The sequence below is a fragment of the Calypte anna genome, chromosome 7 (genome assembly GCF_003957555.1).
Source record: "Calypte anna isolate BGI_N300 chromosome 7, bCalAnn1_v1.p, whole genome shotgun sequence".
NCBI lineage: Eukaryota > Metazoa > Chordata > Aves > Apodiformes > Trochilidae > Calypte > Calypte anna.
In genome coordinates, this window is record NC_044253.1 from 20,240,788 (window position 1) to 20,813,908 (window position 573,121).

Sequence of the window (573,121 nt, forward strand, 5' to 3'; positions counted from 1 at the left end):
CTCAGTCCAGGGGAAAGTAAATGTCCTTATATACAGCAGTAACACAGAAGGTTCACTTAGGTGTGAAAGAGCTCCTACAGATATAGACTGCTATGATGATGTCAAAAACACGGTGTCCAGTACCAAAAGCTGCCTTGCCAAAGCATGACAGATGTGCAGAAGCATGGGGGCAAAAGGTGTGTGGTAGTGATGGGAGAAGAGGATGAACACAACTGAGCTAATGTGGCGAGATGTGTGTTGGGGTGAGAGAACTCCTTGCAAACACGTTCAGGATTTTTGTCTGGAAATGGCTGTGGGGAGCTAAACACCGAATGCATGTGCATAGCCTGGGGGGGATGGCAGTGGGTGGGTGCTGAGAAGGGGGAGCCAGGACTGCTGTTCTTCACTTTTCTCCTTGCCTGTCTGCTGGCGCCTCCTGACACACGACACCGATTTTCACAGGAGCCTGGAGCCCACCTGCTCCCTCTTTTCCTCACAGAACATCCAGCACAGGGAGGGGACAACACAGCTGCCTGAGAGACCAGGGAAGCATCCTGCATCTCTGTGGAGCCTTTTGCTTTGAAATATCGAGGTAAGGACCCCCTGTCCTCCCTGTGCCTGTGGGCATCAGAATTCCTGTCTTATGCTTGCAGGAGCTGAGAAACCTTGCAGAAATGGCTGCAGTAGGAACTTCTGTGAGATGCTCACTCCTGGAACATTCAGTCTTGCCACTGAGCTGCCCTTCTGCTACGGGTTGTGCCTGTCCGGGGAGAGCTTGCAGGGAGATGGCAATGAAACCAAAGTGGGGCAGGACTGACCTGTCAGTCCCCGAGCAGCCCTTGAGGTCTGGCTCTGTCTGTGATCCCAGGACAAATAACCCGGCCACTGGAGAAGGAAAAATTCCTGTCGGTGTGCGGCTGCCGAGCCTGAGCTCAGAGAAGGAAAAATTCCTGTGGGTGTGTAGCTGCCGAGCCTGAGCTCAGCGCTGTCCCCGCAGCTGCGGAGCAGATACATTCACGACTCTTTGCAGGACTGCTGAGGACAGAGAGGCCGAGGTAGCAAGAAGTGACCCTCAGTTCTTAAGTAAAGAGAACGGGGAAGAACAAGGGTCTGGCTCTGTGCCTCCTCACCCACCGTGCCAGCTCTGGAGAAAGCAGGTTTTAAAAAAAAGACCCTCGTGAATTACACTTGGGATTCACACTGCAGAGACGTGGGCACAGCCAAGGTGAAGGGTTCTGAGAAGGGCTGGTTGTACAATTTGTTTGTAAAATGTCTGTCTCCAGTTTGTCATGTGCTAGAACTATATGCACTGTGCTTGAAAAATCACTCGAGTAGCTCTTTTATTATTTATTAAATATTTTTGAGAAGATATTACAAAAAGAAAATAAAACCAGATCATTATTTTTAGGGTCTGTATTTTAAAATACAGCCTGCTAAGCAACTTGTTGAAGCAAAATTGTATAATGTTTTAATGTCCTTGTACTGCTGTACTTCTGTACTATTATTTGTGTTGTTTAGGAAACAAAAGGAAAAAAAATGATGTTCTTCAGATTCTGGTGGCTTTTGTGGATACTTGAACAGCATGAGTTTTTAGCTGAAAATCTCAGGGAAGATAAAAGATACGGATTGAGAAGACCAAAGGCTAAACACATTCTGTCAAATACTGTAGAAAAATATCCCAGCCCAAGTGATCAAGGTGAATTTTATAATTTTAAAACAGGTGTGGGTTTTTTCCCTGACTGATTTACTTGATTTCCAGACTACATGGTTAACTAAGGTACTGCTTATAATCAGCTAGGCTTGCTTCAACCTGCATTTTTACAAGCCTTATTTTTGCACTTTTATTTATTTACTCCCATCTTTTCCCTCCCTTTTCATATATTTCAGAAAAGACTCATGAAAAAATTCAGAAAAAATCAGAAAAAAATTATTTTTCTAGATTACTTCTGGGCTTTTTTATGATATGGCTGATAGCCTGTTACTGTCAATAGCCCATATAACTGTATTTCTATGGAAGTGATGTCATCAGTAGTTGAGAAAATTAATAGCAGATTCTGCTTATGGAAATTTCTGTGTCACTGGATTTGAGTATCAGTACCAGGAACAAAATCTAGCTCTGTCAAATCCCATTCCAGTCATATTCAGTAAGCCTCAATTTCCTGTAGATGACTTCCACTTTCTCAGTCCTCATCCTAGTAGGATATCCAGTGAAATACCAGGCAAGAGGACAGAATGAATGTAGAAAACCACTGCAACATTCTTCATTTTTTAGTACATGACATCACCTCACCTTCCATGTCTTAATCCCTGGGGCATCTCTTCTGGAGAAAATTCCTCAGCCTCCATATTCTGTATCTTCATTGGGGTCTCACAGTTGTGATTACAGAGGTTTTAAAAATTTTCCATAATTGCAATCCCACTTTTGAAGCCTCAAATACATGCAAGGGTAAAAAGAGATTTAATATGAAATCACTCCACTCACCCACCTATCTATTTATTCTAGATGAAGACTGCATTCTGGAAATTGCTTTTTTACTGGACAGCTCTGAAAGTGCTAAAGACTATAATCATGAACAGCAGAAAAAATTCGTCCTGGAAACAGCAGATAGAATGAAAAGTCTGCAGCTTACTTCGGGACATACCCTTAGCTGGAGGATGGCTTTACTTCAGTACAGTAGCACCGTGCTCATAGAGCAAACTTTCCATGACTGGAAAGGCCCTGAAGCATTCAAATCCCACATTGCTCCCATCACCTACATAGGTCATGGCACCTACACAACTTACGCTATAACTAACCTCACACACCTCTACATGACTGAAGGGACTCCAGGTAGTGTGAAAGTAGCTGTGCTCTTCACCGATGGAGTGGACCATCCAAGAAACCCTGATATTTTTGCTGCTACAGCTGATGCTAAACACCAAGGAATCACATTTTTCACAATGGGAATGACCAGAGTGGCTGAGGAGGTGAGCAATGCTGCCAAGCTACGGCTCCTGGCCAGTGTCCCAGCATCCAGGTTCGTTTTCAACCTCCAGGAGAAAGACGCTGTGGAGAAGGTTCTCAAAGAAATGGTATGTATGAGAAAGGACTTGAAATAGTTTTAGGAACATATGTACAAAATGGTGTTCTTTCAGTAATTTTGGAATGCTTACACTACCAAAGAAACCTGTACTTTTTACATGTTATAGCCATCCGCTTATTAGTAAGACCACATTGCCCAAGTACAGCTTTCTTTTCTTTCCTCACCATTCAGATCTTGCCAGATAAAATATTTGAAGGTGGAAATGGAATTAAACCTAAAGAAACCTGTTGTGAAGTTGATTTTATCTCTGTTTTTCCTCCTAAGAAAGGTATTTTAAACCTCCTTTCTTAAAAGAACAACAGATTTTTTACATCCTAGTGCTTTCTTCTGCAGCAAGAAGGAATGTGGCATTGCCTTTTCTACCAAAAAATATGCAGCTCTTATTCTGCCTAAGTGGAAAGAAAATTGTAGACCTTAATGGCAATATGTGAATTTAGAGAAAATCTGAACTTGGCCACAGACCTTTTTAAACTTCCATGGGAAACATAAAACATAATCTAGAGGAAATGTGTAAATTGAGCTTCTTCAGTATAGAGTAGTTATCATTAATTCCTACTAGACAGCTGCTGCTATTCAGCACTTTGAAAACAGTGTAATTTCTGGGTACATTGCTCCCATAGACAATGGGAACATAGTCTAACTATACTAACATAGGCTAACTATGTTGTATGATGTCTGCTTACCATTGTAATTTCAGCAAATTATGGCTGAACAAGAAGATGGTTGGTCAGTGGTTTGTACAACAATATATAAAAGAAATTGAAATTATTTAAATTAATTTTTAGAATGCAGAGATTGCTATAATATTTCTCAGAAATTAAAGCTTGATTAATTTTAGTTAATATGTTAATTGCAATATTTAATGAACTAGCTGCTAAGCAATTTGTGTCAACATCTTCCAGTGTCTTTCCTGTAGATCTGGATGATGACTTTAAGTTTCTAATGTTGTTTTGCAAATCTGTCTTTACAGAAAGATCTGTCTGAGGAAGAGGTAAGTTGTTTGTTTGTTTGTTTGTTTCCTGTACAGAACTACTACTTAATATAGACACAATTAGATGGAAACATAATTGAGGAAAGCTGATAGCTCAGGAAGCTGGTTAAGGAAAACATGCTTTTGCATTTGCAGGACAGAGGTTTAATTTGTTATCCAAATACTATTTACTTTCCCTACTTATTTTCAGTGTTGAAAAAGAACAAAGTGTGAGTATTCAGGTTAGCAAGAATTTGGTAATCTGCCTGGGCACACCATCCAACTCAGTGGATAAGAAAACATGACACAGAGCTGAATGTGGTGAAGGTCTAGCCCCTAGTTCTCTTCCTCTGTAATAGTTTTAAAAGGGAAGGAACTCGAAGTGGTACCATTGCACTTTACCAGTTTGTCCACGCTGTGTCACCCTGACTGCAGGCACTGGTAGATCTGGCTGCCATTTTGGTGGAATAAAGTTACCTGTCCTTTTAAAGACGTAAGTCCTATTTGAGGAACAGTCATCTCAGGCAAACATTGCTCTAATGAGCTTCTCAAAGAAACTGCTAAATATTGTAAGGGTTGGCAAAACTCTAAGCATTTTGTTTTTCATTCATTTCTACTGGCATGTTGATTTTTCTCTGTCAAAATAAATCCTTTAAGTAGTAAGACCTTCAATTTTATCCTTGGAAAACATATTGTTACCAATTTGGGACACTCAGATTAGAATGGTATTTAAACACATCGCTTCTAGACACCTCCACACTGAGTGGAGGTTTAATAATAATGACAAGAATAAAACCAAAATTCCTTATTCCTTCTCCAAAATTACCCCAGTACATGTAATAATTCTGTAGTATGTAATGGTCTTAAAGTTTAAAAAAGACCTAAAAATCCCATAACTACATACCATCATGAAGCCTGACTGGGACACATGGCAGTAGAAGTGGCAGAAGAAAGAGAAAGATTAGAATCTATTATAATTAATTGCATTAACTAGATAAAAGGATACATTCATAACATGTTTATAGATATGGCTAGAGCCAAACTATGATCTATCCTACATATAGCGGAGTAAAGTGGAAAAAGAATGTTTTCTTATCCTATTGTCTTGGCTATCTCTACAATGCCTAGTCATCAAAACAAGTTTACAATCAGAGACCAAACATACCAATAAACCAAACCTGTGAAGAGTTTGGAGGTAAAGTCATTACAGAGATGACTGGAATTTTAGGAGTAGGAATGATATGGATTTTTGAATGGAATGTAGGAAGCCACAGTCCTGATGCAACAGTTTAAAAAGATTTCTGTAAAACATGTAACTATAACTGCCTTCTTTTTCTTACTGGTGTACTCACACTAGCCATACAGGAACTTAATAGCAATGTTAATGTGTTTTCTGTCTCTTCCATTAAAATGCGCTGATTTGGACTGTATTTGTCTGAAGTGTAACCAGGCTGGCACTTGTAACTGTGAGAAGGGGGAAAGAGGCCTTCCCGGTCCTGCTGTAAGTAACTGTCATTTCTCAAATAACCCATAGACAGTATAAATCAAGATTTATTTCTTTGCTGGAATTTTCTTTGAAAATTATTTGAACTGAAATCTCGAGGTGACAAAAATTCAAGCTTCAATATATAGTTTTCCATAGTTAAATTGCTTGGAAATATCACACCAGCAGGAAATGTGGAGAGACCTGAGAACATCATGAGACACTCTGTGAAAAAAGCAACAACATGATGTGTTCAGGCTCTCCTTTTAGCCACAGCAGTTTAGGAGGCTGGAAGAAGGAACTTTCCCATTTGGAACAATAATTCGCCTGACAGTAATAATTCATCGGACAGTGAGACCAGGTGGATACAACTAGCCCCAGATCAAACATTAATATCTGAAAAGCTCTCTGAAAGCAAGAGAAAGAGCAAGAGGCTGATGGTTTAGGAACAATTGAGACAAGAGACTTATAAATAAGGTAAAATACGTGTGACTTCTTTTAGAATAGTCTTACAACTAGAACCTCTAAGCATATCTAGGGGACTGCTTAATACAGTGTTTGGTGATCTAAACTGCAGGCTTTATATTTCAGAAAGAACTCTTGTGATTTAATGGTCCAATATTAATTTCAAGGTTATGGTAAATGCAGAGCTTTTAAAAAATAAATCTAAAGGAAGTAAATATCGTGTATACATATATATATCATATGTATATACATATAAGGGTATGTATTTTAAATAAAATTATTTGACTACTATATGTACATATATATATACTACTATACTATACTACTATAGACTACTATATACATATAATTTGTTGTTCTCAGGGTAAAAAGGGTCGCACTGGGGAGGATGGAGCTCCAGGACTGAAAGGGGCAAAGGTGATGCCATTTTTCAGATTAAGGTGAACGATTTTTTACTTCATTAATATGGGAAGAATATCCTAATAGTACCCACATAGTTTTCACCTCTGAATTTCTTAAACTTCCTCTACCTTCTTTTGTTGTAATAAAGACTAAGATTCTTTACAAATTAAAGTCTTACATTTATCCTATAAAATCATCACGGTGTAAAAGAAGAAAGCAGGTGTGCATCCTGTATTCCACTGAGATATGTACTCAGATAATCAGGACAGTACTATCTTATCCTCACGACACTGATCGTGGTGTTCCATTATCCACAGGGGGAGCCAGGTCTTAACGGAATCCCAGGACAAGACGGAGTAGAGGTAAAAAAAGATTTTTTTTTCCCTTCTCCAATGAGCAGTGTTCCTAATAGCACATTTCAGTTCTGGTTTACCAGCTAATGATTCATTAATGCTAGATGAACTGAAAACATTATCTCTGAAAAAAAAGGGAATAATTTCTTTCTTGTAATAGCGATCTCGAAAATATTCTCTAATAATAGAGAGTATCTCCTAAAAAGTGTGAAAAGCTCTGATATGGTAAACTAAGAACATAACAGAAAATGACACTCTGCCTGCACCTTTTTGGGTCAGTTTAAATTTCTTATTTCACAAACAAAGGATTTGGTGTGTGACAGCAATGAAAAAGCTGAATGAAACACACGTAGGAAGTAACTGTAGAAGCAGCCTCTTAGTACTTTACTTGGAATTCACTCACTTAGGAATCATCCTACTTTATATTTTCTTTTTTTTTTTTAATAGTGACTTTTTCCATGCTTTCTTATATTATCCTGTTTCTCACTAAGAACTTTAGTTGATCTGCCTTTACATCAAAAAAATCCCAGTCTAAAGTGACACTTTCATAAGACTTTTTCACACATAAAACAGCATCTTTCATGACCAGCGGATGCAGTATTTAAAGTCAGATTGCCATGCTTATCAGAAATCACCTTTCCTACCTGATTATTCATTATAATCGAAAATGCTGTTTTGCTAGAGAGAGTAGAATGTCAGAGACAAATGTCAGAGACAAATACTCACATCCTTAACTTCAATTGTAAATCCTCACAACTTGCTTTGCTTTTTATTTTCCCAGGGGAAATCTGGATATAAAGGAGAGAAGGTAGTACTTTCAGTCAGACCTTGTACTTACATATAGATATTTGATGTTATTGCTACTAATTATGTATAGTGCCGTATTTCTTATAAACACTTGTAATAAAAATATCATCTTATCAGATGCTGCATAGGCTCTCATAGAAGGTGCATTCCTTACCCAATAAACTTACAGCACAATTACTATAATGTCATTAACAGGTTTTCAACTAAAGCATAAGGATGATATGCTTAATGTGTCTTATAAGTATTTATTCCTGTTCCTTTCCAGGGTGAAAGAGGTGAGTGTGGATTCCCAGGAATGAAAGGAGAAAGAGTAAGTAACCATGAAATTGTTATGCTTTCAGGAAAAACAGTTAAAATACAGAAAAACTACAATTCCCTGAATAACAGCCGTTGTGATAGATTTAAGGAAAATCTTAACTCTAAGGCTGAGGAAAATGAATAACTGACAGTTTTTAAAAAGTAAGTGAGCAAGGATACAATTTTCAGTAACTTTCTCAGCTCCTGTATTTTAAATATAACAGAGTTCAATCCTGGATTACTTGTCCTTGATAACTCTGTTCATTCTTATTCTGTACACTGATTACCACAGTAAAAATATTTATTCAATACCTGCTGGCTGCTGAGCTTCTCTTAATATTAGTTTTTATTTTCATGTACAAATATCTAAATAAGATAACTTAGCACAAAGTTATATAGAAGTGTTTTGACCAAATCTAAATTTACACATAAATGTACTCTTTTTTTTTCCCTTGCCTTTCAGGGTCCTGAAGGTCCAGCAGGCCCCCAAGGAAGAAGAGGGCTACAGGTAAAAAAAAAACGAACTGATTCACTGAGATTCAAAGCTCTGAAATAATATCGTATCAAAACTATCATTAAGTCTTTGAGTCACTGAGCTCAAGGAATCCAAAATCTATCTTCTTAAACAGGAAGAGTAGCAAGAATTTGGAGGAGCAGACTAGACAAATAAATCCTTATAATTCATTCAATCTCAAAGACCACAGCAAATACAGTTCCATAGAAACCAAAGTCACTCATTTCTCCTTCAGTGTCTTAACTATTTAATTATCTCACAGAAGTACGTGGAAATAGTTTCATCTCTTTTCACCCCAGTAGTCTTGGACTGAAGGTCAAGAAGCCACCAGACCTCTTAGTAGATCTTGACTATAGATTACCTGCATTCCAATGAAGGGAAATCCACAGTTTCTCCCGATTACCAGACCCAGCTCCAACTGAGCTGAATAGCTGAATTTATACATCCATAAGAAAGTAAAACTTTATAATTCTGAAACATTTATAACATATTTTCATGCAGACTACAACAAACTAGTGCTTGTTTTTCAAGCTGCTATTGTTCTGAAAGCTAAAAAAATCTCCCTAAACCCACTCCTATTTTAATAGGGTCCACAAGGACAACCTGGAGATCAAGGGCCTGAAGGCCTGCAAGGATCAAAGGCAAGAGCTGCATTATTTCTTCTTTCATAACCTTAAAATGTACTAACGTAACCTCACAACAATTATACTTTTATCCTTATACCTCATAACCTTCCTGTAGGGGATACAGTTTAATACGACACTGCTAGCAAGTAATTTGCACTTTGTATTCTACAAGTTTCCTAAGAAAGGTTCTTCATTTGCCCTCTGCTCAGATCCAAATTACACTCCAATAATTTCTGAAAAACAGTTAAAATACAGCAGGTTCACAGAATATTACCCAGCAGCAATATAGCATTGCATTTCTTCAGTTTTCAATTTAAAACTAATTTTTTTCCCTAAGTGTGAAGTATGAATTCTGTTTGGGATCTCAGTCAAAGTCTTGAAATTGTACATTCTTCACAATTCTATAGCTCAAAATCATTAGTTCTATTCTTTACTGTTGCTCTCATCTGTAAGTCAGGAGGAGAAGTGCAATTCAGGCCATAGACTTGCAATGGGCTCTCTGAGCGTGGGCTACAGAAATCACCCAGTGCTTCACTGCCAGATCCAGTCCCCTCTGAAAATATAAAATATATTTGTTTGTTTGAAAAATTACACAGTTTAAATTTATTAAATCCCTAAGTTTTACTTCTCACCCCACTGCGAATTCGAGGTACAGCAAAATGGAGATTGCTTCATGCAGTGGTTCTTTGATTATCTGTATCAAAGCAGTTTAATGGAAGATGCAAATATCACGGAGTATTACAGAAAATTATGGGAACTGCTTTATCTTGATTAAGAGAGATCACAGTTACAGTTTGCTTCTCTGAAAAAACATATCTGAGTAATGCAGTCAAGGCTGAATGGGTTCTTCAGCTACTGAAAGGAATATTGCCATGGAGAAAAACTTGAAAATAAGTTTATTAAGGACATTAACTCTTATGATATCTCTCCTGATATCCCTTTCTCACCATGCTTAAAACACCTGCTGGCCAACAGTGAAGCATAGAGCAAATGGCTGTCAAAACTCTTATTCCCCAGGAAACAAAACATTCTTCCTTTTGCTTAATCTGTCATCACTTTGTAAAGGAAATATCTATGTTCTTAATAAAGGGAATTTTGAAGCATTGAAAGGGTGAACAGATGGAGTTCTTTGTAAGACAGTTCCAGTGGGTTGAAATACAGAATATACCAAATACGAAGCTACAAACTGAGTTAAACTGGTTTGTCTAGACATCAATTTATAAGCAGAATTGTACTTTTTTCATTCTTTGAAAAGGGTGAAAGAGGCCTCCCTGGGCCACCTGGCTTGTCTGGAGAGACTGGAATAGGACTTCCAGGCCCAAAGGTACAAACATCTCTCATTTTCTATATTATATATATTATAGGATAAGAAAGAAAACTGAGAGAGTTGAGAGTTGAGATAATATCCTTGCTTATATATGAGAAACCTCAAGCCCCTAAATGCTGTTTTTATGGTATTGGAAAGCTATTTTGTATACTGAGCAAAGCCATTTTGGGGGAAAAAAAGAAAAGAAAAGAAAAAGTAAAAAAAAAAAAAGTACTCTCAAGAACTTTTTTTACAGGAGTTCTTATGCTTGACATAACTCCACCCAGGCAGTGTATGGCTAAGTAAAAATGTATGCATAGTTTTAAACAAAAATTATCCTGTGAAAAACAGGCTTGTTGATTTGGATGACTGGCATAAAGAAACTGGAAACACTATAATAGAAATACTGACCTCTTGGAAAAGGACAGTAAGTGATACATAATGTACTAGGAATATGGTGGGAATCATTAAGCATTTAGATTTAACATTGTCTTCTTTCAAATGCAGAACTGTCTGCTGGGCTCTGCATACTGTATGACTTTGAGAACACTCATTTTCTCTGCCATTCCTGTATTCTTCTGCATCAAGTATTTCAAGCACAGGATGTCTGATAAGTCTTTACATACAAATACCTAAGTCAAGCATTTTCAAAATACATCTTTGTTTGAAGGGTGACACCGGTTTGAAAGGAAGTCCAGGCCCTGTTGGCCCACCTGGAGTTGGTGAGCCAGGACTTATGGTACGTCTGTTTTGTATTTGGTGAGAGGGGAAGAGCACAGAAAGGAAAAATTCTCCTGTTGAGGGAAAAATCCCTGTTAAAAAGGGTATATGTGTGTTAAATGATACCATCTCTTTTTTTTCTTCCGTAACTTCTCACTTTCACTGATACTAAATTATCTGGTTTTAATTTCCCTCAATAAACTGGAAATATTTCCAATTTCTTAAATTTTCTGATTATCTCAGTCTCCAAAACAGCTATGAAAAAATAATACCTTATGCAAAATGACATAAATATTTTAAAAATTTGTCCTATGATATATTCAAGTCCACATGTGGTAACTTCAAAGTTGGCGGCTTTTCAGTGTCAATAACATCAGCATGGCTTTGAGGAAGAGACCCCATTTCAACAACTTTAATATTAGAAACAGTCCTACCTAAGCAACTTCCCTAAAGACATTCAGAGTGTGGAAGTAGTCCCTGATAACCATTTGAACAATATTACCTTTATTGAAGAAAACAGAAGGAGAAAAAAAACGACCCAACACATTTGAGTTTCCTCCTCCAGGTAGTTGTAAACTCAACCACTTAGTAGCAATTCAGAAAATGTCAATTTAACTGGAACTTGTTTTTCAAGGTGTTGGAGAGCACCTTTTACTGAGCTATTTACAACAAAGCAGACTGGAATTAATTTCTCATCACCTGGTTGAAAGACCCCTAGTGCATCCACAGGGGAAATTTTGTTCAGTTTTTTCACAAGTAACTGTTCCCTTTTGACAAGGAAAGATTTGTAATAATCATTCCAAAAGAGGTGTTTCCATGTAAAACAGATGACTTGGTAACTGAAGTAATTGACCTCAAACCTGATCAGAAATACACTACTGGAAAGGAGAGAGAAGAGCCCAAAGAAAAAAGCATTACTGATAAAGCCAGTGGTGACATTCAGTCAAAGTGGGGTAGTAATGTTTCCTGAGTCTCTCTCATGCTTATACTGATACATTAATAAGTGTTAGTAACAAAAGTAAATGAAACTAAAGTTTAGGGAGAGAAGATGTCAAAAGTATAAGGAATACAAATTTCAACTACATAACTTGTGATTCAATAGTAACCAGAATAGTAAAACTGTCTGCATTGTTATTGCTGCAGGCCAGAATGCTCATAATTTATTCACTCTAAATATCATATTACTGTGTTATTTTTAACAGGTTATAACTACACCAACATTCAAAGACATGCTGAAAACTGGCAATGACATAGAATGTACTGCTGTGGATTTGAGTGATTAATACATATTCTAGAACATTTTAAACTTACATTAACAGGGACCTCAAGGACCACAAGGTGTTCAAGGAGAAAGAGGCTCTCCAGGAGAAGGACTCCCAGGAGCAAAGGTACAGCAGCTGAAGGGTTTTAAGATCAGAGTAGCACCATTACATACGTGCATGCCAAGACAATTCCATTGCAGACATGGGAATCTGAGAAAGTAGCTTGTAAATTAAAATTAAAACTTGGCATCCATTAATTGAATATATTTTCATAGAATTCAGTTGCTCGAAACATGGCTTTTAGGTACAGATAGCCTTTGGGACCTGTAAAGCTGGTATTTAATTCATCTGACACTTTATTTGTGGGATCTAAGCCTAGAGAATTCCAGCTATAATTTTAAAAGAGCCTGGAGCACCTGACTTCAAACAAAATACTATAAAAGATATTCCTAGATGAAAAAGTGGGCTTTTCACTGTTGCCTTTTTCTAAATCCTTCTATAGAGAGACCTTTCCTCTCGCTGAAGACAGGCTTCAATCTTCCTAAATACATCAGCCACTGGCTTATGAGTTTTAGCAGAAGTCTGAATGGAGTTTGTGGGAAAAGAACGCTGCTGGCACTCATTTTCAGATCCAGTGGAAATAATTACAATAGTAGTTGCACGTACATGGATAGACTTAATAGACCCACTCTTTGCTGCCACCTTAAAACCAACTCCCAGGCTGAGTTGTCACCGTTACCTTTGATCTGAACAATAACAAAGTGACACAGCATGTACATGAACTAAATAACTAACTAAGTGGTTCGTTGAATTTTGTACATGGACTAAAGTAATTTTTGTTGGCAAAACAAAAAATGGTTTTGCAGATGCAGACCCTAACTGCCCCTTTGCTAAAAGTCTTGGGATTTTTGTTTAGCATTATGCTGTGATCAGCTAGGTTTAAATCTGACTGCCATGAGCAACATACTATCTTCAAACATCCAGTATATATTTTCTGATTAATTATATATATTATCTAACCTGATGATGATGTCCTGTATTTGCTTAGTAGACCTCATGCATGAAAACAAACAAAAAATCTATTTGAAGGATATGCACTCAGATGTCATGGCATTGACACTGGAATGCCAATTCATGTGGGAAGAAACACAGAGCAAACACTGCTTCTCCTTACTTCAGAGAGAACAGCTGTTTGTTTCTACAATTAACAAGTAAAACACAGCAATAATGCACCATGGGAACAAGTACAGCAGAATGCATAATCTAACTAAAACTACTGAGCAATTGAGAGAGGAAAAATAAATTCTGGAATTCTGCTATCATTACTGGAACTCTTGATTCTATAAAAAATTTACTACTTTTTTGCAGCCAAATCTGCCCTGAAGCCAAGCATGTATTAACAGAGTTTATAGGTATCTCTAATTGTGTTTATAGATGCCAAGTACCACAGCTCTGGTTTTAAACACATTTTAAACAGGTGATTTGTTAGTCTAAAGCAAACTTTACTGTTGCTTTATTTAGAAATACTTTTACTTCAAGCTGACATTTCAGTAAAGAGAAAACCAAAGGCATGTGTTCCTCAGGAGTAAAGTATTCTATTTAAACAGAAATCCACATAATGCATTTCAGTCAATGTTAAAATTATGAGATTAGTTACTAGAGTGAGAAAAGAACTGTATGGGCCATAGATTTTTTTCCTTTGGTGATTCTGTGGCAATTTACATGAGCTAAGATCTTTCCCTACACATCTTATTAATAGAAGTACAAGAAAACACAATATTTGTCTCCTTATTAGTAAGCTACATTTTCTCTAAGACCACTACTCTTTAAATAAACATTTAGAAAGAGGGTATTTACAAACAGACTTCTACAACAATACAGTTTCACTTGGTTTGTATTCTGGCAAAGTTCTTAGAGAGAGCCAGATCCTCATTTCCATGCTTTAATGAGATTAACCCACGAGACAAATAAGCAGAATTCAACTTTCAGACAGTCTCATTACTCAGCCCTGCTGACATTTACATCAGTCATGGTTTTGCCATTGATTTGAGGAGATGCAGGATAGGGCCTTGAGCAATCAAGGTGGCAAAAAGACAAAAAGAAGCTTGTTCAGCTCTTTGATCAGAAATTTCAAATTGCAGAGCAAGGTCACTTGAAAAAATGACCTACTTGGTACTCTGGAAAACAGATACAGGAGCTACTTCCTGGTTCTTGCTTTGGTTTTCATTCTGGCAGAGCAAACAGTGCTTCTCCTTACTTCAGAGAGAACAGCTGTTTGTTTCTACAATTAACAATATGTTATTTTTTCATGTAGGGAGACCGTGGCTTTGATGGCCCAAAAGGCCCTCGTGGACCTCCAGGCATTGGCATGAAAGGTGAAAAGGTGAGCAGTAAATGCACCAGAGGATTAACTAAGTGCCAATAAATCTACATAATACAGGGAATATAGGGCTGATATTCACTACAAAAGGTGTAATGAGGCAAGAAAACTACAATAAGCTCTGGATAATAAGGTATTTTGTAAAGAGATTTATGCCCAATAAACTCTCACAACCTATTTTACCATCTCTTCATATTAAAATAGGAAACGTTACAAAAAGCATCCACAGAATCCTGTGGGAAAGTTAAGGTTTGGAAAGGGAAAAAGTGACTGGCAGTTGTTTGCAACAGAGCCAGCAGGGAATAGACGCAGATATGAAAGATAAAAGGTCAGATCCCCAGCTTCTCTGGCTTCAAGAGGGGTTAAGTCAGCAAATACGAGCATGGGAGCATTCCCAGATTGTTGCTGTATTTTACACAACTTAGCAAATTTACTTTGTTTGCCAGGGTGAATTCGGTCCTCCTGGTTTACCTGGGCCAACTGGATTACCTGGAATTGGAATTCAAGGAGAGAAGGTGCAGTTTTCAGTTTCCCCTCACCACCCACTTAAATTTGTAGTAACAAAGAATATTTTAATAATTACTTAACTAATATTTTCAGGGAGTGGAGGGCCCAAAAGGACCACCTGGATCTAGAGGGCTACCAGGACAGGGACTACCTGGACCAAAGGTTAGAGAATTTTCTGAAGTAAAAGCAACTGTGCTGGTTTTATTGTTAAATTTACTGGTTTAGAAATGGTCTGTCTGCATTCCTATGCTTGCTAAAGTGCTGAACACCAACACCAACAATATTGACATAGCTGCAAGAAATTATTTTCTGTATTAATATTATTGAATATTATACAACAGATCCTACTCCATTGAAAAGCCCCACAATACCATTGCCACATCTATCTGTTTAGGTTTTGGTTTGGTGCATCACAGAGAGTTTGAGGTACTACAGATCAGACAGTGAACTGCACTTTGTCCAATACGTTTCCATAGAAAGGGTTGTCTGCCTTGAACTTACAGTTTCATCATATCAGGTGCAGGTTCAGTGAATCAATTACAAAAAGGAGTTGCACTTAACACAGAACAACACCAAAATTTCAATATTACTCTTGCTGAAGGAAAACAGTCAGAATAATTCATCCTTGACTGACTTGGAAAATACAGAACTGTTAATGAAAGACATTCCTTGAAGTGTTTGCAATGGAGTTTTGAAATTATTTTTCTGAAAGGGGAACATATAAAGTTTTCAGTGACTGGAAGCTATTAAAGCATAGTATAAAGGAACTAGAGGTGTACATAGGGAAAGGGCCTGGGATAGGTGAAGTATTTTGCAGCATCAGAGATAACATCTTACATTTTCAGTGACTGTGCAGGGATATGCTTTAGTACTGGTAAAAAGATAGAGAAGGGTGAATTGCCTGTGGCTATCAGGCAACCCTGAGATATCAGCTACTTCAGTGGGAAACATTTACAGGCCATATAATTATAGATTTATAGCATTAATCATTTCCAACAACAACTTTGAGTTGACAGAACATGCTGCAGATTCCCAATCTTTGTGACCAAGGGTTTAACACATACTAACAACAATATCACACTATTTTTTCTGTAAATATAAGCAACCAACAACATGCCTTTATATTTTCATGTGATAAGACTGTTAAAAAACAATTTCTACTTAAGGGTGAACAAGGCTTGCCAGGAGAGACTGGAGTGCCAGGAGAAAGAGGTATTGGAGAACCTGGTTCTAAGGTACATTGTTAATGAATAATTCTTTTATTTAGTTATATATCCAGATCTGAAATTGGTGTTTCCTGCGTATCCTTTCTTTATGCACTTTAAGATAGGTTTAGAAATAAAATTTAGGTTCTTAGTCTTTAACTCCTTTAACACAGAAATTCAATGACCTCCACAAATTGGAACATTTTACTTACACTAATACTGTACAAAAGTATTCAGATTTTTGTGACTGAAAATTTCCACGTGCTTAGCTGATGCTCCAGTCAGCTCACCTACAGCTCTGCCCAGAAAACCATGCAGAAGATTAGTTTCCAGAACTTGCAGTCCCCAGTGTATGTTAAGAGCTGGTGAACAAAAGTAGCACAGTGGTTACTGTGCTGCTCCTTTCCCTTTCACACAGGTTAGGATGTAAACAAAGCAGCAGTTATATCCTCACAGCTTCATACCAGAAACCATCTGTGCTACTAGACAGAAAGCCCAGTCACTCAGAGGAGAGGAAGCTGTAACCAGATCATATTACCATATTAAGACCAAGATATTAACTAGTCCCTATTTCATTAACACCCAGATTAATATAAAGTATGTGAACAGATTAAAAAGAATTTTTGTGATTGTGGAAAGGCACAGGATTGTCCTGGTTTTTCTCATTTATTAGATATTTGGGAGAGGGTTGGAAAAGGAAATAAATTGTTCAGTTTTTCAATAATTCAGTTTCACAGAATATGATTATGCTGAGTTATCTCATTTGACTCCAAATAATCTCATTTCATCTAAAGTAAGGCCAGGCTCTTCAACTTTAGATAAATAGACCAATAACAATTACACTGCTGTTAATAGATTTGCACTGATATTCACCAGCAAGATTTCAATCATCATGTCACAGTCATCTCTGTCTGATGTTTACTTCAAATGCTGACACTTCATGAAATGATGGCATTATTTTTTAAGAATGAGTTGGAGCATTAACAGTTAATAATATTAGTTGCATAGATAAAATGCACAGTTCAAACAATCAGATGGTAGGATATTTTCAGATGCATCAAAGTCATCTTTACAAAAAAACCCAGCAAAATTTCAGTTCATATGCATAAATGTGTGCTGTAACTATATACATGGTCTAAGAAACTATTTAAAGTAGATTTCCTTTATTCAGAGAAAGAATAGTACCAAGTTTGCATTTAATAGTAGTACTTACTTTTTATTGCTGTCAGGGTGAGCCAGGCCCTTCAGGACTGGCAGGTTTGCCTGGTCTTCCAGGAGAGGATGGAGCCCCTGGACAAAAGGTTGGTTCATCTCTGTCTGCAATCTACCTGCTTCCCTCTAAGCATTCCTACTGTTGTTCCTGTGCTCAAACCTAGAAGAAAGTGTGTTCAAGGACAAGGGGGAAAGTAGCACATTTTTAGTGAAAAAAAATTCTCTTTCAAACATACTTTTTAGAAAAAACTTTTTTATGTTTTGATGTGGTTTTTTGGCAGGGGAGTGGGTATGGGGCGTTGTCTTGTCTTATAGATGTGGGCCTTTCTTCATCCAGCACCTCCTACAGCTCAGAAGGGGAACCTCTCAGAGCCTTCTGATTATGGTATATTCCTAGAATCAGAAACCCCATATGTTTAAAGATTATATAGTTAGAGTGTTCAATCATCACTATGGACACAAACTACTTCATGCATTCCACACAGAGTTTTACAAAGGTTGCTTCTGTAAATGGCAGGAAAATCCTGGACCTACTGAAATCAGTGGGTGTTTTGGCATAGGCTCTAAAAGGTCTAGGATTTTAATGAATTTATTCAAGTGAATAGAGTTGATCTTGCACCATGTCTATGCAGTACTGTGTAATGCTGCTTTGATTTTTCTATTATAGGGTGAACCAGGGTTACCTGGTATTAGAGGTCCTGAAGGTTCTCCAGGGTTTGGAATACAAGGGGAAAAGGTAAGAATTTCTTACTAAAGGTGATATTCAAAGTTTTAATGTTTAAGGAGCAGGTCTGTCCAAGCTTTCTCTTTTTTGCTCTATTATAAGCAATGAAAAAATATACCTCAAGGAATAGGTTAATTAGTGCTTCTATAAGTGGTAAACTGCAGAGTTTATTTCAGCCTCAGCCTAAAACAACAGCTTTTTAAACAACAAAATTGATAAAAGACAAGCCAGCACATCTTTTTCACAATCTTTATTTTTTTAAATGACAGCACAACAGTCCAGTGACTTACAGTTTCTGGTACCTCTGGTAGTATCTGGTCCAAGAAGTGCACAAAGATCTAATTTGGAATGCTGCTTCTCTTAGCAGGAATAAATGGGTCCATCTTTTATGTTCTGGCTCTTGCACTGGTCTTCTATCCTGATTCACAGATGGAGAAGTAATTCCAGTTTCTCAGAACAGCATCTGTATCCTGTGAAATGAAGACACTGGAAATTGATAGATGTCCAAGACATTGGACAGGACCTACAGAGATTAAATGTCACAACAGAAGAGAAATAAAGATATTAGTATCACAATTGCAAGATGCTGGAAGAGATAAAAACAAGTGTAGGAAGGAAAATCAAGGCATCCACCTGTAGTCAGATTAGTTTGGTAGGGCTTACATGCCCATGACATGATACGGCAATAAAATTCATTACTGTATTGGAAATTTTTCATAATGATTCTGGACTCATAGCTGTTTCATTTTTGTTGTAATTATTACAGCCTAGTATCACGCTTAAATAGCATTTACCCCTTTAGAATTTTTATGCCATCTATTCTTAGAGCTGTTTCTGCACAGAAGTATAAGATGATCAATCAGAGAGGTCAATTGATTGACCCTATTTCTCTTTGAATAAAGAAGAAGCACTTTTGAGTGCATTATCTTTTCCTGTTTTGATTATTTCTATTATATAGTATCTTTTTCATGTAGTAACTCAAAAATTTACATCTGCAAGGACACAATCCCTAAGACTCCATTTGGTCTTTCACTGGTATATACAATTAATTTCAGTTAATACATTCTTAATATTATTTGGTGTGTGACATGTCTTGTCCATTGTTTAGGGCGATCAAGGTCAGAGAGGAATACGTGGATTAACAGGACCAACAGGAGTGCCTGGGCCTGCTGGAGCTAAAGTAGGTTTATTAACATGTTACATGTGTTAAATAGCTCCCTCAACACTATGCTTTGTTCTAGATGTCAGAAACAAGTGTCCCAGAAAGAACTTGCTTCTTTAAAAATTAAAGAAAAAAGTTCAGCTAAGGCTTCTCTTAGCAAGACATTTAATGATCCCTTTAAACATCTAGAAGCATTTTTTAAAAAATAACCTAATTTCCCACATTGCGTCCTGTCAGTTTGGAAAAGGGGACCCTAATGTTGATATTTTTATGCATTTCAGCATTTGGGAAGATAATATGTTGTATGTCATACACATATTTGACAGGTCTTTATTTTTCTTTACAGTGACTCATGGCTGGTATTCTTTTATGGATTTTCAGTTTTAATTCAAATACTCAGTACTTACTGAAAGTGGAAGAAGTGCTACTCCAAGTTTCTCCTGCACTTTCTTATTAAGTCCTTTGCTATTTTTTACATGTGTGTTTCCACATAGGAGGAAACATAAAAAAGGGTGAAAAAGCAGACTGAAAGGACTATTTAAACAAATCTGCTGTAACAAAAAAAAAAATCTTTTCAGTATACCTACACAGATGAGCAGAAAGCATTGAGTGCTGGATGTGCTGGACCAAGTTTCAGATACACTAAGAAAGAGATTTCTAATATTTATTCATTCAGAGACTGAGAAGAATCTCACTTCTTTTGAGGAATGATAACTATGATTGTTACCAGTTTTTCATACAGTTAAATGTCACTCTACATGGAATAGAATGTTAGAAGTTCTAACAGAATTTTAACAGTATATTATAAATTGTTGAATAAATGTTTTCTCTATGAGATGCTCATGCCCATGTAAAACCATTGGGTTTGCTCTCCTTCCTTCACTGCAGGGAGAGCCTGGTGTGCCAGGACGTGCTGGAATGCCAGGCCCTCCTGGAAGAGCTGTGCCTGGACCAAAGGTAACTTCCACACTCTAGCTTGCAGAGCTTGTAAACACAGGGTGAAAACAGTGATGTAGGCCATGTTATTATTCGTGTAAATAATTTCAGGCTTATGAGGTCAACTAAAACTTCTTTGGAAAATATGAAAAGTTATGGACTGTGTCCAGTCTAGTTATCACCATGCCCCAGTATTAACTGTATGCCAGCCTGAGGCATGGCTTACCTATGTCCATTTCTTTGTTTTGAATACCTTTGAATATCAAAATACTTTTCTCTCTTTTGTTTTTGGTGTTTAATGCTTGCAATAGCAACAGATAAATTTAGCTATTACATTTAATATATACGCATTTATATAACAGAAATCCAAAACCACAGTCTGTGATTGGTACTTAATAAAATATATGACTAGAGTATATGTTTTCTTCATTGCAGGGTGACATTGGATTACCTGGCATTGCTGGACCAATTGGAGAACCAGGTTTTGGGCTTCCTGGGGCAAAGGTAGCTCATAAATTGGTAAACTTATTTCTGATACAACTGTAAAATAAGGCAGGATTTCAGAGAAACAACAGAATTGCCTAGAATAGCCAAGCGTTCTCCAGCTCTTAACATGCATGTCCTACAACACTGGAAGAATATAAGGATTTGCAGAGCCAGTCCTGGATGGTCAATCTTCTGTGCTCTGTGAACCATAAGGCCTCACATGGCAAAGAACCAGGAGAAACCAGTAAACCAGGGTTTACTTGATGATGAGTGAATACAGACAGAAAACCTGATTTACATGCTTACAACTGTCAAGATCAGGTAGTTTTTCATAGCTGGGGTCCATTGCTTCATTCCTAATTTTGACATAGGGTAATCCACAGTCTCCAAAAAGATCTCAGGACATGGGCCAGTGTGAGAAGAGATGCCTTAAGTAGTGGAATACGTGAACAAGTAGCTAGTCACTAAGAACTTCTCTCTAGCATTTCTCTAGTATTGCCTCAGTGTTACCTACATTCAACTATCTTAAGCCACTCTTCATTCCAGGTCTGATTTTGTCTTAACACCAAAAATCTTGAGACATACAAACCTCTAATTAAACCAGATCCCACCCTTTTCCTTTTCTTTTTTTTTCCTCTTAGTGAATTTGACAGTACTATAGAGTATAGCCCTTATACTTTGTTCTGTGGGTGACTTGGAACACAGTAACGTAAGCATGAGACACGTCTAACTATATCAGTTTTCAATCAGTAAGTGGTTTTCAACATCTTTACATTTTCATCAGGAGGGGATGATGATGGTAGAATCACATACATTTCTGGGACAGTGCCATTAATTGAGAGAAGCACATGTTGTCCTATGTCTGGGAATCCAATAGGAATCAAGTAACTGGAAGCATGTCCTTTGCTCAGAGTTTCAATCTGTCTTCCTCATCCTTGAGCTCCCAAAGGTCTTTCAACTGAGTGACACTGCATGTTTCTGTGACTACATTCCTCACTTCTTGCTCTTGCTTCAGTCTCAGACACACATCTCCACTAAGTTGTACCTTGTGATAGAACACATTTTAAACTGGCTACAGTTTTAAACATTTTAAAACATTTAGAACATTTTAAAACTGGCTACAGAAAGCGCTGTTATCCCCTGCCCTTTGGCCACACAAAGACACAGCATGCGCAGCAGATTCACAATTTTCCCAATGATCTGCACCAGTTTGACATCTTCAGTTATGAGCATTGTATAAAGTAGCTACTGAGTAATTCAGTTCCCATTCTAAGCTTTTGCCTGTCAATGATGGAACTGTTCCCCTGAAGCTGGAATAGTAATAACCATGACAAAAGTATGGGGAATATGACTGAAGTAATTCTTATATGTAGGCCACAAATTACAAGAGACAGAGCTGTTTACATTAGTGACTAAGAAGTGAAAGGTCAGATAAATCCTCAGCACTATTAAATATCCCAGTTTTAGTCCAGGATTAATAACAGACAGCAATCATTCAGAGTAAAATACATTAGCAGATAGAGAGACAGATAAAATCAACTTAAAATATATAAGAAAAGTCATTTTCATGGAAAATTTCTGGCTCCATTTGTATTGGCATTCACCTCAGCTATTTTTCCTGCCTTCATCAGGGTGACCGAGGTCTTCCAGGACCCCCAGGGCCCTTTGGGCCCAAAGGAGATGGTTATCCTGGCCCACCTGTAAGTTTCTGTACAATTTTTTAAGGGGAATTAGGAGCAAATAGATGCTACACCAAAGTCATTAACCCCCATGGCTGACATGCTAGGAAAGATTTTATGGTCTAAAAGCCTAGAAAGGCTCCTCAGTGGTGGAAATGCTTTTCAGTACAGAAGGAAATACAAATCTCCCTTGAGAATAGTCTATGACATTTCAATGTCCTCTACTCCTCCTGATTACAAAATGCAGCATATACCAAATGGGTCTTTTATTTCTTATCACTGATGTTTGAATCAGTTCACTCATGATATGGGACACTGTCTTCTGCCCAACAATATAAAATTTATTCCCAAGCAATAGAACACAGCCCAGCTAAGACATGGAGATAATATATCCAAGATACTACCATATTGTATGTAGTCAATACAGCCATAAATTAAATTAATATTCTGTCTGTACATATAATTTCAGGGCTTGCCAGGCCTTCCTGGGATTCCTGGTGAACAAGGCCCAGATGGAGTTGGACTACCAGGACCTAAGGTACAGACCTTAACTTCTACATAAGTAAATGCACGTGTCACCCTATTTCATGTATATAAAATACCCGATTTCATGTAGGGTATATACCCTATTTCATGTAGATGAAATTCCTCCACTTACGTCACAGTCTGAATACCTTTTCAATCCAGCTTTTACTTACTTATCAGTAAATAAAAGGTAGATCACATAGAAGATATTTGAGCTTCCCTTCAGAATTCATCCTGATGCTAACTGCAGGTTTACTGGAATTAAACAAGCAACTGAAGGATTAACTACAGCTATTTAAATATGCTTGTTGTCTCTTAAAAGGAGATAACTCTTTTTTCCATTCACCTCAAACCCCTAGCTGCCCAAGGGCAGAACAGTGCCAGAACAGTGCTAATGTGATTAAGTCTAATTCAACCAACACACAGCAAGCAAAAACACTTTTTTGTTTGCTTGTTTGTTTGTAAAACCAGGACTTCATTTTATAATAAAGGAATTGTAAATCCTGTGTAACTATTGTGTAATTGGCTGTCCATGTCTTTGCATGTGTTTAGACCACTAGCCACTGTTTATCCTCAATAATTTTTCTTGCTCCATCTGAAACATTGATCAGTTAGGACTGTTTGGACTTGCACTGTGCTGTTCAGTAATTTTACTTTGTCCCATTTGAGTACAAAAGTTGTAATTCTAGTAATTCTAGAAGTAAAACAAACTCTGGTATTCCCTACTTATTTTTTAAAGTATCGACTTTCAGGGTGATCCCGGTAGTAGAGGACCAATTGGCCTCCCAGGTCCCCCAGGAGAAGGCCTGCCAGGACCAAAAGTAAGCCATTTAAACTATTATATCTCCCATTGTCTATTTTATTATATATAAAAAAAAAAAAAAAAAAAAAAAAAGAGTGGGGGGAAGTATAGTATAAAAATGTGTGATCATTCATACACATCTCCATATTTCACACTTCACTAGAAACAACTAATCTAATAACTAAGGTAACTAAGGAATACAATCTCTATTTTGTAGAAAATAAAAAAGATTTCTGGTTCCTAGCTAACTAGCTATATACCATTGCCTTCTGCCAATTGCATAATGTGGCTTACTGGTCCCAGAGATTCAGTTCATGTTGTCATGAACTGGTATTGTCTTATATTCACTGCTTCTAAAAAGACATCAGTTTGGTAGAAAATGGACAGGAAATTACATAGTAATTTAGCAATTTACTGTGTTATTTTATTATGAACATTGTATTTAACGCATGCAGGGTTTTTCTCTAGGGAGCTGTAGGACGCCCAGGGCCACCCGGCTCTCTGGGACCTCCTGGTGAAGGTATTCAAGGAATTAAGGTAAAAAGACTCAGTGTCTTCAAGATTTAACTTGTATTGAGTTGTGAATCTGCCCATCGCAGTGTTACAGAGATTTCTCATTGTTTCTATACAAGGAGAAGCTCAGGCTAGAAAATAACAAGGATAACCTGAGCACCTATGAAGTATATTCTGTCTCCACTGCTATAAACAATCCCAAGGGTGTGTGTGTTGAGGGAGCGGGAAGCAGGAGTATCTTTTACTAATTAAAGATACAAAATTAAAAATACCATTCCCTCTTCCTCATTTCTCATGCCCATGGAGATGCTCTGAAATAGTTATAAGAATTACCACCTTTAGTATAGAGTCTCTACCCTGAATCTATATGTGTTACTAATTTTACCATGTAGATGAGATCAGATCAGGCTCAACAACAGAAATAAGAAACAGGGAATGACAAGGAATAAAATGGGATAGAAAAAGGGAAAAGAGAATTAGAACCAACAATGGTTGTGCAATTTTTTCAGTATTTTATATCTGTAGAGTGGAAGTCCTGGTTATTTGAGAAATATAAGCTAGCAACTACATTACCTCAAGTACCTCACTTGAAACTCTCTTTGAACATTTAAAATTCATGCATATTGAATTACTTCAAAGGGATAATATCACTACTTGGATTATCATTAGGGGGAACGAGGAATTCAAGGAATGCCAGGACCACGAGGCCCCCCTGGAGAAGGGTTTTTGGGACAAAAGGTATGATATCTAAATCAGAGATAATGACTGAAGCCAACATACTGAAAATGTTCATTACAGTCACTTCTCACCAAAGGCATGTGAATTCTGTGAAAAAGGAATGGGGATCTGGGAAAACCCCAGTCATTCACATGACTGTTTTAATATTTCATAGCAGCATCTCTTTCAGTGTTGCTTTTTTTACTATCATATGAGGGTTATCTTCTACTGCAAACAGAAGACATAGATATATACTACATTTAATATCACGGCCTTTCTCTTACCCACCAGCTATGCAAAATTTGGGGATTACATTAATGTTAAAGAGAAATGTGGGTTGGAATCAGTTTCTAGATGTGAAAAGCTCAGAAGCTGTACAAAGTCCCATAGCCTACTAAAAATCAAACCAGGAGGCACTAATTCATGCTTGCTATTCCAAACACCTTTTCTGGGCCAAAAGGTTTCTCAGGGTGATACTCTCATTATTCATTCCATCTATGCCCTTGCCTTTCTTCTCAATTTCCCTGTTTCTATCTTATGTTTCTCAAGCATAATTTCAATCATGCAATATCTCATGAAACCCCTGTGTCTGCATGCACATTTTTGAGATGGTTTATTGTTCAAATTGCTTTAGCTATTTTTTCCCATAAAAATGCTTAGTCAATACTGCAAGTTAATAATTAAACTCACAAATATGAATTTATTTAAATGACCTCTAGCAAGAATTTCTAACCCAAGTCAGAAGCTGAAGGTTAAATCAACGAAAGCAGCTAGAGAGAAATAAGAAAAGTATTAACAACTGACTTAAACTTGTTGTCTGCTTACCAACATGGTTTTAAAGGGAGATCGAGGATCTACAGGTGAAAAGGGGAAAAAAGGAGAAAAAGGCAGTGTGGGTGATCCTGGTTTATCTGGAGAACCTGTAAGTAATTCAAGATTATCATGTCTGTTTTCTTAAACTACTTAAAAATAAAGCTGGGTTGTGTTTTCTTCTTGCTATTTAACTACATATAATCTGAAATACTTAAGAAACTGTAACTATGAAAACTTTTAAAAGCATAAAGAAGACTTTTCCCTGCTGAACACCTCACTTCTCACAGGTGTGATTTCTTCTTAAGGCAGTGAAAGACAACTCCAATATTTTAAGACAAAACTATGCATTTCTAGTCTATGGCTACCAAGTAACTGTATCTCAGGCTTTCCCTCAGAGCTGATGAACAGACGAAGAGAGGCAAAACAGCGAATCCTGCTGATGGGCAGGTCCTCAAAAGCTGGAAAGCAAAATATGGCACTTCTCTATTCTGACACTTTCAAATGATTAAGTAGAGATACGTAAACACTATTGCTGTTCTTGCCCTGACACTGGCCCCATTAGGCTCCAATATAATGAAGCAGAATTCCCATCATTTCAGGGTGTCAGCCAGGTATACAGCCTCGTGAGAAAGGAAACACACAATATGGTAGACAGGAAAGCTTTGCACAGATTCTCCCTTTCTAATGCAACTTGACAAGCAGTGATCATCACTGGTCTATTGAGGTCATCCAGTGCCCACTCCTCACCACCTTAGGAGGCTGTAGACACTGCATGCACAAGGGAATATCACAAGAACACTCTCTAGCAAAAGCTCTTATTGAGCAAATATTATTCTAATAATGGTATCAATAAAGTCATACTCTGAATTACAATGTTACTAACTAATTGCATAAGTTTAATTAACAATCACTGTTACAGGGCAAAACTGGACCAAAGGGAGAACAAGGCCTAACAGTAAGCAAATTCCATTGTTTAAATCCCACTATGGGGAGATAGATATACACAATACAAGATAAAATGAGACTAAATGTATCCAATGTTAATTATTTGGAACAAGCTTTACGACTAGAAGTGGTGTCATTAATAATACAGAAAGAAATCATGCAAAAGCTTCTGACTACTTTATGCTGAAAAGGAATTTAGAGTTCCTGGTTGTTTTAGGTATTTTTCTGTTGTGTTCCTTTACAGTTACTGTTAGATAAACCAGTTTTGTAAAAATTTTTATTTAAGAGTCTAAAGAGCAAAGACGTTCAAACCTGTCATAGTCTACCATGTTATAAACCTAATTATATTTCTGCTAAGCCTGCACTGTACTGCACCCAAATTTGGTAAAACATGTCAGTGAGTATATAAATAGTACTGAGGTTTATGATGGAAGCTGAGCAGCAGCAGCAAAAGGTTGTATTTGAAAGACTGACTCATTGCCAAAGAAGTCCTCTAATGAACTTTAAAAAAATTTAGCAAATGATTCTTCTAACAATAAGAAACATTTTGTTTGCATGTTAGGGAAGCTATCACTTCTCAAAAAAACAGCTCTGAAGGCAGAAGGTTATTTTTTTCTGTTGAAAGTTGTTTAATAGACTAGGCCAACTACATTAGGTTTCATGAATCCTCATCCCATTCTGTGTTGGCACTGTCATACACCAGCTCACTACAAGCAATATGCTTCCTGAAGTTGGGTCTATTTCTCCACTCCATATATTAAAAAGGAATATTCATATTATTCAGATGCTAAAATATGAATGGGTTTTGACTTTAAGTTTTAAAGAGAGCCAAATCATCACCAAATATGTTTTACAACAGTAGTTAATTTTTTTAGATATAGCTGTTGCTGTGCTGTCAAGTTAATGATTGTTATTGTGCCACATGAAATAGCTCATCGTAAAATTTGAGACTCGTTTCAAGCTTGAAATGTCAGGTTTAAAAGTTAAACAGTAAAATTTTTTTGTAGTTCTTGTAGGACACAGATTCATTATAAACAAAATCTTTGGTAGTGTCAATATTATATTTGAAAGAGGCAAATTGTAAAATATATTTAATTTTTGCATATCCAGAGAGAAGATATAATTAGATTAATTAAAGAGATATGTGGTGAGTACTCAGGAAATCTTTAATTTCATATTCTATTTTTTCTTCATTACATTCTTCTTTCCAATTGTATACCAAGTCAAGTCGTCATGATCTCTTCTTTTATTTTTCCTTTGCAGGCTGCGGTATTAAATGTAAGGAAATTCCTATGGAGCTTGTGTTTGTGATTGACAGCTCTGAAAGTGTAGGACCAGAAAATTTTGAGATTATAAAGGACTTTGTAACTGCTTTAGTAGACAGAGTAACTGTAGGCAGAAATGCCACCAGAATTGGCCTTGTGTTATACAGTTTAGAAGTTCAGCTAGAATTTGGTCTCAGCAAGTACACAACCCAACAGGATGTTAAGCAAGCAATTAGAAAAATGCAATACATGGGAGAAGGCACTTACACAGGAACTGCTATCCGTAAAGCCACCCAGGAAGGATTTTTTGGTGCTCGAACAGGAGTGCGTAAAGTGGCCATAGTGCTGACAGATGGGCAAGCAGACAAGAGAGAAGCTGTAAAACTCAGTATTGCTGTCCGAGAGGCCCAGGCAGCAAACATCGAAATGTATGCAATAGGAATTGTAAATACTTCAGATCCAACACAGTTTGAGTTTGTGCGTGAACTAAATCTGATTGCTTCAGATCCAGACAGAGAACACATGTATCTCATTGATGACTTTAATACCCTTCCAGGTGCGTTCACTGAAGCTTTATTCTGCATTGTACCAGATGCTTCTCAGAATGGGGATGGATGGGGAAAGAAGCATTATCTTTGTGCATATGTTAAGGTTTGATGCTGATCAGGACTAATAACAAGGTGCAAAGTAACAGGAATCTAGGGATACAGAGTCCCTTCTCTTAAGGAGTTAAGTCCCTTCTCTTAAGTTATAGAGCAATGCAAAAACAACAGGGGATGTCATCTACAGGATAGGAAGACAGGTGTTTAAAACTAGATTTCTAAGCTGGGTAAGTGCTCATGCAAAGTAAATGTGCTGGACTGGAAACCAGAGTCAAAATCACTGGGGTTTCTACTTAGTAACTTCATTACTTATTCACATGAGCAAGATAAGCAGTTAATTTCCCACTGCCAACTAGCAGTTGTTACTAAGCTCAGATGCATACCTTTAGATGAGTTAATTGTATTTTGAACCATGTAGAGAACTTCGGTCTGTGAAAAATAAATGCCATAGTCCAGAGAGCCTGGAATAATCTTCTTAGATGCATATAAATAACCCACAGGAGCACTGGATTACATGTGTAGTATTTACGTATATAATAATCCCTATTTATGTATATAAATAATTTAAATAAAGAATAAAAAAGTGGTTTTATAAATAATCAAAAGCACTCTGAATTTCTCAGTATATTGAGTTTCTTACTTCTTTTTTTTTTTTTTTTTTTTAAACAGCCCTGGAGTCCAAATTAGTCAACCAATTTTGTGAAGATGAACATGGTACCTTAATATACAACCGTAATGGAAATGGTGCGAGCATAAGTGGACCATCTTACCATCCAGTATCTGCAAGTTCTTTACATTACATTCTCCAGGACAACAATATTAACAGCCAATCACTTTCAGCACAGACACCTGGAGTATCTACAGTAGAGAGTCCTCTGAGTCTTGGAGATCTTCCTCAACCATTAGCTCCAGTAAGAAAATTCAGCAGGCTTTAATGAGCAGAAGTTTTATATGTGTATAGTTATCCTTCTCTTTTGTCTGATGTAGTATGTAATTTTCCCCCCTACTCGTCTACATGGCAGCCACCGTGACAGCTCCTTTAACTGAGTATGTTCAGAGCTGGTTGTTCCAAGTAAGAGTTCTGATGTTGCATCCAATGCAATGGGATGGCTATATTATCCAATGGCTATAATTTATTTCTGACAGCATTACAAGGATTACTGATGCTATGTTTAATACAGAAATATTTGTGCCACAGTGTGAAACATGTTACTAAAATGCAAGTACACTGTAATAATTAAGTCTAAGGATATTAATTAAACTCAGTTGTACTCTGTATTTTTAAGTTTATTTATAAAGTCCTGTAAAGATCAACGGAAAAAAATATATACTAGGTTTACGACTGACAACCCTTCTGGTAAACCAACTAGGTGAAGTTAAAATCTTGATTCTTAGCACTGAAATCAGGGTAAACGGGAAGGGAAAACATTAGAAAACCTCTAAGTGATGAAGGGCTTGTTCATTCTGAGACACTTCACAATATCTGAAGAGAAAAAAAGTTAAATGTTTCTTTCAGACCAAAGTACCTCCTATGACAGTGTATCAAGCCTCTGAAGAGGAACAAGAGGAGGAGGAAGAGTTATCCTTGATAACAGTGGATACTGGAGGTATTTTTACCATCATTCATTTCTTCATCTTCATTTTTGGCTGATCAAAAAATCAGTGCCTCAGTCTTTCTTTTCATCTGCAGCTGTGGTACCATTACTGCCATCTAAATCACCATCACCAGATAAAATGATGACTTCCTCCCTTTCAGCTGCAGAGTTCACACCAATATCAGGTTACAGATCATAATTATATTTTCATTTTTGCTTCTTTTTATCCTGACACTAACATTTCATAAGATTTAAGTCAGAGTAATTTTGTTTCATTCTCTGAAGATTTTGTCAGCCTATGCTGTGCAAAAAAATCTGTTTCAGGATATTGTAACCTCTGTTACAATATCACAGTTCTTGTCCAGCCTGTTCACCATTTTTTCTCTTCCTAAATTCAAAATCCCACCACTCCAATTAGAGCAAAAGCAAAGTCAGCTCTAACCTGAGACAGAGCTCATAAATGGCATCAAAAAGTGAAAGCTGAGGCGGGCCAGTGAGCAGGTAATTCATTAGCCAAGAAAGGACATTCTATGAAGATGTGAGGCTTCATTAAAGACAGAGAAAATAATGATGTTGATTTTGGACAGTAAAAATAGATTACTCCTTTGGAGGAAAAATAGGGAAAATGGTACTTAGTCATTTGAAAGAAAGTGCAGTAGTTAGTTTACTGTTCAAAGTATTGATTCTTTTAACATGAAATGTCCAAAAGAATTCTATTCATCATTTGGGGGACTCACAATTTTCAGTTCCAATAACAGCATATTATGATGGGAGGAACAGAAACATGTTCCCCAGCTTCCAGGGAACATTGGCATGACTATTATTCTGCCTCTGGCAATACCTTTTTTTAAAAGTGTCAAGATCCTAGCTGCAAAAGACTGATTCCACCTCTGAACATGAAGTCAAAGTATTTTCTACCTCCTGGCATTATTAAAGTGACTGCAACTAGATTAGTATGTCACAGTCCTCAACTGCATTATCTATAGGAACAATTAGACCAACAAGCTTTACATTCAAACTATTTCTACCATGTTATTAGATACGTAGCACAAACATCTTACAAAAGAAAGACTCAAGTTTTATATTCTCACTATTGTAATATCTTTTAGAAAGAAAAGTGAATCTTAAACTGGAGTATAGCATTAGCAGAAAAAATTAGTTAAAAAGTTGAAGTCTGTGCAATACTATTGACTTTTACAAGCTGAATTATTTCCATTCCTCTTTTTTTTCATTTTAGAAAGTATCCTGGACCTTCGGTGCAAGTTAAGGCTGGATCAAGGGCCATGTCGTGTTTATATGATTAAATGGTATTATGATAAGCAAGCCAATGCTTGTGCTCAGTTTTGGTATGGTGGCTGCGACGGGAACGCAAACCGCTTTGAGAGTGAAGAGGAATGTAGAGAGGCTTGTGTATTTTTTTCTGGAGGTAGGAGTTTCCCTGTGTATTAATGACAAGCAAGTTGAAGCTATTGATTGTTTGGTTTTGTTATCAAGTACCCAGCATGGATGTAAAAACAAAGCCACTAATTCACAGAATGTTAACATTATGAAGTCATATGCTCACAAGTTAAAAACGTCTACCTATTCAAGGACACTTTAATTCTTTTTGCATACACGGTATGATGTCCTTATGTAACAAAATAACAATTTTTCAGCAGTTATCAAGAAAACAAAATTTCCTTTTTACTAAGACCAGTATAACATTTGCCATAGTAATTGCTTCTCCTTCCCTGAGATCTTTAAATGTTTTCGTTGTACAAACGTTAACTATACCTTATTTTTAACAATATATGGCTTTGAAAAGCAATCCTTAGTTAATAAAATTTAAGAATTTCTTTTCTGTTACAGAAATCTGATATCTGGCATGGATTCTGCAATGAAGATTTCATTTTTTTAAGTTGAAGTATCCCACAAACCCTATCTTGGTATTTCCAAGAAGTTACATACAGAATACCACTCAATACAGATAAATAGAGCGCATGGATCAACTTGTGGCCTACATTCTCTCCAGCTCACAAGACAGGGAGATGGCTCAGTTACCCACCTTTCCCAACCACATCACAGTTATATTTGGTCCCTTTTTTGTGTAAGCTTTCCTCCGTTGCCATAGCTAGCAAAACACATTTTAAATGCAGTTAAAACACAAACACATAATTATATGAGTATACCAATCAGTATACCATATATATGAGGATGAGTATACCAACAGCTGGAATCACTAAATTAAATTAGTTCATGTCTTAAGTGTTCCTTGACACCTGTTGCTCTCTGAAAGATGTCTGATTTTTAAAAGCATTTAGTATTTTCATGTCTTTCTTTTTAAGAGTTACAATCAAAACATGAAATGCGATAGTTTATTCTTTATTGCCAAACACTGTCATATTGCCTTTTGCATTTATGCATTATATATGATGTATTTCCAGATATATGCTTAAAAGCTTGTATCTAATAAAACATTTGTGATTTTACTGCCAGGATAGATAACAGATAATGGTACCTTTACAGGACTGAAAACTTACATCAAGGCTAACTCACACTTCTGCCGTAATGCGGTCCTGACAATGCAACTTAATTTCTGCCACAGCTCTTAATAAGGCTGAACACCTCAGACTAGGCACTCCTGCGAGTGAAACCCCGTGACCCTTTTTGTTTGGGGTTGTGGCGTTTATTTGCAGAACAAACGGTAAATTTCAGCAGAACTCAACAGAAAAGGGAACAACCCCCCCTCACGCCCCTCTCCGACCAGGCCGCGCTCAGACCGGGCCTCAGGAAGGGAAGGGCGGGGCTGGAGCAGAGGGGAGGGCGGGCGCCCCGCCCACGCGCAGGGCCGCAGCCAATCACCATCGCTGCTGCCCGCGGCGCGAGACACCACCCCGGTTGCCACAGCAGCGCGCGGGGCGGCGGCGGGAGCCATGAGCGGGGTGCTGGACGTGCTGTGGGAGGACAGGGATGTCCGGTTCGACATCTCCCCGCAGTGAGTCTCCCGACCACTCCCGCCTCCCAAATGCGGGATGCCCGGGCCCCGCTGGAGCCTGCCAGGCCAGCAGTAACGCGGTGCATGCTGGGAGCCTTCCCAGTGCGGTGGCGGAAAAAGGCCGGCGGCAGGGAGGGGCTGGGAGGTGGGGTCGGGTCCCTGTGCGGGGGAGGAGAGGAAAAGGAAAAGCGAAAGGTGAAAGGCAAAGAGAAAAGGAATGGGAAAGGGAATGAGAAAAGGAAAAGGAAGGGGAAAGGAAAAAGTAAAGAGAAAAGATAAGGGAAGGCACGGCCTCGGTGTCCGTGCCGTGGTGTTGCCAGCTCGAGTTCACGGAGATGGGCGGGGGCTGCGCAGCCCCCGCGGGGCCAGAGCTGAAGGGTGCTCGGGTTACGCCTGGAGGAGGCAGCGTTTCCTCACGGAATCACAGCACAGTAAAGGTTGGAAAAGACCTCTGAGATCATGAAGTCCGACCGTCAGTCTTACCCGAGACAGAAAACTTCTGCTCTGGTTTCAGTGGCAGGACCCTGCGTAGCTGTTGCAGTGTGCAGCTACGATTCGGCAGCTGATGGGTGATGATTTTGGGGGTGGAAGCTGAAAGTTGCATTCTCACGCTTCACCTCCCTCTTCCTCAGTGTCCCCTCCTGAGAGCACCCCTTGTCCCTCAGGCACTCTGCCCGCAGTAATTTTAGAAACATGAAATTGTACATTGGATGTTTAAGCAAAGATTTTCTTCGTTGTAGGAAATTGCAGTGTAGAATTGCAATGTCAGAGCCTGCTTCCATGTTTTCTTCAGTGCTGATGTTACTATTCCTGTTACCTCCTGTTTAACACCTTATCTACTTTTCTGATGATATCTTGTTGAGTCCATACGTAGTTTCTCAGTCCTAATCTCCAGTAGTATCTCGTGGAATCCTCCTCTGGTTAATGTACTTTGTTTCTGTCATGCAAATACAAAGAAAGGTTGTGGCTGCTTTACACCATACAATTAAAATACTGCAGAATTTCATACTACATATGTTGTTAGGTAATTAAGTGGTTAGAACCAGTTAAATCAACCAAAAAACAAACAAAAAAATCCAAAACAAAACAAAAAACAAACAAAAAAGCAAAACAAGAATTTTTATTTTTAGGAAAATTGATATTTCCATTTTCCATTGATATTTCCACTCCCTGTGACCTAAAAGTACAGCAAGAGGCAACAAGCTATCCATTAGAAATTACATGAATGCAGCTTTTTTACTTTTCCCTCCCATTTTCACACACTTTCTTCCTGTCTGGCTATATGGTTTGCTTGGTGACACTTGCTAGATAGATAACATATTTACTTCAATAGTAAAGATATTCATATTTTTCACATGCTAGATGTAGTGTTAACTATTTCATAGAGGTAACAATTTCAGGTATATAACGTTGATTTGTGTTTGTGTGCGTATGTGTTTTTTCAGTATATGATGCACTAAGCAAGAAAGGAGACAGGAAAACAAAGTGATGCAATACAAATGGCCTTCTTTTGGAGGTATAAACTTTTTTTTTTTTTTTTTTTTTTTTAGACAAATGAAAATGAGACCTGGAGAGGTCCTTATAGACTGCCTAGAGTCTGTCGAAGATACCAAAGGAAACAATGGAGACAGAGGTAACAGCACACTGATGGAAACTTCTCATATTTAACATCTGTAGGTTCATGGAAGCCATGTCTGGTTTCCATTGAACTAGGTATCCATGTTCTGTTGCAGAAAATAGATCTTACTTATTTCACAAATCCGTCTCCCTGTGGAGTATTTTCAAATAGGAATTCTTCTTAAAGATTGTGTCAAGGTTATAATCTTGTCTTAGAATTTGTTTATAATTGAAAGCTTTGTAGGAATAATCCATTTATAAATATTGGTGATCTTTTGCTCTAATCCTGTTTAATGCTTAGTTTTTCTTAACCTGGTTTAAACTGAATTAGTAAGGAATATATATATAGTATACAAAGGCAGGAAGCTGCCAGCTGCTGAGATGACCCTGTCTGGGGTTGGATGTTCCACTGTACAGGACACAGAATCATAAATTTGCATGTGACATAAAGGGGTGAGGTTATTAATGTGCTGCCTTCCTCTTTGCCTCCCCAGAGCAGTTCTGCACTGAGTGTGGCCACATTATTACCATAGGCAGGTGCATGTGAAATTAATAACTGTTCTTGGTTTGATTTTGAGGAATGCTGGTTAAGAGATTGTTTCATTTGTTCCTTGCTGGATTTTCTCTCCTAGCATTCAAAACTATAAAAAATGTGTTTAGTGATTTTTCTGTTGAGGTGTCCTGTGCCTATCAAAGGGAAGGACTATTCTGGTGTTTCAAAACTAGAAGTAAATATGTACCACAGAATGGAACATTTAATTTAATGGAAGTTTTTCAGATTAAAAGTATCTTCACTCTTTATTTCCAGGTAGACTGCTTGTGACAAATTTGCGGATTATTTGGCGCTCATTGTCTTTGCCCAGAGTGAATCTCTGTAAGTATCAGCTTCTGTTAAACAACTGTAAATTTTATGTTTTCTTTGTGGTGGCATGCTATTCTTCCACAATAGTATTGATTACAGCACAGAATAGTATAGTTCTGTGGTTCTGTAAAGTCTGAAAGAAACTGTTACTAGTGAATATCTTTGTAATATGTGAACAGTTATTTACAGCAAAGTATTAGTATTCAATGTTAATTTCTCAGAAGCTGAAGAGTACTTCAGACATATTGGTCATTTTGCCTGCATGGGATTCATTCATTTCCTAGAGAAAACAAAAGTCTGAGTTTCTTCCCATCTTGTGTTACTTGTACTTCTGGTTATCACCTGTTTATTTTGTATTGTCCTGCAGTTTTTATTCACTGCAAGTATCTGTCTTCCCAAATGTACTATTTTAAGCTCTGAATAAGCTATTAATTTTAACTGTATGAGTAACTAGCAGGCCTTTTCATATTTAATTTAATGAAACAGGGACATTTACTTTGTACCAAAATTATTTCCAGTGTTCAGCTCCCAATTGCCAGTCAATGTTGAAAATCTGTGTTCTATTCATAATGTATGACTTCTTCCTGCTTGCTCTTGTGCATTTGTTATCTCTTAGATGGATGCACATACAAGTGAGTGCACATGCATACTGCTACTTTCATATGTATTTATAAAATTAAAAAAAAAATTGTGTCCATATTTAAGTTTTAGAAATAACCCTTTTAGAGGAGATCATAGGTTAGACTTCCTTGAGTTTCTATAGGGCTTTTAGAGTTTAAAATACTCTCTGGCTTTTAAGATAATGTATTATTTCTCCATTAAGGGAGTATATAAACAGAAGAAAATTTTACTGGGTGCTATTTTTGACCACTGCAGTTCCTTTTGGGTTTAGAAAATTTATCATAAGCAACCTAGGAAATAGTTTTGGTTTTTTTCTGGTATCTTGAAAAGTATAATTCCATAAAGGCTGAATATTCTTATCTACATAACTGCTACCACATCTGAGTTTTTGGAAAAGCAGAATCTTCCCAAAGCAAATTCTAGTTCTCCTTTGATTTTTTTTTATTTGTTTGGAACTTGGTTGTGCTACTGTTGGTATCTGTAGCAGGACTGTCACTGCATCCAGTTGTTCTAGAATGAACAGCTGGGATTTTTTTCTGATCTTATTTTGTATCAGAACAAAGGAAAATTCTGATTAGGAGCAGTCAAACAGTGCATCTGCTCCCAGAGTGGCTGTGGAATATCCTTCTTTGTAAATATACAAAACTGAATTGGACAGTCTCCTGAGCAGCCAGATGGATTTGGTGCTACTTTGAGAAAAGCACTGGAGCAGACAATCCCCCAAGGTCCTTCTGACCTTAAATTAGCCTTTGATTTTGTGATGAGGGCCCAGACCATTAACCCAATGTTTAATACACAAATAGCATCCAAAGTCGTGCCACAGGATTCAATATTGTACTTTGTAATTTTGACTATTATTTTTTCTTGTTCTCAAAACTTCTTTTTTTTCTCCCTTTTTTTTAGCTGTTGGTTACAACTGCATTATAAACATAACTACAAGAACTGCCAACTCAGTAAGTTCCAAAACCACTTTTTAAGAGAGAAGGAAGCTGTAGTTCACTGTTTATATTTATTGCACTATATCAACAGTAGTCTGAAAGTTTACTTGCAAGAACAGTAATGGAACAGTAATGGAAGTTCAGGTTTAAAGGCTGTGAGGGAATTTTACATTTCCTTAGAATTGTGTTTTCAGTCAGTTTCCTAAGGCAGTAAAACTAATTCAATCACTGCTTAGTGATTCTTCTGCCCTCTAGCTAAGTCAAGTACATATTATCTTGTGTCTAAATTTAACAAAGGTCTGTAGAAGCACTAACTTTGTGCAAGAAAGCTCTCAAATAAATATCCTGAATTACTTGCAACATTGAAACCATGTGATTGTCTTGCAGCAAAGAAGTAGCAGGGAGATGAAGAAGGTTCCCTAGGCAGCCACATGGTAACAAAGCCAAAAATCTCTATCATGATATTGTAAATGTATAGCAGCAGGTGTCATTAGTTCTACTGTTGGATGAAACTGCTTGTTTCCAAAAAAAACTTGAGTTTGGTTGAAGACAGTAGTAGATCAGGGATAGAATCAGGATTATGCCTTCAGATATACTATACTATTTAGAACAGTCAAACTATTACATTGTCAAAATGTTAAATTTCATTTTTTCCTTACAGAAATTACGAGGGCAGACAGAAGCTCTGTATATATTGACTAAATGTAACAATACACGATTTGAATTCATATTTACCAATGTTGTCCCTGGGAGTCCCAGACTCTTCACTTCAGTTATTGCTGTACACAGGTAGCATACTTAAAATAGTGTTTGTTCATTTACAAAATTCAATGAATCAAATATGTGGGATCACTACTGCTGATGCACTGAGTGCATAACTGCCTCTATTTAAACACTGAAAACTTCCAGAAGAGGAGAAAACAATCTCTGGAAGGAAGGGAAAGAAGTGTCACAAATTCTAGTAGGTAACTGTGCATAATGAAAATTAATGTATATTAATACCAGACACTGATCACAGTTTATACACAAAAAAAAAATACAAAAGGACTAATTTCTGTGTTCATTTTCTCTTTATAGTTTCTGTTTATAATTACCATAATTTTGGACCATGTAATGGAAATTAGTTAAAACCAGTCAAAATTACAATTGATTACAAAACAATGGATATTTCCCACCTAAATGTGGGAATGAATATGTGCATAATATATCACCACAGGTTCGGAATACTGACATACATATATATATAGGATGTCTGTGCCTTAACCACCACTGAAAAATAAAGAAATTTTGATGTCTGTACTATGTGTAACATGGGACCCTGGAAAATTATCCTTTGCAATAGAGGCTGGGAGTTGATTGTCTATCTGAAGGAAAATAAAAAATATACATATGAAAAATAATGCAAAAAAAATAGATGGCAAAACCCAGCCTTTTAAGTTTGAAGATAACTTCATCAAGGAAAGCTGAAATATAATGGTTTACATTTATGAGTTTTAATAGTGCTCTCATTTTTTTTCTTTTGCAATGTGGTTGTAAGCTTGAAATATATGGTCTTTCATGTTGGGGCGAAAAAAAAACTAGTAAAGATAATAGAAAACAGTGAAATAGCAACATGTATTTTTTATTTTTTGTAGAGCTTATGAAACTTCTAAAATGTATCGTGATCTGAAGTTGAGAAGTGCTTTGATTCAAAACAAGCAACTGAGACTATTGCCACAAGAAAAGATATATAGTAAAATCAATGGAATTTGGAATTTATCAAGTGACCAGGTATAGTGACAAATGAGACTACATTGATTACAGCAAATTTAAAATGTTTTGGCTTTCATCTAACAATTATACTACTATACTTGTGTAACCTCAGTGGAATTACTGTTGATTCATTTTGTCAGCTGATGCTGCAGAGAAGCTGATCCTGTATATTTGCTACTCAGTACAACAAATTCTCTTTTTGGCAACCTGAAGCCTATGTGACTCAGTTAATATGCAAGGAATGAGGTACACAGTTCCTGTTAAAAAGATACATTTATGAGTAAAGCTGTTTCCCATGTGCTCTGCTGAATATTTGTATGTTTAGGTGCAGCTTTCACTATAGTTTAAGACTGTGTTGTCTTTGATTACTGGAAATTAATACTGTAATTGGAATCTGTGTCTTAAAGCACAGAAAAAACAGACTTAAGGGAATAAATAAAAAACATTTCTGTAATTTTACAGGGCATTGAAAATATTTCTCAATGCCATGGAACAAAATGGGAGCTGTTAATTCTGTCAATGCAATTTTAGTCTAGAATGGAAATAGGATCTATCCTGACAAGCAAAAAAGTTCTTTCCTCTACATTCCCTTGGCACACATCTCCACTATTGCCTAAGTTTAACTCACATGCCATTATAATTACACTGTGTGCCAGTTCCAGAGCTGTACAGTTAAGAACAGTCTCAGAGGTTTCATATACTCCCATGAGTGCTGTGCTGTGATATGATCCTGCTTTGCTGCAGTAATAGGTACTCCCAGCAATTTTTCACCTGTCGTTGTATCCTTTAAATATGGGATCTTCCTTCCTTGCATTCAGTAGAAGCATTTTGAATGGTTTTGGTGGGGATTTTTTACTTGAATTCAATTTTATGGAATTAAATATGAAGTTGTATCCTGCTTGTGTTTAAATTGCTAGTAGTAATCATCACATTTGGAAAAAAGGCTCAGTACTTTGTAGCAGTTCTAACATAACTTTTCTTTAACAGGGAAATTTGGGAACATTTTTTATTACAAATGTAAGAATAGTTTGGTATGCGAATATGAATGACAGCTTTAATGTCAGCATACCGTATCTACAAATTGTAAGTAACTTAAAACAACCATTTTAGAAATTAAATGGCAGGGTCAAGTTTTCCCACAGTCAGGAAGGAAGTTAGTCTTACCAGCATCAACCACGGGGTGGTTTGGGTATTTTTCTGTACAGATTAATTGGGGACTGGGGGCTTTCATGGTAGAGATGTTGAAAGTTAGTTGTATTTCCAATTTTCAAACTATTTACAAGAATGCTTCATGCTACCTACATACACTGGGATTGATGATCTGTGAACCGAATGTTCAGAAATGAACTGTTACCACTGTTCTGATAAAAACACTTTTCCCTGAGGCTCAGGGGTTTAGATTTGTAATGCTAAATGGGAGGGAATGCTGGTAGCTCAGCTTCCAGAACCAATAACTGTAATTAGTACAGTGTTGAAAAAAAAAATTAACAGTTTTTACCTTTTTACCATTAGCGTTCAATAAAAATAAGAGACTCAAAGTTTGGCTTGGCACTTGTGATAGAGAGTTCTCAACAGGTAAGAAGTTTTAATAGCCTTTTTTTTTTTAATTGGTTACATCTCTGTGTATAACACTTCCCTAATTTTTAAATGCTACAGGGGTACTTTTAAGGTACTTTGATTTTTCCTTCTGTGTGTCCTTTTGAAAACAACTTATAAGACCTCTTTGAACTGCTTAAAATGTATGTTAAGGTCATTATGAGTATATTAATTATGATTTCTCTAAGTGAAACAGCAATAGGCCAGCATGACAAGTTCAAGTAAAGTAAAATATCTGTTACAAAAGAGTGTCTTAGTGTCTTCTGACAGTTCATCTTTGGAATCTAATTACTTCTATACTTAAGACCACTTTTTACTTGTGTATCTGGGTTGCTTTAGGAGACAAAGTTATTTTTCTTCAATTTGATCATAGGCAGAAATGCTGTTATGATTTTTATTTTTTTTAAAGTTCAGCTACCTTTATTTACTGGATCTGAAAGCTTTTTTAATAATAATATCAAGATTTAACAAGACTAAAAATTTGCTTAGTAGCTAGGAATAAATTATTAGTATTACTTCTGAATTTCTCCCACCCTTGTCTGCCTTTGTTTTTCTGTGGAAGAAGTTTGTTCCCCATTTATACAATAGACATATAATAGTTATAATAATATAATATAATATATATTATATATTATGTAATATATATTATATATAATGTAATATATAGTATATATAATATATATACTATATAATATACTATATTATATAGTATATAATATATATAATATAATATAATATAATAATTGACAATACAATATAATAGTTAGAATAACTTTGCCATTATTTTTATTTCACTCATGGTTTAAGTAATAGAATGAAAGTAAGATAATACCAAAATTCAGGTAGTGTTTTACCAGCAAACTGAAATTTGCTATTGTTAAACTGCAAATACCTATCAAGATCTTTTAAATAATAAGTTTTCTAAATAATAAGTAACGCCAATAAATATATCGTCTCTTTTCTCTGTATGTAGAGTGGAGGATATGTACTTGGTTTTAAAATAGAGCCTGTGGAGAAACTACAGGAGGCAGTGAAAGAAATTAATTCACTTCACAGAGTTTATTCATCTAACCCTATATTTGGAGTGGATTATGAAATGGAAGAAAAGGTACACCACTCATTTGTTTTAAATTAGATACAGTATTACATTATATCAGATATGTGGGTTTACTCACTTCAGTGTTCTAATTTGCAGCCTCAAGCTCTTGAGGACCTTACAGTGGAGCAGGTTCAAGATGATGTGGAAATAGAATCTGAACAAACAGATGCTTTTGTGGTAAGCTGCTCCACAGAAAACTGAAAAATAAATAATTCTTTATTCAAATGTAAGCTGTGTACAGCTGTAATCCCCTATTAAAGATAAGCCACAACTGAATTTCTATGTTTAAAATACACCTACACACCTTTCATTCCAAATCCTGATTACTCCAGGAATTTATTATAAATATTGATTTTTAACTTAAGAACAAAACAGTATTCAAAATAAATAGCAGTGGATATTTAAAGTAATAGTTGTGTGTAGTTTCTGAACACTGATCTTAAGATCAGAAATAGCTTGAAAACCAGCAGTGTAATATAATCAAATAAGTTCTATTAAAACAAGTCTTTCTTCTCTTGGAGCACATTAATAGGTGGTGATACTGTATGCTTAACATCCATCTAAGATTCAAACTTGAAAGAAAACTTTTAGAAACCCAGCAATGATTTTGAGTCACTCCTGACAAGCTTTCACTCCAGGCAATAGCAGTTTAGAAAACGGTGCTAGTATCTGCCTCCTGGTATTTCAGGAAAATTTGTTTTTAAATGCATTTAGTTGCTTGGCCTTCCCTCTAAGAACTTCCAAATTTCCTGTGCAGTCCAGTAATGCTTTGCTGAATGATTGACTGGACAGGGAGATTGCACATGTTTTCAAGTGCTACTAGAAACATCAACAGTTGACATGTTTTCTTAATTTCTCCAGAGAATTTTAAAAATTCTCTGGAATTCGGTAAATTAGCAGTGCTAGCATCAATCTTCTTTCCAACTTCTTTTGTTATCATTTACTGATGCAGATGAGCTCTTACCTTCTTCCCTCCTTTTTCCTCACTTTTTTTTTTTTTAAATGTTTTGTTTCAGTCTCACCTCTGCTGAAGACTTGCATTAAGGGTAGATTCTGTTTGCTATGTTGGTGCCTTTGTCACCTGAATTAAATAACTATGCTTTGCATGTTTTGAAACAAAACTGGAAGCTGTAAATTATTACAAGGTGGCTGCTACAGGAGACCTATAAAGTCCAGGACCTAAGGTGTGGCTCCACACCAATATTCCCTGACGTTTCACAACTCCTGTGCTGCTCTGTAGAATCATGTAGAGCCTGAGATACAGCTGGGCAGGTAAACACTTTTTTTGCTGCCCCTCAGCAGTCCAGAAGGGCAGTGGAAGGAGGATCAGCCTCTTCTGGGAAAATATGGAGATATAGAGCCTGATTGTGCAAAGACTTCTAGAGCTGTGGATGTTTTCAGAGATCTGATTTCCTGAACAGCTTGAGCCTTCATTTATACACACATACAGAATGGGAAATACCATATCTCTTTCCCCTATCTCTGCCTGAGAGTAGAAAAGTTTTGTTAATTGCTCAGTTACTCTGTGTTCATTTCTTAGATTATTATTTTAAGTGAACTTTGATATTACTTATGCATTTTAAGTTAGTTTTTGAAATTCATTAATAAATGCTGCTGCACATCAGGTAAGATATGCATCAGGTAAGATGCTGTCATTTTTCCTTTTATTCCCTATAAAGTATTTGTCAGTGTAACAAATGTAACAAGAAAATTTTACCATTTAAAAATCTTTGTTTATTATGATGGAAAATTCAAATACTGGTATTTAATGAAAAAGAACATAATCACTAACTCCTGTTAGAATCCTTTTGTAAATTATTTCAGCATAGGAAGAAACTGATCTTTTTTACAAAACAAAAATTAAAACCACATAGAGTGGTTTGTTGAAGAAATCTTGCTAAACACAGTTTTGAACCCAAGGAATTACTAGCAGATTTTGGTTTTAGACTGCTTTTTTTTTTTCATGGTTACAAGTTCTTATTTTATTTTATTTTATTACAGGCTTACTTTGCTGATGAAAACAAGGTAAGAACATCTTTTTTCACACTAACCAATTTGTGTTGTTAAAATGAGATAACAAAATTAAAAAGTATTTTCTGCTTTGTTTTCTTTCATATCTCCTACACTCAAAAAAGCAACATGATGGGGAGCCTGTTTTTTCAGAAGAACTGGGACTTGCAATAGAGAAGCTAAAGGATGGATTCACACTCCAGGGACTCTGGGAAGTAATGACATGACTTTAAACAGCACAAGTTTGTTTCCTTAGCTAGGAAAGGTTTCCAGTTTTTACTGGGCTTGTGAGATCTATAGAAGTTGTGATCTATTTAGAAATACCAGAGTAGCAGAGAAAGAACTAAGAAGCAGGAAAATATTAGATAATATGCCCTCAGGATAGGCCATGAAGGAAAAATTATTCAAAACCCTACTATGTGTAAAAGTGTTGTAATTCTTACATTGTTCCTATAGGTAGTGGGAGAACAGCCACTGTGGAATATTGGCAGCCATGGGTTCCACACACCTGAGAGGTCCTGCCCTGTCTCTGGTCACAGGGTGTGAGGACCCCAGAAGTCCTTCCCCACTACATGCATGTCAGCTGCCATTTTTTTTCAGCTGCCATTATGTAAAATTTCAACCCCCTGCTTTCATAGTGGTTGGTGATTTGCTGATAGTGGGTTTTGACACACAGACCCCAGGTGTTTTCAAGCATGCAGTTGGCAGGACCAGCCACCCCATCCTGCTTCCCCCAGAAGGTTGGCCGAGCAGGAAAATTCTTTCCCTAACAACACAGAGTCTGCCATGGTGTTTCAGCCACCATTTTATGGCCAGTAGCTACCATTTTTTTACAACTTCATGGCTCATGTGTTTATATACTGCCCTGTGATTGGCTGCCAGGACCAGCCACCCAATGCCATTTTACCTGGAAATATGTCTGAAAAGGAAGCTTCCTCTTCCTGCCTACATGGAGGCTGCCATTTGTGATAAGGCAGTGTGTGGTCCCTTCCAACCCTACCCATTCTGTGATTCTATTCCTGTATTTATACAGGAATATAAATATAGTTTATATTTACTTTCCCATTATGATTATGTGTAAAGCAAATTTCTATAACTTATTTGGTGCTGTGCAACACAGAAAAACTAACATATGCAGATTATTTTGCATCCAGGCATATTGGCTGTGTTAATTCCAGTGATGTTACTGCTAATTTTGATAAAAAGCATTCCTGTTCCAAATACTGGTTTTAATGTCTCATAATGTTGTTAAATGTTCAGCACGTACCATTCCAGGTTCTTAATTGTAATTCAGATATCCTCACACAGTTTTTCTTTCTTTTTAAAATTTTTGTTGGCTAGAGCACTTTTTTAAAGAAATGTTCTACCAAAAAATGCCCATATAAATAGCTTCTCTGTCTGAGTCATGAGACCTTTATGATGTTATGTGTTAGAGAGAAATGAGTCATTTGTTCTTTAAAGGAAGATGCAGCTGTTACGTTTTCTAGTGAGATAAGACCTCTGTGCTATTTTCTGTAAGTGGAAAAAGTCAAATGAGCTCTCCTCTCAGCTGTTGTTTTAGCAGCTGACTGTTGTAGTAAAGTAACTGTATTATGAATTGTGATGTTTGTAGAAAACCTTTCAAAGTACATATTTTAATGAAATACTACCTATATTTCAATAAAGTTCAACAATGTTATACCTCACTATAGATCTGGCATTCAGACAGCTGTGTTTTGCTTCTGTTTCCTTACATTCAAAAAACATTTTACTGTATGAATAAAAAGAGTTCCTTATATAGGCAATATGCAGTTGTTCATCAACATACATGAAACAATTTAAAATTTCGTATTTGTTTTGGATCTATTTTACCACCTTGAATAAAAAATCTAAATGTTCCCTGTCTGAATTGTAAAACCTTCAACATACGCATATTTTTTTTAATTCACATTAACTTTTCAAACTACTTGTCTAATTTGGGGGTTTTGTAGTTCAAATTCAGGGTTTTTTTTAGTTTCTTGGGGTTTTTTGTTTGGGTTTTGTTTTGTTTGGATGGTTTTTTTAATGAGGCATCCATTAAGTAACATTAACATTATGTTTTCTCTCCATACCTCCTCTATGTATTGTTTTTTTGTTCAATTTAACAGTATTTATCACCGTTTTTATCATAGTTGAATTTAAAAGGATCAGTAATGTCTACAGATTGTCTGAAATTAAAAATTGTGCTTATTAAGGGGAGGTGGAGACTTTATTTTTGAAAGCAGAACATTACCCAAACTATGGATATTTTATTTCTAAATATTAGGGGTTTATTTACAAATAAATATAACCAAATTGATACCAAGAAGAAGCTCAAACTGAATATCAAAGTCTTATTATCAATATCTGAAGGAACAGCAGATGTGATAATGGAATGGGTATGTAAAAATATAATCTTAGAACACAGATAATTGATGCAGTGTTCTGCATCAGTTTTAGTATCTTTAAGGCTGCAGCAATGAGATGAGTGACTGAAAGAGCAAACACTAATTGCAGCTGATGATTAATAATATTGCTATTTCAAAGTATTGGTAATGTATATTTATTATCTTGGTCATAGCTGTCTCAGTGAGGGTCAGATTTTGCTGTCCTTACTCATGTCAAATAATGTCTTACGTTGGATGTAATCTCATAAATTCAATGGGGAGAATGATGGCAAAACATGACCATAGTGACCAAAAGCAACAGTTGCTTCTTTTAGTCTCTGACAGCTGCGAGAGCAGGTTTTTTTTTCCCAGACCATCCATTCTAAATTCCGACCTGTTTGAGTATGGACCTATATTTAGTTAGCAAGATTAAGTTGCAGAGGCTTCAGGCAGGGCAAAGCACATTGGTCTGCCTTTTTTACGGACAGACCTTTGGGCAGACAACAGCTAAAGCTTTCTGCTCCCTCCCCTTTCCCAACTGTTTGTGAAATGGATTCCCAAAGGGAACTCACTGAAGAGCTCAGACTTTATCAATCCACCCTTCTTCAGGATGGCCTCAAGGAACTCCTTGAAGACAAAAAGTTTATAGATTGCTCTCTAAAAGCTGGTGACAGAAGCCTGCCTTGCCACAGATTGATCCTGTCAGCATGTAGCCCTTACTTTCGTGAGTATTTCTTGTCTGAGCAAAACGAAGAGGAGAAGAAGAAGGAGGTGGTTCTAGACAATGTTGACCCCAACATCCTGGATCTGATTGTCAAATATCTTTATTCAGCAAGTATTGATCTTAATGATTCTAACGTACAAGATATTTTTGCCTTGGCCAGTCGTTTTCAGATCCCTTCTGTATTCACTGTGTGTGTCTCCTATCTTCAGAAGAGGCTTGCTGTTGGTAACTGTCTGGCCATCCTTCGGTTGGGTGTTCTGCTTGATTGCCCAAGACTTGCATTTTCTGCCCGTGATTTTGTCTCAGATCATTTTGTGCAGATCAGCAAAGAAGAGGACTTCATGCAGCTTGCCCCGCATGAACTTATTTCAATTATTTCACCTGACAGCTTAAACGTAGAGAAGGAAGAACTGGTATTTGAAGCAGTAATGAAATGGGTCCGAACAGACAAGGAGAACAGAGTAAAGGGCCTGGGGGAAATTTTTGACTGCATACGTTTTCGCCTTATGCCAGAAAAATATTTCAAAGAACATGTTGAGAAGGATGATATAATTAAAAGCAACTCAGACCTTCAGAAAAAAGTAAATATTATTAAGGATGCTTTTGCTGGAAAACTGCCTGACTCTAGCAAAAGTACAGAGAAGTCTAACAAAGGGGAGGTGAACGGTGATGTCGGAGATGAAGATTTACTGCCTGGCTACCTAAATGACCTTCCCAGGCATGGTATGTTTGTCAAAGACCTAATTCTTCTGGTTAATGACACTGCTGCAGTAGCTTACGATCCTCTTGAAAATGAATGCTATCTAGCAGCCCTGGCAGAACAGATTCCCAGAAATCATTCCAGTATAGTCACCAAACAAAATCAGGTCTACATTGTCGGAGGACTGTATGTGGAAGAGGAGAACAAGGATCAGCCTTTCCAGTCATACTTCTTTCAGGTATCAGCTTTACAGTTGTTGAAGCAGTAATAGCTACTTGTAAGAGTTACTGAAAAGTATTTTGAGTCTTTGCAATGGAGTTGTCTAGTCTCAGTCGAGAGAAATATTTATAGAGGGCTATTCCTGTCTCAGATAGATAAATGAAGCCAAGGGACCTGCATCTTCTCTTTCAAGATCAAGCCCTTGGTGAGATCTCAGAAAATATTAGAAGGATTAGTATAGTACATCTAGATACTGGCTTTTTTTGTTTAAAACACAGATATTTCATGGTACAGATGCCTAAATTTAAGCCTAATATTTTTGTAAAATATTTTCTGTGAATTTCTGTGAACATCCATGAAACTTGAGTGCTTAGCTGCTTTAGACCTAGAGATGTCTTTTTTTTGCATCTGAAATATCTTTATGATAGCAGTAGTGTGCATATTTTAAATGCTACTTTTGCCACTAAAATTCCAGAAGTCATATCTACATTTGAAAGTCTAATGGCATTTTACAATTTAGAGGTGGAAAGTTGTTTTCTTGGCAAACTGTCAACGTCAGCAGACCAAATACTGTGTCTCAGCTGAGAAAATAATTTTATATCTCTGTAAATATGTAAAAATATAGGACAAATTAATACAAACTAACTTCCACAACGTATTTCGGAAAAAGAGCAAGATGGCAATTTGGCATGCTTATGCCAGAAGGCAGTTCTGTTATGTTCTTAGCTAACTGGTTACATGCTTTGGGGGATATCTAAGCTATTCCATCATGAATTACACTGCTGGCCATGTCCTGTCCTCAGGCACATTTATCTAAGGGAGTGAAAGTAGGTCCTGTTCCAATATGAAGTAAATCGGAGTGATAAGCAGTGAATTTTAAAGCCTTCAAATATTAAAAAAATGCAAATATTGTGTTATTGCAGTATGGCTCACTGTGATTTCACACACAATAAGAGTTGGTTTCAGGCATTTGGTATACCTATGAGAGCTGTCTTAATTTGCTAGAGAGGTATTAGCAGTGTTTCATTTCCCTGTATAGATGTAAAACTCTAATCACAGAAGTGTAAAGCTTGTTACAGATGTATTCTTCCAATAGAAATACTGTGTTGATGTAAAAAAAAAAATATAATCCAGAATTGAATATTTAAGTCTCAGGCTACTAGAAGGGGGCCTCTGAAAAACTGAAACTTAAGACTGATATTAAAAAACTGATGTTTTCAGAATCCTGCTTTATATATTTGCATACATTTCCTGAAATCCTGCTCTCATCTGTCATCTTTCAGCTTGCTTGCTGCTGCCAAGAGTTAAAATATTTTCTGCATTTCCCGTGTGGCTGTTGTTCCCTCTAGAATGTTAATGTAGTGCCAAACTGATTTTCACTTACCCATCTCCCTTTCTCCACCAGTGAAGCACCTGCTGCCATTTTACTGGGTAGCTAGCAATCCAGAAGAAAACAAAGCTGCCACAGGCTCAAAACCAGATGACAAGTTTATTCCCTGTCAACAGCAGATATATCAACTTTGAGACTGATTCACTAAGCATGCTGTGATCTGTGATAGGTACATTTTCTCATCATTACCCCACCAAGATCAGCTACTGGGGCAATCTATGTCCATGAACTGAATTTCACTGTTGCAGTAAAACTTCCTGTCCAGTAGGAGTGGTCTGTCAAATCCGGGAGATGGGTTTTTACAGGGAGACCTTCACTGTGGAACACACTTCTGGAGAAAGGTTGTCACTGCAATAAACCCAACTGTGATTACTTAGAACTTTCTCTTGCTTTCTACCAAATGCCTTTACACTTGTACAAATTCATGTTTTACCTTCTCTTCCTATACATAGTAAAGCAAATCCAGATGAAGCACCACCCCTTTTGCTCTAGGGATTGCAGAAGAAATATCTGTGCCATTTGCCACATTGTGTTTTCCTGATTTTTAGGAACAGTGTGAGGATGTCTGGCACCTCTCATTGTAGCAATGAGCACTGCTGGCTAAATGTGTAGGGGTGGAATGGCAGGAGTGTCTGCTTCCTGCATGCAGGGAGAACTGCAGCTTGTTTTTTCCAGCATGATGGAGAGGGACCTTTAAACAAGGATGAAGAGCATAATGAAGGGACAAAGAAACTGAGAAGTGAGGGTGAGCATGTGCAAAGAGAGCTGTGTAGTATTGGCTCTGCTAGGTCACAGCACCATCAAGTGTGGCTGGGTAGAAATCATCAACCTTTAGCTGCTCAAAGAAGGGCAGGTTGCTCAGGCAAGCAAATAAGCTGTACATAGACACTGAGTGCCATTAGATTGTTTTTGTAGGACAATGTTCATTGTGTGGATGTTTGCCATTTGCTTTTCCTAACACTCCCTGTTCTGATGCTGTTTCAGCTGGATAGCATTGCTGGTGAGTGGGTTGCCCTTCCTCCACTGCCGTCAGCCAGGTGTCTCTTCGGGCTGGGAGAGTCAGACAACAAGATCTATGTAATTGCAGGCAAGGACCTTCGCACTGAGGAGTCTCTAGATTCAGTATTGTGCTATGATCCTGTGTATGTTTAAAATTTAATTATCCCCACTGAGGACATGTAAATAGCCCATTGTTAGCTGAAAGAGCCTAACAGTGACATTCTTGTTCCAGAGCAATGAAATGGGGTGAGATCAAAAAACTACCCATCAAAGTATATGGCCATGCTACTGTCTCAAACAATGGACTGATATATTGTCTTGGCGGAAAAACTGATGATAAGTGAGTCTCATAAGTCTTTTCATGACAATTTATAACATTATTTGGTTGGTCTCGTATATGTCCTCACATTCAGAAATCAGGGTTTCCGGTTTTTTGCATCTCTGGATTAAAGTTGCTAACAAATTGGCAGAAGGCAACATGTTATCGTGTATCTTTCTCATGATATGGTAAAATGGCATATAAAATCCCAAGTAGTTATTTTAGTGACTTATTTCCAAAATAAATGCTTACTTACATTGCAGACACATTAGTAATAGATAGCTATGAGGACTCTCACTGCAAGTAGTATTTCCTTGCAGATGAAAATACTTAGGTGACATAGAATTACTGTCCCAGTTTCTCAAATTTTCTGACCTTTGATGCCTGTTACACCTGAATAGGTATAAAATTGGGGAAATCAGTTTTTACTCACTGAGGATGTGGTTGTAATTTATCAGGGTTTGTACAGGGGACATTTAAGATACAAGCTTGTCAAATCAGCCAAAACAGCAGCAAAATCTTTCTTTTAAAACCTTTGTCATGCATCCTTTCTCAAACCCATCTGAGTACAATATGCTGGGAAAGGATGTTGCCTTTCTCCTGTAAGGTACAGTGACATTGCTGTCCTGTGTAAGCAGTGTTTGACATTTTACTTAGTTCTATGTATGTGATCAATGCTTTGTAGACATGCAAAGGTTCCCAGAATAGAAATAAGAAAAGATCTTATTAAGAGGAAAGAGATGTTATACATAAACCCACAGAATCCACTTCAGTGAGGCATCACTTGGAACAAGCCAAAAGTTCATCAGAAGTGATCCCAGGTTTTCTTTTTCCTCCTCAGGAAATGCACTAACAGACTGTTTGTATACAATCCCAAGAAAGGAGACTGGAGAGACCTGGCTCCAATGAAAGTGGCTCGCTCGATGTTTGGAACAGCCATCCATAAGGGCAAGGTTGTCATTGCAGGTGGTGTCACTGAAGAAGGCCTTACTGCATCTGTTGAAGCTTTTGATTTGACGACTAATAAGTGAGTGTAGTATCCAAGCTGGTTTTAAGTGTTTTATCACTTAGGCTTTTAGGAGCTCTGAGCTAAGAGTCACAAAGTTGTTCAGGTGTCTGCACTCCCACTGCAACCCTTGGTCTACATTCACATCTTCAGCAGCAGCAGCTAAAACAGCCCCTGTCTCTGGACATTTTTCCTGCCCCACACACATTTCCTGTGCTAGCTTAGCTGCATTGCAAACACAGTCAAAGAGCTCATAACCCATCCTCTGATTTTTATGTATTTCTTTTTTAAGTCTGATTACTTTCCCAACGCAGTTGACCACACAGCCGCATAAACAGATGTACTGGGATAATAGGGGAGAAGTGGGAGAAATGGGCAGGGGCCACATAGTCTGGTTGAAATAGTACAGGCACTAGACATGAAACTTCATCAAGAGAAGTTTACAACCTACTTTAAAACTCAAATTATGTCAATGTTACTTGAAATTGGGTAGGTGGGGAACAATACATCTGTAGAAAGGAGATTACTGATGATGGGACCAGGAGAACTCTAAGAGGCCATCTCTGGAAAGAGATGTCACCAGGGTGTGATGCTGTGACTTAAGACTTGTAGGAAGTCCCTGTGGGTATGGAGACACTGAAACTCACTGCTGATATATCTCAGAATGTTTTATTTTTACTAAAACATTCACTCAAGCAGTCTTTGGTACCTCAATTTATGTAACCCAGAAGCGTATTTTTAGTGTGTTCGCTTCAGAATATTGTGTGGTTTTCTTTTGATCTTTAGGTGGGAGGTTCTGCCTGAATTTCCTCAAGAGAGAAGTTCCATCAGTTTAGTCACCCTAAGTGGAGCTTTGTACGCTATTGGAGGCTTTGCCATGATTCAGCTTGAGACTAAAGAATTTGCCCCCAGTGAAGTCACTGACATATGGAAGTAAGTTTAACTTGATTCACATTTTCCTGGTGAAAAGCTCTATCTAAAAATTGAGGGTTGTAGAAACCAGAGGGTAAAAGTAGTTTTCTGTTTAATGCTGGAAATGCACCACAGCACAGGCTGTAAAGTACCTTTCAACAGCTTGCCAAAAAGAAAAATAAACATGATATTTGGATCTAATGACTGCTTCCACCTACTAATAATTGATCTCTCTGGATCATGATCTTCAGATTTTTTTTACTGTTTAAAAGAGCAAGTTGCCATATCTCTTGGCAGGTTTAGCCTTTTCAGTATTTTGTGACTTTCTTATATAGCAAAGCCTGTGTACACAGAGGTCTGTACATATTCATTCATGTTTTAATAATCCAACGGGTAATTGTTCCAAGAGAATCAGAAATGCCTATCACCTAGATAATATTTTAACTTTAATCATGGTTGCAGTGATGAAACAGCACATCTCTGCTGTGACTCTTCAGCTGCTCAGGTAAACTCAGAAGGATAGGAAGGATTCCAAAAAAACCACTTTTGTAAGAATCTGAAGGAATTCAGAAAACGTACTTAAGACAAGGAAGAAGCTTATACAGGTGTAATTAAAGTATGACACAGGTCAGCAGTAAGCTTTAGGAACTAGGAAAACTAGGAGAACTGACATCTTGAATTCTGTTCTGGAGGACAAAAGCACCCTTCTGTGGCATCCTTCAGCACATGCTTGCTACAAGCCTTTGCAATGTGTGGACTATCCTCCTTGTCATGTATGCATGATGAAACATCAAACTCAAATTTATAGAAGTAATGTTCTGACCTGATTTTGTTATATGCAGGTATGATGATGAGAAGAAAGAATGGATTGGCATACTGAAAGAGATCCGATATGCTGCTGGAGCCTCCTGCCTAGCTACACGCTTAAACCTCTTCAAGTTATCAAAACTGTAAACAAAATGCTGGAAAATGTGGTATGGTGAGGGAGTTTTGATAGGCTCTTCTGGGGTTTTCTTGCATGACAATGTCCCCACACTGTACAGAGTTTTATAGCAGCATACTAGTTGTACGTTAACTGTTAAATAGTTCATATATCTATCCTAGTCTTAAGATATTTACTAACTAATCAGCAACTCAATTCTTGCCACTGTTTAAAATCCTGAGGATTCTGATCAATGTTGATTAGAATAAATGAAGATTTCAGAGAGAACTCCATTTTTCACTCCATGAAATTGCCAATAAAACTAAGCAAGACTTCCTTACATTTAGACAATCCTCCAATCAATGCCTATGAATTAATTGTTAAATAACTACAACTAGTAGGTAGCTAATTTTATTCTAACTGTTTGTATAGCCTGGTCTCCCCATTCAGCAATGTATGTAAATCCTGCATTCTTCAGATATATCTAAAAATTTTTTTCATTAGAGCCTTCTTCCAATTTAGGTTGGAACTGAAGTGCTTATCAAAAACAAAAGTGGGCTTATACTACATGGCCTAAGAAATGTCAACCTCAGCCAAAGCTGTTCTAGTAGCCACACATGAGGAAAGACAAGAGAAGTTCATAAGGTTAATAACTCTATTGTTTCATCTACAATGTTTAGGCTTCTGGTAAGAAGGATTTTCCACTTTTTTATGCTTTTATATTTATTTCCAAAACTATTTTATGGAAATTGTTCTCAGATATCTGAGGCCATTATCAAGCATCAAGCAATCATAAAATGTCCTAGAAGAACTGATAATCATCAAATACCTACAGCAGAGAGGACATTTCAATCTAATAAAGAGTTGGTGCATTTTGATGTTAAAACTTATTAACAATTAAACTTTTGTTTCTTTTGTGTCTTCTTTTAGCCATCAGCTCATTGCCAGTATTATGCAGACAGGACACAGATTTTTGAGTGCAACCTTTGCCCAAAACAAAGCACTCGGTTTCTGTAAAGTGGAGCATGCCCACCATTTTTATAGGGCATCTCTTCAAAGGATTTCTCCACTGAATAGTGTCATAAATCTAAAGAATGCAATAAAGCTGAATGTCATTACAACTGATATAGCAGGAAAACTGGAAAAGACATCTACCACACCTGACTAAATAGCAACTCCAGCTACCAAAGAACCCCTTGCATTGCCTTCCTAGGAGAAAGAGGTAAACATGGCGAAGACAGAGCCATCATAGCTCATTTATGTTCCATACACTGGTACTTGATCTGTGGGATATCTTTTCTGTTTTCCTCTTTAGTACCCAAGTGTTCAGCTATTCCTAGCACCTTTTCATTGGTTCCAGTTAAATCACTTGTTTACACCAGCTCATCTGCTCTTAACGCTTGGTGTTTTAATATAGAAGGAATGACTGAGGAGGATCAGAAGCAGCACAATTTACTGAAATACTCTTATATTTTGCTTTTCTTAGATGCCCTTTCTGAATCCACTCATAGCAGATTTTAATCCTTTTGCCATGGTGAATGTACATAACTTTAGTTACAGTCACTGCCACCTTTCTTACACTCCAAGGTTGCTACTTGAAAGCCATCTGTACAGAAGCAGGGTCATGCAAGAGACCTCTGACTTGTAGCCCACCTTCTCAGATGCTAACCTCTATTTATGATTTCTTCTCCCTTGTATACAAAACATAATGTGCATATAGTCTTTGTGCTGTGCCTTCAATGACATTTCTGAAAGCACATATATTCATCCATTTGATACCACAAACAGACTAAAAGCTACTAGTTTTTTCAGTCAACCCATAAACATGGGGCTGCCTCAGGAGGAACTTTAGGTCACCTCAACTCACAGTTTATAATAGTTGTCAGGTTTTACTGGCTTTTCATTTAGTGTCCTTATTTGTACACAGTCAATAAAAATATTTTCTTCTGCTACTGAGTAGCAACAAAACCAGTGACAGCCAGGTGCATAATGGTCAGTTCAGGAATGCAGTTGCTTACCTCTGCTAGGTTTCCAAGGAAGTGATAAGAAGAATGTCTATCGCTTTTACTAAAAAGGCTAGAAAACATATCCACAAGCAGTTGTTATGAGGCAATGGCAGCTGTAGTAACAAAATGTCTGCCTCTGAAAATGGGCTGATTTGCAGAAGCATAACCACTCTACAGTTACTGCTCTACAGTAAACATTCTCCTGGCTGTTGCACATCTTCCTTCTGTGTCCCAGTATCTTGTGCCTCCTGACACAAACCCTGGCTGAGCATGATCCTGGCAACCTGGAAGCCTGGTAACTGGCAAATAGTTTTAAAACATGATAAATAGACCAGCAATGTTTTTTACCACCAGTAGCCAAGATAGATGTCACTCTCTGAGGACTTTCCTTGGTCTTAGTTTCAAATTTCAGCCTAATTTTGCTCTTTTGTACACTGTCTTATTTATAGAACAGCTAGGATAGTTTGTCTAATTTTGTTTCTGTTAACAAAGGCCAGTCCAATTCATAATGCCACAGTAATCAATTTCGTTAATTATTTAGTTGTTAGCAAGTGCCTATGTCTGACAAAAGCATTGTTTTCTCCTTATCTTCTATAAATCTTTTGGATATCCCTTCCTAGTTGCACTGAACTGGAGTACAGGTGTTTTAAGGGTCTGGGTGGCTGCCAGACCTTTAGAACAAGTCTGTCTTTTAGGTATGTGAAGGCGTTCCAGAAGGCTCAAGCCATACTTCTGCACACACCACATCACAGGGTAGGAGAAGCAGCTGGCAGTTCCTCACCACACAACACCCTCACCCAACACAGTCACCCACAGTACCTCTGTTCTGGAAGATGGAAAGAGAACGGCTGCAGTAGCAGTCCTATTCTTAGCAAATCTGCATTTCAGTTTCTTGGTTTCACTGTACAGATACTGTTTGATCTCTGTTGCTCATTCTGTCACATGCTGGAAGACAGACATAGTTTTCAGTACATCTGCTGCCCCCTCTCTAACAGTCAAGGCTATTTCCAACTTTTTCTTTGGACAGCTTTGTATCTGGCTAAGCCTCTGTGCTTTATATAGGAGATAATAATGTAATTTTATGGCAAAACTGTCTTAGACTCATGTACCTGAAGAATAGCTTCCAGATAATTTCACCATCCTTAAAATTCTAAGAATCCTCATGAGATCATGGCCCCTTGGGACCTGCCTTTTGTAACCCCAGACAAATTGAGTATTATATCTCTTGACACCTGATGCCCTATGGCAAGCTTTGGTCCAGCAGACTCACAGATAAAGAGATTTTTGGACATAGTTCAGGATTATAAGGAGTTTAATGGCACATGATGTGTCTGTATAAAAACATACTTCTGACTACATGTCTGACATCACTGTATTCCATACAGATGCTTTTTCAGATATTCTAGCCGTTCACCTTTTGTTGACAGAACCATAGAATTCCATTCAAAGTGAGGAATCTGTAGAACAGAATCATACAAACTAAGTGTTAACATCATCTGGTATAAGCCATATAGCACCTTACAGCAAAGAAAAAGGCTCTTTAATATCTGCTCTCCACTTTAAAATACTTTATCATCTATGTTTTCTAAAAGCAAGACTTATTCTAGTACTGAAAAGGATAATTTCTCAATCTAAGATTTTTCCTTCTTTAAGTATAGTCAGTTTGCTCACAAAAAGCAGCACTGTTGCAGAGCTATGAAGCAGATACCCATGCAGTACAGGCTATGGCACCATCTCCCACCTTTTGACATCCAAAGCAAGAGAAAATCTCAGGTCACTACAGCTAGTAATGTTAATGTATCAAACTGGAATGGGGTGTCTGTAGCATGACATTTACTGTCAGGGCAACACAAGTTAAGGATGTTTATCCTGTTAGAAAGAAACCAAACCAAACACAAACCCTTAAGCTTACAGAGGGATTCTAGCTAAAATTAGAGTAAGAGAGTAATTACATATGGAGAAGGATCTGCATTCATGAGCTTCCATTATCCAAATTTTTCTGTGCTGGTGGCTGTGGATTAAGTCTGGGCATTAGTCTTCCCTGTCACAGCACCATGATTGCTGCAGACAAACAACATCCATATCCCACGCTGCAGCTCCCGTAACTGTTTCTCTACCACTCAAGGAGGGAAATCTTTAGTGAATTGAAATGAAAGTCTTGTTTCTCTTTTCCTCCTTTACTCAGGCTACACTGAGATTGCTAGTCTGCCTGCAGTCAGAGACCACTGAGACCTTCTGACTTCAGTTTTTCTGCAGCACTTTCAGATCAGGTGCAAGTTCTATGAAGTCTTGAGAACAGCTTGGAATTTCCCCCCTAATAAGAAGTTGCTCTCATCCAGTGTATGCTTTTAACAGTATTTAAATCTGTTGCAAGGGAAATGTATCTATCTGCACAATCGATACAACTCAGAAAGGACATAAAATATTGCTGACTGCTCACCTGAACCACCCGGTACCCCAGCATTTCCAAGTGTCGTTTTTTCGCTGCAGGTTCTCCTTTCAGGTGATGTGAATTTTTGCTAAAAGCCTTTGAATCAAGAAATTCCAAAGCAATTCTGCAACAAAAATTAACATTTACTTTCATGTTCTACCTTAATGACAAGAAGTGGTATTTCTAGTTCAGTATTGATAGCTGTAGGAAGACTGTTACTAGATAATCCTAACAATTCATAGGCAAAGAAAATTAAACAACTTCCTGAAACTAGAAAGCATATTCCTCGTACATATCCAGAGATACCTAAACTTCATGTGACTTAGAAAAAGCATTCCTCTCTGTAACTACTTTTGTTCAGATGGTGAAAACATCTAACCAGCATTTTCAAGGCTTACATTTGAAGAACTGAGAGGCAAACCATATTCCAGTCTCATGAAAAGCATTTCAAGAATGTCCTGTCTGTCCTTGTGAACTGGGTCTGGCTGGGATGGCTACTTTTCTGTATGGTGCTGTGTTTTGTATCTGTGACCAATAAAGTCTTGGTAACACCAGTATTTTGGCTATTGCTGATGAGTGCTTACACAGCATCAAGCCCTCCTTTATCTCTCGTGCTGCACCCACAGTGTACAGGCAGGTGCCCGCAAGAGGCTGGGAGGGGACACAGCTGGAAGTTCAACTGGCAAAGCAATATTCCACACCAGACAGCATCATGCTCAGCAATAAAATGGAGTTTTTCCAAAGCAGTCATTGCTCCAGCATTGGTCTGCTGGCAGTGAGTGGCTGCATTTGCATTGTTTTCCTTTTTTTCCCATCTTTTGTATGCTTTTCACTTATTCACAACTGTATTGATTGCAATTCAAGAGGTTTTTTCCTCACTTTTGCCCTGCAGATTCTCTACCCCATCAAGCTGCAGGGCAGTGTTTGAGTGAGTGAGTGGGATCTGGAGTAAACCCACCACACCTAGGGAGGCTAAACCTCTTAAGGCTTTGGAAAAAGGAAAAGAAAAAATAAATACCCTGGGGGTTGCAACAACTGTTTTGGACATAAATATCAGAAACCTTGTCAAAACTTGATCTAAACTGGGAAGCTTTGAAGAGCTAATGTGCAAGAATTTGATGTACTAACCTCTGAGCTCCAGGTGGCAAAGCTCTTCTCCCTTCATCCTTCATGTCATGTCTCAAATGTATTCCCTGCACAATATCTAAAGGTAAATTCTGAACCATATAGGAAAGAGGCTTTTTATTTTCATCCAGAATGCACTCAAAATCTGTGAGAAAACACAACAAAACTGTTTAACTGGCATTAAAAAAAAGGGAAAAAATTTCATCTGTACTGTGTTTACTTCTGGGAAAACTAAGTTATAATCAAAATTTGAGATACCCAACATTATTCACATTACACAGGGAATTTCAGAACCTGTATTTTATAAAACAATTTCTTCTTTGCAGTATCTTGTGGCCACCCTAGAGGCTTCTTCATCTTGGTGATGATACTGATAACAAAAGTCTCCATTACAGTCCTTAAGAGGATTAACTTCTCACCTATTTCATAGTAGTATGGTGTGAGAACAGATATTCTTGCATAATTGCTTCCTCCTAAGATCTCTGTCAGCATTCTGTGCACATGCTGTCGCAATGGATTTATTCGGCTACTGCCTACAAAGACAAAATAAAGAATTCAGACATCAAAACTTCCACAGACAATGTTTTGAAAACAGCACTTTGTGACACTGCATTTTTGACAGCCAGCCTACCAAATTAAAGCCTTTCCACAGATCCCTGGTGTTACATTATAAGTCAGAAAGCATGTGATCATATTATGTGTGGAAAGTGGCAGATGCCTATGAAGCATGAACTCAAAACCAGACTTTCCATCCTACAATTTTTCCCACTGACATACTACAAACACTTTAGTTTCAGGTTTTACCTGTTGGATTTTGTATCTTTTTGATTGTGCTCAGACAGTTAAATTTTGCATCTATCACAGGAGATCCCACTATCTATCACTTCTCTGTTGCAGATTGTTAATGACCTTGCTCCATTAAATATCTACATTCCCAGATAAAGCACCTGAGTTCAGTGGGTAGCACAACAGATCTCCCCCGTCAGAACTAGCGGAGCAGAAACTGAGTTTGCATCAGCTGGATTGTCTGAACTGATCACTATTCTGAAAGATTTCAGCTGCTACACTTGACCACTAGCCTACTTCTCCACCTCTCTTCCTCAGTATATCTTGATTCTCTCAAGGAAGATGACAGCACTGAGTTTGAAAGGACACAGCAAAAATGCTCATCCTAAAAAATTTAATTCAAACATACAGTCTTGGAAGTGATGCAGGGATCAAAGTGACCCATCTCTTCCAGTAGATAATCCTAGTGATCCCTCTTCCTGCCTTTCCATCCTCCATGCAGTATACAACTGTTTCTATGTATTTTATTTTTATTTCTCACGTAGAAATATCCCTTCTCTAGTACGTTAATTCTCCTGGGGAAAACTGCTTTCTATCTGCTGCATTACTAAGCAGTCGCACTTTTCAAGAACACATCCTCAGCAGAGAGTGGGATGGACCCTTCTGAGCTCCTATTGTGTGATAGTGTCAGCATGACAGTTTTCAAAGAACCATCTAGCAGACTGTTGAGAACAGACTGCTAATAGTAAAAATGTCAGCTTCTCCTCTCCTAAATTACTTACTGGTATGACAGACACGTTGGCAGTAGCGCTCGTGAAACCAAGGGATATGAAACTCCGGGCACTCCAGACAGACTGCTCTGTTCAGTTTCATCAGGTAGGAGCTGACTTCCTGCTTTACAGTATCAGGCAGGACTGAGTTAAACAAAATAAAAAGATGTGAACTGAAATGTAAAAAATTCAACACACTGAACTCAATGACTACCTCTGAATTATGTACTAGAGGTGCAAATATCTGTGTAGTACAGCAATTATAAAACTCATGCTGCAGGATCATGAAAAGGTTCTCAAAATCCCTGAGGAAAATATGAAAAATAAAATTTTGTTTAATATTAAGAACAACAGTAAGACAGAAGAAAGCAGCAATTTAAATGCCCTTTTATCATTTACCTTTCAATGAAATGGCTGAAGGCAAAATGGCAGCCATTCATTGATAGCAAACACGGTACAGGCAGAAAGGAAGGAAACACTCAAGCACTCATTGGAGAGAAGGGACTGGTGGGACTTTCTTCTTTCAGACAAGAATCTTGTATTACTATTTGTAGTAATAAATATACTTAGGTAATTCTATTTCTAATAAATTTAAGAAATATTAAATAAGGAGTGCAATAATTTGGGCACATTGTTGGCTCATGGCTTACATCCACCAGCACCCCCAGGTCCCTTTCCCCTATGCTGTTCTCCAGCAGCTCAGTTCCCAACCTTTACTGGTACCTGGGGTTGTTCTTTCACAGATGCAAAATTAAGCACAGATTTTTGTTCATTCCTTCCCTTTTAACACATGAATAATGACTACATTATATACAGGGGTCTTTCCTGAAAAATGAATTGTTAAAAGAGTAATTTTACTTCTCAAATTATATACAGGTCCACAATTTCATTTTATGACAAATGCTACATAATCAAATTCAACAGAGACCTAGGTATTTACCTGCAAGCTGAGCATCCAATTTGCTTAGGAAAGAAACATCAAATATCCTTCTTATCAGAACTGGAGGAAAATACCCAGCCACTGCCAAAACATGACCAAGCACCACCAAATGGTGAGTTTCAAAACAACCTTTAAAAACCAAACAAATTTGTATTAACACGTGACATAAAGCTGAAAAGATCTGCAATGCCCTTCAAAGACATTCAAGTTTCTGTCTTAATAAACACACAGGCAGATTAAGTACTACGCTAACTGCACCAAAGTGGAAGGTAACTCTTGCCAGGTCTTTGCAGGAGGAAACTAGAGTCTTAAAAAGGGTAACTCCACAATATTTCAGTACCCAGCAAATTATCACAGTTATCATAGTACTATCTTCTGGTGATACTCATTCATGTGGTGTCATATTATCTTTTGTCTGATGTACTTACTTAAGTTAGAAGTAAGATGTTGGATACAACTTTCAAAGAAGTCTTCATTGGCAGGCGGGTCATAATTCAGAGCAGAGAAAAGGAAGAGAATGAAATAGATTTCAAATGGGTGGATCTAGAAAAAAATGTGTATTTTGTATTAAGTCACTGCAAAATATCATTTTTTCATGGAGAAAAATACTAAGAAAACAAAATTCAGAAATCATTAAAATTGCAGTTACGGTTTAAGCTTAAAACCTGTTTCATGTAGATGATCCAATTGCTTCTATATACTTAGACCTTAAGAAACTTCTAAAAATTTTTCCCATTAAATGCTCTTAAAGAAACCAAAATGTCATAGAATAAAAACAAAGACCTATATAAACACCAGACTGAGAAGGCAAAAAAACAAAAGATAGCAAGAGAACATGGTAATTTTGACCAAAAAGACAGGCTATTTTGGAAATCCCCACAAGAACTGGCAATGTAAAAATGTATGTGTGACTACCTGTAAAGAGATGTAAATAAAATTATTTAAGATGGTCAAATGTAAAGCGGAATGCAAAGGATTATGGTTGACCTAATACTGTCTGAACAATAAAATAAGAAAGGAAAATTTAAGAGACGTTCAAAATTATATACATGGAAGCAGAATAACTTTGAGTGAACAGTGAAAATATAAATTCCAAATTAGGACAAAACTGAACACCTGCTGTGTATTGTGCTCTGAAACACTAACTACTACCCAGTTTCTTCTTACTGAGTAACTAACACCACAGATAGAAAGAAAAACTGCAATACCTTTTCTATATTTTCAACAGTCACAGAAGCTATTCTGTCAAGTAATGAAGGACAAAGGTAGTTTGTTTTTATGAGAAAAAAAGACAACTCTAATACATTTGACCGTGTTATTTGGTCTATCAAGCGTTGACATGTGGCCACAGTTTCCTCACAGAGGACTTCTTCAAACCACTTTCCATTCTGATGTGTAAGTTCTTCCAACAGAAGATTTAAGTTGTTGGCTTTCTGAAGCCTCTGAAATCCACAGTCATTTAGTTTTTGCAGGAGCTTTACACATAGCTCAGAACTGTTTTGCCAGTGCAATTGGTCATAATGATTCCATTTGACAAGAGCTGTAGCAATGCAATTCAAATGATGGAGTCTACATTGAGGCAGAACTGCTGCTGCTTTGTTTATAATGATTTCCTCCACTTGACAAGAGGGAAGCATGGCCAGAACACGAATTATTGCGGCAGTATCAGCAGGTATGACACTAGATCTTAAAAAACTGGGAGAGACAAATAAAACCAGGCCATCAGTACTGACAAAGTGCAAATGTTCAACAAACAAAGCCAGAAACAAATAAATTGCATGCATCAAATTTCTATTCTAAAAGTCAAAGGCTGCACAGGAAATACAAAAAAAGCTGAAATTTAATGACAAGATAGAAATTCAAACAGTTAACAACTACAGTCTTTCTCCATTGAGATTACCATTTTCTTTCTAATTTATTCAAAGCTGAATAAGGAAGGCAGGAAACATGAGGAAGACAGGGAGCATCTCAATCAGCTCGTGAGGCTTCAAGTGTCAATGAGAAACACAGAAGTCTTTAGTAAGGGCAGAAAGTCCACCTTTATTAACAGAGTTTGTGGATTTCAGCGCCTGGATAATTTCTGTTATTTCTTTCCTGGGAAGCACCAGGATTTAAGGTGCCTGAGGAATGTGAATGCATCATCCACAAAAGACATGTACAGCCAGGGCACTTCATTCCTATATAGACTGAGCAATGGAACCAACAGATCTTTTTTCTTGCCATTACAGAAAAGGTTTCCCTTTCTATGTTGCAACTAGTCCCTGAGAACCAACTAGACTGTTCTACAATCAAAAGAGGAGTATTCTGCCTCACACTCTCGCTTCTCACAATAATTTAATTCTTACTGTGTATTTTTCCTTTCTTCTTCCTCCAAATATCAAAGAAGATATTAATATTTACACTTCCTATAAAGTACCAAACAAAACTTCCTGTTTAATGTCTCTATACTGGCCCAGGAAAAAAAAATGTCTATTTTTAAAAGATACCATATTTATTAGCAGGTGGCATTTGGTCTACAGTCAAGACAATATCCACTTCCTACCCTCTGGTTTATGGGTTTACAAAATCAAATACTTCTAATGGTTTGTTTCTTTGTATTTTATGGAAACAAAACAATTTAACATCTTAGATTTTTATTTAAAATGCTGAGTAGACAAGAGTTTAATACTTAAACAGCTACACTTCCAAGAATACACACTTACCCAATTAGTAACATTTTTAGTTTGGCAAACAGCTCCAGGTCCTGGCAATGCAACACCACCAAGTACTGCGTTAACTTTATCAAATGTAGTAAGTGATAGTTATACAAGTGTTTGTGCAAAGTAGAAGCCATTCTGAAATCAAAGAGAAACAGATAACCATGGTATTATGCTAATACAGAAGATACTGCAAAACCCAACATGCCATATGAAGAAGGGGTGCACTGTACCTAGGTGGAGGATTGCACACACCTGCACTCCTCTCTACCCCAGTTTTAATGGTGTTCCACTAAGACATAGCAGCCTCTCTCTATTCAGAAAACTGCAAAATTAAAGCCCTCATCACAGCAAAACAGCTACTTCACTTAATAATTTTTCTTGCAGATTTTACAACTGCTTAAATTTCGAGTGAACTAAGAATGAGATAAGCTAGAACAGCATCATCAGCTTCATCCCCACAATACTCACTTGTAAGAGTAACTGCTATGGCTATGTTGGTCAAAAGCTGAGAGGGTCATCATTTGTAGGAAAAGATATTACTGTTAGACATTCTTTAGACAGTAAGATCCAAGGACAAAAATCATTAATTCACCTGGTCTCACTAATACCACTCCACAGCACTACCTTTTTTTTCCAAGAATCTATTTGGTTCATACAACTAATTCAATGCACAATTATGGTTCACAGTCTGCATTTAGCTCTGCTGCATCTGTGACACATCTGATACTACACATCTTCTGTGCCCAAAATCTCTATTACTTTTCTCCTTGTTGTATGAAAGATATTACCTCTCCCTATAAAGAACACTCAGTTTACAACTGCAGAAACTTTGGCCCACATTCTTAAAGACACAGGACTTAATAGTTCAAAGCAGGACACAGTAACTTTTGAAGAAACAATTCAGATCAGTAACAGGATCTCCTAGATAAGACACATTCTCTGCAACTTAGTACATTCTCATTTGTCTCATCAGTTTACAGTAGTTGTTAGAGGCTAAGTTTATTCAAATAGGATCACATATTTGTAAATAAGCCCAATATTATATTACATTAGCTTGGTAAGGTTGAAATGGCCTTATGTGAAATTCTTAAACTGCCTCAAATACTTCTGGATCAAGATGTGCTTTTCTAAAACCAGTAATACCTAATTAGATATGCATATATGTATTTGTGTAAAAGTTACACACTTTCCACTCCCAATTTACTGGATATTCTAAAGCTTTCCATACTAAATGGAAGTATTTTACCTAAACAATACAACTTCTTTGTAGTATCAAAAAAATTACTTTTTGAGTAGATGAGAATTTCTGCATTTCATTTTCTGCATTGTCTTGAGTATTATCAGTACTTGATAACTGCTAAACTCTTCTGCCATGCGTGCTGCGGTTACCAGCAACCTAAAGTGGAAAAGAAAAGATGTAAGATGGATTTCCCAAAAAAAAAAAAAAAAAAACAAAACAAAACAAAAAAACCCAAAAAAACAGTTCAAAATCTCTAGCAAAGGTTGCAGCCATTTTCTTTGCCTAGGAAGGAAAGAACCAATAGACTGTTTCAGGAAATATAGGAAAGCAAATTCCCCCAAACTAGAGACCTTTGTCTGGCTGACCCTTCTTCTGAACGCTTATGTGTACGGCACAGAGAAATGTGTAAGATCAGTATATTTTCCTCTGATACTAGAAACCAGCAATTCTCAATGAGGAGAATAAGTAGGTAAGGTACTCCAAGAAAATAAACATTCAACATCAATCAGCATGATACAGATAACAGAATCAAACATGAATTGAACAGATTCTAGAGCAAGTAAAGATAATGACTTTTTCTGCCTCACACAGATTTTTACTAAAAATAAAATATTTTTGTTAATCAAGGAAAACCTTTTGGAACTAAATCCACTATGGCAAAACCAACACAGTATATCAGACTTCTGAATAGAGGCAAGTGTTCATAAATGTTCATGAAGAAAAGCCTGAAAATACAACTAATTGTAATTAATACAGCAAATTCTGCCTAAAACTGAAGACTTTGAAATACCTATGACTAATACCACCCCCAAACAGGATTTTGTAGCACAAAAAACCAACCAAAATAAAACAAAAAAACCCCACAAACCAAGCAGACAAAAATCTGCCACACAGTACTATGCTGTAATTGCTAAATAAACACTGAAGTGTTCCCTACTGATGACAGTTCATATAGAACAGGATGTACAGCAAACTGGGATAGGAAAATGCTCAGGCTGTTTCAGCTACTGCCAGTCAAGAGGAAAAAACAGCACATACCACTGCATATATTTCTCAGAAAAAAGTTTTTTACTACCATTCACTGAGAAAAGAAGGTTGCAGTCTCTTAGAGCTTTGAGACAGCCTTGCGTAACAGCATTCACATTCCCCTTGATTGCTGAATCCAGCTTTCTATGCAACCATTTTAAGACAATCTATTCTGACAGTGTGTCCATAATGAAATAACACATTGCTACAAAGTTATAACTAGAAAACCTAATGCTCAGCTCAAGGGATAGGCTCAGAAATTCCTTCAAACACCAGAACACTTAATTTCCATGTATGACTATTATTTATCATAAATAAGATTAAATTATTAATAAACTTACCTTCCTCTTACCTTGGATCCTGCCACAGGTCCAAGAGCAAAAAATAATTTTGCAAAGGTTTCAGGATCATCATAATCACCTATAGTTTCAGACAGCAGCTGTTTAGCAACCAAGCGGAATTCAGCATTGTCAAAACCCAGCCCAAAAATCAGACTAATAGTGTGTATATCCAGATGGGAGGCACTGTTAAGGAAAATCTTGTTGCATTTTTCTACCAATGGATGATATCTCAGTTTAAAATTTTGAAGAAACTGTAGTATTCTTTTGGCATAATTGTAGTGGACTTCACCATTTTCTTCCAAGAGCTGTTCAGCTTTGTGTAGTAATCTATCTCGGAAACTCTGTGAGATAACATCTGATATGCTGATCATCAAAACTGACAAGATCCTGAAAAATTCAGAAGATTTTACACTTAAACGTAGAATGTGACAAGTAATAAAGTTCAAATTTCTTAAATAAGCCACACAAAGAAAAGAACATTAGTGTGTTGATGACTTCTGCATAAAAAATGAATGTAAAATCCAATGGAAAAAAAACAAAACAAACAGCTGAGCAAAAAAACATTTTTCCTACTAAAGTCAAAATTCTGCTCCCGGTGAATTTCTGAAAACACTGGAATTTTTCAACCATCTCTTGCAAAGTTGTATGCTATGAATGCCTTTACCTAGGGCAAGAATCTGATTTGCCTAAATCCCATTTTAGAAACATATTTAATGTTCAATGCAAACTAAAGAAACCCAAACAATTCTCAAGTGACAGAATGGGGAAAAGAGTCATTGTCACTGCTAAAGAAGCAATCCTTTTGTAAAGAAATAAAACCTATGACCACAGGGAGAGTCAGCTGAGTGAAAAAATGCAGTCCCATTCAGGGAGTTTCATAAGCAGGCTCCTCACATCTGCAAAAATAAAAGTGTTGGGACTGCTGGTGCTGTATAAAGCAGCGGAGGGGAAGAGCAGCCTTTGGTACAGTGCTGTAGTAGCCCAGAGGGAACAGAGGCATGAAAAAGCAATGAAAAGCAGACTTCTTTGACTAGGGGCAGATTTTAAGTAACTTTAATATTAGGGTTATGCACTAGACATGCCAGCAAGAGAACCACTTAATCCAAATTGACCTCAAAAAGGAATGAATAAAAAAAGTTAATTAAAAACCATCGCATTAAGACTCCTTATTGCTATTCACAATAGTAAGCTAAATTCATGTTATAGCAGAAAAAACATAAATCTCAAGGAAGAAAAACTTCTGGTGAGTAAATAGCCAAAAAAATTTGCAAAAAAAAAGTCCACGTAAAAACAGAATCAGGATAAAGCAGTATCTGCTGGTTTTCCACTAGAACATTAGTTTTAATTAAGTGTTTAAATTGGTCATAAAGAAATTCTTTACAAAATCACTGGGAAAATGCATTCCCCTAAGCAAACCTTTCCATGAAAATCAATGCACTAATACAAATCCCCTCTTTTCCATAAACCCCAAACTTCGGAAAAGCAACTTTCAGCTGAGAAAAATGAAAAGTGTTTTGTTTAGCAAAGGCAGCCCAGTAACTGTAATGTATTTCTTCCCCTACTACTCAATTTCATTCTGACACTTACCTTATATCCTGTATAGAATCCAGTTTCTCATCCACAATATGAGCTACCTTGCCCATTAAGGGACTGAAATGTCTGTGCTGCTTGTATAAACACATTGAAAATTTAGACAGAGCTGGCAGACTAAGCCTGTCAAGATATCAAAGACAGACAGGATATTTACCTTTCACTTCTAGTGAGTAACTTCAACAATTAGATGTTAGTAAAATTACAAAGCAAGGTAACAAAGTATCAAAGCAATTCCTCACTGGTTCCCTATAGTGATACCTTGAAATTAACCAAAACACAGAGGTATTTTAGACTAAAGCATATTGTGCATACAGACCTCTACAAATATCAGAATTTCTTCATTCAACCAAGTCAGCATAAGAAATCCGTAATGCTTCCATTCTCAAGCAATCATGTAAAAAAGCTTAAATGAATGGGAACTATTTATTACTTGAATGTCATCAAGCTACACTGAATTTATTTAATTGTCAAGATGCCCCAGATGCTCAGCTGGGAAAGACAATTCTGTGATGCAGTTCTGACACTAGCTTTCACCCTTGAGATTAAAAAATTAGAACTAAAATATCCAAAACACTTAAAAAACCCAATTCAACTAAAAAACCAAAACAAAAACAAAAAAAAGCCCACAAATGTTTGTCTTTGAATACAAAAGGTTTTTACTAAAAATGAGATGAGGAGTGTTCTAACAACCATTTAAGAGGTAGACATCAAAACTGTCTTAGTTAAAACTGTAAATATTAAACTCTGCAATTTGCTTCAAATGCATAAATCTACACAGACAATAGGTTTCAAAATCGTAACTGTTGGTCCCTGTTGCTGCCATATCTGAATCTCTCAAATATTTGTATACCAAAGTCCAAAAATACTCAAAGGCTCCATATATATAAAAATAATTTCCAAAACTTCAAAAAACACAATTGTCATTTTTCACTCTCACGTAATGCTTTAAACATCTCATAAATACTCTTTGAGAACGCTGTGTTGCCTCACATGAAGCAAACCATGCTTGGATTTATACCTTACACAAAGCATTGTAGTATAGTACTTGCCTTTCTAATCTTTTCCATGCTTCTGTAACAAGAGCTTCTGCTAGAGAATTATGGCCTTCAACACTGAGCCTTCAGAAGAAAGACATATTTTTAAGTTTGCTTCGAGAGTTTTAAAGAAGTAAGACAAATGTCCTTTTGTTATTCATCATGTTTTACTTTTCTATTGCTCCCTCCATTCAAATGGATTATAAACATTTATGCATCAATAATCGTAACTCCATTTACTGGGAGTGCAAAACATTTGAATTCTGTTTGCATCTGAAAAACACTGAGGCACTGGACATTAAGTTCTCTGTGTCACACAGTGAGAGTATGGAAGATGGGACAAGGCAGTCTCCCAGTCTCCTCACATGACGGCTTTGTAGTCAAAATTCCTTACCTTTTTATTACCAAAAATAATATGTATAGATGTGGCATTCAATACAATGCTACTTACCTCAGTATACTATACAGAGTGTCCACTACAGCCTCATCTTCCATGTTTTCCACTTTGTTCTCCGCTAAAACGCAAAGAGTGAGAAACTGGGAGTGATTTCTTACATAGTCACTGGTCCTTAAGAGAAGTGGCCTCTTCTTTTGCAGCTGCCACAGCATATTCAATGCAATCCCCACATGTTTTTCAGAAAAACTGGCCTTGTTCCTTCCAACAAGACTGAACACTTCATCTTCATGGGTGCAGCTATTTATCTGGCTCAAAAGCAGATCACTGCTCAGAGTCCGACCTTGGAAATGTCTCAGCCTCAACAAGCAAACATTCCTCAAAGAAAGCATTTTGCTATGCCTACCAGCTACATTTAAAGTGTCCAGAAATATTCTTTCACTTTTCAAGGTAAACCATCTTGTTAGAGAGAACAAACTCTAAAATTTGAAAAACAGGTAATTCTTTCATTCTGTATGGTCGTCGTATTAAGAAGTATTCAACTTCGAGGTACCTGTAATGAGACAGAACTAAAGCAGTTAAATACAGTCATAACTACTAGCTAAAAATCAATTTATCTGCCTTTTAATGTTCTGAGTAAGGTAAGCATGAGAACCTACAGCCTTGATTCTTCTCAGAGCTCCCAACAATGAACACCGACATACCTCTACATATCAAGAAAAGTTAGTCCACTTGCTAAGCTTTCAAATTTAGAAAACTGTCTTTAAAAACCACGTGTGCTATCATGCTACTACTGAGAAGGCAAAGTTGAGCTTTTTAACATGCAGGTGCTCCATGAGTAAGTCAGGCGAGGTTTGATCTCACTAAGCCACTCCATAATCCCACACTGGGGTCCAGGAACTGCTAAGAAATACAGCGAAGGGTGGTAAAATGAAGTGAGTGAGATGGCAAGAGCTTCTAAGCTGGCATCATTGGATTTATCTGGCTTGGTATGTGCATCCATCTCACAGTATATATATCTACAGTACTGCATTTATAAGCCTCTCCCAGAGATTCCTTTCCACTCTGCTCTCTTTAGTATGTGGTCTATGCCTTGTAAATAGAGGAAGACTTTAGTATGTGGCTTCTACTCAGGAAGGCTGACCTTTGTAATATAAGATATTAATCACAACTAATCAGCTGAAATCACCTACTGCACTAAAGAAAAGCAACATTACTCCCCAAATTACAATAGAAGCTACAGACTTTGAACTCTGGCAAGTATTAATTTTTATTCATTACTATATCCCCTACTTTGTACACAATGATTACAACTATGTACTCTACAATCTACAACATAGGCTCCAAGCTGTATAACACAAACCGCGAGTAGTAAATGTTACAGTACGCAAAAAGACCCATCAAATTCTCTTAACTTGGAGATCACTGAAGAGTCCTGAAATCTTGCTTTAGAAGATACAATCAGTAACAACAAAAATTATCAACATACTACAAAATCAGCAGACTTGAATGCTCTTCAACTGTAAGCATGGTTCCAGGATTCTAATGTAACATTCAGGCACTGACAGAAGCACACAGCAGGCCTCCTGAAAGAAAAACAAAAAAACAAGAAACAAAAAACACCTTTTTGAGCAGCCTATGTAAAGTACTGAAATCACGCAAGAAAATTGGATATAGCTGGACACCCCCAGACCCCAAGTATAAAAAGCATTAAGGATTTAACTGATTTTTAGGAGAGCTGCACGTGTAGCACAGGGTGGTTTTTCCCCGTCTGACAGAGTCACCTGGGTTGCCGTGAGCAGCACCGGGAACCAGCAGCGAGCGGCCTATCGCCCCTCCTGCCGCTGCTCCCTCCGTGCCGCGCTGCTGCCCGGTCACCCACAGGAAGCCCCCCTGCTCCCACCTGCGTGTCGCCTCTTCCTTTCCTGCGGGGAGAGTTTGACCCAGAAGTGCTTCAGACGGAACGGGGGAAGGGCCAGAGCCACGCTGCCGCCTGCCCGCCACCCGCACGCAGGGGACAAGCCGCAGCGTTAGGCCCCTTTCCCTTCGCTCTCTCCGCCACCTTCAGCCAAACGGTGGCTGCGCTCTGCGCGTACGCTCCGTAATGAAGTCGGCGCTGCCATGCTCGGCGGGAGAAACCTCGGAGCCCGGCCCCCCGGAACCACCTCGCCCGCCGCTGCTCCAGCCCGCCAGCACGTACCGGCACCCTCCTCCGCAGTACAGTGAGAGGGAGGGTGGTGCTGCCCGGGCCGTTCCCCCGGCTCCTAAGAAGAGGTGGCGGCCGCCTCCAAGGGGCGGCCCGCGGGGCTCCCTGCGCGCCTGCGGTGCGACTGGGGACAGGGACCGACCACCGGCAGGGCAAAGCCGTGGCCCCGGCCGTCGGCATCGCCCGTGCGCCGGCGGGGCGCGGTGTTCGGTAACGCTGCCTTCAGAGAGGGCGATGGAAATGGCCAAGTCCAGCGCTCCGAGAACAGAAGAATCGGTGCCGTCTGCGAAACTTCTGAGGCATCCCCGCGCCCGCAGAACACAGCCTACGAAGTCCTGAGCCCACTTTTTCACAAGTGCTCTCCTGCATTCGAGCACAGATGGATACTACTCGCTCAAAACAAGCGTGTGGTGTAGCCTCAGCACTCCATGTGCTGCAGCACAGAGAATTTCCCATGTGCTGAGATGTCAGGAAATGCAGGGACAAAGGGCAAAGTCCAGCCAGTTAGGCCTTCCAAAGCAAATGTAATACAAAAGTTCCATGGCCATCTTAATCGTTGAGGTTGTGTAATTCTTAATTAATTTAGGAGCTGCTCACAGTTTTATGGATGCTCATCAACTTTCACATCTCCATTTTAAAGATAAATTAAATCAACTTTGAATGGCAGTACAGACATATGGGATAGGCTTACCAGGAAACTCTTTTTGCCTGATTGATCTCAAGTCCCATTTTAATTCTTCACAAGCTCTAGTATGTGCCAGGTGCCGCTGGAGTGACCCTAAACCCTTCCAGTACTGTATCGGACGTTTCATTTACACATCCCTTAGCCGTTTTCCGGGATCTTCGCTGAGCCACCCCTCAGCGTCCCGCCGGCAGGGAAAGCCAGCAGTACCTCTGGATATGTGAGGCTCTCTGAGAACACGCACGTACTTGCAAGCGAAGGGCAGAGACCTCCAGCAACACCGATGGCTTCCCGCGCTGCGCCCAGCCCGGCCTGAAGCGGCGGGGCCTGCGCGGGGGCGCGGGAGTGGGCGGAGCGCTTCTGACGAGACCGAAGAGGCGGGCGCCCCCCTCCCCCAACCGCTTCGGCTCCTTGCGATCTGCCCCCGCCGCCTGCCCGCACCCGGGCTGGGATCTATCGCGGCCGGCGACCCCCCCCCTCACCCTTCCCGGGCCGGGGTACCGCTTCCCCTGTCTCCGCGCCCACCCCCTGCCGCGCCGCCCCCGGGGTCGCCCCCTCCCGCCCTTTCCTTCCACTGACGCAGTCTGTGCCGCACCAGCTCTAACATGGCGGCGAGGCGCTGAGGAGCGCGGGGCGACGCGGGCCGCGAGCGGGGTGAGTGCCGGAGCAGCAGCCGGGAGTCTCCGGGATCCGGCGCGGTCACCATGCGGCCCAGCGAGGGCCACGACCTAGGCCGCGGCGTGGGCACCGGGGCTCGGAGGGTTGGTGGTCGCGGCGTTGGGGGGCCTGGACCTCGGTCACGATCGGGGGTGGGAGCCGCCGGCCCGCCGAGGGGATTAGTCCGGCCTGGCGTAGCCCCCGCCGTAGGGCCGGTGTGTGGCAGTCGCGGTTGTCCGCGCTGAGTCCCCGCGCACACACGCCCCCTCGCAAGGCCCGGCGGGGCCGTGTGTGAGGGACGGGTGGGCGGACCGCGGTCGGGGCGTCCAGCGCTTCCCTGGGGGGGGCGCCTGGGGCACCCCAGTTGCGAGCGGCCCCTGAGACGAAAGGGAGTGCGTGAGAAGCTGCGAACGGGGCCCGGAGGCAGGTGGGAGCAGGAGGCGCCGGTGAAGTGGCGGACGGGGCCTGGCGAAAATTGCGCCAGGTGGTCGGGTCCGCCAGGCCGAGTTTTGCCTCCGCAGGCCGGGCACGCCGCGGGTCTGCCCGCCAGCTGCCAGAGCCCTGCTCGGCCTCTCGGGTTCTGCTTGGGAGTTTGAATGAGTCCTTTCTCCTCCCCTAGAAGGCGAAGTAACCGGGCTGTCTGCGTGCCACATGTTCTCCTCCCCTCTGCAGGCCTCTCCTAGGGAAGCGGCACCTATAGGACCTACCGTGGTTGGCAGGAGACTCCTCTGCCTCTCTTTTAAGGGTTTCCCAAGGCACTTTTTGAAAGTAATGACTTTCGGGCTTTTTTGGTTTGCAGCCCCAACCGACCTAAAAGTACTGTATCTGTGATTGTAGTTTGATTTGTTGAGGAGGCTTAGGAGGGAAACGAAATAGTTAATCGTAACTGTGGACTAAGTAGCCATTGCAGTGCTAAAAATTGCCTTACTATTAGAAAAGTACATTCCATAGTGACAATGAAGAGGTCACTTTTGTTAGTAGCTGCCTAATACTTGACCAGTTAAGTGTATTTTAGTAATCATGCAAGACCTGTTTTCAGAAGAACATGAGACCACTCCTGATGCATCAAGTCTGTTTTCAAAAATGCATTTTTTCTTTTGGGAGGTGGTTTTTTTTTCATATTTTTGTTTTATATTGCCTGTAGAAGAAACTTATTTAGACAGGAATAAATTTTTAGTCTTGCTTGAATTGTTTTTTCTTTATCTTTTTTCACCTTGCCTTGTTTCACTATTCCCATCCCTTAATGCATTGGGGTCCAATGTGACTCAAATTTTTAGGTGCTGTTATGATAAAATATGGCGATTACACATGATTTATGAAGCATTGGTTTATCTAAATTCACATAGCTTGATTTATCAGTGTTTTAACATTTTATAAAGACTTAAGTATAGTTTCCTGTATATGAAGTAGATCTGGTGAACATAGAAAGAAAGAAGAAAGAAACATCAGTAATCAGCAGAAAGCACCCTGTGGGACTGTATTTTTTCATTAAGAATTCCCATTTGTCCAGCCCTCTTTTGTAGAAACAAACATTTTTTTTTTAAGTTAGCTAAGCAGTTATCAAGCTCTTATCAGAAGAAGATTAATAATTTTTTCCCTTTAGGATCTCAGAAAATCTGATGATTACGAGGGAATTTGCAGTGAAGAATGTTTTCAGTTTAACTGTTGCAGCATGATGTCTCCACTATCAGTGCACTTTTCATGCATGTGCATTTAGGAGCCGTCTTCCATTTGGAAGCAATCAGTGAGTGCCAGGGAACAAGCCTTGCCATATTTTATAAGGTTTAGGTGGAAGTCTGGGATGAGCCAGGGAAGAGATCTAGAGCTGAAGTAGTAGAGAAAGGTAGAGAACATGAGAATATGTGATAGATTAAGGTCTTATTTTTGTTATGGTTGGCAAATATGGGTCAGCATTAAGACCTGCCTCCTGGTCTTAATGGTCTGCATGGTTTTGCCTTACTCTTCGGAGACAGGGGTAGGATTACACTTGAAATTGAGTTTGGGACTCCTAATTGGTAAATGGATTGGAGATTACAGTAGACCCTTTAAAAACTTTTTTGCTTTCATACAATAGAAAAACTTAACTTTTCCTAGAATTTTATAAGTTCTAAAATACAGAATAATTATTTCAGGGCTGTGCTAATCTGCTTTCAGGTTACAAATAGTAAAATTGAAATGGACATGTTTCTTTGCTGCTTTTGGGGGAGCAGTGAACACCAACAGAGGTGCTTATTTGTGTACTGATGAAACACCCATATTTTTCACTAATCTTAACAGGAAAAAAAAATACTTCCAGTGTAAATTAGATAGTAGAAAATCATTACTAGCTCTCAGCAGCAAAACTTATTTGCTATTGGCAAGCATTTTGTTAGATTTTTAAGCATTTTTTTCACCCTAGGTGTCTCTTTCCTAGGAAAATAAATCAAAGGGCATGATCTAGTAGGAAACTAACTGTATTTCTGCTTATTTAGTTTAAGATAATGTTTCTGCCTTCTCAGCTGACATTTATGTCCATCCAGCTGAGATGTTTTAACTGTGTGTGTATTCCTTACATACTTGAGTGCATGAAAAATAAGTTCATGTTAAGAGTTGCAAAAAATCATACCATGCAGTAGTGTTAGGAGTATATACTAAATATTTACTCAGGACCTAGCTGAGGATGGTATTTTCTTAAATCTCCCTAGAAGCAGAGCTTGTAAAGCAAGCTCTTCCCTCATGTCCATGGAAGACAAAGGTTAATATTGCCAGGTATACCAATTTGGTGAGGTTTTAGGGGGAAAAAAAGTTCAATATCATTGTCTGAAAAAGACTGTCCAAAAAAGCATTATTCTGTAGAAGGAGGCTTGATGAAAAGTAGTGTCAATCACTTTTTGCCTGCAAAAATGTTGAGTCTTTTTTGTGGTAGACTTTTTCTTCCCTTCTCAATACCATTAGAAGGGGCATTGAGGTTGAAAACCTATAATGCATGATTTCTGATGATGAGTAGAAAGTCTCCCTGCATAAATTTCATAGACTTGTGTAGAACAAAATGTTTTATTCTTTTAGAGACGTGTTAAGTCCACACATTTGCAAAGACAGCATGATAAACATGAAATGTTTAGGTGTAGTACTTCCTAAATCTACTGACAAAAAAAAATCTTGTGCTATGAAAAAAAAATTCTTTGTTGTCATTGCTGCTAATTCAGTTTTTTGATGGTGTAACAGAGGAAAAGGTGGTAGCATTTGGGGAAAACTGAGGAAAATTGAGGGTTTCGGCTAGTTGGACTCTTGTTGCTCATACCTGCAGTATCATCCTAACACAGGGAAACTCTGACACAGGAATAGAACTAGGAACAAAATTTCATGTCTCCCATATCACACTCGTAAGTTCATTTCCAGTTTATTCCATACAGGAATGAACATACAGCATTTTCAGTCTGTGGATCCACCATCACTTTAAACTGATATGTGTAACTGCCAAGTATTTTCTTGGAGGAGGGAGGAAGGAATAGTTTTTATGCAGCTTGGTGGCCACTTGTATGAAAGCTAAATATGTGGGTATATGAGCCTTTGCTTCTAGTTATCACCCAACATTATTACTGGCTTCATTAGACTAAAACCACAGCCTCAGTGAATGTGATGTATGTTAGGCATCTGGGTTGTGCATTTGCAATTTCTGGACTCAAAGTTTTGCCTAAAAATGTCATTTCTGAAGATTGCAGATGGCTACTATTTTTGCAATATAAATAGATGTAGTTTTGTCTTCTTGTATTTCTAGATGGCCTGAAACAAAACGCTCGGAATGTGAATGTTTGTGCTTCATTGTTCACTTCATTTGGATGTTGAATTAAGACCAATGCAGAAGTTAATTGTAAACTGATGCAAGGAAACAAAAACAAGGTCAAGACAAAATTAAAAATAGGGACAGATAATGATGACAGAGAAAGAAGCGAAGGAATAGGACACAGTGTATTTCTTTTCTTTCTTTGCTCCATATCTGTTCTGTCCTGTACAGGGACTGAAACACATTGGTAGTCCAATGACTTGTTCAGCATAGTTCCAAGTAAGGGTTTTTTCCCTTGCAGAGTTAAGGAATACCACTGTATTAATGCTTGCTGTCAGCTCTTGTGAGGTACCTGACATGTTGATACTTCAGGTGGTGTGTATCTGTGATTGCTTTCTAGGTCTTTTCAGTCAAAAGGAGCTAGGTTATGTTACCAGGTCTTTACTAGCATAGGTGATTTTGAAAAGAATTCCTCAAGGTGTGTTTTTAAACATATCAACACATGTGACTGATAGTGTCTGGCAGAGAGATGCTCATGAAACTGTTTGAGATGGTTATCTTTTTCCATTGGCACAGATAATATTGAAGAGCAGCTGTCCAGCCTTACCCTAACAAAATAATAATACTGATAGAGGTCTGAAAGGGATGTGAACCCTGACAGGCACAGCTGGTAATGCATTGGTCATGGGTGACAAGAATAAATTTTTTTGGGGTATTTGTTTTATTTCTGAAAGTGGACTTATGGTTCAACCTAAGAGCATATTTCTGTTTGTTGACAGCAAACCTCTCCATAGACACACTGAAGTATTGGGGTGGTGTTCAGTTTTTTGCATTTTTTTGGTTTTTTACATTTTCTACTCTAGACTTAGTAAGAGGCTTCTGAAATGGGAGGTGGTTGAGAATTGTAGGATTGTTGGATATAACTTGGATTGTTATATTGCCTTTTATTACTGAGTTTTGTAAGGAAGAAGTGAGCTGACTTCTTGAATGTCCTTCTGCATAGTACATTTTTGTTGTGTATGTGTAGTGAGCATCTTTTGGGTAGACTATACAGTCACATTCCCTTCACTAGTAAAATTCCATCAAGTTTGCAATTAAAAATTGCAACATACTGTGGGTTAAGAGTACCCACATTGTAATAGAAGAAAAATTTGTAGAGAAATACACGTGTCATGTAAGCCTTATTGTTACCAGGCATATAGTACTATCGAGTGTTACTTGTAATTTTCTGACTTATTTGTGCTAGTTCCGAATTGTTTTTCTTTGTTGGTTCTCTACTTGCTTTTAATGCAGACAAGTTTAAAATTAGCAGTATGTTGTAGATGTGTTTGGTATTGAATACTACATGAACAGAAATTCATAGTTTTTGGATCATTTGTAACTCAGTAGTTTTCCCTGTAGCCTTCCAGTAGAAGAGCTGCCTGAAAAACTGTGCAAATACATCGGTATATTGGAAAATGAACATTCACTTGACTTGTAGGTGGTATAAATGTCACAGATACTTTAGCCTGGTTTATTAGGCAGCACCATCTCAAGAATTAGGTGAATTTACTTGTGCTGATGTTTGTTAAATCAAGGTGTTCATATGGTTGACCAGTTGTCATAATTGTCATTTAGAACCAAGTGCAGCCAGTATTTTATTGGGTGATTTAAAGAAAGTGCAAAAGATGTTGGTGGTAACAGAACACACACCAAACTTCATTTTTTCCAGTGTTCATGACAAAATGTAGAAGTAGAAAAACATCAAATTGAACAAAAATTGATGAAAATATGGATTCAGGTAAAAGTATTTATGTCTGTCTTCTCTGTTCATCACAAAACTGGATTGAAAATTGTCTGACTAGGTACATTGAAGTTTATTTTACAGTTTCACTTTAATCATGATCAGTGTTTGGAATAAAAATTACATAACATTAAGATAGTTTACATTTATTTTATATAGTGATCATGGATACTTCTGTGTTGATCAAGCAATTTGTTTATAAAGGAGTGAAATCCCTCCTCACTGAAGCACTACAACTAAATATTTGAAGTGTGGGCACAGTCTATGGATCAGTTGTGGTACTCGTAAATCACAGTTCAGTTAAAACTGTTGGTTCTATCCCCAAACATTTATTGAAGCATTTATTCTAAGATACATTCTTCCGAGAAAAAAACATTCCTCTGCATCTTTATGCATTTGTATAGTTTATTCTGTTGCTGACAGGATGGGCTGATGGCTGCTGTCCTTGGGGCTGTTCTTGAGGCAGTCTGTACCAGCCCACCTGTCTCATCGCTCCCTGCCCACACTGCCACTTGCCTGGTGCTGCCCCAGAGTTTGTGGAGCAGCGTGGTGAGCTGGTCAGCCTTCTGCTCACCTGACAACATCAAAGATTTGAGTTACAGGTATTTTCTCTGCTTCTCTACCTGGCTACAAATTCTGTTGTACTAATAGAAGAGGTAATTTAGGGAGAGGACCACGGAGACTCAGACAAGCTTGCTGCTTTTGACAGGTCTCTGGGGTTGTGTGAATTAATGTGTTAATAACACAGCTAAGAGAATGTGTAGTGAGTTTCCATGCTAAAAATCACATGAGTTATAAACTACTGCGTGATGTTTAATTTAAATGAGCCCTGCATTGTTCTTATGATTTTCACTGTGTAATCTTGGCAAAATGTGACACTGACTGAGCACAAGCAGAGAGAATATAGACTAACGCAATTACACTCCTGTCTTTTGATCTCCATAGCCTCTTGTTCATAATCTAAGAGTGACAGATGGCAACAATTGAATTTTTCAAGGCTCTTCTGTGGCACAGCAATGAGTGAAGGTCTATGAGAGAATTATGCAGATTATCGGCCAGATTTGATTAGTGCTTCCTGCTGATAAAAAATAATTAGAACTAAAAATTTATGTATTATGTTCCAAAATCTAGAAAAGGTACTCCCGTCTTACACATCTTTTTGCCATAATAGTTTTTATTCCTCTGTGAAGTAATCCAGAGCTTCAGAAAAGGAAAGAATATAATGATTGTACATAGTGTTGGAAGGCTGGAGGTGCAAATGATTTAAGACATTGCTTTTTACACAAAAAGAAAGTGATTTATATAGTCAAAGACAAGGAAAATATTGCATTAAAATTCTTAATAAAGAATCGTAGGTTGGAAAACCTAGGTTGGAAAAACACCTTAAGATCATTGAGCCTATTTGTAAACCTAATGTCTACCTAAGTCTGCCACTAAACTATGGCCCTAAGCACCAGGTCTGCATGTCTTTTAAATACCTCCAGGGATGGTGACTCAAAGGGAAAAGTAATGACTTGAAAGAAAAAGAAATAATGAAAAGCCGAAATCATTTCACTTAGTAGTAATTGTGGAAGAGCTACATCTTTGTGGTTTTTTCATGTAGAAAGCTCTGGAACCTAGTCAGAGCAGCTCCTGAAAACTGCAGTGACAGCAACCCAGGAAGTATATTCCTAAGAAATTGAATACTTTAGTCTTGAAATGACAATATGTTAGTGGTTTGTCAAGTTGTAACCATCCTAAGTTCATTTCCACCATTGTCTTTATTTGTGGCAGAAGTTCTGTTATTTCTGAGCATAGGCCTATGTGACTTGTGGGGTTATTGCTCAGCTACAGCACTTGAAGTTCAGCATCTCTGGCAGTTCATCTTTCTCTGCTTCTAGGCAAGCAGTGTGTTCTCGCTTGAGCAGCTGTAGTTCATGGCCCAAGTAATTAATAGTAACAGAGCTGAGCTGAATTGCTGAATTGGGTTGTGGACTACAGCAGCTGATGTATTCCTGAGGAGAAACAGCCTGATTTGAAGCTGGTGAACTGAGCAGAGGAGTGGGTTGGCATGTGGAGATTGCAGCCTCCTCAGATCCTAACAGGTTGCAAATTAGGCTTTTTAAACACCTGAAAGGCAGTTGCAAAAAGTTTGAGAGCACTAAAGTTGTTTGGTCTCAGAGTTGATTTTTTTTTTTTTTAATTTCCTCTTTGATGCTTATTTTACCTAGGATATAGAATTCTAGGAGCAGGCAACGTAGGTGTTTACCTATACTATCTGGATGGCAAGAAGACTTCAAGCTTTATTATCTTCATACCTTCCAGTAAATTTTCTTTTTGTATTTCTTCACCTGAAGTATGGCACTCAAATTTAATACTGTTGCAGCAAACATGAATAAAGTCTCTCGTTTGGGTCTAGAAAACATGAAAATAACCTAAAATACTTTAAATTTTCAGTATCTTTAAAAATCCTTTTATTTGCCTTTCTTTTTTGAAGGTTTGCTTTTCTGTGTTTTTTGTTGTCTTTGTAAAATGATCTGCATTGACTTACATATAGTTTCACTTCAGAAAAGGAAATGCTAAATGTTATTTTTATTACTTACAGTATTTGAACTTTTGAAGCCATGGGCGTAAAGGTCCAGAGACCTCGTTGCTTTTTTGACATAGCCATCAACAATGTACCTGGTAAGAAACTAAAATATCCACTCAGTAACCTGACATTCAGATATATAAGAAGAATACAAATACAGATTAACTTAATAAAAAATACAATTTTTTTTTTTCCAGCTGGAAGAGTGGTCTTTGAACTGTTCTCAGATGTATGTCCAAAGACATGTGAGAATTTTCGCTGCCTTTGCACAGGTTTGTAGATTTTAATTTAATTTGTAATTTTTAATGTAATACCATGTTATCTAGTTTGATGTGTATGTATATTCCTGAGGTATGTACAAAAATAAGTATGTAAAAACATGGGTTCTTGGCATCTCTAGTGATGTAGCTGATTGCTCATATGTATCTGATGTAGAATCAGAGCTGCTATAGCTTTGGCTTAGCGTGTTACAGGGAGTATATGCTTATCAACTTTAAATACAGACACAGTAAGCTGATTTTCCATTACTAGCATAAGATATTACTGTTCACATTATATAACATCATCCAGTCTTGAAAGGTAGCCAATAAGAGGTTAACCATGCAGAGAGACTTACTTTTTAGTCTTGTGATAGTTTGAGGTGTTGGAAAGGTACTGGCAGTATTCATTAGTTTTTTTCATTTTAATTTTTCTTAGTTGATAGAAACTGGTGACTTCCACTCACTGAAATTCAGATTCTCTTGAACAAAGTACTGAGAAGATTCTCTCCTGGAAGCATGTCCAAACAGAACTGTTGCCCTGTGGACTGCCTGCATTTTTTGAAAATGCTGTCAGTTTTGCAAAACTTAAATCTATTATCACAATAATAGTATTGTGAATACATAAATAATATATGTGCTTTCTGCCTTCAGAATTTTCTGCTTCCTTTCCCTCCAGCTCTGTTCTTTTTCAGGTCATGGTTCTGTAGGTGTTGGTACCGATTCACTCAACAGTACTCACATGATCTGAATCAGGTGTGGGTGCATAGTTGCATTTATGACAAGTTAACTACAACACTTAGTGCACCATTCATATCTGCAGGAATGTAGGTATTACCTGACCTGGTGTTTTGTTTACAGGCTCAAAGTCAGATTATCAAAGTTTGATAACTAATATGAACCATCTTTTTATAGCTGTGAATGTTACCATGTGACCATGGCATTTTTGATCTGCTATCAGTTGCCCATAAGTCAGATTTGCTGGATAAAGGAGTTATTCCCTGCTTTAAATTTTTGACTTGAAGTCTTTCAGCAGCATTTCAGGTTGGGAGCCAAGTACTGCTCGATCCAGCTACTTAGTTGCTGACATTCAAAATAATGTACTGAATTACTTTGCTGCTTTGATGTATTTAAGAAGAGTGAGGAAAATATATGGGCAGAGTGTTTATGATACTGATCATCAGCAAATTAATTTGAATCTTGACTTTGTTTTCCTTAATTTTTTTCAGGCAGTTTTGAAAAGTATATGTTGGCTCTGCTGTTCCATTTTGCTAACTCAGCAGAGACCTTATCTATTTGAGGGTAACAGGGAAAGTAGATAGTATTGTAGCTGCAGCAGAGACTCTGCATGTGGGTTTTGAGCACTGGAGCTGACACGAGGGAGGAAGATGGCAGTTGTACTCATGAGTGGGGGAGGGAACGAGATTCCTTCCCCCGGCCTCCTTGTTTATTTTTGTGATCATCTTCTATGGTACCATAACCTTGCCCTGTTTTAAGAGAAGATCTGAGTGTTTCTTGCATACTTCTGAGCAATAACAGTTATCTTAAACCTAAACTGGTGTTTAATTTCAGTCAACTTGGATGGAAGGGGACCAGAGTTTTATACTAATGTCAGTAAGGTGTTTTTCTGGTATAATTGTAGAGACAGAAGGTAGCTTCTGCTCTGCTTACTTAGATGGTGGTTTCTTATGGTATTACAGATATGTGTCTGCCTCACAGGCTAATTATTCAGAACTTAGTAGACTACTTTGATAAAGTGCCTAGGTAGCATTTTTTGTACTGGAGGTTTTATAGGAAAAGAGAGTAATTTTGTTTTTTCCTTTCCTCCTTTAGGTGAAAAGGGTACAGGAAAGTCCACCCAAAAGCCATTGCATTACAAAAGTTGTCTGTTTCACAGGGTCGTGAAAGATTTTATGATCCAAGGTGGTGACTTCAGTGAAGGTATTATATGAGTCTTTGGAGAAAACTTTAATGCTTATCTAATGGGATATTGCAGAAGTTCCATGTATTATCATTTATTTATTTGTGTGATTCAACTGCTTTTTTTACTTTTTTCTGCTAAAGAGCCTTTCCACAAAAACTTACATAACAAACTTACATAAATGTGTACATGTGCATGCCCACACACACTTTTGCTCCATTATCTCTGTACTCAGAGCACTAAGTACTTTCTTTTGAAAGATTTCAATATGAGGGTAAAATATTACATCTGCTGCTGGGAAGCACAGAAAAAAGGGAGACTATACATGGGAGAATACCTTCTTGTTTCCAAGTTTGTTTTGGGACTATGAAGATGCATCTTGATCTTCCTTGCGTATCTTGAATAATAATGCCAGTGACTGGGATGCAACTGATTAGAATTCTGTATTATGACACACTTTCTACATACTGTGACTGTTTTATCACTGCTTTAAGTTCTAACTGTCACTTTCCCTCTTTCAAGGAAATGGCAGGGGAGGAGAATCTATTTATGGTGGTTTTTTTGAAGGTAAGAGTTTTGTCAGTCTGCTCTATTTTGGTCTTGCTGTAAGCAATCAGTTTTCCATCCTGTAGCTTCTGTTTTGTAATCCTTTACTCTGTTGCTTTTAAGATTTTGTGTGGTCTTAGAGGCCTTTGACATTCGAGTTGGTTCTTCTGCTTGAAGATATGAACCTTTTTAATTAATGAAAAATCAAAAATTAACTCCTTTGCATTTGTCCATTTACGAGATCCATATTTTGTGACTGTTTTTAAACATATACTTCCGGCGTTAGCAGCTAGCTAAAATTTGGGGATTGTCTTTTCTTTCAGTGAAAAGGAAGGGGTGATGGAGTTGGGTTTCCTTGCAAATGTTTATTTAAAAGAAAGCATAAAGCCATGCTTTTCTTGAATGCAAGAAGAGTTAGTGATAAAGAGGTCATGTTTTCCCACAGTCCTGGCTCTTTTTCAGGCATTGTTGCAGAAGTACCTCTTTTGCACTCAAGCATGTTTCTCAGCCTGAGTTTGTCCAAAATATAATGGAGCATCTCTTGTGATTCTTGGAGCAGTTTTTGTATTGAACCTAAAACCATGTGATGGCCAGCTGCCACCAGCAGGAGTGGTTATGCTCATCAGTCCTCCCTGCCACTTTGCTTTTAACATTGGTTCTTGTCTGAGCTTGCAGCAAATGATCAGAAGAATTATGATTTGCTGGGTCAAAGCTAGAATTTTATATCAGACCTTGAGTTGAATCAACAGTTTGCAACTGCCAAAAGAGGGAGGAGATCTTACCTTTCACTGACTCTGATTCAGATCAAACCTTGAGCTGTTTCAACTTACTAAAATGCCCAAAGACTGTTATAGAAAAAAAAAAATCATTTATTTCTGTACTAGTGAGCCAACCCAATTCAAATATTTGGAATGCATCAGAACCAACACAAGTGAGTAGCTGGGTTTGAGGAAATGTATGTCTCGGGGACGTGTAAGAAGGAGCAAAACCTCTACTTGCTTCGACTGTTGTAAGAAGGCTGTTCAGCTTGACTACAGTATGAATATTAGTTTGTGGGAGTTTATGCTTTTGTGGATCCCTTAACCAGGTAGCCATAGGATTACACTTGATGCTATGCTACATAGCAATTGTACAGGTGACTGGAGAGTCAGTGGGAATGTCCCCTTCACAGTCACATCACATTTCATAGCCTTATGGATAGCATACTGTTCTTCCTTCCTAATGCTTGCTTCTGCCTTTGATATCTAAATGCTATTGAGCAAACTTCCTTTGTCTGGAGAGTTTGAACCTCCTGACAGCCTTTATGCTTCTTTGGGAAAGGAAGGAGGTAGGATATCTTACAGATGTCTTAAATGAAGACTAGTGATTACATTTCACAGTTTCTTTGGGACTTAGGTTGAACTGTTAAAATTATTTGCTTATCAGAAGAAGGATTCATTCTAGTTAAACTTACTTTCTTAATAACTAGTCTGGTACATTCATCTGTGTGTCTGACAGAAAAACAGAAGTTGTCTGAAATTTCTATCAAACTAGATATCCATGTGTGTTAAATAATAATAAAACAACAAAACTACTTGAAAATTAGGGGTTTCTTAGTAGTTAATGCACATCTACAAAAGTACTGCTCCAAAGAGGTAGTGATTAGTGATGTGCTGAATAGAAAGAGCAACAACTTGAAATTATGAGGTCTCTGCCAGTGTTGGTAGGAAACAAATGTCTTGAACAAGAATACTGATTTTTTTAATTATTATTATTATTTTTAGTGTTTTGTTTTATTAGTGCATATTCTTCCTTATTAAATTGCATTATTTAGAATGGGAGGAATATTATATTTTTAAATTAGCTATAATTTTGAATCTTTTTAAATACAACTTTTTACTGAAGTGACTATCAGATGTGTTTAATTAGGATGAGTTTACTTAGATTATAACATTTATATAAACATACGTGATGTATTTAAAGTAATTGAAAAAATTTCTTTAGATGAAAGCTTTGCTGTAAAGCACAACAAAGAATTTCTCCTTTCAATGGCCAACAGAGGGAAAGACACAAATGGTTCGCAGTTCTTTATGTAAGTATTGCACTGTAAAGGTAATCCTTTTAAACACCTCAGACTAGCTCTTGTGTAAACCCAGAGTTAATGTTTTCTCACAAAGTTGCACAGAAGTAGGCATTTTCCTAATGTGCTGTTTAGGGAACCTGGCTGTTTTTATCTCTTTTCAGTTAGTGCTTATTGTCTGTGCAGAAGAGCTTCTGGTAGTTTTCAGTAGCTGTGTTCTAACTTGGGGCAGTCAAGCAAACAAACATGTTGGTTCCTTGTAGAAATCTTGTCCTCTTTTTGTAATAAGTGTTGTGTGGAAGGAAGCAAAACAGCTAGGGGGCATCTCAAAAAGTAATGTAGGTTTGGGTTTTTTTGTCACAAAATAGCTTTCCAATGCAATCTCATTTACAGTTAAAACTTAAATTGTTAAAATACATTGCAGTAGAGTCTTCTTAAATCTAAAACATTCTTGAATTACATCTGTCTTACCAGTGTTTCATGACCTTAAGTAAAATGGTGAGTTGTCCATGTTGCCATTAGGCTCCTTTTTTTTTTTTTCTGACTGTATTTATCCCAGTTTTTTTATACTTCTGCCATGGCTGACATATGTATGCCTTAGTAATGCTACTGTAGGGGAAAAGAGAGAAATTCAGTTTTACTTATATGTCATATAATCTATACATCCAAATATTTTTTCCTCCTCTGATTTCTGATTTTTTTTTTCTAATGAATACACTGTTAATGTAATTTAATAAATAAAATACTATATCCTATATGAGGATGCGGTTTCAAAATTTATGGGCACTTTGGTTTGTTCATTAAAATGTGATAAAGTAATTAATAGAATAGGTAGTTTAATATAAAACATGAAGTATTTGAACTGCATACAAACCTAAAAAAATAGAGAGTTTGTTAATTTTAGTTGTTCACTCATAATAACCTCCACCTTCATATGTGTATATGACATGATTAAATGCTGGCTGCTTTTCACTAATACTGACTTTGTTTTTCTCTTTAACTTAAAATCTGGAAACAACAGAACAACTAAACCTACACCTCACTTAGATGGGTAAATATCTCTTACCTTCTTATGTTTGTTTGGGGAACTGGCTTGAGAAAATGAAGTACTAAGAATTTTTACTTTTGTTTAAATTCTTCAGACATCATGTTGTTTTTGGACAAGTCATCTCAGGTCAGGAAGTTGTGAGAGAAATAGAAAACCAGAAAACAGATGCATCTAGTAAACCATACGCTGAAGTACGCATACTGAGTTGTGGAGAGTTAATTCCAAAATCAAAAGGTAAAGTTGAATGGTACATTTATGTAGATGCAGACTATGAGGTAATTTTGCTCATTTTCTTCCCTGTTGTCAGCTTATAAAAATACTTCGAAACTAATTTGTGATGGATGGAGTAGAGTGTTATGGTAAGAAGATTGGTGAAGTCTGACTTGATTTGTTAACTGCTGCTTTTTTTGCAGGTTTTGAACTTGCTTCGAGTTTCTTCTGGGTAAATCTTCAGACCAGGCATTTAGAGTAGAACCTGGAATTGCCCTTAAGAAGAACCCTCTTAAAGATACTGTAAATTATATTCTTTATCAGGAGTGTGATAGAACCTGCCTTTCTTTCTGGAAAGAATACTCTGCCATTCCAGAGCTGAGCGTGGTACTGGAGATTGGATTCTGCTTACAAAGGCTCAGTCTAAGGTGTTGCTGTCACTCTGGAGAATTTCTTTTGAGGAAACCCAGGGTGCATGTTTGGTAGGAGCTATGATATGAATCATCACACTTTTTTGTTCATAGCACCTTCTGCTGATTCACAGTTTGAAAGGTTTCACCAAGGATATTGGCACCTTCTGCTGATGCACACCGTGAAAGGTGTAACCAAGGATATTGAACAAGACAGTTACAGTTGTTTCTTTGGCCTAAGAAAAAAACAGGCATTCAAACTTGAAGTTCTTAGTTTTTCCTCTGTTTTTTGATGTAATTCTGTGTTTACCTATTGTGATGCCTGGCAAAATGGCTTTGGAGTCTGAAGTGATCTCTTCAATACTTCAATTCAAACAAAGTTGTCTTATGGCTTCTTACGACTTCTCAAAGGTTCTAGAACTCACAGACTAACTCATAAATCACCCTTTGTTGTAGGACATAATTTTATTTTTCTGGACAGTACCTGGGACCAGTTAGAAAATGTGCGAATGGTATAAATTAGAAAATAAAACAATACATATATAGAATTAGTCACACTAGTGGTTGAGATATCCATTCTGTATATATCTCTTCCTTGGCTTGCCACACTCTGATTTTATTCTAGAACATTTGGAATGCAATGACTAAAGGGAAGGTTTTGCACTGAGCAGTCTGACTTAAAGCCACTAGGCAGGGCTTTGAAGTACTTGTCATCAAAAGACTTAATAAAATAGTTACAAAAGTGGTTTTTTCCTATTAACTTACCCTAGAAGAAAACAAGCTTCTGGAAAGAACTGACTGGTCTTACCAATTTGTCTGTGTTCTCGTTCCTCTTTGCTTCAGTACTTCTGGGATCCTGAAGACTCTGCTTACTGTAGCTGGTCTGGTGTGCCATCAAGGGAAACTGATGCCAGGGTGCTGGTGTAGCCCACTGAATTGACTATATAAGGCACAATACTAGATAATGGTGGGCAGCAGGAGTGTGTGGAGAGCTGGAGGTCTTGGGAACCAGGATCATGCAAGTGGAGGACAGGGCTGAATGTGGTGAGATGTGCATTAATGCAGTGACAGCCTGATGAAGGTGCTGCCTGACAGACCAGGATGGGAGATCCTGGATGATCCAGGTGATCTTGCTAGTGAAAGGGAAGGGCTGTCTGTAGGACCTGCAAAGGGAAATGCATCACTGCTGGGAGTGATTGGTTGTATGGCTGGGAAGTTTTGTGAAATGTACAACATAAAACCACTGGTGAACTGTGCTGACTTGAGGCAGTAGAGGTAGGAGGAACAGTTTGTCATCACATCAGCAGAAGGAAACTTGTGAAGCTGTAGTCCAAATCTGACAAGTGGAGCAGAGGAGGTCCTCTCAGTATGTGGAAGATGCCAGGGAATCCAGATAGGAGGAGCATCTTCTGGGAAGGTGAAGTGGTGTCCCAGGAGATCACCAACAGTGTCATCTAAACAGTGGACCTATTTATGGCACATTACAATGGGAGACCAGAGGGAACTGATCCTGTGCAATGCGAGGCAGTCACAAGAGTTGACTGCTTCTAAGAATTTGCTGTTAAGACAGGGGAATAAGGAGGCTGCAAGTGAGGAAAGTATCGTGGCAAATCTCTGTGAGAGGATAGAGTATGATAGCAAAGGGGGCTTAAGCTAAAATACATGTTGTATGAGCATGTCTGGTAGGCTGAAAGAAGTTAGACAAGTCTTTATGGAACAAAAATAGAACTGATATTTCTTGTGTTTATCAAGGAAGCCAAGATGGTGCTTGGAGAAGAATCACTCTTAATAGATAGAGTCACACATAGTAAAAGTTAGGTGCTTGGTAGGAATGCTTTTGCTCTTAGGTAAAGTTGAGGAAAGGTTATAGGATCTCTGGGTATCATGCTAAATATCCAGATGAAGTGCTATGTGAAAGAAGCACAACTATTCGTATAGAATGAGAACAAGTACAATATTGCACAGGGCTATATCAGCAACTCTCACCAGGAATTGGAGAGGACGAACACTTAAGTGGAATGTATGTTGTCTTTTTTTTTTCCTTCTGTTTATTATTATTCCTCAGAGTAGGAGGAGTTAGTGAAATAGATCAAACGAAGCTAAATTATAAAAGAAGAATCACTTTTGCCAAGTGGTATTATTTTTTAGAAAATCCTAAAGTTGCAGGCAAAATCCTGAAAGCTAGGGGGCTAGAAAAAGAAAGCCACGTTGTAAGCCAATATGGACTAACTAAACTAATACAATTCTCAAGGAAAAACTGTGGAACAAGTGGCACAATACTGATTTTCTTAAAAACAGGAGCTTGACACCAATTGACAAAGTTTTGTAGAAGGGCGTCTATTCAAACAGTGGTTGCTGAATTGTTTGAGATCATACTTTGGTTAATCAAAGGTATATCTGGGATATTTTCAAGAACGTGACACTGGCACTGATTCAAAACCAAATAAAATTAAACAGCTTTGTGCATTTGGCACAAAAAAAGGCATTTAACAAAAGCCTCCAATGAAGACTTCTTGTGAAAAGTGTATTTCTAGGGTATTATGCACAGAGCAGTGTGAGGATTGATTAATGATCTTCCTAGATGTTATAGAGGTCCCTATAGAATGACTGCTTATAAAAGTGTGCTTTTTGCAATTAAGGCAGATTATCATTGCCTTCATAATTCATCAAAGAACAACATTGGAATTAGGTCATTCGACCACTAATTTCTTCAAAAAAAAAAAGTATCAGTACAAAATACCAAACACTGATACAGAGTACAAGGTTACACAATTAAGAATCATGAAATATCTACAGAATAAGAGCAGTCAAAGTGGTGATTCTGGTAAATCAGGTCTTACATGGACTTAAGATCTTTGTGTCTTCTTTCCTCTTTTCTTACCCATTCAACCCCTGAAGTACTCGTTTCTTCTGCAAGCTTGTCACACACGGTTGGCCCCCTTTCTGCAAGCTGCTTGGTATGAACAGTTGTTTCAGACATTTCTGTTCAGATTTTTTTTTCTTCTAGTGAAACTGGCCACAAGGTAGAAACTCTTGGCTTTAGCTGAAATTGTTCAAAATGAAAGTATAGGTGGCCTTTTTTTTTTTTCTTCTCTATTTTTTTCTTTCCTTTTTCCTCTGTCTTCCTCTGCTATTGCAGTTGTGTCATAGGTTGCTTGCTTACGAAATGGGGGGGGAAAAAAAAGACCCTATACTCTGAGCAGTAGGGTGGTTAAGCACTGGAGGAAATTATTGGGGAGAACATGTCCAGATATCTTGAAGTAAAGAAGCCTCTTTTTGGAGGCTGCTGTAGTCCAACACAGGTCCTTGGACTTGATATCAGGTAACTATATGAACGTCACTGATGTGAATTACAGAATGAGATCATCTGACTTCAGTGCGTAAGCCTGGCTGCTTCTGGCCAGGTCATTTTTTCCTTTCAAGTCAGGAGTCTGATACCATGGAGCTAATGTTAAGACTTGCTACAGTCTGTAACAAGCTGATGTGGAGAGTGCTTGGCTGTGACATGCAGAGTGATCACATAATGCATGAAGTCTGGCATATACTATAGGTCACAGTGAATGAAGTAGGAAGTGATATATCTGTTTAAGATGTGGTCACAAGTTGAAACCTGATCCTGAAGTTAATGACTGTAAATAGAAATCTTTTTTTTTTTTTTTTTTCTTGCTGACCTTCATGCTGCAGGATTGGTTTCATTTGTTGTTGTGATCTGTAATTGGCCAGTAGCAGGTTGGTTCAGTATGCAATATAGCATTTGCTGCTGGACAGATATCATTAGATGTGACCAGAAAGCATATCCCAGACCTCATGCCAGATATTCTGTTTTTGTTGTGTAAACAGTCCTGGCCTTTTTGCTCTTGGGTTGTTAGGGGTTTTGTTTTGTTTTGTTTTTTCTTCTTGTCATTTCTCTCCCTACCTACTGTATGATTTCACGGTTCATCTGCCATTTATGTTATTTACTGCATGTTAAATATCACATTATGGTTGTTGAGGTGTAGTTACTCACAAACCCACCTCCATTTTTACCTGTTATTTACTCATTTTAAAGTAGTAATTAAGACATACCTAAGCTTTTTACAAAAATGCAGATGAAACTTGCAAATAGTTTTTTACATACAGATACAGGAGGGGGAAAATACAGGAAATAACTGTGTTTATTGGTGCCTTAATCAGACATTTATGAAATTTTCTTGGAGGCATCTTCTTTTGCCTGAAGACATGTAGGAAACAGTATGGTGCAATGTAATGGGTTTGTTTGGTTTTTTTTTGAAGGTGAAAACCTAAAGTGGTGAGTAGATAAGCATTTGAAAGTGTCTTGGCACATAGAAATTAGTTAAATTCTTCAGTACTCTTTGTGTTCATAGTATTCAGAGCTCAGACCAGATTCCTCTTTGTGTTTGGATGTCACCAGGCTTCTTCGATTAAAATTAGTTTAGAAATCGTTCAGTTTCCTTTTTATAAATATGTTCTTGTTACACTGTGTATGTATATGTATTTAGACAATCTAAAACTGATAAAAATATTACAGATGCTTTTTATTAAATACAGTGTGCTTTATAAATATTAAGTGCTTTAATAAGGATGTTGAGTAAAAGTTTGAGAAAAGAGATCAGGTTTGTTGGTTTGGATCAACAAGGGAAGTAAATGAGACATCTGTCTTTTGGAAGTTCTAACATCATTGGATGAGAACCAGTGGATTTAAATCAAGGCTGTCCTAAATGGGTAAGACAAATTGCTAGCATATACTGCACCCATAAATTACAAGAAGACTTTATACCTAATCTATGAAGTACAGAGGTTATCAGAGTTTCAGTTGGTTGTCAGGCTTTTTGGTAATCTGTATCCAATGAGGCTTGTGAATAAACACATAGAAAACACCATTAAAAAAGTCACTGTAGAAGGCATGCCAATAGGACTTATGTCTGTAATGCTAATCTGAAAAATTAATGCAATTTAGTTCAATGGGAATAAATTTCATCCACCATACCAGTGGGGGGGTTCAGTAATGCTATAAGGAAAAAAAACATATTCATGAAGAGGGTGACCACAATAGGAGAGGCCAAAATGCTCTACTTAACTGCCTCTGCTGAGAGTTTTCTGCACCACTGTTACCTGAATTAAGCCTCAGATAGCTTGCCAACATCCAGACCTTTTATCCCAGCCAGTTCTTTCAGAAGCAAGTGTGAAGGGGAAATCTTAAACCACTGTATGTATCACTGCGTTCTGAGTGGGAGATCTGAGGGAGTTGATTACTGACTGGATTGCTAGAAAAGATACTGGCTATGCTGCTAGCATTTGATACATTAGAGCTTAGTAAATAAAAAATGCTGGAAATTTCTATGTATTTCTAGATGTATTCTTTATTGTCCATGAGAGAAACAGTGTTCTCTCAGAAATTTCAATTTGTTCTTAAGTATTTTGATGAAGTAGTCTTGTGACACAATTAAAAGGTCAGGCAGGTAGTAGATGAGTTGATTTTCTGAGATTTATTTAGAAGTCTTTGATATTAAAATGTGCTTTTGTTATTCTGACCTAAAGCCAAGAAAGAAGAAAAGAAAAGACACAAGTCGTCTTCCTCATCCAGTGACTCGGAAAGTTCAAGTGATTCAGAATCATCTTCTGATTCATCAACGGATTCTGAGAGTGCTTCAGAGGAGAAAGCTAAAAAACGAAAAAAGAAACACAAGAAAAATTCCAAGAAACATAAGAAAGAAAAGAAAAAGAGAAAGAAAAGCAAGAAAAGGTAAATTTTTATGTTCGTTTTGTTACACGTACAACATACAGTACAATTTTCTGGATGTATAGCTATAAAGTAGAATTCCATAACTACTGCAGTAGGTATTTCAAAGTTAGGGAGGCAATTGGTTTCTGTATACAAGCCTAAATTTTTCAGATATGATGGCAAAGGATAAGTGTCCATGTGCATACGTGCTGCAGCTTGTAGAGAAATGAAGGACTGGACTAAGACTTAGCTGTATTTGGCTTGTAAAGTTTCAGGAGTGCTTGGTTGATAGCATATTTCCATAAATTCACTTCTGTAAGAATGCAGTTTAAATTGCATACGGTGAGACTTTGAATGTAATGTGCAGGAATAAAAGCAAAACTAAACAAAAAATTAACATACTTAATATTATTTCTGTCTGATAGGCCAGAAGTCCAGCAGTTTCACTGGAAGATAATAAAAGTCAAAAAGCACTCTTGCTTCTGAAAATGTTATGTCTTATCTAACAGTTTTTTCTTATAGCTCAGTATGAGATACAAGTTTTGTCAGTGCAAGCCACATTTTCCTAAGCTAGCAGTAAGATGTAGGAAATGTTCACTCAGAGCACTTGTGCCTAAACATTGTTCTGTGGGAGTAGGCCCATTTCACACAAGTTTGTTTATACCAACTGCTGAGAATTACAGTAGTTTGTAGCCAGTTACATATGCTAGTATAAAATCTGAATTTGACTCCATTTATATTTTTTTAAAGAAAATAAATTGAAATTAAAAGGCTCTGTCTAAATAGAGAGTAAATGTATGCTCAGTATTGCACCATTGGAGTTCATAGTTAAACAGTGTTGGTCAGAAATCTACACTACAGTTTTATATTTTGGAGCAAATATATAGAGAAAAAAGGTTGCTACTGAAAAGGTTCCATTTCCTGAGTTTCTTCTGGTGGTATCATTGTGTATTGAATTAAGAGAATTTCCTAACTATTTAAATACAACTCACTTTAAGTATTAATATTTTATATATAAAAATAAAGCTCATCCAGTGAAAGTGAAGAGGAAAACCCTGAAGCACAGCCACTGTCTACTGTCCGTCCTGAAGAAATTCCTCCTGTACCTGAAAACCGGTTCCTCATGAGGAAAAGCCCTCCTAAAGTAGATGAGAAAGAAAAAGACAGGAAAAGCAGGGAGAAGGAAAGAGAAAGGTAATAAATACATCTGGTTTGAGTCTGGCAGTACACTGACAGTGGTATGGTCACATTACTGTTTTAGGACTCCTGTGTTAAGAGAGTCCTTTCCCCATTAAACAGTTCTGTGTTGTGAGCAATGCTGAAGGAAAAAAATCAGATTTTCAAGTTCATTCGTAGCTGTTGTCATTGTCCTAGCTCAAAGGTTTAGTGTGAGAAAATTGTTTCAGTGAATGAAAAATTCAAAATTACTGATTGAAGAAAAAATAAAGTATACTGCAGTTTCATTTAGAATTTATCAGAACTGTCTGAACTGAGTGTATAATTTGTTCTTTCAGAAATAGAAAAATATGGAAATCTTGTAAAATTTTTTATGGTCACAAAATCTGAGGTTTTTACTGTGTGGCTGTTACCATCTGCCCTGAAGATAAAAATTAAAATTAAATTTGTATTTTCATTTAGTTTCATTTCTGAGGAGGCCTTACAATTGCATTTATTTTTTCTTTGCTTCTTCCTTTGATTTTATAAACAATATAACTTTTATTAAATTATTTTTAGTAATCTATCGAATTCACAGTCAACGTACCAGAGGAGGCTGTTAGTTACCAGATCTGGAAGGAAAATAAAAGGAAGAGGACCAAGGGTAAGTTTTTACAATCTTTTCCCCAAAATAAACAAAGTGGTACTGCTGGTGTTACTAACATTTTGCATTAGGATGGTTGATTTAAAAAAATAAAAAGGCAAGATTTAAGGTGCATTATAATTGAAGAGGGGGAAGGAAAGCATTTTTCTTTGTGTTACTGTAATATTCTGTGAATTAGTGAGTGGAATTGGCTCAAAAAGGGTTCTAGTCAACACCAGACTCAATATGACATCAGTGCCATGAGTGTGGGGAAGATTTTTCCCCTTCTTGGCAGGAGGGAGCAGTCAGATTCGTTCTTCTGATTTTGTGAAATGGTATGCTATACACTGCTTGTAGCAAATATTTTTAGTAACTGAAGTCTCTATCCCTCCACCTTTCAGTAAAAACCTTAAAGACAAGTGAAGTATTAGTGTTCCTTGTCAAACAGTTCTGAGAATTTTTGCTGTTAGAAAAGTGAGTTAAATTTGTGTTAATTAAAAGTAACAGGAGAAGACCTCTCAGCAGAAAACTCTGAAATAGAAGTTACCTTAAAAATAGTTACTTGATCAGACATTGTATAGCTTGTTACTTGGTCAGATATTGTGTTCCTGGTTTAGCTGAATATAAAACACATTTTTCGGTAAGGTAGTAACTTATCAATGTAAACTTGGTGTGTACATGTGAAGTGTCATGTTAGGTGCTGTGTAAAATTGGCTGTCAGAGGTAGAATTCTTGCTTAGCTGTCACTACAAGTGAATATCAAACCAAATTGTCTCATTTTTCTCTCAAGCGTTACCGGACACCTTCCAGATCCAGGTCAAGAGATCGATTCCGACGCAGTGAAACTCCTCCACATTGGAGGCAAGAAATGCAAAGAGCTCAAAGAATGAGGGTGTCTAGTGGAGAAAGATGGATAAAAGGGGACAAGTAAGACTTTTTTTTTTCTTCTTTCTGGATTATTTACAATGAAATATATTAAAATTAATAAATACCATCTTAGATTTTTCAATTGCAGTTACTTCCAAAAGAACAGAGTGCTGACTTGGTTATACTATTACTCAAACTGCATCTGATTTTCATTGTAATACTGTAAATACATAGTTATTAATACAGCTGACGCAGTGTGATTTAAATTCCTGTTGTGAGGCTGTCTCACTACTGACTTAATGTTCAGAGTGGTGGGGATTCAGAATATTAAAAATACTGTGTCTTTCTCTCTCCAAGGAGTGAAATAAATGAGAACAAGAAAGATAATCAGAAAAGCCCGGGAAGAGGAAAAGAGAGAAAAATGTCAGACCACAGGCAAGTTTCTGAAAGTCCAAACAGAAGAGGGGAAAAAGAGAAGAAAAAGGATCACAAATCCAGCAGTAAAGACAGGGAGGCAAGAAGGAATTCAGAAAAAGACGACAAGCATAACAAAAGCAAGGCCAGGAAAAGAGTAAAGTCTAGAAGCCATAGTAAAAGCCGAGAGAAATCAAAAAGTAAAGAAAGAGACTCTAAGCACAGCAGGCATGATGAGAAGAGAGTAAGATCAAGAAGCAAAGAGAGAGACCATGACAAAGGCAGAGAAAAAGAAAAGCGCTATGATTCTAGAGGGAGAGATAAAGAAAGAAGTAGGAGCAAGGAGAGAAGCAGAAGGGCAGGCTCAAGAAATAATGAACAAGACCATAGGAAGAGTAAAGACAGGGAGAAACGTAAGTCAAGGAGCAAAGAGCGTGAGCATGCTAGGGGAAAACACAGTTCCAGCAGCAGAACAAGGGATCGGAGCAAAAGCCGAGACAGGGGTAGGAGGGGAAGATCAAGAAGCAGAGACAGAGATCGCAGTAGAAGTAAAGACTATTCCAGGAATAGGGATAGAGAAACGAGACGAAGAGGAAGATCAAGAAGCAGAGAAAGGAGAGGTACACCAGATAAATACAGGGGAAGAGAAAATAGGAGGAGGAGAGAATCAAGGAGCTCAGAGAGGGAGGAAAGTCAAAGTAGGAACAGGGAGAGGTATTCAAATAGAGAAAGTAGAAGCTCATATAAGAGGAATGATACTGAAAACCAAAGGAAGAGGCGTTCAAAAAGCCGTGAAAGTAGCAGTCCTGAATCCAGTAAAGAAAAGAAGTCTAGTAAAGATCAGGATAGAAGTCCAGACTCAAAAAAAAGACCAAGTAGCAAGGAGGGAGAATCAAAAAAGACATATTCACGCAGCAGTAAGGAAAAGGAAAAGACCAGATCCTCAGCAGAAAAAGAAATAAACCAAAAATCCAGGAGTCAGGAAAGAGATCATGCCCCTAGTAAGGATAAAAAGTCTGATCACGAAACAAGTCCTGGGACAGATGACGACAGGCATGGATGAGTTTGTGGACTTACTGTTTCCGTTGTCTCGAAGTTTTAGAGACATTTTGGGGAACGCCTTTTTTTAAGATGTGGACTTCAGTTTGGTCTTTTGATAATCTTAAAACCTGGATCATTTGTACTGCTAAAGTTTTAATAAACTTGAAATGAAAAACAAATCATATGTGTAATACAGTGTGCTGTGTTCTAAATATTTCATTGGTTTATGTATCTTTTTTGTGTGTTGGCAGCTAGAAAGGTAACTTATGCTGCATTTATTTTTACCTGATGAACTAAGTTTAGTGTGAACAGTGGCTGCCTGTGAAGAAGCTTGTTTCAGGTGTGATGAAGACAACTGCAAGTATGCTACATGTCATCTTAAAACTAAGAGAGTGTTGCAAGATGTCCATCACTCCAGTGTTGCTCTATCTGTGTTTCAGTATGCATAAATCCTATGAAACAATTTGTAGAGGAAAATTATGTTGGGTTTTTTTGTAATCCCAAGGTGAATTAAGTACATCTTCACTGTACTACCATCACTCCCAACAGCAGAATTCATTTATGCTCTAAGGCAGTCATCTGTTTCAGAGCTGTTTCTTTGTTCTAAAAAAAAAAAAATCAGTGCTCATCTATGTAATTTTTTTCCTGTAACTTCTATTTTCTGTTCCATGCTTTTGTGGTTGTCTAGAGCAGAAAATTTGGCTTGGATTCTTCAGAATCTTCTGTCTCAGTTAATGATTAATGAAACAGATATGAAACAGATAACAAGAATTCACTGTGGGTGTCAGATGAAGGAACCAGGAAATCCTTTCTACTCTTGCTGCTGCTTAGCAGTCTGGTAGAAAACTATTGCAGTTCTCCAGTACTGTTTTTTTGGAGTAGTTAAGAGTAGAATTTCAAGTAATGTTTTAAAATGGACTCATTTTTTTTTAAGACAAAAATTTGTTTCCCTCCCTGCATCCCCTCAGTCTAAAAAAAACCGTACTGTGAATTTCTCCTTTTTCCTTACTTTGTGTATCTTCCTCAAACGAATTCCCTTGCACTTCTGCTTTCCTACCTGTAGGACCCACCTGTTTCTTTCTCACCACCACGCCTGCATGTGAGAGAGGAGATGAGCTTGTGTTGCTGCAGCAGTGCCCATGTATGTGTGATGACCAAATAGCATCCAGTCTGGTAACTTAATGTAGCAGGCTGCAAGGAGGGTAGAGTAATACCAACCTCAGCACTTCTTTCAGTCCTGTGAACTATTCACACCACAGGAATCTCAGAGTTCCTGATGAGAGGTGTTAATGCAGAGACTATGTCAAAGCAAAAGAATGTTTTAATAGTTAATTTTTTTGTAGATCAGTGTATGACTTCTTCCTACTGTTAAAAAGTTTTTCATTGTTTTTGCTACATAACCAGCTTTGTGGCCAGTGTGTGTCTACAGCAGATTAGCAAAATTGCTAAGACTTGGCTTCACATTGTGATCCAGACAGCTGTTACTCCAAAGGAAAGCAGTTTTGTCTTGGAAGCAAAAAGTTCCATGTATAAAAGTTTCCCAAGCCCACATGTGGGCTAATGACACAGCTGTTAGGAGTGAACTGACAACCTGTGTAGTGGGCCTGTTCTGTGTGAAGCCACTCGGAACTCAGTAGGACTTTGGAGAATGTTGTAGTCCTGTTTTGGGGCTGGGAATGGTTGAGAATTTAGGCTCAAAAGATTTGTATGGCAGCTTGGGCAATGGCTTCCTTGGTGCATTTATGTGTGCCATGTGCTTCAGAGTCTCATTTAAAGACTTTGGCAGTGGATTTTCATTATTTTTGTGAAGCTGACAGAAGTAAACTTGCGCTACTAAAAATATTCTTGCCGATACCACTGAAGCTCATATAAGCATGAGAAAAAAAAAGAACCCTTAACTGTATTGATTCTGCTGTGTGAGGGGGGAAAATGCAGGCAGCAATGAAGCAGTTCATAGGGATTGTAAAAAAATGTATAAAGTCTTTAAATTACAATCTTAAAGTTGAGATAATGCCTAATTGTAGCATTTACAGTTCAGAAAATTATGTGTACAAATCAAATGAGCCTAATTCTTGGCACATTAAAATTAATCTGAGCCTAATTCTTGGCACATTAAAATTAATCTGAGTTGGTGGCACAAAGCTCGTTTTCTTGTTTTCAACATACTTTGTAAGAAGTTGGTTACCTTCAGTTGCACAGGGTGGGATATACACTTTAGTCTCTTGATGAGTGCGTGCCTGGCCTTGTATTTGATGGTAAATGATTTTGTTAACTTTGTTTCAACTGAAAACAATTGCAATCTTGTAAGATGGAGGATTTGTCACATTTGTGCTTTTATTTATAGAGCTGGAAATTGAGAATCCTGATAAATCAGGAACTGAAGCAGAGTCCCCTGGACATCAAGGTGTGCTCAGTCACCAGTGAGCTGTTGTTGCCTGGTGAGGCACTGATGCTGCTCTTGCTGTCCTGGGACCATTTCTCTCCTTGCTGGCAGTGCTGTTCTGCTCCCTGCCCCACAGTCACAGCCTTGTGCTGTGGAAACAGTCAGGTGATGCCATCCTTGGCAGCTGTGTCTCAGGTCATTGGCTTTTGGCTTAGAGAACTGAGCTGGATGCATATTTAAAAGCAATAGTTGTGTACCAGAGGTCATTAAAACAATGCTCATGGTCTTTCCTAACAAATGAAGTTAAAAAAGGTACATTTGGAGGCCAATGTTTTCTGTTAGTACCCTAGAACTCACCTAACTCCAGAGAACTGGTGAAGACTTGAGGCAAAATAAGGGCAGGGTGTATTGCACTAACTGTAAGAATATGTTTAAGTGATGCACAGGCTTGAAATAATTTCCAAAAGTTAGAGCATTTTGTTGTATGCAGAATAGATACTGACAGTTTACTCATACCATACATCCTATGTATATATGGAATGCTTAAGTCAGTGTTGGCAGTAGCTTTCCAAACCTTACCAGGAGACACTTACTTGATGATGGATTTCTTTGAGCACTGCCATCAACTCAGAATCACAAATTCTTACTAGGGGTGGGTGGATGCAGTGTGAGTTTGTATGGACACCACTGCCTGTAATAGATGTATTGCTGTCTGCTGATCTTTTCACAGAGCCATAGTGTTTCAGTTGTTGCTTTGTTTCTGATTTTAAGGAAGGAAAAAAACCAACTTGCTACTTGAAATCCCACACTCTATGGAGTTTTCTTACAGTGGTGCTTGTCAGATGCCCTGAACAAGTTGCAGTGATCCCCTAACAATGTCTTAATACTGTCAGTTTGGCAAGTGGATCTGAGATTAATGTAAACATGAAAGCAGCAATTCTTCAGTGACTTTTCCTGGAACTGTTAATTTAATGTCGATTTATTGAAGCAAATAAAGTATTTCTGGACACACTTTCTAGGGCATAGTAGACTGCTTGTCTGATTGACAAATATGCCTTGAGGACTTTATTTATATACATCCTGTGCTTTATCAAAAACCTCTCTTTTAAATCATCTATATATGTTCTCTCCAAAATACTTGAACCGCTTTGTGAGAAAAGGCAGTAGTATTTTAGCAGAGCCATGAGTTAATTTTTCTTTTTGGTGAACTTTACCTGGAGGATACCAGTGACAAAATTAATCTTCACACTTCTGGAGTCAATGTGATAGAAATGTAAAGACCTGTTACTTGTACTTTACTTCTTTTGCTGAAAATAGTAATTTTCCTATGCAGTAATAATGCATTATTTAAATTAGTCAAGAATATGCTTTAAAGTCTCAACTCTGCGTTTTGCAGAATATGAATATGTTACAATTCTGTAGTTGCCTATATTAAAACTTCACCTTTTCATTTTGTTGCATATGCAGTGTTATGGAACACCATACTAACAAAACATGTCTTGCATGAAAGCCAAAGCTAATGTTCACCTTTTTTTTTCTTTCTTTTTAAAGAAATCATACCAAAATGTTTTCTGATTTTAGTATGAAATTTCACAAAAAGAAATGCGGTAATAAAACATAATAGAAGTTCTATGTTTAGCCAATAAAACTGCATAAAAATGTATATTTTGTTGAAGAAAGCAGCTTTCCTTAATCATAAAGTCTTTTTTCTAATGAAATTAATAAGGCAGTTAACATGAATAGGTTGAGCTGACAGATCTCAAGCTATGTATGCATATGATTGGTTTCAAATTTGTATTTGTAATTATAAAGGTTCTAACACATTAAAAGGACTAAATAAACTGAAATAATGCAGCACCCTGGTTGTGAAGTGCAATTTTGCAACATGCAAAGGACTTCAGGAAACTTGCTATTTTTGGCAGGAACTTGGGGCAGTTCTGCATCTCCTGTACATGTCTCTATTACTGTATATAAAAAGCAGTCAGTGTGTTGCTTTAGCCATAACTGCTCATTAAATGGCTGGAAAGTTGGAAAGAAGCCTATCAGTTTATGGTCCGTGGTAAGAGGAAATAGCTGATAACTGGTTTCCTTCACTAGCTGAGAGAATTGTGGTGATTTATACAGGCCATGTTGTGCATGTGGTGTTTATCAAAGTATTCACAAGCCTCAGTCTCACACATTTTGTAATTTATCATTCCCAGCAGGGAAGATGATCCAGTTGTCAGACAGGAGAATCAGTTCTTGATATAAAATGTACAACTTGTGTATTAAAGTGCTTCTCAGAAATAAATGCTTTTTTGCATATTTGTTAATGCATTCCGTATGTCTGCTATGTGTACTTCTTGCAGTATTACTTAGCATCTTCTGTATTTAGAGTAATACTTTTAAGTCATATGGTGCAATCTGTGTGTAAATATGCCTGTGTCAGAGCTCCAGCTTTAAAGTGGAAGTACTGTTTGTACAGATTTACAGGTGTGATGCAAAGAGAACTGACTGCACCATTCAAGCAAATTATTTATTTTAACTTCACTTACAGGTTTAACTGCAAGGCTCAAGCAAACAGTTTACTTGAACTGCACTTGCAGATTTACTACACCACTCTTGTGAGTTTTCACAGGTCCAATGGAAGAATGCACAATTCCAACCTGTAATGCTTCATTGACCATGCTATAGCCATCTATAAAGCACACTTAACTATTCTACATCTGTTAATCACTCATGGTTACAAACTTACAGCATGCAAGGTATTTGTTTACACCTCCAGGTAAGCTGAGGGCTCTCAGTCTTACCTGGCATCCTGATGAGGGGGGAAAGTGTCTCCACACACACCAGCAATATTGCTGGAGAAAAAACTCCCAATTGCTTCTTGAGCTGAAGTTGAGTGTAGGCAGGTTCTGACCAACTAGGAACTTGATCCACAGTTAGCTTCAGGTCTTGGGCACTGACAGGCTTTGCAGGAACACAGAACTTGTAAAGAGACAGTGACTGGCTTCTTACTGCTTTGCAGGTACTTCTGTGTTTGTCAGATGTATTTTTAAGAAAAAGCAAACAGCGGTTAAGTCTTTCTGTGTAATTAGAAACTGCTGAACAAGTATGTGCATGGATAGGTTTTAATTGAAACTTATACAGAAATACTTGCCCAACAGCAGTAATATAATACTAAGCTTTATCAACGATGGTCCAATTTCTCCCTTGTCCACTATGCTACAGTATTTGTTTCTGGATTTGTACTTCCCATATCTTAGTAAATCAAACTGTTGATCCTTTCTAGTCTGCCCAGTGACTATCACTTCCAGTACATTACTGCTTTCTAACCTTTCCCTGTTTTTCATTTACACAGGAGTCTAGCAGGTGCTACTCATTTAAGGGGGGCAATTACTATTATGTAAGCAGAAACGTAATTTTGGACTTTACTGGACCTGCAATTCTGCTGTTCAAGCCCTTCAACACAACAGAATCGTGCATTTCTCTGCTTAATGGGTTGGAGATGAGGAAACCTGCAAAATAGAACCAACCAGCTATGAACAGCTATGCTTTCAGACAGCTTTCTAGAGAGTGGTTTAACAGATCGCAGAGGTCAGGTTTGAATAATTCATATATGCACTTACGTATCTAGTGCTTAGTGCCAAACGCCCTGATACACCAGAAGAAAAAGAAGTTTAGCTTTTGGGGGTGGCAGTGCAGGAACAGAAAGAAAACGACTACACACATTAGACATTTAAAAACATATAGAACCACTTTATTTATTTTAAATAGAAAGGAATTAATCTAAGGTAATCCCAAAGAAAATATCTCGTATGGTGTTTTGCCACACCTCTGGTCTTCAACTCTGATGCCTTAGCCTTCAGCAAACAGGGATTCTTTTGTGTTGGGGTTGTTTTGGGTTTTTTCAGAGCCATTGGTAAGTACCTGAACCTTCCTTCTCTCAAGGAGAAAAAGGAGAAAGATTACAGGCTAGTTACAGCATTCTGCCAGTTAAGAGATACTAGAAGAGCTTTACTTAATAATAAGCATCTGAAAGAATGTAGCTATTGAAAAAGAACAACTTATTTAACAGAACCAGTAAGCTTTGAAAAAAAATTATTTTTTTCTGTTTCAGAAGCGTTTATTCAGTCTGCATTGAGATATGGAAAAGTCCACCCTTAACACTCCCATGGTGCCGACTCCTCTGTTCATGGGTAGTTTGTTTCCAGGTAGGTGTCCTCTTCAATCTTTCTCAGAGCTGAGCACCAGCAAGACTGTGATGTTAAAGGAACTAAACTTAAGAATTAGTAACTCCCACCCGGAACACTACCTAACAGTGAGGAGCTGCACAGTGAGTTAACTGCAATTCCCTTAGCATTTTAAAAAGCTTTTCTCCTCCACTTCCTAGGTTGGAGTTGTCTTAGATCCATGATGCCAGTACTGTCTTGCATGGGTAGCACAGCTGTGCAGGTACCAGTGGTGTTACTGCTGGGAGAATGCCATTTTAAACCCAGGTGGCCCACAGGTTCACACTTTAAATTGCTGCTCTACTTCCAGAGTTGGGTGACACATCTTGAAAAAATGTGTGATGAAAAAATAAGGTCTCTGATTCAGTCCCTCTGAGGATTACCTTCTAATAAGGCCAATATCATTATGTTTCTCATCTCCCAGCTCCTGATACAGCATGCTATCTGAGAAGGTGCTCTGTTGAGCAAAAAAAGTAATTAAAGTTATCTCGTCAAACAATTTCTTAAAGCATATGCAGGTTAGCAAGCTATTAAGTAAAACTTCTGCTAATAACTAGCTGAAGCCTTATGGAAACAGGCTGCAGACTTCAAATGCAGACATTCATCTGCAGAACAGAGTGTTGAAGCTGACAAGGAAATGAGGCCCCAGTCCACCTTCTGGCTCCTGTAGAGGTAAACAGAAACCATTTAACTCACCAATTGCAGTGTTGTGAGTATGGACATACGTGCATGTAGAGGTGCATTTGGAGCATTATCAAGTTCTGCAGATTTTAGCACCACTTCTGCCAGAGTCAGTGCTTTTTCTCCAGCTTCTGTGATCAAAATACTTTAGTAAGTTTCCATTCTTTCTGCTTGCTGAAAAAAGCTTGTAGTATTCTCCATCCCTGGAGATACTTAAAAAGAGACTGGATGTGGCACTCAGTGCCATGGTCTGGTAACTGCAGCAGTAGTGGATCAAGGGTTGGATGTGATGATCTCTGAGGTCCCTTCCAACCCAGCCAATTCTATGATTCTATGATTCTATTAAAAGGAGCACTGGCTCAAAGAGAAGGGAAATAAATTTTTCATTAGTCAACTAAGAAAAAAACTAAGAGACAGTTTTACAAGTTAATTGCAATGTCTTTTTTTTTTTTTTTTAATATATAATTTCCAAAATCAAACACTCCAGGATAACTGGATAGAACTGTGTATCTTTTAGCTGATGGTGCAGTATGTTAGTATTTTGGGTTAGGTCTGAAGTGAGTTTTAAAACAAATTACTTGATTGTTCCTACTTACTTTTGTTCATATTCCAGAGCACCCACAAACTGGAAACTTGTGGAAGAAACAGGAAGATGTGCCCCAGCTCAGGATGAGCATTCAGCCCTGACACTAGGCTAGAGCTATTCTGGGCAAAACCTCTGAACATGTTATCACGGGCATAAAGTTCTCAGCAGCAGCCTCCTCACTCCACAAATGAGCCTCTTGTGGGCCACACCAACTGATTTGGATACAGAAAGTCAGCTCCAGTCAGCCATGTCCTGCTGCCTGAAAACAGGGGAACCCCCTTATCACAGCAATCAAGGTAATACCTGGGTCTGTGCTGGCTCTGAGTAGAATGTCTGACTCTGTCCTCAGGCAAGGCTTTGAGGAACAAACAAGATGTAACACTCCTACACAATGCCAAGTGCTTGCTAAGTCCCTGAGCAAGCTGGAAGCTTGTGTACATTTGGCAAGAGGAACATGTATGTTCCTACATCAACTATCTTTCCCTTCCTCCAATTATTATTTTTTTTAATACTGCACACATGCACCCTCTGCCACTTTGGTGGCTGTCCCTAGTTAGGGAGTCCACATCTTGTTTCCTCCCTGGATGTTAGGAGAGAAGAATAAAAGTTATATCCAATAATAGCATTCAGTCACTCACCATCATCATTGCCAAAACGTTTGAACCCTACAAAAAGCAGCTTCTCTCTGAGCATTGTAGTTTAAATCTGCTTGCTTTTCCTGCTGTTTTTTGCCTGCTTTTCAGCCTGATGAAGGGATGTTAGTTGATACTTGTCAAATACCATCCCTCACCACTTCTCTCCTCTGCTATATCCTCAACAAAAGGCTGGGCTGAATATCTGATTGATGTGGCAGCTGTTGTGTTTTCGTGACCTGCCCAGAAGACTCAAGACAGCGGCAGAGGCTCAACTGAACGGAGCGGCGTTAATGCCACAGGGTAGGATGGGATCTGTCCCGGCAAATCGCTCCTTATCAGCCCACCCAGGTAATGTCCCCCCAGCCAGGACTTGTGACCCAGTCACAATTTTCTGTACTTCCATGTCTGCATCACGTTATCTCGATAGCTGCTTCTCATCCTTTGGTTTTTCCTCTCTCTCCTCCGGGAGAGCAGGGTTGCCTGGCGGGACCACCAGCAGCACAGACACGGGACTGCGGCAGCCACTGCGCCGCGACTGATGGCCCGGCCCGACACGGGGCTCCGCCGGCACCGCCCGCTCGTGCAGTCTGGGAGACTCGGTACAGCCCAAATCGGGCCGGGCCGGGGAAGGCGGGGGGTGCTCCAGGCGGGCCGGACTGCAGCGCAGGGCCGAGCAGCGGCGGTCACTGTGGAGCCCCGGGATTGCGGGAACCCCGTCCTCCCCGTCCGGTTCTTGAAACGCCTGTTCCCGCGTAGCGATCCCGTTCCCGGTGAGAGGCCGTGACGCTCTCCTCTGCCTCTCTCTGCTCCGAGCTCGGTGTTTTTTCTTGCCGCTGGTTTGTCCCCGCTCGGCGCGGCCTGTGGGGCGGTCTCAGGGCTCGGCCCGGCTCTGAGGGTCTCACATGGACCCCGCATGCCGCTTGGCCTTTGGCTGCCGGAGTTGGCAATGCGCCTTTATCCATCACCCGGCATGAAAAAGTGACCCCCTGGGCGCTGTTTTCCTGGAGGAGGGTCCTGAGAGCTGGGTAAGGGAGGAGGTCGGCTCTCCCTCTCTTTCCAAAAGTTCATCCCTTGCTCGGCCTAGAAGAGACTCCCTGAGGATGTGGTTGCTGTGTTCGGGAAGGCATCCCTCCTGCATCCCTCCTGCACCTAGCTCTTCTACACTGCAGGGAAGATAGAACCCTCAGGCTGCAGGAGGGACCTCGCCTCCGGGGAAGACGCACATCTTGCTCAAAGCCCAGCACTCTCTTCAAAGGCTGTTGCTATGGGAGGCCAGGCTCAGAAACTTGAAAACTCTCCTTTTCTTTCTTTTCCCTAGAACTAGTGTCATTTTCTGGTTTGGCCAAGAGAGATGGGCAGCTCTGGGGCCACAACAGATGGTTGTGTGCAACAAAACAAACCTTCAATTCTGTTGGACCAGTAGACCTTAGAAGAGGCAGGTACCCTGGTTAGACCTGGTTAGACAGGTGGAGGAAGTCATAGGAAACCCTGAGCCTGTCTAAGACAGAAACATGATGGCAAAATTTCAGCAAAGAAACCAGGCTTAAGGAGTGAGACACATGTGACATGGGCGTAGGGAGTCACCTGAAGAATCCCAAGAAACAGTTTCAGATCCAGATCTGTTTACTACAGATTGAGTCATTGTCATTTTTGAAAGAACAGTCCAACTATATTCTTCCAGTTGACACACTCTTTTTTTTAGTAGCTATTTAGAGCTATACTGGGACCTATTTGCCTTCTAGGTGGCCTTATAAGGGCTGTCATCAAATCACACTCATATTTTTGTATATTATAATTAATTTATAGCACAACATTTGTTTTACAGAGGTAGTTGCAAAATGCTGTAAGAACTGCAGTAGCATAACTTCTAATTTTCACATTTATTATTTTTTTTTCTTCCTCTGTAGATTCTATAAAGTTGTTTTATTTCTGTTATTGGAAATACTTAACTGGAAGTGGGCTAGTGAAAAATGTGACCCTTTTGCTCTGGGAATTCATATTCTAGCTCTGAAAATTCTGGGACTGTGGATTTTTACAATAATGAATAAAAAAATGTAGCAGTAATAGTTTTTGGATGGAATGGTCAATTATGTATCAGTGGTCAATTATGTATCATGCATTCCTGTCTCAAGTTGAATAACTTTCATGAAATACAAGCTGGGTATTTTTCAGAATATAAGCAGTTCTCTGGAAATATTTTTTTTTCAAACAGACTTCCAGATTCATGGCATATATTTCATACAGATAATTTACAGTTTAATTCTGCCCATAAGGTTCAAAGAAATTTTTTTTGTACTACGTGAAAACTATTCCTGCCTTCTCTTTCATGATAGTCTCAGTACTATTTCATGTGTCTAACTTCTTGAGCAGTAGTGCAGCTACAGCAGGGTAACTGATTCCCAGCACCATTTTGTGCTTGAAAACTAGTGTTTAATCTTTGTCTTCCTCTGGAAAATGGCTGTGTCCTAGTCCTCTTCCATTTTGGATGCTTTGAGAAGAGGATAAAGATGATGTGTAGCCTTGGACTCTGATTCAATAACTTCCTTTGCATAGCTTTGAAATTCACGCTCCTTACAGAGTGCAATAGCCTCTCTCTGAGTTTCGTAGTCCAAGTCTGCTTGTTTTTCCTGCTGTTTTTTGGCCTGCTTTTCAGCCTGATGAAGAAAGGGAATAACAAAGCTTAGTATTTCTTTCACAAAATAGCTGTCCCCTAAAGCTTAGAGAGGGTACAAGTTTACAGGAGATCTGCAGTGATGCTAGGGATACTTGGCAAATACCATCCTCCCCCCTTCTCTCCCCTGCTGTACCTTCCACAAAACAGAACATTAAATATCTGAGTGAAGATCAGCATCGGATGCTGCTATTGGGTAACCTCCCCAGAGGGCAGCAGTGTTACGTAATGACACAGAACAGGATCTGATTTGTCATTGCAAACCGCCCTTGATTTCCAGCACTGCCCTAAGAGAAGACCAGTCTCTAACACCAGCATATGCAGAGCATATATAATTAAAAAAAACAAAACAAAAAAAAGAACAAAACCCAAAATCAAACTAAAAACCTCAAACAAAACACAGCAAACCCCTTCCCTCCTGTCAGGCAGGAGTTAGGGCTGTTGGTTTAGATGCATATTTCTGAAGGGGTTGACAGGTTCTATTTACCATTTGCTGGATCAGAATTTCCTGCACTTCCATGCTTGCGTTGTGTTGTTTTTGTTTCTTGGCTTTTTCCTTTTCCAGGTAGATGCGGTACTTTTCCGTTATCTCATCACGTTCTTTTTTACCCTCTGCTTTTTCCTCTCTCTCCTTTTCCTCTTTCCTCTTCATCTGTATTTCACAAAACACACAAAAAGTTGGCAAAGGAGATAACCTGCTAGCTTGGAAGTCCTGTCTCCCATCAGAAGCATCCCTGTATCAGTGCTCTGATAAGCACGGTCATTGTGGGTGGCCAGTGTCCAGGCCCAGGGTATTCAGCAGCCCTGGCAGATGTGTCCCCAACACGGAAGTGGGAGTGGGAGAAAAGACCCCAGGAAAGGTGTCAGTAGGCCTGATGAAGCATGCCCACCTAAGGCACCAGAGCCATCACCTGTGGATCTGGGCCAGGCTTTTCATCTGGAGTAAGCAGGAATAAGAACAGGCTAGGTTTCTTACCACAGTGGCTCTGTATTCAGCAATAGATTCAATGGCTGCTTTTTCTTTTGCTTCTTTCTCTTCGCGTTTTTTTATTTCTTCAGCTTCTTTTTTTGCAACATCTTTAGCAAAACTGTCATCTTCCTTCTTTAATACCTCATTCATTTGTGCAGCTAACTGGTTAACCATTTTGTCCTGACGTTCCTGCCGTACTCTGCAGAGGAACATGAGCTACCATAACAAACCAGGGTACACGCCTGGCTCTACATGAAGCATTACTGGTACCAAACTCAGCAATCCTGCTTCTAGTATTCTCTTGCCACACGGAGTAGCCCACTCACCCAACTCTTTGATCTCCTGGTGTTCCTCCTGTTTTATTTATTTCTTTAATTACCTGATTTAGCAAATACATGCTTTCTGTATTGTTGTAACACTAGCTTTCTGTTGCAATAATGAGCTGGATCCTCTGGGGAGGGGGGAGTCTACGTAGCATTTTGCCATCAGGGTAGAAGAGTGTTGGGAGTATTGGCCAGAAGCAGGAAGGAAACTCTTAGACTGGACCCATGGTATCATCATGCAATACCCTCAATGTTAAACTGATAACACCTTCCCCTAATAATAACCTGATATAACGCAGGTGTTCGGTTTAGAAGTCAAATTATTTTTCTTGATCAGACTCAGGGAAATACAGCAAATGCCAAAAAAATACTTTTGTGAAGCATTTTAATTGTCTAATTTTTGAGGAGATGGAGGCTTGGCAGGACGTGGAAAATCACTGTTTTCAACACAGTAATGTGGAGCTTTGCTCCTCTGTCAGTATTTGCACCTTGAAAGGCAAAGAGATCTCTTCCTCCCACCCCACACCTATTACTAAGGAACCTGTGAAAGTTTTTCCTTTTTCTCCTGAATTCCCTACTCCCTGTAAGTACAATTTCATTTTTAGAATAACTATGGCTTGTGTTACATCATCAGTCTAAATGATCTGAAAATGACTACAGAATATTTTTTAGTTTATTTAGAGTTTATATTCTAGCTGTGTACCTACCTACGCATTTCGGCTTCTTTCTCTTTTACCATCTTGGCAATGCTTTCCTTTGCTTTAAAATAAGCGTTGATCCGATCATCTTCTTCCATTTGCTTTTGTTCCTCTATGGCTTTGAGTATTTTCTGGTTAGCTAAGTGCTCCTGTGTGGACAAAATGGTCCTGATACAGCAAATGAAGTTTAGGAAATCTGGGCCTGGGGTAGCAACTTAAAAGAATCACTTTGTGTTTCCATCAGAGAGAAGAGAGCAAAGGGATTCTCAGTACTTTGACTTACTTCTGTCTCCCTGTTCAAACATGCATGAAGAGGAGATAGTAAATATAAGGAAGGAGACAGGGAACTGAGCATCAACCAGATGCTTCTCTAGCAAGACAAATTGCTTTGCAAGGCAGTGAGCATTATCCCTGGCTCTAACTCACACGGGTGGGAGAGGAGGACATTGAGAAGAATGGGACTAGTCAGTCCCCGCCAATGCTTTCGCAGGCTGTGCTGCTTCTGGACCACATCATCCAAAACTACCCCAGTCTGAGAGCTTAATCCAAGTCATAGTGGAAGAGCAACTTTCTGTAATTTTATGTAAACTGCCAACTGTCTTTTGCATGCTGGCCAGAACTGTTATGAGGCATTTCTAGTTTGCATTTAGCAAGATGCCTTTAAAGATGAAGAGAAAAGGCAGCAGGTCTTGACTACATTTCTAAACCTCTCCAATCATAAGGGGAAAGCCAAGTTAAAAAGATACTGTTATGTCTCAGGCTAGCAAATTAAAATGGGCTTAAACCAACAGGTATGTGGAACTTAATTCCAGTTCTTAGGAGAGAATATTCCCTGATCTCTACAGCAGACTTTTTAATCATAGACCAGTCAAAGCATCAAGTGCCTGTGTCCCTTCAGACAAGAGAAGGCATCTGCCTCCAAGAGGCAAAAGCACAGAGGAAGGACATGGTCTGCAACTGGAAGGTAGGCATATAATCCAATGTTACTGAAGCTGTCAGTAACCTCCTGTTGCCAGTAGGCCCATTTGGATATACAAATGCTATATCCAGCTTTTCATTCCAGGCAGCTAAGGTGAAAAAGCATTTTGAACTCTCTGCTTTCCTGTTACTTACATGATGCAGCCTCTGGTGTTCAACTTTTGCCTCCTTTTTCTTTTCCATTTTTCTCTGAATTTCCTTTTGGTACAACTGGTACAATCTCTGTATTTGTTCCCCTTCTCTTTTGTCTTCTTGCTTGGCCAGATCTGCCTGATGCTCATGCTCCTTTATTCTGAATCAAGAAAAGGAGTTAAACAAATGGGCTAGGGATTGCATGAAGTAACAAAGAGATCTGTGGTAACAAGTTTAATCTGGACGACCTGTAAGCACCATTGCATTCAACATTTTGGTCCATCTCTACAGCATTCTCAGTGAACAGAATTTCCCCACCATATCTGTGCTTCTCCTTTCTGTGCATGCAGGCAACAGTGTAAACTGGTAGACTCTGTCCTGAGTTCAATAAGGGCATATGTGTGACCCCTGAAATATGTCAGACCAGACTTTGAACCCTTCCTCTGCTCCAGAAGATTTGATTTCTTCTATCAGACCACCAGAGCCAATCCTATCAATACCACTGGAAACCCCTCATAAGGTTTCTGTGAGAGCTGAGAGAAGGAATGGAGGTGGCAGTGATGCATTCTCGTGATGCATTCTCTGGAATCAAATAATGAGCAATTGGAAAACCTGTTTTAACCTTTTCTGTTTCTGGGAACAAAACTGAGTTAAAATATATTTTCAGTAACAACTTTTGAATAGTGATTTGACTAAAAATTGATGCCTACCAGAGGCAATTTTACATGCAGACTGTTGGCAAATAAAAGTCATTGCAAATCATGGCTTTTCCCTTTTGTGCAAGGTCTTCTGTGGTACTGTGAATTTTTCTTTTTAAGCACCATACTTGTGAATCAAATTGTTAGTAAAATTCTGTAAAAACATTATAGAATGTATTTGTAAGAAGAAAGTTTAAATGCATAATAAAGTAGGATTACTTTTGGTTAATTATTGCTTACTGTTCTAGTTGATATCTGCGCAGTGCCTGTTGATTCAGATAATGTTGATGTGCCTTTTCTTTTTCCCTGGAAATAGCTTCTGTATCTTTATGTTCTATTTCTTTATTCTTCTTTTTGTTAACATCTGACTTTAACTTTTTCAATTCAACTTGAGCATCTCTTTCTCTTAGGACCTCAGAAAGTAGAAATGCATTCTGCAAGATAACATTTAAATTAATTTGCATGCTCAGAAGTATTTAAAGAAATTCAGTACAATTTGAATTTTAAAAATTTAAGTTGTCAACAAACATGGAATGCTTTCACTCTGTCATTCTGATGGAATAGGTAGGTTTTCGCACGATCAAGAACCTCCTTCCGTTTTCCTGCTTGGAACTGTGCTTCTTCCAAATCAAGTAACTTCCTTTTTTCCTCTTCCTTTTCTTCACGTAACTGTTTGGCTTTAAGCTTCTGTTGTACCAGGTTCTACAATGCAGACAAAATTGGAAAACTCATCTAAGGCACAAAGATTAAAGACATAGATCTGAAGGTGATGTGCTCAATGTTTGCTGTTTTTTTTAAATTTTGTGTTTTAGCTTTAATTAAAAAAAAAAAAAGTTTATATTAGATGTTAAATTACTTAAATGGAGTTTAGCTAAAAATACATATTTGAAAACAAGTGTTAAAGAAAGGGAGTACAGCTAGAAATGCAGTGGTTTTGCATATGTATAGGAATGAATTGCTCAGTTCACACACCTATCCTGTACTCACAGTGATGGTATTGGGCCAGTCTTTCACAGCAGCTTTGGAGCGTAAGCGCATCTCTTCCCGTTCTTTCTGCTCAGCGAGGACGCGTGCTGCTTCTCTACTTCTGCTGTCAAGACTGTCCTGAATCCTTTCCCATTCTGCTTTTGGCAATACAATTACCTGATTAAGATCAACTTCAATTGGAAGAAAATACCCATCTAGAACGTTGCTTTCTTCCAAATGATGTGGTGCTATGCAGAGGGAAGAAGAGATACTGAAGTTATTTGATATCAGAAAATCCTGTATTCAAACCTATATTAGGATTTTAATTTTTACATAGTAACATAACCACTATTCTTAATATTAGCTACTCAGAGCTAAGATCTATAACTGTGGCTGGTGCACGCACTTGGGCTGTATCTGACTTAGTGGCTTGTATGTCTTGTATGGCTTGTATGTTCTTGCCTGCTTGTGTGTGCCCAGATTTGGCTTGTGGGGACACTTTCCAGGCAGTGCTTGGGCATGATTCTGAGATCAGCAGGGACCAGGGAGCATTCCCAAAAGGGGAGAAGGAATATTGGGAAAGCCATTCCACTGGCTGGTTGAGGCAGCTGTTTGGGCACAGACTGAAGCTGCTAAGAACATGTGACGAGGAACAGCTCCTACAGCCTCCCGGAGCCCTGTGCATGGAGGCGGTGCGGATACAGCCAGGCGCTGCCACCCCGTGTCCCGGTGCCCTCCTCGGGGCCGCCCTACTCACGTCCGAGCTGCTGCCCTCTCCGGCGGGGCCCCCCGGGCCTGCCCGCAGCCATGGCCCCGGCACACCGGGGTTGTGTACGCGCGCCGCTGCCGGGCAACCCGGCGGGGGGGGAGTCACGTGACGGCGCGTCCTGGAGTCACGTGGCGAGCGGCGGGAGCCGGAAGGGCGCGGAGGGGCTTGAGGAGGGGTGGGCATCGGTCCGGCCGTGTTTGGGTCTGCTCGGTTCCGCTCCGACCCCTTCCCTCACGGACTTTCGGCCCGCTGCCGAGATCCCCGTGCCCTCGCGTTGCGGTCTCCCGGTTTCCCCCGGCTCCACCGGCTCCGCCTGAGTCTCCGGTGCCGCCGCCGGGCCGGCAGCTCTGCTCTCCCCGCGGCGCGGTGGCTGAGCCCCCGGCGGGAGGCGGCGGAGGTTGTCAGGGGGGCTGCGCCGTGGCTGCGCGGCCTGCGGACCTCCCGGGACTGAGGGAACGGCGGTGCTCGTGTGTGAGGACGTCTCCGTGAAGAGACGGCGTCAGCTCCCAGATGAGGTGATTCGGAATTCCAGGGATTTCCGTAGGCCAGAGGTGCGCTGCAGGTACCGAACCTGCAGGAGTACAGCAAGAAGACCGAGTTTTTATTTATGTTTGGTTTTTTTCAGATCCGCAAATGGCAATATTTCTTTTTGTTGGCTTGGTGTGTCCGTGTTAAAAAGACTGGCTCCAGCTCTTCAGTAGCAGTTTCCTTTTGAAATACCTCTTACGGTGGTTTGTCAGGACAACCCCAGTTTGGTTGCACTGGCAGGTGATAAAGGAGACTTTTAGAACCTTTGGTCATACTGATGATGCATGGGTACTGGAAGACTGATTCTGGTATCAAGTATCAGTAAGTGTGCAGCATCAGTTTAGGTAGTTTCACATTGTCTATTTTAAACAAAGGTGTGATACTGAACTAGAACTTTGACCTTTGCAGAATGATGTGGGGTTTTTTTTAGCTTCAGCACAACTTCCCATAGTAGTAATGGCCATAAACAGTTTACTTGGTTTAGATATTTGTCCTAATGCTTCCTTTTCCTGCAGAAGTTTTCTCTCCTGAACACAAGATCAGGGTAGGAATTCATTAGTCTTGTATACATAAAGGATTCTGGTTTTGTTTGCTTGTGTTGAAAACTAGTTTCTGACAGCTATGAAATTGCTGTTGGTTTTTGATTTTGACCATACAATCATAGATGGAAATAGTGATACCTGGATTGTGAAATGTGCTCCTGAGAAAAAACTTCCTAATGGATTAAGGAACTCCTACCAACCAGGGCACTGGACAGACTACATGGGCAGAGTCTTTGTCTACTTGGGAGACAATGGTGTCAAAGAAGATGAGATGAAAAAAACTATGACAACAATTCCTTTCACTGTGGGAATGGTAGATCTGCTGGGTTTTATTGGTGAGAACAAAGAGTTGTTTGACTGCATAATTGTTTCAGATTCTAATACAGTATTTATTGACTGGATTTTGAAAGCTGCTGACTTCCACAAGGTGTTTGATGAAGTGTTTACAAACCCTGCAGCATTCAGCAGTACTGGCTATCTTACTGTACAGAACTTCCATGCTCACCACTGTGCAGAGTGCCCTAAAAACCTTTGCAAAAGGAAAGTTTTAAAAGAATTTCTAGAAAAACAGTTAGAGCAGGGAGTAAGTTACGCACAAATTGTATATATAGGTGATGGTGGGAATGACTTATGTCCAGTAATGTTTTTGAAGAAGGGTGATATCGCTATGCCCAGGAAGGGATACACCTTGGAGAAGAAAATTTCTCAGCTGGCCCAAGAGCTCTGTCCTGTGGAGTGTTCTGTTCTGGTCTGGTCATCTGCTATTGACATTATGTCTTATCTAAAAGTGCTTATAAAGAAATAATACAAATGATAAAAGGAAACTAATATATTTTATCTTCCTGGGAGAGAATAACTCAGTGCGTATAAAAGTGCAAAATTGTAAAATTGGGCTGTTTTATGAACTTATGTTTTTTAAACACAATCTTGAACTATTTGTGTTCGAAAGTGAAGTTACCAGCATAGTACACATTCCAACATAAGTGGGACTGTAAGAGACAGTGCCTTTATTCTTAAGTCTCCCTCCTCCCTTCCCAGCCTTTACTGACTTCTGTTCCACATGCTTAGAGGAAGGAGCAGGATTAGAATACAAAAGAATGAAATTCTACATTAGGTACTAGGAGCATGCTTCTGGAACTGTTGGCATTTTTACCTCTTAGGTCAGGATAAATAAAAATTTTAAAAATTATTTGGTATGCTAGTGATCTTGTTTGATGTCAAGATGCATTTATATTTTCAGTATGAATGAATATATGAAATATTTTACCAAATAACTTTTTAATAGTTTGTATTATCTTGTATTGTAAAGACAATAAAAGTTACTGCCAGTGACAGAAGCAACACACCTGATTTGTGTAATGTATTCTGCTGTGTAATGTATTCAGGCACTTTCTTGTAAGGGCATGGGGTGAGTGAACACAAGTTTAAGTATCAACCTTTTGAGAACACCTTGATTTATTTTGTCAATCAGATCTCTTATTTTCTGGAGAGCAGTAAGGATCTTGCTGTTCTGTTTAAAGAAAAGTCACTTGCCCATTTTCTTGACTACTGCCCTGACAGAGTGCTGCTGCCATGGTGTCTAGAGATAACATGGTTTGATCATGGTTTGATCTTCCATGCTGACAGCTCTCAGTCAGCCTGGTGCTTTTCCTTGCTGGGCTTCTGCTGCAATGCACAGGCCCATAGAATGGTCTGTATGTATAAAATCATGTTGACAGTGATGCTTCTTACTCCGTCTCATCCATACATTTCTTGAGGCTGGAAGGGAACTGCTACTTTTTAGCAGAAGTGTTCTGTCTTTCAGTAGTTCAAGGAATTTTTAGTGAACATGCAGTCTTTACCACTCAAAGTGAGATGAGCCCTGAGAGTTGTGCTGTGCATATAGACATATTAAAAACAGATCTCATTAAATAATGTATTTTCATGCCAAATCTTTTCCTTCTTGGAGTGCCACTAAAGGCTATTGAGCTGATGTCTGTTTTAGCTTTCAAGTGCCTCAATAACTTGAAAAGTTAGTCCAACTGGTTACAAAAGTCTGAGGTATAGTTCAGCAGCCCACAAGTGCTGTAGCCGTCTTCCTGTTTTCTGTGCAGCATTGTTCTCATTTTCTTGCCAACATTTGATGATGCCACTACCTTCTTTTTCTCAGCTGTAAGAGTTTTACAAGTAGTCCTGCCTTTTTTCAGGCTGATAATGTATATAAATTAAGATTTCCTTTGTTTACTTCCTTGTAAATGGTCCTGGCGTTAGCTATTTACCTATCTGAATAAATTGTAGAAGTCTTTGAGCAGTCTGTTACCTAAAGATGTCCGGAAAAATATACTCAGGTTCTTAGGAGCACTGCTTTAAAGATGGATATTTGATAAATGCTTGAAATGTCTGTATGGGAGATCTTACCCTATTGTCTCATGCAAGGGTATGAAGACAGCATTTGAAGAACTGCTTGGTCTCAGGTTGTGACAGTTTTAAGTTGTCTGATTTACAGCTCATACGAAGGAATGGTAATGGCTGTTGCATAGTGTAATTTTGTAAGGTTGTTTTTTTTTTCTTTAAGATTTTTGTCTTCTTCATTCTATATGTGCTGCTGAATGTTCCAGATTCTGTGCTGGTCTCTTAGCTTATCAGAACTTAATTGTGAAGGCAGCTTCCTTGCAGTTTTTCCACAGATCTCAGTTACTGCTTACCTATAAACAAAGGAAAAAATAGTATATAAATAATTATTTGTTCTGGGGAGTTTTTTGTTTGTTTGGTTTGCTTTTTTTTTATTATATTAACTATGTTATTTTATCCTTAAGGAACCTACCTTTTAGCTTGCTGTGAGAGTGAGAAATCTATCTTCATGCTCAAAAGGGTGTGGTTTTTTTGTGGTTTTGATGAAAGCACTGAAGTGAGAGTTGAGAGTAGATTAAGCAAAGTAGACTATTTGAAATATTAGCAATTACGATCTAATCACTTCAAGAAGATGATAGAGCTGATGCTATTTGCTAGACAAGGTGCACATTGGAGACAGAAGAAATCCTTCCATTCTAATATGAGGTCTTGGGTTTGTTTTTTTCTTTTTGATAAAAGAGAACTTTTCTGAAGCAGCATGTTTTCCAATTTTTTCCACATTGGGGTATAAGGGAAGGAAGATAAGTATCTCTAAAGGGTGAAGCTGTTTGGGTTTTTGGTTTTTGTTTGTTTGTTTGTTTGTTTACCCAGCCAAAAGAGAAAGGGAGAAGGTCCTTGAAGGGGACACACATTTAGTACTTGGTGCTGCTGGCCTCCAGAGCTGCTGGTAGTTGAAGTCAACATGCTCTCTGGGAAGGAGATGACTTAGATAAAGATGTTATGAAAATAAATGCATGAAGGTGTATGTATGGGGGAAATTTTCTGTATGGTACTGCTATTGTACACGAGCTACCATGAAGAGTACTTGGCCTTAGTGTTGTGTGCTAGTAGGATGGCCAAGACTTGGGAGAAGTTTCTGCTTGTCCATAGGAGGCTGATGAAATGGAAAAGTGCAAAACCACAGCAAAACAAAGCTGTTGGCATGGGGATATATAAACAGACTCAGGCCCATACAAGGGAATGTTCCAGAGAAAGAGAGGGAGTGAGTTATGTAGCTGGGGGACTGGCCCAGGTCAGAGGTACAGGGCTACTGCTGATTCCTGGGTTATACCACAAAACTCCACATTCATAGGTTAACAACTTATCAAAGAGTGGCTGAAAAACCGAAGGCAAAGATGTGTAAACGGTTTGCTGTTTTTTGCTTGGACCAGCTTATTTCTGTCTCATGTTACTATGTAAAGGCCAAGGGCAAGCTTGAGTCCTGTTGCATAGTTAGCATGTGAGGAAGGATGGATACACATGTCTGTGTACACTTTCCAGTTCAGATTCCACCTTTAGTTCATGCTTCTGATGGGCACCATGGAAAAAAAGAAAAATTATTTTTAATCTGTGTAGAGCAAGAGTTTTCCTAATTTCTCCTTTGGCACTTAGCTGACAATAACTAATGCCCACCTCCTTTTGGCAGGGTAGGTGGCTGCCAGTACTTTCAGTCCAGGAGAGCTCTGGCAGGGCAGGGCAGCGCTGCTGGATGCAGGGGATCCAAACCCTGCTGCAGGTGAAGGAGGAAGCAAAGCTGCTTAAACCCGGAGGATGCTGTGTTTCAAACACTTTTAAAGGTCTCCATTGCAGAAAATGTTTTGCTAGCAGAGAAGAAAAATATTTCAATGGTGATCTACGTTTTCAGAAGTGGTAAAAGCCAATTTGACCTTCTTTCTGTGTTATCTGCTTATAGTTTGCCAGCCTAGTGTGACTGTCCTTTGAACCCTGCCAGGTTCAGGTGTTCGAGGAGAGGTCCGGACGCCCCTTCTCGAGTGCTGGATCGGGGAGGCCCCCGGAGCCCGCCCCAGCACGGCTGCTCCGATCCACGGCTGATCCGTGGATCACCCTCAGCGGCAGCCCGAGCGCCCTGGCTTTGTTGTAAGGCTGAGTGTCACCAAGCTGGTGGCTTTCCCCTGCATCTGCGGCCAGGCCTTCTGTCATCATCGCTGTCAGCCCCTGACCCCCTGCCCCGGGGGCGGGGAGCTCCAGGGCAGCGACACGGGCGGGAGTTGCCGCGGGGCGGGGGCCGGGTCCCGCTGGGGCGCGGAGGGCTCCGCGGGGGCGGGCAGGGCTGGGCAAGCGGCCGGGGCACCAAAATAGGAGCTGCCGCTCCGGCCCCGCTGCCCGCCGCCCCCCGCCGCTCCGCCGAAGATGGTCATGGGGCCGCCGCGGGGCCGGGAGCGCCCCTCGCCGCCGCCTTCCGTACGGGCGTAAGTACCGCGGCGCGGAGGCGGAACGGACCGTGGCCGGGGGGCGGAGGGGTTGGCGGGGCTTGGCGGAGCCGCGCTGCGGTCGGCGGGCGGGCGCGGACAAAGCGGCGGGGGGCCCGGTGCCCGGTGCTCGGTGCCCGGTGCTCGCCGGCGTGCGGGGGCGATGGCCGCGGGCGAGCAGGAGGAGTGCGCGTACCTCTACCAGGACCCCGCTCACCCCGCCGATTTCCTGGAGGCGTTCCGGGCTTTTTACCTGGATGGGCTGTTCACCGACATCACCCTGCAGTGCGCTTCTTCGGGGGTCATCTTCCACTGCCACAGAGCCGCCTTGGCGGCTTGCAGCAGTTATTTCAAAGCCATGTTCACTGCCGATATGAAAGAGAAATCTAAAAACCAAATCAGACTTCCCGGGCTCAGCCACGCCGTGCTGGAAGCCCTCGTGAATTATGCATACACATCACAGATCCAGATAACAAAGAGAAATGTCCAAAGCCTGCTCCAGGCTGCAGACCTCCTCCAGTTCGTGTCAGTAAAGAAAGCCTGTGAGCAGTTTCTGGTGAGGCACTTAGACGCTGACAACTGCATAGGGATGCACTCCTTTGCCGAATACCACAATTGCTCGGAGCTAGAGAAGGAGTCCAGGAGGATATTGCTATGGCAGTTTGAAGAAGTGTGGAAGCAGGAAGAGTTTCTGGACATTGGCAAAGAGAAGCTCTCTTATATTCTCTCCAGAGAGAATCTCAATGTTTGGAAAGAAGAGGTGGCCATCGAAGCTGTTGTTAAGTGGGTTGCACACAATGTGGAAGAAAGAATTGAAGATATCTGTGAACTGCTGAGCTGCATCAATGTGGACTTGGATAACATGTATTTGAGGTCAGCTTTAAGCCTGCACAAAAAATGCCGACTCAATGACAGTAAGATTAGGTCACTCATATACAAGGCATTGAACCCCAGTCCCAAAGGCCTTTCCAGAAGACCCACAGCAGCCATGTATGTGATTGGAGGTTATTATTGGCATCCCTTATCAGAAGTGCATGTTTGGGATCCTTTAACCAACACGTGGCTCCAGGGAACAGAGATGCCAGATCACACCAGAGAGAGTTATGGGGTCAGTAGCTTGGGACCAGACATATATGTGACAGGAGGCTACAGAACAGAGAGCATTGAAGCCCTTGACTCCGTCTGGGTATATAACAGTGAGAGAGATGAGTGGACAGAAGGCTGCCCCATGCTTGGTGCAAGGTATTACCACTGCACAGTTCCCTTGGGTGGCTGCATCTACGCATTGGGTGGTTACCGAAAGGGAGCTCCAGTGCAAGAAGCTGAGTTCTATGATCCTCTAAAAAAGAAATGGCTTCCTATTGCAAACATGATCAAAGGTGGGTAAGCTTTTGTATGTCATCTGCCTCAAATGTCTGTCCTTTTGCATTTGCCACTTTTAAGTGCCATGGAGTTTCTTTATATTTTAGTATATTATCTATTCAGGTTCCTTATAGTGTGAGAATAATGAAAAACACTAATACCTGTTTCTAGCAGCCAAAATAGCGATCCATTAAAATGTATGAATTTGCATCACAGCCTAAGTGGCATTACTTTATTAAACATTTTTATAAACTAATGCAATTATTTACAATTAATTATAAATTTTTGCTGGCAGTTGATGCACCATAGTATTTTTGTACATGCATGATTTTTTTGAGGTATCTCTATGAGGGAAAAAACATCATGCTCCTACAGCTTTCTTAGTTGTTCATCTATTTTCCACAAATATTGCTCCTATTCTCTTTTTATGTCCTTGAAAAATAGAAATGCTGTGCTAATACTGCGAGCAGTTACACATTCTGTGCTGTTGTTTTGTCCTGCTTTTTGTGTGAAACTTCCCAGGTGTGTCAAAAAACGCACTAATTTTGTGATTTTGTTCCATTTAATCTTGCCAGATCCCTTGTTTTATTTTGTTTTGTTCTCATAGAGACAGTGTGAACATGATTCCTTTCTGTTTGTGCCCTTGTTTATAAGACAGAATAATTAATAGTACAATGGAAAAAACTGAAATACCAGAGAAGATACCCCAATGATCTCAACTCCCATTGTCTTTGTCCTTGCCATATGAGTGACATTTAAAAATCTCTATAACTTGGTGAAATATTGAAAGTACTTCCATATTCCAAAACCAGTGTGACACTGTGTCTTTAATTACTACATAAAAAAATTGTGAAATACCATGTGGCTCTGTTATGTGCAATACGTATTGGTTACTGCAGTTTTTATTTCTTTGCTCTTGACTTACACTGGTAAAGTAAGGTGTCCTGGCAAGTTTATTTAATTTCACATTCAGTTAAATACTTGCAAGCATAATTGCACCCTAAAATATTAAGTAACACTTGAAATGGGAGTGACCATGGTAACTGTGTGCATCCTGAATGTGTGTTATGACTTTCACACTGTGTGTGTACAGGTGTTGGAAATGCCACTGCCTGTGTCCTGCATGAAATCATCTACGTAACCGGAGGCCACTATGGGTACAGGGGAAGCTGCACCTATGATAAAATCCAGAGGTACCATTCAGGTAGCAATGAGTGGAGTATAGTCACCACAAGTCCACATCCAGGTAAATAATAACTTCTTTAACAAGCTTAGACTTTGGTTTGGTTAGCTGTTTCTGGGAGCCTTTAAGCCCACTTAAGAGTTTCTGGTGTGTACTTAATGAAAGAATCAATGCCTATAGAGCAGCAGGGGCCAGAGTGGGGCCATTTCCCATTTCCATGCTCTGAGAGGAGAAGGGAAAACCCTCTTCAAGCATCTGGTCTGCAGGAATCACTATATAAATGTTGAATGTGCATTCTTTTAAATTATAAACTGTCTATAAAATCTATTCATAAGCATTTGGCAAAAATAATTTAGATTAAATTATAAAGGATTTTCTCTGTGTTCTACATTTGGCAACAGTAAATTTTTCAAGCAGTTGTCACTAGGTACTGGTGCTTATGCTTGTATCTTCTGTAATGCCTTGATCTTGTTCTTACCAAGTGTAGCAGAAAATCCTCCTGTATCTCCTAAGCTCAGTGGCACCTGATGTTTGTCATGTAGATGCAGTTTAAGTTATCATAATGTTGAGTTGCACTGTATTCTTTTTTTCCTGAAGAATATGGATTGTGTTCGATTACATTACAAAACAAGATTTATTTTGTGGGTGGACAGACTACGATCACAGACTGCTATGACCCAGAGCAAAACGAGTGGAAGCAAATGGCTCACATGATGGAGAGAAGGATGGAGTGTGGAGCAGTGGTGATGAATGGATGCATCTATGTCACAGGAGGATATTCCTATTCAAAAGGAACGTATCTGCAGAGTATTGAGAAATACAACCCAGAACTGAATCAATGGGAAGCAGTAGGTAATCTTCCCAGTGCTATGCGGTCACATGGCTGTGTCTGTGTTTATAATGTGTAAACGTTTAATTTTCATATTGCTGTTACTGAAAACAGAAGATGCAGTATTCATAATAGTACTGATTACCTCAAGAATGAGATGTCTAATACAATCTTTAAGCACACATCATTAAAAACTAGGAATAATTTGTCTTTATTTTAAACAATTCAGACAGCTAAATGCGGTAACAAGATTTCCATATATTTTTTTATTCTTTGTCATGAAAGTTTTTAAATTACTCTCTTGCAATACTTGATATACCTATGTGAGAGAACTACTTTTTTTTTTACATTAATCCCTGTTTGGAACTATGATCTGGTGCTAAAATGAGTAAAGCTAAACAAAATATTCTGCATTTCTGTGAACTACTGGGTTAAGATTAAATCTTTGGTGCTCCAAAGGTAGCTATAAAAATAATGCATTAGCACAAGCTAAGTGTGTGGTACATATAGAGCCATATCATGGGCACCCCCTTGTCGTGGGGGAGGAGCTTGCATGTCCTGGTGAGGTTGGAAGCTATGCTGGAGGGGGCAGATGCCTCCAGTAGGGTCTCCCATGCCAGATGGGTCACAACTGGAGGGTCAGACAAAGTGTGTCCATGGGCAGGATGGGCTCAGCAGCCTTCAGGCAACCACCCTAGGAGAAGGACAACTCTAACTCCAAGCCCAGGCAGATGGAGCTCGTTTAGCCCTGTAAGGCCATCCATCTAAGAGAAGGATACTAACTAAACCTACATCCTGAGGACTTCACTGTCACCGTCCAAGCTTGCTGGGCCCTGGCAATGAACCTCAGGAGAAAAGGGTGGGGCCTCACCTGAAAAAGCCACAGCACGGGCTGGAAGGGTGAACCCACACCTGTACAGCCCTGCAGTGACAGGAGAGGGGTGAAACAACAAGGGAAAGGTGCACTGGAAGCCTAAGACCCAACCCTGCATGCAGGCAGCTCAGGACATTGGTCGCTCGAGACTGACCCAGGAGATGACCGTCTTGTTCCACAGCATCCTGAGTGACCAAGCAGCAGCAAGCGTGGGTAGAGCCCTTCTTAAATCTTCATTCTCAAAGCCAAGCCAAGACTTAGATAACCAGGTTATCACATCCAGAAATCATGGGCAGTTATAGGATGCCTCTAATTCTACCTTAAAATGCCAGAGCAGAGGGGAGCACAGGCTGGCAATGGGGGAATAAATGCCATGCAGAGCACAATCTGAAAGTATGCAGTAGTTTTCCATAAGGACAGTGCTCTGCAGTACAAGGCAATTTAGGACAAGTGCTCACTTTGCCATGCTTGCACTGGCAGGGCGTGTGAGAAATAAAAAAAAGACTCTGCATGGCTTTGGAATGGACTCTGGCTGTTGCATAGTATTTATGATTTTTTTTTTTTTCCCATTGTAACTATTTTCTCAAATGTGTGTCAATCAATATGTGTTCTTGTGGAATGGAAGGGGAAATGAGAGAGAATGGAAAGTTATTAACATCTCCCTGAGATACAGACTTCTCTAATTTGTTTAATAACATTTTATCTTTTCTAAAAGTACTAAAAAGGGATTTGAGCAAGGGTGACAATTGAAGAAACTTGTCAAAATATGTTATGCGTGGAAAAATTGAATGCTAAGTGGCTTGCTGGATTTATTTACTATTTATCTCAAAACATAATAGGAGATCTTCAAATTCTGTTTGCAAAGCAAATTGACATGGGCAGGAAGGTCGTAATTTTATCACCTCTTCACTTGGAGACTCCCAAAGGAAGCTCCCAGCACAGTGCCAGCATGTAGTATTTAAACAGATGATGTTTTGACTCTGCCATCTCCAGCCTTCTCCCCAGTCCTTGTTCTTGCCATGCAGGTAGTAATGCACATGTATTTAATTGAACCTTTATTGCAATGATCTCTTAGGATTTGTTTTCTCCTCATAGCTTCTATAGGTAGTGTAATGTGGGGCTTTGTTACGAGCCTGGTTCCTTGAGGGAGCAAGGTGTAACGTGTTGTTTTTCTGTGCATTTGTAAGCTCCCCACTGAAGCTGGAGGCACTTGCCTGGGCTCAGCTACATTCTACAGGAAGATGTAGGCCTTAAAAATACACATTTTCTTTTCTCTGTGTTTCATGAAAATCATTAACAGGATAGAAAGGGGAGAGAGACTGAAAAGAAGCCTGTGAGTTGTGTGGCAAGTACAAGATGTCAAAGCCTTCCCCGTGTGGAGGAGGTGGCTGTGAGGAGCGTTCCTGCTCCCGCCTTTGCTGCCCCTCACCCGGTGCCCTGGCAGCTGCTGTGGGGCTGTGAGGTCCGATAGCAGTGATCCAAATAAAGAAACACCCTGGGGAGCAGAGAGACTCTTTTAGCCTGGGTCGGTTTCCCAGTCCAGCTTATAAAATGGCTGCAGAAACAGCTGTTAGGCCATGGCATGAAAAGCAGGGAAAATGCAGGACTGTTGTGGGTCATGGTGGGAACTTCCTACACCAGCACTGTCAGATAAAATGAAATTTTGGATTTATCAGATAATGTGAGCTTTCCAAACAGGTAAGCTCTGAATTTATAATATTTCTTTTTCTTGATCATAAGCATTTCAACGCTTTTTTGTTCTTTTGCATTTTTATGGTATTTCTTGCTTGCATTCACTGCTGCTAGCAGGTGGCACTCAACTCTAAGCTTTGATATGAAGTGCTGTGGTGTGTATGTAGTTCTTGTTTTGATGTCTTTGTGTGTCACCTCTCTATGTCAGGAGCCCATGTGTGTGTAGGTTTAGTGTTTTGCTTCATTACCTGTCCCACTGAGGGCTATGTAGGGATCCAGTAAAAGTTGTTCTGAGATGAACTGCAAAGGAATGAACTCTTAGATCATTTGAAATGCATGGGCTAGGCAGGTGGACAAAATAAATAAAAGTGAATTTGTTTCTCCTGGAAATCTCCACAGTTAAAAATTGTCTAAAGACAAGTGGAGATTTAATGATGATTTAATGATTAACATCACTAAAGCATGAATCTGATCTTTGTATTTGGAAAATGTATGTATGTATGTGAACTCAACACATGGAATTTTTCAGTGCAAAATATGTGACCTGTGAAGTTTCATGTTTGTCAAAAAACATGAACACAGCTGCTTGTGGCTGGCCCTAAGGTTCATTGTGGCCTGTATCCTGTCACTGACAGTCACATGTTGGTGAAAGGATGTAAGGACTAACAAAATCAGCATCCAGCTGCCCACTGCTTCTAAACTAGGTGCTTACTTTTGGTGGACTGTGCTATTCCAGGATTGGAGCACAGACTGTGGACACCCTGCAGGCAAGCGACACGCTGCCTCTCAGCCTCAGTGTAACTGCAGAGTGAGGAAAATCCTTCAGTTCCCAGGTGCTGAGCTAGCGGGTGTTGATCTCAAGTAAACAAAAGTCAATGAGAGAATTCCCTGGGGTTTCAAAAAAATCCTGATTTTTAGAGATTTTTGAATGTATGAGAATTAATGGATTGTAGAAGTTCAGACTCATGGTTAATTTTTAGCTGGTGCTATGTTATACAGTAATTCACAGTGCCCTTTTGAATTAGTTCATGTCTGTAGCAAATCCCAAAAACGTGTAGCAGTCAGATTTGGAGTACAGGCAGGAACTCTAATTCTGTGACAGGAAGGGGGTATTTTGAATCCTGGCCAGTGTCTTATGCATCCTATGGGAGGTGGAAAGCTCAGGACAGGGGCTCTTCTGTCCATCCTTGTGATATCTTAATAGTACTGGTTTAATGTCAACACTAAATTATTGTGCCATCAGTCCTGCACTATGTTGGACACTGTTTTATGTTTCCTTTGTAAAACAGAAACTGAGGTAATGCAACGTTCAATCGTTAAGGCAATACTATTTATTAACATTTCTACTCGTGTCATCCCCATGTTTGTACAACATCTACAGTACTTAGGTGAATGTTTTTAATATTTAATAAATGTAAAAATAGCATCAGTGTACAAATACAAGCTTTTAAGTTGCCTTTCCTGTTAACTCTGCAAAAGCACATGAACAAACCCCGGCCCCCCTGGGCGTGTGCCCGCGGCAGAGCCAGGGCCTGCCGGTGTGGAGATGGCCGTGCTGCCACGGCCCTTCCCGCTGCGGCCTCCGCGTTTCCAGGGAATTAACACGAACGCATCTCCACACCTCCCCTGCTCTCGTTCCCAAACCGTTCCGGGCCTCGGGGCCCCTGACTGCAGCGCGGGGGTTGCGGGGACGGGACCGAGAAGGCGCGGGGGGGGCGGAGCCTCCGGGGGGCGGGGGGCAGCGGCCTCCCAGAAGGGCCCCGCCCCGCCCCGGAAGCGGCACCCACGTGAAGGGCGGGCGGCGGCCGCGTGGGCTGCTGGGTCGCGCGGCTCCGACTGAGGCCTTTGAAGCGGCGGAGCGGGGCCGCGTGTGCGCCGTGCGGGTCTGCGTCAGGTGTGTGCCGGGACCAGGACCCCGGACCCCGGGCGGATCGGGCGTGCTGCGCTCTGTGAGGTCCCCCCCGGCAGAGCCACTTGGAGGAGCGCTGGGGCCGGGCGGGCGCTAGGGCGGGTGTTGGGGCCTTGCGAACACGGGTGCTGCAGCGCTTCCCGCCGGCGGGCCGGGAGGGAGCGGAGCTGGGTGCGGGAGAGCACGTGCTGCGGTGCGGGGCCCGGCGTGCCCGGCCCAGGCTGCGGCTCCTGCCCAGGCTGCGAGTGTCCCGGGCCCCCGGGGGCAGCGCTCGGGCTCCATAGTAATTCAGTTCGTATGTCTGCTCGCAGTAGTTTGTTTTCCTTCTGAGCGGTACCGGCACCGGCTGCTGGCACGCTGAAGGAATAACTCAGCGTGGCCTAGGGAGAAGGAATCATTTACAGTCCGGTCTTACGTAGGATTTCGCGTGCTGCCCAGTCCGTGGGTGCTGGTCAGTGGAGGTGGCTTTTTATCAGGCTTCGTTGCTGCACAGCAATTGAAAGCTGTGGATCTGGAAGTTGGATCCAGGAGGCGAAGTTGTGCCAAATGACTGAGCTAAAGGGTCTGAAGTGAGCATGTGCAGCAAGACTAGAATTTCTCTTAAATTAGAAGACTGCTTCTGCTTTTATTCTAAGTAGGTTAGAACTCGATTAGTGCCTGCACTGAATTCTGTGTATGGCAATTTTCAGGCTTTCTTAACCTTCCCTTCTGTCATTACTTGCAGCTAAATGGGGTCTTTTTTAGAAAAACTTCCAGGTGTAAGACTTGATCTGAAGGACTTGTCCCAGGTCTCATGTTGTTTTACACTTTCTGTATTGCTTTATACCTTAAAAATATTGCAAAGGAAATAAACCTGTTTTTCATTTCTTATTAGCAGAGGAGCTGAGCCTTCTTAATTGGAAAGCAAGTTGCTGGTTCCAGGTGTTTTGGTACCCAGAGAGAGGCAGAGAGTGGTGCTCTGTGAGAACTGGGGAAGTACAGAGCAGACAGGGTATTCAAGGGTGTAAGAAGGCTGAAGGAGTTTAGGTGGCAGCCTCTAGGTGAGAAAAACTGCATGCTCTTCTGTTATGCTTCACAGTGTTACTGTCCTGGCATTTCTTAGTGGTTTCTTGGGTATCTAGCAGTAAAACTTAACACTGTCCTGCACAGACTGGTGTGGGGTTTGGTGAGGTGGCTACTCTGGACAAATTGAGAGGGATTTCTCTCTAAATGACAAAACCAAAGCAAAAGTCTTGAGTTTTACAAATGAATTCTCTTGAAACTACGCTGCCTCAGGCATGCTGCCTCTGTGTAATCCTCATCTCATTAACAGGGGGAGAACTGCTGGTGATGGAGCAGCATGCAGCCAAAAGGCCTCAAGTAACTTCCTCCGAGAAATGCATGCACCATTCAGTGTGGCAGGCCAGACAACAAGGGCCACTGAAGTGAACTGGGGTAGCTGAGGGCCATGAAACTGCTTCATCTTTTGTAAATGCATTTATCAAGTGTGATAGTGCCCCAAGGGAAAATAAGGAAATCTGTGCTTCGTAGTTCAAAACTGAATTAAAACTGATTACTGACAGCTTTATAAAGCTGCGTTTTTCCTCAACGATTACTCTTCACAATCTATCTTTATCTTAAGAGCAATTAGACAGACATTTTCTTATCCAAATTAGCTTTCTGGCCAGTAGCTGCTGGTGTTACCAACCTTCTTGTGTATGTAGTGACTGTATCAATTGTACGCTTAATGCCAGTTAAGGGAAGAAATTATTCAAGTTAAAACATCTCTTATCTCCCATCAGAGATACTCAATTCAGTATTCAGGTGTATCTGCAGTGAAGACAAGTTGTAAAAGATAGAAACAGAAATCTTTAGAAAGTCCTAGTAAATGCAGACACTCATTCCTTCATCCAGTAAGCTCCTTGAACTTTCAAAGTTAATTAGGTACCAGAAACTTCAGAAAAGTTTCTAATTATACATTGTTAGGAGTATGGAACAATTTTTGTCATTTAGGTTTTGCCTAGTGATAAGAGGTTGGATTTGACTTAAACAAAAATGTTGGTTCTCAGGTTGGTTGCTGTTAGGTACCAACTGAGGATCTGTGCCTAGAAAAAGATAAGTAACAAATGCTGTAAAGTGCCAGCATTTTTTTTCACTTATCTTTAATGTAGAATCACAAATTCTGCCTTAACAATCTAAGTATTTTACTTGTTTTTTTCCCCCTCTTATTTGTAGCCTTCCCTCGGAGTTCTGCAGTGATTTTTAAAGTTGGCTCATGAGCATAAATACATGGCTGAAGAATTGGTCTGTTATCTCATTTAAATGAGGCTGCAGTGAAACACAACACTATAAAAAAAAGAAGTCTGTAGAAAGTACACTCAATACTTTGTGCCTTTGCTCTAAAATTCTCTTCAATACAGCTGGGGAAAATGGCTGAAAATGGAGATGGTGAAAACATGTCTATTTTGGAAAACAAAATCTGTCAGCAAATTGAGGTAAGTTCCATTTATAGTTTGGGATCTCTACTGAGCAGCAGTTTTGGAGACATTCATTGGTAGGGCCTTAGATAATGGGAAGTTAACTTCATGGGGAGTTAGGCTTGAATCTTCAGCTCTTTAAAAAATGTCTGTCACAGATCTATGACATATTTAATACTTGAAGATAATTCATAATTGTATTTTGAGTTGGCAGTTGTACTTGTTTAGAGTTACCTACAAGACCACCATTTAAAAACACAAAAGGTTGAACTTGCTAGCATTTTAGGTGCTATTGCAAGTGAATGTGTCATTGAGCAACTTGTTACTGTGTGTGCTGGGGTTATTCTGTGTATGCAAATTCTGTATGACTTATGTAGGGGGAAAAAATTCTCCCATTCAGTAATCTGTGCTGGTCAAAACATTATCACATTGCATAACTTGCTATTATAATTTACTGCATTGTAAGTTCTTGCTACAAGTTACAAATAAACTTATGTGCCTACTTTAAAATAACTATTTCTCCCCCTGAGGCTTGGAGGGCTACCATGAAAAACTAAGCACATGACTTAATATGACATTTAGAACAAACTTGTTTTCCTGAAGGACAAAAATACAGCTGCATGTGAATCCCTATTAGCATATGGAGCTGGAATAACTATTTATAAAAAAACAAACCAAACCAAAAAAAAACCAAACCAGAACAACCTCAGAGATGGAGGAGAAATAGTTGACAGAGCTAGACTTAGGGTAATGTGAGTTTCACATATACCAGAGGGACAGGTATTGTTGCAAAACCTGCACTGATTTTTTTAAAGAACAATAATATCAGTGGAAAGGCTTCAACTTACCCCTAAGGCTTCAAGTATTTAACCCTAGTTAGATGACAGCTAGTAAGCAAAAGAGTCTGATTAACTTGTGTATCTTGTACTGAATGGAACAATTTGTTAACTACATGACACTCTGCTTTTCCCATGCTGGACATGGCCAAAATGCCAACACAGTAAATTTATAAACAGTTTTTAAATCTTTCAGTATTTTATTGAATGAGACCTAAAAACTCTGGTCAACGTGCATGATTTCTTACTGTGGCAAATACAATGTTCTTGGTTATGCATCTTTTAAGAAAGGACTAAAACCTGAGTCCGTTGGTCACAAATATGATTTTAGACTCTGCAGAGCTGGATCAGGTTTATCAATAATTGTTAACAGACTAAATTTCATGCCTTCCCTAAACAAAACTGTAGTCATTCTTTGCCTCATTAGTCCCATTGGATGAAGCACAATGTTTTGTACAGTTTGTGTTGCAGATAACTTCTGGAGAAGCACCATGTTCAAGTATATAAGTAAGAGAGTAACAGTTTCAGATTTTCTTACTGTTTGGATTTATGAGTTTGGTATTTCAATCCACCACAGTAATCTGTCAGATGAAAATGAGCTTTTTAAGACTGAAATCTCAAGCCCTCCTCTCCCTTCTTTTTTATAGTACTATTTTGGCAATCACAATCTACCAAGAGACAAGTTCCTGAAGGAACAGATCAAACAAGATGATGGCTGGGTGCCTTTAGAAGTAATGATCAAATTCAACAGGTAAAACAAAGTACAGCTAATCTGGAGGGAAGGTTAACTTTCAGCTACTTATCTCTATTTGGGGCCAAATGTCCCTCTTCTGCATGTAAAACTTGTACTGCTGTTTTAACATTTGGTTTCAGCTTTGCCTGTGTATCTGAAATAACCTGTATGTGCTTCCTTACTAGGTTAAGTCGCCTTTCAAAAGATTTTAATGTTATTGTAGAAGCACTAAGGAAATCCAAGACTGGTCTAATGGAAATAAATGAAGACAAAACTAAAATCAGAAGATCTCCAAACAAACCTCTTCCTGAATTAAATGACCAGTATAAGGCTGCAATTAAAAACAGATCTGTATATGTTGTAAGTGAACTTCTGCTTTGCTCTGTGCTGTTTCTGCATGACACTGACCAAGAAGCATTTATGTAAAGCTTGAATTATCTCATACTGGCAAGGTTATGATTTCTGACTCAGTGGGAATTTGTTGCATATAACTGAAGCTTGTTACTGTATTGCAGAAAGGCTTTCCACTAGATGCAACTCTTGATGATATCAAAGAATGGCTTGAGGATAAAGGTCCAGTTGAAAACATTCAAATGAGAAGAACATTGCAGAGAACATTCAAGGTAAGTTGCAATGAACAGCAACAGACCTGGGGCAGGGATCCTCCCCTGGACAAAATTCTTGGCTATTACTCTTAACACTGAATATTTCTTGCCATTTAACAGGGCTCAATATTTGCAGTTTTTGACAGTGTTGAATCTGCTAAGAAGTTTACAGAGATTCCAAACCAAAAGTACAAAGACACAGAGCTGATAGTACTTTTCAAGTAAGTCTATTTAGCTGATGTCTATATCCACTCTTGGCCATTATCAGTTCATAGAAGAACCTGGCTTGATTTGAGAAGCCTAAGTTTCTGTGCTGCTGTACAGGTATTAATATAGGTTTACCTTTTGGAAGCCAGCATCTTAACTCTGAAATAGTCTCAGCTGTTTCTTGGCTGCTGCTGTCCTACAAAGCCTTTATAATGGAATACATTTAAGTGGTATTAATTAAATTTATATTCTGTTGAAGGGAAGAATATTGTACAAAGAAAAATGAAGAAAGGAGACAAAATAAAGTAGAAGCTAAAGCAAGAGCTAAACAGTAAGTGATCAATTGAAGTCCCTGGTTTTTCTTATCTGACCATACTTGAACCAGCTTTTAACTAATTTAACTTTTCTACAGGGAAAAAGAAGAAAAACAGAAACAAGCAGCAGATGCTGAAATGGTATGGGTTTCTTAAATCTTTACATCTGAAAACTATGCAATGTTTGGCTTTTCAGTCCACATATAGCAAACATGCTTCTGCAGCTACATTTTATAAAGTTAATGTGGGATATTCAGAGTTTGATATTCTTTGATATAGAGCACTTCCTAGAAAGTCACTACAGCTTTTCCAACTGGCCGATACAGTAAGACTTTTTTCATGGCATTCAATCCTATTTTCAGGAGACCAGTTTTGTTCAAAGGCTCATATCCTCAATTTATAGGCATGTTTACCTGTTCAGAAGTGATCCTAAGTGCACCACTGAGATAATTCTTCTATGATATTTAAAGGATCCAGTAAGGATTTAATCAGTATTACATAGATTTTCAGAGGTGTCAGCCTTCAGAAAACTGTTTTGTAGAATTTGAAGAGTAGGTACTCTAAGGGAAAGGAGTTTGAAGTGCCACAGAAATGTATAACACTAAGCAAAGAAAACAGGGAAAAAAAAAAAAGAGGTGTTTTGGTACTGGTAGTGCTAAGGAAGGTGACTTCAATTGCATGTTTTAGGACTCTTAGGATTGGGAGAAAAATATTCAAGCTTGTCTTTTCAACAAAGCTGTGATTTTTAATTTTTTTTTTCTTTTCTCATTTAGAAGTCTCTGGAAGAAAAGACAGGATGTCTTTTGAAGTTTTTTGGTGATCTAGATGACCAAACATGCAGAGAAGATCTCCATGAAGTATTTTCTAATCATGGAGAAATCAAGTGGATACACTTTGTCAGAGGGGCAAAGGAGGTAAGTAGAACCTTAGATGAGGAATGAAGATTTGTGTCTTAAAATCTGAAACAGAATGATTAAATGCTTGTCCAAATAAAATAAGAAATGATTTGACTTGGAGAACTGCAGAATATTTAGAGAACTTAATTATTCCCTTAAATTATTTCAATGAAAGAAATAGGTTGCAGGTAAAGGTTTCACTTGATAGTTTAAAACTGAGACTGAGAATGTTTGAAAGTAGTCTGAAGGTTTTGTTTCAATCTGGGTATATTTTACATCATACAAGAGTAGTGAAGCTACTGAGATACCAAGTAAGGTATGTTGCTTATCATTTGTGCTGAGTGTTTTTGCAGTAAGATTCAAATGCAAATGCCATTCTTCTTTTTTAAAGGGAATTATCCTGTTTAAGGATATTGCAAAAGAAGCTCTGGAAAAAGCCAAAGCAGCACATAATGGAAACTTACAGCTTCGGAGCAAGGATGTTACATGGGAAGTGCTAGAAGGAGAGGCAGAGAAAGAAGCTCTGAAAAAAATACTGGAAGACCAGCAAGAATTGCTAAAGCAGAAAACAAAAGGTTTGAACATTTGTATCCTAGAAGTGGCGTTGTGTAAAAGTAAATGTAAATAGTGAATATATACTAAACACTAAATGTAAAGCATTATTTTGAGCTTGCCAGTTAAAAGACAAATGATACAAAGTTCCTGATGTTTTATATCCTCACAGGACGCAAAATTAAAGGAAAAGGAAGAGGGGGAAAGGTACCTCAAGGTGCGAACAAAGGGAAAATACAGTTCCAGGGCAAGAAAATTAAGTTTGAGAATGAAGAAGAAGGCGGTGAAGATGATACTAAACCAGGTATGTCATTCTGTGACCTAGGTGCAGCTTCTTTAGTACATGGTGCTCAGGTTTCTTAAAAGTGTTTCAGATTTGGCCATACACTGTAGTATTTCTCTTTAAGTATCAATAAAATAATGGCTTGGTGCCTTCCATAACTGTCAAAAAACCATGTAAAAATTACTACTAGATATCTGAGGCTGTACTGCAGGGCTGTTAAAAGCATTCTGCATTGAAAAATGGGGGTTGTCAGCAGTATTACACAACTGTACAGACCCAGTCTCTTGAGTGGTGAATTTGTTTTCCTTGAGTTTTACATTACTGCATACTGGTATTTAGCTTGGAGAAGCTGAAGAACTAAGCTTTTGTTCATTAGATATGGCACCTGCTTAAACAAAACTCAGTGAAACCCATTTCATCTTAGCTTCCCACAGTAATAAGTAAACCTGCTAGCATAGTAATTGTCGTGGATAAACTATGAGTTATCCTTGAACTAAAATCATAGGTAGGGTGTCTTTTCATAAGATTTCAGGTAATACTGAAATGTTTTTCTTTAGCATAAATGACTACATATTAAATCTTGCAGAACCAGCAAGTCCCAAGAAGAGACCACTAGAGGAGACAGAAGAAGAAGAACCTCCACCAAAACAGCTGAAAACAGAAAATGGAGATCAGTAATACTAGAACAATGATAATTAAAAAAACCATTGTTTTTATTGTTCCATTTTCAGTAAGTTTTAAAGACATGCCTCAGGTCAGGAGTTTCTTGGCAGAAAATCTAATGAAATCCACTTCAATGTCAACCTACAATGAGAGGAAAGCTTCATTTTGTTGGGTTACAGCTTTTTTTTTGTTTAAAAAGCATACTTCCTGTTAATATACCAGCCCGGAAAACTCTTATATTTATAGTTTTGTTTATACTGTCAGATCATCTTAACTTCTCTGGCATCTCATTCAAGTGTAAAAGATTCTGAACTTTGTAATCTTGTGGCTACATTAAATAGCAGCTGCCAATAAATTCAGAAATGAAAACTGCTTACTACTGAAGCCTGGATGTTAATGTAGTAAAAAGCAGTAGCTGTGAAGTAACAAAACTGAAGGACAGACATTCATCTTTTAACTTCAAGTCACCGAGTCAATAGATAACAGCTAAGCAGAACTTCTAGTGTTTGCTACTGAACTTCCATAACAATCTTCATATCTTGCTTAGTCTACTCCAAGATTCTTCACAGTTCTCAAGTGCTGTGAACATTCTTAAATATACATGGCTTTAAAACTTAAATCTTGTTCAGTAGAATCTATTTACCTGCTTAGTTCAAAACAGCATTTTCTCAATTTTGTCAGGTTTTATACTTACTGATTTCTTCTTATGGAACTTGTATGATGCTGGTAGGTCATATCTAAGTTCTGTGAACAGCACAAAGAATGCTTGTTACACTAGAATGACTTAGTCAATTGACTTGGACCCTATGCCCATGTTCTTCAGGTGGCCACCTCTGGTGGCCCTTGACTGGACAACTGTTCTGACCTCTGGACTAGATGATAGAGTGGCATATAAGCCAGCCACATCAGGCAGGGGGTGAACAGATTAAATGCAGAAATGCAGTTGTGTTTCAAGCATTTGTGCAACTTCCATGTCTCAAGCTGTATGACTGCTTAAAGCATCTAGCTGGTGATATGCAAGAACTGGGAAGATACTTGAACTGTCAGAAAAAGTCCAGGATTCTTTAAGAGAACTGCCCTGCACTTTGTTGTTCAGCATCAGTCTCCTTTTGAAGCAAGAAGGTAGGTAACTTCATGCTTGAGGGAAAATATAGTCCAGGAAGAATTCTAATTCTGCACAGAGTATGTGTTCCCCAGAGCTTTATGAAGTACCTGCTTGTATTCTTGTTGGGTACCAAGGTATATTAGTAAAAAAGAAAGGGACTGCTCAAAGTCCTACATCACCTTCAGCGTTAAATCTCACTTAAATTTACTTCAGGCTGTAAAGACTGGCTAGTAGTGCTACAGATATTAGCCCCCAGCAACTTTTTTTCTTTAACAAATTAATCTTACCTGCTATGACTTCCATGTTCACTTCCCATTCATCTGCTTTCTTTTTAATGTGCTACAACATTGAATAGATAAAGTAATTTTAAAAGCTCTGTTCTGCACTGCCTTATAAACATCTATTCCCCTGTACTTAAGATCTCCTGTACTTTTGTTTTTCAAGCTGAAACTATATCACATACTTACCTTGATGTGAGATCAGTTATTTGATGTGATTATTTACCCAAAACAAGTTTCATATCCTCTATTTCAAATTCATACTTCATATTCACATATTTGTGAACAAATCAGAGAAGCAATAGGCAAGATCATTAAATGCCAGTAAGTTCATTGCCCTGTTAATGCTCACCTTACTAAAATGACTTACCTGCCGAGTTGAAGTTTTGTGAAGGGAATATACAGCTGTTTCTGCCATCTGTAAAGCAGTTTTCAGAAAAATCATATCCATTCCTAAAAGAAGGATGAAATCATTATAATTGTTAAATCCAAGCTTAAACGAGAGGATGTAAGTATCTGCTTTGTTCTTCAATTTTTCTGGAGTAATAGCTGATTCAGAAATGGCACTGAATCCATTAAGGTATACAAAGTATTTCTAAAACTTACCCAATTGCTTTTAGTAAAACAAAAATGATTGAGATATGAAATGTGCTGCTTATTTCAAACCCAACAATTGCTGGTTGCAATGTTTAAAGTTGTTAATCTGTACTTAGGATACTGATTCCAGATCAGCAAAACACTAGGTAATTACAATAGGTAATAGTAATAAAGATAGGAAATGGTTCATTCGAAGTGTTTTTCTTGCTCTTTCATTCCCAGTAACTCCTACTTGGCTTCCAGAATTACCAACCTTTATTATGCTTGGTACCAAACGGAGGGTTCATAATAACTGTGTCAAAAGTCTTTGACATGCTGTCAGATAAAGAACAGACATCACACTGAACCATGTTTATGTTCGGGAGCTCAAAGTCTTCAATGTTGCTATTAAATATCTCCAGTGCATCTGCATCTATGTCAAACCCCACACACAATCTATTAAGAAAAAAAACATGAGTTCCACATCAGTCTCCTGCAAACTAAAATGGTGTTTAAATTCTAGCGTAAGGTGTTGAAAGGGATCTGTGCACATGACTTGTTTTATCTAGGAAATGCAATGAGCATACTCTAAAAATTCAGTGCTCAAATACCATTTTACAGTTTGTGAAAGAAGTTTCATGTATGTATTCATATAGTGCTTCAGAGGAAAGTCATCATCATGACTTCCACATTCCTGGCTCCTGTAGACCTCTTTCACTATTTGAATGGTTATTGACTGTCTAAACGTATTACATAGTCTCATTATGTACCAGATAAGATACCTAAAATTAAGTTCTAATCTTATTTTCTACTTTTTTATTCCAGAAAAAAAAACACAACTAGAACTTAGTATTAAATACTTACCCTGCTCCTAACATTGCACTTCCAATGCTGAGCATGCCACAACCACATCCTAAATCTGCAATTGTTTTGTTTTCGATATCATCAAAAGTTGTGTGAATTGTATAAAGCATACATGCTGTGAGGAAAAAAACCAACACAACACTCAGACCAGTAATATAAAATAAAAATCTGAATTATCAAGAAAAGCTACTTCTGCCTTCAGAAAGCTCACAACTAGAGGTTTCTTGTCATGCAAAATTAACCTGCTGTTCTCACTGTCTCTAGTTCTCTTCTTCATTTGTATATGATAAAAATTCAAAAACGTTTTCATGAATTCTCATGCTGGAGGGACAGAACTACTCACACAGAACTGTGAGTATTGTTTGTAGAAAAAACATGCCTATTGTAGAAAAGCAATAGATATAAAACATCAGAAAAAATAATTAACAGTGTGGCTGAGTATGTGTATATACACTTAATGTTTTGTGTTACAAAGTAAATTCACTTCAGCTTTTTCATTTACATATGAATGTTTCTATGACATCTTTTAAACCAATTTACTTGATTATTGGATTGTACGTTAGCACTATACTAATGAAAACAACATCATTTAAAAATGATTTACATTCTTGCTAGGTACTGTTTCACAACTACTTATAGTGTAAAGGCTTCAAAGAAGCTAATACAGTAGATGTACATTTGCTTTAATGTGCTGTAAAAGAGACGCGGGTGCTGTAGGTAACCTCTACCTGCGATATGAGGTCTCGTTGGATACTGTTCAAGAAGCAGTTTTGGACTTTCAAAAGTATCAACTTGTTGAAGGCAGCTTTCCAACTCTTTAAGCTTTAATTTCTTCATGTTTACAGGTTAGCTAAGGGAAATAATATGCAAAGTTACAGCAACATGAGTAAATTACATATTTTAAATCATTTTACACGCAACGCCCTTCTGTACTCCTCAGCATCTCCCAGATGTTCTCATGCAAAGGTTTTCAGGGATGCAGCTGCCGGCGCGTTCGATGACAGGGGAGAAGCGCGGAGCCGGCGAATGCGAGGCCGTTCCCGGACGGCGGCAGTCCCGTTCCTCGCATTCCGCCGGTAACCGGCTCCCGCACCAAGCCAGGTGCCGACGAGGCGCTGCGCCCTTCTCGGCCCGGGGCTCCGCTCCTACGGACAGGCCCGGCCGGCTGTCGAGAGAGGCTTCCTGCACTATCGAGACCAGGAACCAGCTTCTATCAGCCACGCCGGCCGCTCGCCCGACGTGGATAGCCGCTGACCCGGACTCCCCTCCTGCACCCACTGCCCCTTGACACCGTCCCCACTCACCGCGGTCCCGGCGGGGCGGCCCCGGCAGATCCGCGCACCGCCGCGCACTTCCGCCGCGCCGCCCGCCCCTCGCCGCCAGCCAGGCCCCGGGCCCAACTACCGGGCTGCCGCGCCCCACCTCCTGCCCGGCCCTTGGCGCCACGCTTATCGTAGCCGGCGAGTCACTGTCCTTGCAGTGCCAGCGGGCAGCTGCCCGAATGAAACGCAACGAATTGTCCCCTTTTTTAATTAGTTGCTAGCTGTGACTATGCATTATGAACAGGATACGCTGCATTACAACCTGAGACGCTGCTACTGTGAGGTGCTCGTGGAAGTCCAGGTCTGTCCCCCAGCACTTTCTCCAGTGATCAACCAGTGAGCGTCATCGGGGACAGAAAGCGGGGTCATGGATTTCTGCCCGTCTTGTGGAAAGGGCAGTCACGGAGAGAGAAGTAACGGATTCACTTACTTTTCTTATGTGTCCCTTCCTATCATCTCGGAGGGACACATACAGCGGGCGACCGGCATCCCCTGCCTTTATGGAACCACAGTACAACACAGGTCACCAGAGAGGGACAGCCTCAAAACGACAGTGGCAAAGCAGAGGGGTGTCGGCCTCGGGCATCTGTGTTTTGTTGCAGTCAAATCAAGAGATATTTTCATTCACGGCCAGATTTTTATTTTCTTCTAAGTTTTTCCATTATGCAGTCGAGAATCTATTTACCGAGCTTTAAAGGTGTTGACCAGTATGTGAGCTATGGTAACACATCCAAATACGTTCTCTCCTGGTGGGAGCGTGCTGCAGACGCATCCCAGTACCTCAGGACGAGGGGCTGCCGATGTCCCGAACACCCTGCTCGGCCCGGCGCGTCTGCCGCCTCCCAGACACAGGAGTTACAAGCTGGGTTCCTGCCGAGCAGAGCCCGTCAGTGCTCTGCCACCTCTTAGCGGGGCGGCTGATGGCAGCGAGGGCGCAACCACGGCGTGAAGCCTCAGAGGTGCCCGCTGTGCCCCTGCCTTCAGAGGCGCCACCGTCTCCACCCCAGTGGGACCCCTGCGGGCCGGACACGCCGGCGGCAGCCGCTTCGCTAGAGGAGCGGCCCCGTAACAAAGAGGACTCCGCTATGCTCGGGGGCGCTGGGCTGCACAGGTAGGGCGCCCCAGGCGAGCAGCGGCCCGTTCCCCCATGGCCTGCTCCCCGTTCTGACAAGGAACTTCAGGCCGACGGGGGAGGGTGGCGACATTTCGTGGGGCGGGGGCGAGGGACACGCACCTGCGCGCTGACAAGGCGGCGGGGAGGGCAGAGGAAGAGGAGGGGTAATGTCAGGGGAGGGGAGAGGCAGTGTCAGGAGGAGGGAGCGGGCGGTGGGGAGGGCGCCGGTTCCGCGGCTATCGCGAGAGGGAGGCGCCGCCGCGCCGCTGGGAGGGGAGAGAGGGCGGCGGGGAGAGCCCCAGAGCCGGGAGCCCAGCGCAACCGTAACGGCCCCTCAGTTTCTCATCATGGCGGGGGCCGGCGCCAGCGGCCGGGATAAGTGGGAGACGGCGAAGGAGTTGAAGAAGGCGCTGGGCGGCGAGGACGGCTCAGCGGCGGCGGACGACCTGCGGACTCTGCTGGAGCGGGTGCTGGCCCCGGAGGCCGGCCCGGGCGGCGGCGAGGCGGCGGCCGAGGCGCTGGAGTGGTGCCGCTGCCTGCTGTCTGGCGGGGAGCCGTGGGACAGCTTCGTGCAAGCCGTGCGGGCCTACGACCCGGCCACGCTGTGCGGTCTGGTATGGACGGCCAACTTCGTGGCCTACCGGTGCCGGACATGCGGGATCTCGCCCTGCATGAGCCTGTGTGCCGAGTGCTTCCACCAAGGCGAGCACGCAGGGCACGACTACAACATGTTCCGGAGCCAGGCGGGGGGCGCCTGCGACTGCGGCGACAGCAACGTCATGCGGGAGGCCGGGTGAGCGCCGGCGGCCTCGGCGGGGCGGGCGGGCACCTGCCGGCGGGAGCGGACTCCCCGCTGGTGGCAGAGGGGTGTCCGGAGCTCGGCGGCCGCCCGCTGTCTCCCTGCGCGCCGGGCGAGGGGGGCACCTGCTTCCGCCTGGGTCGTCTCCCTCCCTCCCTGGCTGCGAGCCGGATGAGGCTCTGTGGAAACTGCGCCCGGGCCGAGGCCGGAGGTCAGCCCCACCTTCCCGGCCGACAGCTCCGGTCCGCCAAGGTGGTTTCCTTCTTTGTTGATGGAGGTGTGGCCTTTTTTATGACCCCTTTGCAAATTTCGTTGCCCTTACCTTCAGGGAAATTGATAAGGCAGAGTGCAAGGGAGGCTGTACCTGTCAGCTCCTAGCTAGCAGCCTTGGCCTACCACAGCTGACCACGAAGTGTGTCCAAATACTTTTGGATTGCATGTGAAGCAATATGCCGAAATGAACAGATTGGGAGAGAGAGATCCATTTCTGTGTGTTTTTCCAGTTTGCAGTTCATCTTGCCTTCTCTATTTGCTATTCTCATCTTTAGATCAAGGAATTTGGTAACTCTTGGATCAGTATGACAGTGCAGGGCTTAGGGGAAGTCAAATGGCCTTTGTATTCTGTAAGCGTGCAGACCTACTGGAGACAAGACTTGAGTACCTCGCCAGAAGAAGAGGAATGTTGCACCTCATTATACTGTCCTTTGTTCTTCTTTTGTAGTCAATGGTAAAAGGAATGATGAATCAGCCATTTATGGAATGGAGGTGATACCTAGCCAGTAAACTTAAAATTTCACGACTGAATATGTTCTTGGAGCTCCCTGTGTTCATTCATCGAAGATCTAAAGACTTCACCAGAAGACAGTTTGAAGTGCTTGACTGAGGCATCTCTTCAGACTAGCTTTCTAGAATAGTCTCTGTCTTGTCTTGCCCTTGATGAGATGGTGTGCTCAAGAGCCATCTCACCTCTTCCTAATCTTGAATTGTGGCATACTTAGTAGGAAAAGCTTAGGAACATGTAGAAATACTAAAACATTTTCCATGGTTCTTTTCGTGTTTTTAACATATACAGTCTGTAATTCTGCGTTGGTTTGCATCTTAAGATGCTTTCTCTTTGCATTTATATTTAGGGATTTCACTAATTCTGGTTTTTTCTGTTGCTTGAAGATTGTCATCTTGGCTCTGATTTTTGGTGTGTCCAGTGTCCTGCTTTGGGCCTTGTGGTGGCTTCATTGTTTGTTTCTTGTTATGTTTTTCCCTTCCCCTTCCTATTTGTTTCTCTTACTATTTGACTTCATAATTTCTTCATTTTTGGTGGAATCTTTTCTTGTTCCCAGACTTCCTCCAGTGGAAGACTTTTTTCTTCCTTTTGCTTACAGTGAACTTAAGTGGCTTCAAGGGGCTACTCCTGAAGTGATTCTTTCTTTGTTAGATCTTGTTCAACTTCCAGTGATTCTGCTATCCTAATATCACAGAAGCAGCAGTTTTCCTTGACCTGGAGAAGTAAGAAAAAAAAAATTCACGTGACTTCTTCCAGTGCTCAGTGTGGGATAGATTTAGGGCTCCTCTCACTGGCAGGATTTTAATAGAGCACAGGCAAATTGATCTGCTATAGGTAGTTATTAAAACTACTTCAGTTACGCTTCTTTCCTCAGACATTATGACTTTCCCGAATTTCCTATTTTAAAGTTTTCTTTTTGAAGAAACCTGGTTTGATAAAGAAGAAATGAAAAAAAAAAGCTGTCAAATATGCAGTGTAAATAGATGCAAACCTTGAGGGAGTAAGAATGTTCTAATTTCTCTATTTACCCTACTTACTACTTTTAATAGTAGAATTGGAGAGTAAATTGTTTAGCATGTGAAGTTGGTCTCTCCAGGAGGTTTGATTGCTCTAGATAAAGAATTCCATAGTGTAAGTTCAGAAACAATACTGCTGAGCTGAGCAGTAGATTTTCCAGTTGTCTGAAACATAGAGAAGGACAGTACAGCCAGCACTCCACATAAAGTTGCTCCTACTTATGTAAAGACATTAAACCAGTGCAGTTAAGTGAGCTAGAAACTTTGTTTGCTATACAAGACAAAGTTAAGCTTAAACCAGTATTAAAACATTAATGTGTGGAAACACACACATAGTTTTGTCTGTTGGTTTGAATTGCTTCAATGCAGTGTGTTTAGACAAACTGATTTCACTTTGTGTATACAAATTGCACAATTACAAAGGTAGCGCTTTACTTCTTAAAGTTGTGAGGCTTTCATGGTAGATTCAGGAAACTGGAGTGTGTCTGGCCCAATATAACCTTGGCCACCACAGCCTAAGCTACTATTAATAGCAAGGGAATCAAACGTGGAGCCTACTTAATGAACTTTATCTACCATCTGCCCTCTCAGATAAGATTTTGTGTTGATCCTGTGTATGAATATTACACTGACAGTAGTTTTTCTCTTGGGTTTTGTTCTCTGGTCTTCATGTTCAGAGTTTTTTTATTTCATGTATTTCAGCAAATACTTCTCAAGAAGTCTTCGTTAACTGTTATGCTGTAAAGGAAATATCTTCATCTTACCATCTGGAATATCTTTTAATTTCCTTTGGGCTGGTTAATGTAAATCTAGAAATTATTTGGTCTGGGGTATAAGGATGTGTGTGTTAATCTTTTATTAATAATTAAATCTATAATCAACTGTTTAGAGATAAGCAAGTTGGTTTTTTTTTGTGTGTGATGCTTTTACATACAAAATCTGGACTATATATATATTCTATACGGACTATTATATATTTGCTTTAGGTATGTTGTGTAATTCTCATTTGTTTTAGAAAAATCATATTGCCATACTCTTAAACCTTTTGATTCCCGTGCAAATTTTCCCGTGCAGTTGGTCAGATCTACTAGATTGTAACTTAGTCTGTAGAAAATATCCAAGCTTGCAAATGTAGCTGCTTGTCAAAGTATTAAAAATTCTAGCTGTGGCAAGGTTTAATACATTTTAAGATCTAGTCTCATTTCAGTAGGTGAAAATAGTTTGTAGTCCTCTTCCATAAGGTATCTAGCCATGGGCAAATGAAATTCTGCAGTTCCTTCAGAGATAATTAGTCATGTTTTGAAGAAGGCAAAATCTTCAGTTCTGTCTGTATAGTAGACATGCACTTATAGTTCAGCAGGTGGGTGAGTTCATCTGTTGGATGAAAAAAAACAAATGCAGATGAACAGGAGGAAATTAAGACTGGAGTATTTTTTGTTGGTAGATGATCTTGTTTTATAATGAAACTCAGTAGTTTATAAAGCTTGAAGAAAGTGCTATGGCATCTGGTTGTAAGAGGTATAAGAGTATAACTAGTCAGTTGTCTGTTGCTGGTGAGTACTGTCTTGTTTCTGTTGCTGCCTTATTCTGGTTCCCCTTTAAGTCTGTAGACAGTAACCTGATATACCAGAGAGCCTCTACACTTTGGCTGTTTCACTCCCTTGTGTCCTGTTTCTGAGTATGTCTCACAGAGTGTTGACTTATTTGTTAAATTAATCATGTGGGAAGCAGATGTTTTAGTGCTTCATTACAGTACAGAGAGAGTAAGATCTCCATCAAAAGTTGCATATTCTGGAAGGCAAAAAGCCAGCTTAAGAATTTGCAGTGGTGTTTGCTGTGTATTTTATGGTAGTTAGGACAACCAGGGGCTACATTGACTTAGAGCATTGCTTTCTCTTATGGCCTATATCAAAGGATCTAAGAAATTATCAATTTTCTCTTGTGACAGTGATCCATTTCTTTATCAGTAGGCCTAATGTGAACTAAGAAAAAAAAAAGCTGTAGTTTTAAGAAAGGTAACTTACGGATTGGTATTATGCCACATGTTCAAATGCACTTGGAGGTAACTACCTCTAAGCTTTATGCAGTCTTGTGTCTAATGATCCATACTTATCTTTCCATTTAGCTCTGTTTTGGAGTATACATCAATGTAGGTTTTATGGAGATCCTGTCTGAGCTATACACAAGATCAGACGTTTCTTTTTTTTTCGCATTATGTCTGTCTTGATCTGGTGTATCTGCTGTGTTTACTGTGATCACATATGGAAAGGCTGTAAAATTCTCTCTGCCTCCTCTCAGAGCTAGCAATTATGAGAATTATGTTTCTAATTTCTAGGCTAATTCTCTCCTGCTTTAATTTATTTAGATTTGGCTCTGTTTTTTCAGTTCATCAAAATGTTTGCAGCCAGTGGGTATTATTGAATACTTAGTTTTAGTTACAGTTTTGGACTGTAGGTAACTAGTGGTGGTGCCTTTTGCTACCCTGTCCTCTTATCCTTCTTTCCTTCTGTCTGTCTCAATTCCTTATATTACAGCTTTTCAGAAACACAGGAACTCAGTCCAATAGAAATGCTTTTGCTGTGCTTTTTGGGAGCTATAGGATGAGAGGAAATGGCCTCAACTTACACCAAAGGAGGTTTAGGTTGGATTTTAGGAAAAATTTGTTCACCTAAGGGTTGTCAAGTGTTGGAACAGACTGCCCAGGGAAGTGGTTGAGTCACTGTCCTTGGAGGTATTTAGAAGCCATGTGTATGTAGCACTTAGGGTCATGGTTTAGTTGTGGACTTGGCAATGCTGAGTTATGGTTGTACTCAACGATTTCCAACCTTGGTTCTTTCCTACCTAAATGGTTCTGTGATTCTAATGTATTCTATTTATTTTCTGTTGCTAAATAAGAGTGAAGGACGTTGTTCTATTCTTGATTTGAGAAGAGTTCAACAAATAGCGTGACAGTAAAAGAGTGAGGTTGCTGTTGAGAAACCTGTTGTTAATACCTTTGAATGTATTCTATACCTGTTCATCAGGCAGTCTCTTGTTTCATCTTGGATTGTAGCTACTGTGATCCATTTAAGCTCAGAAATGCCAGATCTGCCTGCAGCTGGGTAATGGGACATACAGGTAATAACTATTTTACTGGCATTAAGTAGATTATGTGGTTGTTTTATGGAGTGTCCTTCAACAGCAAATCACCTGTTTAGCATATATATAGCATGTTGCTGCTTCAAGGTTGTCTCTTCCATGGTGCCTCAATTATTTTCTTCAGGAGTAGCCAAGAATGTTTCACTTCCCCATGACTTAGACTAGGTTTGGTTCTTCAAAAAGTTGCTGAAATGGATGCTTTATCAACAGGCTGAGACACTGTACATTGTTAGGGAGTTTAGCCTCTGACCAACCATATCCTGGACTGCATAACAAGAAGGGTGACCTGCAGGTTGGGGAAAGTAATTCTCCCTCCCCCTGTACCCTGCTCTGGTGAGACTCCACCTGGAATACTATGACCAGCTATGGAGTGCTCAGTACAGGGAAGGACAGGGCCACAAAAATATTCAGAGGCATGGCACACCTCTCCAGTGAGAGAATTGGGGTTGTTCAGGATGGAAAAGGTTCCAGGAAGACCTCATCATGGCCTTCTGGTACTTAAAGGGGCCCTGTAAGAAAGATGCAGACAGAATTTCTGCTAGGACCTGTTGTGGTAGGACAAGGGGTAAGGTTTTAAATTAAAAGAGGGTATATTTAGATTAGATATAAGGAAGAAATCTTTATCATGAGGGTTTCCCAGTGGTGATAGGTGCCCCATTCCTGGAAACATTAAAGGTCAGGTTGGAATGATGTAGTTGAGGATGTCATTTCTCATTGCAAGGGGGTTGGACTAGGTGACCTTTAAAGGTCCATTCCAACCCAAACTATTTTGTTAGTCTCTGCTTTTGAAGTCCTTTGGGCTACCAAGGATGTCTCTCTGAAGGAAACTGAGAAGTCTCAGCTGTTAGCTTGGTATCATCATCGTCATGGCTTGGCTTTGCCAACAAAAGTTTAAGAAGAGCTCTACCCACGCTACAGGTGTGGGTTCACCCTTCCAGCCCGCGCTGTGGCTTTTTCAGGTGAGGCACAGCGTGCATGGAACAGGCCCCACCCTTTACTCCTGAGGTTCATTGTCAGGGCCCAGCAAGCTTGGACGGTGACAGTGAAGTCCTCAGGATGTAGGTTTAGTTAGTATCCTTCTCTTAGATGGATGGCCTTACAGGGCTAAACGAGCTCCATCTGCCTGGGCTTGGAATTAGAGTTGTCCTTCTCCTAGGGTGTTTGCCTGAAGGCTACTGAGCCCCTCCTGCCCATGGACACACTTTGTCTGACCCTCCAGTTGTGACCCATCTGGCATGGGAGACCCTACTGGAGGCATCTGCCCCCTCCAGCATAGCTCCCAACCTTACCAGGGCACGCAAGCTCCTTCCCCATGACAAGAGGGTGCCCTTGAAGGAGTGTTAGCTTGGTATGAGACTCTGAATAAACCCGTGGTCTGATGGATGTGACTCTTCAGAACAAGAGCTCCACTATCTGATCCTCCACATAGAGTGTAGAAATTCAGTCAGAGATTCACACCAACCACAGTGTTTCAAAGAACCACCATTACCATGTAGGAAATAACATATTCCCTCTGCCATCCTCCCCACCTCCCCCAGATGTAAAGCTCAGTCCTTTGTTCACTGCTTAGGATTCCACAGTAACATTCAGTAGTTTTTGCAGAGCTTCAGGTGAGGGCTTATCCTTGGAAAGCATAAATTATTTCAGACCAGTGTGATGGTGAAGTCCATCATGACAGTTGGCTAACAAACCTGCCTGTCTTGATTTTCTTTAAGAATTTAGGACTACATCAACATCTAAATTAGTTGCTGCAGTGTTTCCCAGGTGGTTAACAGCCAAGTGATAATTTTGTTTTGCTTTTAGACCTGTGGTCTGATGCCATGTACTTTATATACGTCTCAGGAATAACATGCAGTTTCTTCTGAGGTGTCAATCAGATAATCAAATGTATCAATATACAGAACTTTAAATATTTAGATTCCTGAAGTCTTGCTGTGTTAGTCACTGAACAAACAGTAGTTCTTCCCCAAAGCTGTTGCTGATAGGGCTGATCTGGTTTGAAGAACAAAACAGTACTCTCAAGATTGAGTTCATGATACAAGACTGCTGTGTATCTTGCCTTTTATGAAATGGGCTTATTTATTGAATGACTTTCTGTTGCTTTATAATATACCTTGTTCTATAGACAATTTTAAAAGAACTGGCATTTTGAAGGTCTGTGGAAACAATTTCGTTTAGATTTGGGCTAACAAGTGTTGATTTTCAGTTCCTTTGCTTTGATCCCACCAACTTCTAAAGCTCCTTTTATCCCTTTTGTGAAGCTATCAGCTGTCCAGTTTGCTATGTCAGGGTGGAATGTTATTTGTCTGGTAGGTATCTGATCTACGTGGAGCTGTTGACGAGTCTGTTGGCAACAGAATAAACATTTTCAGTGTATGTTTGGGGAGCACATTCCTAAGGAACTTTTGTCTTCTAGGTCTTTCTTAATGACAATTAATATAGGTTAAACTCAAGGTTCAGGCTATTCTTCCTTATCACTTGCAGGATATTAGATATTTTATATTAAAAAAAAAAAATTGGAATGGTAGTTGATAACTGCAGGTGATTTTAAATAATCTCCTAGGTGTCCTCCTCTATGCAGGGTTCTGGTAGTAAGCTTTGAAAATAATATGCTGAGTTTTCTTTACATGGAAGTAATAGCAACAGCCCTTTTGGTTATTAAAATAACAAGGACTATATAATGACCTCTGCCTTCATCAGGATGCATCTTTTCATTTCCTCACAGTGCCTGCAGCCATAATAGCTCTGGCATGGAACATACAGGCACTTACCTTTCCCAGGTCATATGTATGCACCTTGTCTGTTGGAAGCCTGACCAAAGTGGTATCCTCAGCTTAAGCCGATAGTTCATGTTACAATCCACACATCATGCTTATATCCTGAAGAAGTGAAGGTTGTTTTTAGACTTATGTAGCAACGTGAAGTTGCTTTGAGCTTCGTCGGGTGTAGCATTTGGGTCAGAATATTGCATGCTGTGTGCTTGGCCTGTTGAAAATTTCTTGGGAAAATTTTCTTAGCCAGAAAAATGTTTTTAACAGCAATGTTTTGGAAGCTTGTTTTTTGTTCTTTGAGTAGAAGATGTACTGTCCTTGAGCTTTAAGGTAGATAATTGAGGAGACTCTGAAAGTGAGTGGGCACAGAGACTGTACGTGAGCTAATAGTTTGGGAAGAGTGAGGGCCAGGGAAAGACGACCCTGATGAGGGCTTGGCACTACATGTTGTTTGTCGATCTACTTATCTCTCAGACCTACTGTTAAAATCAGGTGGGAATTCTGCTTGTGAATGCTGTGTCAGGCTAAGAGCTCTGAAAAATCAGATCCCTAAAAATTATGAAATTAAGCATCCAGAACTGGAATATACATTATATCTTAATTTCTTTATAGTCTATACTTGAAATAAATAAAACAGATTATACCTCTCTGCTTTTGGATGTAAATGTATTTCTTTTGGACTTTTTAAAGGTTAACTTTCATTAAGATTGCTTTTTACAGTTGAGTTTGAAGAGTATTCTCATCATGCTTTCTTCAGTACAGTGAAATACTAATTTAAAAAGTACAGTTCCTTTTTGCAACTGAAAAAGCTGCAGTTCCTGTTGGAAAATATGGTTGGACACTGTATTTATACATGCAAATAGATGAATTAAGATATTAATCTTCATATTGCCATTAACAGTGTAACTGAGATCATTTTAATTTGCAAGGGCTTCACTTTGCAATCACTGTGATGTTTGAAAAAGCTGCACTAAAGAGAATGGATATTACATTTGTAAGTTAGCTAGCTGTGTTTCTGTTATTGTACAAATATATTTTAAATTATGTGTACAATGAAGCTTTTCCATCAAACTAGGTGAATGTAAGCTGTACTGGGATGCAGCTACAGTGCAGCAATTATATCTCAGACCATCACCCTTTTTATAAAGACAATCTTTTTCAGCAGAAGGTTTTTAGTCATTTGAATTGCTCTATTGTCCATCAAAATACTCAAATTCAACAGCTCCGAGGATCTTTTCAAACACAGGCTCAGCTTCAGCTCTACTCAGAAGTCCGTTCCTTCTCCTTCTCATTTTATTTCTAAGGTCTCACAATTGACACTGTCATATCTACTGTTTGTAAATAATAATGGGTACTTGTAAACTTGTGAATCTTGCTGTAGAAGATAGTTACATCTGAGGACTAACAGAATAATAGAAATGCTCTTCTGCAGGGCTTCATCTTCTTTTTCTTTTAGCTGAGGACCTTGCTTCATTGAAGGGTACTCAATACAGTACTGAGCACCAAGGGAGATTCTGGTGACTCACTGCCTTCCTTCCTGCTGTTCTGCATGTTGGAGTAATTTCTGAGGGTCTTGGTATGAAGAACAAAATACATGTAATGTCTTAAATAAAAGCTTAGTTTAGCTATGATACTGTCACTGAACAGAAAAATCAAGTAGAGGTTCACTTTCTTCATTTAGAAATTTATGTTTAGTAGTTTTCACTTGGCTCGTGTCACTTGTGTCTTGGTTTCTTGTCCCTAAAAGCTTTTGGCAGAGTCAGGTACTCATAGTTCAGTAGTAGTATCAGGTTTGTGAAAACAGGGAGCTTTCTTTTGACAACTTTATGATACATTTTAAAACAAATTATTTTTAAGCATGGGGAGGCACAGGAGGACAAAATAGTGAGGGTAAAAATAGTCACACTGCGTATGCATGAACGTATGTCAGGTTTCTGGAATGCGACTGAAACTTGAGACACTGTGGTGGAAGGAGCATGGAGCAAATGGTCAAAAGCTGTAAAGGTGTGGTCTGACTGGTGCTGAAGGCATTTATCAGCTACTCTAATAACTGGTGAGGTTAAAAAATTGTTCTTTGAAGTGGAGGAGTTTGCTTCACGGTGAGCCTTGTATCTCCCTAATCTGCTGGTTGGCCAGAACAGTATCCTCCTGAACTGTTGGGTTTTTGGTTTGTGTTTTGTTTTGCTGCCTGGTAGGTGAACAAGGAAAGGGATGATGACAGGATGATTTGGGGATTTTAGTGTGATTTCCAAGGAGGTGAGTCTGGATTTAAGCTGGCCCAATCTATTTATTTATTTATTTACTTATTTATTTTTAATAAGTAAATAACTTCTGCTAGAGTAGCTTCTGAACTGTTTTAACACAGGATCAATCAAATGCCAGTGTTGGAACAAATAGTGGGGCTGAAGACAGAATTGTGGCAGGACTGACCTAGTTCATCTTAAGCAGTTGTGAACCTGTAGCCTAAAGAAAAGGAATTCTTTTACCTGAAGCCACTTCTAAAATACAGTTTGTAAAGTCCTGGTGGTATCTTTAAAGACAAAAACAGTATGAGAGAGCAGAATGAAACTGGAAAGCTTGAAGTGAATGTTGTTCAGATTATGTTGTTGTTGCTTATATTAATGTTACATGATATTCCTTCCTCATGTAAATTGTCAGCATTCAACATCTTGCAAATAAGGTATCAATGCAGTATGAGAAATTTCAGGCTCCTTGGAGTCATGTGGACAACATTGCTTGTTAAAGCAGTTCTGTGTAATTGCAGGTTACTGTGTTATTGTCCCTTTTTGCTGAAATTAGTCTTGTCTTTTTGTAAAAAAGCAATGTCAAAGGTAGGAAATACTATGGAAAACAAAGCAGAGAAATCAGAGAAAAGAATAGGGTAAAAAGATGATGATTTTCTTTCCCTGTAGACCTGTATTTTAGTACTTCCATCTTAGACCTTCAGTGAGATAGATTATCTCTGGATAATGAATTGGCATTCTCACTGAAATAATTCTATTTTTAAAGCTCATAGTAGTATAATAGTAAAAATATTTACTAAGGAGTCTGTATAGCACAAAAAAAAGTACCAAAGATAAAATAGGAACTGTGGGCTTGTTGGAGAAAGTATTTTGCAATACTGAAATTGTGTAATAAAGCTTAGCTCAAGGTGATCTGTCAGTTATCTAGCCAGTCTTCCTTTCCATAGTTATTTTTAATTCTGAGCTTCTTTAGAAGAAAAGTATTTCATGTTAGAGACTTCTGCCTGTTCCAAATGGTGGATTTCCAAGGCTTGATGTTACCAGCAGAGATTTGGAATTTTTTTTTTTTTTTTAATGTTGTTGTTGTTGTTGCCTATTAAATCCCTGTTTGGATAGTTTTGGGAGCATTTTGAAATGTACATTTATGTAGACAGATAATTCTTTAACTAATGCTGTGGTAAGGAAGCTCTTTTAGAGCTTATAAGGAAGTGATTATAGAATAGCTTTGTCTACTGTCTGTGCAGTGATGGTGTTACTCTTTGGAGACATTTGGCACAGCTGTCTGTGCCTGCCTGTGCAGGGTGTTTCAACTTGTTTCTTCCCTTGCACAGCTTGGGGTTCTGACTCTTCTTTAGTTAAAATGGCTGTTGCTTTAATTTTGAAGATCTTCTGAGTCTTTTTCTGGTATTTTGGTAGAAGAACGGTGTAGCACTCTGTAAACGCAATGGATCTCTGAGTAGAACAGAGTATTGGTATTTCAGGGTTTTGGAAATACTCCACACTGGCAGGACTGTTTTTCTGTAATTAAGCATAAAACAGACTCTCATGGGTAAATGTTGTAAGCTTGGTGTCAGTAAAATCTCTTCAGCCTGATGGGTAAATAATAAAATCTGAGCGTTGGGTTTCTTCATCACTGTAGCTTTCATTAATTATTGCCCTTGAAATTCAGTATGGCAAACAGTTTGTCCAGTGGTAAGTCATGTCTGTAAAGACATAGTCTTGAGATCCTTACCATGTACATGTTTTTAGTTTTTAGTTAAGAACAGCTACAGTAGTGTATTAACCTCAAACAATGCTTAAATTCCGCAGCCTTTGAACCACAAATTTAGAATATGGCTCCTTTTGTAAAATAATATTGGCATTTCTACTTCAAGGTTTAGGACCTGGTATCTAGAAATCATACCCTGTTTGGAGCTGCTTTAATTTCTGCATATGAATGTGAAAGGACATGTCCTTACAGTGAATTGAAGCTGGGTTCCTCCTTGATTTTCCAGAACCTGTATATATATAGTAATAATAGCACACTTTAAGTCAATCGTGCTTTCTTGGGAGTCTCAAGAGAAGACATGATTCATAACCTTCATGTACAAGATATGTTAAATTTGGGATAATCAATAGACTGAATCACAAATCTTATGCTGGCGTAGGCTTCTTGAGGAGCAGAGCTTATTGTTTCCTGTGGAAGAAAACCTTGTGCTTAGTAGAAGCTGGGATTAAAAACAAATTTACTTGTGTGTTTTGTTACTGAGGCTCCCTTAGCATGTCATCATAACCAGTGAAAATGCCTTTTTCTTGAATACAAAATAGACAGGGGAGATCAATAAAAGATTTTAAATCATGCTGCATAGGAATTCTTTCCTTGTTGTGTCTATTAAGTCTTTATTTACTTTTGATCCCATCTTATAAGGCTGTTGGTGAAAGGGAAACCAAATAATAATAAGCAAAGTACCATATTGCAGCACAGATCAGGTCAGGCTTGTGGTTTAAGTCTGTTTGGGTTTCTGCGTGTGGATGAGACAAAAGTGAGTAACTTCTCATAGTTTTTGTGTATGGTATTTGCAAAAGTGAATTTCAGAAGTGAAAACCATCAGTTTATGCATTAATTAACAGAAAGTTGTCAGTCATCACTGACCTCTTTGTATCAGACATGTTGTTGCCCCCGAGGGATGGATAGGCTGTGTACACAGACTTCGAATCACCTGGCTATTACTGTCCTTATCTACCTTTCCTTAATAAAAACTATGATCTGTAGTGTGTAAGAGCAAAGGAGCTCTTAGTCTTTAGTCTTGTGAAGATGCTAGCTAGTCTTGTGAAGATGCCTTCTTAATTGCAAGACTTATATCCTCTTTTTAGATTGTATTTAATTATTATTATTTTTAATTGGTATTTTTTCTAAATTTGGATACTTACTTTGTGGCTTTTTTCTGTTTCCTTCTCCTGAAAGTGATGTTTTAATGGTCCTCGAAGTAAGGCTTATGTTGTAGAAAGTAACAATTGTCTTCTGGAGAATATTGCAGAGTAAATATCATGAAGAGAGGAAGAAAATTAGAAAATAACTTTCATATTCAAAGGAAGCAGAATCCACTTCCAAATCTTTATCTTGAAAAATTACTGGTAAAGTCTAGTGAATCTTTACTGGAAAGTTTACTCTTATGGTGGTTTTTAAAATATTATTTATTCCTTGTTAGGTTCTTTTTTGACATGGGTAAAAAGCTCTTTGATGTTGGTAAATGTCCTTTCTAAAAATAGCTTGAGAGCAGAAAAGTATTCAGTGGTTCTTGAGTCAGGTTTGTGTTAAGTCAGTGGGAAATCATTCTGTCTGCTCTGATGGGGTTTGGCTCAACTTGGTGTCATTGTGCATTAGCCAAGCCTCAACTGCTACTGGACAGGAATTCTCCAGAGAAATGTTTTCATTTTAAATGAAACAATTCACATGATTTTTGCAGTGTTTGTATCCTTTAATAAGAAAATCTTAATTAGGTATACATTTAAAATAAATACTGATACTGCAAACTTTTGAAAATTATTTTTATTAATGTCAAAAGACTCTGAAAAAAACAATTTCTGAATGAGGACTTGAAAAGTCAGGCCAGCTTCTGACTGTGTTATAGGAGAACTCTTTCAGTTCAGCATTTTTCAGTAGGCTGTTTAAAAATTATGGAGGTATATCTTGCTAAAGAGAAATTCAGTGTTCAATGGAAGGTGCTCTTGGCACGAATGGGAATAAACTGTGATGTTAGATATGTGAACTTGTAGAAGGGAAAAAAATTTGACACCTTTGTAATTTGCTGGACTCAAAACCAAAATAGGTTTGAACCTAGCAGTTAGAACTTCAGAATAGCATTTCTGCACCACCTTTAATGTAAAAGTATGTGCTCTCTGAAAAACTGAAAAAGTTATGGTTTTCTTAGTATACTTTAAATCTGCTGAGCTGTGCTTGGCTAACATTTTTCTCATCTGTTTTATAGGTTTTGTAAAAGACACCGGATTAAATCAAATTCAAATGTTCCATGTGTCCCGAAGGATTTGTTGATGATGTCAGAATTAGTTCTTCCACAGTTCATCTTTAGTCTTATTCAGCACTTAAGAGAGGGGTATAATGAACCTGGTATGTTTTATATTTGCATATATTTAGCATATCTTACCATGCTGCTATCTCTTGCTACGCAGGATGTGAAGACAGTGTATAAATACATGCATGTTCTCTATCATTTATATCATTGAATTTTGTATATATTTTCCTATCTGAGTTACTGTCTGCATAGACAATTCCATTTTCTTCTCTACAGAAGAGCTTCTTAAATATGTTTTCAGGGTTACCTAGCATGGTGTTGAGCTCTTCCTGAAAATGAAATCAGGATTAATTTGAAACTTTTTAATGTTAATTTTTAGAGTATATGAATATATAAATTAATTTCCTTTCTGGTAGTTACAGCTGTGAAGATCTTGGCCAAATTAAATAACATTTACACCAAAAGTTATTGTTATATGGTTTTCAGCTCTTGATCTGCCATCAGAGAAAGACCTTCATAAAATCCTCCAGGTTTTGGAGCCTCATGTTTCCTTTCTGGAAGACTTGACCAAAATGGGAGGAGCAATGCGATCAGTTCTTACCCAGGTTTTGACTAGCCAACAGTTCTACAAAAATCTTACCTCTGGTATGTTTGTGTTATTTCTAATAATTAATTTTTCAAATTATGAAGAATTTAAGGTTGCAAGTTTCGTTTGTCACTTCAGTTTCTCTGTGGTTTTGACATCTCAAAACCAGAAAAAAAGCATGGTTTTAAGATATTTTTTTTTTTAATAGAAGTGGGTGGGACTTCAGAAGCAACTAGAAACATGCAAACCTCTTCTGTGTCTTTTGTGTCATAGATAACTGTAAAGATACATGGGTTCAAAAGAGTTTTTATAAAATTCTTTTTAAAGTGAAGTGAACATGGTAGCTTAATGTTTCCAAATGAGGCATGCCAAGCTTATTCAAAGTGTAATGTGTCTAACTTATTTTGGGATCTGTTCTCACAGAACTTACTGGAGGAGATCTGAATGGCAAAAGGCCGTTGTCTGTCCTGAACTTCTGTGCAAAGCCTTTTTGTATTTTTTTGTATTCTTTTTCCTTTCTTTTTTCTTAGAAACACCCTTCTCACCCCAATTATTTATTACGTCCTGTACCAGATTTAATGAACGTAGAAAAGTTGAGCAGTCGTTATTAACCCAAATTCAGCTAATATAAGTTAATTCTATCTTACTTTCTTGTGGTTAAGGGTGTCTCATTTTGAGTCCTTTGCATACTTCCTTTGCATAGGTAGGGAACAAACAATAATTACTGTTGATTTTTGTTGCTGTAACTGGCTTGGGCATCAGCTAGTTGAAGAACAGGCAATCTCCAAATCCTTACTTGAAAGCAGAGGCAGTTAGGAAAGGTGCATCAGGGACAGTTGTCTTTATTTTGTTTCATTCCTCTTTCTCTCCTGTTTAATAATATTTGAAAAGTTAAATTACTTCTCTTTCCTACATGTGATGGATTTCCTAAGATAGAAAAGTGGAAAGGGAATGGGAAGTAAGTCTGGACTCTTGGAATGGAGAACATATGTGTCTTAGTAGATACAGTTTCTTGGTAGGGAAAATAAAGAAGGATTTTGGAGCAAAATCTGTTCTTCTGACTTTGCATGCAGGAGGTGTTCAGCTAAAAAAATGCTGTAATATTTTTTGTGTTTTCTTAAACACTTGACACATTTTGCTGCTCTGAAGTTTATTTTTGCTTATGTAACAAATGTGTTGGGGTTGGTTTTTTTAGTCTGTTTCTATGTGAAAATTTTATATCCCAAGCATGCTGGATGACTTTGCTTCATCATTTGATGATATTTTATGAATAGTCACCATTAATTGCAGCTGTCAAAATTTGAACCTGGGAAGAAAAATTCTAAATGTTAGTTATATGCCATATGTAAATTCTATTACTGGGTTTTTAAATTGGTTTATTTTTTACTTGTTGGAAATAGTAGATCCCTGTCCTTTCTGAACCAACTGTTCTGAATTTTTTTTTTTCATTTTATTTTTTATTTTATTTTAGCTGTAGTGTTAGTGGTGGCAGTGCTGCTGGAAATTAAGTAAATAATTTAGAAGACTGTGTTAGAGGGGAAGAACTGAGAAGGTTTCACATCTTTGGGATTTCATTTCACAAGCTGGAAAAACTGCTTAGCCTCTGCATCTTGTAATTGTACAGTTTATTAAAACATTGTGGATTGTTTTTTAGATTACTTGGATAGGCTGTGCAGTATATGAACCAGGTGGCCGCTGTCTTACTTAAATGCTGTTTTATATGTGTATTCAAGGTGTTGGAGAGAATGCATACGCAAAGAAAAGTCATGAAAAATACCTTATTGCTTTGAAAGGCTCTGGACTGGCATTTCCTGAGGATAAACTTGCATGTGGTGTGCAGGAACAAGGAGCTGGAACTAGCACATTAGCAGTTCAAGGTTTGTGTAGAAAAATATTTTAAGAGAAGACTTGATTATTGCTGGCTTCTGTATAAATTGTTGTTTTATTTGTAAAAAACCCCCACAATGTTATGAAGCTTAAGGCATTACCTGTTACTTAGTTCACCACCACGTTACAGATTAATTTTAATTCAGTCATAAAAGCTAAACATACTAATTTTTTGTTGCTAATATACTAAGCATCATTTTCCAATCAGAGCTTTAATGGAATTTGAGTAGGCAAGATGAAATTGCTCGTAGTGGAATTTTGTCACTGTAACTAAGTTAAGCCACCTATTCTTACAAAAGTGCTGTGGAATTTTTTTTCGTCACTGAAGGCCATCAGAGTTTTTTGCAATCTCTGAATGAACACATCTGCTTTAACTCAGTACGTTGAAGTTCTGCAATGGAACGTACTTGCAAATCCCTGATTTTGTGTTGCTTGGGAATCTTACTCTAACTTCTCAGTCCACTGCTGTGTATCTTTTGAAGAAAGCTAATGTAGTGTTTTATTTCATACTGGCTCATTAAATATCATAAAATACTCTATTTGCAGTATAAGACTTATGAAAGGAATCTCTGAATTTTTTTATTTCAAAAGGTTTAGCAGGTGCTACGGCAACATCAGGACAAGGGGATTCTTCAGATGAGGTGAGACTGTTTTTAAAGACTATAATGAACTGCAGTAGAATATTAAAGGGAGAAAATGGTTACCGCCAGGTGCTGGAAACCTTGACTATCTCCCACACATTCTCTCCATTTTAGTAATTATAAATAATGGAGATTCGAAGGAATAGATCTCAGACCTTTGATTTACTAAGGACCTCTTTAAAATTCTGGTTTTTTTGCTCATACCATTTCAGTTTAATTTATGTATGTAATGTAGATGAAACCTGTGTAGGTAGTTCATCACTAGTAAGTGAATTAGGAGTGATGAAAGCAAATTTAAAGCATGTGATGCTGTGAATGGTGATAGTAGTTTTTTGCACTTGAGAATCCAGCTGAACTGGTGGTAGCAGCAGTGAGAATTTCTCCGTAGATAAATTCCCATGTGTAGACTTGACCTTATTTACTGTACACATTCAGTGGGAGTCAAGAAGATGGAATCTCCTTGAGACGTAATAAATAAGTGGAATTTAGTGAGGCAAGTTAAATTCTGGTAGCATCACTTTTATCTTTTTTGCCCTACTGTTTAAAAACTGATTGCAACTAGTAGCCTTAGAAGCTATTCTGTTAGGGTAGTCCAGAAGATTTTAAAGAATGTAAATTACAGTTTTTCATAGGAATTTTGCTTGTGTTGAATTCTGTGTGAACAAGTATTGAAGTAAAAACAATCATTTGTGTGTATCTAAAAGCAGTTGTATGACATGTTTGCCTCTGTCACGAGCACAACAGCATCTGTTAGGCTTTCGGCAGTGCTATTTATAATTTGGCATTTTTCTAAGTATTGCTTGTTGTTTTTTCACCATTGCTCGACAAACAGACAGACAAAAACCCAAACAAGTAAAAGACTGTTCACAGTATCACTTTTAAATATCCCCATGAAAGAAGACAGCAATTCAAGTTAATGCTTATAACATTTTAAAATAAACTTGAAAAAGCTCCACATGCTTCTTTCTGGTTTGCCCATATAGTTGTTGAGGAGAGTGGAGTGAGCTGAAGTTGTTAGGAGTCTGAAGAGAATTTGGGTATTGCTGATGTTTGTTTTTGGAAAAGGAGGTGGAGACAAAGATATATTTTGGGGAGTAGGAAAAGCATTTTTTCAAGGAAAATACATTTTAGGAATAAATAAGAAAGGAATTACAGAAACTTCATTATAGCCTGCTATTTAAAGATACCTGTTTTCTAGAGAGATTTTTCTTTCTAATCTCCAGGATATAAATAGCTATGTGGGTTTTTTTACAGTGTTACCACAGATGTGATTTTTTTTCTAAATTGAAATGCTGCATACAATCATATACCTGGAATCAATTTTGGAAATTATTTACATTATTAAGGCACATTGTAAAAAACAAAAAGCACAAGAATGTTTTGAAATCTGTATGTAGAAAATTTTTTAAAAGGGTGAGAAAGTTACATGCAGGTAAACCAGTAAACACTCGAAACTTGCATGTTCTTTACTATATATTTTCACTTCTGAATTTTTCTTCTATATATTTAATAAAATCACACCAATGCTGTATAGATGCAATTAAAAAGAACATAAATTTTCAGCTTTTTTTTTTTTTAAAAACCAAAAAACCCTAAGAAAGTTAATTTTTGATCATATAATGTTTTTCTTAGTCATGGTTTGCTTGACAAATAGGAATTTGCCAAAAGGGAAGTCCAAACCTTTCATTGAGAAGCCAAAACTGTGTTCTGAGTAGGAAATATGAAAGGGTACACTTTTAACTAGGTTTTCTTCCTGTGGTATTTGATTTATCTGGAAAGGTTAATGTTCTTAAAGGTAGCATAGTTTCACAGATTGAAGGCTAGGTAAAAAGAATTTACCTAGGCTGGATATTAGAGTAGTGCTTCTACAAGGAAGTGAATATCTTGAAAAATTTTGTGTAGTTCAGTGTTTAACTCCTACAATAGCAGATGTTCCTAACCTAAACAGGAACCTGAAGGCTGGATGTATCCTGAATGTGGTGATTTTTTCATGTCATCAACCAGTATAGGCTCACTTGTGCTTTACTTCTCAAATGGTTAGTGTTCCAACATGTGGTATTTTGGAGGCAACTCACCATGAAGTTCCTCTGTTAGCTTTTCTTCCTCATGTTTTCCTTTGTGCAAAAAGAGGAAAAAAAAGCCCTCTCTGAACCTGTATTTCTATTGAATAAATTTTTATGTTCCAAGGAAACAAATAAAACCCAGCCCATGAATGCTTTTACCACACTGGTGTATAAACCTTTTTGTATTGGTTATCTGTGTTTGGCTGTCCTTGGAGATTACCGAAGACTACTAAATAGCTTATTACTCTGTTACACAGATTTTTAATCTGATTGCCTTCAATGTAGTCATACAAAAAATCTATGTATACTATCTAATATGACATCAAGTTTATAATCTGGCTTCTCAACAGGTGTGCAGGTGTGGCACACCTAGGTATACTGCTAAATATGGTTTTTTTTTTTCTTCTTTTAAAGTAAATCTATATAGAACTTTGTTTTTACTTGTCTGTAATTACACAGCATTATCCAATGGGTAAAAATAAGGTGTTCTACGTTTATTTACTCATTCTCTTACTCTTATCCATGGGCTTGACCAAGCGTTCACTATCTCAAGGCTATTGAAACTCCTGCACTTGACATTAAGATGTATCCTACCTGACTGAAGCAATGGAAACCAACTGTCTGTTACTGAGGAAAAAAGTTCTCAAGAAGGCATTTCTCATAAGTCACTTGATTTTTCTTCTTTTTAATGAAAATACTTCAAAAGTTGCAAATGAAGACTGTTACATGTTTACTTTTTTGTCTTACCATAGAAGGGGAAATGCATTTTGTTTTCCAGAGCAATGGTTGTTGGAGGCTAGAATCTAAGACATTATTACAATTTGTATACCCAAATGCATTTTTCTAGTTAGGGTTCCTCTAGCAACCATCTGGATTAACTGAGACCAATGAAGAGATCCTGAGACCTCCAGCTATCAGCTTTGTATCTGCAGGAATTTAGATTCCTTTTTCTTTAGTGCAGGTGATTTACATTGCAGAGTCCTGCAGTTTGTAGCAATATCTCAGCAGGCCTGATTTTTACTTTTGAGTGCTTGGCCCCTCTGATGGGGAAGTAAACAGTGGCAGCACACTGGGAACTGGCTGCCTCCTGATGGAAGTACAAAAGTGTTCAAATGTTCAGAAAGTGCACAGGACACCTAGGAGTTCAAATGTGTGTACATCTTAAAATTAATTTTCATATGAAGGCACTGAAAGGATGGGCAGAGTGAGGTCTCTCATTAACGTGATACTTTTGGTCAGTTCTTTGATAGAAAATATGAATAATCTTTCTCTCCAAAGAAGGACAGTCACTTCTTTAGGACAAGGTTCTTTATCATTCCAGTGAAATTTGGAAGTAAAATATGGCATTTACGTAGAGGAGAAGGATATTGATTACTTATTTTTAGCAATAGGGCTTATATTAATTATGTCTCATTTTATTAGACACAGTAGGGAATCTTCCTTTATTTCCACCATTTCATTAAGACTGCCATTATTAGTAAAGATCCACTCAGCCTTTAATACAGTATCACATTCTTTTTTAAAATCCAGTATTAGATTTTGTAAAGTGGTGGTGATGATGTGTTTAACTTGCATTGGATTTTGGGACCTTTGCTGTTTTGTCTGCAGCACGTCTTGAAAGCTTCAGATGAGAAGTGTGTGCATAAAGTATTTCCATTATCCTGTGGGGAACACACAATTTGAATTCAGCAGTAGAATTGGCCTCGGAAAGGCAGCAAGAATATACTTGATCTTGGACCAAAACTTTATGTTGATTGGAAAATGTCTAGCTAAACATCTGATTTGCCAAATTTAATAGCCAGTGGTTTTTAGGAGACAAAAAAATCCAAACCTTACATATGAATATGGTGAAATCTTGGTTGTGCAACAGTTAGAAGTTTTGTCATGTTAAGCATTTTTGTAGCAGTCACTTTCAGAAATTAAACCAGGTAACCTTGGTAACCTTACAAAAACAATTAAATAGGTAAAAATGTCTGTATTTCCAAATGTTGCCTGCAGCAGAAAACAGGCAGTTTAAAAGAATTGTGGTTTTTTGTAGTGAGTTGCATGGAGTCCATCATTCCTGTAAACATCAAGAGTATATTTCTGGTAAGAGAGTATATTCAGGGCTTTTGTTTTATTTTGCTAGTTAAGCCAGAATTTTGAGAGCAAGCCATCTCATGGCAATAAAATTCTAAATATACGATTATAAATCTTTTAAAATCTTCCCCTACCCCAGGAGGACCAGGATGGTAGCCAAGGTGTGGGCAAGCGCAAGAGGGTGAAACTAAGCAGCACCACCAAAGGTATTTATAAAGTACTAAATCAGTTTTATCATATTTGCTGTGTGTCTATCTTAAAAACTACCCAGGGTTATTCATTGACTTCCAAGCACTGTAGTGCTGCATGCAATAGGTATTAACCATGGGAAAGCCTAAAAAAAGTAACTACAGGTGACATTGTGGTAATTGGCAACTTTGCTTTCCCTCGAGTGAGTACCACTGTCTGGGACAGTGTCACCTTCATGTTGTAAGTTGACCTCTAAAAATCCGTTCCATTTTCACTGTGTGGCTGGTGAGGTTGCAATACAGCTTGGCAAACAAGGTATTGACATATTTGTTCTAAATAATTTTTTTCATTGTGCCACTCTTCAGCATGATTGTGCTCTCAGCCAGGCAGGAATGGTTCTCTGGTTCTGATTGGTCCTTCTGTAGTGCTCTGGTAATGTTTAAGAGACAGTACTTGAATGAAGGCTGCTTTGAAACCACTCCAGTATTTTCCTAGGTTGAAATTAGTCCTCTGTGCATTTTCTAGTCCAACATGAGCAGTATTCACATTGCTGTCAGTGCAAGCTTTAATTCAAGAATGATCAGAGGCTAAAGACAAGGTAGCCCTTTCCTGTACTTGCCCTTGACATGTTTTTGTGCTAAAAAGTGTTTAAATAATAATATATAAACTCTTACTTTTAAACAAAGAACACTTTGCTTGGCTTTCTTGAGTGTGAGGAGACTGACATAGGGAGGACAAAGAAATTGAGAAAACATTGGGGTGAAAAACTGGTGAAAGTTGGAATAAAATTTCTGGAAGGCTTTGGGATGAAGGTTTGGAACTTGAATTTGAAATGCAAGGGTTCATGATCTGTAAAAAGGTATGAAGGTGTTGCAAAGGGTATGGGAAAGTAAGATTTCTTTTTTCTAGTGGTTACAGATTTAAGGAAAAATACTAGGGAGCTGGAAGAGCAGAGAACGAGGTGTTTCGGCAACTGTGTTGTTAAGAAGGGATCTTAGAAATAGTGTGTGAAAGGTTGTGGCAGAGAGTAAAAAATGTGGAAGAGGTGGTAGTTTTGGAGAAATGCAGGAAACTTACAGACTTCCAAGGAAAGCTCTCTTATTTGACTGTTGGCTGTGAGGGTGTCTAAAAGATGAGTCAAGTAATTTAAAAACCCTGTGGTATTCTGATGCATAGTAACTGATTATGGAGAAGTAGGCAGGGAGGAGGCTTAGGCTGAGAAGCTGCCTGATCTGAAAACCAGTATCAGCAGTGGCATTTCAGGAAAAGTGGTACTTCAGTTCAACATTTCATTTCCCCCCAGGGCTATAGTCTTCCCCCTCTGAGGCACTCCAACATGGACTATGCTCATGATGTTGATAGCTCCTAGTATCAGCCCCAGAGGAGGGAGTCTGACAATGGGGGAAGGGTAAGTATCTGTTTTTATTAAATATTGAATAGTTTTCTGAAGTTTTCAGTATTCATATTTTATGTCCAATAGGGTATAAAATAAGAGTATGAAAAGAAAATTTTAGAAAACTGAGTATTGAATAAAAACAGATTTACCTTTTCCTTATAAGCAGACTCCCTGTCCCATCCTAGGTCTTTAGTGGTACTGTCTGCATAGAGAGTTATTGATACACTGGGAATGTCTTGGAATGCAAAGACTCATATTCTAGTGAGATGTTTACAACAATCTACAGGGTCTTTTGTGGCACTAGAAAAGAGTGAAAGATTTCTTTAAAGAAAATAGAGGTTATATGCTGAGGTTCACTGATACAGGTATGGGACTGAGGATTGAGAGAATTTTTATTTTTATACTGTTTTAAAACCCACATCCTGTATCCATTTGAAATACCTGTTGTTTAAAACAATACCCACAGGCACTGTTTTTTAATTTATTTTTTTTAAAGTGATTGAAAGAAATTTTAAATTGTGTGGTGCTTTGTACAAGAGTAGGAACATTAGTCTCAGTGTTCCTGACAAATTTTCCAAGTTGGGTAAGAGCATTCTGCCTACTTAAATTCTGTAGCAGGTCCAAGTGGATAGATACACTCCTGTCCCTTCCTGAAACTGCTGTGTAAAGAATTTGATATGCACTGTTGAATGTGATACATATCTGAGAGCACTGCACATCAGTGACAGATAAGGTGTTGTGTCACTTGACTTCCTGCCCAGTGTTCTCACTCGGGGGCATTTGACATGTGCCTAAACCTGTGCTGTCTGTTCTGTGGACAGAGGACTTCAATCTGCACGGCTGTCAAGCTTTCAAGGGCAATAAAATCACATAGTCAGTTTCTTCACAAGAGATGATGAAGATCACATAAATGATCATCTATATTTACTGCAGTAGGTGATGTGTATTGCTTTACAAAATAATCTTGACACTAAAATACCTTTCATTACTCTGTGAACGTAATTTTTATTTCCATGCTTGTAGAATACATTGAATAAAACAGTCTTGTGTTTGTGTGGCTTCATAAAGTCTTGAGGAGATCCCTAAAATTTAATTTATTTGTTATTTCTCATGATCTTTTGCAATTTTTGAGATGTTTTGGGCTGATTGGTCACTTGGCTTGGGAACTCTGACCTTTGGTATTGGTGGAAAATTGATGTACTTTCTGCTTAGGAAAAGCACAAATGGCTATCCAGGTTAGGAGAGGCACAAAGCTATCCAATACTGTCCCTAAAGCTCTTGTACTTCAGTGAAGAGGCCAGTCTTCAAGGCCTGAAGATGTTGAACTTAAGTGATTTTTATCTATGCTGGTGGGAGCCCTTCATCCTTTTCCATTGGAATATGGGATTTTGTGTGTGTGGGGATACCCTCAGATCTAGTTGGATTCTAAGTATAAGGAGCATGATTATTTTCTGTAGTCCTTGCATGTTAAAGGAATGAACAGTGCCTGTCATAGTTTTAAATCGTAGATAATCAACCTCTTGAAGAGTGACTATAGAGTTTGTGTGTTTTTAGTATTTTTTTTTAAATGGGATTAATATGATTTATGTGTTATCAAGCCATAGCTTCAGTTTATTCTGGCAGAGGTCAGTTTGTGCAGCTTTGCAATCATGAAACTGCTCTGCTTGAAAACACAGCTGACAGAATGGAAAGATGACTTCATTCCTATATAGGTACCCCACAGGGCTGTGCTGTCTGCATGAGTAGAAGGGGGTAGAGTGAATGTCCAGGAGCTGAAAGGGGAGAGATGATTCTGAGTCTCTTAGTACCATTGGGAGCTTGTGCCTGATGATCTGATTATAGTAATTTTTATTAAAAAAACAAAAAACAAAAAAATCAAACGAGTGAACCAAACAAAAATTTTGTGGTTGCTCAGCTAATATGTATTGTTTTAAAAATAAGAACTGATACATTATTTTTTCTGTTCAGCTTCTATAGAGCTTTGTAAACAGAATGAAAGTGTTCTTAGGTGACAGAAAGCATCACTTAAATTATATTTTGTTGTTTTCTTGTTTTAACTTCAGCTAAGTAGTAATCTACATTAACAGTTCCCTGCAATTGAGTGGCAGTGTAAATGTGCAAATTGGTGGGATTTACTAGAATCAGCAAAGCTGCTACAGTAAGGTGATGTGGTTCGGTGCAGTCAGTGAAGGCTGGACTATGTTTGGTAGAATTGTATTGAAAAATTTTGTTGGTTTCTCTGGGAAATAATTCTTACTTTCACAAGCCCTGACACTGGAGTGTTGGCCATGTTAATTTTCCCAGTGTTTTTGAAAAAATTATTCACAGAGCACCCTAAAATACTACTCATTTTTTTAACTGAATGTTACTGAATTTTATATGACAGTGCAACTGCACTATCATTGCTTTTAATTTTAATAATTACTATATTACACATTCCCCTCCTCCAAACTTTTATGCAGATCAATCTATCATGGATGTTTTGAAGCATAAATGTTTTCTAGAAGAATTATTATTTTGGACAATAAAGTATGAGTTTCCACAGAAGATGGTGACTTTCTTACTCAACATGCTTCCAGATCAAGATTATAAGGTACTTGCCATACTTCATTCAAACTTAAAATGTCTTTTCTTAGTCATATACATAATGTGTATTATGCCTTGCATGAGACCATGTATGTTTGTATTTGAATAATAACCAGTAAAATAATGCAGGTCTTTAACTTTGTTTTGAGGTTTTTGTTAAAAGGTCTATAGTGTATAGTATTTGAAGAGAGATGTGAACAAACCAAAATGCATAATTATGCAGCAGCAGTAATAATTGTGTTCTTATGGTTTGTGGTATTTTTTTGTTTTCCTTTTGGTTGCTAGTGCATATTTGCATGCGTTGGATTTTGTTTTGTTTTATTTTGTAAATTGGGTTTTTAACAGTTAAAAGATGTAGATTGGCACTAAATGGTTGTGTAGTGTGGTATGACTGCAACTAGTTGCAGTGACTTGATTCTTCTTGCAACTGTTGTAGGCAGTATTTTCTTGGAATAAGCCATTACAGTGTGGGTGTTATTGCTGCAGCTATGCCCTAGGTGATTTTGGCAGCCTTCCAGTTGCTTCCTTATAGAGCTTTGCAGTTGTCCATACCAAGTGTCTCCTAGCCTGGAGTCACGGAGACTGGATATCTTCCTGTTTTAAATCTTGATGTGCAGCCAGGTTTGGTTGTTTGCTCTACATGTTCTAAGACCTCGTATACATAGCAATCAAGTTTAACATTTTGCTCTGACCATGTCATACCTTCGCGCCATGCAAATATTTTGGACATTCTCGATCCCTGCTGAGAGGCAAAGATCAAGAAATCCTGAAATCCAGGCATGCAGATTTCTTAAAATATGACTGTTTATAGTGGGACAGCCTTGTATTCGTGGTCCCTCAAAACCTTGCTGGATCAAAGCAAAGGATATAAAGATTGCTTGCAAGGAAGTAAAATGACACATGGGCCTTCAGCAAAGCTTTATCCCTGTCAAGACCACATTTTGATTTGGGGCACCAGTGTAGGATTGATCTTGGTCTCGGATTCAGCTAATACACGTGGACTTTGACTGATGATCCCTTACTATGAAGCTTGAATTCTTGATATTTGGAGACCCACATCAACAGCTGGTTCTCCTGATCCATTGCTGGATAAACTTCTGCTTGTAAAAACAACTAATAGCAACCTGCAGAGGAATATGGTAAGTGTTCCTATGTTTACCTTTTTACTGTGCCATGTCATAAAAACAACTTTTAATGGTTTCTTTTTGCCTTTCACAACAGGCCACACTCTTCAGTGGCTTTCTCCATTGTGTTCATAATCTTTCTTCACTATCTGCTCAGAATGGAGACCATGGTATATTTAGTTTCTGTATTGGCTGCCACCTTTACCTCGAAATAGTCTATCTTCCAGCCACCAAAACTGTATGTTCAGATGAAAGGATTATTTAAACATTCCTCTGTTTTCTTAGTAATTTCATTTTGTATTTAATTAAACAGTTAAATTGCTATGCATGTCCTCCATTAGTAGAAAAATTACTAAGTATTTGAAGTCCTCTAGAATCTGATTATAGTAATCACTGTGATTGTCTAAAAGGCATTTTTCACTAATAAGGAGGCTCAGAGTAGGAAGTGTATTGCACAGCAATACTAGGGAGGCAGCAACACTGTTCTTACTCGAGATACCTGTGTTTGGTTGCAAAACTGTAGCAATGATGGTGGAATTTTAAGCAAGTGGGTAGTGTACAGGGAGTGGCTTTGCGGTAGTGTACAGAGAGTACATACCATTTTGGGATGAATTAGAAGAATGTTTTCGAGCTTCCATTAAGCTTTTATGAAGGAAAAGCTTGTTTGCTGTTCAGTCACGTTGGATTCTGAAACAGCATGAACACCAGTAGGGTTATAAACTGTTCCAGTTGATCTCTCAGCTTTCTGCTGCTTTCTCCATCCCATCTACACCACGTGTTCTGTCTTAATTTTTCTGGTCTCTACTGTTAAGCAATTTATCTGATTCTTCGTGAGCTGACTTACTTCATGAAATTAGCAGAACTCTGAAAGGTTGGTTGTCCGATAAACTAATCAAGCCAGACACAGAGCACAGACCTGTCTACCTTTGTTTGCTCTGAAATGGTTCAGATCACTGACCTCCAGCATTAACATAAAGCTAATTGAGTCTACCATACCCTATGCAGCAATCAGTGAGCCACCAGCAGATATTTCTATAGGAAATATCTAGGAAACAAAATTCTCTTTTAGAATTTCCAGTATCAAAAATAGGTGTTGAAAGGGGTGGGCTTAAACTCTGGGTTAACTAGCTCTTCTCTGACAGACTATTTTGTGTAATGAGAGTTAGCACAACAGTGTGGTCTTTGCCTTACAGGATTTGTGCCTGAGGCATCCCTTCCAACATTTGATGACATTTGAAGCTTGGAAGACTTAAAAGTGAAGAAAAAGAAAGCAAGAGAAATTTACCCAAGCTTTCAAGAAATTAGAGGTGTTGAAGTGTTGACAAGATTTCTGCAAGAGGGAAAACAAGGTCCCAGACAAATAGGACTGACCTTCATGTGACTAAAGAGAAGACAAAGAAGGGGTTGGCAATAAACAGGAAGATGGTAGAAGAGAGTAAATCATCCAAGAGCCTTGCTGAAATCTGGAATACTGGCAGTAGAAAAATGCAAAAGCATCTGGTAGAGATAATGAATCAACAAACATAATTATCAAAGATGCTTTGCCTCGTTAGGCACCTGCTGTAGGGAACCTTGAGGCAATTATGACAACAATAGGACTTCCCCTGGATATGCTACTCTACAAATTCAGTTGAACAGTTTTCCTATTGGAAGCTTCATTTAGGACAACTTTCAACTGGCTGAACTACCTTTTTGTTTGTAATGAAAATGTAAACATGGGAGATGCAAATTTAAACTGAAACATGGGATTGATTTTAGGCTCCTAAAAGTTCTGGGATTATTGAGTGGCCACCAAGAGGAAAGGCTGGGTGAAAAACATTTTTGCGAATGGTAGAAATTTAGAAGCTGGATAAGGTCATATAGAGTAAGTCAGTGAAGGTAATAAAATAAACAGAAAACATGTCTGTCTTGGGATACCACTTCTTGTAAATGTCTGGAAGCTGAGTAAGTATTGGGAAAGGTGTTTTGTGTCAATACCTGCATACTTTCTCCATTCTGTATTTTTCCATAGTTGTGTATACAGCTTTGGCCACTCAAAGGCAGAGTACTGACCTGGGTGGACTGACTCCACCTGCTAAGGCTGTTTTTATATACACACTGCAGTTTATCTCAGTATTTCAGCATTTTAACTTCCTCTCGAAATTGGAAAGGGTTATATTTTTTTATCTTCCAAGTCAACATAAGAGTAAAGCTGATTTCTTTTCTTTATTAAAGTGTATTACAGAATCTCTATCATTAGAGTATAGTGATAGCAAATCTATAGTCCTTTCAGAATATTGTTACTATATATGTGAGGCACAGAAAGTTTGGATGTGTGCTGATTTAAAATAATTAAATAAAGCCAAAATCTGTCCTTAGAAGGGACAAATTGCCATCAAATTGAATTGAATTACTTGTAAAACAAGTAATATGTAGTTCCTACATCACAGAACCTGAGAATTGTATTTAAACATAATATAATGTGCAGACGTACTATATAAATACACTTTTTTTTTTACTAGCACCAATAGTATAGTAACTTAAAGTATCAGGTGTGTATTTGTGTTTGTGGCTTCACATTAGTAGTGTAAATGTCTTGATGTTTGCTAGAAGTTTAATTGCCAGTGACTAAAGTTTTATCAAGCTTTAAATTAAAGAAAATTATATGGTAGGCTGTTCAGCCTGGCATGACGTTGTATTATGTCTGCGTAAGTGTTGTGAATATGTTCCAAAAAGGCTTCAGCTGGAAACAGTTCCCGTTGTACTGAGTGTAGAAGACTCTTCCAGTTATTATGCAGGTCTGCATTGTGAACCACCTAAAGGAAGGCAGGTTAAGCAGCGTCATAGTGTTTCCTGCAGTGACATACCCATCCCCACCCTGGTCCATTTTTATTTTATTTTTTTTCCATGAGCAACTTTATTTTTGAACATATTTACTAGAAGAAGTAGCCTTTGTACCCAGCGGAAGCATTATGGCATAATTATATTTTTGGAAGTATATTCTAAATAAGAACATCATGGTAGTGCTATAATAAAAATACAGGAGCACTGACTCTGAGACCGGTAAAGTGGTGATTTGTATTAAATGGTTAAAACACAGCTACCTGAAGGTGGTTTTAAAATCTCTAATTTTAGGCTTATGAAAGATTAATAGTACCAGAAGGAACAGACAGGGGATTCTAGACTTGGAGCTGAAAATTTTCCTCGATTGTCATAAGCACACAGCTTGTATTACCTCTTATTAAGCCAAGGAAGTCCAGATGGTGTTAATTCAGAACTCCAAGTACTAAGTGAAAAGAGATTTAAAAGCTGGCAGATATGGACATGTATATGCAGTGCAGAAGGTTGGGTTACAATGCAGTCTGAGGCTAATGGAGTGGGACAATAAATTGTACTAAGATTTATATGTATATCTATAGATATATTTAAATAATTATCTGGTTTAAAAAAATAAGCATTTGGAGAATACCGAAGTTTGCTAATGACTTCAGTTATTTAGGAAAAAGCAATAAAGATTTATTTTAAAAAATACAGGATGTGTAGTGACAGTAGATAAAATTCAGTGTTGAAATGTCAGCTGTGATAGATAAATGAAAACCTTATTCCATGGATAGATGAGTGCAAGTGACATGTTAAGGCAGCTTTAATAGGCACCACATCTCATCATTCATAGTGTATCATTGTGGGATATAAGTCTGTGCAGTAGGATTTTAAAACTTCAGGATAGATTTATTATCAGAACTTTACAGGTTTCACAGGTACGCAGAGTCCTTATATTACTTGTTTCAGCACTTCTGTGTTTGTTTTTTTTTTTAACGTGGAAAAGCATAGAATGAGAAGATCAGATTTTGGTATAAAATCATAAAACAGGAGGTGTAAGTTACCCCTCTCTAGAGATGTCTTTTCAAGTAGACTGTTTCTAGAAACTAAACATGGGATAGCATAATCAGACCATCAGTTTTAGTTTGCTGTTGCAAGTGGTTTTTGCTCGGATATAATGAGTGTACTTTTGTAAAAGAATATTTTATAATGAAAGAAAGATAGTCTTTATGGTGCTTGTTAACATCAAAATTTCTTTGTAATTTGCAGATTGCTTTTACCAAAACTTTTGTCCAGCATTATGCGTTTATTATGAAAACACTGAAGAAAAGCCATGAATCAGACACAATGTCTAATAGGATTGTGCATATCAGTGTTCAGCTGTTCAGCAATGAAGAACTAGCACGCCAAGTAACAGAAGAATGTCAGCTGCTGGAAATTATGGTCACTGTTCTGCTATATATGATGGAAAGTTGCCTTATTAAAAGCGAATTGCAAGGTAGGTTGATTCATTTGTTAGTGTCTTGTTAGTAAACTGATGATAGAGGACATATCATTTGTTTTGGGATTTTTTGTAAGCAAACCACCCCCCAGCTCAGGATCTGAGGAAGCTGAGTCTCAAAATTTCCAAGAAATGCAGTTATCAAAAGTAATACCAATGCTCTATCCTTTGATTTGCAAGGTTTTCTTTTGTAGGAATGTTACACAGTTTGAATACAGAGCAATATCTTCCAGGTGCTTTATTAGTTGAGTAATGTGCATAAACAGTATTTGTGAAGCTCATATGAATAGGAAATTTTATATGCAAATTGAGACATTAATGTAAAAAATATTTTCAAAGCATTTCACAAGCCATTTGAAGTATTTAAAATTGTTTTTATTTTTCCCACCTGTGATTGCATTAATAAAACATGATGTAATTAGAGGTGAATGATTTAATATTTGTAAATACAATCATTTGATCAACCTTTTGGTTGGCAGAGTGGCAACTTTAATTTGAATGAGTGCACACTGTTTAACTTTTCCATTGAAAACAGCTCCTTGTTTTACCTGTTGTTTTCTGAAAATAGCACAATAAATCTTGCTGACTTCAGTTTTCATGCTTTCATGTACCCTAGTTTGAATTTGAAAATACTCTCTAAACAGGTTGACTGCTGCTGCCAAATAAGTGCCATCAGCTTTTGCATGAAACATTAATTTTTCCTTTCTGAAATATCCTTTTTTTCTGAGTCCATTCTATGTATAGGCTAATAAAGAAAACTACTGGAAGTGAAATCCTCAGTCAGCTGGCTGTAAAGACTGCCCTCATTCAGCTGCACTTCAGCATGAGAAATGTTTCTCTTGTCTTACATAGATTGCTTCACAGTATTCAAAGAAAAATCTTGAATCTTTTAACAGTTTGTTTATCAAGTGATTTCTGCTAAACTAATTCCATATTGATAAAAAGTATTTTAAAACTACTTTTAAGTAGTTGTTTTCACTTGTTGGGCATTATGGGATATATATAGCATGGTGGTATGATTCTGTAATGCATCAGAATTTTCAGCCAAACAGGAAGAGGCTGTGGCTGTGATTAGACATTCTCTGAAGAAACTCTCTGATAATTAATTATGTAACTGAATTATGTTAGCTGGAGCTGGTAAGTTAGATGACATCAGACGTATTTGTGAGAAAAGGCTGTGGCTTGGAGCAGCTATCGCAAGACTGGAAGTTACCTGTTTCCTTTCCTCAGAACCAGTGATTTGTCTCAGCTAAGACATCCTGGAATCTGTCCAGTGCTTTGTGGTGTTTTCACAACATTTCTTTCTCACTGCTTTATATATGAGGGGTTGGGCATACTGTAAATTGAGAGAAAAAAACTTAATAAAATACTTCATTGGGGTTTTTTCCTCCCCTCGTATTCTAACTGGTCTTCTTTTGCAGTTCTGGGGACTTGTATCTTGTGTTTAGTTCAAGGTATTGCTTACAATGCTGGAAATAATGAGAAGTCTGTTAAAAGTCTGTGTTGAGATAACTTGAGAATTCTGTTGGTATAGCAGGTGCAAATAAGTCTTTTAGTATCTGAAAGGGTCAAAGTTTACACATCCAGCCAATGGAAAGATGGAGAAAACTTGTTGGAGAGGAAGAAGGAGAACATAGGGCAGGAATTTATTTGCTAAGGCACATTCAGTTTGCATTGCTCACAGTCCCTAGTTGTTTCTTAGACAGCTGGCCCCTGTTAAAAGTATACAGTTCATTAAAGGTATTTGTGGATACCAAGTGACAAACCATGTTCCTGAAACAGAATTGACTTAGGGGGCTGCCTTGGCACCAAGTTTAAAAGTGTTACTAGTTCACACTTGGTGTGAAAGGATGAGGAGGTGCAATATGGGTGCAGATAATAAAACTTGCTTCCAAGGAAGATGTATGTACCTGTGTGCTTACAGACTTTTTTTCTCTTTATCAACACTTTCCTCCTACTTTTCCTATCTCAACAAAAAAGTTTTTGTAATGGTTCACCCCATAAATTCCAACAACTCTTTTCCTTTGACTGATGTTACATTAACCCTGACTTGAGAGTACTCTGAATAAGAGGCAGCACCATTGCCAATTTGAAACAACTCTGATTTGTTTGATCTATACTGGGGCAGAGAATCAGCAAAATGTAACTGTTGCCTCTTTGTGAAGTCCTCCAGCAAATTCAGGCAGAGCCAACCGAGGTGTTATCCTGTTCTTGGATAGGCTTTGTGAGCATATGGGAGCAGCAAGACCCAGTTTACTTTCTTTGCAGATATACCAAATAATAAGAGGGAGATTAAAGTGTTGCAGAGAAGTTCAAGAAGCTGTGCAAAGTGTTTCTGGTTTTCTGTTCTTTCCAGTGCTTTAGTGTAATAGGTAGGAGTCAGTCTTAAGAAATGGAGATTATGCCTTGTAATAACAAAGTATCTGTTTATAATTATGTGCAATGTAAGCAGCATATTTTTCAGGATGAAATCTGGTTAATTCTTCTGACTCTGCTGTGTTATTGGGAAGTAAAACTTGTAAGGAGCAAAATACTGTATGACATTTAAGTTAAAAAACCTTTTGGCATAACAGGCAAGAGAGTTTGGGGTTTTTTTCCTCAGAAAGGAAGCTTTTTGCTCAACCTCAGAGTAAAAAGAAAAGATCATTTTCTTTAGTACTTATAACTAAGGGGAGAAAAAAAAGCTTACCAATATACCAAAGGGAACCACTCTTGATACAGATGTGCCTCATCATCTGGAGAGGAAAGATCTTCTTTTTTATGTTTTATTGAATTAGAATAGCAGCTGGTGTTATTACCCTTGCATCCTGAACCCAGGACCAACCCCATTTCATGCACACTCCCCTCGCTTTGGGAACCTTCTCCTGCCCTGGTCTCAGGAAGGCTGCTTTTCTCTACTGTCTTTCAGATTCACATTCCTGCTTGCCTCTGTAAGGTAGATTGCTCACTGGAAGTATGTCAAATTCAAAATTGATTTCATATGTTCATAATAAGAATTGTATTGCTTGAGTAAGATCTATGTGTATGAGTCTCTGATGAGAAAACAACTAAAGGTACCACGAAATAACTCTTCTTTTCTGCAGTTTTCCTTCTGTGATTGCAACATTACCGTAAATCCTAATTGGTATTTTTGCTTTATCTTGTAATTTTAAAATAATTTTACTTTAAAGTTACAACAAGAAGAAAAATAAGTATTATTTTTTCTTCTTTCTCTCTTTTTAAAATCCAGATGAAGAAAATAGTCTACATGTTGTGGTGAATTGTGGGGAAGCACTACTGAAGAACAATACTTATTGGCCCCTGGTTAGTGATTTTATAAACATACTTTCACACCAAAGTGTGGCAAAGAAATTTTTGGATGATCACAGTCTTTTGGTAACATGGATGAATTTTGTATCATTCTTTCAAGGTATGTGACTTTTAAATCAATACTAATACAAGGATGTTAGGACAGTTTAATGTTTGCAGTAGCAAAATCCTCACGCTTTATGAACATAAATAATTCATTAGTAACCTTATAAGACTGTATTCCTGGAAGGGAACTGTATATTCTAGCAAACAGGTAGATTTGAAAATGATCTAATGGATCTTTGTCTTGTGGGAACTAGTCTTAAGACTGATTTAATCAGACTTGACTGAGATTTGTGGTGCCAAAGTTCTCAGTAAGGCTGAACTTAAAATACAAATCCAAACTTGTGGGAGGAGTGTTCTACTGGTGAAGCTGTAAATTAAAACACTGGGTAAATTTAAAAATTTTGAACTTTTTCAATACTGGTAAATGTTGTGTCTGGAAAGTGGACCATTTTCCATCCAAATGTACCCATTCATGAAGTGAGGTTCAAAGTAGCAGTGCTGCTGTCCATGTTACTGTCACCTGAACAGTGAGGGCTGCAGTTACCACCCAGTCTTGAGCTATTGTTCTCTTTTGGTCTGCTTCTGTTCAAAGTTTGGTGCTTGTTCTTCTATTTTACCTATTACACTGCTGTCAGATAAGATGGATTGTTATACTTCATGTTTTTTTTTGTCTTATTCAATGTATGAATGCAAAACACTAAAAATAACTGCATTCTGCTTAGCCCTAGTTAAGTATTTGGTTGTATAACTCTGATTAAATCTTTAAAGGTATGAATTTAAATAAACGAGAATTAAATGAGCATGTGGAGTTTGAATCACAGACGTACTATGCTGCCTTTGCTGCTGAGCTGGAAGCCTGTGCCCAGCCAATGTGGGGTCTCCTGTCACACTGTAAAGTTAGGGTAAGGCTAACAATTCTCTGTCATTATTATTGACTTTATTCATTATTTGTTCTTGAGTTCTCAAATCTGTAAAGTCTGTCTCGTTTGTGGTTGAAAAGACGGGTTTTGCTCTCTTAGTCCACCAAGTGCATAAAAAAGCAGTCAATTCAGGTTCTGTGTATAGTGAGTATAGAATTTGTGTAATAGCTAATTTATTGTCTCCAGAAGTGGGACTAAAATTTTGAGATATGTACAGTCATTCTATATGTAGTTATTCTATATAACTTTACATACGGAATAAATTGTAATCCGATTAAAAACCTGATAAATGTCTCTGAATTACTCTGCCTTTGTTCACTGGGAAATAAGATACAGAGGTCATCCCTAATGTGATTTGATGTTTATTTGTGTGTAGAAGTATACACTTCATTATAATGGGGCATGGAGTAATTTACAATTGTTTTTTCTAAAAACCTGAGGTAAAAGGCTCTTAGGTTCTGTCAGCTTATGGTCTCCTCGCTTAGAGTTGTTACTATACTGTAAAATATGTTATAGTAAAAATAAGAACCATCAGCTTATAGGAATACATAAAGTGAAAAATCTTTTTATTGTGAGTTTATGGTTATTTTTAATGAAAAAAATACTTATCCTTGAAATTAGGTTAATAAGATGCATAATAGTGTTCATGAGGCTAATACTGGAATTGAGCTAGGCATTGAAAAACATGCATGAGTAAATGGTGCAATTTTATGAGTTTAAATCAGGCAGTTGCAAAAGCCTGTCTGTGATATAAGTTATAGTGATACATTATGAACATATTGGGTTTTTGAGCTTAAATTACATTTTGAAAACTGACAACTGCTGGCTTTTTAAAATATTCCTTTTTAGTTTAAGGAGGGAAAATTCTGCCTATTGTTTAAGGCCTGTGTGATGACTTGCTCTGCCTTTCAGTATGTCAGCCATGTTGTCACTGCTGTGTTTGACCCCTTTAGTTATTCTCAAATCTGAAAGAATTTTAGAAATCTTACACCTTATTTGTTGTACTTGTTCAGTTAAACTTGATGGGTGGCAAGAGGTTCCAGCTTGTGTCCCACAAGGGAGGGAGTGCTGGCAGAGCATGGCTATCATAGAGGGTGGAGCAGCCTGATGGGTGTGTGGCTGTTGTATTTCCCGATGACAAAAGGTGTCTGGCTGAGCCAGCTGGCACTTGCAAGGCTTCTGGCTGGCCACAGCAATGCTGGCTTTTACATGAGAAGTGTGTCATACAGATCCTAAGAGTGTCAGGTTGGTCTGAAGTCTGTGTTTAGGAGAAAGAGATTAAAGGAAATGTCTGTATGAAGTGAGGCTTTAAGTTCACTGATCACAGTGGTTTAGCTCACCTCCCACCTTCCTTTCTTGCACATCACTGCTGGGCGTCTGGAGGGCAGTGTACAGCTCTAGTCTTGAAATGTATGAAATAATCTGCAGTGTATTATAGTTTTAGAGCATTGTTATAGAGTCATAGAAATATATCATTCACAACAAATTTTGCTTATTGTTAAAGGCAGTGCAATATTGTGTTATCATTGCACTTTAGGTGCATTGTATTAGCAAACTGTAAGGACCTTTCCATAAATAACACTTAAAGGATATCAGCCATTCTTTTTTGTTATGTGGAAAAACTTTTTTTTTAATGCTTACATCTCTGAATTTTTTGTTAAAAAAATAAATTAAACACCAGGATCAGCTGAACATTCTGAAGGTGCCTTAATTCTCACCATTGAAATTATCATATTATAGAGTAACAATAAAACTGACCTAACATTTACTGATTTTCATATGATGAGTGAATAACTAATGTACTGTAAAAATATTCCTTTAGGAATATTAGGTTTATTAGGAAAATGGTGACACTTAAAACTCTTTTGGCATGTGCAGTACACTGGTTTCTCTAACTGCAGGAAACACAGGAATACACACGGAATGTTGTCAGATACTGCCTTGAAGCACTTCAGGATTGGTTTGATGCAATCAACTTTGTGGATGAGGTAAATATCCTTAGTGAATGTAAGCCAAGTACTGTGAAAATCTGATTAAACTTCAAAGGTAGTGCATACTCCCCCACCCCCAGCTAAATAATCATTCTAGCTACTGATTGAAAAAGGATTGTCTTGCTGAAATTAGTTTGCTGTTGGTAGTTGAAATGTTGTCCCAGGATCCTTTATTTATAGAGTTTTAATTCAGATTTGCTGGTGCAAGCTTTAGCTTTTTGAGTCTTAAAAGCAGTGCCATTGATGTACTACTGCTCTGCTGGATGAGGCAGTGGCAAAACAGAAGTCTTTGATACGGTAGAGAGGAGCTGTTTGCCATTTAGAAAGCAATACTCTGTCAGTTCAGAATGTCATTAACTACTGAGGGTTTAGCAAGAGATTAACTACAGGAATCTGAATATGGGAAATTTCTGGATCATCAGAAAGTGTAGGGTAATGAAATAATACTAGAGTTGTAGAAGCCCATTGACCTAAGATATGCAGGGTTCTCTTCTGGGTACTTGTGACATAGACATTTTTATGATTGTTTTTTTGAAAAATACATGGTATTAAAATATCTTTATCTTACTTCCAGCCAGCTCCTAACCAAGTCACTTTTCATTTGCCACTGCACCGTTACTTTGCCATGTTTTTAAGTAAGGTAAGCACGTGTTTTAGTTACACAGAAGCTGGAAATTACATGTGAATGTGATTGTTTCAGTACAGGGTGTGCTTGTTTTTATTTCTAGGCTGTCAAATGCCAAGAACTAGATCTGGATACTATCTTGCCAGATCAAGAGATGCTGATGAAACTAATGATTCACCCACTTCAGATTCAGGTATGGTCAGACTCCTGACTTTGATGAAGATGTAGAGATACACAATAAAAAAAAAAGTTGACTGAGTTTTCTAACCACAGTCATTGAAATATATTTAGAAGTGTCTGATAAGAGGAAGTATTACTCAAGTGTGGAACATCAAAATAAGCAATATAGGACAATAGTAGCTAGAATAAATTGAGTAGCTAAGATAAACTTTTTTTTTTCTTTGTATTTCCAAAATGAAACATGGCATTAGTTCTCATACTTGGAGAAGTATGATGATAATACTCAGTGTAGCACTTTCAAAAGTGTAGGAGAAACCAGCCCTTTGAAAACATGGAATTGCATGTTTATGGAACAGTTACCAAGGGAGCACAAGTTGAATTGAAAACTGAATCCTAAAATTTCGTATTCTAAGTTGCAAATGCATTCAAGAATGGCTGCACTCTGCAACATTTTTAAAAATTTTTAATTTTATATTTTTTTGTATGGAAGTTGCCAGCAGTATGCTGTCATAGAATCATAGAGAGTTAGGGGTTGGAAGGGACTTCTAAAGATCGTGTCATATGTATGGTATCTGTTTCATAACCTTGTTCCTATGCATCTGTGTGATAGTGTAATGGTGATCTGATAATGTTGGACTGAATACCTGAATATCCCTGAAATATTTGTAAATTTGTATTCTATTTTACCTTAATAGGCAAGTCTTTCTGAAATTCACAGCAACATGTGGGTTAGAAATGGCCTGCAAATTAAAGGACAGGCTATGACTTATGTGCAGTCTCATTTCTGCAATTCAATGATTGATCCTGACATTTATCTGCTGCAAGTAAGTTACGTTTTCTGAGAAGCCAAACCAATGCTTGTTTACAAACTAGTGAGTAAAATTAATTTATTCTCTTTCTGCAGGTCTGTGCCTCTAGGCTGGACCCAGATTATTTTATTTCATCTGTTTTTGAAAGGTAGGATTAAGAGATGAATGCCCTTGTTTAATGTTATGTTGATTCATTTATGCCATGTGAGAGAAATTGCATGTATTTCTCTCATATTTTCAGTGATGAAACTATGCCTAGCCAAAACTAACTCTTACTGCAGGTGCTCTACTGAAAGAGGTATCTGAAGGCTTATCTTTAATTTTATACAGGATTTTTGTTTACAGCACACTAGTGAACAGACTTCACACATTTGTTTTCTGCACATTTTCAGGTGTTTTAAGTTTTACATGTGGTTGTACTCAAGCTTTCAGGATTTGCTAGCCTGAAGAAGTAGATAAATAGAGCTGCAGTAGTAAGAGAGACAGATAGGGTGTCTGGTTTTCTGTGCAGAATAGTCAATGTTTGAAAACAAATTAATTTGCCTTAATTTTTATATATCTATAAATGTAAGGTATTTCCATGTGGAGTAAATATCACTGTAGTACATTCCATAGGGAGTTAAATAAAAACCCAAATTTAAAACCAAGAGGGTTTTCATGTATGTTTTCATGTCATTGAATACATAATAAAATACATGTAATGCATTTTGGACTGTTGTAAATAGTATCCTAAGTTTATCAGAACATTTCATGTTGGTGTTTTAATGTTGGAGAATGATGTTTCTGACTTTACTCTTTGCTGTGCAGATTTAAGGTGGTAGATCTGTTAACCATGGCATCGCAGCATCAAAATACAGTTCTTGATTCAGAGCATGAAAGGTCCATGTTGGAAGGAGCCTTAACGTTTTTGGTCCTTCTGTTAAGTCTTCGTTTACATTTAGGTAAGAATCAGTGCTTTATCAATACTTACACGTAAATAACATTCCTGTTCATTTGTATTCAGCATTTAGTAGCTGCCATAAAGCTGATTAGCAATTTAGTAACTGAAAGCATTCAACACTTGGCTTCATTTTTGCCAGTTACTGAATTTTATTCCCTCATGAATTACAAATAGAAAAAATACATAGAAATGGAGAAAAATGGCTTTAGTGGAAGTGGCTGATTTGTGTATGTGGTCACATGATCTTCAGAAAGGCAGTGGTTTTGGTTTGTAATTGTCTTTTCTGGCTGAAGTTGTCTTTCATAACATTTGTGCCCCTTCCCTCCCTTTTTCTTTTGCTAAAATTTTATAGCACTGTATCATTACTTAAGATTAATGTTTGCATGAAGTTTAACTTTTGTTTAATGGCAAATGTAACCTGAATATGTGTCTTAAAACAATGCTTTTTAAATGTCGTTTTAAATTTTACTGTTCTAGGAATGACAGATGATGAGATTCTCAGAGCAGAGATGGTAGCCCAGCTCTGTATGAATGACAGGACACACAGTTCATTATTGGACCTCATATCCTTGGAATGTATTAACTAATGTGCATGAGTGGGAATGACAGGTACCTGAATAGTAGTGGGATTTTGGAGCTTGAACAACAGCTTACATAATTAAACAAGCTGTGTAAAGGTGTGTTTGCATATACTTAGCATTAGCAATTGGATTTGCTTCAGCTTTCATTTGTCTTACAAAATATGCAGTACTGTGCAATCGTTTTAAATTGGTTTTGTTAAAAATGCTTAAAGGTGCTTTTTATTATTTTTTCAACATTACACAGGTCTTTAAAGTGTAAGGTGAAAAGTCTAGTTTCCAGTGACATTCTAGGAAGTTTAGTGTGACCTTTGTCTGGATTTGAGCCTTTAATTATTGCTAAATCCTATGCCAGTATAAAAAGAAGCCACCCTTGCTATGTTGGATTTTGCTATCAATTGTTGAAAATGCAGATAATTGCAGTTGTGAATGCTGCTTTGAAATTAGGTTGAGATGCATTTGTTACGGGAGAAACTGTCTTACCTAAAGAACAACAAACTTTAGGAAGCCTTTCTGTGTAGTGATATGGTTTATGTCCTCAAACAGCTGAATAAAAATACTCAAATTTTTACTGTTGTCACTGTATTAAGCTGTGCAGACAAATTAAATAGCCTGCATATTAAATAGGTGGTTGAACAACAGTGCTTGTGATCCAAAGATAAAAATTGAGCATAAAAATTAGGAATTCATTGAGATAGGAAGAGATAAAGAGTTAAAATATGTAATAAGAATTATTATTGCTATATGAGCTAATAACTCAAGCACTTAAGTATGTAAAAATAAGCTAATCATGTAATTGAATCACTTAACTATATAAAATGAGTGAACCTTTTATACATGCAGTCACTTTCCATTAAGCAGGAGTTTCCTTACTTGTAATTGTTATGTATGATTTAAGGTAATGTCAGTAGGTCAACTAAGTATTGCTGCCAAAAGTGAGAAATAGACAATACAAGATGGAGAGTTATTTATTACTTTTATGGATACTAAGCTGTTTACTTGCTTTTTCTGCACCTGGCTGTAAATACAAAATATTGTTGAAGACAGACAAAATGTTAGGAAATAAGGCAAGTACAGAAACTTTATATACCCTACAGATGGCATTTTTAATTTCTCATTTAATATTTATCTCTTAAGCAATTGATTTGATTTTAAGAATATTAACATCCTAGCTAGAAGGCTTTAATTCACTTCATTAATAATAATTGCACTATAGCATCTGGAGCATACAGACCTCTTGTGGTAAACACAGGGCACTGCTGAAATGTAGCTTCTGAAATGCGTGACTGAAAATGTCAAGAGGGAAGTAAAGTGCTGTGTCCTGCAAGTAAGTTAACTTTGCTTTCCTTAACATAAACATTACATTCCAGAAAACCCCAATCCTAAAAGTGGAATTATTCCAGGGAGCTTAAGCTTTGAATCTGTCTTGTCATCAGTTGCTGATTTTAAAGCTCCTGTTTTTGAACCTGGCGGTTCCATGCAACAAGGAATGTATACACCTAAAGGTATGGTAGTTGGCATCCTTTTTTAGCATACTCAGTGGTAAGATGCTTAACCAGAGGGTTTTTTCTTCAAAAAAAACCCAAAACCAAACCACAGAAAAAAATACAGTCCACCAAACAACAATAAACACCACCACCACTCAAAAAAACCCAAACAACCCCAACAAAAAAAAACCCAAACCAAAACAAACAGCCCCTAAACCATATAAAACCCACAAAACTTGCTTCTTTCGTTATTGTTTATTGCTTATATTTAAGAGCATAGCTAAAGACTGTTACTGGTTTTTAATAATTCATTTTGCTGTAGAGTGAAAATGAGCTTCTCATATTAATCAAGTATCCTTAGTAAGCCAGGGAAGAATGGAGAACTGAAAAATTGTAATGTGTGTTTCACTGGTCACTGGTCTCATTCATGAGATTTTTAAAAAATTGGGTGTTCAGTATGCCTTAGAACACTTTGCACTAGTGAAGTGTCACTGGCAAAGATTTTTTTTCTCTGAACTTATCCACATTTCAGTTATTAAAGATACCTTGATGCATAATCCTTTCTTTTGTATTGCTTTTTATTACATTTTTCTCAGTCAGTAGTGAGAGTCTAGAACAAATTTCAGACTAGACTGGTTATAGAATGTTGCTCTATAATTCTACAATATTCATACAGTGCAATAATGACAGGTTTTTCCCCTGACCAGCTTGTTATCTAAATTGGACTCAACATAGTGTTGATACATCAAAGCAGAGGAAGAATTTAAGAACTCAGTGTTCCATTACTGATTCCATTTTCTGAGCAGCTATGCTCAGAATATGAATATGGGAATATGAAATGCTACGTGTGCTCTGGTTGTGCTTCAGCCTCACAGCTCACTGCACTTAATAGTAAAATGTCACCTACCTGTTAAGTAGGTCTTTTACTTCTACTGCAGTCTTTTACTTCTACTTTCAAGAGGGTCTGTGCTTAACAAACACCAACTGAAAAAGAACTGAGACCTTTTTACACATGTACTCAGAAATTAAGAAGGGCAAAACAAAATGTATACAAAAAGATGGTTTGGGGGCTACCTTTTCATGTTTCAATTGGATAAATACATTTACTTAGACTTTAAAATTAAGTTGTATTTAAAAACCAAAATTTCCTCCACATGGATTTCAACTGCTATTTTATCAGAAATTCTATTTTTATTTTTGTCTTGTAGCCCACATTGTATATTATGTTGTGGCGGAAAAGAAAGCTAGAAGATACTAAAATTAAGCTTATTAGAAGGAAAGATCTACTGCCCTAAGAGATTGCTAGTTTTTTGTTTTGTAGCTAAGAAAAATACTTCTGGTGAAATTTTGATGCCTTTATAAGTAGCAGTAGTTTTTAGTATAGTAAGAATTAGTAAAAATTGCTGCACTTTAAAGCAAAAAAAAAAAAAAAGAGAGAAAATTAAATAATTACAGCTAGTTAAGAAGATAATCTAGAGCAAGTTGTAAGGTTTGTAAAGAGAATTTTAACATATGATTTCATTTAAACAACAGCTGAAGTCTGGGATAAGGAATTTGACCCTGTCATGGTAATACTGCGAACAGTTTACCGTAGAGATGTGCAGTCAGCAATGGACAGATACACAGCATTGTAAGTTGGGATAATTTTTAGAATATAACATATTGTTGCATATTGCACACAAAAAATTTCTATTTATGCTGTCTGATAGTGTTAATCATGTTGTTGATGTTTTCAGGCCCCAGATTTGTCCTTGAGTAGATAATTCACAAATTTACAGGCATTATCAGGGGTTTGGTTAGCTTAGTCTGTTACTTTGTCATAAATGTCTGTGGCACAGCAGATGCTGCCTGTGGGTCACTTCTACAGATGGGAGATTTCTATGTTGGATATCTCACTAACATGGATTTGGGTCAAGTGAAAAGTTTTCCATCTCTTAGAATGAAAATGGTGTTCTTAAATTTGTATCAGTAATGAAAAATGGATTTAACTTTATTTATAATGGTCATTTAAATCAGTGGTAATGCACAGAAAAATAAGACTGAATTAATTTTGCGTATTTAGTGCAGTTTTTGTAATGCTACTTGAATAAATTAAATGGCTTAGACAATTCTAAAGTTGGTCTAAACAAAAAGAAGGCAGAATAATTGTCTTTAACAGTGGCAGTGTCTGTATTATTGCACTGGTAACATAAGTCTCATTTGTTTCAACAGCTTAAAGCAAAGTGGTAAATTCCCTGGGAACCCATGGCCTCCTTACAAGAAAAGAACACCACTACATCCTAGTTACAAAGGTCTCATAAAGCTTTTACACTGTAAAACCCTGCACATTGTGCTCTTTACGCTTCTTTATAAGGTACAGTCTTAATTCTCATGAAGCCCAGTATTTTACTTCCACTTTTTCAGAACAGTTCTTAGAATTACGATTATTTAAAATACATTAATTTGAGACTGACATCTGTAAATCTTTTTTTTTTCTGTAGGTCTACTGTAACTACTTTTCTACCATTTTAAAAATTTCATTGAATGTTATTCTGTATATACATACACTAAGTCAGGTCCCCAAGTGTATGACCCATCCTGCTCTGAGTAACCTTATCTCAACCATTAGAGTTGCCATTTGAATTATTTGAAAACCACAGGATGGTTTCAGAGAGCATGTTTGTGTAAGTGATGTTCTTTTGGCTCCCACTGCAGGGTTTTAGGGCATCAGCAACCTTTTCTAATATATGTGGCCTGGATGGCTTTAGATCCTAAATGGCAAATACATTTCATAGCTGCAGTTGGTTCCATCACTTCCTAGATACATTCAGTCTTTTGATAATGTTACAGCACTTGACTTTCAGGACTGATTGATGCCTTTAAATTGAGTTTGGTTTTGTCTTAAAGGCTGCCATTTTTAAGAGAAGTGCATCTTTTTTGAAGAGTACATTAATCACAAAATGGGACTTCAAATCTGTCTTTGTATGTGGAAGCTGCTTTGAAAGCAGTGTACTGCTGAAGCAGATGAGGGACTGTAAAAAGTGATTTGAGTGAGGCACAGTAGTGCTTTTCCCAGGCAATTTCCTTTTGTGATCTTTCAAGTGCTCCCCACCCCCCCTAAAGCTCTTTCTTGTTTTATTGTTAATTTTCTGTTGAATAGAAAATACGTGTTCTTAAATATATATATGTATAACTGCGTGGTGTTCACTAAGAGCCATGCTTATTCCCAGAGTTGTTTCAGCTGATTTCTTTCTCTAATGAAATATCACATAAGTTGTCAGTATATAATTAAGACGAATGAAGACTTTTTACCTGAATTCATTCAATACATTTCACCTCTATGACAGAAAAGGACTTTTCCAAAAGCTTTATATTGCTTACAAATCCATGGCCTCAGTAAAATATAGGTTTCAAAGATCTACTTTATAAATATGAAATATAAAATTTTTCCTGTTTTGCTACTAATTCTTCCTCCCTCATAATGGTGTGAGACATGTTATGGTGAAGACATTTTCCTGTGCAGGGACTATTCCTTTTGGAAACTCAGTAGTAAAATGATTGGTGAATGTTTTCTTTTGTCAGACATCTCGTTCCTTATCTTGCTGAAGTTTAACCAATGACATTTTTCATGCTCAATGCCAGTTCAGGCATGAGTTTTCAAGAACAAAGCAAGGACAAAATATATCTCCTTTTCCCATGTTTTAAATATTGTGTTATCAATGTTATTCAGATTATGGATCTGAATTTAGCCAAACTGTAAGCATTGTGAAGTTACTTTGTGTGCATGATCAGTGGCTGTTTATTTTGTTCTATTAACTGCTGAAGTGCCATGAAAGTCAGCCCCAAATCCTGTCTGTGGCCTACACCAGAGTTACCTAGAGCTTTGCCAGGAGTGTCAGTACCTTGTTCCTCAGTGATTTCCACAATTGTGGCCAAAGAAGCTGCTGTGTGCAGCGTTCAACTCTGCTTAGCTCTGCCCTGCTGCAGTGCCCAGGCTGCCTACTAAGAGTGAGGCTGAGTAGTGGGGAGCAGAGACTGGGGAAGAAGCATACCTGGAGAAAGTACTAGATAAGACAGGAGACTTAGAGGAAGACTGCCAAAGTTAAGGAGATCTTGGGATTATGTAGAAGATAAATTAATGTTTTGATGTGAAACGAAAATGGAGAATGTAGAAAAGGAATGCATCATTTTTACTGTCTTACTTGGGAGGGGGTTGTTTGTTTTTGTTTGCTTGTGTTGTTTTGTTGTGGTTTGTTTTTTGTTTTTTTTTCCCGCCAGTAATTTTTCTTATTTTATTAAGAAGCTTCAAGATCTTAAGTCTTGAGAATCTTAAAGTTTCTGAGTTGTTCTTTTAGCCAGGATGCCAAATACATTTCAGGCTGATTTATGTATGGTAGAAATTACATAGTGGTTCCATGGATTGCCTAAATTATGTTTTATCTGTGAAATTTTACTGATTTATGACAGTCTGTATATCTCTTGACTTCTGGGACTGGCTACAGGAGAACATTAAACTACTACATTTTATGATTTGACTTTTCAGAAGTGTTAGTCAACATGACTTTTGATTCTGACTGTCAGAACTGTACAAATACTAATTTTTTTAGTAGCCTGTCTACAGTGAAACTGGAAACATCTTTTCTCATCCACTTATTTATTAACTTGTAGGTTCTTTCCGTTTTGTTCCCTTTAAATCAGAATATTCTCAACCAATTGTCCTGGTTTTTAATTTGAGGAGCACAGATGCACTGTGCTCCCTCTCAATGCACTGAGAGTTGTGCTAGAAGAAAGATATGAGCATTTATTAATTGAAAGATAAGGCTATTTATTATTTGTAATTAAAAAAGATTATGTGAACCAAATTCCTATTAACCTTTCTGGTGTTCCCAGTTATCCTGGCATCACTTCTAGGACTAGGTCCTCATGAGGCCTTCTTATGACTGATATGAAAAAGGGAAGGCAGGCTGAGTGTAAATCTTTGCTTGTAACAGTACTGGTATCTCTGCAGCTTTGCCTGGCACTTTGGTGCTAAAGTGTATCAGAACTTGAACTAATACAATTTTAAGGTACAAGTTTGTTTGACTGGAAGGAGATGTGAAATCAAATTTTGTGGTGTTTCTCAAAGGTTAGGTTTTTCTAAACCTCAACATAACTTCTAATAATCTTAAAAAATTAAATTAAAATGGAAGTCTCTGAAGTTTATTAACCAAAATACTTTTTTTGTATGTTTGGATATGCTGAAGTCTTAATAGTCTGAGTGGAATGAAAATAATATGCCTTTTAAATACAACACTCCTGTTTATCCATCACATTCAAAATTATGTGTCTTATTTTGCAATAGTGTTCCATTATGATTATTGAGGAGCTATATTAATGTTATAACTCGTACTAATCTTGGCCTACTTGAAAATCTTTAAAATCCTGTAGCATAATCACTGATCAGAGCATTATTGGAGTATTCAGTCATGACAGGAGTGAAGTTTAAAGTATGTTACTGATGTTTCAGAGTAGGTATTCCAGGAACTTGAATAGACACTTCTCTGCTCTTGAAAATAATATTTTTCCTAACTGCATTTTTATGCATATGATAGGACTTTGAAAGTGTTATTGTGCAAGAAAAAGGAAACTATTTTAAATGCTAAAATTTGTGCTCAGTGTATACCAAAAATATACTAGGGTTACAAGTATTATTAAGGCATTCTTTCTGTCTAGTCTTTTCTTTTTAACTGATACCTGTATCTCATAGTACAGCTCTTTTGAGCACAGTGGTAAATTAAGAAAAGAAAATTAAATAACAAAAACCCAGACAAAAACCACGTATATGGCTCAAGACTTTCTACCTTTTCTGCTGTGGCTAACTTGGAACGTCTTACTCAAAAATAAAATTTCTAGCTAGTATATTGAGCTTTTTCATATGAAATTGTCTACTTTCATTACCTGACAGTTTATGTTAGAGATGTCCCTCAGATTTTTGGAAGTTTATTTTTTATTTTATTTTTGTTGATTTTTGTTTTGTTTGTTTGTTTTTTGTTTTGCTTTACTGGAGATTGTAAATGTATAAAAGATAAAGCCTGTGAGACGTGAATGTCTGTTTTTCTGTTTAGATGTTAATGGATCATCAGAATTTGTCAGAACATGTACTTTGCATGGTTTTGTATTTGATTGAGCTGGGGTTGGAAAATTCTCCAGAACAAGAGTCAGATGAAGAGGTAAGAATAAACCCTATGTTTTCCATTACAATACAAATGTTGTCTAATGATTCAATATTATTTAATAATAGATGTTTACTGAAATTAAATTTTTACCATAGTAATAAGAGTAAAACATTTATTTTTACCCAAGCAGAATACAACTAAGCAAAGAAAAATGAGAAAATTGCATACTGTTGTGGAGTGTAATATATTTCATTTTTCCACAGTGCCTGTATATATATATCTGACAACACAGATTAATTACATCTTTACTGTTCTGTAAATCAGGAGTTGAAATTGGGTGCAAAAAATTTTAAAATTATTAAATCTAAAGCTTGCTTAGATTTCTAGATTTTCAACTGAAATGTATCACCAAACATTTTGTTATTAAGGCTTTGTATCTTCTATAATATGTGAATTAGCCAAAATTCTAACTGCTTTTGATGAAAAGTTGAATATAAAAAGCAATTTTCTTTGTGAATACGGATTCCCATTTGACTTTTGTAATTTTTCCTGCTTTTTAACATTGCTTATACGATTAAGGACCTGACACTTTTTTTTCTGTTCTGTATTGTTCTGATTTTTTTGCATTAATCTTAGGTTGTACGTCTTTGGATTGCTCTGAGTAGTTCCTTTAACATCTGCTAAATAGCACTGATTGTATGTACTTGGTTATATTAAAACAAAATGTACTTATCAGGCAGCCAGTCCTCACAGTTGGCATCCATCATCATAATTTTTGAGTTTATCATCTTAGTGAAGTACATACTGTTCAACATATTGTTCCTATCTCATGGAGAGGTTATGGCTTCTCTAGTACATTTACAAAAACAACAGGAATTATTATAACACAACAGAGAAAGTGTGCTAAACTTTTTGTTGTATTTTAGGAATCTGCAGGTGGACAGGAGCGCTGCCATGATAGTTGGTTTCCAGGCAGTAACTTGGTTTCTAACATGCGTCACTTCATTAACTATGTCCGAGTCAGAGTACCAGAAACTGCTCCAGAGGTGAAGAAGGAACCACCTGCAAGTACGAGTTCTGATGGTTTAGCTTCATCACAAGTAAGCACATACAAATACCACCCATTTTCCTAGATTAGTTTAAGTTATTGCATCCTCTGGCCTTTTTTGTTAGGGTTTTTTTCTCCTCCTAAGTGTACTTATAACAGAAGTAGAATTTATTTCAAATAAAAACTCCTTCCAAATCATGTATTTAATGACTTTTTTTGTCCTCAATCTACCAGAGTTCAAGGCGGAAGAGCCTCCAGAGAGAGGTAGATCTGTGTGCAGTTTGTTCTCCTAAGCAATTAACTAGAAACATGGCTTTAATTGTGCTCACCTTAACATTCAGTGAAATATTCTAATTTCTTGTTTTCTTTTAATTCATGTTGCAAGGACTTATGCTTTTTTTTCATATTCTTGATAGGTAGTAGACTTTCAAGCAAAGAAATGCTTTGATAGAAGCCTTCTATCAAATATAAAATGTCATTTTAGCTTATTGCTTGAGCTTGGTGTTTAGGACTGTTTGTATTGCTAAGATATTACTAACATTTAATGCAGAGTAGTCTTAGCTTTCTCAAATCTGGGTAAGATTAACCCTACATTGCAAGTGCATTTGAAATTATTAATGGCAATTCTCTTTTTTACAAAGCAAATGCATAAATGGTGAGATTTTGAAGGATTTCTAGCTGGTAGATAGTATAATCTCTATGTCAGGATTGGTTTTGTATCTTTTGTGTACAGCACTTCAGATTATTATGCGCCAGATGTAGTGAAACACAATGGGCATTCATTTCCATATTAATATTAGAAAAAAGATCAAAATTTAGGTAGATGAGGTGAAACATTAAAACATAACAAAGGTAGGTGAGATGATTTGTCAGAATCCCATTTTTATATTTCATCTCTGAAGAATTTGGTATCTCTTGACTGCCCAGCTTTCTGAGTAAGGAGAGGGTAAGATACTGAAATACTCCAAATTTCCTGTTCAAAATGTTCAAGAAACATCTTTCTGCTATGGATTCAGTGTATGTGAGTTGCTTCCATGTACTCTTAATTTGGGACTGAAAGCAAGGGTGACACAGGACAGAAACATCTGAATGGGCACTGTCATTAATGTAACTGCACTCATAATCTCACGTGCCCTGAATAACAGTCTCTGCTTGCAGATATGGAGTACGTGGCTTCTGGTCTTGGCTAATAAATCCACACAAAATGGACAACACCCGTGGGGGTGTGTGGTCTCACTTTTGGGGGATTGAGTTACATTGTACAGCAGTGCTCATTAAACTTTAATAAAAATATTTAAATGACATAAAGATACCAAAATGCTGAATATTTCAGAAATAGTAAGGAAATACTGCTTGGTGAACAGAATTCTAAATTTGTCTAGAACAAAGCCAGTGGTTAGTTGTTTTGGTATAGATAATGTTTTAATTTTCTCTTAGACTTTTTATACAGCTGTGTACATCAGATCTGTATGAAAATGACATGCAGGGGTAGTATTTTGCTGTTCCAATATATTTGGAAGGGAAGAGGAAATCTAAAATGTTTTGTGGGTTTTCTCCTGGTTTAAAATATTTTCTATGGTTTTATAAATGTATGTTGCTTATACTTGTATTTTTGAAAATTAAATGTTGTCATTTTTTTCCCAAGAACTCCGGGACAGCTCAAGTGTTCAGTTTGGTTGCGGAACGTAGAAAGAAATTTCAAGAGATCATCAATCGGAACACCAGTGAGGCAAACCAGGTGGTTCGGCCCAAAACATCAATGAAATGGTCAGCACCTGGTGCAACTCCACAGCTAGCCACAGCCATTCTAGAAGTGAAGGAAAGCATACTGTCCTTGCTGATTAAATTGCATCACAAACTCTCAGGAAAACAAAACTCTTACTATCCTCCGTGGCTGGACGATGTGGATGTTTTAATCCACCCAGAAATTCCAAGATACTCTCATGGTGATGGCATGACGGCAGTAGAAAGAATTTTATTGAAAGCTGCTGTTCAGAGCAGATTGAATAAACGTATAATTGAAGAGATATGCAGAAAGGTGACACCTCCAGTACCACCAAAAAAGATTAGTTCTGCAGAGAAGAAAACTCTGGATAAAGAAGAAAGGTAACATTAAGAACATCGTAAAGGAGTGTTAGTAGTGCATGCAACATACATACAACGCTGCAGGGGCAAAGAGGACTGGGACTGGCAAGAGAAACCTGGGCAGTGTAATAGTGAGCAAAGAGAAGGTGACAGATCAAGCTCAGTTGATGTGGGAAGATTCAAACTTGCAAGTTGGGGGAAGTTAGGGAAGAAACAACTGGGTTGTCAGGACAGAAATGGTCAGTGGAGAGCAGCAAATAACCAGTTTTTAGTGAAAATCTCAGTGAGGGAAGATGGGGTCTTGAGAGTTCATAGAATGTAGAATAGGAGTGCAAATGTCTGGAGGGCACAGGTAAGACTGAGGCTGGTATTTGGGGGGTCTTATGGAGCCAGACAGAAAGGTGAGTTGGCTGGGTTGGAGCACTGGGAAGAAATTGATAATGGTTAGTGCAAGAGACTGAAACACCTCATTTGAAGTGAGGGGATGGTTAGAAGGTTGGGGCATTGAGAGTGGTGTGGTCAGATAGAACTTGCCACATTCACTTAAGTAAAGACAGAATGCAGGCTGGAATCAACAAGAATACACTTGAATGCTTATCCATACAGTATTTCGATGTATTAATGGTTTACATAACCAGCCTATATGGTTAAGGTTATGGATGTTTGGGTAGAAACATGCAGCTGTATCCAACTCAGTTTGTTTCTGGATTGCCTTTATTTATTCTTCTATTTTTATTTGTTTGAAAACAAATATCTCACTAAATTCTCCCTGATGTATCCAAGACCTATACTGTACTTCAAAATTAAACATAAAAAAGGAAGATTGATTTAATTTTTTCGTGTAAGTCACATACTTTAAAAAGTAGAATGTTACATACTGTAGAAAATAGAATTATTTTTTACTTACAAGTGTCAGTCAGTGGTTTAGTTTTCAACATCCCCTGTAAATAGTTCACTAAATGAGAGAAACAATGAAGGAATAGCGTGCAAAATTTTCTTTTAGAAAATGCCAGACCGAACAGATGCTTCAGTTAAAACAGCTATGTTTTGGTACATGTGGTACTCAATAGTGCTAGATTTATGTACAGGACAAATGTGGAAATCAATAAATTAAGTAACTTTTCATATAGGAAAGGGTAAGGCCATTCTTTTTTCCCTATAAAGGATGTGATATTTTCAAAGATCTATGATAAGCACTTCAAGTTTTCAGTTAGATTCTGGGGCTAACATAATGATGAAAATAAATGTTTGCAGTTCTGAGTTGACTGTTTCTTCTCCTTAAATCCTTAATGGTATTGGGGACCCATGAAGTGTATGAATGGACAGTGTGGTAACTTAAATGACTAATCTCATAGACTGACAGTCTATGTCATAAAGCTGCAGTTTTTACTTCATTTTGGTTGTTTTGTTTTACTTTCTCCTGCAAGTCCAGTTTTGTATTGGTGAAGATCAAGCAGATTGTGAGGGTTCAGTGTTCACCCTTTTTGGGTACTTCAACATATGCCGACAAACTTGGTATCGCCCAGGCAATACATTGTTGCCATAGAAACCAAAATACAGAGCTTGAAGAGAGCTTGAGCTGCTTGCAGTGTTTTTTCAATTGCAGTATCATACTCCCATGAGCCATCATGGAAAATTACTGAGCTGTACTGAATCTGTCAGAGTTTGTTTATGTCTTCTTATTAAAGGCCTCTATTTACAGTCACTCTGCTTTTAGTTAAGCCATATAGTGAGAAATTCCCAGGGAGAAATAAATAAAAACAGGTTTAATGAATGCCTTGGTATGATACTCAGAATATGAATCTCCAGGATTGTTGTAAATAGAAGTTATTTTGAGAAATGGTAGCTATACAATGTGACAGATAAATGAGGAGAGATACGTGGGTTTTTAAGGTGCCTTTAAGAAAACAAGTTAGGAGCTTTGACTTAGAAAGAGATCAGCTCAGGATAACATGTTACAGTGTACTAGCTGCCCTGGGCATGTAGATGCCTGTTCCTGTGCCAGGGCAGGGATAATCAGACAGTGCTGGAGACTAAAGAGCAACCCATCAGCATACCAGATGCCAAGTGATGTTTCAAAATCCATTGTTAGTTATCTGAATCATCTCTGAGTGGGGAAAAAGATTAATTGTGAATGCTGATGCACAGAGTTTGTAACTGGTAGAGCTTCCCCGAGTGCACTGGGCAAGTGCTATGTAAAGCCCTCATCTGTGGGGCACACAGCTCTTTGCCTGTGCCATGGGTTGAGCAGCTGTGGGAGGTTTGGTCATTTCCTCTGTAAACTCTTGTCAAAGCAAAAGATCCTTTCTTGGTATCTCAGGAAGAAGATGTCTGTTTCTTTCTTTTTACATCCATTAATATTCCTCTACCCACTGCAGTATGTATATATAGGCATTAGAGAACCCATACAGCCAATACAGATTGCTAATACAGTATAAATAGAAGGGTAGGCAAGAATGAGCCTCTAATGTAAATTCAGAGCCATGTTAAATGATGAGGAAAAAATTAGTGGCATTTGCTTGTCTCCAGGGAGATAAGGGCCTTCAGTTTGGAAGCAGTCTTGAGTCAAGGTAAAAAAGTTGTTGGTGACAAGTATCTGAGGTGGAGATAGGGGAATAAGAACCAGTACCAGAAGCCTGAGCTGGAAAATATATTATTAATAATTGTTTCCTTTGACATAAAACTTATTATCAAAAGTGAGGTAGGCTTGATTATTATTGTTTTAATATCATTAATATTACCATAGTTACAATAATAAATATTATTAATTATAGTCAATACAATAATAAATATGATTTTTGCATATAAATATGACTACTGTTATAACAAGAATATAATAATAGTAACTCGTAAACACTGATTTTTATTTAAACTTATTATTTGTACAACAGTTGGCATTTCACTCTGTTACTCTTCCTAATGTAACAGAAAAATAACTTCCAAGAATAAGGTATTGCTTTCTTTTTCCTATGACTCTATACCCCAGTCTGTTAAAAGATCCTTTGGTTTTTCAGAAGGGTTTTTTGGTACAGAATTTTTTTTTCTTTCAGGCTCAAAAGAAAATAACATGTCTTAAAAAACCCTCCACTTTTAAAGCAAGATATTCCTTTGCTAGGCTTGAAAATTAAGCGTTTATTTAGAGGAAAGTTTTAATTTTGAATGATATTGTTGTAAGTGGTGACTGTAATCAGCCTGACACTATAAACTATTTTTCCTTCATTATAAGTACTTCTTTTTTTCTCTCTCCCTCCTTTCACTCAGACGACAGAAGGCCAGGGAAAGGCAACAGAAACTGTTGGCTGAATTTGCCTCAAGACAGAAAAGCTTCATGGAAACTGCTATGGATGTTGGTAAGTTTTTGTGTGGTTGACTTTCTTTTTTTTTTTCTTTTTTTCTCTTGTTAGTACTAAGGGTTGTACTCAAACAGTTAAAAAAACCCAAAAACTTAAACCCCAAACAAATTACCCTCTCAGATTCCAGTGCTGTATCTACTTCACTAAATACTTCCTAAGAGGCTTAAAGTTGCATTTTCTAGGACAGATAATACTGAATACGTAATTGCAAAAGAATAGATTAAAATATCTTGAAAGTACTTAAAAGGGAACACATTATCTGTAGGACATAATTTTATTCCTATTTTTTCTTATTATGCAATGGATGAAATTATTAAATCTGTGTAGTGTATTTTAAATTATTTACCATTTAAAATAAAATATCCCAAACTTTGTCTTTCAAAGATGGCATTTTCTTTAATCTGTAATAATAAGACTTAAGACTTTCTTTGTAAAGCCTTTAATTCTGATAAGCTTAAATTTTTGCATTTTAAATTTATGTATAGAACTAAGGAAAGCATAATTTTTAGATCATCTGATGCTTTAAGTGGTAACATTGTATTATTCTATTTAAAGTGCAGGCTTTACAGCAGAATCAGTTCTTGTTTTTCTTGAGGATACATTTTTTCAGGTTCAGTTGAGTAGAGTGTTAAACTAGGGAGTGGAAAGTATTTTCATCATCTGGATTACTTCTTTGAAAATTAGCACTTTTGAAAGCCAAATTTTTTTCCCCACTCTTTCAATCAAATAACTGCTATGTGGTTTTGATTTGAGTTTTTAAGCATTGACTAAAAATATTTTGACAACTGTTATTGTAAAATAGTCTGTTTTAAAAAAATACTTAAATTCTTTTCAGTTTGTGTTGGAAAGATTTATTCCTTCATACTCATGAAGGTCTTGAATATACCAATCGCTGAAATCTCTTTAGCAACTTGATGACCAAATTTATGGTGTTTGGAGAGTGTGCAATACATATACATATCTATATATACCTGTCATGGCTTATTTGCATATATGCATATGTATGTCTTAATACTCTTGTGCTTGAATTATATAAACTATGTTTAAGGTAACTGCTTTGACTTGTGGATGGAGTATAGCAGTTAAATTGGTAAACTACACAGCATTTATTTGTGTGGCATACTTAGCTGGGAACATGAAGTTTTTACTTAACTATGTGTGTCAAATATTAAAAGAATCTTCATTTCTGTAGCAGGGAGACCACGGACCCTTGTGCTTTCGATTGTGCACTAAAAAGTTATTGGGCCTGCAAAACTTGAAAGTGTTTATTTCTTAGTATTTAAACTTCAGATAACTTCAGATATCTCAAGATAAAATGGAGTGGCTGTTGTCAGTTATACCAGGTCATGCACAGCAGTAGGTAGAATCAACTTAACAAGAGGCATTATCATAAAGTAATTTTTAATAAAGGCATTTATTGGCAACAGCTTAATAGAATCCCAGGCATTGTGCTAGCTGAATAATAGCTTAACCTTTTCATTCACTTTTTTTCAGTATCCTGTAGGTTGCCATGCTGTTTTCTGAGCTTATGATGAAAATTCACTGAATTTGTACTGTAGTCCAGTATTAACTAGCTTTTATGTTCTGACTGGCATTAAAATAGCTTGCAGAAAGGAAGTATGTGTTCCATTGTATTGTGTAGGATTTATTTAAAAAACTAGGTTAATTCTTTGCCAGGAATTTTTTTTTTTTACTTAAGTAATTTGGCTGCAAATGTGGCTTCTACATATTGCAGCAAATTACTGAAAGAGTTGCGAAAACTATTATTACTCTAATTTAAAAAAAAGATGTGGTAAAAATTCTGCAACTATTCTTTTAGGAATGAAACAATTTAAAACGAATATTAGTGCTTAATAGTCTTACCCTGAGTTATATCATAGCTGTTCTGAAAAAAATCATTTCATACTACAATCAGTCACTTAAAATGTCTTCCCTTCTCACACATTCAAACACACATTCAATACCTGTTATTTTTATTATGGGTTGGGATTCAGCAGTAGGTTTCCTTCTTAATTTTGATTGTTTGTTGTAACAAGAATGCAGGGATGGTGAGGCCTCAGTTGTCACTGATCCAGTTGATGTCACTTGAGCAAATTATTATTGTTGTAATCTTCATCAGCTTTTAGAATTTATGTATCTATTAAATGTGGGTTTAATTCAGTGGTAAAATATAAGAACTGGTGTTATTGATTTTGGGTATAGCACTTCAAAAACTTCGTGTTAGTTTTATCTTGACACTGTAAAATACAGAAAATACCTTGAAAATAAGTGTTGAGAAGAGAGTTGAAGTAATGGAGAATAGTTAAAGTTGAAAGATCATGTTATTAAAACCTCATAAACTTAATTGTTTCCAAAGTGTTTATTAAAGTGCATAGAGTCATTGAGGCATTTATCTTGTTCGATTGTTGGGATGCTCCAGTGAAACATGGGTTAAAGCAAAGATACTCAATGACATGTTCATTTTTCAATGTTAAGCATGTCTCATTTTACCAGCAAAAATATTTGTTTGAATTGGAATTCACAAATTAATCTGAGATTATGAAAGTCAAGGTTAAGGTTTTCTTGCATATAATCACTGTAGAAAGAACTATTATTTAGCCCCTTCCCTTTGTGCCCCGTTAGTTTCTGTTTATATTTTGTGCATCTGAAGAACTGCAATGCCATTCAAGCTTGCCTGGAATTAATTAAGTGAAATTCAGAAACAGTTATGTTAATCAACTAGGATGGAACAGAATCCACTGTCTGAAGCTGTTTTGACTGCAGGACAAATGTGAAAAGCAGAAAAATAAACCAAGAAACGATTGTAAGAGCAGCAGATAGAACTCTTTGTATATATGAAGAGAATGTCCGAGGACTAAATAATGTTGTCATACAGTCATATTCAGTGTCAGCTCTGTAGGTCTTCTAGTCTCCTAATAAACGCTACTTTTACATCTTTGTTTTTAGAACACTAATGCACTGTTTAGACTATGGTTTACCTGTTGTGATGTGGAACTCCGTGAAAGAGATTTTTGAAACTTCACTGCCTTTCAGGCAGAACTTGCTAAGAATAAAAAGAAAGCTTTTTGCTCCAAGTTAATGGAAGCCTGAGAAATTACAGTGATGTTTGTAAAGATCTATCTAAGTTTTATCAACATGAAATACTAGGATTCATAGTATAGGAATCATACTTAATCATATGTGAAAATTTGTAAATTGGTTAATTTTTAAGTACAAATATTAAATATCTCATCACCTTTAATAGTTATATGTCTCTGAAGTTCCCAATATGTTGGGGTTTTTTTGTGGGGTTTTTTTTCCTTAAAGCTTTGTGATAAGCATGCATTACAGTCTTTGTTTCTTTCTGATGATGTGAATCTCAGCAGCACTTTGTTTTGTCCTTCAAGAAAACATTTTTTTGAGTTAACAAGAAGAGCAGAATTTTAATGCAATGTGACATACATTTCCTAACACTCAATCTTCAGAACCCAGAGAGAAAAATAAATTAGGTACTGATCTCATGGGAATATATATGCTGGGTCAGGGCAAAGAATATTGTTATACTGATGGTTGGTTCAATGCCACAGGGCCAGTTTGACACACAGTGTATAGAGCTGGAAAAATGTTGACTACTTTCAGAGAGATTATGAACTATATTTACTGTGTTTACAGAGCCCTTTTGGTTCTGGATTTTGCTGGGTTGGGTAGAGAAGGGGAGGAAATCTTACTCTGGAGAGCACAGATTAAATTCAGGCAGCAATGCATTCTGTGATAAAACACTGGTAGATTTTAGCAGTCTAATCTGTATTTGCCAGCAAGAAGGAAGTGCTAGCAATTTGTGAATTCAGGTCTCTCACTCCTATTGATATAAAACTAAAGAAAGAGCTGAATAATAAACTTCTCTAAAAACCCATGGGATTGATAGTGGTCAGCATCAGGATAGGGATCTCTGGCTTTTCCCAACAACTGATGGATGTGGAATCTGAAGGGCTGATGGTAAAGGAGCACATGAAAGCATCAGGGAAGAAAGGAGCAGGAAAAAAGGTTTAGAGCCTCCAGTCCTGACTTTATAGAGTATGGGCAGGAAATGGAAGGGAATACTGACCCCTCGGTCTTCTGCCCCTCTCGGTTCTCTTGGGTGTCTTAAATACCCTCTCTTTAGGTCCCCATATTGGTACAAAAAATGAGCCTATCCTACTCAAACCATGGCACTTAAAAAGTGATGCTTCAGCCTAGCAGCTAATGCCACCATGCTCCTAGTGTCAGCAAAAAATGCTGGGTTTTGCATCAGTGGAAGCAATTAAGGAGACAGATTATTCTTCATTGTTAATTGCAACTGATAGAGCTTTGGTTACATGATGGTGTCGGTGATTTGGGGGGGAATAGCCAGAATAGGAGAAATTTTATGTAATAGTACTATCAGTCTTTAACTATAAAGACTTTTCATATATATAGCATATATATAATAAAAAGCATATATAGTATATGCTATATATGCGATATGCTCTAATCTCTTTTTTTATAATAGAATCCTGGGAGATAGGAATGTTATCTCGCAGTTTAAAGATTGTTAAGAAACTATATTTTAAAAATCAAATTAATAAAATAGCTTTGCTACTCCAGTAATTTTAAATAAATGCTTCAAGTTGCCATGGCAAACAGAAAGCAATTCTTCATGTGTGTAGCTTGCTTTCTGTTTTCCAGACTGCCACTAATATGTTTCCAGGAATTATGCTGCCAAAATGTACCCTTTCAAATGAACTGTAGCCCCAGTCTTATCTTACAAAGAAGCTAACAACTATTTTAAGCCACTAGTCAGGGATTATCATATTGTATTCTAAACAAATTGGGGCTTTCTGTTCTGCTGGTAGTTTCTTTTTACTCTGCTTAATTACTTGAGATTTTAAATTCTTGCCAGTTTCTCTTACCATGAATTTTGTGTAAGTTGACTTTGTTTTCTTTCACTGGCTCTAGGGGAAGTTATTTATTATGAAGTCTTTCTTGATGCTGTAAGTTTAGTTCCCCTAAAATTTTTAGTTTGACAAAGTAACCTAGCACTACATCTAAGTAAGTTGTGAAGGAGATGTGCAGTTGATCATCGAGTTCTAAAATTAAATTAGTCTGATTTTTATGTGCCTGTTGCACATAGGCAATGGGTATATAGATTGCATATACTGAATTGGTTTGAAACACGTTTTAAATACTAAGATCTATATTTTCTCCTTCAGGTTTCTCTGCAGTTTGTGGTAAATGAATTGTATTTTGTAAATTAAATACTGACTGATTTTGAGGATTTCCATTGCGTTGTCCAAAATCAGGTTGATGCACTACGTTTACTTTCTACTTACTTTTAAAAGGACTGAATAGATGCATAGTGTATATTATATTAACAATATTTTAGAAAAAGGTAAATAAGGCTGGAGTGCTTTAGTCAGCCTTGTATCATGCACTTCCAGTGCACAGGCATATGTGAGTGTGTGTTGCACAGTTATGAAGTGATGTTAAATATAAAAAATGGCTTTTGTGTTTACTTCCTTCTGTGCTGCAATTGCTTCTAGGTTTTCCAGATATTTGGACTTAGAGCATTCTGCTTTTTTAGTGTACCATCTGTCTGCCACTAGATGGTGATAGACGTGTGTACAATATTAGCAACTGTATGTCAGTGAAGATTGGAGTTTGTTTTATTGTGACCCTCAGTAACTGACTGGGAAATCAATAGTTACTAAACGGAGTAATTTTGGTTCTCCCCTGTGAATGAAGAGCATTGAATGGAGCATTTCATTACAAAGAAAGATGCTGCCTGGCATCCAGCACACTACTTGTTACAGCTGCAGGCCCCTGTGATGAGCTTGAGAACTTTCAGAAGGCAGCATCCTAAAAGCAGTTCTGCATAAGGACTGTTGCTGCACTCAAGGTTTTGGAGTTCTGTGTGCAGCACCTTGGCCTACTTAAGGATATAAAAGGCATGGTTGAAGGTAGAGCTTCAGGTGTTTTCCTGTGGAAAAATTACATTCTAGGAAAGAAACAAAGCACTCTTATATCCTGGGTAAAGAGACTGACAGTATGTATTCCTGAGCAGTCAGGAGAGGATTGTTGAAGTCCTAAGGTGCTTTCAAGACAATAAAAAATTCTTGCCTTTAATTGTAAAGTGAAATTGCATCTACTGTGGTTATTCTCTTATCCCCAAACCACCACTACTGTCATGTGGGCAATTGTTGCATCAAGTGCAATTGCTTCAATTCTTATAAGCTAGTCCCAAGCCTTGCACATTTCTGTCTGTGCACTTAGGCATTGTTGCTTGTATGATTAGAAAACTCTATTTCTGATAGGTCTTGAACACAATAAATGCTGCCTAGTGGCAGATTTTCTTACTGCATCCCAAATTTTTGAATGTTGTTCAGATTTCATATTAAAACGAATCTTTCGTTTTTACTTGCACGTTTTGTTTGCCTTCTTAGAATTTTAAGATGATCAGAGATCTCAAGATCAACTCTTTCCTTCTAGTTGTTGTCAGTTTTCAGCAAATACAGTTTTAGTAGCGATTCATATTCATTGCCTTTCATCTCTGTGCTCAGACTTTTCAATATAGTATGGAATGAAACTAAAGTTAGATTTCTGTTTTATAGAAGTTTAAGGAGATAAAGCTGAATACAAAACCTGAACTAAATATTGAAGTACACAGGGAATAATTTTGATTGTGAGAAAGCTTCTAATTCATTGTGTATGTTTCTCTTTGAAGCAGTGAGGTTAGTTTCAAGTAACTGTCAGTGGTTTAGTTGTAGATAAACTAGAGTAATTATTTTGGAGTTCCTTCTTCACTACCTCAATGCAGATGCAATTTGATTTCTTCTCCTCTGTTTAATATCAACTTTCTTCTAATTTTTTAGAATCTCCAGATGCTGATACTGCCATGGAGGTAGCTACATCAGAACAGCATGTTTCTGAGGCAATATATGATTGCGTTATTTGTGGACAAAGTGGTCCTTCTACTGAAGACAGACCTACAGGGCTAGTTGTACTACTACAAGCATCCTCAGGTATGAATATGTTGCACAAGCAGTGTATCTGTGGATTTGAGTGTATATGCATAAATACTGCTGCATCTCACGAGTCGTGGAAAGACAGTTTCTTCTTTTTGTGGGTGATCCTCCATGAGCCATCTGTGTATATCTAAGGGTACAGAGAAAATTTTTTAAATGTTTGAGAAAAAAGCAAACAGTTTCATTCTCTCCTAGTTCCTGTTAGTTTTTGCAAACCCACCGTTATATAAGAGACCTACAGGAAAATAGGTCTTAAAAGAAAAACAAAATTAAAAAGCCATCAGTGTGTATGTATATATATATATATATATATGTATATATATGTTTGTGTATGTATATATACCTTATGTACAAGTGCAAAAGCCCAACTTCTGGTATTTAGTGTCTTTAGTAATTTTTTTACAGTTTAATGTCAACAAAGCACAGTCTAATTATAAACCAGAATTTCCTGATTTTCTTAATTGCATATTTTTATGCAATTTATATATTCTTAATTGCAATATGGTTTTTTCTTAATTACATATTTTTATCCATTGCATTCCTTATTGCTGCTTCTCTTCGTACAGTGTTGGGACAATGTCGCAATAGTACTGAGCCAAAGAAACTGCCAACTACTGAAGAGGAGCAAATATACCCTTGGGATACCTGTGCAGCACTACATGATGTGAGGCTTACAACATTACAGCGGTACTTTAAAGATGTAAGTATTTCATATGAGCAATACTACCATTTCCAAAAATTTTGTGTAAAAAGGTAAAGGAAATTACGACTTTGAGTCCTCCCAGTTTCACATCTACATTTAGTGAACTCTTTGTAATGTTTCAGCAGTTATGAAGTGTTTACATTTGATAGGGTCCTTATTTTGAATAGCATCTGATTTTCCCCGATTCGTATTTTTGGCATAAGGGTCTAGTGTATCTGCAGGCTATTTAGTCATTAAGTATCCATACTGATGTTCTCTAGAAGATATTTCACAATCAATTGAGACCACAAAATTGAGATGTGGTTTTGCTTCCTTGGGTACTACTTTCAAAGCACCTGTTTTCTTGTGGCCATTCAGACAACCTGATTAAGGAGTTACTCTTAATCAGGAAAAAGTATTTTTGGCAGCACAAAGTGGAAGGAACTGTTTTAACCTGTCACAGGTTTCTGAGCCACTACAGAGAGGAGGAGGATGAGTGGACAGAAAGGAGGAACCAGCAGAGCACTTGACTCTTCTGCTGAATCCTAAACTCTGCATAACATTACTGAAGTTCAGTTTTATACGAATTGGTATGTTACTGTTGGCTTTGCAGTTCTGTAAGCTGTTCCAAGCAGACTTCTGCAAAACTTCACAAAGCCTTGTTAAAGCTTTTGGTATTTAATTTTGAGAGCCAATTCTTGTTGCTTAACAAGGCTTGTTTAGTTGTAGACCTTTGTGGAAGGTGCTGCCTGTGACTTTTCCTGGCTGGTATATAAAACAGCCCTGTAAGAGAATACAGAACTGTTCTGAGAAATCATTCTAGGGCAGAAAAATATATTAGCCTATGACTCTAAATAAGCTCCTATAGACAAGTCCCAGGTGACATAATAACTCTTAGGCAAATCTGTCTGAATAACCAGCCTCTAGAAGCTTAAATATTGGCTTTTAAGAGGAAAAAAATGTGACAATTTTTACAAGATTGCTAGCTTTCTTGTGTTCTGTCATCCACAGATAACTGAAATTTGCAAAGTGCAACCAAGCTTGCTTATGAAGAGTAGATTAATTTAGAGTAAAATCCATAAATGTTTTGATAAGTTTTCAAAAAAATGGGCAATGTTTTCAGGAAAGCACCATCTTCTGAGACAAATATTAACACGTTTCCTTGCTGAAGAGTAAAACATTTAAAGCAGGAAATTATTTCTGCACAAAAGATACTTCAGTTCGGAAAGAATACATGGCTTTTCATCCTTTGACACTGATGATGTTTGTTTATTGTTTCAAATAGTTAATGAATATTTTTCCTGCTGAAGTGATTAAAAGCATTAAAGCAATACTGTAGTTTTATTTTTGTATGTTTGCATAATGCAGATGAGAAGGGCTCCACGTAAATTGTTGCTCAAATTCAGTGGAATGCAGTGAGAAAATAATTTCCAAAATTCCATCCCTGATTCAAATAGTAGCTGAATTAGCTGGTTTGCTTTCAAGCTTCCAAGTCACTCCTGTGGTAAAAAATATCACTGTGTGAAAGAACTAATCCTTAAATTTCTTTTGGCATAGAAATGGAAACATTTGTTAGTGTCCTAAGTGTCCTGTTCAGCTGAACTAAGTTTTTGTTTATCAACTGTGTCCTTCCCAGTAAGTGTCCTTCCTCTAACAATGTATTTCATAAAATCCTAGGATGGTTTGGGTTGGAAAGGACCTTAAAGATCATCTAGTCCCAGCCCCCTGCCATGAGCAGGGAGACTTTCCATTAGACCAGGTTGCACAAAGCCCCATCCAACTTAACCTTGAACACTTCCAGGGAGGTAATCATAGCTACAGCTACTCAGGGCAAACTGTTCCAGTGTCTCAACAGCCTCACAAGAGAGAATTTCTTCCTAATGTCTAAATCTACCTTCTTTCAGCCTATGCCATTACCCCTTGTCCTATCAATCCATGCCCTTATAAAAAGTCCCTCCTCAGCTTTCCTGTAGGCCCTCTTCAGGTAATGGAAGGCAGCTACAAGGTCTCCCTAAAGTCTCTTCTCCATGATAAACAACCCCAACTCTCTCAGTCTGTGTTCATAGAAGTGCTCCAGCCCTCTGATCACCTTTGTGGCCCTCCTCACTGCAGCAGCTCCATGTCTTTGTGTTGGGGCCTTCAGAACTGGACACAGTGCTCCAGGTGTGGTCTCAAGAGTGCACCAGTGAGGAAGAATTTCCTCTCTCGACCTGCTGGTCACACTTCTTTTGATGCAGCCAAGGACTCAGTTTTCTGGGCTGCAAGTGCACATTGCCATGTTGAATTTTTAATCAGCTGATATCCCCAAGTGCTTCTCCCTAGGGATATTCTCAATCCATTCTCTGCCCAGCCTGTTCAGGACCTCACACTTACGTGGTTTGTGTGGGCCCACTTATCAAGCCTGTCAGGGTCCCTCTGGATGACATCCCTTTCCTCTACCATGTCAACCACATCACACAGCTTGGTGTTGTCAGCAAACTTGCTGAGGGTAAACTCAGTCTCACTGTCCATGTTGCTGACAAAGATGTTAAACAGCACCAATCCCAGTACCACACTCTGGGCAACATCACTTCTGGTGACACACTCTGGTGTCACTGATCTCCACTTGTACATCAAGCCATTAACTACAATTTTTTGAGTGTGACCATTCAGCCAATTCCTTAACCAGAGTGGTCCGCTCATCAAGTCCATGTCTCTCCAGCTTAGACAAGGGTGTCATGTGGAACAGTGTCAGATGTGTTGTACAAGTCCAAGTAGATTTATATCTGTTGCTCTTCCCTTATCCACCAACTCTAAACCCATCATGCAAGGCACTGAATTTACCCTTAGTGAAGCCATCTTGGCTGTCACCAGTCACCTTGTTATTACACATGTGCCCTATAGTTTCCAGAAGGATCTGCTCCATGAACTTGTTGTGCACAGAGGTAAGACTCATTGGCTTGTAGTTCCCTGGGTTCTCCTTTTCTCCATTTTTAAAAGTGTGGGTTGTTTCCCCTTTGCCTGTCAGTGGGAATGTCACAAAACCGCCACAATATTCAGATGGGATGGATAGTGGCTTAGGAACTTCATCCTTCAGTTCCCTCAGGACCCACAGATGCATCTCATCGGGTCCTGTGGACTTGTGCACCTTCAGGTTCCTTACGTGGTCTCAAACCTAATCTTCTCTTACAGTGGTGGCTCTTCATTCTCTCAGTCCCTGCCTTTGCCTTCTGTGACTTGGGTGGTGTGGCCTGAGAACTTGCCACTGAAGATGGAGCAAAAAAAGTCATTGAGTTCCTCAGCCTTCCCTATATCCCATATAACCAGGTCTTCTGTTTCCTTCAGGAGAAGTCCCACATTTTCCCTGGTCTTTCTTTTATCACCACCATACCTATAGAAGCTTTTCTTCTTGTCCTTGACATCCCTGGACAGATTTTATTCTATCAGGGCTTGAGTTTTCCTAATCTGATCCCTGATTGCTCACACAATTTTTCTGTATTCCTACCTGTCCATGCTGTCAGGGAGTTCTATCCCATGAAAGGAAAAATCTCTGAAAACAATTATTTTTAGTATTTGATACGACTTAACGATTATGAGAAAAAACTTGATACACTAGGTTAACAGGGATGTGTTCTGAATCCTATGGTACTCAGTAACCAGTAATGATGCAGGTGTGCTCCATCCAAAACTTGGGACTTTGTTTGGAGTCTATTTCTTAGCTCCAAAGGAGTAAAGCCTTTCTGATGAGACTTCACCATTTGTTTGCTTTGGGTTTTTTTTATGTTTTTGTTTGTTTTCTTTTGCAAATGATACTATGTAGCTTTATTAAATGTCTGCAATAAAACCCACTTTTCCTGAATGAAACCTTTGTCCTGGGAAGCTTACTCAAGTGTATCATAGGACAGTGCCTTAGAGCAGTCTACTAAATCATGCAGTAACCACCATAAGAAAAAGGTTTTCTCATTCTGTCACCTGGAAGGATCATAGTACATGAATTTCATGTTGAGGCAAGGTCAACAGGGCTGTGTCTTACAACACATATGTAATTTTGTTTTCATTTCCTGCTCCTCTGCAGGAAAAAACCCAAGATTCTAGGACATCCTTAACATGTAAAAAAGGAGTCAGTTATTCATAGTATCCTGGTTTTGCATCATACCTGAAAACCATTCTAGAGTGAGTGTACACTAAAAATTATTATATAACCAGAATGTAAATTTCAATCTCTGTATTAGATTATCTTTTTTGAGAAGTAGTGATTTCATAATTTGACTACAGCTGGGTATACTCCAAGAAAATTTTCTAGAATTCCTTATTGTACGTTTGCCAGTGGTGACTGTTTTTCCAGCTTTTTTTCTTTCAGGATTACCTATGAGGTAACTTTATTTTTAACATGTGGGCTATAAGTGCAGGTTTTTAATAAGGCCAGTGTTTTCAAAACAATCTTAGTTTTAAAGTATTTATTCTCTTTTATTTTTATGTTATGTTGTATACAATGTTGTTCAGAAATTCATTAAAACCCCTAAGTGCTCACCATGGATTTTAGTAACGGAGTGAGATTTAATTATATAACCCCAATCTTAGCATTTTGGTTATATATATAACTGAGTGAAGCCTACTGGAGCAGTAGGTTGCTGTGATACACAGGATAACTTGTACTATTGGAAGTAAAAGTAGAGTTAGATCCATTTGCATGCTCTAATAAAAAAAGGTTTTTCAAAGACATCAATATCTTAAGTGACAAGAACTGCAGAAATTCAACTTCAGGGTTTAGCTCTTTGTTGGAAAGAATAGCATAGTGGCAGCCATGTAAGTTACCATAAGTAACAACTTAATAAAACCAAATTTTCTTTATTTCCATAATGTATGTCTTAATTAGATAGCATACAGGTAAAAATCTATACATTTTTAAAATCCTGAGATATATTCTGGTAAATACCTTCATAACTTCATATGCAATTTTTATTTATTCTTCCTGGTTTTGTTTTGTGTAGAGTTCCTGTCTCCAAGCAGTGTCAATAGGCTGGGAAGGAGGTGTTTATGTACAAACTTGTGGTCATACATTACACATAGATTGTCACAAATCTTACATGGAATCATTACGGGTAAGTAAAACTAAAGGCCATCTTTTTTATTTGGATTTGCTGTTCGAAGCAGAGAAAGAAAGACTGAGTTTACATGAATGGACAAGATATTTTTACTGTGTTTCAAAAACTGTAGATAGTAAATTTCTTATTACATCTTGACATTAATAACAAAAGTACTTTGCTTTCAATTTTGATATATCAGAAAAAATACATTACTAAATCCTGCTAAAAATTCAGTCAATGTCTTATTGAGTTTTCTTTCTGATGTGTATCTTCGGGCAAACCATTTCTTCTCATTCCTGTTTCTTAGATTCCTATTTTGATCTTCAGTGCCTGTTAGTAATTACTGAGAAACAGAAGTTAAAAATGAGAGGGGGATTTTATAAATATAAACTTGTGCCTTTGGTTAATTTTTATTATGAAAATTTAGTTTAAAAAGTTAGATTTTTATCTCCAGGTATGGCATAAGTTGCAGGTATACATGTAGTTTAGAGAAGTGAGTTAATACACTTGGACTTCTGTAAATCATGCTTTTTTTTTTCTTCTCCTTGAAAAAATACTTTAGCAAATTTCATCTACATTTTCTTTGTTGTCTTTTAGAATGACCAGGTCCTCCAGGGCTTTTCAGTGGACAAAGGAGAATTTACCTGTCCCCTTTGTAGGCAGTTTGCTAACAGTGTTCTTCCTTGTTACCCTGGAAACAATGCGGAAAGAGGCCTTTGGCAAAGTCACAGTAACAAGTGTATGCAAGATCTCGTACAAGAGGTGGAAGATCTTCAAGAACAGCTGGGAACTTTCCCAGTAAGCATCAGTGTAAGGCAGAAAGATCCTTGTTAATTTGCCTCTACCTTTCAGTTTTTACATATGTTGCATTTGTGACCTTTTAGAAACTCGTCACCCTGGGAAACTTCATTTTCTTCTGATATGGAAGATAGTAAACCTTTTATTTTTTTTTTTTTCTATCAAGGAATTTTAAATATTTGCTGCATTACTTACTAAAACAAAAAGCTATGACATAATTAGTATAATTTTTATGGAGTACATTTTCACTTCTCTCCTTAGTACATAATACATAGAATTGAGTCATGTAATATAAACATTATTTATCATTTCTTTACAGTGTAAAAATGTGAATATCCTTGTAATGGGAACATAGTTAAAGACTATTTATTAAGAACATTTTAAGGTGTGGATTATTTGTTTTACAGAAAGAGCAGTTTGCAGATGCTCATGTGTTACAAAGCTGAATGAGGTCTTCTGGCATGATAGACCCAATTCAAATAAATTTTTCTAACCCCCTAGTCTTGATGGAGATAATTTGTGTTCTTTTCCTGTTCTTGTGCAATGCAGATATGCTTTAAAATAATGCAAGCAGTGAGGTTCCTGAGCTTAGGAGATGGACAAAACAGTGATGTTTTCGTACTCAGAACAAATGAGAATAACTTCCAGAGTATTATAACAGCTCAGTGAGATAGAATACTGGCTTTTTAATATATATTTTTTCATAACCTGCAAATATGTTTTTATAGATATGAAAGTGCTATGCCTTGTTGCACTTTGTTGCGCTATCAGGTGTTGCAATTCTTCAGGTAAAATAAACTACTCTTCTTTTGTGTCTTTGTTCTTAGTCTGAAACCAATCTCAGTAAAGAAATGGAGTCTGTAATGAAAGATATAAAAAGTACCACACAGAAGAAGTATACAGATTATAGTAAGAGTCCTGGATCACCTGACAATGATTTTCTGTTTATGTATTCGGTAGCCAGGTGGGTATGATTTTTCTTTGTGTTTTTTTCCTTTTTTGTTTCTCACTAATGGTTTTACTCACCAGATAATTTTCTTCTTTAAAAATTAAAAAATGTCCAACCACTCCAAAAGGTACTTTCTGAGTACCTAGTACTTCGAGGTTACATTTTCTGATTTCCATATACAAGATGGAAAGATGTAACTTTCAGTTCATTTTCAGGCACAAAACCTGAGCAACAGTTTTTTCAAATCCAGGTGAATTTTGAATGTCTTTGGAGCAGGATGCTCCACAACCTCACTGGGCAGCCTGTTCCAGCATTCTGTCACACTTAGAGTAAAAAAGGTTTTCCTTATGATTACAAAGAACCTCCTATGCTCCAGCTTGCACCCATGGCCCTTTGTCCTATCCTTGAACGTCACTGAGAAGAGCCTGGATCCATCCTCCTGACTCGTGCCCTTTATAAATACATAAACATTAAGGATGTCGCCCCTCAGTCTCCTCCAAGCTGAAGAGACCCAGCTCCCTCAGCCTTTCCTCACAAGGGAGATGTTTGTGTGGCTCTGCACTGGGTTTTTTCAAGCAGTTTCCTGTCCTTCTTGAACTGAGGGGCCCCAGGGGAACTAGGGCTTCTAGTTTTGTGTATTCATTTATTCTGAAACATTTAATTGGTTTTGGTCTGACCATCTACAGCTGCTACTCATTTCTTCTTGGTATTTAATCTAACATAAAGTGCTCAAGATGGTAAGTAGTCCATGTTAAGCATTTGAATACAGTGATATTTTTATTGACTCCATATATTTGCAAGTGAATTGAACACTCTAATATTCTTGTAAGTCGTGTTCAATTTTTCAATCTAAAAGTATATCATTTGCAGTCTTCTTAAAAGATTCTGATTTACCACTGTAGGACACCTTTGAAGTGTCCCTTTCTGCATACAGGACTGGGAATGCTACTGGTTAAACAAGATGTAGCTGTTTGCCCCAGCTTATCCTTTCTGCTTCAGGAAAATGGGAATTTAGTTTTCTTATTTCACTTTTGCTTACCCAGACAGATATTACTGGTAGCAGAGAAAAGAAATTACAAGTGAATTCCCCACCACCTAGAGGGAGAGCTAACACTGATCTGTTTTCTTAGCAAAGAGGCACTTGGAGTCTTGGCATCCTGATTTGCAGGCACAGCTGGAGAGCAGCTCCTTCCCTACCTCCCCCTCTCCCTGCAGCCTTACCTGGTTAAATTTGTGACCTTTTTGTATGCATCCCTCATGGACTTTACTAACATTTATGAGGTTAGTGTAGCGTGTCATTCAAAACCAAGCTTCAGTTTTAATAGCTGGACATTCAGAGCATTGGTCACTGTCATTTGTGGCAGCATCTTGGACTGTTTCTGTATTGCATAGCAATAAATCTCATGCTTTTGTTGGCTGGGTAAACAAAGCTTTTAGGTTTGCTTTCAGCTATGTATAGACTCATATAAGAACCTTGTGTTCTTTCCTTCCAGTCTGTGTCTCTGTGTCAGTAACTGATATTTTTCTTACGTATGTGGTCTTTGTACAGTGAAGTAGGAAAAATGGTAATGATTAACTTGATTCTTTTCTCTCAATGGAGAGAGGAGGTCAATCCAAATGTGTTCTTTCTCTGGAAAGAGTAATGCGTTTTTATGCCCCCCTCTGTCCTGACATGAATACTGAGAAATACGCAGTCACCCTCCCCATCCCCAGTATGTTTCTTTAATGAAACCGCTCAAGAAGGGATAGAGCAGGGCTGTTTTTTAATCAGGAGTCTGTACTGCTGAGGAAAATCCATCTCATCAGTTGTTTGTTTGTTTTTTCTGTGAGTTAGGAAGATAAGCCAGCATTCTACAGTATTTGTTGCTCCAGTTAATGATGCGAAGATTTCTAGATACAGGAAACAGTCACTTATATAGATTTTCTTTCTCTGTCTCTTCCTTTCATTTTGAAAGGTTTGAGATAGCAAAGGATGCTTTCAGAGACCCCACTCTGTGTTCAGCTCTTCTGTCAATGCCCGAAGTTTTTCTTCCTTGATGAGAGAAGAGGCACTGAGACCGCTGCTTTTCTTCAGTAGAGGGCAGGTGGTATTCAGATCCTCAAGACAGAAGGGACCTTGAATGAGGGAGGTGATTGATACAGTAGCCTCTTTCAAATGTGATTTGGGGTGGCTCCACCTCACTGTTGCAGAGTATTTTATAGAGACGAGGGATTCAGTTTCATGGGTGTTTAATGTGCACTTTTATGCCAAAGTTTAGGAATATTTTGAAAGAAATGTCACAGAGGAACAGGCTAGTATTTATATTTCCAGGATAGCTGAACTATAAGCTGCTGTCTTTGAGGGGCTGGGGGTAATGAAGAAGTGTGAGAGGTGACAGTTGGTATGAAACAGGTGATGGAGCATGTGTTTCCAGAAATCTTTCTCTGTACATTCCTTATAGCAAAAACTACTATTTAATACTTCTTACAAATCAAGAAGAGTTGTCGCAGAATTGTACGTGAGGTTGGTTTTGTAAAATTGTGCATACTTCTTGATGAAAGAGAAATTGAAAATTCTAGATCTGGAAAGTTGTTCTTTGACATTCAGGTACTGTTTTTGATTTAAATCTTACATTGGTTTTAATGGAAGGCTCTCATTAATTTTCTTCTACAAATTAGTTATCAGAAGGTTCGTAGAAATAAAACATCCTGGTTTCCTTTATATCCCCATGATGAACCAGCATACACTGATCTACAGTTGCTATTTTGTCGACTAATATGAAATCCCTGCTTCCTTGCTGGTAGATTTTCAGAAGTTCAGTGAGCACTGCAAATTGCCTGAAGAGTGGAAATTCCCCTGTCACACAGATGCCCTTATCAGCAGCAACCAGATGGAGCTCTGAGCCGACACATTATCAATGTTAAATTGCCTTTTCTGAGTAGAGAGGATTAAAGCATTCCTTCAGAAATGGGTGGCATAAGCTGCAAACTTAGGAATCGTAATATTCTGAAATTTTACTATTTTAATAAATGTATGAAAGTATCTTAGCAAACACTGCATAACAAAATGTATTATTCTTTCAAGCTCACGGAGCCAAAGTTCTTGAAAAAATTGTTTTGAACAAAATAGTAATTGTGTAGTTTCTTCTTCAATATGTGTGTGAGGGTGTGGATTCTTAGATTTGTTATGTGCCTAAAATTCCAAGATTTCTTTTAATAAGTATGCAGTTGCATTGTATTGAACTTAAAAATGTTTGACTTCTAGTCGAAGGACAAGATATGTTTAAACTGAGCTTTGCAGTTTGGATTAAATTAGCAGAATAGCATTTCAGAATAATAGAATTCTGTTCCTTAATTTTAATTAAAGTAATGCATGTTGACTTATTAAAACAAACTCTCAAAGAATACAATGTAAATTGTTTGCTCCATGTCTTGAAGGTAAAAGATAATGCAGTACTGAAACATCCAATTCCAAAATTAAACAAAGCTATCAAATTTGGCCTAAACAATTCGTGTCTGAGTATCAGATTACAATAATACTAAGAAAAAAGGCATCAATGTGACATGCAGAGATTTAGGGACACAACTCCTGTTCCATACTAATGAGCTATAGTGAATACCAATGTTTCATTAAGAATTACCCTCCAAGGCTTTTATTAACTAACTTATCTATAAAGGTCAGTGCTTCCATTATAATATAGACTGTTTTCAAACTTAGTTAAGTGAGGGCTTATTCATTGTACTGTCTGCTTGTTTAAAGCAAAACAAAAGCCCTTCCAATAAAGGAGACAGTTTTTTGACAAATCTGATTGATTGAAATTTAGCCAATATGTATATTATCTTACAAGGTTTGCAGTATTATCAAGTTGTGTGTGCATACAGAAAAACACCTCAGAATTAAATATTCTTCAATCACAACTGCAGCAGTTCCCTTAACAGTACTTGCTGATCAAAGCACTTAACATCATGTATGACAATATCTTGATAAATTTTGATTTATTCTGAGTCATATTTAGGCAGTATCTCAAACTAAAGATTAGTTAACAGCATTGTTTTTAGCGTATGCTAGGATTTTCCGGAGAGTTGTTCATGTCCATACAAGCTGGAATAATGCTGTTCCACTCAACACTGCTGTTTTGCTTGCAGAACAAACTTGGAACTTGAACTGGTCCATCGAGGAGGCAATTTGTGTTCAGGAGGTGCAAGCACAGCTGGGAAAAGATCATGTTTAAGTAAGTTTCATGTTAAACAGTAAAATATAAATTATGAGAATAGTGAAAAAGACGTCTATTTCTCTCTGAAGTTTTCTAAATTGTCAGCTTTCTTCTTGTAAGAACCTTTTTCCTGCCATAGTCTGTTTTTTGTTTAAATTTGAGAAAACTGAGTGTCTGTCTTGTACTTCTTTTTGCATGAATTATTAATTTGAGCTGTTTATCTGTTTAGAAATTGTCTGAGCATCCATACTTTTAAAATAATAGCTTCTTAAATAATTTCACTTTTTTGGAGTACAACTAGAAGTATTTTAAGGGTAAAGGGGAAAAGCTTTGTTTCAACCTGGCTGTTGCTACTAATAATAAAGAAATTTGTTTCTCTGAGTGCTAGTGTAGCTCATGACAAGGTCTCATACTTAAAAATCTGCACATGCCATGTCCCATGTCTTCAGTCTCCATAGTGCTTTCTCTGACAAGACAGTTTTGCAAATTTTCTTTGGTAGAAACTGTCAAAACTTCATTGTACTGAAACCTCTAATGTTTGGCAAATAAATCACTTTAGGTTGACATAAGTAGGGTTTTTTTCTTGGCATAAAATCTTTTTATTTTTTACTACTAACTGTTAGTAATGGACTATTCTTTCATCAGGAAAAACTGGAAAGCTTGCCAGGATACTGTTACTACTAATGCTTATTTAAATCAAGCTCACACAGCAGTAGCAGCAGATGCAGGAGTTAAAATGTCAAAGTTTGAGCTCACTTCTGCCTTTTGGTGCATGATTTGTAGATGCTGCTTTACTTATCATTTGAAGTGATGAGCTGCCAAAGAAATCAATGATGTGCTATGCTGTCCACATCCTCTCCAGAAAGAGCCTTCGTTAAAGGCAGGAAATGTAGTTCAGTTGATTCCATTCAGATGTTCTGATTTGGGAAAAGTAGGTTTAAATCCCCTTGCACAGTGTCTCCCTCAACCATCATTGAATCTCTGTCCCAGCAGAGCAAAGTACCTGAAAACTATGTGTTAAAACACCACCACTAAATATCTTGAAAATTTGAAGCATTTAGTAAGATCAAGGCTTTAAAAATAATTTCTATTTGTATTACAATATATTTTTATGTGTATGATCACCTAGTACCGGGAAATAGTGCTTTTTCCTTTAGTTGCAGTTGCATTACTTTCAGAATTCCAGTGCATATGTCCAATGAAAGAATAGGGACAGCATTTAAACATATTGTACCTGCTTTTTTCCCCACACTTTTGGGTAGAATGGTAAATTTTCTAATCTAGATGTAAATCAGTCATGTTGGTGTTTTTAGTGTCTGTCTTGTACTTCAGAAAAATTGAAGGTGGCCTTTAAAAGGTGAAAGGCACTATGTATATAAATATGGTCTTGCTTTAGATGGTATGTAGACATAAATGTCATCCATTACTTGTTAAAACATTTACATGCTGTTTATATCCTATATTGGTACTTATTTTGTTAAATAGTTATGTAGCAAACCAGTCATATTTAACCTGGCATTAATATAGACTCATTTTTAAGGTAAGGTTATGGGGTTTTCCTAGAACAGAGCACTACAGTACTTCCATTTAGTATTACTATATTTAGTTTTGGACATGAGGCTAAATGTGTCCAGTGGGAACAGATTTACTTTTTAATATATAGCAAAGTTTGTTTTAACTGAACTGCTATATAATTATGAGTTGCCTTCATTGTCCCTTCCATATTGGTGCATTTGGAGATAAAATGGCAATTATTTAGGTACATGTTCAGTAATAGATTTTATTATCTTTCCATACTAGTTTCTTTTTCCAAGAGGTAATCCCATTTTTAATTTCACTTTAAATGTTTCTTCAATTTCTTCATTGTCTTGTGCAGTGAGGAAAGATTGATTTTAAAATTCCATGTGCTCTCTAAAAGTTTAGGACTCCTGTTAAAATCTATCTTGCACAGTACTGAAATTGGTTTGGTTTTTTCACACCATGCAGCAGAAATAATGTAAAATATAACCCATTTTCGGGTTTTTTTATGCGTGAGATAATGAAGTGTCTCGTGATTAAGCATACCACTCTGTATTAGTCTTGTAACAACTGTAAAGTTTAGTGATTAGATACTGCAGAAAAGAGAATATGTTGTCCCTGGTGAGCTGTCAGAGCAGAAAGCATCAGGGAAGATGGTGAGAACAAATAGGTCAAGAGCTGTTTTAGTAGATTGCACCATGAGGGCAGCTGCTCCTGGGAAGTAAAATTAACAGTGATTAATGTAGCTTTTAGTGTCACCAATGGAGTTTGTGTGAGAGGAATGATGAAGAAAATTTGGCTGCAGAACTGCCATTTTAAGGTTTGAAGTTTTGTATGTCTTTTTGTGTGTGTGACTAAACAATATTTGCAACCAAAAAATGCAAATAAAGTCCTATTTACTTAATATTTAAAAATCATGTCACATTATAGGGACCAATTGGCAGTTTTAGAATATCTGGCCTTGAAAATTCTCATGGGTGTAGGGGATAATTATTCTACGTAAAAAATATTTGTCTGTTTTATAAAGTTTAAAGGATCTGATGTTTTGCTTTTTGGTTTAATTGTTTTGTATTTGTAGACCAGTTTTAGAACACGGTATTAAGGCTGAACATGCCTTCTCTATATGACTTTTGTATCTCTCTAACTTGTGTATACATGTTTCTCTGTCATTGTTACTCTGTTAATCTTGCAATAATGAATGAACAACTCTACATGTAAATATAAACATTATCTATAAAATAATGTATAATCTAGTTTATAGCCTTTTGACTTTTAAATAATTTGTCTTGCTTTGTTTCTGGCTGCTTTATTTTCTTTTTTCCTTTTTCCCTTTAGCAATCAGGGTAAGATCAGGGTTTTTTTAGATAGGATTAAATATATCACCTTTTCCTCTGGCTTCAGTTTCCCTGTATAGGAAGGAGGTTCTTATGCTTCCCACAGATAGCAGAGTCTGGCATTTCAGCATCAACTGTGTTAGTTGGAAAAGACATTAATTTACAAGTGGATGTGAAAAAAGTAATTAAGACTTGTGTAAGCTTGCCTTAAATGAAGTGCTCAACACCTTCATAACTTCTATGATGGTTCTAACCATTGAGAAACAATATTTTTCCACTGTTTAGTTTTGGGGGTTTTTTTTCTGTTCATTTGTTAGCTTCTCCTCTTTCATTTGAAGCATTTGTACATGGCTCAGCAGTGTCATTCATCTTGATTATGGTGTTAGTATCAATTTAATCAATGCTTTCAGTGGTTTTGTGGGCATAGAAAGTCATTTTGACATGAAGCATTTTCTAAGCTTTTCATGCTCCTTCTGTATGAAACTTTTAAACCAGGTTGACAGTTGTGACTGTCTCCATTTTATCAGTGTGGCCAGTGATACTTGGAACTTGGAAGTACAATTCATTCCTCTAGGAAGAAAAACCTAACTCTTTTCTTAATTGCTTAGTTGCAGCCATCTCCTTCCTGTAGTCTGTTAATGTGAATCTGGTTGCAAAGCTTCCTCTACAGCTCTCTGCAGCTACTGAAACTAAAAATGAATTAAAGTCCTATTTAGGATTCTTTTTGCCTTGCTACTGTGGTTTTCTGTGCTTGATTTTGTTTGGTTTTTTGGATTTTTGATTTGGTTTTGGGTTAGGAGCTGTCAGTATGTGGGTCTTCACCCATCTATTCATGCTAACTTTGAAAAAGCAGTTTTTCACACCAACATGATCATAACTATTTCCTAAAAAGCACAATATGCCATTCATACCTAGTGTGGGAGATGCAGAGACACATACCATTAGAATTTTTTTTGCTAAAGTTTATTTTCTACACTGTAAAGTTTGGTGCCAAGGATAATTTGGCTGCTTCACCAGCAATTAAGGCTCAAGATTTTATAAAGACTATGCATGTCTTAGTAGGCTTTTCCTGACCTTCACATTCTTTTCTTCTTCGCTGATTCCAATCTACTGGATCAGTGATGAATGGGAAGATGTTGTCTGCAGGTCTTTGCAGCTGCTGTTGCTAAGTGGATTATATGAATACAAGGAGAAAAAAATTCCTTCATCTCCAACAATAAAGTTCTGTCTGGTTGTGCCAAGTGGTTTTTGTTACCATTTGTGTTCTTCTTGATAGTCTCAGAAAACTTGAGGGGAAGAGCAAAACATCTCTAATCTTGTACAGTCTTCACACAGTAGTTGAAAAGAAGGATGTTTTCAGTTCTAGTAGTGCTGAGCTGCTGTGTCACTGTCTTTCGTGATCTTTTGACATTGTAAATATGGATACCAATTTATAGAATGAAAAAGGATACTGGATTAAAATAGCAAAGTAGAGATTTTGATAGCAGTATGTGTTATTTGCATTCCTCTAAAATGTGAAAATGAGAGAGACCAGGGAATACATCATCTAGGTTTTGCAAGCAAAACAAAGTCAGCTAATTTTAAAATTTGTCGTCGTTATTATAGCACATTGCTATACATTCTGTAAGTGGAATTAATAACAAAAACAAATCCTGATTTCAACTTGAGGAGAAGAACAGATACTTCCATGGGTTTCATTCCAAACAAAGCCATAGTAAAGAGTTGTTGGATTTTTTTTGTTAATATTTTGATGAAATATCAGTATAGTTGCAGGGTTTTCAAGTCTGTCAGCAAAGCAGTGCTTTGCTAGAATCTCTTGCCAGGAAAAAGGATGACTTACTTTGTCCTCACTGACTGTTTTATTCAGAAAGCAGGTGACAGTAATCAATTCCAATGCCATCTACATCTCCAATTATTTTACAAACCCCAGGAGCTAATTACAGCCCTCAGGCTCTGGCAGTCAGCTGACTTCATCATGCGGCTTTTTTGGTCATTGCATACCTCTGAGTAATTGTCTATTTATGGAAAATAAATTAATAGCTGCTATTTCTACTTAAAAAAAGAGGGCTGGTGAGTGTGTTGGTTGAGCAAGTGTGTTGTAGAGAGAAGGGAGAGATTAAGAGAGTAGGAGGGAAAGGGATCAACTGAAAGAATAAAGGGAGGGCTAGGAGGTGGCAGCAGGGAAGAAGATAGAAAGAAGCTAAGGGAAAAATTTAAAATGAAATGGAGGAATGAAGCAGGGTCACAGAAAATGGAGCAGGAGAAGCCAGCTTGGCAGCAAATAGCAAGATACAGTATGACAGGGAAAAAGTGAGCAAAATTGTGAGAAATAGTGTTTTAAAATATGACTAATATAAACCAATGAAGATAAAAAGATGTATTTTTTCCCAAACTGTAACTGTATTACAAACACAGAAAACTAGATTCTCATTGTACATACCTTTCTGAAAATGCTGTGAGCATAGCTGGAGTCTTACTTCTTAGCCCACTTAAGGGGGGGGGAGGAAGGATTGGATGTTATCTTCATTTGTGTAGATAATGAGTCAGAGAAATGAAAACTGTACATTTTTATATGTCATACTGCAGGAATGTATATATAATAAACTAAGCGTCTTTGTTCCAAGTGTTCTAGAAGTGGTTATCAGCTTATTTGGAATGAGATAAAGGACTTTTCAGAATCTAGTAAAATGGTGGCAAGTTAATGTAAAATACTTCATTTTTGTACATACTAATCAGCAGTCTGTCCTCTTCATCTTTCAGATCAGCTGTTCCACGTCTTGGCCATGCACATGCGCCTCTACAGTATAGACTCTGCATACAATCCCTGGAGAAAACTAACCCAGCCAATGCAGGATAAAAATTCAGAGCAAGTATTTTAATTTACCAAATATCAGTTTTATCTTGTGAAAGAAACATCCTTACAGAGGGACTTTGGGTAACTTTCTGTCTTAATTTAAATTCTCTGTGAGGTAGCCTGATGAACTTAACATCTAAAAATTGTGTGTATATATTTACAAAAATAAGCTTTCAGAATTCTTTTAGGTAAAACCTGACACATTTCAGTTTCGAGTTAAAGCTTACATATATCAATTGCAAGCTTAAGTACGTGCTAATTTAATAGTATTGGGTAAATGGATGGGTGCACTGCTGTTCTTGGTATGGATGGTAAACAAAATTGAGATTAGGTTCATAAATATTGAAAATTGGGCAATGTCTGTTACAGTAATAATATAAGTATGCACAGTACATGAGAAATAATTCTATATGAAGCTAAAAATTTTCATCAAGCTTCTTGTTTTAATCAAGCTATTAACCTGAGTTGGCTTCTAAAACGTAACAATTCATATAGAGCTTTACAAGGATTAAGAATATAGTAAATGGAGCCATGTACTTGTGTTCTGCAAGGACTCCTCTCCCTATTTGACTTAAGAGCCTTCACTTCTCAGATTCTACCTTGACAGTGAGAAGGTTTCTTGTGTAAAAGAAGCTGATTATTTTTCCTCAGAGTAGGAAAACAGTGGGTTGTTTTGTTTTTTTTAATTTCTATTGGCACCTTGAGCATCTTCCTAGTTGCTAAAATCAAAGTCTCCACTCTATACTTTGCAATAATGTTGAAAAGACTGTCCTTTTAATGGCTATCCAGCTGGGTATTTATCAGTAGGGTTCTAGAAGCCTGACATAGAAAGCATCAGAGGATTTTAAAAATTCATATGTAGTAGAGTTGCCGCAATCCTAGTCAGCAGAATAGGAACATCTTTTAAAATGTTTTAGTTTGCTTCGAGTTTGAAGTTTGTCTCAAATGGGGCAAGACAGCAGGCAAGATGTATCTGTATAAAAGAAGGTCTATTGTGATAGAAAAGATCTTAAAAATTAGAGTAAGAAGACATAAATCAGGTAACTCAAATGTTAGGATATCAAGTTATTAGAGTATCAAAACAGGGTCTTAGGATTACAAAACCAGAAGGTGCCTTAAAAAATATGCAAATAAATCACTTATCTGGATAAGTGTTACATAAGGCTAATTGCTTTAGTGCTAGCAACTTATTTATTAATAGGTCTTATACTAGATCTAGAGCAATGATTAAAATAATACCTATAAACAATGTGATAATGCAATGACTGCAGTCTTATTCATCCTTGGGAATTTGATAGTTCTTACCTTTCTCTGGGTACGGCTGGATGTCTCAGCCTCTTGAGGGGTAACCACTCGAGCAGGCATCCCCACTTGAGGGGAGAAGATCCATCACGCTTTCTGAGGAAGTGTACGGATTCTCTATGATACAGATATGGGAATAGGCTTTTATAGAATAAAGGGATTGGCTGCTGTCTTTAACCACTTAGTCCTACCTCCAAAATCCTCTATTGGAGAAGAAAAGGGAAACAAAGGAAAAAACCAAGAAAGCCTTTTCCCTCATTATACAAATTCTTCCATTTATCTGTCTATTCTCATTTGGTTTTTGTTTGGCCTGGCTGCAGACATCCTGGGCTCTTGTGTTTTTCAACACAGGAGAGCAGCTAGCACCACAGATACCAACTTGGCCCATCAACTTGATACTTTCAAGATTGTTACCAGTTCAGAGTTTCCCATCCCCTTTGCTTTTCTTTGAAATTCTCTAACTCCAGGCTAAGGGCAATGAAGTTGAGAGACAAAGAGTAAAATGGAGACACAAAGAGCGACTAAATAACAGAAGGAAAACCAGGATAAGCCCACTGAGGCAGATCATCTTGCTACAGAGTTATACCAGCCAAAATTAAGATCACATTGATAAGCTGTTGACAGTCAAGCTGGCTGTGGGACTGAGCATTCACTTCTCATTTTGGTAGTTGAAGACCCTGCTGGCTTTGGAAGCAGCCATCAACAGAGGGGCTGCTTTCTCTGTCCATGCAATTTATTTTTGTGCACTGTGCATTGGTCACATCATGGTTGGATTGCCACCAAGTTAGATTTCATTAGGTGGTATTTTGAATCACTTTGAAATTAATGATATTATAAAACTTAATGGCTTCCTTTGCCAGAGGTGTTGAATGTTGGGAATGCGTTTGAGCCGTTCTCTTGTTTTCTGCGCTAATTTTCAAGACTTGTTTTTAGGCTTGCTGGTGGTGCTTTTGCCCTAAGTACTAAATGCTGTAGGAAGCTGTAAGAAAGAGATCACCTATTTTGCCACGAAGTAGTTTACTGTTGAGATGCACAAATGCAATTAAGTTGGAATTTCTTTTCTCACTTCCTGGAATGTTTTTCCTACCTTAGTCTGCAGGCCCTAGATTTGAGCATAAGGTAGAGATCATAATTATATTTTAAAAATTTGAATGAGTAGTTTCACTTGAAGATGGCATTCATATAGTTGATGTGTATGATCTAATCGCACACGTCTTAGAGTCACACACCTTTCTGAGAAATCCAGAATAACAATTTTTTTCAGGTATGGGAAAGAGTTCTCAGAGGCATTAGAAGCTGATACACTGCCATGAACAAAAGATGAAGAGGTTCGTGTAGAAATACCACTGCAGATTTAAGATGCAGATAGCATGCTGCCATTTCGAAGCTAACCAACTAATCTGAATTATCAGCCTGACTGGTACATGAGACTTTAAAAGTAAAGACTTGTGGAAATAAAACGTCAGTGAGAGGAAAGCATCAGTATTATCTGACTATGTTACTGTGGATCCAAACAATTTAACATCAGGAAAGTTACAGGAGCAAAATAACTTTAAGCCATCATGCTATTATTTTCTATTTAATTTTTCTTAAATTATAATTGCAATTGAAAATAGTTTTACAGAGAAGTTAATTGCATCTTTATTAATTTCAAAAAGTAATTTTCAAAACAAAAAATAATTTACAGGTTACAAAGTTCCATTGCATTATCTTTTCACCCTTATTTCATTGTAATTACTTAAATACATCAATATTTACAATTAAAACTACCTAGGTATAGAGCTCACAATTTTTTATATGGTTTTCCACAACCGAGCTATTACGATTCATAAATCACACCTTAAATTTCATGTATCTGGGAGAAATGTTCAAAGTAATTTGTGAAGACTCTAACAGGTTTGCTCCACTTCACAAAGACCCTGGTTTTGTTTTGTGTCATCTTCTACAACTGTATCTAGATCACTCTGAAGTTCAGAATGGCAGCTGGGACGAAAGAGAGGGCTTATGCAGTCACATCAAGGTAAAGCAGAAATAAGGAAACTTTGAGCAAGGAAGATACCCTAATAAAAAAGGGTACCCTAATAAAAAGATAAATAAAGATAATAAAAAGATACGCTAATAAAAAAGGTATTTTTTATTAAAAGGTATTTTTTATAAACAGTAGCTTTTGAAGGAGGAGATGAAAAGATAAAGCTAAGTCTAATGACCTTTTGAATGATGTAGTGGATTCTTTCTCCTGTGCAATTCATGTTGTCAGAATTAATATGCACTTGGTCCCACAGGCTGTGCTTCAGCAAATTGTTCTGCTAGGGGCTGATGTGGTTTCAAGGGTGATCAAATAAACAGTTATTGTGGTGTAAGTGGGGAATAATAGCTTTTGGCAGGGGGCAGAGAAGGGAGCATCTGGAAGCAGTAATTACTAAGCCCCGATATGAATTTAATGAACTAGTCTAAATAGCCAAAGTTTCAGGAATGGCAAGCCTGAAATAAAAGGATATAAATTTCTTTTAACTTTACATCTCTGTGAAAGCTGAAATTTCTGTGTCTGTTTTGACAGACAAAAATGCATCAGCAAAGAAAGATTCGTTAAAGCATTAAGGATCTTTGCAGTGGAAGAACTTGCAGGGGTCAAAATTGGGTGATGAAATGCTGAAATGTACAAGGTTATTTTTACTGAAGTTGCTGTTGTTTTGTTCTAACCTAGATTGGCTTGGGGATTGTGTATGGTGTCATAGTGCTGGGGCAACAAACTGAGCACAGGATGGGAGTGAGTAACTGTGCATGGGAACCTCCTAAGTCATGTCTTCATCACAGGAACTGCTCAGAAATGGGAAAAATAAAACAGTTTCTATGAAACTTGTCCAAAGCAGACAGAGAGTAGGATGGTGGGACATTGGGGTGTAGTTAAGGTTTGTGCAAGAGGTGGTGTATACATACACATGCTGCAACAGGACTTACATGATCTATCTAATCAACACACAAATCTAGCCTGAAACACCAGTGTCTCAGGAGACATTATGATATGGAGGTTTTGAAGATAATTCCAGCTTCAGGAGTACTTGATGTTTCCTCCTTCGCTTGTACTGTAGCTCACCATCTTCTCTAGGCTGTATTGATGTAACTGGACCAGGCTGCATCACCAACAAAGTCAAAGAACTAATCCATGTTTTTAAAAAGGTTAATTTGAATAACTTTGGGAGCTGGTGACAAGGGAGTGCTGGGGGCACAGTGGTGAATGAGAAAATGAGACATGCCTGATGGTAGTATTGTCAGTGAAAGTCTTTGTTATACTGTGAGGAAAACTGACTTCCTGTAAAATCTGCTGTGACACAATGAGCAAATATGAAATTATGGTTATATCCTAGAGTGTAGCCAGAATAAACAGTAGAATTCTACTTTCTTATCATGAACATCAGAAGCTTTGTATTACTCTGACCTTTCTGCAGGCTGGGATTTGTGGGCTGTGTTTCTCATCCTTTGAGTACTGAAGAGAATACAAATTTGCCCTAGTTGATTAAGCCTTTGTTCAGCTGGATCCATATATGCCTTTGTCTCAGGTTTTCTTTATCTGACAGTCTGAAGAGGTGTGAGGCTCAAAGCTTCCACTTTATTTATAGACTTTCTAACTTTATAATAATCTGGAGTTAGCATCAAGCAAAAATTTTCTTTATCTTTACCTGAAAGAGGAAGGGAAAGAGAGCATATATATATATATATATATATATAAAGAAGAAGTTCATAAGCGAATTCTGCTCTTTTCAAAACAGAATTTTCTGTTCCTCTGTATCCATTCCCAAAGAAGTGATTCTCAGATAACCTCTATCAGGAGCAGGCTGCAGAACACAGAGGCAGAGTTGCTCAGCTGTCAGCTGATAGACAGCTCTGGTATTGGCACAGAGAGAGGTGCAGCCCAATTACCTTGGATGGGAGGCGAGGTCAGTTCCATAGAGGAAGTTGAGCAATGCATTTTTTATTTTGTATGGGTTTCTATTGCACCGTGCAGTTTATTGCCACCTCCCCCATCGCTTTTTTTAATGGATTCAGCATACAACTGTAATACATTTGAATCATTTTATATCAGTTTGGTGCCCTCCGAAATTGTGCTTACTTTTGTTTTATTCAGGGATTCTGTGGCACAGTGTTTTGTAAACTCAGATTTATAAAGCTTTCACATGCACTGACAATTAACAGTATGGGTGACTTCCATAGAATGCATTTCTAAACATATTTTATGAATTCAGTTATAGTGTCATAATGAAGAAGTTGCTTAGGCTCTTAACAAACGACAGAGCAGTTTTTAAGTGTTTCATATGTAGCAGTGCTTGACACAAATGGAAGCAATTTATCCTAAACCCCTGACATTTAATGTTGCTTCCCTTCTCTAATTCATATGAAATAAATAAATTAGACGAGTTCAGTCCTGCATGTGAAAATGAGTTCATTCATTTGTGATGTCACCAGTCAATCATAGTATTCTGTATATATAACAATATTTGCTAATTTTATCAGAACAGTTACCTGACCTAATTGTTATCTGACTGTTAAATGATACAGGCATTGATACATATCAGAAAGAGGTGTTCAGCTAAATTTGACCAGAGGGAGTTATTTTTTGTCTTATTATTATTCCAAATCAAAGTTTTTCTAAATCTATATATAAAATTAAAAGTGAGAAGTAATTTAAGAAGTGTCCATGGTTCTAAAGTTAACAAGGGTTATTTTATAACTCAATTGCCATAGATCATACAATAGACCTCTCTATAGATAAAAGTAAAATTACAAAGATGTAATGAGATATTGCCTGTATAATTTTGAAAATGAGACTTGGTAATGCGATAAAAATTTTTGCCCCCTTTTTTTCCCTTAGAATTCAGTAAACTGATTTTTAGAATATTTGGTTTTATTTGGGAGGCTCCCATATGTAAATATGTATATTTGTACATGTTACGGTGTTTTAAAACAGTCATTTTATGAAATTATCAATTAAAACAAAAGACATTATGGATAGTGATTATTGTGTAGCTGTTTGGGTTCATTAATTCGAAAGGACCAGTTAGACCATGTTTCGTGTGACTTCATTTTATCAACCAAGCCATTTGTGCTTATTCCCACAATTGCATAAACTGATTGGAAACCTTAGCCATTTAATACAATTATTAATTTAAAATGTGCCTTACTGAGCTGGGAAAGAGAAGAAGGAGAGTATTTCAGAAATACGTAGTTGGTAGCACTGTTCTTTTAATCCTTCTCTTAAATGGCTGCTTCTGCATGTTAAAATTCGTATCACAAATTACTCCTAGCAGTGCATTTTGTAGAAAGAAGTCTGATTTTATGAAATCAGTAATTGTGTAGGAGTCTCCTTCCAACAACAGCATCATGTTTATGTGCCTCAGAGGTGATAAGCTGGTTGGATCTCCAGAGCTATGAGATGGCATTAAGGGTCTTGCGTATGCATCCACATCCCACTGCAGGTGAATTATACCATCATAGAATGCCAGGTTGGAAAGGACCTCAGGGATCATCTGGTCCAACCTTTCTAGGTAATAATAAAGTTTAAATGAGGTGGCCCAGGACCCTTTTAAGCTGAGTCTTAAAACTGTCCATTGTGGGGTAATCCACCACTTCCCCTGGGAGATTATTCCAGTGTCTTAACTGTTCTTGTAGTAAAAAATTTTCTTCTGGAGTCCAGTCAGAATCTTCCCAGGAGTAACTTGTACCCATTACCTGTTGTCTTTTTCATGTGACTCCTTGCAAAAAGGGAGTCTTCATCTTCTTGGTAGCTACCCTTTATGTACTGGTACATGATAATAAGGTCTCCCTTAAGCCTTCTTTTTAAGGCTGAATAAACCCAGTTCTCTCAGACTTTCTTAATATGGCAGGTCTTCCAGTCCTCTGATCATCTTCCTGGCCCTTCTGTGAACCCTTTCCAGCCTGCCCACATACTTTTTGTGGAGTGGGTACCAAATCTGAACAACTGTTGATGCCCTTGTTGATGCAGCCCAGCATCCTGTTGGCTCTTTGCTGCTGCGGCACACTGTTCACTCATGTTGAGCTTTTTGTCCACCTAGACTCACAGGTCCCTTTCCACACAGCTGTTCTCCAGCCAGGTGGATCCCAGTCTGAGCTGCACTCCTTCTCTGGACAACCTTTCCCAGTCCATGGTCTGCAAGAACTGTTTGTCTCCTGTGTGTGACAGATTGCACCAAGGGGTGTTGCTGTCTTCATGAAGAGAGGCATCCTCTGAGCTAGTGGAGTAGCCAGTGCCATCTGAGTTGCAGCAGAGAATGAGTTTAGTGCTCTTGGAAGAGAGGCAATAATTGGATCCACCAAGAGTTTGTGCTCTGAAAAGGCAGGGTTGAGACAGGAGAGAACTTACATGCCTTGTCTGTGTGTTTTTTGCCTTGTCTGTGTGTTTTTTTCCTCTGTTTGATTCTGTTTCTACAAAAATTTGGGGACTTGTTGCAGGGCTTAAGAAAGCCTCATTGGGAAACTGTGGTCCACAGTGTCTTGTAGAACAAGCAAAAGGAGGAGAGGGAAGCAGTGGTTCTTGGGATAGATCTTAATAAGGATGTATGTATATTTTCAATGCAACTATCTAGCACTTCATCAGTTGTGGTTTACCTGCAGGAAAGTTGAGAATTCTGGAACAAAAGATGAACATAGCCTTGAAACTGTAGTTGGTGAATGTATTTTGATTTCTCAGCTTCCAAAGGAGGTTTGTATGGAGCACCCAGTGAAGTGCCATATGGTGTAGAGGCCTAGAGTAAGGGAAGATCTTACCAGGAGGGGGAGAACAGTTTTTCCTGCATTTCTGACCAGTTAGAAGAATGACAAAAGAGGAGGAAAGTAACAAAAAGCCTAAGGAGCAATATAAAGAAAATTGCCTTCCAGAGCAGCATTTCAGTGACATGGCAGTTGAAGGGAATTTGGTAAGGTTTAATGTTTTCCTTTGTAACATTTTCCTCTATTTCTAATAAGCTTTTGAGGACTATTTTCCATGGAACACTCAAGGTCAGTGGCACTAGAGCCTTGTGATAGAGCTCCTTTGGTAGTAGCACACATAAATCTCTCAAACACCTCCTCAGTTTCTCCATTGGCATTCAGTAGCCAGCCAGCCAGCATCACCAGTGTTTGGGAATGGGGATAAGAACCCAAACAGCACCTTGTTCTGTGCCCCTTTCAGAAGGGGGAAGGGGACGGGACCAGGGGCAGTGGAGGATGCATATCACATTATGCCACCTGCTCCTGCTTGAGGTCTCTTTCACTCTCTGTATTAATAAGAGGGGAGAACAATTTTCATTTTTGACCATTCTGAGTCAGCTGTTCAATCTATAGAATATTGTTGAATATTGCTATACCAGTCTAAAAAAATACTCGATCCTATCAGCAAACACTTTCTGCTTTGATGTATAAGACTACAGGGTGATGTTACAGTATTCAGTGAATCTGAGTGGTTAAGAAGCTTGCAGTTTTGCTGTATGTGCCTGTTTGCTATGCTTCCAGCCACGTGGGGTTAAAAAAACTGTGTGTAAGACTGCGTAATACCACCTGTGTTTAGGCTTTTGTGTTTCCTCACATAAGGGAAAGCAATACCTTTTCTAAGGTCTCAGTGATTTCCAACAGGAGCAGTCTGTGAAACTTTATCATAATTTGAGGATTCATTGTTGCTACTGCATGAATACTTGGGAAATGCCAGGCTTTGCAAAACAATTAAAGTATTATGTTACTATTGAGGCTGTTTTCCTGCATTAGGCTGCAAGCTCTAAAAGTGAAATACAGAATGTTGCTTGAGTCAGTGCATAGGAGTAACGACCTCAGGCAGTTTTAGAAACTTTGTAAAATATTGAAAAAAATAAGGTACCCAAGTGGTAACCTCCTCATGAGGTTTTTCAATACATCGGTAAAACTAAATGTTTTAAAATCAAGATCTCTTACTGAATTATCAGTTAAGTGGCTTCTGTAAGCTTGCTATATAATGTAATAATATTTAAAATAAAATACAAAATAAAATATGAAAATTAATTGTTATTTTTGGGGGGGTTTCTTTCCAGGCTGGTAAGTGAAGAGCTGCCAGAAGTTCCTGTGCTTTACAGAGATGTCTCATCCCTTTTGCTTATCCAGATTTTAACCATGCCTCAACCATTGCACAAAGGTATGCTACAAAAATATGTATATTTAGATAGTTACATATATGAGGCTACAGTCCTATTGATTTCCAGGATGGTAAACCACAGCTGGTTAACTGCATATTCTAAAATAATGTTTCTGCCTTATCTACAGAAGGTGGCATAGAACAGACACTTTTGCTGTGGATTGACAAGCTTATCTGTGTCCCTTGTCTTCCCACCTTATCACTCAGCCTATTCAGTAAAGATACAAGAGCCAAGCAAAAACTTAAATACTTTTACTGAAGAAAAACTGTCCTTTGTTTGACCCTCATCTCTTTGCTTAGAGGGGCAGCTCAGTACTGCAAGTTGAGCTGAGTGCCTAAGGGTGAAAGATTGTAATTTAGTTTGAATTTCAGAGTTTAAATTGCAGCAGTCTTGCATAGCAGGAGCTCTTATATGAAGATGGTAATTGCTGTAATGCAGCAACTTCAACAGACAGCATATAGTATAGTTTGGATTAAATATTTAAGAACTAAATTTTTTATTACTAAAATCAAAAGAGTTTAAAAATCTAAACTTCTTTTTCTGTGTAAAAAAACAAGTGAACCTGGTCAATCTTGCTAATAGTGCATGCTTCTGAAGATGGGGGTAGTTTAGACCTCCTGGTCTCTGGCTTGATTATTTATAGCTATACCTTTATTTTAAATGAGAACAAACAAATAAATATCTTTTTACTATATCACAACAATCAGTGTATCTGTTTTGGGGGTGGTAATTTTGACACCTGGTGAGTTTTGGTAACTTATGAGTAGGTAAATACAGGGACTGTTCTGCCCTTGATGCATATGCCTAATTTATGAAGCATGTTTGAAACTGTTTCCAATTAAAAGCTATTCAGTCCTCACTATTGAATGTTCAGCTTCAGCTCTGTATCTGTTAACATTGTGGGTTTTTGATTCAATGTACATGTTTATGGATTGTGTAAATTATTACAATATGAAAATATGAGAATACAAGTGTTTTTTAATAGTAAGCCTGTTGTCAAAATTACTTGGGTTTTTTAACTTCAGTTTAACTTAACTTGTTTACTGCTTTTATTAAGTCTTTCCAAAAAAGTTAAATGAGAGTAATTTCTTCTGAAATTCAGGGAAAAGAATTGGTGAAGCCAAAGTAGAAATGCTGATCTTTTTGTACTTTATATTCAAGCATCTAAAAACACCATTTATGAAAGTACACCTTTTCCTAGGATGGATAACATTCTATTATTAGTAAGGTGTTGTGTGGAAAATTCTGTATAATACCACACAAAGTTTGGTCTTTGCTCTTAGGTTTACTTTATGTTGCAGTTAAAAGGGAAATGGCAGGTGGCAGGAGGAAAATTATGGTAACCACTTCAGATTTTCAAACCATTAAATAGCAAATAAATTGCCAATTATCATTCTAATTTTTGTTTCATCAAAATGGTTAGGCAGAATTAAAAAAAAATCCTTCATTATTTCTTTGTCACAAAATATACAATGCAGTTCAGAAAAATACATAATAACAAATTGGTTTAGAACGTTTGTAATGAGTTGGATGAGTGTTGGTATCTTTGTCAATCCAACATTGATTAAAGCAATAAAAATGTCATTACTGTTTAACAAGGATTTGGAAAACAAGGATTTTGGGTTTTGGAACATACAGCTCCTTTTCTTTCCTACAGAAAGAGAAAAGGGTGTTGCATATGAAGGAAAGTAGTACAAAAATGGAGGCAGTGGCTCAGTGGTTAACAGAACTTAAATCTGTCCCTGTAAATTGAATTCAGCACCCCCCACCACCCTTTTCTGCATATTTTCTATATGCTGAAGAAGTAATTTCATTAACATTTCACATTCTTCACTGTTGCCAGTAATAATAAAAATTTTCATTTTCCTAATATGGGACTGCTGTGGTCATGTTTCTGGAAGCTCAGAGTGCTCATATCTTCCTGTGGTTTGTTTCTGCACTGCTTTGAATCTCAAAAATACTGCACTGTTGCAAAGTATTTAAAAACAGGGGTCTAAGTGAGCAGGCATGAGCCTGAGGCTAGTAGATGCATAGAAATGGTGGCCAACTGGGCAGTAGAAGCCTGGTGCTGTGCTTGATGCTGCACACCCAAGGAGCATCATGCAGCAGTGTGGGTGTTTGCCACTCTGCTCTTACAGAGCCTGGTGTTGCTCTGATGTAGCCCATGGTGCTGCTTCATGAAATCCGGGATTTAAGAGTGATGGATATGCTCTAACTTGAAAGCTGGTTTTGAGAATTTAGCCCAGCCTCTATGGACTGTGGGAAAGATTTGCTTCTCTGGTGGGTAACACCTAAATTCAGCTGAAGAACCTGACCTGGGTGTGCTGACAGTTTCTTTTTCTATGAATTTTCAATGACATTCAAAAAAAACCCAAAAAACAAACCAGCAAGCATCTCTCAGGCAAACACTGGCACTTTTCTCTAATGACTGGATAAGGATCTTGACTAAATATAGAATCAATGTAATCAACTGGAATCGTTTCAGTGTGGAAGCTGAAGTATTTATCTGTACCTTGGAACTTGTAATATACTTTTCATGGTTTATCTGAAGTTCTTTCCTAGGCCCTTGATTTTGCAATTGGTTTGCTTTGTAGATTCTTTACGCAGTTGTTGCCTGCTAGTGTATATCATCTGATTTAATAATGAAATTTATACAGATGCATATTGTTAGTAATACCGTGTGTTTCCCGTGGGATGTTTTTGCGGCCATAAAATACTTGTTTTCAGAGTCTTGGTGCTCAGTACACAGCATCCCACCTCTGTGCTGCTAATGTGAACTTGAGTTCAGTTCTACCTACAAATATAGACTGCAGCTCAGGCAAAAGAGTAAATTTTTACAATTCTGTGAGTGCATGTGGTTTAATTTTATAGCTTTATGTCCAAGAAAATGTACTCAGAGCTTGCCCACTGCTCAGGAGGACAATTGCTTAAGAAGGTGGAGATTTCAGCAGAGGAAAACAGTAAAGTCTAAAGGGATCTGGTGGATTCTTCTGGGGAAATCACAAAATCAGAGGATGGTTTGGGTTGGAAAGGACCTTAAAGATCATCTAGTTCCAACCCCCCTGCCATGAGCATGGACACCTCCCATTAGACCAGGTTGCTCCAAGCCCCATCCAACTTGGCCTTGAGCCCTTCCAGGGATTGGGGGGATCCGCAATCTCTCCAGTGTCTCACCACTCTGACACTAAACAATTTCTTCCTTATGTCTAATCTAAATGTACCCTCTTTGGCACAATGTGCTTTTGTAAGAGGTAGCTCCCCAGCTTTCTTGTAGCAATGTGGAGAGGAAAGATTATTATTATGCTGCCTGCTGTAGAATGGGCAGATGAGGCATAGCAGTGTTTGTGGTCGTGTTTAACATAAGCTCAATAGGAAGATAAGACAGAAGTACACCTTTTTTATTACTTAGTTACAAGTCATCATTTAGGTGCTTAGATTATTCTTGTTGTATATACTCGGTGACATTTAAAATTTTCAAAATCCATGTCTGCATTGATTTGTAAATACTTGTTACATAAAAAAGCAATTATTATTTCACAAATTTAATTATGTACTCAAGTTACAGCTGTGTTTGCTTTACAACCCAGTGGTGGGTTTTGATATTAAATACAAGAAAGGAGAAGGAGTTTCATCTCTCTTACCTCCTTTTCATTTTCACATACAAAGCTTGTTTAAATCCTTTGGGACAAAAGCATGAATTTAACCCAATTTTTGTGAGGTGCTTATGTAAATAAAATTGTTTTGCTTGACTTCAAAGCCTGAGAAGTCTTTTTAAAACCCTAATTTCTGTATACATTGTTTTAGATATATATTTATGGTCATGTTTATGATAGAAAATTCTTTGATCTGCCTTGATTAAAAAAAAAAAAATCAGATTATTTGGGAAGGGCAATACAAACTGAAGTAATAAGAGAAACAAATATTGCCTCCCTATGTTCATTTCAGAGACTGGTCACAGTCCTATTTTTCCCTGATACAGTTTTAGGAAGTCTTATTTTGCCTGTTGCTGACTTCCCTAAAAGCATTCCAATGCCTTTTTTTCCTGCAGCCTATATGTGAGAGATAATAGTACTTTAATACTATGAAAAGTTGTAAACAAATAAAGATCTTTCAAAAGACAGCTTTAAAATGACAGTCAGTCTCTTGTCCTCTTGGATTCACACAAGGTCCAGTAAATAGGTAGGCATTAAAAAGTGCTTTGCAGCAAGTCTGATACAGCTGGATCCATATCTGGAAGTGAAGGGACAGAAGCTGAAGAATGCTCCATGTCCTTGCAGTGATTTCTTAGAGAATGTAACTTTTCCAGTATTTGTATGACTGTAATTTACCCCAGATGGTTTAATCATCACCAGAAGAGATAATAGGACATGCATTTGGTTACATCTACAGTACCCAGTTAGTTGTAGCTATCAGTAATCAGTAGCTAAACTTGATGTAACATTTGGACAAAATAGAATTTTGTAATGTCACCAGGTCCCTAGGAGGAAGTCACTGCTGATCAGGATTAAGATGAACATATGGAGCAGTGGAAAATTACTTCCCTTGTACTTGTTCTGTTCTCTACAGCTGCCAAGTCATTTCTGAAAGCCAGTAAATACATTCAGGTTGTTTTGTACATTTGGGGGGGGGGTTGTACTTTTTGAATAGTGCTTGTTTTTCACTTGAGAAACGTTATTCCCCTAACTAGAGACTCTGTTATCAATATATTTGCTAAAAATACCAAGTGTTTTAAAACTACTTTATTTGTTTTACAGAACACTTCACCTGCATTATAAAAGTGCTGTTCACTTTACTGTACACTCAAGCCCTGGCAGCACTTTCTGTCAAATGCAGTGCTGAAGACAGAATAGCATGGAAAGAGTCAGGAGCTCTCAAAAAGGTTGGTTAATTTATTAAAACATTGATTAAATTCTGCTTGTGCATTTCTAGGTAGGAAGATACTTTTGCTTTGAATATAATAATTTGCTTCTGCTTCACAAAAATCCAGTATTGTGTTTTTGTGTGCAGTTTTTGGTATGTGACAAGACTAAAAAGCTTCACAGTGAGTATCTAGTTCCAGAACTGAGTTTCAGGTTTGAGGCTGTATTTTTGCAGTTCCAGTCTTGAGTTTATTGCAATGGTATCGACTAAATGCAACTTTACTTCCTGTCCAATTGAAGCCTTCCTAAAGTAACCTCTGGCTTGATCTGATGTGCTTCTTTGTGAGAAAAGCAGGCAAAATTGGTGGTGAGGAAAAAAACCCCAAATGTCTTTTTCTTATTTGTTGATTGTGTGGCTAGCCACATAAATTCCTCTTAATATTTGTTCTGGAGTGCTCATGTGATAAAGATGCAGAGAACAAAATTGGTAGTCTGTTGCAGTCCAAAACAGGGACCCAGTTTGATGCAAACAAATGTCCAACTTTATTGAATCAGAAGGCAATATTTATACACTAATCTAAGAGCTAATGCCACGTATACATATTGCTGATTGGTGATTTCTACATCTCGTTACACACGTTTTAACTTGATTGGCTACAAAACCTTTAGCAACAATTAACTAACAAAGCTTATCTTTCACACATTCGAGCTTCTTCGTGGATGTTGCTATCTTGCCGAGTCCCTTAATCTAATCGTCTTGCTTACTCCTTAACCTTCGAGTGTTCTAACGTGCTGTTCCTTGTGGTTACAAAATATGCTTTAAGCAGCACTGTCCTTGCACACAGCCCAAAGCTTATGTTGAAATTATCAGCAATTGTTCGGTGCTGACAGTCTGAGGCTGTACTGCCTCAATTCCCCCTTCTGACTGAACAAGATAAACTCTTTTCATGACAGGATTGAGCATCCGTTGAAAACATTGGAAGATACAAGGTAGCAATGTTAGCAAAAGCAAGAAAGCAAATGTGATTGCAAATGTGCAACCCCTTCTTTAAGTGATTGTATTGCAGCATGTATAGATTGAGAGTGATCAGAAAGATTCATACAACACATTCCATTAAAATCTTCACAAATATGACCTAAAAGCTAACAATAAAAAGAGCAGTACAACAGAATAGCACAATCAACAATCAACATATAGACGAGGGATCCCTTAGTCGACATATAAACGATCACATGAATTACAACACTAACAAAACATGTTATCAATACAACACAATACTAAAAGGACATTTCACACTGCAGTGGAAGGACTTTAACAACTTTTTAGTATGAGGAAGTTCAGATGTCCACTGGTGCATAGAACCAAGGGGGTAGAGGAGGCTTATCCGACAAAAATTGGTCGGGGGGCCCCAAAAGCGTCCCCAGACCCCTCCCGGATCACAGCACGGTGGAGTCCTAGTTTCCTCCATGGTTGCCAAATTAAAACCTAAAAAGCCAAATAAAATTGTTAAGAGACAAAACTCCAAGCCTATAAACAGCAAAGGCACACACACTTTTTTTTTTTTTTTTTTTTTTTTTTTTTTTTTTTTTTTTTTTTTGACTCTGTGTTCTATGTACGAGGAGCAGTTCTCACTTTCCTCAGCAACTTTTAGGCCATGGTCTATAAAAAAAACAAGCCCAGGGGAAGCAATAAAAGTTTGTTAGTGGATTTAGATACATTTTTAGAGGTATAATTATAATAAAGGTCCAAGCCTGCGCTGCCACTGGTGGCCCGAATGGTGTTTGGGTCGGCATTAGCGCTGGCGGTTGTGGTTGCGGAAGATTGTGCATCTGCTGATTCGGCATGCAAATTGGTGTTGGAGCGCGGCGCCGACCCGCGCTCTGCCTCCCGTTTCCCTGGAGGGCATTCTGACGTTGAAGTATCACATTCCCATCTATATCAAACTTAGAACAGCAGTGGCTATTATAGTGCCGACCTTTTCGACACCGGCTACAAATAGGAATGAGTGTTCTAGCTCGACACTGCTTTTGCGAATGTCCCTTTTTCCCGCAACCGTAACAAATAGGGGCGGACCCAGAGAATCTAGGCTGTGCTGGAGTGAGCTGGATATTTTTGAATGCCGCTGCCATAACTTCGTATTTATGTTCGGAAGACCCAAACCTATTACAGGCTTCCATCATTTCAACTAAAGTTGGGTTAGGATTAGGTAAAGTTTTCAAAAGCTTTTTGCAATCAGAATTAGCATTTTCAGCGGCTAATTTAAGAAGGAGAATGTTTCGGGCTTCGGCATTATCAACTTGTTTTTCTAGGGCATCCTGCAATTTTGAAATAAAATCCATATAAGATTCCTTTGGCCCCTGAGAAATTGTTGTAAAGGCTTTTTCAGGCTTATTTGCGTCAGGGATTTGCAACAAGGCTCTTTTTGCTATATGCATATTATCTATCAGTGCCCTTCTCGGGACATCTCGAGCCTGTCTCGCGGGGTCGCCAAACTCAGCCGTACCCATGAGATGGTTAATTGTAAGGGCTTGCAGCTGCTGGTTATCTCCGGCTGCATACTCCTGTAGCAGTTTTTCTGCCGCCGTTCTCCAACGCGATTCCCATAATGATTGTTGCGCGGGATTGAGAAGAAGAGCAGCAATAGATTTTAAATCATAAGGAGTAAGTACATGCCCCTCGCAAACGTTTGCAAACAAGCCTTGAAAATAGTGGGAGCTTAAGCCGTTTTCTGCTGCAGTGCGGCGAAGTTCTTTTACAATAGAGAAATTCAGCGCGGTCCATTGAGGTCGCCCCTTCCCGGCATACAACACAGGCGCAGCTATCATGGATCCTCTGTCTGTCCTACGTGGTTTCGGCTTTGGGGGGATTTCAATTAAACAAGCAATGTCCATATTCCCTGATTTTTGTGCCTCAACTTTAATCGCCGCCCATACACTTCGCGGGTCATTATAGTCATCAGGATACAGGTCAGGCTCTGATTCAAGATCGATAGGGTTTGGGTCAAAGGGGTCTGGCTCCGAATCCACATTCACCATAGCGGCAGTGGTTAGCAGCGGGGGGGCGGAAGGGGGGCCAGATGAAGTAGTAGAGTCTTTCCCTTTTAAAGTTTCAAAAAGCGTTCGCCAAGGTGCTAAGAGTTTGGCGGTTTCATTATCGCCCCGTGTAGTGGCATCCCATAATTTAACTCCGACCTCGTCCCAAAATGTAGGGTCATAAATAGAGACCAAATTGGTATCAGAAAAATGCTCACGAGTCCATTTTAAAAGCAGTTTTAGATCATGGCCCGGTATAACTTTTTTATCCTTATTAAGTAAAGTCTTTAAAGTATAATAAACGTCTCGTTCTTCTTTTAAACCCATAACAAAAAGTTTCTCCAAGCTCACCTGCCAATCGCAAGGAGGTGATGAGGGTGCGCACCACAATTATCGGCTTCCTTTCAGCCTTTTTCTTCACTGTCGAGTTCTTGGAGACCTGCGACCGGATAATCTTCAATCCGGATCACGTCGGGGGGTCACCATTTGTTGCAGTCCAAAACAGGGACCCAGTTTGATGCAAACAAATGTCCAACTTTATTGAATCAGAAGGCAATATTTATACACTAATCTAAGAGCTAATGCCACGTATACATATTGCTGATTGGTGATTTCTACATCTCGTTACACACGTTTTAACTTGATTGGCTACAAAACATTTAGCAACAATTAACTAACAAAGCTTGTCTTTCACACATTCGAGCTTCTTCGTGGATGTTGCTATCTTGCCGAGTCCCTTAATCTAATCGTCTTGCTTACTCCTTAACCTTCGAGTGTTCTAACGTGCTGTTCCTTGTGGTTACAAAATATGCTTTAAGCAGCACTGTCCTTGCACACAGCCCAAAGCTTATGTTGAAATTATCAGCAATTGTTCGGTGCTGACAGTCTGAGGCTGTACTGCCTCAGTAGTCTAGGCAGGTATATATTTCACTAGCTTTTCCTTGCCTTTTGATAGTGTTTCCAAGTAAAGTGAAGATGCATCTTGCTGTTTCAGTTCAGCTGATTCAGTGCCAGTCCCACCAAAAGACACAGTTCCCTGTGCTGGCGCTGGCATTCATTTAACCTGTTGGTGAGTCTTCCATTCCACAGATTGATTTTCCATGACAGAAGAGCACTGGTGTCAGACCAAGGGAAAGGATGGCAGTGCTGGAGCAGGGAGAAGCAATGGGAGGAGGAATCTCCCTTTGTGCAAGACTTGGGCCTTAGATTTTGTTGTCTCTAAAACAGGATGCACATTGGGAAGCATGACCTGCTTTTACATACAAGTTAAATTTGTCAAACTCACTAGTTGCAACTCTGAGACAGTAAAGATAAACTATCTGCTGGCCAAACTGCTACTCTGTCTGGACTTGATTTAAGCATTTGATATCACTGGGCAATGCTATGATTTGTTAACTTTTGTAATTTGTAAATTTTAATTTTCAAATTAGTAAATTGTAATTTTCTCAGAATTTGAAGGATATTTGCTTAAGATTGTTGCTGGTGAGGTTTTTTTTTTTCCCCCCATTTTCTGTTTACTTAAGTGATAGAGTGATAGATAATTTTGGAGTTTAAAGTTGGTGTTAGGAAGCATAAAGAGGCTGCTACCCAGCTGTGTTACCAGATTGTATTGTTTCATATAAACATGGACTGTCTTTTTGTTAGTAGCAGAGGTTGGAGTTTCATCTGAACATACATTTACAATGCTTAATTTTCTGTCTACGGTAAGAGGTTTTATTGTATGAAAATAGACTTCTGGGATGTGGTAGATGGGCTTGCTACTTGTAATACTGAGGTGTTGTCTGATAGAACCATGGAAAGCATTTGCTTCACAAAAAGCACTTTGTACTTGAGACTTGAAAAAATGGTTCAGATATTTGATTTATGAAGCAGCCATCTCTCTTGGAATTTGAGAGGGTCCATTTTAGTGGAATTTCCACTAGTATGCTTGTCTTTAGATGATACTCTGAAGAAGGAAATAGTAGCAGATGAGTATGTAAAATCACACAGTACGTTATTACGAACAGATGTTGACATTTAGTGTAATTCTAGTAACACAACAGGTGGAGAATTTTTACTTTTCTCCTGTGGGAAGCCTGGGGAGGGCTGATAGCTTTCCAAGGAGGGGAGCAAAGAGGCAGGAGGTAGATACGAGCACTGCTCCACGCAGGGTATGTGCTGCAGTGGCAGCTCTCTCTCTCTCTCTCTCCCTTGGACACCTCCTCTTCCTTCCTGTTGTCACAGCAGTGATCTGTGCACAAAGGTTCCAGTTCTGACAGCAGCTTGGCAGTATGAGCTTAGGGTGATCTCTGCCTGAGCCTCAGACCTTGAGATAAACAACACTGAGTTTCACTTCTCAGTAGGACTGAGAGGGGGACATTGTACTTTTGATTCCCAGCTTTACTCTTACTGTATTTGCAATGGGCCTCAAAGTGTCTTAAGAAGCCTAAAAGTTTGTCCTAACTGCCAGTTTGGGTATATGTTACATTCTGGATCTTAAAATAAATAAATATAAACACCAAGTCTGTCTTCCTGATGCTGATAGTTGAAGACCTGATCTAAAATTAAAAATTATAATTAATGTCAAAATACAGTAAAGAAACCAACTGATGAATTATACTCATTGTTACTTACTGAAGTATTTATACCTTTAATCTTATGTAGCTGCTTGGGAATTTTCTTAAAAGCATCCCAGTAAGGTTCCACTCCCTCATTGTTTGTTATGGTGATTATATGCTAGCAGAACGCAAAACTCCTATCATTCCCTAAACGGAATGCTGCTTTCTATTTCTGATAGCTTTCTATAATTATTGCCTTTAAATGCCATGGCACAAAGCTAAGTGGCTATTTGTTCTTTCCACTGAATACTTTTCCCATCTGTAGTAGGTGTGGATTGTCATTTCCAAACACAACTTTGCGTTTTCTGATAGATTTGTTTCAATTTAAAATACATAACAAATGTTTTCTAGCTCATTCTGGTTGGTACATTTTTGAAAACTTTTAATTTTCTTTTTAGAAATTATTTTTACTACAGTTAAGATTCTGTAAAAACACAATGTATCTATCAGACAATGATTCTACCTAACTGTAAAGTAGGCATTTTATACTCACAAAAAAAACATGGAAAAAAAAAAGCAACATTATAGAAGTGTTTTCATATAACACTCAGTATAGAAGATGTGTAATTGAAGTAGCAATTCATATTTTGCACTGTCAGCTAAAGACAGTCCCTTGCTGTAGATTTTTTTAAAAAGCATTGCATATCTGTATGTCAGAATTGGCATGTTTGTCAAAAGGGAATGTACTTCAATGCACTTTTTCAATGTACTTTTTCAGAAACAATTTTTCATTTTCATGACCATTGAATTTTGGTTTGCTTTCCTCTTTATTTGCAGAATACATCCAGTGGAGAAAAATCATGGGAAGTATTGCTGGGTCATGTGATTAGTGAGCTGTCTAAGGGGAAGATCTATGAAGAAGGAGAGACTGAAGAATTAACATTGGTATTGGCAAATCTCTTGAGAATTTATCCAGTGTGTCCCCTTTCTGTCTCATATTTAAGTTTTTCAGCCTCATTGTTATAATGATGTTTCTCTGATCTTGCTAAAGACTGTAGTACAATGTTTTATTTTCTAGATCAAAGCAGATCCCTTTGGGACAGTTTGCCTGTGCAAATCTTTCTTTTACTAAAATAATATATGGCCAGTGCTGTGTTGAGAAAGTTACTGAAAAGTACTTCTTATAATCGTGGTTTTTTAATCATAGGTATGAAAGACCTTTCAGAAATTTGGAAAACTGAGTATTTAAGTAGAAAAAAACATTTTTCAAGGGGTAAAGAAAACCCACATATTTTTTTCAGGTTATTAGTGAAATTGTGGTCTTAGGAATGTATGCGTGATGCAGTGGTTTATAGAGTATCATAGGAGACAACTTATCTTGGGCAGTATTTAGTAATTGCTTCCTTCCCCCATAGGTAAATCGTGATTCTGTAGAGTGTTATCTGCAGCAGTTCTGCCTGCCTTTCCTCAGGATCACAAGCCTTCTGCAACACCATCTTTTTGGAGGGGATTTGCCCAGTTGCCAGGTACAAATTGAGAAGGGCACACTCAAATGTTTCCGTTTAAAAGCTAGAGAGCAAAAACTAAGACTTTTAAGGTGTCTTGTTCATGGTACGTATTTTCTATCCTAAAATTTTAATTTTTTTAAATTGTACTTTCTAGCATTCCTCTGCAGCATTGTTTCTTTTAGATGAATTTATTTTCATGGCAGTTTCCCAGAAAAATGGTACTGCATTCTTAAAAGTCAACACCTACATGCTTTTATTAGGTCCTAGATACCTGTCTCATAAAAAAACAACATACATTTAAGACTTGTCCTGTATTTTCAGAAATAGCATAATTTCCACACAAACTGGAATTCATTCCTGTTTTATTTAATGCCTGTTAATACTTGGACATAATTCTCAGACATATTGCATCAGCAGACTATTACATTTAAGTTCCATGATTGATTTAAATTAAATTTGCTGCAGGTCAGCTCCCTCGTTTCTTTGCCTCAAAATCTGTCTCATCTCTAAACCAGCTACAAGCCAGTCTGGGGTACTAAACAGGAAAAAAACTGCTGGGGCACCTGGGGGAGAGTTGGTTTGTTTGGTTTTTTGGATTTGTGGTTTTGTGTAGCTTTAGATTTGTTGGGTTTGTTGGTTGGTTGGTTTTGGGTTTTTTTGCTGTTGTTGGTGGTGTGGTTTTTGGGTTTTGGTTGTTGGTTTTTGTTTTTTTAAATTCTGACCAGTTTCCCCGTATTTTGAGAAGCCAGTTAGAAGTAACCTTGAAAAAAAATAAAAGGTTGTTATGTCTCTGAATATGACTGTTAGCATCTTGTACTACCTCTTTACTGTTGTTACTGGAATAGACACCTTTTTAATAAACTATTTAAAAGTTCAGAGTGTAGGTTTTGAACTAAATTTCTCTGGTTTTATACCTAAAAGGAAGATGAAGAATTCACAGTTCTTGCCAATTGCCTGGGTCTGTTACCATCTTTTCAGTCAGCTCATCAGTTCACCAGTGCCTCTTGTCTCGATTGGCCAGTGCCAGCATTTGACATGATATCTCAGTGGTGCTCAGAATTGGCTTCATTTGCAGAGAGACATCCAGATCAAGTAAAGGTATGTGGCAAAATTACTTTTTCCAAAATAGTCCTGATGTGGAAGCAGCTATTTGTTGCTTGATTCACTATGTTAATACACTATTGTTTTGGATAAGTATCTGAGAACCTGACTTGTAAATGAGAGAGAATTTTTAATTGGAAATATTAGATAAGAGTTGTGGGTTGGATTGGTTAAAAACAGAAAGAAGAAACACTTTTTTATGGTTGCTGTAGGCAGCCAGTAAAAATTAGTAGGTTAAATGAAAAGGCATTACTGCCTTAAAAAAACCTGAAAACAAAAACAGACAAAAAACCTCACATAAAACTGGACAGTGTTTCTAAGAGCAAAAGCAAAGACTTATATTTGAAAACTGTATTTAAGTAGTGCCTGCCCCATTAAAATTTGGTTGGTTGCTAATGGTCTCAAAATTTATGTGTGCCACACAGTTTTGGAATGTCATCCATTAGCATTTACAAAGCCTAACTTCAGTTCTGGTTTTGAAAGTTTTAGTTTAAATTTTGGCTTGGAGACAGCTTTTGTAGTTACTGTCAAGGCTTGGCATCAGTGTGTTCATTTTGCCAGAAATAACTTGATGCAGTGAGTGGGAGTCTTTAGATCAGTTTTAATCCTGTTTTAGCTGTGAAGATTTTTGTGCTTAAAGTGTCACATTTCGAATATGTCCCTGGGAAAATGTAAGCATTAATTTTTTACCCATGACAAAAGATGAAATGTGACCACAGTTGAGAGAGAGTGTTTAGCCAGAGGCAGGTGACTATTTCTAGTTGACTTCTGACTTCTAAATTCATAAGATGCAGAAGTGGCAAGAGATTTTTATACTGCATGCCTTCCTGCTTTGGTGTTCTTTTCTCTTAGAAATTATAAATGCATAAAAAAGGCACAGAACCTGATACATTGTTCTTATCTTACTTGTAGGTTTTGCTTATCCAGGAGCCCAAGTGGGGCTTGCCACGCCTCCTCCAGTTGCCTGAGAATTATAATACCATTTTTCAGTATTATCACAGAAAGACTTGTACTGTTTGTACCAAGGTTCCTAAAGACCCTGCTGTTTGTCTAGTTTGTGGTACTTTTGTATGCTTGAAAGGACTGTGCTGCAAACAACAGAGTTACTGTGAATGTGTACTGGTAAGAGAGTTAATTCAGATTTTGTAATTGATTCTCACACTCATGGATAGTTCATGGCTCCATTGCTCAGTTTTGATGCTTTTATTCCCAGAACATGTTTATATAATCAATAGAATAATTTGGGTTGGAAGGGACCTTAATATAAACTTTTCAAAGGGACCATTATGTTTTATTGCTTATGTTTGAGAGATAGAAAGAATGAGACTGGATTCTAGAGAGCAACTTTATTAACCTTTTTTAGGCCATAGCCTGTTGTTTCCCCCCTTTGAAAACTCTTACACTGTGTGTCATGTTGACACATGGCTTTGATTCATAATAAACTGAAATTTGTCTACATTCTGACCATTCATATATTATATCAGTTTTCCTGGTTTGTCTTCTCACTTTCTGCATACATACAATTATCAATGTGCATGGGTTACAGTTATCAATGTGCATGGGTTTTTTTCCCTTCCTCTGGAGTACTGTCTGATACACCTGTCTCACACTGGTGATCTGCAGACTGTAGGCAGATAAGCATAATTTTAAGGCCTCCAACTTTGATCTGTGAGCATGGATTGAAAAAGCAAGTGATTACCAATAGATACTAATGTGAAAGGGGTTATATTACATTTTTCTGAATACTTTCTCTTCTTGCTATCTGTGAAAATTACTTGGTCATGCTATAGTTTCCTGTACAACAATTTCTAAATATTGTAGAGGATATAGTGTTCTTTTTTGTTAGGTAACTGTATTTCTCTATGTTAGGGAATATCTTCCCTTTTGGAGCAGAGAACTCTTTTTGTATGGAAGTGTTAATATAGCAGCACAAGAAGTGGAGTTCCAGTTTGGAGAATTCAGGGCAGGTCATCCCTTCTCATACTGTTTCTTAGTAAAATAACATGTATGCTACTTCATGCAAAACTAATTACTATTTTTAAAATCCTTTTTGTTATCATGTTGACAGACACTAATGTAATCTTTGCACTCTTCCCTACACTTATAATATTACAGCATTCTCAAAACTGTGGAGCTGGGACAGGAATATTTCTTTTGATTAATGCATCTGTAATCATCATCATACGAGGCCATCGCTTCTGCCTTTGGGGTTCTGTTTATCTTGATGCACATGGTGAAGAAGACAGAGATCTTAGGTAATGTTTTCTTTGCTACCTGACAAGTGAGATTCATTGCTGTCCTTCAGTGCAGATGAATTTTATGTTATGCATCATATGCAGTCATGGATAACAATAGATCTTCACCTTCCTTGAGTGGATAATCCACATTTACTGCAAACTGGACTGACTGTTTTTTCATGCCCTTTTTTTGTTTGTTTTTTTAGGGTTTTGTTTATTTGTTTTGGCCCCAAGGTGATGTAATCATGATTACTGAGTTATCCACACCAGGCTCCCAACAGACAGATGCCTGTGTTGCCATTCCCAGTGACAGTCAATTCAGTGACAGTTAATGCAGTGAGTGTTGCATTGGGAAACACGTCTCTTCCAAAGTTGTTGTTTGGCCTTTAAAATGTGCAGTTGGATTCCAGTGTAGAGAAGGAATATAGCTTCCAAGCTACGTGTGCCTGAGAGAACAGGGGGTGTTTCCTGGATTCTGCTGTCGAAGAGGGAAGAAGGGAAGTCCCAGCAGTTATCTTTATTAAAAACAAACCCAAAATCCTACTTCTCCTGGGGAAAAAAAAAAAAAAAAGGAAAAAGACAAAAAGAAAAAATTGTATGAGTCTATATATAGTGTGTTGTTTATATAATGAAGCAGTTTTCCATTTATTTGTCATATTAACTTTTTTTTTTTTCCCCTACAGGCGTGGTAAACCCCTCTACATATGCAAGGAAAGATACAAAGTGCTTGAGCAGCAGTGGGTGTCTCATACTTTTGATCACATCAATAAACGATGGGGGCCACATTATAATGGCTTGTGAATCATCATCCTCATCCTCTGCACACCACGTCGTTGCTGTTCCATAAGTGAATGCATCTTGACTGACAATAGCTTTAATTGAATGGGAGTTTAGCTCTTTGCCTTGGGGTAGAGTGGGGTACGGGCTTAAAAGGGAAGTGGAGCTTTGTCAACATGTAAAATTTTTGCAAAATTAGCTGCTGCTACTAAGTGATACAATAATTTGAAATTAAATCATAAAAATTGTGTGAGAAATCTATTGCACTCAGTAGTCCATTTTTCTTTTCTTTTCTTTTTTTTTAAGCCCATAATTGTTAAGAAGCACAAATTTTACTTACAGTAAAATACAGGCTCCAGGGATAGCTGTTGGGTTTTTATTTTTCTCTGCATGGAGTTGAGTTTTTAGCAATTTTTGCTGAAACAGTGTACATGTCTACTACATCTACTAAATATGTTGGATAAAATTTCTTTGCCTTTTTTGTGTCAGTTTGAGGTTTTTTGCTTGATATACAGCTGTAATTAGACAGGGTTTGTAAAATGGTTGTGAGACTGCATGGTAACAATTGGTCTGAAAGTTGAATTTTAAAGAGACCTCATAAGAAGTCTGTTGAAACAGTTCAGGCATTACTGAAAACTTACGCATTCTCAGGAAATTAACAATTTTTTTTCTCCATAAAGAAGTGAAATAGCTGTAAATTAGGTATCTTACTGTTCTTAATGTAATCCAGAATACTCTTTTTTTTTTTTTTTTCCCCAGAGAGGAGGTATTTTTTCCCCCTATCAAATGAATAAGTTGTCAGTGATAACACATACAGAAATTGCTGTATATAGAAAATTTATATGGTTCCCAACATAGTGGATCCCAGTTACAAACATAAGAACCAAAAGCTTGCCTGCCATTTCAAACCAGATGTATGTTTCTGAGTGATGGGATAAGGAATGTGCAGACTATTCTGCAAACGAAACCTAAGTTTTTATCTTCCCTGTCATTTCAGGAGGTTCCTCAACATTGTATTTGTTTATAGTAATCACTGTTCTTTCTGCTTGGTTTCCTGAAAAGGAAAAAAAAATCAACAGGATAGTGTAGATGAACAACTAATGCATATGCAGCCTTGTTGGATGAATGCCAAAACAGTTTATACTTCAAGGGGTAAAAAAAAAATTCATGAGAATGGGCACGACTGGGTGAAACGCCACAGTGTAAGTAGGTAAGAAAGATTACAGTTAAATACTGGTATGTAATATATTGCTACTAATTTTTTTCACAAGTGTTGGACATTTGTTGGCTATTTCATACAGTACTACCAAGCAGTTCCTGGTAGTTTTGACTTTCATAGCTTGCGTGTAAAATAAAATTTGTATGTGTAAAATAAAAACATCTTATGATAAAACCACATACACAATGGAAACAGTGCCCCCGTGGAAGTCATTATCTTGTGGAAAGTGTATAGGGGAAATAAAATGACTGTATAGCAATCAAGGAGTATGGACAGAAGGAAAAGTTACTAACTAGAAATTAATATTTCTGGATATCTGCAATTCAAAACACCCCACAATAAAGGATGCTGAAGTTTATACTACGTATAAATATATAAATATTTCAAAAGTATTACAGTACTTCCTGTAAGATTAGAATTACTCTGTTACACCAACTAAATGGCTATGTCTTTTCCAAAGTATTACTTTTTTGATACTGTATTATAAGTTCTGCCTGTAATATTTTTGCATAGCTCATTATGAATATCAGGCCATTTTGTAAATGTGGTTTAAGAGCAAAAAGATTCTTTACATCTCCAGCATAACAATATTACAGGGCTCATGAACTTCAGTAATCTGTAGTTTGAAGCTCCAATGCTCTACTTACAAGAGATAACGTATCCAGAACTTGATTACTGTGTTTTATTTAAAATGGAATGTTCTCTGGTTGTGCATATGGTTGTGAAGTAAAACTATTGGCCTTAACTTTAACATTCGGGTATTTCATGGTGTTTATTTTAGCACTGGTGAATTAGTCACCAGTCAGTTTAAAAACAACAACAAAAAAATCTCTTGGTTGAAAAATTGTACTTGAATGTCCTTGCATGCTGCTAAACAAGAATTTTGATTTCCCCCATAACTTTTTAAATCCTACTTTATTAAGCTAACCTTGAAAAATAACAGGTCCAAACTAGAGTGGTGTGTGCGTGTATTACTCAAATATTCTGGTGTGGTATCCTGTATGAATGATCATTTAAGTACAGTACATTACTGTAGAATCTAAATCAATCTTTATAACACATCAGAAGAGCATAAAACTAGGAATACAGTAATTGACATTGTAAGATATGTTAATAAAAGTCTACTGTCAATCTGTGTGTTTGTGATATTTTTCCTCTCTACCCCAGTCATCCAAAATGTGGTTAATGTTGAACTCTTCCCAGTAGCCAGGCAGTGTCCAAAGTTTATGCACGTGAAGTACTTGCCATAGAGAGTAAATGTGCTAGGTTTTTCTTTTCTTTGTCACTTACACGCAGTCATATTTCACATTAGTAATTTGGGTTCTTTTATTTTACTGATAACTGTACCACTTAAAAGTTGTACTTAATTTTATGCCAGGCATTACAGCATCACTGCTGCAAACTGCTAAAATTAAAACGTTGACTTGAGAAACTGTACTTCTGGGAAAACTGTGCTTGATCTTCTGTCAAATCTGTTTCTGGAATAACTATTACTTCAGTTTGATGTATGTATATATTTATGTATTAAATTTTTCCTTTTCTTTTGACCTTTGAGAGATTTGGTGAAACAGTCTTCTTTTGACCTTGAGCTGTGGATAGTAGTGGGCTTTTTAGTGGTGAAATGTTCAGTGAACATTTTCATTAACTCTGCAGTAAAAATCTTTGATAACTCAAAGCATTTCACAAGCATATGACATTTTTCCTTTAAAAAGAGGGTCTTTTGCTACAGTATCCAACAACTCCTATTCTCTGGAATCTCATGAGATAAGTTTGTGCTGTGTGTATAGCTGCCAGAGGAGACCATCGTTTTGTGCTGATGTTGGCATTATTTAGATCTAATTTTCATCTAACCCAGATTCCATGGTCCTGCTTTTCACTTTTGTTTCTCAGAGGCAGAGGTAATGATCAGTGGAGCCTCCCTGAGGCTCCCGTATCTTAACCTAGATAAGAATGAAATTATATTTGTAAAGCAAGAAAAACCCAGGAATGAGCTGTGACCCAGTGTAAGGAGGTTCACAGCTCTGCAGGGTATGAAGGAGTGCGTGTCCTCAGGAGGCTGGCTCTGTGTGACAATTCCTGTTTTGTGGATTGCTCACTGCAGTGAGTGAGTCCCTCAGTGCTGGTCTGAAGGCCGTGCTACAGGAATGCCTCATTTTGGGAGGGCCTTGAGCATGGCCTTGAGATGGGCAGCTGTTTGCCTGTAAGTACCTGTACACTGAGGAAAGCCCTTTGCCTCTTCTGCCACTGTGATCTCCTGTCACTGAGGCTGTCACCTTGCTAGTTTGTACTAGTGATGAATTCCTGGAAATGGATGGTCTTAAGTAGAAAAAGAGTATTCAAACACCTCATGAGTTCATAGCTATATTAATGGCCAGGGTGTTCTAGTAAATCTTAAAAATCCTTTTAATTGATAGTTTTTTAATTTATTGTTTTATTCACCATATCATTTGTACTTTCTTATCACCAAGACTGTTCAGGAGATTTAATGCCACACAGTGTAGGGTTTTTTGAATTATTACTGAAAAAGCAAAAACGAATCTTGTTAAATAAGCCCTAGTTTGAAAAGCTTATCTAAATAGTCTAAAACATGATTTGTGCAATGTATGGTCTACGTGGTACAGGAAAATGTGAAAAAAACCTCTTTTGAAAAGCATTTTAAATTTAGCTTTGAGTCCCAGTGAAAATGCCTCAAATGAGCTTTCATAAAAAACATCATGTGAAAAGCCATTTCCTGTAATTCTGTCACTTGATGTAGCACAGTCTGGTCTCTTAATTCATGAAAACGGGAGCTGGTTCCATGGAAACCTCTCGCATCATTGAATGATTTACTACCTAATAAACAGCTTATTATTCCTTTTATCTTTATCTCTTGTATGTACCACATGGATGGTAAACCTTTCTGGTCTTACTGAGTATGGAAACAGATGTTTTAGGAACTAGAGCTAAAATGATGGGGGGTTTTTTGTTTGTTTGTTTTTGGGGTTTGTTTGGTTTTTTCTTTCCTCCTGTCATGGAGCAGGAATTTCTTGGGTTTTCCTGTAAAATCAAAATCCCTCAGTCAATTCCTTATGATGCAATATCTCTATTACTTTTGCTACTGGAATTGCTTACACCTCCTGCTGCCTAATACATTTCCCATTATAGAACTGCTTTCAACTCATGCTTACTAAGCTTCTTAATGATTTTGACTGAAAAAAAAAATATGCTGGTCTTATTCCTCGCAGTTGGACTTCTAATTTTTTTTGCTTCCACACAAAGCAAGACACTTTTCATAGAATAAAACTGGAAAAAAAACCTCACAAAAATATTGTTACCTTCATTTTGATGATGTTTTATCTAAATGTTGGGCATATCTACTCTTTCTATTTAGCTTTAAATGTAGTGACCAGATGTGCATGAACCTGTGTACTGAAGCACTTTACCAAATCAGAACAAGGTGTTCTTGGGGGCTACAAGTAAGTATTGACAAATACTTAATGAGCCTTTTTCTGGTTTTCAGGTATCAAGGAAAATTCTTTGCATCTGGCTACTGAAGCCACTAATAAGGTTTGCTGTGAGAAGTGTTTTCCTTCTGTTTCTTTGAAAACCTGGCACTCTCCCAATGTAACAAAGCACTCCTTATGCTTTTTCTGTCTCCATATTGTATATGAACTACCATGTTTTTGTAGTATTTCACAACAAAAGAACCCTAAAACAGCTGGAGACACCTCTGCAACTGTCTAACAATACCTTGCCAGTAAGATTACATTTTCTCAGAGTACTTCATGAAGAGACAGCCAGGGGGTGCAGCTTGAAAACTAGTTTGTAGAGGCAGTGGCTGCTTTCCTGTTCTATGGTTCCAGTCATTTTAGGTTTGTCATGCCTGAGCTTTGAATATGTAAAACTTGCTTTGCAGTTTTTCATGGTATCTCCACAGGCCCTGAAAGATTCTGTCTGTGTCCAAGGACTGCTCATTGCTCTCGAGAAGTCAGTACAGAGCTCCTGTTTCAATCTTGGAGAACTCTGTAAGAAGGTACTTGTTGAGAACTGCTGTGAAGTTAAGCATCATATAAACTAAAACCATGCAGGTTTAGTAAAAGTAAGATTTTCAGGGCAGTTGAAAATACTGTGAAGTATTGTTTCACTTAGATTCCCTAGCTGCCCATTTTATCCTGTTGGTTTTGTCTCATGCTTAACTTGTAAGCTCCTTTAAGACAGGAAACATCTCCTGTTTGGTTCAGCAAGGAAATCAAGTGCTTCTCCATGATGGCAGGCCAACTGGTGTTACAGCATCCAGGTAGTGGCATCTGCCATCTTCAAAGAAATGCAAATGCACCCAGGACTTCTGTGAGATGTGACTCTTTCATGTTTCCATGCTTTGCTGTCTCCAGCCTCAAATGTCACTTCTTCCTATAGAGATACTTTATCAGTAATCAAAATCACCAGAAAATTAAAATTGGTTCTCCACAGTCAGGCATGACTCTGGACTTGATGTAGAGATGCTGAAGAGGTATCACCTTTTATCCTGCCAGAAGCTGGTGTCTCAAGAAACAGATATATTTTGAGAGTCAAAGATGCTTATTGCCTTTCATGACTCCAGTGCTGTGTTTGTACAATCGATACTTTCCAGCACATGACTGATGTTATTCAAATAGCCTTTCAGGTACCTGAATATTCAGCAATGGTTCATACTTGCACTTTATTCCTGCTTGGGTTGTTGTGGATTTTTTTGGTGATGTAACTGAAAATAGCAAGATTTCGTACAGAAAATTTTCCTTATGCAAGGAAAAGAGTACTGTAAAACAATAAACTGTATTTGTGCTATTTCAACAACACTTATTTCATAGCCTGAGACTCTGTTTTTAAACTGGGTGCAGAATTAGGGAATGTTACTTGGATTATTACATGTAATTTTATAATTCTTATCTGTCTAAAGAAACAAAAAATCTAAAACAATCTCAAGCTAAAGTACTACAGTAATGCTATTCTTCTGTGTGAACGTATTTCCAAGGATGCTGCAATACATTTTTTTCACTGAATGCTGCACTGCTGGGTTGCATCTGGTCCTCAGAAATACATGTCAAAAGACATGTTATATTGGTGAATACCAACCAGGTGGTTCCCTAGCAACAATAAATAGAAGAAAGCTCAGCACATTCAAGTGATTTACCTTTACAAGTGTGTGGCAGCAATGATGGATTTTGAACACTAAGGCAACACATTAGCTGTAAGAAGAAAAGCAGCAAATAAAGAACAGTAGATTTCTCTTGCATAGCACTGCTACTTATTAAAGTAATACACACTGTAATTATTGGAAATATGCATAGGATGTTATTAACATTAAATAAAATCTCACTTCATCATTTAGCTTTTAATTTTCTGTACTACTGGTGAAAAAAATGGGAGGAAAGGAGAAAGAACTTTGAGAAAGGGAAACAATTCCTTGGAGAAGTTCACCTTCCAAACTTGCTAAGAATGTACTGCATATTCAACCAGTCTTAGCATTTGAGTGGCACAGACCACTCAGTAGTTCTGATGGTCATCTGCTAAGGGTAAATTCAGAGATTTAAGCATAATAATTATCCCAAGTTTGCCCAGCACTAATTATTGATACAGCCATGAGGGGTTTGTAATGGCACTCCCAGTCATATTACTGCTACCTCTGTGAAGTAGGATGTACAAAGCCAGACTAAGGATTACTCTTGGGAGCATCACATTCCATCTTTTCAGAAGTAAAAAAGGGTTTATGGTCTGTGGGTAACTTGAGTGGTGGTGTGTAAAAGCACTGGCACACATGCTTGATAGAATTTTTGCTGATCCTTCTCTTTGCAAATGTTGAGCAGAATACACAGCATGTATGCTCTTCTATGTGTGTTTGTTGGTAGCTTTTAAGTCCTCTGAGTCACCTTTCCTCTGGAGATTACAGCTGGGAATTAATCCAATATAATACCAACTCACTACAGTTCAGTGATGCTATTTGCATTTCAGTGCTGTCCCTACATCAGGCATTCCTTCTCCCCCCCTTCTGTTTCCAGGCATCTGCCTGAGGTCTGCAGTTTGTGCTTATGATTTGCAAGGGCTGGACTATGGTTATGTACAGCCTTGGCTAGAACTGTTTGATTGCTGAACTGCTTCTCCTGCTCCTTCCTGATGGAAGTATAATTACTCTTTAATGCTGTGCTGCTACCTACATAGTTTTGCTGCACTTCTGTAGTTTTTATCTGACTACTTTGCTGCCTCTGGCTTCTCTTTTAAATCATCTTTAAATATATGTGTAAAGCTCCAATATTCTTCCCACTACTTCTAGTGATTTCAGAGTCAGTGGAATCCGCTCTTACATTTACATTGCTGGTATTTTATTTCCTTCATTCACTGCTGAAGAATGTTTTGGGGGTTTTCTTTGTTGTTGTTTTTGGTTTGTTTTTTTTGGCGGGGAGGGTGGGTGTTTGTTTTTGTTTTCTTGCTTTGAATCCATGCTGTAAATCTCAGTTGCTTTGCCTTTGCTGTCCTCTGTATTCAGGTAATTCAGTAGGGTTTTATTCAGGATTTTTCTTCTACTAGTGCAAATGAGAACAAAACTAGTTGTAGCTAGAGCAAGTATGCACAGACACATTGAAGCTAGGACTGCTGTTTCAGACATCTGTCTGAAGGAAAGCTTAACTGCAGTAAGACCTTGTCTTGTAGGCACCTTGGACACAGCTTACTGTCCCATTTCTCTCAGGTGATGAATGGGATGCAGGGGCAATTGAGGATGGGAAGGACTTTGAGATGAAGTTATGTTTTAGAGATGACAACTCTGAACTAAAGCATCTTGCTTGCTCCAGGACAGAGAAGACAGAGCCTGGGCTTTGCCTCAGCAGGCTGATAACTGGCAGCTTTGTTTCCTTCAGGGGTCCTGACTCTTGCTGCCTGAAACCAGATGTAGGACTAGCAGTTGGGTCTGGGACTTTCTCAAGGCATTACAGAAATGACAGTGCACCATGGCCCCTGAACACCTTCCCTGTACCTTACTGTGTTGCTCTCAGATATGCAGCAATCCTACTCTTAGACAGAGATCGGGATTAGAAAAGCAGCAGGCAGGACGTGGGATGTTCCCATGTGAAGAAAATATGCCCCAATTTGGAAGAGGAGGCAAGTGCTGATGGAGGGAAGTCTTCATTTAAAAGTTCTCTGTTAATGAAGCAGAAGACTGGTGAACTCCTGAGGTAAGAAAGAGACCTGTAAGGAACTGGTTGAACTACAGAGGGTTTTTTTTATGTTTATTTTCTCCATGATGGTGACAACCCTTGAACAAGGTGCCATTTGCATTTATTTAAAAGCTAAGAAGAGAAAACTGAAGGAGCACTGATGTGACAAGGTAGGACAAGACAATATAAGACAATATGCATTAACTGAGTTATTTACAGTTCAGAGTGCTAGATCCATATTTGCATAGCCAGAATTAATAATTGCCTCAAGATTTTCAAGGAAGTCTTCAGCAACTGTTTTTTCCCCTCCAGCTAACCCATTTAATATTATTACATTAAATTCTGATTCACCAGTGTTTATGATGTGTGTAGGTTAATGCAATCATGCATTCTGTTTGTAATCACAAGCCCATCTCCGGGCAAAGAAAAATGCACACTGAGATGAACAGAATTTGAGAAAGCATGAAGTCCTCCTGACGTTTAAAGAGATTTACTGTAGTGGTAAATGTTTGTGTATGTCCACTTGAATGAGATGTAAAGATTCTAAATCATAAAGCATCATTGTATCTCAGCTTCTTACCTGCAGAAAGAGTAGGTTCCATCATAATGCGTTTTATGATTAAAATATTTCCATTTATAATTTGTTACATGTTTCCCCACAAGTCAGTACTGTATATCGATTTAGACATTAACAGATTCACAAGAAAGCCCACAAAACCTACTTAATGGGCAGCAACTGAAGGCTTCCATAGAATATACTTCGGAAAAACACAAAACTGTATTCACTTATACAGTATTCACTGTATGAGAAGCACCCTATTCCCATTCATTAATTAAGACTATAGCATTTTATAAAATTTCGTTTAATAATAGCTTTTCACCTTTTACCATCTAGCCATGACCATACAAATGACAAATTATTTCCTTGCTTTCTGTTATTTTCTACAGGAGATTTGCAAGCAGTAATAAAAAATAATAAATAATATTATATATTAGCACTTAAATATGGCTAATTTCAGTCTGGCTTCAGGATAAGCAACATTCACATACACCTAGTTTAGGATTTGACAGCACTTCCTTTTACTGCAAACAATACTATCAGTCTGCTATCAAAGGCAAACCTTTGAAGTGTAGGTGCCAGAAAAGAACATGACTGAAAATAAACTTATTCCTTTAATCTGTATATTGTTAGAAAAATTAAAGGGTCATGTGATCTGAAATTTATTCCTGCTGAAATGGTCAAGTTCGAATTAAGGCTTTTTTTTGTTAATTAATTATTTATTTATTTATTTTAAATCCTTTACTGCCTTTTCAAATTCCCTATTGAGGTGTTTCTGTGACTCATGGAAGACTCTACTGGCAAGTTGTGGATTCCAGTTGTACTTACAACGCTACTGCAATGAAAACTGCAGCACCATGGGAAAGCATTCTCTGTTTGGAAATCCAGCACAGGATATGAAGTAGGTAAGTGTGCCACTCACTTAGCTCCAGAACAGTGCAGTTACCATCCTGACCCTGACTGGCAACAGACACATTGGACAGGCTGGCAGTGTCTGGAAAAGGGAATCTGGCTGGCCTGCAAGACTTAGTGAAACGAGAGAGAAAAACCATCAGCAGCAGAACAAAGCAAGCAGGTAAAGGGAAACAAACTCAAAAGATTGAAGTACAAGAAAATTAAGATGTAAATGAGTTTTTGTTACAGAGCTCATGAAAGTCTAGATTGTAGGAGCCAAATTATATAATCAAGGAAATTTCTATTGTTCAAAAATCAACATGAATCTGTCAAAAATCTGGGAATTTGCAGAGCTTCTAGATTCTTATAAAAGATTTCTGGAGAATACTGTGTGTGCATACAGATGTTATTTTTTCTCACATTTAGGTGCTTTTTACATACATTTTAGAACCTTATGCACAACTGAGGTGTGTTTTAAAGTGTTTATAATAATCCTGTATACTATAGAATTTTACAATTGCAGACAGCCAGAGACATTATTACTAAGACTTTGTATACTCCATTCTATAATAATTCAACAAAACAGTAAGTGTGAAATGGAACACTGCTCAGCAAAGCTTCTGTAGACTCTCATATCACCTCAGTTTCTTTCTGATGTTTTCATGGGCCAAAGTCAAAGAAAATGCTTTGGATTTACATTTCCTACTGACGATCTGAATCAAGGTTTGGCTTCAGTAACTCTCCATTTTGACAGAGGATTATCTTGATGTAATTTTCCAGAATGTGGATGATAGAAAAAAATGTGTGTCTTTAGGATTACAAAGCACAAAGAAGTTACTGTACTTTGGTCAGAATGATGACCATTCGCTGTTAGAAACTACTGCCTTTTTAAAACAAAACCAGCACAACAGTGGATAAAGGTGGTGCTAGAAAAGTTTTGTGGAGAAATGCTGGTTCTCCTCAGTCTTTAAAGTTTGCATCTTAAATAAATATGGAAAGATATATGGATATAAAGCCCTCCTCATACTTTTTAAATGTATATGAAGATTACTTACAGCCTACTTGTTAGTTAAACATGCTTTCATATTTGAAGTGTTATGGGATGCTGTGCAGTGAGTCAGACCTCACTGAAGCGGATTAATACAGCAGTTGCTCTTCATTTGTAACAGATTAAATTAGAATGATAGGAATTGTCACCCAAAACACAGCCCCCAGACAAGGCTGATCAGAGCCCAACAGCTAGTTTCTGACTACCAAAATAGACTTCTGCTTATCTTCTGAATCAGCATGTCTCTGTATGAGACAGATAAAATAAAAAACTCTGGAAGAAGCAGAAGTTAGTTATGATGAACTGGCAAATTGCTTACAGAGAGACTGCTACAGAAAGCTGAATGAGAAGGAGCCCCGTGTGATGTGCTCACTTGGAAAAAGCATTGGCATATTAAGCTAAGGAACAGCCTCCCATTTGTTTCTCTGTGGTTTCCTTGTGAACAAAGAAAAATGTATCAGAAATACCCACCTGAATTTCTTCTCATCAGGTAGCCAGAGACAATCTGGAAAATGGCTATGCCTGAGTGTAGTGGAACAGAGCGACCAGGTGCCTCTGATCATCAAGAAGTGGGTGTGAGCCGCTATAAACTCCACCTGTGCCCAGTCAGGGCAGGGCTCCTATGGAGCATGTGCAAGACCATGGGGCCAATAAATAGTGAGGCTCACACCCACCGAGGCAGCTCATTCTAGAGCTAGCTAAGAGAGTGGCTGGTTGCTTCCATAGCAGCAGACCATCTTTGCTAGTTCCACACTGTGGGCAATAGACTCAGATCACATCCTACGAGTCTATATCACCATATCAACGCGTCGATCCTGGACAAGAGACTCCTTTCCGGCAACACCTGAGCTCAAATAAAACCTCACAGGTACAAAAGGAGAAGCTAAAAGATGGGGGAGTCTCATCCATGCTCCACTCCCAAGGGGCAGAAGTGCTTTATAAAATAATTTCCTTCACTGGGACCCCTTTCTCAGAACACAGATGGAGCTGCACTCACCACCCATTGTTCTGGGCAATGACCTCAATACACAGACAAGTGAGTCTCAGTGAAACTTTTAAAATGCTAATTATCATATAATCATAGAATGGTTTGGGTTGGAAGGGACCTCAAAGGCCATCTAGTTTCAATCCCCCTTGCCTTGGGCAGCGACATCTCTCACTCGACCAGGTTGATCCAACCCGGGCTTGAACTCTTCCAGGGGGGCGGAATCCACAACTTCCCCGGGAACCTGTGCCAGTGCCTCACCCCCCAGTGGAGACCCCACAGTGGAGCACTTCTTCCTAACGTCTGACCTAAATCTATCCTCTGCCAGTAGTTCTCCATATCAACACATTAACTTTATTTCCTGCTCCTGCCTCTTTCTTTAAAACCTCACTAAACCTTACGGTCCTTATCAGACCTTTTCTGCAGACACCCTCCCCCCTTACCCCTGGGGCCCCCCCTGCCCAAACGCAGTGTGCGGGTAGGGACAGGGGTGCTGACTCCGCTTCTCAGCAGAGCCTCGCACCCCAGCGTCTCGCCATGCCCCAGCGAGGTGAGGCTGCGCTCCCGCCATCCCCCAGGGGCCGATCCGCTGCCGTGTGGGGTGGAGATCGTGCCTCAGGGGAGAGGGGCTACGAAATGGCGGTCGCCGTTTACCTCATAGTCTGCCAGCGGCCAGTGTCGGGCAGGGGCTGACATCTCTCTGAGGGAATCGGTGCTGATAGGGCTTGTCACTACCGCCGAGAGCTTCTCTTTTCCCCGGGACTGAGAGGATTCAGCTCTCCGGGAAGTGTGAAGGGGAGGGCAGGCGACTTCCATCCCGCGGAGAGGCCGCGGCACTGAGGGGATGCGGGGCGAGGGGGGGGCGTGGGCTGCCTGACGCCCGCCTGGGCCGCGCCTGTGCCTACGCTGTAGGGTGCCCGAATAACGCAGGTTCCAGCGACCTGTACATATTTTTCCAAAATCTATAGTTAATAATTTCTCAAGCAGAACAAAAATCCCCGTGGTTGAATTATTAAAAATGTCAGAAGATGGGATTAAAACTGGCAAGGCGAGAAGTGAGTAGGCGTGACAGGGGACTCAGGCACATCGGGACAAAGCCGTGAATAACTGAAGAAAAGTCTCTGTAAGTTCCTAAGTACCAAAGTAGACCTGGATCTGGTTTCTAGTACTTCTTTAAACGACCTACTAGTCAATAGTGAACCATAAATTCAACTGAAAATACTCTGATATTTTATAAATTCCTCAAAGCAAATAGACGTAGGGTTTTTTTCCCTCACTGGTACGTACAGGTATGGAATTATTAACGAAAGAAAGGAAAAGGTGCCATTGTCCATGGACAATACTGTGCACTATTGGGGAAGAGCCTAACTTAAAATGTCTAATTATTTCTCTGAAGCAGTACATTCAGTTCTGTGTAAATACAAATCTTCTTTTGTTTTCGTATTTAGAAGCCAAGTTTATTCACATTACTCTCCCCTTAAAAAGCCACAGTCCAGAATTACAATTTCATTGTACAGTGCAAATCAAGAATCAATATTTTGGCTTCAGGTATCTTGAAATTACTAAGTGAGAAACTATGGTCATCTACAGAATTTTCTGTTAGTATGAACATCAGATGTTTTTACTGAGGTTTTTCTGGCAAAAGCAGTGGATTGTTTATAAACCTATTGTCGAGCTTTGCGGAATGTGTTCTGAAAATACACTCACTCCCTTTTTTAGACCCTTTTTACACCTCCAAATTGAAGTCTAGCTCAGTTTTTTAATGTGCAATTTCAAACTGTAATGCCTTTGTTTTTATAATCTTGTATACTTTAATTCTCTAATATTTATCCAAGTTGGTGCAAATTATTCACCTTGTAATACATGAATTAAAAATAGAAGAATTCAATTTTATTCCAAAAATAAAAATATGACTTGGACCAAACCTAGCTATGGGAGACTGGCTAAAAAGCAAAGTGAATATAGATTTCTGAAATTTTTCAGATTTTCTAAATATAGATTTCTGGATTTTTTTGGAATCAGGGATAGTAAACTTCTGTGCTGGTGCTTGATGCTCCACGGTGTTCCACAGTGAGAAAAGTGTTAAGAACCTTATCTGCAGCAATATGTTTGTGCACGTCAGAGAGCGAGGGCTGCTGTGTGATTCCTTCTTCAGAATTATGTGCTGTCTGGTGGAGGTATGTTCAGAGTAAGTGATTTATCCAGTACCATCCAAAATCTTCGATTAGAAGAGTTGTTGTACCTGTATTGCAGACTTTCCAACAAAAGAGAAGATCTAGTGACCTGCCCAGTGGCTGTTTGGTTGCTTTAAGAGATGCCATGACCAGTTTTGCAGTGTTTTTGCCAAATGCATTCAGATTTAAAAGTTCATTGGACAAAGACAATGAATCTTGCTTTGCTAATGCCTGAAGAGGCTCACTAACAAGGGGCTGTTGAGTGCAGGCTTGTCTGAGGAAGAGAAACATTTTGTGTCTCAAAACCAGAAGTTCCTTTCTTTACCAGCCCTCTGCTGCTAAAGAAGTAGAGAAGGGAAAAATGAACAAAATGCTGATACACTGCAGTGTTGTACAGGTCATCAAAGAACTTTGGGTTTAGGAAGAAGCACTGTAAATTATGATACTAGTTTGCTTTTGTTCCACTTGAAAAATTGGCTGGAGATTTTTTTTTCCTAACTCTAGTTTTAAGCTGCCATCTGAACACTCTTAGTGTGATACACTGCTTGCCTGTAGCTTCTTTTTCATTAGTTATTACCAACATCCCTTGCTTAGAGGTGAATTCTATTGATTTAATCCAAGGAAATACAACAGTGGAGAAAGTGAGATGTACGGAGAACCTATTGATCAGCAAGAGAAAAGGAGAAAAAAGGAGAAGAGGGAAAAAAGCCTCGTACAAACCCAGAGCATAATTGGTCAGGTGAGCACTACACTTCTTAATATTCTGTTCTACAGCAGAACTTCAGAAATGAAGAGCCAAAAGCACCTTTATCTTCATAGTTCCAGGGAAGTTGGAAATGCTCTATAGTTGCAGGAATGGTCATCACTTCATGCAGTAGAAAATTTTCTTTTGTTGTTGTTATTGTTTAATTCCTTTTCATGAGGCTGACTTGAGCTGTACTGCAGCACAACAAGCAAGCTGCAGTGTATCCACAGTCATCCAGGACACAGGTTCAGAGGGGGTGTTTTTAGCAGACTTCTGTGTTACAGACTAAAATACGGACCCATCGTCTTCATAGTGCTAACAGGAGGAATCAAATATATGGACTCGTTTGCTGTGGTGGATTATCACTGTGCTCTTTTATAAAGCTAGGTAGCTCATAAAATGGGGAATGAAGAGAGGAAGAAGGTGATGGTCACCTCAGGAGTTACAGTGTGCAGCTGAGGAAAGCACCTATTCTGCTGTTTGTGAAAAGTGAGAGGACTACTCTGCAGGTAGAAATGGAGAAGCAACCATCTAATGCATTAAATCAGTCCCCTGCTAGTGCTCTCCTAGGTTGTCCTGCCTTTTGAGCAACTTTCACATCTGCACAGCTCTTGCTTTGTGATTTGAAAAAGTGACACAAATAGTCACTATTTGTCACACAAATAGGGAAATAGGGGTTTGTCTGGAGTGATGTGACTAATATATGTGGTACTTTGGAAAGAAAAAAAGGAAACCCCACAATGAACCTGATGCAGCATTAAATAAGCAAGGCTTTAGGACTAATGTGCCTTGAAAAATATCTTGAGAAACTGCTGCTGCTTAATTATGAATAATTTTTGCAAGGAATTTTCCCCTCTCTGAGGAAGAGTTCTCTGAATAATGCATTGTGTAAGGCCATACATGCTGAGAACTGCCCTATGGAAACAGCAGTTTTAAGGGGGAAAAAGTATGAGATTTCTCATTCTTTGCTACTGATTTGTAAGAACAAGGCATGTCAGTAGGCTTGTGCTGGCTGGTTCTCTTTTTCTATTGGCTTCCCCCAGTTGTTCCTTCCTTAGGTGCTGACTGTACCCCACTGTTTGGAGAGAGAGTACCAATAGTGTATGTGGAAAAAGGAGGCATTTGCAGAACTACACATTTGAAAACACTGAGCTGCATTAAATTTACAATGTTTCTTATGAAATGCATGAAGATTTAGGAAAATAAACAAATCTCCTGACATCACCTGTTACAAATTACTAAAAGGAGTTGCATTTAGTTGTAGAGCATGTCTTGAGATACAAGTATCTCAGAATAAAAGAAGATTTAAAGCTAGCACATGTCCTTTTGCATCTTTCACTGTTCCTTTTGCCCTTGCAGCCACTACTTCATTGGTGAGAATATCAAGAAAAAGTGTAAGGCTGTGGAAAACAGTTGTTTGCGGTCTTGTGGTGATGGCATTGTGGTTGATGACAATAAAAGTAGCTGAAGATTATTTTCTTTTCTTTCTTTTTGTGCTGATGGTAACTTACAGACTATGGAGATCTGTGCATTTAGTACACCAGTGAATGTGTTCAGTGCATTTGAGATAATGGGATGAGTACTGCTGTCACTCTATTCAGGCAGCTGTTTATCTAACATTCTGAGTGGACACTGGTTTTTTTTTTTTGTTTTTCATCGACTTTTCTCACCTTACATACAGTTTCCATGATTCACAGGAAAATTCCATCTCAGTCTCCTGGTCATGCCACTACTGCAGCAGAAATCATAGGGAATAATTTACCCCTCCAATTCACGGGGCAACATTTGCACCAGACCCCCAGAGATTTCTGTGGTAAGCAACCTGAAATACTTGAAAGGGATGTAATTTCCAGAGGGTCAATGTTAATAGCTGAAAGCTTCAGCAATATATTAAGATGGGTATTTTTGTGAGAAAAAGATCTGTTTGTATTTAATCTGCATTGAATTATTATTCCCATATTGTGTGCAGTTACTGAAAATTACATATTCAATAGCAAGGTTAACTCTGTACCTCTGTTAAGAGAAATACACTCACTGATTTGTATTTAATTAGAGTTTATTCATATTAGACAGGAACTAATTGTCTTTATTCCTTTGTGTCTAAATATGAGAGCCAGCCACCTGACTTTGGGCTGCCTGATGTTCAAATCAGGAGGGAGTTCAGAGCAAGGTATAGGAATGAAAGGTGAATTCCAGGTGTGGGGAGATACTTAGGTGGAGTAGTCAAGGCTTTCAGTCCCAGTTTCATGGAGGTACCATGCAGACAAAAAGCAGTATGAATGTGTCCTTTTCCTGAGTGATGTGCCACGTATCATTCTTACTTGCTTATTTGTTGTGAATGTGCAGTTTAAACATCAACCTTCACGTGGATGTTAACACTTGAATACTTAACATGAGTCCTGTGTCTCCCACCCATAGAATGAGGAACCTAGCATTTAGGTAGAGCAGTGTGAATGTTCAAATAGATATTGTAATTTTCTGAAGATGGTCCTAATGATTGGTGCCTGCTGCATGGCATTGCAAGTAATAATAAGAATTCTGCAGAACAGAATACAAAGGAACTAGAAAATTCTTTTGAGAGGAGAAATTTATGTCAATCTTTCCTTTCATCCTAGCAAGTTTCTTATTCTGTTGGTACTTTCTAATTGCTATCAGCAGTATCTAAAGACACAAAGTTATATAAGAGAAGTTCCAGCCTTGCCCAGAAATCCATAGATTTCATTCCTGCTGTGCTGTGCCATATCCAAAGTTAATTGGATGACCCAGTTTTAAACCTGCAATACTGTATTAACTTAGAAACTGTATCAGTGCAATTGTAAGTAGCTTGAAGAACACATCTGTGGTCTTTGGTATAAAAAGCTGGAGGCCAAAACACAATTTTGGAAGCTCATTAACAGTTAATGGCTGAAAAGAGTGGTGACCAATGGAATGGGAATGTATACAATGACTAAATGATAGATGAAAGCAAAATACTTCCATTTTAGTTATCCTGCTTCTTCCCATATGCCATTTAATGTTTGAAATAAATAAACTGAGCAAGAGTTTAGGAAACTCTACATTTCCTTTACAAACAAAATCAGACTAAGTTTTGAATTTCTGTTTCATTCATCATGTGCTTTTGAGACCTCCTCATGTTCTTGTTAATAATTCAGCCTTTACCTATTCTAGGTTTATTGCTCAGGGAGACAGTACTTTTTGCTGCATCCAGCATATGGCCAACAGGAGCTATGTCAGGTAAGGAATGCAACCTTTCGTTTTTCACCTTATTCACTCTTGTTGTTAAGCAGCTTTAGAACAGAACTATAATACATGTTCCTGTATGTGAACAGCTCTTAGCTTGGGTAGCCTGTTACTTTGAAACAGCTGGAAAAATGCCAAAGATCTCAAGTGTCTGGAAGGCTGTCAAGCTTTTGCTTTTTATGTTTGTTGCAGCAGCTGAGAACACAGCAAGTCCTGAAGCGAACTGGATTAGGTAAGAAAGAATTTTTAAATGTCATCTTCTTTGTTCAACCTGGAGAAAAAAAAAAGTATTATGGTGTTCTGGCTCCCTTCCCACAAAGTAAGTCCTTGTCTCATTCTGCTAACACATCCCAGTTATATTACAGGTAGGCAGCTAGAATCTGTGAAGTGTCGCTCTTACAGCTTACAGCTGTATTTCTTACCATTTTTCTTTCTTCTTACTCAGTGAAGTTAAAGGTATCAATCTGAGCAAATTAGCTGACTCCTGAGTTCATCATAGCACCAAGAACATGGTGAAAGAAAGTTATTCACTGAGGACCTGTGATTGAAAATAGTGGTTACTGATGTTGCTTCTTAACCAGGCCTTCCTACTTTTGTAACAGCACAGTTGTGTTTGATTCACATTGCACCAGAAGCGTTAATTCCATTCACAAACACTCTCCAAGGGTCGAATGGCCCTTGTGAGTGTGGCCTTGTTCAGACACTTCTTTTTCTACTCCTATTCAGAAATTACTTGCTAGAGAGACACCTCTGAATGAGTGGTGCATGGCATGATGAAGTACAGATCTCTGTGGCTGGTAAAATTATATATTATATATATGTATAAAGTTATATTTATAAGGGAACTCTTCAGCCTTCTCTCTGAAAGAAAATACAGTGTTTAGTTTCTACAGATGTTACCTATTGGCTTCCTTCAAAATAGTGGTTGTTATAAATTGTACCTTAAAAGCTGCTAGTCTTGAGCTATGAGTTTGTAGTGTGGATGGCCTTGATGATGGGGAGTGCCCACAGTATTGCAAGTAGAATAAGCTTTTACAACTTTGATACTATAAGAAAGAATAGATCGTGAAAAGTGCAACCTGCTGCTTTCATTATAACTCCTGTCTGAAGAACTGAGTCATGATATACATTCTCCTGTTTGGGTTCTTTGCCAAAAAAAAAAAAAAAAGGTAGTTCTCTTTCTCATCAGGAACCATGGCCCTGTCAGTGTGAACCTATTGTGTGATGAAACCCAGGGATTTAATTATCAAAAACTTTAAAAAGAAAATCAGTTCATGGAGAGTATTAATGCTGTAGGTAACACAGTTTCCAACTAAGATTTTACATATCTGGGTATTCACTCTAAAAAAAAGAAGTTCTTGCATGGGTTTCCTAATGTATTTTTGCAGTAACAAGAGTAGCTCTTTTTAAGTCATTGTGGAAATGGAGCTAATGGCAAGACAGTTGGCACAGTCACGCTAAGGTGAGTGTCACTCTTGCAAGACAAAATGTAGTTAGGTTAGCACATTTCTGAAGAGATGTGCAGTTATTCATGTGTATAAAAGATTTGACTCCTGTTAAGCAGCAGATGCCAGTGCCCTTGACAAAGCTGTCTTTGCAAGATAGATAGATCTGTGGAATGCAAAGTGATCTGTATTATATGCCATAATTTTCTCTCCAAAATGCTTTGTGACTTGCACATATATAAATGTTTTGGGGACTAGATGGAGGGTCTTGGACTCTAGTAAGACTGCCCTAAGGCCCAAGTGTATGAGGTATAGTACCATGTAAACCCTCAATTCTCTTCTTGACGCAGTTCCAGGGCTACAATGAAGGCTGCACTGAAGTAGTAGATATGCAACTGTCCCTTCCCTTTGCTGCCTTCACAACCTTTCCGCTTTCCTGCATGTGGACCCAGGTGTGCCAGTCTCAAATAGAGCTTGATAATTGCAGTCCTTCATCTCCTTGTTCCAGGTGTGCTGTTGTCTGCTCATGGCTTTCAGTGGACAAATTTTTTTAGTGGAATGGTTGTTTAGGAAGACTCCATCGCTAGTAAGCAGCATACTGTGAGTGCTTTGGTACAGGGTTTGTGGTATCCTCCACTGGGGGAGGTAGCCTGCTTGAGTCCAACTGCAAAGCTGACACTAAATACACATTTGAGATAATCTGTGCAGACTGGGCTCTTGCTAAACCATAGGAAGTCAGAGGCACCTCTGGTGATTTTTTTTTTTTTTAATAATAATAAAGGGACAGATAGGAATATTTAGGGAAAAATTTCTCTCTGGCATTGAAAACTGAAACAACAGAAACTGCTGCTTAAAAGATTGCTGACTCTGCTCTTTTTAATGTCCGGGACAGGCAGAGAACTAGAAGAGCGATGCAGATCCCAAGGGGTGTCTTGTCTTTATGTTTGATTTTACTTGAAAAAAGGAGAAATCCCATCCATTCTTTCATAAATATTTCCCTGTCCAAGCAGAATTTTACTAAACTCTGCCAGGTGGAGAGTTTCTTGGTTCAGTGTTCTCTGCTACTTCTATCCTCAGCTTGGATATTGAGCCAATGTCAGGAAAACAGAGAAATGGTTTATGATAGTTCAGCTATAAAAATAATTTTTTCTACTATTATTTCAGTGACCAGTGCTATCTTGCCAATTCTTGTCCCTTTCAAGGTCGCCCTACTTCTACTCTTCTCTGTTATTCAGCCCAGCATGAACTGAATGGTAGAAGTGAACTGTGGTTAATTTGGGCCTGAAAAACAGGCAGAACAAGAGGTTTCAGAAACTTTTATTTCTTCAGGATCTCTGCTTGTTTTTTCTTCTTTTTTTCACGAGTGGATGTATCCAAGTTTATGCAAATGGCATAAATGTCTAAACATCTAAATTTGTCTAAATATCTTATTTTACAAAAAAAAAAAAATATTTTTAACAAAAAATAAGAATTACCATAAGCAGAAAACTGAAGTGGGTAAATAGCTTGATGAAGTGCAGTTATTTCCACAGAAAGTGTTGCCCTGTAGGGCTGAGATAAACAGTAAAAATTAAAATATATAGAATTATTTTAAGCCTCATTTTTTATATGGAAATTACGTAGTATTGCTGTTGCTAGAAGTTTTCATGAATGTGTGAGGAATAAATGTGTGAGGAATAATATCAGACTGAGTTCAGTAAGCAGGAGGAGTAGTAAAAAGTGTAGAGTGAGATGGCACTCACTCTAGTGAGTAGACTCATGTCTACTGATGTGGTTTTCACATTCTTGTTTTAAGTTTACTGGAGGGCTGAGTAGAAGATGTGATTAATTCTATCTCAATTGTAAGAAGAGGGCATATTTGGTGCATATCTTGTTATCTTCACTTGTTCTATCATCTATTCTTTCAATAGTTACATGGATGATCTTTATACTTTGTGTGTAGTGTGTGAAGTCAGACTGCCTTTTCTGATGCATTTTCTTCTGAGGAAACAAACCTAACATAAATGTCACCTGCAGTATGAACAACTGTAGCAGATGGAGCTGTAGTGAAATGAGGCAACCAAGTGCCACTAATTGCCAGGTAGTGGGCATGAGCTTGTGTTAAGCCCACCTGTGCCTGATTAGGGTGGGCCCTAACTGCGCATGAGCAGGATTAGGGGGCCAATAAGAGGTGAGCCCTAATCAGGCACAGGTGGGCTTAACACAAGCTCATGCCCACTACCTGGCAACTAGTGGCACCTGGTTGCCTCATTTCACAACATGGAGTAGTGAATTAATAGCTCTGAGAAGCAAGCCAGGAAAGATTATGAATTAGGATAAATACAGTAGATGGTAGATATGGTATATGATTTAAAAAATCTCCTGTTACAAAAAATGAGTTCAAGAAAGAAAAGATTTCTTCAAAAAGTGACAGAGTATTTAAAAACCACCTGTCTTTTTTACTTCGTGAATATTTTTAGAAACCTTTTGCAAATATGGAAATTTACAAATAGGGAAAATCACAGTATCACAGAAATGTCACATTTGGAAAAGACCTGTAAGATCACTGAGTTCAGCCATCAACCCAGAAAAAACCCACCATGCTCACTAGAGCATGTCCTGAAGTACCAGATCCAGACTTTTTTTGAATACCTCTAGGGATGGTGACTCCACCACCTCCCTGGGCAGCCCATTCCAGTGCCTGACTGCTCTCTCAGAGAAGAAATTCTTCCTGTTATCTAATCTAAACCTCCCTCGGTGCAGCATTAGGACATTTCCTCTGGTCCTGTCATTATTTACTTGAGAGAAGAGGCCAACACCCTCCTTCCCACAACCTCCTCTCAGGTAGTTGTAGAGAAAGATAAGGTCTTTTCTCAGCCTCTTCTTCTCCAGACTAAACAATCTCAGGTCCCTCAGGTGCTTCTCATAAGACTTCAGCTCCAGACCCTTCACCAGCTTGTTTGCTCTCCTCTGAGCATGCTCCAGCAGCTCAGTGTCCTTCCTGACAGGGAAGGGGCCCAGAACTGAACACAGTAGTTGTGGTGTGGCCTCAGCAGTGCCAAGTACAGGGGCACAATCACTGCCCTAGTCCTGCTGGCCACACTATTTCTGGTGTAGGCCAGGATGCTCTTGGCCACCTGGACACACTGCTGGTTAATATTTAGCTGGGTGTCAGCCAACACCCCCAGGCTGTTTTCTGTCTGGCAACTTTCTGGCCACTCTTTCCCAACCCTGTAGTGTTGCCTGGGGTTGTTGTGACCAAGATGCAGGTCCTGGCATTTGGCTTTGTTGAACCTCATACAATTGGCCTCAACCCATCGATTCAACCTGTCCAGGTCCCTCTGCAGAGCCCTCCTACCCTCAAGCACACCAACACTCCCACCCAACTTGGTGTCATCTGCAAACCTGCCGAGGGAGCCCTCAATCCCCTCATCTAGATCCTTGGTGAAGATATTGAACAAGATTGGCCCCAAAACTGAGCCCTGGGGAACAGCACTGGTACCAGCTGCCAACTGGATTTAACTCCACTCACTACAGCTCCCTGTGCCCAGCCATGCAGACAGTTTTTCACCCATCAAAGAGTTCCCCTGTCTGTGCCATGAGCTGCCAGGTTCTCTAGGAGAATGCTGTGGGAGATGGTGTCAAAGCCCCCTTCCCCCATACAAATTGGGTTATTCTTTCTGCATGTAAAAATCTGTGTGTCCAGGGGTACATATTTTGCAAACTCATTAGCTCCACAATAATCAAATGGAAAAAAACAGAGCTTTATTTAGCTTTCAGGGACAAGTGGAGGACAAGGAGGACTCAGTGGACAAGGAGACTGCAATTCTGACACTTCATCAAGGTATGGTTCTCAGTACAACTATCTTTAGGTTTCCTGATTATTCCTCTTGATTCCTGGCAAGGTGTTCCTGAAGTGGGAAGTCGTGGGATGGCTTTAGCTGCCAAATACTAATAGGTTCCAGTCTCTGGAGATAATCTTAGTTTCTCTTTTGATTGGCAGTAACAGCTCACTCTCACATCTGATTAATCTTTACTAACTGCTGATAACACATGCACAAACTCAGGTATTGTAGCAGAGTTTCTGCTGAAGAGTTTCTGTTTATTTGCATTTTTCCTTGAGCTGACTGAAAGGGAATAAAGAGCATATTAACCACTTGGGAAGGAAGAACTGCAAACCACTCCTCAGGGAGCAATGACAGAAGCTCTGGTAACAAGCACATGAGGTAGGAAACTGGTAGTATAATCTTAAACCAAAGTGAAAGTGGAAACCCCCTGGGATGGACAGCCAGCAATCAGCACTGCACAGTAAAGCAACACGAGGGCTGTAAATGAAGTCTTCTAAAGTTAGAAGTTGGTAGTCCAATAGCTCCTGCTGAAGCAGCTGGAGAGAGGCCCAGCAATCAGCACCACAGGTCTTTGAGGGCTCCATAAATTATTTTTTTACTTGCTGGTGCTCCATATATGTTTTCCTTGATTACTGTCCCTTAGAGGCACAGAGGAGGAGAATTCTCTGCACACAGGTGTATTTCTAGATCTTGAAAAATCACGCTATATGTTTTTTCCTGAAACAGATCCATTGCTGACCTCTGCTCCTTCCAAGCCCTGTAGTGGCAAGATGTTACAGTAACATACCTTTCCTGGGGCTTTCACCTTTCTCTTTCTTTCATCATCCAATTGGTTACTATCTTCATGATCTATCATAAGGGGGACCATGTTCTTTGGTATGTTGTTGCATGTATCCCCTGTCACCAACATGATCACTGTCCTTGTGAAGTGGGCTGGAGTGCAAGCTTTGTCTTTTCCTCTAAGAATTAATCTTTGTACACGCTTTTTTGTCTGTTCTGAATGCAGACATTTACAGATAAATAGTCTGCTTGTCCTAAACCAAATAATTATCTCAGGGTCAGAAAATCAATTGAGAAACTACACAGCTATGCTTCTGTCTGTATAGCAGTAAGTAAGTAAGTAAGTGCATGGAGTGATGCCCTAAAAATGACACCAGTATCTTCATAGAAAAAAAAAGTTGAAAGAATCACTGCTGCTAGGGCTATTTCTTGTAACACATTTCATGAACATGGTACTAAAAGTGTGAGAAATGTATTATAGTCTGTTTTTAATAGTTGCAGGGTGATCTGTGAAGTAGCTTTGTCTTTATTTCATCTGACTTTTTTCAGTCTTAAAAATGGTACATCTAGAGACATTCAGAAAACATAGTGATACTGTGAAGTTTTAATGATGGAAACTTCTGTAAACTTTGGATGGTGCAAATATTTAAACCTTATTTGTCTACCTGAAATGTGGAACCATTTTTCTAGAGTAAATTTTAAGTATCTCCTGTACTGCATTGTGCAGGAAAGGAAAATCATTAGGAGAGTCTCAGGAAGCATTTCACTACAGCATTCAAAATTACACAAAAGCAACATTTTGCCAGTCTTTACTGAACAAAAGTGAAAAGACTATATTCCTCCTTATTAAAGTCTTGATGACAAATGGGTATAAATATTTCATTAGCCAGAAGAATACTTTGTTGCCATTCAAACTTAGTGTTCTGCTTTCATGAACTCCAGCACTCATGAATCAGAATAGTTTTATCATCTGTGGCAAAGACTAATTTTGTTGAATAATATATACTAAATTGCCAGGATGTCACAAGAGATGTTTATTAAAGAGAAGGAAGAAAACAATTAAATTTGAAAGTAGATTTTGAGTGAGAGGATTTTTTTAAAGCAAGTCCTGAAACAGGGTTCTGCTTCACAGTGTGGTTTTTTTGTGTAATTTTGATTGTCTTAGTAATTACTTCATTAATTCAGAACAGTATGTCCTTATTGCCTTTTTTTACCTGAAAATATTTGCTATACAAGTTCCACAGCACACTCCTTTTGATTTCAATGAACATTTTCTATGTTAACAGTATCTACCAGACATTAAAGTTTAGTCTAAGAGTCTATGAACCCTAACAGTTATCACCAGGTAATATTGTAGCTTGTGTATCTTCATCTGTCTTTGCTTAAGCAGGTGAAAAGAGTGACCATGAGAAAAAGGTCTCATCTGTTAATAGGGCTGTTGGATCTCATCAGTTTTGCCTCTTGGTATGCACTCAAGGATCTGTAGATCTGTAGGTCCTGCTACTTTGGTTTGAAAAACATGCAAGTTTTTGCATGTTGTGAGGGAGAATAGCCTGAAAGTGCCAGTAGTCACTTTGCAGTGAGGGCTGGGCTGCAAGCAAGGCAGAAGGGCCAGTGGCTTCTCTGAGCATGAGGCATCCTGAGAGGACCTAAGCCAGGTGAGACAGGGATGGCAGCCAGGTGAGTCTGTGGTACCAAGGCAGACTCAAGATCTGGCCAGGAGATCAAGTCTGTAAGTTAGGGTTTGGGTCTGGATAAATGGGTTACATGCTCAGGCAGAGGCCTAGCTGTAGCATAGCTCAGACACAAACCAAGGGTGATGGGCTCAGGTTAAATGCAGCACCTAACAGAAGCAGATGACCTTACATCTCAAACTTCTGCAAAATTATGTAATCCACTGTGCTGCTTGTACCTCTTTGCATGTGCTGGGCATTATTCTGTGCTGGCTGCTGCAGTTGATAAGCAGCTTTACATGCTGATCTTGCTTGATCTTGCCTGTCTTCAGTGGGCCTGTTTTCTTCTAATGTTTTGGATTCCTACACCTTTGTTATGTCAGAGTACAGCCTATTCAAGATAAGAGTCATTCTAGCATGGATGACTTCAGTTGCTGACACAATCTTAATTGTCTTGTCAAGGATTAATCCTGGATTCTTTGGTAGTTTCCTTTTGAATCATTGTGATAAGATATTTTATCAGTGAGTTATTCAACTGTTAAACTTGCATTATTGTCTTTCTCTTTCAACAACCACATTTTTAAAGGTGGTTTTTTTTTTATACATAGCAAAACCCAAATATCTAATGGATTTCATTTTTACATGAAGTACCATATTCCTTCTGGTTTTGTGACTCTGCACGGTACTTTCTTTCTATATCTGAATTAGCAAGTAAATCAGCTGCTTCAGAATCTGTCATCTGAAAGTTTTTCTTCCTTTTAGAGAGGTATCCAATAGCAGGAGGTACAGAATGAACTGTGGCTTACAGCTCCTCATTTTTGCTCCTTCTTTTTTGTTCCTGGAGCCCAGGAGCCCAGTGAATCATTTCTGAAATGACTTTAGGTCTGAGGTCCTTGAAAGAGAGGGTTATTGTTCACAGAACAAATCCAGCAGAACAGAGCTTTCTGTTACCTGTCTCTGTCAGGGTTTTTTTTGTTTTTGCCCTTGAAACTAAGATAGATGAGTTTCCAGCTTCAAAATCACCATTCTTTGTACCTTGTGGCCTTTTTCTGGCTGACCTTTCTCAGTAGTGCTGAGAAGAAAGTGGTGTCCATAGTTTGTAATGTTATGTCCTAGTGTTTGCTGAAGTACCGCTGCTTCCAGACTCATGAGAGGAGTGTTTCCTCTGTGTCTGGACGAAACTGGACAAGGGTCTGTAATCTCACTTTCAAAATGCTTTATTTAGGCATCTCTCAAAAATAGGATTGCATGCTAAACTTGTATCTAACTACCACAACATAATTATTGTCACATGTAGTGTCTGTTAAAAGACTCAGTTAAATGAGACACATGCCTTGATCCCATTTACATGTCTGCTTAAAGTATGTTTTTTAATTTACAACTTAACAAATACATACAAATCAAAATGTTAACATATAGAGAGGCTTTGACTCTGAGGTTTGATCATTTTTCAACTAATGTCATGCTTCACAATGGACTAATAGATTGTGAAAAGTTAGACCAAATGTGAATAATCACTGAAGTGTGTTACAGAGGAAGTGAGTCTCTTCACATCAGGCTTTCAAGCATCAGTCTCTCCTGAAGGTGGCAGTCAATAGTTTGAGGGAGGAACAGCTTATTCCCTTCTGAGATAGGCGAGTGGTAGTTTGTATTTAAGGGAGTGGGCAAAGGTGAATTACACCAGTGATGGGCATCAATTATCATAGACTCATAGAATGGTTTCGGTTGGAAGGAACCTTAAAAATTCCTTGTTCTAGCCCCCATGCCATGGGCAGGGAGACTTTCCATTAGATCAGGTTGGTCAAGGCCACATCCGACCTGGCCTTGAACACTTCCAGAGAATGTGGATCCACAGCTTCCCTGGGCAACCTGTGCCAGTGTCTCATCATGCTCACAATGAAAAGTTTCTTTATATTGTCTAATCTAAATCTATCACCTTCCAATTTAAAACCGTTACTCCTTGTCCTGTTGCTACATGCCCTTGTAAAAAATCCCTCCCCAGCTTTCCTGTAGGCCTCCTTCAGGTACAGAGAGGCCACTGTAATGTCTCCCTGAGACATTATAAAGCAAAAATGGTTGCCAGTGTAGGATTTTCTTCTGTGAAGAGATAATGTGCTGAAAAGAAGCTGTTAATTTATTAGAGATTAAGACCCTCCAAGGCTGATCTGAATCTAGACGGATGTCATCTGTTGCTTTTAATATCTGTTCACTTGAGACGTTATATACTTCAGAAAACTGCATTGTCTACTGCGGATGTAATGAATAAATCCTTCTATTAGCAGTTTATGTTGACCTGGTTATATGAGGGATAATGTCAATACAGCCTGCTGACTTTGAGGAGTTGTGCCCATGGGCTCATACCATCCATAGATGAACTACTTTGTGGCATCTGGCAGCCCAAAACATTTCTCAGAGGCTGTAGAGGGTAGTGGAGTTGTGCAGGCCAATGCACAAGACACTACCTCACTGCCTAAGAAGATGAGATAATACTATTGTGGAAGAGGAAATCTCTCTCTGTAACACTAGTGAGAAGGCCAAGGATTGCAAAGGGGTATAAAGGTAGAGGATGTTATCACAAATTTTGCAAATTGTGAAATAGAGAGAAAAGTGAGATTATATTTCTAGAGTACGTACAAAATTTGTCTGTCCTGATACCTCAGCCCACTCTTACACTGTGCTTTCAAGATCAGGTTTCTTCCAGCTTCTGCTAGTTGCTTCCCATATGGTGGCTTCCTTCACTAATGTTAAGGCTGAGCAGACTGTTAGGTCAGCATGCTTCTGAGATAACACCCCATTTTTAGAATTAGTTCAATTTTCATTAGTGAATTAACTGGACATATAAATATTTATGACTATCTCAGATGTCTGATTACAACAGGAAATAAATAATTCATTATAGAAAATTACCTTTGTACAATTGATACCACAAGGATATAAATCAGACATGGCAATTTCCAAAAAGGCAGCACAAAGTATTGTTTTTGCTGGAATGCCCTCAAGGGATTATAATTTTGGTGCAGGCATTGATGTTCTAGCTGGGTAACAAACCTTCCATTGCCCGAATAGTAGTGCTGTGTGAGAAAGTCTTTTTACAAAAATGTGTGTACAAGTATATTGACAGTTTGGACAATTTAGAGGGTATGTATACACTATGATTTCTTTTGGATGTTGGGGAAGTTTCTGTGTGTAACTACGAGAGTGCAAACATCATTTTGGATAGGGATATATTTGCCTTGTCTGTTGTACTTCTGCTTCTGTATGTTAGTTGAAATAAACTTTACACCACCCTAAAGCTAATGAAGAGGGAAAATAAATTTTGGTGAATGAAGGTCATTAAGTAGATGAATAAATGCTCTGTGTGACAATCTAGTTATCAAGCTTTAAATTTTCTCTGGGAAGTGTTAGATTTCAGTGGGAGGTTTTGGTCACATAGTGGGTTTGAAGAGGAACCACATAAGAAGGAAGGCTGGAAGATTAAAGGAGAGGGATTCTTATCAGGCATTTTAAAGGAAAATCAGCCTCTCTTTCCACAAAAAGGATGGTTGCTGCAGAGATCAGGAGGCATGATTTAGAAAGAAGAGCAGCTATCCTTCAGATTAAGGGACAGAATCTTGAAAGAAGTGATTGAGCACTCCTGATTATAGTTAGAATCTGAGAGTCTGAGGTATCAGGAAGCTGGAACAGTGGTTTTAAAACAAGATGTTTGTTAACAGTTTTGACTGTTTATTTATATTTTTGTAATAGCTAAAGTAAAGGGATTTTCAGAACCCCTGTTAAGTGTGTGCATGTAACTATTTCACCTCACGTGTACCTTGAAAAATGTCCTTGTTGTGAAGCTCTGAAAGAGGGTTTCCAGGCACTGCACACCGGTGTAGCTGGCTGAGCTGATCCACAAAGTCACACGTCCAGCAAAAGAAGCCAAAATACACACACCTTGAGCCTCAAGGGACACTTCTAAACATAGGAATCTGTGGAGTTGCCCCTGCACTGAAGTTCTGAAATCCCACCGTATTGAACATGGAGATGTACCATAAATTGAACACTGTGTAAAAGAATACTGAATAGCTGCTAAGGAACTGGCAAAGGCTGGTTATTGCAAATGATACTTGCGGTACCTAGTGGTATAGCACCCTTGCTTGTCATGTTTTCTCTTTATAAATTAATTCTCTTAACTGTCTGTAGGAGCAGCTGCAGCAGCTGGAGAGTTAATCTGGAAAAAGTGGCAAATTTGTTATTTTTTTCTGTATTTAAATTCTATTGTGAAAGTTTGGGGATTATTTTTGTTGGTTTTGTTATTAAATTGCTCTCTTTTCAAGATCACAGCTCGTGGAGGTATTAATTTCCCTCAAATCCGCTGAATTGGTAGGAATTGAAATTGATTAGTGCTACTCAGTCTGAAATGCCTGGCAGGAGCAAGCTCTGAGAATTTTTGCTTTGTATCCATATTGTCATCTGTTGTTTCTCCTGGGGTGTTCCCAGCTTTCCCCTCAATGGGATAGCTGATTACTACAGTAATGTGCTTTTGTATTAGTGGACATTAGGCCTGTATGTAAATTGTGTAGGCTTTCAGGCATCTTCATTTGTGCAAGAAAGACAAATTAGATCTTTCTTATTTATGACCATGTATCACAATGTATAATGAAGTGTACCAAGGCGTGAGTTACTCGTCCAAGTTACAAAACCAGAATTTTTAGTAGATGAATGTCTGAGAGTCAAAATACTGCAGCCATGTTGCTTGCTGCACAAGTTAGAATATATGAATGCATAGGCTATTGAGAGAAGAAAGGGTCCATCAGTTAATATATTATACTGTGGAAAGCCATTTTTACTGTTAATTTCCTAGAAGCTGGCTTCCCATCAGAATTCAGTAGCACATTAATCTTTCTGCTTGCCTTAAATAATAACACATTGTAAGATCTTTTTTTTGTGTTCAGAGCTGAAAAAACAAAGTTCTTTTCTTCCTCTCAGTAGGTTAAGGCCTCATTAAACAACATACATGTATAAGAGCTCTGAGCAGCTTCTATGTGTCATTGTCTGTCCTTTTCTTTTACCAATCTGTACCCCTAAATCCCTGACTTATTTTCAAGTTCAGTCATTAACTGGGAGCAGCAGTGGACATTGGCATTGTCCTGCCTCATTCTGTCAGGCTTTTCAGTTGGGAAGATGTAAAGCCAATTGCTTGTGGATTTGTCTTGCTCTTTGTTACTGAACTCAATGTAGATGGTCATAGGCCCAGATAGCATAACCCGAATAATGCATTTATAATTTATTAAACTTAATTCTTTAAAGGTTCTTTTGATAACTGCTCCGTGAAGATAGCTGCTGATGGAAGTATAAAATTAATGGATTCTTTCTTGTATGCGTATTATTATTTTTGAAGCCTGTTAGAGAAGAGAAATTATGCAAATTGGTGTCACGCTAGGCAACTGCACTCATGCTGGCAATGCATAACAACTAGCTCACTGATGAAAATGCTTCATCTTAAGCAGCAGTCATTGTGAGCACTAAGAGATGTTCTTTGTACCACCTTTAACTGTTTATTATTATTTTTCTTATGGATAAAGGACAATGTCTGCTCTTATTAAAAGTCTTCATTAGAATAAAACCACTGTAAAAGTAATACCAGAGAACTACAGTGATGAATTATGATTGACTACACTGTACAATTAAGATATATTATGAAACAATAGGAAGATCCCTTAAAAAAATTAATCAGTTTTTTCTCACTCTTTGTGAATGGCTAAGTGGCTTTAATTCTTCAGTTCCTGCATGTAAAAGACTTGATAAATAGATCAGGTTTAGTATCAATTAGTGTCACAATGATTTTCAGTATTAATGAAGAGAAGCTGCTAGGATTGAACCAGTTTATCTGTACCCCTCATGACAGCATCTTAAACTAATGCTCACTGCATGATCTGTCTCATACTGGGCATGGGAAACAGTATGCAGCACATGTGGTTCTGTACAGCTCTGGCCAGTGTAAGTGCTCCCTGTGAGGAAGCTGTTTTAGTCCTGAAGAATTCCAATATCCTTTGTGGGACAAAAATTTAATCTAAGATAAGCTGGTTTCAGAAAATAGATCACTAATGTAAGTTTGCAGTTAGTTTCTCCCCAGATTTATCCTACATCTGTCTTGGATTTCCTTTCCTCATCTGCACACAATGCATATCAAGCTTTTCTGATTAGAATGCAGTGAAGAGCCTGGTTTGGGTATAAGGGTTATTATTCTGTTATAAAGCTTCAAATGTCAATTTTAACTTCTTTAACACAGGCATTTTGTTTGCCTTGTTAAATTGCTGCCAACGGAGGTGGAGAAAACCGTCTTAGATATTTATTTTCCATACATGGGGTTGAAGCTCCTAGTCAATTGATTTGGCACCTGAAGTTTATAACTGAGTGGGCTCATGGGATTATAAACATCTTTTTAGCACTGAATACCCAGCCTGAGGTGAAATTGATGTGTTAGCTGTTACTCATTTGTAACTGCTTTATTATGTTTTACTTGTTGGAATTGTAATTAGCTGGCTAATATAAATAGTTTTTTGCATTAGAAATGCCCCTGATCAGAACTTCCTGGTTGAGTTGTTGATCTTAAATGGCTTTCAGATATTTGGTTCTGGTCTGGGATAATAATTTCTGCTTGATATTTTTTTTGTCTTTCTGGCTTTCGTTGTTACAATTATAATGTAGTAATTATGATCTATATTGTTTTAACTAATTAGGTATATAAATTTTACAACATTTTGTCCTTAGAGTTGTAGATATGGAACTGGTTACTTAGCAGTCAAACAAATGAAATGTGTTGCAGTTTCTTATGAATAAGGTGGGGCTTTATTTTCAGAGATAGTCAAAAAACTTCACTAGAAGCTCCTCTTGGTTTCTCTGTTAGTAGCAAGGTAACTTGTACCTCACAGGATAAGCCAACTCTGCAAAAATACTTGGTTTACCATGTGCAGGAAGTGATTTTTTGCAATAATTTGAATCTCAGCAAACTGTTTAGCCTTTTGTAACTGAATCCACTTTTCTCATTTGGTATCAGCTTACATTATACTTTTCGTAAGTACACAGTTCCTTCTGGAAACTTTGGAAGTGTCATTTTTCCATTAATAATACATTTTGCTGATTGCATGAAAGAAAAACAAAAATTCTTGCATTTTAGTGGGCAATGCAAGTTTGCTTTACTAGTCACCTCTGAGAATTATGCAATCATTATTTGCCTCAGCTTGATTAATTTTTTGCTTAACTTCCATGTTAACACTGCTGTTGGGATATTTACATTGAACTTTAGTGAAAATTCTTTCAAAGTTTTGTGAAGACTGAATTCAGATTTGACAGAGTAGAAATCCTCCAAATAAATAACTTTCTATAATTCTCATGCAAATCTATGTCAAGCTAGAGGAATGAACTATAAGCAGTGGTCCCTCTGAGGGGAGTACAGGTTGAATTTTGTCCTGGATCCATTATACTTTTTTGTTCCACACATAGAATTGTGCAATCAATTCTAACATAGCTACAGCAGGTGTTGTCTTTTGGGGCATCAGTGGAAACAAAGAATAATTGTGATTATGGTACTAAATTTAAAATATATATCAATTACTTTCAATATTTATAACTAGTTTAATGGCTCATTGGGCAAGTGTCGCGATGAGGAAGAAGGAGACGCTTAATATAAGAATCCACCAAACTCATTTATTGTATTCCAAGTTCAGGTTAATATACTCTTGTTAATTAGCTCATACATATTGCAAAAGCTGAGCTCATGATTGGTGTATTAATTTGAAAGTTAGTTTCATTCTCTGTTACTTTTATTCACTGATACAGCCTTTTCTTCATCCTGCTTTGCTGACCACAATGTGTTGAGCAGCATGTACAAGGACACTTGAGCAGCACGTACAAGGACACTTGTGACTCTAAGGTTGCAAACTGCTGAACTTGTACAACCTCAGCAAGTCAGAGAGCTTGCACTCTGACCCTTGCTAAGTTGTCTGCAACTTTGGTCAAGTCTGTATGCCCTTGTTCGGCTAACCAATCCTCCATAATTCCCCCGTTTTTATTTTGTACGAGAAAAATTTTTGATACAGCTTTATCAAGCGGCAAGTTGCTTTATGTCTTTTGTAGTTTTGTGAAGTATTATTTTTGAATCTTTTCATAAAGATACATTTCACCTCTAGCTGCATTTCAGTTTTTGTGCTTATTCAATTAAGAAATTCAGCTTTAGTAGTCTGGAACAAAGCATGATGGATCTATGAAATCCTATGAAGATGTGTGGGACTAAATAATTCTAATAGAGAGAATTATAATATCATTTGCATCACTGAAGATTAGATAGAAGAATCAAAGCATCAATAAACTTTCTGAAGTGCCAGTGATAATTTTTATCAAAAACTATGGCATGGTGTGAGTTCACCCTCATCCTTCAGACCTTCCTACACTAGAACCCAGTTGGTTGCTTGTTCTGTTCTTGATTCTGCAATAGATTGCATCAGTGTTTAATTAAAGTCAAAGTGCCTGGCCCTATTTTGTGTATGCTAAGCAGATGTCTTCAAGGTTAATATTACACTGTTTGAAGTCCCATTCAACTAGAAAATGACTTGAGGTGAAGCAAACTGGTATGACAGTTGTGGCCAGCAGATGACATGAAGCCATGAGTCTGTGGTAAGAGAGAAACAACTTCAGAATGAATTCCTGGGAAGATGCAGTTACAGAGAATCCAACATGTCAGTAGCATTACCTGGACCTCGCTGGAGATAGAAATTTATCAAGAATGTTGTGGCACTTGCTTGGGAGTCACAGGATGAGATGCTAAATAGTTCTGGAGTAAAAGAACTTCTTTATGACCTAGCAGAGAGTTGTCAGTACTTCCTGATTTGACACAGGCCTCCAGGAAAAACTGAAAATGCATACCCCATAAAATGAGCATTAGATTTTCAGGGGAGTTGGTCTGTGACAAGCTGTACTTTTATCTTTTCCCATGTGCTTCTTAAATCTGTTTATGAAACAGGATGATAACAAGGATTTAACAAGAGTAGTATTCTCTTTGATTTTTTTGAACAATACAGAAATGACCCAACATTGTTGCACAAAGGTTAATGCTTTATTCATAAATACAAGTGTGCAAAAATAGTTTACTTATAAAAATTTTTAGTGCAGCAGGTTGTGATGCAATGAATCTAAATGAAAACATGCAACTAGGCACATACACCTTCCCTACCATGCAGAATTTTCTGATTTAAACTCAAACATTTGTTCCAAGAATGTGAACTAAGATTGCAATCTTACAAATGCTTGTGGTTCAGAACTGGTTTAGGAGCAGTGGTGTGAAATTTTCACCATTCAACTAAAATGTTCAAAAATAAGTGTTTCTTTTTATTTATAGAGAAGGTGGTGATATTTAGATTTCTCTGCCATGATGTCAGTAGCTGTTTTGTGGGGTAATCCTAGTAAGGGGGTTGTGTTTCATGCTATGATGGACTGGAAGCACAAACAAGACAAGATGGCAAACATTAACAGTGCTTTCCCTAGCACTAGCATCCAAACCCAATCCATTGCTGCTGGTTATCACTGTGTTCTGGCCTGAGGCTGATATTACAGGTCTACAAGCTTAGATTGTCTAGTTCATCGATAAAAAGAAAGCAGAAGGGAAGAAACTAACAGTGATATTCCTGAATTTAAAGGACTTTATGCAGAGAAAGAGAGTATATGTCAGCACAGTTAGTAAAAAGTTAAAAAGGTTTGGGTATGTGGGAAGGGAGAACATGTTTCCCAGTTACATTCTCTCTGTCTCCATTTTGAAAACTCTGACAGAGGCAGAGACTTGTTCTGTGAACTGAATTTAGTAGGAGTGTTTTCAGGGATCTAACTTTCATCTATAAATAATAATAGTTCTGTTACAATTGTCCTCTTTTCCATTATGTTTGTCTAGTGATTATTTAAAATATAATTCTTTTGGCTTGTAAATTGTATAGCATCAATAACAGCTTTTGAACACTCTTTTATCCTTCTTCTCCTTCCACCAGTGACCTTTCTCCCCCAGAGAACTATGCACATCACATTTTGCAGTCTCTTTTGCTGAGACCAATTGAGAACAGTTATAAGATAGTGTATTGATGGATTCTTTTGTATTGTTCATTTCAAGATATTGACATCCTTTTTGTTTTAACCTAGCCAGTGAGAAACAGCAGGAGAAGACCAACAGGGGAAGCTGTTCTGACTATTGATTTTCTTGTGCCTTTCAGTGATTCATTAATTCCTCTAACAATTGCTTCTTAGGTAGCTGGTTGGTGTGACCATTACTAGCCAGAAGAATAGAGTGTCAGGAGAAAAGAATGTCATGACTGGGTGAAGCCAAAAGTGATAATATCAACTTTGCCTTCTAAATTATCCTGAATTATTAATTTAGTATGGAAGCAATATTGAGTTCTCTACAAATAGTGACATACCTTCATTTTGAATATGACATTCTTATTCTTCCACAGTATATGTAGATGCAAGATCATGAGGCAGCTGTTTCACAAGAGGCACAGACAGATTAGACTAACAGAACGTTGCAAAAATTAGCCCGGTGCATGAGTTGCTTGAATGGAAACAGTATGTTCAATTTTGTTTCACTAGTATTGCTATTATATCCCAGCTGTATCAGAATTTAGAACTGTCTTGTACTGTATAGCATGATTGTTAGAAAGCAACAGGCAGCAGTGAGGCTCTTAGTATCAAAACCTCTACAGATGTCCCATTTTACTGTGAGCCAGAAAAGGGTGTGTGTTGGAAGACAACAGTCAAATCACTGTTGTAGAAGTTGAGTAAGGCAGCAGTGAAAATAAAGAGTAAGTGTAAAGCCATTTCTGGTACTGCTTTTATTGCTTATGAGTCCCTCTTGCCCCTACAATTTCTGAGAAAAATAACAGTAATAATAAATTTGTAAGAAAAGGTTGCTTTTACTCCAGAAGTAGGTATATCATAAAAAATTTGCATGTACTTCTATAGGGTTTGGATTTTTTCACAACATAGGTGAAGATCACAGTAGAACTTCTAGGACACCACTTAATTTTCCAGATGGCTATTTTGGGGATGTTTAGAGCCACTGAAAACAATTGGAAGGCTGTAGTTCAAAGGGTAAAAAATTAGTTGTGCACTTTCTGTAACCCATATTTCTTTTACATTGTCTTTGATATCAAACAATACTTGTAGTCTGTTTGCCTTAGGGATACTGTTAAGGGCTGATAGTATGTGAGCACTGATTCTAATGTCAATCTTACAGAGAAATATTTTCTTTAAATGTAGGTAAATCCTAAGTAGTACATTTGCCTGACTGCTATGTGAGTTAGTCTGTCATGCCTGTTCTGACTTTGTTCTCATTGATAAAGGTTTTCAAAATAAAAAAACTATGAAAAAAACAAAGAAATTTACTTTATTGATGGGAAGTATCTCTCTTCATGGATTTATTTAAGAATCTCTGTCAATGGTTGATGCCTATTAATAAGTTTTTGCCTTATCCTATATTTGTCTTGGTTGGTCAGCTTTTACAAGATTTATTTTAAGTTAGTATATTATCTCTGCTTATAAAAAAAATCACACTTTTTGCCCTTTTTCAGCCTCAAAGAAGTTTTGATTAGACTCCATAAGTAGTCATTACTTTTGCTTTGCATTCTATCTCTTCCAAGTATGCAAAAAAGGGTTTGGTAGAGTGCTACAGGCTTGTTGATGGCTTGTAGTCACTCCTTGAATAGCATGTGTGCAGCTTCTAAGGGCTTTGTGTAAGATGTTCCCCACCAAGTAGAGTTGATTTCCAAAGTGTAATGCATCTGGTGTGGGCTATTTTGCTTGCCTGCGTGGAACAGAAAACAGAAGTTTTCTGCAGCTGGTGTCAGATCATGAAATACTCATAATCAGTAGGTCTCTAATAGGTTGTAGCTCCCTCTGAGGAGGGCATTGCTAAGTTTTTCACAGCTAGAAGCCACTCTGTGCTTATTTTCAGAGCCTAGAAAAGTGTTAGGCGTGGAGCGTGGTGTGTTTCTATGAAAGGAGAAAGTTCTTCCTTAAATAAATTTCACCTTCAACTTTTTAGTGTTAAGGTCTTCTAGATAGGGGGTTGTAAAAATGGTTGCATTCTTTTGTAACTTTTCGCTGTGAATATAAAAGTAAATGGCAGTCCTTGTTAAAGCAAGGTAATTTTATTTTCTCAAGCTCAATAAATCAGAAAAGAGAAAAAACACAAACTCAGTTCGCAACTTTAGCTTCTTCCTTTAATGTTTACACTTTGTATTAAAAATAATGCAAATTTCAAAATATTGAAGATAATAGCAGATACTATTGTTTTCCTTTTTTATTTTTTTCACTGAAAAACATCTATCATAGAAATGTCATAAGGATTTCTATGTTGTGCACAATGGGCACTTTCACAGATGGCAGACTCATTTAGATATGTATGGCTTGATTTAAGCTGAATAAGTTTATTTCTTAGAGAAACCACAAATCAGTCATTTTCTCTAACAAAGAGTTACATAAGAATGTTAAGTTAATATCATCTTAACCTTTATCTTTCTTTTCTCCATTTCCAGTTCTCAATTCCAGGGACAATGTCTAGGTTTAGACAAAATTAAATACTAAAATGGTATTGTCATTTTCCTAATCACCAGAACTTTCCATCTGTGTAATTCCAAGGGTAAAAGGAGCCCTTTGCATAAGCTGCAGGGATCTATACATCACTTAGGGATGTTTGGGGGAATGACTCCCCTGGCCAGGAGATATCCTGAAGGTGGAGATGTGGTCAGGCAGTGTAGCTAAAACACAGAGATAGAGATAAATGCAGCTGTTGAGAAATATCTCCAGTGATGTCACCCTAGTGGTGTATCTGTTGCTTGTAGTCATGCTGGTTTGCATTTTATCATACCATCCATCCCAGTCTCAACTTCTACGTGGCCAGGGTGTAGAATAGATCAGATCTGATGTAATGTTGTAACTACCAAATGCCTGTCTGGCAATTAACCAGAGAGCTTTAGATAAAAGTATGTTAGAAGCATGACATGGCTTTTGAATGCAGAAAAACCAGGGTCTCATGTCATGAGCTGTGTTATAACAGTTGTATAACATATCTATTCAAAAAGCATGTGGTAGAGGGAGAGATCAGATTTTGTCAGAATTCTTTAAAATGTCTTGGGAATGATTCAATGTATGAGGCAAAATTTGAAAGAAGTAAAAAGTATATCAAAGCAAAGAAAAGCATTGTCCAGTGCTTTTTTTCCCATTCCTTCACTTATTGATATTACCTTTCTTTCCTGTTTTGATTTGTGATTTTTCCTGTATTTCTTCTCAAATTAAGACAATATTTGGTTTCTTTTAGCACAAAATGCCTTCTTGAGTACAGAGTTACTTAGAGCTTCCTACTGTATGCTTGTCTGCTTTGTTTTTCAGGAAGCCATTGTATGGATTGTTTCAATATAGTTCCAGTATGATTGGACTGGAATCATTAGCCGATCCCTCAGATACCTGGGAAATTATAGAAACTATTGGGAAAGGCACCTATGGTAAAGTCTATAAGGTTACCAATAAGAAAGATGGGAGTCTGGCAGCTGTAAAGATTCTGGATCCTATCAGTGTAAGTAAAAATTATTAACCTGTTCATTGTTCAGTTAAAAGAATTCTCAGAGTTGAAATATAAGTCAAATGTGTAAGATATTGAAAGCATCCTGAAGGGAACAGCTATGCAGAACACATTGAGAGGAGTTTGCTACCAGCACCTGAAAGTTGCAACTTACAGTTTCATCATCTTGTATGTTATTTTAAGACAGCAGTTGCCTAATTTCCTTTTTAGGTCTATGTAATTCTTCTGGTACAAATTTACGTTTCTGTGCTTGGAGCATGCAAATGAGTTGAAGGCACAGAGGCATTCCTCTCAGGGACCTGCTACAGCATGGAAAATTCAAGATGCTGTTAAATTTAATGTTCTTATTTTGTTCTGTGTGTTCCCTAAAAGAATTACTTTTTCCATCACAGAAGTACTGTTGTAAACTTTAGAATATTTTTTAGTTATTTTTTATGAGTGGATAATACTGTGAGACAATAGTTAAGATAAAAAACGGAAGAGTGCAGTCCAAATTCTCAGAGGTAGATCTTTGCCAGCTCCAGTTTAAGTGGGTATTAAATGCTTAGCTTCTCTTGAGAACCAAGGCCCTAGTTTTGAATGGAAGATTTAGTTGGCAGATGCTCAGGTTGGATCAAATCGGAGTTTGATCATTACAGTTATTTACTAAAAGGTATACGTTTCTGTTTTTGACCACTACTGAAATTCATATTGGTTTTCTCTTATATAAATCTGAAGAGGTAAATAAGATTATATCCTTTTAGTCAAAATGTGAAAAAAAGAGAGAGTTTAATTTTTAACAGTATTTGCAGAAACAAGGGAAGACTCAGTACTGTTCTGAGTTGTGGCCTCTGTGCTGCTATTAAACAGGATTTTGTAATTGTCACAGAATTCTTTTTTTAACAACTATTTAGTAACAGTTATGTATTCTATGGGTTTTATTTTGTTTCTAATTGATTCTGGTTTAAGTCTTTTCCTCATAAAGATGTCTTTATTTTTACTGATGTCCCCTTTGAGGATTTGTGAGAAGGTCCCCTGCTGGGTCCAATCTGATGACCATATAAAGAAGAAAGAATAACAGGTTCACGTATTTACATTTAGTTTACACAATAAGAAATATGCTTGTTTACAAAGAGGTTAGAAAATAATATATGTGTAAATATCTTATTTAGACAAGTGAGCAAATTTGAGTATAATTTTTACTCTTCTGGTTAAGTGTATTACATGCTAAAAGAATCCTACAAGAACAACTGATTACTTTACACTGACTGCACATCCTTGTATGTACAAAAAGCAGAAGTGGAATGATTCAGTGGGGATTAAAATTACAGTTTTATTTGTGTGCTTTCAGCTGTGATAAAGTAAAACCATTTAAAAGTACAAACAAATTAAAGAAGGTATTTTTTAATCCACAAGAGTTCTTGTTTTGTATAGACCTACTGTATATGTTCTGTGTGTTTGTGTTTTTTATTTAGGATGTAGATGAAGAAATTGAAGCAGAATACAATATTTTGCAATTTCTTCCCAATCATCCAAACGTTGTTAGATTTTATGGGATGTTTTACAAAGCAGATCAGTACGTGGGAGGACAGCTCTGGCTAGTACTTGAGGTAAAAACATTTTGATAACATTATATCTTAACTAGCAAATATTTCTTGGTTTGTGTTTCTTATTGCTTGTAGAGTCACAGGTGTTCATGATTCTCTGATTGTGGCCATTAATCAAAAGACTGGTGATAGATGATGTGTGGTAGCCTGCTGTCGAAAAATCCCATCCAAACTTAGAATTTGTTTAATAGGGCATGTCCTTGCATTTTATGTCTGTTCACTTTCCTGCATTCTGCCTCCAAGGCAAGCAAATCCTTCTGATAAGAATGGTTTGTCTAAGAGCAACTTGATTTTTTTCATGTTAGAGGGAACATATGAAAAGGCTTTTAACTTCCAGAGAGCTCAAGCACTTGAGGAGAATGCAAAAGCTGATGCAGTAGTAACATGGGGGTTAGTTAAACATCCTGCCTATTGCAAAAGTGAACAGAGAAAATGGAGTGGGCAAATCTGTTTTATGGTATTTTAACACTACTAGAAGCTGGTTGTTGCTGAAAACCTAGGAACAGAAATGCCTTCTGTTAACTATTCTTGTTCAGTGGCAATGAGCATTCTTTCAATGAAAAATGAATTTTGGTGGTCTTGTTGCCACTTAAGTGACTGCCAAAGATTTTTTCAGTATGAGGATTTCTTCAAGGTATCTTCTGGGCCTATTTAATGCAGAGCTTTGCACAAATTGGTAAGCAGTAAGAGACCATTCAAACATTTCTCTCTATTTTAACAAGATCAGAATAAGTTAGCATGCACTTTTTAGTTAGTGATCACTTTAGAAATTTCACTCCCTATTCTGGAATCTTTTCTTCTACTTTAATTTGTGGAACCCCAACAATACAGCTGATTTCTGTATGTTTTAATATTAAATTTCAGTGACTATTAAAAAGAGCCTTAGTATTTGGTTGTTTTTGGTATTTTCTTTTACTGTATGCCTGCTGCATTTGTGTTGAGTTTTGGCTTGGTTTCCCATGTGTTTTCTTTTTAAATATATGGCATATATTAAAGTATTAAATATAGCATCTCTGACAGATGCATCACGTGGTATTATTCCACGTAAAAAAATTTTATAAAGCAGAATCATGTAATTGATACACAGAATCATGTAACAAAATTGAATGTAGAATTTGAGAGAGTTAGTTGTTTGTACAGACTTTATCAGCTAAGTATGTTAATTTCAGCTGAGGTTTTTTTGTGGACATAAAATATTTGAAAGAAATTTAACATTTAAAAAATTGCATTTTTCTTACACAGATAAATTTAGCAGACAAGGCAAACTATTTCTTGTTATATATGCAAATTTATGTATGCATAGCAGGTACTTTTTGTCTTATAAATTAATGATGTTTTTTCAGTAAAAGGGAATATACAAAATACTCAGACTTTGATCCCTGAGTCTTTGATGAAATATACTAATTGGATGTGTGACTTCCAAGATTTGTAATAAAAAGGTGTATTTTTTTTTCTTTAGACAGTTTTGCCATGTTTACTCACTACAAGCTGGATCTTACACTGATAAATACCTAGGATGAGGAAGGATATGAAAAGTGGAGATATTAAATGTTTTTATGATGATGCAATATACTATATACAGAATTTTAGAGATAAGGATTTTGTGTTTCTTGGGTAGATGTAGCACAGATAACTCTGAAGCTTCCCTGTTTTTCCATCTAAATGTGCATCAGTCTACTTTCTAATGTGTTACTGTTAGGTACCAAATGGTAATGAACTTGACAAGTTCATTTTATCGTCAGTCTTTGCTGACTGTCAAGACCAGTGGCACTGACAGCTGGGATATGTAGTATTTATGGGATATATATATTTTCAGAACCAGACATTCATTTAACATGTGCAACCTAACAGCTGTCAGTCTGTATCATTTTTCAGTAACAACCAGCGTGCTTTTTTTTTTTTTTTTGGAAGTAAAGGCATACTTTTCTATGTTTTGTACTAAGCTGGAGATCAGCGCAATACAGCCTAAATTGTTATTTGAGAGATGGAAAACTTGAGAATTTGTACCAATTCTGTTTTCATACTATTCTCCTGACTTAATCCATAGTGTTTTAATCTCAATACTGCTACCATCTAATGAACTTGTGTTGGGATGCATGTGATTTCTGTATGGCAGAAGTGTTGGTAAGGATGCTTGTTAGGAAAACAGGTCTAGAGGATAAAATTGAATGAGAGAAGGGCAATCGATTCTCTCACTTTTTTTTTTTTTTTTTACAAATAGCTGTAAATATTTACGTAAGAAAAGAACAGAGAAAGAGGAGAATAGCTGCATAGACAGTAGAATAATGGTGTAATGGTGTGGATAGGATATTTACAGATATCCTAATTTTACTTTCTTTCCTCTTTTTTTTTGATGTATGGCATCCCATTAATGGGAAATGCTTGCAAGAAGCTGCTTTTCTGGGTCAGAATGTTTCATCTCAGTTGTTGGCAGCACATGCCATCAAATCTTAGGATAGAGATATGGTTTCTGTCTACTTTATATTGCCTGCCAGCAGGAGCATTGATGGAGTGAAAGTTTAAAATGACTAATTTGTTGCCTCCCAGTTACCAAGAGCATCAATCTTTTCTGTCTTGCTTTTTCTTTGCAAAAAAAGCAGGTTTTCAAGAACAAAACTTATGTAATATTGGGAAAATACTCAAAGAATGTAAACTGGATTTATAAGTCCTCTATTGACAACAAAATACAGTCCTATGCCTAATGTTTTGACTAATGTTATGAGCAGCACACAGGCTGCTCATAAAATATGTTCTAAGGTGGGGTGACAAAATACATAATAGCAAAGTTAAAAAAAAAAAAGAAAAAAAGAAAAAGAAAAAAAGATTGTTCCTAAACTTGTGTGGTAATGCAGTTTTGCACAGTAGGTGTTCACAGCCTAAAAAAGTGTATTTAGTAACTGCTTCCCCCCCCCTGAAATTCTTCCCTTCACAGCTGTGCAACGGAGGTTCTGTCACAGAGCTTGTCAAAGGCTTGCTGAAGTGTGGCCAGAGGTTGGATGAAGCTATCATCTCATACATTTTATATGGTGCTCTCTTGGTAAGGATGTTTATTGGGCTTGTAATGACAGCAGAGGGTGCAGTTTACTCATCTCATACATACAATTTCCATTTATAAAGTATGGTAATGTTGACAACATTATGGGGGCTGTTAGAGCAGCAGGGGTTCTGTCAAGCATGTAATCTTGTGGACAGATGTTTTCTATAGAGTTATGTTCAGATTATCTTCATTACATACCCTAATAGTAGGGTAATTGTTTTAAAATAAGGAAATAAACTTATTTTTGTTACTGCTGGTATATAGGGCCTTCAGCATTTACACAATAACCGGATCATTCACCGAGATGTGAAAGGGAACAACATTCTTCTGACAACAGAAGGTGGAGTCAAGCTCGTTGACTTTGGTAATGACCACTTCCCATTTGTTTTCCTGATATGTGCAGTTTAGCCAAAGGCATCTGCTTACTTTCCCCTGGGAAGGCAAAATGCCATAGTGAGAGGCTTTTTCAGGGGGATACTCTCAATTATTTTAAGAAGGAAAAAAGGGAGAAGGAACTTAGTAGCCCAAGAATAAAAATTCTAACCAAAAATCAGTAATAGACTTCTAACTTAAAAGCTTGAACATAATAATTTCATAACAAAAATAGTAAAAATAGTTCTGAAGGTACCTCTTTATTTACAAAGCTCTTTTGCATTTCACAACGAATGTCACTTTCTGGGCACTTGTCCTCCTAATTAAAATTTAGATAGTCTATCTTTTGCATTTGAAAAGGGAACAGTCTTCTGTCTGAAATGACTTTTTCTAGCCCTAAGCATTTTTTTGTTCCCTCTGAGCAGAAGCTAAAATGGTCCCTCGAGTCCAAAACCCAACATCCATTTAATTTGTGATTATTTCTGTTAGATTTCAGCATTGACAGTCTGGAAACATCATAAGGAATAGGAGAGAGAGAGATAAAAAGGGTCTCAGTGGTAGAATTTAACTCAGTTCAGCATTTCTTTTTCCCTTTAAACATGCACTTAGAAAAATAAGAGAATGCTGGATATGTATGTATGCATGTATTGGAATAGAAAATTGTATTAAGAGTATCAGAAACAGATTATAAGTAATATGATTTATTAATGAAAACATACGCTGCATGAGATCAAACTGAGAACAGTATTGCATGAATAACAGACGTTTGCTTAGCAGAGCATGAAGCTAAAGACAAATATTCACAAAATCAGAGTACTGTTAAATGGTGGGCCAAAAAACCCTGCAATTAGTAATATTTTTTTTAAATTACCAAAGTCTTGCAGTGGAATGAAAATTTAGTACCAATGTTGCCACAGTATTACAAATTTAACAAAGAAATTTACTGAGGATGCAAAGGTAAGCTGGGAAACAGGATACTCTCTTGTATCTTGTAGGTACAGCAAGACATTATGTTGAATGGTAAAGACAGCAACTAAAATAGTGCTAGGAGAAACATATGGGCTGAAGAAAAATTTGAAGTGAGTCCCTGACCTAGTAAGTACAAGAAAGGAAGATCCCTTGTCATTTGAGGGAATTTTGGAAGTATGATCTTTGTTTGTAACTACTCCATATTGAGAAAAGTTGGCTGTCCTCCCCAAAGCAAAACATTTTTATCAGACATATCAGAGGCTGTTGCTGCAGCCAAAGCTCAGCTTGGAGCTCTGGCTTCCAAAGGCAGATCAATGTGCTATAAATCAAAGTGCCATATTCGAGGAAACTGAGAATTCCAACCTTTCTGGGGTCCCATGTGTCTCAGCAATTCCACATTTAGGTTTTAGGGTTTTTTCTACTTTTTAGGTTACAGCAGTAGCACTAGAAAATGTCAACACTGTCAGAAGAAGGAAAAGTCTTCAATTTGTTGCCATCCAACTATTAGGACTGCAGTATCTTCTATTTCTGAACTTTTTCATTGTGTATGTGTGTGATGACATTTTGAAACACCTTGTCCACCTTTTTAGAAGAGTTAAGTGTTCTTGAACTGCAGCTGAAATCAGTTACAGCTTTACTTCAGGCATGCCTAATGCCTGAAAAAGGAAAGATCTCAGATTAAGTACCCAGACAGTGGGTGCTTTGGATATTCTTAGGTTAATCCCTGGAAATAATAATCTCCCATTTTGCAGGAATGTTAATGACAATTGTTGTTTGATGAGGAAGGAAGGAAACTTTGTTAAAAGGAAAAGAAAATAACAATTTTAGCTTTAGTGTAGGATTGGAGCTACTAAATAAATAACTAGTACTGAAATGAGTGGGTATTTAAAAATATTAAATACCTATTCAGTGATTCTGTCCATAGAATGAGACAGAATCTTGAAGAAAAAAGTTACTTCATATTAATGGATGTACATATGAATATTAGGCCACAGAGAGGATTACACAGATATCCTAAATTGAGGCACCTTTTTTTGCCTATGTTTTGCATTTTCAACGTAACACACATTTCTTGCCTCAGCTGCTCAGAACAGCATGATATGTTTGTATCAGTGTCACAGTGGAAGTCAGTTCAAAATGCCTGAAACTTAACATTCATTTGTGCTCATGCTCACTCTCACACACTCTCTTGCACTGTCTCCATCAGTCAGCCTTTTTGCATTCTGTACTGATTTGGAGCATACATAGGTAGCTACAAATTAAGCTAGCTGAAGAGAGATGAGAGTTAAATGCACAGAGATTTACTGTAGGTCCTAGCCATTTCCTGAGGTCCTGAGTTTCACAGTGGGACTCAGGAAATCACTGAAGGCTTCCAGTCACACTGAAAAATGAAACACAAATACAGAACTGAATCTTGGAGCCAGGAGTTCAATTATTTAACTTGTGAATTATGAGTCCAAATTTCTTATTTATCAGCATATGTACTATAATATGTGTTCCTGCCTCTTTTTGTTTCTGAGTGATGCCATAGGAGCAGACCACTCTTTTTGTTTTTAAACCATGTTAAGGTGAAATATTTTTTAAGTCAGTATTTGTATTGTGTCAAGTTATTGGAATGCTCCTGAATGCTAAAATTCAATTTTATGTTGAGCAAAGCACAGAAGATTTGCTGTGAAATTTCATTGTGATTTGTTAATGTTGTTTGATTTACCTCTATTTATTTCTTCCTTTTTTTTCAGCTGTGCTTCAGTAGTGCAGCCCCAGACAGCAAAGCACTGAAGCACAGGCTTTGTTTTAACCATGTACTTAACTCCCTAAGTACAAGCTGCACTGTGAGCTTGAATTTCTATTCTTTTCTCAATAGGTAAAGATTTAACCAAGTCTGAGTCTCTGCAAATACTCTAGTGAGCAAGTTTCCAGCCATTGGTGTGCAGGGGGTAAATTTCAGAAACAGAAGCTTTAAAGTCAGGTTCTAATTTGAATAGTTCCTCTTTGTACTCATTAAAACTGCACAAAGAAATTTGTAATATTTAGTCCCAATTGAATTTTTGAGCTTGAATGAAAATATTTCAAGCTGAGACTCATTCACAAAAACTCTTGGCAATTCTGAAAGAAAACAGCAAGCTGAAATTAATAAAAAAAAATTCTGTACAAATGCTTCACCTTCTTTGGCCAGGCATTCTGCAGCTGTACTTCTGTGCCTGGGGTTTGTTGTCCTGGTACTTAAATTGAACTGACTTGAAATGTTTTATTGCAGGTGTTTCAGCCCAGCTCACCAGCACACGACTACGTAGAAACACCTCAGTGGGAACACCCTTTTGGATGGCTCCTGAGGTAGGCAGATGACCCTATCTGGGTTCTCTCCATCTGCTGCAATGCACATTTTTATTACTGCTTCACAGAGCAGGAGAAAAGTGAATCTTTTCTTCCCAGTTCTGTATTTCTCCTTTATATCTTTACATTTAGGCCACTATTCAGTAAACTGAATATATTATTAGAATAGACAAAATAGATTTCTAATATCTATTTTTTTCTTCTCTGTATTATTTTCATATAAGTACAGATAATCTGCAAATAACTGAGGGTCAGTCAAATACTGCATGTTTTGGTGTGCTTATCTGTGCCTCTAACTACAGACACATTCCTGTCCTGCTATAGGTCTCTGCAAAACCCTGATTTAGCTGTGTGTTCTTTGCCCTTTATCATTGGCTAGGGACCTACACCCTTAGGCACATGACTAACATAGTCATGGAGAAAAATAATACAGTATCCTAGACAATACTTTTGCATACTACTCTCCAGATATAACCTTTTTCCATCTATTTCATGAAGCTCTAGAAAGTTTTACTCACTATTGAACAAAAGTCCTTTACCTATCTTCCCTAAATTTGTGGTGAAAGATATGAATCTTTGCCCTCCTCAATTTAGAAAAAAAAGATACTTTTTTTATAATGTAATTATGAAATTAAAAATTAGGGAATTAAAAAGAATGGTTTGTTTATTTGAAAGTGGTATAACCTTAATAGCAGTAGCAGTCTTATTTCTGTGGAAGGCCATTAGACTTACATGAATTTTGGGGAATTTGAGAACAGAATTTGCATTGTTACAAATGCACATAGGTCTATTTCTGTATGTGAAACAGTTAAAAGTATTGTGCAGACATTTGTTTTAGAACATTTTATACTTTTTATACATCTATTTCTGTTGCTAAGGAAAGCTTATTATGGCTAAGTAGAGAAAAGGAGCTGCTGAAACGGATCCAAAATTGATCTTGCACAGTCTCACAAAGAATGGTTGATATTTCACCATCTCCATAACAACCAGTTTACGTCACAAAGGCAACACAAGGTATTTTAGAAACCACTGTGCAAGCATTATTTATGGAATCACCTTGGTTGAAGACATTCTGAAATCTTTATAAAATACTCCTGTAGAAAATAATGAGCATATTATGAAATATTTTATTGAACTCAGATTATTAGAAGTTATTTTTACTTTGGTGTTTTGCTTGAATAATTGCCATCAACCGCAGTACTCATGCCAGATTTATTTTCCCATCCTGCTTGAAAATACTCATTCTTGAGTTAAAAAGCCAAAGAAATAATCAAAGATTTTGATCTGAAAAATTTTGACCTGAAAATACAACAGGAATTTAACCAAGGCATGTGATAGCACATCGAATCAGGAACAGAAGCAGCTTTGAATGCTTCCTGTTCTGAAAAGGTTTGTCAAAATATCTGACTTGGTACCATAAGCATAGTAATTCATATCACATTTGCATGCCTGGGTAAGCTACACCAATCAGTCTTCGTAAGTGTACCAATCTGCAAAACAGCTGTAAGATGCTCAGATATCTGCTATGCTGTTGTTGAAATGGCTTTTCAATGACAAGTTGTATAATACTCATGCTCAAGTCACTCCAGCTCCTTTCTTTGTGTTCATATGTTTGACATCATTCAACTGACACGTGAGGTGCACTTGCCTTACTTATGGGGGATCTTTCTGGTATTTTAAAAATGTGGAGCCAAATTTATATGTGGAAGATGAAAGCTTAGGACTGCAATAAGCTGAAAAATCCGGCTTTGGTAACAGTTTATTAGGAACAGTGTTTTCTAGGTCTGACTGTGGTGAGTTCATTAGAAACTAGACAAGCCCTTAACCTTTGAAAAATCTCGCTACCTAAAGGTTTTGACATAGGATAGAATCCGTGACAAACCCAAAAATACTATAAAATAACTGGACAGGAAGGAAGTGCTATTAATCAGAGAAAGTGAAAGCTTGAAGACTAGGATTTTTTTTTTTTTTTTAATTGGACTTTTACATCTGTGTGTGAAACATAGAAACCTCAGTCAATGCATAAAGCAATCATGGGACCTCTTATTATCTAAGAGTGAGAAAGATTAATTTAATCTGAAGGGAGAATGGAGAAGGGAGATGAAAAAGTATGCCTAGGAGGAAGAGACTACAGGAGAAATGAACCTTGTAAAATGAAGCTGACAGGGAATATTTTCCAGGGTAAATCCCAGGAAAATGGAACCCAGAGAAGAATGTTGTAAGAATATTCAAGGTGACAGACAGGAATAACTGGATATAAGTAAGAGACAAAATGCTGGAAAATTGAATCACTAGATCAGCCTGGATCAAGAGCAGTCTGAGTAATGAAGCAAACCATTGTATTCGAAGATCAAATCAACAAAATGTATCAAAGGGATTCTATGGCAAGTTGCTTGAAATCATAGGAAAACAGCAGTAACTGAGGATGACGTATGGTGTTCTCTTCAGCTCAGTGTTCTTACTGATCAGCACAAAAGTAACAGCTTAACAGCTTTGAGTGACTCAACATCTTAGAGGGCTCTTCTTTTCTGATTACTATGAGGCTTGTTTAGGAGAAGCAGGACAGATAAAAAAAATACTTGTCCTTGAGTGTTTGTTTTGAGCAGAGTGTGTGATTAACAAAAATTTTGCTGAAAAATGAAATACAGAGGAAAATTAGGCTGTGTAGAAGCAGCAGAGGAACTCGGCAAGGATGAGTTTGAGTGCAGCTTTAACGTAGACTCACTGAAAATCAATCGTTTCTGTTTAACCAAATTAGTATGACACATTTACAAACACAGATGGGCATAAAAGGGAACAATGAATACAGGCATGCCAGTTGCCAACCACTTAAGTTACCTAAAATCTGCTTCTGTTACTCTGAAATAAATTGTGTTGAATGGTAGGAGGATAAATCAGATTTGAAACTTTTGAACTGAACTGCCCTTATATCTCTAGTTCTAGACCTTAATATGTCTTGTTTTCAACCTCCAGTGCAGAAGTGAATGAAATCTAGCTCAAATTGAATTGCAGTTGTCCTTTTTTCCAAACTTAAATTATATTATCATGATCAAGGTGGAAACCTGACTCTTGAACCAGGCTCTGTTAGAATTTGTATGGTTTTTTTGGCCCAAATCTATTTTTAAGAACAGAAATAGGAAAAGATTCGTGAAGTTAGGAAGAGAGATGCTGAAGACAATTTAAAACCAAAGGGAATACGCTGCTGTATTTTACAGGTAGTTGCTAAAAAATTAATAATGGTGCATGCATACTACTGTTTGTAAAGTAACATAATTGAAATATCATTGATCCTTTGAAAAATTCTGTGTTGAAACATGACATGTAAGAGTGGGAAAGTCTGAGTCATTGGTAAAGGTTTTGTACTAATAAGTTAACCAGAGGTAAAATCTTGGCTCTGTTTTGTTATTGAGTTCAAAGGGAATTCAGATGTCACAGTATTATTTAAAGCTGTGTCCACTTCGTATTTGGATGTTTGTTGCCATCCTGTCAGGATGAAGTAATGATCAGTAAGACTGCCCCAAAGACAACAGATTGTTTTCCTTCCCCCCTGCTGAATCAAGGCATACTTCCTGGGATAAAAAGCAGTACATCTGAGTATCACAGTAAATTTCTGAAGTGAACTAATAGGCGATTAGTTTAAACTGTGGAGTTTTTCCCAGTGTTCCTTTGTGTTTTTTAAACTTTAAATCTGATCATGTTTGTGTGTGCAATAAGTCTAATCCTGAAACAATGCATAATATTTGCATTGTTTCAGTACCAAGCTGTGTCTCTGCAAAATCAAAAGAAAAATCAACCAAACTGGTAAAAAAGCACTCCAAAAAAGTAATTTGCATTAATGTAGTTGAGAAATATGTACAGGAAAAAAATCTAATTTTGTAAAGATTCACAGCAGAATTTTCCCTGAAGTCAATAATTATTACAGTAAGAGCTTTATTCAGACCTTAGAATTTGGTAAAACAAAATCTTCCTTTCTGTAGATTAGGGTTGCTTTCTCTTACCTCTCTGTTGTAGGAGACATGAAAAATTGATAAGAAATCGATTAAATAGTAAATACATTTCACATGTAGTTAAATACTGAGTTGGAAAAACTGCCTAAAACTAACCTGGTTTTTATTAACTTTAAACAAATGCAGTCATACTATTGAATATATTTCCATTCTGTCACACTTCGGCCTATCTTATTTTTTAGCTCTTTGCTGGCATTATGGCATTCAAGGTCAGCATCCTTTTAGGTCTCTTTCTTTCCCTTTCTTCTCTAATTCCTTCTTAACTAAAATTAGCTCTTCTGATGCACGCATTTTCACTACTTTTCAATGCTAACTAAGCATGGAATTTTGTAAATGCTGATGTATAACAAAGTGCAGGAATCCATTGCTCAGTATAAAAAGGGTATTATTATTACATAAAATCATATTATTTAAAAGCCTGTGACTCTGAGATGTCACCTTCTGAAATATGACTAACATGATTCAAACAGTTATCTTTTGGGGAACACAGGTCTTTAGGAAATGAATAAAGAAATAAAAGAAATGGCAGTTTCTGCCCTGGTTTGTTTGTTTGGGTTTTTTTCCTCCTCCCTATTCCTTAATTTTCTGTGGCTCTCAAACCCAAAATTTAACAAGCTGCAGTAGGAAGGAGTTATGTTGAAGTTGCTTGAAGTCCCAAAGGAAAGCAGTGGAATTCAGAAAAATTACTTGTAATCTGCTTTGAAGGAGATGGCACACAAACGAGGCAGAGCAGGATCTGGCAGAATGCATCACCTCCTCCTGTGCCCCCGTGGTGGGTGACCCCTCATGGGCCACCCCTCATGGGTTGGCATGGCAGGAGCAGGTTCAGAAGGACATGGCAGCTGGAGGGAACCTCAGAGAACCTTGTCAGTAACCTTGGTAACATGGCTACCATCTTGGGGAGGGATCTGGAGGGGCTGCCTCTGTTTTGTTCTCATCTAAACAGCAGCAGCCATGGAGGGCTTGTAGAACTTTCCTAGCTGCATGTTAAAAGGTTCAAAAAACAAAACAAAAAAACCCCCCAAAACAGTGGAGAAAATAATTTTACAACCACGTTATCCTGCACTGAGATCCCTGCATTAAATGTGTTAACACTAGTATTAGTAATGTTGAAGCTGTGATGGGCTTAAAGTATAAAAAAGCCTTGAAACATCTGTGTACTTGGAAGCTTATTTTTCCCCACTGTATCATTTGCTCTCATAAAAGATAATATGTATCCTTACAAATATAGCCTGCTGTCAGACCAGTCTAAGGGGCTCAGGAATGTTTCACTTGGGTGAGTTAAAAATAAAAATTGATTACTAGCAGCTGTTAAACACAATGGACTACGTTACATATGATTAATTTTCAATGAACCAACATTAATAATAATAATTAATCATAAAAATTATTTAAAATATTCATTACTTTTTGTTTTTGTAACATTTCTAACAATACAATAATTTTCTGAAATGCCATGGGAAAATTGTATAAAGATAATAAATAAGGAACTTTAATCCAAATAAGAAAATGGAGGAATATGAAACCAATTTAATTTTTTTTTCTGTAAATGTGCTTGTGGGAGGTGAGGAAGAGAGGAAGGAAGGGAAAGAGGAAGCAAGGAAGGGATAGATAGGTATCACTTCAGTAATTCAGTGTCCCCAGTGCTGCTAAATGCTATAATGAAGGAATTTTTTTTCCCATTGCATAGGACTTAGAAGAATATTTAATATTTTATTTCTTACGTAGATAAATTAAGTTGGGTTTCATGGTGTCAGGTGGGTCACAGAAGTTCAGTTGGTTTGTTTCATTTGACTTGCATAGCTAGCAATTTTGTTCTCCTTGCAGCAAGGGCAACAATTTTGTGCCACGTTCATTTTACATACGCAGTGCTTTTCAGCATTGTGCTCACACACCTCATAAGCTGCTTAGTTAGCTACGTCAGCTGAGCACAGCACTGCCTTCCTTCAGGAGCACCAACCTTCTTAACTCCAGACTCCTTTCTGCGGGTGGGTCACCAGCACTGATTATGTAGCAGTTGTCTCCAGGTAGCACGTTTGTATTGCTATGATTGGTATTGTATGCTTGCAGCTCTACTTTGTGTGTGCACTGTATATAGTGAGGCAAAGTGAAAGTAAGTGCACTTGTAATAATTCTGGATAAACTTAAAAGGGTTTGATATATTTTCCTTTTTCTGAACGTGTGTGGCTTCCTCTCTTCCCTCAAGTCAGTATGACCACGGTACAAATAACAGCTAGTTCTCTGTATTACCTGCCTTCTCTCTTAAATCCACCTGTGATCTACTTATGGGCTTGCTGAAGTTCAAAGAAATCTTTGCGTTGATTTCAGAACAGGTAGAGTTATATCCTTGAATATAAAGTCTTCTTGTCAGGGTGCGAATCATCCTCTTTATCTCTGTGAAGTTTTGAGTTTCTGTAGAAGTGGTAAGTCACACAGAATACCTAATCACTGCCTTCTCTAAATTCTCTCCAGTTTGTGTGACTGATTTGTTTGTGCCATCTTTGCCAGGCCAGTGAATTCCTCCCCACCTCATTCCATTCTGTTGTGACCCGCAGCTCAATTACTGCTGACAGCTGCTGTCCTGTTGTCTGCTTCTCTGTATGATGTTCAGGTGCTTCCCATCCTACAGCGGTGTGGCTGGGCATGAAATCAGGATGAATTTACAACAAATGCAGAAGCTGACAAGCCGGTCTCCTTAGCAACCTGGGCCACTCTGTGCATGTAACCAGCCCATGCTGAAGTAAAAGGGTTGGAGCTTATTGCCATGGTGTTCACTGGCAAATCTCAAGATTAACTACATCACCTCCTGAAGCCTTGGCGTGAACATAGTGTTCACAGCAAAGCAAATACCCTCTTCTATTTTGTTTGTACAAGCAGAGGAGGATTTTGCTGGATATAAAATTAGTAGATATGATGATGTCTTTGCACAGGGTATAGAAAGGAAGTAGCATTTTCTTACTCTGTTTCAGATCATTTCTTCTTGGCTTTCTGTCTTCATGGCACACCGGGCAGAGCAGGCATCAGCAGTGCTGAGAGGCACTCTCAGCTCAAAAACTCTCAGCTCCTACTGGAAAGGCAGATGTTTCCAGAAAATAAGTGTCTCTTGAGTTCCTGATAGACAGGAACATCATAAAAGATAAATTTTTCCACTTTGAATTTGGCTTTTAGAGAGCTCTGCAGGGTGTTGAAACAGTTTTCAAGGCAGAACAAGACTGGGGCATTCCCAGGGGCTTAGCCTGTGAACTAGGGCTGAGAGAACTCTTTCTCCTTCAGATTTCAAGGCAGTCTTGACTGTTAGCCAACATATAAAGCAAACTGCCAATGTGCACCTTTCACCAAGGAAAAAGCTGTAAACTTTGAATCTGGCTGTAAAACTTAATATTACTGGTAATTTTTCTCTAAGTGATATATAAGGTGGTAAGATTCTAATAATAAATCCCTCAGAATTTGATAACTTGTTTCAAACCAAAGTGATAATTAAATACCTATACATGCTGCGTACCTGGTGTCTGAAGAGCAGTTAATTTTGTATGTTTTCTGTGAGGCTGATCTCACTCTAGGCAAGCTAACTATGTGCAAATACTGGGCTGCATGGTCCACTGGCTGAATTTTTGTAAACAAAGCAAATGCAGATGAAGGGGAATATACTTCTGAAAGAATCACTGCCTGCTCTGCTACCATTCCACCTGGTTGAAGTACCAGTATTTTACCTCAGTGTCTACTGCAATGTACTATATTTACTGGAGGTGCAGCTTTTAACTTTGGAGCAGAAGACGTGTGAAAACATGTTATACCTCCCTTTTTCTTTGGCAAGTAATACATTGGGAAGCTCAGAGAAGCTCAGAGACATTCTTTCTTTCTGTTGCAGTATATTTTATTTTCTCCATCCTTTATGAGTGCAAAGGTCCATGATGCTCAAATTATTTTAGGGTAGCTTGTTAATTTTTCTAAGACTGAGATACATAGCAAGTTATGCTGCCAGCCTGTAATTGTGAAGTTTGTGTCTTTGAACACAGATAGGAAGCTAGCTGTGCTTATGGCACTGCCAACAACCTTGAGCAGGTCTTTCTTTTCCTTCCCTCGAAAATAAAAATATTTTTATGTATGTTGTAAAGTTTGAGGATAGGGAAGTATTTACTAAGGACTTGGCACACTGATGGTAACCAGGCAAATTCTGAGGAAGTCACTTTCAGGAGATGGGCTTTGGTTGCTACTTAACCAAGCAGATAGATATTTTTCATGTGATAAAAAGGGAGAACATAGTGAATGTAATTAGTCACATATGGATATGCTAATTGCAAGTCATGGCCTTGAAAGCTGACTTGCATGATTTTTTTTTTTTTCTTGAGGAAGTGTCCTTGAGTATAGAGGTGGTGTGGTGAACTGTATGAAGAAACAAAAATAACCATGAAATTCAAGCTTCCCTTTCAATCACTGAGCAAACCTACAGTGATGGGAACTGCAGGTTCAACACCAAATATGGCCTCTTTAAAATATATTATTTAAGCATCTCTGATGGATCTCTGCACTGACTTTCTTAACAGTTTTCACATCAATTTTGATCCCTCCCTCCCTCGGCACTGTGTAAGGATAAGAAATTATTGCATAGGTCTCTGAAATAAGTGTGATGGTTTAAAGTGGTCTGCTTGATTTGTTTAGAATCTGCGCAGTAAAATTCATTTTTTAAAGAGATACAGGAATCTCTGGGATGAGATCTCTGGGATGAGATCAATGAACTCTTCGAAGAACTAGGAAATGTTTCAGAGCTTTCACCTAAGGCATTCTGTTGAAGAAAAGGGAGATGGGAAAATGATCTTTGTGTGACAACCTTTAAAAACACTGCATTAGCTAACAATACTCTTGCTGTTCAATTTGAAGAAGAAAATCCCTGAACCCTCTTTTGCAGTGCTTGCTTTCATTTAATTCCATTATGTTTATTTGGTAATGGATATGTTGGGTAGTGTGTATCTATATTTTTCTCAGATGGTTTGCAAATGTCTTGCTTACTTCTTAATTGTGTCTTAAAAATCACCAGTGTTCCTCAGACAGCAGCTGAGAAACAACAGTTTAATGCTCTATCAGATTCTTTGACATTACAGCAATAAAGGGGAAATACCACTGTCTGTAGGGTATGAAAGGAAATTTCTTTGCCATACTAACCTGGAAAAATTGAGAAGAAAGAGAGAAATCTCAACACTTGTTAAAACATTGACTGAAAATTCAGGGAAGGTCGTAATTTTTCTGGACTAATTTGCTCTGTGAAAAGAACTGAACTATTAGTATATAGCAAAGGAATTAACTATTGTCCATCTTTACTGTCCAACTTTACTGCCAAAACCCCCAAACAAAATGCAAACCCATTTTGGTAGTATTTTAAGTAGCATATTCAGCACTTCTGACTCTGATAAAATAGATGATGACTGCTGTGTGATGGGATTGTGAGTCCCAGAGTGATGGGCAGATCCTATGGGCCTGTTGGATAGGATCTCTACCAGGGACAGGAATGTCTGTGTTAACTGCACCTTATGGAGAAAGTAACCAGGAGGTCAAGCTGGAATCAGCAATTTCTCCAGGAAAAGTTTTCTTACATCAGCCTTTCAGTGTCTTTCTGCTAGCAGCCACCCGGGGAGCTGACTTGCATGTTAGGACCTCTGCAATACATTTTCCCAAATTCCAACCCTAACACAAGAACCCAGAAGTGAAAAAAAAAAATAAAATCTATTCTAGAACCACCTTAGGACATGCAGCCACCTTAGGACATGCTTACAAAGTTCAATTTATCTTAAGTACAAATTACGACTAACAATACTTAAAATTATGAGAAAAATTTTGGAAGCCAGTACTAGTACTAGTATTGGGATCTGACAAACTTTCAAAGCATCTGGTCTAATTGATGAGAATTGGGAAGAAAAACTTGACACAGCATTCCAAAGCATGGTAGAATGAAAGGCAGTGAAACCTGAAAGTTTTGTCTCAGCCCTTTGTAAAGATAAAGGCTAAATTTAAACTTCAGTTTGAATCTCATGTTTGGGTACAGAATTGTTCTCAGCTTATAGCAATATTTAGGTTATGATTTAGAATGCAAACTGTGGGTTAGCTGGAAGTGCACATCAAATTTGTGATGTAAAACGGTTCTGATGTCCATTAATAGATTCCTGTTAGCTCCATTTTTTTTCCAGAGAAGGTACATGGTAAGTTCATTAAGATTTTTTTTTAAACAACTAAATTCAGGAGAAACAAACTAAAAAGAAGAAGTTGGCAGAAATGATTGATGAAATATTCTTATCTAAAAAACAGCTGTGCAAGTCAGTCTGTCTTCATGAATAGTCATAGAAGTTAATAGGAATAACATCAATAGGGTTCTCTGCTGTTTTAGTAGTTTTGTGTAAGAAGTGCTTTCAAAACCAGAATTTATTAGAGTGATGTTCTTTGTATAGATATTTGAAGCATCCCACGGAGCTTAATGTGTTCAAAAAAAGATGGGGATTGTTTTTAAAGAAAACAAACCTAAGAGAGGTTCTAATTTACTGTTTGTCTGGGTTTTTCTAACTGGGATATACAGGCAAAGATATGGATTTGAAAGCTACATAGTATTTTAGGTATGACTCAAAACCTATTTTTCTTGTCATGGAAGCATGGCATGAATTGTACATTAGGTTAAAGCATTGTTTTCCCTGCTGTTTTCTGATAGGTGATTGCTTGTGAACAGCAGTACGACTACTCATATGATGCTCGATGTGACGTGTGGTCCTTGGGAATAACAGCCATTGAACTGGGGGATGGAGACCCTCCTTTGTTTGACATGCATCCGGTGAAAACCCTTTTCAAGATTCCAAGGTATGGCACTAGATGGCTCTCTTCACTCACTAGTTTGTTCAAAAGCAAGAAATAAACATTTGGTAAACATTCATGCTTCAAATCCTAAGTGGCTCATACAGAAAAAGGCAAAAATGCTGTCACATTAAATATTTTTTTCAGCCTGACTACTGCAATAATTTTTATTTAGAATGCCTTGAAATGGTAAAGAGTGACGTATTCAATTTATTTTGTAATATTAAATTATATAATATCTAGGTATCGCCCTTCAAAAGTATTTTTCTTTGTGACTATTGATGATAACATTTGTTTCAAAAGAGGAAGAACACATAACGTATTGAATAACATTTTTAAATCTTATTCAGGTGGAGTCATAGGCTTATTCAGCTGTGGAAAAAAAACACACCAGTTTGACAGTGCTATGAAGGAGTCAAGCAGTTTTAGCAAACTGTGCTCATACTTTCTTTCATTCATTTACCCCAGGAAGTTAAAATGTAAAAACCTGGATTGTCATACAGGGATGTGTAAAAGGGATAGAAATTCACTCTATGTATAGTCATGCATCTCTAGCTTCATGTTGTGTGGTTTTGGCTGCATTTTATTTTCATTTTGTTGCGTCTTCCTGAATAAGTTAAGATGAAATTCACAGTGTAAAATAGATTTTAACAACAGAACAGTTGTAATAATAGAAAAAATATAGAGAGAATTTGTCTGCTGTTGATTATACTGGCATATATTTGTCTTTTCCATACTTTGCTTTTAAAGAAGAAATTGCCACTGGCTGATAAGAGTTTTAAATCTTCAGCAATACTAGTGTTTGACCTTTTTTTATCTGCACAGTTATCACAGACTTCTAAAATGTCTTCTGATTGCAATTTGCATTTCTGATTAAGTCTATTTATATGCAGATGCAGTTATGCTGGGTTCTGCGTCATACAGTTATCTCCTTCTACCCAGCTCAGACATGAACTCTTCCCAAAATTATTCATACTGAATTCATCTTGTTGCCTTTACACAAGTGTAAAACAAGTAATGGCAATTAAGACAGCTGGAGAGGCTTCAGGTTACTAAAACAATATCTATAAATGTTGTCAGCACTCAAAACAGTTGAAAATTACAGAAGTCATGCGATAATGACATAAGTCATACTGAAAAGTAACAGCAGTAAGAAGATGCATAGACTAGGACATGTAAGGGCTGATTACTGTATGTAGTTTATCTCTTTGTTTGCTGTTGAATTTCTTAATGATGAACAACAAAGATGAAGTACCTATCTGATAAGTTAAATACTGGGTATATTTACTAAAAAGAATGGTAACAATTTTTAAGTTGAGAGATTTTCTTCTACTTTGCATTTTATGAGTTATTACCCTGCTGCTCTTAACTGTGCATTCATATTAGATAAAGTGGACTGTGATGAGTGCTGGATGGCTTAAGGACCTGGGATATATAGGAGACAGAGCTCCTCTCCTGGTATGTGTTTGAAGTCAATTCAGAGGGATAGTAAATATGACTAAAAGCTGCATTCCCCTCACAGTAGCTTGACAGTTTACAAGTAATCTTAGTGAAGTTCCTGGTACTTATGCTGCTATTCACACATTTTAAACAGCATTTTCAGCATGAGCATTGAGGCTCTTCTGCAGTTGAAAGTGGTTCTTCCAAACACTGCCTGTTGACTGCTAATGCAGTGATGTACAGAAGCACTGCAGCTCATCTTCTGAGGCTCTTCAGAATCATCTGAGCTCAGGGATCTGGCATCTTTACACTCCTGCTTTCATGATAATATCTGCACCTGAAGTTATAAAACAAATGTTAAGCCATTTTGTCATTTTTTTGAAGTTAGTATCATCTCTGAATTTATGCAATACAGATTCTCACCTACTATAGCATCTGGGAGCAAAGAAGCCAGGATAGCTAAATTTTATTGGAAGAATTATCTCCTTTTGTGCTCCACTTCCTAACTTTACTTGGTAACACAGAGAAGACAAAAGGTACAGTCAATCCCTGTTTCCCCTCAGCGCATGACTTAACGTTGTTTTAAGCTCCGAGGAAAAGCAACCCTGCTGTTTCTTTCTTTCTTTTTTTTTTTTTTTTTCTTAGCGTCATGGTGAAAACTTTCTTTGCCTCCATTGCACATTCATGCCAAAGATTTCAGCCTTACTTTTTGGCTCGGTGAAACTACAGTTAGATTCTGGACGTGGGTTTTTTAACTGAGACAAGCACTTGTCACATCTCCAGAGGCATTTGTACTCTGCACAGGGACCTTCATGTCTTAAAATTGCTCTGCTGATATCCACAAACAGCTTAGGTTAGGGTGAACTGAATGAAGTGGTGTATTCATGCAGCTCGAATTCTTGTCTCAGCTGAGGGGTGGTAACCACTGACACCTCCTGCTTCCTGTAGCTTTCCTGCCTGCCTGAGCTTTCCCTGCAGTGGGCTGTGCTCCACTCCTCATTTAAATTGAGATGTGGTTCAGCACAGCTGGTGAGATGGAGGAAGGGCTCACTCAGCTGACTGCCCTCAGTTCAGGGATGGTGACAGCACTGAAGTTTACTGCTCCTGAGGGAGACAGTGAGGAAGAACTCATGCAGCTAGATTTTGCTTTCACTGGAGAATTGTCACTAGCAGGAGGTTAGCAGTTTTCAAAATTATCTCACAAAGTATTGTGTGCACCCATACTCTGATACTTCTGACCCATACATCTGACAGAGGCATATATAATTTAATTTGTTGATAATAGCTCTCCTTTAAGCTGTGGTTTCTTGGGGTTTCATGTGGAGCTAGCAAATCAGGTTTCAGCTGTTGTTAAATGTACAAAATGCACCAATACCAAATGACACCAAAGTGTCTTGCACAGTTATGGTGGGACTGTGGTATCCTGCAGTCAAGCTTCATTTTATTTGGAAGTTTGAAGAGCTACTATGAATATTGAGCAACAAATATAATGAGCTACTGATTTACTGCATCGATCTGATTTCTATGTGTGTTGTCCCAGGACAATTCCTGTTCATTAAACTGATTTGACTTCAGTTTGGTGAAGAGGTGTAATTGCTATCCACAGTAAGTGACACTCAGACATCACTTGGGAAGAGAGTTATCAGGAATTATTTCTTTGTTTCCTTACATCTTTACTACTGTTGATCCATATCTTCCTATTTATTCTTGCCTTCTGTGTGCTAGACTGGTCTGTTTTCTGTGCTGCTGATTTCTTTATATTGGCATAAAACTTGGTAATAGTTTTCAAGTTTTGTCGTGAGGTACTGAATAATCTGTTGTCACTAATGTACGTAAATTGTTAGTAATGATGAAACTGCCAAAGCAAGATACAGAAATCTGTGTGTGTGTTTCCAAAGAATTGTTCCATTTCCAAGCAGGGAATAAAGTGGTTAAGTTTCTGTGTCAGTTTAGGTTTTGGCTTTTTTCTATAGACAATCAGTAATAGTGCCATTAGCCTTGGCACTGAATTTCAGCTTAGTGATCTGTGGAGCTAGACCTAAGTCTTAACATAATTGAAATCAGCAAGTCTTTAACTGAACTTTATAGGGTTTGAATCAACCATTGAATGGAGTATTTTGTACTAGATCTTCAGAGGAATCTTCCTGTGTAGAACTTCTCTGAAAGAGAAGCAAATAAGGTATTAAATTTAGATGGTAGCAGTTACAAAGCATAAACGTTATTCCACTCGTTAAGAAATTACACTTCTCTGGACATTCTGTAGAGTGGTTATAACAATGGAAGGGAAAGGTCAGAGTGAAACTGCTTTAGAAATTTCAGCAAAGCACAGTTAAAATTTCAGTCTCCAGGAAGCTCTGGGGGAAGGAAAACTTAAGACTTCTGTTAAACTAACCACCCCCCACTAAGACAGGTCCACATCTGAATGATGTAACCTGAACCAGAGATGGCTATCTCCAGGTTGAACAGCTCAGAGTTCTGCAGAGGAGCGTGTCTGATTGCACAGTGTTTGGGTGATATGGCCTTGCTGGAAGATGAAGCCTCTTATGCCTGTTTGAATCCAGGTCTATTTTCATCTTTCCTATTAGAAATGTTTCACGTTCTTCTCTCTGGAGGGCATTAATGTAAAGCAACATATCTCAAAATAAAACATTGCAGTTGCCATGAACATTCTTTCCATCTCATCCTAGGTATAGATCTCATTGAAGACTGTTGAAATTAGGATTTTTCCATTCATACTTCTCTGTGCAGATTTATGTTTTTTATAGAAATGACCAAAGTTGTAGTGATTGTCCTCTGAGCTGTCAAATAAGACTGGAAACTGGTCCGTAAGACAGAAGGTCATAGTATGTAAAGCTCTAATATGTCTAAGATGTTTGATTTTTGTGGTTTCTGTTAGTACTCTATATTTTTTAACTGTTTTTGTTTTATAGCTTTCACATTTCTGTCCTTTTGGCATAGCTTGAAAAAGGTACAAACACTTTTGTCTCTGATCAGGACCCTGTCTGATCAAAGTGTTTTGTCTGAAAATAGTTTTTGACAGGACATTGCAGATGGTAAGGCCTCCGTCACCTCTCTGTCTCCTCCATCTCCTCAATACGAGAAGCAACTGATTGCTGTGCCTGTCTAAATTAAGAACGACTTACCTTTAATATTTGAAATTTTATTCCCCTATCTTGTTCAGGGTAAGGATTTTATTACAATGATTGTAGTGAAAGGCTCACAAACGCTTCTGTTAGATCAGCTGAAAACAGACAAATAGGTGTGTTGCTCCCTGTCCTCCATTTTTACTGTTTTAAACTGTAACTACTCTTCTGCAGTGTGAAATGGGTGTCATGTGCACTGATGAACTGACAGTGTTCACCTTTTTCCTGAACCACACACACTGTTTCCCACATACATCACTGGCAGCTACCACAAGTCTCTGAACAGAACAGTAAAAAGCTTTCCCTTCATTGAGTTGAACAGCATAAAATGTGATTAGAGATTGAATTTATCTCAGCAAAATAGCTGAACTCTAGAAAGCAGGTTGAACACTCAGAATTCACTGAGTGTCCCACATTGGGCATAAAAGGGTGATATCACTGTGCAGCACTACCCTGCACCCAGTGTTTCACAGTAGGAAATGATGGATCCTGAACACTTTTGAAAACACTTGAGTTTTTTAAGGTGTGTATTAACTTCAAATTTTTCTTTATACAGCCTTAGTTGTGGGCCAGATGCTTAAGCCAGTTAACAGCTTTTCCTGTCCTACAAATGTATTGTCTGCAGCAAGTATCCAGTAGCAAAAGCTGAGTGAAGAAGAAAATGCCAGTTAAATTTTAAGTTGAATGTTTCATTAGACACAAGCCTTCTGGACCTTCTTTCTGTATGAATTCTGTAGAGTTGGAGAAGAAGAGGATACAAGTTCATGGATTAATGCAAATTTTAAAAACCTCTTCCATTCATGAACATTTTGCAGTATGAATGTGCAGTGTCTCGGAAACAATTGTGATACCACTTGCATCAGACAGATTCTTAAAACTGCTAATGAGACAGAAGCATTATCTTAGAGCAAATGTTAATGTTCTGTTTTGCAATGACGTACACGTTCTCCCTCTCCAAAATGAATTCTTGGATCTAACTCATAAATCTCCTGAAGAGGGACTTCCAGTGCCTAGAGATAGAGATAAATCATACTGTGAAGACACTGAACCATGAAATGATTCTGTTAACATGTCATCTGTCTGGAATATATTTTCAAATCTCCAACAGAAGGGTCTAAATTACGAAGGGAAGGTGGCCTAGTGTAGTTGGTAATTTGGGAGTTGATACTTTTAACCTCTTCCATCTGCTGCCACTACTTAGGTGTGTCTGTTTTGTCAAAACATCCCAAAGTAAAAGATTCTCAAATAGCATTACACCTATGCTTTTAAAAGTAAAATAGGTCCATAAATTCTTCAGATGGTGTTATCTTGTGAGAAAATTTACATTGTATTGGCGCTATCTCTTCAGGAAGCTGTGATTTTGAATTTTGAAAAGAGAATGGCTATGAAAAGTAGTGTAGCAAATTGGAGTAAGAATGTAGTCTGGAAAGAGTGGGTGTATATACTGGCATAAAGTGAGAATTTCAGATCACAGTGCAAAGATCCTGTGTTTCAGAATCTTTCTCTTTACAATCCTGTTTACAGGGAGGTGGTAAATTATTAGCAATTCTCTGGGCCATGCTGACAGCTGTCACTAACACAAACTGAACCAGATCATCCTTTCCTGTCTGTATCAGTCAAGTGTTGCTTTTCTGAAAGCAGTGGAAGGCACTTATTATGAAACTAGTTGGTGATAAGAAATGGTTATTTAATTTCATAACCCACAAAAACTGAGAATTAAATGAAATTTCATTAAAATTTATTATGCTTCATTAATTCATGTTAAATAGCCAGAGGTAGGATGGAATTGAGCTTTTGAATACTCATTGAATGGTGTCATTCTTCACTAGTGTTGCACTGTGTTGAGACCTAAAGCTCCCGGGAGGTGCTTATTAGTTTGAATTTAGTGATTCTTGACTGCTTCAGGAGCTGACCTTGCTCTAGCAGAACCAGACCTGATGTCTGCAAATCCTACCCCACCACAACTTCAGCCTCCCAGTAGCTGGCACATAGATTATTGCTTGGAACAGTAAAGAAATGCAAGTAGGTGTTGTGGGACAGTAAAGCTCAGCATTGATTGCTTTTGTGAAACAAAAGCCAAAAGAATTAATAGACTTGCAGTTACTTAAAATGAAGTGTCTAAAGTAATTAAAGGAACATACTTAGTATAGTGCTATGATGAATAATTTGACAGCAGGTATACAGGTTTCAGAGCACAGCGTTGATTATTTCTTAATCGGAATATGAAATGCAGCAACAGTATTATGACTAAAATACTTCAAAACCCCTCATTCTGCCTTTGGTTATGGGTCATCATGACATGCATAAAAGTTATGTGTACTTTGTTGGGGAATAATTTTCCCTTTACAAGTTATTTTCATTGTCAGATACATTGGACTTTCATTACTTTGAGATTGTGTTTTTATAGAAAATCCCAAATAATAAAAATGCAAGGTACCATAATACACATAGGAATACTATAGAAATACCTATTGAGCAGAAGTACAAGGTCCTCATGATCCTCCTTGGCTTGATATATGAATAGCAAAGCAATTCAAGAAGAGTATATATGTACGTAGAAAAGAATACAGATCGGTGGCCACTGCTAGTTCTTCAACTAATTACAGACTTAAATAATCTTGAACAAGTCAAATATTACTAGATTTTAAAAATTATTTAGGTCCCTAAATAATGTTGCTAGGTAGCTAGTGGAATTTCCCCGAAGCACTTCTGCCTTTCTGTTAGAATTCTTCAAGTCTCTATTCTGTGTTCATTTTTTCCAAAGAGTTCAGGATCACTGATTTCACAGAAAGTGAACTATTGATGTGTTTTTAAAATACTAGTGTGTATGCTTGGCTATATCTTCTTCTGCAGAATCACAGAATGACTAAGGTTAGAAGGGACCTCTTGAGTTCATTTTGTCCAACTCTCCTGCTCGGCCTATATCACCAGACTGTAGCAGTCTGCCCAGGACCACGTCCAGACAGCTTTTCATAATCTCCAGGGATGGCAATTTTACAAGCTCTCTGCCTAATTTCAGCAATTAATTCATGCTCTATGACTCGTTGAATAGTCTGTTGCAAGCATTTACTGTTTCAGCTCTTTGGGAAGACTTCACCTGCATAATGTGGTGCTGGTTTTCCATTCCTTAGGAGTCCCACCTGAATATATGCAATTCAAATAGAAGGGTATTGCTTTATTCTATAGTGTTTATTTAAAACAGATTGTTTCATCAGACATTTCTGCCGGTGTATTTGTTCCTAGACCAGTCACAGGAGTTACATGCAGAAGAACTAAAATGTATGCAGCTGAAATTAATTCCTTGAGAAACTCAAATGCATTATCATGAAAATAAACATGCTTGGGTCGCAGTCATTTTCTGAGCAAACAAAGAATCACCTCTTATTTCTATTTTATATTCTGCACTGCACTTTAACCCTCTCTGAACTTAAGGTAGTAGCTGAGATGCCTGATGTTTTAGTGACTCCATGTGCAGTTCATTTCATGCATTAAACACACAGAAACTGTTTTAGTCAATCAGTTTCTGAAATAAATTATTACTTTTAAAAGTCTATTGCATAGGTCATAACAGACTGCTGAGATACAGCAAATGCCTTTTTATTTTGCTCTAGTGGAAAATTTCATGCTGACAAGGTCAAGCCCTGTAGTCGGAGAGCAATCAAGTGATGAAAGATCCAGCAGGAAGAGAAGTGGTGGATGGACATCTACTAACCACTATCTCCTTCATAACGGAGTATTTAGATTAGATGGGGCTTAGTTAGATTTAGGGGGTAGAGCTGAGATACAAAATCTTTTATGACTGTAGACTAAAAATATGTTTGGTTTAGTGTGTTTTCAAAACAGCTGCCGTTTCTTGACAGAACTGCAGTAGTTAATAGCATTGGCTGTAGTTGTCCTGAGGCAGTAACACTGTGAGGGTAGCAGAATAATCCTTACATAAAACAGTTACTGACTTTTAAGGAGGTTCATGCTATGGTGCAATGGAGAGGTTGCAATGGAGAAGGTGTAGCAAGTAATTTTTTTAGTGCAGCAAACTACTTGTGCTCTGCATTTAAAATTAATCTGAGGACTGTGGGAAAATCAGTCAGTTATAAATAGTTAACAGCCAATTTTCCACCATTCAGCCATTCAGCTCCCTTCCAGGTAGATAATTCACATGTAATACTGCTTTGAAGTAAGACATAGTGTTCAGGTATTTTAAGATGATTGATTGATACACTTTGTTATGGAAATAGATTCCTAGGATAAAAATGATTGATATAATCCAGGAGTCAAGTTGTTCAGTAAAGAACTAGGTAGCTACATTTTCAACATACAAATCTGCATCATTACCAGAGGTTGCTGAGAGGCTGCTGATGCCTTATTAGATAAGGTTTAGATAGATTACCTGCAGCACTAAACAATTTACTGAGAACAGAAAATGGACTTCCAATATAATAGACTTGAAATGAAACATCACAATTATTTGAGGTACTCTGTAACCTTGGAAACTATTGGAAGCAGTGACATCAGCAACAATTATGTGCAATTTTTGTCTTTAGTTTATCACCAAGGTAACCAGAGCAGGTTTTCCTGCATGAAATTTTAAGAATGTCTTGGTTCAGCATTAAGTGAACATGCATGAAGCAGACTATTTAGGGTACATTAAAATTGCATTCTGCTTCACTTTTAAAATGGTCCTTCAGGATTTAAATAGTGTAAACTCATGGGGTGGGATTTTTTTGTTTTTGTTGTTCCTTATCTTTTTCTTTTCTCTCTCTGAAACAGCTGCAGACAAATGAAGCCTTAGTTACTGTGTTAAAATTTTTTAATTAGGGGAAGAAGGAAAATTGAATTCTTCATAGAATTTCTTTTGCTGGCCCCAAATTCCCCAGTACAGTCTTGCAACTCTACATAGAGGCTGCAAAGTGCACTGTTGTTTTTGAGAATGGGACACATCTACAGTGGAGGGCCCGTGGTGTTTCCACATCTAACTTCATTAAGGAAAGCTTTGCATAGAAGTGTAGGTTCACAAAAGAATTGCAATAGTGCTGCCTGAGGAGTGCAATTGATGACTTCCTGGTTATGGCTTTAGACTTCCTGGCTATGGAAAATCTGTAGTCAGCCTACCTCACCTTGTAGTTGTGCCAGTCAAGAAAGGCACAGTCAAGAATGGCATGATACCCATCTTCATACAAATCCAAACAGGGTGGCTTTTGTTCCTGCAATGGCTCTTGGGGAATGTAACATTTGAGTTAAGGCCTTGTTCCATGGTGGAAAAATCTGTAGTCCTCTTCATAACTGATCTGCATCAGGAAAGTTATATGGAGACATAATGCTGACTAGGAAGATGTGTAAACTGCACAGTCTCTCATCTATGTGTGGCTCAGTTTTAGAGAGGTATTTTACTGTGAAATTGTGATAATCTCTATCCATCATTCCCTGAGGTAAAAAGGAGGAGCTACAGAAAAGTAGCTCTTATTTGTCTGGAACACTGTGTCAGGTTAAAGCCACATCAGCTGGAAAGTTAGAAATGCATGTATAACTTTGCATTCCTAAAACTTGTGTATTTCACCTGTGATGTCTACTTTGTCAAACACTTTTTTTTTGCATCCATCTTTACCCTTAAGTTGCTGCACACACCAAATACAGACTTGTGTTCTGTGGAGCTATTGCACATTCAGCTTATTATTTTGTAGGGCTATTGTTTTGCTGGCAGCTGGCTGTACATATGCCTTATAGATATGCGTTAGAACTTGACATTTGAAAATAATAAAATTTTGGTCTTGTTTGGAGTGCAGTCCCAAAGAAGTGAAACTGCACTTCCAGCCACTAGCCCTCTGGGGTTCCAGAAGATACTTTATAGCCTATGGTTAACATTGGAGTTCAGTAGTCCCCATCACTTATAATAAATTGACCCAAGTAAATTGAATTAGATTTTTGCATTAAAAAATATAATCCCTTCAAATAGTTTGGTATTGCAGACAGGATAAAGCCAGAGACTTTCATGGGATGTAATTGAAAAATAGATGCCTCTCTCAGAAATACAATATTGATGTTTGTATTTGTAAAAAGGAATTAATTCACTGACTATTAGAAACAGAAGAAAAAGAATGAGCAACTTTTTAGATACTAGTCACATTCTGGCAAGATTGTAATTAACCTTAGGATTGTAATGAATGTGCCTTTGTTATTGTATTTTTGTGATAGAAAGTCATCAAACGCTTATGTGCTTTGCCCTCGGAAATAGTTCCAGAAATATGCAATAGCAAGTAGTCACCCTATTTACAAACATATTTGGTGAAAAGGAGCTGTGCTTTGAAATGTATTGATTTGCTTGTTATAGTTACCAGCTTGATTAATGTTAAAATTCTCTGCACTATATTTAGTCATTACTCATGATTAGTGTGGTAATAATACATTAGGCATATATATACATTTACTATTAACAATTACTGTCTTTTATTTCTTTTCTATCATAAGTGTAATTGTAAGTTAAAATTCATAATTTTTTAAAAGAAATATTTATTGGAGTAGGCATAGGTTATAAATTTTCATAAGTGCAGTGTTCAGGGAGCTAATAATGATTTCAGTGGTTTTATTTTATGATAATGAAAGGCCATTTAGATTACATTTGTGTTGTACCTTCTCCCAAGAGTTCCTCCAGGAGATGCAAGTTTCCACCACTGTTGCGAGGCCAATAAAAACTCCCAGGCACAACATCAAAAACTTCTCTAGTGTTTTTGGAGAAGGAGCACTTTTTTCTGTATAAACCTTGCTTCAGTAGCTTGTGTGGGCAGGGGAAGGGAAGTTTTCTTCTCTCCTGAGAGCTGGCATCTGTGGCTTGGCATCCAGTGCCACAGTCTATGAGAATATTAGGAAAAAGAAATAGTAGTAGTATCTTTCATCTTTCTACTTGACTGACTAAAGTGCTTTGGCTTTGTGCAGTTCTGTTTGGTCAAATTAGCCAAAATCTAACTTACAGGTTTCTTCATTCACAGTATAACACTATAGATTACATCAGATTCCCTCTTATCAGCCTGTTCACATATTAGAACAAATGCTTGGTAAAGATGTTCTGAATTACAATTGGATAGCTTCATTGGGAAAGTTGATGATCCATGATCTGTTGCCAGCATGCAAACATGCCAGACTTTTACAGGCAGCATCTGCTTGAACTGTCTAGGGAAACAAAAAGAACAGAAAACATCTTACATTGGAACAAAAACAAAGATTTGACTTGATGGAAGTGTAATTTTTTTCTATGTTTAGACATTCAGTGTGTTACTTAAAATTGAGTGCTCATGTTATGTCAACATATATATATTCACCTCACAGTTCTCTATAATTATTTACTGAGAGAAAATTAAGGAAGGAAGGAAGAATTATATTCCATATTATACTCTTTTGGGTTTGCTTGTTTGGGTTTTTTTGCCTGTGTAAGTATATTTTACTTCTCAGCTAATTTTCAAGTTTTGGTTGGGTTTTTTTGCTGTTGGTTTTTGTTTTTTTTTTAATGTTTTGGGTTTTTTTTTCCCTGTATTTTTTTAAATTTAATTGTTCCTTGAATTGGATATTCAAGTCCTGCAGAACCTATTATGACTTTCTGAAAGACTCCACAGATGCAGATAGTGCCCACCGAACTCAAGCATACAGTAGATGCTCTTTGAGAGCTCCATTTGAGGAAAATCTAACTTGGGTCACTTGGAAGGATCTCAGTAGAGCTGTGTCAGAACACTACACTCCAGAAAAATCAGGGAAGATACAACTGCATTGTCTTTCCTTATTCCAAGATATTGACTTCTACATTCATAACATTTCTTTGTCCTTTGTGTGTCATTAACTATTGCTCCTTTCAACTCGTCGTCATCCAGGAGAGTCTTTGTTGCAAAGCTTATTCTGGAATATTCAAGATGAGGTGTTTGTTAAATCTTGCATTAAAAAAAAATTCCTCTTGATTTTTACCTGTTCCTTGATGTTCTAATGTTCCAGCTTTGTAGGTTTTTTATTTTTTCTCCCATTGCTAAGTAATTGCTTTATTATACATTACTTGCATCTTTAGCGTTTCTTGCCTTAAATATATTGTAACTACTTTCATCTTTTCCCAGACTCCCTAGGTTATGTAAGTCAATATTTTTCCAAGGGTATTTTCCCCAGTCTGCCCAATTGTTTCAAGAGATGGATGAGTTTTAAGTTAGTGTCTTACAAACTTCTTGGGTTATGAACTTCCTGCTATTATCATCATTCAGTTCTGCATAAGAAAGAATTTATTTCAATTTCAGCAAAGGGACTTCTTTTACAATGAATGAATTCTTAATGTTTATCATACTGTGTTTGAGTCCTCTCTCCACTTACAATCTACAGGGATTCCTAAATCATACAATTTTTTTGAGAGCAGGCAAAATTCAAGTGTTTTAAAATAAAGCTTATTAGATGGAATAGGAGAGGGAATGAATAGATTCCATTTCACACAGTCCTCATGCTCAGAAGGCGTATTACCTTAAACGTTAATTCCTTTTTTAAAAAAATGGTGCTTTTACACATCTTGTTCTTTTCTTTATGCTTCAGCATTTATTCAGTCTATTACTTCAGAATTTTTATAGTGATCCTCCTAATGATCCATTGGAAATATGCCACCATTAACTAATGTATTCTTTCTATAAGTATTCATTTCTGAGCCAGACTGGGGGGCCTATCAGAACAGCATCAGTTCTTACAAAGCTATGAACAAGATTAAACTGAAAGCAGTAAGTAAGGTCTGAGTAATAATGTTGTTTCCTGTTGAAAATGCAGAGTTAAGACCTTGCTTTTATCAACATAGTAATTGATTTCCAAGTTCAGTACCAGCTGGTAGTTAACTTATTTTATGGAGTTACTGTTGGGTTTGTTTGTATTCTGTAGGGCCTCTTAGTAGAATAAGAAGAGGCTCCCCTTGGTAAAACAGAAGGATAAGCATGTGTCTTCCTCTTTGAAAATAAGAGCTAAATTAGACAAAGAAAGGAAGGTAAAGATGAAGTAAAAGTGTCAAAACCTTTTCTGTGATTCTGAGAAGTATGTTCCCCATTTCATGGGAGTACTGCAGTGAAAAAAAATTACTCTTGATGGAATGAAGGTCCCTCAAAACCATGTATCAGCCGGTTGGAGAATCACAGGTACCCTGTGTTATCTTCTGTGTTCTGGACAATGTGAAGGCTGTTGGCAGACTGACTGTGGTATAACATGGCCTTTGCTGCTGTACATGGTCTGGCACCAGGTTCTCTGTCATTCCAAATTGCCTAATTCTTTCTCCTCTGGCAGTCTTCTTCCACCTCTTAAAAGAAGCAGATTGTGGTATCCCCATACGTCTTCCTCTTGATGAGCCAACTTTAATTTTCCAGGTGTGGATCTGCTCCGCTGGGCAGTGTCTTCAGGCTGGTGGCCTACTCAGGCCTCTTAAACTGGCTGACCTGCAGTGGGAGATGGAAACATTGCCCTATTCAGGACTCACCCTCAGAAATTTATCTGTTGGATTTTCACTTCTGGGTTTTAACAGATAATTCCTTTCCTATACAACTCCACCAATATACGGTGTATTTGCAGTATTTTAATATTCCAGATGCAGCAGTGTAGTGTCTAGACAACACCATATGTATTTCAGTCAGGCATGGAAGTATTACTGTCATATTTTTATTTTCCTGGCAACTGACAGTCTCCTGCTTTGCCAATTCACAGAGCAATGGTTTTAATAGAAAATCAAAATACTACATTGCAGTAAAGATATGAATTGGTTATAAGTAAAAATCCATACTACTGCTTCCTCTGTTTCAACTGCTCTTAATTTACTAGTGCCTCTGAAGCTCTCTGAAACTTCTGTGAATAAGTTAGATAATAATTCAGTTATGCTAAGTATTTGTTTTTAAGCTTGACCACTGGAATGCAAAGCTGCATGTTCTAACCTCCACCGAAAAATATTTCTGAAGTAGAATACTTGTTTCTATCTCAGTGAAGGCAGAAACAGAAACTGAAAACAGAAGCATAAATGGCAGAAATAAATGATGTCTTGTCAAGTCCTGCAAAAGGCTAATGAAACCCTGCAGCTGCCAAGTATGACTGAAACCAGTGGCCTGTGAAAAGTTATGTTCAAGGGAAAAAGTCAAAGATAATCCAGATGTTCCCAAGCAGAACACTTTTCAATACTTTTTCATTCATTTTTGTTCTGTGTGAACTAAAAAAGTATATAATTGAGATATGTTTTAATACATTTTCTGAAGGTTATTATTTGACCTTCAAAATAATTTAATGTGCTTAGCACGTTATTTCTGCCTGTACTCATTATTTTAAAGGTGACTTTTGATTTATCAGATATATATCATTTTGAAACACAGGATTGTTCACATGAAGGAAGGCTTCTGATGACAGCCTCTTTATAGTCTTCCTGAAGCACTTTTCTTTTGCCGATGCATAAAAGGAATGTTGAAAATCAAAAGGAGATTTGTGCATAATTTGGGAACTGACTACCTTTTACCATTTCTTTTTGCTCATTATCATGCTGGTTGATTAAATATTCCAAGCTGGAGACTTGTGAATAAATCTTGATTTAAGTGTGTTTTAAAGACACAGTTGATATTTTGTTCATTTATGGATTTGCATTTGTTCAGCAGCTGAGCTCATATCTCACTGTCAATCTTCTAAGTTTACTGACAGCAAAATAGATTGTCATGTAAAATCACAAGTAAAAGGTGGCAAATGTGTATTTTTGTTTTACAAGACATGTAGCCATCATTCCTTCCTGAGAAAGAGTGAAAACATATCCAATTTGTATTTTGCTAGATAAGGACCCTGTGTTACAAAAAAAGCTTAAGAAGTTAAGTGATATCCTTGACCCTTTTAAGTAATTAGGATCCTACAGTCTCTTAGTTATATTGGTCTGTTTAACTTTCAACTCAGTATGAATTTATCATCTGCTGTTGAATTCAGCCCGGGCTCTTAAGTGTGTTCATGTCTTGTAGGCTGGACAGGCATGGGAATGCCTATCCCGTGGCTATCCCTTCTCTGGCTAAGAAGGCTTGAGGGAAATGGGTGTCCACTATAGTCATGACTTTCACAATTCTAGGTGTTTTCAGGAAAGGATGTTCAATTGCCTTTGGAGCCCCCCTAGATGAACTGGGTGGGCAGACATTTGCATTAGACCTTGAGGTGTTTTGCCCAGTTCCCAAGCTGCTGACATCGTTTCCTGTTTTGTTGTAGATCCTGTATTATTTCTGATCTTCTGGTTTCTTGAGTCGGTGTGCTACTGTGGTTCCCAACCATGAAGGCTTCATGTGGCAGCTTTTAGACTGATGGCAGCTTTCCACTGACCTGAAAAGCAGCTTCAAAGGTCTACCTCCCTCTGTATGCACAGAGGTTTTTGTGCTAATTCTCCACTCCTGCAGGAGCCTAAACTCTGCATTTTCTATAACTTCACAGATCAGTAAAGTACCCCACTTCCTACTGAGTTGACTTTGATGAAATTTATGGCTGAAAGTCAAACTTGAGTAGCATTTAATTGGACACAGATGCTTGGGAAAGTGTTTAGGACCTAAGTTTTTCATTCAGATCAGTGGAACCTCATACTGGTTTGAATGGGCCACAAACTGAGTGTACTAGGAAATCCTCTGATCCCTGTCAAGAATTGCCTGGTTGGTTTTGGTGGATTACCCATAGTTCATGACATTAAACTTGTATAAGAATTTATCAATTATTAATGTCAACTATTCATAAATCTTTAAAAAAAATTGTTATATGTAGTATTTTGTACAGAAATCTCATTATTATGCATGGTTGACTGTTTTTTGTTTCACTTAGTTTTTTGAGCCGTGATTGAATTGTTTAATTTAATGTAAAAACAGTTTATGTATAAACCTAGAAAACTGTCAGCAGACCTATCATCTCTTCAGTCTGCAAGAAAAATAATTCACAACGTGTGTGTATGGAGCTGTGATTGCCAGAGCCCGTTCATGGTGACAGGTGTTGGATCTTCATCTGCTAATTTCTCATTAGAAACAATGTGGTAGGCTGGTGATGCAGTTTGGTCATTGGAGGCCCTGTCTTGATTTCTGCTTATAAAATACACAGCCATGTTACTGAAATAGTTTTAAAAACAGTACATGCACTTTCAAGTTTTAAAAACTTGTCATAGAATTATTGTAAGATAAAAGGATCTCTTTTCTTGTAGCCAACAAATATCTGCTATCTGTGATCTGTAATTAGCTTCACAGCTTCATGTAAAGGACAAATGGTGCTCGCTGAGCTGCATCATTGGCCCTATTGTGGTAAAATGACTGATTTTGATTTACCAGCTGTGACTTTGGAGGCAAGGTGAATGAAGGGAGCACATAAAGTTCAATGGATGATAATATTTCCAGCACATGTCTGTGTGTGTCATTCAGAATTCAGCAGCAGTTCTTGTTTGGGAGTTTTGTCATGTTCTGAGAAACATTGTGCTCTTGCAGGGAGTGTCTTGTGCAAGCTGTCATGCAGTCCTCACTGAAGCAAAACTTCCAGTGAAAAATAGTGTCAGTATGGCCATGGAAAGCACTGAACAGAAGTTTAGAAAAACTCACAAGAGCAGTGCATGTGCCTTAGGAAATAGAGCATGTAGTTCTGTGACTAATTAGGAATTATAGAAGGAACTAAAGGAAAAAAGACACAATGTTGGAAAGTTAATGGTTGATTAGTTATCTTGCATCAAAAAAGGACATTTTCAAAAGACAAGCCAAATTATACCCCCTTTCTGCAATAATATTCACATCTACTTCTCACATTTTCCATCATTTACAGTAGAAAATAACACTATTGTCCTTTAGCTTTTTATGTATGTGGCAAAGAAGATTTAAAGTTTGCATGCAGAACATCCTGATTTTATATGAAAGGAGTAGAATAAGATGTGTCAGCAAGTTAACAAGAGGAAGCTTTTTAATTTTTCTATGAATATGTTATGAGTATTGCAGAAATAGCCAGATGTCAGTGAAAAGCAGTGATGTTGGCTGATGCAAGTATACAAGAGCCATAGAACACCATGTGATAGATGTAGTGTAGTCTTGAATCAGCAATGACTTTAGTTTGATCCTTGATCTTATTGACCAACTGAAGTGGTGAGAAAATTGTTGTTTCTCTCTGGTTTAGCATCTGATAATGTATATGAGTTGTTTTACCCTTTCCCTTTAATGTGATATGGACTGCAGGATGTGAGTTGCAGATATCTATCTTAATGGATTATTAATTCAAACTGCAAAGACACTGTGCTAACAGAAAAGCTTAAAGTGACTTACCCTTGCATATCTGGCTTTTTGAGTTATCTTAGAATTTGAGTTTGAGTCCTTACTACAGAAATCCATCTCTGGAGGTGCCATGGAAGCAATGTTGTTTTCTGTTCATACCATGAAACAGTTTGTGGTGTCTTAGGTTAATGTGGAAACTAACCTTCTTATGCATCTTACTTGAAATCCTTTCGGACATGATGTCACAGAAGAATGAGATGGCTTTGTAGTTTGTATTTACGTAACATTTTTCATCAAGGGAAACAAGTATACTTTATAGATGCTAATGTATTAAAATTATGGTGGCGTTGAGCAGCTCAATTTTATAGATGGGGTACCTGAATCATCAGTTTACTGACTGAAGTACAAAGGACTATTACTAGTTCTATGCTTTTTATACAAAGGCGCTAAGAATAACTAAGATACTAAGAATAGTATTTTCTGTCAACAAATACAAAAGTTTCAAGCTCAAGAAACCATCTGTGGAGTTACAGATCCCTTAGTCATGTTGATTTGGTAAATGGCATGTTCAGCCACCTCTGAGACTAGCTGTCAGGGAGAGCTTAGTAGCTTAGTAACTTGTTGGACAAAATATTCTGTGTTGCTAAAAACTTTTCTTTCTCCATTTATCATCAATTCACAAATAACTAAACATATTTATTGAAGGAGATGTGCTCTACTGGTCTCTTCTTTTATGATGAAATCCCACCTGTTTCCATCATGACATTTACAACTAATGTAAGTATCTCTGCATCTTTTGTCAAAAAGTTTCTTGTGAGATAATTAATAGATCCTCCAAACCATATGCTTTTTGTTAGCACTCTTGTTACCACCAGGGGAAGACTTTAAAACCAGTGCAAACAGAAAAGACAAAACTACACATTTCATGAAGAGTAACCGAGCTTCTGAAAAAGCAAACTACTTTGCAGTGGAATTCAGAATTTCTCAGCAAGTATTCAGAGACAGAGCTGGTGTATTTCTGAAAAGTAATACGCTGTACTTCACAGCACAATGAAGTTGGTCTTACCAGAATCCAAATTGTCAGGTGGAAATACTGTTCCTGCAAAATAAAGACTAAAAACATGTACTGACCCCATCCGGCTGTACCGTAAAGCTGGTGGCAGCGTTCATGCGTGTGGGATAGGTGAAGCAATAACCATTTTTGTTTTAGAAAAAGATGTTTTTAAAGTTCACCTTTCCTTGATACAGGGCTTTTTTTTTTTTTCTGAGACCATATCTAAAAATAGTTCTGTGGGGTTTATTTGCTTGTGAAAAATCACATTCTGTGATGTGCATGAACATATGAGCCTCGTAAATGAAAAACAAGCCTGAAACATTATTGTCATTGAAAATAACCAATTATATTTTCCCTAATGATAAATTTGATAAATGATGCACATCTCAAACATTCTGAATTTCTTCTCTCCATGAAGAAAATTGTGTTGCCCAAGTCTTCTGTAGCAAAAGAAAGAAGTACTAACATATTTATCTCAAAAAGCATCACCCTGAATTGAAATGAGATGAATGTCTTTGTTTTGAATAGATATAGCTGAACAAAATATTCCATCTATTACAATGCCACATTCTACTTCATTTTTTTTAACATTTTGCTGAATTTTCAAAGGTAATTGTCAAATAGAACTACTTTTTGAATGAATTTGCATGAAAAATTCAAGACTATTAAGCAGATCAGCACTGATGTATGTTGTTTATGCTGTTTGTCTTTTTATTTTGTGAGATGTTTCCAAGCAGTGTCGTGCTGTGGAACATGGCCTTGCTAGAAACAAAGTCATTCATTGTATGGTTGAGAATATTACTGAGGGTATTTTCCCTACCAGTGGGACCACATGTGACGTTCTGCAGTGAGCTGTCAAATGCAGTAAAACCAAGTCATCCAGTTTTAATAAAGCAAAAGTTTAATCTTAAAAAGTTAGATATACTTAACTTAGTGAACTTACTGAATTTTAAGTTGCAGAAGAAACCTCTGGAATATAATACAATACATGATATGTGAACACTTTCTGCTATACACTGCTCAACTTAAATTCTAGCCACATAAAATCTGGACCTCTTAATATGACCTATGGGCATTGCTCTGTATGTTTATGTAGTATAACTGTAAGAGAAGCAGTCAGAAAGGAAAGTAATTATTTACCAACTAACATGGAACCCATCAGAGACTAAAAGTTTATTCTTGTGAAACTAGAATAACTATGTAATGTAAAACTATGTAATGTAAAATACTGTTTATTAAATGTCACTTTTTAAATAACATCTATTTTTAATAGGTTTAAAGTTTACCATGTCATCCAAACTGAATACAGATTGAAAACTGGACTTAAAATCCTTCAGAGTGTTGACAGTTTGGTAGTTCTTATCATGAAGATACCCATGCTTTAAAAAGTTTTGGTTATTGTCACTGATCTGATGAAAAAGGCTAAAATGGTGTGATGACTAAGTAAATGCTTCAGTTTCAGTTAATCCTTCCAGAGGCAGGCTGATCTGAAAGAAAAATGCACTGTGAGCTATACTACCTATTTCAATGATATTGACATAAAAGGAGAAGGACCTGAAAAGAAGAAAACTCTCAGCAAATAAACAGAAGCAAGAAAAACCTAGCAGGCATCTGAAGGGGAAGCACAGATAATTTGAGCATTACTTTCTCAATGATAATTTTCTCCCTAGTGGACTCACTGTCAGCTTTGTTGACTGAGATAATTCCAGTAAACAGTAACATTCTTACCCTCCAATTTTTTATTTTTTTTTTTTTTTTCAGAAATCCTCCTCCTACTTTGCTACATCCTGAAAAATGGTGCAGAGGATTCAACCATTTCATTTCACAGTGAGTTTTATTTTCTTTTAAAAACAACTTATTTGGCAAGGCCTATGTATGTCGATCTGAAAAAAAATTTGTTTTGTGGAGTTGTTGCTTTTGCAGGTTTTAAATTTCAGTTTTCACTTTTTGAAAGTTATGCAGCATAGTTTGATCTTCTCATGTAATTTTCTTCACAGCTTCTCTGAACTCCCTGGCTGATCTTTTTCTTGGCTTTGACCTGGGACAGTTTTAGAAATATACCTGATTTCCTTGATGGTTTTGCAGTGAAATTTTTCATCAGAGAGAGAAAAGGGTTATGGAAAATAACTGTGGGGCAATTTAAAATAAGAACTTGAAAGGCAAGAAAGAAAATAGCTGCCTTTTTCCATTCTACCAATATTCAATAAGCTGTGTACCCAATGTAAGTAGCTGAGCAGCAGTTGTACCAAGAGTGTACTATGCTACCTAGATGGTACCAATTTCATGGATGCACCTGTCACTGAACCAAAATATGCTTTTGCTTTGCTTCTTCATTTTACAGTGAAGCTAAGAAAACAGTTTAGTATTTGACAGCAAAAATCTTAACAGCAACTTTTTATGAGCAATTTTTAGGGTTGTTCAGGATTTCATTGCGATCTATTACAGCCTAAACCATGTAACATGGGGAATAATATCAAACCCATGGGAAATGTACAGTGTTCAAATAACAAAATACTTTGCATGCTCTCTTCAGTACAGACTTTCTGAAATAGGCTTGAAAATATGTATGTCTGCTTTTTGAATCTGTTTGTTTCCTTAGCATATCAAGTTAACTGAGGAGTACAATATCCCTACCATATACCTTTTTTAATTGTGGTGTAGTAAGTAGCGTCTTTCCTTTTAGAAGTTAAAAATAGAATAATGCATGTTTTATGAAAAATATTCTTATTGAATATGCTGATCCTCAATCAGGCAGGAAGGTGTGGTAGGGCTGTAATGTTGGCCTACAGAGGAAGACAGTGTTCAAGGCCATTTGGATGAGTGAGGTCTTGTGCAACCTGGCCTAGTGGGAGTTGTCCAGGCCCATGCAAGGGGACTGGATCTTGGTAATCTTTAAAGTCCTTTCCAACCCAAACCATTCTATGATTCTATGATCATTACTGCAATGTAATTAAGAATGTCTTCCAACGTAGACAGTAGAAATACATTGCTCTAAAGCATATTGACCTAAGCTCTGTTTCTCCATAACGCATGTCCCTGTTTGCACAGTAGTGTACATTGGGATATGGCAAAATCACTGTTTAATTATAGAAGTCTCTGTGTGGTGGATGAATTCCATTCTGTTTTAGACACTGTTTTTATAGTACTATGTTTATGGACTGTAACCTAAATTCTGGGGTTCTCTAGCACTGGTAGGTTATATTCCACATTTGCTTTAGAGATTCAGTGTACCTGGTAAATAAGTTTACATTCCTTTCTCAGAAGCATTGTGCATTAATCTTAAGCATTTCTTGATATCTTCTTTTTAACCTTTTTGGTTAAGAGAAGGAAGCTCTACTAAGCTTAAGGACGATGGGAATAACTAAGTTTAGTATTTCTTAACATTTGTTTAGTCTTTTAGTTCAGCATGTACTCTTCAGAATAGAAGTCAGACATTAGTATTTCATGACTATACTTTTCCTTTGGGCTTTTTGATATCTTCAAATGGTATTTTTTTAATCAAATCGATTTTTAATTACTTATGCTTAATTACCTCCTCTCACCAGCAACAGCTACAGGTTCTCAAGTCTTGCTTGTCATTCTTACAGCAGTCTGTACAATGAAGTTAGACTTATGCTCACATGCAGTCTCTTAACCTGAAGAAATGCAACAATTGTAATAAATAGGCTGGTTTTACAGCTACCTTTAAGAGAGCATTGAAATTGAATTCTCTGTGACGCTGCCTCATTCTCGGGCATGTTAGTAAAATTGTTATGATGCAGAGGTTACATAATGTTTTTTTGGAGGCTTAGAGTTACATTTCTAGAAAAAATTAAAAGATGAAACATTGAATCATACAATTGCAAACCTTTTAGCCATTACTGCTAATTGGCTCATTTATATGCATTAGTTATGCATTTGTTGATGCCTACCTTGTGACAGCTTAGTTATGATAAATTAAAAGCTGTGGTTGTATAAATTCCATACTGCCTTTTATTCATATGTTAGGACCTTGCCTGATGTTTCTGTCACCCTTGTGATGAGTGGTTAGCTTTTGAATAATTTCATTATCTACCTCCTTCCTGATGGCTAACAGCATTTGCATAACAAGCTTATCTGGTTCAAGTTGTGGTCCAGTCCTGTGTATTGACACAAACCTAGCATCAAGCTTTGCCTAAGCATACTTTTGACTTCAGTTCTTTTTACACAATGATTTTATTTTTATGTCAAGATTTCCAGACCTGGTCATAGTAGATTTTTTTCATCTCCCATTCTCATTCTCTTTAAATGCCACTGTCTTAAGAGGCATTTTTGTTATAAGAGTTCACTCACATATTACAGAGATTTACAACGTGACTGAGCTGGAAATTTCAATGCACTTCTCTAGGTACCTCTTAAAATTGGTAAAATAGTTATCATATATTTTTCAGAAATTAAGTCTGTATTTTTAATGGTGATTCTTCTGCCCCAAGAGAAATGATTTAGCAGCAGCATTTTAAAGTCAGATGCATTATTTACAAAATCTGAATGGAGAAGGCTAAGATAGTTGGTTAACAAGGTAAATTTATGTTTCTATTACCAGCATTGTTGATCTTGACTTGAGATGTATTGTCCTCAAGGATTTTAAAAGAGATAGCTAATGTGAATTAAATACTGTGTTTTAAAAAATACAGACAAAACACAATTTCAGACAAGTCATCTCTGGCAGCAGTCTAATTTTGTGTTTGGTATCTACTGAGAAAACATGCAGCACAGACATATTTTTAAAAGGTCAGTAAAATTCTGTGTATGCCACTTTATCTGTACTACTGTAATTGTCCATGAAGAATTTGGCTGCTCTGCTCATAATGTGAGAAAGTATTAATTATCTCTTTATTTTTATCTTCATATTAGTAGGGCTTACCATTCCTATAAGGCATGTGAATAACCATATCCTTTTTTTTGAGGATTGGCTCCTGAAACCAATATACTTTTTCCTATGGTTATTTTTATGTTGCAATAAAATACCAGCTTTGAAGACTTCACTCTGTTCAAGGTCCATGAAGCTTTTCCTGAGGCGATGTCTACAGCATAGATGGCATTGCTCTGTCAAGGTAGCAGTTTGTGGTCACAACCATTTTGGGCATAGAGTGCTTCAGAATTCATTCAGGCTATATGTTAAAATGAATAAAAAGCTCACATTCATTACAATTTTTTCACATGCTGCCAATCATTTGCTTGGCAGCTTAGACATTTACTGATTTCTAAGGTTAGATAGAAGAGTTAATATATTCTTGAAGCAAAAGAGTACAGTAACCTTTATTTACCTTAGATCACAAAATGTTAATTTTAATTAAAATTAACAATTGTACCTCAAGGGTCAGACATTCTTCTTTTAAATTTATTTAAACAATTGTTAGCAATTGTGGCTCTTTGAATTAATTATTAATTCTTGACCTGGAGGGAATTAAAGAATTAAGAAATGCAAGGAGTACTAAAGTAAAAATGTGAAGTTACAAGATTTATGGTCACATCATCAGAATGTAATACTTTTAAGTTATGGCATTACAACTGCAATACAAATACAGTTTTTAGTTTTGATAAACTTAATTTTTGTACTCAGCTTAAACACAGCCTCACAAGCTGAGTTTCTTACTGATGAATCTACGTTCAGGGTTATTAAATTAATAGATCATCTAGATAATACAGGTTTTAAGTGCTCTATTTAGGTATAACTTCTCTGAATGCAGATTATTTTTCACAATCTAGTAAATTTAGTGACACTGTATTTGGATTAAATAAAGAACATTATGCTGTTTCTATCACTGAGAACAAAATGTGTTTGACATAACTCATTAATTTTACAGTGTCTAAGAAGACAAAGAGGTTTGCAAATGTCACAGAGACACAAATTGTGACATGTAAGTTTACCACCAAATCTGTAAATTTTCACATGCTGCATACAAGATTGTAGTATCAGAGAGCATGTGAAGTACTTGTCTCGGGAGACAAAGTTTCCTTACTCTCTTCTTCAAGCTCCTATTAAGTGACAGTATTTCAGTTTCTTGAGTAGTTTTTGCTTATTGCTCTTTCACAGGGATGCTTCTTAAGCCTAATTTGAAGTTCACATGCTTCTGGAGTGCTCGCATTTTTACCATTTATTGCTATCTCTTTGCTTTACTTGAAAGTAAATATAAAGGCAGGATGTAACCAGCTGTTACCACATGGTTTTCACTTCTATATTAGTTGGTAAGAGTATAGTCTTGAATACAGCAGAAGACTGAGAACAGTAAAACCTAAGTGGTAGGCATGAACACTAAGTTGTGGGGAAGGGAAGGGAAGTGGCAAGAGTGAAGAGAAGGGAAAATATCTGTGCTGATCTTGTAGTAGTTTGTTTTACTCCTTCCAGTTGAAATATTCTACTGAAAATTTACTGAAGAAACTGAAATGAAGGGCATGTTGCTCAAAGTCACATAATAATTTAACAGCAGAGCTGGAAATGAAGTGGTCCAGCATGCTTTTAGGTGAAGGGTATCTTAGATTACAGGAAGGTCCAGGAAGCACAGATGCTTCTGCTCCTCTTGTAGGCCGTGGGGTACAGGGCAGGTCTGGCACACAGTAATGGGTATCATGTTTTTACTGCCTCTGGACTCCCAGGTAGTAGCATTAACCTGATCTTACCTGCCCTTGTGTTTGTGAATTCCTGCAAATGACCTGGCTGGATTTGGGATTTCACAGCAGGGGGCAGAGGGCAGTCAGGTTTAATAATACAATAAATAAATATTTTTGATACTATTGAGATGTTCCCTAAAGTTCTTTGAACTGAATTTCTCTTGCCTCTGATAAAATTCTGAGAGTTTCAACATGAGCGAAGTCTGACTCATTCTAAGAGCTCCAAGAGGTGCCACTCCATAGAGTTTCTATTAGTTGTGCTCTAAATCATATACATGAGCCAGAATAAAGGAGGCTGGGAAATAGTTGTAATTTTTGAAGCTTTAGAAAGGTAAAGCTATTTACTATATCTAGTTTAACAATGTCAATGTGAATGAACTTTTTTTAGGTTTCAGATGTGCTCTAAATTACACTATGTAGTACTTGATGTTAAAAATTAAACTGAAAGAAGATTAATTAAGAAACCAGGTGCTGCTGACATTTCACTGTTAGAGTATTTATCTCAGTGTTAAGGAAGATCAGTAATTCACTGCGCTTGCTACCAAAAGGCAGATCAATAAAGATATAAATGTGTTCTGACCATCAGAATTGATATTATGCATGTCATGATTTGGCACAATGTCATAAATTCAGTCTGATTGTAGCAGAAGGAACAGTATCATGCTCATTATTTATCATGGGATGCTGGTTTTAGACAGGAGATGTATTTAACCTATATGCATACCCTTAGTGCTCAGCATTTGCTTTTCCCAAAGGAACAACTATATATAGTTCTGCAGATCAGAGTATGTGTATCCTGTATGTCCTGTTGAATTAGGGCTGAAAACACAAATGCTGTTGGCAAAGCTGTCACAGTTTTTTAGTTCATTTTTTCAAAGAAGTGACCTGCAGCAGTGGGGGATGGTAGGCTTGGGAATGGGAAGCAGGGAGGCTTCAGGGAAGCGAGGACATCCCTGCATCATTATTATAAATTTAATTAATGAAATGTTCTTTCTTCTCCACCTCTCTGGTGCCTGAGACTTACCAGTGTATGTCACAGCTGTGTGTGGTACAGAAGAGGAACAGTCAGAAAAATGAGTAGAAACAGAATATTGTAACCAATTAAAAACCAGTCTGAGATTGTAATTTTTCCTTCCTTAACTGGAAAGTCTCTGACCTAATGTACCTGGCCTAGGTGATCTTGCTTGGCAGTCTGTCCTTCCACATCTTTAAGCAGGAGGGGCAACCCTGTTGGGGTTGCACTTTTAATTTCACTAATCTTCCACTGTGAAACAACTTTCTCATTGAAGTATCTGGCAAAGTGCTGGGACAAGAAACAAAAATCTCAGAACCTGGAGATATTCTCCCTGCTTAGGGAGAAGATCAAGGGAATATGACCTTACTACTTCTCTCCCTCTGGGAAACTTCTGTTCTAGATGCTCAGCTAAGTTGTTTCTACCTTTGGGGGCAACCTGGTAACTGTTTTTCTGGCATTGGAAGGAGAGGGTCTCAGCTTCTCAGAATAACCTGAAGTTCTGTTCAAGACCCTGGGAAGCTCTTCTGTTCCACTGCTAGGCAGCAGATGAAGCAGCAGTTACTTGTGCAAAGTGAAGTATTTGGAGGGCAGAGGAGAGTGATGTAGAGCTGTTGGAGGAGCTGATGATGATGAGAGCACCCTGATGGGCCGAGGACTGGCAGAGAGATAGGGACCAGAGGAGTGGCAATGAGAACTTCAGTCATTTGTTGAACAAATCATATACTTCATAGCTCTTGCCCAGAAGCTGTGGTGTAGATTCTCCAGCTCTAATACAGAGTCTGATACACAGTTGTCATTTCTTCCAAATGAAACCCTATGCATCTTCTGTGCATGTAGATGATAAACAGTGACGAGATGTCTGGTTGGAATTTGCTTTATTAGATAAATATATTTCAGCAATTCACTGCCAGCAAATGAGGAATCATCAGAAAATGTAGCATTCACAAAATGTAATAACTGAAGAGAATACTAGACACGAATGATCATGTAATTAAGCTATAAGGATTGAAGCTGTTTGCTGTCTTTATTTTTAAAGAAAGTGCTTATAGCCAGGTAGACCATAATAGATCTGATGAAAGACAATTTTTGAAAGAAATTGCTGCTGCTGCTCTGCTTAGGTTTGGCTGCAGTAATGAATGACGCTGGTAATTGTTTTCTGTTTCTGAACACACAGGAGATTTCGACCACCCCTGCAGTTCTTATGAAATCTGTTTTTCTCCATTTATTCATTAGTAAATATTAGCTCATGAATGCTGATAAATAGCTCCCCTTTTGAGTCATCTGGTTTGCTGCTGGCAAAATGATAGTTCACATGGTTGAGAGGCAGCAATTCCAACAATGTTATCATCCGAGTGCAAGCAGCCAGTGAATTTTTAGAGGCTGTCTCAGACAGGCCTGTGTGTGTAGGAGTCTGCTCTTGTCCCCTGCTAATAAATGCTTCATCTTTGCCTGTAATTGTGGCAGAATAGAAATGGTGCTTAGGAGCCTGGCTGTGAGATTGCAGCAAATGGCTGCAACCTATGTTTAATGTAGTGACACTAATGAATTCTGAGAATTAATTTTCAGCTAAGAAAGCATGATGAAAGATACTAGAATTTTTGATTAGGTAGTAGATTGAGTTTCATCAAGGCAAACATTAAAATGTTTGTTGTTTCCTTTTCAGTCTCTACTTACCCTTCATGTTATTTTAGATGAAAAAAAGAGCAGACCAAGTATGATAGTTTTCATCATACCTTATGTAAAACCCATCTTCTAGTAGATTTGATAGTTAATTTTATCAAAGAAAGGCAGTGTTACCACTTGGTTTTTTTTGAATAATTTCTGCAAGCCAAACAGATTGGCTTAATTTGGAGGTGAACCACATTTTATTGATTTTTTAATGTAATTGCAGCATGGTTGAAATTTGACAGTGCCTAAACTAACTGTCCAAATTGACTTTAAAGGATTACTGAGATGGACACATGAAGATATTTTAGTTTCTGCTTTCCTCAGAAACAAATCCTTCAGTGATATGACTTCTTAATACTTTTTCACACACTGATTTCTGTTGGCTGCATTGAGTGTTTTCTGATAAGTGACATTATAAAAGCTGATTTTTTTCTGTACTCTTTCAAATGTTAATACAGCTAGGGGGTTTTGTGTATTAATTAATAGCACATAAGTAGTTGCCCAAGAATTGTTATGTTACATGTAATGGTGGGTAAGAACAGAAGGAGCAGCATGCATTCAGTGCACTAAAAGCAACCCAGTTGAAATGATAGCATGTGGAAGCAGAGCATGTAAATACATCTCAGAATATTAGTAGGTCTTGTCTACAGAGACAGGAATTAGTACAAAGGAGTATGCACCAGGAGGAGAAACATAAGGACTATCTTTTCAGCATCATGTTATAGCACTCCATCTCAGCAGACCTGGTGATGCACCAAACTGGCACTGAGTACACCCTGAGCCCACAGCACCTCCTGTGACTAAGCTGCAAGCTGGTTACTGGCACTTGAAACATAATAAGGAGTAATTGCTGGAACTGACTGTATCAACACTTCTGCTGTTTCAGAGCACAAAGAGAGTGTATACGTCATACACGCTTTAATTTCCTATAGCCTGCCTGGTCTCTCTGCTGCTGGGTTCCTAATATGCTAAGAACTTGTTTTTTAACTTGATGGATTAAAACAACTTCAGCAGAGATGTCCATTCTCCTGTCAGTCTTTTCCCTGAACTGGAGTAGAAGTACTTGCACAGAAGTTACAGATGTGAATTTAAGCACCTGTCCCTCACCCTAGCACAGCTGTTAGTAACTAGTTTTCTGCTTTGTTGTCCCATCTTACTAACTTACCTGAAAGGGCTCTGTTCTTCCAATACAGGCACAAGCTTGGCACAATAGTATGTGCTCCATCTCTGCTTGGAAGATAGACTTTGGTTACAGAATCTCATGGATGTATCTTGTGTCATTAGCTTGGCTGTCTAATGAAATTATGTAGTTTTATTTGTGTTTAAAGTGAAATCCTAAGTAACCACAGGCTGAAGGTGACCTACAGGCTAAGTGACCACAGAATGAAGGCTGCATGTAGATGAAACAGTAAATAAACTTTGATAGTTGCAAAGCAGAAGAGTAGCACACATGCGAAGTGACTCTTCAGGAAAGGACTGGCAGGAGTATTCACCAGAAGCAGAGGTAACCCTGAAGTAATCTTCAAGATCATGTCCCTTACAGAATTTACTTATGCTCATTAAAACACCTGCCAGACCCAAGCAGCTAGCTTTTCAGGCACATAATACAGCAGCTAGCAACTTTTTTTTCCTAATATGTTCTTCTTCCATATCTTCTTGTTGTGCTTCCTTAATTAAGGCAGTATCCTAGACATGCAGGTGTTTCACTTAGGGGGTATCTACATGGAAAAATTTCTTTTGCCACTTCCGTGTCTTGTCTTTAGAGTTCCCTTGGAGTTGCGTTGTTTCATACCTCAGAGTAGAATTCATATTAATAACTGCATATGACCAGGTATGATTTGTGTGTTCTTCACCCTTCTGGTAAACATGAGATACTCTGGAATTGTGTAATTTCTTAAAGAGAATCCATTTAAAATCGAATGTTCTTATTTTCTGAAAAGTAACTGCCATTTGGGCAAGTTGCAGTAGGACATGAGGTAATGGTTCCAAAAGGAAAGAGGGTAGATTCAGACTAGATTTAAGGAACAAATGCTAACAATGAAGGTGGTGAAACACTTGAACAGATTACCCAGGGAGGTGGTAGATGTCCCATCCCTGGAAACATTCAAGGTCAGGTTGGATGGAGCTCTGAGCAGCCGATCCATTTGAAGGTGTCCCTGGTTATTGCAGAAGGGTTGGGCTACGTGACCTTTAGAGGTCCATACAACTCAAACTATTTTATTATTCTATGATATAGCTTCACTTGGATTCAGTAATACTAATGGAGTTTTCTGATGTAATAAAATTTAACAAGAGAACATATTAAATTTATAGCATAAATACTATAAACTTTTAATTATTGGTGGAATGGTAAAAATCACTGAATGGATGAGCTTTTCAGACGCAAGTCTCCACTGCATATACTTGCCATCAATCTGTGATTTTTTAATGCTGCACAGTTTTTTCATGGTTTGTTTGTATTTTTTACCCCTGTCCCCCTGATTAATATTATCGTTCTTTTCAAATGCTTTTTTCCCTTTTTCTCAAGAAACATATAAATTTAACCAGGATTGGCATGGATCATTTTGTCTCTGTGGGTGTATCGACTTTTGAAAGCCATGGATCACAAAAGGAAAAGGTTGGGGGAGCGTGGGGGGGAGTTTGTCAGAACCTGTTGAAGGCTAATGATGGATCTTTTCATGGGAGGGAAGGACTGGTGTTTATAGCCTTGCTCTCAGAGGGATGGAGATAAAGCAGGTTCTGTTACTTCAGTTTTTCTACCAGAAATCTACAGTTCTATAGGAAAACTCACCAAAACAGTTACAAAACTGCTAACCTGTTTTAAAGGCTCTCTTTCCTGGACTAGTCATACAAAGAAGAGGTTGGGAAAATGTTTTTCTGGAACCTAAAATATTAAAGTTATGTTGCAAGATATTTCAGATTTTAGGACCAGACATTAGGCTTCATTAAAGTACCTGAGGTGAGGATAAACTTTAATAATTTGCTAATCTACTTGATAGTGCTTGAAATTAATTAACATGCTGATTTTATTTTTTTTAAACGTAGCTTAAATTTTGCAAATGTTTATTGGTACTGCTAGAATGTAAGTTATTCTAAGAGGTATTAAACTTTCATTGAACTTTTGGGTGAAAAGGTAGTAATTACTTGTGGTACTTGGCCCCATTAAAGAAGTACTTTAGGTGTGTCTCTTAGTATCAGCAATTATGAGATTTAATATGGATGCATCTCATCTCAAATAAACTCATCTTGGAATATAGTTTGTTGAAATTATGTACTGAATTGCAGCATTTCGTTTTCACATTCTCAATGTCAATATAATTATTTGAGCATGATAACAGAATACTTTAATATAAAAAATTAGATAATTTTTCTGTTTAGAATGTATTATTTCAGCTCAATTTTCTATATTTCCTCAATTTAAATCTCAGTTATATAAAGAAGCATTACATTGTCAGCAAATTTAATAAGATTTATGTTTTTACTCATTACTAGATCACCTGTTCTTTTCACAGATTTAACTTTAGTACCCTGACCAGCATTTAATTCTGACTAAGTTATATCTCTCTCCCTCCCAGTTTGAAATATGTGGATTTGCAGAATTTTGCAAGAGTCTTATGCTGGCATATATCATTGCAATATAGAAGACCTTCCTGGAAAATTAATTTTAAAACAAAACAAAGCTCTGTATCACAGGTTTCACTTGTGGTTTTTATTAGGCTATCTCCTGCAGTTCTTAGTCAAAACACATATCAGAGAATAGGTAAAAAAGTGAATTAAGTATTGTCTGTTCATCTTAGTTTAAAGTATATTAACTATGCAGCACTTAAAAGATACAATGCCATTTTCTCATAGTAAGCTGGTTACAGCTAAAAAGAGATTAAATGAGCTCAAATTTATAGCCTTTATACTAGTGTACTTGTAGGGAGAATTCACTCAGTTAAGTATTTTATGCTAGATTGATTCTAATGTAGAGGAAGAGTCTTGTTGCATACTAAGGAACTCTAAATTTGTGAAATGGAAACTACTGTACACTAACAGCCACCCAGTAAGCCAACTTAAATTATGCTGTAGTAAAATAACATCATTGCCTGAGACCACTATTTCTCTGTCCCAGGTGTCTTATCAAGGATTTTGAAAAGCGTCCTTCAGTCACCCACCTTTTGGAGCATCCTTTCATTAAACAAGTGCAAGGTAAAGATATGTCTCTGCAGAAACAGCTGGCTGAGCTCATCCAGGAACAGCAGCAGCTGGGCTCCATAGCCAAAACAAGGTACTGTATCAATGCCACAGCCCTCCTTCCCCATACTAAGCCTGGAAGCAGAGTTTGAAACTTCGAATGCACAGACATTTACTGTTTCAAATGATCATATCAATGCATTGACTTGCAATATTATCAGGGTTAAGTGCTGTGTGCCATGTAAACACAAGAGACATTTTCCCGTTGATGCTTTTTAAAGCTCATTTGATCAGCCATGATGCAACCAACCTTCTCCTTAGCCACCTTCCCTCTGAACTCTGTTGTGTAAGTATTCAGTTTTGGCTTTGTCACAGAGATGCTTACAATGCCAGAATATCCTAGTTTGTGGAAATCGGAATAATGAAAACTTAGATCATATTTTGATAGCAGATCTTTAAAAATATAACTGCAAACAATGAAATTACTACTAGAGAAGGTTAAAAAGAGAATGAACGTTGTCTTCTTACAGACAAAAATTGCTGTTTCATTAGATGCTGTTATTAAGAAGGCTGTTTTGTATTTGAATTAACTGTCTTGGGTGTTGTTTAATATTAACTGCTCGGTTTTTTTTCATTCAGCCTAGTAATTAATTTTAAAATGTGCTTAAAAAGCACTTAATGTTTACCAGTGGCAGTGGGATTTTTTACTTTTGAGTCTGATTGCAAATGTATCTTAGTTTAGTTGTTGTCCAGAGGGTGGCAGAATTTCACTGTTTTAAGAAGATTAAATGCAAATGAACGCACCTTCCCAGAGCAGCAATCATTCTGTAATATGAAATTTGTCTAGAGTAAGATAAGCTCTAGGCCATTATTATAAACAAATACCTACTAATGTTGATGAAGAAAATTAAATGTCATGATTCAGAAGTCATAAACATGTATATACTTACATGTCATAAGACTCTGTAGCTTAAAATACTAAAAGCCCAAACAAAAACGTGCAAGTTAAAATAAAGGAATAGCTGCAAGTACAATTTCAAGGTGAAGCTGACTTCTGTTGGACTTTGGGTTCTGTTTGGGGGTTTTTTGTTTTGTTTTTTTCTTTTCTGGAAAAAATATACCAGGAATTGCTCACTGTGGGTGAGGGAGCCATGGTAGTGTTACAAGAGAAGTTTATGCTGTAAAGAGCCTCCTAGGCAGACCCCCAAGTAACACTTCCCAGATCAAATTGGCTACAGCAGTGGATTGGCTAGCCTGAAAGTTATCAGAGTTTTCCCAGCTGCTGATCAAATAGAAGATATAAACAGATTGAAATGATCCTTGTACTAAAAGGAGCTCTGAAATGGATTCCTCGTGGTATTACAATACAGACTTCTGGAATCTATCTCCATACTGTGGAGTGAAAAAGAATCAAGACCAAGATAGCATTTCTTTCCTCAAGCCTTTCAATATATGAACTGGGAATCCTGTGACAGAAAAGCTTTTGTGCATTATGCTTACTATGCATGACTGGAATATAGGATGGATTTTACTTCCCAGCACCTCCAGTATCAATCAGTGCTCACCTGAGGGATTTTGTCCATCCTCTTACCACCTAACCCATTTTAAATATTTTGTTTGCCACGGGTGAATACTTGCAACTTATGTGCAGTAGCACCTGCAGACTGTAGTGGTGATGGAGACTATTGCAATGAGTTTAGTCCTAATCTTATCCTCCCTAGCAGTCTAAGTTCTATTATTGTCCCTGCTGGCCCAAAATTTGCTTCGCCAATTATTCCCAGGTTCCCTGTCACAGGTCATTATGTGACCCATCTTTCCCATCAGTCTTCATTCACTATTCATTCTGTCTGTACTTAAGGCTTTGTTCTGCTAGACAGCATCTTGTGTCTTCTTCCTCTATCTCTCCAGTAGCTTCTGTTTCTTATTTCCACCTTTTCCAGCAAGTCCTAGTCCATGTTCTTCTATTTTGTGAGCCTTTTCTCTGCTCTTGGTGTTCCTCCTCACCTGGTAATGTAGCTTGGAGCTCTCTTGTTCCTCCTTATCACTAAATTCACCTTTCCCAGATCTGTTAGAGATTCTCTGCTACTCCTATAGCTCTGCTCTCAGCAGACTCTTTGTATTCATCTTGTTCTTTCCTGGACTCTTGATTGGCTTTTAGCCATGTCTCTGAATTAGATGGGTTAGATGAATTAGATGGCCAGTGAACAAATAAGACAGGAGACATAATTAGTCTGCTGGAGAGACAGTCATTTTTATGTTCACTTTGAAGCCAGTGGATCTTGCAGTTGGCTTCACTTTGAATCCAATAGGCCTAACTGCTATTATTAAAGACTGGGTTTTCAGTTGTTGCAGCTTTACACTATGGAATCCTTACTGGTTCTTTGGAGCACCAACCCATTTTGATTGGGGCTGAGAGCATGCTCAAAGAGTGCAAGAATTTAGTCATCATTTACCATTGAAATCTACAACATGTTGTTCAGAATGATGAAGTGCTGATTTTCCAGAGATTTGAAACTTGATCAAATTGTTTTAAACTTTAATGAGATTGCAAAAGCATATCCCTGCAAAATACCAAGTCTGTGGGCCAGACAGTTAATATTGGACCACAAACTTAAGATTATTACAAGAGAACCAGCCACCAGGAGCATCTAATTATTGTTTTCCCCAGAGGCATAGATATAGTCTCACAATAGTAAAGAACTTGGCTCTGTAAACGCTTCTGCTGTGAGGGAACCTAGGAAGTCACTGGTGATGACAGCTGATCAGGAGGTATCTGGGTGTTGTCTCATTTGAAAGTTTTCCAGCATCAGTGCTTTGCACTTGCATCTTTTGATTCTTTACTGACAAAGCATCTCTGTTTATTTTAATAGGATTCTCTTTCCAGTTGAGCCATGCCAGTTTTGCCTGTTCTGGGACATTAAAGTCATTTTCTGAGAGCAAGCCTGCATACTAGAAAGTTAGGACTACTGATTTAGAATGTATGATGAAGAGATTTGGACCACTTATCTAGGACTTCACTGCTTCTGAAAAGAACTGGCTTCTTTCTCTCATTTTCCCACAGCTCTCAGGAACAAGCTCATGATGCTGTTTTTATTGCAGCTTTAGTGATTACCAAAACCTCCTGACCTGTAACTTCTAAAGTAAGAAAGAAAAACCTAAGCTGGTAGAAACACAGAAATCATTATCTACTGTGTTAGTGGTTGCAGAGGCAGCTGATACAGCTGAACTAAAGGAGAGAATGCTCCACAGAACCAGTGATAAGAGGGAGAGGGGTAGAAAGTAGCAAGCAAGATCCTTTTTGCAGGATTATCTGGGTCTACCTCTGGAGACTTAAATGTCTCCTAAATTCAGTTTCTTTCATTGTTCAGTTCTTCTATGCAGGATAACCAGGCTTAACTTCAGCACAGTTATCCATACCTCTGAACTGAAGGGGCACTTTGCTATCTAAAGAGACTACTAAAGCACACACTTGTTGCTATGAACCAATTTGTTGCTGATAAACATATTGTTGTCACTTTGCTCTTTGCCGTGTGATAACTTCCTGGAGGGCTTTTTACTCTTACTTCCTTTAGATTAGAAACTAATGAAAAAGAATTTCTGCTATGAAGAGTTTTAAAATAAAAAACTTGAAAACTACCCTGCTTTTTTTTAACAGAAATAGATGCTCTTTGAAGCTTTTCCTCCAGCTTTGTTTTTTCATAGATTATTTTCCCCGGAGAGATGCAGATATACCTGCAGGTATTTTCAGATTCAGAATACCTAGCCAGGGTATTATCTTGCTACACTTTTAATAAAGAAGAAGGGGTTTTTTTCATCTGTTGGCATCTTTTAGACTGAAATCATTGAGCTTTGCCATGTCTTTAATGATGCTGAAGCTTCAGCATCAGCGCTCCACTCCTGCATTTCCTGTTTCTTACACTCTCGTGGGGAAAAACTTTGTGAGAAAGTCCAGTGTCACAGCTGTATAAACATAAGCTCTGGGCATTATCTTTATCTCTTCTCCCTATGCTTTTTATAAACTACCAGTTAACTATGTGTATGTTTTGTCTAGTTTCTAACAATACCAAGGCATAATTGCTTGCATAATGAACAACAATATACTTTCCATTAACTTTGCCATAGAAGCAGTTATATAAAGTTTAATTTTAAAGAGCATATTCAGTGCTAGTCCACTAGTTCGATTTATATAAAAGCTCTTTAATCCTTAAAAGATATACGTTAGTACATCAGAATGTTGCTTCATGTATATTTGTTTCAGCAAGGCTGAATTTTTCTTTCCCATCTATTCTTAAGGTCAAATACATCACTACTTTTTAGCATATGATTACTAATTTGTCATTCATCTTGACAGTCAGAGCACTCTTAGTCCCAGCAATATATACCTGCCTCTAAGCAGGAAACATTTCTTAAAATCAGAGAGGTTGCTCAGGTTGTGTGTGGGTTTTTTTGTTTGTTGTTTTGTTTGGTGGTTTGGGGTTTTTTTGTTTGTTTTTTCCCATTTCTTTTTATTGCTTTCCTAATCTTTACTCACACCAGGACTGTAAAATGCTTTCAGGTTATTCCTATAATGTCCTCACACATAATACCATTGTGAGGACAAGAAATGTAATTAATTCCTAAAGATTCGTACCTCATGCAGCATTAAATTGCAGAACTGGAAAAAAAGGATAAATCTAATGTTACAGTAAGGTGTGGACAGCAGAACATGATAGCATTGGTCAGCTATGATAACCAGAATTATAAAAATGTTTTTGGGACAGCATTAATAACTGAGTGTTGATAAATATGGCTACTTTTTTCCTGTGGCTAGCTCTGGATTCTTACTCTCAATATTTCTCTGTTCCTCTGCTTAGGGAATGGATACTCATAGCTTCACTTAATACATTATGCCTACAAAAAAGCAGCAGTTGTCTGAGGCAGACTTGTTCTCTAAAGCCATACTATACCTTTGGTGACTGTAAACCTGTTAATGAAGAGAAACATATATAATAACTGCAGATCTAGCCAATTTTTCTTTCATTTTCTTTCTGCCATAGAGCCTGAGAAGACTCTAGGCAAAGATTATGGATATTGTTAATTCTTTGCATAAAGTAAACAAAAGTAAACATTTGCTCTGTTTGCACAGATTTTTTTTGTTAAAAAGTGTTTGAGTGTGTTTGATAGTCCATTCTAGGAGATTATAAGAGTGGGCTGCTCACTTTCTAATAGAGTTTTGTTACTTGAACTCATCTGTGGGGTCAGTTGCTTTTTAAATTCATAGTACAAGAGATTCCTACATCCAGGCTGATGGCCACCTGAAGGAAAAAGTCAGAAGAGATTTTTTCAATTTCCTAATATTCCTGAACATTAAATGACTCTTAGTTCTGTCTGCCATTGGCAAAATGTATTGCAATAAGTAGGCAGGTTCTCTGGAGTTTGTCTATAAATATCAAATATTGTCCCTGCTTTTTTTGCCCTCTTCAAGACTTCATCTAAACTGAGCAAAGCTGTCAGCTGGTTCAGTGTTGAAAAAGTTGAAAAATGTATATTGAAACTTCTGAAGTCCTTTAGGATAGACAGTATCTCAAGTTCCATAAATAAATTTTAAAGCTACCATGGAGGTTGTCATGGAGACATTTAAAAGAGGAACTCAAAATTGGAACTCCAGTATTCTGTCCACTTTGCCAAACCTTCCTCGCATAAATTTTTATGATAAAAGCTTGCATCTTTTAGTAGGATTTTCTCAAAAAAAAATAAACTTTCTATTTTATTCCATTAAAAAAACCCAGAATTTAAAATTTTCTAATGGCTTGTAAGTAGAAAAATTGGAAAACTGGAAGATCTCTAATGTTTAACTGAAGGTTTGAAAAGTACCAATCGGCAGAAGTGAATGAAATCAAAATGTTCTGGGTTTTGGGGTTTTTTTTCTTCCCCTTTGAATATAGAACAAGTAAGGGATTATTTTATTTATGAACAATCTTAAAATACCACTTTGTTCTATCCAGTGTAGCATGCAGGATAAAGAGCAGTCACAGCAGCATGTGAGATGGAGAAATTCAAATGAAGCAGATCTATTAACAGCCTCTTGACTGTGGTGGAGGAGCAGAACATCAAGGAGGAAAGTACATGATTAAAAGCTTAGAATTGGAAACAGGGAAGAGAAATCCTATAATGCATTCTTAAAATTTTGCCCTTGGTAATATTCTTATAAGCTGTCCTTAAAAGTTTAAATATTATGGGCCACCCTGTGGCATTTGGATGTTCCCTTGGGGGTCTTAATGTGGGACAGCTATATGAAATGCAGGAGATAAGTCTATAATAATTTTAAGGTAACAAAAATATTTAATAGCCACCAGTTGCTATCTACAATTATTTTGTTAGCCCAGTGTATCAAGTGCCAAGTTGAGCAAAGCTGTGGTCTTCTTTATTTCCTCAAGTGACTGATAAATCCTGGCCTGAAAATTCTGTAATTGGTTTGATATTTAGGAGTGACAGTTGATCAAATATCAAGTGGTTTTATTTATATAGTTCGAAGTGACAGTTTCCCCGTTATCAGCACCTTTGAAGAGGCAAAAGCCAGATGGGACTCATTCTTTTTTTTAGATGTTTTCCTACAGATTAGGTAGCTTAATTGCCTCTCTGTAAATAGGCTCTTTGATGGGAGTCAACAAGAAAACATCTTCTGCTAACCTCTTGTTTCAGTTTTCAAGAGAATTAAAAAACTTCAATGTTTGCGTGGATAAGGTTTTAAGCAAGTTTACTATAGACAGTGAAGAGTCCAGAGTTCAGTGTTTTGGGTCACACTGGGTCACTGTGCTACTGCTGATCACCATTTAGAGTCTTGTTTCTGTAGAGGGGTACAGTCATGAAACCTTGTGTTTTGAAGGATAACATGCAAATGTGTGTATTGGGAAGGAGCAAACTAGAAGAAGCCTGGGAAAACAAACAAACAAACAAAAATCCTGGAAAAAAAAAGCAACCAGTAAGGGCAAGTATGTTCAGGCTACCTTGTCAGATATTAAAATGAGATTATGGTGGTTTGGCAGCATCCTCCTTCTTATTAGCCAGCTCTACTACAGCAGCAGTCTATCTAAGGAAGTAATTCTTATAACCAGATAGCTAGCTTCTCTGCCAGCTCACAGTTAGTTTTGAAAGCAATTAACTACAAGGAACCTGATTGCACCCAACCAGTAATTTCCTGTGGACTCAGAGATAATAACAGAAACAGAAACAGTCCTACGATGCTATACACAATATAATTTAATGCAATTAAAAACTTCTTCCTCTGTTGTTTTTTTTATTATTATTACCAAAGCTACTCTCAACCCAAAGAGTTATCTTTGGTCTGATTGTAACTTATGCATCTTTATTGAAGGTTGTACAAATTTTTTTATAGATGTGGCATTTATATTGCCATTAGGGCTGTGTCAGTGTTCCTATTCTGACCTTGCTTCAACACATTAGTCCAGGCTGAAAATCGATGTACAGGAGCAAAATACACCCTTTTTAATGCATAGGAAGTGAGCTTTGTTTCTCTGTGTGGCAGCAGCACACTCTCCACTCTTTTTTCTTTCTCACTGAGTTGAGTATTTTTCTTGTAAATCTCAGTTTGAGTGCAATTCATGTTAAAACTAGCAGTAATGCAAAGAATAAGTACAGAAAGAGTTTTTCCTATGAGAGTCATAGAAAAAAGCCCAATAAATTTAAATACTTAACTGCATCAAGATGCCAAAGTAAAGTCATGCATAGAGCAATGTTGGGAGTCAAAGGGGGAGACACCAGAGAGGAAGCTTTCCAACAAACCTGAGAATTCTTGGTCTCTATTGCTGTATTCCTCACATTTAACCTGCCAGCATGACGACTTTTCAATCTGCAAGTCTATGTGGTCCATCGAGCTTTTTCTTCTCCATCATCAGCTTGGTAGCAGTGCCACATGAGCATATAGCTGTTTACAATGGACTTCTGCTACTATGGCTGCTGTCTCTTACAAAAAGGTTATTTTCTTTCAAGCTACCTCTCCCCCATGGGTTGAACAAATGAAAGCTTCCCACCCTCTTCATGAAATTGTTCTTCTAAGGAAGAAATGCTTCTTACCTTTTATCTTTAAAATCCAAGAAAACTCTGCCTCTTCCAGATATTCCTGCCTGATAACAAGGCAAAGCGAAGTCTTGGGAGGTCAGGAACTTTTTCAACAGACAGTGCTTATCCCTGAGGTTCTGCAATAAATTTAATGCTGTTTGTCAGGTTGGTTAAAGCAATGGACTTTGAGTGACTGGCCCTTTACACCACTTCTTTTGTCAGTGGAGAGACTGCATACTCCAGAGGATGATGCAGGAGATTGCTTGAACCTTAAGGCAAATAACATTAATGCTTTTGAATTTCCTTTTGCTTACAACTTGTACATTGTATGTTGTCTGAAAGAAAGATTAACAGAAAAAGGCATACTGACAAATATTTCCCCAATTAGGAGTGCTTACTTCTGCTTTTGAAGAGATACTGTTTCTAAATGTTTCAAAAGCAGGTTGCATTTCTGATGTAAAATTGTGGAATTAATTAAAGGCTACTGTCTATATTCTTCCTATTCCTTTGTCAATGTATCTGCAGGTTATAGGGTCAGTAGAAAACTGATGAGGCCAGCAGGAGATTTGAAGCTAATGTGATGTTATGCTCTTAATATCCTCTTTCTAATCATGTACTTAGCAAAATGAGTTAAGCACAAGAATATGTATATGCACAAAGATATCTGTGTTTTACTTGTATTTGACTAAGATCCGTTTCCATAGGTATTCAGACTGTTAAAAAAACCCGAACCTTTCCAATAAAAAAATGGATTCGTTTATCACTTAAGGAGCACAAACAGCAGGAGTTTAATACACAATCAGATAACAGATTAGTTTGTAAAGCCATTCTGCAATTAGAGATGCTTAGGCTTCAGTGTGCCCTCCTCCCCCTTCTCCCTGTACCTATGGTAGAAACATTTGTATTTGCAGCTTGTTGAAATGTAATATTATGGCTATGATGGTTTGCCCCAGTAAGAAAAAGCTTCATAGATGAGTTATGTTAGCTATAGTGTCTAGCCATTCCCTTATTAGTTACATGAAGTAAAGCAACTGATAAAATATTTGTTTCTTTTGTGGACTGAGGGGTGCTCCCACCTCTAAATTATTTACAATATTTACAGCAGCATTTTTCTCTGCAGTGACAAGGTTGAATTCTGGTTTGAATGGGACACAACAATCAGAAAATACAGAAGTACCTTAGGCCACTTACATGCATTCATGTCCCTGAGGATCTGTCTTGTCAGCGAAACTGAATAAAAATAGACATTAAAAATTTGCATCTCTAAATTTGATTTGCAGTTATCAGTGAGGCTGTACTCATAGCTAACACTAGAAGATTTTCCCAGACCATAATAGCTCTTGGATATGGTAACATTCTGTCTACCAAGGGAAGGCTGACTGTGTTCAAATGTTTGTGTATAAAGGGGAAAAAAGCAAAACCCTCAGTACTCATTTTTGGAGAGGATTCCATGAGTATATGAAGATACTGTTAAAGAAAAAAAGACCTGCTACATTTTTGTATTAATCATCAACATTATAAAAGAACAGTGTTTCTTGCCAGGTCACAGTACCATTCTGTTAGTGCTTGATGTAATATTTAGCATTGTTTTGGGTTGTGTGATTTCTACTTTCTACATGGCAACTAATGCAGAAACAATCTGTCAGGGACTGTCATTGAGGATCAATGCTAAATGTAACTCAGCAGGATGCAGACTGTATCTCAGTGGGTGTCCTCCTACTATGCTTTGATTATGTTTGTTGTAAAGAAAAGCCTAGTTGTGCTTGCAGCATTCATATTTCACCCCCTCTGTAGAAGACATACTACAGCCTCTTGATTTGTCCCTCTTTCAACATGATGGGTTTTTTAAAAAAAACATATGAGCAGCATTTTCGAAGATTCCTTCAGTATAATCTGATTATAAAGGGGTTATGTGACAGTTTGTCTCTGCTGCTTATTGTGTGGCTTAAATCTCTAAGGACAAGCTGACTGAACATCCATACAATTTAGAGTCTGATGGCAGCTGTAGTTCAAAAATGTTGTTCTGGGCCAGATTTGGGTTCATCTGAGGAGGCGCTTTGGCATACACCGAGGTAACAGGAGGATTTTATACTACTTATTGCTTCTTGTAACTTCTTTAGATGACAGTACTATAGGCTGGATGTGTGGGGGTGAGATTTAATTAAACTGAGTGGTAGTTTATTAACTTAGAGTGAGAAGAGAAGGGAAAAGAGGAAGAATTTTTTTATACTTTATTGTGTGAGTGAAGAGTAGTAAGCCTATACATAAATCTCTAAGCATTGATAAATAGATAGGTTTATGTATCATAAAAGAGAGAACAAATAATTGCACTGGACAGCAAGATAACCTGTTGCTTTTATAAAAAGATATTTCAAACAAAAATATGTATTTCAGACAGTGTGCCTGTGTTTTCCACATGACAAAACATTCATCCATGACTTCCCATTGCCTCTTAATGTTTGCTGTCTTCAATACAGTTTTATAACACTGCTGTTCTACTAACAAACTTGCAGGCATGAACGAATACATACTAGAAGACCTTACCATGTGGATGGAGCTGACAAGTACTGTCTAGATGATGATCTGGTAAATCTGGAAGTCCTAGATGAGGTACTGGCTAGGTAGCAGCTTCTGACAGCCGTGCCTCACATTTTCTCTGCTTCTGCTCTTTAGGCTTTTTTTAAAAAAATGTGTTTCTTCTTGTAATCTATTTTTCAATTTTCATGTGACTGACCTGTTACCATCACTTTGTTAATATTCTGTGTAGTGACACAAAAGTAATAGTGGTGAATTCTGTTCTGTGGAAGACTTTAATTATGAGTGATGCTAGTTTAAATTATTTTGTGAGTTTCCTAAAATGTGAATTTTAAGAGATTTTTCCTAAAATTGATGAATTTATATAGAGTACTCTGGTCTCTACAGCTCCTGGACAGAAAGTGATAAAACAATATTTACTATATCACCTATATGCAAAGTATCAGTAAATTTTTATTTTGATGGTCCTTCAATTGCATGGCAGCAAGAAAAAGACGGAATACTAAATTGTGCTAGTGTCCTGTTCAAAACAGTCTCTTGCTATAACTTAAAATTTAATCTTTGAAAAATTATTATTGTTGTTCCATGGTCAAATAAAAATAGAATATAAATGGAAGTATACTGTGAAATGCAGCAATAGTGTGCATGGCCATTTTATCTTTAGAAGGTTTGGTTCTTAAGCTGACACAACAAAATTTTTACTGATATGCAAATGTGAGTTGCCATTTAACTTAGTTTTGTAGCATTAGAAAACGTTTGGTTTTGTGGTATTGGATTTGACAAATAATTAGTAGCACCTATAATAAATATTTCTGAATCAGTGTTCTCAGTTTATTAACAAAAATCTTCCTAACTAGGAAAATATTGTTTAACTATTACACTTTTTGCAATCTTTGCAGGATACAATTATCCATCAGCTGCAGAAACGCTATGCAGACTTACAAATTTATACTTATGTTGGAGACATTTTAATTGCCTTAAACCCCTTCCAGAATCTCAGCATTTATTCTCCCCAGGTAAGAGACACTCTAAGCTGTGGACAGTACTTGCTGTACCTTTTGAATGAATTCCACTGGCTAAAATACCTAGAAGATTTTGGGAACTAGGAGACAGAAAACCAAATCTTCTTCAAGTTTGACTTAAGTTTTCTGGGTTTTTTGTTTGTTTGTTTTTTAATTCAGTCTCATTTAATTTTGTTCCTTCCTGCTTGGTGGCAAAAATTCCACAGGAAGTGAGATTACCCCAGCTACACCTGTTCCTGTTGTGTGACGTTTAGGGCTTTTGAGAAGCAGAAAATAGTTATATGAACCTTCTAATGATGAGGATATGGCTTCCTGAAGAATTGCTCTGACTGTTGTGCTATTATTTGTGCCATTGAAGCTGCTTAAAAGAAACAAATTAATTGCGTTCTGTAAAGATAGAGGTAGCTTAATTCCCTACATATATGAAGGTGGAGGTATAAATGTTTGTGCCTAAATCAGTGTTGCAGATAGGGGGACCATATTCCAGGTTCACTTTTGTCTTTGAAGTTTCTTTTGTATATATTGGGCATTTTCTTTGTTGAATGCTTATCTTTGTGGTTGTGCTTTTTGTGATGCGTTTGTCTTTCACTTGTTGTCTTGTGTGAGAAACTTTGGAATATATTTTAGGTACTGTAATTTTTATTCTGGAAGTTGGGCATTGCCAAGAATTACCACTCTTCTTCCAGGTGATTCAGTAAAAGCTCTGAGGTAAAACAGGCAACTACCTTCTGTTGAGTAGGCAAATAACCTGTCCGCTTTTTAATTCTTAAATACGCAGTTAAGTTGTGCATTTTGACTATTCTGTGTTCTTTTCTAAATGTAGTTCTCCAAGCTTTACCATGGTGTGAAGCGGTCATCAAATCCCCCCCACATATTTGCCTCTGCAGATGCTGCCTACCAAAGTATGGTTACATTCAGCAAAGATCAGGTAAGAATCTGTTCATTTTAGTTTAGATTTCATATTAATTGTACAGCCACTATGCCACATGGCTATGACTACTGTTCTTTTATCTCATACTTGGGAAATTTCTTTCTTTAAAGCCTTTTATTCCTACATTAGGAAAACTGGAATACAAATCTAGTCTGGTTTGGGAATTCTGAAGATAATTAAGTGGCACAGGAGAGACTAAAAGGTCAAATAAGATGATTATGATAGTTACCTGACCAATCTTGTTTACTGGATACCCCTGAGGGTCTGGCAGTTGACGCCAACTGCAGTGTTGCCTGTGCACTCTGATTCTAGCCTGTCTTGCACTAAATATTGTAATAATATACAGCTGTGTAAAATAGGAGGGTCTAAATGCCATAGCAGATTAACAGAGTTTAAACCACTTTTTGTTGCATAAAGATGCTATCAAGCAACAGACGATCAGTTCCTTTAACTAAAAATTGCAAAAAATAGAAACCGTTAACTAACTTTTTTAATAAAATAAATTAAAGTCCAGTATGAATGCTCTGCTGAGTATGTGGAAGTCCACTAGCCCTAGACGTGGCTGGTACTTCTCAAATGCTCTTTGATGGAGGCATTAAACAAGTACTCATGTAGAACAAATTATGTGAGAACTTGGTATCTGAGGAAAAAATATTTTTTACAACAGTCCATCAGGCTAACTTTGTACGTCTTCAATATTATATGTTTTATACCCATTTAGGAAGTAATTTGCACTTAGATCTAAATCAGTTTTGTATTAGTTTTCCAGTTTCCTAGCAGTATTTTAGGATCATGTTTATCTCCGTTACCTGGCTAGTGTTAGGTTTCTTCTTCAAGTAAGGGTGCATTAGAAGTGCCAAGGTCCAACTGGAACTAAATTTGGCCACAGTGGTGAAAAATAACAATAAATGTTTCTATAAATATATCAACAAGAAGAGGAGAGCTAGGGAGAATCTCCATCCTTTATTAGATACAGAGGGAAACACAGTGACGAAGGACTAAGAAAAGGCTGAGGTACTTAATACTTTCTTTGCATTAGTCTTTAACAGCAGGACTAGTTGTTCCCTGGGCACATGGTCTCTTAAGGTAGAAGACAGAGATGGGAAACAGATTAAGCCCTATGTAATCCATGAGGAAATGGTTATGGACCTGCTTCATAAGCTAGACACTCAAAGTCAATGGGGCCAGATGGTTTACACCCTAGAGTGCTAAGACAGTTGGCAGATGTGGTTGCCAAGCCTCTCTCCATCATCTTTCAGAAGTTCCAGCTAACTGGGGATAATGTCCCATTTGACTGGAGACTGGCAAATGTGACACCCATCTTTAAGAAAGGCTAGAAGGAGGATTCTAGTAACTACAGACCTGTCAGTCTCACCTCGGTGCCAGGGGAGTCATGGAATGGACAGTCTCAAGTACCATTATAGATCAGTTAAAGGTCAACCAGCCATCATTCATGGAAGGCAGATCCTGCTTAAGAAAGCTGATCTTGTTTATGATAAAGTGACCTGCTTAGTGGATGAGGGAAAGGCTGTTGATGTAGTCTACCTGGACTTCAGTAAAGCCTTTGACCCTGTCCCCCATAACATCCTCATGGAAAAGCTGGCTGCCCATGGCTTGGATGGGCATATACTCTGCTGGGGTAAACACCGGCTGGATGGCTGGGCCCAAAGAGTTGTGGTCAAGTATCATACTGAGTGTTTTAGACCATTCTGGCTTATTGCTGAGTCTGGAGGCCATTTGGAGAGCATATGAAGTACCATGTGTTCAGGACTGCTGACACAGGAAGAAGCTGGATATGTTCTCTCAGAATCATACATGAAAAATGAACAGATGCGTATTTTTCTGAAATGTTTAGATGCTTGTTCATTGTTCCAGCTTGAGTATCAGCACCACCTATAGAATAACCTTTCTACAGCAGCAGTTATTTAAGGCTATTCTTAAAGCTGGGAGCAGGCTTTTGGTCAGTGTATTAAATACAACTATACCTTCATATGAAGATATAGTTCATATGAAGACAATGCAGTCAGCTCAGATGCACTGTTAAATTCTGTCACAGCAACTGAGCTGTGGCAGTTTTCTGGGGTTTAAGCATTTGAAACAAGCCACAAATGCGCATAGTCTAGATGGTTTAGTCTTTAGAAGTGGTCACTCATTTATGTGTGTTAGCCCTTAAAAATTCAATCGCTGATTCACCCCTGCACACTGCTATTAGGCACTGAGAAATGCATTTAGTAATCTAGGGAATAAATTGTTACATGGAGGTTTTGCTGGTCTTTCCTTTCAGAAGGGAGTTGAGGGAATTGACCCTTGAGGTATTTGTAGTCTTGATACTAAACATTAAGTAGCCGGTAATAGCTAAAAACCACCACGTGGTGAGCTGTGCACTTAACTGTTTTGTTTGTATGTTCAGTGCATTATCATCAGTGGGGAAAGTGGTGCTGGAAAGACAGAAAGTGCCCATCTGATCGTCCAACATCTGACCTTCTTGGGAAAGGTATTTCTTAGCCTACCATATAAAAATTATGAACAAATCCAACCCCACACTCAATTTCCACTTCATTTAGTCTTTGGTACTTAAAGCTGTTCATGTGAATTCTCCCACTTGAGTTATGGATGAAGTAGTAATGCATGTGAGAGTATTGAATTCAAATACTAGATCTATGCCATGCCATTCAATAATTTTTTAAAGAGAAGGTGCCAGATCCTGATTGTTCAGTACCTGGAGTTATCTACAGTGTTTTTCATATAAACCATTGTTCATTTATACAATAAAGAATGTCAGATCTTGCTATGGCTGTAATCTTAGAAGCTCTTAAGCATTTAAATGTTAAAAGCAATTCTATTAGTGCAAAAGTATGGGAAAAGAAGTTGGTAACATTAATCTTAGGTAGATGAGTTTATTTTTTGTTGGTTTTGGTAGTCTAACTAATTATATGACTCTTCAGAGACAGACCAATTGCAGAGAAGGAATTTTTCCTACCTGTGGGAGAATTCTTCATCCATTTATTGGCCCTGCTGTATAAGCAGAAAGGTTAATACAACATCAAAGTCCATACCAGTATGAGAAAGGGATGCTGTGTTTCTGAAGCAAGAATTGGCTTGTCAGTTAGCAATATATCTTTTTAATGATCCTTCTGGTCCATATCTGTTTTGTCAAGGCCAATAACCGTGCTCTGCGTGAGAAAATTCTTCAGGTGAATCCTCTGGTTGAAGCCTTTGGAAATGCCTGCACTGCCATCAATGACAACTCAAGTCGCTTTGGAAAATACTTGGAAATGATGTTTACACCCACGGGAGCTGTAATGGGGGCAAAGATTTCTGAATATCTACTTGAAAAATCAAGGGTCATAAAACAGGCTGTGTAGGTATATTAATTGTCTGTCCTTTCACACTTGTACAATGTTGGTATCCTGTTCAATTCTCCAGAGTGCTTTAATTTAAATATTTTCATGTCTTCTGCTAAACCAGTGATCCTTTGAATAGCAGCAACAAAAATAGTCAGTTAGATTCTTTTGGACTGGAAGCCAGAGCTGCTCCATTCTTTAGAGAAATATTGTGGTTGGCTGGGTTCTTTGTGCTTCACAGTTGCTGATCATTAAAGTAAGTGGAAGACTGTAGCTGAAGCTACCTGCTTCAGTGAGCTAGTGATAAGAACTTGTACTTTTACATTGTACAAGATGCCACAAGGATAAACCCATGAGCTTTAAAATGATACTTTTTTTTTCAGAGGAGAGAAAAATTTCCATATATTTTACTATATTTATGCTGGCCTTTATCATCAGAAGAAACTTTCTGAATATAGACTTCCTGATAAAAATCCTCCAAGGTAACTATCACTCACTTGTTTTAACTGCTCGTTGTAATTAGCTATTGATCAGCTCTTGCTTTCAGTATGATGCCTTAAAATCTCTCTTAATCCTTCTCCATCCCTTAAGGATCTTCTAATCCTCCCAAGCAAAGAAGAGGATGGACAATAAGGCATTACATTATTTGTATTTCAGAACTGTAACTGTTCGAAGAGGAGGAAGAATCAAGCTTATTATATAGATATTCTGTCATAGTGTCAAAGCAGAACAATCACCTCACAATTTCTTACTGCAGCACTTCAGTAAGAACCCAGAGAATGCTTTGGAGTTGTGGAGTTTTTATTTGCACCTTGGGTGCGTCTGATTCATATTGGGTGAGGGGGTGTGTGAAATGGTAACACTATAACAGATACTAACAAAGAATAAGCAAAAATGTTCTTTCCAGTTACTGAGGTTATTGAAGTCACTGGAGGTTGTACTGATGTATATATTGGTATGAATGTTTCTCCTGCCCACTCTTTTTAGATATATTGATAATGAAACTGGAAGAGTAATGCACGATATTGTTACTAAAGATTCCTATGGAAGACAATTTGAAGCGATCCAGCATTGCTTTAGAATTATAGGATTCACTGATGAGGTAAGAAATGTAGTTGCTAAACCATTGTTGACCTTCTATGTAAAAATCCCCTCCAGTGCTGCCTGTGCATGGGCTGCCATTGAATTTTGTGGTTGCACACCTGCGCCACAAAATCTCTCCTGACAGAAATGAGCTGTGGAAGCATAACCACATACTCAGAAGCCAACGCCAGCCTGAGGTCTCAGTAGGTACTTGGGCAAGTCCACTGAAAATTCTGTATCACACCATTTTCTCTGTCAATAAAAGCTTACTTGAATCTGTAGAACCTGTTCTCAGGGTGAGCTACAAGCTTTAATAGCCACTCCAGTGCCTGCCTTTTTCTTTCATAACCCAAATATGATCTATATGATCTATGTATCTGATTGGCTTCCATAAAAGTGCTTATTGTCATCTTTTATAGGAAGTGTACTCAGTGTACAGAATTCTGACTGGAATCTTGAATACCGGAAATATTGAGTTTGCTGCCATTTCTTCACAACACCAAACAGATAAAAGTGAGGTTCCCAACCCTGAAGCCTTAGATAACGGTAAATAAATTTTAACATTGCCAGTTCTGGAAATCCAGTTCACCTATATTTGTGAGAATCTCTTAACTTGTGGTAACAGTTGGGCAATGCTGGTGATTTCCATGATGTTACTGGTCATGTCTTTTTTCCACTGTTTTTTAGCTGCTGCACTACTAAGTATTGGGTCAGAAGAACTTCAGGAGGCCCTAACCTCCCACTGTGTTGTAACACGAGGGGAAACTATTATCAGAACAAACACCGTGGACAAAGCAGCTGACGTGCGAGATGCCATGTCCAAAGCACTTTATGGCCGGCTCTTCAGCTGGATCGTAAATCGCATTAATACTCTGCTTCAGCCAGATAAAAATATATGGCAAGTTATGCAGTACTGAATCATCTGTATTTACTGGGCATATGTCTTTGATGGGTTCATCCATTTGTATATTTTTGATTTTACAGAAAGGGTGCTGTGTTTATTTTGGCCAAGGCTTCAAAATGGCTTTCATGCTGTGAATTCTGTTTCCACAACATTAAGCCAAACATTTTCAAAGAGCTGAGTGGAATTTAGCTACTGAAGGCAATGGAATTTAGCTACTGAAGGCAATGGAAACCGGATGGCTAATATGCTGTAGTTGTTTAAAAATCCTTCCCATGTAGTGAACATTAATATCACACCAAAGGCTGGTAAATAATTGGAGTATCCTGAAAAACAGCCCTTGCAGTCTTTCTGCTTCTGTCAGCTACTAATAAATACAGATCTCAGATCTCTTACTATTGTGCTGCTGCTTGAGGTGTGATGGTTTTTTTATTTTTCATAATTACAGAAAGGTTCACAATGTTCATCTTTATGATTTCATTGTCAGATACTAATCTGGCTGCTTGGATCTTTTCAAGCTGTAGAGATTTTTGGAATTAAGAGAATGCCTTAGTTGATGTGGAAATGCCTCTAATCTGAGATGTCCACTTGACACTTAACTGTAGTACATTGATATGTCCTCATCTATACTTGCAGTTCTACTGGTGTCTCTAATATGGGTACACGTAAGCTAGACATGGGCTCAAAAAGCAGCAGACTTGATAATTATCCCTCTGACTGTGTACACAAAAACCATACTATTAAAGCTTGACACCTTTGTCTGTACCTGAAGGAAAAGACAATAGATTTTATTTCAGATTTGTCTATTGAAACCACTCGTAATATGACTGCTAATTCTCTGTTACTATGTACCAATGATTCTCCTGCCTTATACATGGAAATGTGCAACCAGCAAGTGGAAGACAAAAGTATTAACAATATGAACAAATATGTAAGTTCTTAGGTTTAAATACTACTTTTTCTCCTCTCTTCAGTGGGTTGAATCAATTATGGAATCTTAGTTACCATGTTTATTTTTATTTGGTGTTGTCTATGAGGAATTTTGTTTGTATTTTTACATGCAGCAGTGCTGAAAATGGAATGAATGTTGGGATCCTAGACATATTCGGATTTGAGAACTTTGCAAGAAATTCCTTTGAACAGCTGTGCATAAATATTGCTAATGAGCAGATCCAGTTTTATTTCAATCAACACATCTTTGCACTTGAGCAGGTAAATTTAACTCTGATGAGGTCTGTTTGAGTCAGCCATCCTGAACCGTAGATCATCTTCAGGACTAGATTATAAACTATAAAATGAGTGTGTGATTTAAATTTAAGATAATAACAACTTTCAGTTGATGTTTTCTGAGTAACGTTGGGATCTATAGAGTGTCGCTGTGCATCATAAATGTCCTAATGAGGACATTGTTTTTACTGCTTCATCATTAAAATTGTGCTGGTGACTTTGTAGATGGAGTATCAGAGTGAGGGAATTGATGCTACTACAGTGGAATATGAAGACAATCGTCCACTTCTAGATATGTTCCTTCAGAAACCCATGGGGCTTCTGTCTCTACTGGATGAAGAAAGTCGATTTCCTCAGGCAACAGACCTAACTTTAGTTGGTATGTGCAAACAAAAATTCTGGAAAACAGCAGATACATTTTGAAAGGGCAGAATGACAACTTTACTCAAATTTTACTAGCTGAAACTGTGCCATTTAATTTTACATTTTAATTATATTGTGCGTTGTGCTTCATAATTTTTCTCTCTTACATGTTTTCAGTTCTTTTTATACTGCAAAAGTTATCTTATATGTCAGATGTCAAGTGCTTTTTGTCTTTTGAGTGTTGCTAAGAAATAACCTGGATCTTGTTCCTGTATTTGAAGTACATCAAGCAATGTTTATCCCCGTTTATTGAAGGGAAAGCTGAGATGTAGTAGAATCTTGTGTCTAGGACCACCCTGTGAGCAACATCAGTGTTGAAAGTAAAATTTAGATCTCCCAGGCTCATTGGCCCATGTTTATCCAATTAGAAAATACTGCTTCACTCCAGATTAAGTCATCATAAATAGAAAGTGTGAGTTATTTCTGCTGTGCTATCTGGGGGAACGTTTTTCTTCCTTCCTCATTCCTTCCTTCTTATTTTACATGCATTTTTACAGATCTTTGTACTAGCTTTAAAACCTGCATCGCATGCCATGTTTAAAACTGTTTTCTTACTTTTTTTTTTAACTAGAGCTGCATTTTTTCCTTGCATATGAAACAAGAGTTCCAGTTCCTGCAATGGAATGTGCAGCAGAGACTTAAACTGCTAGTCAGAGAAAAATACCAGCTGCTTGTCTAATTGCATGATATATGTACAAGATTTTTCACTTCTGCTGGGCTGAGATGAAACTTGAATTTAGGTCATAGACAGAATGAATGCTCTGATTTCGTTCCAGCCCTAATTTGTGTACTAAAGCTGTGCGCTTCCCTGTGGGTCCTATAAATCAGTTAATACTGAATATTGAACTTACACTTTCACAGAGGCACTTTCCTTGGTCCAGCGCAGACCAGGGATACTGAGGAGACATCAAAATGGGTATTCTGCCCTCTCCAGGTGTGCCAGAGAATCATTAATTGCACCACCCTTCCCTGGCTCACCAGAAATTCCAAACTTATTTCTTGCTTTAAGTACAAACTAGATTAGATGTTAATTGAAAGAAAAGCTTACACAACATATTCTAACACCAGAAAAAACATTTTGATAAAATTTTCTGACCCACACATCACTAAAGAGAATTTTAGCAATTGATTCTGGCCTCCAGGTCTTGAATTTCTTGTTCAGATAAAGAAATATGGTAGGAAGTTTTACAGTATCAGCACTGATTTCTTTATAAAATATTAAAGAACATACAAAATGTAACAGGGCATAAAAGACATTTTTCTTAGAAAACAGTGTTTCTTTTTCTGTCATCTCTTTGGAGGTAGTCATGGGAAACAGAAAGCCTCTTTTGAAGAGGTTTTACGTAGAAGCCTCTTTTTCTGTAAAAGTCCAAAGGTAAATGAGAAGTTGTCTCAGCCTGAAGACAGTAACATATAGTTAAAACATGTTACACTAAGCTAAATAAATGAGGAAAAAAAGAGAGGCAAAGTACAAACAACAGGCATATAAGCAAGATATATATATGCACAGCTTTGAATGAATACAGTTGAAGTAAACCCTCCCCAAACCCTGCATATATATATATATATGTAAGCAAATTTGTAGCAAACTATGAGAAATTGTCACGCTTTCTCATTGGCCCCTCTTATTTGATACTTTTCCATGCACAAAGCTATCCACAAAGAGAGTGATTTGAAAGACAATCTAACAAGGCTAGTTTAGAAAGAGCTGTTCCATTCAGAAGTGGCAGCTTGGAAGAAATCACAGAGAAGCTGGCACATAGATGTTTCTGAGCAGTCTGATAATACATGTCTTTATAGTAATTCTAGTTCCTTGAGTAGCAGACTGTCCCTAAGTAGGATGAAGATTTTACTTAGTCATTCTAAGTTGCTTGTATCAATGTCTCATCTCAATTTCTAGACAAATTTGAAGATAATTTACGATGCAAGTACTTTTGGAGACCAAAAGGAGTAGAACTGTCATTTGGTATTCAGCACTATGCTGGAAAGGTAAGGCCATCTGATTTTTATTAAGTTCAAATAACAGTGGAATTGTATTATTTGTTTTATCCAAAGTTTTTGCTTTATGATTTTTTTCTTCAATTTAAGATGAAAAATGATAAAGTTTACAGAAACTAGAATCTACAGTAGAAGTTACAAGTGTAGTAGTTCATTTTAGAGCCTGTCCTTAAGGTTTTCTCACCAATTGTGCAGACAGTAGCCACCTTTTTATTCAGAAAGAAATCTGGCACCAGAAACACCACTACTACAATAATTTCAAAGGAACAACTCACTGGAGCCAGAAAAAAGCTGTGTGATTATTAACATCATGTGAATCCCACAGTAGTTCTGAGGGTGAGTGTATGCAAGTACACAGATAAAATGCAATGTAAAACAGCATCAGCAAGAGAAGTTAAAATCCTATAGAGAGTACTGGAAGGACTGGAGCAAGGTTGCACAGGTTCTGGTACTCCATAGCATTTAAATTCTTTTGTTCTCAGCACTTCATGTATTATTTTATATGGGGTATGATGGTCCAGTGTCACATTACATGATCTTTGCTTGTGATTTGTTTATAAAGAAAATGAAAATGGAATAGCCATGTTTTATGTAGTTATCAATGAAGTCTCATCTCTGGCTCATTAGAAGACTCCCAAGATTTAAGAAATGTACTAATAAATTCTCAAGCTTCCTGGACACTTAAGAATAACTGTAAAATTTCACACAAGTTTAGTAAATTCTATGTACCCAAATGACCAAGTCATAAAACCACTATGGGCCAGTTCTCTAATGCAGAAGAACATTCAGTTCCTTTGTAAGCTAAGGTACTCCAAACAAATTAGGCTAGAGAGGAGTATTGCTACTGATAATAAAACAAATCTCAAAAATTACTGTAATAAAAAAAAAAAAAAAAGTGAAGCAAAATTAACTTATTCTTTCATGAATACAAATAACCAGGCATTGCATTATAATAAAAACCACTAAAACAATTGAAATAGATTAATGTTTTAAGTTCTTACTGTCATTTTGAAACAGAAAGAAGGCCATTTTAATGTAACTAATGTACCTAGATCTGCAGCTTAGTCCTATTCCTCCAACAGGTCTAGTTATAGATCACAACTTTGGTGCAGACAACAAATAGATTATGACCACCTGAGAACCATTTCTTACTTCACACATAAACTATCAACTTAAACTTTAATGAGGTATCTCTGTTATATTGCATCATACATTTCACAGTTTGATATGATAAAGCATAATACAAAATGATCTAAGCCATTTAACCCAATTTGCTGTGCAGTGACATGCTTTGAATGTAGGTGCTCTTTATGGGCAATTCACATTCTGAAGACATGGCAGTCATGTATGCCTTTAATTCCTTTGCAGATAATTTATTGGCTTGTCAGAACCAAACTAACTGATTTATTTGGTTGTCTTAATCATTCACATTTTAAAGAATGTAGCAGTTTCTGGGTAACCCTTTTTGACAGCTTTTCTGGTTGTGTTTCCCATGGTAGGTATTGTATGATGCCTGTGCATTCCTTGAGAAGAACAGAGACACTCTTCCTGCTGACGTAGTGGTGGTATTGAGAACCTCAGAGAACAAACTTCTTCAGCAGCTGTTCTCTAGCCCATTAACAAAAACAGGTATTTTCTGCACAGTTTTTTCAAGACTGCAACCTCTTCAGCTACCTACTTTTCTAAAACTCTAGTTTCTAGAAAAATTTCTTTTATTCTTGTGATCTCTCACTCTAGAGAAAGGGTGATTAGCTGATGTGTAGGGGAAGGAAGAGCCCATTCTCAGAGCAGGATGAGGATATGAGAGTTTCTTGGTTCTCAGTCCTCACTAAGATCAGTTCTCAGATGATAGATTAATTACCATGTTTTACAGTTAGTAAAGCACATAATGTGCATAAAGGTATTTTGAAGCATCTCATTAGATGCATTGATGCAATGCATAAGGTTTCTTACAAATTATAAAAATCACTGACATCTAGAATTATCTAGAATTAATTCATTCAGTTAATTTAAAGCTTGCTGACACTGACTTACATGAAGTTGCACAGATCTCTAGCTAAATAAAACAGCAAGATGAAGTTTTATTACTGCATGGATCAAGGCCAGAATACCAGTAATCTATACATTTCTGCAGTGTAAGTACAAATGAGCCAATGGAACTACTCATCTCTCCATACTTCCTGCATTTTAAAAGTGTCTTTCATTTGGGTATGAAGAGTTGGATTGTATTAGACTGGAGAATTATTGTGATCTGATGACAGATGCAAATGAGGTTGTCATATTGTTTGGTAGAATTAAATATACATTCATTAGGTGGTGCTGTGTAGGCCTGGTGTGTGTGTGCTGTAGATGTAATTCTGTCAGCTCTGTCTGGGATTTCTGTAACCTCAGGAGCCCTCTGAGGGAGCTCATGATAACTTCTGGTGATGCCTCTAACCTTTCTTGACATCTCTATGTAATAAAAGAACATCTGGAGTAAAATGTGTATCAGAGCCTTCTTTGCACAAGCAAAACTTATAGCAAAATATCTGTTTATATTCTATACAGGATGGACTCTTGTTACAGTGTCTCTGTTCTTTCCTGTCATTAGGAGGCTCTGGGTTACCCTCTTTCAAATCATGGTTTTAGCAGGCCCTGAGAGGTGAGGATCTAATGATGAATCTGCTTCTTTCAGCTGTGATAAGCTTAAATGAAGAAGGGATATAGGTTAAGGATTGGTTTGTGCCCAAATGAGGAGCAAAGAATCTATGTGTCTACTTCTGACATTTGAGTCCATGTTAAACTGATCAAAGAGATTCTTTTGTTCAAGCTAGATGGATCAAGCAAAGCAAGAAAGCAAGCTCACATCTGGGCAAATGTACCTCCACACAACTTTTTACTAGGTATTTAATACCTCTGAGTTATAGTCAGAATGAAGCAGATGGGGTGTTTTGTGCCATTTATCAGTCCCAATAACTGTAAATATACTTGTGATTTTATTGCTATTTTTTAAAAAAATGAAAATGTTGCATTCACACAAACTCATCTTCCTCTCTCTTTTTAGAGATATTTTCAGTAGCAGCAGCACTGAACTTGGGTATTTTCCCCAAGATGCATAAAAGGTTCACTACGAAGATATTTCTCATTTCAGTAATGCATAGTTACCATGTTCTTGTATTTCTGCTTTTTTTGTTTGACTCTTACATTTCTTCCTTATATCCTATTTACAGAAATTGTGTGCTTTCTGCCTCCTGTTAATAGAACATTTACCTTTCCATGAAGAGCACACAGCAAGCTGAGCACTGTCTGAATTTCTGTCAAGTTAGTACAGGACATCCTGTTAAAAAAATTATGCTCCTGTGCATGGTGTTACAAAAATAGCTTAAAACTCTTATGTCATTTTTATTTTTCAAAAGTCTGTAATTTTGCTCTATTTTTTCCAGCTGTCTAATATAATTGGCACTCACATCCTGTGTTGGGGCCTCTGTGTTCTAAAAGCAGATTGATGCCAGGTTTAGTTTTATCAGCTTGCAAGATAAATGAAAGGTTTGGCTGAGAACAGAAGGTATCACTGTCAATGCTGCTTCATCTCTGCTCAGTGAAGAAAGATAATGCTGAGCTCTTAACTTTCTCCAAAGAGGCTTTTGTAAACAAAAGTGACTTTGTAAATGTCCCATCATACTCTGTCATTGCCTCTTGGCCTCCTTCCTTCCACTCAACATGTGCTGCATTCCTAAAGCCAACCAGAAAAAAAAAGATCCATGATCTTGATACAATTTTCTCCATTTTCTGTAATGACTGCCTGATGCAAAAGTTAATAATTTACATGGAAGCCATATTGCATCTCTCCAGGTACCCCTGACTTGAAATGAGCCTTCTGCCAGTATCTCTGCTGTTTTGTTTGAAGATGAGTGACAGCACGTTCTCACATCTGCTTGCAACTAGCTCTGGAATTTGCAGCGTACGTGGTTTTTGCCAAGCAGAAATCTCTGATATGCGTAATAGTCACTAGGTGGTGCCATCCCAGAAGCAAGAGGGAATTTGAGGCTGGAAACATGGGTCTGACAGTTACTGAAAAAGTAGTTCTTAAATACCAGAAAGAACAAAAAGATGCTTTTCCCACCCAGAGAAGATCCCCTGTTTGAAGTATATTTATATGGCTGTCATGTCTTCTGCTGTCAAAAACTGAGCAGCAGCAAGAAAATAAATATTAAAAAGACTAAACTCTTTTACTAATTTAAGATCATGTTAATCCCTGTAATTTATCAAATATACTTATCCCCTTGTAACAAATACTTCCATTTCACAGCAGCAGACCGTGTAGTTAAAAGCAACAGAAATTAACAGCAGAACATTAAATATACATTTTTAATAATAATTTACAGTTCAGAGAGTGAGCAATTACTGGTATGAGACACTGGAACTTAAACATTCAGCTACTACTTTTGTAGTGTGTACAGCATGTTTTGTCATGTTTCAGGGGAAATTTAGGCATGTTCAGCACGTTTTGGAATCTGCACTTTCTGGAGCCCTTTAACCTCAAAGCTGAGTGTTGTTTAACCTCCCAGTTCTCCCAATTGCTTCTGTATTTGTCACTTTTTTTCTGGAGACTCAGCTTTTTGTGCTGAGAATTCTGCATAATCTGAAACCCAGAATTTACTCTAAATACAAGAGAGAAGTAGAGCATTTTAAAAAAATGCCACGACTCCTAATAAATATGCATGTGCCCATTCAGGTATAATAGATACCTGTTTGTCTCTAGTTCTGGTTTATTGCTATTGCGGCTACAACATCAAAGAGAAAAGAAATCATATTATCTAGAAAAGAGAGTCCCCTTGTAAGAGAAGAGGGCTTTAACTGGAAAATTAAGGAGAGCCTTGGTACACTCCCTAGTGTTATCAGTGAAAAGTCAGACCTTTTGACTTATTGTCCTGATATTCAAGAATTTTTGCAGCATCACCTTTAAGTGGTGGTAACCTAAGACAGCTTGGGCAAAGCACCACTGGGGTTTTGAGACTGAAGCTCCTTCTTCCACTCTTTCTTGCCTTATGTTCCTCCAATCGAACAAAAAACCAACCCTCAGACCAACAGCTAATGGACCACGTGCTGAGAGAGGATGTGAGGAACATATTCCAGGCTTTCTTTATTCACATTAAAGAACATAAGAACTAGGGCCTTTTGCAAAATCATTTTAAAGAACTGCTTATCACTCCTTGATGACAAGAGTACTATCTCAATATTCATTTGTCTGTAACTTTGATAGCAGCTGATTCTTCACAAGGAGTGAGAAACTGAGGGAAACAGATGGATTTTCTTGCATTTCAGTGCCGTGAAGAGACACTACCAGTCACAGAGGGAAATCTTGGCCAGTTGAAATCATAGGTGCTTTGTCATTGTTTTCATTGGAATCAGGATTTGACCTGGGTAGTTGTCACAGTGCACTCCTCTTGAGTACAAGCCCTTCCTCTAGTGATAAGCAGTGATAAGGTGATAAGATAGTGATAAGGTCTCTTGGGTTTAGGCACTGAAATTTAGCATGTTTCCTCTTGGGTTTAGTGGATTTTTTCTCTTAATTCCACACATTGCAGCAGAGGCAAGGACTCAAATACATCTCAATTTTACTTACTTATCCTACAATGAAATCATTTTATAGTGGTGCTTTCGTGTTAGTATTTTCACATATAAGAGATAACTGTAGGTACTTGGTCAAATGAATTGGAAACCAAACCATTGGAATTATAATTTCTCTACTTAAAGATGGATTAGAATTTCTATTTTGTAAGAATTTGGGTCAAGTTAATGGAAGCTACCTATTTTCACTTGGGACACAGAGGCTTTCCTACTTGTAGCTGGTCCATATGTTAAAAGCATATAAAAGTTAAGTGTTCTTGCTTTGCTGTCAGTGTGTTGTGTGCAAAGAGAGGCTTTAAACCACAGCTGTGCAACATAACAATTATGAACTTTACTGGGTTGCAGATGTGGGACATTGGTAAGCTAAATTAAATGTAGCTTAACTGAGTTAGAGAGGTAGAGCATTGGATTATTTTTTATTTAGTTTTTCAGTTGAGCATTTTACAGTTCAGTATTCCTTTTCCTTCATATCCTGAGATTTTGTGACATTGGAAAAATGCTGTACACAAATAATCACAAGACTTGCCAGCAGTAGGATCCAAAACATGCCCTAAAATAGCCCTAAAAATGGAACTCTTCTAGAAACAGAACCATCTATCAGATGAAAGTTAAGGTCTAAGTCCTGCTAAAGCTTTATACAAGTCATAACATTTATTTACTGTGGAGGATAGCTCTCTATAAATAAAGAGTGTCAGCGAATCTTTGGAATTCAGCATGGCAGTAAGCACAGCAGCTGAGAAGGGTCACGTTAGATTTATCACATTTATGTTTGCTAAAGGGTGTTGCCTGGGCAGAAGTCCACCAGTATTAATATTCAACTTCACAGATTGCATTATACTGAAAACTGGAAAAGGGCATAGATTTTTGGTTTGGTTTTTTTTTCTGCCTCCAATAGCTTGCAAATTGAACCTTAAAGAAAGTACAACTAAGCAAGATTAAGAACAGATCTTGATGAGCTTACTGATTTGATTTGTAATAGGCCATTTTCTGTAGAACAAATCTTGGGAATATTTTTTCTTTACCTTCAGAAGAGTGGAGATAACTTTCCAGTTTTCATGTTTCTAACTTTGCAATTCTATAATGAATATTACCTTGCAGTAGTGAATAACAGTTAATCTTAACACTTCATTTACCAGTTAAATTTAAAATATTTTGATACTGAGGAAGCAAAAGATGCATTACACAGAAGATGTTACAGGTTTTATTATTAACTAGTAGAATGTGGAATCTCACTGTCCAGCATTTACAGAATTAATTAGAGAAAGGTTCAGAGATCATTATACAGTGGTTGTTTTAATGAGTAGTTTACAGGCACTGTGTGCTGTAAGGTCAAACTGTCAGATGCTCATTGGAAGCATTGGATGTCATTGGAAGCATTCGGTAGCTCTCAAAATCAAACCCTAAAAGAGTAATTACTTTAAATTTGCTAGTGAGTCTGTAGAGCAGATAGATTTGTTGAATATTTGGATAAACTTATTGGTTTGAATTGCCATAATGTTTTTTTGATGTGTCCTTTACAAAGAATGTACATCCCCCTCTTTTTAAGCTAAGTGAATTAGGGCTTAATGTATCTAAAAGATTAATATAATTGGTGGAAAACCCTCTGTATCTGTGCTGGATTTTGTGTATTTGTTTGAGTATTTCATGCTATGAGTTTGCTGTCTTACTATGACTTTTACTTTTATCCATTTTCTTAATTCTGCAGCCTACAACAAACTGTAAAGGCCAGTTCCTATTAAACCAGCATTATCTTTTCTCTTGTTATTTAACTTACTTATTGCAGGCTGACTTGGCATGACCTAGGTGAGCTTGTAACTGACCTGCCCAGACAGCAGGCCACAGTATGTCAAAGACAGCAAATGCATTTGTGGGTGTTTGTATGAATAAGTATTTGTTTCATTAGGTAGGTAGATCCAAATCTAAATGGCAATAATATTTTTAATTACCACAAAAATAACTGATTTCATGCTATCTGTGATAATCTATGGAACTGTGAGATCCAGAGGAACAGACTTCAAGTTGAGAAATCTTTGAGACTTCATTAAATTAGTAGTCACCAATATTAATGCCTAGATTTAAAAAACTGGGAGGCCTGGCACTTTCACAAAGTTATGTAACCATATTTCATCATAAATTAAGTCTTTTAAAAGACAACCTTTCTCTTGAAGTGTCAAAACCTGTTTTTGACACTGTTTTTATCCTGTCTAGCTTAGGTTCTTAACCACTGAGGAGACTAATAGTGAAGTCAGAGAAAATGTTGCTTCATTTTATTCAATGTGCTTTCAGTGACATCTTTATCCCTGAATTTTTACCACTAAATTAATCAGGAATTTTCGCTGGCTTTAGGAAGATTTTGGTCAGACTGTGTATGTATGGAGCAGCTTTAGCAGCAGGTCCTTAGTGATGGAATTTATACTATAAATGTTTTAGACATTGTGTGGAGAGGGGGCATAGTCTGTAAATATAATCAGTCAGCTGGAAATCATAGTTCTTGACTTCTAGATTTCCTGTTTATTTACTGTTCTTGTAGAAAATAATTTTGCCCTCAGGTTAAACAGAGTACTGTGAAGCTTAATTAGTGTTTAAGCACAGTCCCAAGATCTTTAGAGACAAGAAGCTGAAGTGTGAGCCACCAGATTGCTTACTGTTGGTTCATGTTGGCAGGAAACATAGATAAAGCACTGAGATAGCTACCATGTCCTTCAACATACTTCTGGAAGACAAAATGAACTTGTCATCTGTCTTGAACAGAGGTAATGAGAATAAAGAGTTTTGGGTAGTCCTGAAATATAATGGAAAATTCCTCAACAATTAAGTCCTCACAGAAAATACCTATCTGTAGTTTTCTTCTCATTTCAGTTATAGGTATGGTAGAGAAACCAAAGTAATCTGCTTGTGCAACAGAAAACCTCATGTTGATGGTGGGGTACTTTGCTGATGACACAGACTGCAGCATTTTGTACTGTCTGTTCTTCCCCAGAGAGTTCAGGATTTATTGCCCTGAGATGATAACACACAACTGTAGTACACTACCAAAGTTACAGGTGGAATTTCCTTAGGACCATATCTGAAAGAAATGGCTGGTGTCTTCTGACAATGTATAAATAATAAATGCTGAGTCACATAGCTCTGTAATGCAGAAGATGGGAGACTGACCAGATCAGGCTGTGGTCAGGCCATCAGTCAATCTCCAGCCAGTTAGTTGTGTCTCCATCTAAGGCTACTGACCTGACTGAAGAAAAGGCTGGGCATCAAGCAGTAGAAAACTTCAGCACTGTTGTCCTGGTTTGGGCCAGGATAAAGGTGATTTTCGCTCTAACTTCTAACTGCTTTTTCCAAACAATTTTTCTTTTTCTTTTCTTTCCTTTTTTTCCTTTTTTTTTTTCTTTTTTTTCTTTTTTTTTTCTTTTTTTTTTTTTTTTTAATTTTTGCCTAGATACAGCCTCAGATGGTAAAATCCCAGTTATACTAACATTAGTGATGGGTTTGGACACAGGTTCCCAGCCTCTGCTCATCTGACTGTGGCCACATGAAGTTTGTCCTGCAGGCAACCCACTCTCCCTTGGACACCCTCTTTTCCAGAACCATGTGACCCCCACTTGTCCTGTGCCTGGGAACCTGTCCTTCAGGCTATAGCACATTTGCTTTGCTTGCTGTCTGTGAGTTTGGTCATGCCATGGGACTATGACATTCTGAGAATCCTGTAAGCTTTGCTTGTGTATCCTACAACCACATGCACCAGGGATATTTCAGGCAATGTCTGGATTTCAGTGAACACACTCCCTGATCCAATTCAGGTGGAAAATTGGGCATGTTGATTAAAGTGGGTCTTAATACTTAAGCCTGTGGTTTAAAAACATCTTGGACACTACCGTTAATTAATTTTATACCATAATCTGCTCTTATTTACCTTCCTTACCTTTCTTACCTTATTTACCTTTCTTCTCTCATGATCTCTCATGAGAGATCATGTTTCCATATCTTGGAATATATATAGGCAGTTTGACTTTCATTTTGTCTCAGCTGCTGTCAGCATCTTTCTTCACTTGCAAGAAGTCTTCTAACCTACTGTGTTAAAACTGTGTTTAAACATAGTGGTGGTGATGCTGACAAGTGAAGTTTTGTTTGCTGTGTTTGCTGGTGTGTGCCTTGCTAATGTGGGAAGTGACCACTGAAATGTCTGCAATGCACACAGCAGAAAGTGTAGCAGCACTGCAGTTACACTCGGTCTAGCAATGTAAAGCTTGTAGGTATCTGTAAATAAATTGTGTCTACTAATAAAACGAAAACCTTTAGTCTAACTAAGAATCAGGATCAGGATTTGTCAGTTTACTATGGCATGGGTTTTTTATGTCAAATAATCTGGGTCAAGAAGTTCATCTTTACTCCTGACACAGTTACTCATAATTAAATTATTCCTAGGCAAAACTCATAATTAATAAATTTTTATGGTTATCAGATTCTGTTTTGTAATATGGATCTGATTTTGGAAATACTGTTTCTCATTTTTTATTTACTTATTTTGAACAGAAAGTAAAGATATTCTCTGTCCAGATTAAGCTGCAGTGGAAATTTGTCTAAATTAATAGTTGTATTCTACAGACAATATTTTTATAAATATCTTCTTGTATAATATGTTTAGTATGGGAGAAAATTTCATTATTAGCTTTTTATTGAATGAGGTTAGCTTAAGCTACTTCACTGACAAAAAAATAGCGAGTCGGTGACCAGATTCAAATTAGTACCTAATAAAAAAGTGCATATATTCATTTATAATAGAGCTAAGAAAAGCTTAGTCTTACATTAGGAGATGAAATTGCATTATGAAGATAAGCAGTCGACTTCTTTAGAATAGATAAAATGTACTGAGAGGAAAGACAGAGAAGTATCTGTGTATGTCAGAGACATTGTCTGACTGTACCTATTCTGGAGTGCAAGTGCTTAGCTGTGATTAGAAGTAGTGTCAATGAAATATGAATACATTGTAGCACTTCTGACCATATTGTATCTACATGGTGCTTCAAGTAGCCCCTCTTTATCTGGACCAGAAGCATGAAAGAAATTAATAAAATGCATGAGGATAAGGAAAGAGCTTTACTGTTCCCTCTATATAATAGTAATGTCCCTGGTACATCTTGTACAGTGAGGTGATACTGCCTTTAGGTTCTTTCTCTGAAAGTCATTTGCACTTCTCAGACTCAACGTTGTATCCAAGCTTAATGTAATTGTTACCTGGTACACTTTTACTTTAGGAGGAGTGATTTATTGGCGACACAACCAAAATGAGGTAATAAATACAGTGCTAATATTTCCAATATTTGTTTGATACTACTAATAGAAGCTGTCGCCTAAGAGTAATGAAGCACTGACAAACTGTAAGTAACATGAGAACATCCAGCCAGAGAATGTGCTTTTCCTAATCACTATGGAAAGTCAACACCTGGACAAATCATTAATTTGGCCAGATCACACAGTGAGTAAATGCCAGGGGTGCAACTGAGATGACAGCAATGCTGACCAGTCCTTTCTGACATCTGAGGAGCTCATCCAAAGTTCAACCTGAAAAAAAATTAACCCGTTTCTTTTTTCTGTGCTATGTAAATACTTGAAATACTTTTTAAACTTCTCCTTCTTGGCTTTGTATAATAGAAGAGATACCATGCTTTGATAGTATGGCCTTTCCAGCCTAGCTGAAATGAGGCATCAGTGAAGAATATGTTTGCAGAGATGTGAGATCTATGCAGCTTCAAGAGGAAGCGAGTTTTGCTGAGCATTAGCACAGTGACCTTAACCAGGAAGTGCATAGATTTTTGTGCTGCTACTTCCCTTTCTGTTGGAAGCTCTCAGAGCATTTCACAAACTTTAATGACTGAAGCTTCTCAAAGCATTAATGACATTCCTGACTTTATTAAGCAGAGGGAAAAAAGAGAAACACTGGGGCTAAATTCCTCACTGATACATGTGAATCCCAGAATTAGTCTCTGATCTGGTAGACACATAGGCAGGAGCCCTAATTTTTCAGTTGAGCAGTCCATTGAACTGAAACCAAAATGCTTGTGAATAAAATTAAACATGTACATGTTTAAAAGAGTAATTTTAAGCATTAACTTCTCTCCCCTGCTTCATGATTGCCTTTTCAAAAGAAAAAAAAATTTTAAAAAATTGTTTAATTGGTCTATTTTATGGATATAGATTTAATATAGGTAGTATTTTATATAAGTCTATATGTATGCCACTTATATTTTCTCTGAAGTATTGTAGTAGGTGTGAAGCTAAACTTCAGAAAAGCACAGTGCAGTCTTCTAGCCTTTAACAAGTTTAACCTTTCAAGGAACCCCTGGCAGTTTTAACTGGCTATTTTATTATCTAAAAATGTTTGTTCTTCAAATATTGATGTTCTTCACAAAGTGGCATAACATTTAATTATTTTTGGTGAGTAAAGTAATAAATGACCTTGTAAATGAAAATCAAATGCAGGGACAGGTACCCAGTCTTTACTTACTATAAACACTATGCTAACTCAGGGTGAAACATTTCTTACTATGTAGACTAATATTCAAACCACATTTGTTCTGCTTCTTAGTTTTAATTGGTCAGACATGTTAAAGATAGTTATTTTTCTGAACATAAACTGCTTGAGATGACTAATTTGTGAACTTTTATCAAAGCATCGTTTTGTGTTTGATCTGAAAAGAAAATCCTAATAATATTTTTTCTGTGGATTTAATCTTATGCTACAATTCTGTAGATAGTAGTTACCTAGAATTCACTTGGCACATGAAATCAGCACTGGTAAGAAACTATTCCTAGAAGGAAGTAATGAACAAAACCACAATATGTAAAGCTTTTTTTAAGGAGGAATTAAATGCTTTGGGGTTGGGTTGTTTTTGTTGTTGTTGGGTTTTGTGACGTCATTAAGGGGTTTTGATTAATAAAGAGATTTGTTTATTTATTGTCTTTGTTTGCCAGATCAAAGAAATTACATTTAGTTTTAGTTTTGCATGAGGAACTAAGGTTGAGCTCAGGGATATTAATTACAAAACCTAGAAACCTAATGTCAGCAGTGAGTCTGGTGAACCTTGAGCAGCTAAGAATTCTGACTTTTACTACATTGTTAGAGTTTTGTAAGTTGTTATAAAATGAAACAAAATATTAGTCATGTTAAACAATTAAATTTTTTCTTCTCTCAGCTCCCTTCTTTTATTCCATGTTGTGTCTTAGGTTTTCTAGTGCAAAGTTTTCAAGCTTTGGATTTGCTAATCTGATACCTAGCCAAAAATCAACCTTTCCAGGTAGTCTACATTAGCTCAAAAACGGCAAAAAGAGTAATGTGTAACATACAAAAATATCAAAATTACAGCTAAGAGGAAAATACATTCACCAACTACTCGCTCATTAAAATCCTCATTTTTCATGTTCAAGAGATATGTTTACATACCATATGTACTTTATTTGTATGTAGATACACATAATTTTCATAACAGTTGCAGTTCTCATTAACCTACACAGTACAGCCTAAAGCATTTTCCAAAAGGTGGACATAACTTGTGTTCTGCACCGTGATTTAGACTGTCAGGTAGCATACACTGCTAAATCTGGAAATGACATGACAGTTTTGCAGCGTTGCATCAAGCACATTGCCAGCAGCTTAGAAGAATAATACTTTGTAAATTAATACAGAATGTTTGATTTGCCTCTGAGAATGTCATTGATGTGTTTGAGTGCTGGCCCCCGGACTGTTTTCAGGGAACTGGTATTTTTATTGTTCAGACTAAAGTAAGAGCACAAGTTTCTTTCAGCATTATGTGGACACTGGGTTTGCTCTGCTCCCTGGTGGAGTGATTACCAGCCATTAAGTGTTCTTGGTTTTTGTTTTTCTCATCCTGCCTCCTTACCAGTTAGTTGTAGTTTAGCAAAACTCTGAAGACTGTGGAGTTACTGGCTTTCTTAAAGCAAACAGCTAAACACTGGAGTTGATGCAAACAAGGCACTTAGCATCTGAAAGAAGTGTTAACACTTTATTTACATTTAAATTAAAATGGACACTTATTTATGTGTTCTCGTTCTGAAAGGTGTGTGGTACATCTGCAGAGGCCTATTGTTTATTCATGCTGTAAATCCTTTGAAATGTGTTAAAATGCTTCCCACTCATTATAAAAATCCTGCCACCCATGGATTAGGGCTTTGATGTCACCAATCCTGCTTCAAAGGGTTCTTTCAATGCTATTAATCACAGTTTAGCCTCTGAAGATATAGCCAGAGAAAACATTTGGACATCTTGTGCTAGACTTGCTAAAACTTTGAAATACACAGAGTGTCTTGCATATGCACAGTCCCCTATCACTTCCTCTCTTCTCTTCTCTGAGCCTTTATTTTGAAAAGCTATTTTGTGATGACTTGGGCTTTCTAGAAGTTCAGAGGAAAAAGTTTAGGACGCGTCATACTGTACATTTAAAAAAATAGGCACTCATTTTCCAGTTTTCACCACAGTATATTTTTGCCTAAGGAACTGAGTCAGTCTTTAAAATTCCCAAGGGACAATAAGATTGGGGATTAAGTAGCCCAATAAGTCAAAAGGTCAGAAAAAAAGATACCGTTTTATCATTTTCTCATCTCCTTCATTAGTTTGTAAGCTTAAGATGCTGTCTAAACACTTGAGGATCCACACGATTTCGTAGAAACATTGTTTCTGCTGTCTTTTTCTCTTCTAAATCTCTCAATGAGTCACAGAGAAATTGATGGCTAGTGATTGAGCTGTATGCCTTTGTGCTGTCATTGTTTTCATCAGCTCAGTAGCTAAGGTCAGTGACATACCACCTTATCACTGACTTTTTCCTCTCTTTTAAATCAACACTGCACTCTGTCATGCCCGTGTTGAATGCTCTGCAGGCACAATTGGTAATGAGTGGGGTGTGGAAGAAGTGTGGTGGTGCCTGCTATTTTTAGTACTATTGTACGAGCTGATTTTCCGCCATATAAATTTTCCCCTGCTAAGCTTCTTGAACAGTTTTGCAATCTGTATTTCTTTCTTCCTGTGCAGGTAACTTGGCACAGACCAGAGCCAGAGTGACAGCAGCATCTAGGTCTTTGCCTCCACAGCTTAATGCTGGGCGTATCAAGGTTAGTAGCCATTCCCTTTGAAGGCAGGCAATTGTTCATAAGATACTACAGTAAGACTGTGGACTGGGTGATTAGTTGAAATAGGTCTCTGGTAATGTTCTTAACAAATGAGAGTCTGCCTTAATGCCAGAAAACATGCACCTCACCTGGAAGAACTGTTTCCAGTTTTAGCTAGGACCCTGTTGTGGAATCCAGTGATACATCAGTTTACTACTGGTTAATCTTTAAACCTTTAGAGTGAAATCTCAGCTACATTGATAGTGACAGCCATATTCATAGAATCATAGAATCATAGAATTGGCTGGGTTGGAAGGGACCTCAGAGATCATCGAGTCCAACCCTTGAACCACCGTTGCGGTTGCTAGACCATGGCACTGTTTCAATGGGGTCAAGTTTTTCTTCTGCCAATTTTTGCCTAGAAAGAGATTTAATTGGGCAAAATTAATACTGTGTGTTTAGCAGAATGAAAGGCAAAATAAAAAATTATCTATACCTTTTTTATTCAACTTGCAAGTGAAAATCCAGGGGACATTTGGACTGATGGATGACCAGAAAAGAGCAACTCAGCAAAACTACTGTGTTTTAAAAAGAATAATTGGAGAATAATTTGAGATATATAATTGGGATAATAATTGGGGAATAATTAAACACTACTGGATTTTGCCATGAAAGTATGTGGCATAGTTGCAAAAGGATGGGATAGTTTTATGGCAGTTAATAGGATGTGCTGCCAGTTGAGCTGAGGAAAACCCTTTTGCCTTAAGCTGATAGCTTGTGTACTCCCACCCTGCTTCCTAATAGTACTTTTAGAGTACTGTTAGGGGCCTGGGAGGGGGGTGTTCTTTGCCTCCAAAGCAAACAGTAACAATTTTTAAAAACCACTGTGGTATCAGCACCTGTTCAAAAGTCTATGGGTTTTCTATTTCAGTTTCTGCTGTTATTAGGACCTCATGCTAAAATGTTGGTACAGTAATTCCTGTTACCTAGACATCTGTGTCCTTCACTGTACCTGCAAATATGAACGTGGATTTCAGAGATTTATTTCCTCCCTGGTATAAACACGTTTAGTGCTGACGGAAAGATAACAGCCTTCCAGTTTTCTTGTGTTATACCAACATTGGCTTCCACATCCACCTACACAGCATAAGCTTTGTAAGCATGCATTTTATTGAGACAGCTGGAATGGAATAGAATATGTCTCTTATAAGCTTTAATAAACACAGTTTCACTACGTAGTGTTTAAGTGTTTTTTCCTCAAGCTTAGAATTTTTAAAGGAGTGTCAGCACAGCATTATTCAGAAAATGTTATTTGAAATCTTTCTTAAAATTTCTCAAAACTTCTAAGTAAACAACTACAGGAAAATATTTTAAATTACTATTTTGCAATTTATTAAAACATGTTAAACGGCTTTGCTTAATTTATTATATGTACTTTTAGGAGCCTTTTTGCTTATCTTATTTTTTTGTTTTACAGTATTTCATACCACAACAGCAACAGGTGTGGTCAATATGAAAAAGTAATAATTTCCAGTGACTTCATAAAGTGACATGATGTCATAAGTCATTCTTCTAATATTGCTTCAAAACTATTATAACTTTTTTTTGTGATATGTTTGCCTTTTCTAGATCAAACTTTTGTATTTCATTTGCAGTTGTATCAACATCTAGTGTATGTCCATACTATTGTAGTGTAAAAATGTAACCTAACAGTTGAAATATTCTTCATTTTAGTTTAAAAAGAATAACCAGTGATTTAAAGCACAAGATTATATAATGGCATCTGTATTATGTATTATGTTGTGACGAAGCTTATTGCCTGTTTTACATATAATTATTACTCTACACTAAAACTGCATGGCTTCATAGACATGCAGTGTTATATATTACCCAGAGAAAAAATTTATAAAAATTCTTGCAGGAGAATCTCCCTTGTTTCAGAATCTATTGGAATTTTTCTAATGGAAACTTCAAATATTTAATGTAAAAAATATTTCCAAATTGATCCTAGTCCTTACAGGCTGCACCAGATCTGACTCTGCAACTCTGTCTCATAAGCAAATCTCACTATACTGGTTTTACCCCAGGTTTCTAAGAAAAAGTGTAGTATTCCTCTCCAAGTGTTTCTGACCATCTGTCTTTCTTTGTATTCACTCCCTTCCCCCCAGAAAAAACAAACCAAAACAAAATCCTTTGAACCCAGCAGTCTCTAGTAAACTATACTCAAGAGAATGGCAGTCTCAAAGATCATAAGATTCTACAGGTTTGGTGAAAATAAGCAGCTGTGAAAAAGAGATGCTTATGGTATCCTAAGTTCATCTTTTGTTGGCTAGGAGATACTACTCTATGTATGACTGAAAGATCTTGAGGCCTGAACCTCCACCAATAGTATCACTGAGAGCCTCTTCTTTTCTCAGCAGTCAAGAATCCAAATTAGATCAAATTCATGGACTTTTGGTACAGTCCTCAAATTATTTGCCTTTGCTCTTGATTTGGTGTTCTTTATGATATAATGGTCTGTCTTTTAACATTGAATATTACCAGTTATTCTGAACTTCCTGTCAATATTCTCTGGTATGGCTTTTGTCTTCTACCTGACCTTTAGTAGAGATTTAGATATCAATTCTCAAAAAGCAGTTTTCTTCTCAAGATAGCTTTGAAACATTCCCATATCCTTCCCCATGGACATGCCTGTGGTTCTGATTAGGTCATTGGTGTTTACTTTGCCAGGTAATCTCTAAAGGTGTTTGATGTTATCTGTGCTGATAAGGCATTTTTCCTGAGATATGTTACAGAGTTTTCTGTTAACATTCTTAAAACAGAAATCAAATTGCAGGTTTTGTTCTTTTCTCGTACTAGTTTGAGGTGCTTACTAATGCAAGCACACTAGTCTTAGATAGAACATTACAATTACAGGAATATACTGAAATTTTTATGGTCATCCTTACATAAATCTGCCTCTCTTTGCACAATCTGCATTCTGAATCTTGTCTTCACAAGTTTTCTTTTGAGTTCTTCCCCAACACAAAATCCTTCTTCGTCATCTATCACTGCTTAGTACTTAATTTCCTTTATATTTTGCATGCAGTCTCCTAAATATCTCCTGAAGGTAAGAGATACAGTTACTTTATTGAGAGCTGTAATGTTTCAGCAATTACTCCTAGTGTTGAGAAATGTGCTCTTAAGTCAATGAGCACTGGAAATGATCCTATGGAGCAAAGTCCAGAAGTGTAGTACAGGTGCTAACAGCATTATCTGGTTTATACAGATGCCGCCTGGTCAGAGCAGATGGTAAAATGCCACAAAGCAAGTGGATGCTAAAATGTTGTTAATGCTCCATGCAAACAAGATGCTGGTTGTTTTTCTTTAATTTTGTTGAGCTTTTATGCAGCAACACAATCTGCTTGTGATTGGTAACCATGGTTATATTAATTCAGAAATTCAGATTTCATTTTGATAAGAACTGCTGTACTGATAATATAACTAAAATATACAATGAGCAATATATTTGCTGTCCATGTATACCCTCTGAAAATGACTCTTCCCAAATACTGAAAAAGCAGTATACCACTTCCAAGTATGTGGAAGTTCAGCAGCATAAGATTGTTGAAATTCTTGGCATCAAAATGGCAATTTAAAGTAATTAATAGTAACCACAACAGCAGAAAGGAAAAGATTTACACATTCTGAGATAACCTTCTTTGTTTGCCACTTGGTATCTGACAACAGTGGTTTTTTCCATATGTGAGCAAATGAGGCAGCTCAGTTTTCTTTCTGGTCACTACAAAAATGGCAGCTCTTCTTACATAGAAAATAAGACCTGATGGAGTTCGTTGCAGAGGTGGTAAGAGGAATGCTTTTTAGAAGTCATTTATAAGGTACTGCATCTTGACAGTTGCTTCATTGACTTAGTTTTATAGTGTAATAACAGAAGTGTGAAATCATTCAGAACACCTAGAGCTCTCCCTGAAATCAGTGCATGCCTTGCATCTGTTAGAAGCTGGCATTCCCAGCTCTCAGAAGGAACTCTGAAGTACTCAGACATGAAGGAATAACCATAGGAAAAACTGAGCCCAACTTTCATGGGTGAGGTGAGGTGGGTCTGCAGTGTTTCTGGGATACCTCTAATACCTCACTTTTGTCTTCCAGGTTGACACGATGGAGGTGATGCGACACCCTGAAGAAACAACCAACATGAAGCGGCAAACTATGGCTTCATATTTTAGGGTACAAAAGTTGAATTTTAAACAAACATTTTGGTGAAAGGATCAATAGATTTCTCCCCAAAAAATGTGGGATTGCAAGATAAAGGAGAATGATAGGAGAACTTATTCTGTTGTAAGGCCTTTGCTGATCCATATATCTTCTTTTGATATTTTTTTTTCATGTTTGTGCTTTTATAATTTCACCAGGTGCACTGATAACAGAATCTAGAGTCTAGACTATTTCCATGTAAAATGCTGAAGTTTCTAGAACAAGTCTCTATGAACTGAAGACTGATTTTGTGCAAACAAAATAACTGTGATTACTAAAACCTTCCTTCATATTTTTTCACAAGCTCAGTCATGCATGCTTTCAAGATTAGGATTTATTATGTGTCCTAGTAAGTAAAAATATTCCATCTTTTGGAAGTACTGTTAAAAATCACATTAATTGCCATTTTATCCATAGTAATCCTGTCTGGGGCAATGTATATTCTGTATGTGTGTTTAAGTCAAACAGGTGAGGAAAAGGCATTGAGAATGTTTGAACTGGGAGGTTAGGAGTCAGGAAACCCGCACGCTAATCCAGGGCTGTGGTTTAGTGTTTTTATCTTGTGGTCATTGCAGAGTGGAAAAGTTTTGAGCAGCTGTTCTTCAGGCTGTATTTGTAACATGCAGAATGGGAAAGTTCATAGCACTGTGCTAGCCAGTGTGGGTCAAAGTTTCATGTGGGAATACGTGTCTTCTTTGTCATTCAAAATAGTATAAGGAAAGTCACAGAGAAAGCTGAAGTATACTGAGAAGTTACCCCAGTGTGAAGTTTACAGGGACACACATCCAAATTTATCCAGTAATACAAGTGTGTGTTTAAAGTGCATTTGCAAAGAACTATGCAGTTGTCAGCTGTGTAGGAACTGTGGAAAAAAGAAATTTAAAAATGCAGCCTATAGCATAGCTACCACAGTGAGCTTAGAATTTTGAGACTGAGTGTACTTAGAATGATAGAGTGGTTTGGAAAGGATCTTAAAGATCATCTTGTTTCAACTCTACTGCCACATATCCCACTAGACCAGGTTGCTCCAAGCCCTATCTAATATGACCTTGAGCACTTCCAGGGATGGGGCATCCACAACCATCCTGAGCATGTTCCAGTGTCTCACCACCTTCACACTAAAGAATTTTTTCCTACTGTCTAAATCTGCCTTCTTTCAGTTTAAAGCCAGTACCCTGTGTCCTGTCACTCCATGCCCTTGTAAAAAGTCCCTCCCCAGCTTTTCTGTAGGCCCCTTTCAGGTCCTGGAAAGTTCCCAGAGCCTTTTCTTCTCCAGACTGAACAACCTCAGTCTCTCAGCCTGTTTTCATAGGCCAGATGCTCCAGTGCTCTGATAACTTTTGTGGCTCTCCTCTGGATTTGCTCCAGCAGGTCTATGTCCTTCCTGTTTTGGGGGTTTCTGAACTGCACATGGTACTCCAGGTAGTCTCACAAGAGTAGAGTGGGAGAATCACCTCCCTTTACCTGTTGGTCACACTTCTTATGATGTGACCCATGACACGGTTGGCTTTCTGGGCTGGTCAACATTACAATCAAAATACAACTTTACATATAATATTACAAATAGATACCTCATACTTAAGTAATTGTATTTTTGTCAACTGTGTGCTATTTTCCTCACTAGTATTCCCTTATGGACCTTTTATCCAAAATGGTTGTTGGACAGCCTCACTTTATTCGCTGCATTAAACCCAATGATGACCGAGAAGCACTGATGTTTTCTCATGAGAGAGTTCTGCTGCAGCTCAGATACACTGGGATTCTGGAAACTGTCAAAATACGTCAAAAAGGGTATTCTCATCGCATCCTCTTTGAAGAGTTTGTGAGAAGGTAAGACTTCTGTATCATGGCTGTACAGGAAGTTCTACAGACAATGGTTTCAACTTTCATAGTCTGATTCTCTAGTGATAGCAATGACTATCAGAGATCAAGAATATAAGAGGGATCTGAGCTCTGATGGAGAAAAGTCAATGTGAGAGCAGCAGTGAGCACTTATTATTCAGTAGCAAGCCTGTCCCCGTGCTTCCCTCAGTGGAGGCAATGAGTGGAAATGTTGCATCATACTCAGATAACACAAGGATCTGGAAAATCAGTGACCTTAAGTCATCATACAAAGAATGCACATGTATGTAAGAATGAACTGATATAAAAGATTCAGATATGGAAATATTTGTTGTAATAGCTTCAGAGCCTTCATAGTAACTTATCTGGGGGGTATCAATTGTAACCAGATCTCTGTTCACTTGAATCCTTGTTACGACTCCTCTTACTAGCTTCAATGCTATTCTCAATCTCAAGAAGTTATAAATTTGATTTTGGAAATGCTGTTGTCTTTCTGATGATAAAATATATTTCTATGATCATTATTATTTTTGTCTAGATTTAAAATATGGGGGGGTTTTATGTAGTATTTGCTGTTTTCCAGGCTATGGGATTAATAATTCAGTAAAGAAGCAGAAGCAGCACAATTCAGCAATCAGATACTTAACAGCAGGAATAGTGAATGGCTGTATTGAGCATTTAGTGATTTTTTCTGAACTGGAGTTTGCTCATCCAGACAATATAGAGTTAATGAATCTACTGAAGGCAAATCATTCACATGGTGCTAAAGGGAAGGAGCTGATTATGTTTTCAAGAAAGAAGAGACATAAACAGTTTCACAGACCTTTCTAAAATCCAGAGATTGGGTAAATTTATGTGTGTAAATCAGTTATTTGGGCTTACGAATCTGTGGTCCTTGCAATTAGAGGTGTTGAATGACAAAACCATAGCTTAATTAATTAATTTTGAAAAAATATGAAAATAAATTTCTGGTTCGTAATATATTAGTATGCCAAATGAATATGTAATAGGAAAACACTAGAGATATATATCCCAGGAAGGATAACTAGCGCGTTCATTTGACCATCAAAGCAATTTAATTTTCAGAAGAGATTTCCTCCCACCTTTTTTTTTTTTTTTTTTTTTTGTTACATGACTGATTTTAGTAAGGTCACACGATTCTAAAGCAGATTTTACAAAGGGGTTAATTTTTGTGATCACTAACACTTCTTTGCAACATTCTGAAGAAGCTGAAGGCGGAATTATTAACCTTAACTTTTATCCAATTTACACATAAGTGAACTAAGAATAACTCTGCTAAAATTAGTGTAAATTGAGAGGAAATTAGGCCTCCTCTTATCAGTAGATTCTTTTCATTCAAAAGTGCACTGAATTTGAGTACAAGCTTGAAAAGCAATGGTAATGAAAGCAGAACTGACTGTAGCTTTCCAATCATGCGAATAAGAGCAAGTTGTATTTTAAAATTTTGTCAGATACTCCCCAAGCTTTTAGTCCAACTCAATGTAATCTTTTCAGGAAAGAAACTTAACATGACAAGGGCAGTGGGGGGAAGATTTAGCTATTTGCCCAACAGCATAGAGGACTTCCTGAGTTCAGAATATAAATAGGGGGTGGGAAAGGGGATGCTCTTGCTCCTTTGTTCAGTTTATGCTTTATCTTTAAACAAATTATATTCTGTTTTACTTTTGGAAAAAAAAAGAAAAAAGAAAAAAGGAAAAAAAAAAGGAAAAAAAAAGCTAACTATGCTTTTAAAAGCTATCAATTGAACAAGAAACATTTTTCTTCAATTTACAGCCATGGCTAGTCAAGTGTTTTTAGGAACTAAGTAGTTGAATACATAAAAATGTTTGAGAAAACAGGTCAAATGCTAAACAGATTGGCACTTCTTTGTTCATAATCAAAAAGATATTAAGCAAGTATGAACAAGAGTTTCAAAATGTCAGTAAATTTGAGGATATCAAAGATTTTCTAAGCCAGCAAGTTAATTGGTATTTTGATCCTTTTGAGCAACTTAACAACAAAATGGATGAGCCAGCACTTTTTCTCCCTTGATGTTATTAAACAAATAGGTGTGCTTCTTATCTGCCTGTTCAATAATGCTGTTTTGTAAACTCTTAGCAGGAAATATGAGGACAAAACAATCACAGGCAGGGAACAGAACTATTCGGGGTTTATCAGGTGGGAGGTAAACAAAAGATAAAACTCTTGTCTAATGTTACCCTTTACTGTCTTCTGTTTTCTTGTAGAACAGATTATTTCAGTGTTGCAAACCTGGAAGTTAGTTTATTCTGTTAAAAAACAGATGGTGAGGAGAGGATATAATTGTAACTCATTCACACAACGTTTCTTCATCCAGATATACAACCATCTGTTTTATGTATATAAATATACATGTTCTTTTAGTTAAACTAGGAAAATGAAATCTGCAGCCCCCTCTAAAACACTGTAGACATGTTAAGTCTTAGGCACTTTATCTTTGTTGGTCTTGTCTTTCACTCAATGCTGTCATGTGTCAGTCCCCCCTGTTTGCTTTGAAGCAGCATGGCCCTTTTCTCAGGCTGGAATCCCAGGTTTCAGACACAAGTTTTTAACCTGATCAAGCATCTAGATGTGCCTGGCTTGTGTGGCCACAGAGTGCCCATGCAGGGCACACCTGCTAAGGGAGGTGTGCTTTCTAGATGGCACCTGCTCTGAAAGTCCAACTAGAAGGGATGTTCCTTGCTCTATGTAGTGCCCCGGCCTCTGGAACTTCATATGACATAATGTGGTGTGTAGCTGTGTTGTTACCACATATACCCACTCTGTGTATGTAACAGTGATCCCAGTGATGTTGCTTTCTGCTTTTTCGGTCCCAGAGTGCAAATTTGCATAAGGTCACTGTTAGTACAACTGGCACACAGTCTCTAAGTGGTCAGTGTTGTATTTCTCATTACCTTAATGAGTCATGTTCTGTGTTGAGTGGAAAGGAGTAAAAGCTGGTCAGATACTACAGAATCCTGTTCAACATTTTACCTCACTGCATACTTTTTCTTCTCATTCGAAAAATTCAGTGGTAATAGAGAAAGGGAATTTGGCCTTTTGCACCTCATGCTTTTCATGTATCGTTGTCCATTCTCCACCTCAGGCCAGTACATTTTAGGACTGATGCTTGTTTTGAAGAGAGAAAGGGTTAATCATTACTTTGGTGAGTTAGTTGTGTAGAATTGATGTTGCCTTTAAGTCTGGAATGCAAATTGAACGTTAGTAAGATACACTGCTATAGTAGTAAACGGTGCTGTTTAAATGTTATTTATTGAGCAGTTCCACAGTTCACCCTTTACAAGGAAGAGAATTTGAACCATTTGTTTACAATCAACTTATCTAATCTAAAACCACCAACACTAAAATGCCTTCACCATAATTAGGTAGTTGATATATAGAGTAATTCTGAAGTTTTCCGTATCATAGCATACTTAGTTGTTTAATCTTATCTCCATATATCCTACCTTTGCAATTGCTGATCTGGAGATAAACTCAACTTCTAAAAAAAGCTGGTTTATGCCTAATGACTATTAACTACAGGTAATCCCATTTTAAGATAGGGTTGGTTGGTTTGTTTGTTTGTTTAGGTTTTGGGGTTTTGCCTGGAATACTGTTCGTGACCAAAACCACTGGTTAAGTAATATATAATTGCAGAGCTTCGTCAGCTCTGGGTTCTTCTGGAGAGAAATTACTGTTCTCTTACTTAGTCTTACTGCTACTGAGAATGTCAGTCAAGTAGTGTTAGGGAATATGTAGATAAGTATGTGTCATGTGTAGGGAATTTCCAAGCAGGATGTATAAGTATAAGCCAAGAAAAGAAAGTATTTTTGCACAGACATGTGCATGGTTGTGAAATGATACATGAAGGACAATAAACTTGACTTCTAAAATTAAAAATAAAAATATTGGCTTAACAGGGAAGAGCACTGAGGTGTTCCAAACTACTGCATTTTCTGCCTGAATAACAAATGCAAATACAGAAATAAAAAAGTAGACTCGTAAATTTGTCATCTCATCTGGGAGCAAATGTGATTTCTAAGTCTTCTCAAATTAAGCATCTGTTTTTTCTTTTGGTGAAATGTTGTAAACAGAGGTCACTCCATCTGTGATCTCTGTGCAGTAGATTTACGTAAGTATGATAAAGATGAAATTAGACCAATAAATCAAAATGAACAGTTGTAGTTTTCCGTATACCCCAAACTTTTGGATGCATGCCCAAACATTTTCTCTACCATTTCACTGTGTACAGTATTTGCACACTGTTGCCAGATACATTAAGGTGAAACACTGAACCTTCCTCTAAAGTATTCCATATGGTCCATTTCTGTACAGAGATTTTAAATTAGGTAAAATAATTGGATGACCCTATGTGGCACATGCTGTAGTACACCTATCCTGAGCACACCTACACCAAGCCAAACTACTTGTGCATCTGTAGTTATCTGATTCAATCATGAAAACAGGCACCAGATAGAAAACAAAGTATTTGCTTAAAAAAATACATGAATTTGAGCTTTGGAACACTAATCTAGAGACCCTTAGCTGTGCAGAATGCAAACTATAAAAGCAATTCTGGAGAAGAAATGATCAAAAAGCAATTACCAGTCTCGTATAGAGACTCATAGAGCTTATTCCTGTTGAAAAGAGCAATTTCTGCCTTATTTTTGATTACCTAACTGAAAACAAACTGGAAGACCTGATTCTGAAAATCCGGCATACCGGTATTTTTAACCACCTACAGGAGTCTCCTGTGCTATGGTTAGATCAGTCAAAACATTTGGAGAAACACCATTTAGAGGAAGTTTTTGTGAAATACTGGAAGCCAGTATGTTTGTATGTAGAAACTGGAGTTATTCCCATGGGCTGTAAATTTACTATCATTCTGGGTGGCATTCTTTCTTCAAAGGCAGATATAAATGTAAATTTATCTGAAAAATTGTTGAAATAGGACTTTAGAAGAAAAATGGGCATTGTTTTATTTACATTTTTTTTCTGAGTATCAAAAGCAGCTACATTCTAAATCATGAAACAGAGCTAATGGAGAGGGCACTACACTTGAAAGATGTTTTCCACAAACAAAATGGTATAGTCAGGCATAGCTCAAAAAATACTTCACAGTGAGGTATTTTTCACAAGTTAATTGCTCAGTAATTAGAATTTCATTGACAAGATAGTAGGATTAAAAAATTATGAGATTCTCTCCTAACTATTGTTTTGCATCAATGCTATGTAGTTAGTGGTTTTAAAATTCACAATAGCCTTAAAAGACACATTAACAGCAGAAAACTGATACCATTACTCACTTGAATCCTTCCTTCTTCCCAAGGAAAGGAACTGTTCAAGTTACCTATGTATGGAAATACCATGACTATCTGAACTGGGTTTTGAAGTGAACAGCAATTTACTATTAGTGTAACTTCTCCAAGTTGCACTACATCTACATTCCCCAAGTTATATACATCTATCAAGTGTGTGTTTCAATTGCATGCTATCACAAATAGTTATACTTTAAATCTGAGTTTTATTAGTGCAACTCAATACCATTTGTGTTGTGAAAACTGGCATGCTTAAGTTTAGTAACTAGGTGGAGGAAATATACTTTTCTTCTTTTAAATACACCATGTTTCTTCATACCTACTAAATGGCATGACTTGTTAGTATTTTGAAAGATTAGGTTAAAGGATTTGCAATAACATCTTGAGAAAGTCACTGCATCAAAAATAACTCAGTAATACTTAATCTTCTATCATTATTCAGAGTGCACAATGTCTCCAGTTGGTGAATAACAGTGTATCTAGCCCAGGACTCATTCCAGTGCTTCTCCCTTCAGACATCATTTTGTTCCGCTTTGATCTTTATTGACTATTTTAGTGATTTTTTTTTTCTTTCTTGTGACAAATGGAGCTGATATCTAGAGATTAACTGGAGCTAATATTTGAAAACCATATTCTCCTGATTAAAAAAGAAAAAAAAAAAAAGAAAAAAAAGGTCATGTACTATTCCATTCTTTCTAATTCCTTCTCCATATATTCCTCAGTATGAGCTGGGATATTTTCTTATGCAGCTGCAGAAGAATCCATCTTTCAGGTTCACTGGTTGGATTATTCTCTGAGAATCTAATACCTCTTTACCATGCTAAAAATCAGGAGAATTGTTTGCTGAACCTGCCAGTTCCTCTCAAACACAAATGTAAAACAAGAAGCTACTGTAGAAGTGTAACTTCATAAGGACTAAGTCAACACAGGGCAGCTCATAAATGAGAGCTGAGGTGGCAGGCAGTTGCTTTCGCTTAACAGTGTAATTTGTGCTAAAATAACCTTAAATTTGTAAACTAACTGGCTCATGTTCTTGCTGTAATTTAACATAATTATTGTGAGTTGACTTACATACTGTAAAAGCCATTCTTCATTCACAGATAATGGCTTTACAAGTAGGGATCAGTCCATTCATTCTTAATGTCTGTTCAAGTCAAATATATTTGCATCCCTTTATCATTAACTATTTGCACAATAATGTTATTTCACATAGTTGATAGGGACTGTTCTTTGCAAGGAAACATGGACAGAAGAAAAGTAAATTTAGTTCAGTATGGGCCAACTCCAAAGACCACTAAAATTTATCACAATCATTCCAATTAACTGTTTTTTGCAATCAAAGAGAAAAAACACATCATGCCTTATGACTTGCAAACCTGATCATTACCTCAGAAATCATTGTAAAGAGAACTATTACATTCATATTAGGAGTAATTAACTATTTTCTTTAAAATAGCTGCTAGCTCTTTTTAGCCATCATCACTGATAAAACCCTTACCAATGCACTTACAGCACCAGTTGTTTTAAATATGGATGTATTTGACCTCTTCTAGAGGTGTGAAACAGAGGTGAGTGTTCAAACAGTCTGAACATCTCACTGTCTGTAAATTAAGACTGATATGTTGTTTTTACTGTAAACTATTCTTTACACACAGTGGCAGCCTTGCAGCTTCAATAATCAGTCAGTATCACTGTATCATTGTTCTACCTACCCTGTTAGTGTTAACCTTCATATTTGCCAACTCAGAATTCTCAGTCTTTCTGTTAGGCAGAAATGCCTAACAGAAAATGCTTCCTGTGTTGGGAGTGATCTTGTTTCAGGCTTAAGAACCCTGGACTTCTTATGTGGGATTTATTCTTCCCAGATAATTTTAAGGCTATTTATATTTCTTTGATAGAAATGACTGATGACAGTAACTAAAATATTGAAAGATTCTGAAATGCTTTTTCTGGCATTTCTCATAACAAACAGGCATCAGTTAATGACTAAGTTCAGTGCTTCTCTCTCTCTCTCTCTCTCTTTTTTTTTTTTTTTTTTTTCGTGCTAGTATTTGAGTTTTCTTCCACTCAGAAATCTGTAAAGGTCCACTGAGCACCACAGGGAACACCTGCTTGTTCAACAGAACTTGCAGACTTGAAGTGAGATGTAACTGTGCTGAAGTATGTTGTGCAGCTCTGTAGATGGCGTGCTTATTTTACACGTTATTCAAAAGGTTTTATTTTTGCCTTCCTTTGTATTACTCCTGATTTCTAGGACTTTCTCTTCTTTCTGTCATGCATTTGCTTCTTTGTCTGAAACATTCAGAGCAACCTGGGGTGTTTCCTAAGTCACAGTGGTTTGTTAGAGAGCTTTATACATGATTTTACAGACTGGGGACTTCTAGAATGCAGCAGACACTTCTCACCACTGTGGTAATACTTCTTTTCCCGTGTCATGTATATGCTCAAATATCTGTTCATGACAGCTGCATAATGATTTTTGAAGAAGACTGAGTATAAGGGAGAATTTAGCCCATGAGTTATAGAGATGCAGCTCTTGAGCTAGAGAGGAGGAGTGAAAACACGAATTGATTGTTAATTCAGATCATTCTTTGTCATTTGGTTTTGCAGGTATTATTACCTTGCATTCAAGGCGCATGAGACTCCCCTTGGTAGCAGAGAAAACTGTCTTGCCATTTTGGAGAAATCTAAACTAGACAACTGGATTCTTGGGAAAACCAAGGTAGAGAGTGCTAGCGTTTTCTCCCAAATAGTATCCTTTTAGCAAAACATGTCTAATAGCAGTATAAAAAGTACTGCATGAATGAACAAAAGACCAAGGAATTTGCCCCACTTAGCCTCCCAGGTTATGGAGGTGTCCTCCCAAGACATCTGAGTTAGTGCTGCAAGAGGACGGGTGCATTGGGTACCTCCCCAAAATGCCCTCTGCATGTGACTGCCTTGGTAGGGACAGTAAATCTGTTATGCAGTACCTTGAGTTGTTTTACAGTGCATAAAAGAAAAACAAGGAGAATTTTCCTGCTCAAGACCCATATAAAGTATATGTAACCACCCAAAGGATTTGCCTCTTGCAGCAGAATGCCATTAGACAGTTTTATGTCTAAAAACAAATTCAACCTTGGATTTATCTTCCCATTTTAAAGAAAGGCTGTATTTCAAAATTGCTGATACCTGAAAATCTCCCCATGACCAATTTACTTTGTAAAGGGTGTAGATATGTGGTGTATTTTGCAATGGGATGATTATAATCAATGGAATAATGAAATTCCACAAGAACACTGGGAACTAATACTTGATTAACAAGATTGCAATATATCAGCAACCAGTATTTTAACAGCTGTTTTCAGCATCAGTGCCCTAAAATAGGCTGACATAAGACTAATGAAAAGACAGAATATGAGAGGTTATGCTACTGCTGCATGTAATCCTGTTTTTTTGTTGTTGTTGTTGTTGTTGTTGTTCCATTTCAGGTGTTTCTAAAGTATTATCATATAGAACAATTAAATTTGTTCCTGCGAGAAGTTATAGGGAGGGTGGTGGTCATGCAAGCCTATATCAAGGGATGGCTTGGAGCAAGGAGGTACAAGAAAGTCAAAGAGAAAAGAGAATATAGTGCTGTTATCATCCAGTCAGGTAAATGTTCACAGTCCGTCTTTCACTGAGTGTCTTTGCATTTCAGGCTGTTAAACTGCATGCACATTGTTTGTTAATTTGCTTACTCTGAAATCAAAATAATTGGAGGTACTTCTCTTTCCAGCTAATTGAGGCAAATATTGATTTACTTGTAAGGTGTCTTCTTAGTATTTGGTAATGTTGTTATTTAAGTTTTTTATAATTTTGGATGTGATGCCTGCCCACAAAATGAAAAAATTGTTAGAGATACGTTTACTCTAGTATGCAGCACATAAATGAACTGCAGTTGCATGCCCACCCTGGCACGTATACCAGAATTCCATATAACATACGTCATGGGCTGGGCTTGAGAGGCTGATTATCATTAATTTAACAGGCTTCCTTATATCAATTTTGGGGAGCTGTGGGAGGAGGGGAGTTCTTGTGCTGACATGATCATGTACCTTTGCCTTTTGAATTAGGACATCAGTGAGCACATGGTGGCAATTAAAGTTTGGACGAGTGAGGCAGTGTTTGAAGTTGTGGGGATGTGAATGCTGCAGTCGTGAACCCAGGGTTCAACATGTGGGTGGGTGGAGAAGAGGCATTGGGGATGGGGGCTAGAGTGGTTATGGCAGGAGGGATGAAAGTTTCAGCACATCTCTGACTCCATAGACTCTGTAGCACTTCCTTAAATAAATGTAATTTCCAGCACATGGTTTTGTATTTTTAGCTTGGAGAGGATATGAAGCTCGCAGGAAGTACAAGGAAATAAGGAACAGAAGAACTGAGGCAGCTATACATATTCAAGCAGGTAATTAAAACATTATTTCAGTTGCCAACACCTATTTTTGCTGTGGGCAATTTCATGCATCGGTGTTTATAGCCAAGAGAAATACATACAGTCCAAACAAAAGAAATCAAAACCACTAACTTCATATCATTTGTTCTTCAGTATCAAATGACATCAGTGACAGGTATTAGGAACTTCACACTTTTTGTAAATAATTCTCTGGAAGCAAGACATAGCGATTAAAAGCTGTTGAGTTGGTTTTTTTGGTTTTTTTCTGAGCACAATCAGTAAGATTCAGCTATATGTAGAGGTTATATGAAGCAGTAAAAATGGAAGGCACTGGACATGCATTTCTCCATCTTTTGTGTTGAGCTCTGATCTTGGCAGGCTGCCAGGTTTTCATTTTGACTGCTTGCTGGGTTTGCCAGCTTTGGCCAATCTTTTGACTCTCTGCCAGACTCCTATGCAGCCGTATCAATATGAATTTGAATAAACTTTAAAGAGATTATTGGAGGAACAGGCCCATAGGGCTGTGTAGGTCTCTAGCAGAGAGCAGGGTACCATATGGCACATGAATCTAAGAACCAGTGTTGTGAACTCAATGGTGTTTTCAGGCACTGCCAATGTGAAGCAACCTCCATATGATGCAGTATAATATACTTCCCTTTCCAACCTTAGGTTGAAAAACTGTAGCAGATCAAAAATAAGTTGTAGCAGATGTGTTTACGGATGAACCAAGGTACCACCTTTATTCTGTGAGCTTCCTGTGCTAGAATTCTATAAGCTTTGTCACCTCTCTATTCTGGATCACATAATCTAAAGTCAGTCCAAAAAAGATGTGTTCTAAATTTTTTTATACTTTGCTATCAAGCTATTTCCAGTCAACTTTTTGTTTTGTCTTAGTTTGCTATTCTGAAATTAAGCATCTCCAGCAGAAAACAGAATACCAGTGTGGTTACAGAAAGAAACAGAGTATCATTGGGATAAAATAATAATTTATAGTTTTGCATGCATACTGTTATGTAGAATCACGAAATACAGCTCCAGAGACACATGTAGAACATTCTGTTAAATGGAGAATTGTTATGAATAATTTTTTTTCTGCCATTCCAACGAGCACCAAGGGACTGCATAAACATTCTCTCTCATTCTTCCTCTCCTTTGTATTGTCATTTTCTGTTGTTTTGATGATAGCACAGAGAGCAGATCTTAAAGAACCCCCTGCAACTATTTTTTGAGAATTTGCTACATTTACATTTGGCCGTACCTGAACTTTGATTTCCTCACTTTTACAACAGCCTTTTGCCATGACGAGAAGTGAAACAGTTGACCTGTCACTGTCCTACTATTACCAGTTCCTTAAGATGAGAGTTTCTCAGGTTCAGGAGGAAACTGGTGTGTAGCAGTATCACTTGGAGACTGTAGGGGACATTATGCCTTGGAGTTTTATCCAGCTACATGTCATAGGCATGTAGGATTTGCATGCTCATTACTAGCTCTTTAGAGAAGGCAGCTGATCTCTTCTGCTGTTCATACACGAGACAGATTCAGAGCTGTGTTCCTTCTTGCCATCTCTGAGGTGCTGCACTGAACATAGCAAAGCAGAGGCAGTGCAAGTGAATTCATACCCTTGAATTTGGATACTTCTGCCCTGTTGAGCTCTCTGGACCTGATGCTGGAGGAATGCTGTCAGCACTCTTTCCACCAACACACCCACTGTCTGTCTTTGTAACCTGGCACCTGACAGTTTCAGTGATCAGTGTGGGTGAATGAGCATTACAACTACAGCCTTAAGAGTGACACAGTATACCTTTGTATTAATTAAGCTGTTTGCTACTCCTGTTTTTGGCACTGGATTTGACGAGGTACAATAATTCTCAATACATTTCTGTCTGCCTTTGAAAATCTGTATCTAGGACTTCTTATTTGAAAATTCTTCTTGTGCACTTTTTCTCTTCTCTACATGCTAATTATTCTGTGTTTCAAATCAAAGCTCATGCTTGTTAATGGTGGCCGTTTTCCAGGTTTTAAAATACACTCACAGTCTTTCTGTTGTTTACATTACACTGTCCAAGTGCCTAGTGACATGGAGACAAAAGGAATTCCAAGTCTCTTCCTTCCCTGCACATCTTACAATCTAAGTGTGTAGTTCAAGGCAGCTTTTCAATTAAAAGGAAAATGAGCATGTTTTTATAATTTTTTTTTAATGTGCCATTTCAGGCAGCGTGATAGATTGTTGGCATTTGTCATCAAGACATTAGCAAACCATATCATTAAAGTATAGGTACTTCCCTCTTTTCTCCCTCTCCCTTCCTCCTGTCCTGGCCCCCAGCCCTCCCCCACCCCCGGCCCCGCTCAAGCAGGCCTTGAAATTTAGGAAGCATTTGGCTTACATGTTTCTACAGAACAGCGCATATTGAAATTTGTTTTCCTTTCATCTCTTTCCCAATAAAAGCAGCCGCTCGGCTTATCCCTTTAGCTTCCTCAGAACTTCCTTTCAGAATTCCCGATCTATTACAGCACATTCACATACCAGAAACAAGATGCCTTTTCATGCTGTCAACCTTTTTCATCTGAAATGTAAATTAATTCTTGCTGGTACGCTTTGACAGAGATCAAAGTAGGGGTATTAACCTTATTGGGCCTTCTCTTCATCAGAATCAGTTCCAAGGACTGGGAGGGTAGTGTTAGGAGGCCAGTCCTCACTGTTATCTATGGCCCTCCTCCAGGCAGTCCTCTGTCTACAAGTCAGCATTTCAAAGGCGCTGATTTCTTTTGTAAATGACCTTATCATTACTCTAAACTGTGTGAAAAATGATTTGCCTGAATAATTCTTGCAGGATTATCCTGCTCATTTTAATTGTGGGGGGACTTCATTCAGATTCCAGGATATTGTTTAAGTGGTTTTGACAGCAAGTGATCATAGCCTGATATAAAGGAGGAACACAGCTCCTGATTGGAAACCTCTTGACTTGTTCAGATTGTTCATTTCTTGCAAGTCCGTCTTTGAGGTAGGCTGCATTTGCATTTTAAAAATAAACAGATGCCTTTCAAATACATGAGCTGGTGGTCTGGAGATCTCTGTGGGCCCAGCAGTTCACTATCCATTGATGAAATGTTGGAAGAAAAAACAAACTTAGGAAAAAAACAACCCCTACAATATACATGAGGGTACAATTCCAGAGTGTATAATATTACACACAAAAAAAGTCATTATTTCAGATAGGGGGAAATACCCTTGCTAGGAAACAAATTATTTGTGAATTTAAATTAGGTGGGAAAGAAAAAGCTACCCTACTTCAGCATGTATACAGATTCTCAGAATACACAGATTTTATTAGACACATGGCTAAAATGGTACAGAGGGTACACAAGGTCTCTACTTCTTCCAGTCCCATTTTCCCAAGCTGTGAAGGTTAAAAAATCATAACTTTTAACTTAGAGAAGAATTGGAAAGAATGATTTTGTGTGAAGTGTATGAGTTAACAATACTATGCACTTCTGAGCACGTATTTCTTTGTAATTGGGATTTGTATTGTTTTTATTTATGTCTACATAATAGGAAAAATATTTTGTTAAAAATAAATAATTTTTTAATTGTGTTGCAAGATTCACAGCTGGTTCAAATCACTATATATCCACTGAATCATTTACTGACATAGACTGAAATCTAACTACACTGATTTACCCCACATGCAAGTCTCAACTAATGTTTCTTTGTTATTAGAACAATGCATTAATTAAAATTTAAATATATAATACTTTTCTTAGTAATGATAGCATGTATTTCCTTGCAGTGTGACTGCTGTCCTGAAAGACTTAAAAGAAGATTTAAACTGGTTATTTAATTTCTCTACTGACATTGCCAAAGTGCCAAATGAGTGGTGCATGCAATTCACTTAGATACAAGGTGACATCACTGAATTCATTTTAATTAGGCCCACTTTAGCCATCTGGAATATACTGTGCATCTCTGGTCAGGACTGAGTTTAACTATGCTTCCAGAGGTGAAAAGGCAGATGACTAATCCATTGAGCCACCATCTCCTCCTCCAACACGTGCTCACACACTCACCATATGTCACATTGTATTGGGAAATTCTTTATCAGGAACTAAAGATTTGGCTGTTTTTTTAAAATAAAAAGTGATGGATGTTCAGAAGGAAAGCAGAGGAAGAATCCCTCTCTAAAGTGCTTTTTTCTGTAACTTCTGCTTGTACAGTGTTGCTATTTGCGCATCTCTAAAATGTACTTCTGGTAAAATTTACCCCATCATAATGAAAAAGAAGGCCTGAGAACACCTGTAATTTGCTTTTTTATATTTGTAATTAAGGTAATGGAAGAGTTTTCAACATCAAAGATTTAATTTTGGCTTCAATAGCATACAAGGAAGTTTCCTTGAAAACCCTAGATTTATCCATGTATTCATATCACTAGATTTGTATGTATGTGTATTCAGCTAATATTCTTGTATAGCTCTAAGAAATACTTAAGGAAAATGGTACAAAAACTTCTAAGCACTATCTAAATATATCTGAAAGTACACTTTTTTTCCCTGAAAGTAACAATGACTAAGTAGCATATCCAGTTTTGATTGTTTATATTTTTACTTTTCTTCTTTTTAACTACATGTTCAGTGCAAAGGCTGTTTAACAGTTACATACATAACTGCATGTATTTCTCTTAAAGGCAGCTAAACTGACTCATTTTATTACCTTGATTTCATATCAAGGATAAATCAGACCAGTTTGTACAACTGCACAGCTTTGGTTAACTTCACTCTTCCTATCTCTTTTTGTTCTCTATGAGCTGAGGACATCCAGTAATTCTTCACTTTTAGTATTTTATCTCTAGTAACTATTTAGAGTCTGCTGTTCATGTTCAGGGAACATGTTCAGAAAGATGAGGAGGCCTTACGGTTTTGAAGTATGAGGTCCTATATTCTATCTATTATATCCCCATCTCTGAACTAAACTCTGTCTATATGAACACATCTGCATTTCCTTTTGGTTTTCTCTCCAGATTTTGAGGACATGAAACTGACACCATTCTTACCGGATTTCTTGCTAAAATCAGGAAGGCACAACAGTGTATGCTGTCCAATAATATGTTGGAAAATCTATTCATTTCTCTACCTGATACTGACAAACAATTTCACAATCATCTTCACATTTTTCTTTAACCAAGTCTCAAGATTCAAGGCTGTAATGCTTGGTAATTAAGAAACTTATGTCCAAGTGGTGATGTTCATTAGTGACACCAGGCCTGATGACAGCTTTGGTGATTCCTCCTAATAGTCTCTGCTTGGTACTGAGAGTTACTGCTTGTGGAGGGGAACTCGTGATTTGCTTTCTAGTTATGCTTCTGCTGGAGAACTTGACAAGACTAGTTTTGGTTTTTTCTGCTATTAAACAGGCAATATCCAGTACCCATCCAGGGGTGAGAGAGTGGAAGTATTCATAGGACCTAGCAAAGAATGTGACTCTACATCTCTTTTAGTGTTTATTAGAACTAATTTGGCATGGAGTGAAAATCAGATCTATGGGCTCCAAATCCTCTCAGATGTTGGTAGTTAAGCTGCTGGATGCCCTTTTAACTAGGAAAATTAAGAAAGCAATATGCTGTTCATAGCAAATCAACTTCTGATTACAAACTATCATGGTATATTCTCTTCAGCAATCATGAGCTTCCATTTCTGAGTTGCTGTTGTATGCTATTTTCGGTGATATTATAGCTTAAAAATGTGACTGTGTAAAAAAAAGTCTGCTTAACATGATTTTTTATGACTGAGAATGAATCCTGCTGCTGTTTAAAATACTACTTCATATCTTTTTTTTTTATACTTAGATAGACCTGTGATTGTTTAGCTTTGATCTTTCTACATTGTGCTTTACAATTCATTCTGTAACTATATATTTCCCATAGGAATCAGAGGAAAAATGCCTAGACCTTTCCTGTCTGGAATTGTGCAACACTGCATGTAATGTATATGCTTGGAACTTAGACCTTAAAATAAAGGCTTTTAACTGCAAGACACCAAATTTCGGAGGCCCTGAGCTAAATATACTACTGGCTTGCTAGATGCTGCAGCTGACAGAAAACTTGCTTTGTATGAGAACTGATCAGTACAAGAAATAAAAATTCATGTCCTAAATTGTGGCACACCAAGGACTTAACACCAATTTACTAGCAGAAGTGCTAAAATTAAGTTCAGTTCCTATGATGCTTTTAAGATCCTGTTCTTTTTGTAAAGATCAGAGTTAAAGATACTGTTGCTGGAAACTTTGGAATATAGACTGGATAAGGTGAAAATGGGGTGACAGCTGGTAATCATTCTTCTTCAATGATGCAGTGATTGTTCATGGAGCAGTAGCAACATGAGTCTGCTAATTTCACACTCTTTGAGCCAAGTGCTTAGTGTCAAAACCAGCACCAGTCAGTAATGCAAATTGCTGTGATGGAGCAGCTTCCCAGCCTCTCAGACTCCCCCAGTAGAATTCTCTGCATATGCATTTCTTTTGAAACATTATAGAACCAGTTAATAGATGCTGAAAAGATGCAGTCCTACTAATGCTTCATGAAGGTTTTGAGAGAGAGACAAGTTTGTTTATCCTGCTACTTCAGTTATCCCATGAGTAAAAAGAAAAGTAGGAAAAATAGTGATTTACCTGTCAGATTCAGTGTTCTAGAAGAATGTTAGAAACTAGTTTGCAGAAGTTGAAGAGGAATTGGTTTTGAAAATCTGTGTGGAAGCAAAGAATAGGGTAAATCTATGTTTATTAAATCAGATATAGCAGGTTATACATAGTGAAAGAAGGAAAGACTGAAATGGTTATACTGACATTAGTAAGAGTTTCTGGTAAAAAAGAATTTCAAAAAAATAAAATCACAGTATATGTCAGGGTCGATTTTATAGATGCACACACAGATACTATGAATTGCTAAAAGCTGAGAAATTATTAAGAATAAAACTGAAGTTTTTCTTATTAGTTCATTTGTTTCAGTGCTGCCTTATCTTTCTGCTAGTCCCTCAGCTGACTGCTGCTCAGCGTGTTTCAGCTGCAGAGAGGTGGCTGCTGGCCAGCTGTCCCTGCTGCCAGTATCTGAGTGGACTCCTTGTTTGGTCAGTAGGGGATAGTTAAGGATTGGAAGCCTGATTGCATGGGGCAAGTGAACACTTGCCTCATCTCTGCCAGAGGAGCAGACTCCTTCAGTCTGATTATTAAGGGCGGAAAGTTCCTCAGCCTCACTATACCTGAGCTCTGTATTTGGTACAACACCTCAGCAGGCCCAACTTCTGTCATGCCTTCTGTAAACTGAATGGTTATTTATTTTAATAACCTCACATTAAAAGACAATTCTTGCTGTTTCTTACTCTGAAAACCTCAGGAGCACTGAAATGCTTAGGTTGTTGTGTTGTGTTGCATACCACAGCTTGAACTGTTCAGATGGTTTTAATTTTCCTATATTGCACAAGTAAGTGCAACACCGTGTATTTCTGTGGAAGCAGGTGTTTGAAAAGAAGAACATTAATGCTATAAAGAAATAAAAATAGAAAAAAGATATTAGTTGCAGCACTTTCCTAAGGGAAACAGGGGATGCAATCAAGGTAGCTCTGTCTCGTTTTCTCCACCATCCTTTCATTACACAAAAAAACCCTTCAGAAATGGCTAGATTTATAAGAGTAGTTCAGTCGCAGAAAAGGGAAATCAATCAGTCATCTCATAATTTGGTAATAATTGAGGGACTGCAAATTCTACAGGATCTTTATTCTCTGTTGTGTAGGCAATGGCTATTTCTAGTGTTTTCATAAAATCAGGTGTATGAGATACAGAGAAAACTTGTTAATTTTCTGATCAACTTCTCTGTACTCTATTAATTCTATATTCATTCTACCTCTTGATTTCCCTTTGTAAGGTACAATGTTATGTTGATCCTGATCCTGTATAAACTTCCCCTACACTCTCTTCCTGTCCCTATCCTACATACTACTGTAAATTTAACCCTGGACTCGAGGAATCCCAATGAGAGGGTTCTTCTCCTTTGGGTAATAAGTCTCCAGATTGACTGCTGTTGCATGTATTTAGTGTGCTTAAAATCTTTTCCTGGACAGGAAATTTTTTCCTCAAAATCATATTTCCTGATCTTAACTCCAGTTTTCTTTTATATATTTTCTCGCCATTCAAGTTACAGTCTGGCTAGACTAATAAAAACCATTGCAAAACACTGTACTTACTTTCCTAGTTATTCAGATCTTTTTTTTCCCTTTTATCAATATGTAATGCCTGAATAAAACCTACAAGAAATAAAATTTAAGAAATTGTAGGTTTAAAGTGTACTCCGAAATAACCTTTTAGTCTTTCATCTTAAGTGCAGTATGTATCACAATTTGTGATTTATGCTGAAGCTTCATTACTAACTGCTCATGGGTGGCAAGAATTGAAGCAAATTTATATCAGATAAAGCCGTAGACGTAATTAAGTTATTTAGGTACTCAAATCTAGAGGCAGGCCATGGGAATAAGGGACCTGGATATCTTCAAAATGTTATTCATTGCCATTTAATTTCACTGTGTGCTTGCTACCTCATTTACTATTTCTAGTGATAGTTTTGTTCTGCTCTTTTTTTAATGAATTATATAAATTTCAATCTATGTAGATATTTTTTCCTGATTAGTTGTATGAGGTATTTTAAATGTAGTATTATGGTTACAGTGAATTGAGAAACAGGTTATACAGTATTTGTTTTTGTGGGTTTAATGGAATATATCTACCCTCGGCTCCCCACCTCCCTGCCCCACAATTAAAGCAGGTAAACCTCTAATTTTGTAAGATCCTGACTAGCTCAAATCATGGGAGTTGTGATTAAAGAAATTTTCTTCTCTGTATTTTAATACATTCTAAGCTGGGTTTAGCTTAGACATCTTCTCAGCCTATTTTCCTTGCCTGGGCTGTGCCAACTGATCACTATAACACTGAGAGTGTAAGGCACTGTATAATTTTCAGCTGTTTTAAACATTGCAAACACTGGAGCCACCCCTGTGAAATGCTAAGTGTTCTTTCTGTCTACTGGTTCAGGAATAGTTGAGAGCATTCAGCTCTACATTCCAGAGCCAAGTGCCAGTCTGCATTTCATGCTCTGCAGAATTTTTCTCTGATTCACAGCTGGGTTGTTTGTTGTTTTATTTTTTTTTTTAGCTTTTAGGGGATATATTGTTCGTAAAAACTACACAAGACTGAAAAACAGCACTGGTTGTGTAGCAGATCCTCAACCTATGAGCAGCTGCTCTACTTCTGATTTTGGCTGTGAAGACCATGGGTGAGTTGATTCTTTTGCTGTCTCTTATCTAACAGAAGTAATTTTCCACACATTAGATCTGAAAGAAGCAGGTGTGTCATCATGATTCAGTCAGCTCTTAGAGAATTTGCCATTTTCTGAGGATGAGTACCTGTAGGTTAGCCAGTCCCTCCAACAGCTTAATCATCTTTGTGTTCTTCCAGTTAGCTGAGCTAGATTTATTTGCAGTGCTGTTTGTCCTGGGTTACCATTCTGTTTGTGCACACTTGGAATGCCACTTGGAATACCTGGAATACCACAGATTGCAGATGGGATTGCAAGTGCTCAGCGTTTCAGAATTGACTGCAGTGCATGTTACTAAATTATCAAGGGTAGAAAGTTACCATCCTATTTCTGTGAAGCTCCATGTAGACCATGAATGATATAGGGGAAAGGGCTGTAAAAAGCAAATGGACAAGTCACTTATAGGAAACCTAGGGACAGAGTAAGCAATAATTGTGGTACCTTCTGCTTTATACAGGAAGGGTATTTCAACCTTCCTTATCAATTGCATCACTCCAGACATGCCCCTCTGACCCTTCCTTGAGTAGGAGAGGCAAGAGGGATTTGTTAAGTCTTTAGCTGTTGTCAGCTGAAGTCAATCTCTCCAGCAGTGTTCTGGGACAGGTGGCTGCCTTTACTGGATCAGTCCCTTTGATTAGCAAATTTCAGTGACTAAGAGTTAAGAGATCTTCCCTTCTGTGGCTTGGGCATGAGGACATCTCAGTGCTTCTTCTAGTTCTTACTTCTGTTATTTTTTTATGCTTTCTATATAGCATATAAATGCATGTTTTGTTACACCTTTTAAGAGTTTGCTGAGGAAGTTACTTGCTTAACTGTAACAAGATGCTGTTAATCCATTAAGAAGGTGTTTGGGTTTTTTAAACAACCATTAACTTCTTCAAAATGGCATTTCTTTCTCCCTGTATGCTCATAACATTGATTAAGTTATATCAACTTTCATGCTAACTTTGGTTGATTTAGACTGAGTAATGTCTACTAGATGCTCTGATGTACTACTATAGGATTTTATTCAGGTGTAACCACCTGGATTTGTGTAAGTTAGCAGTGCTCCAGAATCTGTCCCTTGCAGTAGTATGTTTTCAGCAAGAAGCTGTTTCAGGCCATTGAACAAGGGCTAAATAAATAAATGGGGTTTGGTAGTTATTCTCAGGGAATAGAATGAGCCCACTGCAATTTACAGTCATAGCTCTGTCCTTGGGTTGCCTCACTGCTCAATGGGGCAATGAGTTTCCTAATTTATGATTCCCTTCATCTGCATGCAGCTACCACTGCTTCTTAAGTACTTAAGGGTTGTGTATCTGTGATCTCTTTAGAACTACTGATGATCTCATGGTCTAAAGCAAGAGCTGATAAACTATTAGCAGTTTTCTTTGGCAGCCCAAATTATACTCGTGTACAATGTAAATAGGCACACCTTTTTTTTTTTTTTTTTTTTTTTAGTGATCTATAGTTTTGACGTGGACCTGTTTGGAATCACACAGCATCTTGAAACTTCTTCCTTTGTCTGTTTTATGTGTAGCTGGCCAGGAATGGTTTTCTTGCTCTTTTTGTTTCTGGAATTCCTTCTTGCTTTCCAAAGTAATGTATTTTTCTGGATTAGATGCTGCTTGCTGCCTAATTGTGCATTCCTTGAGGCTCGTAAAGATTTAAAGGTTCAGTAACTATTGAGATGAATTTGGGCTCTGTGAAGCACAAATACACAGGCAGACTTTAAAGATGTTCAGGCACTGAACTTACATTGAAATCCATGTCCCAGTGCCTTTAAATATCTGGCCTGAATATGTCCTTGTAAAATATATTGACTGTTCAGGTCTTGCACCCAGTCCTGACTGCTATGCACAATCAGACAGATGAATAAACAGGTACTTTCTTTTGCCTGGAGTTGCTAAATGCCACCACTGCTGGCTGTTCTCAAGTTTAGTCCCAACAAATATTGCAAATAATTTGCCTAATCCTATAAATTTCTCAGCAATGGCCTCTGGTTCAGTGATTCTGGTGAGACTTGAAAATGTTCAGCATTTCACATTTGATGTTAAGAATTTTAGGACTAAATTCAGTAACTTAATTCCCATAAATTGAATCTCACTTGAACATACAGCTGTTACTGGGCTGTTATGTTTTAAGCATATACTGTTCAGTCATACAGGAAAATTGTTGGAAGCAGGAAGGCTGTTGAATAATAGTGCAGATGTTTAACACAGAAACTGATAATCCATCTCTAGAGAAGACAGCCAGGCTTTACATACTGTAGAACTAAAGTATAGAATAATAAGATACTATTTTAATGTCTTGGTTTTTTTCCTTTTTTTTTTTTGTTTGTTTGGTTGGTTTGTTTTGTTTTGTTGCTTTTTTAAGTTTTACTTTTCTGAAATGAAAAATGGACTTAAAGGTACTCAGGATCAGAAAGGAAAATCATGTAGTTTTGTTGTAGGCTCAGGAATATAACTATGCATTTAAATGTATGACAAGCTGCTCCTTTTTCAAAGACCTTCTCAAAAAGAAGTCACAGTGTTATAAAACATATAAAACACTCAGTTTTCCTTCAAGGAAGCTGAATCCCTACACCTAGTTCGCACTCTTCAGTGAGTGAGTGCAGAATATAAGCAAACTTGAGCTAATGAATGATGTAGGATGCTAATTAAATGCACAGATTAGTTCATTTAACACGGCATGTTGAGGTTCCTGGTTTTATATTCCTGGCTTGAAAACCAGTATTAACTGCTGAAATGCAAAAATCTTTCCTGCATGAAGCTGATGTCACAAGTAACTAAAGATGCATTAAGAACTATCAGATACCTCTGATGGGTATACAAGTATAGGAAAACAATGTAAATGTTAGCAGGGAAGTGACTTATTCTTGTTGAAAAAAGAGCTGTGAGGTTGCCTGTGACTCCAGAAAAGGCTTATGGGATTAATTGTACACCTGGGAGGCTGACACAAAGTCTGAATTTGCCCCCCAAAAGCCAGGCTGTCCATGTGACACTTGCCAGGCCTCGACATCATCAGCCACTGAGAGTAACCTGCAGGCCTGAATGACATGAAGGAACCCAGTCACAATCAAACTCTGTCTCAAACTAGCTCACTAAAGCCTTTAAAAGGGCAGGATTATTTTTAAGAGCCAGTCTTGGTCAAGAGTAATTCACATAAGGGAAGTGAAAACCTTTCAGAGACCTTTTTAAAAACTTGTGAAATAACAGATTCACCATTTTTCAGAGAGCTGAAGAGGCAGCAGAGAAGGGAGGAGTTGTGACCGTGTGAGGCCAGCCCATACACCAGCCATAAAATCAAAGATGCTTCATCTTTCTGTGGCATCTCTACATTTTCAAATTAGGATTAGGGATCTCTTGAGCTAATCAGGAATAATCTGTGGAGAAGGGAGAAGTGATTTTCTAAAATGTCCTGTGATTTTTTTTTTTAACCTACTGGATTGACAGATCTCTAGTGGATATATTTTTGATAAATTTTCTTGTTCTTAGCAGGATAATCTACAGTTCAGTGACTAAGGACCTTAATCTATGCTGCACTGTTCATGTTCTTGTTCAGACAGAGCTGTCATCCTCAAATGTGTTTAAATCCTTTTAGAATCTTGTCAAAGCAGCTGTAACCTGCATGTTCCAGCATCTTCTTTTCCATTTTCCTCTCAAACCAAAATTGTGTTAAATTGTACTGATCTGTTACTTATCCTGGAATAAACTTTCTGTATTGTTCTTTTGTTCCTTTAGCTCACTGAACCATAGCTCACTGACTGCTAAACAGCATGATATATTGGCTTTACATGTATGTATTCAGTGGCCTTATACTATGTAGTACAGCAGAAAGAATTACTTCACGTAGTAACTTGATTACAAATGAGTTATGTCATAATTGTGTGTTGGTGAGCATCCCTTGCTCTTTTGTTTCATTATGGAGCTCTGCATGTTAAGGATGCATGTTAGAAGACATCAGACATTAACAGCAGTTCACACTCTTCAGTTGAATTCATTGTGATTTTTCTCCTAATGCCTTTCTCTCTTTAGCTAGTTGATACAATGTTCATGCTTTGGTCAGTTTAGATTCTCAGAAACCATTCATTTTAGTAAAACTCATGAAATTCATGAGGCAGGTAATCAAGACTGGATAATAAAGCCTGAACAAAACTATGCAGGCATACCAACTTAGGTGTTTGGAAAGTTATAGACAAAGAATAATAATCAGTGTTTGTATGTATGCATCTGAAAGTCAGGTTCCAAAAATGGGTCGATTTCTTCTCATTAATGGGTTGACTGATGGTAAGTGATGGCTACAAGAGCTTCAGATGACATGATTAGAATTAGAAACAGAGGTACCTGGACTCGAATGAACCACAAAGTTAATGTCTGTTAGTAATGACATCCTCCTCCAAAGCTTACATTGAATAGTAGCAAGGAGGATACCTACTACATCACATGTGTCACAACATTTCCTCATCTCTGTCAAAACCACAGTTAGTTTAGTATATTAGTATATACCACACTTAATAAGCACAAATATGATAACATCTCTATAAAAAATTATAAGGAGAGATCTCTAAGGGAGATAGCAAACTAAGGGTAAATGTGGTATCTCCTCTCAAATCATGAAAGGCTGATGTGAGAAGGAAAGGAGTAAACTGTTCTCCATTGAGAAGCAGACAAGAAATAGTGGACATCACAAGAGAGTTAAATTAGACATCAAGAAAAGCTCCGTGATTGTAAGCTGACTTGAGCCCTGTGTAGGTTACCTTGGGAAATTTTGGCATCTCCATCACTGTAGGTTTAAAAAATGAGCTCAGATAAGCTTATGACAAAAAAAAAAAGAAAAAACAGGTGTTTTTTCTCTGAAAATTATGATGGCTTAGATAATTTGCCATGGTTCTTTTTATGATTTATAAAGAGAGTGACTTCTGTGCCAGTGGGTTTGGCATTGCAAGTCAGTCACTTTTATAGCCTCTTAGTGCCAGCTACAGTTGTTACATCAGTTTAGGAAGTATAAAAATTGTTGTAGAGTTTATCTAAGCTCCCAGAGAAGTGGTGGATTTTACAGCATTGGACACTTATAAGATTCAGCTGGATAGGGTGATTGTCCATCTTCTCTAGACAATGATTTTGCCAAGAAAGGTTGGACTCTGGATAATTTCAGTTTCTGTCAAGAGTCCATTACAATTTCCTGTATGTGTCATCTTTTAAATATGAATTTTCATTTCTTCCTACAGTAAAAGCTTTTAAAATAAAATATATTCTTCTTTGCTTTAATTGCTCCCGTTTTTATATTTGTGATCAGGTCTGCAGTTCCTGTGGCATGCAGTTGAACACATTGGGCCTGATTCCACTATTATTTGAGCATCTAATTACAGTTTATAAATTCAGATAGTTACTCCTGATTTTTAAGTGTGTAAATGGAAATCTGTGCAGATTTCTTCAGTGTTATAGTGGATTTTTTTCCTCCTCCCTCCCATTCCTTTGGAATTTTCTTCTATCCATGCTGAAAGGTTTAAATTTGTTCTATTCAGGAATACGTTGTTTCTGCAAAATGAGCTGTAGTCTTCCTAGTAGAATATCTGGGAGTGTTTCTGACATTTTCCAAACTATTTAAAAGACAAAATTCCAAATTCCATGACTTTCACAAGTGGCCAGAATAACTCCAAAACTAGCTATTTTTCTCCAGCACAAATTAGTCTGTGCTACTAGTTTTATGCTGGTATGGTCTGACTGCTTTCAAAGCTAAGGCTAGTGTGGCTATACACTATACAGATGTGCAGACAGACCTTAAGAGTTGATGTTTCTCTTTCTGCCAATCTTTCCTGCTAATTGAGTGATTTGTAGACAGTTCATATGTGAAGAATGGGGCATGTTATACCTCAGTAGCTGAGCATTCATCAGCAAATGGTCATATTGACTGACTGGAAACAGGCATATGAAGGTGGATCTCTTGCATCCTTCTCATCTCTCTGATGCAAATTCTTCTTTCCTGCACATGTGGAAAAGAAACATTTCCGGAAACCATAGGACAAGCATTTTCTTCAAAGATACCTGAAATTATCCTGTACCTCAAAATCATCCTCAGATGCCACATGTGAAATGTTAGCTTTCCCTACTGGTTTGCTTATGTGAACTAACTGCTGCTGAGATGCCCTCCTGTTGCATCTTTCATGTTGCATCCTAGCAAGATTTTCAGAATAGCTGAGACACTGATTTCAAGGTTCTCAGCATCTACATTTGGTGCCATATTTTCAGAACTGTTCCCTGCCTGTTTAATATTGTGCTGTGTTGACCTGGCTGACAACCAGATGCTCAGCAAGCCACTCTGTCACTCCCCTTTTTCAACAGGACAGCGGGAAAAAAATATTGAAAAGCTTGTGAGTAAAAGCTAGTAACCATGAAGCACATACTTATATCAGCAACAGTTTATTCCATGGAGGGATAGCATACCTTGCATTAAATACAACTCAACTTAAAATTAATTGTGCTAGTTGCACTATATCTACATTATGTGCACAACATCACTGGGATGCTGATGCATACTTGGGGTCTAATGGCTTCAGAATTTCCAGAGGCTGATTTTTGTTAGCTCTACAGAAGGAAGTTCACCTTCATATTTGAAACATTTAGACAATGTTCTAGACCTGGCAAAACTATACTAAATTATAGATATTTTTTTTAATAGAATGTAGAGATTAATTCAAGCTGCAGATTTATATCCAGATCTAAACCACCCCAAAATCTGAATATGATGATGATTCAGTTCACTTTGGAATTGTAGGCCATTCACAACATACTGATCCAACAGCAGATTTTTATTTTGACATTCACCACAACGATACTTGCAAATTATTGATAATTTTTAGCCCATATTTGGTTTATTTCCTGCAATATTGGATGGCAGAGGAATGAATCACGTCAAGAAATGCTTCAGTAATTTTATGGAAAAGTGGCAAGTTATCTAACTAGTCCCACAGAATAAAAAGTTATCTAAATAATATATGCATGAGAGAAAGAGTATTGAAGAACTTTACAGGTAACATGGTACATGCAGAAATACAATGTCAGATACAGTCCTAGGCATTATTTATTTGTTCCTACACAAGGAGTGTGCCAGTACAATGTGAGAATGCATTTTTAAAATGGATTTCTCCATTTCCTCCAAGGAAAACACCAGTTTAAATTCAAACTACAGTTTAAGGCAGAAGTGTCAAAGAAAAGGGGGAATTTAAATTCCCCAAACCCGACAAACAGATGCAAGCTTTATTCACAGAATTGCAACATTACATAGAAGTTGAATGTTTGTGAATGCTTCATCTTGTTTCCAAAGCCATCTCAGGCTCAGTTTGAAAGAACTGAAGTCAGTGGTCTTGAGCTGGGGTGACACATTCAGACACACTTGATTAACCTAAGACCCTAAATCCTGTATGTAAATAAGACTTGGAACAGTAAGGCTTCAGTAGCCTCTGTGGATGTCACAAAATAAATGTAATATCTCATACATATAGAATCATAGAATCATCAAGGTTGGAAAAGACCTCTAAGATCATCAAGTCCAACCATCCTCCCCACAGCCCTTAATCACTAAACCATTCACTGTAGCACCTCGTCTACCTGTCTTTTGAACACCTCCGGGGATGGTGCCTCCATGACCTCCCTGGGCAGCCTGTACCAATGTTTAACCACTTTTTCTGTGAAGAAATCTTTTTCTGATATTCAACCTAATATGTATGGATGGTGCATAAATATGAATAGTAACATAAAGCTATCAGATTCAATGCATAATAGTCTAAAATATTTCAAGTCCTAAAGTAGTGTTATTTTAATTTGAAGCATTTTGAAAGGTAGAAGTCACATGTAGCCTTTTTATTAAAATCAGGTATGTTGTTCTGTTGCTATGTGAGTAATTTATAACTGATGAAGCTGGCTTAAGGATGGAAATTAAATTTGAGAAAACATAAGTTGCTTTTCTTAATCAGTAAATCAGTTTTTGTTCTTTATATCCCCCCTAGAACTGTGACTGAAAGGGCTGAAATGTCTTCATTTGTAGTGTAAAACTGAGAGAACTACTTAGTATCTTGAGAAGCTTTTACACATCTATAAAAAAAATCGTGATACGTATGTCTAAATGATAATCTATGTAGCTTAGATTTCAGATATTTTCATCTATAAGTAGAAATACAACTACCATTTGTTGAATTTTGAGAAAAATTGTGAAGGGCTTGGTGACTAGTGATGGAGTGGCTGAAGCCTGTTTTGACAGTCGGAAAGTTGCTTTTAATCCCAGGTTTAAGACCCTAAGCATGTCAGATAATCTCTGTGAACCTCAGTTTTTTATCCATCAAATGAAACTGGTAGCATTTGTGTGTTTGTTTTATGTAACTGAAGATTCTGGAGCAGAATTTCTGTCTGGGTGGGATTTACTATTGAAGAGATCCTTTGACTTCAGAGGCCTGACAGCAAGGATCAGGGCCTGCAGGAGGTTTTTATGATTTTTTAATTAGCATTAATGAAAACAGGAATTGGTCTTTAGTATTGGTCTGGTGACATAATGTGATGGTAAAGTAATAACAGATATACACCAAGAATGTAAGAACTGTTACTCCTGGGTCTGCTTAACCTGAATGGCTTTAGGAGAAGAAAAAGGCATGTGTTTCAATTCTTCCTCATCTGTCAGGCTTTGAGTGTCTTAAGTTTGAATTCTATGAAAGCAGTCCTGGAAAAACAGTTTTGTGTAAATCTTGTAAAATTAATTTTAATACATTGCTTTAATTTCACAGAATTCTCATAAATTCATTTTACAGATATGCATGTATCCACAACTTTTTAATGACAAATTTGTTGCTTGTAGCCTGTTACTGTGTTTAATAGCATGCATTTCCTTATAAGAGGAAATGGGACTGATCTGTGTTTTCTCTGAATTGATTGTATGTGCATATTTAGAACTTGGGGGAGGGGGAGAGGAAAAAATCAACAAAGAATGTGTACGCCAGTAAAGCTTTTCTTGCCATGAAGAAATTACGATATTTAATCTACTTATTTTATTTTTCTTTGCTATAGGCAAAAAAACAGTAACCAGTGTTCTCTTGTGGTGCCCGATTTTCTTGACAAACACATGGAAAAGGTACTAGTAAGTTTATATTCTAAAATAACATCACATAATACCTTCGAATTCCTGAGTCCACAGTTCTGCAGTGTGTTCCTGGCTGCTTGGTGTAGCCATCTGAACATGAAACCGTTAGTGATGTTTTGAAGTCTTTGAGACAAAAGCCTGCTTGCTAAGAACTTTAGTTCTGTAGAAAGACAGGGAGGTACAGTGAATAAGAGAATCAAAAGGCTGGAAATTTGCTGCTGAGAATAAATGCTAGCTGCTCCCTGAGGTGATTTGTCTGTGCACTTCACTTTCTACAGATGTTAGAGCCTCTTTTTTAGTAAGGACCTGAGGTTCTTTGGTAGCACTTTGATATCCTGCTCGAATTCAATATGTGAAATGGAGGAGTCGCTCTGTGACTTGGAGCACAGCATAGTCTTTGAAGTCTGATCCAATTTTTGCTGCTTACCATTTGATGTTGAAAGGATGAAATGAAGAAAATGTACAGTTTTTGCCAGTAACTCTGCTGAGCATATGTAAGATTAAAAAAACAAAATCCCTTGGATGATGTACTTAGAAATGTTAAGCAGATTAATACCTTCCTATAGCTTTTTTCTAAAGATACAAATTAACTATGAGAGGAAATCGGCATACAGTGCATGCTATAATTTAACCGCATGAGGAAAGGGGATAAATAAGTTAAATGGAAAAAGTAAACAAATATTTGTGACATGGGTGCTAAGTCGGTGTTGTCGAAAGCCACAAGAATCTTGTATAACTTAAATCTAGCATTCGACATTTCACAGTCATATAATAATAAGAGGTTGCTTTCTGTGAGATCACAACTATAAGTTATTGTGGCAGAGGGGAATCAAAATACTTCATGTGTGCCCAAACCAGAATTCTCTATTCCAGAAGGATTTGGATGAAATTTCTGCTTCTCTGTTTATTCTGAAACAGTCGTTCGAAATGCAGGATTCACAATCAATTAGCCAATCCCAATCAGCTGCAGACCATCCGTTGTCAAATCCCTTGAGATCCCACAAAAAAGGAGGTAAGAAATATGATAAAGTAACAGAGATGTGTCTTCTCCTATATATAAATTACAGGTTGTCAGCATGTAACTTGGTTTATATATTAATGAGGTCTTTTAACAATCCCTTGGAAGGCAGGAAACATAAAGGAGGTAACTTCTGCACATTTTCAACCTGGAAATACAAAAAAGCTCTTAATTAACCTCAACACAGAGGCAGAAGCAAAAAGATATTTAAAATAAAGTTTCTACTACAAACATGGCTAATAATCCAAATACTGTTTTAGTAAAATCGAGCTAACCTTCACGAGCTTCAGCTTTCCTTTGCCTTCTAGCCTCAGAAGTAGAAAACAGTAGTAACATCTCTTATGTTTGGCAGAATGAAAGGCAACTTTTTTGTTCACATGCACAAAGATTCAGTCAGCAATGCAGGAAGGTCTGTGATAGTTCTGCAATCTATGCAATGTGTTCTTTGTTTTATTTTCTGATACATTATTTTTGCCATGGTCAGTATCAGTTTAAAAACTTGAAGTAAAACATTATGATAGTTACTGAGTTTTAACTGGTTTACCTTTGAATATTCCAGGAAATCATTAGCTAGCAGAATACTTATTTTTATTGTAGTCATTGTGTTCCTGCAAATCCATGAATAGAGACTTTAGGACTGGATAATAGAACATCTCCCGCAGTTTAAGATGAAATAGGTTGGTAATGTGATATGTAAAACTAAAGCCAAAATATAAAATGAATTTCCAGAGTATAGCTGAAAATCAGTTGTTTATGATTTTGTGTCACACATCAACATTTCTATTTATATATTTAAAGGGACACCTTTTACCTATAAATACTTATCTGAATACTTGAGCCCTAATCCTGCAATGTACATGTTTAAACTTTACAGAGGTCAGTAAAAAAAAAATTACAGTGTGAAGGTAAGAAGACAGGTATTTATAGAGAGACCCTTCTGTTACAGGAAATAATGCAAATTCAATGTATTTATTCTTCTACACAGGCATAATGTGTTTTCCATGCTAAAACCAAAGTAGCATGTAAACACAGCAGGCTGAGAAGTCTGCTATTCTCTCTGCATGCATCTCTGTCCATGTGTGTTTTGAATCCATGGTGTGGAACTGCAAGGGATGTGTGCATTACTATCTTAAATTATTACATGTTAAAATATAAACCTGTCAAAGAGCAGTGTCTTCATTGCAGCAAATCCTCTTGAGAGTCAGGGCTCTGTCATCCTTCCTATCACTGGGTACTGCATGTTACCCTGTAACCAGTCTCCTGGAAATCAGAGACATTGTGTCTGAGTTAAAACAGAGAGAGAGAAACTGGCTGAATTACACCCTTAGCAAGCATGTGATTCGGAGCCATTAGCCAGTAATTGAGAGATTTAAAAAAACCTGGAAGTGATTGAAGAATAGAATTTAAAGGATAAATGCAACATTGATCTGGACTATTTAAGAAACATGTCAATGAATAAGCATGCAAATATAGAAATAAGAACTTTCCTAGTTAAGCATGAAGATACTTAGGTGACCATGTGAGTTACATTTCAGTGTGTAACTGTTAAGGGGGTAAACCTGCTGAGGAATAATAATTTCTTTGGATGCTTTTAAAAGCACAGCTTGCATTCACAAATTCAGACAGTTTCACACACTGCTCAATCTGTATTCAATCTTACTGTGTGAAGTATACTTTTAAGAAGACAATATTGTTAGACCTGTTGTGAAATATGAAATAGCAATATTTAGCAATATAGCAAATATTTTTTGAAATATGAACACATATAAATATATATACATGTGTTTTATGATGTAGAGCTCCAACAGCTTTTATTCACACAGAAAAAAGCTGTCCACTAGGTGGTCCAAACAATGTGAAAACCTTTATTTTTCATAGTGAAGCATTATTCTGCAATATTATAGGTTGATTTTGAGTTCTCTTGAAGTTACGTTACAGGCAGAGGTAGTCCTTCAGCCTGGGGGTAGCACTGTGGACCTGGAACCCAGAGGCCAACAGGACAGTTGGCACAGACAAGTTTCTGCACTGGTCCATGACCCAGTTGTGAGTCAGTGTGGGTATCTGCTGAAGGAAGTAGTCTGTATCTGGAGCTAAGCACAAGAGGAACAATAGGCTGCTTATTTGCCTTAAGGTCTCAGTAGGTGAGGCTCTAGTGCAGTTAATGGGGAACAAAGCACAAAAGGGAAAAAGTGGTTGATGTGAGTTGATATATTTGTGTATCAGTCAAAAGGGCTGGTTGGTCACTTAGATCTTTTTGTCCAGCTGTGCTGCCTGCTCTCAGTAGTAGACTGGCAGAGGGAAAATAGATCAGAAAATTTCCACAAAGATCCTACAACAGCTGTAGCTAATGCAGAAATAAAACCCTCTTTTTCCCTTCAAAGGCCTTTACACTGGGTTGTAGAAAGTTGGTCATTGTTTTGCACATAAAGTGTAAGTAAAACAGCAGGATCATGGGACAGTCTAAATGTTACAGGAAACACTGAAAAGGCCAAGTTAGTGTTACAGAATAGTAGTGTTGCATCTGATTGTACTGAAGATGCAGTAGCCATGTGCAAAGCCAATGGGATTTCACAGTATTCTTCTACTACATGCTACACATCATAGTAGAGGAATTACTATTAGCTGTATTCCACTCAAAGTCTTGGGCAGAGGAGTTGCTGATGTGGTATGTTGTCTATGAATTTCCGTGGAAAGGGCTCTGCTACAGTAGTTTTCTAGGGCTTTTGAGGCAAAATCTCACTGGGCATATACAAGAGAAAAACTAGCTTCAAAACTAGCTTCTTTCCCTTTTTTCTTTAAAAGACTGAGTATTACCAGATTACTGATCTCTTCACAACTGGGATGAATGCTGACCTTTGAGCTTAGGAAACAGAAATCATGTTTCCAAATAATTTGCCTTACAAATGTGTAAGTAGAAGTCATAGGAAGGAGAAGATGTCTTCAGGATGTCTCTTGAGAGAATAAGCTGAAAATAAAGCTACATCTCCATGCAATCATTTTTGCTTCTATCATTACAAGAAATGATGATTACCTTGCCAGAGTTGTGAGGCTGTATATTTATGAAGATAGATTTTGCTGGTGTAAGTAAGCCTGTTACTGCATTGCACATGGTGGGACCCAACCCCAGGGGGGACCATCACCTGCCTGTCCTATGGAAAGCCTGAGTTTCTGCTTCCTGGGTTCGTGCTAAATGGGAGCCTGTTAGCTTCACTAACCATTAGGGTGACAAATGCAGTAACTTAGTTTCAGTATTTCAGTTCTTCAGTGTGGTTCCAATGTGGATTCAGAAAATCTGAACTTCCCTCATCCTAATGGAAGGTTTTCAGTTGAAACTGGTACTGCTGGCTCTTGTATTCTCAGCTGGTTCACCCATGGACACTTTCTGTTAGACATTTTGCTACACTTTGATGGTACAATTTGCAGACTGCATTTTGCCAGACCAACAAATCTGAAAAGAAATGGAGCTGTTTTTAAGTTTTCTTTACTCAGCTTAGCTTCTTAATTGTTTTTTCCCCTCCAACAGACAAAGACACAAACAGTGACAAGTGATAAATACAAGCTCTGATTTGTTAAACACATGTTAGCTCTATGTTTAGCCTTAGGCAGTGAATTGCATTATAGGCTGGTTTACTACTGCATTGGTTATTGTGGTTGTTTCCAATGCAAGAAGATCTGACCTGCAGCCATGACTGATTAGTATCAACAGTGGAAGATAAAATAAGATGAAGTAAACTGCACAGATAAACTGCAATAAAGTCCTCCAGAGATGGCTTAGTACATGTTCTATATATCACAAGCTGAAATTCTGTTCATAATGGCTGCATTGCAATAAAAAGAGACTGCTTATTTCTCTCATGGGAAATCCAGAAAAATAATAGTAAAAAATATGAGGAATTTATTAAAGTCGAATAATACAGACAGACAGGGGTTCAGTTTCTGCTCTTAAAATGAAATGTTGTCTACCACTGATCCAAGCTGCAGTTTGCCCACTCTTTCTGTCTTCATTTTCTGTCCATAACATACAGGTCTGTCTGAGTACTTCTTTAGCATTTCTTGCTTTGTAGTTAATCTTTGTAGTACTTCATCTACTGGTGCTCTGAACCAACAGCATATCTCAGATGACTGATCTACTCAGGCAACTAATGTGGTTCTTAAACAATTGCTCTTCTGTTTCTAAAAAGCCCACACCATTTGTCTAAGTAAACTTGCTTCGAATTAGTGCAGTAGGTATAGAATTTTGTGGTTGCACATGGAGTTCGCTCATTACAGAGTGACTATAATAATGATTTCATAAATTGTATTTTGTGTTTTGCAAAGAAAGAGACAATTCAGATTTTTTTCAACTTTTCACCACTATCAGAAAAATTTAGGTAATATCTTTATTTCAGGTTATTTTGTAAGAAAAAAGCTGACAGTTGGCTTTAATAGAGCTATGATTTTATTGGCTAGTTGTATGTTACCAAATAATTTCTTGTTCTTTGCTGCTGCTTAAAAGTATGGATTCACTGTACAGAATTCCCAACAAGTAAGAGGTAATAGCAGTATTTCAGGTCTTTCTTCCTAGAACACACTGTACCTTTCCTTGAATAATTTGCATTTTTACAATTCTACACAGATATGAAAGGAAAACACAGTGGTAAAAGCAGTAACATAATTAATGTGATGTGACAGAATGGTACATGAGGTGTGGGGCAGCTCAGAAAACACCGTAGCAAATTCCTTTCTGAAAAAAATTGTATGTAAGAATCTTATGTACTTTGCATGTATTCAAATTTTATTCTGTATTGTAGTTCCCTAATTATTCCAGTGGCTTGTGATTGACTGCCAAGTATCATATAGAGCATAAAAGAACCCCAGCCCATGATAAATAATTTGCCTGGCTGATCAGTCTAAATGGAAAAAAATACTCTCTCTGACAAAAAAAGATAGATACAAAATACTTGCAACCATGTATGTAGGGATCTAGAGACTAGAAGTTACTCATAGATACAGTTTCATAAATAGGTATTCTGTTCAGTAAATCATGAACTTGCTGTGAAGTATCTGGTTGGAAAGGAATTGTCTTACATCAGTTATTCATTAGCTCTGTTCATGACTGATTGTATTTGACTCTCCATCATTTCTCTCTACTCACTGGAAATATTTTACGTATCAGTTCTCTTACAGATAACCTCAGCTGATTATAATGGTCAAGTTGAATACAGTAATAGCAAATAAAGCTTGTAGCAGTAATTACTGCTTTGCACAGCTCATTTCTGTCCCCAGGCAAGGAAACCCTTTCTTGAGCATCTTCCTTATATATGGAGAGAATAATTGGGAGCTAGTTGTGCTTACGAATTGGCTGACATTGGTGGTACACCAGAAAAATAATGCTTCTCTGCCACATTCCCTTCATATAACACCTTTCCCCCAAGACAAGGAAAGAATACCAGAATCACAGGAAGTTTACTATTGCTCCCAAGGCTGTTGCTTCCAAAGAGAGGAGAAGCTGGCTTCCCATGTGTGCTCAGGCAGGCAACAAGTGTGTCTTAGCCCTAACACAATGTGTATGAAAAAGCAGTGTTATGAATTCTAGTAGGTTTTTTCCTCAAAACATCTTATTGGAAGACAATAAACTTGTCTTTGCCTTTAAGGTTTGTCCTGCCTTGTACAAATCAGTGTTTTAGGCAGAAGCACAAGCAATGAGCAGTGTGAGAAGGCAGGAAACACAGCTATGTGCTTATAAAGTATCACTTCTTTCTTGCCTCGTTGGTCTGCCCTGGCAGCCAGGCTGAGCCTAGTGGGGAGAATGCCAGGATAGCTAACAAGCTGAACAGCAGCAGGAGCATCCCTGGAAGACTCAGTCATCTTTAACATGTCTTTCCTCTGCCTGGTTCTCTTACATTTTGTAAGAAATCAGAGAACATGTGTGATTGCCTGGTAATTTGGTTGGAGAGCTGTACCACTTCAGCTGCAGCTGGTTGTTTGCTCTATAGTCTAGGAAGTTCAGCTTTGTTTCTTTGTGGTTTTGTGAGTGTAGTGCTATTCCTTGAACTCCCTCTCAGCAGTGTGCTTATGTTTGTCTCATGCACACGCACAAAAGTCACATTCAGAATTAGGAAAAAAAAATACATTGTTCCAGCCTCTTTTTGTAGTCCTGGGCTTAGTAAACACCAAATATGTCCTCCAGCAAAGTGGTGCAGTTGTTTTTTCCACATTCCTTGAAATGTTGCTCTTTACTGCATATCCTTAGTTACGATAAAGAGCATGACTATCAAATGAAGAACAGTAAGCTTGTTTGAAAAAAACCAAAAGTTTGCTGCAGCTCTGCAAAGACACTGTGAGCTAATTTGAGTAGCAGCAGAAATAGCTGTAGTTTTAAAATCTCAAAACAACTAGCAGCTGTAGGTAAATATAGGTAAAAGAGATATTTGTGTAACAAAAGTCTTTGAGCTATTGATTTGTTTTCAGAGACAGGTGAATATATATGAAGTTCAGATTTGCATACTTTCTCAACTGATGTCCCAAAAGGACACAGGTGTCCAGTTTGGGCTCACCCCTCATGTTTTCCTCATCAGACTTATGAAGTAGTTCCAATTTCTTTCATCTGTTGTTGTCAACGTGCTCCCAATTAAGTTTTCATTCATAAGAAACTGATAAACTGAAAGTAGTTGTGCTCTTAATCTCCTCATAAGGGTCTACCCTTGTGTATTCAGAACAGCTCTTAGACTGAGTCTGCAGTATGTATCAGCTTTTTATCGGCTGTACCACGGTTCATGCTTTGTGCCTTTTGGTCATTGATTTAGGCCCCAGGATGGGTGAATCCTCAGCTTCGTATCCTAAGGGGCTTGACTGCTTTCAAAAAAGGAAATTTTACACGAGTAGATTAGATATTTTCATTCGCAAACTGTATCCTATTTTAAAAATTTCCCTGGGAATAACACAGGCATCACAAAGAGCCATCAGCAGGGACATTTGGAGGCATTGCAAAGGAAGCAAGATTTTTGTTATCACATTTCATCATCATAAGCAACTTGCAGCCTTAAACTTTTTAGTTCAAACATTGTCTGCGTGGTATCACCACACAGCACAAGCTAATAAAGACATGCACTGAAGAGAATCACTGTTAATTCACAAAAGTTCTACTTCTCAGCCACCAAGTAAACATGCACAGTCAGAAAACCAGTCACTGTCAGTCACTCTGCAGCATAAATTCTGGAACTTATTTCAGAACTTAGTGGTTTGTGGTGTGACTTGCAAGGATGGTCAGTTGACTACTTCATCTTACTTCTAACTTGTTTCCAAAAAGAAAGAGAAAAAAAAAAAAAAAAAAGCATGTGGGGAAAAAAAGGAAAAGAAGAACCAACCTAACCATTTCTTGGAGAAGGGATTGTATCAGTAGGGTAGATGCATGATGGATTAAACCATTCAGAGCTTCACCTATAGGGAAGAAGAGGCAGAGACATGGACAGATAACAGCAAAAAAACAAACCAAAAGTGAAGAAAGAATATGCCATCAAAGAAGAAAATCCATGCAAAGAAGCAGGATCAAAAAAGGAGAAAGAAGTAGATGAAATGAAAAACTGATGGGGAGGAAAAAAAAAAAAAGATTCAATAGTGACAGAACATTTTATAGCCTTAGCAGTGAAATACACTACTGCTTTCTGGAGCATTGATTGTCTCATATCTAGTTATTGAAGTTTCTGAAGTTTCTCAGGGAGAAGTTTAATTCCAGCATTAGAGCACTTGAAAGGAGTACATCACTTTGCTATAGGAGAGATATGCTTCTTGCTCTGTTTTGAAAGGCTAAGTCTTTTTGAAGGGTAAGTAATCCTTACTGAACTAATTCCTTTGCAGTAGAGACCATATCTATCCATTGTTTCCAACATTTGACATCATTATTTGCAACATAGTTTTTCACTATTTTTAGCAAATGTATACCTCTGAAAGGTCCAAAATTGGTCCAAAATATTTGAAGATAAAGAACAGGCAACATTCCAGAAGTTGACTGAAGAAATTTACATTCTGTACTTTACTGTCCTGTCCAGTTCAGCCATACAACTGTAATGCCCTCTACTTTTCAGATGTTACATTTGTGAAATTGTTGATGATCTCAACAGGGGCTAAATAAATTGTTCTTAAACTGCTAATTCAAGCTAAGTTAAACTGTGCCAAAAATTTAATTATGGATATATGAGGGTCATTAAAAGCATAAATTGAAAAGTTTGGTGAGTCAGGTTTAGCTTTTAGGCAGTTTTTGCCTCTGCAGAAAGGATTGAAATATTTCTCAGTTTTATTTGTTAAGGTTAGTTTTTATTGCTCTGTTTGCATCCAGCTCCTTATTCAATGTTGGACCTAAGCAAGAGCTTACATTTTTTAAATTTAGGGATTTTTAGCGTCAGCCCTGAATTCATTAACCTATGAATTCTTTCTGCATCTTATCTACCTTTCCAAATACACTGGAATTTTGGCAAGAGTTCTAACTCAAGTTCATGGTCTTCTAGAGCTTCTTGTGGTGACTAGTTATCTCTTCTTGAAACCCTATGGCTATGTAGGACCATTTGAACCAGAACAAGATGTGATTCTTTAAAAAGAACAGCTTCCAGATGAATTGACACCTATTTCTGGGAATCAGGGCCAGATTAATTTTTTAGTTGGCAGACAATTTAAGGTCAGCCTTCATCAGCAGATTATCTAGATCTTTTATCCTTTGCTGCTGAATGAGAAAGTCTTTCCCATGTTGGTCACTGGTTAGATTCTGTAGCTAGTGAAGAAACAACACAAGAAGACTTTGTAAGAAATCATATTTTCATGTTCTTGCTTATGCTCTGTTAAGAAAGGAAATAATTAAATGAGATGAAATGAAGTGGCAAGTGACATGCATGCTCCCTCAATACTGTCAAATAAATTATCCAGGTAAGAATTCTCAGCAATAAAAACAGCACTGTCTGCCTTTGGATTTACAGTTCCATTTAGTGTAGTCAGTAAAAGCCAAACTCAGAACAGAGAATGATAAAACTGAGCCAAAGAAGGCTGAGGGGTTCTCTAATGTAGAAATAATGAATTTTTACTGAAAGATAAAGATATGTAAATTTGAATGTACTGAAGGAACATTACTACCAGCAAAGTATTAAACAAACATTACAGGATGCATTTTCGATAGAATTTTGGGTCAGTTTAATAAGTTTCCAAAAGTAATGTTTGGGTGGAGAAATAGAACCACAGTTTCCAAAGCATTCAGTAACTCCCTAAGTGACTGTCACTTCCTGGTGAGTGTTCAAATTTTTCCTTGGAAACCTGGCTGCTAATTTTGATGCTTGAAAGGTAGCTGAGTTCTTCTGGAAATTATCTCATCAGGAAAGCTGAGTCTAACTGTAAAAGGGATTGTGTCTACCATTTCCTTTACTAGATAACTGGAAGGTTGCAGGTGCTGGGTTGGTTCAGGGCAAATGCCTCTCTTAACCTCTGAAGGTGTAGCAAAGGAAGATGTCCCCATATCTGTAGAGGTTTCTCCACTTTAGCAACAATAACAGAATCTGTTGTTGAGAAAGAGAGGAGATAGGAGAAGAGAGAGGGTTTTATTCATGTAGACTTCAGCCTTTTATCTCTGCGGCTTTTGTTCAGGTTTGTGCTGCCCTGCCTTAGAATGATTCCTACTCCTACTCTGGGACAAGTGGGAACAAAGACACAGAGCTGGCTCTGCGTGCAGCTAATGGGCCTTCTGTACTAGGGGTGTTCTCTGAAGAGGAACAGGGCCTCAGGGAAACTGTAAATTTGGCCAGTTATGATGAACTTGATCATGCATCCTCATGCTGCACCATGAATAAGCATGGCTGGTCTGTAAATCTAGCCCATTGTATCTGGATTACATTGGTTACACTAATGCTTGGGGTTTTGTCTGGCTTTATTCATACCAACATCAGAACAACAAATCAGAAACAAAAAACAAAACGTTTAAAAATATTGCTCCCACAGATTGAAGCCCCAAGTGTGTTTTATATAAACAATTTTAATTGTGGCTGGATTTTTGACCAGATTCTTTCCCCTGAAGGATCTTTTGAAACAAAAACAAACTGAGCAAAACAAGTTTTGGTGGGATGGGCCTATGCCTGTCTTCATGTACGCTGGTGACATAGCTCAGAGCAGACAGGCAGCAGTGTGCTGGAATCTGGTGTACATTGTGTTCTGCATGTTCCCAGCTGATTTGCCGGGAGTGATCTAGAACTGAAACGAGGTCCCCTTTTTACTAGGACACCGGAATAGAAGTCATCATTAATCTAAAACAGTTCAGCTGTTTGAAGACAATAGACTTCGATAATTTGATATCCTGGTTGTGCTTTATTCCCATGTGAACGTGTGGCCTAAGTTGTGGAGTCAGACGGGTGAGAGCTTTTCAAAATTCTACTTTCTCTTATACGGCCCATGAAAGTACTCTGTATTTGACCACTATACCCTCTGTCTGCTTCAGTGTTCATATATAATGCCATGGAGGAAATGGGGAAGTGGTTGGCTTCAGCCCTTGTCTGCTGAGAGAACTGACCGGCTGTGGGAGTCTGGAATAAATTCAGGCCCACTCAGCTGTTGAGTGTGACTCCACCATTACACAAAGCCTGGAGAGTTTAGCTGGCACTTCAGCTAGCAAAGGGGCTTACAAAGCTGTTTCCAGTGGGATAGTCCAAGATGACCTTCATGTGAATGTGCCATGTGTCATGGGATTGCAGGGAAGGAAACAGGAGACTTCTACATCCTAGTGATGAAAAAAATGGAAGGTGAGACAAAGTTGTTCCTGAACTAGCTACTTGGATTTATTTTGGTGGTGTTGCTTTCATAAAATACTCTGATACAGTTTCTGTAGGTGCTGCATCATTGAAGAGCGTCTCCTACCTGGAGGAGAGGTGAAAGTGGAGTCCCACTGCAGAGTATTATGCTTAAGTTTCAGGTAGACTGGGTAAAAGTGATGTAGATTATTAATAGTATTGCTTGTCAGGCTCTTTATTTAGTCTCAAATTTGAAAGCTACTTCTTTGCTTCTAAACCTTCACATTTGCATCCCTTTGATATGAAATACTTGTGAACTAACTAGAGAACAGAGCTGTGAGTTCAGTAGCCAGGAGATCCTTGATTTATTAACGTAAAATTTCACAGGCTTGCATGCAACATCTCCTTCTGCATATAATATATGCAGCAGTCAAAGACAGAGGTTGATGATGAAGGGCCAAATTCTTCAGGATGTAGCACAAGACCTACACATCTTGTTTAAGTCCATAAGAGTCATGGCCTAAATAAAACCATTCAATGTGAAAAGTGATGGACATGTGGATTCAAACTGACTGTTTAGAATCATAAGTTTATAGTACAATTTGAAAAGTAAATTGGGTTGAACAGTATAGGCAACTTGCATGTCTGTGAACAGACTTTCCTATTTGATATGTTTATAGATAATTTATATTATGTATATAGAATATCTGTGTTGTGAAACAGTGGTGAGTAGTAATTGTGATGTTTTAAAACATAAAGTGTTTAAGCTGCAATAACTAAATGTTGCATTGTCCCCTACAGTGTCATTAAGACACTTAAAGGGGACATTTAAATTTCTTCTAAGATACTCTCTCACCTATTTATTCTAGATGCAAAAAAAAGAGGCTGCTTTAATTCAGCAGAGGTAGCAGTCCCCTTATTGGAGAAACTACCATGCACAGAACTGGCCAGATAGGATGTATCTGCAGATGAAAGAATTTGAAAATGTAATCATACTGCAGACATACACCAGCAGACCTCCTTGCTGGACAGGCTTCTCATCACAGTAAAGCATTTCTTAAAGCAGTTTGCCAGATGGAATGAATAATTACTGTCAAATTAATAGCAATATTTCTAGCTGAGGACTTTTATCAACCCAAATGATGGTAAGAAATAGAGGCATTTGTAGCATTTGCTGGTGTAGACTAGGCCTTAAACTGTTGTTCAGAGCAAGGGCCAAATTTCTGTTTCTTATGGAACATCACCTTCTTGGGAAGCAAGCTGTGGATGTTTTGCTTGGTATGCACCCAGGGAAGTCATGGTCTATACATGACCATTGTACCATAGGATGAAAGAGCTCACAGGCTCAGGTTCTCATTTGGCATGAGCTCTGCCAAACATTGCCTTGTGATAAATTTAAGGAGGAGAGCTCTTTTCTCTCAGGTGATGTTTGAATAATCACCAGTACTGTTGTTGTCCTGATGTCCTGTTGGTTTCCAGGACAATCAAGTGCTTAAAATAAAATAAAATAAAATGTGCTAGAAATACATCATACTGTCAGGCTGCTGGCCTGTACTCAGAGCTTAGTCAAGAGAGTGGGGAAGGTCCCACAGACTCAGTGGGATTTGGATAAGATTAGAAAAAAATAAAAATAAGAGGGACTAAATGGATCATCAATGCCCAGTTTTATTGAAAATGCCTTATTTCCCAGAAATCCAAGGCTGAAAGGTAGGGAATGAATACCTCATGCAGGTGCCACACAGGTGCTCTGGTGTGTGCAGTGTGGCTGCAGCTGTACAGTACCCTCCCTCCGCCTCCCAGGCTGAGCATGGTAAGAGTCAGCCCTGGTTTTCACAGCTCAGTTTTCTTAATTTTTTCTAAAAACTCCAAGCAGTAAAATGTAGGCAGAGAGATTTAACAGGCCTAGCCACAAATATGATATTATACCTCATAGGAGAATCAAATGTAAAATGATTTAACAGGCTTTTGTTTTGAGACAAACAAATTCATGAACCATCTTACTTCCACACTAAATCCAAATGCTTCCAATGTCATCAGAGATGCCTTACAGTGTGAACAGACATCAGTCCCATGTATTCTCTTTGCCTGTTCTTTGTATTGATGAGTCCCATAAGCTTCTCTTCTCTGCTGAACCACAGTATTCAGATAAAATGAAACAAGTGTTCATGCAAGTATGTTAGTCAGTGGTGTGCCATAGTGTTGAAAAAATAAGAGGTTAATTAAGATAGCAATAGATTCTGTAAACTTGAAAACAAATCATTTTATTTTTAATGTCTGAGATTAAAGGTAAGTTCTTCAAGAACATATAGTATTATTCTAAGGCATTGTATCAGGAATTAGCTCAACCTTGTGAAAACATTCTACTCCTTTCAGAAATTAACTAAGTTGATCTCTTTTAACTACATGTTCTGTAATGGTCTTTGCCCACTCTTAGTGCCATTTATAGGTACAGCTGTATCTAAAGAACTGCAGTTTACTTGGTCATTATATAATTTGTCTAGATTGATAAGTTTAATATCTGATTTTTCAAGATTTCCTCACAATTCTGGAATTATAGCAATGTAGATATTTTCCTGTTGCCCAAGGCAATAATAGATATGGTGTGCAAACACTGCTTTAAAGAGAGTGTCTGTCTGCTGATTTACATATTTTAAAAGTATTAAGATCAAAAGTAATGAGAATTTAATCCATATGGCATGTAGAAGATAAATAGGAATATTAATACTATATCAAATACTAATTAAAGGAAACACCAGGCCTATTTTTAAAATCTTGCATGCAGATGAAAAAGAAGTCATTGCAAAGTTAAGATCTGATTCTTAAAGAAATTAAGAATTAAAAGTTTTCAAACCACAGATTCTAACTGCGAGACTGGGCTCATATGCCAAGCCAAATCCTGGTTTCGTAGTACTTTGCAGTATCACTGCAGTGTCCCTTTCTGCCAAAGCATCCCAGGTGACTCTGAAACTGGGGAAACCACCCGCCTCACTTCTAGCATTATAGATGGGAATTCCCTTTCATTTTCATTTCCAAGAAGCTGATATACAGATTGGCTAAGCAGACAAGCTTGAGACAGTGCTAGGTCTAAAAGAGATTGATTAATGGTACCTCTAGTGGATTTTGAGGAACTCAGACACAGATTTCAACAGTGGGTGAAGAACATGTCCAGAACAGAGTGTAAGCTGCATCATTTGCTGTAGCAGGCTGCAAAAGACCTGAGAATAACAGAACGTTTTTTCTTCATTTGTGCCTTGAAGGGTAAGTATGCACCAAAGCTGTGGCACACCTGAGTCTGCCACAGTGAGGAGGAAGGTCTGAAATATTGTGTCTTGCTCAGTTGTGTGCACTACTCAAGCTATAATTCTCTCCTTTAGGTCTGTGGTTCCTCTGTGTTTCTGTAGTAACTACAGCAAGTAGACATCACTGTACAGCAAATCTTGCCCTTCACATATTGAGAATACAGGCTCTGACCAGTGGACCATCTTTGAGCTTCAGGTGGTATTAATTCTACCACAGCAGACAGTAAAGCACTCTGAAGATGGAATAAACCTCCACTGTTGCTCCTTCATTCCCTTCTGCCAGATCAGAGTGGTCAGGACAAAGTTGTTCTGCCAGTGGACCAATGAATCACAATTCCTCTGCAATCTTTCATTGACTTTTAAAGTGCTATTCCATTGTAGAGTGCAGCATACATAGGTATAATAATAATAATAGGTAGATGCAGTAATTGTACATTGTGCCCCTTCTTTACAGTCAGTCTGAGGATGATTTCACACTAATACCAGCCCAAATCCGTCTAGAAGAAGCTAGATAAAAGCTTTGTCCTGGGTGAGTTGATTTTTTTCCTTCCCAATTGTCATTTTAAATGTCTGGCAAGAGTGTGTCGGCTTTGTGCGTTTTGTGGGAAAGGGCCTCCCTGTGAAGGAAGGATGTGGTTATGCTCACCAAAGTTGTTTTGTGGACTGCTGAGTAGCTTCAGGGCCTTGTATTCCAGGCATGTTTGTTCCTGTTCCCTTTCCTGCAGAATATCCCAGGTAGTGTTTTTAATAGTTATGTGTATTTTGTAAAAAAGCCTTTTAAATATTAAATAGAGTTTCATTTTCCATCTGGTAAATTAAAACATAGAAGTATTTCATCAGATCCTTCATATAGTCTTGAAGCAATTTTGAAATGTCAACAGAAAAAAATCTATCTGCCTTGGAGCATTTTTTACATCAAACATTCCATGAAAATATTTTCCTCAAACTCTTTAAGTATTTCCAAATATTACATGAGTAGAGAGATGACTTTTCCAAGTGTTGGTGATGGTCTAATGCAGCATGTGTCGAGTTCACATATTTTTTCTAAATCAGAAAAGGAATGTAAGCATTATAGCAGAGGAAGACTGGCAGGCATCACTCTTATCACCAGCACAGGCTGACACATTGCTGATGCTGGTTCACATTCAGATAGAAGTATCATAGACACCAGATAAACAGAGATAGTGTCTTTTGGTAAGTGCTTTGACCTACAGAGGCAAGAATCAGAGGCACAATTAATTTGGGAGACAAATATACAGGAGTTACATATAATTCCTTCCCTCCCCATACCATTCCTTCATCAGCCCTGTCTTGGTTTAGCTTTTGAAATGGTTTCTAGTAGCAGTAGAAAAGCCTTCATTGACCTCTCAGGGGTGGAGGAGAGCAAGTGGTGGTGACTGGAAGAGGGATAATCATCTTTTCTCCTTCAAGGCAGAATGATTTCCCAAAGACGGAAGCCTTTTCATTGCTGTGGCTTACTGAGTATAGTATCTCTGTGGATATGTTTAGGACGAGGAGCAACAGTTATAAACTGGAACATAGGCAGTTCTGTATAAATATTATACATATTTATAAATATTTTTCACTGGGGGGTGACAGAGCACTGGAACAGGCTGCACAGGGAGGTTGTAGAGTCTCCTTCCCTGGAGATATTCAAGGCCCACCTGGATTTATTCCTGTGTGACCTGCTGTAAGTGACCCTGCTCTGACCTCTTTTGAGGTCCCTTCCAACCCTGAACTTTCTAGGATTCTATTTACTGTTGGCTCTGTGCCTATCAGATAATAAAACACAACTTGAATCTGCATTAAGGGTAGCTTAGTGCCTTCTAGAAACTTACCAGGGAGAAGTTCACTCTGGGAGTTTATTGTGGTTCTGGGCCTAAATACTAGCTTTGCATCCTTCCTAGTCTTTTGCACTTTTTGTCTGAATAACCTTTGTCCCTGTCCTCCAGCTGGAGAACCAAATCAAGTGCTTCTTAATCTCTGCCTGTGGGCTTAAAGGATCTCTGAGCTTGTAGTGGAGGAACTGGAGATGCGAAGCCCTCATTCTCATCATATCCATCTCCAAGTTTATGACAATTTTATAACTGTCTTACAGGAGAAGAATAAAAAAGTATTCAAGTGAACTCTGCTTAGAGCTGAATCCAAATGAGTGGATCTGGATTGAGAAAATGCTCACCCTAGAGCACACCCTGCTTCCCTAGGGTGGTCCCTGTCTTCCTTTACAGTTAGGGTTTCCAGTCTAGTTACAAGAAAAAGTCAATCTCCCAATACACTGTCTGAAGAGGCATCTCTGGGTAGTACTAATTCCTTCTGAAAGCCTGGGTTGTGTTTAGATCTCATGTTCAGAGATGTTTGTGCTAGGCTCCAGTATTAGCTGTAGATCAGTGTCACTGGGACAGTTGTATTGAGCTGAGTCAGCCAGGGTACCAAAGCAGAATCTCAGAGTCAGTTTGAATGAAACTCAAGAACAAAAACTCATTCAAATCAATGCTTTACACAACCATCTTGTCCATCCTCAGCCAGATCTCTTTGCAGCACTCACTATCATTTTATCAGCTTTTTTTACACATTTTCTAGAGCCAGGACACTCAGTTCAGGCACATCTGAATTTTGCCTTTGAAAAAACTAGCTTCCAGAAGTGTGTGACAATTAGCTGGTAGCCATGTGTGTGATATGAGTATTACTGACCATTTGTGGAAGTCAACATGTGCAAGCCATAGGGTGAGTCTTTTCTCAACTCTCTGAGCATAAATGTTTTTTTTAATGTCAAAGTTTTGAAGGCCCCCTGAGGTTCAGGTGCTGTCCTGCTACGAGCAGCAGTTATTGTAGATGGTGTCTGGTACTTGTCTGGTACTTGAAGGAGTGCTTCCCAGATGCTGCATGCTGCCCGTTTCCAGACTACCAGCTCAAAGGAGCATCCTGAAACTTCTTCAGGTTACGAAGCAGAGAAGCTGCTTCATGATCATGACTTCTGTCTGTGTATGGAGGGCAGATTTTATTCCTTACTTCAGTCATCTCCAGCAAATCCCAGTTACTTGGAATTTGTTCAGGAGAAGGGTGAATGTTACCCTGAAGGAATTAAGAAGCATTATAGATTCAACATATGGGACCATATGTGATTGTATTGTTTCCAAATGTTTCTTTTTGAGCTTTTTCCTTCCATTGTGGACAGCTTATTTTGCCACACATTGTCTAGAGAAGAAGGGAGTAAGTTTCATAGTCCCATTTCTTTCATTAAGCCACTATTAAAGCTATATCAGTTTTGTAACACTGTTTGTCAATATTGTTTCATACTTTGTTTCAAACATGCACTCTCCAAGTGTGGTTTGAGGGAAGTGCTTTGAATATGTTATTCAGGCACTGTCAGTCAATGGCAGAAATACAGAATACAAGCAAACATGGTCCTAAGCCATCCTTAGCCCACAATACTCCCCTTAGAAGGCATCAATCAAACAATCAAACAAAGCATTTTGTGTGAGCCTTAATAGAGGGAAAACATCACTGATATTTGAATGTGAGTCTTAATTAAACTAAAATTGGAGACAGGTAAGTTCTGCCCTCTTCTTGCTGTGTGGATCAATATCCTCCTGTTATGTAAATTAAGCTGCTCAGTATCTCTCTCTTTTGCTGTGATTTTCTACTCCAGCCCTGGAGAAGTGTTCTGCTGTCCAGTGACATCTGTTCTAAATCATGTTTTGGAAAAAAATGTAAATAGAAAAAACTTGAGGTCAGGCCCAGACAAAGCGCTGGGTTGGCTCCCAAGACCCCTCTGCATCTGGGATTGTTTGATGTCAGGAAGGCCCTTAACAATTGGAGCCATCAGTGATGGTGGCAAAAAGAGACCCCTCAGATGAGGCTTTCCATGGATTTGTTTAAAGGCATTGGAAGTATTAAAGTATTTTGCTGAGCTCCCTATCTAGAAAAGTCTCTGGCCATCTGGGAGATGGCCTCTAAAAGGGGGTGTGTGCTGAGCTGGGAAGTACAGAGGCTGTGCCCTGTCCAAAGGAGCAGAAACTGGTGCTCTGTGACCTTTAGAGAAGCATTGAGGTAGATGGCTCCAACCTCAGCCACTTTAACACTTTTCAGATTTTTTTCTGGTTATTTTTTGTGTATAATCCTAACAGTATCAGACTGTCTGCACAGGCCTGCATAGTTCCTGGACTTCTAATTTCAGGATTTGCTAGGTTTGATTCAAGCAAAGTTTCACTTAGTGATGATACCTTCACATGGGACTAGCTGAGGCAGAACTGCAGAGGCAGGTGCCAAAAGCTGCATTCATAATGGAGTTGAAGTCTTTAGAAATGTGTTCAGCTGCCATCAGCAGACCTTAGATTCACAGTTACCTTACAAAGTCACCCTAGACACATGATAGCTAACTCCTTAGTCTCCGTGAACTCAGTACAGCTTCTTTTTGTTTTCCTATTGTAGGGTCTAAGATCTTTTGGCACTGTTCTGGGCATTATTGTTTCCCTAAGACCAGTGACCATGAAAATCAAGTTCTGTTGGAAAAGCAACTGGGAAGCAGAGACATTTTAACTAGAAACCAGTTTTAAAATGTGGAGTTGGCATACATTTTACATTTTTATCAAGTGTCTATTTACCAATTAGTCAGCAGCCTGAGCCAGTGGATTTAATGAACTTTGTGTGATTTATGCATAGCTTTTATTAATTGTGCCAATAGGGATGAACACTAGATACAAATAGATGTAGCTGTCTCACTTCTTTCTCCTTTAAATAATATTATTTCTTGTCATTAAGCAACTTCATTTTTAACTACTCCACATGTTGGATAGTGATAATTTCTTTCCTTCCATGCTACTGCCCTTCCAAAGGTAAGGCTCAAAATTTCCCCGACCCATGTTTGCACTGGCCTGGGCTGTGCCCAAGGCAGATACAGAAGTTAAGAGAAGAAACCATTTTCTCCTTCTCCCCTTTCTCCCATCAGTGGAATGTACATTAAATAGTAAGTAGGCCACAGAAACAGGGAGCATGTGAATGACTTGAGTTCCTGGTAATTTCAGCAGTCAGACAAAAAGGGGCCAGCACCTGGCTTACAATCTCTGTTTCAATGAATATTTAACTACTTTATGCAAAGTGGGACACTTTCAATAAATGAGGCTAAGAGAAACCTACCTAAGAATATTTTCTAGCCCAGCAGTTAGGTTACTCTCATGAGAAGCATCATGTTTGGGTTCAAGTCCCTGAACCATACCAGTAAAAGCAGATGTTTGAAGCTACACCTTTCACAATTGAAGAACATGGCCTAATCACTGAATTTTTGGATATCAGGGGTGGCAGCACTACCTCCTCTGTTTTGGGAAAGAAGTCCCCTTGTGACAAAATCAGAATGTTTTGTTTTAGAGATGCCAGAATGAATTGTTTCAACATCTCTGAAGTTTTTTCATGTTATTTCAGCTGAAACTGTTAGCTAATATGACCTGAATTTGCAGAAAAAGTTTCTGTTGCCCTAAAATTCCAGTATTAGTGGAGAAATAACTGAATAAAAAAGAAGCCTGACTAACTCAGGTGCAGTTATGGTTGTCTGGTTGTGGCATTATCTGAAGAGAGTGGGGTAGTGGCTGTGCTTTATGGCTTTTGTTGGGATTCTTCTTTTCTATATTGGCTTAACATGATAATGGCCAAGAACAAGGAACATCTTTTAGAACTCCTTAAGCATTTTCCCCCACTTACTGCCATTTGGAGCTTATACAAATAAATACAAGGCTGTGTTTAAAGATAAAACCTGTTATATGCACATTGGCAAATTTAGCGAGATCATTTTATTGACTTTGTGCACTACTTTAATAGTTTCTCATGTTCAGATACCAGTAATCTAGAAGAGACCAAACATAGGCACTTCTTGTGGTTTCATTGGCTGGTTTTGTTTCCCAGCAAGATGGACAATAAACATGTTTACTGATGGATAGCAAGTTAAATTGCCATAGTTCTGGGTTTTACTAGATGCTAGAAATATGGCTGGATGCCATCTCCTTTGCACTTGGTAGCAGCAGAGCACTTCTTATCAACAGGTTTGCCGTAAGTTCTTTAGAAGGATAAGAAAAGTGCTTTTGCAGGGAGGATTACTGGTTTTGTTCCTTTGGTTCTGCATGAAGTACGAGCTTTGCCTCCTTTTCAGTGATGTAGTACAAGACAGGACATGAAACATTTATGTCTGACTGTTTTCATCATCCAAAATTGAGCAAGCTATGCTCTCTTGGCTCCTTGGTCCCCTGGAACCCTCTCCTATTGTGGTGTTTTATTACAAGAATAAATTCTGATGGGCTCAGCCTCCTTTCTGTGGGCCCAGGTCCACAGGCCCACAGCATTTGAGGACACTGTTTGAGGACTCAAGTCTTTCTTGAATAGTGGCACAAGCTACTGTTGTTTCTTGTGTAAAAGGTGCAATAAATCATGTAGCTCTTCATAATATGATTGACTGTTTCTTCCACTGTGTGCGTTGAGGTCCAGTGAAATAAGTAATGATGATGTTTGGGATGTCATCATTAGACATCTGAATTTAACACTTCAGCAGAGATGACTGGGGTGACTCATCCCTCACAAAGCCAATGTTGCAAATTCTCAGTGTGTTCCAACTGTTATTGACTCCTGGCTGTCTACAGCCATGGGGGAAAGAGAGAAGAACGGGTGTGATGAGGACATCAGCCCTTTGCTGGCAGTCGCAGGTGGTGCAGGCACCTTCTTGTCACAGAGCACACAGCAGCTGTATGGCCTGCCTGCTCCTGTCTTAACCTGAAAGGGTTTATTTGGAAACAGAGTAACTAGAGATCTTTCTCAAAATACTAAATACACAAAACATACAAAGCTAAGGTTTCATATGCCAAAACAGCTACCTAAGGTGTTTTGTATCTCTGCATAAACTTTCCAGATCAAGTCCTAATAGCAGAGACACACACAGAATGGGAAAAAAAAAAAAAAAAAAAAAAAGGTAAGCAGAGTGCTGTGTATTTTTGAAATAGAGGGATTTATCGTTCTACGTAAATAGAACTTCTTGTACCATGATCATTCTAAACAAAATTATGTCAACATAATGATGAAAGAAAATTAATTTGTTGTGAACAAATACATGTTATTAATTGGCAGTAATAAAGAAAAAAATCATTAAGTAATACCATATATTTTAAGTTAAATTGGTCCCATCTTACAAGGCCTAACATGATCTGTCATTATGCAATGGCATAATGCATTGACTTCATGTAGATTGCGGTGTCTAGAAAATTGCATCTTCAGAGAAGAAAAAAAATGTCTTTAGCACCTCATATTTTTGTGACTGCTTTTTGAAGTTACAAATAATGCAAAATCACCTAATCAAAAATGAAATGCGTGACGAGAGGGAGATAGCTTCTTGCCACTCTGCCTTGTGAAAGCAAACAATGAACTGTAACTTACAGTTCATAAGTCATATTTCTTCGCTTTTTGCTTTTTTTTTCCCAAAAAGACAATTTTATAGACCTCTTTGAAGTGATTTATGTGTTTTGTACATTATTTGAAAACATAAATTTTGCTGATTATCTTCAGTTTGCCTCAGTCCATCCACCAGTCTCATATTCATTTAATTTAGACAATGCTGAGCAGTTACATGTGGAACTGATACTTTGCATGAAAGCAAAAGTTATTATTTTTTTACTTATTTTATTAAAGAACTTAACATAAGAATTTTTCATTAAAAATTAGCTTAAGTACTCCTGTATGTTACTGTGAGTTTGCAAAAGATTATGTATCCATTATCTCTGAATGGAAACTACTTCATGAGTTAATTCCAGTATTGTGTAGATAGAGTGAGTGCTGGACTTGTAAAATTTAATTGTCTCTTCTGCAAATGAAGATAAATACATATTTGTCTCTGCCCATAGCCTTTTATTCCATGGGATTTCTTAGTAATTGGAATAATTAAGACAGTCCTTTCTAAAGGGAGGAGGTTAAAGTTCCATTATACATTTCCATTTTAAAATCATATTTCTCTAAACTATATTAGTATCAATGTGCTTTTCTGTTATCTTCCCTTTCTCCTCCTGTATTCATATGCTCAGTGTTGGGGCTGACTTCAGATGAACTAATGCTAGTGGTGAAGGTGTGTATCAACGTTAGCATTTTCAGGATATCAACCTTTCTGCTGGGGAGAGGATATTGTCGTTATTATTATTATGGCATTACTTCAATAGGAGACCTTGATGAATCTGTTCACAGCAGTGAAAATTATTTTTAGGTTTAGTCTCCATGGGAAAGTCAGTATAAAGTAAGCCATAGTACAAATTTATGATGTAGCAACTCAGTGCATGCCAGTGCTTTGCAGAGCTGCCGAAGCTCGATGTGGATCAGACCCTGGAGGCAGTGGAGCTGGATGAGTGCAGTGCCGTGCCTAAGCTAATTAGTCCTACTGAGAAGCAGGACACGTTATAGAGGAGAGTTATGCTGATATGGCCATCCTTCTTGGCTACCCAAAACAGAAAATCAGAAGTGGCATTCTGTGGCAAGAGGTACACTTGTGATGCGTTCGTTTATTAATGCTTTAACTCTGTGTGATTCTTTGTAGGTCATTCACACAAGGAGTAAGTACATGGTGACTAGTAAAGTGTTAGTTCACAACTTTGCATGCTCTGTGATACCCACAGACCCAAGTAGAGAAGCAGAATTAATGTTGCTGTATCACAAACAGAATTTAATGTTTGTGTATCACAAGTTATTCTATAGGGATCTATTATTCAATTGGTGGCCAAGAACCTAGTGCAGAGTTGTAAGAAGGGGGATGGGGAAAAAAAAACCAAAGATGTATAGTAGTTAAGAGCTGGAAATCATGTCTAAATCAGCTCCCCCAAAATTTCTGAGATCACTTAGTTGGTATGTCTGGAGTGACAAGAAATTCTATGTACCTACACTAAGGTACAATGAAGGAGCCTGATTTTGCGCAGGGGTGAGCTGCAATGGTTTAAAATCCATCTCTCCTGGAGCTTCTGTTTGAACCTGAAGTCTCCAGTCATTTTGGTAAAGAAGGGTTAATTGAGCTCTGATGAGTAAAATGCCAGGACAGTCACTAGAATTGGTCATGTACTTGTGAGAAAAATAAAAAATCCAACTAATTCTGTAACATTTACCAATTTAAAATAAGTGATACTCAAGCACAGAAACTGTTTGGAGCAGAATACAGTACAGTGACCTAATGTATGAATGCAAGCTGTGCCCTGTCAAGATAGGTGATCTTAAAACAAAACAACATATTATGATAAAGCAAGTCTCTATAATATTAGAAAGTCAACTCCATTTGTATATATGCACATACGACTGTCTTCCTGTGCTCTCGTGAGCTGAAGTCTTTGACAAATTTTTCTTTAAATGCTTTTAGGAAGCACTGGCTGAAAAGCACACATATTCTATGTGCTTTGCACTCCCCAAACTCTTACTGCAGGTGTGGTGTAGCGAGGTATCATAAAAAACATAGCCTGGGATTGCTTTATTAGTCTTGAGATACCAGTGCTGAAATTCTTTGCAGACCTCCCTTGGTCTTCTTGAAACTTTTTCTACACTTTCTGAATAGACCTTGATACTGTGGGGAGCTCCCATCTACTTTTGCTGGATAAAAGTTAATGAGCTACATCTGGAAATAATGACCCCCTATTTACATAGGTGTCTGGCATTCTACCAGGAGATTCATAGCATAGGTATCAATAGAAGGTTTTGGAAGGAGCAAAAAAAATCTAGGTGCTCTTTCACAGGATACAGACATCTTTAAAGTCTAGAGGTTATCTTCTAGTCCTACTTATGTTTCCAGTTCTGTCACTGACTGAATAGCTTGCTCATTCTTCTTCAGTTTCTCTTTCATAATATTCCCTCAGAAGTTACTGGCCTCAGTTTGATTTGTAGACCGCTTGTGAACCATCACTAATTGTAGGTCTAATGTTAGGAGTTCTGGTAGCAATTAACAACTCTATAGGTCAGCAGCATTGGTTTCCTTTCTCTAGCCAAGATACCTTTCTGTACCTTTCTGATGTTTACAAATGTCAAACTAAATCACAATAGCAACACTGGGAAGCAACTATCTAACTAGTGGCATTTTTGCAGGCTTCAATCAAGCTTTCTTTAATACTTCCTTTAAAAGTTACTGTTGCCAGCTACCTTGAATTTCGAAAAAAAAGCTTCTTAATGAAGAAATCTACTGAGAGTTTTATCTTGGGCTTCTACCATTTATTCTTTGAAATAAATGCTGAATCTGCTACACTCAAATTTGAGATACTAGTTGTATCAATATGGACCCATGGTTTCAAGCCTTTAGATATGCAAATTGTGTTTCTGTAACGAACAAAACCTTAGAGACCATGCTGTTGTGGTTCCACAGAGCCTTTATTGCTCCTCATCATTATGCTAAATTAATACAAATTTCCTGTGTGTCCAGAATTCAAAGTCAATCAAGTGGCTTAATCTCTGAGGGTATGGGATAAAAATGCTATTATTACAGTTTGGAAGAAGGTGAGGGATTACCCTTAAAAGCATGCAGGCTCTCTAATAGGACAGCAACTCTGAAACACAAGCTCTTTATGAACCATGTCTTAACTGAGTGTGAACTTAAAGATTGCCTCCTGCCCTACTTTTGATTGCACAGACTAACTCCCCACTTTTGTGTGGTGCATTTTTTGCAGCTTCAGTAGTTGGCTCTGTAGAGAAGCAGTATTAGAAAGGTATTTGTGATTTGTTACTGTTTTCTAATGCACTGAATGTTTTGACTTTTTATTTTTAAAAGTTAATCGCAGTGTTTACTTTTTATTTGTTTCATCTTTTCCCCCTTATGCTTCGCTTTTCTTAGCCAGAATCCACAAGATGAACCAGTGCCAAGTGTCCAGTGAGTTTTCTGAGGTACATTAACATGTGACATGCAGCTCTAGAGATCCACAATCTGCAGTTTAAAAGCTTGTGAATTAGCAGGTTCAAATGTGTTTTATAGAATATATTGATATTATTATACTGTCATGATATTTAGGATTAGCACTTTAAAGTTGCTAAAGTGATTTAATCAGCCAAATTCACTAAATCCTCATCCTAATTGCTCTTTGAAGGAATAGCTGTTGTCTTAATGTACAGAAATAACAATGAGTGGCTCTGTTAATGCTTTTTGGATTTTTGATATCTTTTGTTTCTGAGCAATTTTGAAAATTTCTCATAGCTCCAACATGAGATGGTGGTTTTACTTTGGAAGGGAGGGAAGAACAGAACAGTTAACTGAGATTCTTTTTAGTAGTATTTTTTTTTTAGCTTCACTAAATAAATTATCTATACCAACAGGCTGAGTCCCAACCACAACATAATGCTGATGGGACGAGCTTGCATCATGGCAAGTCTCTGTGTGCACAATGCCTGTGTGAGTGTCCAAGTGTTTCTAATTCATGACTAGTTTCAAGACTAGTACCTAGAGATGGATACTTACAGAGAGGGGAAAATGGGGCATGTCCAGAAAATTGTAGCCTTCCTTTCTTTCCTTTGTATTCCTCTTTGCATGGGATTTCTACTTCTTCCTCCCAGAAACTCAGAGTGATCTGCTGCAGTGCTAACAAAAAGGCCATGCTGCTATAAGCAAAAATTGATATGTACCTTTTCAGAAGTTACCTTAACCACAGGTTCAGGAGTTACTTTCCTGGTCATTGGCATGTTAACAACTTCACAATAAATGCATAAATAAATAAATAAATAAATATCTGAGCATTTCCAGTCCAATTCAAGTCTGTTAGCCTAATGCCTTCTCTCAGGTCAAAAACCTGGAGTATAGCACAAAATTTGGGCAAGCAGAGATTTTTGCCCAGAATATACTCCAGCCTAGCACAGTTTGTGGCTCAGGGATTTCCCAATCCAGAGGTGATCTCTTTGTATTTAATTGTTCTCAGTAGGTTTTTCCCCTGCAAAATTCTTCATTCACCTGTGTTGGTTACACATCATTGCTCAAGTGAAACATCAAGCAAGTGAAACATCATTTACCTCAGATGATAATGTAAGCTAGCTAGTTGGTATCACCTGGTGGCTACTGCATTAAGCAGGTCTTCTAAAGCCAGGAAATAAGCTGTGATACATAGTAATTCCAGCATACCTGGAGTGTTCTGGTTTTCATCAGTGACTGCCTCTTCTGAAAAGATCACAAGAATTAACCAGAAAGCAGCTTCCACAACTGCCTTGGGTTGAATTTAAAAGAGGAAAGAAAAACAATAAACTGTTAAGTTTTCTTCATTGTCCAGATGTAGTTTCTGCCATTCAGGTTGGTTTGGCATGATTTTTTCCCTGAAACTAAAGTTGTAGCTGTGTAAATCTCTTGGGCTTTGACTGGTTAGTTGACTAGTTGCCACACCCCTGGATCCTTTTATTAGATGTTACTACATGCAGGGCATGTGAGGCGTAGTGTATGTTCAATGTATATAGGAAGGTACATCTTCAGGACTGTACTTGTATAAGTGTGCTGTTTGCTGACAGGTTTGAATCTTAGCAATGTGAGTCACCGACAGTTTAGTTCTTTGGTATGCTTTGTTTGATCTGTGCCTTTTTCCCTCCACAGTTAAATCACTCACAATAAAAACTGAAAGAACTGACAAATACTGAAGGATCAGAACTGTGTTGGAAGGGAAAAAAACAACAAAAGCCAAGTTTCTAACTATTTATGGATCTTATTTCCCAACAAAGTGTATCTAAAAGCCATTGTCTTAGGGTTCAGAGACAGCTAAATGATTGATTTCACATAAAATATTTGTTGTTCTAATTACAGTATCATCTGGGTCTTTGGCAACAAACAGATGCAAAAACAGACTTTACATACCATCTTGAAAAACTTAGGATTTGCTTAGTGTGCTTTGTAATACAAAGCATATGGCTTTGCATAGAACTGCAGTATCCAAAATGAAGCCGTAAGTAATGAATCACTGGGTGGAAGAAAATGCATTGCTTCTGTTACAAGTTCCCTCAGTGTGTGTGTACTCAAATGGTTCTGTTTAGGATTATAAACAAAAGGCTATGCTCGCAGTTTTAGCAGTGTGTTACAGATTCTGTGCTGCACATGACATCAAAGAGGCTACACTAATTTCCCTAGCAGTCTATGGCTCTTGGCATTGTGAGCACACTCCATCTGAATAAACAGAATTCTAGTTCACCACAGTTGTGTGGGGGATCTGAGGTGATCATAAAGCTTGGTTTTGTTTTAAGTATAGGACTCTTTACCCCTCCAGATTCTGTGTTTTCAGTGAATCTGGTAATTACATTTGGAGATACAGACTTAGACTGCAAAGCACTTGACACTGAAAATAATTAAATCTAACATATTATTCCTACCTACTGAATCCAAGTAAGAGCTTCAAGTACACTAGAGTTGCAGGATTTGCTAAGGATTAATCATTCTTTCTGAGCATTATTATGTATTTTCTAAAGTAGTTAACATCTTTTCCCTTAGCAACACTTGTGTGAAGCTCCAGCAAGATATTTTGTGAGAGTTAGGAAGGGCTGAGGCCTTCTAATTCCTCAGAGGGCATCTGATTTATGGTTCTTTCCATGCTTGCTTGTCGCTAGCAGCATGAAGAGCACCAGCCCCTATAAATATTCCTGGACACTCTTCTGTAGAGGAAGGGACTGAGGGGATTTGGTGGCAAGAATGGTTCCCATCATACTATATCTCATTTTATCAACAGAATGGATGGCCTTATTGAATATTTGCAGAGCTCTGAAGCTACCACTAGGTAAGCATGAAGTATCCTGGAGAGAATTACAATTGTTAATAGTATCAAATATGCCAGTATGCCTCCAGGCTTCCGATGTTACCAGATTAATCAAATCCAGTGATGCCAGAACTTCAGTTCTGCTGCTTCACCTTTATTAGTTGTTTATTCCCTTCCCTTCCTTAGTGTCTCAGTATGTTATGTGACAGATTCATATTTTGTTTGTCTTTTTCTTGTCCATTCCTCTTTTCTGTAGAAGGGAAAAGAAGACATTCAAGACATACCTCATTACTTAAGTCACCCATTAGTCTTGTTCTTTTTCTCTCAGATCCTATATTGTTGTCTCTTGGTGAGGTTTTGCCTGTAGTGAGATTAAAATCTTTCAGAGACTGTGTGCATATTTTCTATCATACTTCAGCATTTTTGCAGAACTACCATAATATAATTAAATTTAGATTGTATGGCGTAGACCTTGTAACTTTGTAATTCCCAAATAAAGCTACAGATTATTCTTCAGTACTTTATTCTATGAAGCCTATTAAACCTGCTCTACTGCCCTGTTGTTGGTATTTAACAGGCCTTGTACAAATACCCTGCGATGTGGTCCTGGTATCTTTCGTGTGTGCTCATAGAGAAGTCACAGTTTAATACAGAGGTGTGCAAGATAGTTCTGTGTTAGCTGTGCAGGCAGGCGAAGCAGGAGCTCAGTGGGGGCTCAGTGCCTGAGTATTCACTGTGCTGCTCAGGCAGCTTTTTCAGTTTACTCCCATATTTCACCGATGGTGTGATGCAAATTTGTGCAAATGGTAGAGAATCATGGGAATAAGAAAAGGAGGAAAGTATGTTTCTATGAATACTCATGGCCAAACAGCATTATGTGCCTTTTTAAAATGTCTCTTTTTAAAAATAAAGCTGAAATAATTAAGATCATAAAGCCTAGTTCGTTTACAGCATTTTTTACGGCATAAGTGACATTCAAATGCTACCATTTAACACTGATATGAGTGGGACAAGAATCACTAGCCCCTTGAGTCCTCTACTTGTACAGGCTTGTATGGCACAGAAGAAAATGTAGCTGTTCCTTGAAATCAACATGCTGCACATAATTATCCACTTAGCATCCAGTCCAGGAGGAGGATGTGCATTATCACTGTGAGGGCATTTCTGCATTTGCCCGAGACTTCAAGAGAAAAAGTGAAGTTAACTTGCTGCCTTGAAAAATGATTCAAAATTTGAAAAGCTTGAAAACATCAAAATACATAGAAATTATCAAAGGAGAACAAAGACAAGTTTTTCCACAAAAGTCTTCTCCCCAGGCTATAACAATGCTTTACATAGGCATGATCAATATATCCAGGCTTGAGAACCAAAGTCTTTTGGAATAAATTAGACTGGCAGGAAAAGAAACAAACAAAGAACAAATTAACATGATTTTAAACATTGCTTAAATTTTCATGAATGTAGACCTTGAGATGTTATGATGAGATCCCATGAGTCTGTGTTAATATTTGCTTATAATTAAGGGTTGCACTTTCATGTTTCATCTGATATTATAGATTGGAAATCAGCCACATGATTAACTATTTTTCTTGGTCATACTGATTTATCTACTTTATTTGCTTACGCTGTTAATAATATATATGAAATGGCCCCATTACCTTTCCTTTACCAGGCTGCCCCTTCTCGTACTCCAAATCTCCCCATCTCAGTGATTAGAGAAGGACTGCCCTTCCTGCAATAATAGGTTTCTGTTCACCTAGAACAGAAAAAGAGACAAGACCAACCTCTTCCAAACCTGATTTGGGCAGAGGGCTTCAGAAGGGAAAATGAAAGTGCTCAGCTTCACTCTTCAATATGTGTTGTAGTGGATGGAGTCCCTGTGATGCAGCCTGCTTTGTGGTACTGACACACTGGCAAAGAACCCTTCTGTGCATTCCTTGCTCAAAGTAAGATGTCATCCAGAGTTTAGGGCCCCCTCTGTGCTGCACCAACCTTGAAACAATCTGATTCGCATAAGTGGATTTTACAAGTTCCAAATGCAGTTGTAGCTGCCTCATCATTTTCTCTGCAGAATTCTCCATATAGGAAAAATTGAAGCAAGGGTTTAATCATGAACAGTTTATGAAGACCCCAGTATCAATTCAGAGAGCAAAATCTAATGATTCCGAGTTCCTCTAAAGAGTGTTTCCAGTGCCTATCCACAGTTTCCAATACCAAGATAAGCACAACAAACAGGACATCTGAGATGAAGATCTTCACTGGATATCAGATGAAGTGATCTGCCTCATGGGAATTCATTAGAAAAATACCTTTTTGCAGGTACTCTTCTGAAATTAATGGTTAGGACTCAAATTCAAGATGCAAAAGTCCTTGCGTCAGTGCTAAAGAGCATTTTAAAGTCTTTTGTTAAATCTCACTGTTTGGCAGTTTGTGCATTTCTGAAAGGGTCCTTTGCAGCCTAGGGAAAGGATGGATTTTTAAACAGAAAAATCATCTAAATAAGCTATGGCGTATGAAATGTGCTAATCATCTCCAAGCTAAGAGATGTCATAAAAAGTGTCAGTATGATGAATGTGATGGCTAATTGAAGAAAAGTACTTCAATTGCAGCCATAAGAAAGCAAAGAAGAAGAAACACATGGAAATTCAGAGGTGAAAGTATATCCTATAATCAAAATACCAATACAAAATCTTCTGCAGATTGAGACTTGTTATAAAAATAACATTAGAGAAGTGAATTCATATTAAGGTAAAAGTGATCTGTGTCGTATCTTGAATAGTTTTTAAACTTAGCTTGAGTCAAAACATACCTTTTCTAAAGGTTTCCAACCTCAACCTGAGTTTCTGTCATAATGTTAATTATTTTTTCTCTCAACTGATTGCCTTCAGTATGTGCTATGCTTCTGTTTGAAAATTTTCTTCCACTTCTGACCATTAGACAGTTCAGACTTGTGTTTCTGCAGGTGAAAATGCCTGCACCTTCTACACAGGGGTTTAGACTTGTTTCAAATAATCTTTTAATGTTCTTTTTAAAAAAATGAAATGGAACAATCTGTTTCCCATTCCTCACTATATGGCAGGTTTTCCAGATTTCAGATTGTTCTTGTTCTCAAAACATTGTACAGTTTACAACACCCCCTTTAAAATAATTGTGAACTGAACAATAAAACTCTTTTCCTATTTCTGTTGGATAGTCCTCTGCTTTGCACCCTGTCTACTTCATATTCAGCTAAATCTGTGATGATAGTCTTTCCCAAGTCTTCCCTGGAAACACTGCTTTCCAGTTATGCAATTCCCAGTTCTGAAAACGTGTACCCTGAATTTTTGACTTCTCAATTAGTTGAAAACACACATCCTTTTAATCTGTCTGAGCACTGCAAGGTCCTGGTCTGTTGGCTTGGCCTCTTACCTTCCAGAGAATTAAAAAGGATAACCAATAGTGATAATAGATGAGAAACAGAAACCCCATTTGTTTATTTATAAACGCTTCATACTCCCAACAGATTTACCCATTTCCCAATTTCTAATTCCCTTCACTGTAAGCAATGCCAATTTTGTGGCAGCTTTAGGGAAGCATCCACAGGAGCCTGCTCACCCATGTGTATCAGCCCCTCTGGGTTCCAGTGAGGGAAGGAGGAGGATGTCCAGAATCTCAGCTATCCTACACTTGCTAGATCAGTGGACATTGTGCACTCAGCAGAAGGCATTTTGCCTGCTCTGTATTATTTCTGCACTGCAATAAGGACTTTACCCCTAAAGAAATGCTAACGTACAGAATTTCTGCTCTTAGTATTAAAAATAAAAAGTTTTCTTCCAGACAAAATAGAGTTGTAGATCTTTTACTTAGAAAATGATGCTGAAAGATAACCCGAAAGAAATCTGCTCACTTTTTCATCTGGTTTCTAAATTTGTTTCAAACTCAGGAGCCTGGATGTGCCAGAGATACCTGGCACAATTTCAGTACAGTGTAGGTGATACCCTGTCAGTGATACAGGTGCTGCTGCTATTGCTATTGAAGTGAAAGGGACTTTTTTTCTTATTGGTGGCTTTGTCTGTCATTGAATCACAATATTTTAGCAGCATTTCAAATGCCTATTTAGCTGTTGGGTGTTGAGCACATGTTAATACCCTTTTCTCCAGATATGGTAGTTCATGATAAACGTTACCAGATTTTGTACTGTTCATGTAGTATGCTACTAAACACTATGACAAATGGGCCCTCTGAAAGAGTATTTCCTTTGCAGGACACTAGCTGCAGACCACCCATAGAATACACAGACATAATTAAGTGTGGGGATAAAAAGCTAGAGCAAAATATTACCATCTCAGAATCTTCATTCATAAAAGACATTTTTGAAACAAAGGCTATACATGAGGGGGTTTTGTAAAAATAACTTGAAGGCCACAACAACATTTGAGGGAAAGAAAAAAAGAATATCCTATCATATTATCATCCTGTTTAAAAATGTCGAAATATTTGCATGCTCTGGTTTTACTTCTGGCAAGTTCCAGAGAAGTATATAAAATGATGAAAAACTGTAGGACCTGAGTCTTTATTTGTATCAGCCTCTTGATAGAATGAAAAAGAAGTATTTGTGGACAGGTATAGGAGAGCCATATTGTTGTAAAAAGGAACTCCTAGTGGCTTTGCACATGAAAACACTGCTTGCAAAAATTGCAGACCCTGTTGTCCCAAGACAGAGAAAGCTCTAAGATCAATTTGAGTAACTTTAAGAGCTAACAGAGAGAGAGTAGAATGGAGTTACGACAGGTCGTCTAAAGAACTTTCAGAGACCTCAGGGAGAAAAAAAAATTGCACCTATGTCCTATATAAATATTAGAGAAAAGCTCTCCAAAACCACAGATATTACTTGTGCACCAAATTTCCCCAGAAGTATTTTCTGGAAAAGCCTCTGCTTTGTCTGCTTACGTACAATGACAGGTGCAAGCATTCAGCCTCATCCATCACAGTCTCTTTAGGAAAAATATAAAGGCTGACTTAAATTGACAGGATAAAACACTGAAGCTTTGGGTATTAAATTAGCAAGCAGAATGGGTGTATCATTTAAAAATAATTTTGTATTGCTGGAGAAATGTAACCTTGCTATATAAAATTGTTTTTTAATTTTAGACCCAGCTCTGCAGTCAGTTCACTGGCTCAGGCCACCCTCAGCAGCCATTTAAGCCACCATCCCTCCCAGGTGGCTTGAGGGAACATGGTTGTTGGCAGGAAACAAGTGCTCCCCTCCCACACAGACTTTGCAGTCCCACACTGCAAACTAATATCTTTCAGATTTCACTGTGGAGAGGGAGAAAGACAGTGAAAGAGAGAAAATCTCCCAGAACAGTCATTTGGCTGAAAAGGCCAAAGTTCAACATCTCCTCTACCTCACACGGTACTTGCAGAAAAGTACAAAAGTTGCAGACTGTAAACCTAGGTGTATAATAAGCCTCCTTGGTAACACTACCTGCTTCTTAAGGACAGATCTTACGAATGGATTTGTGAGATTGGAGCCCTGCATCCACACAAGCCATATTGACTTGAGGAAGTTAGGTCCTTCTTGATCTTTGTGCTTGTATCAGAGCAATGTTCCCATGCAGTATGGAAGGCAATTGTGATATCAAGTGTATTTTTCCTTCAATGCCACCAAAAACTCTTTGTATTTGTACTAAAATTGTTTTTAACAGGAAAGTATCAGAAAAGGAAAAGGCTTTGGGAGAATTAGTTGGAAACAAATGACCTTTCCTTACCCTCCACAGTGTCTTTTAGTAATTTAGTGATTCTGATTTATCCTGAATATAGTTGTTCTGATAATGTCAAGAACATGCGACAGAAAACACCTGATAAAATAGTGTACAGCACACCATAATATCTTTTTCCCTAAATAAAAAAATATTTCTCTTCAGAATCCACCCCTTCTGAAATACTTCCTTCATCTTTAAATGCTGTTTTCCAGATGACTTCAAGCAACTGTTACTTAACTGTTGCTTGACAAATTATATTAAGGAAGCATAATTCCAAACCTGTCCAATTACTTTGATTAAACAGAGATCCATGTCAAGAATGTAGCTTTTTTATATAATAAAAAAGATGATAATAGACTAAGTCCCATCAGTCAAAGGCGTTTATTACTGTCTACTGTAGAAAAAATGGTTTTGCTGCTGCTGAATGATATATCCCTAGCTAGTCACAATATACCTAATTTCCTGCTTAGATAACAGAAGATGCTAAGATAAAGTATGAAAGGAATAAGGAGCTGTGTGATATAGTCATATAGAAGAATCAAAAAATGTTATAAAAATAAAAATTAAGTTCTGCTTAAAAACTTGTGTTTGAACTGAGTTTCAAAAGAGAAAAAAAAGATCTCCAAGATGTCCAAGTTTCTGTGTGCTTATTTTGGATAGGACAGACTTGATACTAAATCCAGGACCAAACAGGACAGAAGAAAAGACTCCTTAAAATACACTAAACACATTCACAGCACCTGGCACAGCTTAAAACTAAATGGTGTTATCTTACTTTAGGTTCAGAAAACTGTCTTGAACAGAAGCTGAGAACACCTCGTCGACGATGTCAGCAGCCCAAAATGCTGAATAGCCCTGAGGACAACATGTACTATAACCAGTTAAATGTGAGTTCAAAGTGGCAATAAAGCTGTTTTACTGGCTTTGTTTCCAGTTAATAATTCCGTTATTAATACCTGTTTCAGCCCCTCCAGCCCCACCCCCACGTTCTTCTGCTCTCGTCTTGAACATGTGCTTATGCTCTTTATCTGTTGCTTTCATGTCAGGATGTCTGCCTTCACGGTGAATAATTGATGTGGTTTATCAAAGACGAGCAAGATGCATGCTTCATCAGGCTCACTTGAGCCCTTTGATCAAAAAAATTATGCTGTGACTTCTGATATTATCAGCATCTGCTTGCATTCAACACAAAATCACTTTGAATTAAAAATTAACGACTTGCTGCTTTGCTTTGACTGTGTGTTCTTGGCCCTCTCCACAGGGAACTCTAGAATATCAAGGGAGCAAGAGGAAGCCAAGAAAACTTGGGTAAATATCTATCTTCTTAGTTCTAAGCAACAGTAAACAGAAGAAGTCCTTTGTGATATTACAGAATATGCAAAACTTTCTAGAGAGGTTTCTAAAAATAAACAATTAACATATTTCTGTGCATTGACTTTGGACATTTTCTGCAGAAGCAAATGTAAAACTTGTATATACTGCTGTCTGCAGACACTAGAACTAATTCTTACAAAATATGCTCCCCAGCTCTCTCTGAGTACTACTGAAAAAAAAAAAAAAAAAAGAAAAAAAGAAAAAAAGAAAAAAAGAAAAAAGCTTTCTTCATGTTTTAAGTGCATTTAGCACTACTGGAAGGTGCCATATTAAGGGTGTTGAAACTGGAGTTCTCTGACCTAGAGCAAAGACAAGCTGTGCCAGTTTGCAGCAGCACACTCACAATCGGCTCCTCCTGGGGGAGGGCTGAAGAACTTTTTAAGAGGTGACAGAGAGGCCACTCAGCCCAAAAGGGGGTCTCTGCTTCCCCACTGAACTGAGTCAGTTCTCATTGTCACATGAGCAGCTACTGCCTGGCAATAGGTAGAAATTACTGAAAACAATTTAAAAAAGCCAGGCTGGCTACTATACAATTGCCAGAATTTTTCACTGACTGGTCATGTGTAGCTCATATTCACAGTGTATCATCAGCTGTACTTGTAGAACATATACAGACCAAAAAGCCACATTGCTTAAATGAAATACCTGTTTGATGCAAATATTCTGTACACCCAAACTGAAAGAGTGTATTGCATTCCATTGGTCCTGAGAACCATTCAGAGTATAACCATAAAAAAGCAATGGCAAAGTGAACACTTTCGGATGTGTAATCTTTCTCATCAAACCATCCGATCTTTTTTTTCCTTTTTTGTACTGTCCCTCTTCATTTTCACATTGGTAGTGAATTTGTATTTCTGAAGATATTGACAGAATTAAATTTTTAACTTAATGAATGTTGTTTGTTTTCCTTCAAGCCAAATCAAAGTGCTTGACAGAGAAGATGAGTATTACAAGTCATTGTCAGCTGTTGAATCCATGCCTGAAGATAACAGCTTTCTCAGCTCCCCATCTCCTCCTTCTTCAAGAGGTGTGTCTTTTGCTCAAAGCTGAACCTCACTTACTCTATTGACTAGTACTGGTAAGAGTATTTTCATGCTTGTAATTTCTTCTAATTACCTTTGTACATGTGTGTCTGTAGAATTAAAATTATATTTTCATCTAGTAACATTCACTAATTTAGACCTGGTTTTGGAGCTATAAAATGTCCCATTTAGTGTATTTCTATAAGCAACTTGGAGTAAAGGTGAGCAGCACTACCTGAATGTGTTGATATTGATAGCAGACACGTTTGTTTAGCAGCAAGTTACACAGTGCTGACCCCTTCTTCCCTGCTCCCCCGGCTGCTGTTCCCACCCTGAGCCATCCCTTCTGTTGTGCTGGCACAACTGCTGGTAGAGATGACTGAAAAAGATCAAGGAGCTGAACTGGATTAAAAGATCTCTGTAGAAATCTTGGGGTCATAGTGAAAATGTTTTGTATTCCATCAGATTGGTATTAAACAATACCCTTTATAACTTCCTGGACTGTGTGTGGCTTTTAACATGACAAAAATGTATGCAGTAAAATTATCTAAAATAATAATTGTGTCTCAATTTATCTTGTAAATTTTTTTCTGACAAAGTATTAGTTTACCATAAGTTCAAGTGAAGAATTGTTTCAAGTATGAGAAACAAAACTATTTTTAAGCTAACATTTCACACAGTGCTTCATATAGCCCTTGTGACTGAAACCATCATCATACTCATTATTCTTGTTATCCATGCAAGTATGTAGTTTCTTCCTTAACCTCTATCTCTGTGCTCCAGTGATTCCTGCCCTTCCACAGCCTTCTTTTATGCAGCAGTAAAAAAAAATGTCACCTGCAAATTTTTCGGCTTGTTTCTTACTTCTTTCCCAAATCCTTGATGAAACAATATGTAACTCTTTATGAAACACTGAGCTGCTTTGCTGGTAACTGTTTCTGTGACAGAAGCTATTTCATCTTGCTCTATTTCTGAGCCACAGTTTTGATCTGTAACAATTCTTTGCTTCTTTTCTGTACAAGCTCATGTCAAAGACTTCTGGAAATAAAACGCTCGTGTGTACCGCATTACAAATTTGCTCAATTTTTTTTTTTTTTTTTTTAGAAACCATGCTATGATGCTTGTTTTTATCTCTCCTCCAATAGGTTTACCCTGATCTGCACTAGCAAACCTTCATCCTCGTGGAGGTGATGTTGACACCTGTTCTTTAAGCTACAGAATTTCTTACGATCAAGGTTTACTGACACCATCATCTTTTTTGACTACAGCACAAGGAAAGATGACATAAGAAATAAGACCTGAGTGCAGTCAGGGCATCCCTAAACCAGAAGGGTTTAAAAGGAGAAAGGCTAATGAAATAGTTCAGCAATAGCTTTGTCTCTCCTAATAAACACAGAAATTAAGTCAGGTGAGGCAGATGAGAATGAGAGGATTCAGCTGTTCCAGGAAGAACAACCCCTCAGTCAAGAAGTATTAAAATCCTGTCAGAGACCAAAGTCCTTTGGTTTACTTCTCATTCTCCTCTGCTTTATTTTTGGGTGTGGACTTAAGAGCCCTTAAAATTTAGGAACTCCTTTAACAGAGAACTGGTGAGTAGCTGCAGATGAATTAATGATACTAGAATATGCAGTGCACATATAAATGGTAATTGATATGAATACGTGTGTGCAGATCAGTGTCTTTAGATTTTGTGAAAATGTAGCCAGAATGAGACTTGTTATGATACCTCATAAAAAATAACATACAGCTTTTGTTTTCCTGTGCAATATATAAATTCTTCATTATTTTAAAAGAGTCAAGTTAGTTATTCTGTTCTTATATTGGCATAGATCACATGGATTTCTAGCAATATCGATGCTTTGTGATTTCACCATTCCTTTTTGAAAACTGTTGGGAAAAACAAAGTTTGATTATTCTTGCAATTCACATCATTAGTATGCACTGTTAACCTGTCTTTTCATTAAATGGTTGTGAGGCTTCCAGCTAGGTATTATGTCACCTGACTGAAAAACAGCAATTTACCTTACATTGAGTAACATTATTCTGAGTAGTTCTGTTAATTTCATAAAGGAGTGAAAAATAATATATAGTTCAGTGAAACACTTAAGCCAAAGCCTCCCTCCCACTGAAATAAATGAAATTTCACATAGATAAGTTCTTTGCTGAATGGGAGCCTGAGTTAACAAGAGCAGCTTCAGAACATTAAATAGCAAAGCACAAGCAAAATGCAAACACTCCCTAAGTACATTCCTTAGGTTTTTTTTTTTTTTTTTTTTTTTCCCTATTGTTAAGCTTGTATCAATCTCAGCCATCAGAACCGGACTTCAAAGAGATTTTAAACAGCCTTTAATTGCACTGAAAGGGCAAAATGCAGTATTTTCCTTGTTGTATTTATAATTTTGAAAATAATTCAATGTCACAAGTATGTTATGCTGAAGTTACTAGCAATGAATAATGAATGGTAATTCTTGCTACTTTGGTCTAAAAAAGGTGCACAAAGCTGGTCTTTGCATTTTACTATTTTATAACTTACTGCCCTTTCCCAATTTGTTTTTTTATTTTTTTTTTTAAATCTTCTTTTACTCTCACCAGATAACCCCTGTGAGGTGACCTTCTCTAATCCTCATTTTAGAGTCCATAAATGCTTTTAGCTTATTGTATACCATATCCTCAGCTTGCGGTAGAGCCAGGCAGTCATACTAGAACTGGCCAAAGAGTTGAACTTCTGTTCCTACGTTGATAGATGTGTTTGTTTGTTTGATTGATTTGTGCATGAAAAAGTAGCATGGGAGACAGGTCAATGTGGTGACCATGGTCAGTGGGAGCACATCAATGTGAACCAAATGAACATCATTTTGTTTTGGTATCATTGAAGCATTGTTCTGATTTTTTTTTTTTTTTGCATATATTATCCTGAAATATTATTGTATTTTACTTAATAGCTCACAATATATCCTGTTCTTTATATTTTATAGAAGTAAAGAGTTTGATTTCTGTTAGGAAGAGGAGCATTTCTTATACAATGTGTAATGTATTAAACACTTTTCAGCAGATGGGAAAGGAAAGGATGAAGCTCAACAAGGGCTTTTAGTAGATTTCTTCTGTAGACCTTAATGGCACTAGAAACTGGTTCTTGCTGAGGACAATTTCTACCCTTCAGTTATGGCAGCTTAAAAACCTCTCTGTAACAACAAAAATTGGGCAGGGAGCTTTTGGAGATTAGCCCCTTTCATTTGGTAATTTTATACGTGCTTCTCACTTAAACATTTACATCACTTTAGTAACATAAAGGGACCTTAGAATAGAAGTAAATTGCAGCCATCTTAAATTTGCCCCCACTGTGACCTCCACCAGCCAGACACTGTAAGAGTAGTGGAAAGGGCTTTTGTGCTCTGTGGACCCTGTCAGGCTATCCAAGGAGCTGTTACTTAGAAACTTATAAAATATGGCTATAAATAATGAGAAGCTAAACCTTTGTCTTGTTTCCAAAAGGAAAATCAATTTAGGTCTGATTTTTCAGTGGTAGGTACAGAAAGGAACCCACTCTGCGCGAATACAAAGTCATCTTACTGGAAGCAAGATCTCTTCCTAATAGTAGGAAGTATTTCTTCCTAATGCTGATTATCTTATGTCATTAGTATAGTTGCTAATATAAGCATAATGCCTATATCATTATAGTAATATGGTATTTTACTGTGGTTTATACAACGGAATGTTTATGCCTCTAAGCAATTGTCTCGTTTTGGTTTAATTCCAGTAAGTACCTGACTTCTGGTACACAGTGGTACTAAGCACTTTACAGCACATACACACAAACACAAAGTAGATTTTTTGTTTCAGTTTTAAACAAAATAAATGTATTTAAACATGGTCCTTTTTAATTGAGCTGGAGACCTTCTGACTTGTGCTGTCAGACAGTAAAAGGGACTTACCCTTTCCCTTTCTTTTTGCTACTTTTTACATCCCTCCTGTGCACTTCTCATTCAACTTAAATGATTGCTCACCAGAAAGATTTGTAAGGAATCTCCTAGTGTTGTTATTTTCTCTATTTAGATCCTTTCAGCTTTTGTTGTGCTTATATTTAAAGATAGTCCTGACTGGATAATCTCAAACCATCATTGTCACAATCCACATCCACTATCGCAAAGAAACTTTTTTATTTGTATCTTCTATAATCATGCAAAACAGGTATGTTTTTTAATACAGGACATCTTAAAAATGCAAAGTAAATAAGAAACTGAAGATAGGTAGTGGCTTTAGGTCTGTTCTTATTTGATATTGAACTCAATAAACAGAAGAAAAACAGGATGAGTTTCATATCCCTCACTATGTGGTTTTCTCAGATAGTGCAATACACATATGCCTCAAGCCTGCAGTTTTAATACACAAGGTCTCTTTTCAATATTGACTGATCTTGGCTTAATTTCATGTGTATGAGGACAAACAACCAAACTGCACATTTCAGAACTTGGGTCTGTCACTGAGTTTCTTCTTTAGCAAACATAGAGAAATATGTAATTTGGTGAAAAAGTTATGGGATTTCATAAAGGGACTGGTAAAGTAGTTTTGTGGTGGGAGCAAATGGCTAGAGGTTAAAATGTCTAGGTAGTAGCTCTAGCTATTTTACGACAAATAGAAACGTATGTAAAATGGGGTTTAGTTCCCAATTTGAAAAGCTTGTATTTAGAAAAAAACAAACTATAATAGAATAATTTATTTCCCTCTTTTTATTGTAAAGTAACTAGCAATGAGGTAAATAACTGACATCTACCAATACATCTTATTCCTTCTTTTTTTTTTCTTTTTTTTTTTTCTTTTTTCCTCCTCAAAATAGAATGACAAGCAAGCTGTGGCATTTTGAAACATTTTCTGGCTAACTAAGCACAGATAGTACATACAAATTAAAATGAAGCAATATTACACAAACAGATCATCCTAAAAGAAACAGGTTAGTAGTTTTAGTACAAATACATGCACAATACATGGCATGTGATACAGTTATCCATCCTTATTCTTTTAACTCTGATAACAAAATATGAGAAAATGTGTCAATTTTGTGCTAGAAATCCTTTTGATAATGGGCCTTTTCTTTAACCCTGTTCTTTAACCCTGAGAAGGACTGTAGCAGGATGCTTAGTTAACAGAAGGTATTTCTGCTTGGCAGCAGAGCACGACTCCCTGACTATTAGTAGCTCAGGGTGCTGTGAAAACCACAGGCCAGGGAGCAGTTCTCTGGGCTGGAGCTAAAGGATACCAAACTCAGGGAGAGGCTTTGTGCCTCCTTTGTGGAACTGGCAAGGGAGGAGGCTGACAATTCCTAATACTGGTGTGCTGTGTCTTTAAACACAGGCTGGTGCCCTGACTTGTCTTAATGGATCCCTGAAGAATTATTGGAAATTATTTTATTATATGTATAAATCCAGTATCAGTCAGAAGAGTAAATACACATTATGTTGTCATGGGAGTATTTATTGTCCTAGTCATGTGCTATGATGCTAGAGGACATAGGAGCAGATAAGTGAAAAACACATCCTGGAGTAATGTTTCCAGAAGCCAGATTACATATTATTGATTAGGCCAGTAGTAGATAAAATTCCTTGCTTTTGTTTGGCAGGCCAATTTTTTTTTTAATTGCGGAGAGAGATTATTTTTTCAATAATTTAAATAGTGTTTCATAAAATCGTTGGCAAATTCAGATGGGACCTAGGTAGATCAACATGTTTGCATTTTTCTTCAAAAGACCCAAGTCCCAGTTGCTGACCCATCACCAGTGAAAAGTAGGCTTGAAAACCTCATCTTGATTTCTTGGTGGCAGCCATATCACCAGATGCAGTCCATTGAGCTGGAGTACAGTGCTGGGGAGAAGGGAGGCCTCTCAGGGACGTTTCCAAACATTTTCTGCTGATTGTGGCAAGTCTCTGATGAAGACCTATCTAAAACTGGAAGAGCAGAACTTGTGTGCCATGCTGTGTGATGCATTGGTGGGGATGGGTGAGGCCAGGATGGGGAGTTGCGGGGTCTTGTGGTTCTGGTGGAAGGAATCCTCTGAAAACAGGATGCTGGGGCATGGCAGTGTTCTATGGCTGGGATGTGATAATGTGGAGGTACAACCTCTAGCAAAGGGAGAAGAATGCAGAGGAGGTACTTGGACAAAATTGTGTGACATGGTTTATTAAATGTGTTTGGCTCTAGCTGCTGCTCCTTGTTAAAAGCAACAAATTAACACAATGCAACAGAAGAGATTATGTAAAGGCTTCTATGACAGAATGGCTCTTCCTGAGATAGCACAGTCTTTGAAACAGAAACTTAGTTTTGTAATATCCCAAGGAATGTGTACTACTCAGTGCTGTGACAAGAAATACAATTTAGATTATTGATTATTTTATGAAATTAAGATACTATTTTAAGTTTCCAAATTCCATTACACATTACTAAGACTGCTAAATGTTGTAGATGAAACAAGAATAGCAGCTGAGTCCATCAATCCATACAGCTGAAACTTGGGACAAGACAGTACATTAACTCCACTGTTCCTAGTTTGCCTTTATGCCTCAAGATGAAAGCAAGCTGTAAAAAAAAAAAAGACACGACTCTATCCACTCTTTATCTTGTTCCGTAGGATTAGTGTGGTGGGAAGTTTACATCCAAATTCAAAGATAAGTACTGTGCTTAATGCAGGCACAGATTTAATTAGTTAAAACTGGTCTCTTAGAAATGAAGTTTTGAAAGAAAAACAAAATGGAAGGCTTCATAAAACTGTATGTTTTGATAACTTGTATTACAGTCTCCACCATTCTCAGTGCAGATTTACGGCTGAATTTCAATTGGAAATTGGTATCGATTGATTGTGTTACTCATTCAACATTCCATCATGCTGAAACAATAATGCAACAGACTGTGATAAAATGGGATGTGATCTAACAGGACATGACCGATGGGATGAGAGCAAAGCACTGGGTCTGCTGGTAGTGCTGTGCAGTAGTTCAGACTGGCATCTTCTGTGCTTTGATTGTTCATTTCATTTCACTGTCATCCTACTGAGTTGAACATTTTAAAAGACACAGCGTTTTTCCATCTGTAAGTCATGGAAAGACAGATGGATATGGAGAAACTCCACCTACAGTGCCTTGACTGACTGCCATTGCCCACTTAGTGGTAGAGAAATCCCTTCTGGAAAATTAGAATGTCCTTAAATATAGTATGTTGTGAAAGGCTCTTTAATATAGAAAGTTACTGATACTTGCAATTCTTTTTTTAATTAATACAAGTTAAAAAAAATAGTTCCTATCAACCGACTTGCTGTATTACAAACACCACTTCTGTTACTGAAGTTAATCCCTAGTCCTGTTGCAAGAAACGCATCCTTATTAAAGTAACATTAAGAGCTTCTTTTTATTGATCTGCTCCTTTCACTTAATGATAGGAACTTACTGATGTTTTAATAATAACCTTACAAGCTTTATCTCATTTTACTTTGACTTGTGTTACAGAAAGATGCTATGGAAACTAACTTAGCATAAACATTTTGCAGATGTCTTTAAAGGTTAGGGGGAAAAAAAGATTTAGTTGCACTGCATGTTAACAAAGATGGCTGAAAAACTACAAGATAAAAGAGAGGCTCGAGTATGAACATCAAAGAATTGTTAATGACAAGAAATACCATTAGGGTTAGCATCCCTTTTGTTTCAGCCCCCTCACACCTGCAGTGTGTTGCAGATTCTGTCTTTGTTGGCACATCTGAATTACTTCCATTAGCATTTATAGAAGAGTGGCTGCAAAACAACAGAAATGTACCCCTGGTTTTCTCTGTTGCTCCAGAAAGTCAGATATTAGGTTCTCTGTGGGTTTCCTTCAAGGTACAGTATCTTATTGTAATGGAGACTATAGACCCAGGATTCCGTTGATTGCAAATGAGCTGGGTTGAAAGGAGAAGGGAGCTTTTGTTACTGCTAGAGAACTAATATAAGCAACTACAAGAAGCACACATAAGAAGCTCAGACATTAGCAATAGCAAAATCAGAGCGTGAAATTCAGATTAGCCCTCCACAGGCTGTGAGAGGGAGGGGGTACTGGAAGACTTGGCATGGCTAAAGGTGTAACCTGTTTCATTTGGCCCCTGAAAATTTTTAACAGATGGTGGGACCAGCTGTCTTTTTCAGCCATTTAATAAACTCTTCGGTGGTAACAGTTTGGGAAGTGGGGGGTGTTGAGTTTTAGGCCAGAGGAAAAAATAAAGAAATCTGTCCCAATTATCTTTGCCAAATAGTGAAGTCTGGAAACATTATGAAAAGTTAAAGTGAAAAATCTTATTGATGATACTGTTCTGATTATCCATTTTAACTGAAGAGGGAAAAAAAGAACCGCCTGTGCCCAAGTGGACCACAGCATGAAAAAAAATGCTTATTATGTTGTTATCGTTATGTTGTTATCTGTCATTTTCATTTCAGCTGTTGCAAAGGAGGCACATAATGAGAAATTCTAAATGAGCTGCAGAATGAGGAGCTGGTGTAGTTCCTGAGACATGATACTATGACAAAGTAGCAAGCAGAGTGATCTCATATTAAAAGGAAACCCAAACACGTGTCTTGGATAAGATCAATTTACATGGTCTGCCCAAGTGAATAGAGCAATCAATGAACTTACCCTGACTTGCATAACGTGGTATTATAAAATTAAAATTAACTGCCATTTTAGAAACATACAGTGTTCAGGCCCTAATTGAAGCCTTATCCCTGATATATGGGATTTTGCTTATGATGAGAGTTTACCAAAATATACACTGCAATTCTATTTCTTCAGTTACTTTTTTTTTTTTTAATCAACATTTTCAACACAACACATAAATGGCAACTCTCAGTTATGAGAGATGTTTTATTTAAAAAGCATGTCTAGTGTCTTTGAACAGAACAGTTCTTCTTGCACATTTACATGCTACCCAGCTGAGCAGCCAACCCTTCCATTTGACAAGGGCTTTGTTCTGCCTACAGGCCTATTATAAGCCCTAGATTGTTTGCCCTTAATAAATTGCAACAATAAGACAGAAACCTCTTTCAAGTTAAGAGAAATAAAACACGTTGCCTACATAGCAAAGCATATGAAGTGTAATGATGACAACAGAAACAGATCTCCTAAATCTTATTTGCTTTGCTCCCAGATCACTGCAGTTAAGATAGCATAGAAAGGTTAGCATCTTTCCATGCACCAGATAAAAAGAGTAAAGAATGCAACAGCAGGACAAAACAGCTTGAACTACAAATATTTTTCCTCTTCACACTATAAAATCATACTGGATGCAAAGTAAAGAGACAAGTGGAAGCTAAACCAGAAAGAAATGTGACCATGATTGAATGCAGAGAAAAAAAAATGTTTTCAACTGAAATGAATCAGGATTTCATATTGTTGAGAGGAAGGAAAAACAGTGGAAATAACTCATTGAAGAATTTATACTACTCTTCAGTGTGTTGGTGTGTCTGCTTGTTTGTGCCTTGCAGGCCCTCCACTGAATGACAAAGGCCTACCAGTTTTGCTTTTATAGCAGCTAATGGACATTCTTCTGTGGCTCAAGTGTTGGTTAGGAACTTGTGATCTTAAACAAAATTGTTAAGCCCTGTTTATGAGGCCCCATTTGTAACATTCAGCTGTCAGCTGTGTTGTGTTTGCTAGAGATTGTTAGAAACAGCTTCCTTTGTTGAATTTGATCTGCATCTTTTTTTCACCAAAGCTGGAAATTCCCAATGATTTTTAGGGTATATGTGCAAATTCTGAAGAAAATAGGAGGTGAAGTGCAAAAAGGGACAACACTCTGGATTTCCTGTGCAACAGAAAAATTCAAGATGAGTGTACAAGTCATTAAAATGGTAGTTATAAGTAATTTGAAAAATTTTTCTCTCTTAGAAACTCAATACAATATTTTCAGAAATAAATTCCGGTCACTGTTTCATTTATAGTTTACATTCTTAATTATTTTTTTATATATTTGCAGATGGAAGTCCTGAGGATATAAGTATTTCTTTGCTTTTATAATGAAAGAAGTGCACTTAGTACTTGGAAAGGTTGCTGACAAGCTAAAAATACATTGATACAGACTTTCAAAGGAAATGTGGTGTTTATGACAGGTATTGATTTGACTAGGTTAAAGGATACTTTATTTTATAAGGTATTTTCGAGCTATGGCTGATACCCTGAGGGCTCTTAGGCATTTTCACAGAAGTGTTCAGTGTTTCAGGTACCCCTAACTTTTCTTCCACTCAGCCACAACATGCAGGAAACGTCACTGTCATCTGCTCACACAGGAAGGGGATTGAGGATCAAGGTGGTCGTTGGTTGTCTCTCTCTTGTCTCCTTCTTTGTCAAAAAGAATCAGAGGCAGATTCTTCATTGTCTGTGCCACACTGCAGTGACAAGGTGACAGCTTTACTGCTCCTTCCAACTGCTGCACAGAACCAAAGGGAGAGGACATCATTTGCTATTTCTAGAGAGGGCAAAGTCTTCCTGTTTTACCCTGCAGCTTTCACTGTTGCATCCAGTTACTGGATAGCATTTGGAGGAATTTTAAAGGATGGACGTAAAGAGAGAAGTATTAATGATCTTTGATGAATGAAAAACTTAATGGACTTTGGGACGATGGAGTAGAAAACTATGATGAGGGAAATTTAGAAGGAAGGACAGGAAGCTACTTGAGAGAGGAGAGGAAAAAGATATGAACCATTAGGTTTAATGTAAGAGTCAACCTTTAGTACATTTCTAAGTTTATCCTCATCATGTACTATAATAAAGTATTAAATCATCTTGCAGAGCATCTTAAGATGCATATAATATCTGTGGCAGAAAACCACTTTGAGATGCTTTGGAAGTTTCTCTAAAAGGTAAGTGGTATGGTAACCATGGTTCCAAGTAAGTTTTTTTAGAATACAAACTTACAAATGGACTGGTCACTAGAATTCCAAAACCAAAAACAGAAAATGTATCAAGTATAAAATTTCTAGCTTTTCTTCAATAGGAAATTGCCTTGATTTTGAAATTGGTATTTTGGAATCTGGTTCCCCTTTCAAAAATCACAAGTAAATATTAACTTTTTTATGGTTCAGAGTAAAACTTGCTTTTTTCTAGGCCTACAATACTGCAAGGAATCAGGTTTTAAAGCCATTAAATCCATTTTCTTTTATAAATCTACTGTAAGCTTTGGCAGTAAGCTTTGCTGTTACAAGTTTACAGAACATACCAGCAGAAGAATAGGAGAAGAAAATTCTGGAATTAATAGTTTTTTAGGATATTAATTGTTCATTATTATAGACATCTAATTGTGGGAATTCCAGAAAGATAGCCTACTAGGTGGGTGATAAAAACCATAGGTGGGTGATAAATAGTATACTTAATTAGCAAATATTTCTCCAAACCTCCATAAATATGCTATTAGATGGCTTGACATAAATATTTTTGTTACGTTTATCCTTCATAGTAGTAAGATATTGTAGCAAAAATCGTTGTAATTCTTCATCTGAAGAGTATTGTTCTGTATGAATGATAAATATAAAAAAAAAAAACTTATTTTCCCCTTAGTTTTCTGGAGTTCATTATGTTGCAAGAAATTAATTTTTTTCAGACACATTGCACAGAGATGGGTATCTCTGGATGTCTCTAACGTGCATGCTTTCACCTTCAAATTAAGCTGATCAAGAGATACCAGAAAAATACTAAGAGATCAAAATATCACTTTGATTTTTCCAGCTCAATCCTGTAAAAACCCAATCTCAACTATCTAAATATAGATACTATTATTTTCTTCATATATAAAGATCTTAGATGTTTACAGCCCATTTAAAATTAAATACATAATCTATCTGCTCAGCCAGACTAAATCTGAGTCCTCTCATTAAAATCACACTGGTTTTGTTTTTGACAAAATAATTAATCAGTAGCTGGAAAATCGTATTTAACAATAGCTTGCACAACACTCTGAGAGGCAGGATTACAAGCTTGTTCTGAATATCCTTCCAGCCTGCATTTAGCTCTTTTTAGATCAGTTTACAGCTGTAAATAACAACAACAAAACCTGGACTGAAACTTTGGACATGCAGGAAGGGTTAGATAGAAATAAATTTCTGTGTGTCCTCTGAATTGCCAAGAATGAAAAGTCTCCCAAACTTTCATTTCTCTTTTGAACCCCCCAGACTTCAGGTGTCAGTGTGCCCATCATGATGCCTCTGAGACTCCTAGAGGGAACTAACAGCCTAACATGGATCCTCAAGGACCTGGTAAGGGCAAAAACAGTGTCCCAGTCCAGAGCACTGAATTCTTAATAGCCAGGAAACAGAACCATGGCTACAAAGATATAATTTTTTTAAATCAAAACCTGAAATTTGTGTTACCTTACAATGCTGCCATAGCTCAGCTGTTCTGCAAAGGGCAGTGGGTTGTAGAGAGCCACGTGCCAGAGATCTCCAGTCATTGTATTTGGTCACATGCAGTGATAGAAGCATTCACTGGAAAAGATTGGTAAAATACTTACTGAGGAGAGAAGAAAGCCAGAATAGAGAGAGGGATGACTTGAGGTGGAGGAAAGTTAGATCTTCTTACTGCTCCCATGTGACAGATCAAGGAGATATAGGTGATAGCACTACTGAGCTTCAGAAGCTGTGTTGGTAGCAGAGCTCACAGGTCTTCCTGCAGGGGAGGTTGTCACCACTGAGAGCAGTGGTTTTGATGACTGGCAAGTGAAAGTGGAGCCTTGGACAGAATCCTGTAGTGAAGATGAGGAGTTTGCTAAGGAGAGAAAAGTGAACTGTAAAAGTTAGCAAGTAGCTGGTTATTTCTGCTAAGTATGCGCAGTGTTTGAGTTACTGAAAAACACTTGGCTATTCAGTACAACCCACCTAATATGTATTTTGTCTCTGTAAAGTAAAGATGTTGAGCATTTTTTAAAAATTATCATTTATTTTTATGTTTTGACTTATCATCTGCTCTAATCAGTGTCCACCAGGAGAAGCAGAAATATCTGTGTTGTGGCCATTATTATGTGGGCTTATTGCTCTATTTGCATAGGATTGTCTCCTGAATACCTCCACATAGTCCTGTTGCTGCCTCTCTGCCTGCCTGAGGCTGCCTGGGTGTTATTCCTTGGTTATAATTCCCGTAGAAAGATCAGTCTCAGCTCATATGAGACAATGTAAAAGTGTCAGAAGAGACTGACATGAAATCAGGGGGATGGAAGTGATCTAGAAAAGTGTTTGGATTTTGTAAGGTGAATGAGTTGGAACATCTTATGATATGGTCCCTAGTTGTGTGCCTCTGCTCTTCAGTAGGGCTGTTCAGTCCAAATTCCTGCTCTTCAGTAGGGTTATTATGTTATAATAATAGGGTTAATATGAGCTAGGGCAAGGTATATGGTTTCCCTGTGTTTGCTTTGATAAGAATGCAGTAATAGCATCCTACTTCTTGATAGAGGAGTTGTGAAGATAAATGCTTTGAAGATGGTCTGCTTATAGTGACTAAAGCTTCTCCCAATACACTCGCTGCATAGTTTGACCCTCTTCTTACTCAGAGCTGTCCTGAGGCCTTGCTTGATCCTGTTCCTGTGTTTTTCCTCAGCTCCACAGCTGTTACTTGGAAAAATGGCCTGAATATGCCCCACACATCCAGATACTACTCTCCTTCCTTATATACCCTGTCACTAGTAAACTTGGTAGGTTTGCAAAAAGATGAAGAAAGGTGAACAATGGAAAATAACAGCACTACTGACTGGAGGCAGGAGGGAAAGGGGAGTCATAAGGTTTTTACCCCTTACCTGGGTTGAGTGTACACATGGGTTGAGTGTCAGAAGAGGTTTTATATGCCTGCATAGGAGACTTCTGAGTGAAATGTTATTTTATCCAAAAAAGAACACCCCACAGAGATGAAAACAGCTTCAATCAATCACTCAGAGCAGAGTGAATGGCTCCATTCATCTTGGTATTCTCATTACCAGTGACCCCAGAAGCAGTGTGTGAGTCCACATTCGTTCTTCACTTCACTGGTCAGTCTCAGCACTGATGTGGTGTCTAATCAGAAGTTACCTTTTCAGCTTCTCCACCCAGAGGGTCAGCCTTTTGCTTCTGGCCCCCACCAAAATGCTAGCTTGCACAAAAAAAGGAGATCAAACATATCCACTGTATAATACACACAAACAGGAGCTCAGATCCATCAAGGGACTGCAGGAGTGTCAGCAGAAATAAAGTTCTGCTGTAAGGTAGCAAGAAGGTCCTGGTCTCCAGACCACTCCCTCCCAATTCCAGGAATCTGACCGATAGTGTTAGTTCAGAGTCTGTGTAGCTCTTTCCTACATCCCTTCTCTTCTGCTTCCCAGTTCTTGATGCTGTACTTTGAACATGGCAGATGGTGTATAAATGATAGCAGAGCACTATGAACCAAAGGAAAGAACACAGCTGACTGGATTGTGCTATTTGTAAGTATGTATAAGAAAATACTGATCAGCTGGGGCTTCTCTGAATTGTAGAGTGAAAGTAAACAGAGGAAGTGATTAGTTTTATAGACAGTCTGATCAAAATCCCTGTGAGGCTATAAAATAGAGAGCAGCAACTGACTTGATGACCAATGAGGCATATGGTATCTAAATTAACAGAGAACACAGGATCTCCCAGGAGGAGGTCATCAGGGTATCAGAAAGCTGAGGCAGAAAGTTCCTTTTGTCTCTTCCTACATTCAGTTCTGAGATAAGGGAATGCTATAGTAATATGGAAAACTAGATAACAGTGAAAATGCAATGCTTTCTCTTTAGTCTTTCCTGTAGATTTTAATAGATAAGGCTATGCACATTTCTAGAACTACCTCTAAACTCACTGTGTAGATGTATACTTGATTTAAGAGGGATTTTGATTACTCTCTTCTCTTAAAAACACTCTTTTACTCTTAGAATGCAAAGGATCTAGTCCTTAATTTAGAGCCAAGTAAATGGGAACAGGCAGGAAATCAACTGATACCTCTTTAAAGAGAATCATTGCCACTATAGGGCAGTTTCTTTCTGAATCACTCCACGTTCCAAGTGTACTTACCATATGTAGTGATAGAAATGAAAAAAGTAGCAAATCATGAACCTGGTTCACTTTTTTATGGGTATCTCTTCCACTGACTTCTGTAAGAATTTTGACAGAAAAAAGAAGTATTATTTTTGACCCCATACACTAGTACATCAATAAGGATGACAGTATATTACGTAGTGTGACAACACTGAAGACATTGCATGACTTTACACTTGGTTTTTTGGTTTTGGTTGGTGGTTTTTTTCAGACTTTCTTATTTTGATGAAAAGATGAAAAAGATGAAAAACTTGGATAATGGTTCTTGTGGTTTAGTGCAGTGTCCTGAGAAGCAGACAGTGGTTGTCAGTCAGATTTCTCCTGAAGCCACCTAGCTGGGTTAAAAGTGACACATCTGTTAATGCTGTATCATTTGGGCATTGGAGTCCCAACACTGCCATGCCATAGCCTCTCCCTCATTCCCAGTATAAGGAATAGATAATTTAGACTAAGAATATATTCCCATTTTATTACATTATCTGTCCTTCACCATGGACCGATCTCTTTTGCATATGAAATAAGTGAATCTCTCAGCTCAGTCCTAGAAGAATATGGGGGCTTCCTGCATTTAGTAGGAGAAATAGGAATATGAGATTTATTGAGAGAGAGAAGTAAAAAATTGTTCTCATTTGAATGCCACCAGACCACAGATGGTTTCCTTTCTCAGGTTCCAGAAATGTGAGGAAAAGGATGCTATTTATTAGACCAGAGCAGTAGTCATGGCCATTCTGACACCTTTGTCTCAGTGGGAATGTCTTTTCTCCCCTTCTTGTCCTGGGTTCTCAGTCAAGTTATTTTGGCCCTGAGCAGTAGGGGCTGATTGAAAAGTGAAGTGAAATATGATTTATTCCCAGGTTCAGATTGTTTGCTGTGGTTTGGCATGGCTGACCAGCAGGAGCCTCAGCTGTTGCTCCCTGGTCCTTGCTACTTCACTTTGGAGTCCCAAGGTTTGAACTGAACTGGAGGAATTTGTTAAAGTGTTCTGTGAGGCACAGTCTGGTGATCTACATGCAGGACTGAGGCAAAGAGCTCCTCTTTCCAAGCCTGGAGCAGCTGTGAATATGGCCACAGTTTTTCCCTTTGAAAAGAAGCTGACTTTACTGTGTAAGAGTATGATGAGAATGATTTCACATTCCTACAGCTCTGTGAGGATGGAAAGCATAATACAACCATTGTATACATTTGAAATAACTTTATAGATGGCGTTTTTATTTTCAGAATTGGAGGGAGAAATTTGTATTTGAATACTTCACATAATTATGCATTAACCTATTTATGTATTATTCTGAATTACTTAAGGCATCAAGCTATGAAGTGACACAGAAACATACCATGCACTACATTCCTAGAAGTCTTTCTTGTCAGTCTACGAGGGCAGTGTTTTCTAAGTCTTTATGTTCATCTAAGGAGGGAGATTAATTTCAAAGTTGTAACTGAAGGTTCCCCAGTCTTGCTTCAGATACTGGGCCTGTGGTGGCAGCAAGGTAACTGGTGGTTTGTTTTTTTTTAAATCCTCTCTCATTTAAGAAATCAGGCTTTTCTATGTCCCTCTGAAAAGCTATGCTGGGTGGCACTTACCTATTTCATAGCTGGTAAGCACAAGAAGCATCAACTGCCTTCACTAATGAGTGTGTATTACTGGAACAAGCAACCTTAGAAACGTTATAAACTGGGAATCTGTAGGAAGGTTCTTCTGATGATTTCCCTTGGTGTGAAGACAGTATCTCTTCCTATGACCCACCTTCAATCCCATAGTCATGTCCCATATCTGTATCCCTGCTTTGACTGTCACAATCCCACTGTTGGGCTTTTTCTTTCTGTCACTTTTTTTTTTTTCCCCCCCTGGTTAAGGTGGAGTTGTTGAAGACTTTGTATTGAGTACTTGTACTTCATAAGAAAGATCATGGACTTTTTTACTCTATAGTTCAGTGGTCCTTGAAGAATGGGTTATTTCAAAAGTAATTCTTGAAACACTGAAAAATGTTGCCATTAGAAAGTACTTAATATTTTCTGTACCAAAATGTTCTAAAATTACAACACAAGTTCATTAAGTAGCAGGTGTATTTTTACAATGTTGGATTAATCCATTCAGCCCAATCAATAGTAATGTGGCAACCACATGATCATCCATTATTTATGTGGAGTGAACAATGATCTTTCTGCCTAAACTTTGTGCTGTTCCCAGTTCTAACACAGCATAGACACAGTTTGTCACTAAGTAAGTAACTAAAAATAATTACCATGAGACCCTCATTTTAGAGAATATACTTTCTGTAGTTGAAAGGAGACAAATTTTAATTACCTTTTCATTCCATACTAAATAATTATAGTGTAAGAAAAGAGTGACTATGTGCATCTGTACTCATAAAATATAAGGTTCCCATTCAGTCTTCCCCCAACAGATGCATTCCATAAAAAATATATGGGCTATTTTACCTAATGTTCCCCAAAAAGAGAGGACAAGCAGGGTGCACACACCAGATCCTTTTCTGCTGCTTACCGGAGTCTTGGCTTGTTTCTGGTTTGTTGAGATCCATTTCTAGCTCTTAGAGTGGTGGAGAAAATTCACCCATGTATGCCAGAGGCAGGGAAACATTTCCAGAGAGTTTGAAAGGATTGTTTTGAAGTGAAAGATGTCCCAGGCATTCCAAGTGGAGCCAAGAATAATACTTCCAATACTGATATAGTTAAGACTCTGACTCCTTTAAAACTATGGAAGGTAGGGAGGAAATACATCCCAAGATGTTCAACAGTGTTCCCTGAGGCAGGAGGAGGAGTCACAAAGGGCCAGCCAAGGAGGGAGCAGAAGATGAATACATTAAGATCTTTAAAACTTTAACAACAGGCAGTAAAACTGTAGTGAGACATAAAAATTTGTTCTACTTTTCTTAAAGGGCAGCTCAGCTTTCAGAAGTTTGGGAAATTCTCTATTAATCTTTGTGAAATCCATACCTAGACTGGGAAATGTTGAGGCAAGCCTTTAAATCCTAAATATGCCTTTGCATGTGCTGATCTTGTCAAGGGTTTTGTGTTTTTCTTTGTGCACAGAAAAATGCAGGAGATGCTGTAGCAGTTCCTAATCTTTCTTTTCATCTACTGATGTTCAAATTAAACTCTGTAAAAACTTAGATTAGCAACAAATAGTTTTAATAAAAAAGCCTCCTAAGGCAAATAAACAAACCAAATACACTAGCATGTTAAAAATACAAATTGGAGGCTCCTCTTACTAACCAAGTCATGTCACCTACCATAAAATGTCAATATGCTGACATAATAATATTAATGGCACATAACTGCTGGCAATGTATCCACTCATGCTTGGAGCTATAAAACATAGGTTAATTACCTTCTGGTGAAACTTCTTGGTGCTGTGAATAGGAAGATTTCCCTTAATAAGCCTTTAAACCACAATTGCATTCTGGATGAGGGATGGCATGAAGACACTGCCTTTTGGAGCAGGCTTATTTAAAGCCTGTTCCAGTTTAAAGCCTTCCGCATTCTCATTTAGAACTTGACTGATTGTTAATGCAGCACTTGAAAATGGTTCTGTTTCTGATTCTTTTCCACAATTGCTTAAGATCAGTAGCCTTTTTTTTAAGGCAGCCCCCCCAGGTGGGGGCAGGCAGGTGGACAGAAACCATCCAGACTCCCAGGGTCATTCATGGCTGTGCTGGAAGAGCTGAGGGACTGGGGTGATCATAGGAGGGGCTAGGAGGGTATCTGGCAGGGGACTCCCAATATCTTGGGAGGGATTTGAGGTGTCATGAGACGACCTGGCTGGGAAGATGATGAGAAGCTGTGGCAGTGTGAGCTGTCTTTGGGTGCTCGGTGCCCAGAGGCACAGTGGAGACCATGGAGGAGACCACTGGCACCCAAGAGGCTCTTATTCCCAAGTATGTTTTTTTCGCTGCTACCTGTGTTTTGAACCAGGATCCAAAGAGTCCTGCATGGCAGGATGGTCACTCTGGGGGTACCTGAATTTGAAAAATCCTGACTTTGAAGATCCCTGTCTGTGACAGATAGTGATAATGTCTCATGTTCTATGTCTTCCATCTTTAATTCACCATTTACCATCCAACCCAGCGCTACCTGAGCCCCTCTGGCCCTGTGGCTGCAGGGTGCTTTCTGCAGTGGTCTCCCTATCTCCCCATAGCAGGCAGCGGGGCTGGGGAAACCGGAGCCCCTCCGCCTCAGCCCCGTGACTGGAGGTCCCCAGGCTCCAGCTCTTACCTCAGCCAGCCCGCCGTGCTCCCCTCGGGAACAGGGCCCTCTTCGGCCCCGGCCGGGAAGGAGCTGCCGCCGCCTCCCCAGCGTTTCCCAGGCACCATTCCGGCCCCTGCAGACCCCCGGTAGGCACCGTCCGGCACCGTCCGGCCCTTTCGTCTGTGGGCCCGAGCGGGGTTGCGGTGGGGAGCTCCGACCCCCGCGCTGGCTCCGCCGGCAGCCGCCCCCCCCCCCGGCGCTGGGCGCTGCTCCGGCCCCCGCGCTTGCTCCTCATTTCTGCTGTCTCTTGGTTTTACACTGGGATGCAGCGGCAGCCCATTTCTCATGGAAACAGTGCTTCGTGTAACTGAATTGACATTTGGCCTTGATACCTGTATCTCCTGATAACTGAAACAAATTTCTAAAATAAATATTGTACTTTGATCTTCCAGCCCTGCATTTTTAATGACAGCTCTGAACATCACTTCATTAAGAATACGTTTCAGGAGACTGAAATGCTCCAAGTTTGAACACTAATTATTTGTACAGAAAATTATGACTGCAACGGTTCATTATCCAGTCCATTGGTTTCCTCCAGAAATGAGAAATTATTCTCGATTTTTAAGTAATGTGCTTTGTTGGATGCAGATTTATGGCATTTGTAGTGTGGCGGCTGTATAGAAACTTAACGCAACTTTTCACTAACTCTTTTGTAACATCACGAATAATTTTGGATCATCGAGATATCTGGAGACACAGTGTATCTTAAAAGTTGGGAGAAGCCTCTGGATGTTGAGTGACTCCTGAGCTATCGACGGACTTTAATTTCGTTTATAAGTACTGATCAGATCATTCTCTTGGCAACTATCAGATAAAACGAATTAAGACAAATCGAGCTAGGAGTCAAACCGGGCACTCCGCAGGAGTACGGGGTTGGCGCAAGTTTGGGGATGTAGAAGTTTAGGGACGACGCAAGCGGTGTCGTTCCACTTTTCTGACGGGTTATTTCTCCTCTAGGGATCAGAGGTGCGGGCCGGGGGCCAGCTCTCGCCCCCCTTCCTCCCCCTCTTCTGCTCCGGCCACAGGGGAAGGCGGGCGCGCTCCAGCCCTGATGTGGCTCCAGTGCCGCGGCTGGAGCCCGGGGCACCCGGCGGCTGCAGGAGGGTGTGTGCGGGGCTGTGCGCGCCCTCCCGGCTGTACTGCCGGTCGGGGTTGGCTGTGTCTCTCCCTCCATGTCCCGCATGGAGGCAGCGCAGCCGTCGGGCCGTGCATGGGCAGTGCTAGCGGTGTTTGTATGGGGAGGAAGGAGGTGCTGAGCCCCGCAGGCAGCGGGGATCCCACAGCCTCATGCCCTACCAAGAGCTGCTGCAAGTCGCGGGCCCCTGTGGCAGCGGCGAGCCCTGCCTCGGTGCATCAGTGTGCGATGAAAGCTGGGTGAGGGGCCCTTATCTCCCTGTTACCGACCTGGTGAGGGGGTTACCTGGCACAGGGGAAGAGCTGGAAGTGGCTGCTGCGTAGGGGATCAGTGTTACAAGAGGTCGAGCTTTTACTTCTCCCCAGGACTCAATGCGGACCCGTGGGAGAGGACTTGGCACTTTAATCCCTTCAAAGAAACCGATCTAATTCAAGCCCTACAACTCTTGGAAGTCTTTGAGCGGACAGTGATTGTTTCTACAGGAAAGCCAGATAAAGATCTCTGTGTGCTGGCGTTTAAAGAGACTTCAGTGGCGGTGTGAATACAATTGAACCCAGCGACTGCGGCGAGGTTCGAGTTACCTGGGCAAACAGCTCCGGAGGACCAGAGCCTACCGGTATCTTCCCGAAGCGGCATCCCCACCCCCAAAAAACGGAGCTGAACGTCCTCGTTTGGTACCTGGCCAAATAGGCCGGCTTACACGTTTGCGATGGCCTCGCAGCAGATGGTCAAGCGGCGAGGAGAGGAGAGGATGCCGCTTCCAGAACCCCCGGAGGAGCTCAGTGCTGAGCGGACCCGCAGAGGGGCGCGGAGTCCTGCCAGCCCTGCGAATCGCTCCGCGCAGCAGCAGAGGTGGCCTTAAGCTGCGTCCCAGATGTGCCTGGTGGTGATTACCGGGGAACTGTCCTCGCACATGGTGGAAAGAAAAGCAGGTCAGACTCCTCACGCACACACACAAGTACATGTATGTATAAACACAGGCCCGAAGGTGCGGGGTAAGGGAGCAGAGCACTCGAGGCCGAGTTTGTCTTTGTGGTGGGAAGCGGGCAGAGACCCGGCGACAACGTCCCCGGTCCCGAGAGGCCCAGGGCAGGCAGGCTCAGTAAGGCAGGCTCATCCCGCCTCCAGAAACACTACTGTCTTCGTTTAAAGAAATTACGTCTTTTACACCCGACTCCCGCTACGGAAGAGGAAACTTTCCCGTTCGGTTTCTCGACTTGGTTTGTCGGTGTGTCTCTCTGCGGGAGCGCTGGCTGTCGGTGGCACCCCCTGTCCTCCCCTGGGCGCGGTGGGGGCTCCGGGGAACACATAGGGTTAGCGCCGCCTGAGCGCAGTGAAACCAAACCCAGCTACAGGAGGGGAAAACGTGCGGTTGTCTGCGGAGTCATACCGAGGGCATATCCCTCAGCCTCGGGGGAAGGGCGGGCGGAGCGAGGGAGCGGGGAGGAACCACCGACAATTACTCCAGGGAAGTTTTACGACTGGGATCGACCAGCCCCGATCAGGTGAACTCGCTGTGCTTCTAATGTTACTTCAAGTCATTAAACACTATCAGCGGAATCCGGAGGCAGATTTCTTGGGTGATAACAAAGACATGTTGTCACTTTAGGGCTATGCCGCAAATCCTTAATTGCAATAATAATAATAATAATAATAATTTTTAAAATAATTTAAAAATAGAGGAGGAGGGGATCCAGTGTCTTGCACATCCAATGCGAGGGTCTCCAGGCGGTAAGGGGTCCTTTGATCAAGAAAATCCAATTATTTGTGTATATACATTTCCCACATTGTGATTACTTCATTAATTGTCCCGCCTTTATCTCCTCCCTTCCCATCCCCCCTAATAATCAGTTCTTTTATCCAGACCAACAAACACACCATAGGAGCTTTGTGGATTCAAAGGATTTGCTTTCGCTTCTGAAAGAGCCGCTATTCTTTGATGATTGGGTAGCGGCAAACTTCAAAGCCATAAATCTTCCCTCTGACTGGCTGGCGGCCCAGCAAAGTCCTTATCAAATTCTTGGAGGTGATCCTGGTGCAGTCAGACAGTCCGCGGAGATCGCGCAGCGCGGGGGGGGTGGAACAGGCACAGAGGCGAAGAGATCAGAGGGAAGGAGAGAGACAGAGGGAGAGAGAAGGAAACTGGGCAGCTCCTCGTCTTCCCTTTGGCGTCCCCATGCCTCGGCTGTGCCCCGGCGCCTTCCCCTCGCCCCGGGAGCAGTAGCCATGGCCGCGGTGGCTGTCCTCCGGAACGACTCGCTCCAGGCTTTCCTCCAGGTCAGTACCCGAGCCCGGAGGCCACGGCCGTGTCGCGCCCCACGGCTATGACCCGTCTCGCCTGGGGACCTCCGGCACCTCCCGGTGCTTCACCCCCGCGGCGACCCGGGAGAAGCGAGTAGGGACCTCCACGGGGGTAAGGAGGCTGGGCTCGGGATCCTCAGGCCGGTGACTTCCCCCTCCCGCCGGGAGACCGGCGGTAACTCCAGGCAGCATCGCGGGGCGGGAGGGGGGGGCGCCGAGAGGGGGCCGCCCCCTGCCCGCAGAGGCGGAGGGGCGGTACAGGACCGGTGTCCGGGCGGGCCGGGCCGGGCGCTGTTTTCGGAAAGTTTGCCGGCAGTGTAGGGAGCGGCGGGAGCTCCGGGCAGCGCCCGGGCAAGCGGCGCGGGCGGCGGAGCAGAAAGTTTCCCGCGTGCGGCGGGGCCGGTCCCGCGGGTCGGCGGCGGCGGGTGGCGAGTAACACGCTCTCCTTCCTCCCTCCTTCCCTCCCGCTCCCGCAGGACCGCACCCCCAGCGCCTCCCCAGATTTGGCCAAGCACTCGCCGCTGGCCCTTCTGGCCGCCACCTGTAGCCGAATCGGACAGCCGGGCGCAGCGCCCTCGGATTTCCTGCAAGTCTCCTACGACCCGACGCTGGGATCCCCCTCCAGGATCTTCCACCCGTGGAGCGGCGAGATGCCGGCGCACTCCCCGGGGGGGCTGCCGCCGCCGCACCCCAGCCTGGGGCTGACCCCTCAGAAAAACCACCTGCAGCCCTCTTTCGGTGGGGCGCACGAACTGCCCCTCACTCCCCCGGCGGACCCCTCCTACCCCTACGAGTTTTCCCCCGTCAAGATGCTCCCCTCCTCCATGGCCGCCCTGCCGTCCAGCTGCCCCCCCGCCTACGTCCCCTACGCCGCCCAGGCCGCCCTGCCGCCCGGATACTCCAACCTGCTGCCTCCGGCGCAGCCTTGCCGGCAGCTCTCGCCCAATCCGCCGCCCGAGGACATCCCCTGGTGGAGCATCCAGCAGGCCGGCGCCCCAGGCGGCTGCGGCCACCGCTTCCCCGCGGCCGCGGCGCTCCCGCGAAGCCTGGTGCTGGGCCACTCGGACTTCGCCCAGTACCAGACGCAGATCGCCGCCCTGCTGCAGACCAAGTCTCCCCTGGCGGCCACGGCCAGGAGGTGCCGCCGCTGCCGCTGCCCCAACTGCCAGTCGGCCGCGGGCAGCGCCCCGGAGGCGGAGCCGGGCAAGAAGAAGCAGCACATCTGCCACATCCCCGGCTGCGGCAAGGTGTACGGCAAGACCTCGCACCTGAAGGCGCACCTGCGCTGGCACACGGGCGAGCGGCCCTTCGTCTGCAACTGGCTCTTCTGCGGGAAGAGCTTCACCCGCTCCGACGAGCTGCAGCGGCACCTGCGGACTCACACAGGCGAGAAGCGCTTCGTATGCCCCGAGTGCGGGAAGCGCTTCATGCGCAGCGACCACCTGGCCAAGCACGTCAAGACCCACCAGAACAAGAAGCTGAAGGCGGCGGCGGACGGCGTCAAGCGGGAGGACGGACGCGACCTGTGACGGCCGGGCTGCGGGGCGGGACTGGTCCGGGCCCGGCGGCTGCCGCCGCACCTGCGGGCCGAGCTAAACCACCCAAGCTGCGCCGCGCCGCGGACCCCGACTGAGGGCGCTCCGCAGCCGGGGGCAGGGCGGCCCTGGGGTAAGAGGGTGGCCGGCTCTCGAACTCGCTTCGGGCCCGGCGAACCGGAGGCTCGGCTGGGGTCAGCACCGGGAGAAGCCGCAGACCTTTAGGTCCGGGCGCTTGTAAGGTCCTGAGGCCGCCGCCGAGCGCCCTCGTCCTGGGACAGACACATTCCACGCCCCCCCCCCGGCCCTGGACCCAGCCGAGGGGTAGCCGCGGCGGTTGGGGCGGGAGCGGGGCTGCCCCGGCAGCCGCCTTGGGGGTCGGGGCTTGTGGGCGCCCAGGGGTGGCGGCAGGGGCGGTCTGGCCGTGCCGAGGCTCGGTCCTCGGTGCTTTCAGGGGAAAAGACTGAAGTTTGTGTACAGGTTATTTAATAGTTCTGTTTGAATACAAGTGTTTGCCTCCTCGTCCTCGGCCCCCTGCGGGGCTCCAGCATGAGATGTTTCTGTAAAGCGACCCGCGACTGCAGCGTGAAATAAACACGTTAACACTGGGGTCACGCAGGGACGGTCCCGCCGCATCGGTTTCATTCGGTTGCCCCCCGCGCTCCCCCCGCCCGGAGCTCCGGGCCCTTCCCGCCATTTCCCGCTGAGGGGCGGCGGGACGGGTCCAGCTTCATCGCCGCCGTCAAGCGGGGCTCAGCACGGTGACCTGAGAGCTGCTCATGGTAAACTCCTTTACAATCCCTAGCTTCTTAGGGCTAATGTTGGCCCGTTGGTTTGTTTTTCTCTAAATTACTGTGATTATTTTGTTTCCTACACAAAAAGCCACGAGAGAGGGAGGTTCAGGCCACAGGGCTTGCGCCTAACAGCCGTTCCCAGCCTGAAGTTGTCCAAGGCACAGCACAGCCAGGCCTTGCTTTCTGGATGTTATTTTTCTGGAAAGTTGCAGAATTTAAGGGTGAGACACTTGTTATCCTCCCAGTGTGATGAAATGTCAGTCACTCTCCTGCAAGGTGAAAATGTTTGGCACAAAACTTTAAAAGTAGTTGGTAGGCAGTGACAGCTTTTAGGGTTTCTTACTTCTTCCTGGGGATCATGTAGGTACGAGTTTAGGCATACGACATTTGGGGAGAACTTCTTTTAAGATAATCTTTTTTACTGTAGCAAGTTCTTTCTGTCTTTTTTTTTTTTTTTTTTTTTTTTTTTTAAACCGAAATTTTTATAGAGCAAACACATGAGGAACCTGATTAGCAATTTGCTAAATTTTGTATTTCAACATAGAGAATATGTAATTTGCTCCTCACATTTTTGCCAAGTCAGCTTTAGTTTCTGGTTACCTAATGAGACAGTAAAATGAAAAGTTCCATTGAAACTTCACTAGTCTGGAGTCATTCAGCCTCAGACTGGTTCCTCTGGTGGCAGTTTTGTCAAACAAGCTTCAGCATAGCTGTAATGGCAGAGATACTCTTTGCCATGGATTTCTGATTCAAGAAAAGCAGCAGCTTGGTAAATAGTTTTAATGACAGAATGTGTAAACTTGGTGTGTTTGTATGTATGTCAAAACCTGCAGAGAAACTATTCTCTCAGGAAATAATGAGATGAGACAATCCCACCAGAACCCTCACATCTGAAATAATGAGAAGTTAATGGACAGTTACCACAGTACAGCTCCTCAGCAGTATTTTATTGTTTCTGATTCTGAATTAATTTCCCACACTATATTGATAGGGTCAGTTTATTAAATGAATAACCAGTTATTTTCTTTACTAGTGAAGAATCTTCTATAACCTGTCCAACTATAGAAAGCCTCGTGAGAAATAAGTTTAATCTTACCGGTTAACATTATTTTGCCAAAGTTTTAGGCTCTAGAAGAATGTTGTTGAAGGATATTAAGTGGAAGATACTTCTAGTGTTCCAGAGTGAGCCACAGCAATGGGGCTGATGGGCCTGATCTAAAAAGCCATTAGTCAAAAAACTCTTGAGGCTACTGATATAATTTAAATATATCATCAGGAATAACATGTTTCTGCTTTTTAACATGTTTCATGGCATACAGCAGCAACCTGTTTTCTTTCTATGGTACTATATTACATTAAAAATGTAGCATTACATCCTGCTTTAAAAGATAGTTTCACTAAATAGTCAATTTAATTAATAGTCCAGTTTCATGTTCAGAGCAGACCTAATTAACACGGAGAGTGAAGGAAAGTGCTTTTCTTGGTAGCAGTAGAGGGGAAATGGCAGTACCCCAGAGCACGAAATGTCCACTTACACAAGAGGATGGTGGACTTGGATGTTCTCACACTTTAATGGCTTTCATTGCTAAGGAGGTGCCAACATCTGCCAAGACAGAAGTATTAACATGAGCTGAAGCAATGTATTAGAGGGTTTCTGACCCAAACGGAATCTGACTGGGAACTAGAGAACTCTGCCTACTAGGGCAGATGTAATTAGTAGAAAGTAGCCCAATAACCACAGACGTAATGATTTCTAAACTGGATCGCTATGGAAAGATTTTTCTGCAGTTGGATGACAAGGTGAATTTAACAGCATCTGTGTTATCTGGTCTAGCTGGACCATTTGGGTTCTTATTCCTCAAAACATAACTTGTGCAGAAAAAGTGAAAGTTTTACCACTCACTCAAGCATGAGCCTGCTAGTACTGAAGATCACAGCCCAGGCAGTGCCACCACCTTGTCAAGGGGGTAGTGGTATTTAAAAAAAAAAAAAAAAAAAAAAGATAAAAGAAAAAAAAAAGCAGCAATGGCTTGTTGTAGCCTATGTATCTTATATAACATCTGTATAATGACTATAAGTTAAAAATCAGTTAAATACCTGTCATGAGAGGGAGTGATGCATTTACGTGAAAACCCACAATGTCAGATGTTAGTGAAAATCTTAATCTCTGAGATTAGGAAAAAAAAAGAAAGGAAGAAAATTATGGATTCATGACACAAGGTAAGTAATAGTAACAGTTTAGAATATAAAAAATATTTAACGAAACATTATTCCCCTCTAAAGCCTTTAAATAGTTCATTGGAAAAAGAGGACATATCCTTCCTAGCTATTTCATATTCATCTCTAAATAGCTAAATCATATGACAGCTTTTCAATTCAAATCATTAAACTTTTATAGTAGTATGGCATTTAAATATAAATGTGACCTTTCTGATTTATGGGTAGAGCGTTACAAAAATACATTGCTTACATCTCAATAATTTATTTCTAGTTGACAAATTGCATACTATAATAAAATTAACTTTTAATTTTGCATTCACAAAATACATTTTACACTTTTAGCTATTTCCAATCAACTAGAACAGCTGTTCATTTCATGAAATTAAATTATTAATATTATTTTTGATTATTCATTTTGAGCACATATGCTGTTCAAGGTCAATTCCTTTCTAAATTCTAAATCTTAAATATTATTGGTATAATAGACACATCATATAAACTTACTAATAATTTTGTAATTAATTGAAATTAATTAATCTTTACCACGATATGGTTTCAAAACTTGAGCTTTAGCATATTTTCTGTGTTGAAACATGACTTTCATATTTGAACAAACTTCCAAGTAGAGAATATTTAGAAAAAAATACAACTAACATTGTTCCTCATGTTAAGTCAAACTTAATATGTTGTTAGTCAAATTATTTTCAGTTAAGGGTCAAATAATGTAATCCAAATTTGAGGGCTTATTACAATAAAGCTTTCATATTGATTTGAATAAGGCTTTGATGTGGAAGATTGCAGGATTAGTTTTTTGGTCCTGACTGACCAGATTCTCACTGCAATAACAAATTCACAGTTATGTTTCCTACCTCCTCAACTAGTATTTCAGAAAAAAATAAGATGAAGTTTTTTTAAACTAGATTGGAAGATGTCCTTCCTAAAACCATTGCTGTGTAATTCTTCACTTCATACTAAATTGTAGATGTAATTTTTGAAAGTAATATTTATTCTTAAATTATTTGCAGATTTTAAGAGATTGCGTTAAGTTTTAAAGTAAATACAACTTGACTATTTCAGTTTGTTAATTCTTACCTATATCTAATATCAGTCTTGAATACTTAGGAAACAGAGAATATAAAATGCTGATGTGTTGAAACTTCTAGATGAGGGATACATTTTAATATTCACTGATACAATAGGACCTGAACAGACCACTCAGAAGTTCCCAAGTAGCCTAAGTCTGTGCCTCTGAACAAGTAGTTGCACAATTACATAGGTTCCTTTATATGGACCGTATAACATTTAATAGATTTTACCAGTTTATCCCTGTAATGAGTAGTGTGAAACAAAAGTATAATGCCTACCTTATTGTCAGATTTAATAGTTTGCTATAGAATCTTTTTTCTCTTTTTTCGTTTCTCCAATTACTTTATATTTCTTATGAGGTTCTTATGAATCCTTTGGTAAAGATATAGGGTTTGCAGCTCTGGAACATGGTGGAGCCAGAGACCTCTTAGATTTTCCTGCCAAACCTTTTTACTTACCAGACAGGTTGCCTAAGTCTTTGAGAACACTGAGCTTGAAAGCAAAGCTTTCCTCCAAAGGGACTGCCTAGCAGGTAACTTCAGTAACTCCACATTTAAACAGCATCTGAGCCACGAATTCTAAGGAACTGGAAGTGTTCAGCAACCAGCAAGACTCACGGCTATAAGGTAAGAGTTAATGTGCAGCACAGAAAAGGCCCTGGGCTGATTGAATGAATAGTCTTGATCAGAGAAAATCAGCAGAAGTGTGTGTAATACAAAGGGTCTTTTAAATAAGCTTATGGGCTTTATACCCAGTTAATATTTATACCAAACTGATTTGAAGTCATATAGGTGTTTCATTGTGGAAAATCAAAACCAAAGAAAACATGTACTTTGACCTTGTAACTGTGACAAGTCAGTAGGAGACGATGGATAGTGAGATTTGACCTTTAATCTGGAGGTCATCAATGCCTTTTTTGGTTCTCACCATCTCTTAATTTTTCTGTGTTACATGTTTACTTAAACATACACCAAACCCCAGCAGGTCCCTGACCCAGGTCTGGTGATTACAGCACTGCGTAGCCATGTTAGCAGGAGCCCCACCTGAGCCTATGTACAACCCCTGTGTTCTCACTGAGAAAGGTTACAGAGAGCCACTCCAGGGCAGGTAAGTGCATCGTAGGGTCCATCTCCTCTGCACATCACTGGGTGGTGAAGCCCATGCTGTGATCTACTGAAGTTAGTGGGCAGGAACTCCTGAAATAGTGAGTTTGTACTGAGGTGTGAACTGAGTCACTCTTTGCTGGACAATTTAAGTGCACCTTTTAATAGTCTCTGTATAGATTCACATTTCTCTTTCAGTGGTAGTAAGGCTACAGTTTCCTTCCATCTAGTTAAACCACCATAATAATCCAGTTTATGGTATCTGATCCTCTCTAGGTCTACCTAAGCAAGGAACAGTCTTCCAGTGCAGGAATGTTGTATCCTAGAAGCCATTTTAGTGTGGGCATCACAATAGCAACCCTTTCTCTCTTGCACTTGTGCCTCCTCTCCTCCAGAGTAAAAAAGAATCTGAGTCAGCAAACGTGCTGTCCAGTCTGTCCTGCTGCATCCTGCAGCAGAGCCTCTGCTGATGCAGATGTCTGTCATTCCTCCCCCAGGACTGGCACTGTTGTGCCCTCAGCAGCAAGTGGTCAAAGTAAAGGCTGGTTTGCTTCATCCTCAAGTGAGCACAAACTTTATATACTTCGGATTTAATTGTTCTCTCTGGGCTGACAATATAATGTAATCTTTGCCATAAGGTAAGAACCTCCATCTAGTTCATCTTAATCCCCCTTCTCTAGGGCATCTGCCACTGGCTTTATGGCCACTAATGCCAATACTGACCAAGTAACTCACTTTAGGCAACACTGTAACTTGTCTCCCTGACAACCTGGCCCACAGTAAAAGGCAAGCTTTCTTACATTTGTAATGTCCTGTTGCCATGGATCACAGACTTCTACTATGACAGTCCATCCATGTCCTGGATTCAGTGTTACATCACCATGGAATTTAGTATGGAGGAATGGGGGGAATGAAGAACCACAAGGAGAAGAATAAAAAATAAGAAAACCACACCTTTTAGGAATTACTTTTAATATCTTTAAAATGAAAAATAATATTAAAATGCCATAAAATGTGCTATTTTTCACACACTAAATGCTTATGTCACCAGTTTCATCAGAAACAATAGTGTGTACCTCTGTTCTTGTATTTTTTAAAGGTTGTCTGCAAAACCAATATCTTCCTATTATCTATAAGCCCCTGTCCCTATGGCAGTACTGAACTGTTTAAGCAAAGTTGCAATATTAATCTATATACTACTCAAAAACTTTCTCATTTTCCTTCTAACATGAACCTGCCATCAAAGAGGACACTTTAAAATCAAGCTCTAATTGCAAAGCAGGTTAAAAGAAATTTTATTAGACCAAAGCCTGTATCATCACTTGGGGTCATATTCCATGTGCTTTACTCAGGATCAGATGGTGTGCCTGTGATCTCCACATGCAGATCTCTCATCTATATGGAATGGAGATGTCAGTCATGTTGCCACATTCCCCCTTGTTTTAGGCAGCTCTCCACTAGTGGAGGATGCAGGTGTGAGGAAGAGGAAGGAATATGCACACTGTTCACTCATTAGAGATTAGATAGGAAAGATAACACAGCCTGAGAATGTCAGGTGTTCTCAGCTACTGTATGTTAATCCCAAAGGAGCTCCATTTCTTCCTCTCATAAAGAGAGCTAAATAGTTTTCTTTCCTTCTGAACAAGACTAGTGGTGGTACTTTGCTTTTGTTGAGCCCTGCAAAGAGCAGCCAAACACTTGACATCTGCTTACTTTACATATTATGAGACGATGCTTGTTCACTTTAATAGCCTGATATAGGAGGCCCATTCTTCTCAGCATCACCTGATCCTTCAGCAATGTAGCTCCAATGACTTCTATTAATTTACTCTGAAAGAAATGAAATAAATAGTTTTAAGCAGGCAAAGATTACACTTACATATTTTACAAATTATTAACCAAATCTTCTTATGTGCCTACATGAGACCTAAGGCTATGTCTGAGCTTCTTAATAAAATGCTGAAATAAATTGGGTAACGACACTTAGAAGCTGTTTGCAGAGTATTATAACCAAGGCTACATTCAGTGGTCAAATAGTTAAGTTAGAGCAGAACTGTAAGCAATCCTGTTAGGGGAAGTAGGTTCTCTCTAACACTATTTAAAAGTGGCCCAAGCAGCTCAATTTATGCACATAAACACTGGAAGGGTAACTCTGCTACCCCAATGGGATCTTGAGCAAAGAACAACACTGAACACACTCAGTGTATCCTGGCACTCTAAAGGGAAGTGGGTTTTTTTCTTACTGGAGGAAGGGCTTGTGAAAGTTTTTCCCACAAGGGAAAAAAAAAGATTCATGGATCTGAAGATCATTACTTGTCTATCAATCATGAGAGTGAGGCAGAAGACAAAACAGCAAGGGAACCTTTCCTTATCATGAGCCACATTTGCTTATGCTAACAAACACTGACAGCAAGAGTTTTAGTTTCCTTCTCTGCCCCCCAAGAATTTTTAGAAGCTTTTAGCTGATTCATTCCCCCATTTTCCCCACACAGCTCACGTGAGTTTGAAGTACATCCCCAAAGTTCTCTATAGGATGTTTCAGTTGCATCTCAGTTGCATTCACATTTCAGCTGTTGCATTGCCTTCATGGGGTTTTCTCTCTCCCCTGCTGCCAACCCCAAACAAACAAACAAAACCCAAACCAACCAAATTATTGTGCACAATTTTGCTATTTTGCAGTACCTTGGTGCACATGAAGAATGAAGTTTCCTAAGCTAAATACAGTAATTGCACAGTACTGACATCACTACATCTTAAATGTGGGAATTACCATTCAATTATTTCATAGCTTTACCATTCAGCTATTTTCCTCATTAGAACTACAGTTTTAATCATCTTAAAAGTATTAAATATTAAACAGCCAGTAAAGCATAACAGCGTGTTACATTAAAATAATTCTTCATAAAGTGTCTAAGTATATTAGAACCTTGTATTTCTTTTTATTATATTGATTCATTCATCCTAGATTTAATTTAAAACTGGTGTCAGATATAACCTATAAAACTCAGATTTTGATTCTGATCTAGATATTAGAACTGCTGCCACTTATTTAGCATGTTCAAGAAAGGAGAAGGAGGAGAATAAGTTTTAGCCTGTTTTTAACAAGCTACAGCAATTAGATATTTTGGTATATTAGAGTTATACAACTATTTGGTTTGTTCACTTGCTTTTCAATACACTTGAGAACCAGCTCCTAATTAAGATACACACACTATCAAAGATTCAAAACTTAGATGTTGGTAAAAACAATTAGAATGATGATGTAGGCTTAGATTCCCCATGGCTTTTGTACAGATCTGCAAGATAGTATGGAGTATGAGTGCATGGAATTTGTCTTTTTTGCACAAGTTCCTGAAAAAGTTGCAGTACTGTGTGCCCTACAGGGACATGAGCTGTCCTGGATGAGGTGGGATGCTCTGGGACAGGACTGTCTTCCCCGATCTGACTGGGTGCTCTAGGGAAAGGAGCTTTTCCCTTCAGGGAAGCTGCTGCAGTGATCCATTGCTTCTGGGTAAGGAGTTATTCCTCTCTGTACAATTCCTTCTGGACAGCAATAGTTTAAGGGTGCTCCAGTCCTCATACTCCTCCCATGGCCAGACTGTTAAATCACAGTAGAGCCTCTGCCTGTGGAGTATATGCCAGTTATGTGTTATTTGTTATTACAGTTTAGAAAATATTCCTTCCTATTTAAAAGGGATAAGAGGAAAGCACAGCATGCACCAAAGCATATTTTATAAAATGGAATTAGATAAAGGATCCAGCCAAGATCGCCTCCAATTTTAGGCATGCCTCACCCCCGTAAAACTAATAGACTGTGTAATATACCATTCTTAACTTGTCCTGAATATATTGCTCTTGATCTGAAAAGCAATAAGAGCACTCTCTCTTGTGAAATCTTGCTGCAGAAGTGACTTAGTTCCTACCATCTCAATGCTACATAAAAAACCTTAATCAAAGCAACCAAGCCTCTTGACTTGCTGCTGATTCCACAGCACTTTTATATAGTGATATCACTTTTATCTATCATCATTTATTCAAAAAGGTAAATCAAAAGCATAAAACAGTCTCATCTGATTTTTTGCCTGCAGGAGATGTCCTTCTCATTGGTTAAGCCATGAGGTCTTACATCAGTGGCCAACCTGACTACGTGTTCTCCTTTTCCTTGTATAGAAGTTTCTTATACACAGGTTACAATCCAGTATCAAAAATAGAATTTTTAAAACTAAAAGATTTTACTTCAGCAGCTCTGCTAACACAAAGGAGTACTTGTATTTAGAGAGGTGCAAAATTTTTTTAATTACTGATCAGAAAGTCAATCCTCCATTAATCCTAATTAATCTGTATCACTAATGCCTGTTAGTGTGAGATGCATCTAGAGCTATATTAATGATGATTAATACCAAGGATTTTTACAGTTTGGATTCTATAAATAAATTTTAACATTTATGTGTGCAAAGTAACACTTTACACACATTTGACTTTTATCAACTTATTTTAAAATAAGTCATTAGAAAAAAAGATTGGGCCAGCCCTAAAAATCTACCCAGGGGTAGGTGGCATGTTAGCTAACTCAGCTAATGCCTGTATTTTTGTAGCTCCTGGCAGCAGAATGGTGTGATTAGGATCACATCTTGCCACCTGCAGCTCTCAGGCCTCAGTGATTAGGTTTTTATTGGCAAAAGCTGCACCATGGTGGTAGAGGTGTTTTTAGGAGGGCTCTGATTCATGCTTCTGGGGGCAGAGTTTTTTACCCACTCCAATGTAGTGTTCTCAGGAGAGACCCAGCAGCATCCCAGCCACATCTGTTTAAGAGCGTTTCCCTGCCTTTGGAGCCACGTGTGCAGGAGACCTGAAGGAAGCTGCCCGTGCTCTGGGAGCCAACCAAACCATTAGCAAGTCCCAGAATGCAGGAAGAGTCCCTGCTACACGTGGCTTCCTTCAGCAAGCAGGAAAGAGGAGCTTGGAATGTTTTTCTCAGGGGAAACAGTAAGCCTAATGGAGATACATAGCTATCATGAGCCAGACCACAGGTCTCTTTAACCATAAAACCTGTTTTCCAGTAACAGATGCTTAAGGAAAGTGGATTAAAACCAAGGCATATATATTAAACAGATATTCCCCTTGGCATGGCCTCCCAGCTTCTGGGGAACAGTGCTTCAGAAACATCCTGAGCTGGAATCACATTTCATGTGCTGTGTTTGGTAGTGGCAGAGAGGCTGAACCATCACGGATTTGTCTCGTCCCTTTGTGGATGGATTTATGCTTTGTGGGTCCCTGGAGTTTTTCAGTGGTTGGCTGTGCCGCTGGATTACATCCTCACCGAAAAGAAACAGCACAGTGGTTTTATACCTGTTTCAGTTTTTCCTGTATGCCACGAAGCACTGAGTAATTGTGCAGAACAGAGCCTTTCCCCCCTCCTCAGGCCATTCCCCGCCACACGGTCCGGTACCGCGCTACACCGCCCTGTGAGGGCCTGGTGCAGCCATGGCCTACAGCAGCCCCGAGGCCGCCACTGACACCCAGCCTGGTGACCCAAGTGTCACCTCCCGGCCCTGGCACCCCTGCCCTCAAATACCTGAGCCTGGACAGCCCTGGGCCTGCCCGGGCCTCCTGGGTGTGTCCGCGCCATGGCCCCAGGTACGAGGCGGTGTTGTGAGGGTGGTGTCAGGGCAGGGTCCCCTCAGGGGGTCAGTGTTCTGCTCTGTGACGGGTGGTAGCTGTGGAGGCTGGAGAAAATCAACCTGGCGGGAACCTTAGGAGTATTTCAGACCTTTCTGTGGAAAATTGAAACTCTTCGCAGAGCTGTAGGTTCTGGTCCCTCAATGTCTTTTCAAATTGAGGAGTCACTTAGTGCTGGGACTCCTGTCTTTTATGTTGGTGCTGAGGCTTGTTCAGCCTCCACTGCAGCGGAGTAAGCTCTGGCCGTGCCTTTGCTGTGTCTGAGGGTCAGGTATGCGTGTGAAGTGCACCTGCACTTCCATCCTGAGCTGCGTTCCTCAGGACTTGTCCCTGGGCTGGAAATGCCACCACAGGCAGAGGCGTGGTACGCCCAGCCTTGAGATGCCTTTCTCTCGTAAGCAGAAGACTTTGGAGGTAAAGGGGTTAAAATACATGGGTTTACTGCTTTCCAAACCTTTCTATATGCCTGTATAACATCAAAGCTGATTTAAATTAAAGAATAAAATGTGATCTGACAAGCAGATAGTCTTGACTTTTATCTTGTCCCTTTATTGCATCGTACAAAAAGATGAAAATGGTTATATTAACATCTGAAAGGTGATAGCCCTTCTGTTACTTCATTTCTCCTGGGATAAATTTCCTAACACATTTTTATGGTCTTACCTATATATTCCCAGGGCAACATACAAGACCTGGCAAGTTTTCTGTATGCTTCAGGTGATGGATATTTGCCTCAAAAAACGTAGTTCTACATTCATAGAGTCTGTGCTCTTTCAGCCAGATTAATTAGTTACTATTCTCTTTTTTTGTTTGTTTTCTACCCTTCCTCTGCCTGAGCTGTTTGTTCCTGCTTTTCAGCCAGCCCCTGCAATGACAGATCCATCTGGTAAGAATCAACAGAAGAAACCTACCTGTGGGAGCAGGAGAGAGTACGGGGGCTCAGTGGTTCCCAAGGTACAAGAAAGTAACAATGTGTGAAAGAGGCAAAGGTAAGAGCAGCAGCTGTGCTGTGGTGCTGCCTGGTTTTGGGGCTCTGGGCTTGAGATGCAGGAAGTATTCAGCTCCGTGGAACCAGGTTAAGTGTGTGCTTACATTGCTGTTAGTGCTCACTATGGGCAGACAGGCATTATAATATGTACGAGGACCAACCCTTTAGTAGAGGCATAGTTACAGGCACCTGTAGGTTAATCTCATCTCCTACGCTGTCCTGCTGCAGTTGTTTTGGTCTTTCTCATCTGTTGTTGGTGGAGTGAGTAGGATTGCATCTGGGGTGTTGATGAGATGTCTGAATTTCAGCCACTTCCTCTGTTTTTTTGCCTGTCACTTTACTCCATTGAAAAACACACATTACTGAAGAAACTTGCCACTCAAGACCTCTTTCTGCTACTAATTAAGTCAAACGATAAACTTTCTCTACTGTCAAGGGAGCAAGGTCTGGCCCTTCAGTGGAATTCAAACATAAAATATTATGCTTCCTTGACAGCTGTGTGCCTTCTGTGAGGGGAGGCCAAAACCCAGCAACAAAATATGGCTTGCTTTGGCTGTTTCCAAGTGAGACAGCAGCAAGGGAAAAACTTTTATAAATGCCAGTGCTGGCAAGGAGAGCAGAGACACTGACTGGTTGCTTTCAAGGTTGTGCAGCTACTGTGTGTTGAGGAACTCTGCTTTTTGTTATTGAGCTTCTGATCTGTATGCTATAGGAAAATGCATCTATCCTTACCACAAGACAGATAGCTCTATTTTTGACCCAGAGAGAAGCTGCAGATCTTTTTGTTGAGTGTTCTTAATACTTTCTTAGCAAATAGCTACTGCGTCATAGGGCCTTTCAGCCTGGGATTAAAAGAAAATCAGCTGATTCTGCTTATTTGAACCTTCAAATGACTGTGCTAGATTTTGTGATAGATACGGTCTCAAACCTTGTTTTAAATATTACTTATTTATGGTTTATTTTTCATGGTTTTGGAACACCAGAAGTGATCAGTCCAGAGGTTTTTTCTTATGAGCTATGTGTGACTACAGATAATGTGGGATTTTTCCAGTAAAGAATAAAGAGTTTCTAATTTCCAGGTCTTTTCTTAAAACATTGGAAAGTGTGTTTGTTATTGAGCTAATTATGAGATCACAAGTAGCATATTTTAATCTCTAAAATGTTATTTTTTTGTTCAGGTTTTAAAGAAATATTAGTAATATTTGTGTCTTGCCTTTAGTGTGGCCAGGTGGGCCCTGATTAATAATGGTATTATGGTGAAATCTCTTGGTTTTACTGTGTAGATTGTGTAGCTGACATGTCCACTTTATGAAATATTGGTCTGACAAGAGTATTGTACTTGAGAGATCGATCATGAAAACATGTGTGTTCTTTCTTATATCCCAAATGAAAAATGAATTTTTTTCAACATCTGTTTCTAGCACCTCTTTTCCATGTTACACATATTACTATAAACACTATATTTCAGACTTCAGAATTATTTTACACTTTTTTTTGTTAAACTATGCAGTTATGCATAAGATGAATATTTTAAAAATTTATTGTCTTACATAAAATAGTAATATAAGGATTTGCAATTCATTGATCAATAATGTTGAAAATAGTTTCTCTGGGTTTGTTTACAAAATTAAACAATTTTTAATTAAGAAAAGTATCCCTATAGCTACCTCAGAATATTTTATGAAAGAAAAATAAACCACTCCCTCCTCAGGAGGCAGTATACAACAGATACTCAGTTCTACACATAATTCGTCTTTATATAGAGTTGTCACATTCAGAAAACCATTAAAGATTAGAGAATCCAGTTAGAAGCACTTTATAATTTTTTTAAACTAAATTTTACTGTCACTGCATAAAAACAGTGTGAGCAGATACTCTCAGGACTACACAACACCAGCTTTGTAAGCTCCTATAAGCTGTGTTTACCAACCCTACTCTGTAGAAATATGTGCTCATGCAAACATATGTAGCTTATTTGAAAAGTTTTAAACAAAGATTTTGTATTAATAGCAATGCACAGCAGAGATCCTTTTAGAACATGTAACACTGTTAAGAATAAAATCATACATTAATATTTCCAATATATTTAAAGGATGATGTCTTAGCATGTGACTACTGTGGTGGTAGCTCTGTTTTTTACTACCTTTACACTTGTCTTACTACCTTTACACTAATCATGAATCATCTCAAAGACAAATCTTTTAAGTACATGGAAACTTTAAACACATACTGCTAACTTGGTGTACTAAACTAATTAATAATGAAAAAATACAAATTGGGAAAAAAAAAGGAACTTTTTAATGTAAAAATGTGTTAATTGCACTGTTCCCGCTATTTAGATGAACTTACTCTAGAAACAGCTGTAATGGACAAGGCAACAAAAGACAGATCTTGATGCTATATATATTTTAGGAACAAGAAATTAGTTACACTGATCTGAAAAAGCCTAGTGGTAGATGAAAAGGATTGGATAATTGTCATTACATCCATTTATTTGTGTTTGTCCCTTTTCTGTGTGTTCAGAAGTTATTTATATGAGTTATTAATATATTAGTATGCAGGAATATAGTATATTTGGAGTAAAAATGTTCCTGCTTTTCATTTTAGTAATTTATGCCTAGAGCACACAAAACAAATTGTTTTGTTTACTGTGATTTGCAGGGATATTACTCTATGACAAGGTTACACTGACCTATCATTTCATGCATCAGCAGTTCTTCTATTGCACTGATTTGATCAAGCCTAGTGGATAAAAGAGGAGCAATTCACCCAGTGGACCAAATTAGAATTATAATAAAAGTGCACATTCTGAAAGGCAAAGCAGGTTAAGTATTGTACTTATTGTACCTGGCATCATTTTTGTGATGTATCAAATTTTAAACTCTTTTCATAAATGTTTGTTCTAACTTTTACATTCAAATTTTGTATTTTGACTTTATGTAGCTATGAAAGTCATGCTGTACCTACAATTGAGGGAAAAAAGCAGTTTTTTGTAGGTACTGGAGATACTTTTATGTTTGGTACTAGTGAAAATGCAATAAATCTGTTTCAGTTTGAACTCACAGGAATTTCCAGGTTTCTCTTTGCTGCCCAACTGTAGATACAGCTGTTGCTCCTCATGCTAAAGAACTTCACCATTTTACAGACACAAAAAGTCAAGCAACCCTTCCTAGTCACCTGCTTTGGGGTCTGCTTGACAGAGGAAAACAGACTTTATGGCCTACAGCTTTACATTTTCTAGAGCTCTCTCCTTCCCACTTGCTCCCCATGGATGCCAAGAGTAGCTCAGTGAATCAGGAGGGGCCACATGCTCTCTGTTCTCTCCCAGGAGAGTTTTGCAATGCTGTTATCCCAGGGATGGGCCAAGGCACCTGTCTTACAGAAGGTATGAAATAACAGTTTTAGGCTCAAATATGATTTTAAGATACAGCAATTAAGATCTTAAATGTCTCTAAAGTGAGGTATGTGGCAGTTATAAAATAGAAGCTTTCTTTTTTTTAACTGCAGAGTTAGACACATTTAAAAATCTTTATACATTCGTTCTATATTGCTCTTTTGTCATGATCCACTGGTACTACATAATCAGCCTGTACTGACAGGTTTGCTTACAGTGGAAAATCAAGGCCATGGGAAATTAAAATTACAAATTCTGATACTTCATAAATGCTAAAGGCCATAATAGCAGCATTCACATCATTTACTTACTAAGCAATCCACAGAAAAAATAATTTGTTGAAATTTCAGTGATCTCATTAGGGTATAAGAATGAACTGGGGTTGTTGATGGAATGAGGTGGAGTGGGAGCACAAGTGCCAGTGGATCACTTCTAACAAAGATGGAGACCCCAGGGAAGAAGTCCACCTCAAGAGCTTGTAGGAAACACTGGGAAGTCCTGATCAGTTCTCTTTGTTTTGTTTGGCACTTTTCTTTTTTTGAGCTAGACATTAAATCTATATAAACTAATTGCTTCAGTAGCTGAAGCTAAATAAAAATATGCTGCCCAAGGTTAGAGAAAAAAAAGAAAAGTGTTCTTTTTGTCTTTATGTTGCATGTCTACTTGAACAAATTCTGATAGTCTACTAAGCATCAGCTTACTCCAGAACTATGGCAATAGGTTAGTTTCATTTCTTATTTAGATAGTCTGTTGAATGATGTTTTAAATTCCACTGCTGTGAACATTCATGCAGCAGATAAAAGGAGGCCAAAGTTTCAGTTTGCATCTTTGTGTGGGTTTGTGTTGAAATTGCTGAAAATTTTCACTACCTCAGGTATTTAGTAATACCATGTGATAAACAGAAAATCGATGGTTTTTTAAAATTTACTTTTTTCTGTTTGGGAGCAAGGAGACTTTTTTTTATTTTTCTCAAAAGGTTAATTATAGAGCAATAAGTTTTAAAATTATACTTGCTTTCAAATACTTGTAACTTATTCAGGGAAACCTAAGTAAGCATGGAGTTGAGCAATTTAGTAGTGCATATTAGATGTGGAACTTTTAAAAAGATCACCATACAGCTTCAAGTTAAAGAAATCTTAGTGCAAATAGGTTGTATTTGCAAACTCATTTTGCATTGCCGGACTGGCAAATTATTTATTCTATTTATTTATTCTGGCAAATTATTTATTCTATTTTATCACCATACAGCTTCAAGTTAAAGAAATTTAGTGTTGAGGAACAAAATATACATCAGCTGAACCAAAACATGAAACAGCTGTTTTGTGCTTTCTTTTCAGGAGTATTGAATCAATTCAAGCAGTACCATGGTAAGAAGATATCTTTGGTTTTGCAGCTGATCTATGACATGCTTTTTAAAGCAGTTAGAGCCTCATAAGACAATATTTGTCACCCAATTAATTTTTGAAAGACTAGAAATAAGTAAGTGAACTCTAACCTGTGGTTCACTTGGCACCATTGTTATCTAGATCAAATAATAAAAAGTATTATTAGTTTTGTGTAAGCTACATTGTAGAAACTAAACTTTTCCAGGTTTGTGACTTGTCACTCCTCCAAGACTAATTCTGTGCCCCAATATCAACAGAAAATTTATGAAAGGTATTTATGTATGTGCAGGTTTCTGCCCTGTTTCTGCCCTGTATTATTTTCACAGTTTTGAAAGCCGTAAGCAGTGAAATTAAAGTTCTTTTAAAGCTAAGAGAAGGTTATGGCAAAATAAACCAGTTCCTCTGCTTTTTTTATATTTTTATTTTTGAAGTTGTGATATCCTGGTATTTCACTGCATCGGAGTGATGCTGTGCTACGAGATTCTGTACCTCCCTGAGAAAGGCAGTATAAAGGCAATTTCAGAATGGAAAGTCTACTGAGACCTGACTTCTAGGATTTCTGTGCTGAGCTTATACAAATAACAAATGCTAACTCAGAATTTTGTATTTTTGAAAAGAAGTGTATGAACTGTGGAATAATATATGTTGCCACAGACTTTTGGAGGTCACATGGTCCAATCCCTTACTCAAAGCAGAGCCAACATGTGTTATTCAGGGCTTCAACCAGAAACAGGTACTTCCAGGGATGGAGATTTCACAGCCTCACTGAGCAGCCTATTACAGTGTTTGACTACCAGCATAATGAAGTTCTGTGGGTTTTTTCCTATCTAACTGAAGTATGTAATCAGTTGAAATAGTCTTCTTGCTTCAGATAATTTTGAACTAGATGACCTCTAGATGTGCCTTCCAACTCAATGCTACTATGATAATCTGAAAGCTTGGTATTTTTCACCTTCTTGGTCTCTGACTTTCTTAAAAATTGTGTTTTCCATTTATGGGTTGTATTTGCAAACTCATTTTGCATTGCCAGATTGGCAAATTATTTATTCTAATGTAAACTTGGGATAATGCTTAGGACTTCATGGGTGTATCTCTAGATTTACTCTGATGTAATACCAATCAGAAATGTAATTTTCTGCCACATCTTACAGGAAAATATTTACTTTCTATGAAGAGAATGAGTCACATAATTCTGTGTATGTAGATGCATAACTAATTAAAAAGTAGGAACATGAGCTCTAGGAAGGTAGAATAAGAAGTTATTTTTCATCATTCATCTCAGGTACAGAAAGATCATTTGACTGTATTATGTATACTAGGCTAACACATTCCAGTATTACAGACTATTTTATAACCTCTGTGTTTTTGCAGAAGACCTGTGTATTTTTGCTGAAGTTTAAAATTGTTTACTCACTCAAGGAACTTCTATATCCCTTAAGACTGTAGATATAGCATTGCTTATTGCATTTGTATGGCTTTCCAGGTGGGTTGTCTTGAAAAGAATACTTGCTCTTGACAAGCAAGTTCTGGACTGAAAAAAATGGAGGTTGTGTGTAATGTAGTGTGCAACAATATGTGCAGTTTAGTGAATTTGTGACACATAATGACTACTGCCTTTCTTTCCAAGAGCCCTGATACCTTGCATTGCTCAAGGTTTTAAGTTTTCTCACATTCTATGTGAGAAAAAGAGGTTAAACATGTTACAAAGCAGCACTAGGAACATGTCCAGAAAAAGGTGAACCTTCAGTGCTGCTGCTTTCTCCCTTACAGTGACAAAAGCAGAAGTGTTCCCACCTCTGCTTAGGGCTGCAGGAAGAGGCTGGTAACTACTCAGGCAATACTTCTGGACATAAATGGTGTTTCAAATGTTTGTGTGTGCCATTTAGGAGCAGGATATGCTTCTGGACTGGGCACCATTATGCAGAATCTCTGGCAGTGGTTGTTGAAGTCTGAAGAATGTTATTTCTCTTATGTCCCTGTGCTGTTAGAATCAAACTTTTAAAATTGTTGGGTGGATTTGAAAGGTGAAGGAGAACTTTGCATGGGTGAGATATATACTCTGAATTTTGTAGCTGTAGCATGAACTTCACTTGAATCTGCCTATCTTCTGGTTTCTTTCTTGTAAACAAAAAAAGCTCAAGAAAGTGAATGGAACTGCTGGGGGATATAGAGTCAATACTTATGATTTCCAGTATTGCCATAATTGGGTGTGTGTCAAAGAACAGAATGATGGTGTCAACCTCAGATGAGTACTTACTCTGTGGGAACTTTCTGTATCAGAAACTGAATTTAAGTGAAACATAAATATGCAACAGAATCTTTACTTAGAACTTGTGTTTAGGTCACAGCACTTTTTTTGCTGTTGTATGGACTGGAAACTCACTAGCTTTGTGCACAAAAGCTGAAAAACACTATTTTTATTAGAATATTATTGTAATTTTGGAGAATTTTTGTGCTTTCTTGATGTGGAAAATCTATTTTTAGTACAAGGCAGTTTAGGATTCAAACAACAAATGGTAAGCAGTGGTGTCTCCCATGTAAAGCCAATCTCTAAAATATCTATTTATTTAATCCTGGTCTGTAGTTTTGGTTAATAAGTGCTATGTACATATTACCAGGAAGGTTTTTTTAACAGGTGTTAAATCATCTGAACAATTTAGGTAGTATTCAGCTCTTTTAATGGTTGGTCAGTTGATGGTTGGCCCACAAGAGGTGGCTGATGGCCATTGGGAGAAAATGCTCAGCAAGAAATCTTGCCACACCGACCTTTGTGGTGTGGCTCTTCCCTTCCCCTCTTGACAACTGCAGTCTTGAACTCCAGGTTAATAATATGTGCTGCATAATAAATATTTCCTATCCCAGCTTGTCTTTCTGCTACACAGTAGATGTCCCATGGCATAGATGAGGCAGCTGCAGTCAGCATGATGCGCCATTGCCTAGGGTTAACACAAACAGAAGGGACAAAACCAGCATCTCAGGCAGCCAGAGAAAACAATGTTTGAGCTGCATGGTTTTGTCTACTGGGCAAAATGACTCATAAATAAACTTAAGCTAAAATTTGCTGCTATTGTAAACCATTATTTTTTGTCAGTGAATTCAACTTTGATCTGGGTTGCCTTGAAATTAATTCCAAATAAAAAATTAATTATTCCTCATACTCCTTGAAAAGCTTGGGAAATAGATGGCTTGTTAAGCTGTGAGATAATATTTTTTTTTGTAAAGCAGGAAAAGAGAAAGGTAGCAAACTAAAATGACTGTTCCTTTCTGTTACTTTGTAAGTGAGAGACTTTGTGTTTAAAAGGCCAGTAATTGAGAAAGTATTTTTATTATATCTGGATTTTCTACATCTTAATAGGCTACCTTGATCTATAAAATGTCACATTAAACATTATCTTGTTGTTACTGTTCAATTGCAAGTACTCATTTTGCATTAAGGCAGGAATAAAAAAGCCAGAGATGATCTTACAAATTTATAAACAATCTTCTAAAATAAGAATACATAGAATGGATCAGGTGAGCTCCAATCAGCTAATGTAATATCAACTTATTGCATTGATAAAGCACTGATAAAGACCTTAAACTCACCTGGCTCATCCTGCACTGAAGTGGAAGAGGAACACACAAGAAAACTCTTTTAGCACTTGGACTATAAACTTCCAGCAGAGAATATCTGAAAACTGTTAAAGGAAATCAGTTTTCTAACTATGCCAGACAGAGTCACAAAAAGGCACGGGACAGGGCTCTGAGATGTTACTTGTGAGCAAGGCAGTTGAATTGTGCCAAAATGTCAGCTGATTTTTTTCATCAAAAGGTGTTAACCTCAAGAAGTCCCTCTGAATTCTGTAAAATGAGAGGGAAATCATTACAAAGAACACTTTAATCCATCTTTGGATACTCCCAAGCCTGTTTTAGATGTGTATTTTCTTCCTTCATATAAAAAAATTAGCTTAGAAGACTTTTGTGATCAAGACTTCCTAGACCTGTACCAATTAGGATATAAAGATACCTGGGGCAGAGGTTAGAGAAGGGGGGGGAGGGAATCTTCCATTCTTTTGATGCTACAAAGTAGCTACAGGAAACTGAAACAACAAAGAAGCTTAAGCAGTGGCTTAATTTATCTGAGCATTCTCCCATAAATGTGTGATTTTCTGGTGACCAGCTGTGCTGGTTTCAGAGCTATGCTGAGCCAATTCCAAGTGCAAAGTGATCACAGCACATTTCAGTTTACAAGGTGGCTTTTTAGTTTCAACTCTACAGTCTACCACACAAGCATTACAGGGCTTTCTTGCTAGAAAGGATTAATCAGTATTTAATGGTTTAATTGAAAACAGGTGAAACTAATTGTCCTAATTGCTTCTTTTTAACTTCTTTTTAATATAAAATGCAGTGCAGCATGGAATGATCATGTGTAAGAAGCACAGAAACTGGCCACTGTGGAGAGTGCAGATGATGAAGAAAAGAAGTGATGATAGCAGCACAAAGAGTACATGCTGTTCAAATAGCAAAAATGAAGAAAATAAAGAAAATTGTGACGGTTCCTGGGAAAATAAGTTTGGAGATGCTACAGTATTTCAGTTGACGATTTTGATTCCTCCAACAGGCAAGTTAGTTTACATTGCTTAGTCATATTTTCTCTTACAAATTTCAGAAGTCCTTGCTAACATTAATATCAGATCTTAGAGTTTTTATAGTCCTTGTAATATTTTCAAACTTAGACCTGCAGAAATTACCTTGTTCTATAACTTGGTGACACATGCGAACTTGATGTCTGCAGACATAATTATATTTGCCAACTGGAGCAACAAATCATGTAGAAACTGATACAGACTGTGAATTGAAACATAGCATTTCAGCAGTATTGGGCTTGCTAAACTTTCTGGTTTCTAGAAATGGCTAAAAGTAAACTAGCTGATTTCCAGAGACAAGTGGAGGACCTCCCTTCTCAATTAAGTTGAAATGAATGAAAATTATCAACCTCTTTAAGGTTGTGATTCCTGAATTACTAATATTAATTTTAATGTCCACAGCATTCATCTCCTTTTGCATGGTTTTTAATTGGAGATTTTTGTAAGTGTGAACAAATTGGTCTAAATCTAAACAATTTTAACTGAATTCATATGCATGCTTTCAAAAGTGACAAGGAGTAATTCTTCATACTTTATATATATGCTGATTTCTCTGGACTAGCTTTCAAACTTTAAAATTATTCAGATATACTCTTGAGAGTCAAATTCCCTTTTAGTACATTATCTCAAGAATAGATTTGATATATAAGCTCAAGATGGTTTACATTTTGTGCTAATCTTCTGCCATTTTTTAATGCAGACATCTTTGTGGAATGTCTGCCATATGTATTTTGTCAAATCAGTTGGTGTCCACATGGTGAGGACTAAATGAACCATGTTACAATGCTGAAATAAATAGATAATAAGTTCCGTGTTTCTAAAAGTTTGGATATAATTGACTGGTATGCCTGTAGAGAGGTATGCATCTAACTCAACAGACAGTACAACTCTTTTGCTTTAAAATTGTTAAAAATACTTTGATTAAGCTGTGCTTTTGCAGGTAAGGTTTTTACCCAACTCTAGCTGTATATACAGTTAGTTGGGTATTTTTAATAAGAAGAATTTTATTTCACAAATATTAAGTTATATGGGGATGGAGAATCAGTCTGAGTGTAATCACATTCAGTGAAGTCAACTAATGAAAACCAACCTTAGCTAGCATGCTGTTCTAGGTTAGGCAGAAGAAAAGGTATAATTAAAATATTATATTAAACATATGAGTGTTAAAATTTAGGATTTATATTCATTACAGAAATTCTAAGGCCTGATATTAATGTCTAAGACTATATTGTAGCCATTTCAAGCTATAATTTTCAGGGTATAGTTAATCTTTACTGTGTATAAAGAAGAAAGTGAGAAAGAAGTGTGAGAAGGAACTCTTTTTTTACCAACGATGTGTCTAAATGTTATTGAATAAATGATTTGCATGTTCTTTCCATATGAAAAATAATTGCTCAAGTAATAATGAAGCTATCTAAGTTTGTAAGTCTTGGAGGAATAATTGGTTAATATTGTCATGGTCAGATGGGTGTGCCTGTGTCAGAAAACTTTCATGTGTTTCTTATTGCCTTTAACTGCTGTGGTATCTCTGTGTTGTATTGTTTATCTTTCAATATCCTAAAGGATATGAAACCATAGATCTTTAGATTTTTTTTATTTGTTTTTTTTTTACTTGAAGAGATTTTCCTGTGTTGCAGGGTTGGCTTTGCAGTTCTCCAGTACTTCATCTTGGGACACGGTACAATGCCTCTCTATCCTGATGGAAGCTAAAGGTCATTCCTGGAGTTCCTAACATTTCCAGCATAATCTTGTTCTTAATGCTTCTTACAGAGAATTACTGCAAAGTGGTAGAGATGGATAATTGTGAAGTTGTTTGTTTGTTTGTTTTTCAAATTATTTTCAAAATGGGTATGGAAGCTGCTTTCACAGTCCCATGCTCATAAAAAAACAAAAAATGGTGTATATGTCACAGTACTCAGAAAGTGGCCCTCTGGGAATGGGGAGTGCTTAAGGTGCCCTGAAATTTGAATGAATGCCATAGCTATTTTGTTATCTTCATACAGTGCCCATAAAAGGAGAAACTCTCATGCTCTTACTGAGTAACTGGATAAAAAAGCATGAGCAAAGACATGGACTAATATGAAGAGTCTCTGAAGGGTTACTAAGTTTTACCGAAACTAATGTGGTCTGGCTAATCAAAATTAGGAACCTATAGGGAGGCTCAACCTAGTGATTCTAATAATGATAGATTATTTCTATAAAGAAAAAAGGTGACTGTTAGAAGAATGCTGAGGAAGGAAGTTTCAGGTTGGCATTCTCGTTGGAGAGGAGTGCAAGGAGCATATTACCTGTCCTGTAGGGAGCACAGCTGTCAGAAACCAGACCACTATCCATTGTATCCTTTTGAACCCCTTCACAGACATTTATTAAATATCTTTTAAGATTATAAAGTGAGAGGCTATGCCTGATTCATTGTTCAGGGCAGTGCTGCTCATTATCTGATGTGCATAAACTTTACAAAACTGTTGTGGCTGAATATGAATCAATGAATACAGCTAAGCTGTATCTCTTGTTCCAGTGCTGAGTTGCTAACACACACACCCCCCTAGATGACAGCAATTCTGTGGTCATCTTCTTCTGGTGCAGCTATCAAAATGTCAGGAAGAGGAGTCAAGAGCACTAGGTAAACATGGACTTGAAAAAAAGTTTTGAAGGGGCAAAGCAGAAGACAGAAATTCATTACATAAATATATCTGAATATGTGTCCGTAACATGACAACTGTAATCTGATTTTCTGCCTGGAAGATCATGTCTTCAGTTTGAACCACTTCTTGTTTCTTCTCTTGGTCTGGGAGAAGTGTTTTTTCCTTATAACTGTCCCTCAATACTCTCATCATGTTCTATACTAATACTGACAAGAGAGGTGTGTGTAACAGCTGATGAGTTTGCTTAAAGCTCATGCAGTCCTCCATTACCTCAAAACAGAGATGAGCTTAATGTGAGAGTGATAATGAAATCCACTCAGATTAGAGAATGTGAGCTACTCAGTCAAACTCAGTATCTAACTTCTTGATGTGACAATTGTCCATTTTTGTAGCTATTCATGTAGTCCTCTTTGTGTTTCTGTGCTATGTTTGCACCTTGTTGTAGAATTTGAGTATTGGTTTTCTGCTTAACCACTTTCACCTGAATTAGATGTGCTAAATATTTCTTTTTGGAATATTGTAGCTAAAAAGATTACAGAATGGTGAAGGGTTTCGAGTATGATGCTGCAGAAGGCCTACTATTCTACTAGTACTGATGACCATCACAAGTGAACTGACAGACTCTTCAAGGCAAAACCTGACTTATCCACAACAGAGAAAAGAGGGTAAAGAAAAAAGAAAAGCCTAGTTTGGTTCAAAACTGTAGTGGTCCTGAAAACTTTTGAGACGTAAGAAAGCCCATACCTGAGACTTAGTTATGATTTGAGGAGTGTTCTTAAAAGTATCAGAAAAGCTTATGTGTATTGTTTCTTGAGGATTCTTTATGAAATATGCTTAATTTAAGTAAATCCTGTATTAAAAGAGTCCAGCTCTCCACATTCTGAGATTGGAGAGCCAAACTGCATTATCTCTTGTAGCAGCATTACTGAAATTACTGAATGTTCTTCTGGTAAACTGATGCCCTCCTATGGGATAAAAAGATATAATTCAGTGAGACATGTAACAATTAGAACAGCATATCACAAGGGGAAGATCCAGGCATTAGCTGTCTTAGTTCTACATTGTACTGGGAAGTATTATGGAAGGCAGGAAATAAAATTTATTTCAAATGTAGTGAAAACAGTTGCAATTCCCTGAAACTGGTAGCGAGTGGACTTACTGCTTGTACTATCATTTTCATTACCATTTTTTCAAGCTACAATCACAGCTACCCAACTTAAGTGATTTTGTTTGATCAGCCTAGATAAATAATCCTTCCCACTGGGCTTTATTTTGTTATGGTTTGGAAGTAAGGGAGTTCTTCATTTGCTTCCACTGGGGAAGTTATTGAGGGTTGGGATTTGCTGCTGTGATTGTCTCAGGATGTGGATTATTCTTTGGGATGTTTTTCAGATGAAGCAGATCAAAACGGACAGCAACACATGCCAGCATGGATCAGGAAGGGGACATCCTGAAACAAGAAGCCACAAAGTACGTATAACAATGTGCTTCAAATTAGACTTTTTCTGAATGTCCTTCATCCCAGCAGTGCTGAATGTTCTAGCTGGCAGGTCATCTTGAGTTGTCTTTGAAATTAGGGACATGGTCCTTAAATGTGGGACAGTTGGGCACATAGGTGACAGACTGATCATAAAACCCAAAGCAGACACATTGCTCACCTTCAATATATTCTTGTCAAGTGCCATAGAACAGCAGAAGTTGTCTCTACAATAGGAGTATAAATCTGTAAACTTTACCAGATTTCCTTTTGTAGAATTTCCTGGGCCGGGGCAAATAATTAGAGCAAATTTTTCTTGGTAGGTTCATTTTATTGATTACAATCAGTCATATCTGTATTTTTCAGTACTGCAGGTGATAGGAAAGTTCTGAAATATTTAGTTTTGAACAGTTTTCCAATTTTTCTTTGTTAAGGAAATTTTTCATTTAAATAATTACATTCTATCAAAGATGCAAGTAAATGAGACATAATTGTGTACCTGGAAATGTTGGGAAAAGAAATAGGTACCTAGTACAATGAAAAAAATAGAGCAACTATTTCAGGAATATCACAGATGTTCAGTGTACCTACTGTACTTTTTGAAGGAAAGAGCATTCCTGGTCTCAACTAGCTAAAATATTCACAATCCAAACAAAAACAGCAATTAAAAGGCAACAGAGAGAGAATTCTCATTGAGGAAAAAACAACAATCATAATGATCACCTGAATTTACTTCCCTGCCTGCAGATAAATGCATATATAATGTGACTGAAGTTCAGTATATGAAGAAATCAAGGAACATTGTGACAGGGTGCTTCTCCCCTGTTTGCTTTTCCATTGGTAGGTAGTTACATTGTTAACCCCTTATAGTGCAGGCTGGTGGCACTCCTGTCACTTAAAACCTCATAAGCAGCTCCTAGGACAATGACTCTTCAAAGCCACCACAGAATCATGGACTGGTCTTTGTTGCTAAAAGGTATTTACTGCATTGCTTTATTCCTGTGCCCCCCCCCCCAGGGTACTCAAGATTCATATTTTAGTATGTCTGGCTAATGAATGGAGCTGAGCTAAAAAAGACACCATCATTCTGGCTTTTTAAAGTGAGTTCTAACCAATGCCCTGGTGACAAGCTTCAGCTAGGGAAATTCAACAAGGGAACTGCACATCTGTGTCCTGCTGTCTTGCAGATATTGCATGCCAGTGATTTTTCTTGTGATTCACATCCTCAGTAAATGTCTGGGTTCAAAGCAAAGGCCAAGTCTTCTCGGGCTCCAGCCTCCAAAGACATCTCTGTAACCTGTGCCTACAGTCCACTCCAGCAATAGCCACAGGGAAGGGACTGACTCACGGAGGAGAAAGGAGCAAGGAGGGGTTGAGCAGAGAGCTCAGGCAGTGAAGCTGAAGGGGAAGGCTTTGAACTCTGTCACTGACACCGGTTCCTCTGTCAGTGGCCTCGCCTGGTCATGAACATCTAGGAAGGGTGTTTCATAGGTCTCGGCTGCTGAGGCGACTACTGAATGAAGTCTCCAGAGCTGGAGTGGTTAGGTGGGATTTTTAGGGGGGTTCGCTGCAAGCGAGTTACCCAGCGTTTCCTGGCGTGGTGTACAGCCGCGCTGTAGATGAGCGGGAGGAATAAGGGGGACAGAACCCGCGAAGCCCCAGGATTTGCCGTCTGTCGCTTCTCCTATGTCCGCTGGGGTCAGGACGAAAAAACCCTCCCTCAGCACGGCCTCGGGGCCACCGCAGCGGCTGCCGGGCGGGCTCGGTGCAGGCCGGCTTTGTGAGGGTCTGGGCTTGAGATGCAGCACCACCTAGAGGGGACGGGGGCGGTGCCGGTCTCGGCGGCCTTGGGTTTCAGTGCTCTCTCGCCCGCTGGAGAGCGAGGCGGGTTGCGTGCCCGCCTGAGCTGTGTGGAGCTGCTGCCCTCGCCGACCCCCCCAGGCAGGGCCCCCTCTCTTTTCCCCGGGCTGTGCCTCTGACCTTGCCGGGACAGGCGGAACCGGAGCCGCGGACGAGGGCGGGGCGGGCGCTGTCCGCGGTGCTGAGCGGGGCGGGGGGCGCCGAGGTGGCAGAACGACTCTTATTTCCAGCGTGGCGCGGAAAGCCCGCTGGTTTTCATTGTCTGGTTTCTTACCCCGACAAGCCTCAGCGCCTCCAAGGATGTAAATATTTATGTTAAAGCATGTCTGTTTACGCCAGACACACGCACTTCTGGAAGGCCGGGGGGGAAGGAATGAGCGCACACGCTGTGTGCCTGCCGGGCACAGACCCAGTCGGGTCGCGCCTTGCAATGACTGCTGGTTTAAAGTTTCTTGCCTGATCTTTCGTTGACTCCTTTTGTTGATTTCCTATGAATGCTTCTTTACGTTTATTAAGACAACTAATTACAGTTATAATAATATATCTCATGTTCTGCTCTGAGCAAACATTTTGCCTGATCGGTTGAGACCACCTTTAAAACGACAGCCAGAATTAGATGGCAAAAACTTATGTCAGATGGGGCTGTTAATTCCTCTAAAACTATGTTTAAAAGCTGGCTTTTGTGCTGCTGGTGTTTTCGTTGTGTGTTCAGTTCCTAGACAGTAAGTGTGCTCAGCAAAGCAATTGTCTTGGTTACTTAATGCTGTCAGTCGACCGATCTCCTGTCAAAAAAGAGCTTGTAAGTTTTTGCTCTCCCCTCGAGTCCTTCAAGAAGGACACGTCCCTGCTGCTCGTTGAGCTGCCCATCACTCCCTGCACGGGATTAAATTCTCTGGCTCCATCGAGCGGTTTCCCCTCCTCCCGTCTCATTGCAGATTCCTCTCAGCCCTTTATGTGCCACTTCTGTGAGAAGGGTTTGGTTTAGGCATCTGCGTAGCTACCGTGACATGCTGAAACGTAGCACCGTGGTCACCACCGCAAAGCGTTGGTGGAGCATGTTTGGAGGGTGGAATGAAGAAACACAGATTTGGGGTCATCGGGGGTGCAAAAAAACCCCGTTGTCTTGATGTTTCTCATTTTAGCTCAAGGGGTGTCTGGTATGAAATCGTAATCTAACGGGAGCGGTGAGGGCAGGTCACAGAATCCAGGTGATACCCCGCGGCCGGGAGGACACAAAGAACGGCGGTGCCCGGGCCTCTGCCACCCTCTGGCGGAGAACGGGGCGGCGGGCGCTGCCGGCAGCCGCCCAGGGAGCCAGCGGGGCTCACCAGCCCCTCGGCACAGAGAAAAGGGGGTGGCTTTGCTGAGCTACATTGAACACGGACCCGGGCTGGCTCACTCTCGGCCCGCACTGTGCGCAGGGGTGTGCCGGGACCGCACAGACGGTGGGAGTTGGGGTTCGGCCCAATGTCCTCTGACCGTACACGGATGTGCGAGGTGCTCCGCGCCTGTTAGCACAGCCGACCACCTCGGAGCAGGGCAGGGCACCTCGGAGCAGGGCGGAGCAGGACAGGCAGGGCAGGGCAGGTGGGGAAAGCCTCCGGCGCTGCCGGACTCAAGAGGGGCCTCGCAAGGCAGAACCCCCTGTCTATGCAGCTGCCCCCACCGCTGCTGGGTAGCCCTCCAGCCTCTCCGGAGCGAAGCGGGCCGGCGGTGGCAGCTGGGTCCGGGTGGGCCGCCCCTCCCCGCCCCAGCCGGCCGCCCCGGCAGTCCCCAGCCCCCCGTGCGGAGCGGTGCGGAGGGGGTGGCGGCAGCCCTGTGACTCATGCCTGCGTCGAAGCAGATCAACCGGCGATTCACGCTTTTCAAAAAGCAAATCCGAGCACTTCTGGAAAAAAAGGTCATCTCGCATTAAATTCTGCTGCGCGATTGGTATTCCGACGTCGTTCCTGGTGGAGTTTATAAACGGCGGGTCGCTCCCAGGCTGGAGTCTCCCTGCCTGCCTGGATTCCGGCAGTAACTGTGTCCTCACGCCCCTTCGGTAAGTCTCCTCTAAACAGCTTCCTATTTTCAAACCTTTGCAAACCTCTTTCAAGGTCTGGATTTATTTATTTATTTATTTATTTTCTAAAATATGTTTTGGTGGCTGTCCTACCTATAAAGGCAAAACGAGTATTTTGAGACAGCCAGTGCCTTACACATTGCGTTAACCTGTTACTTCACTTACAGGCATTGTCTAGAGAATCTGTTCTGCTTTATGTCTTTTTAGTTCTGTTTTTTTGTTATTGTTTTTTACGAACAAAAAACTCACGAAATACCTGGTTTTCATTGAAACAATTGATCCGTTGCGTTTACACGCGGGTGTAAAGCCACACGGCAGTGGGAATGAATCAGTAGCTATTGACTTGAAAAAAGCTTCTAACAAAGAAAGCGTTCGTTCGTTATCGCGACCTTCATTTTCTGTACAAGGAGAATAAAATAAATCGCAGGTAGCCGTGGGGACAAAGAGACGAGCGGGGCACTGACCCGGCAATTCTCGATCAGCGACCCTGTAAGGGTTATCGGAGCGCCGTGTCCGTCAGGAAGGATCTGAACATCTGGCGAGGAGCTAAGGCTGGACCAGCACCTTCCTTCCCCCAGACAAACGTGCTTTCTCCTGCCATTTGTGCTGCTGGGTAGTGATGAAGCGCGCACTAGTCCCGATTTGCTGAAACGTGTGTGCGAATACACATGTGTGTCATTGGAACCGGGCAAAACGCACCTTTGTAGTGGTGGGGGTTTACCAGTCTGTCCTGAATTCTTAGCCTGGCGTATGTTTGGGGCTCGGATGATAGCGCACAGAAGTGGGCTCCGTTTGGGATTGTAAATCGTTTGGGCTGGTAATTTCGAAGCCCCCTTTGCACGTTTCTATTTGACGCGAGCCACGTAATTGCCCTGCTCAGCGGTCACCGATATAATTGCGATAGACTTCATGCTCTGCTAAATCCATCATTCAGGCTCGGGGGGGGGTAGAGCACTCGACATCTAGCGAAGGGACGATTTTACTCTTCAGCCTGTCGAGGCATTTTGCCTGCTCCCGCCCTCCCAGCCCCTGCCTGTCCTGCTGCCTCCCCGGGACCTGCGTGGCTAACGCCGGGCTGCAGGCTGCTGCCCGCCGGCCTCCGGACGGAACTCCGGTGCGGTTGTCCAGGAGACCAAATTACTAAAACCGCCTTTTCTGCCTTCCAGCAAATTCTTCGTTGCCCACCCCTCAGAGGAATATCGGAGGAAACCCGGGCTCCGGGGCTTTTCTGAAGGGATGGCTTCCTCCGCTCCCTCGTCCTCCAACGACGCTCCGGACCCCACCCCAACTAATTTACGACCCACAAGTAGGTTTTAATATTTTCCTCGTTTAAAGTATTTTGGAGGCTTTCCCCATCTACGCTTAGAAAGATCAATTTCGAAAAGAAACGATAAATCCGTTCCGCGCTGTTAAGCAAGGTGTGGAAAGTGCTCCACACAAAGAAACCATCTTCCTGGTGGCAGCGGGAGAGGTTGGTCCATGGCGATTAAAACGCTGGGAGTAAAAGCCCATCTAAGCTGCTTTTATCGTACAGACACATTTGAGAGATTTAGACAATAAATTGAACCCCTAGATGGCAAAAAAATTTGGGATGCTGTAAGGGATGTGGAGAAAATGTATCAGATAAAGGGCGAAGTTACACCCACTGTTTTAAAGCGGGAGCCTGTTCCCCCCCTTACATTTTATAAATGCTAATGCTGCAGCTTCCTTTCAGCCTACGCTGAAGCCTGTAATCAAGCGAAATTTGAATGCTAATTGTAGCTTTTCAAAGCCTTGTGTTCCAAATTGCTCTGAATTCGCCTTGAGTTATTGAGGTGTGAGTGGGAAGCAGAGGCTGCTGCAGGTGGATAGAGAATCAGTTTATAGCCCTGCCAGTCAATTCAGACCGTCGCCAACCGAAAATAAATGAAAAAGAGGCTCGATGCCATAAAGCATAACAGACAAAGAGCGAGCAGCAGTAAGAAATGAAAGGTTGTCAGGCACAGCAAAGCGAGAAATAGCTTTTACCCTGAAAGGGCTACGAGGCATGAGCACAGAAATCATTATTGTCATTACTCTGCAACTGGAAGGAACGGGGGAGGGGGCGAACGGCGGCACCGGGTCTTGTTCCAGGCGGGGGTGACAGGCTCTGCCTTTGGCAGAGGTGTGACACGCAGAAATCAAATTAGCTGGCAACGCGGCTAAAAATGAGATAGCCTCTATCACCCGCTCCCCCACCCCCTTCCCGCTCCGGGGTTCTCAGCCCTCCCGGCCGCGCTGAAGCTTTTCCCCCGCTTCTCCGTCCCCGAGGGCCTGCCCGCTGCCCTCTCCGCCCTGGTGACCCGCCGGACGTTCCGACCCCTCTGTCGCCTTCTCACTCTCCAGCATCACCCCGGCTTCCTGTACCCCCCGCGGCCACCAACCCTCCCTGCCGACGGAGGGCAGGAGGCCACCCCGGGGGGCTCCCACCGCCCGGCGGGGGGGGCAGGGGTGGCGGGCCATGGCGGTCCCCACGGCGGTCTCGCTTCAGAGGCCGCCTCACGGTTCCACGCTGCCCTTGCGGCTGCCCCGGGCCTGGGGGCTGGGGGCTGAGGGGCCCGGCAGTGCACAGGGCCAAGAGCGGTGCCGCCTTCAGCTAAAGTACTTTGGTACTCTCTTCCCCCAGGCTTATCTGGGGACGGCTATGGCACAGCCGAACCACGGCTTGCAGGGGCTGGGATATAGCCCCGTCGCAGCCATCGGAGCTGTCGCTCCGGCGGCGCTGACCCCGTGGATGTGCAGGGCTGCCGGGCGACGGGCTGTCGGCCCCGGGGTGGCGGGCCGAGACGCGGAGTACTGGGGTGCCGTGCCGGGAGTTTCCCAGGTGCGGCCGTCGGAGGCTCGTCAGTCGGGCCGAGGCTTAGCGCCATTCAACTCCCATCATGTAGTCAAATACTATTTTTCACTCAATTAGTTCCTGAACTCTTTTTGTGACCCCATTTCACGCCACTTTATTTTAAGCTGCCACGTCCCCGGAGCCCTGGCAGTAAATTATTAGATATTCGGGTCCCAGGTGCCTTACCCTCTCCTCTCGGCGGGCTAGAGTGTCACCCTGCTGTCACCCGAGCATCAGCCGCCCATCACCCGTCACGCTCCGGCGCTGCCGGGATCGGGAAGCAGCAGTTTCTCCCTGAACTCCGGGAAGGGGAGGGGGGGGCTGCGCGGGGGGCCGTGGGGGTGTCGGCGAAGCGTCCGGGGAGACCCGCTTCCCCAGGGGAACGAACGTCTCTGCCCTCTCTTCCAGCTTACGACTCGTGGTGCGGCGTGGCTCATGGGTGCACCAGGAAGATCGGGTTGAAGATATGCGGTAAGTCCGCCCACGCCATCGCCCCACACACTGTCTCTGTGCAACCTGCCCTGAACCCGCCGGGGCCTGGGGCCCGCCCGCGGCAGTGGGCACCGGGGCGGCCCCGGCCCAGCCACACCGGCCCCGCCCAGCCTCGGGCGGTGGCCTCGGACGCCCCCTGCCTGCCGCACGGCGCCCCCGCCCCACCGTGCACACCGACGGCTGCGCCCCGCCTTGGGTTTGCCTTGGCCCAAGCGTTGTCCGCCGCGAAGACACGGCTGAGCGCCCCGCCTCCCCTCCAGCCAGAAACGGGGCTGTACAGGAGGCTGGCGGCGAGGAACGAGCCGTCGGGAGGGGTGGGCTGGGGGGTGGGGAGTTGGCCGCCTCTCACTGTCTGAAATTTTTCAACCTTATCTGACTAGAAAATACAGACCTCTTGGGGGGGAAAGATTAACGAGAGCCTTATTAAAGAGCAATTCGTCAGCTCGCTGTGCTGGTAAGATAACGCTGGCAGCCAGTCAGCGCACAGGCACATGAAATGCAGGAAAGGAAACAAATGCACGGTCAGATCGTAGCAGGAGATTCATTTGCGGATAACAAGCTGTCTCCCTTCTCCAGACTCCTCAGTTGTGCCTTCGCTTTCGCAAATCTTCAGTTTCTGATGGGAAAAATATTTCAGCTTGGCCTGTGGCCCGTATGGATATAAATTATTTCCCATTTTCCCCATCTATCTCTTGGGGTGCGGGCAGGGATGTGAGATTGGGGGATTATTTCGTGGGAGAAACGGGCCTTTCCAGAACAAAGATGTGTTTAAACGTCTTGCCCTACTTGCCCGAGTGGAAGCTCATTTGTTAAACGTTTTGTTACCTGAAAGTTTGGACTGAAAAAGAAACGGGGTGCGAAATGTTTAGCCCTGTGTCTTTTAGAGAATTCTTCTGTACCCGCAGGCGACATTGAGTAGTCGCTTAGTTCTATAAATAGCTCTTGATCTGGGTTTAATGGACCGTTTCCCTACCAGTCCCTTCAGTGGCTGGAGAGATGGGCTTTTTCATCATCATTTTAATTTAGCCCGGCAAGCAGAACTGATAAAGTAACGCACCGTTAGGCTTGTTCCGTGTTGCTAGACTACCGGGGTTACAGAGGGACATCGCAGCTTTTCTCAATCAGATCAAATACACTGAAAATGAAAGATCATTTTGGATTTGGAAAAGGCAAAGGAGGCTTTGTGAAGGGAATTCGAAACAAGCAAGGCTCCTGTATTTTTGGCTCGGGTTTAGTGTTCGGGTTTACTTTTCTGTCTGTTTTCTGTTTTACACGAAAAATACACCTCGAACAGTGACGGTGGTTAGGAAAAACCAGATTCGATCACGACCGCTATTTTTGCTCGTCGTTGTTTTGTTGGTTTGAGGAGAGCATGAGCTCTCCCACTTGAATCCAATATCCGCACAAAGACAGAGGGGAAGGTGGCATTGCCAAGAATCCTAGTTAAACATGCTAAACAAGTTGACATTTGACTATTAGAGGTGATATCACCTCGTCCTTACCTTTCACAGGACATCATTCCGGACTCCAGTATTGCACAAAGCTATAATAAATCAGGCGCCTCGGAACTCCTCTTTCTTTGTGTAATACACAAAAATCGATTAATTTTGAATGCAAACTTTAATTAAGGGTTGATCTCAGAGCGAAGCCAGGCATTGAACTGTCCGTTCTCCCACCTGTGTTGTGTACTGTGTACTGACATTTCCGGTAATTAGGTATCCAAGATGTATATGTCATTTTTTTTTCTCAAACGGACCGATTTAAGGATTAGCTTCTTTCTTTTCTGGTTGAAAGCCACCGCCTGTATAGAGCCCTGCCGCTGCCACACCCCCATGCTCTTCATCTCTGCACATATCCACTTGAAAAAAGAGAACACATATTAAAGTAGTTTAATGAACTGTCACGCCAGGCAAACCACTGGTAGATTATCCCCTGTGCCTGGAGTTGCACGCTACACCTTTCACTCCCACCTCGGCAATTAGTGTCGCTGCTGGGACCGATCCTGCTAACACTCGCTCGGCATTAATGGAAATACTCGACGTAGTAAAATTACTCAGGTGTGTCTGCAGCTGTTTATCCCCGGCCTGCTGATAACTCTCCAGCCCAGGGAGCAACGCAGAGGAGTAGGATTTTAGAAGCAGCCATGTGAGTTAGACACTCATCTCATCTCTGGAGTCAGTGGGATTTATGGTCGCAGTTCACGCAGGCGGTGCTGACCCCCCGGACGCGGAGGGAACCAAGACCTCCCGCAGCCGCCACCGACGTGCAGCTACTCACGGCCACAGCAGCAGCTAGGACAGCTCTGTCCCCGCCCCGTAAGCTGAGGTCCCCGAAGAGCGACGAAGCCGAGGGGGCTTCATATGCCTGCCTGCTGCAAGGCCTGATGAAATACCGCGTCGGATTTGTGGTCACGGCGGGAACGGAGAGGCTCCCTGGACAGTCTGGGCTCGGCTTTGAAAAAACTGTCTCTAAAAGCACACCGATAAAAATACCTGTCCGTGGAGCACCTGCGGGAAATAACTGCTGCTGGGAAAGGCTGCGCTCTCCACTGCTACTGGAGAAGCAGGGGGGATGCTCTTTCATTCGCTGCTACTTGCTGGATCTCTCCTACAATGACCCTTCTTTTCGCACAGGATACAGATGAAATGCCTGCTACAGTGATGAGCTTCCCCTTGGGTGTCGAAGAGCCCTCGAGGGCAGACTGCCACGCTTCCCCGCACCCGCAGCGGCCTCCACCCTGACGGGGTGGGAGCTCGGGGACCCAGAGGGTCCGGCGGCCCCAAAGCGTGGGCTCCACCATGTACCGGACGCCCCAAATCCGCGAGGCGCTGCCGAGAGACCTAGGCGAACGACGTATAGTCCGCAGCGGAACGAGCTACTGGCGAACGGAAGAGGGTTCCTTCTTTCACGGCTTTTCTCCCATCTCCGCCGTCGGGCCGCACCCAATCCCAGCTGATCCTCGCCACCTGCGCTCGCTGCCGCCGGCTGGGGGAGAGAAAAAGGGGGCCGGGGAGCCCCTTCAGGGCAGAAACGCTGCCAAGTCATTGGGCCAAGGGGTGAGCTCCGTGCCTCCGGCACGATGTCACCACCGCCTCCTTCGCATAGCCCTAGTTCGGCTAATGCCTTCAGCGAAGCCCTGGGCTTTCTCAGCCCGATGAGAGACGAACCGGAGGCAACTGCAGCCTTTCCCGGTTAGTGAAGCGCTTTCCCACCGGAGCCTTCGAGGGATGTGTGACTGTCTGCACGCCGAGAAGAGCGCAGGTTGTGCGGCGAAGAGCACGGCTCTAGGGAGGAGGGCTGCTGTTCTTGCAGACGTCTCTTCTCATGGAACTCTTCCCTCTGATCATGGCCGCCGGGAGCCTAAGAAGAAAGGCAAGTGGAAACATAAAGCAAATTGAAGCCACGGGGCCGGGGGAAAGATCGTTCCGGAATTCAGTCTTGACTGTATCAGCTGTGCCACCTCATGAGCAGACGAACAGCACTAGCTGTTGCAAGAACCCCTAAAAGCAGTAACAAGAAAAGTAAAATAACTACAAACAAAACAGAAAAGCCCTGAAAACAAGCAAGCAAACAAAAAAACAACCAACCCAAACCAAAACGCTAATAACTGCAACACTAAACACGTCACTGATCCTGGACGGCTACTCTTAACTCATGCACTGAAATTCCCTTAAATGGTTTTTGTAGTATTCCTAATATTAGCACAGAATGAAACTGATTGGTATAAAATCAGTCTTAAAAAGCAAAACGGGAAGTGCTCAATTAAAGGATGGGCTAGACAAACCTGTCTGCGAACAGCACTGTTTGAAGACTACTGTGGGTGCTCCATTGATGCCGAAGGGGTTGCCGGCCGCAGTTACGCTCTGAGGAGCCCTCAACGAGACTGTCAGGCTGGCACCGAGTCCGAGGCACAGGTACTGTGCCGGGAGCTCAGTGTCGCCGCCATTGCCCCCTACGGAGGTGCAGCCCCAGGATCTGCCCAAGATGCAGAGGGCACGGGTGGGCGCCCGGCTGGAGGTGCCCCCAGTCCCGGTTCTCTGTGGGGTCTCCGGAGAGCGGACAGTGATAAAGGGAAACAAGGCCAAGGGCAGTTACGGCATTGTTTTTACCCCCGTCAAACTCCTCCTTTGTGGCCCCAGCCACGACGAGCGTTGGTTTCAATTGTTACTTGCTAAAAAAAAAAAAAAAAAAAAAAAAAGGAGGCCGACGCTGCCACGCTGTCTATTCCAAACGACCAGCACGCTCGTTGCAGCCTGGGAGGTCACTGTCTGTGGCCTTCGTTATTAACGAAAAGCCCAACGCTATCCATGTTTTAGCGGGTCACAATCTTAATTGTTATTCCTTCCTAGTTCAAATAGACGTTACCATAGGCTCTGCGCGGCGCCCACCGCCGTAATTCTCGAGGCGAGGGGATTAATATTTGCGGTTGCACAAAGCACCAGCAGTTGAGATCGGGTCCCGGGCTGCAGGGCTGTGTGTCTTTAGTGAGAGCCGAGCTCCTGGAGAGCCCGGGGATGATTAACGTTAGTATCAAAGCATCTTTTCAGGTGGAAAATCCTCATCTCCTGAGCACGTGCTGGTACGTACTGATAACAGGAAGGTGGGGTTGGTGAGTGTTACCGGTGTCCCTAGAGGTCTGTCGCTCTCAGACCCGCTGCTCCAGAATGGCTGCTTGTTCTCATGCCTTTTGCGCGTGAGAGCACCACGAGGAGAGCTGAAAGTGGCCCTGATTTTAATCATACATCATTGCCCCTGTCTGCTGGGTCCATAAACTTCGCCTGCAGGCTGAAATAGCATTGACTCATCCTGAATTCTCTTCCAGTGGCTGATTACTGAAGTGGAATCTGTCTGATCGACTTAATAAGAATTTACCACTGCACTAAATGACGAAAATTTGTTTTTTGCATGGCTGGGTTTTTGCCGTTGATGGCATTTTGAGCTCTCCCTCCTGGAGGCAAATAATCCCCATAAATACTCTTATTCCTGACCTCATTAGTCAGATCCAGGGCCAACACCGTTTTGAACTGTTCTGTAGAGAGCTGCTTTAGATATTTCTGAATATGTTGGGAAGCGAGAAAACTCTGACTTGTGCACCTTGCAATAACAATGTAGGGTTCCTGCAAAGGACCAACAGCATGGAAGACAAGGGCCGGATTGTCAGCTCCCTGAAAGAAAGGCAGTCCTCCAAGAGCCTGCTGGCGTGCGAGAATAGCGGGAAGGAATCCAGGTTTCGGCGCACCGAGACAGACTTCTCCAATTTGTATGCCAGAGGTAAAAGCTTCTGCTTGCTCCAGTTCGGCCACGTCCCTTAGTAGCCTGCCCTCACTTTCCTTAGAAACACGTTTGGCCCGTGCTTTCACTTGGTTGTTTTTGAAGGAAGCTTCATATTTGTGTGTTTGCTGAGAGCCGCACTGGTGATGCATACAAGTTTCCTGAAAGGCAATTTTATTTACTTTGGGCTGATTCTCTGAGCTCACCTCCAGCGGTTCCTCCAGGGTCACTCCATATCCAGCCTCCGGGAGGAAAATAATTTTATATTTTATTTCCTCCTCAGTTAAATGGCAATGAAACGGTCTGTGGTTGTTGGCACGGGGCCACTGACTGGGAGGGTGGGGAAGAGAAATCAGTCCCTTCACGTAGGGGTGAGGGGCCGTCGCAAGACAAGGGCAAGTGCGGTTTTGGGGCACTCTTGACCCACGAGGAGGTGAGTGTTCCGGGGCGTGCTCTTGGCCGGGGTGCCTCGGAGGTGCCCCCGCCGTTCCCACAGGGCGAGAGGGGCCGGGACCCCCAGAGGCAGAGGTGGGGTTCAGTCTTTGGGTAGCAAGCGGGGAGACCCGGGACCGGGCGCTCTCCCCACTACAAGCCAGGATGCGCAGGGGCCACAGCTTCCAGGTGATAGGGCTGCGGGCGGACGGACGGTGTTTCTTCATCTCTGCCTCTGGCTGCTAAAGCAGGTGCTGACAGCTGCTTCGTCCTGCAGATTTGCTGCCGGCCAAGAATGGCGAGGAGCAGACTATGCAGTTCCTGCTGGAAGTGGTGGACATCCTCCTCAACTACGTGAGGAAGACGTTTGACAGATCCACCAAAGTGCTGGACTTCCACCACCCCCACCAGCTCCTGGAGGGCATGGAAGGCTTCAACCTGGAACTCTCGGATAACCCCGAGTCCCTGGAGCAGATCCTGGTAGACTGCCGGGACACTCTGAAGTACGGAGTTAGGACAGGTAGGTTCTCGCACACTACTCCGGGTAGTCCCGCCTGGGGCTTTTCTCTGACCCTCGGTGAAGGAAGGGGGCTTGAGCCCGCAGAGATAAGCCTGCACCCCGTCCACGCCCTCGCCTCTGCATCCCTGGGGGCTCAGTTGCAGGGCTGTTTGCGGGCGCCAGAAATGTCTCCATTCGGAATCTTCAGTTACTGATTGACGCTCCATCCATCCCCGGCGAGCAGGGCTCAGTGCTGTTTGTAGTGCCCAGAAACAAGTTTTTCAGACGTAATCTCTTTCACTTGATTAAATGCGAGCTGTCTCTATCCCCGGGGAGCAATATCATTAGGTAAATGAGGGCATAAATGACACTGAATTTGCAGTTTTTCTTCTTTATATTCACCAGAGGTTTAATGGAAAGGAGACTGAAATACTGGGAATCGTCAATAAAGGAACGTTGTGGATATCAGCCCTTATGAATCAGATAGAAATTCCCCTTTAAAATAATTTACTGTGTGAGATGTAGCCAGGCTCTAGAGTAAATTCTCTGCTCTTTTTGGGTGTTTGGCCTGAATTGTTTTACATCTGTGTCAGCAGAAAGCTCGGCTGGCCACAAGCCCCTATTGCTCTAAGTGCCCAAGCAGGTCAGAAGTGGAGAGAGAGCGGAGCGGGGCCCGTGTCTCCTCTCTCCACTTCTGGTCCAGCCTTTCAGGGCTGCAGTGCTCTGCCCGGCGAGCTGCCCCTCGGCTGGGCTGGGCTCGGCGAGTGGGGCTGCCGTGGGGGGCGGCGGAACCCCCCAGGAGCTGAAGCGGCGGGAACTACGTTGAGGGAGGGAAGCTTTTGTCTCACAGTCTCTGGCTGGGCAGCTGCGAGAAATGATCCTGAAGGACAGGGCGCTGCTTTCTGCGCTGTTCACCGACGCAGGGCATTCAGGGAGCGAAATCTTGACAAGAAATGTGGGTATCTGGCTGTCTTTTCCCACTTAAATGGTGTTTTAAGTTATTCGACAGTGTCAGGCACATATTTTGATTTTGTGTCCTTAATCAAAAGGTAGCTTATTTCACTGTTTCACCATGTGTTGAATAAAGGGCCAGCAGCAAAGGCGGAGCGGCTGCGGTCCATGTGTTTGCATCTTTATTCCGGTGTTGGTTGCACTGGGATGTCGAGCCATCTCTTTCCCTCACATGCTCTGGAGCTCTTGTGGAACCGGCAGAACCTGTTCCCGGGAGCTGAGATGCAGTCATCCGACCAGACAGAAGCTCTACTCAAAGCAGTCCCTGGTGCAGCTTTAAAGAAGAGCTGCTCGGGCCGTGTGGGACCCGGGATACCTTCTGGCATCGCGGGCGCCGTTTTCTCCAGCGGCGAAGCTCTCTTTAAACCCATCCAGGGCTCAACCTGTAGCCTAGTCCGAGGACACGTAGACTCCCTGACGGTTTTGGGACACCAGCGAAATGTCTCTTAAAACAGCTTCCCAAATCTTATGTCCTGGCAAGGAAGAGAAGTGCTGATTTGTAAAGCAAACAGCGAAGCCAGGGTGGTATCTCAGGGCTTAACCCTGAGCCGCTGGGCTCCCCGGGGCGGAAGCAGCCCGGTCTCTTCGTCTCCCCTTCAGGTTGTGCCGAGACCTGGCAGTCCCGGCGGGCTCCCGCTTCCCAGAGGCTCCCGCCTACACCCCTCGGAGTGGAATTGTTTTCTTTTATGTCGAAAGATGCTGATGTTCCCACTGTTGAGTCAAACGCGACGTGACAGGGTCCCTGCGGGTGCTGAACCCCCGCTCGCCTGGGCTGTCCCCAATGTGTTATCTATGTGTCCAAGAGAGAGGCGCTAAGGGCTAAATCGTGACACTTCCCCCACCCCTCAAAGTCCGTCGTCATTTGTTAGGAAATTCATCTCCTCATGCTAGAAAAATAGACCTGCCAGATGTCGGTCTTACCGCGTACGAAAATTATTAAAGCAACTTTGGCTAAAATACAGCAACATGCTTAACTTTTTGACAGCAAAGCCTTTATTTATGAGGTAAAACCTAGATTTTAAACCATGGGGGGTAAACGCTCTAGCGGGGGGGCCCTGGGGGCTCTCAGTGCCCCTCTGCTGCAGGTCCCGCCGCACCGGGACGTTTCCCGCGGGGGCCGCCCCCACGGCCACGCAGCTCAGGAAGCAACGGGCTCCTCCACGCCCCTCCCCAAACCCTCTAGCCTCCTCCCCAGCGGGCGAAACTTTCTCTATTCCTCCATTCAAATGCAAATGCCCCCAGCACCTGCAGGTTGTTACTGCCGAGTATCGCATCCCCCGCCCCCAGTGCCCATGACTGCCGAGGTCGGGTGCGAGGGTTGGGGTCTGGAGGTGGGCTAGCCCGAGCACCAGCGCAGGTTCCAGAGGTGTTTTACAGGCTTAATCGCCTCTGAGGTTTTCTATTTTAATTTAGACGCTAATGAATCCACAAAGAAGCTCCCTTAAAAGTGTTGTTTTCACCTTTGTAACAAGAGATTGGTGAATGTTGGTTAGCGATCTCCCCTTGGGCGGGACTTGCTGTGAAAACTTCATTGCGAGTGAATCTAGAACTATAATTTGTGCTAAAATAGTTGGACGGTTTAGAATTGAAGCCTGAAAGCCACCGGTGGAGTCGTTCTGAATTGCTCTCAATTCTCTTCCCAGGTCACCCTCGCTTTTTCAACCAGCTGTCCACGGGCCTGGACATCATTGGCTTGGCTGGGGAGTGGCTGACATCCACTGCTAATACAAACATGTAAGCAGGGGCCTGTCAGCGCCTGTGCCTGGTGCTGCCAGGGGCTGCCATCTATCATGGCAGATGTGTACAGTTTTCTCTTTAAGGCCAGTTGCTGTGTCTTCAACAAAGGCATCTCATTTTTAAAAATGAAATAGTTATATAAAGCTGAATAGTTTTTATTTTCTTTGTTAATAAACAGAAATGCAAATATCTCTGAGCACATGGTAAGTAAAAATGCTGATTCTAATTCAACATGATTTTTTTTTAACTTTTTTTTTTATCTTTGTATGTAGACTGAATAATAATGTAGCTATCCATGTATTAACACTAGAACACAAAATACGAGGACAAAACAAAGCAAAACAAACCTCACCAAACTAGAAAACTTTATAGCAAGCTTTTAATTTATATATTGATTTGTATGTGCTGAAAATTGTGATAGTTGTCAAAATGCAGGTAACTGACTGCCGTTCTGTTTTAGTCCAGCAGTGAATGTGTTTTCATTCTAAAGCTACCCCTGTTTTGGGTAGTTTGTTGCTACTTGGCAGAACACAGGAAATGCATCTGCCGATTGGAAAATGAACGATATTTTCACTGGCCTATCCATGAGTAAATGGTTCACTAAGTACAGCTGATTACTAGTGGCTCTGTGCAGATTAGGACCTGTGCCTGTTTTGTGACATTAGCAGTAAGGAAAAATACACAAGGTGCTTCAGCCAAAGGCAGTCTACTCTGTAATAATTGTTTTCTCAATTAGTTCTCTGTTTGCTAAAAATTGGTATGAGACGTTCAGATTTAAAAGCTAATGGGGAAGAAAACCCAGCAACATATATTTCAATCATAAACAAGTACTGCAAAGTGATAAAAAAACCCAACAACAACAACAACAAACCCATGGTTAAAAGTGAAAACAAACCTGATTGTATTTCTAAAAGAAAGCTTTGCTTGATTAGTGTTCCTCTGCCACTAAAACATACATCAGAGTGTCACTTTTTGCAAGCTCCTTTTCCATTGACTCACTCAGTTATCCTAGCTTGGTTATCCTTTTGTAATCAGTGACATTGCACATCTTATAGAACATAATAGACATTAGTTCTGTGGCAGACTGATAGTATTGTAAAATATTGCCATTGCTATTAAGAACATTGCATTCACTTATTCAGTTCTGAAAAAGTAACTTTATTTTTCAAATAAGGTTGCTTTTGTCTTCAGTTTAAAAAGTAACTTATTAAATAGCTAGTCCTGTAAAGCTAGTTTCTTACTCATTTGTACTTTAAATCTTAAAAATATTTCTCTGCGAGCATGAAAATTGAGTATCTATTTGCTTGTATGACATTTAGAAAATGCAGAAAATACAGTGTTCTCTCTTTTTTTTTTTTTTTTTTTTTATTGTCAAACCAAGGTCAACATGATGTGCTGTCAAATAACACAGTAATTGCAAGTAGGGTTAAAGCAAGACATTTGTAAAATACGATTCAAAGAACTGACAGAGAAGGTTATCAAAAATAGCCAAATCATCTCTGTGAGCTGTGGGGACCATATTATTTGTTTTGAGCAGTGTTCCAGCACTGAAGAGCAGGTTCTAACCTTTGCCTAGAAACTGTTCCAACCTATTTCAGCTACACAAGCATGTAACACACAAGTGACATTAGCACTGTTTGTGGTAGGGAGTGTTTTCCATCTGGCATTTTTTAGATGTTTTTGTGGAAACACCTATAAACAATTTAAAAAATATTTGTGAACAATCAAAAATATGTTTTCTTTTGCAAATGAGTTTTTATAATTTAAACATTATAAGCTTCCCACCTTGACTTGGAAATAATGTATCAATGTGCTATTGATAGCTCAGTCAGGGAACATAAGACTTTCAGGGTAGAGATTCCAGAAGTTACCATTACTGATCCAGCTCTAAGGATCTGTAGTGCAGGGTGTGCACTCACCACGGGGCACCCAGCTGAGATTAGAAAGCAATAATATCATCTGGAATTTCTCTCTATGCCCACTGCTCTCTGAGATGAGAGAATTACATTGGTATTTTGAGTATTACACATTTATGAAGATAAAACATAGAAAAAATATGCAAAATGCTTAATGCTTATTCTTGGAATGCTTTTTACAACAGGAGAAAAGGCAGCTAGATAGGTTTAGATCTTCAAATGAGAGCAGAATTAAGCCAGCACTTGCTACTATAAAAAAAATAATTTAGTCCCTTTATTAAAGAACTGAGATTCATGACTGTTCTAGTTAATTCACAGAAATACCTCTAAACATTGTAACTCAGTGAAAAATCTAATCAGTGTTTTTTCTAAAGCCAGATATTTCCTTCCGAGCCAAAAATATTTTTGTGTTTAATTGGATTTTCCAAAATCATTTAAGTTTAAAACAAGTTTAACAAGATGTGATTTTTAAAAAATCATATCCATCATCTAAAATAGCTGCATTAGTCTTATCATTTATAGTCATCTGCAGTCTTTTATTTCTTTGTCAGTATTTGAAGACTTGGAAAATAATCACATAATAAAGTAAATAAAACTGTTTTACTTGGGTTTAAGTCAAAATTCTCCTTGTGAATGCTTGATATTTTATATATCAAAAACTTGCTTAATATTATATATATTTTTGTACAACCCTTTCAAGTCTTCTGGGAAGTATGTCGGGATCAGTGTTCTATGGATAAAATTGAAAATGAGTTTAAACTGATGGAAAAAAGTCCTATTGATGTTATCTCTTCCTAGGGTACAATGATCTACACACTTCTGAGTTCTTGTTGACTTCAGTTGGTTATTCTGCCTAAATAAAGACTGGAATATATCCTAGACTTGCAGGGCTTGAAAACAAAATTAAACCCCCCACTGTTTGCAGACACCACATGTTTGTCTGTGTAAATATTGGCAGCACTCAAACTTCAGATCTGTGTTCAGCTACCTGTGTCTGACATTTCTAATGATAATAAAAGGAAATAAGTGGAATTTTTCCTTCTAAAAATAGCAATTACAATAATTAAATTACAAATGCTAAGGACATAAAGATTATAGAAAAAATATTTTAGCTAATTAGTGTAGCTGTAAATAAAAGACAAGCTTTTCAGACATGTATTCCCTTCTTTGTACCACGTCTCCTTGAAATTTCCTGTTGCTATTCTCAAAATGCCATTTTACTATTAAAGAGACAATGAATTTCACAATTCTGGTGAAATTATTCAAGTGGAAGACATTGGTACAGCAGTCAGATCCAAAGTGCCAGGGTGTCATATTAATGTAGATTCCTTTGGAGACTATGAGTTGATTGGTTAATTTCTTCCTGCTCCCTCTACTTTTTTTTGTTTTGTTTTTTTTTCCCTCATACACAGCAGGCAGAGTTTGCTTACAGCAATAGCAATTTATCTGTGGACCTCGATCACTGCAAATGGTTGTATGGCTGTCACTTTCCATCCACATAGCTGCCTGTGACATCAGGGCACACCAGACTGTGCAGTGTTCTTTACCCTCATTAAGTGGAAAAAATAGTTGGCTGCTGACTTGTTTTTTATAATTGGTAATTAGCAAATAATCATTTATAATTACTCTTGACACTTATTGATCACCTGGTATTGTGGGAATAAGCTGTCCTTGGAGATCATCAGCAGAATAAATCCACCTAATTAATTGTACTTAAACTTTGAAGTCCTGGCTCAATACTTCTGATTATGATTGTGTTTAACTCAATGAAGTTCAGTGTTTTCATAAGAAACTGGCAATATGTTATTACACAAGTGTGAAATTGGCACTTCAGGAATCAAATGTGTTAGAGTACAATCTTGCACAGCAGCCAGCAGCACCATGATGGTGAGCATTAGGTCTTATGTTGGTTATACAGAAAGTTACAAAAGAGCTCATAGTGCAGTGACAGAAAAGATATTCCCAGAATTGTCTTCCTGAGAACATTCTTGTGGGCAAAGATTGCAATATCAGAGGCTCAGTTTATAGGAAAACTTTTAGAAATTGTAAGCGTTTTCATAAAGAATCACAGACTGAGAATGTGTGTGTTTCTAGAATCTGTATTTGAACGTGTTTTGTTGGTTTTGTTTACTTTATTCTTACAGGTTTACCTATGAAATTGCCCCTGTTTTTGTCCTCATGGAACAAATAACACTTCGAAAGATGAGAGAGATTATTGGATGGTCAAATAAAGATGGTGATGGAATATTCTCACCTGGTGAGTTTTCCCCTTGTTTTGGTGGTTTGACTAAAACCTCAGAAGTTGAAACAAATAAAAGCTTTGTCTGAATTACAATAATGTCTGTAACACAAAACAATGTGTCAGTTAATTGGAAGTGGGAATTTGCCACCTGAAGTACATGCTTTGTTTAAGCATCCCACAAAAATGTTGGGGAGGAAAAAGATATTCTGTGAACTTGGCTATGTATTATGATTACCCAACTTTTTAAGACTTGACTACAAGCTCTGGTACATAGCTGGGTGCACTTTTTTGTGCTTAATTTCTGGAGATGCTGAGGAACTACAGTTTCTGCTGATCAGTATCTCTATTGAGTTATGTACTGACTTCTTTGATGGCCAGAGAGGATTTGGGCTCAGTTAGAAAAAAGACTGTGAGTGCCTGTCACTTTCTGGAACATATTATCTGGGAAAGAATCTGACTGAATTCAGCAGTGTGATTCTGAAGACCAGCACAGTTTCTTCCCATGAAGGTGATATAAGGGCAGAAAGGATTGGTAAACCGTGTAGAAGTCCCGGGCCCATGTGTGGCAACATGGGCATCTAGCAGAACTCCAGATTTCTGAGTTTAGGGTGGGGTGGACACCATCTTGTTTCAGAGGATAAAAGACAATTCCATCTCCTTTTGGAACATCTGGCATAAAATGCAGAAATGCATTCTTGATTAGTCTTCAGTTCCATCTGCCAGAATAATACAGATATTTATCAGTTTTCATGTGGGTTAAGACATAGGAGAGGAGTAAGTTGTCCTAGACTTTATGGATGAAATTGAAATTACTAAATCTTGAGGTCTTCATTGTAGAGCTGAGCTATTTGTCCTGGGCTCGTTCTAGCAGTAAACCAAGAGAAATTAGTGCTTTCCCTTGATTTGTATTCTTCAAAAGTAAATATCAAAACAGATTGGCTGAATCATAGCCTGAAAATTTCCTCTGTCCCTTAACTGACTATAAGGAAGCTTAGAGTAACTAGCCAGCTGTAGCAATCTACTTTTTAGATATCAGTTTCTATATTTACAATGAGATGGGGTAAATCCATCCACTATGTGACATTAATTCAGTCTCAGACATTGGGTTAAGTTTCTGTTGTTCAGGAAGAAGTTGTCATGCAAAAGCAGCACAATGAAGGCCAAACCTTTTAGGAACATGGTACAAAATGTTAGCAATTGGAAGAGGTGATGGATAGGAGATATTCTTACTACCTGCTTTCTAGAGGGTCTGACCCTATGCTCTTCAGACATGTGACTGTACATTTCAGAGATTTTTTCATAGTTCATTGTCACTCTCATTGTATAATGCAAATGAGACTTGTATGTCTTTAGTTTAGTATGCATTTTTTCTCATTAATGTTTTATTATTTATTTATTAATTTATTCATTCACAGGAGGAGCTATCTCCAACATGTACAGCATAATGGCTGCACGCTACAAGTATTTCCCTGAAGTCAAAACCAAAGGCATGGCTGCAGTCCCTAAATTGGTCCTCTTCACCTCAGAACACGTGAGCTTATTATGCTGCTAATTCTTAATTTATTGCTGTATGTTGTGGATACGTTTCATCACTAAACAACTACTCTATTAAATGTGTATCTGTTTTGCTTCAGAGTCACTACTCAATAAAGAAAGCTGGAGCTGCACTTGGATTCGGAACAGAAAACGTGATCTTGATAAAATGTGATGAAAGGTAAGATAAATGCTAAGGTTTTGGGTTTTGATCTATTAAATGTGTTCATCTGTTAAATTTGTTGTATTGTGCTTAAGGACTGGTTCAGTACACTGTGTCAAGCTGCTAATGGCCTGTTGAGAAAATCCTATTACATTATTTTGACTGTAACTAGTATTTCCAGATGAACTCTAATTTCTTGTGTTTCTGTTTCTACAATACTTCAGAGGCAAAATAATACCAGCTGATTTGGAGGCCAAAATTTTGGAAGCAAAACAAAAGGTTTGTGCTTTTAAAAATTAGTGTTTAAATGCTTGGCTTTGTAAAATTACCTCTTCATTTGAAGGCTGAGGTTAACATTAAAAGAGATCATTATAATGATGTAAATGTTATAAAAATATTTTCAACTGCTGAATTATACGTTAATGTATTGTTTAGGGAATTACCTAGATGTCTTTCTAAGGTTTCCATTTACTATTTAAAAGCAAAGCATTTTTAACTCTTGAACCACATCTGTATTTTTAGGACTTAAAAAATAACTTCCGGTTTGGAAAAAAGGTATGAAAACATTAAATGAAACCCACTTTTATCCAAACTTTAAAGTTTAGCCAAAACCATAAAAAATCCTATTGAAGGTCAGTCCTAAAAGTTCCCATAGATTTCAAGGCTACTGGGTTAGTAAATGTAGCCAGTAATTTCTTTTTTTTGAGGCATTCATTACTATTTCATGTTTGAATATAATTGAAAAAAATCTATTTATGTCGTATAAACCCACCAAAGTTATAGCAGTCAAGATTGTTATTTATTTCTTAGCTTCATCACATTTGGGTACTACATGAAATTGCAGTTCACATTTGTTTCATCTGTTTCAAAATTGTCTCACTTTGATCTGATAGTTCCACATTTATTGCTTTTGTTCTACTTTTTTCTGTTTATTAGGAGATTAAGACTAAAGGAACAACTTCAATCCTTTAAATCACAATTTATAAATCACAATTAATTTTTCTTTACGCTGTTGTGAAAGTCAACTTTACTTGACTATTAGTGTTCTACTAGAATGTTTGAATCTGCTCACTGAAAGAGAATAGACAAAATAATACTATTTTCCTTCTGACTTGTAAATCTCATGAAGTTACGGTACAATAAAACCAGAATTTGTTCCTATAAAATTTGTTGGTTTCTACTGTTGTCTATATATGCCTTTCACATGGGAAGAAAAACATTTTTAGGCTGCAAAACAGGACAGCAGTGTTTCTAAGATGATTTTCACATAGATTTTTTTTTTCTTGCAAGAGATTGGATTTTGCATTTATTATTTGTATTTTTTATTGTAGGGATATATTCCTCTTTTTGTAAATGCAACTGCGGGAACAACAGTATATGGAGCCTTTGATCCAATACAGGAGATTGCAGATATATGTGAAAAATACAACCTCTGGCTCCATGTAGATGTAAGTAACCAGACAAAGTGCTATTATTGAGGCAAAAGAAGATTTTTGTATACATGTCCTGTCTTGAATTAAAATATTTATTACTAGATCCTGAATAAATTAAAATGTGTTAGACTTTTCCAAAACAATTGGTCTTGTCCTTTTTCTGTCTCTTACAGGCTGCCTGGGGAGGTGGTCTCTTAATGTCCCGAAAGCATCGCCATAAATTGAATGGAATAGAAAGGTAGTAAATGGTGCTTCTTTGTAGTATTATTAAAATATCTTCATAACATGATATCTTCATATCCACATGACACTTCACAATTTCATGAGAAGAATAATTTGCTGCATTTAGGATGCTTAAAATTAAACAGGAGTAAAATAGAGGGTTTGCACTAGGAAGATTGAAACAATACTACAGAAGACAGCAGTGGTGTACAACTGGGTGAAAGGTAAGTTTTTGGCAGATTTGAAGGAGGACAAGGATAAGATTTGGCAAAGAAAAGGGAAACTGCTCTATGCGCATATCTCATAAGTCTGGAATGGGTGAAGGAGGAAAAAACCAAGGTGTTAGAACTAGACAGTCTCTGAAATATAGCACTTTGAGAATAGCAGTGAGAAATGAACAATCCAGAGAAGGTGTCTGAGCATGAATACTCATGGTGGGAAGCCATGACATAGTGTGAATTTGTAGAGTTTCTCTCCTGAAAGACGCTTGCAGTTCTTCTGATAAAACACTTAGGGTATGTTCTACCTGAAAATGAGTGCTCAGTAAATGAAAGTTTATAAGTGCTTTTGTATTGCTTACATATATGCATATACATAAATATGTATTTGTATGCAACAAAGAGAGAAACTCATGGCAGAGAGTAGAATTAGCAGCAAATTTAGGATCAAATATCAGTACGTATAAGGCCAGGAAAAGGATTATGATAGAACAGACCTGGTACAGTTCTACAGTGCCAGACAGAAGACTGATGGAATTTAGATGGAGGCAAGAGAGAGGCACAGATGCTCCCTGTGCTGCAGGGTACAGGTGCCCATGAGTTAGTGCTGTGGAGGGATTATATGAAACAAGCAGGAAGCTCTTGTAGAAGTCAGAGTGAACTGCAGAAAAGAGTAAGTGGTTACCCCCAGGCACAAAACCCAGGTTACCAAGATGCCCACTGAGACAAGAGGCCAACCTTTATTACGCAGTTAATTGAACCAAATTTAAAGCAAAGCATTTGTGCTGGAAGTGACAGCAGAATGAGAGCATGACTGTCCTCCTAGCCCTTACAATTCAAACTCAGAAGGAGTCTCATGTGTAGACTTTGGCACAGATCCTGCAATGACAAGGCTGTACTCTGTAGAAGAAGCTAAGTTTGTAACCCCAGGGGAATGTTTGTCTCTAGATCTCCTCTAAAAACTGCTCTATCATAAAAGTCTGCCCACCTGAATAAAAATTAGAAAAGCAATGAAAAACCAGAAATACAGATTCTTTCCCATCCAAAAAGGATGTGAAACAAACTCTACCCATAAACTGTCAAATTAGTACCAAATGCTTCCTTGAGTCAACTGTACTGAAAGTGGGCACTGTATAAAACATGAAATGAGAACTGTGAGCAGTGCTCTTCCTTAGGGAAAACAAGGTTTCCTAGTGGTGGGCATCTTGTACAGTAAGTGAAGAAAAGAACAGGATAAAAAATAATGTACAGAAGGGCTGGTAGGAAAACCCTGGGGAGCCTTCTGTTGCAGGGACAGCAATGTGTCCTGTGGCTTCAGGGCAGAATCATTTCAGCCTCTGCCCAGTCCGGTCTGCAAGCCACTCATGTTATGGCAACATGTACAATACGAGGTCAGCATTGTAAAATAATTTCCTTAAACTGTACAGGTTTGGTCACAGTAGTTTGGAACTCTTGATCTGAGGTCAGCCCAGAGGTGATGATTAATACCATAATCTTAAGCCAATTTAAGCAAATACAGAAAGTAGCACACCACAAAACATGATATTATTTCTTTTTTTTGGGGGGTGAATCTTCATACATGGGGCAGGGCCCACGTGTACTGTGTAATTGCCTGTCTCAGGCCCCAGCTGGGGTCTGTCGCTAATGCTCCAGCCAGATTGGTGCTGCCCAGAGACGAGAGCATCCCAGGGCTGGAGTGCTGCCATGGCACAGAGCTGGGAACGCCTGGGGTAGGATGGGCTCTGCCTGGCTGTGCAGGGGAGAGAGTGATGCTTTTGTGGTAAAAGAAACCAAATGCCCCTCACAAAAACAACTTGAATTTGTCTTTGTTTGGAACCCTGAATGTTAAATAAATGTGCTAAACTGAAACCATAGTGCTCTCAAAAGGAAATGAGCTGTTATATAAATTCCTGTTTCTTGAATGCTGCATCTGAACTACTAGTGAAGTTTTTTAAAAGGCAATTGCCTCCTAAATCTCAGCTCTATACCTCCTCTTTGCACTGTCTCAGCAGGAGATTTTAGAGGGATGGTGAAGTCCTCAGGTACAGCACAAGCTGCCACTGCCCTTTTGGCTGAGGGGTGCTATGGTCTAACCTAGTGCAGACAGAGGTTGGAATTGCATCTGGAACTTTTATGGAACTTCTGGTCCTCAGAATTGGGTGAAGAAGTCATTGTGGTGCTTAAAACAGAGGAACTGGTGGTGTCTGTGTTGCCTGAGAGCAAAATGTAGAAAAAGAGGAAATACTTTTCAATTTTCTTTCAACCACATTGTAAATATACCGTTAAATATAATTATACATTTTTTTTCTTCTCTGAAATGCTCAATCAAGGAGATATTTGGTGATTGATTGATTAATTAACTGATCTGGGTGAAGAGGTCCGTGGATGTGCAATTTGGCACATTTATTTTCACATCAGCATTAAACTGTCTAGGATAGGATGTTAAAAATGTGGTACATATCATCTGTTCCTGCAGTAAATTAGGTGATCTTGTACATATCCCTGTGCTTACATGGAGAAAGTTTTAAGCTTTCTCCATGGAGAAAGTTTTAAAGTTTTAATACAGAATGGTAGGATTGTGATGTAAGGTTTTATAGCCTTTTAATGGTCAGGCTTTACAAGCTGTTACAGGAAAGGCCTCTTGTGGCTCTAACTGGAAAAGCAGATAAGCTTGTGAAGTGTCTTTTTCTTTGCTTTCTGTTTTTTCCAGCAGCTGTTCAGTAAAGAATGGTATTTTCCTAGAATTCATATTATTCCCCTAATTCTCTGGCACCCTCTGCCCCAATCATACCAAAACCAAACTGGTTTTGTTAGTTTGATTAATGCTGTTTCTAGAAGTGGAGTCTTCGGGGACTAAAGTTATTATATTGGGGTTATTACATTATGTTGTATTGGGGTTGGTCTCTTCTCACTGGTGACAGATGACAGGACAAGGGGAAAGGGCTTCAGGTTGCATCAGGGGAGATTTAGGTTGGATATTCCATTTAAGCACTAGAACAGGCTCCCCAGGGAGGTGTTTGGGTATCCACCCCTGAATATTTTTAAAAATTGTCTGGATGTGGTGCCTGGGGACATGGTTTAGTGGTGGGTCATCAGATATAGGGTAACAGGGTTAGGATGAGGTTGGACTCGGTGATCTTGAAGGTCTTTTCCAGCCTGAGCAATTCTGTGATTCTGTATCAGCTAATCAGCATAGTCTGAAACTAATTAGCCTGTATTGGTAATAATATAAACTAATAAGACTGATATTACAATGTTAATGCACAAAAAATTCCATTCGTGGGCAGTATAGCTGCAGAAGACACCTGAAACAATAATAATCTCCATGTGAAATCATCATGATCAGAACTCCATATATACCCACTGAAAGCAGAAAAGAAAGGTGACTGCTTAAGGTTAAGTTTCTGTTCTCCAGATATATCTGAATGTGTGATGGGTTTTTTTGTTTTTTTTTTTATTTTCCAGAGCCAACTCAGTCACTTGGAATCCACATAAGATGATGGGAGTGTTGTTACAATGTTCTGCCATTCTTGTCCGGGAGCAGGTCTGCCTTATATTTAATAAGTGTTTTAAAAAATATGCAATATCAAGTCTTAATTTTTAAATGGGTAGTGCAAAATCCATTCAATTTCAAAACTTGTTTTGCAAGGAATGAATGGATTTACATTGTGTTTTAGGGAGTCTTATTTTCCAGGCTTTTAGTTTGTGATGTTTTGGGTTGTTTGTTTTTTTTTTTTAAAGTTGTAGGCAATATGGCTCAGATCTTTAGCTGTTGAATCTTTGCTTAATCTAATATGAGCATACTTGTTGTAATATTAAAACTAGAGCCATGCTAATATGCTTCATCTGGGCATCTGCCTACTGTTTCTATGACCTACTGAATTTACACCCTTGATGCTAGTAATTGGTCACAGTCTAAATTGCTTAAATAGAAGCCAATTTTTTAACCTCATGTAGTGGTTTAAAGGTTTCTCAATAATAAACCATGCTGCTGTTTTTATGATACCATATATATTTTAGGGGCTTTTGTCTAGATTCTTCACTGTCATCAATAAAAGCAAGACCAGTGTCTTAATTCTTTTAATCAATATGTATTTTCTTTAGGTGATTTCTTAAAAAAAAAAAAAAAGTAATGTAATCTGATATAATCTGGTCATAGGAATAAATCTATCACCTGCTAATTTTTGGCATATCAGTTGCTGCTAGAAGAGGTTAGTTGAAGTGGTCCCTGTGCATAGAACTATGATGCAGGTGTTGTAGTTTCCAGCCCTGGGCCTGCCATTGCTCTAAAGTGATCATTGCAGCATTTATTTTCCTTTACAAAACACTGACATAGTTTGAGGGAAGTAATAGCCATTGTTTAGTGATGAACTTAAGGCCTCCAGTTGCTTATTTTTTCTTTGCTTTCTGTAGCTATCTGCTGCACCAAGACACCACAGCTCTATTCTAGTGTGTAATTTAGGAAATAAAAAAATTAAGTCTTGAGAACGTAGCCTTACAAAGTGAAGTGTACGAAGTTGGTATCAAAAACTAAGAATCCAAATTAATCTGAGAAAATTTTTTTCAGGTGCGAGTGTGTGGATATGTCATACCACATGACTATTCAGTGACTTCTAAGAAAACCAGATTATGAAATTATTTTTGTGGCTAAAGTTTACAAAAAAAAGATCAGTATTTTTGAAGCCCATTACAAATAAGTCTTCTGTGTATATTTCAAATAATTTTTTTGTATTATTAATGCATATGGTTTCATATGCATATATGACATAAAAGTGATGTAAGTACATGTTTTTCATTACAGGGTATACTCCAAGGCTGCAATCAAATGTGTGCAGGCTATCTATTCCAGCAAGACAAGCAGTATGATGTATCCTATGACACTGGAGATAAGGCAATACAGTGTGGTCGACATGTAGACATTTTCAAATTCTGGTTGATGTGGAAAGCAAAGGTAAATAATAAAAGTTTAGCCCAAACCCCAGAAATGTATCTATTTAATTTATAAGTCTTATGTAATGGAATACTTTTTTTTAACATATGTTTTTGTAATAACCATCTCTAGAAACAGGTATCTGAGTGTTGAGTCAGAAGAGAGTAATTTGAATTGTAGAACAATGTTAGCCACCAACAAATTCAGCTGGAAAATAGAAGAAATCTTTAAGACACTGGATAAGTCCTCTAGTAAAACCAGTGAGGGCAGGACATCAATATGATCTTTTGTTGTAATCCTATACCCTGACATATGTATTTTATGACAGAAAATTTATAGTAGCCATAGAGTACTTACAAGGGTCCTTTGAACATCATGTTTCAATGCATAGATTTTATAAGCAACTTTGAAAACAAAGCCACCCTCTTAAGAAGCTCAGCCCAACTGATAATTTAGCAATTGATTCCCTGGTACTCCTGTGGTATGCCTGGGTGTCTAAATTTAAACATGGCTTTACATAAAGGATTATGTGTTCACAAGATGTGGGTCTAGGTTGTCAAGAAAGCAATTTCATTTTCATTTCCTTTGTCTGCAATCATCTTATTATCATTTTTCTTCATATTTTACTGACAAAATGGGAATTTAGTTGGGTAGAATGTCCACAGTCTAATCTTTTTTTATAAAACTGAGATTAAATCTATGGCAAAATCTTGTCATAAAGCTGTTTTCACTTTGAGTGAGAGGTAGACAGAAATAGGAAATAACCTGTAATTATAAAAGATGTTTTTGTGCAGATTTCCTAAGTATTGAGGGATGAGGGAAGAAAGTAAGAGAACTGTTGGATGTATTTACTTTTTCACAGATTGTAGAGTTGTTATTGTTCATTTTTAAAAATGAGTGGGGAAAAGAAGCAGCACAAAATACTTGTAACAATTACTTTAGTAATCAGCATAGGTTTGATTACCTGGCTAAGTACATTTCAGTTCAGACTTGCTTCTACCTTCAAAATAAGTTATTTTGGTGCTATAGTCCAGAAACTGCTTATGAAACTGCTTATGACACGTTAGATTGGACTGTGGTTAGCAACTTGGAAGTGTCTGATCTGTGGTTCTAATTACCAAGTGCTGACTACAGAAACCATTAAAGCATGGACTACACATTTTGTAGAAACCAGCATGCTGGTTCTACTGGTGCTGTTATATTCACCTGTTAAACTGCCCTCACTAAAGAAACAGAGCACTTGACAACAAATTAAAAAAACACAGTAGCAACCACAATATGGGCCATATTAAAAATTCAGAAGTCGAATATTGGTGGATGGTATGGCTTAGTTTAAAAAGCATAGTTGATCTTTATATCTGGAAATTAAATTCCTCCAGAGACTAATAACTTTGACTTTCTGTTTGACCTTGAGACAGATTCAGATTGATTGGAACAAAGTCCTCTGAGGTATTGGATAGAATCCATTTCTATCAGGTTGCATGGTTACATTACAAAAATGTTAAGAAAACAAAATATTAAGAGCTATGGAAATTACAGGAAGTAATACTGCTAAATATTTTCTGACTGAAAACATTTCAGAATGAAACCTATCTGAAAGGCCGATTGCATCAGAGGAGGAAAAATGAGCATATAATTAATACTTACTTTCTTTTTAAAAAAGGGTACAGTAGGATTTGAAAATCAGATCAACAAATGCCTGGAGCTGGCAGAATATCTCTACACTAAAATTAAAAACAGAGAAGAATTTGAGATGGTTTTTGATGGGGAGGTAAGTTTGCTTTTATTTAACCTGTGTGTAGGAGCCAAATTTTGGAAACAGTCTTTACCCTTCTCACAGTTCTTCAAGCCAGCTATGCAAAATTGCTCTTATTTTCTAAAGAACTACATGACTGCTGGCATCTGGGCAGTTTCTTTGCCAAATGCAGATGGGTTTGTACCATGAATATCAAACTGATTTCCTCTCCCTTTCTTCTGCAGAGGACTTGCCAGTTTAGGGTATAAAGACTACCATAACAGAATCTAGCATTGCCCAGATTCCATACTATAACATACATAAATGACAATGTGCTATTTTTGGTGGATGTTCTATTGCTAGTGCCACTGCATAAGCTCTTGGTTGATAGAATAATAAATAGACTTTGTCTCTCCATTTCCTAAGAAAATTAGAATTGTATTGCTCTTACTGTGATCCTGGGAAACAGTTCCTCATAAAACTGGATGAAGGTGAAAAGCATTTGCACTTCATGAACACCCTGAAGCATTGTAACCAGCAGTAACATAATCCTTTTGTTCGTCTGGGTTTTTTTAACATGCAAAACTAGGAAAGTTAACACCCTATTTTGTCTTCTTGGTTTTTGCTAAACTATGCTAAGACTAGCCTTTAGTTTGTGATTGATCTGTATTATTTTGTTTATTGATGTATGTGTTTGGTTATTTTTGCAGCCAGAGCACACCAATGTATGTTTCTGGTATATTCCACCAAGCCTCAGGGGCATGCCAGACTGTGATGAGAGAAGAGAAAAGTTACACAAGGTATGTTGGTTTTGTTAGATACAAGAACATAGTCTACTCTTTCAACCCAAAGTATTCTGTTTCTTAAAAATAATACATCTCTGTGTTAACACATGTCCAAATTCTGGGACATAATTTCTCCAGTTGTGTGTTATGACCTTGATATTTGTTCCTGTTTATCTCCTATTTATATTGGACTGAAGTCACATTTCCCCTATAGAACCAGACACAGAACATACTCAGTTATTCTTTGTTTCGTGTCACCTCTGTGCTCCCAAGAGTGTTACGAATCTTTTAAAAGTAGCTAAGCAAAAAGACTTCCCAGTCTTGTTTGTATAGGCAGTATATCAACAAGAGAAATGGAAGGGTAATTATTTGAAAATGCAAAGGGTGTGGATACCTGTAAGTCCTTCTCAGGTCTTTATTTTGATTGTAAATGTGCTTCGTTTGTCATGCATTAATGCATGTCAGTGAAAATTAATATGCTTTGGTGGATTTAGGGATAAATTTATTTGAAGAAATGATAGAGGGAAGTGAAGGCATTGTAGAGGCACCACCACAAAAAGTATCATATTACTTAGGAGATCAGGGAATTGAAATATATTAATTTTATAGTAGCATTTTAGACAGATCAAAGAGGAATGAAATACATGCAGGAGACAAAAAATTTAGTTTAAAGTTGTTAAAACAAATTGCACTTTTTTTGTTTGGGTTTTGTTTGTTTTGTTTATTTGAGAAGGAAGACGAATGGGCAAACTTGGGAAGTTCTTAGAGGAATTTATGTCTACATTACACTGGTGAAAGAGAACAGAAGAGAGTAGATTCCTGGGTTAATCCAGTGACATGTTAGATAATGAAATTGTCAAAAAAAAAAAAGGAGAAAAGAGGAAGATAGATAAGACTGGGAAGAAGTATGAAACATTTGACTTGACCCTGTTAAATATTAAAGGACGTTATAAAGCATCCTTCAGAAGTAAAAGATCCAGACATCTGACCTTGGCTGGTGGAGAGCAGAGCAGGAGAAACAAGGTCTGGGAAAACTGGGCTCAGTCAAACCAAGTGTTATGTTTGTTGGAACATTATTCCTTGTAATTTATAGTGAAGAAGTGAGATTGAGGTAAATGCACAGTGCTGCAAAACTACTGGAAGGTTTCCATGGCCTTTCCTAACAGAAAATACTATTTCTGACATAGATCTTGTTGAAAATTTTCCATTGTTGTTTCCCACCCTATGCAGCCTGAAAACATCCATTACCCTCAAAAATGTGGTTCTGGAGTAGCTTTTCATGAAAAGAGAGAAACATTTCTTCATTAAAAGAATCTTCAGCACAAAAAAATGAAAAATGACATAATTAATATATAAAATTATTAGTGAATACTGTAGGATGCTATAGTTTATTAATCAGAAAGGTAGGTGTTATCAGTGCCAAACTTCCTTTAAATATCCAGTCCTAATGATTTAGTTTTTCAAGTCTTTTCTGTTACAGGTCTTTTTATAAAACCCAGTGTCTTTCTGATCTATCAGTTTGTTTTTTCCAAATTAAGAAATGTTGTGACATACAAAAAAGGGCTAAAAAATTTCTATTTCTCTCTCTCTTTGTTTATTTTTTTTCTTCTTTTTTTTATTTTCTTTTTTTTTTTTTTTTTTTTTTTTCTTTTTCTTTTTTTAACGACAAAGGTGGCACCAAAAATCAAAGCATTGATGATGGAGTCAGGTACTACCATGGTTGGATATCAGCCTCAGGGTGATAAAGTCAATTTCTTCCGAATGGTCATCTCGAACCCAGCAGCAACTAAGTCTGACATTGACTTCCTCATTGAGGAAATAGAGAGATTGGGGCAGGAGCTGTAGTACAGTTGTTGAATTATTTATTTCTCTGTTTCACTGTTTTCAAGCACTGGCTATTATTTTAACCTAGTTCTGCAGAACGTGTTTTAAAGAAATCCTCTTTCTGTAAGTTCCAGTCTCCTAAGACATCCTTAAGCAAAGCAACTTTAGGCTACTGAAATCTATAGGCATTGGTAGATCATAGTACTGAGGGAAAATGTATTATCTTGAAGTTGAAGTACTATTGACTCTTACATTGGTCTTGTTTATTGTAGTCAGCAGGAAATTAGTAACAACTAAAATAGCAAATTAAAAACTTTGGACAGTATATATGTACAGTATAAATAAATATATATATAATTATATATATATACATACATATATATATATATATAAAGTGGTTACAAACTTAGATCTAAGCCACAGCATGTTTTCCACTTTAAGAGAATTAACTTTTCCTTCAACAACTAAAGATGTGGATAATGTGCTACAGATCTTTCTCCCAGATAAAAATAGAGATATAGAAACATTTCTAAAATGTAGGTTCTTAGGAGCTAAATAAAATGTATAACAGCATTAAATCTTATTGTTGGTGCTTCTCTCATGTACAAAACAGCAATCTCTAACAGCACCTTTGAGTAAAATAGTTTTATTTCCCCTTTAGTGTCACACTGGGGAGAGTAGTAGCAGAGTCGTTGTAACAGGTATATTATTGCTGTATTTTTAGAGGTTAATTTGTGTAGATTGTGTATATTATTGTTAAATGATTTTGTGTAAAAGGATTTAAATGTAATAGTTTTACAGCAAGATAACTGTTGAATTGTAGGTATATGAAATATTTGCTTATTTATATGCAGAGATTTACCATGCTGAAGAGTTGTCTTGTATTTTCTTCCATTTGTAATGTATCCTATTTATATATCATTGAAGTTCTAAATAATGTTTATGGTATTTTAGTGTCTTTGTGAGCCAAAGAAAAAATACACAAATATTAGTTGACACTTTCATTTAAATCCTAGTGCCCTTAAAATGCTAACTTAAAGATAATTTTACTGAATATAAGGAATTCTAATACTGTGCATAGACTGTCAAATTATGAGGTCCCTTTGATCTATTATAATTTTGAGTTTTAATTACTGTACTGTTAGAGTGTTTGTTCAGTGTTCTGGATGCTTTTCTAGTGAATATTGATTGCTAACCAAGGCCCCTGTTTTTGAGTTGTTTTCAGGACTAACCTCTAGGACCAATTTAACTAAATTCCTGAATGTCTAATGCATTTCTGTGGGACTTATAACCAGCATCATTCTTTTAGTGAAATGGAATTCTCTATGTGTTTGAAGCTTATAAAATAAATAAAAGAAAAAGTAGTGTCAGAATCTTCAAATACAGCTGTCTTGCCACAACACTAAACTGGCTAGACTTTTCAACATACAAACACCAGAGTCATCTGCAGCTTGTTCAGTTTTAACCATTAAGTGATCAATATTACTGAGTGGAAAACTCCATACTGGAAGCAGAGTAACAGAACAAAATGAAGATTCAATAATCCTCAGTCTACTGAGTTTCTGTCATAAGAAATGTGATAAGTGGAATATGCTAATTTAAAATATTTTCATACATGATTCCATAGCTATCTTCTATGCAACTCAGTAATTATTGTGTGGGCTTCTTCGTATTTTTTTGTTTTGTTTTGTTTTTTTCCTAAATTAGTTATACAATTAAGTTATTTTAGAAACAATCAGAAAAATGCAGCCATGCTATGCAGTTTCTGCAGCTTCACTGGCCCTATAGTGACTACTAAACAACTACAGTGACAACTGTAGTGAGAGCTACAGCCAGGAGGTATTTCTATCCCACAGGTTCCATAGGTTGCTTTCTGAGGATGCTGTCTCACGTCTTTGGCTGGGTCAGTGCAGGGAGAAGGTAGGAACTGTGATGGTAAATGCCATATCTAGCACAGTCTTCCCAGCTGTTCACAGGACTGCTGCTTATCCCTCTTCTGTAACCTTTTGTAAAATACTTTCTTGAAATTATTTCCATTTAATCTAAAAATAATTACAAATTTGTCACTGTCTTTAGATTTATGAGCATGACTTTCAAAATATTATCTACATAGTTATTTTTATGCTATGAAACCCCCCAGTCATCCCAATCCCACCACAATCCCACGATCCCATTGCCTTCATTAGATTATCTTCCTGAAGACAGTGTAGTTGGTTTCTTGCCTTCTTGATTCCAAAGTTCAGTCTTCCTTATTGTAACCTTGGTATGTTACCATGTCTTCAATGCTTAACATTCCTGGGTGGAAACATCCATGCTGTATGACCTGAGGCCTGAGGTACAGGGGTAGTCAGTGTGAACATTGACTTCAGTATCTGCTTCACTAACAATAAATGCCATTCTTTATAGGTGCCTGCTGCTCATCAAAACCAGAGGGCTTCTTGTTGAAAGCCCTTTTTAGAGTACAGAAAGAAGTTAGTTTTGAAGTACATGTCACATTTCAATTCACAGGCTTCTTCCTGGAACCTGGTCTCTGTCACAGCTCTACTTTATACAAAGAGAAGCTACAGAAGATTGAAAAGTTTCCCTTTCTTGTTTATGAAAACCAGTATGGACAAGTAGGTACAATGCAAAGACGTGTAACTGCTGACCCAGCTGCACTAGGGGATTTTACATCTTCCACACAAGCAGCACTATGGTCCTTGTGATTTCTTCAACCACTTTCTAAGTGGGAATTTTTGACTTCCTTCACCTCCCTAGTCAAGATATTTCAGCAATAGTATTAATGAAGATTGTGATTTACCCTTGATCTTCTAACGTTGATATTTTAACCATATGGATTTTGTATCCAGATTATCCTCTCAATATTTTAGTAATAGTTGTATTTAACATGTTAAATCTCCTAGAAGCATATAAACTAGGTCAAGATAATTATCCTGATGTAACTGATAATGAAACTATTAGACATACCATAATATGGCTTACTGGCATCCATACAGCAAACCCTGGACAGCCCTGTGATGTAGTCAGAAACAGATCTAGATCTCTTCAGCACAAATACAGTGTTCTGCTTATTAATATTTCTGCTTCTTCATTTAATAGAACATCTTGTGCTTTGGAGGTCAAAAGCATCAGAGGTTCTACCTATGACCACTCGTGGTTTGTAGCTGGGTGAGAATAACTGGAGCTCTTCCTGTCAGTTTCAGAAGTGAGACAATTATCACAGAGGAGTTTTCTTGAAAGACAGGAGGTTTGAATTTATCTTCCTACCCTCTGCATTTTATCTTGCCTTTCTGCAGTGTTGTATTTTGACACAGATGATACCCACAATTAGATTCTTGCAATGCTTTTAATTCTAATATCAGCCCGTGGCTTGTTTCCCTGTTATACATACCTGTTTCCACAGGCACAGGGCTCATTAATTTCCAGACTACTTAGCTGATTTTAACAGAATAGTTACAGTGAGTAAACCCATCTGTATTTTCTTCTTAGTAGGTAATTTTCACCTGAGTAATATGTTACAGCTTCTCAGACAAAAGCTTGCCTGGAATTTTCCTGCTTTTCAATCAATACACTATTGATTGTCAGAGATCAGGAAGTATGAACACACGGAAGTGTTGACTAATTCAAAGCACTGAGATTCCAGGTGAGTAACTTCGTTTTTCTGAGCTTTAAAGTATACTCTGTGTTAGCAATTTTGCCTTCAAAATCACACAGACAATCACTGTAATTTTGCATGGGCAAATTCAGCTCAAATAAACAATAGGTGAGATCTTAGCTGAACATGTGGCTGCACTGCTTACTAGCTGATGTAATTTATTTGGAAAAGACTGACCAATGGATAAAAATTAACAGCAGATGTTGATTTTGAATGAGAAAAATTCTGACTGTATTACTAAAGGTACTTTTTAGAGAAGATAGATTATACCATTCATGACAGAGAGATGGAACCAGGGGCCTTGGGAATAACCCAGGATTTTAAAGTCATAATTGACAGTTCATAATCTGTTTTTTGAATGGTTACAATTACAAGGAGATTTTTTTAAACAGAATCTCTGTTTTGTGGTTTAAGAAACGTCAAAGTTATAAAGAAGATATGCAATTCAGTTTTAATTTTTCAATAAAAGTTGATCTTAAAACAGTCTAATTTGTCTCATATAATTTTTGTGAGCTCTTGTTCCCTTAAGAATATGAGACAAAAGCCATACAGCATTATCCATCACCTTAAAAACAGCAAGGCAAATGCTAAAGCTACTGTTTAGTTTTAACTGTGAATTGTGTATCAACACAGGCTGAGGAGGAGCACCACGCTCTGAACCTTCATCAGTTTGAATAGGGTTGTTGAGACATCAGTACTGTGCAGAAATGCTGAAAAATAGAGAATCTAGAAACCTCTCTGTGGTGTTTTGTGTGTTTTCTGAAATCCTCATCCAAATTATGCAGAGGAGCCAAGAAAGTAAACAGTAGCTTTGGAATGCCTAAAAGAGTAAGATGAAGCCCTTGTGCTAAAAGCCCAGCTATTTAATCTGTGGATAAATTTATAAAACTTATTTCTTGCAATGCAGGTCCTACTCCCAGGGAGACTTAAATATGTGCTTAAATTTGCACTCTTTGCAATGCCACAGGTTGATCTAAGTGTTTGTTTATTAAGCACACTTAAATCTGAAAGCAAGCAGAACTAGGACACTTCTATGCAATCAAAAATCTACTTGACTGAAAAAGTACCTCTGAGCATGTAAAAAGAATTGGAGGATGGGACCAGGTCTAATGGTGTGAACAGTGTTACAGTTCAGCACTTCTGTGCTTGTTGGACAAATGACAGAGAGATGGCATGAGAAGCCCTCATGGTCCCACAGCAATACCCCGTGGAATCAGTACTACAGGATAGCAAAAGAAGTTAAAATGTGCATAGGAGCAGATCTGTGAGTGTTCTTATCAGAGTCAGTGAGGTCTGGGTTCTGTGTCCAGCCACTTTTATACTAAGCATTATAATAATGCACAGTCTTTTACAGTAGAACTCTTTCCTTGAAATACAAATAAATCAGATTTTTTTCCTAATAGGACTTGAGTGAAGCATGAAAATGACAAAATGCAAGTTTTTCCCAGTGTAAATATAGTATGAATTAAAACTCTTGTGGCAAAGCTTTTGGCACATGGATATGTCTTTATCTATCTGTGCATGATATAAACTTGAGATACATACAATATGGCATGAAAAAGGTGATTAAAAATGTTTGGATTCTAGACCATGTTTTGGAGCAACTTGTCATTCTATTATAGGAGTTAAAATAGTTTTAATTTTTTTTTTTTACCACATATATTGAAAAGTAAAAGTACATTCAAAAAAGTACAAAATTATTTTTAATGATACAGAAAAAATCTCATTAACTACTACCTTATGCATTGCATTATCCATGGAACTGTCACTGATTTTAACAGTATGTAACAAATTTGATTTTGATTGCTTTAGGATTGGATGAGCATCCTTCAAGTAGAGTGAGTTTTCTTTCCAGGTTAAAGAATTTTATGCAGCAAACTAGGCATGAGGAAAATATATGCTTCAAAGAAATTTATTAAGTCCATTAGTGTAGCATGAAAATACCACAATGTAAAGCATTAAAAATTATGGAAAATAAATGTATTAGGAATGTTAAGCTTACACTAAGATGGTTCAATAGCACTTTAGGTCCGCAAAAAGAGTCTGTTTTGGGACAGCTCATTGCCATTAACAGAATTACATCTGCCTGAATTTCTTCACTGTTTTCTAATTTGCAAATTGTGATGGTTATGCTTAGGGTGATGATACATGAATCATGAGTACTATTCACTCTCCAACTGCAACTAAGCTAGTGAGGAGGAAATGAGAACACATAAGCATTGTCTGAAAGTAAAGGTTAAAAGGAAGGATGGCTGCACAACATAGAAGGGTTTGGGTTTCATTAAAGCATTGGAAAAAATCAGACTTCTGTACAAAGACAAGTTAAAATTATCATTGAAATGAAACATAAAATGCAAGCAGAAGGTTTTAAGTAGACCTGATAAAGAAAGAAAAAAAAATTTGGTTCTCTGTTTTAATAGATCTCACTACTGAGGAAAAGTAGAGGTTTTTTTAGTAACGCTGATAACAGAAAAGCCTGAAGATAAATTATCATGCATCTTGATTTAAATCTGCTATTTAACCTGTTCAGAATTTGAATATAATTATTTCAGACTGAATAAGTGTACTTTATATGTGTATTTGTATTTCTTGCCATAAAACACAAGGGCACAAGCATGTACATTATCAGCGTGTACCAGTAAAAATGAAGTCTTGGATGATATTTTGTGTTTTGTGTGGGACTTTTCAGCACATCTGAAAAGATTCTTGAAGTATAACATTAAGCAATAATATAATGAAGGAAATAGTAAATTAGATTTTCCCTACCTTTGAAAATATGGGCATATGTTGTGTACATGTATGGATTATTAAATCTCTATTATGTGGAATTCTTAAATGATAAACTTTTTAACAGGAAACCAGTCTAGTTCATCTGAGAACAGTTGGTTTGAGGCAGGAATTACTTCATGAAAACTTTCGGCTTTATTTTGTGTGTAACAGTGTCCCACAGTAGAGTTAGCAAGAATACATAAGAGCAGTGCAGGTGATGGAAAATGGAGTAAAAATTAGCCTAGTGTTTCAAGAAAGCCTAGAAAAGTGTCACCAGAAACAAAATCAACAAATGTAAGTACAGTTACTCTAACTCAGATGTACAAAAGCCAATCATCTGTGACCACAATGGAAACTGATATAAAGCCACATCTGCCTGGTGTGGCATTGTCAAGATTTTGGGTAGTGCCGGTGTATAAAGCAAGATTGTTTGACTTCAAAAAAATAAAAACTTGAATGTTAACTCTCAACTGGGAAGGTAACAGTGTCTCCAAAGGTAAGTGGGAAAGGCACAATGTCACAATGCTGGTCAGTGGTTTTTACCGCTTCTAAAGATTGCACGTGTTATAAATGACATTAAATGTTCAACATATTGCCTTATTAATTGGGACTTTCCATGGGCCCCAGCAAAAAAAATCATTAGTCTCAATTAAGCCTCTTCCTTTACTTTCTGAAAGGCTGCCTGCAGGGTAAGGCTGACATTTGTGCTGGGGGCACAGGGACAGACTGGCCACTAGATTGTACTTGATGAACGTGATTCCCATTACTTTGAGTTTTTATGGTTCCCTGTTGCCTTGTCTGGCTACAAGCATCCACTGAAGAAAAGGCCCTTCCTGACTCTCCCTGTCAGCTAATCCACTCTCCTGCCACACACCAGGCACTGGCAGTCACTAAACACAAGAGCACATTGTCCTTTATCCTGAGGAGCAGAGCTTCCCTGGGCAACGGGGAGAGATCTCCATGGGCTGTGTGTGACAGTGCTGAACGAGAGAACCACAGTTATTTTGGTTACAGCAGGATTTCCTATTTGTGAAAAAACGTTACTGATTCATGGTAACTATGATGATGATACTTGTAATAACTCATCATTTCAATTTGCTGCTAAGTATGCTGCTGCAATACTTTGGTGCATTCACTTACCTCAGTCCCGATTTTAAAAAGTATATTTGCACGTGATTATGTTTGTTTCAGTGATATTGTATTTTTTTATGCAGTTTTGCATCATCTTGGATATTCGATTGTTCTCAATATTTTTCAGGAAGAAGCTGGGTTTTTACCCACTACAGAAGTACCAGGTTTAATTTGCCTGCTGTAATTACCTCATACGATGAGGAGTTATTTTGTTTGTATTTGGTCCTAGTGAAATGTTATTATTTTGTAGGTATAAATTAATTACCAGCTCCATCATACAGTATAAAGCTTATGCATATTCTCTTGTCTTCCCAAGGAACACGTAATACATGAGGCCTGCTTTTTTGCAAATACGATGAGAAGTCATAGATTGCTAGTTTGTGACCTGGCTTTCTTTCTAGCAGTGAGAATTGTAATAGCCACCCAACAGCCCTCTCTGCTTTCTTAAGTCAGTCCACACAGACTGGTTGCAGCACTAGAGCCAGCACTAGAGGTGAAAGAAAACCCAACAAAATTTCTTCCTTTTGAATACATCAACGTTACTTTAGAAAGAGCTACTAGGCCAGTAATTGCTGCAATTTGCCTTCCCCAAAGCCTAATTTTAGGTTGTTTGCTTTTTTTTCTCCTAGAAATGCTGTGACTATAATGTAAATAATTATGCCTAGCTATTGTTGAACAACTTCAGAACTCATGTTGATTTTCTATATATAATGCTGCTATAATTGTACAATTACTGGTGTGCTGGAAGCAGTCCAGAGGTAGAATGGAGATTCTCAGGGGAATTTGAAGACTCTTTCATTTGCTCTGTAGCTCAGTCCAGAGCCATTTCCACTAAGCTGGCAAAGTGGCCAAAAGAAAGAACTGGAATAACTGGATTACACTACACAGTCTTGGTTGGATACTCAGGTAAATGTACATGACTTGAATTTACAACAGGAATTCCTCCTCCCCTCTTGTCTTTTAGCAAAAACGATTAAGAGAGTTTCAACAAGCATATGACCCTTACTTGGGACAGTGCCCTCAGTTTGGGATTTATATAGTGAACTACTAATTCATCTGTCTACCTAGATGACTTCTAAATGAGCATAGTTCCTATATGAGTGTGCATCTCTAGCCTTGCAACATCAAATTATTCTTCGCTTACAGGACATATAGAAAATTATAGAGGTAAATAATGCTTTGTATATCCATCTTCCCAGTATTGCATATTGCTCATCCATCCTTCCAATGAATGGATCAATAGATCCTTTCAAGTATTTGTGTGTAAGAGGGATGTGCTTGGATACTTCATGAGGGACTGTTATTGACTGTTTCTGAAGTTTTTGGTGTTTGATCTGTTTCAACAGTTTTGCTGAAGTGTTGCAAACCATAACGTTTTAAGGGAACTAGAAACTAAGCTGTATTTTTTTTAACTGAGTGGGATTATCTGAACTGTTACCCATATTACATTAATTGATTTAGAAGCACTCTGATTTCACTGTCTCTCATTATGATAGTTGGGACAATGAATTGTGGGGTTTTTGGGGTTTTTTTGTTTTTTTTAAATGAAAGAAACAGCTGTAACAAGTCAGAACTACTTTTCCAAGGTGTGTAACTTTGTATTCTGGCTGCACAGAACAGATTTTGAAATTGCTGCTTTCCAGTTCTCGTTTTCCCATCTAAGTTTCTGCATGAGGGACATTTTAAAGCCTGAGCAAAAGGGAGTAGCCATTTTTACCAGAGAAGTTGCATGAAGGGAAAACAAAGTAAAACTGAAACAAGCTAGAAAACCCCTGCAAATCTGAAATTGGATATTTTAACAGAAAAAATTGGCCTATAAAAAATAGAAATTTGTAATGGAAATAATCCTGCTGCTGTTGATATTTAATGTGAAAAAATACAGCTCTAAAGTTTGTGTATTTCCCCAGTCAGTAGATTTTGTACTGGGCTGTATTAGTCATTGAAGAGAAGCAGTAGTTGGAGAGAAGGAAATTGGAGGGAAATCCAGGGGAGGAAAACTGCACACAGGCATCTGGGCAAGGACAGAGTTCACATCAAGACCTGGATCTGAGAATTGCTCCCAGGTAGGCCCATGACTGTAACTCCTTCAGATCCTGTTGTCTCTGGCCTTAGACTGCAATTTCTGACTGTTGCAGCACTCTTTGTTCCTTTTTTAAGCAGTTCTGTGGCTGCCATCAAAACCAGTGGGTAAACTGCCTTTCCCCTAATCTGTTCCTGGCTGCAGCAATTTCCTCTGTCCTTCTGTTTGTTAGGCTCTTTGTGGTGACAGCATTTTTTCTCCTTCATGCTGACTTAAGTAGGAAAAATCCAAAATTGTTATATCCCTTCAGTTTTCTTCAGCCATTTAACTCTTCCTATCCTTGATGTTGCTCTGCTGCCTCTTTCTTAGCTTCTCAGCCCAGATTGCTGTTCCAGCAGTGCCTGGCCTTAGGACAGCATCCAACTTTGTGATAGGATTTAAAAGCCACATGAAACATCCTGTAGTTCACAGTGTCTGAGACCTTATCAAGAAAAGACACTCAGAGAAATACACATGGTAGGTGGTGACTCCCTGAAAAGAGCTAAAACATCTTCCAGAAATATCTTCAAAAGTTCCAATTAATGCTTTGTTCATCTGCTGTCTCTAAGACATGGCAAAATACTGCCCCTACAAGTCGAAAGAAGCCTTCTAATGGTTTAAATTCAGGTAATACCACAGTTATTACACAGTGTGTTGTAACCTAAATCTAGTCTCTGCATCCAAGCAGATCCTCTGATTCTTGTGGAACTCAAGCCCCTGGGCTCCAATGGTGATCTGCCCAGAACAGCAAGAGGAGAGCTGCTGACAGCAGGCATAAAGGAGCAGCTCCAGGAACTGGATAGGTCTTTCCAGCAGGTACATTACATTAAATCACCAGTCCTGTTGATTGCATTGAGAGTTGCAAATCTCAACTCAAAATAAAACATATTCCAGCAGATCCCAGTGGGATGCATCTGAGCTTGCCATCTCCCAAACTTTGTGTTTGCTGAGAATGGCATTCTAGCAGGTGGTATTAGAGAGGACCATTGAATCATTCTTGCCAGCAGCAGAGAAAAGCATTTTTGTTCTGTGTCTTTTGGCTTTCAGTGCAGTGATTTCAGATGACAAACTTCTCTTTTGGTTGTTAAGCTCAGCACACAGGTGATATCCTCTGCTGCTGCATATGGGACACTGCAGAAACCTGAGTGAGCTCCATCTGCCTTCAGTGAAATGGAAAACCACATGAAATAAATACCTACCCAGGGGTGGTGCATCTTGACATAAGCTAGGCTTTAATTTAGTTTAACACATACAAGCAGCTGTGGAAGTAACTTCTGACATCTTTTCACTTTCTAAAACTCATTTATTTTGCAGTCTCACTCAAGAAGTCCTGCAGCATTTCCTCTTTGGAAATGGTGCCAAGAGCACTTGGACAGCCAGCAAAGGAGGGATTAACCTCAGCTCCAGCTCTAGCTGGAGCTTACCAGCACATGTGAGAGGACACAAGGTAAAATTCTGGGGGAGGATGGTAGAGTACTGCATTAGGATGACACTGCTTTATGGCTGGGCTCATAGGATCCAATTATACCCTAAGATTCCTCTGTCTTCTTAACCAGTTTTATTTTTTCCACACTGTTACAACTCATTAAGAGAAATGTCCTCTGGCTTTAAAATAGTCTACCTACAGGAAAATGCTATCAAGTGGAATTCTTGCTAGGGTTTTAAGGTGGTTATTTGAGGATTGCTGGAACAGAGGACTGCCACTCCCAGTGTATTATATTATGTTATGTTACCAGTTTGTTTGATTATATTCAAACTTCCAAATCTAATCTCAAAATAAATATATATATTTACAAAATCCCAGCAGGGGCATTCTGCTGTCTCAGTGATGTGATAAATAACAGCAGAAGCCTAGATTCTACTTTTGCTTAAAAATAAAATTTCCTTCTTGTGAAAGATAAAAGAATCCTTCCCCTTGAGGCTTCAAGGAAAATAAGTTATCAGCTACTGAGGCAGAAGAAAATAACTCACAAAAGACTTTTCAGGACAAGAAATTATAAGAGAGAGGGAATTGCATGTTGGTAGTTGTGTTTTGTTTTGTTTTTCTGAAGGGGGGATTAAAAATAACTTAAGAAATACACAGCTGTGGAAGCTTTCATAGCCCCCCTGTAATCCTGAAGGACACAGTCAGTGACCTACTGAGCTGCTTGTATCCCCACAAATCTATTGGACCAGATGGGATCCACCCAAGGGTGATGGGGAAGCTGGCAGAAGAGCTTGCCAAGCCTCTCTCTATCATCTACCAGTGAGTCCTGGCTCACTGGGGACATCCCAGATGATTGGAAGTTGGCGAATGTCACGCCAATCCACAAAAAGGGCCGGAAAGAGGACCCAGGAAACTACAGGCCCGTCAGCCTGACCTCAGTGCCTGGCAGGGTCATGGAACAGATTATCCTCAGTGCAATCACGCAGCACCTGCAGGATGGGCAAGGGATCAGACCCAGCCAGCACGGGTTTAGGAAGGGCAGGTCCTGCCTGACCAACCTGATCTCCTTTTATGATCAGGTGACCCACCTGGTGGATGAGGGGAGGGCTGTGGATGTGGTCTACCTGGACTTCAGCAAAGCCTTTGACACCGTCTCCCACAGCATCCTCCTGAAAAAGCTGTCAGCCCGCAGCTTGGACAGGAGCACTCTGTGCTGGGTTAAGAACTGGCTGGAGGGCCGGGCCCAGAGAGTGGTGCTGAACGGGGCTGCATCCAGTTGGCAGCCGGTCACTAGTGGTGTCCCCCAGGGATCAGTGTTGGGCCCAGTTCTGTTCAATATCTTCATTGATGATTTAGATGAAGGGATTGAGTCCATCATCAGCAAATTCACAGACGACACTAAGCTGGGGGGAAGTGTCGATCATCTGGAAGGCAGGAGGGCTCTGCAGAGGGACCTGGACAGACTGGAGAGTTGGGCTGATTCCGAAGGGATGAGGTTCAACAAGGCCAAGTGCCGGGTCCTGCACTTTGGCCACAACAACCCCATGCAGCGCTACAGGCTGGGCACAGAGTGGCTGGAGAGCAGCCAGGCAGAAAGGGACCTGGGAGTCTGGATTGACAGGAAGCTGAGCATGAGCCAGCAGTGTGCCCAGGTGGCCAAGAAGACCAATGGCATCCTGGCCTGTATCAGGAACAGCGTCGCCAGCAGGTCCAAGGAAGTGATTCTGCCCCTGTACTCAGCTCTGGTGAGGCCACACCTCGAGTACTGTGTCCAGTTCTGAGCCTCCCAGTTCAGGAAGGATATTGAGGTCCTGGAGCAGGTCCAAAGGAGGGCAACCAGGCTGGTGAAGGGACTTGAGCACAGACCCTATGAGGTGAGGCTGAAGGAGCTGGGGCTGTTCAGCCTGGAGAAGAGGAGGCTCAGGGGAGACCTCGTCGCTCTCTACAACTCCCTGAAAGGAGGGTGTAGCCAGGTGGGGGTTGGTCTCTTTTCCCAGGCAGCTCTCAGCAAGACAAGAGGGCATGGTCTCAAGTTGTGCCAGGAGAGGTTTAGGTTAGAGATTAGAAAGAATTTCTTTATGAAGAGGGTGATCAGACATTGGAATGGGCTGCCCAGTGAAGTAGTGGATTCTCCATCCCTGGAGATATTTAAGAAGAGACTGGATGTGGCACTCAGTGCCATGGTCTGGTAACTGTGTTGGTAGTGGATCAAGGGTTGAACCTGATGATCTCAGAGGTCTCTTCCAACCCAGCCAATTCTATGATTCTATGAAGTGCAATTCCTTTTCTTAATATTCAGCATAGTTGCAATAACTCTGTAAGGCCTATAGATAAGATCTTCACTTTCTGTCAAGAAGGGTCATGTTTTCAGCCTCTGTGCCAGGCACAAAAAATGGAGCACTGCTGAGGATGGGACACTAGAGGATTTTATATATGATCCTTTTTTAAATAGAGGTCTTTTTACCATAAGCTTTTCTCCAGTACTCTTTTAATTCAGGAGAGTCTTCATCAGCAGCTGTTCTAAACACCCCTCAGCAGAAACTGGAAGTTTGGTATTACAGTTAAGGTGTACATTTGTTTTTCTGTTGCACTGCTGTTTTATCTGAAAACATTAAATCTGAGTTGGGAACTCACAAGTAGGTTTTTTTTTTTTGGTTTACCCATGCTGACATCTATAATTTATGTTTCGGTCTGATCTCTAGATAAAGTGCTCTAGAAATACTCTAGGTAAAGCAAAGTGAGCTGACTTCTTATTTTCAGAAAAAATAATTCAAAGTCCTTTATAGCCCTATAGCTGAAGTATTACATAGCACTGTACAAAGTATTGAACACTGAAGAAACACTGCAGAAAGGATTCTGTGAGCAAAAACATTTCTTTTGTTTGATTTAATATGTTTAAGAAAACAGGATTTAACATGTCTTTGGTAAATAAAAAGGTTTGCAGCAGCAAATCCTTGACTATCACCCAAGCCTCATACTGTAAGCAATTTCTAAAACTACAGATTTTAGGCTAACCACTTGGGTCAAAAATGACTGACAATGCATGTAAGTATCATGTAATGAAGTGGTTGGAAATTACTTCATTTATCCTCCATTATGAACCCTTCTTCTGCAGCATCCCCAATCACAGTACTCCCAAAGCCAGCTGCTATCTGAATAGTAGCAGGCCTATTAAGCCTCTTAAATCCTTGCATTCTGATTCCTAAATTGGGTGGCTGGAACCTTGGTCTGTGCAATTGCTTCTATAATTAAGATTCTATCAATGTTTCTATTAGGAACCCTGTTTTCAACCCAGCATAATTTAAAGAGGCTTCGCTTCTTTTTTAACAGTGAAGCAAACCTATTATCTGTGATTTCATGTACATTGTGTTATTTCCTAGTTAATAATCAAGCAAATCTTTGAAACATTCTGACATTTTTCTTTAACTCTGTGCCCTCTCTTGAACATTCATTAATAAATCTTTTTATTATGAATACATGCATATAAGGGTTATTCTCTCTACTATGGCTGCTCTTAGTCACACACTCAGTAAAAATGCTGCACACTGTTCTTTAGGTCAGAAATCAGGGCCTGATGGCTATAATGAAATAGGAAAACAAGCCAGAGTAAGGACTGCAAGCTTAGAGTAATAACTTCTGGAGGCAGAGAAGTGAGGACATTGATTACCCTCAGCCCACTGCAATATTCAGGTGCATATTTTCTGAGTGTTGTAGATGATGTCTTTGTAGATGATGTTTGGAGTTTCATTTGCAATTTTACAGTCTCAGGTGAAACCATTGTGGCCACAGGATGCAATTAAAAACTGTACAAAAAGCCATTCTGTCAGAAACCTACAACTGTAATACCTGTACCTGCCAAACCTTTGCCCCTCACAGATTGGTGTGAAAACTGTTGATGGGTGTTTAACCCAAGCAGAAATACTGTTCTTTAGCAGCTGTGGGAAGAGAGGCAGAGTTAACCTATATTACAGCCAATTCAATCACTTCTAGGAGTCACAGAAGTGAAAGCTTTAGTTAATTTCTTTTGTTCTATTAATAGCACCCAGAGAAATTAGTTTTGCTGAGTTTCTGAAGTAAAAGCCTTGATTCTGGTTTTAGCTCACTTGGGGATAAGGGCTGTAGGTTACCTTCACAACTCTCTCCCTCTGATCTGTTGGTGGCATCTGCAGTCCTTGATGCAAATTACAGCAGCCAGAGGAACTGTTCCTGATATTAACCAGAGCATGACAATACTGACTGCATCTCTAATACGTGCCCATGCTGGCAGCTCTGGGGGAAAAACGGAGTGTAGTCCTGGCACCTACACATTCCCCTTGCAGAGATGCAGTGTGCTAGGTTTGACCCTGCTGACATTGTGGCCCTTCCCTCCCACTGACATAAGGAAGCTCTTGCGTGTCGCAATATCATCGAGTTTTCAGCTGAAGGCCCTATTAGCTCCAGCTCTTTCCCTGCTGGTTACAAGTCACTCTTAGTTATGTCATGGAAACTGCTTCCCCTCCATCGTGCATCAGTGTAAATCATCGATAAGGCAATGAAAACTGATGGATTTTTCTAGTGGTAAAAAACACCAAGCCATCAGAACGAGGCTTTCTGAAGGAGGGGACTTTTTGTGCCTCCTGGAGCTCAAGAGGAGAACCAGCCCTGCTGCATTCTCACTATTCCTGAGAACAACCTGGCCAGATAGTAGTGCTATCCTTCTTTGCATTTGATTCTCTATTCAGCTGCATAGCAACTAATGACCAGAAAAACAGCGAACAGAAAAAAATGAACAGAAAAAAAGTGCCACATTACTCCTGTATTTAATTAACTTTTAGAGCATCAGACCATAGTATTTCATCCCAGCCTGCCCAGTTTCAGGGGGTTATTCGGTCTGAGGCTCACTAGTGCTTGGCTGCCATTCAAAGTGCTTCACTGTTTACTTCTCCTCACATTTCAGACATGGTTTGCTCTTTTCACAGCCGTTCCCAGCAGCAGGTCAAGAACAGGTTCAGTCTCACACCTCTCACATTTGCACATGTGCTGACCATTGCTACTTTACTTTTCTGTATTAGATAACCTCAGTTCCGAAACATCTGCTGCTCCTAAACTGGGACTGTAGGGAGTGTACATGTATTCTCCTGCAGCCTGATGGATGGGTGTAAGGCATCTACACGTCAGCAAGCTTTTTTCAGCTATTTCTGCAAGCTGAGGGATCTGTTCTTTATGCCTTCTACTAACGTGAAGTTAGTATTGAGGGTGCACAGCCAGGTGGATGCTTTCCAAGCAGACACGGTTTGTTCCCTCTATGCTTGCAAAGGTGATAAAATCTCTTTGTGCACCACTAAGAGATGAGTTGTTCTTAGACATACATCAGACCCTTTAGGGCTCCTTCCAACCCCAGTCTTGCTCTGTTGAGACCAGACTCAACAAGTAGATATTCTGACCTGCAGTTCCTCATCTTGGGCAATACATTACAAGCACGAATGAATGAGGTCATATATTTTGAGGAGGCTTTGAGGCATATATTAGGGTATAAAAGATGTTATGACCAAGAGTTATCTTATGACCCATCCTTTTCTCAGTCACTGGACACTGATGCTGTATTTCTGCCTAAAACTATCTCCTTTTATTGTTTATTACTTTATCTGGTGGAGATGCAGGCCTTCCTATAACTCTGGCAGTATTCACTTCATTTAACTCTTAAGGCACCTATTAATTAAAATTATTCTCCTTACTGATTCTTAATAATGCCTCAAAAGCTTTTGTTCTACTGTATTTGTCGGTGTTTGAGCTTGAGGCCACCTCTGCAATAAATCATCATTTTCTGCCTGTCTTAGCCTCTAAATGATTAGGGTCAAACAGGCTGTTTTTTACACTGTATTTCAGCAGCTTCCTCCCTGCTACACATGCCTGGGTTTCTCTGCCCCTCTTTATTCCCATTTAACTGGTACCAACAATACAGATGGGTTCAAGGAAGATTTAAAAGAAAACCTGCTTTCTTTCAGCCACTGTATATCCTGCTCTGGTCTGCAAATTCGTGCTGTCCCACCCCCAAAATGTTTGCAAAATGTTTTCAAGGGGCATCGTGGCGGTTTCATTTATTGCACACTGGGTTTTAGTCAACAGCCATAGCTGACTGTTTCAAGAAGGCCACTTCCTCATCCATCTTACTCAGACAACTGTATGCACTCTCCAAACTAATAATTCATCATTTTCACATGCTATTTCATTATTTTATTAACATATTGGAAGGGCCCTGATTTATTTTATTAAATTCATTAGTATTCTTATCAAATGATGACACATTGTTATCCAGGAAGATGCACTTGCTATCTCACAACTAATTATGCCAATTAAGTTTTCATGATTCTACCACAAAGCACAGCTCATTAACTTTAATTACTTTTGAAATGCAGCTGCTGAGATACAGAAAGGAATGGGTAGGTTATATTTGTTAGTTAATTTCTGCAAATGGAATCTGATGTCATTAGGTCTTAAGTGATGCTTTCAGGCAATCTTGTTTCCTATTTTCCACTGAAGTTTAGTGTCTTTGTCTCCTAAGAGGGTTCTAAATGTTTCTTTATCTTTACAGAGTAGCCTTTCACAGTGGACCCCTGGATCAAGTTCAGAGATTATTTCCTCAGATAAATCTGTTGCTTTAGTTCAGTCCTTAATGGGAATCAATGGACATCTGCAGAGAACATCCTTCTTCAGTGAGGTGGAACCAGACCCAAAGCAGTGGTGGCGTTTTGATGGAAAGCTGAGATGCTGCAGTAAGGCAAATGGTCCTAAGAAAAGGCATCTCAGGTCTTGCAGCAATTCATGTAGTTTATGTCTCCAGAGAGGAGCAAGGTTCATATTTCTCTGAAAGGATTGAGTTGAATAACTAAGAACAAAATATGGCTTCCCATTTTAGCTTTACCACATGCAGACATGAAACCTTTACAGATCTCCTGAGGAAGAGGGAAATAACATATTTTTTTTCTTCTTTGAGAATAGAACAAACTTACAACTAATGCAATGGTTCTGTCCCACTCTTGGGAAGATGTAATGCCTGAGCAGACTTACGGAGCTGCAAAATCTCTGTGATTTTTTTTCCCCACTAGCACTTTTAGGAAACACAAAGAGTAGTCCACCTTTGGCAGCTCTTCACTCTTGCAGTGGCAGTAGGAACAGGTAAAATTCTTGGTCCCTTTCACAAATGACTGGATGCAATAGCTGCTGGAGATTGCCAGAGTGCTTCTGCCTCCTCAGCCCCTCACACACCTCTCAGCTGTCACAGGAGCAGAATTCAGCCACAGAAGTCTTGCTGCCAGTGACAGGGACTTTCTTCACTTTCTGCTTTGCATGTGGTGGTTTGCCTTTGCCACTTAGTGGGAACTGAATAATTTGAATTTAGGCTCAAAAACTCAGCAATGTGCAATTGCAGCTTTAAGGCTCAATGGCAAAACACTGTTAATTCTTCAGAAGTATTGACTTTGGGTTAACAGTCACTTTTTTTGCAAAGAAATCAAAGTTCAGATCTTTACTATGTTTAAGGACATAGGGTGTAAAATACTTCTAAGAGGTATTCTACAGTGTATTTCACTGTGATGTAGCAGTCATTATAGTAACCTCTGCTGAGATAGAACTTTTTAAGGATGAGATACGCAACACACTGGAGTGAGGATTTAGTGTCTTTGGTGAAGCACATGAACAATTATCATATCTGATCCAACATAAAGTCTGAGTAGGAAATGCCTGCCATAAATGAAATGTTTATTAGCTCCAGATCAACTCACCAAACAAAACTGTCACTTAAATTTACTGTGAAGTCTAAACATGCTCGAGAATTTATAGGGCCTTGGCTGGTGGGAGAGGAAACCTATTGCAATGCTGCTTGAGTTGTGTTTTGTTTTTTTTTTTTCCTATCACAGCTGTAGTAATACAAAGGTCTTCCCCTTGTAAGTAGTAAGGCAATGAAACTGAATATACACTAGAGAAGTCTTCTCTAAGGAGGTTTTAACCTACAGATTCTTTTCTCGAGAAAGGAGGGGCAGGCATCACAGAACCAGTCAACCAAGAGGACTAAATCTGGCCAGCATCTGCCTCTTGGCCACAGACAACCTACAAACAGTTCACAAAATCAACAGTGCTTACCTATCAACACAAAGGGAGGTGTCCTACGGGAGCCTCTCTCCCAGGAGAGGGACAATGAATGACTGTGGGTGGTAGTTTACCACCAGCTATGGATCCTTCAGGAAGCTTTGGATAGAGGGTGGTGAATCACAGTTGCTGTCCCTGGGTCACACTATGTCCCTGTCTGTCATGGAACTCTAATAGCAAGGAAAAAGAAAAATTACAATAGCTGGAGTTTTCCTCATGAATCTAAATGGCCTCTGTGTGGAAGCATGAGATTTGCTTAAGATGGTATAGTTTTTAGCTTTGTTATATGACTTACTTTATCAGCTCATACTTATCATTACAGTATACTGTAACAAACTTGTCATACTGTGCTAAGACCACAGGAATTCTTGTAAAACACAGCTCATTTTTGTATTATTCATGTTGACATCTCAATTTCTATTGCTGCCTCTGGGCATCCTATAGTTGATTTCTTCTTGTGATGATGAGGACAAACACTGTGCAGGGATGCCAGCATGACTGAACTGGTGTGGCCACAGTCCAGAGGTGGCCAGGCCTGAGCAGAGTGCGGGACAAACCCTGGCGGGATGCTCGGGCTGAAACCCCGGGGCAGAGGGAGGCAGCCGGGGGGGAGAAGAGGCTCAGCGATGCCTGCAGGCAGCACGGGGGCAATCCCAAGCACAGCATGGAGAGGCTTTTCATTCCAAGTAAATACCGTGGTAACAGAGAGGGCAATGAGTCCAAAAGAAGTGTGGTATGGGTTTCCAGTAATTTTAATTTCCATTCCGTGCCTAGTTACATTTCCACCCTTAAACAGTGGGTTCCAGTTCGCTAACAAACGCTGGTTTTGCATCACTGAAAATGAGCAGCGAGCCCACCACTCCTTCAAGAGGTCACCTCTGTGCGGATCTGTAGTACCAGAACCAGGAGGCACTGCTGGCATAGGCCGGCTGTGCAGAAGCTCTGCCTGGAGCCTCCCGCACTCGGGGCGCACTCTCAGCGTTTTCCCGCACGCCGTCTCTCGGCACTCCCCGGGCAGCAGACCCGCACCTCACCCGCGCCGGGGCAGGGGGACGGCTGATGCACCTCCCCAGACAGCGGCTCTCCCGCACCGACAGGAGTAGGGTCCGCCCGTGCTCCGCAGCGACCTGGGACCTCAGGGCACCCCGCGGGGATGGGGGATCCCGCAGAATCCCGGCGGCCGCAGCCTCACCCCCTCCCGGCCCCGCCCCGTGCAGCGCCGCTCTCTGCCGCCAGGGGGCGCGGCCGCGCCGGAGACGAGCGGGGGACACGTGGTCCATCGCGGCCGCCGTACGGCTTCCGCCTCCTCTCGGCGGCTGTGCCCAGCAGGGGGCGCTGCGGCGAGGCGTCCCGGCGTGCCCCGCGCGCGGCCTCCGCCCGCCCCTCCGGAGCCGGGCGGGAGCAGCGAGTGCCACGTCCCCGGGGCGCCGCGCTTTGTGCGGGAGCAGCGCCCGGCGCCGCCATGGGCTCCTCGCAGAGCGTCGAGATCCCCGGCGGGGGCACCGAGGGCTACCACGTCCTGCGGGTAAGGGAGGCGCCGCGGCGCCGTTCGGCCGGCGGCGGCCGCTGGGCCTTTCCCTCAGCCGGTCCGCGCTCCAGCGGCCCGAGGGGCTCCCCGGGCCGGGGCAGCGGCCGGGACTCCCGGCGCCCGTGGCCTGGCCTCCTGTCAGCGGTGAAACCCGCGGCGGGATCCGCGCTGCCGGCTGCCCGGCAGCCCCGCCGGGAGGGCTGGGTTCCGCTGACCGGGTATTCGGTTCGGCCCGGCGGAGCCGCCCGTGGCCTGCGCCCCATCCCTGCCCGTGGCGCAGCCCGAGCGGGCTCCGAGCGGCTTCCCCCGCTGGAGCGGCTTGGGCGGCCCTGGCTGTGCCGTCTGGGCTTCGGGTTGTGACCAGGCCGGCAGGGCCCGTGCGGGGGCGGGGGTGCTGCTTTTCGGGCAGCCTTTGGGAGCACAGGCGGCTGCTCCTGCTCCTTCTCTCGCCTCCTCTAGGAAGTGCTGTTAGCGGCTTGCGCACCTCCAGACCGCGGTCTGAGAACCTGCAGAATCGTTGAGGTGCCTTGCTGGGTCACGCTTTCCGTGCCAGGCTGTGTCTCGGTCGTGGCATCGGGATCAGAGCTGTAGCTGCTTCACCTCTTGGCAGTAATTCCAGGGGGTGACAGACATCAAGTCTGCCGGTGCTGCATTCACAGGGAAGGCAGTGTTGCTGGTTTCCATAATTACACAGATTTTGTTTGCACAGTGGCCACAAAAGTTTGGTTTTGTATGCAACAAAATATTTCACTAGGCTGCACTACGGGTCTTGTGAGCAGGCTTTTGGAAGTCTGTCCTGTAGCGTGTGTTTCACGTTCAGTGAGCAGAGTCATAGCTGAGTTGTGTCCCTGGACCTGGTGCCCTGGGTGATGGTGCAGTAGCTGTGCCAGAGCTACCATGGTGCGTGTGCCTCTGTAACCAGAGCATCGTAGCCTCATTGTAGGCACCGTGCTGGGCTGGGTTTGTGTTGGCATCGGACCTCCTCAGGGTAGCTCTCAGTCTAGAGCTAGCCCCACGTTTTAGACTTGAGAAAGAGCACAAGACCTCGACTCATGTGAATTAGTACTTCCTTGCTTGGTTTGACTTGCTAGTGGTGAGCTGCAATGGTGTGTAGAATACCACAGTGAAAAAAAGAATGGAGATAATTTTTCAAGTGTTAAAAAATGCTGTTACAATGCAAGCATTGATGTTCCGATCAAATCCAAGCATCTCTTGAAATTTACATATAGGCTGAAGTCGTGGTGTTCTTTGTTTTTTCCTTGTAAGGTTACTAATATATAACAGTCCAGTGTTACTGATACGTTTGCATTTTGCATTATGCATTTTGTCTTTTCCCCTTCAAAAAGCATTCTCACAGTTTGGCAAAAGTGGCAGACTTTTTTTAATGTACCCTAGAGTAAATATCACAAAGCTTTTACTTTTGAGGGTTGTAAAATCATTAAGTACTCTCCAGTGAGAATTCTGGGTATATCAGATGTATCAGTTCATACTGTTTGATTGAAGCACTTTAGTAAATGGAGATGCATCTCTTTTATGAAGCATTAATCTACCTGAATTTTCTTGTAATCTTGCTTAAATCTGGCACCTTTTGTTTTCACTTAGGCGCCTTTTGGCTGTAATATATTTGCATGGACTGGAATGTGGCAGTGTTTCCTTACCAGTCTTTGTAAATGTAATTGGTGGGTGCGCATTAAAATCGATTCCTGAGCAGATAGCTCAGATAGTTTACATTAAATGCAGGAAAGGACCTGCCTGCTGTCTTGAGCAGATTGATGTTTCTGTTTTTCACTGCATTAGCTTCTTGCTAGCATCTTCAAATACCACAACTATCAGCAGTTTGTTTATTTTTTTATGGACAAACATCTCAAATTGCAGTATGATCCCAATGTGCCAGGAATTAGACCTGTGCTTGTATGTAGTTGAGGGTGTAAATTCAGAGTAGAAAAAAACCTCTGAAGTTTCCGAGCTGTAGTTTGGAATGTTTACATTGAAATGTGTGTGACATACAAGTGACTGGGATTTTCCTCTGTAGTTTTCCCATTTTAGTTTTGCAGTGGGCATTCTGCAGTAAGTTTATTAAAGACAAATCTGTTCAACTGGCACTCTTTGAGGAGCTTGGCAGATGTGCTCTGTCTGCAGGGCCCGACCTTTGGTTGAACTTGGGGTTGAGCAGTCCTGCTATTTGCTTCTAATTTCTTCTCAAGTAGAGTTTCTTTCTGAGCTCAGTATTTTGTTCATATCAATGAGAATGGTAAAAGGAGAATGGCAGCAGTCTGTCAGTGTTACACATCTGATTAAGATAAGGTCAGATGTATTTGATAACGCCTAACTGTAGTAAATATTATGAGTTTTCTTTAAGATTTCATTTGTTAGAAAACTAGAGAAATGTCAGAAAATCTCTTCAATTATTGGAAGAATGTGTTTCAGTAAGGCAGAGAAATTAAAAATATTTGTCAAAAGCCCGTAAAACAAATGAGGTAACATGGCTGAGAATGATGGCAGGAGCCAAGCACAAGTTGCCAGAGGGATGAGCATATTGAGACACTTGAAAGGCACAGGTTTCCTACAGTGGGACTTTTGGACTGCACACTGCCTCTCCACAAAACTGTTGGTCTCTTGCTTCGCTTGCTTCAGGCAGAAGCTGAGGTTAGGGGCTGCCAGCACACTTGCTGGAAATACCATCCTTAATTTCTAGTGTAATTTTTACAGATTACTTCTATATTTGAGGCTGTTCCTGTTAATGTCCAGTGCAATATTGCATTCATTTTGAGCTTTATTATCAGTGTACTTGTAACAGGAAGTAGGAATGCCCCAGGACTCAAGCACTGTTGAAGGAAAGGAATTTCATCACATGCATACTTGACAGTTAAGTTGCTGTGGGTTGCACTGTTGCTTTCTAGACACTGAAATGTAGCCTGTTTTGTTTCTAAGAGGGAGAGAAAGTGGCAAACTGTTTTGTTGCCCTAGTCTCTTCGTGGGTAGACCTAAAGATCTCTCATTTGTTTGCAACAATTCTTGGGAATCCATTTTTATCATACATGCTTTTGCTGCTCGCCTTCCATTTACTGACTCAGGTATGATGCTGGTAAATCTTTCTTTTAACTTGTACTTCCCAGCTGGCAGCATACAATGCTGTTTATCTCTTAAATTTTTCTTCATAGTTTGTTTTTATCCTCTTTAAGTTTTCTTTACCTTGAATTACGTGGCTGCTTGGAGTAACTGTCTGACTCAGTATTGCTCAGTACACAGTTGCTTCTGTTCTTCAAAACAGATGAAGCAAAATTCTGTGAAACTGACTTCAGCAGTGTGAAACTGCTCTAGTTTGTTCAGGCTGTTTTAATGACAATTTCTTCAACTAACAGATGATCTAACAATTTTTATCTGCAAGAGATTTGTATGCTACTGTGTTATGTGCTGTTCTGCCTAAAAAATAATGAACAGCTGTGGCAAAATTTTCCAACTCTTACTTGCATGCCTAGGTCTGTTGTAGTAGATATACAAACATGTTGCCATCAAGAGATAACTTAAAAGAGGGTCAGATTTTAAAAGTCTGAGTTAAATTCTCTGTGCTAACATAAAATTTGATGCTCTTTTGAAAGGGAATTTCGTTTCTTACAAAAAGCTTATGAATTTTTTTCTCTTGAAAACTGGGTGTTTCATAAGGAAATTCAATGCTGTTATACTGTGTATGGTGTTAAAAATCCTGACAAATAAAATAATCTGTCAGACATAACAGGAATTGCTTACACACAACACATAATGAAATTGCTATCAACTACAGAATGGGTGGAAGAACCACAAAAGCACTTCTTTCAGCATTTTGTTGGTAATAGAGTAAATACTGAGAAACATTTCTTCTGTGTGTGTGCTAAACTTCAGAGCTTGAACAACAGAGCTGTCTGTTCATTCTGTGCTTGAAGCTAAGCCTCTGGAAGTTTGTGTGGTCACTACTGTAAGCTGTCTGACTTTCGAAAGTGGTGTAAACCTTCACCTGCCACTGAAGATCAGGGTTTCCATGCTTATTCCATTTGCTGTAGCGCTTGCTCACTCGGGGCTTAGATTTGTGCCCATGGTGTTGCTGAGCAGCAGTGCTATCGTGTGTAATGTGCAACATACACTGTTGGCATAGAGTGATAGTGTTGGGAAAGGTGTTCAGCAAAGAGGAACTTTTATGTATTTACTGAAAAATCTTTTTAGTAATGCAGATTAAAATTAGTGTCTTGATCTTGAAACCTTTTCCCTATTTAATTTTTGTTAGTAAAGGAAAAGTGAAACAGTGTGGATTCTATGTGCTCAGCAGTCCTGGTGCCTGAGTGCTGTCGTTTTGGTGACAAACTGAAGTCCTGCCACACTGTGTGTGGCTGAGAGTCGTGCAGCCTTTGCTGACATCCAGCATCCTTGACAGAGGTTTTCTTCATTTAATCTCCACAACTTTTCCAGATAGTCCTTTCCATGTTGTTTTCTGCTCTTAGAAAGTCATGGCATTTATCCACAGGTGTCTGACTTGTATGTCTGAAATACCAGCTGCCTTGGAAAGAATTAGGCTTCCCAGGCTGCCATGGTTGGTATCTTGCCTGCAATGGCATCTGTTGTAAATGGTGTTACTTGGTTATTTCTCAGTCCTTACTCCATTACAAAGGCAATTTTGAATACTGATGTGGGGCATGCACTGAAGCTGCACAGAGCCAGAGCTCTCAGGAGGCCTGGATTTTGTGTAGGTGCACATGCAGCCTTTGGTGCTGTAGTTCCTGGAACAGAGCCATGGCCACTGAGCTTTGGCACTCGTGATGGTGAGTTGTGCAGGTAGCTGCCTGAAAATAGGGTGGTGGGACATAAAAAGTGCGTGGGGTGGGTGGGTGTGATTGCTGTGCAGGGCTTTTTTAAGGAGGAGACTTTTCATATGGAATTAACTTGGCACTCCTGTTCCGCACTTCTGGGACTGCCAGGTATAGAAATGCTTTTCTGTCTGTTTCGTTGGGCCTAAACAAGCCCAAAGGAAATAGAAATTTTTTTGTGACTGAATCTGTGTATGGCACAGATGTGATGATGGAAGGGGTGCAGCTGCATGCTTCTGAGGTGCATGTATGACTGAGGGAACTATAAGAGCTTGGTTTCTTTTACATACAACGTAGAGAAAAAGTTAGAGAAACACTTAGAGAAAGTTAGCCCACTTAGAGAAAAACCATGCAGAGATGTTCAGGACTGTGGCAGATTTGGGGGAAGTTGTTCAACATTGAAGACACTTTCCACAAACTAATCATTCAGAACTTGGGGACTTTTCAGCCCCTTCATCAGTTTGGGGCAGACTTAGAATACCATATCTGTGTATCCCAGGTGTCAGCAAGCTTGATGTTGATGCATGCTGAACATAGGTAACTTCCATTTATTATGGGTGTCCCTTCTCATTTTATAATATTATTTTACTGATAGGAGTCGCTGATGGTTCATGGTGTTCAGGATGACATTTATCAGGTTGTGGGGGAGGGATATTCTGTACTGAGGCAGGGGGTTCTTATTTTTGGGGTTTTGCTTTTTCAACAAGTTCATTTGGAAATGGAGGAAAATCTCTGACTGGAGAATGAACTATGTCAGGACTGCTTTTGCAGCTGTCCTGCTGATTAAAGGTATTTATTTTTTTAATGATATTTAGAAAGGAATATTTTGTATTTTTCTCAATAGCTTCTGAAATCTTCTGCTGGTTTTATTTTGTTACAAAGCCTTCTTATTAGGTTCATTAAAAACACAAAATATAAGTTCTTAAGTGTCACATACCAGTAGGTAATGGAATGAGAAAGAGAGGCTGTTAAAAGTATTTTCATGCCACTTTCCTAAACTGAAGGAAGAGCAACAAACAGTGCAAGCTCATCATACACTCACTACAAGGAAAATCACATAAAAGGAGAGAATGTTTTGAATAATTTAATTGGAAGAGAAATTTCAGACTTAAGAATGTAATTATGGAGGATGTCCATGGGAAACCAGAGTTCTTTAATTCTGCTTTTGTGAAAATGTTAATTTAGCTTTTATTTGGAAAAAAGGCCTTGTGTGCCCAACTTATTAAGTAAGTGCTTTCTACTTTTGATAATAATGATATAGTGTATGTTAGCCTCTCTGTGGCTTTTCTCAGAAGATAAAATTTCTGTTTGTGGAGGCTGGTCTGAGGTATCTCTGCATTATTGAAAGGTTTAAGACAAAGTTAAGGATTAGCTCTAGGAACAGTCCACTCATGTCAACGCAACATCCACAATGTGCCTGGGAGTTCCTGTGCAGGTGGTGTCTGCTGTGTGGACCTTAGTTTGTGCTTCTGTCCTGTTAGCAGGGGCACAGCTTGCTGGCTTATCTCTGGTGATTCTTGGAGAAGTTACTGGATCTACTTAGCAGAACTGGAAGTTACTGTGGTGACTGAGAGCTGTGGTTTTGTACAGTGAATTCTTGGCACCCAGGGAGAATAACTGTACCACCAGTGGCAGGAAAGTATTTCCAAGGAGCATGCAGGCATCTTGAAGAGACACTTCTGTAGACACACTTCAAGTTCTAGTTTAAATATGGGGCTTGGGACAGTTATTATTATTGCTGTTACCAGTGGTTTTCATTACTTTGGGGTAACAGTTTTATACTTTTTTCCTGGTTTACAAATTTTGGACAGCAATCAATGTGTGTGATATGACTCTGGAAACACTGATTTCAGATTAAGTTTTCTTTAATGAATGTTTAGGTTATGTGAACCTAATGTTATAAGTTTCTGACGTCTGTTAGAGAAAGCTATCCTCAAATAATAGAAGTCTTTTCCAAGCTCTGATTTTCTGAATGTATTGGGCAGAGATAAGTAGACTTTAGAGGACAGTTTTAAGAGTTATCAAGCTTGTTTTTTTTTCCATAGTAGAATATTTTGTTCTAGGTGAGACATATTAAGAAAACTCAATTGCTGCAGAATCAAACCAGTATTGAACAAACTTGCAGATTTGTACCAGTTCTGTCAGATTGAATGACATGTAATGTAATAAACCATACTGTAAAGGGTAATGTTTTTTAGATCTTTTTGGAAGATGAATGTAGCACGTAAAAGAGAAAGGCAGTGGGTAAAATTAATCAGCTTACAAATAAAGAAAGTTATTCTGTGCTACAAAGGCTGTAGGAAAAATCTGATGGACATATTTGAGTAATGTTTTGAATGACAGCAATACATGTAATAGTAAAAAAACCACACTGGCAAAATGTCTCTCAGTTGCTCCACTTGGAATTAAAAGAATACTTCGAGCTTTTGGGATCTATGTGTATCTAGTGCCTTGTCTTAGTGGAACGGTTCAGTTTTTTTAAGTTGCCATGTCTGTAAATGAATCATTGGTTGTGCAGATGCCCTGTCAGCAGATGATGTTTAATCATGAGATAACAGCCCCTGCTTACACAGGTGTGACTCCTTTTCCTCTAGTAAGCATAAAATAAAAGCAAGGCCTAATGCTGGCAACTTTTTCAAAATTTATTAACCTTGTCATGTCCTTTGACCATGATCTCCTTTATTGAAATAAATATCTGCAATATATTTGCTGCAGATGTTAAGCAGTGTTTGTCCCACTGTCCTAGGAAGTCATGGAGTGGTTACTGTTGTGTCATTCCTGAATGATGTATAAGTTACTGCTTTTTTTTCAAAATTTGTTTGTTTTTCCTTAAAGGGATTTTTTTTTTGTCCAAAAGATTATGTTTGAACATTTAAAAATCATACAAACATCAATAGTTTCTAGACCAATAGTTTGCACAATAAAGTTGTAATCCTAGTCTAAGAAGCAGCATTAGTACACTTTTGCTAAACTTTTGATTAACTTTGTTAGGTACAAGAAAACTCACCAGGGCACAGAGCTGGACTGGAACCCTTCTTTGATTTTATTGTGTCCATTAATGGTTCAAGATTGGTAAGTGCATTGCTATTTTATAACTGAATATCAATAGTGTGTTGAGAATCTTTTTATATGTAAACCAATACATTGGTTTTATTTAAAGATATATAAAATATTTATCTTTAGCTTAAAATGAGAAAGCTTAACTGCAGCAGAAATTAATTTCCTTCACCCTATAGTTATAATAAACCCCCCCCCATCTGAAGAATAAGTATGCAGACAGATGTGCTCTCTGCAGACATCTGCACCAGCAGAAGATCGTGCTGCCTACCAGTCCAACACTGGCTTTTTTTGTTGGGGCCTGCCTGGTTCTGTTTGTAAAACTACTTGTGTAAGAACTTGTAAACTTATTTCAGTCAAAACAAGTTGACTGAAAGAGTTGTTTTCATAGCTGTTAGCTGGGCAGAAATGGTGTAGTGAGGCAGAGAACCATCAAAGCAGTGGAAAAGAACAGCTGTGGGTGAGCTCTTCCACCAGTCCAGCTGGATGCAAGAAAGCCTCTGGTTGGGGAAGCATGAGCTGTTAACTGAAAAATCCTAGGCTTTTGCCAGAGTTGTATTCCAGAACTGGGAAGGGATGGGAAGCTTATTTTAAAATAGCTGAAGAGACACATTCTGGCAATGCACAGTGTTTATAGGGCCTTTCAATTACAAAAGCGGTGCTACGGAACTGCGTGCTTGTGTTAAACACTAATCAAGCTTTTGTTTGAACACTCACAGAATAAAGACAATGACACTCTCAAGGACCTCTTGAAAGCAAATGTTGAAAAACCTGTAAAAATGCTGGTGTACAGCAGCAAAACACTGGAACTGAGAGAAACATCAGTGACCCCCAGCAACATGTGGGGTGGACAGGGCCTGCTGGGTGTCAGCATTCGCTTCTGCAGCTTCGATGGGGCCAATGAAAACGTGTGGCACGTTTTGGTATGTATGGGCTTCCAAGTATTTTTCTCACTGTTACAATTTTTTTCTTTTTACTGAAAAGTAACTTGCAAAGGAGTACACAAACCATGAGACCAAATTGGTCTGTTTTCTCTTAATTGCTTTTGAACTAGAACTCTGTCCACAAGTATATTGTAAAATCTTGCATTTAAATCAGTGATTCTGTACAATACTAAGATTTCCTTGTAACATCAAAGATACTGTCATATTGCTACTGTTTTACCAGTTCAGTGACTGTCCTATTAATTCTGTTGCAAACTTGACCCGTTTGTTTGATTCAAAATTTGTGTTAACTGCACATATAACTGTTTTGCTAAGCCCTGATAGTTAGTTTTGTAACTTTCCATCTTAAAACTAGGAAGTGGAACCAAATTCTCCTGCTGCATTAGCTGGACTAAGACCTCATAGTGACTATATCATAGGAGCAGATACTGTCATGAATGAGGTAAGTATATAAAAATAAGATTTTGCATTTTTTAACCTAGAAAAATTGTAGCAGGGCAGTCTGAATCATCCTCAGTTCTGCCTCTGTTCAGTGCTAATGGAAGTTAGTGCAAAGAGGAAGGAGTCTGTGCAGTGCCTTTTCTTTGTGCCTAAGTGCAGTTCTGGAAATAAATCTGCTCTTAAATATCTTCATGAGGTCAGAATCAATTTTCATACTCTATTAGTATTTCAAATAGCAGATTTGAAATATGGGTTGTGCCATGGCTCCTCTGGGTTGTGCTAGCAAAGCACTTAGTAAAGCTGTCCTTGTGGCAGCACTGCAGCAGCTGAACACGTGGCAGTTACCAGGTTCTGTTACAGAAAGTCAGGGCCAGGAAGATGATAATTCTAATGTCAGCGATAAAATAAAGACAAGAAAGCCCTCATTTATCTTTGTCCTTTCACAGTCTGAAGATCTCTTTTCCCTTATTGAAACACATGAAGCAAAGCCATTAAAACTTTTTGTGTACAACACAGACACAGATAATTGTCGGGAAGTGGTGATCACTCCAAATTCTGCCTGGGGTGGAGAAGGCAGGTAAGGAGACAGTATGTTACAGGGGGGGACTAAAAGCTGCTTGCTTGGATTTTCAACAAAGACAGGAAAAGAGTGTTGTTATATCCAAGGCATTCGTGCTGTAATAAATTATATATTTACTTGAAATTCAGATTTATTCAATAAGCAGGTGAGAGGTGGGGTATTTGCACAGTAAATTAGCTCCTGCAAAACCACACAAAGTGCAACAATTGCTTTCTGCTTTAGACTTCAAGTAGTCATTAGGCTGTAACATATTCTTAAGGTATTGCATAGTAGCCAGAACAGAGAACTGCAAGTAATGACAAGCTTTATACCTGATGCAGCTGCTTGGTTTAAATAATAATGAAATTTACTTTGTGCTAAATGCTTATTGGTAAAAGCTACAGTTCTTTCAGTTGCCTTGTAGTGATTATTTCTTCCTTGCAGGGGGGAAGGGACAGTTGTACAAAACTTACCTTGAAACTTGCTGGCATCTTGAATCATTCATGCATGGCTTGCTGTGGAGCCCCTGGTTGTAATGTCATTTCACTGACTTTTGTGTGTTCATATTTTAAAAGCCTAGGATGTGGCATTGGTTATGGATATTTGCATAGGATACCTACACGCCCATTTGAAGAGGGAAAGAAAATTTCTCTCCCAGGACAGTTGCCGAGTGCCTCTGTCAGTCCCCTCAAAGATGGCTTCACAGAGGTAAGCTGTCATCACTTCTTTGACTTAGTTAAAAAGGATTATGATATTGTCCTGCTTTTCTGCTTATATTGGTTCTTGTGGGAACAAACCTTAATGATGTAACCCTATTTTTGTTCCTTCCAATAAGGTGCAGCTGTCATCAGTTAATCCCTCAGCCACGTTGCCCCCTGGGACAGCAGGCATTGAGCAGAATCTTTTAGGACTTCCTATTAGTTTACCCTCAACTACTGTCACCACTGTTCTCCACACAGGTTGGTTTGGAAGTAATGGACTTCTGAAATGCCTGGCATTTCTGATTTTTTTGCATTCACAGATGTTTCTATAAATTTAATAGAAGGCAGAAAAGAGAAGGCTGTAGAACTGTAATCATACGTGCTCACAAAATGATTGCAGATGGTTTATATCAGAAATACAATGGTGTATTATTTAGTATACTATTTTACTTCATCAACATTTTATGGCTTAGGCAAATAGTAATTCTCCTTTAAGCAATTATTTATTTTTACTCCTTAAGAAAGGAACTGAAGTGCTATATGCTTAAAATTGATGCTCTTTTCCTGCATACTCTACCAGGTGTTCCAACAGTCCCATTATTACCACCACAAGTTAGTCCGTCCCTTCCCTCTATGCCACCAGTTAACCCAGCAACTACGTTACCAGGTGAGTAGGTATAATTTCTTAAAACATTTCTGAAACAAAAGTCTTAAGGGAGCAAGGGAAGGGAGTTGTCTTTTCCTCTGCCATTGAGGGGTGGGAGGGTATAACATCATACATGTTTTCCAGTTGAAATCTCTAAACAATCTCTACAATGTCAGAATTTTTTTTTAGAGTACCTTCACAGCATGCCTGTAGCACAGAGGTCTGACTTGGCAACTAAGTTTACAGGTTTACAGGGTTTACCTTCTAGGGCCCCCTGCACAATAGAGGTTTCATTCAGGATTTCTCAGGAAGGTATTAGCTGTGCTTTTTGCAACATTTGTTACTATCCATACTTCATAAACTGTATCTGAAAAATACTTTTGCAAATAGCTTCACAGTTTCCCCTTTCTCCTTTGCAGTTGGAAGTCATGATGTAAGAAAGATCTGGGAAGGCACATCTTGCCTATTTCTGCATTCCTTTCATCCATAAAACATCCCCCTTAGTAAATTCTTTTTAATATTTTAATACTCAGCTTGATAATTCTTCCTAATATAAATAGAGGGTTAACAATGTAGAACGGTATGTTGCAATTACTGAGTTATTTAGTAATTTAAACTGGTATAACAACAGTAAGAATCTGTCTACAAGGTGGTGTGCATTATTTCCCGATAATTATCGAAGCACTAATATTCCAGAATTTTTCATGGTGGGTGGGATAAAGATTGTATAGCATTTTGCCACGTGATAGGTGCACTGGACTCCTCATGCATTCCAAAACACTGAAGGAGTTGCATTTTGTTTTGTATGCTATGAGGTGAGTAGATAAAGATGCATCCAAAAATTCTAAGTAAAGCTTGGAGGTGCTTACTAACATAGAAAAGTGTGTAGTAGAGCTAAATGTGTGCATACAAGAGCAGAGAACTTTATCTGGTACTGCTTAGGTAAAATAATGAATTTCATAGGAAGTTCAGCTTCTGTTAATTTACTCTTCTTCCCTAGCTCCCTATCCACCTCTTCTCCAAAACCTGCAAATATGCATTTTCCTTTCACCCTGTTCTCTGAACAGTATTGTTGCTTTTTTGAAAGCTCTTAGAATATTTCTTGCAGTTTGCCTGGCCATACTAGTGAAATAGTAAGCTTTAAAATTGGAGTGAATTTTTGTGAAGTTTAGCTTTTTTCAGATTTTAAAAGTTCAAACTGAAGTTGCTTGTAGCTGAGCTGAAAGCTCTGAGAGCCTGATTATGTCAGCCTTTGTGGCTAATGAATTCACAGGTAGGTGAAGGTAGTTTTGATTAAATCAAAATCTCTGTATAGTGATCTTGCTTTAAGACTTCCCTCTGTCTTATTATTGTAGTATCAACAGCTTATCTCAGAATTAACCTTCTCCGAGCTATGCACAACGTAGAAATAGTCCTTGTCCAAAAAATGCAGCTTTTTTAAGACAGGAAATTCAGGGGCAGAAAGCACAATGATGGAAGAGCGCATGTTGTGTTCCTTATGTTTCTCTTATATTTTCATTCCTTCCTGACTCTGAAAGTTACTTCTTCTTGCCTTTTCTCTATATTTTTGTGTCTAGCTGTAATTGCTAGCTGAGTAGGAAAGACTAGGAGTAGAGTAACTCATATTTGAGATCAGGAATATATCTTTAATCCCACTTTCTGCCATTCACATTAGGAATAGTGGGCTTTTGGTGCAGTCCTGTGGTGAAATAACTACCTTTGTTAAGAGCTGAACTCAGAATACAAACTGATTCCTTGAAATAACATTCTAAAAATTTGAAAGGTTGGGAATATTTTTTTGCTAGTCTTGCCTTCCTGCAATAGCTGTCTGTTTTCACTGTGCAACTTCAAAGCTGAAACTCTCAAGGGAGCTGGTATTCTTATATGTAAAAATGGTGATCAATATGTAAAGCATATAAAATAACTTAAAATGACCAATGACATTTCAGAAACAATTAGGAAAAAAACCAATTTGAAGTTCTTAGCTGTCACTTTTCCACTCTTCTCTTAGGTTTGATGCCATTACCAGCAGGGCTTCCCAACCTGACGGATCTGGCCAAACTTAATTTACCTGCATCACCAGTTGTTCCAGAAATGATACAGCCTGGTATGTTCTTCTGAAACGCTGTAACAGTGAGTTTCTCCTTGACAGTCCTCAGCACTCTCATTTGGAGCCATCTGGTGGATATCCTGAAGAAGATAAATATTTGCTTGAGATGGTAGTAGTCTACCTAATGTAGGCACTACTGTCAAGGAGTCCTAAGCTTGTGCCTGTATTTAGTTGTTTCATTTTATATGACCTGATTTATGATCTCAAAAGAGTTTTTTCCAAGAATGAAAGTATATAGGTATATGGGTAGAAGACAATACGAGGTGTCTCCTTGTATGCTAGATGAGGAGATCAAAGCACCCTGATTGAATGCCAAAAGTATGAACTAATACTAGATTTATGGTTTTGAAAAAAAAAAATTTCCGAAGGTATGCATGGAGCAAACAAAAAGAAATTGGAAGCTTACATGGAATAAAGTTCTTGTTTATTTCTTGTTTCTGGCAGTTTCTGTCAGTGCCAGAAAAATCATCAGTATTAATGCATTAAATAGTCCTCTGGGGAGGTAGAAGCAAACTTCAGTTGATTCTCAGTGTTCAATTCTGTTCAGTCTTGGAACTAGCCTGCTGAGTCAGTGCTGCACATCTATCACACACTCAATTCAAGAAGCTTCCTTCTCTCCAAGAGTAAATAGATGAGAGAAGGAAAAAAATTTTATGTGAACAGTGAATCTCTGCAGATCTGTCTGTGGTACACAGCAGCTCACTGCCATTTTTTTTTTTCTTTGTCTTTAGGTTTGCCACCCCTTCCCTCCTTGCCATCTCTGAATCTAATGGGAATGACACCTCTAGCAATGCCACCCAAATGTGGTCCTCTACTTCCTTTGGTCACAGAGGCATCTACAGTCCCTACAGATTTGCTTCCCTCCATTACTCAAGCTGGAAGCCTTCCCGTCGAACCTGGCACTACTGTAAATGTAGAACAGACCTCTCTGCTCCCCTTGGATAGCACTACCCCAGGTTCTAAGGCAACTGTTGTTGACAGATCAAGTGAATCCTCTACAGTTAATGAGAAAGCATCTGGAGTCACAGATACACAAGTTTCTGAATCATAACTCCAGATCACTCTGTTGAATTGGCTCGGTATTTATTTAGCCATGGGATACGTATTTGAAGAGCAAGCTATCATTAATTTCATACTAGTTTGTACTTAATCTTTAGGAGTCCTGTAAATAATATGGAGGTATAACAAAAAGAAAGGGGGATTTATAAAGAGTGTGTGGTGGGAGGGGAGAAAGAGTACTTGTACGTAACCAAAAGAAACCTGTCAAGGTGGTAAATAGAATTCCACTGCCAAACTCGGAGGTTTATGTTTTTAATATAGGCTGACAGCCTTAGCCTGCTAGGCCAGTCCTTGCTTATAATTAGCAATCTTTGCTTCTGATAGAAATGAAGCGGTTCTTGCGTGTGACATTTACGTACCATAGTTCTTGTTCTTTGCAAGTATCTTGTTACTACAGTGGGGATGAGAATGTTTTTAACACTGAAAAATTTCCACCTGAGGATATTTCTGTTAAAGTTGCTGAGTGACCTGTTAACAGACATCTTGTTATTCAGCTTGTACACAAATCTTTATTTTTAAACTCTTGAGAGATGCTCAAGCCATGTTTTGTGACTGCTGCTGCGTTGTTTCATACACCCACTGTAAAATGGCATTTGGAAGGGAATACAGGAAATGTTAAATGTAGCACACAATTTGGCACTTCATTACTACTGTAAGACAAATTAATGGATAACGCATACATACAGCAATAAATTCCTGGAATTTTATCCTTTGTGTGATGAAATAGCACATCTATTGGTTTCCTGCTTAAATTCTAATTTAACTGGTTTTGGCTCAGCTCTGTCTAGCACAGGTCCACGAAAGGGCTCTCCTCAAGAGGAAAAGATCCAGGAGGGAATCTCAGACTTCTTGATGGCACACAGGATCACCACTAGTGGTTTCTGTTGCAGGAGTAAGCCATGAAATCTGCCTGTATATGATTCATATTTTAAAAAAAACTATTTTCAGGATGAAAGTTGTAGATAATATGCTTGTATAAACTAGTATGTCCACTGTACTCCAGGTGGTAGCCTTTGCTCCTTGGTATCAGCTACAAGCTTATTGTGGAAAGCTCCTCTGTACTACTCGAGACCTTCCATACCATTGGGATGTCCTGTATGCACATTTGCTACAAGCCCATGCAAACTTCAGCTGTATCATCAGCAGGCTGGAGCTGAAGTCTGCCTCAGCAGGTACATAATTCCTCTCAGCAGTGTAGTGTGCCTGATCACTGTTTAGAATAGTAGTTGCATCTAACTACTGATCACAAAGCTTCCACGTGAACAAATTCTTTGAGACATTATTTAACACCTGTTGTCCTGTCTCATCTTTAACACTTCTTAAATATTTGTCTTTGCCCACTACTGCATATTTAAAGGCAGACCCCAAATATTTTTTTCCATAGTTTCTTTTCTCAGCTGCTTGGAGCGTGGAATCCCTCTGCCATGTTACATAGGGAGCTGTTTCTCAGAATTAAATTTTGATCTGCCTTTGTAAATCCAGTGTCACATACCTCCAAATTAAACCTAGGCATTAGAAGAAGGATGTTCCCTCTTTGCTGTATACAGAGAAAGTGTTAAAATAGAGGCTTCACAAAACCTCACAGTCTTTCCTGTAACTTTGTTAGACACTTTCACAGCTGGAGTCCTTGTGGTTTTTATTGTCCTGATCTAGTACAGGAACAGTACAAATAAATCTTTTGTTAAATAACAAATTTAGAGCAATTACTGACTGTAGTCAGATACCTTAAGCTGAAATCCTGGGGTAGTTATGTTTTGGTTTTTTTGTTCTTGCAGTGTGTCCTTTGAAGTAATGTCCTAAGTTAGCTGGGATGTTTCTAAGCTTTGCAACAGCATGCTGCAATTTTTTGTAGGTGTAGTATCAGCCAAAATAAGATACTTGGTCTGAATTTAAGCACTTCTGTTAGCTATTTTAAGGTCTCTTGTTGCCAGCTTTATGGATCCAGCCTCTTGATAGGTATGAGAGCAACGTTTCAGTGTGGCCATCAGCAGTGCTGCTGAAGATAATAACTTCGAATTTGGGTATGTGATGCACATTTTAAGCTGTAACATCCCAGCTAAAAAGCTATAAACATTGAGAAGGGAAAACCATACCATTTAAAACAATAGCAAGGATGTTGAAGCCATGCTATTGCACTTTTCCCTGATTTTTATTTCCCTCAACTGGATGTAATGAAATTGTACCTTAATCACTTCTGGTAAGGGTCTCTTAATGACTTGCTTTTCCCAAAAAAGGAGTGTAAAGGGGGGGGGGAGTCAGGCCATGCAATGTAACTTTTTTTCCATGGGTTCAACTGTGTCCTTTAATGAACGGTTCCCAGTAGGTGCATTAGCTGTATTTAAAATTCCGATGCATGAAGTTCTTTAGGAAGTGTCCTCAGCAGACAGGAGACATGAACACCCCCAGCCTGGCATATAATTGGGCACGCTTAACGTGTGCGTGACATACTGATAAATGAAGGAAGTGCTTTCCTGCCTCACCGGAGGCTGCTCTGGGGGCAGTGGTGATCAGGGAACATTGGGACCTTTGTTGGGAGGGCTGGGCCGTCTCTACAGCTTCGCCGGAGAAACCGTGAGCACTCACTGCTGGGGCACAGGTCGCAGCTGGAAGCTCCTCAGGCTGCAAGGTCAGGGCGGGAGCGTGGATGGAGCGATAAGGGGGAATGTTTGACAGCCTGGGTGGGCTCTGTCTGAGCCCCGGACAGCCATCTTCTCAGGCAGTCCCGTCCAACGTGAACCCTCCCTGTCGCAATTGGAGCTGCTGCGTTTGTTCCCAGGAAATAGCTGCGCAGGGCCACGAGATGGCGGGCAATAGTTTCTTTTTGGCGAATTCACAAGATGAGGCTCAGCAATGAGGGTGGTTTGTTGGTTCCCACCCCCTGTCTCAGCAGCAACTGTAGTCAAATGGATCCCAGCTGGATGCTGAATGATGGTGTTTAAAGGAATCGCAGATAACTGTAAAACCAACTGATTTGAAGGCAGAAATGGGTGGAACTTAAGTCATTTCCAAATTCCAGAGTTTTGCTTGCAGTTTGCTGACTTAAGCAAGCTAACCAATGGATAGGGTTAACATTTGTCTTGCAGAAAGCAGATCCTTACAGGCAGCAACTTGTTTGAGAGACAGAAATGCTGATGTAGAGGACTGGGTAATATTTCCAATCTCTCAGTGATGCAAGTGCTGATTATGGAATTAAGTTGAAGGAGGCAGGATAAGGATCAGTGATGTTTGATCATGGTGCCTCGTCTTCCTCAATTATACACAGGCTTTGTCTGAACAAGTCAAGTAAATGTGTTCATCACCACTCCCAACCATGGAGGCCTTACTGGCACCAAGCTCAGATTCTTTGGTTCATCACTGGAACTTTAAGACACCTAGAATTTGTCTCATTTTAGGTTTGAATCCCACAATGACAGGAAGAATCAGACTGCAAAAGTGTTTCATTTGTGTTTGTAGTTCATACCTAACTTGAGTTTCACAGTCTTAGATTGAATATTCTTTACAGTAATGCCAATGATTTAATATGTATTTTCACAGCACAGTGTCTTGCACTGGGCTATACCTTCTAGTAGTAACTTTTGCTGGGAGAGCAAAAGAAAAATACATTTAAACTGATTTGCCTGTAACAACTGTGGTAGAAACTTTGTCTGTTATGTACTGGGGAGCCAACATACATCCTAGCACAGTTTAAAGTGGCATGATTAAAGTGCAAGAAACAAAAAAAAAACCAACCCAACAATCCACTGCTCTAATCAAGCAGAAAACTTCATTTAGCTCTGACAAAAGAGTTAAAATGTAGTACTCTGCCATTTTACAGAATAGCTAAGAGATTTGTGGATGGTGGCTATAGAGGTAGTAAGCCGAGCACAGAACAAACATATCCTTTTCCAAAAGCCTCAGTTTATGTTTATCCTTAGGCCTTTGGAATACATTACGTTGCCAGGGTGCAGCTAGCAAGTCAGAATTTCACTTGGTGACTGCTGTTTCTTAGGAACAGCCTTTGCACATTATTTCAGTTGCAAGTTAGTACCAAAGTGATGGGTTTGTGCTGTGACATACTTGGCATGTGAAACTGCATTAAAACTTAAGTTCAGAGGCCATAGACCTGGCATAAGGAGACCTGCTCTGGCTGCAAAGGGTTAGGAGGGGTGCAGAGTTTTGTTTCTTTACTCACAGTGGGAAGGTGCAGTTCCATTTCTGTCCATCAGCCACATGCCTGCCCTGGAAAGGCAGAGTTTTTCCCTAAGAGGACACTGCAAACATTATTACTCTGCACAGTGACAGGCTGACTATAGCCCTATGAAATAATTGTATTCTCAGCCTTGGAAGTTTTTATCCTATGGCATCAAAAGGTATATTTCATCCTTAGTTGTGCAATGTACTGTTTTTACTCTCTGAAGAGTTCCCTGTGTTAGGCTCACAGTTAATCCATCCTAAAAGCTGCATTCCAGCATTGCTCAGCTCTCTCCACCCACAAGAGAGAGCTTCAGAGACCACAGAGGTCAGGCTCACCTTGGGCAACCCATAGCAACAGTGAAAGCCACTTCTGTCAACAAAACAGCCCATTTCAGTTACAGTTCTCTTGTCTGAGATGTTTACTCAGCCAGCAAGTCATTGCATAGTCACATACTTTGTTCATGTCCCTTGCAGGTTAGGTGAACTGGGAAACCCCAATAGAAGGGAAAGGAAACATGGAAGCATAGAATGGTTTAGACTGGAAGGGACCTTAAAGATCATGTAGATCCTACTCCTCTCACGGGCACCAGGCTGCTCAGAGCTGCATCCAGCTTGGCCTCCCTGGAACTCCAGGGAGGAGTATCCACAAATTCCCTGGGCTACCTGCTACAATGTCTCACCAGCCTGTGGGTGATGAACTTAAGCCACAAAGCTTATAATAGACATAGGCTTGCTGGTTGTGTAAGAAGATTTTGCAAAAACAAAGCAGAGCTGTGAGCATTACCTTTGATGGGAGGTGCAGTATGTAAGGGGGAGTCACTTGAGGGTTACTTGGCTGGACAGAAGCGACATTATAGCACTGCTCTCAGATCCAGCTCCCTGAAGACATCACTTCCCAGCCCAAACAGTTTTATCAGCTAACATCCTCTGCTGGCAGCTTTCATGAGCAGACGTCTCATTTCAGTGTTCATGCTCCTAAAGGTACAATAGACACAAATAACAAATCTTCAGCCACCATGACTACATTTTCATTTGGTAATAGAAATAGCTTCCAGGTCTTTGCACTGGCAGAAGAGCATACAGACAGTTCAGTAGCTAAGCCTTTACAGTGACCATCTTGCTACATTATCCTTCAAGCTGATTTCTCTTGAAATTCTGTTTCTTGAGTCTTCAAAATAGTCTTGTTTAAAAAACAAGCTGCAGATTTCAAACCTCCAGTCCTGGTGTTTCTAAGCCCATTGTATGGGCTTGGAGCTGTGCATATACCACATACTTGGGTTGGCAGATACCATCAGGCAGTGCTTAAATACTTTACAGAAAGAATCTGGGAGCTAAAGCTTGCTCAGAGAAATAGTTCAACTTATTTAAGAAACATGAGAACTTGGAAACAAAAGCTAAAGTTTTTGTGATCAGCAGCTCAGTATTAACAGATACTAGCACCGGTAACTAAAAGCTTGAACTGTAAGGAAAGCTACAAAAATCTACTTCATGGTGCCCTCAGGTGAGTTTATGTTCACATGAAACAGGGAGGGATGATCCCAGGCAGTGACTCTACTCAAGCTCAGAAGCCTGATAATGACAGATGGTTTTGTACACATAAACAGTCCTTGAGTAAAATTCTTTTAGAGAGCAACTGCAACTGCTAAGAAAATAGAAAACAACTGGAAGTCTGTGTATTGCCAAATCACATGCTGAGGACTGGAAAGGGCTGAATTTGTAAAACAATTACCTTATTTCCAGGTTACATTTTTATTCAAAGCAGATTTCTTACCCATCTTACCAGTGACACCTATTCAGAGAAGAGAGCAACCAACCAACCAAAAAAGAACCGATACTTGCTCTCTGGGCACTAACTGTTCAATAACAAAGAGGAACATTCTGTTCCCAACCCACTTCTTGACCATTTTCGTTTCCAAATATAACAAAAATAACAAAAATAATGTTCCTCTGGATTGCACTGTGCTTCTGAATAATTTTAATCTAAAACTACACATCATAACAGAGAAGGAAAACTGAGGAATTTGAGAACTTTGAGGAACATTTTTCAAATGGTCCTTGAAAGCTGCCATAGATCACTTATACAGAGACATACTCATGCATCCTTACCTGGCAGACTCACATTGCTGGGGTTCAGTTTAAGCATAGTCTGCTCCAGAGGCTCTTACCAACAGGCAGAAGTTTTTGTTTCAATCTTAAATCCTGTCCTCATGTTGCTTACCTTTCAGCATACAAACTTCTGCCTCTAACAGCCCTACAGCACCTCTCAATAAGCACATTACCAGCTCTTTCTCTAAGAGACTTGCTGCCTCAGTGGCTGCTGCCATATCCCTCACTAGAGATGTATTTCAGGATAAGTCCTGAAGATATCTTAGATTCTTGTCCACTGTAGCATCTACCTCCCTTTTGTCTCTCTTTGCCTTACTCCCCAGGTCATTTCCACATGGGGTCTTGTAGTATCGTTCAGAAAGGCTAGAAAGGTTTGCTGAAAATACAGGGAGATTTCTTGTGGTGTAAAGGAAGAGAGATGTTGAAAGAGAGCTGTTAAAGGAGAGAAGCCAGATGGCTTTCTCCTTACTAGTCACTGCAGTTGGCACTTTGCTTGGCTTTGCCACGGAGCAGAGGCATCCTTCTATTACCTCTTTCCAGGACTCCTCGTTTGCCTTTCTTCCACAGGGAGTGTCTGTGCTTTTTGAGTTAATTCTTGAACCTTCTAAGAAAAGCACAGAAGTCAGTACCTACATCCACTGCCTGGTGTGCTCAGCACACCCTGGTCACCCCACTTCAGCCACAGCCTGTGCTGAAGCCTCAGAGCTCTGTGGCTTCAGTGGGAGATACGGGCTGGCCTCAGGGAGGATCATGAGTCAGGTGGTGGGAAAAAAACATCAGCAGACATTGTGCTGTGCCTGACAACCGAGACACCACATCCTGTCACTGTGAAGGCACAGCAGCCATTCTTCAGAGGCAGGTTAGCAACAAGCAGCTCACACCTGTTGCCTGATGGAGGAGAGGCACCTCACTCTCTTCAAGAACACTTCAAAAAGATTAAGAGTAGTAGAAAGCCCATGGGGCTGAACTTGAGCAACCTCTGTGACTGATCATGAGGTTGAGAACAGCTCAGGACCACAGTTCACTTTCAAGTGTAGAGTCTGTGTGCTGTGCAAGTCTGTTTAAATAGCAGATGCACTTCACTAGAGGAGGGTATTTAGTGAGTTCTGTACATATCTTTTTATAAAGACTAGAAATGTGCTTTTGGAAAGAAAGTATTTAAATTGATTAATAAATAATGCCCTCAGCCTCCTGTTTGCAGCAGTCTCCAAGCACTCGGCATATGGCATCTTTCCAGATCACATGGAAGCCAATGAGGCAGAGCTGGCAATTATTACTTCACCCAACTTTGGCAGAAAACTTAACAGCTGTTTAATCCTGACAGTGGGACTCCCTAGCAGTTAAGTTAAAATGATTAAAAAGGAATATAATTGAAATTTATGTTTAAGACAGCAGAAGGCAGTAATAGACTTTTGAAAAGTGGTAAGATTTCAGTCACTAATATTTTGAGAGCCAAGAGATTTTTCATGGTATTAGCCAGCTGTGACCTCTGTTTCACAGCTCAGTTAGAGAGAAATCTTGCTTTTGAAAAAGGGAGCCTTTTTAGCTGATCTAAAGGGACATTTGGTCATGGCTCTGGACTGCCCACAAGTGCTGCTGCTTTCAGTTCTTCTGGTTACCAGTGGCATATCTCATTGCTGTTCAGCCACGAGACAGTGTTAAGTGTTTGAGGACTTGGATTATTAGTGTGAAAAAGCAGCAGTAGGCAATGCATGCTGTGAAATATACAAGCAGATGAAGATATTTTTGGGGGTGCAGAACAAGTAATCTTGTTACACTGGAAAGTTAAAATGAGCATTATTGACTATGAATGAGTAACCAGCAGCTGATCAAATAGCTCAGCTAGTCAGTGATGAAGGGGAAGGATGGCTGCAAATCTCACTTCCTGATACAGAAACAGAGCCCAAAGTGGTCAAAAGAGGCAGCCTCAAAAAGAATGAAGAGTAGATACTGGACATTATTTAGTCAGAGTGGTCCTGTGAAACTGAGCAAAGGGAGCTTTAGATCAAATGCTTGTAATAATTCCTATGTCTCAGATTAATCTGCATAACAGTCTTAGCAGGGAAATATTCAAATCCTCTTCCAGAAAAAGACAAGACAAAGTCTTGGGTTCAGCAAACCAAAGAATAAGCCTGTGCTGAATTACTGGAGCTAGATGAAAAACATTTGCTATTTTGTGGGATCCATCTTCCATCCTCTCCATATCCAGCAGAGGCAGCTCACATAGACTGTAGTGCTCCTCTTTGAACTTGTTTGGCTCAGTGGGTGGATGGGCATTTAATTAGCAGTGGTCACTTTGGAGAGGGGAGGGTCTGGAGAATCTTTATTCTACGGGCAGTCACTGAGAACAGATTCCAGCTGGATGCACACACTGCCAGTAGGTTGTGAAGCACAGTGAAGTCTTAAGGGACTGATGCTTCTAAGCAAATTTGTCAGCTGGTAAGCACAAGCACCCTGGCACTCACAGCGGCACTTAAATGTACAGAGTCATAGTTGTTATTGTGCCAGCTCTCAGGAAACAGATGATTTTGCTGCAGTTTGCAGCAACAGATGTGGGCTAAACCCTCAACAAGTGTGCTTCCATTTGAGCCAGTAGGACATAATAAAAAGGAGCCTGAGTTCAACAAAAGACATAACTTAAAAGCAAAACAGACCTTCAGTAAATTCAGCTTTGCCTGTTGCACACAATTCTCTACTGGCTTTGACTGGGTCAAACAGAATGTCCAGCCCTTGCACTGCCAGCAGCTGTTTTCAGCTGCTTGAGCAGAGCTGTAACACAAGCTGCTGCTCTGGCTACTGGCTCAGTGCTTCTAAGGCTGAGCGCGATCATTACCAACTTCCACCCTGGCCTGCTGCAGTATGTCACCTGGATGATGATGAAAATGAGTATTTTGAGAAGGAATTGAAAACCTCAGTGGATAGTGGTGGATTATTTACTTATGACTATTAAAACTCTGACCATGCTCTGCTTCCTTCACTGAAAGTAAGGGGTGAGTTTCTCTTCCCCATGCCAGTCTTTCTATCACTGTGTGAAATGACATTTTTTTCAAGGGTGCAGTGGGAAGCAGAGTGCCTTGCTTGGCTGTTGTTGGCTACACATGCACATGTGTCTTTGCTGTCAGTTATTGATGTTATCAAGAAAGCTGCATCCCATAACAGATTACCAGCTGAATTTAAGCTCCAGGCCAAATACTCTCTCTTTGCAGGGTAACTTTTACCATCAAATCTCACTGGAACAAGGAGGCTTTCAAACCAGGAAAAAATGAATGAGGAGCTCAGTGATACCAATTATATGCCAAAGGAAGATAAGTCCCTCTGTCTCATTAGCACTGTTTAATTATGCTTGGATTTAAATTCTAAATATAGTTCATAAGAATCCACAAGGGCAAGTGTTTGCTTCTGTTTGCTTCCACTGTTGTAATCCCCTCCATATGTATAAATTCTCTCGTCTATAAGATCAACGGTTTTAAGGACTTGTCTGCTTGAGCCATAAATAAAGATGCTGACAATTCACCCCTTAGAAGTGGAAAGTGATGGTTAAGCAATGGCTTATGCTTGAAACTTGCATTGCTGTGAGAGTCCAGAGGTCTCAGTTGTCTTCTCAGCTTCCTGTGCTGAGTCTGTGTGAGAGAGAGTCCCTGCTACAGGGTTCTACACTCTTAACAAGACAAAGGCAGTGTACTTTCAATGGGCATGTGTGTATGTATTAATGTATGTGTCTGTCTATCAATTAGTCTGTCTAATTGCCTATCTCTTTAAATGCAAAACATCAAAGTTTACAAGGATTTGAGTCTTATCTCCCCAGCACTTGACCCAATCCGTCCCTCTTTGGGGAGTAGCTTTAATCTCTTTGCCAGATTATCAATACCTACCTGGTAACAAATATTTCTAATCACTTGACTACCCCAGTTACTAGTCGATTTCAGCAGGCTTCTAGAAAGCCCCTCTAAATCTGGGCTTTCTACCAAGGGGTTCAGCTGAGAAAGAGAGGAGACACACTCCCTCATTGCCTGGAGAAAATACCTCCAGAGCCCATTGTCTGCTCATGCAGAGCCAGCTTACTCCTAAGACCATGTACAATGTACCTGTCTGAAAAATCAATGAGGGAGTCTCTGCAGTTGGAGTAAGGTGGGGCTTAAACAAGCATTTCTGCACCAGCCAGTGCTAAAAGGAGAGAAAGGGGCAGTTCAGTGGGGAGAAGCAAACACCCTTTTCCCCTTCCATGTCTGGTTAGAAATTTAGTGTCAAGAAGCCTCATCTAAGAAGAAAAAGAATTCCAAAATATAATCAGCATATTAAAACAGCACAGTGAGTGCAAACACGTTGCCTAGCATGCTGACAGTCTTTGCAGATCCTTTATCAGTGGTTTGTTTGACTCAAAAATACTATTAATTAATCTAACCACATATAAAGACTATTGATTGAGTGAGAATTTTACTGCCCTCAAAACTACAAGTTTATTGCACTGAATTAGTACATATCTGCCAAGAACAAATAAAATTTCTTAGTCACAGTGCATGAAGACATCTTATGCTTAGTGTAGCTTCAGATTTGGGTGTCCAAATGATGGTGAACACAGATGAAGTATTAAATAGGAGCTTTAGACACTTGTATTCATCAGGACCTAC

At 38.6% G+C, this 573,121-nt stretch overlaps 15 protein-coding genes and 1 long non-coding RNA gene across 30 annotated transcripts; 12 read left to right on the forward strand and 4 right to left on the reverse strand.

Moving 5' to 3' along the window:
- Positions 1-1,503: 1,503 nt before the first annotated feature.
- Positions 1,504-31,784, forward strand: LOC103538736 (collagen alpha-1(XXVIII) chain). The gene is made up of 35 exons (XM_030454151.1): positions 1,504-1,675; positions 2,483-3,051; positions 4,033-4,053; positions 5,474-5,533; positions 6,344-6,397; positions 6,700-6,744; positions 7,517-7,543; positions 7,808-7,852; positions 8,303-8,347; positions 8,941-8,994; positions 10,235-10,303; positions 10,956-11,024; positions 12,325-12,393; positions 14,582-14,650; positions 15,094-15,162; positions 15,248-15,316; positions 16,321-16,389; positions 17,589-17,660; positions 18,239-18,307; positions 19,404-19,475; positions 20,346-20,414; positions 20,829-20,897; positions 22,511-22,579; positions 23,028-23,096; positions 23,836-23,904; positions 24,354-24,422; positions 25,068-25,136; positions 25,957-26,037; positions 26,848-26,883; positions 27,984-28,020; positions 28,137-28,694; positions 29,410-29,651; positions 30,257-30,347; positions 30,431-30,520; positions 31,573-31,784. Exons 1-35 carry the CDS (start codon positions 1,516-1,518, stop codon positions 31,782-31,784), a joined length of 3,606 nt encoding a protein of 1,201 aa, XP_030310011.1. The 5' UTR covers positions 1,504-1,515.
- Positions 31,785-33,177: 1,393 nt separating this feature from the next.
- On the forward strand, positions 33,178-45,601 carry BBS5 (Bardet-Biedl syndrome 5). Of its 3 annotated transcripts, XM_030454393.1 has the most exons (13): positions 33,178-33,309; positions 34,860-34,942; positions 35,735-35,800; positions 37,313-37,362; positions 38,009-38,136; positions 38,982-39,117; positions 40,087-40,182; positions 40,612-40,674; positions 41,669-41,803; positions 41,891-41,971; positions 43,796-43,819; positions 43,930-44,019; positions 44,261-45,601. In XM_030454393.1, the coding sequence occupies exons 1-13, from the start codon at positions 33,248-33,250 to the stop codon at positions 44,348-44,350; spliced, it is 1,104 nt and encodes a 367-aa protein (XP_030310253.1). In that variant the 5' UTR covers positions 33,178-33,247; the 3' UTR covers positions 44,351-45,601. The 3 variants fall into 3 exon arrangements, with proteins under 3 accessions (XP_030310253.1, XP_030310254.1, XP_030310255.1); XM_030454394.1 differs by lacking the exon at positions 44,261-45,601 and having other exon boundaries at positions 43,930-44,031; XM_030454395.1 differs by lacking the exons at positions 33,178-33,309; positions 40,087-40,182 and adding an exon at positions 33,334-33,411 and having other exon boundaries at positions 35,739-35,800.
- Positions 45,602-46,658: 1,057 nt separating this feature from the next.
- Positions 46,659-54,292, forward strand: KLHL41 (kelch like family member 41). The gene is made up of 6 exons (XM_008505129.2): positions 46,659-47,850; positions 50,206-50,363; positions 50,453-50,560; positions 51,381-51,566; positions 52,332-52,478; positions 53,300-54,292. The coding sequence occupies exons 1-6, from the start codon at positions 46,738-46,740 to the stop codon at positions 53,409-53,411; spliced, it is 1,824 nt and encodes a 607-aa protein (XP_008503351.2). The 5' UTR covers positions 46,659-46,737; the 3' UTR covers positions 53,412-54,292.
- Positions 54,293-54,686: 394 nt separating this feature from the next.
- Positions 54,687-72,645, reverse strand: FASTKD1 (FAST kinase domains 1). 2 transcript variants are annotated; one of them, XM_030454399.1, is made up of 16 exons: positions 71,965-72,645; positions 71,254-71,350; positions 69,822-70,317; positions 69,386-69,454; positions 68,331-68,456; positions 66,744-67,130; positions 65,422-65,532; positions 64,140-64,271; positions 62,646-63,132; positions 61,866-61,980; positions 61,438-61,566; positions 60,510-60,641; positions 59,361-59,474; positions 58,945-59,086; positions 57,826-57,940; positions 54,687-56,842 (listed from the first exon to the last, which is right to left on the reverse strand). In XM_030454399.1, the coding sequence occupies exons 3-16, from the start codon at positions 70,154-70,156 to the stop codon at positions 56,753-56,755; spliced, it is 2,484 nt and encodes an 827-aa protein (XP_030310259.1). In that variant the 5' UTR covers positions 70,157-70,317; positions 71,254-71,350; positions 71,965-72,645; the 3' UTR covers positions 54,687-56,752. The 2 variants fall into 2 exon arrangements, with proteins under 2 accessions (XP_030310259.1, XP_030310258.1); XM_030454398.1 differs by lacking the exons at positions 69,386-69,454; positions 69,822-70,317; positions 71,254-71,350; positions 71,965-72,645 and having other exon boundaries at positions 56,757-57,940; positions 61,438-61,518; positions 68,331-68,399.
- Positions 72,646-73,016: 371 nt separating this feature from the next.
- On the forward strand, positions 73,017-97,892 carry PPIG (peptidylprolyl isomerase G). 2 transcript variants are annotated; one of them, XM_030454396.1, is made up of 13 exons: positions 73,017-73,306; positions 81,440-81,519; positions 81,622-81,696; positions 83,515-83,622; positions 84,125-84,169; positions 86,132-86,219; positions 87,229-87,258; positions 87,350-87,489; positions 93,414-93,618; positions 94,624-94,791; positions 95,332-95,416; positions 96,186-96,322; positions 96,620-97,892. In XM_030454396.1, exons 2-13 carry the CDS (start codon positions 81,459-81,461, stop codon positions 97,737-97,739), a joined length of 2,262 nt encoding a protein of 753 aa, XP_030310256.1. In that variant the 5' UTR covers positions 73,017-73,306; positions 81,440-81,458; the 3' UTR covers positions 97,740-97,892. The 2 variants fall into 2 exon arrangements, with proteins under 2 accessions (XP_030310256.1, XP_030310257.1); XM_030454397.1 differs by lacking the exon at positions 73,017-73,306 and adding an exon at positions 79,365-79,457.
- A 10,786-nt stretch (positions 97,893-108,678) lies between these two features.
- Positions 108,679-113,721, reverse strand: CCDC173 (coiled-coil domain containing 173). The gene is made up of 8 exons (XM_030454586.1): positions 113,671-113,721; positions 113,212-113,385; positions 112,924-113,117; positions 111,989-112,145; positions 110,885-111,024; positions 109,861-110,053; positions 109,372-109,536; positions 108,679-108,867 (listed from the first exon to the last, which is right to left on the reverse strand). The coding sequence occupies exons 1-8, from the start codon at positions 113,719-113,721 to the stop codon at positions 108,679-108,681; spliced, it is 1,263 nt and encodes a 420-aa protein (XP_030310446.1).
- An 876-nt stretch (positions 113,722-114,597) lies between these two features.
- Positions 114,598-116,747, forward strand: PHOSPHO2 (phosphatase, orphan 2). The gene is made up of 2 exons (XM_030454336.1): positions 114,598-114,933; positions 115,044-116,747. Exon 2 carries the CDS (start codon positions 115,568-115,570, stop codon positions 116,291-116,293), a length of 726 nt encoding a protein of 241 aa, XP_030310196.1. The 5' UTR covers positions 114,598-114,933; positions 115,044-115,567; the 3' UTR covers positions 116,294-116,747.
- A 3,664-nt stretch (positions 116,748-120,411) lies between these two features.
- On the forward strand, positions 120,412-123,765 carry KLHL23 (kelch like family member 23). Its single transcript, XM_008505126.2, has 3 exons — positions 120,412-121,666; positions 122,743-122,895; positions 123,430-123,765. Exons 1-3 carry the CDS (start codon positions 120,451-120,453, stop codon positions 123,738-123,740), a joined length of 1,680 nt encoding a protein of 559 aa, XP_008503348.1. The 5' UTR covers positions 120,412-120,450; the 3' UTR covers positions 123,741-123,765.
- Positions 123,766-126,156: 2,391 nt separating this feature from the next.
- Positions 126,157-136,054, forward strand: SSB (small RNA binding exonuclease protection factor La). 2 transcript variants are annotated; one of them, XM_008505121.2, is made up of 12 exons: positions 126,157-126,233; positions 130,536-130,610; positions 132,076-132,179; positions 132,347-132,521; positions 132,677-132,784; positions 132,887-132,987; positions 133,233-133,304; positions 133,386-133,428; positions 134,061-134,201; positions 134,575-134,758; positions 134,908-135,039; positions 135,605-136,054. In XM_008505121.2, the coding sequence occupies exons 2-12, from the start codon at positions 130,545-130,547 to the stop codon at positions 135,694-135,696; spliced, it is 1,218 nt and encodes a 405-aa protein (XP_008503343.1). In that variant the 5' UTR covers positions 126,157-126,233; positions 130,536-130,544; the 3' UTR covers positions 135,697-136,054. The 2 variants fall into 2 exon arrangements, with proteins under 2 accessions (XP_008503343.1, XP_030309857.1); XM_030453997.1 differs by lacking the exon at positions 126,157-126,233 and adding an exon at positions 128,007-128,121 and having other exon boundaries at positions 130,351-130,610.
- METTL5 (methyltransferase like 5) lies at positions 135,708-141,527 on the reverse strand. 3 transcript variants are annotated; one of them, XM_030454001.1, is made up of 9 exons: positions 141,061-141,527; positions 140,257-140,412; positions 139,233-139,354; positions 138,505-138,619; positions 137,915-138,096; positions 137,435-137,517; positions 137,074-137,125; positions 136,376-136,425; positions 135,708-135,822 (listed from the first exon to the last, which is right to left on the reverse strand). In XM_030454001.1, the coding sequence occupies exons 3-9, from the start codon at positions 139,339-139,341 to the stop codon at positions 135,769-135,771; spliced, it is 645 nt and encodes a 214-aa protein (XP_030309861.1). In that variant the 5' UTR covers positions 139,342-139,354; positions 140,257-140,412; positions 141,061-141,527; the 3' UTR covers positions 135,708-135,768. The 3 variants fall into 3 exon arrangements, with proteins under 3 accessions (XP_030309861.1, XP_030309860.1, XP_030309858.1); XM_030454000.1 differs by lacking the exon at positions 141,061-141,527 and adding an exon at positions 140,512-140,618; XM_030453998.1 differs by lacking the exons at positions 140,257-140,412; positions 141,061-141,527 and adding an exon at positions 139,809-139,892.
- On the forward strand, positions 141,222-248,326 carry UBR3 (ubiquitin protein ligase E3 component n-recognin 3). Of its 7 annotated transcripts, none has more exons than XM_030453989.1 (40): positions 141,242-141,733; positions 155,657-155,796; positions 156,188-156,346; positions 158,021-158,164; positions 158,766-158,815; positions 163,097-163,163; positions 167,005-167,135; positions 172,321-172,549; positions 175,782-175,961; positions 176,675-176,808; positions 178,728-178,814; positions 179,392-179,457; positions 179,546-179,635; positions 180,318-180,446; positions 180,527-180,579; positions 181,239-181,372; positions 181,849-181,934; positions 183,313-183,454; positions 184,970-185,066; positions 185,648-185,789; positions 189,520-189,624; positions 190,497-190,670; positions 190,853-190,882; positions 192,264-192,724; positions 195,965-196,053; positions 202,923-203,072; positions 203,642-203,775; positions 208,728-208,838; positions 209,421-209,633; positions 210,449-210,585; positions 214,696-214,781; positions 220,376-220,481; positions 229,823-229,923; positions 234,679-234,803; positions 241,191-241,298; positions 241,769-241,879; positions 242,783-242,959; positions 243,875-244,084; positions 245,078-245,217; positions 245,883-248,326. In XM_030453989.1, the coding sequence occupies exons 1-40, from the start codon at positions 141,288-141,290 to the stop codon at positions 245,998-246,000; spliced, it is 5,592 nt and encodes a 1,863-aa protein (XP_030309849.1). In that variant the 5' UTR covers positions 141,242-141,287; the 3' UTR covers positions 246,001-248,326. The 7 variants fall into 7 exon arrangements, with proteins under 7 accessions (XP_030309852.1, XP_030309854.1, XP_030309849.1 ...); XM_030453990.1 differs by having other exon boundaries at positions 209,421-209,621; XM_030453992.1 differs by lacking the exon at positions 190,853-190,882 and having other exon boundaries at positions 141,222-141,733.
- A 12,341-nt stretch (positions 248,327-260,667) lies between these two features.
- On the forward strand, positions 260,668-444,348 carry MYO3B (myosin IIIB). Its single transcript, XM_030454152.1, has 36 exons — positions 260,668-260,760; positions 283,523-283,587; positions 285,142-285,325; positions 286,786-286,920; positions 289,850-289,954; positions 290,219-290,318; positions 293,553-293,629; positions 304,328-304,473; positions 325,083-325,148; positions 336,749-336,904; positions 347,382-347,478; positions 348,303-348,419; positions 349,249-349,353; positions 351,767-351,850; positions 352,515-352,717; positions 353,084-353,182; positions 353,688-353,802; positions 354,203-354,329; positions 354,471-354,681; positions 355,749-355,896; positions 356,137-356,290; positions 358,235-358,323; positions 359,832-359,961; positions 372,983-373,062; positions 376,148-376,168; positions 377,209-377,286; positions 378,938-379,143; positions 387,102-387,213; positions 387,962-388,124; positions 388,837-388,917; positions 398,093-398,213; positions 407,291-407,354; positions 408,237-408,375; positions 442,635-442,741; positions 443,116-443,162; positions 444,143-444,348. Exons 1-36 carry the CDS (start codon positions 260,668-260,670, stop codon positions 444,276-444,278), a joined length of 4,161 nt encoding a protein of 1,386 aa, XP_030310012.1. The 3' UTR covers positions 444,279-444,348.
- Positions 444,349-451,273: 6,925 nt separating this feature from the next.
- Positions 451,274-468,073, reverse strand: LOC115598587. Of its 2 annotated transcripts, XR_003987755.1 has the most exons (5): positions 467,926-468,073; positions 456,827-457,012; positions 456,619-456,732; positions 454,525-454,682; positions 451,274-451,284 (listed from the first exon to the last, which is right to left on the reverse strand). It is a non-coding gene; the product is annotated as an uncharacterized LOC115598587 (long non-coding RNA). The 2 variants fall into 2 exon arrangements; XR_003987754.1 differs by lacking the exon at positions 451,274-451,284 and having other exon boundaries at positions 454,285-454,682.
- Positions 466,797-468,549, forward strand: SP5 (Sp5 transcription factor). Its single transcript, XM_030454318.1, has 2 exons — positions 466,797-466,996; positions 467,497-468,549. The coding sequence occupies exons 1-2, from the start codon at positions 466,946-466,948 to the stop codon at positions 468,547-468,549; spliced, it is 1,104 nt and encodes a 367-aa protein (XP_030310178.1). The 5' UTR covers positions 466,797-466,945.
- Positions 468,550-497,639: 29,090 nt separating this feature from the next.
- On the forward strand, positions 497,640-528,504 carry GAD1 (glutamate decarboxylase 1). Its single transcript, XM_030454027.1, has 17 exons — positions 497,640-497,852; positions 499,040-499,179; positions 501,136-501,198; positions 506,332-506,490; positions 507,200-507,442; positions 510,076-510,166; positions 514,230-514,342; positions 515,743-515,858; positions 515,962-516,041; positions 516,248-516,302; positions 517,355-517,471; positions 517,630-517,694; positions 521,362-521,440; positions 522,698-522,847; positions 524,490-524,597; positions 525,272-525,361; positions 527,018-528,504. The coding sequence occupies exons 2-17, from the start codon at positions 499,110-499,112 to the stop codon at positions 527,189-527,191; spliced, it is 1,773 nt and encodes a 590-aa protein (XP_030309887.1). The 5' UTR covers positions 497,640-497,852; positions 499,040-499,109; the 3' UTR covers positions 527,192-528,504.
- A 19,189-nt stretch (positions 528,505-547,693) lies between these two features.
- GORASP2 (golgi reassembly stacking protein 2) lies at positions 547,694-562,921 on the forward strand. Its single transcript, XM_030454384.1, has 10 exons — positions 547,694-547,859; positions 555,689-555,769; positions 556,474-556,677; positions 557,054-557,140; positions 557,586-557,716; positions 558,274-558,406; positions 558,534-558,657; positions 558,980-559,066; positions 561,057-561,152; positions 561,887-562,921. Exons 1-10 carry the CDS (start codon positions 547,797-547,799, stop codon positions 562,204-562,206), a joined length of 1,326 nt encoding a protein of 441 aa, XP_030310244.1. The 5' UTR covers positions 547,694-547,796; the 3' UTR covers positions 562,207-562,921.
- Positions 562,922-573,121: the final 10,200 nt, after the last annotated feature.

Coding starts and splice junctions, on each gene's coding strand:
- GORASP2 (XM_030454384.1), top strand. CDS start 547,797: ATGGGCTCCTCGCAGAGCGTCGAGATCCCCGGCGGGGGCACCGAGGGC. Junction 556,678..557,053: donor AAAACGTGTGGCACGTTTTG/GTATGTATGGGC, acceptor TCTTAAAACTAG/GAAGTGGAACCAAATTCTCC. Junction 558,658..558,979: donor CACCACTGTTCTCCACACAG/GTTGGTTTGGAA, acceptor ATACTCTACCAG/GTGTTCCAACAGTCCCATTA.
- GAD1 (XM_030454027.1), top strand. CDS start 499,110: ATGGCTTCCTCCGCTCCCTCGTCCTCCAACGACGCTCCGGACCCCACC. Junction 501,199..506,331: donor GATCGGGTTGAAGATATGCG/GTAAGTCCGCCC, acceptor ATAACAATGTAG/GGTTCCTGCAAAGGACCAAC. Junction 517,472..517,629: donor ACCTCTGGCTCCATGTAGAT/GTAAGTAACCAG, acceptor TGTCTCTTACAG/GCTGCCTGGGGAGGTGGTCT.
- FASTKD1 (XM_030454399.1), bottom strand. CDS start 70,156: ATGCTTTCTTTGAGGAATGTTTGCTTGTTGAGGCTGAGACATTTCCAA. Junction 65,533..66,743: donor GGATCCAAGGTAAGAGGAAG/GTAAGTTTATTA, acceptor TTTCCACTTTAG/GTTGCTGGTAACCGCAGCAC. Junction 61,981..62,645: donor CTGTTGAAAATATAGAAAAG/GTATTGCAGTTT, acceptor ATTTTTTTCTAG/ATCCACCCATTTGAAATCTA.
- KLHL41 (XM_008505129.2), top strand. CDS start 46,738: ATGGATTCCCAAAGGGAACTCACTGAAGAGCTCAGACTTTATCAATCC. Junction 47,851..50,205: donor TCCAGTCATACTTCTTTCAG/GTATCAGCTTTA, acceptor ATGCTGTTTCAG/CTGGATAGCATTGCTGGTGA. Junction 50,364..50,452: donor GTATTGTGCTATGATCCTGT/GTATGTTTAAAA, acceptor TTCTTGTTCCAG/AGCAATGAAATGGGGTGAGA.
- SSB (XM_008505121.2), top strand. CDS start 130,545: ATGGCTGAAAATGGAGATGGTGAAAACATGTCTATTTTGGAAAACAAA. Junction 132,180..132,346: donor GTAATGATCAAATTCAACAG/GTAAAACAAAGT, acceptor CTTCCTTACTAG/GTTAAGTCGCCTTTCAAAAG. Junction 132,988..133,232: donor GAGCTGATAGTACTTTTCAA/GTAAGTCTATTT, acceptor ATTCTGTTGAAG/GGAAGAATATTGTACAAAGA.
- METTL5 (XM_030454001.1), bottom strand. CDS start 139,341: ATGAAGAAATTAAAGCTTAAAGAGTTGGAAAGCTGCCTTCAACAAGTT. Junction 137,518..137,914: donor TGGTACCAAGCATAATAAAG/GTTGGTAATTCT, acceptor TCCTTCTTTTAG/GAATGGATATGATTTTTCTG. Junction 135,823..136,375: donor AGTTCCATAAGAAGAAATCA/GTAAGTATAAAA, acceptor CTCTCATTGTAG/GTTGACATTGAAGTGGATTT.
- KLHL23 (XM_008505126.2), top strand. CDS start 120,451: ATGGCCGCGGGCGAGCAGGAGGAGTGCGCGTACCTCTACCAGGACCCC. Junction 121,667..122,742: donor TATTGCAAACATGATCAAAG/GTGGGTAAGCTT, acceptor GTGTGTGTACAG/GTGTTGGAAATGCCACTGCC. Junction 122,896..123,429: donor CACCACAAGTCCACATCCAG/GTAAATAATAAC, acceptor TTTTTCCTGAAG/AATATGGATTGTGTTCGATT.
- PHOSPHO2 (XM_030454336.1), top strand. CDS start 115,568: ATGAAATTGCTGTTGGTTTTTGATTTTGACCATACAATCATAGATGGA.
- PPIG (XM_030454396.1), top strand. CDS start 81,459: ATGGGCGTAAAGGTCCAGAGACCTCGTTGCTTTTTTGACATAGCCATC. Junction 86,220..87,228: donor AATGGTTCGCAGTTCTTTAT/GTAAGTATTGCA, acceptor TGGAAACAACAG/AACAACTAAACCTACACCTC. Junction 93,619..94,623: donor AGAAAGAAAAGCAAGAAAAG/GTAAATTTTTAT, acceptor ATAAAAATAAAG/CTCATCCAGTGAAAGTGAAG.
- UBR3 (XM_030453989.1), top strand. CDS start 141,288: ATGGCGGGGGCCGGCGCCAGCGGCCGGGATAAGTGGGAGACGGCGAAG. Junction 208,839..209,420: donor CTTACATGGAATCATTACGG/GTAAGTAAAACT, acceptor GTTGTCTTTTAG/AATGACCAGGTCCTCCAGGG. Junction 245,218..245,882: donor GAAGAAGACAGAGATCTTAG/GTAATGTTTTCT, acceptor TTTCCCCTACAG/GCGTGGTAAACCCCTCTACA.
- LOC103538736 (XM_030454151.1), top strand. CDS start 1,516: ATGATGTTCTTCAGATTCTGGTGGCTTTTGTGGATACTTGAACAGCAT. Junction 14,651..15,093: donor TTGGCATGAAAGGTGAAAAG/GTGAGCAGTAAA, acceptor TTTGTTTGCCAG/GGTGAATTCGGTCCTCCTGG. Junction 15,317..16,320: donor AGGGACTACCTGGACCAAAG/GTTAGAGAATTT, acceptor TTTCTACTTAAG/GGTGAACAAGGCTTGCCAGG.
- MYO3B (XM_030454152.1), top strand. CDS start 260,668: ATGTACGGAGAACCTATTGATCAGCAAGAGAAAAGGAGAAAAAAGGAG. Junction 356,291..358,234: donor AACAGACCTAACTTTAGTTG/GTATGTGCAAAC, acceptor CTCAATTTCTAG/ACAAATTTGAAGATAATTTA. Junction 387,214..387,961: donor GGATTCTTGGGAAAACCAAG/GTAGAGAGTGCT, acceptor GTTCCATTTCAG/GTGTTTCTAAAGTATTATCA.
- SP5 (XM_030454318.1), top strand. CDS start 466,946: ATGGCCGCGGTGGCTGTCCTCCGGAACGACTCGCTCCAGGCTTTCCTC. Junction 466,997..467,496: donor CGCTCCAGGCTTTCCTCCAG/GTCAGTACCCGA, acceptor CCGCTCCCGCAG/GACCGCACCCCCAGCGCCTC.
- CCDC173 (XM_030454586.1), bottom strand. CDS start 113,721: ATGCGCTTACGCTCCAAAGCTGCTGTGAAAGACTGGCCCAATACCATC. Junction 113,386..113,670: donor ACTGGCCCAATACCATCACT/GTGAGTACAGGA, acceptor TCTGCATTGTAG/AACCTGGTACAACAGAAGCT. Junction 113,118..113,211: donor ACAGAGTGAAAGCATTCCAT/GTTTGTTGACAA, acceptor GTTATCTTGCAG/AATGCATTTCTACTTTCTGA.
- BBS5 (XM_030454393.1), top strand. CDS start 33,248: ATGAGCGGGGTGCTGGACGTGCTGTGGGAGGACAGGGATGTCCGGTTC. Junction 34,943..35,734: donor AGGAAACAATGGAGACAGAG/GTAACAGCACAC, acceptor CTTTATTTCCAG/GTAGACTGCTTGTGACAAAT. Junction 40,183..40,611: donor GCATACCGTATCTACAAATT/GTAAGTAACTTA, acceptor TTTTACCATTAG/CGTTCAATAAAAATAAGAGA.